Source organism: Rhinichthys klamathensis, unplaced genomic scaffold (genome assembly GCF_029890125.1).
Source record: "Rhinichthys klamathensis goyatoka isolate OS25496 unplaced genomic scaffold, OSU_Roscu_1.1 h1tg000127l_1, whole genome shotgun sequence".
Taxonomy (NCBI): Eukaryota; Metazoa; Chordata; class Actinopteri; order Cypriniformes; family Leuciscidae; genus Rhinichthys; species Rhinichthys klamathensis.
The window spans coordinates 4,241,171-4,817,886 of NW_026606664.1; the positions used below are offsets into that span (position 1 = coordinate 4,241,171).

Genomic DNA, 576,716 nt, shown 5'->3' on the forward strand with positions numbered 1-576,716 from the left:
AAAAAGTGAGCGTAGGCTACATGTAAAGTTCATTGTAAAAACAAGCAAAACTGAAGATGCACTGACAAACTGCAATGTACTTGCTATTGCTAATCAGAGGCAAGTGGGGGTTTTTTATCATTTAAGGGGAAGATGGACTCAAAGCTCATAGACATGGACAAAAAGCCACAACATTTTGATTTTGATTGGATTTTAGCATTCAGTATATTAGCAAAAACTGATAAAATCTCAGGAACTTGGAAGCTGTTTTGATTTCCACAAGAAGCAAGGAAATGTGGAATCAAGTAGATGAAGTGTTTAGTTATCTATCCCAGGTGAGAATCCTAAAATACTGTTTCACTTTTCACTACAGTTTTTATTTAAAATCATTTTATTTCAGGTAATGTGTAAATAAGACAGCTTTCCTGAAAGAGTTCTCTATTTCAGGAAATCTGTCTTATTCACATTACCTGTAATAATTCAGAGGTAATGTATGACCCAAGAGGATGTCAAAAATATATATAATCGGAATAATTCCTTTATCTATTCTTTAAAATACTTCTCAGCTCAAAATATTCCTCCCAAAATAGAATAATTAATACATCAGATCTCAATGCTATTCCCTTGCACCTGGTTCTATAAAGTTTTTATCCCAATAAGCTCTTGCTCTGTATCTCTCTACTTTTGTCCTTGGGCTTAGTATTAGCCATCTTTTGCTGAGGTGTTTCTTTTCATTGGCATTATCATTTCACTTATCAGAACCTTTATATGCTGGTGGGAAAGACGCTAAACTTTTTGTGTGCATCAGCAGGAATGTGAGTTTTTGAAGCATTATTCAGATTTAGAGTCTACTCTTGATGGGCCTGAAATCAGAGGTATACAATATATATAGTATTAGGGCTGCACGATTAATTGCAACAAAACCGCAACGTGATTTGCGATTATTTTATGCGCAGCTTGTCAGTGCAGTGCGGCTGATCGGTAGTAAATGTGGTTTCATCTGAACGCCAGAGGATGCTCTCACGCAGACACGCCGAGTATGCCCCGCTGCAGAAGTACAATAACACATCATTCCAGGAAATCCCTATCCCATCATAAACGCTTTGATTGTTGATTAAACATTACTTATAAATAAACGACTGCCTTATTCTGTGTAAGAAGCCACATCATCTAACAGAAGGATGCTCAACTGTCGTTATGAAGTGAGTTTGGAGTAAAGAATGTTATTAAATGTTGTCTTTTGTTGGACAGGAGGTTCATGTCAGGGTTCTGTCACTTCTGTCTGTGTTATATTCTGGTTGGTGACAGAGCTCGGACATTCCTGTGTTTATGCTAAGTCTGGTTCATTGTGAGCACATGGCTTGTCTTGTATTCCTTGTGCTATGTGCTCTCCTGTCAATTGTCCAGCCCCTCCCATCTCGTTACCTGATAATTGATTAATCTTCCCCACCTGCTTTGTTCGTTACTTTCTTTTGTTTGCTCCCTATTTAGTCTCCCTGTGTTTGCAGTCCTGTGCTGGGTCATTGTCCAAGTTCCTTTTGTTTCCTGATTCTGCCTGTTATCGGTCTCCCCCACGAGGGAGTTTTGTTTGTAGTTTTATGTTTGTGTGTTTACTTAATAAATACTACCCATTGTTTCTGCACTTGAGTCCTCGCACCTTTAATCTACCGATTCCGTGACAGTTCATAAATGATTCTCATGTTTGAAAAGATGTGTGTTGCTTTTTCAAATGCACATTATAAGGGACTTAAACTCACAGTGCTTTCAGATGGAGCAGCGTTTAAGAGCCGTACATCAATGACAAGCAGCCTTTGCGATTTCAAAATCACGAGAATAACGTAACACTTGGTATTTTTAACGTGACATGTTCTCTCAAGTTTGACCAACATATAAACTCTGTAGTAAAGTCTTGTTTTTTCCATCTTAAACTTCTGTCCAAAGTTAAATCTTTTTTTTATCTTTTAACGATCTTAAAACTGTCACACATGCTTTTGTTTGATCTCGTTTGGACTGTTGTAATTCACTATATATTGGATTACCCCAATCCCCCATGTCACGGCTACAAATGGTCCAAAATGGCGCAGCTAGGTTTTTAATGGGGTTCGTAGACGAGAACACATTACTCCGATATTATTGTCTCTTAATTGGTTGCCAGTGTGTTATAGAGTTTAATTTAAAATGTTGTTGCTAGTTTTTAAGGCTTTGACTGGTTTGGCACCATCCTATCTGTCAGATCTTGTAAATGTGAAAAAATCAACAAGATGCTTGCGATCCTCAGACAGCACTATACTGTCACATCCAAGATCAAGATTAAAGTTGCGAGGCGATTGTGCGTTTTCAGTGGCCGGTCCTAGGATATGGAACAGTCTTCCTTTATCCGTGAGGTATGCAATGTCTGTACATGATTTTAAATCTAAGCTACAGTGTTATTTTTTTACTCTTGCATTTCCCTCATAACTTTGGTCTCTTTCAAACCAAACTTAATGTTTTATTGTCTGTTATTAATGTATTGTGTGTGGTTTGTCTTATACTTCTTCATTTGTACAGCACAGTGGTCAACTTCTGTTGTGTTTATTTGTGCTTTATAAATAAAAAATATTTATTTGTGCTTTTTTCCCTTTGCATTTCGCTGTTATAGTATGAAAAAATGATTCTGCACATTTGTGGTCTGTTCTCCCGATTTAGATTACGACATATCCCATTAATAATTCACTGGAATGGAATCTGAAAATTACGGAAATCACTTTGAAATTGTAGATATCACGCAAAAGTTGAAGTTCATGAACATTTTTGATTAAAGGACAACTCCGGTGCAAAATGAACCTCGGGTGTAATAACACATTGGTACAGACTAAATCGTTCCCTGAGATTTGTTTTCATGATAATCGAATGTAAAGAGTTTTATCTCTAAAAACAGTTTAGCTTATAACGCTAGTATATTGGGCATCGAGTAAGCAAAAAGAGATCGCTAGTTAATACCATTAACAAGGCTCAAATTAGCCCCACACTAACACGGCAGCATAATGAGTGTCCTTACATGCAAACCGAAGCATTGAGAACTTTGTAAGTGTATAGACAGTTTAATAAGAAGATACTTTACACAGACAGTACAGTTAGCGCATACAGACAGCAGCCATCTTGGAAAACAGCCTCGATCAGTCAAACCACGAACACGGTGATACGTGAGCTGAACTGTGACTTGGAATCTCATATGGTCCGTTGTTTCCGGAAGAAAGCACTGAGCGCATAAGAGAAGCACTGAACGCAACAGAGAAAATAAAAAAATAAATATAATTTATCTTATCTTCAATATCTACACGTACTGTTCGCTCACCTTCGTGGTTCGATTGATCGAGGCTGTTTTCCAAGATGGCTGCTGTCTGTATGCGCTAACTGTACTGTCTGTGTAAAGTATCTTCTTATTAAACTGTCTATACACTTACAAAGTTCTCAATGCTTCGGTTTGCATGTAAGGACACTCATTATGCTGCCGTGTTAGTGTGGGGCTAATTTGAGCCTTGTTAATGGTATTAACTAGCGATCTCTTTTTGCTTACTCGATGCCCAATATACTAGCGTTATAAGCTAAACTGTTTTTAGAGATAAAACTCTTTATATTCGATTATCATGAAAACAAATCTCAGGGAACGATTTAGTCTGTACCAATGTGTTATTACACCCGAGGTTCATTTTGCGCCGGAGTTGTCCTTTAAAGCAACGTATGTTACATAATACAGATATGTATTACTGATATTTAACCAGTCTCTTATTGCCGTGGAAAGAATCTCGCTTTTTTATGGTCTCTTGTTGAACTTACCCTTGTTGATGCTTTTACACTTTTAAATGTCCTTTTAATGTTCGATGGTTGAAGGGTGAGTAGAGAAATATCATCTCATTGTACCCAGCGTACAGAAAAAAAACATTAAAAAAAGAAAAACGTATAATTGCGTTCATAAAGCGAGCCTTTCACTGATTGTTTACAGCTTGGCGGAAGTTACACCCATAATTCGCGCAAAGCGTCATGGGGCGTGGGAATAAGGTGGATATAGTTAGATATATTTTTTTTTAAACCCATAGACTTATTTTTTAACTCAAATGGACAATGAAAACAGGAATTTAATGGCGGGGTTTAATTTCGAGAGGTTTTCAATCACCTCCAAATCATTCCCTATCTGATAACCAATTGGTCAAACAACTTTGGAAGCTCAACCAGTCCTCCGCAACCACCTTAACCCAGTTGAATGAGATGGTTTACCTAGTTGAACTCAGCCCAACCAGCTGGTAGCTCAACTTATCAACTACCTAAACCAGCTTGGACATGGGTCTTGACTATGGCGACCTTCATTCCATTTCATAGAACAAAGTTAACAGTCTCAACATAACCAGTTTCCAACCAGCAAAACCAGCTAGAAAGTCATACAGGTTTGTAACGACATGAGGGTGACTAAACAATGGCAGCGTTTTCATTTTTAGGTGAACCGTCCCTTTAAGAACTGCTGGTACCAATTATAACTCAACCTTTTAACTCCTATCTTGTTTTTTTCTTCCAGCATCTGTCTTCCAACTTTGTTTTTGTCTGATGATCTCTCTCCATGTTTGTCTCTCTCTTCTGACTATCTGCTGGAGTATTCTGGGTAATTTTCTTCATGTTCTCAGTATGGCTACATGGCTTCCCTCTTGCTGTCTCTGTCTGGTAATCACACTGCTCAGATTAGTTCCCCAGTGACTTGTGCCTCAGATCAGATCTGAGGCTTATATTTGATTCCGAGAGAATGTAATGGCCACAGAAAGTGAGAGAGAATCTTCTTGGTTATCTGCAGGCTGCGTGTGAAAAATAATAACTAGCAGACATATGATAGACATGTACAGTGTTTGACACATATTAAAATGTCCAAACAAAGTCTCAAAATGGCTGCTTATTGTGGTTTTCTGCTGGGTAAATGTCTTGGTGATGTTAGTATCTCCTACAATGGGGAAGAAATTCTTTATCTTGCTGGTATTTACAAGTTTTTTTTAACATTGCAACAAGAGATCATATGCAAACATATATATAGTAATTGTATAGTAATTGCATAAATAGGCATAAATAGTAATTGATTCAGATCTAATATTATTCAAACCCTAATGCTCTTCAATGAAATGCTTTTTATGGCTCACCCACACAAGAACATAAATCAGAGATAAAATCTGCACATATAAATCAGACTTAGATTTATAAAAAAAGATATAATGTCTGTATAAGGAAAAAGATTTAAGAGGTTGGTATATTTAGGACAATATTTGATTATAGCAAGCAATCGCTTTCAATGACTGGAATTGTCACCTAGTCAATCATTCTTGGTTGTCTTAAATCTTCCGAAACATACTACAAAACTGATAAATAACCGTTTGTCCTCCAAAAGCTGAAATGCAGGTTTTTGCAACTGTAAAAAAAGCAAATATTTAAGCATTTGAGGTGAGCAATTTCATGGGTGTCTTACAACTTTTCGAGCACCACATTTTGTACAGTATATTTTGAAACTGTTTTGCCGGAAGTAATGACAGATCTTTTTCTTCTGTATTGCGACACATCCAAGTAAAACAGATTATCATAAAGTAAAAAATATGGGGCGGTACATTGTTCTGTCCGGTTGTTGATTGGATGAAGGCAGATCTGAATGCGAGCTTGCAGTCGATAAAAAAGTGGCGGGGTTTAAGTGGACTAAATGATTGGTGTCCAGTCCAGTATACATCACCATAGAGTGCCGTTTCCCTATAAAGGTCAAGTGATGACATTTTGAATAAAAATGATGAGCTCCAAATGTATGGATGAATCATTCACAATTAGATAATGCACTTGTTTGTAAATTTATAAGAAAAAAAACATTGATTGGACAAGAAATGCCACAATTTAAAAGACTTACATTTTCTTAAAGGGATAGTTCACTTTGGAATAAATTTTTGGTATGTTTTAGCTTACCTCAAGGGTATCCAAGATGTAGGTGTCTTTGTTTCCGCAGTAGTTTCAATTTTGATATTTTTAGGTCAAACCGTTCTTGTCTGTCAGTCATATAATGCAGGTCTATGGTCACCACCTCAAAGAGCATGCACAGAGAAGTCCAAATTAAACATGATTTAATGACTCGTAAATGTAAGTACACATTGATGGCCTAAGACACGAAACGAGCGGTTTGTGTGAGAAAACGAACAGTATTTATATCGTTTTTACTTCTTGTAAACACAGCCACGTTCAAGTGATCTGAGGGCGCGGGCGCTTCGGTCTTGGAAGTGATCTCTCGCACGTGTACATCAATCATACAATTGTTTTATTTTTTATTTTTTTTAATTGTTTTCTTTTACGACGGTTTAAACATCCCGGATAAGCGCAAATTAAATTAGTACCATTTTAATTAGCCATCTTACCTACAATCTCTGTTCTGTGTAAACAATGAGTGACGTACACGCGCGAGAGATCACTTCCGGTGCTTTCCGGCGCTTGCCGGAAAAGACCGAAGCACCCGCGCCCTCAGATCACTTGGACGTGGCTGTGTTTACAAGAGGTAAAAACGATATGAATACTGTTCGTTTCCTCACACAAACCGCTCGTTTCGTGTCTTAGGCCATCAATGTGTACTTACATTTAGGAGTCATTAAATCATGTTTAATTTGGACTTCTCTGTGCATGCCATAGACCATAGACCTGCATTATATGACTGACAGACAAGAATGGTTTGACCTAAAAATATCAAAATTGAAACTACTGCGGAAACAAAGACACCTACATCTTGGATGCCCTTGAGGTAAGCTAAAACATATCAAAAATTTATTTCAAAGTGAACTATCCCTTTAAATCTTCTGAAACATTACCGATTATCTGAAACGTTTTTGCAACTGTGCAACATGAATATTTAATAAGGTTGTCTGTTACTAAACAAGTTTACATAACTTTCTAGTACTGTACTGAGCTTTGGTGCCACAAGGGTTGCATGCAGGGTCAAAAGTAGCATTAACTAATTAGAATTATAAGCATGATACATTACTTAACGCAGGGTTGAAAGTGGCCTTAACATAAGGGGTTAACCAAGGGTGTAGCTTGCTCTAAAATTGTGTGGGGACAAACAATGTCCATAACATGACACAAGATGTTGCTTTGCACATCTGGGAGTATCTGATTTTGCTGTTGTATTTGACACAGCTATGCAGCCTGAATAAACGGCGTTCACAGAGACGCATTAATCCACAGTCACATAGGGAGCCTCACTGTAAATGAGAGGCCATATTTTAACATCTTTTTCCCCACACATCCCCAACTGCAGCGAATTTATCAAGTTCACGTCAAGTAGGCCTACTTTCTCTGTCATCAAAGGGAATGTCTCCAGGGACGTTGTAGCGGGAAATACGGCTCTGACAGTGTTAGCATTCAATAGGCTCCCCATTGCTACACCATTTGATTTATAAACCCCAGCTAAAATCAGTAACCTATGGTGGGCTTGAAAAGGGGTTTCATCAAGCTCCTTCCAATTTTCACCATAAACCTGTTTTCCCTCTTGGCCGGTCACCTCAGGAATGTAATTTGCCACTGATGTGAGGCGATTTGAGGTGAATATTTCCTAGCAAAGAGGCAGAAGATCCCACAAAAAAAATTTAATGAATGAGATCAAAGATTTATTTTTGCATCAAAGCGACACTAAAAGAGTTTTGAAAGCATTTCAACATGCCACCATAACAAGTTAAGTCCACTAATGTAAATAATGGAACTTAAAAGGAATTAGACATAACAAAGTAAATATTTGATAAGCTTGATTGGGTTCTCTCAAGTTTGTTGCTGCCAAAGTGTCTTTATTTATTTTTACTTTTATCAAAGCCACCAAAGCTAGTTCATCCAGAGTTCACTGCTTTCTGTCCATACTTGGTTTGATTTCTTGCCTCCGCGGGTCTCTATTTTGGGTCTGTGGTACATGTCATCAACGTGAACATCCCTGTGAGTACTTGCAGCGTAGGCTGGATTGCAAAGGTTATTATAGTTTTGACTTTTTAATTTAGTTTTTATTTCTATTTTATTTTCAGTTTAGTTAAATTATATTGTAATAGCTGCATACAATTTCTCATGTAGGCTGGTTATTGAATTGTAATTCTTTACACTTTTAGTTTTCATACCATGTATTGTGTGTCAAGTTCCAGTTAGAGATATGAAAATGTAGTTTAATTCCAGGATATATGGATATATGTATATATATATATATATATATATATATATATATATATATATATATATATATATATATATATAAATATACAGGTCAATTAAATTTAATAGAGAATTAGCATTGCGCGTTTTTCCTTTGACTGTCTGTTTTTTTTTACTTAACTTTGTTCATAAATTACTGCCACGGCTCTTCTTGGACCATTACAGTAACATCACATCCCCATTAATTATAGATAGATAATAGCGCAAAATGTTTTCTGCAAGACAGGGGTGAGTATTAGGGTTTGACTGCCAAATGTAGCGACTGACCAATCAGAATGCTTTTGTAATTTCTATTATTTTTCATAAATATTTCTATATACATTTAATTTTTATTTCAGTTTTAGTCATTTTACTAAAACTTATATCAGTTAGTTGCCAAGGCAATATTTCTTTCATATAATATAATATAATATAAATAGTGTGTATTTATACACACACACACATATATTTACAAACTTTTATGTTAGATGTGATTAATGAACTTGACAGCACTAAATATAATAATATAAGTTTTATATTATATAATTTTCATTTAATATTTCTAACTTATTTTATTTCAGCTTCATTTCAATTTCCGAAAACATGTTTTAATAGTTTGATTTAGTTAACTACAACACTGTGTTGAACGAATCAGTTGCATAAATTATTAATAAAGACAGTCCATTGTTGCATTCGAGAATGAATCAGCATTGTTGAACGAGTTGGTTGAGAACGTAATTAATTCGTTACATTTCTATAGCTCTTTTTTTGGCACTCAAAGCTCTTTACATGCAAGGGGGGAATCTCCTCAACCACCACCAATGTGCAGCATCCACCTGGATGATGCGACGGCCACCATAGTGCGCCAGAACTCCCACCACACACCAGCTTACTGGTGGAGAGGAGACAGTGTGATGAAGCCAATCAGTGTATGGGAATGATTAGGAGGCCATTTTGAAGTATAGAGGCCAATGGTCAAATTTGGCCAGGATGCCGGGGTTAAACCCCTACTATTTTTTCGAAGTACATCCTGGGATTTTTAATGACCACAGAGAGTCAGGACCTTGGTTTAATGTCTCATCCGAAGGACGGTGCTCTTTGACAGTATAGTGTCCCCATTACTATACTGGGGCATTAGGACCCACACAGACCACAGGGTGAGCACCCACTACTTGCCTCACCAACACCTCTTCCAGCAGCAACCTTGTATTCCCAGGAGGTCTCCCTTCCCTTCCTACTGACCAGGGTTAACTCTACTTAGCTTCAGTGGGCAACCAGTCTTGGGCTACAGGATGATATGGCTGCTGACAATTCATAAAGACAGTCACGTCACTACTGTCATAACAATGTAACTGCCGAAACAGCCATTAAAAATCTTTACCACTAATGCACAAATAAGATGAATTTTAGTTTGGTATGAGAAATATTTTTGGAGTACGTTGAGGAACCACTTACTGCATGTCCATTTAAATGCTTCTGCTCCTTGTCAGGGGATGTTCGGGACCCAAGATGCATCAGAGTGTGGACCAGTCTAGACATGGCAGATCCATCAACGTACACCAGCACTGGGCCCACTGAAACAGTGGCAATCAACAAAGGGCCATGTCACCCTCCAGACGATGGCAATCCCGAGTGCCCCCCTCCGTGCCAAGCCAAATCGGCAACCAAAGCCGAGAACTGGGAGCTAAAGGCTTAGCTTTTCATCAAAGGCAAAATGCTTATCTCTCACCACAGAGTCTTGAGCTGCGTCATTTCCAAACATCTGCCACTGACCGACTAATGCTGAGAAAACTGATTTAAGACGAGCTAAAATAGCTACACAGAAATTGAATGTAAAAAGTAAAATCAAACTACTTCGCCCTCCGGGAATGTAAGTGGCACTATTTACTCCGAGATTAACGTCTCACTGGATGAAGCACCAATTCCTTGCTGAAGTATTTTAAAATGTTGCGCTTTCAAATCATTCACATTCATCCGAGAAATGCAGTTTATCAAGGCATCTTCTGTCGTTGGGATTACGTTTTATTTTTGCATGCTTCTCAATCTGAACAACAGCAAAATGTACTCTCCCTGAAAACCCGCTTGCAGAAAACTGTGACGAGATGGAAAGATAGACCGAGGCAGATAGACAGCGAGTGAGTCAGAGATACAGACGATGACTCAATGAGCACCGGAGAGCTGATCATTTATTTATAAATGGCTTACGACTGTGACTACAGTGGATTGCTGGTATAATAAGAGGCCTTGTGGACGTACGTAAGAGACTTGCATGTGTGGCACACCGGGGAGAGAGGGGTAAGCTGTGCAATTCTTTCTTTAAGTTGCCCTCTATGTACAGAGTAATGCGATAAAAGTAAAACTAATATGCCTATAATTACATTTTAGGATATCTGTTATGAACTGAAAGAGAGGAAAGTGACTCAAGTGGGGGGTGGGGGTGGGGGGGGGGGGGGGTGCAATTGTCATGTCAAGGGGTATCTTGAATCATTTGGGAATGTGTGATATATGCATACTATAAATTTTGGTGGCAAAAAATATGGGTAACACTTTCTTTTTATAGTAATTATAATTACTGGGTAATAACTAGGTACTAACCCTGAACCTACCCCTAACCCATGTACTTACCTTATATTAGCCAGTACTTTCTAGGTAAGTACACTGTAAGTAAACGTAAGTACTGTACTGTAAAAGGAAGCGTTACCAAAATATGTTAGAGATATATTTGGGTTCAATGAAAATGTATTTAATGAATTGAATAAATATAATGTTTTTATTCTATTTTAGAGTAAAATAAACTTTGTTATTTCTTTTGTGTGTCTAAGTTTTACTGGTTTATACTTTGATAATAAATGTCACAATAACATAACATAATAACAAACATTTGAACTGACAGATTGTAAGTGTTTAAAAAAAATAATAATTACTGATTTCAATGGATTTTTAGAAGTTGTAGCCATGTAAGGATACCATAATCTGGTTGAAGTATTTATAACCAGATAAATAAACACAACTGTAGTTGACGTTGGAAAGCCTGACAGCGAGACGGCTATCAAAGTATGTTTGAAAATTGGTAACATACAAGGCTTGATTGAACAAAGAAAATACAAAAAAATAAAGTCTTTCATCTCGGAAAGGCAGACTAAACAACGTCAAAGAACGACATTGTTTTGAAAGAGGAAGCTTCAATCCTATTTGCTTTGTCCAAACATGGTTTCTGTTAATTAGCCTGTGTTTATGCACTGCCAATACGTAAAATAATGCACCGAGGATTAACCAGTCATGCTTTAAATGAGGGGCAGAGCTCTAATTAATAAACACTAAGTGGCCTTAGATTCTGAAATATAATCAATACTTCTGAGGACAGCAAATTTGGCAAACTTTCCAGCTTCTGCACATGACCTTGAAAATGAAGGCTGATATTCTGTGGACAGAAAGAAGGGAACAACTACTTTCTCCACCAGTGTCACAACTCAAATTCATTGAGTTAACCAGATGCTAACATCAGGCTTGTAACATCCTTTACAAGTTGCGAAGTGGTTATTCTGATGTCAGGTGCATTCAAGTGACTTTGTTCGGAGAAAGATGGTGATGTACCTTTTATATATAAAAAAATACAGAACGTTTTAACTCTACTTCTTTAGAGTGACGAATAAAGAATGTGCATCAGGTGTGTTTTTGCTTTGTTTGTTTTTTTCAGTTTTAAAAGTTTTGGCACAATACTATTTGTATTTTGTACATGCAACTTCACTAGTTTTATTGTAAAAGAAAAAGTAATAATAGTTTTATACATAGCATCTGCCATGTTTTCTCACTGATCCGCCCCCATCTTTGGCCGACAATGTGTGGTGTTCATATTTAATTCATAATTATGATCTTTCTGATGTGGCTTAAATGCACCATATGTTTAAGTGATTTTAAGGAAATGTATGCTTGCTTCTGAACAATACATTTGTTTATACTGTGTTCAAATGTAAAATTTGGCTTCCTAAGCCAGCTAAGAACCGCTGCTGAAGAGCTCAACTTATACAAAGTTAAACTAAGTCTAATATGAAGTTTTGCCAAGTGTTAGCAATGCCAATGGATGCCTTCAGCTCTTTTGGCCCAATAGGAATTACCCTTCAGTGACTTCGGGCACTGTAGCACTCTATAGTGATCTTAACAGGTCCAAAAATGGTAAATGGACACCTTACAGACTTCATTGACATGCACAAGTGTTTTTAAAAATGTAAAATCTAGAGGGGAAACCTAAAATTGAATTAAAATATAAAATATCTGAAGAGTTTAATGCCTTGAACACGCCAAGGCGACACATGGTGCAGACTGGAATTGGCTTTTTGAATAACACGTTTATTGGAATCTCAGCGACACAACTGGCATCCGACCCCTCTAGTGGAGAAGGGGCATAATTGGTAAGAAATTAGGCGCCACGGGACTCGGTTTGACCATGTGGCTTGATGTTCGGCTGGCTTTTTAATGCCGCCACTTCAATGAGTTTTTGACAAAATTACCTAAATGCCTCAGTTTTGTTGGCAAAGAGCGTTTCATATCTTTTTACGCAGCAGTGGAGCTGGGGACGGTAAGTAATTTGATTCTTTTATGGCGTATTTGTTTGGCGTGTTGGAGAGAAGAGCGAATAACAAATTAGAAATGAGTGTCTGAGGGAAAATAAACTAAATGTTTACAAATAATTCAGTTCAATAGTTTCTCAGAGGAGGAGTTGTTTCACATTAGACAAACTAAAGACATAACAGTACAGAAGAAAGACAATTAAAGTAAAATCTTTACATTTGATTTGTCAAAAATGACAGGGAAATGACTGATAACTGCATTTAAAAGAGTTTCTGTTTAACTTCGTATTTTATTTAAAAGGATTTACAACACAAATGACGTTTGTTTCTTTATTTGTACATAATGTACATGCATATTTTTATGCAGAAAAACAAAATCATGCACTAAAAGGGGATTGAATCCAGGAGAAAATACCTTAAAAAATCATAACCAATGCATTGACTGTTTTAAAACTTCAGACTATTTTTGTCTGAAAATCAGATTACGTACCAGCCTTGAGGGGAGAAGAAAAGAACCACAAAAAAGAAATTAAATAAATAATAATAATAATATCCATCAGGTTTCTGAAGAAAATCTATTTTGCATAACTTGAAGGCTTGCATGTGGTCTTCATGAGCCGCTCTCTTACGTGAACTTGTAGAGATCATGTGTAAAAAAAAAAAAAAAAATACTTGGCTTGAAAGGTTCAAATCTCCTTGGCTGCCTCGGATAAAACTAAAATCAATGTCTAAAGATCTTCCTGATAGTACAGACCTTGTGGTTCACCTTTATTGATTCAAAAGATAAGAACAGCAGATCAAACCCAAGAACGAGAACCAGAACTGCCTTGAACGATGCCTTCTGTGAATGCCGCATTGGGCTCATGAAAACTATGTAAATGAAAGCTATTTATGCTCAGTTGTGTGGGCATTGTGTTTTTCTTTTGTCCATTAAAATGGCAGTGGACATTATGAAACAATAGTTTCAAGTTTTCGGTGTTGAACTCTGTTAGTCTGGTATCTTATGATGCACTACTTTAGGTTTATATTTAAAAGGTATAGTTCACCCAGAAGTGAAGATTTGGTCATTTACTCACCCTAAAGTCTTTCCAAACCTGTACGACTGCACAATTAAACTTAAAGCTTCAAAATCACCATAAATGTGGTCCATATGACTTTTGTGGTTAGTCTTTTGAAGCCATTTCGTAGCTTTGTGCAAGAAATAGACCAAAATTGAAGTTAAAAAAATATTGAAGTCCACTTCATCTCCAAGTAAGGTTCATGAGATATGTATTGTCAATTAATTTGTATACAAATCATTCTTTTGAGTCACAAAACCATCTGAACGATTCATTCGATTTGCTTACAAAGATTAAAAAGTAGGAGAAGTATATCAAGAGATAACAACTTAAATAGTTTCCCGCACAAAGCTATCATACGAATTGAGAAGACTTGAAATATAGCTCACAAATATTATGGATCTCTTTTATGGTACTTTTTTTACTGACTTGAATACTGACTCGATGTACTTACAATGATTAACAGTAGAGGAAGAATATAAATAAAACACTTAAATTTAGTTTTGTTTCCCACACTTTCTTTACATTTGATCCGTCAAATTACAGAAAAAGTGACTGATCAAATAAAAACGTTAATTGTAATTGCATGGGAAACAACAACTCTTCCACCGAAAAAAGAAAGTCGTGCTGATTCGGAATGACATGGCGGTAACTAAATGACCAAATTGTCGTTTGTGGGTGAATTAGTCAACGTTTGTTCATTTTATTTGAAGGTTTACTCTCGCTACTCAAAAGTGGCTCGCACAGGTAAATAAATTGGAAAAAGAGTCTAGAATAAATAAGAATAGACAGAAAAAATGGTTTAATAAGAAAGTGAAAACAGAAATCCAAATGAAATGCCACACGTCGTCTCAGTTAGCTCCCTGTTCTTCGTTGAAAAGGTGAGACCTTTTGAAAGTAATGCTGGGTCACGAAATGAAAAAGCAACATGGGAGAGCAGAAAGCCACCTAATTTGTGGTGCTCCGAGAGGGACCGGTTTTATGTATCTGCCGTGAATGTGTGCGTCTCGGCAGCTACAACGCTCATTAAAATCAGAGGATGAGGGGGCATGAGAGATTGACAAGCAGAACAGATTTCTCCCTTTCATCTCCGTTAGCATTTGCCAAATTCAATTGAAGGAGGAAAATGACATCGCTGCAAAATCGCTGAACACAAACAGGGATTCAGTCGTAGGCTCCTTAATTGGGTCCTCGGGGAAACATTCCGGCTACAAAATCCGGGATTTCGGGGTGTTTATTGCAGGATGTTAAGACTCCAATGGCTGACAGAATATTAAGTAAAAGGGTTTGATAAGGGTGAGAAAGAAAAAAAGAGCGTGTGGACGAGGAACACAACAGCTGCTTGTCAGTCAGGGTTTTGGCACGATTGTGTCAGTGGAGATGAACGTTTCTAATTAAGGAGGTTTAGTGAGAGCAAACAAAAAAAGGAAAATAAAGGCTTTACTGCCCTCTGGTGTTCACTTAAAATGTTGAAGTCAGACGACCAGTAGTAATGGTAGAAGAGATGGAGGAACCTCAGTTGCCGCTCACTCCAGTAGCTGTAGTTGCCGGTCCAGTGCCGCTGCTCAGTGATGATTTGCCTTTGTGCCGATGTCCGCCACGCCGTCGACCACTTCCCCCAGACTGAAAGAGACGATGAAAAACGAATTATTTAGGGTGGTTTCTAGAGTTTCTCACTGGTCAATAGTTGATTTTTTTTATTTGTCATTAAAGTTCATTTTTAAAATTGAAATCTCACTTTAAAAATATTAGGTTTTTCGAGAAGACATTTGTTACAGTATTTACTAATCTTTTGTTAATGTTAATTAAAATGCAGCTGTTCATTGTTTGTTCATGTTAGTTCACAGTGCATTAGCTATTGTTAACAAATACAACTTGCTTTTAAAAATGTATTAGTAAATGCAGAAATTAGCATTAAAGCAGCACTAAGTAGGAATTCCGTTTTTGTCAAACAGCGACCCCTAGAGTTGCTGTGGAGCACTTGTACTGTCGTGAATAGCACTCGCGCAGAGATGGCTCGCACTCACGGCCGGATCCCCTCCCCCTGTACACCGGTACCTGTTCAGTAGGATGGACGCTGTAACGAGTGGAAATAAGGTATGGCCCCTTTAAGAGCTGCGCGCGCCCTGTTTAACTGTCGGCAGTCTGTATTGTATGCGCGCCTCGAACACCACATGTAAATCAGAATTTTATCAGATCTGTTTTTTGCCGTAAAGCCCAAAGTTGCAAGGGTGGTTTTGCGGCTCACAGGCACCAGGGGGGTGCGAGATGACCACCATTCAACACAAAATCAGTAATATAAACATTACAATGACTCCAAAGCTGTTCGGTTAAGGTAAAACAGTTACTTATTTCACCTTTAACTAAGATTAATAAATGCTGTAGAAGTATTGTTCATTGTTAGTTCATGTTAACTAAAGTAGTTAGCTAATGTTAACTAATGAAACCTTATATTGTAAAGTTTTACTGTTTTTTATCAGTTTAAATCAGTGGTTCTCAACCTCTCCTGCAGGGACCCCCTGACACACCATGTTTCTGTTTTAACCCTGAAATGGCACACCTGATTCAATTAATTAAAGGCTTAATGAGTCATTATTAGAGTAGGAAGTAGGAATTAGTTAATTGATCAATTAGTCAACTACTCATTAAGCCTTCAATTAATTGAATCAGGTGTGCCATTTCAGGGTTAAAACAGAAACATGGTGTGTCAGGGGGTCCCTGCAGGAGAGGTTGAGAACCACTGGTTTAAATCATGTCATTTCAATAAAAAAAAGAAACATTGAATAATAGTTAGAATAAATTAATAAATAAATACTGATTGGTTTGTCATTTTCATCTTAGCAAAACAAATTAAATCATGGCCTTATTGTAAAAAAATATATTATTTTGAATTTTAAAGCACATTCAAGTTTGTGGGTTTTTTTGACAATAGAAGTCTCACTTAAAAATACCATGTTGTTTGAAAAACACATTTTGTTCCCCATAACAATGTTGGGCTTTTATCAGTTTGTCAAAATCAAGTAATTTCTAAATTTAACAAAATTATCTTTCATTTTTTTACTTTTTTTTTCCATTTAAGTTAATGGCAATTAAAGTTTGGATTGAATTTGAGCAAATTTCAACTGAACGAGATTATAAGAACCACAAAACCAAAATATTTAGATCCTTCTTTCATGGGTGGTTACTAGAGATCAGGGGAGTTTCTCACTGGTCAATCGTTTTTTTAAAGTTTGCCAAATTTGCCGATTTTTTTTTTTTCTACTTAGAAAAACAAAGAATACATATATTTTATTTATTTTCACAAATCTCTTTCTTTTCTTTTTTTACATTCAATTGTGTATTAAAAGCACATTAAAGTTAGTCATGTCATCACATAAAATAAACCAATACATATTAAATGTTGTTTTTTTAAGTAATTTTCTCCTTAACAAAACAAATGAAACTTATTTTGACACAATTCTCTTTAGTTTTTTTGTCATTAAATGCATCTCAGACTATTATTTCCTGAACTTAACAGTTTATCAGCTAAAGCTTATAGTTTCTGTAGACTTTTTAATTAATGGCAATTAACGACTAAAATGAATTGACTTTGTGGGAAATTTAAATAAATTATGTTCATAAACCTTTAATTTAAGGTCTCAATAATGGTGAATAAAGACAGCTTTATTATTTGAACACCATTTAAATAGAAACAAACTCAGAATTTGGTCTGCAGCGACCATTAATGGAAAAAAACAATTAACCTTTAAGTCTAATGAAAGAGTTAGGTGATTTGTTGCATTCAAATACTGTTCAGGAAATAAATCAGCCTAATGCATTACATTAAGACTCTAATGTCCTTTATAGTCATGAACGTTTTGCTCTTAATCATACCTCTGTGATTTAAACTAGTGAAAATTTAAATTTTAAGAGGCTTAAAGAGTTTTGACCTTAAAGGGCTTAAAAACCCCTTTACCTTTACTTCACATTTATTTCTCATCTTCATTTATTTATTTATTTTACTCATTCTCTTTGTTTTCACCTTTAAAAAAGCGTCTCCTCATCCCCTGCTGGACACAAAGGCAGAGGAGAAGAGCAAAAGAGAAAAGGGAGGTTTTGGTGTATTGGGGATGAAAAGGGTCGAGAAATTTCAAGGGACCGCAAGTATCCGTTAACGTTTGGAGATGAATGTTACATACAGCCCGAAGGGAACTTTAAATCAAAAGAGATGTGAAGCCAGTATATGCAATAAAGTTTCTCTCACCAGTAGTCCCATTTGAGGGCTTCCTTCCATCTGTGTAGCTTCCTCGCTGGCTGATGAAGACCCTTCCACCTGTGAAAATGTTTTCTTGGTAGACTGCATCTTGGCCAGAGGCTTGGTTTGAAGCAGCTGTCGTACACGCACAGACAACAGACAGGAGTTTCATAACGGAAATGCATCGCCAGTTTTTATGACTCATGCTGGAAGGTAACGAATCCTTATTTACTGTAGAGACGTCAATCATGCATATTTCATACTGTCAGCCAATACAGTAAAACCGATTCAGATGGATACAACTCAAAGAACCTGCCAAGAACGTCATATTTTACATCAAAATAAAAAGAATAGAAAGAATTCGAATTTTCAAAGAATATGAAACCTATTTTTTTGGACCACTAAGATGGTATTGCTACTGCCATTAAAAGTAATGCATTTGTTTTTTATTTGAATATCGTGCAAAAGTTCATTTATTTCAGTAATTCAACTTAAAGGTATAACTAATATATTATATAGACTCATTACATGCAAAGTGAGATATTTCAAGCCTTTATTTGTTATAATTTTGATGATTATGGTTTACAGCTTATGAAAAAACGAATAATATATTAGTTTCACCTTTAGGTTGAATTACAGACATAAATGAACATTACTGACATATTCTAATTTTTCGAGTTTCACCTGTATAATTAAATTATTCAACAATATTTAAATAAAAATATAAAAGTATTTAAAATATAGAGTATATATATATATATATATATATATATATTGTCATCAATGTGTTTTATTATACATGTAAAATTTATTTTATTTTGATTTAGGGATGATATGTACAGAAGCTTATTTCCACCACGTAAAAAATTAAAGTAATTGCGACTTTTTATCTCACAATTTAGACTTTTCAGAATTTCTCAGAATTGCACGTTTATATTCCGCAATACATTTTTTTTGAAGAAATGTCAGAATTGTCAGATGTAAACTCGCAATTGCAGAAAAAGTCAGAATTGTAAGATATAAATTCTCAATTGAGAAAAAAAGGTCAGATATAAACTTACAATTGCCAGCTAAAACATTTGAATATGTATATATATATATATATATATATAACGCAATTCTGAAAAAAAGTTCTTACATAAAGAATTTCATTTTTAAAAAAAAAGTCAAGGTCACATTTTATGTTTTTAAACTCTTTTCATGAGCGTATGACCTCTGACCTTAGTGATAGTGCCCACGGCCTTGGTCCTGCCCTCCCTGAAGACGAGTCTCTGGTCCGTGTGAAGGTACTCAGGGGTTTTGATGAAACGGAAGTGTACGGTGGCTTTGTCCCCCGTCCGTAAACAGTTTTTGTTCATGCCGATTATGGTGGCGGTCTGTCTGATACTGCCACAGTGAACTATGACACAAAAGTGATAAACAGTTGCAAATATGAGGGTGAAACTGTTGAGAGAATTTCAAAGTCGAATTTTCAAATTTTCATATAAATATTCATATATTTAAGTAGATTTATGAAGGAAAAAAAATGTATATATATATATATATAACAAATAGTTCATAAGGTAAAACTGTATAAATGTATACTATACTGTTGGTTCTAACACAACATATAAATGTAAAATCTTTTTTCTCCAAATTCGAATTTAATTCACATTTCAAAAGTATTAAACAATTGTCTTTTTTATACCCAATTTCATAAAGGTAAAATAGAGTAGATTTATAATATTGGTCTAAATAAAACATGAAAACATGAAATAAAAATAAAATAAAATAATATCCTTGTTATCTGACAAAATATTTATATATTATTAATGATCTATATATAAATAATATATAAATATTTATAAAAATATGCAAAAGGTGGATCAAATTTCTTTTTCAGTTTTTTTAAGAGTAAAATTAATTAAAATTAATTTTTAGAAAATCAATATTGAATAATTTTTTACCTTTTTCTGATGTCTAAAGTATAAATAATGAGATCGTTGGATTTTTAAATAAATACAATTTTAAATAAATATTTACTGCTTTAAGAATCCAAGTATCTTATTTAGAATCTTTTTTATTTATATTTGTATTTAAATCTTGTTTTAAATATTTTATTAAAACATTTAATATTACAAGAAACAAAAATATTTTAAAAAAATTATTAAATATTTATATTTATAAATAATATAGATTGTATAAAAATAATGTTAATTCAATTTATAATATCAAAAGAAACTATTTTTATTTAACAATATTTTTATTAAATATTTAAGATAAATAAATAAAATAAGATAATAAAAGTTTAAGATAATAAAATAATGTTAACTATTTGTTATCATGAGTAACAAAAATGCAGTCACAAATTTTATATTTGTCTCTTCTACTCACCCATAGCTTGGTATCTCGGCGCAATCGTCGTCGGATGGTGGAGTACGAGAATCTCAGCCTCAAACTCCCAGCATGCCTGTGGGTTGAGGCGGGGCGACACCATTACCATTCCCTTCCTGATAGACGAGCGCTTGATTTTCTTCAGGGCGAACGAGGCCGTCTGCCCACCGCGCACTTCCTTAACAGGCATGCGTTTGCGATGGATGGATTTGACAACGATGGGGATGAAGACGCCCAGAGGATCTGGACCGAGGAGCAATGTGTCGTTCAGCCGTATTAATCCACGTAAAGTAGTCCCTGATACTACAGTGCCTACACCCTGAGGAACATACAGTACAAGTGGTTAAAACGACTGGGGAAGAGGTAGAGAGAAAGACAAGGACAGTATATGGCATACCGGAACTGAATACGTGTCATCAATCTGAAACTCCGGGGGCTCGTCATCTTTAAATGAGGTTCTGGGGGACAGCAGGTTCAGGAACATTTTCAACAAGTCCATGTTTTCACCCGTCACATTCGAGATCTGGAATATCGGACACATCCTAGCCACAAAAAGAATGCTTTGATTTAGTGTGCATTTATTATTTCAGATGACATTAATAACTCTCAAGCTGATGCTTACGAAGATTCTTTGGGGTGAAAAATTTAAAAAAAATGTGGGGAAAAAAAGTGTTAACTTTTCCAAAATCTTGCTTTCCAAAACAGATTTTTTTTCACATAATCAATTTAAATATAGTCACAGGAGTTGTAACATTTTCAAAAAGTAATAAAAACTATTTTTTTTATTAATTTCGTTCTTGGTGGTTGATTAGTGGCCCAATGTCAAAAAACCACAAGATTCTCCCATTTTATTGGCTGACAGGCAAAAATTTGGTCAAATTACCTCTCTGAGCTGAAGTTTGAGGCTGTTACGATGACATCATCCTTGTTTTGCACCAAAACTGGAATTTTTCTGCATCCTGGAGATTTGAGTAACCTCTGTAATAACTTTAGTGTCTCTACAGCACAAACAAAGACAAATACGACTGTCAGGTTTGTCAGGGTCGAAAGGCTAGTTTGATATTTTACATTAACTTTTGACAGCACTTGTGGAATATTTTTGATTAAGAATATGTTTTTTTTACTTCGTTTAGTTCGTTATACTGTATTCTTACAACTTCATAAACATTATAACTTTTGCATGAAATGTGCAAGGATACCAGAAAGGGCCTGCTTCTAGTTTTTATGAAAGCAAAAAAACAATTCAGTCGAATATTAAATCTACCGGTATATTCCACTCACCCATATCTTGGTGATATTGTCATTGGATGCAGTAATAGATGAAATTAAAGGGATAGTTCACTTTGAAATTAAGTTTTGGTATGTTTTAGCTTACCTCAAGGGTATCCAAGATGTAGGTGTCTTTGTGTCCACAGTATTTTCAATTTTGATATTTTTAGGTCAAACCGTTCTTGTCTGTCAGTCATATAATGCAGGTCTATGGTCACCACCTCAAAGAGCATGCACAGAGAAGTCCAAATTAAACATGATTTAATGACTCGTAAATGTAAGTACACATTGATGGCCTAAGACACGAAACGAGCGGTTTGTGTGAGAAAACGAACAGTTTTTATATCGTTTTTACCTCTTGTAAACACAGCCACGTCCAAGTGATCTGAGGGTGCGGGCGCTTCGGTCTTTTCCGGCAAGCGCCGGAAGTGATCTCTCGCGCGTGTACGTCACTCATACAATTGTTTTATTTTTTATTTCTTTGGAATTGTTTTCTTTTACGACGGTTTAAACATCACGGATAAGCGCAAATTAGTACCCTTTTAATTAGCCGTCTTACCTACAATCTCTGCTCTGTGTAAACAATGAGTGACGAACACGCGCGAGAGACCACTTCCGGCGCTTTCCGGCGCTTGCGCAGACTGAAGCGCCCGCGCCCTCAGATCACTTGGACGTGGCTGTGTTTACAAGAGGTAAAAACAATATAAATACTGTGCGTTTTCTCACACAAACCGCTCGTTTCGTGTCTTAGGCCATCAATGTGTACTTACATTTACGAGTCATTAAATCATGTTTAATTTGGACTTCTCTGTGCATGCTCTTTGAGGTGGTGACCATAGACCTGCATTATATGACTGACAGACAAGAACGGTTTGACCTAAAAATATCAAAATTGAAAATACTGTGGACACAAAGACACCTACATCTTGGATGCCCTTGAGGTAAGCTAAAACATATCAAAAATTAATTTCAAAGTGAACTATCCCTTTAATGTCTACACTAATCAACATTATGCCACAAATGCTGTTGATAAAACTCCTGGAGAAAAATAAAAGATTTGCGTTACCTTGTAAGATGTTAGCGGGACACATGTCTATCTTAGTTACGACTACAAAAACAGGAACGTTGAGGGCCAGAGCGAGACCGAGGTGCTCTTTAGTCATGCCAATGATTCCAGCATTACTTCCCACCTTCATGACAAAGAAAAAAACAAAGTTCATTAAACGTTAACCTGCCCAGTACGTACCCTTGAGGCACACCTACCCCCTCTCACCATTAGCATGCAGAAGTCTGGCAGGTGGCCAGTCATTCCGAATACGGTGGTCTTCAGGTACTTCTCATGCCCCGCCAGGTCGATGAATGTGATGACCTTTGACGACCTCTCGCAGATCTTTGTCCAGTCAAGGCTCCCCCCGTGATTGTCCGGTTTGTTGACCACCTGGCCTTCCTGGTCAAAACCCAGGATGTCATTGCCGACGCTGCTGGTCCGGCCACTTTCCATCTCGTGTTTGTGGCGGAAGAGCTTCTGACGGGCGAATCCGCGACCGTTGTCGAGCTCGCCATGGGTTAGGACGCCTAGTAGTGTGCTTTTTCCAGCGTCTACATTACCTACGACCGCCACTCTGAGGCAAGAATGTGTACAAAGTTTCTTTAAGAAAAAAAAAACTTTTTTTTTTATATAAGTTCCTTGCGAAAACCTCTTCTAACCTGACTTCCAAGAAGTCTGCCTCTCCCACGCGGCGCCTGATGAGATAATCGTGGACACGTCCCGCCGTCTCCGTCCTCTCTCTCAGCAGAATCAGGTCACCGTCAACCTGTTCGCAAAGAGACTGCACCGTAGCGACAGATGCCTCCATATCCCGCTCATCCAAACCATAATCACCACCGTCTGAGAGACAGAGACACCAAGAATGTATCAGCATTCTAAATAGGCCATTTACATTTGGGAATAAACAACCTTACCTGTCCCCATGCCAACCACATAGATGGTTTCTCCACATCCTTCCTCCATTCGTTCTCGCAGCTGCTTTTGTAAACAGTCATACTGCTCTCCTGTAGGGCTAACCAGTGCAAACTGACAACAAAAAACATCATTGCATTATTAAAGTAACTTTTAGAAAAAAAGAGAGATTTGCTGAGAATGCATTTAACTATATAACTTTATTGAAAATACCAAAATATTGGTTTGCATCTCATTTATTTAATATCTATATACAGTGACGCCAAAAGGAATTTGGAGACTTATGTAAAACAAAGAACTATGGAAGCTTGTTTCCACCATGCAATAAAAAATTTAAAAAAGGTAATTGCTTTTTATCTCACAGTTCAGACTTTATTTCTCAGAATTGTGAGATATAAAAAGTCAGAATTGCCAGCTGACTTTTCTCAGAATTGTGAGTTTATACTAGCCTGACTTCGTCATACTCATTCCCGATCAAAAAATGTTGTGGGCGGGGTTCGGGCTGGCATCCAGGCTAAGTTTATACAGTATCCCCACAATTCTGAGTTTATAACTCGCAATTATCTTTTTTATTTTTTATTCCCTGGCAGAAAGCTTCCATGAAGAAGTTTATGAATTTCATTAAATTGCATGACAATATATATATTTCAAAATAATGATAGCACAAGCATACTCTTCAAACAAAACCTTTCACAAAAAATTTATATTTTTATTTAAATTATTAAAACAAAACTCAATTTAATAAAATGAATTTCACTGCTTTAGACAGCCAGTTACAACTGTCCCTTTTCTGAGCAATTTTTGCCATTAAACTTTATTTTTTATTTATAGTTATATTGAAATCTAATATAATTTATTATTTTGTATTATTACAAACCTAAGATACATCTTTATGTATAAATTAATTTTAAAATAATAATAAAATGAACTTTGTTTGATATTTTGTCATTCTAAATCTAATTTAATGATATTTGTACATTTTTAAGCTTGACTTAAGTGTCCAAATAAATTTTATGAGGACCTATAAACCCCTAAATTTGTAGATAAACTTTTTCATAGTGCAGTTTTACATCCATTAAAATGCAACAGCCCACCCTAAAATCCACCCTATCACAAAATGAATCAAGTTTAGGTTAGATCGCGTACAGTACACGCACATAAGTTTGGGGTCTCAGCACTGTTGATGTAATGCCAGTTGGCGTTCACACGCACAGCCGACGTGTCACTCATGCAACGTTTGCACTGAATTCAAACTTGGTAATTGTGTTTCAAAACCACGCATTAATCAAATAAACTCTTGTATTGATTCATACACACAGAGAAGCGTTCAGATCAGCTGTCAGGCCTGAAAGCCACCTTGCTGGTGAGGTCTAAATGATCCTCGGCTTCTCCGTTCTGGTTGTCCCCGGCGTCGCTGAGCTCAGCGCCGGGCGAATCCTCCGCGCAACCCGGGTCAGGTGCGAACATACAAGCCGGCACCACCGACTCCACCGCGGGGCTTAAACTGGACTCCGTCGCCGCCATGTGCTCCTCCAGCCTGGGCCTGGATTGATCCAGTCAAGTTTTGCTTTTCGTTGATTCCGAATCTAGGGTAAGTTTTGTTTAATCGTACAACTTGGTCACACTTACATGCACTACATGCACTTTTTGTATGAGGAACATGGGGCCTCTGGGGAGACACGCCTACTCGTGAATAATTAAGTATTGACATAAGGCTTGAGGAAGCCTTTCTAAACTTAAAGTGTCTTTTATTAACTTACATTTTTAATATACGTTTTCACGTGCCATACTATGAAAAAAGCTATTAAAAGTAAGACTTTACCGTACCCGTTTATCTAGGCCTAAAATGAAAGCGACGCCTACTCATGAATAATTAACTAACCAAGTTTAAGTACGTTACTTCTAAACTTTTTATTTTTATTTTTAATGAGACTTTTAATGAAAACAAAGTTGGATTTAATGCGTTGTTCTTTTAAAAAGTTGACTTTAATGAACATACTCGTGTAGACGTAGCAGAATGGGACGTTCGTAAGCCATCCCTTCTTGGTAGGCTACTAAAGTGCCAGCAGGCAAGTCTAAACAAGTCTCTGTAGTAACAATAAATTAACGTTTTTAAATGTAAATCTAATACATGATTGCGATTTGTTTTGGTTGATGTATAATGAATCAAGACCAGAGTTTGGAAAAAGGTAGCATGGCCTATTATACCAAATTTATGTTATTGTTTACATTTGCATTAAAGGGATATAGGTCACCCAAAAATGCAAATTCTGTTATTAGCCTACTTACTCACCCTCAAGTTGTTCCAAACCTGTATGAGTTTCTTTCTTCTGTTGAACGCAAAAGAAGATATTTTAAAAGGGTGTTACCAGACAGTTGACGGTAGCCATTGACTTCCATAGTAGGAAAAAAAATACCATGGAAGACAATGGCTTGCGAATTTTCATTTTTGGGTGAACTATCCCTTTAAGGGTGTCCTGGATTGTGTGGAAGAGGTGTGAACACAAGGTGGCAGTGTTGTTTCGTGCATATCCCGGTAATAATGATACATTATATTATATTATATTGTATTATTAATTATATGATATTATTTTATAATTAATAATGATGTTGGCTATAAAAGAATAAAACTGACTTATGTATATAATTTACACATTTTACAGTAGACTTGTATTGCACACGTCAAATATGGTAAGATGCCAAACTCATTAAAATAACTTCAATTTATAAAAAGAATGAACCCCTGACATCTCTGTTTGCTGTATCAAGGTGAAGATATTTGTAATTACTGTGCATATGGTTTCCTTGGCAACTGATCCAGTTTTATGTCAGTGTCAGTTCACTGTGTTCATTTGTAATGCAAACCACATAACTGTTGCCCTTTGCTTTTTTTGTGTGTGGTGTTACAGATGCCTGGAAGTGTCTGTAACCCCCTCCTGGCAAACTCTGTTTCAGTCAGCAGAATGTGTGTAAATTGGTTTCATGAGTCTGTTTTTGCTGTGTTCTGTACAGGATTGGTTGTTTGTTTCTGCAGGCAAGAATCAAGTGGAAGACAGTGAAACCCGAACAGCACCTCGGTAGCAGCCCAAACAAACAGAGCAGAAATACAACCCCAAAATAATGCTATGTTCAGACTGCATATTAAAAACAGATATGATTATAAATATACAAGTCATGTTTAAACAACACAGAAACAGTAAGACAAGTATTCTTTTCCAAACATAATTCAAATTGGCTTAAAAATGTTGTCTTACCTTATCAAACAATGAATCAGATGATTTTATTTTTATTTAATTATTATTATTATTATTATTTCATGTCCAGCGCATAATACATACAGCAGTAATCGAGGGTGAGTGTGCTTGTGGATTCCTGTAGATAGCAGTATTTCACAGCAAATGAAAATTATCAACTCCATGTAAAAAAAAGAAAAGAAAAAAAAAGACTGTAAGCATGACCTTATAGCACCACGTCATCCAATAATGGACAGAATGATGTTTGCAAATCTGTCTCTCTATATACACTTATGTATATGTAGGCTATGTGGGTGTATAAATAACTAAATCATATTACTACTACTTAATGTAGAGTCATACATAAAATAGTAATTAATTATATATTATATACAGTGTATATGTGTGTATATACATGCTGTATATATACATACATTAGTGCTTTATTATTGCTATTTTAATCACATCTAACGTAAACGTTTTTGTTTACATTGTGTGGGTGGGTGTGTGTGTGTGGGGGGGTGTATTGTATTATATTTATATATATTATATATATGTCTCTGTATGTGTGTATATGCGATGTGATGATATATGTGATGTAAACAAAAAAATTGTATGTTAGCTGGGATTATTCGATTTGACTGCACTAATATATATGAAATTGTACATTTAATAATAATAATAATTTTTACCAACCTATAATAAATGAGAGCCATAGAGCATGAGAAAATGTTGCACCTAACAATTTATTTTTCCTATTACACACATAGGCTATATATATGTTTTATTTATTCATATTTTATACATTGTATATATTTTATATATTGTATTTATATTAATTATTAATACAATTCATGAAGAAAAGAATTATTAATGCTTTTTAAAAAGTATTAATGGCATATTATTTGGTAATGCCATAAATAACGGTTTAAGCATCTGTAATTCAGCAGAGATATAAGTGGCTCCAGATCTTTTCAGCATTCAATAACAAACCGTCGTCCTGTTTTAATTATTTACCGAGTGACGGCCAGATTTTAGCCCCATGCGAGAGGTAGAAGATGACTTTATGACCTTAGTACCTGTCCATCAATGTGAGGAAGACTGCAGAAGAATGAGAGAGAGACAGACAAACATGGGCTGAATGGATAGATGGAGAAGGACTCGGAGAAACACAGGCCTCTTTTGTGCAGCTTGATTGAAATTCTGGGGCTTTTGGAGTCACAGGCCATTCTAGAGCTGTGGCCAATTAGGAAGTTGGGAAACCAGGGGTCTGTGTCTGGTTGAGCTAAGGAAGAAGTGCGGTGGGGTTTCTCGTACGGCTCAACGGGGAGAGAATGCCACGAGAGAGCACTCAAACACAGCTGTGACATCCTAAAGTAAAGTCTCCTCGGGTTTTTAATGGGTCAGCGCCAGTCAGAATACAAGATTTCCACCAACCGCCAGCTTCAAAAATGAAAAAAAAAAAAAACATGCAGGAGAAAATGTTGTTTCCTATTTTGAGCTAACCTCTCCGTGTTTGTGTGGACGTTCTGTAGGTGGCAGTAAAACACTCTCACACACACCAGGATGGATGTGTGTGTACGCTCACACTGTCTATCACTCTCTCCCAGGCTTGTGTATGGCTTTTATTTATGATAACTTGGGTAATAAAGACACTCTGTTCTTCTCTATTATATTGAAAAGCACAGATTGTGAAGGATGTGATTGCTTACGCGCATATATACAGTGATCTATGCTTTGAAATTGAGGGCATTATTATTGTCAACCAATAATTGTGTCTGGAAGTGACTTTGTACACAGGAAATATGGCTTTGACAGTTGCTTTGGCAGTTAAGGACATGTTTGCAGAGAAAGTTGTTTGTAGCACTGCAGTACAAAGTTTTACCTTATTTTTCCTTTAAAATAATAATAATAATGAAGTTATGTTATTATTCAAATAGTTGTTTATAATTATTAGGGTTATTATTATTATTTATTTATTATATTAAATATTTTCCATAATAATAATAACAATCGTTGTTGTTGTTAGCTATTAATAATAATTATTAGCCATTAATAATACAAGTTAAATAATATACACATTCAAGACACTTTAATAATAACATTACTTATTTATTTTTCAAATTTATTTATTTTATTATTTATTATTATTTATAAAGTTGTTTGATATTATGGTTATTAATATAAACAATAAAATTATATTATTGAACTGTTTTCCTTGTGTTTTCATTAATAATAATAACATGTATTATTAGCTATTAATAATAATAACAGTATTCATAATTATTATTAACTACTTCATATTAACAATAATAGTTATTATTATTAATTTTTTAATGTTTACTTTTAGCTGTTTTAAGAAATGATTAGCTAGGCCTGCTATTATTTATACTTATCATTAATTTAACCTATTTTTTTATTATTAATATTATTTAGTTTTATTGTTAAACAAAATCATTTAGAGTTTTTGCAATAACACTGACAAAAAAGCTTGTTTTACTGATATACAAATATTTTACGTCAATATTTAGGCCTACATATTCATATGCATTTGGCAGCTCCGCTCACATCTAGGCGAATATATGCATTTTTGTTAAAGCAATGTTCATTCTTGTTGTTTTGCATAATGTTTAGCAGCTTCACGCGTTGTCTCAAACCTAAAATGTCGTTCAAAGATTCCCAGACTTGTTAAATCGAGGAAAATTGTTGAACAAAATCGCCCTAGAGCATCATGGGAAATTCCTGGAAACGTTGTCAGACCAAGTCCCAAAAATCACAGCAAAGAGTTTTGCGCAGACACGGCCGCTCACTTCCTAAAAACCTCATTTTGAATACCTCATGGCAAATGTTTTTGAAACAGAAAACCAAAGTTCGCTGCGTTTCCACATCTGAAAGCTCATGAATTGCAGATGTTTTCGCGTTAGCATCGCGCTGACGTGCGAGAGCTCAGCTGGATGTTTCACACGTTCTGTGGCGCCAAGGACACCTGCTTAGATCTGAGGACAAACATGGCAAAACTGCATTAAAAAGCGAGTTTATTGAATCACTGTGTGTGTTTCTTTGTCCCGTTTGAGTGGAGGGAATGAATTCATCCACATGAAAAGGCAGAGGACTTGGCCTCTGTTTCTTTTGTAACCATAATGGTGCAAGAAACCAATAATCGCAGGGCTTTGGTGCCTGTACTTTTTGTTCCATCATATGAAACCCAGATAAAGGCATCAAAAACCGCCGCCAGATCAACTAGCTGCCAGAAACATGTTCCTGAACCAGATTGATAGAATTGGATTTCATCGAATTACATTAGCTTTGGTTTCTCTGGTCCCTGCTGATCCTCGCGTGGATATAAAGCAACAGGCTTCACGCGCTGATGTTCATTGTTTTCTTGGCGCGGGACTTCATGGTGTGGTATTTTATTGTTTGTTTGTTTGTTTGTTTTAAGCGCCTGGAGTTGAAATCGATACCTAAACCTGTGGGCCAGTCAGAGACCCACATAGAGGACGACAGAGTGACGGAAGTGCTCATGTTGGAATAGTGGTTCTATGGCTTGGATCATGTGTTGGACGTTTCTTGTAGACATTGAACCTTCATCCAATGTCCTTCCTTCCTGTGCTTCCTCCTTTCTGTATACGGTTTCCTTCCTCATCCTTTTTATTCTGGATTCACATACATATACAATTTTCACACATACATATACAATTTAGTCATCATATATCTATGATAAATCTGTTTTCTATCTATCTATCTATCTATCTATCTATCTATCTATCTATCTATCTATCTATCTATCTATCTATCTATCTATCTATCTATCTATCTATCTATCTATCTATCTATCTATCTATCTATCTATCTATCTATCTATCTGTCTATCTGTCTGTCTGTCTTTCTGTCGAGTGTCCACCACATGCATAATCTCATTTCTCATTATTCAGTCTTGTGATAGGACTCTCTCCTCTCTCTCTCTCTCTCTCTCTCTCTCTCTCTCTCTCTCTCTCTCTCTCTCTCTCTCTCTCTCTCTCTCTCTCTCTCTCTCTCTCTCTCTCTCTCTCTCTCTCTCTCTCTCTCTCTCTCTCTCTCTCTCTCTCTCTCTCTCTCTCTCTCCCCCATCCTACCTCGTTATCCTCAAACGGAGGCGCACGCAGTCTGTGTTGTCCGTACAGTCACACACGCACGCACGCACGCACGCAGCACACATACACACACACACACGCACACCTGCGGGAGGAGCTGCGCTGCGAGGCGTCAGACCGGCTTCTCTCACACTCAACTTGGGCATCATCATCATCATCGGCGCTGGCGGAGAACGGATCTGCTCGGGACTACATCCAGCCACGATGTCCGACTTTATTTTGGCATTTCTGAGCATGTCGGGATTAATTCTGCTGGTTAAAACGCTGACAGTGGCTGGAGCTGAGCATGGTAAGGCATTTCAAACTCTACTTTATTAACGCATCTATTGCAGAAATATGTATATTGATATAAAACTTTTTTATGATCTATCTATCTATCTATCTATCTATCTATCTATCTATCTATCTATCTATCTATCTATCTATCTATCTATCTATCTATCTATCTAACGCTTAGGCTCTATATTTATTTGACCTATACATAACTTGACGTGTAACTGAGAAAGAGCTCTTTGCTGACTGGCTAAATCCATAAACATACTTTCTTATTTGTAGAAGTTGTAGTAGAAGAAAATGTGTTTTAACTAATTGCTGAAGTTGTAAAAGTACATCTGTTTAGAGATCTTTTGAACTTAGACTCTTTAAAAAGGTCCTCTGATGGTCTTTACCCTCTTTTTCCAAGAACCGTCTTTCAGGTTCTTGAGGACTTTGTTTTTTTGGAGAATATAAAAGTTCCTGTAGTTCAGGTTTCTGCATGGAGAACCCCCAAAAAATGCACCTTTTGGATGTCTGTCTTACTTAAAATACCCGATTTATTTAATCAGATCCTCAGTAGAAGTTTCGAGACCTGAACTGGGTGTGTCAGGTAAAGGGAACATGCCGTGGGATCATCCAGGACCAGAACTGCATCCACATTTAAATGAGCTGAGGATATAAAGTAGTTTGTAGAAGATATAAAGTTGTTTATTTGCAATAGATTATGGTTTAACCCTGGTATGAGTGTCATTTTTTTAATAAAGCATCTGGCTGAGATTGTCTGCTAAACTGTGACTCCCTGATGGCTTTTAAATGCAGTGCCATCTTTGTGTTTTAGTAGGAATAATAATGCAGTGTGTTGTACAGATCCATCAGATGCGCACACAGAACTCGGTATAAATGGCAGGGTTGCATTTACAGCACAACAGTTTATTAGGTTAATAGCAAATGTAACTGAATGATTCATCATTAAAAGGCATCACTCCCTCAAACTGGCAACCAAACCCACAATCACCTCGACTAGATATTTGATTAATCATCATTCTCAGTTTGAAGATGTTCATGGCTGTTCCAAATGCTTTAACATTTAATATCAGATCTATACTTCAAATGTCCTCCATGAAAAAAATGATCATAATTTGATTTCCATCTGCTAAATTTGTGATCCAACAAAGGGTTAATGCTTCTGAATATTGCTTTTGGACTGTATTACACAGATCTCACTTTTTAACATTAAATATACGTATTTTTGATCATATCCTTTAAACGTCCCCTATATACTAAACTGATTTCATTCTGCCATGTTTCTCCACATTTTGGACACAATTTGACCTAATTTGTGATCCAATAAAGGGTTAATGCTTCAATAATATCTGAATATTGCTTTTGGACTGCATTTTTATACACATATCTCACTTTTTAAAATCTGATTCATACTGTATTCCCGATGATATCCTTCAAACGTCCTCTCATGAAAAATAATAAATTGATTTCCTTCTGAAGTTTCTGTAATTGACAAATGGCTGCATTTTTGACTAAATCTAGCCTAATTTATGATAAAACAAAGGGTTAAAGCTTTAATAATATCTGAATAATGCTTTTTTTAACTGTATCTTTATACATAACAACAGAACATGAGGGTTGACTTGTACATGAAAATGGATTTACTGTCCATGTTGAAATAAACATTTCATGTGGGGTTTGATACAAAGGGATGGTGTTACCAAGTTTATTGAGCAGACATTCAATAAACTGTTGACAAAATGTGGTTACCATAAACAAATCAACCAGCGCAACAAGTGCAGCTCCCTTAGGGCTCCATTACTGCGAACCGAAAGCACTAATGGCCTGTAGACTGAATACTCAGCGTGGTAAATGTGTCTCTGCCAGTGTAATGTTGGCTAGATATTTCCTTTTGGGGGATGTATCAATCTGTCTGATAGAAACATGTCATATTATTAACACTAGACCAGAATTTCCACTTCTGAAGCGAGTTTGCGTTCCATTTGATACATAATATGAGAGTTATGTGACCTTCATATCATTGTGCTTGTTTTGTAAGAGTTTAACTTCAGCCAAACTGCTTTATTGTTTGGATGCAATTTTGCAACATGGCAGACATGAACTAGATTTATAATAAATGGAATCAGGTGGTGTTGTGGTTCAGGTGGTAATTTTGGCGCTCTGTGTGATTCTGGAAACAATCTCTGGTTAAAAAGGTCCAAATTTATGTAAAGAATGAGGATTTTGGAATCACGCGTGCGGATGATAGCAATCTGGACCGCCGGGCTGGTTATGAATGCTGTTTTCCTGGGATTTTCGGATTGGTTTAAGACTTGACTCATGATTCAGCTGTGAAAGACGTATTGGCTTGAGAAATGTTCCCCTCTCGTGCTGGATTTCTGTTTTAGCAGCATGGATCTAGTTATTGCAGTTGGGTCTTGGTTTTATAATCCATTATTGAAGTGAAATGGTCCTTATTTTAAGTAATGCTCATTAGGTTTGGGGTGTTTAGCTTCATTAAACAGATCTTAAAATGACTGCAATTTCATGTGAACTTCGAGCACTTGTTTTAGAGAACACATTGTTTGCACATGTGCCTCAGGGTCAGGACTGAGTATTTATCATTAGGAGATGGTGTTCAATGTTTTTCACAATAGATGGTTCATAGCTCAAATGCAGCTGCAACATTAGACCACATTTACTGTTGTTCCGAAATATGTGTTTGTAGTATTAAAGTGTGAAAAAAAACTTTTTATAATAAAGCATCTGGCAGATCCAACTGCATGCAATGTTACATGTATGCATACATACAGACTGCATGCCATGTTACCTTGCAGAGTGATATTGATGTATGTGGGAAAACATATATGTGTGTATACATGCATACAAACTGCAGTGTTACCTTACATGTGTGATATTGATGTATGTGGGGATATGTGTTATATTATTAGGCTATATATATAAATCAAACATCTGGGGACTTCGGTTTAATCAAAAAAATCGATAAAAAATGAATCAAAATGACTGTTTGAACTGATTCACAGAAAAGTGAACAATCTAATCTAACACTGTTTTTGATTCTATATCTAGAGACGCTCTTAAACAAAACAAAAACCGCTTAATGTTATGACGGCAGCATCAGTGCCGATATATTGCAGATTTGTGTGTGTTTTCTTCATGGTCTTCTTAAGTGCCTGAACTTTGAGTTGTGCAGCCTGAGGGTTTCCTACAACACTGTCAGTCGATTCAGCTGCCAACTCTTGAAGGGTGTTCTTCAGCCGGCAGCCCGTTCATGCATCTGCTGAAGGCTATACGCCTGATGCTTACGGCTTGAGTATTCCCTCTTCGTGGTTTCAATCTAGTTTATCACTGTGCTTCTTTTAGAAGAAGATTTAAAACGGGTACGCAGCAATATATCTGTAGTTGCGTGACGTAGAACGCCATACATTTCCCATTCCTCAAATGGCCATGCATAATTTAACATTATCGCTTTTATTTAAGACATACGAATGAATTCCAGGCTCACCGGTCGATGTGGTAATTCTTGACCTCCAGTTCCTTACGTCAGTTTGACACAAAAATCATTCAGATGTTAACGGAGTACAGTCCCACCAGTGACTTCTCTGCCAAGAACCATCCGTGTCTCGTTTTCTTCGAAATTGCTAGTTACAAGTTCTAGGCTACATTGGCTTTTACTGCTAAATAAAACATTCAACGAAATCAAATATTAATAATGATTAAACTTTTGGTGTCCCATTATTTTTATTTTCTAAAGCATTTGACGCACAATAGGCCTATTTCACAAAATGGCGACCGAGACCGGAAGTAGGGTAGCGATACTTCCGGTCGCGCCACCGCCCGCTATACGATCGCCATTCATTCTCAAAATAGACTGTGAACAGCTTGTTTTCTCTCTCAGTCATTAAAATATCTGATATATCCCATGTTTTTTATTTGTGTGAACTATTTAGATTTCTATTATTATATTTTTATCTACCATTAAGGCACGGTCACACCAACAACAATAACGTTATAGATGACTATAGCGATGACTGTTAGAACATTTTTAGAACTATATCTTTACAGCTGTCCTTGGCATGAACATGCATTTATACTTTTATTATTAGAGTATTATGTAGCATAGAATTCACCTAGTATGAAAAATAGCTAGTTTTAAGCGCATCAGATGTATAAAAAATCTCTAATCTCTTTTTTTTCCCCACACAGCTTTTACAAAAATGAGTTTACTGCATTTGTAAAGCTCAACCATTCAACCCTGTTACCGAAGTTGTTGTAAGAAAAGGAAAAGTTAAACAAATAAAATCTTTAATTCATAGGTTTCCATGAAAATCTACTTTTGGTCTCTTACTAAGTGACCGCTTAATTTAGGCTAAATTTGCCACCTCATCCTGTTGATTTTTTATTATTATTATTTAATACATTGGTATAAATCCATTACATTATATTTTTTTTATCACAATTTTATAATTATTATTTAATAATTAATTCTAGAAAAAATGCTAAATATGTTTTTAAACTGTATTTAGACATGTCTGAAACGTTGGAAACATGGTTAAAACAGTTGGCGGGAAAATGTTGACAGAAAAAAAAATGTGGAGAGAAAATACAAATAGTTTTTAAGAGTTTCAGGCCCTATTTGTACCATTTTTGTGAGAAGTCCCAATTCATTACTGCAAATGCTCATGTTTCTGTTTGCAAAGGAAATCATTACTTGGCACATGATTGGCGAATGAACCTTCGGTTGCGATGCTAATGGACGGTTGTAGTCTTGGAGATGGTTGCAGTTGTGTTTCTAACCCATTAGCGAGAGTAAAAAAATTCTTCCTCTATCACAGAGAGTGTCTTTGATCCTCGAGATTTATGGAGAGCGACGGCAGTTTTAACTCGCCGCTCATGGGCGTCTTCATGCATCAGGGGATTATGTACTTCACTAAGTTTTCATGGCTATTGCCTAATTGATATTTATGGTCGTGTTTCTGGCGCCTAAGTTACGTCCATCACATTTCTGTATCCTTTAAAGATGCTGTAATTACAGATTCAAATATCTTTAATGGTGTCTGCATAAGCAATGGCTAATTAGTCTAAATCTTGAAGTCTAGAATCTAGATCCATATATGTGATATTTTTAGTAAAAAATGCATAAATTGAAGGCAGTACAACAACAAATACATTCACTGTAAAAAAAAAAATATGATCAATAAGTACTGACAACATGTGTTTTTACATTGCTTTAACAATTTTCAACTTTTTTATGACTTACGCAAGATTCAACTCATTTTTAAGTCCGTTTAATGTAATTTAAGTTGATATGACTTAAACATCCAAGTTGATTGTATGTTATTCAGCAACTTTTTTACAGTGTTTTTCTTTTACGAGAATGAGAATTCAAGGACGTGCAATAATAATACAAATAATGTCATAATGGCAAAATAAAAAACGCATTGTCAACATGTTCTTGACATGTTTTGTGGTAGCTATTAATCTAGTTATAAAATAGCACAGTTTACTTTTATATCTCTTGTAGCCATCTGTCATATAACAGCTCTGAGAAAGAGGTTTTCTGCTGTCTTATGTGCTGAAATTGTCCTACGTCTGATAAATCAATTATTACTCTGAAGGTTCCTGCCCCGCGTTGGGCGCCAAGTGACTTTGGAGTCACAAACGTGTCACTGTTGCACTTGACATATTGTACTTTAATTTGTTGTTTTCAGTGTGGCAATTTGGGCTTGTTGTTGATGACAGGGATGGAGACCAGTGTTTATCAGAGCGCATTTGTTGTTGTCGTGCTCCCTTGAAAGCATTTCTGCCTTTGTTTGTGCCCTCTGGACTTCATCCGAATGTATAGAACAAAATGTGTAGAAAGCAAAGCAGGCCAGAGACTACAAGAGCTGCAAAAATCAAAGGACACACAGTCCTACTTCCATACCTGCATTTACATTTGACTCCCACACTCGCACACCGCTCTGACGCATTCAATTACACTTGATACCATACCTTACTTTCTCTGGTCTGATACCTTTCGCTGTCAAATATGCCTTAAACCTCGATGTGATGAAATGAAAGCTGATGTTTGCAGGAGAGGCGGCGTGGTCGGAACCCGTATGAAGCACCTATAGGCCTGATGTTTCTCAAAGGAGAAAGCACTCTGATGTGACGCTTTTAACTTAGGTGAAGAACAACAGGGGGTCTTTTAAATTCAGATCAGTACTGTCACTACTTCTGCACAGACACAAATGCACACAAACACCCTCATAAGCAGCCGTTAATGCGCGCAGACACGCATTTAGTTTCGTAACTGTTCAAATGACATCATTAACATCAAAGAATTGGTTCAGCCAAAAATTCAATCTCTGTTATTATATATTCTATCTCATGTCATTCCAAACCCGCATGTTGTTATTTTTGTCTGTAGAACAAAAACGGAGAACTTTTGAACAATGTTCACACTGTTCTTTTTCATATAGCGTCTTCACGGCTGTCAAGCTCCATAAAATGACCTAAAAAACTGGTCCATATGAGTTTTGCACAATATTCCAAGTCATATGATAGCTTTGTGTGAGGAAACGATTGAAAACCTTCCTTGTAAATGGGTTCAGATGAAAAAGTTGGTGTTTTCTTTTAACTTTTTAATTTTGTTTACATGCACAGTCTTACACAAAATATAGGCTACCTGATTGATGGTTTCTGTGCCATTGCTCACTTTCTTTTCTGCATTTCTTATGTGCATATCTGTTTATGTTTTGACATCACGGGCCCTATTTTAATGATCTCAAACGCAAGTAACTTTGTGGGCGGGTCTTGGGCGCTGTTGTTATTTTCCCGGCGGGATAAATGCCTCTTGCGCCTGGTGCAAATCTAAAAGGGGTTGGTCTGAAGTAGCTTCATTATTCATAGGTGTGGTTTGGGCGTAACGTGAAATAAACCAATCAGAGCGTCATCTCACATTCCCTTTAAGAGCAGGCGCGCATGTTCTAAAGCGGATTCCTATTATAACGGCGGATTTGCCAGGCGCGCGCCAGGAGCGGTTCACAGCCGAGGAGACCGACGTTCTCGTCAGGGCCGTAAAACACAGAGAGGTGACATTGGGGATGGAGAAACCCACCCAAATTAACTTCTGTTAAACAGGCGTATGATAATTTGGGTAAATGTGTAAGCTACATGTATGCTTTTATAATAAATTGTCTATCTATCTATCTATCTATCTATCTATCTATCTATCTATCTATCTATCTATCTATCTATCTATCTATCTATCTATCTATCTATCTATCTATCTATCTATCTATCTATCTATCTATCTATCTATCTATCTATCGTAATAATGTATGATTTGCAAAAATGAAAACTGCTGCTTAGATGAGAGAATCAAAGTGTATGCGCGTTGTGCACACGCTACATTGATTATGGCTAAGCATGCGCCCTTAAAATAGCATAATGAACAACGCGCAACGCGCCACTGACTTTAGACTAGGTTTTTTTTGGTCAGTGGCGCAATTGTTTTATGGAACAGCGAAATAGCAAAAGGCATTGTTTGCGCCGGAACACGCCTCCTTTTTTGCGCTGAACCGCCCAGGGAGCGCAAGTTCATTTCCTAGTTTAGCGACGTGCTTCTGTGGAGGGAAAATCGCGCTTTGCGCGGGTGCAAAATAGGAATGATACATGCGTCGGTGTACAAAGTCAATTGCGCTGGGTCCAAGATAGGGCCCCACAACTCAAGGATAAATTATTAATTGTGATGTAATTTATAATTGATGTAAAATGTTTTTCTTGTATTGTTGAGTTTAGTATTTTTGATAATTAGCATATTATTGTTTGTGTAAATATACCTATTGATGCCAAAATGCCATTGGTTCTCAAAACAATTCCAATGCCATTGGTTTTCAACACTTTTAAAGTGCCTCGGAATATTTGGTTGTGCCATTTGGTTCTCAGTTGGTTTGCAAGTGAGTGTGACATGCTAGTTCATACGTGGAGAATCGAGAATCACTGTGTAATTTATAACTGGTCTGGTAATTGATAAAACTTAAAACTTCCAGCTCGGAATATAGCGCACACTTTGTACAGGCTGCATTTATTGTAGTTTTACGATCGTTTTATTGTAGTTTACGTTGTCGTACACATTTGTTTATTGACTGAAGATAGGATGTTGAATGTTGTTGAAACAACATTTTTGGAAAGTTTAATTTCTTACACTTTTTTAAGTCTACGAATGCAGAAGGCTACTTAGTGTCAATGTAACATTCCGGTTCAAATGTGCAGAATCGAGAATCGCGGTGTTATTTATAATTGACATAACTTGACTTTAAGATCAAAATATAGTGCATTGTTGTCTCATGATAGTTTTATCGTTTTTTATATTGTCAAACACATTTGGATTGGAATTGGATTGCGCAAACAACATCATATGTTTCATTTTCAAAGTGTTTCATTTATTTTTAAAACAACTTATGAATGCCGTACTTATAGTGCTAACGTTACATGTCAGTTCAAATGTGTAGATTCGAGAGAATTACTGCAATTTATAATTGACAACTAATGGAATTTAAGACTTTCAGTTCGAAATATTGTGCACACTAAATACAGACTGCATTTATTGTATTTTTACGATAGTTTTTATCATAGTTTATGTTGTCAGATACACGTTGTTAGTGTTTCATTTTTTACACTTTTTTTAAATTTGAAGTCAACTTATGAATGTCTTATTATAGGCCTGGTTTTACAGACAGGGTTTAGATTAAGCCAGGATTAGACTTTAGTTCAATTAGGACATTTAAGTAGCTTTTATAAATGTGCCCTAGACAGAAAACCCAATACTATTGTGCATCTTGAGATAAAACAATGGGACTGACATATTTTAAGATTTGGCGGGTCGCCGGCCCAAAGTTGCAAGGGTGGTTTTGCGGCTCACAGGCACCAGGGGGGTGCGAGACGACCACCATTCAACACGAAATCAGTAATATAAACATTACAATGACTCCAAAGCTGTTCGGTTAAGGTAAAAAAAGTTACTTAGTTCACCTTTAAAACAGCTCAAACATGCATTTTAGTCTGGGACTATGCCTAAGCCTTGTCTGTGAAACCATGGGGATAGTGTCTGCACATTAAACAATAATGTATTTTGTAAGTTCTATTCCTTGATTTCTCAGTCAGAACAATGCTGTCAAGTGAGGTTGAAATATTACATTCAATTTATATTTAGAGGATGAATGTGCAGTGAGTTTGAGATTCAAAGGTCTTCAGGGAGAGTTGCCTTGCTGGTTAAATGAGGGAAAAAATCACAAAATTAACATTCATTTTCTGACTCCACATCAGCACATATAGCAGATCACGTGGAGAAGATTTCAGTCTTTATTTAGATATAATTTATAGACGTGTCAGAGATTCAATATTCTGGAAGTTTCGCATGATGGAAATTAGAAAAAAAAACCCCAGCATGCTTAACCTCAAATGTTTTTCTTATGCGAGTAGGTGTGAATGAGTCTGAATCCAGCAGGTTAAAATGGCCTGACAGTCCCACGCTCTGCTCTCTGAATGCGCTTCGGTGGCTTTTCTGTGGTAAATCTTTCATGTAGCAGAGGCCAAAACAACAACTCAGCCCGACTAATAAAGACACAGCTCTATTGACTATAAACCAAGGGCCTATAAATCCTATAAACACTTAATAGACTCTGTTATAGATTCCCAACGACGTCTGCCAAATTACAAAACAATACTTTGTATTGTAGAGGGCAATATCTCAAAGCAAAAAAGGCACATCTTTTAGGAATCACTAGTTACTTTAGCAGTGTAGTCAATTGTGCACAATGCACATGTTATTTGAGTGATAAAATATTAATAGCTGCAAAAGTCATTTTCATAATTTTATTTTGTTATTTTTATTTATATACGTTGTCATATACTCTATTTATTTAGATATGTATTAAATTTGTTAATTAGATGGTTTGAGCAACATGAGCCATGGAATTTAATTTAAATAATGTAATAAGCACGTTTATGCTTTTATTTACATAACATTTGTTTTTTGTTTGTTTGTTTAGAGCAATTTAATGCCATGGACCTGTATACTTTTCTTCTTTTTTTTATGTATCATGAACTTATATAAATAAAAATAAATAAAATAGTCATTGGGCCTTATTAAAAAAACATGAGCAGTATTTTTGTGCAAATTGCTCATAAAAACAACATACATTGTTCCATTTCAATGGGGCAATTTCCAAACAAACAAACTAATAAATTAAATTGATGCACTGTATACATTTTAGTATATAAAAAAGTTTGTTTTCTTCTTGTTTCTAGGAGCGATTGTCGTTGATGTTTTGAGTTTGAATCAGGTGCCTTGAAAAACCATTAAGCTCAATAATTACCTTTCCTGTGTCGTTCCGTTTCTACTCACTGACATGCAAAATTATGACAGTGATGTATCACTGTATTTCTTGCACATTAGTGCATGTCGCTTTCCTCTGAAATGTCTTTCAGTTAAAAGAAACAAGTGGATAACCTGAGAATTAGTTTAATCTGTGTCAGAATCAGTACCACATTCAGCTGATGTGGAACCTGGCTGTGTACTTTTGCCCATGCCAGTATTGCTGTGACAAACACTGTATTGTTTTTACCTGTACAGCCTGTCATCTCGAGCAGTAGCATTGTGTAATGAGGCTTCTGTACACAGACAGAAACTGAACAAATGATTACTATACGCCCCCATGACATGCTTATTTTACCTTGCTGATCCTCTAACAAACTTACCGGACATGTTTGACCTGCTGGGCTCCTTCAGTTGAATATCAGAATATAACATCACTGTGGTTTTATCTCAGAGTTTTAGAAATACATATCGAGCCATTTCCTATTTTAGCAATATTCGGGTAGTTTTAACAGGAAATGTATTTATATATAATATATAAAGAAATGATAGCATCATAATTCTTTATATGGGCTATACATATATATCTGGCAGCCGGGTCTAGAATTAGTCTCTCCTTTATTTCGTTTTATTTTATTTTATTTTATTTTATTTTATTTTATTTTATTTTATTTTATTTGTTTGTTTGTTTGTAGCATTTTAATGTAATTCACTTGCATGCTTTTGTCTTTATTTTATTTTATTTTATCCAATCTTTCACTTTAAATCTGTCATGCACATACTGTTAGTTAGCTGGTTAGTCAGTTAGTTAGAGCAGTTTAATGACAATACTTTTTTTAGGTTTTTATCATAATATAATATAATTAGTACTGTCAAATCGATTAATTGCGATTAATCGCATCTAACATAAATGTTTTTGTTTACATAATGTATGTGTGTGTGTATTATTATATTTATTTATATTATATATATGTTTGTGTGAATCTGTGTGCGTACAGTATGTATATACTGTATATATACACAGACACGCACACACACACACACACACACACACACACATATATGTATATATATATATAAACTCACCTAAAGGATTATTAGGAACACCTGTTCAAATGTCAGAATGGGAAAGAAAGGTGATTTAAGCAATTTTGAGCGTGGCATGGTTGTTGGTGCCAGACGGGCTATAACAGCAGAAGACCCCACCGGGTACCACTCATCTCCACTACAAATAGGAAAAAGAGGCTACAATTTGCAAGAGCTCACCAAAATTGGACAGTTTAAGTGATAAGTCTCGATTTCTGTTGAGACATTCAGATGGTAGAGTCAGAATTTGGCGTAAACAGAATGAGAACATGGATCCATCATGCCTTGTTACCACTGTGCAGGCTGGTGGTGGTGGTGTAATGGTGTGGGGGATGTTTTCTTGGCACACTTTAGGCCCCTTAGTGCCAATTGGGCATCGTTTAAATGTCACGGCCTACCTGAGCATTGTTTCTAACCATGTCCATCCCTTTATGGCTACCATGTACCCATCCTCTGATGGCTACTTCCAGCAGGATAATGCACCATGTCACAAAGCTCGAATCATTTCAAATTGGTTTCTTGAACATGACAATGAGTTCACTGTACTAAAATGGCCCCCACAGTCACCAGATCTCAACCCAATAGAGCATCTTTGGGATGTGGTGGAACGGGAGCTTGGTGCCCTGGATGTGCATCCCACAAATCTCCATCAACTGCAAGATGCTATCCTATCAATATGGGCCAACATTTCTAAAGAATGCTTTCAGCACCTTGTTGAATCAATGCCACATAGAATTAAGGGAGTTCTGAAGACGAAAGGGGGTCAAACACATTATTAGTATGGTGTTCCTAATAATCCTTTAGGTGAGTAATATATATATATATATATACACTCACCGGCCACTTTATTAGGTACCCCATGCTAGTAACGGGTTGGACCCCCTTTTGCCTTCAGAACTGCCTCAATTCTTCGTGGCATAGATTCAACAAGGTGCTGGAAGCATTCCTCAGGGAGTTTGGTCCATATTGACATGATGGCATCACACAGTTGCCGCAGATTTGTCGGCTGCACATCCATGATGCGAATCTCCCGTTCCACCACATCCCAAAGATGCTCTATTGGGTTGAGATCTGGTGACTGTGGAGGCCATTTTAGTACAGTGAACTCATTGTCATGTTCAAGAAACCAATTTGAAATGATTAGAGCTTTGTGACATGGTGGAAGTAGCCATCAGAGGATGGGTACATGGTGGCCATAAAGGGATGGACATGGTCAGAAACAATGCTCAGGTAGGCCGTGGCAGTTAAACGATGCCCAATTGGCACTAAGGGGCCTAAAGTGTGCCAGGAAAACATCCCCCACACCATTACACCACCACCACCAGCCTGCTCAGTGGTAACAAGGCATGATGGATCCATGTTCTCATTCTGTTTACGCCAAATTCTGACTCTACCATCTGAATGTCTCAACAGAAATCGAGACTCATCAGACCAGGCAACATTTTTCCAGTCTTCAACTGTTCAATTTTGGTGAGCTCTTGCAAATTGTAGCCTCTTTTTCCTATTTGTAGTGGAGATGAGTGGTACCCGGTGGAGTCTTCTGCTGTTGTAGCCCATCCGCCTCAAGGTTGTGCGTGTTGTGGCTTCACAAATGCTTTGCTGCATACCTCGGTTGTAACGAGTGGTTATTTCAGTCACTGTTGCCCTTCTATCAGCTCGAACCAGTCTGGCCATTCTCCTCTGACCTCTGGCATCAACAAGGCATTTCCGCCCACAGAACTGCCGCTCACTGGATGTTTTTTCTTTTTCGGACCATTCTCTGTAAACCCTAGAGATGGTTGTGCGTGAAAATCCCAGTAGATTAGCAGTTTCTGAAATACTCAGACCAGCCCTTCTGGCACCAACAATCATGCCACGTTCAAAGTCACTCAAATCAACTTTCTTCCCCATACTGATGCTCGGTTTGAACTGCAGGAGATTGTCTTGACCATGTCTACATGCCTAAATGCACTGAGTTGCCGCCATGTGATTGGCTGCTTAGAAATTAAGTGTTAACGAGCAGTTGGACAGGTGTACCTAATAAAGTGGCCGGTGAGTGTATATATATATATATCACATATATTATGTTAACAAAAACTTTTGTAATATAATATAATAGGCCCTGAGGTGAAGTTTCTTGCTCAGAGATACAACTGTGAGAATATTCTGTCAGTAACATAAATTCCAGTCTCCACCAGGGATCAAACCATCTGACCTTTGCATTTCTAGCCTAAACCACCAGTGACACTGAGACCCTCCACTTGTTTGTTTTCCGCGGCTTGAACCGCAAGTTCTTTTCAGACTCCCTGTATTTTTCTATTGTTCCGCCGTACATACTAAGTGAAGAGCCATAATCCGTCTCGGAGGGGTTCGAGACAAAAGTGATAGATATTATCATCCTAAAACTCCCTTTAGGCTTAATCTGATAAATAGCACATTCATAACGCGCCATCGATCGTCTGTTTACGCTGGCAGGAGCGCAGAATCGATGAGCGAGAGGTTTGTGCTGCTGCTAATGTCCTTGCGAACTGACAGGACGGTGTCGTGTTTGTGTTTGTTGAATCTCTCAGACCTGGTAACTGTCAAGGGCCGAAAAGTGCTTATTTTAGCGATTTATCATTCATGATATGCACTTCTCTTGGATGATACGTTATAATCAGATGAGTATTGACTGAATTATTGCAGGAACAAACAACTCCTGGCCGGTTTTCCCACTATGCCTGAGTGATAATTGGATGTTGAGCTTGAAGTATTTTTTAATTAAGCTTGTTTCTTTTGAATTAGGGCTAATGCTTCCATTTTATTGCTCAGTGTACATTTATAAACGACGGGTCGCTGCACATTTATGTAGCTGGTTTATTGATAGACATCTTTTGTGGCTTTCTTAATGGTGTTGTAAAATGTCTTTAGAATAATTGCTACATTTCGAACACGGAACCTGTTAGTATATCAACCTGACCCCAATTAATTTGTCACCTCTCTTCCAAACCTTTCACCATCAAGTGAACATGTTGGCTTATTTTCATTAAAAGCACATTAAAATGACTAAATTTTAAAAAGATTATCATACCCTACTGAAATAATGAAGCTTTTCTTGACTTTTTAAAGGGATAGTTCACCCAAAAGTATGACTTTTTTTCCCTAAGACACAAGAGACATTTTAAAGATTTTTCTCAAGATCCAATATCTTAATTACAATTATTTAATTTATTAATTACAGCAATATTATTGTATTTCTTACTGTAAATATAGTAAATATAGGCCTATATATATATGTTTGTTCTAATACAATTATTTACTTTTTTAATTCTGAATATTTTATTTTTAATTAGTAACATTACATTCATGTAACATTTATATATACAGTGTTTGTAGCCTATGTGTGTGTGTGTGTGTGTGTGTGTGTGTGTATGTGTGTATATATATATATATATATATATATTAATGCTGTCAAACGATTAAAATATTTAATAGCAATTAATCGCATTAATGTCATAGTTAACTCGTGATTAATCGCATTTAATCGCACATTTTTATCTATTCTAAATGTCTCTTGATTTCTTTTTGTCCCATTATTTTTTCTCATTTTAATGCTCTTATCAACATGGAAAAGTGGATCGGCTTGCTTTGTGCAAATGTTTTTTATTGAAAACAACATTGGCATATATTGTGTTCAATTTCACACTAAAACATTCTTACTTGGAGCAAATAATCTCTCACACAATGTAACACTGTCCATCAATAAGAAAGAAATACTGATGAGGTCCTGATATTGACGAGGGGGTGGAGAATTCGCATCAGCTGTGTGTGTGTGTTTGGCCATCATCAAGTGGTATTTCAGACTGGACGTGCTGCGATGATGATAGCTCAGTTCACAACGACAACACACACAGATCACTTTAGTCTCGTCAATGGAACCATTTGGCAACTTTTTAAAAGTAAACTTTCCATTCAGAATCTTATTGGCATCCATTTCGGCGTCTCGCGCTCATCATCCACTCAAAACTGGACGTTTTGAACGTTCCTATAACATTCAGAAATAACGTTTTTATAACTTAATGGGAACGTTATGAAAACGTTCTTATAACCTAAAATTGTTAGCTGGGGAAGAGGAGAGATTCGCGATTGCACTGAACACGTTTTAAGTGCAGGCATATTCTCTGAGCGAGCCCAGAGAAAATTTTTAAAAGAGCAGCTTGTATCTGAGAGCAGAGAGATTCGCGCTCGCGCATCCGGCTCGCAAGCCCAAACAAGTGTGTGCGGCGTGCCTGTTGTTTTGTTTCCGGTCTAGCTAGATTCGCTTGCGCTTTCAAAACGTCCATGCCGCGTCCTGTTGCAAAAGCATGTGAAAAAAAACTACAAAGTTTGCTAGGCCAAAAAGACCGTTTAATCGCGCTATAAAAAAATTAACGCCGTTAAAATGGGTTTTCGTTAACGCCGTTAATAACGCGTTTAACTGACAGCCCTAATATATATATATATATATATATATATATGTATATATGTGTGTGTGTGTATATACACTCACCTAAAGGATTATTAGGAACACCATACTAATACTGTGTTTGACCCCATTTCGCCTTCAGAACTCCCTTAATTCTATGTGGCATTGATTCAACAAGGTGCTGAAAGCATTCTTTAGAAATGTTGGCCCATATTGATAGGATAGCATCTTGCAGTTGATGGTGATTTGTGGGATGCACATCCAGGGCTCGAAGCTCCCGTTCCACCACATCCCAAAGATGCTCTATTGAGTTGAGATCTGGTGTCTGTGGGGGCCATTTTAGTACAGTGAACTCATTGTCATGTTCAAGAAACCAATTTGAAATGATTCGAGCTTTGTGACATGGTGCATTATCCTGCGGGAAGTAGCCATCAGAGGATGGGTACATGGTGACCATAAAGGGATGGACATGGTCAGAAACAATGCTCAGGTAGGCCGTGGCATTTAAACGATGCCCAATTGGCACTAAGGGGCCTAAAGTGTGCCAAGAAAACATCCCCCACACAATTACACCACCACCACCAGCCTGCACAGTGGTAACAAGGCATGATGGATCCATGTTCTCATTCTGTTTACGCCAAATTCTGACTCTACCATCTGAATGTCTCAACAGAAATCGAGACTCATCAGACCAGGCAACATTTTTCCAGTCTTCAACTGTCCAATTTTGGTGAGCTCTTGCAAATTGTAGCCTATTTTTCCTATTTGTAGTGGAGATGAGTGGTACCCGGTGGGGTCTTCTGCTGTTGTAGCCCATCCGCCTCAAGGATGTGCGTGTTGTGGCTTCACAAATGCTTTGCTGCATACCTCGGTTGTAACGAGTGGTTATTTTCGCCCACAGGACTGCCGCATACTGGATGTTTTTCCCTTTTCACACCATTCTTTGTAAACCCTAGAAATGGTTGTGCGTGAAAATCCCAGTAACTGAGCAGATTGTGAAATACTCAGACCGGCCCGTCTGGCACCAACAACCATGCCACGCTCAAAATTGCTTAAATTACCTTTCTTTCCCATTCTGACATTCAGTTTGGAGTTCAGGAGATTGTCTTGACCAGGACCACACCCCTAAATGCATTGAAGCAACGTGTGATTGGTTGATTAGATAATTGCATTAATGAGAAATTGAACAGGTGTTCCTAATAATCCTTTAGGTGAGTGTATATGTATGTATATATATATATATATATGTAGACAATTCCACATAACTTAACCCTTGTGTTATGTTGCGGGTCAATTTGACCCGTTTCGATTTTCAAGTTGTTGGAAATACTGGTAAACCTTTGTTTTTTTTCTTGATATTTTGTGACTTTTTCTCATTTATCATGATGAACATGCATGCAAAGTTTCAACATGCTGATGTGTTTTGACAAATACAAACAAAATTACTGTTACGTTTGTGATGTTCGCGGGTCAATTTGACCCTCATAGACAGCCATTCAAAAGCAACTGTACAGACACAAAATAAAAACATTTATTTTCTGTATGTCAGGGCACTTCAACTCCAGTTCTAACGTGCAAGTGCATCTAAAAGTGCTCTAACCCTAACCAAACACACTTGAAAAAGCTAAAATTACAGTGTTCAGAATTATTTGCAAATTACAGATGAAAATCTTTGTCAGACACAGATAGTAATATAAGCTCTCATTTCAATATTCAAAATATCTAAAATACCTAGCTTTTAACCAAAACTTTTATGTAGGATTTTCAAAGGCAGCTTCACAGAGCCAAAAAATAAATAAAAAACATTTATTTGATGTATGTTTTTGTTATGTTTGGTTTCTCACTTCCCAGTGAGTGAATAATGAAACTAGGAAAATAGGTCTTAGGAAACTAGGGAAAGTTAACTTAGGAAAATGAAAAATTTTCATTATACAGCAATTTTTTTTGTTCAGTTACGATGTTCAAAGCATAAAATGTAAAAAAAATAATAAAAAAAATAATAATAATATATGCAAAAAAAATCAGTATACTGTTTATTTTCCAATTTTGTCAAAACAAAACTGTTTTAAAAAATGTTTTAAAAACATTTTCATAAATCATATTTTCAGATATAATGTTTTTGTAATGTTTGACAAATGCTGATATTAAAAGTTTACAGTTTGTATCTAAATCTTTGTTGTTTTTCATAGTGTGGTTTTTGAGGAATTGTATTGAATCCAATTAGGGTCAATTTGACCCGGTCCATAAGGGGAGTACACAGAATTCGAACAGAACACAAGGGTTAATCTTTTCAATTACAAATTGATTTGATTTGAATTACTCATGAAGTTTATTTACTTTATAATTTTAAGACAACAGGTTTCCTCTTTTTTAAGTTAAGTCAACTGATTTATAGTCAAAATAAAATGTAGAATATTTCATTTGTGAAATCAAATTTGTGAATTTAGTTTTTTTACATTAATTCCTTTTTAATTGTTAATTATAAAATATAATTATAAATTATAGTAATATAATACATTATTAAAAAGTATGTATGTATATTCTTTGTGTTAGGATACAATATTCACAGTAATTTTATTTCTTGTCAAAAGTAGCAGAATTCTTTAGGAAGTGAAGAGTTTTGAGTTTGCATATTGAGTCTCAGATTACCATATGGGCTTGTTCTCCTTGAATAATAATGACTGTATTAATATCTATGTGCAGTTTAATCAAGTTTGCTGTCTGCTGTTGACAGATATTCATATAACCGTCTGTTTGCCTATACCTGTCCTTCTGTCTGTCTGTCTGTCTGTCTGTCTGTCTCTCTCAGAAGGAATAGTCACTATAGTAACGTTTAAAGTTCATTTACACTGACAGTGTTTATTCTCCACTGAAATGTCCAAGTGTATCACCTGCACTCCCATATAGTTACCGCACTGTTCATTTGCCTAAAGTTGACAGTGCAGTATAGCTCACAATCAGCACTTTATTTTTCATTTTCATTTTAGCACTTTATTTTTTATTTTCATTTTATTTTATTTTTCACTTTATTTCCAATGTAATATCTAATTTACTGGACAACACATCTTACAAATTATTGATGTAAGGCCATTTTAACCTTGCATTTTGGATGATTTTTGGATGACCCGTGTGTGTGTGTGTGTGTGTGTGTGTGTGTGTGTGTGTGTGTGTGTGTGTGTGTGTGTGTGTGTGTGTGTGTGTGTGTGTGTGTGTGTGTGTGCGCGCATGTGTGTGTGTGTGTGTGTGAGAGGGAGAGAGTGAGAGAGAGATACTTTTTTGGTACTTGAATAAAGATCTAGAACACTTTCCCTCCATTTCTTTTCCAGTGTCTAGTTAGGATGATTAACCTCACACAGAAACACAAAGTTTGGCATGAACGTTTGCATATTTGTGCTGCTCACTGTAACCATTAATGAAGACGAATGACCAAGAACATTTCTGCCGGCAGCGAACTAAATTTAAGTTACAGTATGTGTAAGTTGCGGTTCAAGACTCGAGAGTAATTTCTGAAAGCCTACTGTTCATCAATTCATTTTAGTCTCAATGTTCCCCAAGTACGTACATCAGTATTTTTGTATCTGTCAGCAAAATCAGACGCTGTCCATGGTGCTGATTTAAACAGCTTTACATCAGCTATAAACCAGCTATAAACCTCCATCCACTGTGTGATATCAACATGTCAGCCTCTTGTTTACAGGCACATTCAGTGCTGCTTGTTTATGGCTCCGGCCCGTGAGGAGCTCTGCTTCTTACTCTTCGCTGATCGTGAGAGTATTGACATCGCCTCGGGCTCTTCATCTCACACATTTGCATCCCAGCTAAATTAAATGGGAACAAAAGATCTTGTCAGCTTGTCCCATTTCAAATTTTCATACAAGTGTGCCATTTTATACCCCTGTCAAGGTAGAACATATGCTGAAAAAAAGCATTGAAAAACGTGATTTGTCATTTGTATGCTTCATTGATGGCTCTTACAATGCATGTGAATGGGGCCCATTTTATGGAGGTTTTAAATGCAGAAATGTGAAGCTTATAATTTATAAAAGCATTTACTTTAATTCCTCTATTAAAACCTTTGTATTATTTGAGGTGTAAAGCTGTTTAAATCATCATTTTTAAAGGGCCCCTATTATGCTATTTTAAAGTTTCCTTATGTTGTTGTGGAGTCTCCTACAACATGTTTACATGCATCAAAGGTAAAAAAAAAAAAAAAAGTTGCATTTCCTCATAATATACATTTGCACATCATCACATTTTCAATGATTCTCAAACGACTCGTCAAATGCTATGGTCAAATGAATCAATCCCTCTAAATCCCTCCTTTCCGCGAGCTACTCTGCTCTGATTGGCCAGACAGCTCAGTCTGTTGTGATTGGCCTACCGTGTGTCGAAATCAAAAACGCCCATTGCCATAACAACGTCAGGTCTGCTAGTCCGAGTAGGAGGTCTCTGCGGAACAAAAGTGGGTGTTTCTAAATTTGTGGGTGTTTTCACACTGGTGGGTGTTTATAAATTATGCCCTTCTCCCGACCCCACCCCTAAGACCTACCCACACTGTGACGTGGGCAAATCCAAAATGAAAATTATGCCCTTCTCCCGACCCCACCCCTAAGACCTACCCACACTGTGACGTAGGCAAATCAGGTTACGCGGTTGAAAACGCCCCTATGTTTATGGCCTTGCCCCCTTCACTGGTAACTCCTATTACCGTCTGCAGAGACCTCTATTTGGCTAGTCCTGACTCTTGAGGCTTCCTACACTGTAAACTAAACACAGTAACGAACAATCACGTCGATTTGACCATATCAATGCGAGCGCGAATCCGATGATGAAACACTGGAAGAGCTCGTTGTTCAACCCGAACCTCCATCGCAATGACGACTCGAGCAGGACGTTTCTCAGTGTTAAACTACCGGTACTCAGTTTGAGGTACCTTATGAGATGTTGCAACTTTAATTCCTCACCATCAGTATTAACAACAGCATGTCCATCAACAAACCGATTATTTTACTTCTACTAATTTATTTACAGAGTATTTTTCTAATATATTGCGGTGAATACGTGGAAACTGTTTCAATGGGCTCTATGCGCGAACACTGCTGACGTATTTCCGGTAGAATCTCAGCCAGTGTCTTTACCTCCGCATAGCACGTTCTATAGCGAAGTGTACTAGCGGCCACACTTTAATAAAATTCATTTTCTCAGAAACGAGACAACAATTGTAGAAACTGATTTGCTAGTCGGATTTCGCATGATATGAGAGATTACTCACCCTCAAAGTTGTCGATGTAGCTCGAAATATATAATTTAATGCCCTTCTCTTTCTTACTCTTATGTGTGACAGCTAACTGCCTCACAATATTGTTAACATCATCCACGTTAACCGCTGGAAGTTCTTGTAAACAACCATTATCTTCACCTAATGCAAAAACGGCTTCCTACGCAGCACCGGATGTAACTGGGCGGGCTGAGACAAAACACGGAAGCGATAGTGCATAGAGCCTATAACAGTCAAGGGGGTAATCCATCGACCGGAAGTTGAAGCCGGCCGGGTGCCGCCATCTTGTAGCAGAACTTCACTTGCGTTAGCATTTCCATTGACTCCCATTCATTTTGGCGTCACTTTGACAGCGAATAACTTTACATCTGAGGCGTTTAAAGACTCCATTTGTCCATTATTTATTTCTTAAGAAACACGACAATGTATAAAGGGCTCCATTACCTTCTATGTTACATTATGGCCCCGTAGAAACAGTTTTAGTAAAAATAGGCTAACGATTGCGTCATAACCACTCGACTCTCTGTCGCGCTGTACAGAAATTACCGTACAGACAGGAGGAGAAGCTCGCAGGCAATCGGGGGGACGTCCCGTCAAGGGAGAAGCCCATAGATAATGAGTCCATAAAAGCAACGGAATACTTACTCCTGCTCACTCACGCCAAAGAACTCTTTGCTCAAGTTCCCCGTCTCTGCAAGATTAACGTTGGCAATTTTCACGCACAGCTACTAGAAGATTTGCGTCTGTCAGACAGGTTGCTCACATCATCAAGCTTAGTTTGAGTCGGTTTGAGTCTGCGCGTCAGGAACGGAAGTGCTCAAAAATCACTAAAAATGGGCTTCAACTGTCTCAACTGAGTTCCAATGAGATGGCTCTGTCCATTTCTTATACTGTCTATGATAACAGTGCATGTATGCTATGCACATTAGCCGAGCTCTAGCGTGAATGACTGATGTAACATAATCGTTGGTAAAACATATATTTCCTCAAAGTAGGGAGAACGACAGACAATCTGCATTAATAGACACAGTTTTAGGTAATAGTGGCCCACAGCCAGTGCCGTCGCAGGTGGGGTGCGAGGCCCTGTGCGAACTTGAAATGCGAGGCCCCTCCCAGGCTCTGAACGTTAGAATAATTGGCTGCGCAGCCTACTTGTCCGCTTAAATGAATTATAAATAAACATAAAAAACTAATAGGCTATTTGCAGTATATTAAATCGTTTTTGACCTAATTATTTGGTACTGAAATTACACACTCTGTTGGCTCTGACGGCGTTGCATCACGTGCACCTGCGCAATAAAGCCTATGATTTCCGAAAATAGTACTATGTCAACTAGTGATATCAGCACAAGAACTGTTGAGCAATAGTATGCAACATAATTTAGACAATTGTTTTTATCATAATTTTATAATAACTGACAGACACTATCATTTCAGCCGCTCTGTGCATGTCCTCGCACAGAGCGATCGAGGCTGAAGATCAGCTTCGCGGCTGAGACACGAATATATTTTTCAAATGTTTAAAAGGTATACATTGAAATCTGTTGAATTGAGTGTAAATTTAGTTCGTGGGTAGATTAAATAATGATAAGCGTATAATCACCCGTATGGAGATCATTAACTTAATTTTTTTTTTTTACTGGCTCAAAACAAATACAGCACAATTACGCAATACCGTCGTTGCGTGCGGGTGCGCCTGCAGTTATAAACATGATTATTACTAATTGGCATATTTCAATGCCAATTCGTATATGTTCATTCATATGGAGATCATTAACTTAATTAACTTAACACATGGAGATCATTAACTTATTTTTTTTTTACTGGCTCAAAACAAATACAGCACAATTACGCAATACCGTCGTTGCGTGTGGGTGCGCCTGCAGTTATACACATGATTATTACTAATTGGCATATTTCAATGCCAATTCTTAGGCTATATGTTCATTCAAATAGCCTACTCAAAACAGACGGGGCAACCTAACGCAGACAAGTTAGCTCACCGTTTTTAGGTGATGCCATGTAGTCGAGCTGTGATATGCAAACTGTTAGGCTACTTGCAAACTTTGCATTCGACTTTTTTTCCATTCTCTATTTTCGTAAAATGCTGCCACAGCTGTCGATGTCTTTGACATGGTAAAGGAGAACTGACAGTAAATTAAACGCACGCAATTAAATTAATATTCAGCAAACCTCCATGCCTAGTAACGTTACTTTCTCAATCTGTCTCCCAGTGGGTTGGGCTAATCCAAAAAAGTGAAAACAAGGGGGGTGTTCTGAAGACAGGCTGTTACCTGTGAAACAGGGGTGCTCTGAAAACACCCCCATTGGCAATTAGTGCTTTCCACCTGATGAAATTAACACGTCAAAAAAAAAAAAAAAAAAAATCCAGAACGTATCGACCAATAAATCGAATCGACTGGGAGATTGCAACCCTATGAAAAACCCCCTTAATTTGTTGGGGGGAGAAAAAAAAACCAGCAGGATTGCGAGGCCCCCTAGTGGCGCGAGGCCCGTGCGGTTGCACAGTTCGCACAGCCCTTGCGACGCATTGAACTCCGAGATTTGAGAAGCAGTCGTCAGTAAAATAAAGGGAACACCGCAAAAGTTCAGGATTATACTGCTGTGATATCGTGGTAAAGATTCATTTTAACCACTGATTCTTCACATGTTCGTCCTTGGGCAGTGAAAAAAAAACTGGCTTTACCTTCACATTGTAGAGCACAGCATCTGCTCGACATGATGCTGTCCAGTGTCCACAGGAATCAGCTGTGCAGTGTTTGAGTGTACATGTTTTCCCTGGTGTCTGTCGGGCAATATGCTAATGTTTCGTCTTGACGTCACAACGAAACGGCTTATGACTCGTTTGAAAAACGATTCATTTAATTGACTCAGAGTCGACTCTTCCTTTTGAAAGACCTGACTTTATACACGGTGCACTTTCAGATTTAAAACTTTGCAGGATGTTTTCATTCTTAGAGCTATGTTACACACTACATGACATTTTCAAAAATGCATAATAGGGGCACTTTTTTAGGGTTTATGACGTGACGTTGTCAAACTATTTTAATATTATTATAATTATTATATAATATAATATTATTATAAGCATCCATTTTATTATTATTATATTATATTATTATACGGATTTACTTTATGATATAATTATATATAATATAATAGTAATGGATAAAATAATAAAAATAAATAAAATAAAAATTAAATTATTATTATTATTATTAATATATACCGGTGTGTATATAGTTTAATATATGTATATGTATATATATATATATATATATATATACATGTATTTATATATACACACATACATATTTAGACATAAAATTAAAAATTTAACATAAATTGCTATTAATATAAACTGTATATATATTATATTATTTATACCAAAACATAGAAGTTATGTACAAATGTAAATACTTAGCATATGAATGTTATTCATTCAGTAGCACGTACACCTAATTTTACACCTAACCATTAAAGAAGGCTGAAAAAAGCAAACTGCACCAGTACTGGATGCTATTTATTTGTGGTCTGGGTCACATAAATGAATCTCTCTGAAAGTTTTCTCTGATGAAATATTTCTGCATGTTGCTGTTGCACAGAGGGGGTTCAAAGTTACACGGCCGCGAGAAGGACACTCAAAACAGTCTCACCTCTGCTTTTCTACCACATGCGTCCTCTTTAAGTAGAGTTCGCAACCTGTGTGTTCACAGTCAAGAGTCAACATTGTAATATCGGTTCCTGAAATGCGCAATGCAGCAAAAGAAAGTTGAGTTAAGTGCAGCAAAAGTAAGTTCAGTTAAGTGCACCTGAACCGATGTGGGACGTACTGGTGCGCCTTTGGGCTATTTATGCAACTCATCCCGAACCCGTTTGCAGGTGCGCCCGTGTCCGCTAGGAACTTGCTGACTCCTGTGCTAATAGACATCTTAATGTGGACATAAACTCTGGTACCTGCATTATGAAACGTCATTAAGACCCTTTTAGAGCTTTTATACATCGCAGTTCATAACTGGACACAATCAACCTTCCGACTTCATAATACAAACGTACAGGTTCATATTTCATCCCACAACTCGTGTTGAATATGAATGCGGAGGGTGAAGAGGGTGTTCTGACCTTTGAGGCACAGAATAAAACGTTTCGTACACCACCAGCGGCCTCAAGAAGACGAAACGACCCAATTGTCCTCATGTTTTAATTAGGCGTACTAAAAGTGCGGGAGATAATGGATCCGTGTATTCCCAAGAACACTCGAGAGCGCCGTTATGGGTCTTACGCAACGACTCTCACTCCATCCGCGGCCCTTAACGTGTGCATTAGCGAGCTGAGAGCCGCCCAGCGGGGCCTTCTCGCCACTGACCCGCTGAACTCAAGACAGTTAAGTGACTGCGGCCCGCCGATGTTTGAAAAGACTTCTTCTCGAGTGCTTTATAATGGTTGTGGATATTATATTAGATGGAATTCTGTCCAGAAAGGGTCCTGCGTTTTTCCCACGGGAGCCCTATGAGGTTCACTTCTTGGCTGTGTAAATAAGGACAACCTTTTGTTGATATCTCTGGGAATTGTCCTTTTTTTTTTTTTTTTTTTGTAGATGCATTACTTGAGAGTGTTTTGTGCAATATACGTAGAACTTTTCAATAGAAAAGGTGCTCATTTTTAGGTCTATTAGGTGTATGAATGTGCATTTTGAGTCAAGAATCTGATGAAAGGCACTATGAAATGCATTCAATTGCTGAAAATGATAATCCAGAGAAAATAGGAATGTACTGTATTGGAAAACATGTCCATTAATAAAAATGGATTTGCATTTTTTTTTGTGCTTTTTCTGTAATTTTCTGTAATTTAATGTTATATATATATATATATATATATATATATACGATTAATCTTGCATTTTTATATATATATATAAATATACATGTGTGTGTGTGTGGGCATATATATATATACATATATTAGTGCTGTGCAGCGATTAATCGCATCCAAATAAAAGTTTTTGTTTACATAATGTATGTGTGTATAATTATTTTGTATATAAATACACACACATGCATGTATATATTTAAGAAAAGTTCTGGCAGGTCACGTTTGTCAAGCTTGTAGCTGTCTCTCAGCTGATCCACGTCTATGAATGCGACGCCTATATGCATATACATATATCATATGTATACGGTATACATAAGCTCCTTCATTATCAGCAGCTATCGCGTTTCTCAGGAGATATCCTCCTCCATCCCCAGCTCCTCCTCTCGTCAGTCAGGATTTGGCATTCTGATTCCCCCTGAATCAGACTTAAATTCTCTAATTAATTTGTAATGCATATGGTATACCATGATATTCTTTGAAGTAACTTATCAAAGTATGCTATGGTCTGATAGCTTTACTGTACCATGTTTTTTTGTAAAGCATCCTACAGAACATCAGCCTCCAACTTCTAACTCTGGAAAAAAAAAAAAAAAAAAATGATGACTCAGTTATAACGTGACAACAAATAAACAACAAAACGTCCAGCTTTCCCCTTGATTTGCATTTTCAGCATGAATCTCCCCCGGAGCAGATGGCCGGTTGCTACAAGAATATGAGTGTTCGAGCCACATTTACAATGACATTATCTGGACCCGTTTGAATCGCTGCCCCGCTAACGCCCGAGCCAGTCCTGTCAGAAAGGACGCCCCTCTGTCCGCCAATGCCAAACGCCACAAAGCTCGCAGGTGGCGGCGAACATCGATTCCAGCATATTGGCCGATGATCACTCGAAACGGCTTTGTGTGATTGTGATGTCGAACAGAGGGCACAATGTGCTAGCGGTTTTATCAACCCGAGTGGAAAAACGCTGCATGTTTTTCCATCCTTGCAGAAAAACGGGGGAAGTGACTTTCAGAACAGCCGTGTTTTGTTCAAGCAAAATGGTTCGCCATAATAGCGCGGCAGATGGGCGATACCACTGTGCGAGATCATTGGTGTTCTGTAGATGTTTTTTTATGTCTGTGGCTCGTTTAGCATTTACGGCATTTCTAGCGGGAACGAGGCGGATTCCATCATGTGCAATGACCCAAAAAACGCACACTTTTTTGCGCACCACAGCTGGTGAAAACGATCGGCACAGTCATACATTAATGTTCCCCGCGGTGTCGCATTTACACACACACTCAAATCATGATTAAATCTTAGAGCCGTGACAGAGTTACAGCTCCAAATAGGATGCAAATGCAATGGATTCAAAAATAGACGTTTCTCATGCATACATGGAAACACGAGTTTGGGAGTCACTATTGGGAAACTTTTCGGTTTATTTTTTTAGGTAATTTGCAAATGTAAATGATAAAATGCTTTTATTTTGGATGCATATATATATATGTATGTATATATGTAATTATTATATAGGCCTATATACACACACATGCATGTATATAGCCTATTTTTTTTATTTATATATAAAATATTTATATATATATATATATATATATATATATATGTACAATATATACATGCACATATTTTTTCAATATATACATGCATATGTATTTATATACACAGAATAATTATACAGGCCTACAACTAAAACAAAGTTTGATGTGGAAAATGGACAGCTAGAGGAAGAATTGATTCATCATCCTATAAATTCAAGTGCAACCAAAAGTTGACCTGGATTGGAGTGTGTAGATTTATATTTGTAAATTTCTATTTCAGCGTGTTTTATTACTCTGCCTCATCTTTCATCACAGGAGATGAGTCCTTACAGATTCAGCGTCACTTGAGCAGAATGTGTTTCTGGTGCGTTTATTGGCTTCATTCGGCCTCCCCCACAGGGCAGTTTAGAACAGTAGAGCAATATTTCCTCTCGGCCGTGTCCGGGTCTTAGGTCTCGCCCCCGTGTGCCCTTCCATATCCTCCTAAAAGTGGACACAATCACGGTTCTGACAGCTAAAACCCCTAAACAAGCCGAGGAGCCGCTGAGGAACGAGAGTTGACTGGAAGTGGAGCCAGGGACGGACTGGGGCTAAAAAACAGCCCTGGACTTTCTCCCAAATAGGCCCATCATCCAGCCATTCGCCCCTAGCCACTAGGATGTCCTGATACTATGCCACAATACTGTAACCTATATCAGACAAGGTATTCACAGCAAGTAATATCTCAAAAACAATGATGACAATTGGGGTTTTGTTTATTAATGAAGCCTCAGTCTTCAAATAAAAACAAAAAAATGTACAATGCCATTACATCTGCATTGAAAATAAAATACAAATAATGAAATGTCACTGGCTACAGAAACCCTAATTACACAAACTTGTAATTATAAAACATTTAGTTACTATATACCAGGGGTCTCCAACCTTTTTGTGTGTGAGGGCTACCTCAAGGGATAAAATAATCTAGAAGGGCTATACTCAAAAATATTTATTATACATATAACATGGTGGTGTTTTTTTACCTTACCTTTACCTTTACTTTTAACTTTAACTTTTTTATTTTTCACCATCATATGCGAAATAATAAAATATCTTGATATTCTGGTTCAACAATTGGTGAAAAATTTGTAATATATATATATATATATATATATATATATATATATATTATTCTCTAAAAACCTATTGTAGCATAAACATTTAGTATAAATATTTAATGCAAAATAAATAAATAAACTGCCATAACTTCTAAACAAAAACATTACTGCATTACATTTAATAGCCTACATTTATAGGCCTACATGACTATTAATATAACAGCATTTTTAATATGAATACAGGCACATTTCTGCCAAAAAAGTTTGTTTTACTAAGTTACAGTTAATTCATAAGTTGTGGAGTGAAATGTCTTCTAACTGGTTTGTTCTTGGAACAATGTTTCACCTGTTTTTTTGCGTCAAGATGTTGAGAATATCAGCGCTGTTTAATCTGGCTTTTAACTATCTTAAATCACAGCCATCTGTGGGTTTATAATAGAGATAGAGAATTCTGCGCTGAATTGAAATGCTTCTCAGTGGATCGCGCAACTCTGTGTAATAATGTTCGCGTGATCGAGATCAGTCCGCACAGCTGCTTCGGCCGCGATCGCAGTTTTTTTGGGCCGAGCTGATAATGCTCCGCGCTGGCATCCAACTTAAAGGTGCATTGCTGCCACCTACAGTACTGGAGTGTGAAACAGATTAGTGGGGGGGGGGGAAACAGGTGATGACTGCGTGTGTGGCGGGTGGTGGGCCGGCCCGCCGGCCGTCCTGGAGTACCGGCCGTTCTGTGATACTCCAGATCACACAGATGGCCAGTCCGCCCCTGAGTGGAGCTCATTTATGAGTAATGTAACATCCAAGACTGTCCGCAGAGCACTGGAGACAGCAGTATTTTACAGCGTTTTAGGGCAGAAACCTTTGTCTGACACTTCAGTTTGTCTCTCAACCGCTTCCGTCATGGGCATCTTTGCGCGAGACAGCAAAACAGGCTATTTCCGGATGAATGAGGTGAGGCATCGGTTAGTGAGGTGCGTCTCTTGCTTTCGCTCACTTGGGGGAAACACGGGCCCTGAGGGACTCTGTAGCACACACGCACACACACACTCATGAAGACGTGCATCTATAGACTGACTAAAAGACTCGTTTTCCCTCAGGAGGTCAGGAAAATGTGTTTCACAGAAATACTGATTTAAGCATGTCTGATTTGAACACATCTGTTTTTTTCCTTCTCAAATAAGCTTAGGTGTCCTAATCTAATCTATTTCCATCCAATTATTTAGTTATTATTATTATATATTATTATTAATTATTTAGTGCATTTAATGTTGTTTCTTATATTATTCTTATGTAATTATTCGTATATGTTTTTATTAATATTATTAATATTTCTTCTTAATTAATAATAAAACAGTAGGCCAAGCTATTTTAAAAATCAATTTAAAAAAGTATTTTATTGTCTGTATACGTTTTAATGAAATACATTTTTTCAGGACTATTTATTTTTTAACCATTGCAGGGCCGTCGCCAGAACATATAGAATGGGGGGGCATTTCATTTTCATGGGGGGGGGCACACTTTTTATGATCTACAAAACAGACAGTCACAAAAACAATAACATCCCCTATTTGGTCTAATATAACTGAAATAGACCAAATTCTATATTTAAACAACACCAAAACACAAAACATTAAGTTCTCTTACGAGAGGTTCTCTCGTATTGCGTAAGCTAGCTTACGCTGCGGGAAAGATTCATCTTTGCTGAGATATTGAAGCCAAAAAATTATTTCATAATTTTGTATCCATACACAACGCAGTTCCTCTGCGGCAGACCTAGAGCGGGCTAGCTAGCAGCTCATTGGTTCGCTCAGAGAGAACTGCTTAAGCCTATGGGAGAGCGGGGCTGAACCCGCTTCCAATGAGAGGCGCCCGCGCGCTCATTGCGTCATGACCCGCCAGAATGGGCGTGGCCATGGTGTATATAAGGAGCTCTCCCAGGCTTATATGTTGATTCATTTCATCTTCAGCAAGCTGCACGCTTCTGCTGTTCCTGAGAAAAGCCATCGCCGTCGAAGAAGGCATCCTCTAGCGAGCTCAAAGGACCCTGAAGAAGCCGGCCGTCTTCGCCACCTTCAGCCGCCCTGCAAGCTAGGCCATCCGACGATTGTATCCTTTTCTCTATTTCTAAAAGAGCCGAGCGTCTTTTTAAAGATGTCTCGTTTTTCCTGCGGCTCTTGCCGCGCTCGTCTCGAGGACGGAGACCGCCATGTCATCTGCGCTCTCTGCTTGGGACTCGAGCATGCAGAACTCGCCCTCGCTGATGGAGGATGCGACCTCTGTGAAAGCCTGCCGTTATCGTCCCTGCGGGCACGACTTCTGGCAGTGAAAACCGCTCCCGCGCCGCCTATTCTCTCGCCGCGTAAAAAGAAACGCCGCTCTCAAAGGCCGCCGGAGCCCCCAGCGGAAACATGCGGGCCGCCGCCGCCGCCTCCCGCTTCCCGCTCTCCCTCCCCGCCCCTGCCGGACATTCAGTTGCCGCCGAGTGGCCGCTCTGTTGTTTCCGATGACGCCGCGGAGGAGAAGGACTCCTGTTCACTGCTCGCTTCTGACAGTGAAGACTGGTCATCTCTCGGATCCGCGAGAGAGTCGACGGGGACCCGCGCCGGGATAGAAGAGGAGCTGATGCGCCTCCTCTCACAGGCCGTCGAACGCCTCGGTCTCGAGTGGTCTCCTCCACCCGAGCAGGCCCCGAACCGAATGGACGGTAGCTTTTTTCATCGGCGCTCGACCCCCGCGTGCACCCGGGCCGCTCCATTCCTGCCTGAACTTCACGCAGAGCTGACAAAATCCTGGAATGCACCGCTCTCGGCTAGAAATCGCTCCGATATATCCGCCTCGCTGCGCTCGGTGGACGGAGCCGCCGAGAAAGGCTATGCAGCCATGCCGCCCGTCGAGGACTTGGTCGCCACGCACCTCTGCCCGCCCTCCGCTAGATGGCGTTCTTCACCCACGCTTCCTTCGAAGGCTTGCAGAGCGACCTCGAGCTTTCATGCTCGCGCTTACGCCGCCGCCGGTCAGGCCGCCGCTGCGCTTCACTCTATGTCTGTCCTCCAAGTGTTACAGAGCGATATTCTCCGTGAATGGGCCGAAGGCGGTAGAAAAACCCCCCCCGCCGTCACGGATTTGAGAAGTGCTACGGATCTCGCCCTTCGCGCCACTAAAGCCGCCGCACAAGCTCTGGGGAAATGCATGGCCAGCCTTTGTGTTGCTGAGAGACACTTATGGCTCACGCTCGCCGACATGGGAGATTCTGAGCGCGCCGCGTTTCTCAACGCGCCCCTCTCCCCGACGGGCCTGTTTGGATCTGCCGTCACGGGAATTGTCGATCGCTTTTCTGAAGTACAGAAAGCTTCTCAGGCGATGAACTTGTTTCTACCCCGCCGCGCTAGCTCTTCAGCGGGCCGCTCTCACGAGCCCTCCGCCAGAGCCCCATCACAGCGCCCCCCTCCGCAGACTCAAACAACTCAGCGCAGTCAGAGCGGCCGCCCTCGCCCTCGCTCTCGCTCTGACAGCCGCCGCAGACCGCCGCCCCCCCGTGGCCCGCGACCTAAGATCACGCTGAAGCCTGATCATCAGAAGTCTGCCTAACAATGTCAAGAAAACGACGGTGCTCTCCCGCTGCGGCCGGACCGCCGTCAAAGCTTCGCCCTCTGCCAGTCCCCGTTATTTCGCCGACTGCTGTAGTGTTGACCGCCACAAACAAGCCGGTGTCCCAGCCCGCTTGCGAGCGACAAAAAGCCGTTTTTACGGCTACCCAGAGAAATCTCAAAAAGAGAAATTTTGCCAGTTGTGTAGAAAATGTGCCCACAATCATGTGTTCACCCATACACACAAGCATAACATATCCCGTGTCTCTATCAGAGCCCCATCACATGAAACGGGCACAGCCCGCTCTAATATCAGAGAACATAAACACGCCCACGAGCTCGTGCACGTGTCCCCTCTCTGCTCGCTCTGTGTCACGGCCCATAGACTCCTCTCTGAGTGCAAATCCCGTTGCCACACACATTCAAAGCGCGCCCACACACTGTGTCCAGCCCGCGATGTGCAGCAATCAGGGCAATACAGCCATTCGGCCACTAGCCGCATGCTCCAAAGCGTGGGAAGCCATTCCAGGCATTTCCCCGTGGGTGTTAAGCATTATAAAGAACGGCTACCTGCTACAGTTTCGCCGCCGCCCGCCTCGTGCGCGCGCGCAGCTCGAATCTTCTGTCAGCCCGCTGGCCGCCGGCACGCTCCGCTCAGAAATTGCGACGCTGTTGCAAAAGGGCGCGATAGAGAGAGTCCCGCCATCTATGACCGAGTCGGGGTTTTACGGCCGTTATTTTCTGGTTCCCAAGAAAGACGGCGGCCTCAGACCGATCTTAGATCTCAGGTCTTTGAACAAAGCGCTCATGAAGAGACCGTTCAAGATGCTCACTACCAGGAAACTCCTCGCGCAGGTGCGCCAGGGGGACTGGTTCATATCTCTAGACCTGAAAGACGCCTATTTTCAGATCCAGATAAATCCCCGTCACAGGCCATTCTTACGTTTCGCCTTCGAGGGTCTTGTTTATCAATACGCCGTTCTCCCGTTCGGCTTATCTCTGGCGCCCCGTACATTCACGAAGTGCATGGATACGGCGCTCGCCCCCCTGCGAAGCCAGGGGCTGCGCATTCTGAATTATCTGGACGACTGGCTGATTTTGGCCCAATCACAGACGGAGCTTCTGTCGCACCGCGCAGTTCTCCTCGACCATTTGGAAACGCTGGGCCTCTCTGTCAACTGGACAAAGAGCTCCCTTCATCCCAGTCAATCGATTTCCTTCCTAGGAATAGATTTGGACTCGGTCACGATGACGGCTCGCCTGTCTACACAGCGCGCGCGCAGTGTTCAGCGTCTAGCCGCCTCGTTCCAGATGGGCACTCGCAGGCCTCTGAAAACTTTTCAGAGGATGCTGGGTTACATGGCCTCAGCCTCCGCTGTACTTCAGCTGGGCCTTCTGCACATGCGCCCGCTTCAGTTCTGGTTGAACAGCCGTGTACCCCACCGCGCGTGGAACACGGGTCGCCAGCTGATCAGGGTTACGCAAACGTGTCTCACGGCGCTGCAGCCATGGACAGTAGCAGAATGGTTTCGTCTAGGCGTCACGATGGGGACCTTTTCCTGCCGAAAAGTCATCTCGACAGATGCATCCAACACGGGTTGGGGTGCAGTCTGCGAGGGCTCACCGGCCTTCGGCCACTGGTCGAGTCAGGAAAGCCCATTACACATAAACTGTCTGGAAATGCTGGCGGTCGAGAACGCGCTCTCGCACTTTCTCCCGCGCATCCAGGGACACCACGTCCTGATCCGTTCGGACAATATGGCCGTGGTCTCCTATCTCAACCGTCAGGGCGGTGTCAGATCCAGAAATCTCTGTCTACTGACGCACCGCATTCTAGTTTGGTCTCAGAGCCGCCTGCTCTCGCTCAGAGCGACGCACGTGCCGGGCCATCTGAACGACGGTCCAGACATACTGTCCAGGAACCTCATCTCCACAGGAGAATGGTCCCTGAACTCACAGACGGTCCAGTTACTGTGGCGACTATTCGGCAGAGCAGAAGTAGACCTCTTCGCGTCAGAAGAGAACGCTCACTGCCCAATATATTTCTCGAAGAGCGAGGACGCGCTAGCCCAGGAATGGCCTCACCGCCCGCTCTATGCATTCCCTCCGATCGCTCTGTTACCACAGGTAATTCAGAGGATCAGGGACACACGCCACTCGGTGCTCCTCATAGCCCCGCGTTGGGAGAGTCAGAATTGGGTTCCGGAGCTCACGCAGCTGTCACAGACAGCCCCGTGGCCCATCCCAGTCAGAGCAGATCTCCTCTCTCAAGCTCGCGGCACGATCTGGCACCCCCATCCACAGCGCTGGGCGCTACATGCATGGGTGATCAACGACTATTCGTTGATTTGCCAGAAGGAGTAAGAAACACTATCATACAGGCTAGAGCACCTTCCACGAGAAGGCTCTATGCGTCTAAATGGTCTGTGTTCTCAAAATGGTGCACCGACAAACAGCTGGACCCACGGTCGTGCGAGGTGCCGTCTTTGCTTGTTTTCCTTCAAGAGATGCTGGACAAGGGCAGGTCCCCCTCCACTCTCAAGGTTTATGTGGCAGCCGTCGCGGCGTTCGCGGAACCCCGACGCGCTCAGTCATTGGGCAAAGACGAGTTAGTCATCCGCTTCCTCAGGGGAGCTAAGAGGATGAACCCTCCGCGGCCCCCGTCGGTTCCGGTTTGGGATCTTTCTATAGTCCTTGAAGCTATGAAAGCACCCCCGTTCGAACCGCTTGAGTCTGTGGATCTGAAATACCTCTCGCTCAAAACCGTTTTCCTGACGGCTCTGTCCTCAGTTAAACGCGTTGGGGATCTTCACGCGCTCTCATCCAGCGCCGCGTGTCTTGAGTTTGGACCGAATGATTCGATTGTCATTCTCAAACCTAGGCATGGCTATGTCCCGAAGGCGATTGGTACCCCGTTCAGGGCTCAGATTATCTCCCTATCGGCTCTGCCGTCATCCGATAGTGAGCGCGATGCCAATCTCCTTTGTCCGGTGCGGGCTCTGAGATTGTACACTACGCGCGCTGCCGCGTTCAGACGCGCTGAGCAGCTTTTCGTGTCGTTTGGGGGGCGCACCAAGGGTCTGGCCGCCTCAAAACAGACACTGTCTAGATGGATAGTGGACGCTATCGCCTCTGCTTACGCATCTAAATGCCTGCCCTGCCCTCTGGGCATCAGGGCGCACTCCACTAGAGGCATGGCCTCATCGTGGGCATGGTCCTGTGGAATTTCCATTCATGACATTTGTGTGGCCGCGGGATGGGCCTCCCCGTCCACTTTTGTCAGGTTTTATAACTTGGAAGTTCCCGCCTTGCAGGCAAAATTACTAGCTGTCTGACGAACAGCTCTCTAAGAAGCTGCATTTCTGGAGGTCCCTCACAACCGGTTCGCCCCTTGTGCTCTCCTGTAATGCTTATACACTTCATGTGCCCGCTCTGCTGGCCCCATACATGCTTGTGTGTACACTTCATGAGCCCGCTCTGCGGCCTCTTTGTACATTCACTCCACGTTAAAAAATTCCCCCGGTATATCCCTGGGTTTTTCATGAGTGGATTCGTAGCGCGCACGGCGTTGGCCAGGTGTTCCCGCAGCGTAAGCTAGCTTACGCAATACGAGAGAACCTCTCGTAAGAGAACGAATCGGTTACCTAACGTAACCTCGGTTCTCTCTAGAAGAGGGAACGAGTATTGCGTTCCCGGCCGTGCTTGCGCTACTAGCGTTTCGCTTCACGCTGAAATAAATCAACATATAAGCCTGGGAGAGCTCCTTATATACACCATGGCCACGCCCATTCTGGCGGGTCATGACGCAATGAGCGCGCGGGCGCCTCTCATTGGAAGCGGGTTCAGCCCCGCTCTCCCATAGGCTTAAGCAGTTCTCTCTGAGCGAACCAATGAGCTGCTAGCTAGCCCGCTCTAGGTCTGCCGCAGAGGAACTGCGTTGTGTATGGATACAAAATTATGAAATAATTTTTTGGCTTCAATATCTCAGCAAAGATGAATCTTTCCCGCAGCGTAAGCTAGCTTACGCAATACTCGTTCCCTCTTCTAGAGAGAACCGAGGTTACGTTAGGTAACCGATTCGTTTCTGATCATAGGCGGAGGGTGAACCAACACCATGAGGATATGCGCTTCCCCTTTAAAAACTAGGCTATAGGCAGGATTTGACATGGCAGAAAGCTCGCAAAGAGCGCCTATTTTATTATCTTAAAAAAGCGGTTATATAACTTCATCGCGATCTCACAAAGTTCCTAGGCTATCAGTAAAGCTGATACACAATAATGCCTTATTTACATAGCCTAACTGCTTATTATAACGAGAGGATTTGCACGCGCGTAGAACTAATCCACTCACCGCTCAAAACACCGGAGTTTAGCCAATATTCTTTTATTACGGAGAAAACTGATCCTAGACCAGTATTTATCGACAGCTTTTCCCTCTAAAAGCAATCAGAAGTATATGGAAGCTTGTTTTCGCCACGGAATAAAAAAAAAATTAAAAGATAATTGCGACTTTTTATCTCACAATTCTCACATGGATTTCTCTCAATTCAGAGTTTTTCTCACAATTCTGACTTTATAACACGCAAATGTGACTGTATATCACTCAACTCTGACTTTATAACTTGCCATTTTGATATTATATCACGCAATTCTGAGAAAAAATACCTTTTTTTTACGTGGAAACAGTAGGCTGTTTTTAGCAGACAAATGAATCAGAAAATTCGACAAGCCCGCTTGGCCAGAGGAAGGTAAGCCTTGCGCAGAGCCTTACACGCTCCGACTAGTTTTCATATTTCTGAAGACAATGTGTTATTTAAAGTTACAGAGATTAGTGCACCTGTGTGCTAAATGCTGCTGACGACATTTCGTTATGGAATACGTGGATACGTTTTTTTGCTCTCAATAGTAAGTTTGCTCAATGACCATATGATTAGGGGGGCACGTTGTGTCATCTGGGGGGGGCACGGCCCCCTAATGCCCCCCCTTGGCGACGGGCCTGAACCATTGTAAATGTAACAAAAATCATTTAATGACAATTTTGTATTACAGTTCAAGTACTCTGAAGGCAAATTTATATAGCCTATATTATTAATATTAATAATTTCTTAATAATAAATAGTATAAAGTTTATTCTATATTTATAATAATGTTTATTAGTTCGTTTTTCAGAACACAATAGTTTTTTAACTATAATGTAAATGTAACTACAAATAATTGGATATTTTAATTTATTTAAGTAGCCTACTTTAAAGGTAAATCATAGCTTTTTGTTTCTATATAACCTTTTATACATATATTAATATTTAATTCTCAATTTATAATTATAATGTGTATACTTATACATAAATAATTATAATTAAAATATGAATTAAATATTATTTTAAATATAAATATTTTGAATCAGTACTAAAGGCAAATTACAGTTTTTTTGATTGCTGTAATTTATTTTGCTACGAAATGATAGCTTTTTGTTCATATATATATAATATATATATATATATATATATATATATATATATATATATATATATATATATATATATATATTAGGGCTGTCAAACGATTAATCACGATTAATCGCATCCAAAATAAAAGTTTGTGTTTACATAATATGTGTGTGTACTGTGTATAATTATTTTGTATATAAATGCACACATGTATATATTTAGGAAAAATATGTTATTTATATATAAAATGTTTATATTTATATAAAATATATATTATATATTGGCTACATTCAGTCTATATACAGTATATACATGCAAATATGTCTTACATGCATGTGTGGGTATTTATGTATTAAAAATAATTATACACAGTACACACATATATTATGTAAACACAAACTTTTATTTTGGATGCGATTAATCATATATATATATATATATATATATACTGCCGTGTGTGTGTATATATATATTATTATTTATATATTGATATTATTTCTTTATTAATTAATATAAATGTACACGTATGTATACTGTATTATTATATATTTTATTAAACACATTGATTTTTTTCATAACTTTCAACTATTGTAAATGTAACAAAATAATATCATTTATTTTATGAACATTTTGTGCTACCTTCTAACTCTGAAGGCATATAATAGCTTTTTGTTTATGATAGGAACATTTTAATGACCGAGGTGGGGACATGCAAATGCACACTCATTTTTACTTGACAATTAACATGATCGTGTATTGATAGATGAAAAGCCATGTTCTATTACACAACTGAGGGAGCAACATAATTGCACTTTCTCCTCTTCTCTCTCTCTCTCTCTCTCTCTCTCTCTCTCTCTCTCTCTCTCTCTCTCTCTCTCTCTCTCTCTCTCTCTCTCTCTCATTCTCATAATCCTCCCTTATCTGGAGCTTCTACTGTAGCTTGTACAATACTGGGAGTGAATATATGAACAGATTAGAGGACTGAGGACGCGTGAAAAGAGGAACAGTGATGTAATGTTATTACAAACCCGTCTGACTATCTTTCTTCGAATAAAAAGTTAATATTTTGCAGAGTATGCAAGTAAATTTGTACATGTTTTTTTTTTTTCCTGATGATTGATGTTTATTTAAATTAAAAGCTAAATATCTTGTTCTGCATTTGTGGTTAAATTATGGTAAACAATGCAGAAGTCTGATCATTGGCATGTTGTTCTGTGTTACTATAGGATGAATGCCAAGTAGTTTATAATGTTCTAGATGATTTTTTAGCATGGCACTATGGGGTTTCTGGTGTTCTGGGTTGTTTTTAGCGCACTGCTTGGGAGTTGCTGCAGGGGATTCTAGATAGTTTTTAGCATGTTACTATGGGGTTGCTACGGTGTTCTGGGTTGTTTTTTTAAGCACACTGCTAGGGAGTTACTGAAAGTATAGCATGTTGCTACTCTAGGTGGTTTTTGGTGGCTTTTTGCATTTTGCTATGGGGTTGCTAAACTGGTCTGTGTGGTTTTAACATGTTGTGTAGTCCCTAAGGTGTTCCTGGTTGTTTTTAGCATGTTGCTATGGACTTGCTAGGTTGTTCTGCATGGTTTTCAGCATGTTGCTATCTGATTTCTGGGGTTCTGGGTGGCTTTTAGCATGCTGCTATCGGGTTGCTAAGGTGATTTTTAACATGGTGCTATGGGGTTTCAAATGAGTTCTCGGTTGTTTTTAGCATGTTGTTGAACAGTTGCTACTGTAGAGTGTGCGGTTTTTAGCATGTTGCTATGGGGTTGCTAAGGAGGTTTTAGTGTTTTTAGTGTTCTGGATTGTTTGCATGTTGCTACGTTGTTTTTGTTGGGAGCTTTGTTGTATGTTGTTATGGGGTTTGCTAAAGTGTTTTGGGTTGTTGTTAACATGTTGCTATGGGGTTGCTGAGGAGTGTTTATTGGATTGTGGATTACGTAGGATTGTTTTTTGCATGTTGTTAAAGGGATAGTTCACCCAAAAATGTAAATTGGCCCATGATTTACTCACCCTGAAGCCAGGTGTATATTACATTCTTCTTTCAGACGAATACAATCGGAGTTATATTAAAAAAATGTCCTGGCTCTTCCAAGCTTTATAATGGGAGTCAATGGGTATATTTTTTTGGAAGTCCATCAAAGTGCATCCATCCATGATAAAAGTGCTCCATACGTCTCCGGGGGTTGATAAAGGCCTTCTGAAGTGAATCGATGCGTACTTGTAAGAAAAATATCCATATTTAAAACTTTATCGACTAAAATAGTAGCTTCCGGCAGAGGGCCGTATCCATGTCGACTTACGCCAAAAGAGTAACACTTGAACTTGACGCATAACGTAATGACGAACGCGGTTGACCAGCCCTGTTTGTTTGAACCGCGAGAGGCGTCAAAGCTTGCGCTACTCCTACATCCTACGTCATACGTCATTAAGTGTTAATCTTGTGGCGTTAATCGACTTGCGTAGGCCGTTTGCCAGAAGCTAGTTATTTTAGTCGATAAAGTTTTAAACCATGTGTTTTTTTACCATGTTGTTTTTTGCATCTTGCTATGTGGTTGCAAAGGTGGTTTTGAGTTTGTTTTTAACATGTTGCTGTGGGGTTGATAAGGTGTGGATTTACCATGTTGTTTTTAGCATGTTGTTATGGGGTTGCAAAGGGGGTTTGGCTTTTTTAGCATGTTGCTATGGGGTTGATCAGGTGTTGTTATGAGGTTGATAAGGTGTTTTTGGTGTTTTTAGTGTTCTGGGTGTTTTTTTGCCTGTTGCTTAGTTGTAACTGTAGGGTGTTTTGAAGGATGTTGCTATGAGGGTTTGGCAAGGTGTTGTTTTACCATGTTTGTTAGCATGTTGCTGTGGGGTTGATAAGGTGTGGATTTACCATGTTGTTTTTAGCATGTTGTTATCGGGTTGCTAAGGGTGTTTGGCTTTTTTAGCATGTTGCTATGGGGTTGTTCAGGTGTTGTTATTAGGTTGATAAGGTGTTTTTAGTGTTCTGGGTGTTTTTTTGCCTGTTGCTTAGTTGTTACTGTAGGGTGTTTTGAAGGGTGTTGCTATGAGGGTTTGGCAAGGTGTTGTTTTACCATGTTTTTTAGCATGTTGCTGTGGGGTTGATAAGGTGTGGATTTACCATGTTGTTTTTAGCATGTTGCTAAGGTGTTTTAGGGTTGTTTACCATGTTATTATGTGGTTTCTAAGGTATTATGAGTGGCTAAGTGGTTACTAGGGTGTTCTGGGTGGTTGCAAGGTGGTTACTTACTGGCCCAAGTTTAACCCCCAATATTTTGGTCTCAAGAAATGACTTGCATCCCTTCTTCTTGTCTGTTTTGTATGAAAATGGTAAATCAACAAATAATCCTAATCTTAAACACCATGCTATGAGATCTCACTCCGTAGCTCAGCTGCACTGAGCTTTAATACTTAGCAACACTATTCATAATATGTCTTAGCTTAAATCGTATTCTTCCAAAATATTTTAAAAAGGCCAGTTGAACATGTTATTAAATGAAATAATTGTTTTCTCTTCCTGCTGAATCATTCCACTCAGGATGTCCCAGCGAGAGTGAAATACTGTGAAGCGCTGCTCTGTTATGCTAATCTAGCCCCATTATGAAACCGAACGATTTAGAAACGTTTTGGAAACTGAAGCGAGGTGGTCTCTTGAGTTCACAAAGACTCAGCCAATCGGAATCCGCAAATGTTAAGCACTTATTAAAGCGAACAGGAAGGCACAGGAAGTACTTATCTAAGAAAGGGCAAAAAAGAGGATGTTTCATTTGCAAATCTGATTGTGTGAAGATAAAAGAAATTCAGATATCTGATTAAATGGATCAAATCTTAGAACAACGGATGCAAAAACGTTGCATAGGATTTTTCTTTTTCTTTTGGAGCCTCTGCCAGAGGTTTTTGTGGTGACATCTGCGATAAGAGAAGAGCATTTCAGACTTTAAAATGGCGGCTCATAGAATGAAGACAGCTGGCGAGGCTGGATCTTGTCATTTCACAAACCCAGAATGCCCTCTGATGTAGATCGTAATGATAAAAGAGCGTCCAAGGACTCGTCGTCTCATTCCACATTGTTTTTGATGCTAAAGCTGTTGCAGGTTATTGCGAGAGTGTGTTTGTGAAGCTCATGATGACTTTCAGCTGAGCAGACAGCTTGATTGACCCTGAAAATGCAGAGATGACATGAAATTCCAAAGTAGCGGTTTAGTTTGTGTAAATCACATTTTGTCCATACACCTTCACTTTAATAATAATAATAATTCATTACATTTATATAGCGCTTTTTCTTGGCACTCAAAGCGCTTTACATAGAAGGGGGGATCTCCTCAGCCACCACCAATGTGCAGCATCCACCTGGATGATGCGACGGCAGCCATATTGCGCCAGAACGCCCACCACACACCAGCCAATTGGTATATATATATATGGGGATGATTAGGATTACTTTACAGCATAAAAACAGCTTTCAGATGGCAAGAACATTTTCAAATCGGTTGAACAGAACTAGCATTGTACAGTAGCATCCCAAAATACAACTTTTTAAGAATTTGTAAATATTTTTTAGGTTTCAAATGATGAATTTAAATATCCAACAGTGATTTTTTTTAGGCCACTGCTGCACATATAGTGGCATCCTAAAGTCTGAGACCACCAGTGATGTTTAGCTTCATGCATTCATTCTTATTTATTCATTTTATTTTAATTCATCAGTAGTTTAAACGTAGTTAAAAGCTAAAGTTAAATTCAACCAACCAAAGTTGTGAATTTGGGGCGGGGCTTTCTGTTTGACTGACCAATGGCAGACAGAGGGCTTGTTATTTGGCTTTAAATATTTATTTTATCAAAACATTTGTTTAAAAGTCCTAAAAAGTGTTTATTTACAGGTTTAAATAACACAAATGCCTGATTTGCAATATGGGTTCACACTTTTGGGTCCAACTGTATGTCTAACAGCTCCAATTTTGTATTTTAGGCTACATGCTCTTTATCTCTGTTTTGTTTTCTTATATGCTTTGTCCTAGTTTTCCCCAAGCGGCAACATTCTAATCTGAAAAATGAAGCCTACCCGGAAGTGCGAAAAACTGCAATACATCGAAAATCCGCTACAGGGAGGTCCCAAAAGGGAGCAAATCTCCATAGACCCGCATGTTAAAATGTCAGTTTTCACAGCATAAATTCACGTTTTTACAGGTTGGTCCCATGGACTTTTATTGTATTTTTCGATAGGTTCCGAGTGCCTGACAACTGTGAGGGGGGTGAATTTTTTTCTAACTCGGTAGTTTAGATCGTATTTAGATATAAAATGTATGACAAATAAGCGCGTGATTGACAGCTGATAACGGGCTGCGCCGAGTGGAATTCCTGAAATTTGACGTCTCGGCCATGATCTGACACAACACATCATACCACCTCTGTATCCTTTCTGAACATTTGTATTTGAAATATCGTAAGATTTTCCAAGATGGCACCGCCCATACCCCCCATAAACAGCCTCAAAACCGTTCTTCAGAAGGTCTATGGGTGACGTCACAGACGCTTTGTCCATATTTTTTACAGTCTATGGTTTTCCCCCTTTGTTTAAAATTGAATTAGCCATTTATCAAATTACAAAGAAAAGCCAAACAAAACTTTGTATGTAGGTTTATGTGGAGTTCACGCTAAAACTGCATTTTGCGTTATAAATGTCTCAGACATGCTTTGGTGTCCAATAGGGAACTCCTGCTCTGTTTTTAAATTCAGTTTAAATAATTAGATTTTTCCTGCCAGAAGTTTGGTTGCACAAGACTCGTTCCTCATTACCGTGTCACATCTCTATGGCAACCGCGAATGATATTTCATAATTAAGAGCTGGCAGAGAGCCTATAATAAAACGATCAATATGGGCCCCACGCACGTGGTGTAATTGAACGAGCTTGTGCACGTTAGGATTGATTAATCACGCAAGAGAGAAATTGCAAACATCTCTTTGGCACAATGGCTGGAGCTGTTCATCATCTGCACTCACGCTGATGAAGCTAACGGGCGACGCTGATCTCGTACGGCGGGAGACGGAGTTAATGTTTAGAGCGCGAGGGCAGGTAGATGGAACAGCGGCGTGTAATTAAATATCCAGATTTGGATGAGGATATGCCTGCGCTCATTAAATGTCACTCACATTCACCTTGTTTAAAAAACGGCAGAAGATTATCCTGAAGAATGTTTCACAGCTGCGTAGATGAACAAAAAAAAAGATGCCTTTAGGCTACTGTGCAGTATGAAATGTGGCATAAAAAAAGATGCAAGAGAACATGTAAATGTCTCATGCTGCTTCTGATTGTTTTAAGAGGGAAAATCTTCACATAATTGCTGGTCTGGGATCAGGTTTCTTCGTAATAATAGCATATTGGCGAAACATATTTGGCAAACGATCCAGTGCGCATCTGTAGAGAACGTCAAAGATTTATATTTACAATGTGGTTTTTTTTTCAGCATTTGGCAATGTAGCCAATCACAAACATATCTGTTGATTTCTTGAATGCAATAGCCAATCAGAAGGGTTTTAGGAGTGATAATGCATTATCGTCTCCGTGTAAACAACAAAACTTTCAATAAAGATTAATGTTGAAATAGGTGAAATGCTCCTAAGACAGTTAGTCTTGACACATGCAGCGATGGAGAACTTCCTCTGAATGCCTGCATGGTCATGGGTCAATAGCATTCGATTCACAAGGACGCCCACCATACGGAGGAGCTTTCTTTATAGGACAAGCACTGAAAAGTTGATTCAGTCAGGATCCCATGTTCCCATCACTGATACTTTGTCCAATAAATGTGCTATGTGTGAATGATCGCACTTCTTAGCATGTCAGAACAGGCCTACTCTGCATCAGAACGTCGTTTGAGAACTTCATTTCTTTATCCAACCTACTGTAGAATCGCTCTCGATTTATTGACAAACAATTGAGTCGTGCCGAGATTCTCATCATAAAACCTGCCAAAAGACTGCTGGTGTGAATGTTCATCATTGGCGCTGGTTTCATATCCTTATGCGTCCATATTTCACACGTTCCCATAAAATATATTTCCAAAGCAGCTGTCAGGATGCGTTCAGCTTGCAGTATTTTCCCAGGTACAAAACAAGCAGGCGCGGAGTGGCGGAGGGCTGTGAACAGAACCACATTAGGCATAATGTGTGAGAAAGCCACACTGAATTTTAAGATAAGCTGATGAATTATTCATGTTTTCTTAGTGAGGAGTTTGTGCGCACGTCTGTCTCTCTCTCTCTCTCTCTCTCTATGTGTGTGTGTGTGTTAGCTTGTGTTTAAGGTAGGAGGGTGTTGTGTGAGATAATATCTGTATAATCTGCCATTGCGGAGAGAAAAAGGGAAGAGGTTGGGAGGAAAAATTAAGGCCTCGTCTTTAATGTTTGCATTGATTTTTTCACTTTTACTTCCGTTTAATCCCACCGGTCACTATTGTGACCGCAGCTTTTTTCTTATTTCTGGAAGCTCTAAAAATGTTGTTATTGACTTTGGGCAAGAAATTCAACTTTTAAATAACAAAATAGATCGTCTTGATTAAAATCAATTAATGTCATGTGACTAGTGTGAAAGGTCACATGACCAGAGCAGTTTAATTCCTGCTTGCACATCTAGAAGAAGATGCCTTCCTCAGACTACTACAAAAAGTAGTATGTAAAACATCTTAATTAACAGATAACTATCTTATTTTGTACATATATTCTTTAAAGGATCTACTACTGATATATTTTGAGAATTATACTCCTGCATATATATTTTGTTCGCAAGACTTGTAAATTTGTTAACGGTCACAATTGTGAAAAATGGGGGCAAAAACAAAAGTGTTGCGTTTATAATTTTGTTCAGTGTAGTTATCAGTATCCCAGAAACGTTCAATGTGTTGGACCTTCTAGACCTACGCACTGAATGAGTGCACACACATCTCCCTGAAACTGGCCTAGGACAGGGCCCAAGTGAAGTCATGGTCTAGCCCATAGGGGTCTAGCCGAACAAGCAGAAGTTCCTCCAGGGTGTAACTTTGTACATGACAACCTTTTCACCTCACTAAGCCTCCTTCACGAAATGAAAAAAAGAGGTATTGGATGTCTTGGAATGAATTGTGTCAATAGGTCTAATTGAAGAATTTGTATGAATTCTGACTATGGTGTTTCCCACCGGTCACTTTTGTGACCGAGTATAACACCTAATATTTCACTAACTTAACCAACATAAAATCAAAAAGGGCATAATGTTTGAGTGTTAGGGAGGTCTAAAGAGTAAAATGCTTGTACTCAAATTGCAAGAAAAAATTTGGGATTAAACGGGTTAATGCATCTCTATCTCATTCTCAGACATGAATAGAGTTATGATCTGAGATTGAGGATTATGGGTCGGATTCATTATGTGTCTTTTACATGCGTATGGCAGCCATGACTGTGATTTTCAATGAGAATACAACAGATTGTTTTCATTCAAAGCATGGAATGGAATCAAACCTTGAAGCTAATGAATTGGAATCTGTGACCATCATACACTACACGATTTTCTATTAAATCTGTCAGCTCAAATCTGCAGAATGGCTCTGACTTTCGGCAACTACACTGTAAAAAAATTAGATGATTAATAAGTTACGACAACATATGTTTACATTGCTTTAACTCATCAAAGTAAATTGAGCAATTTTCAACTTTTTAACCTTTTTTTTAAAGTCAGTTTAATGTAATTTAAGTTGAAATGACTTAAACATCCAAGTTGATTGTACTTAAAAATTTAAGGCAGAAACTTTTTTTATTCACTGTGTATAAAAAGTGTATATCAGACATATAATGGCCTACATGCTAAATCCATGTCACTGCCAGTGAATCACATACAGTAGTTAAAACACTTTAAATGTGCTTTTCCTTAAAGTCCCCCTGTGGTGAAAATCAAGCTTTTAATGTTGTTTATATGGTGTTTATAATAAGACAAACCATGTGCAAATTTATAAGTCAACACCATTCCTGAGTTAGCCTGGGAAAACCCAGACCACTTCCGGCAAATTTAGATTTGCTCTGCAAGTAGGTCTGGCAAAGAGCTCATTGAAGTCCATTTCCAATCCGTCGAAATCGCGGCACCAATCAGAAACGTTGGGGCGGGCTTAATACGATGACGACAGCACAGCGACGGTGAAGCAGATTTTTTACATTTACAAAGATGGATGCCGCTGTGGAACTATATGTGACGGTTATAGTTGAACACCATCATTAGAACTCTATAACTGCCAAAACCATGTTATTAAAATATTTTTTCACAAACATTTATCATAGAGAATGTTTAAATACTAATATCAGCTTACGAGGGAAACGGAGGCGGAGTTAGTGGTGCGATCGGAGGCTGCTACTGCTGGAAATGATTCGGGAGAGGTCTGTCCCCCTTTACCGATCAGAGCGCGCGCTGACACGGAGTAAAGCCTTGTTTATACTCGACGCGTCCGCACGATTGCGAAGGTGCGCTGGGCAAAAATCACGCGTTCGGTAAAATCACGCGTTCGGCAAAAATCACGCGTTCGGCAAGACCCTATTTCGCTTGCCTGTGTGTACGGGTATTTTGTAACAGCGAGCGCGGCGCCGCATCCGAGGATGAACGACTTCAAGCCGAATCTGCCCGAGCCGTATTGCCGCGTTCCAGGCAACCTGTAACCTGTGTTTTTCCAACTCGTAACTGGGAGTACATCGTTCCAGGCAACCTGTAACCCGTGTTTTTCCAACCTTAAACCCGTGAAAGTGCACTGGAACGGCAGTCAAACCCGTGACTTCCCATCCGTGAACTCGTACTAGATCGATGTACTCCCAGTTACGAGTTGGAAAAACACGGGTTACGGGTTGCCTGGAACGCGGCATTAGTCTCACACCACTGGCACCCAGTTTGCGCGTCTAAATTGCAAAGTTTTTTTTGTTAAAGGAGCTGTATGTAAGATTGTGGCCAAAACTGGTACTACAATCACTTTCAAATGACTGTAGAGCGGTGTATACCCTCCCCCTCCTCCCTGACTCGAGGTTGCCAGATAGGCTGCAGGATCCAGCAGGAACGTAGTCTGCTCTAAGAAGTGGTAACTAGAGCAGAGCTGGCAACCCGGATCCCGCAACACTACTGACTTCGTGATTGGTAGATAGGTGGAGGGTGGAGCATCAGACCAAAACACAACATGACAACATCAACATCAGTTGAGGGCTGCAACTTCACTTTTTTTGTAAATGACAATATCCTGGCCGGACTACTGTTGTCAGTGATATAAGTATTTGAAATGAACATGATTTCTTAATGTCTAGTGACATATCAGGGCCATTTCATGATTAATTGAAATAAATTTCTTACATACAGCTCCTTTAAGGTTTTGTTTACTGTGTGTGATTTATTTAATGGAAAGCACATTCACTTCCAGTTGTCTTGCTGTTAATTTTAAATAAACGTAGAGCAAGTAGCTGATCAGTGTCTGCTCGTTTATTCAAACAAGTTGTTCTATAACAGACGAACGTCGCTTTGCATACGTCATCTTCTTCATCGCTCTGATTGGTTTTAGGTCTATCCAATTGCTCCAAGAGGCATTTGAGCTACGTCCGTTGGTGACGCCCCTTTGGAAATGATTTGTCTATGAAGCTTTGCCAGACCCTAACTCAGTTACAACTGAGAATGGTCTGGTTTTAACCAGGCTATTCCTGAGTATTTTCTCCTTAAAACTGCAGCGAACCAAAGACAGTCTCAAATACGCAGTTTGAAATCGCTGGTGTTTCTGACGTCACAAACTACCTTGTAACCAATCAGGTCAAGGAGTGCATCTCTGAGCTGGTGTGAGTGAGTGGAGGCGGGGCTAATTTGCATATTCATAGAACCGCATATGCTAAATGAGGCAAGGGTGTAGAGTTACATTCAAGTTATTTTAAGGCATGAAGTGAGTTTTAAGGAATAAAATAATTGACTACAGGGGGACTTTAAAACATGCTATAGAGCAGATGCTGTTGAACAAAACACTCGTATCTCAGCTGCTTTTTACCATAAACATACCGTTTACGGGTTTTTCGTTTAAAGGCTGTTCGCCGTTTCAGTAAATTGGCTTTGACTCTTCGCATTACCAGAGAGCGAGTCCAAAACATGTTTCGGTGTACATCAGCGCTCAGGGCCAAACGAACAGGACGTTTCCTTTTGAACTTCCCTTCTCAACTGTGAGCTTTCCTTGTCATCTCCGCCAGAGTGATTTGAAACTCGTTGTAATCACAACGCTTGCTGCTTTCACGCATCAAACTGTACTGCCCATCCACTCAGCAGGAGGGCCGCAAACGCTCCTCTATTACCATCCCATCTTCACGGCATTCTGAAATGCGCTTACTTTTCCCAGCTTGAAAGGCCCCTAGCTTCTCCTGCGCTCCTTTTCAACTGCTTTCAACCGTCAGGTGCAGGAAATCCATCTCTACACTGCTGCACGTCCCTGCTGCTTCTCTCTGGGATTGTTTACGGCAATGCAAATAAGGCCAAAAAGTAATTCAAATGGATTGTTTGGGTTTAGGCTGATGTGAAGCGCATCATGCAGTACATGTATTTGGTTATTTATGAAGCACTAGCAATAAAAAAAAAAAAAAGCGTGCACTTTTTAGAAGATTGCTTGCTACTTGAGGCTATTGGTTTTTAAGCATTTGGGTGAATGAAAGAACATGTGTTCTCTTTGAACTAGTGAGAGAGGAGAGCAGACGATAAGACCGCACTCACTTAAAGCGGAGGAAATGTATTCAGGATTGGTATATGGAGCTATTATTTATTTATTTTTGCATATATTCAGATGGCAGAAGCTTTTATCCAAAGTGACGGAATACAACAAGCGATTCATCTTGAAGAGGCAATACACATGAGAAGTGCAAACAAATGAAGTTTCAGACATCGTTCAGAATAGAAGAACAGGGAGGGATTAAGGAACTAGAGTTCTTTGGGTATTACAGCTATTTAAATATTTTTGTATATGGTTGAATATGGTTCTGAAGTTATAACTGTACCACTCATTCACATACACCATATCTGTCATTTTACTATCAACCCACATTCAGCATTAATACTCAACACAAACTTGAGAAACAAATTATAACATCTTATTCATGACCTCTCATTTTTCATTCTCTCCCCACGTCATCTCTCCACCTCTACTCTCCACTCTTCCTCAAGCATGTGACGTCGAGGAATTTCTTTGTGGCGACGGACGCAGCTGTGTTTCCGAGAGCTGGCTTTGTGACGGGGAACTGGACTGTCCCGACGGCTCAGATGAAACACCAGCGATATGTGAGTTCATCAACATCTATCTATCTATCTATCTATCTATCTATCTATCTATCTATCTATCTATCTATCTATCTATCTATCTATCTATCTATCTATCTATCTATCTATCTATCTATCTATCGTTCTATCGTTCTATCTATCGTTCTATCATTCTATCATTCTATCCATCTGTCTGAATGTCTGTTGTTCTATTTATCATTAAATCTATCATTCCATCTGTCCATCTGTCCATCTATCCATCTATTGTTATATCATTCTAACTATCTATCGTTCTATCTTTAACATATGTCAACACATTTCTCTATTTATATTGCTTAAGCTTTGCCCTCATATACGGAAATAAACTTGTAAACAGGTATATTTCTTGTGTACTTTACGCATTATGGTGGCCTGACTTCGTCATACTCATATTCTAGTCAGAATGTGAGTCTGATACTGCTCCATAGGGCTTTGATTATGAGGCGTGTCTTAACCGAACCAGCAAAAAAAGAACTCTGCACTCAATTGGATAGACCTACAACCAATCAGAGCAACGCAGTAAGTGTTTTTTTTTATGAGCTACGCATAGTTGTCAATGTCAACAGAACCTAACAACACGCACGCTGGAAGAAGTAGTAAAATAATGAGTGTTGCTTCTTTTACTTGGTCCTCCATGAGTGCGACCAAAGGAGAAACCACAACGACCACAGGGTTTTCATTGCGTCCCATCTTCTTAGCGACCATCGGAGCCAGCTGATAAAATAAACTTTTGCCGAATCCCGTAGGAAGGACGGCAAACACATCTTTCTGATCGACAAATGCCTTGATTGCAGTTCTCTGTTCGTCTTTTAAAATTAATGCGCTGTTGATTTCTTTTACAACAGACGCAATAGCGGAATCTATACATCTCAATTCTCCAGCTTGAGTCACCTTTGAGGGAAACCAGATCAACCCAAGCGCTCTTTGATAACGGGATTATTACGTAACTGCAGATCATCTGTCCTTCATCGTATAAAGCCCGCCCTGGCAATTTGATTGGCCCGACTAATTCTGAACCGATCATAATTACTCCTCAATGGATCGAGTCCAGACCGAACTTCCCGACCAAAAAATATTGTGGGCGGGGTTCGGGCTGGCATCCAGGCTAGCATTATGGGATATTGACTCCCAAATAAAGAGATCTGTAGTTGAAATGTGCATAAATCTGTCGAATTTGAGTATCTCCAAGTGGGTTTTGAAGACCAAAATCAGATTTAACCTTATCACAAAGGCCACAAACTAATCAAAAGTGCATTAATAAGCTACATATTCATATAAATAAAACATTTTTTTAGAAGACAAGTTTTTCTGCCAAGTTACATGTAATTTTGGCCGACGTCAATGAGATTTTCAACTCAAAACAATTGCACTTGACATTTCTATTACAAAATGAATGGGTTTCCGAAATGCTTCAGTAAAATTGGGAAATGCACTCATAAATATTGCAGGATGAGAAATGGTAAGCGCTCAATGCCTGGGATAAAATATGTCATGAAGCATTAATTGAAGGAATTGTTACCTGGAGTATTGTGCGGTTTCCACTCGGTACAGTGTGTATGCGCCGAATCTGAGAGGATAAAGTGATGAGAAAGCTTTTGTACTTATGACAGGCTGCATAATTATCTTTTTAAAAATAATATGCATGATATATCTTTTGAAATTCAGTGTGTGCTGGAAGAAATATTCCTGGCAAGCCTTTTATGAGATCAGAGGAAATCACAGTCGAGGTCAGTTGCCTTTTGGCAAAACTGAAAAATAAAAAAAAATAAAAAATACATTGTAACATAGTAAAATCGTTATTTTTCCTGTCAGAATTTGGCAAATAAATAGCCCTTGCTCATTAATCCTGACAGTTTGCCAATTGCAGAGCTCATTTAAATAAATATGATGTTTTTATGGTGTATATTGTCTTCGCAGTACAGGATGAGCTGCTGCATACACTAACTTGTCACTGGCTTTTATTATTGCACATCAACAAACGTACCGCTGTGGTTCCTTTGATCAGTTTGTCAACTCTCGTCTGTGGAAGACCATCTGTGGTTTTCCAACTTGCCATTCTCTTCATATTCATCCCCTTAATCACATTAGATTAGTACATTATCCATTTTCAAAGAGATAAAAAGAAGCAGAATTAGAAATGAATGCCATGGATGAAATTCATTGAAAACAAAAAGCATTGAAAGAGGTTATACACTCACCGGCCACTTTATTAGGTACCCCATGCTAGTAACGGGTTGGACCCTCTTTTGCCTTCAGAACTGCCTCAATTCTTCGTGGCATAGATTCAACAAGGTGCTGGAAGCATTCCTCAGGGAGTTTGGTCCATATTGACATGATGGCATCACACAGTTGCCGCAGATTTGTCGGCTGCACATCCATGACGCGAATCTCCCGTTCCACCACATCCCAAAGATGCTCTATTGGGTTGAGATCTGGTGACTGTGGAGGCCATTTTAGTACAGTGAATTCATTGTCATGTTCAAGAAACCAATTTGAAATGATTAGAGCTTTGTGACATGGTGGAAGTAGCCATCAGAGGATGGGTACATGGTGGCCATAAAGGGATGGACATGGTCAGAAACAATGCTCAGGTAGGCCGTGGCATTTAAACGATGCCCAATTGGCACTAAGGGGCCTAAAGTGTGCCAGGAAAACATCCCCCACACCATTACACCACCACCACCAGCCTGCACAGTGGTAACAAGGCATGATGGTTCCATGTTCTCATTCTGTTTACGCCAAATTCTGACTCTAACATCTGAATGTCTCAACAGAAATCGAGACTCATCAGACCAGGCAACATTTTTCCAGTCTTCAACTGTTCAATTTTGGTGAGCTCTTGCAAATTGTAGCCTCTTTTTCCTATTTGTAGTGGAGATGAGTGGTACCCGGTGGAGTCTTCTGCTGTTGTAGCCCATCCGCCTCAAGGTTGTGCGTGTTGTGGCTTCACAAATGCTTTGCTGCATACCTCGGTTGTAACGAGTGGTTATTTCAGTCACTGTTGCCCTTCTATCAGCTCGAACCAGTCTGGCCATTCTCCTCTGACCTCTGGCATCAACAAGGCATTTCCGCCCACAGAACTGCCGCTCACTGGATGTTTTTTCTTTTTCGGACCATTCTCTGTAAACCCGAGAGATGGTTGTGCGTGAAAATCCCAGTAGATTAGCAGTTTCTGAAATACTCAGACCAGCCCTTCTGGCACCAACAATCATGCCACGTTCAAAGTCACTCAAATCAACTTTCTTCCCCATACTGATGCTTGGTTTGAACTGCAGGAGATTGTCTTGACCATGTCTACATGCCTAAATGCACTGAGTTGCCGCCATGTGATTGGCTGCTTAGAAATTAAGTGTTAACGAGCAGTTGGACAGGTGTACCTAATAAAGTGGCCTGTGAGTGTATATATATTTTTTACATAAAATAAAATACATTTTACACATAATACTGATGTGAACAGCACATTCCAGGGCCCAGTTTATGGCCGGGCCCCTCTCTGTCTGAAACATTGGACAAAAGTTTGCTACATTTTGATTGGATCTTGCTGCATAACACAAACAAACTGTCCCAAGCAATCAGATAAGGATGCTAGGACAACTGACAGACACCTTAAGCACAGGAAGGACAGGACTTCTCATTGTTCCACAGGCAGTTTCTGCCCTGCACCCATCATGAGATTAATCCCTAAGGTTTGAGCCAACCGCCATAAAAATTATTTTGGAAATTTTGGTTGCAATTGAGCAGTGGCTAAAACAAAGGGAGGCCACAATGATCCATCCAAATCCATTCATAACTATGTTTGGAAACCTTAAAAACTGATGTTAACTATACACACATCCATTTCAAACTTATTCAGAGAAATAAACATTCTCATAATTGGTGTCATAATTTGCAAAAGTAAAATCACTACAATACATATTTATATATATATTTATTTATTTATTTATACATTATAATTTGTATTGTACATTATGTATTGTAATTTGATATAAATATTTGATTATGTATAATTATTATAAAACAAACATTTTGCATTTGTGCAATACAAATGCAGTTTTAATGTTTTTTATACTATATTCATGTAAAAACAACATTTATAACTTGTATGTATAATGTATAACAAACAATAAAACATGTACACTATAAAAAAAATGATTCAACTTAAAAAGTAAGTGTTTGTGCTGCCTTCAAATTTTAGGTTTAGTCAACTTGAAATGTGAAGTTGTACTAAGGCTAATTTCACACTGTCAGTCCAAATCCGATTTTTGTGCATGTCCGATTAAAATCCGATCAGATATAGCTAGTGTAAACGGCAAAGAAATCACATGAAATGATCGATACACAAATAATCGGATTTAGACTGACAGTGTGAACGTAGCCTTAGTAACAACTTGGATATTTGAGTTGACTAAACTTAAAATGAAGGCAGCACGAACTGCCTCAACTTTTTTGAGTTGAAACAATTTTTTTTACAGTATAATAATAAAAAACAACACATACAACTTTTTACTTTTATTTTAAACCTATCTCATTATTTATACATATCTCTTTTAAATATATATCTATATAAAATAATGTCTTAAAATTCACTGTTTATTTATTATTGCTGAACCTAGGGACACTTTTATTTGGTGAAGGACTATATGCACTTTGCAGACATGTTATTTCAGACTAAGCGCTGAGCACTCAGTGTTTTAACGTTCAACTTTGGGGTAAAAAGCAGCTCTCATCACTGTAACTTTTTACCCAGTTGTCCAATCACAGTGAAGGAGGGGGCGGGACAAATACAACACCGACCAACTGTCACATTCTGCTTGTACAACGTCAACAGAGGATATAAACAAGCATAATAACTGAACAAAATAGTTTTTTTTAACAAGAGCCAGAGCAAATAGTTTACATTGTATCGACATTTTAATATAGAAACAATACAGATACAAATGATCTGTGAAATATAAAGATACTAAACTTCCTCTGATATTCCGTATCCTTACAAGCAAAGCGTCTCAACTGAAAAAAAAACCCTGGGCTTCCAAAACGCTCACAAGCGCCCACAGCTTGGTGTTTTCAGCAGAGCGCTAGTGTTGTCAGCTGGCTAAAAACACACGGCCTTACAGAAGAAAAACTGGACCTTGGATCTCCTGCAACCTCAGAGGTAGACCTCCTGGTACGAGTCCTATGGCTGTTCCTCAGTTTAACTCATTCTAATGTCTTGTTCTGGGTGTCTCTGCGGCCCACCTACTCCCATAGCTACAGTTTACAGGCCTCCAAAGACAAATAAAGACTGTTTATCAGAATTTGCAGATTTGCTGTTTTTTTTTTCTTTGTTGTGCCTCAAATTTGAGAGAACTCTTATGTCCATGAGATAAGACCTCATGGATAAAATACTTTACAATAACAAAATACCTTTATTGGAGTGCATTGATTTGAATCAGCTAGTGAACTGCCCTATACATAACAAAGGCCACACCATAGATCTTGTGATTTCTGATGGTTCATTATTGTCTCAGTTGTCCACCTCTGATTTAGGGCTGTCTGATCATCTGCTATCTTTTTTAATATTGAACTGCCTGACATAAACATTTCCTCTTCTTGCATCATTAATTGTCGCAAATGGAGATCTATTGAGCCCTCTGATTTCACTGATTTTATTGACTCTTGCTTAAGTTGTTTTTCTACATTGTATGCACTGGAGGACAATGTTTCTATGTTACATTCTGTTCTCTTGACTGGGCTCTACTCATTTGCTCCTTTAAAATCACAATCTGTTTCCTTTACGTTCTGCTCCCTGGTATAATGAAGACCTGCTTGTAATGAAGACATCTTATGGCAAAATGGAGCGTAGGTGGCGCATGTCTGGCTTGACCGGTCATCACTAGGCCTGGAAAGACCACTTGCTAGAATATAAGGCTGAGATTGTATCTGCCAGGTCTGATTATTTTTCACAGGTAATTGTAAATAATCAAAGAAATCCTAGACATTTGTTTCATTCCATTATCAAACTGCTCAAATATAAAAGTGTCTGAAATGTCCCTGATTCAACTCACCTTTGTAAAGGTAGGGTAGGCAACGTTTTTCATAAACAATCTTTGTTATGCTGGTTGAAACTCTTTTCACATCAATAATAGAAGTGGTCTAAATATTGAAAAATGTACATATATCATCTGTGGAACCCAAAAATATTCGTCCAATCGATGTCCTACCTGCTTGTCAACCTGCTCGCACAGACATCACACGCCATCAGCACATTCTGTAAGGCTATGCAGAGTTTTAGACAGTCAGTCACCGAGCACCACAAACAAACAGCAGCCGCCTTTTACCGTTCTTCCTAAAACAACAAGCTTATGCTGCGCTCTACACGGAGCTGTTCACGTCCTCGGAATTATGCTTTTCAATGGCAACACTATCAACGGCGAAATGAATCTGCAGCAGTCATGTGATTTAACTAGAGCTCTGTAAGCTGTTTACGTTCATTATTATTGTAATGTTATACTTTGAGACATGAGGTAGTTTACCGTCTCTCGTCTCGTGACGCTTTGCAAACTCTGCTATGTTGGGTTCGTGTGTTTTGAAGGAGGCGTGGCTTTGGAGACGCTCTGAAGGGAGGGTAGGATCTTATGATTTCAGAGCTATAACTTGCTATTGCTAGCCTCTCTGAAATGACCTACCCTACCTTTAAAGGTGCTGTATGTAACTTTTTCAATCTACTAAAGCATAAAAATACCATATGTTTGCAGATTTTTAGGAAACATGCTGAGTTCGCATACTGGTTTCTCTGAAAAACACTTCTATAGCCAGCTATTTTACTTTGAAATGTGCGTTCCGTGTTGGAATGTCTGTTTTTGTTTTGGTCTGTGTGATCTCGCCCACTACCAGTTCACCACCCAATAGTATTTTGACACCCTGGGATGCCAGTCTTGGAAACTAGCAAACAAACTGGGTCAGAGATAGCAGATTCTACCCAACCTAAAAAGCCTCGGTATCCATCTAAAAATCTCTATGAACGAGATCATATTATCAACGCGGATAAATCAACTCATCAACTTACGAAGTTGTAAGTCTCCTTGACTTTCATTGTCAATTGAGCTCGTTCCTGTTGCGTGTCCTCAAACTGGCAACCCGTGTGAGCGTAGAGTTTGAGGAGGAGGGCGCGGGGGAAACAATGATCTCCGATATTTTGAATTTGGACTGCAGTACCTATTTCGACCACTAGTTGTCATTCTTACAGACTGCACCTTTACGCAAGAAAGCAAGATCCCCCCCCCCCCCCCCCCCCCCCCCCACTAATATACTGTCGTGCTGGAGGGCGGCTGTGGTTGAAAGTATAAAACAATAAGAAAAAATGCTGAATTAATGAGGTTACATCACCCTCAATATCTTCCAGGTTTCATCTTGACTTTTGCTGCCTAGATACTTTTAAACATCTCTGGAGATACAGAGGCCCTGAGAGGAAGAACGAGAGACACTAAGAGGATATTTTTAAACAATTCTCCTATTTGTTGAATTACATATTCTCTTTTTACTGGGATTATGAAAGTGGAACAGAGGTCTGCTGGGACAAGCCTTGGGGGGAAACCTGTGTATACACTTCCTTTCTCCAAAAAACTCTCGAAAAACCCCACCCGGGTGATCATTTAAAAGGAAATTGAAAGTTAAGGAGGCAGATGAACTATAGGCCAAGACTTTCACGGCCCTTATTGGAGCTAGATGGAGATCAATATTGCTGTTTTGGCAGTGGCCTCTTCTCCCCCCGTGACACCCCAGAAATGTCAAGCAATCCACAATCAATGATTCACAAGAGACAGCTGCCGGCGTGCTAAATTCTTGTGTGCTTAAGAGACATATTTAAGAGGAACTGTGCAGGGAGTTGAATATTAAAATAGCTTTGCTCATCACATTTATACACAGTGAATCGAGTTAGGGGCCTCAGTTTTCCAGCTTTTATTTGTATTTATGCTGCATAGAGAGGGAAAACAAGATGCTTTTAGAAGAATTTGTGTTGTTCATCTGTTTTATTAAATTAGATTTATGCCATCTTTGTTTTGTTCTGTTATATAGTGTTGAAAGCTATACCCGATAGACTTGTGCACATTTTTGAGTACATAATATTGTTTTTTTTCCAAATATGTAATAATGTTGACATCATTGCTTGTATTATATATATTTTCTAAATTAAATGATGTTTTAATTGTATTTTATGTTACATCATGTGACTGCTGCATTATTCTGTCCCCTAAAAAAATACTTATATTGCCTAAATGTATAATTTTAGTTTTAAAGAACATAATAGCCTTTTAATTGCTTTTCTCTTTTTTAATAGTGTTATAAAGAAAAAAGGGTTTTCTAAATTGGGCTCATCCAGACTTTTTAACTTCTGGTCTATACTACATTTAGAAACATGTTGTTAAAATGAGAAAATTCTACTGTAAAAAGAAGTTAGACAATTATATGTTCCAGTAATTTAATGTGAATATTATTATTGATATAGTGTTATTATAATAAAGTGTTAATATATTATTGTTAAAAAATAATAATAATAGCAATATCTAATCTATTTTTATGCCTGGAAATTCATTATAGAAATTCACTGAAGAAATTCAACTGTAAAGAAGTTTTAAAAAGTATATGTTGTAGTAATGTTGTAATATACTGTAAAGAAATTGCTGCCTTAAAAGAAGAACTCCGGCGCAAAATGAACCTCGGGTGTAATAACACATTGGTACAGACTAAATCGTTCCCTGAGATTTGTTTTCATGATAATCGAATGTAAAGAGTTTTATCTCTAAAAACAGTTTAGCTTATAACGCTAGTATATTGGGCATCGAGTAAGCAAAAAGAGATCGCTAGTTAATACCATTAACAAGGCTCAAATTAGCCCCACACTAACACGACAGCATAATGAGTGTCCTTAAATGCAAACCGAAGCATTGAGAACTTTGTAAGTGTATAGACAGTTTAATAAGAAGATACTTTACACAGACAGTACAGTTAGCGCCAGTGGCGTAACGAGCCAACACCGGGCCCTTAAGCAGGATTATCAAGGCGGGCCCCCCTACAGCACGTGATGACGCAATGTCCACGAGTAGGCTACCATGAATAGGACAATAGCCGCTTTCCGACCGGAGGGACTTTTGCAGTTCCTAGAACCTAACGTTCCTATAACCTTTTTTTTCGCGTGTTCCGACCGGACTAAGTTGGGGATTTTTTAGTTCCTCAGACCGTAGTTCCTATAACTCTTTCAGTACCTAGTCTAGAGCGAGGACTTTTTTAGTTCCCTTTCCCTAGGTCTACGTTGATTGGTTCAACTTATAAGTCACGCCCAGTGTCAACACATTTTATTCACTGTCTGTTGCAACTCGCCTATGTATGCTATGCTAACTCATAACATAACGCATTCAACCAGCTAATTGCTATGCTTGCTAAACTTACCCGTCGTTTTGTTTGTCTCCTGCGCTCTGCTCTTCTATCTTCTTCCATTATATTACTTAAGATCATATTACGCTGGAGCCTTCGTCTTCTTTGTTTCTCTGTACAGAACTCAAGCATAGTCTTTAAACGCCGCCGTTCGTACTCGTTATTAAGCTCCCGGCAAGGCAGAACAGGAACATTCCGATAGCCTCCTCCATGCTGGTTTGTTGTTGTTGTATGTGGCGCCGCCGCCACCGCCGTGCTTGCGTCACTCCCTTACCCCTCCTACCAGTTCCTATGGCCACTTGGCCAGTGCGAACGCAAACAGCAAAACCGAGTTTGGGGGAGAGTAGTTCTTAGAACTGTTTAGAAGTGGACAGTTCCTATAACTAAGTTCCTGTAACTACTTGGTCGGAAAGCGGCTAATATGATCATAGAGACACAGCATATAAGAGATGAGATGACTGACAAAATCAGGAGAAGCCTGTCGATATTGTCTGTCTCAAGTTCATCGTTTTTACTGTTTTGCACGCAATAAGCATGTTCACTTACCAACCCGGGGATTCCCCAGTCCCAATTCGAAACAAATTACACCAAAATCCATCATTGGTCTTTTCATACTTGTATCTAATGATCAGTACACTGTGTTGTTGTCATTATTTATTCAAATAAATTCGCGATAAAGTAAAATGCGATCAGACTAAACGTAGTAAAATGCGTTAGGGGGCCCGGCTGTCAATCAATATCTTCCAGTCACGCGCGGGCCCCTGATTGGTCCGGGCCCGTAAGCAACCGCGTACCCTGCTTACCGATAGTTACGCCTGTGGTTAGCGCATACAGACAGGAGCCATCTTGGAAAACAGTCTCGACCAATCGAACCACGAAGGTGAGCGAACAGTACGTGTAGATATTGAAGATAAGATAAATTATATTTATTTTTTTATTTTCTCTGTTGCGTTCAGTGCTTCTCTTATGCGCTCAGTGCTTTCTTCCGGAAACAACGGACCATATGAGATTCCAAGTCACAGTTCAGCTCACGTATCACCGTGTTCGTGGTTTGACTGATCTAGACTGTTTTCCAAGTTGGCTCCTGTCTGTATGCGCTAACTGTACTGTCTGTGTAAAGTATCTTCTTATTAAACTGTCTATACACTTACAAAGTTCTCAATGCTTCGGTTTGCATGTAAGGACACTCATTATGCTGCCATGTAGTGTGGGGCTAATTTGAGCCTTGTTAGTGGTATTAACTAGCGATCTCTTTTTGCTTACTCGATGCCCAATATACTAGCGTTATAAGCTAAACTGTTTTTAGAGATAAAACTCTTTACATTCGATTATCATGAAAACAAATCTCAGGGAACGATTTAGTCTGTACCAATGTGTTATTACACCCGAGGTTCATTTTGCACCGGAGTTCTCCTTTAACGTTTTAAGTACAATCAACTTGGATGTTTAAGTCATTTCAACTTAAATTACATTAAACTAATTTTAAAAAATGAGTTGACTTGTATAACTTACAAAAAAAGTTGAACATTGCTTAACTTATTTTGATGAGTTAAAGCAATGTACAAACATATGTTGTCAATTTATTGATCATATAATAAAGTGTATGAACATGAATATTTTTTATTTCTATTAATTGTTTTAGTATAGTAGCCTATTATGTGTATTTTTTCAACATAATTTTTTATAACAATTTCTGTCATTTATTATGCTGTCATTATGTGAATCATTTTCATACATAATTCGAATTTGAATCCTCTAATGTTAAGAATGATATGAGATGTGTCACGAACACAAATCTGTCAATGTAGCCTATAGTCATTAAGATTGTTACATCATCTGAGAGTAGCTTTATTACACATTTAGAGTGTCATTGCCAAATTTGTATTAAAAAACGACCCCCTCCCCCCATAAATTCACACTTAATTGACTATGAGCTTAATTGACTGAAAATATGTTGTGTTAGCAAATTCAAGACATTAAACTAAACAAAAGTATCATTACCTTCACACATCGTTACCGTCTCTCACAATATTAAAAATCCACTTTTTGATTTGATTGAATGTTTTGCCAAATAAATCTATATAGAAGTAATGAATTGGGGTTCACTTTATTTGGACAGCCCCTTTCACATTCTGTTGATATAAGTAACCTAGCTACATGTCTAACTTCCTGATCCTTCCTGAGTTTAAACGTGAATATACAAAGAGAATCACAATGCTGAAAAAACATTTTCGATCACAATTTATGGATTTGAAATAAAAATAATAATAAATGTTGTGTTTGTGGGATTTGCAAACGAAAAAAGCACATGAGCGAGTGGCGTGTGCTGCTTCTGCACTGCATACCTACTACAACAATACACTGAAAATGAGTACCGGTATGTGTGTGACGTCACGTCAGTTCAAGCGAAGCGGCAGCGTGGAGCGCACAAGAAATGAGTGAGCGCACTCGTCCACTTTACTAACACGAAATAATCATTATTGTACAACATCACAAGGTATGTTGAAATATGCTGTACAACTTACAGAAATCCATATCATGTTACATGTAGTCGCTCTATCAGTGTTTTAACCGCGGAATGGCGTCAATAAAACCGCTTGTAAAACAATGTCACATTTACCGGCGTCACGTTTACCTCAGAAAACCATTCAATGTCCAAAAACTCATTAGTCAACTAGAATAATGAACTTGGAGAGGAGCATTTACTATGCACTATATGGCATATTCATTGATTTTTTTTTTTTTTTTTACTTATATGTTCCTCAATATGGTTTAATAAAACCGTTTTATGACAGCCACCTTTTAAATGTTTAAAGCAGTGTTTCTCAACCTCTCCTGCAGGGACCCCCTGACAGGCCATGTTTTTGTTTTAACTCTGAAATGGCACACCTGATTCAAGTAATTAAAGGCTTAATGAGTAATTAGAGTAGGAATAGTTCAATTAATCAATTAGTCAACTACTCATTAAGCCTTTAATGACTTGAATCAGGTGTGCCATTTCAGGGTTAAAACAGAAACATGGCCTGTCAGGGGGTCCCTGCAGGAGAGGTTGAGAAACACTGGTTTAAAGGAACACTCCGACTTTTTGGGACTTTAGCCTACCGTAAAACTTCAAATAGTAGCCCGGGCTTTTATTTGCCCAAATCGTCGAACTGCACCGGCTTGTATTTGAGACAGGCGTCTAAATGAGACAGGCCTTTATAATTTAGTGTTGAGATGTTGTTCATTGAGTGTATAGGCCTGTCTCTAATCTCTAAAAATCTCCAAATGCTCCACGTGAAACTGCGGTCTTCCGAGCTTTTACTATCGCGTCAATTGATTTTGATTAATATGCGCGAGGGAGAGAGAGCAAGACAGCGCTCGTGGTGTTTGAAGACGCGAGAGTGCGCGCGCGCGGCCGGGGCGCTCTCTCTCTCTTTCTCTCTCTCTGCTTGTAACGCGCCCTGTCATGCGCAGCAGTCATTCTATTCTACATCACTCATCGATCAAAAAAGACTTTGGAGGGACAAAAATTTGCTTTGGCGGCCGCCAAAAAGCGGACGATCTGACGGTTTTAGAGGATTAAATACAACCTGAAACTAAAAAACAGACCCGGCCTCTATTTGAGACCGGCCTTTATTTACCCAAACCTGCAGCCACACCAGGCGTGTAAAAGAGACAGGCGTCTATTTGGGACTCGGCTATTATTTGAAGTTTTACGGTATTCACCTTATCCCCCAGAGTTAGATAAGTCCATACATACCTTTTTCATCTCCGTGCTACTATCTATCTGCTCCTCACCACGGCGCGTCTCAGGTGCTGCGGTTATTACTCCGCCCAAGTAGCAGTGCTTCGCCTTCAGAGAATATAGTTCCCAGTATTTATACTGTTAAAATATGTCTGTGTCTCATGTGACGTAGTTTTTTGTACACTCTGTGACTATACAAATCACAATATGTAAATAGGAAAATGTTTGCGCCATTTTGTCACTTATTTGGATTAGTATGCTAGCTGCAACCATTTACATCCAGTCTTTGTGCTAAGCTAGGCTAGCGGTGGGTGCGTCAAACAGACTTATAGCACGCACGGAGATGAAAAAGGTATGTATGGACTTATCTAACTCTGGGGGATAAGGTGAATAGGCTAAAGTCCCAAAAAGTCGGAGTGTTCCTTTAACGTTAGCCTATATATATATATATATATATATATATATATAGGCTACATATATTTTTTAAACGAGTAACTTAGAGACATACTTGTCATTTTAAAATGTCTTATAACGTTATTATAAAAACTTCCTTGTGTCAGTAAGTAGCCTACAAATCAATTATTTTACCCTTTAATGATGATATACACCACCAACTGGGGTTCCCTGTATAATTTTACAGCATTAGTTGAGAGATTTTATTCTTTGAGGAAATGTGCCATGTAGGCTACTGTACCTGATAATTCACACATTAATCTAGGCCTATATAGAATCGAAGTTAATAGAAGCTAAATGGAATTACAAGCTTGTGAATTTGTGTCAATGCTAGTATAGTGTATCAATCATTTTTATTTATTCATTTTTTTACTTGAAGCAAATGTTGTCTTTTCCCCTTTATCTTGTCAGAGTGCATGGCGTTGTTTTCATGTTAAAATCACAAATGTTCTCCTGGGAGAGGATGCACTGCCTAGCCCTAGACTCTAATACAACAACTAATACAAATGTCATTAACTTCATTAACCTTCTCTTCTACAGGCTTGCGGCAGGTAAAGGTGAAATGTCCCGTCAATCACCTCCAGTGCCTCGGCACCCACAGGTGTGTGCATTATAGTAAACTCTGCAACGGAGTACAGGACTGTGAGGACGGATATGACGAGGGTGTGCACTGCCGCGGTGAGTTCCGTTTGATTTCTTTCTGTGCACTATCTTCGTAAAAGTTTGGATTTATTGCGAAAAAAAAGAAAAGAATAAAACGTTTATTCAGCAAGGATGTACCATTAAAACGATCAAAAGTGACAGTAAATACATTTATAATGTTGCAAAAGATTTCTATTTTAAATGCTGTTCTATCTACAATACTATCAAACTATCATGGTTTCCACAAGAATATTAAGCAGCACTTTTTTCAAAATTGATATTATAAAGAAATGTTTCTCGAGCAGCAAATCAGCATTTTAAAATGAATTCTGAAGGATCATGTGACACTGAAGACTGGAGTAATGATGCAGAAAATGCAGTTTTGATCACAGGAAAAACAACAACATTTTAAAATATATTCAAATCGAAAATATTTTACAATATTACTTCTTTCACTGTATGTTTGATCAAATAAATGCAGCCTTGGAAAGCATAGAAGACTGCTTTCAAAAACATAAGAAATAAAATCTTGCTGACTCTGTGCACCAAAAAGGAGATAATTTAATTTTCTATGGCTATTTTCAACCTTTCTCTGACAATTTTTTTTCTGTGCTTTTAAGACTCTTATGTAAATCTGTCGGATGAAAGTTTGGTTAGTTAAGAAAGTTTTCATAATTACAGTTAACTTTTATCTTAAAAGATGAAAAGATAAACCCATAAAATGTTCAGATTATGAATTTATTACGTTTATTCAGATAATTATGAAACTAGCTTCAGACATGGGACGAATAGTTTTAATAGTTTTCAGTGTGTTATACTTTTATGAGTTGTGCATCGGACTTGATGTGAACAGTTCTTGTCTCTCGAATTTAGCTAATGCTTTTTGTTGATGGACTAGATGGTCCATCAATATCTATAATTGCAGCAGGTCAAGACTTTGACCTTTAAACTGCAATTCACGTCTTCACACAAAAAAGGGCCTGTTATTTCCTCGTTTTAAGACTGTTTGACAGAATTAAACCCACAACAGATCTGGAGTCATTTGAAGTCAGTTCCATGCAAGATAAGCACAGTCGGCTTAATGTAATAATGGGTTTTTGCTAAAAGGCAATTACTGTTTCTCCACATGATGAAGTGAGGATTGCGTTTTTTGACATTTTGGTGAAAGGGAACAAGAAAAGAGGTTTATATGAAAACCACAGCTTAGTTTACGCCGAAAACGTTGTGAGAATTTATGTATTGCAGCTGAGCATGTTTAACTGTTGAGACGGATGAGCTATATCGTCATGTCTAGAATGTGTATTTAGTTACGGCCGTAATAAATGAGCATATGGAAGTATTCATCATCCTCACCTTGAGTTGAACCACTCATGAGATGTTAGTGTGCATGTGCCAGGCTTTTTAAAACAACCGAAGACCTCGCTTGGAGGGGAAATTTGCACATTTACATTTTATGTTTCATTTCAATCTTAGTCTTGGTTCGGTTTCAAAGTAAATAAAATTTGGCGGCATGGAGAGGGAGGAATGGAAGTACACACTCCTTTGAGGAGCAAGCGCGGGCCGCTTTGTTCCACCGCAGACCGGTTTCGAATTGCTCTCTGCACACCTGTCATAACTGAGCATTCATAATTTACATTATCAGTCCGCAGAGCAGATATCAACTCTCACTCCTGGAGGTATTCGAATCTGGGACAGATAGAGAGAAAGAGCGAGAGAAGAGAGGAACATCTTCACAAGAATGGCCATATGAGCTAGACTCACACTTTTCTTTGTCAAGATAGCGTGAAACTAGCACTGACCCCTTTTATATTCTTAATAAATGTCTGTAGTCTTATTGTGTACAATATTGTAGTTCATAATTTTAACTTGTCCCTCTTTTCACACTAAAACCATGTTACCACTGTTTGTTTTATGGCCATACTATTGAATAAATTATTATTTTATCATTATTATTGTATTATTATCATTTTTTTCTTCTGTTGAACACTAAAGAAGATATTTTAAAGAATGTTGGTAACCAGGCAGTTTCTAGTCCCTATTGACTTCCATAGTATTTATTTTCATTGTATTTCATACAATGGAAATCAATGGAGTCCAACAATTGTTTGGTTACTGACATTCTGAAAAAATCTCTTCTGTTGTGTTCAGCAGAATAAAGGATTTAATTCAGGTTTGATACAACTTGAGGGCGAGTAAATGATGACAGAGTATTCATTTTTGGGTGAACTATCTATCCCTTTAATGCTCACTCATTCACTTCTATTGTAAGTATGATTGTAGGTGGTTGCTATGCAGTTTCTGGAGTGGTTACTAACTGTCTTAAGTCATGAAAGCCCACCCGCAAGTATCTATTGCCTCTTTTCCGCTAATACTGTTTCTGGTCAGGTGCCCAATTTTTTACAGTTTTATGGTTTATGGCGTTGCCATGGTGGCAGAGTTATAAAATTGGATATAACTTTACACAGAAAACATTAGCAATCATTTTGTTTTCCATTCTAAAGTCATGTTAACCATCATAATGTTTATGAATTGTTACCATACTATTTAAAAAGTGAATGTTTGTTTCACTATTGAAAAAATGAAATGCTTACACATTGGCCCCATTCTCTTCCATTGTAAGCGCCATTGTGGGTGGTTGCTAAAGTGTTGCTAGTGTGTTCTGGGTGGTTGCTAACTTTTTCAAGTCACAAGAGCCCACCCTAGTTCTTAACTGTACAAAAAAAACAAGTGAGTTTTTCTAACTTTTTAGGACTATGCTAAGCTAGCCAGTAGACTAGTTAGCTCGAAGGCTAACTAAAAACTAAAATAAAGTGAAATGCTTTGACTCCTAAGCTCCGCTTATGTAGTGTAATACAGTATGTCTCACCTAAGTAGTCTTACTTTTCTCTGCGGAGAAAGCTCTTGTGGCACTTTACTAAGTCAAATTTCTCTTGGACCTCGATAAAAGACTATAAATAGTCTTTTATCGAGGTCCAAGAGAAATTTGACGACTATAACATTTTTTTTTAAGGTTTCAAGGTTTAATACATTGTGAATGGCGTTTCATGTTGTATTTAACTGAATGTGTTCAGGTATAGCTCAAAACATGCAAATGTGGGTTTCTATGTCGATAAAACTGCGCAAACAGTCTTGGAGATATTTGATATCGACTTGAGCAGATAACTAACCTTGACGAAGTGGTTTTAGATTCTCTTTTATTTTGTTCTGAGGGAAAAATAAAACAAAAAACTGGCGAGCATTGGGAGCACTGCCTTTGGATCACTGTGTGTTATTTTGAAACTCTTTCTTGGCTATTTTTCTTGGTTGTGTGGGGATTTGTTTTGTCATTGAGGAATGGAGCCTGCCTTCAGGTGACCACGGCTATTCACTAGAGACTAAAGAAAAGAGAATAAAGGGATTTCAGCTGTGTGTGTGTGTGTGTGTGTGTGTGTGTGCGTTGGTGCGACCGGATTATGAGGACAAAAACCATGGATACATACCGACTCTATGAGGACATACCGTAACTACAAGGACAGCACTACTGTCCTCATATAGACTAGGCAGAATTTCTGAAAATGTGCTTATTTAAAGTGCTGGAGGCATTTTGTGATTATTTATATTATACAACATTTCTAGGGGTATTAAGGGGTGCTGAATCCAAATCTGCTGTATATGAAGCTCAAAAATGTCCCAAAATGCCTCAAAATTGAGAAATTCAAAATGGCCGCCACCGCCAGGCTGAAATCTATTTTTCAGTATATCTTTTTGACTAAACAAGGTACAAACATGACATAAATGTGCTTTTGTAAGTTTTCCTACATGGGCAATTCAATGCCATATTCAGATTTGAGAAGTAATGTGAAGAAACAGCTTAGATATTGCAAAAAAAAGTTGTTTTTAACTATGAATAATTACTCAGTTATTATTATTACTATTATTGTTGATATTATCAGGCTACATTTACTTACTTTGTATTTTGTTTTGAGGTCAAATGTACAAACAAATACAAAAGTTACAAACTTTAATTAAATGTTCACAGGTTTTCACACATGGGGAATTTAACATCCCGTCCTGATTTACAACCCGAATTCCGGAAAAGTTGGGACGTTTTTTAAATTTGAATAAAATGAAAACTATAAGACTTTCAAATCACATGAGCCAATATTTTATTCACAATAGAACATAGATAACATAACAAATGTTTAAACTGAGAAATTTTACACTTTTATCCACTAAATGAGCTCATTTCAAATTTGATGCCTGCTACAGGTCTCAAAATAGTTGGGACGGGGGCAACAAATGGTTGAAAAAGCAAGAAATTTAGAAAGGATTCAGGTGGGAGAACATCTAGCAACTAATTAAGTTAATTGATATCAGGTCTGTAACATGATTAGCTATAAAAGGGATGTCTTAGAGAGGTAGAGTCTCTCAGAAGTAAAGATGGGCAGAGGCTCTCCAATCTGTGAAAGAGTGCGTAAAAAGATTGTGGAACACTTTAAAAACAATGTTCCTCAACGTCAATTTGCAAAGGCTTTGCAAATCTCATCATCTACAGTGCACAACATCATCAAAAGATTCAGAGAAACTGGAGAAATCTCTGTGCGTAAGGGACAAGGCCGAAGACCTTTATTGGATGCCCGTGGTCTTCGGGCCCTCAGACGACACTGCATCACTCATCGGCATGATCGTGTGAATGACATTACTAATTGGGCCCAGGAATACTTCCAGAAACCACTGTCGGTAAACACAATCCGCCGTGCCATCTGCAGATGCCAACTAAAGCTCTATCATGCAAAGAGGAAGCCATATGTGAACATGGTCCAGAAGCGCCGTCATGTCCTGTGGGCCAAGGCTCATTTAAAATGGACTATTTCAAAGTGGACAAGTATTCTATGGTCCGACGAGTTCAAATTTGACATTCTTGTTGGAAATCACGGACGCCGTGTCCTCCGGGCAAAAGAAGAGGGAGACCTTCCATCGTGTTATCAGCGTTCAGTTCAAAAGCCAGCATCTCTGATGGTATGGGGGTGCATAAGTGCATACGGTATGGGCAGCTTGCATGTTTTGGAAGGCACTATGAATGCTGAAAGCTATATAAAGGTTTTAGAGCAATATATGCTCCCCTCCAGACGACCTTGTGGCCTTGTGTATTTCAGCAGGACAATGCAAAACCACATACTGCAGCTATTAAAACAGCATGGCTTCGTCGTAGAAGAGTCCAGGTGTTGAATTGGCCTGCCTGCAGTCCAGATCTTTCACCTATAGAGAACATTTGGCGCATCATTAAACGACAATTGCGTCAAAGACGACCACAAACACTTCAGCAGCTGGAAACCTATATAAGGCAAGAATGGGACCAAATTCCAACACCAAAACTCCAGACACTCATAAACTCGATGCCCAGACGTCTTCAAACTGTTTTGAAAAGAAGAGGAGATGTTACACCATGGTAAACATGCCCCCGTCCCAACTATTTTGAGACCTGTAGCAGGCATCAAATTTGAAATGGGCTCAATTATTGGATAAAAGTGTAAATTTTCTCAGTTTAAACATTTGATATGTTATCTATGTTCTATTGTGAATAAAATATTGGCTCATGTGATTTGAAAGTCTTATAGTTTTCATTTTATTCAAATTTAAAAAACGTCCCAACTTTTCCGGAATTCGGGTTGTACAGATGTACTCCCAAAATGTGCATAAAAATAGGTGTAAGGAAACAGCTATTTATGAGATTTTGTATGAACTCAGAGAAATGTGTGTGTTCAGACATCAGTAGCCATATGAATCTGCACCTCTTACAGGAAACTGATGCTCTGGAATGATGATTTTATACAAATAAAAGATATTTTCTCTATCGGCACTGTGTTTTACTTTTTTTTTTTTATACTGTGGTTTTCTATGAAGTAAAGTACACTCACCTAAAGGATTATTAGGAACACCTGTTCAATTTCTCATTAATGCAATTATCTAATCAACCAATCACATGGCAGTTGCTTCAATGCATTTAGGGATGTGGTCCTGGTCAAGACAATCTCCTGAACTCCAAACTGAATGTCAGAATGGGAAAGAAAGGTGATTTAAGCTATTTTGAGCGTGGCATGGTTGTTGGTGCCAGACGGGCCGGTCTGAGTATTTCACAATCTGCTCAGTTACTGGGATTTTCACGCACAACCATTTCTAGGGTTTACAAAGAATGGCGTGAAAAGGGAAAAACATCCAGTATGCGGCAGTCCTGTGGGCGAAAATGCCTTGTTGATGCTAGAGGTCAAAGGAGAATGGGCCGACTGATTCAAGCTGATAGAAGAGCAACTTTGACTGAAATAACCACTCGTTACAACCGAGGTATGCAGCAAAGCATTTGTGAAACCACAACACGCACAACCTTGAGGCGGATGGGCTACAACAGCAGAAGACCCCACCGGGGACCACTCATCTCCACTACAAATAGGAAAAAGAGGCTACAATTTGCAAGAGCTCACCAAAATTGGACAGTTGAAGACTGGAAAAATGTTGCCTGGTCTGATGAGTCTCGATTTCTGTTGAGACATTCAGATGGTAGAGTCAGAATTTGGCGTAAACAGAATGAGAACATGGATCCATCATGCCTTGTTACCACTGTGCAGGCTGGTGGTGGTGGTGTAACACTTTAGGCCCCTTAGTGCCAATTGGGCAGCGTTTAAATGCCACGGCCTACCTGAGCATTGTTTCTGACCATGTCCATCCCTTTATGACCACCATGTACCCATCCTCTGATGGCTACTTCCAGCAGGATAATGCACCATGTCACAAAGCTCGAATCATTTCAAATTGGTTTCTTGAACATGACAATGAGTTCACTTTACTAAAATGGCCCCCACAATCACCAGATCTCAACCGAATAGAGCATTGGGTGCATCCCACAAATCTCCATCAACTGCAAGATGCTATCCTATCAATATGGGCCAACATTTCTAAAGAATGCTTTCAGCACCTTGTTGAATCAATTCCACGTAGAATTAAGGCAGTTCTGAAGGCGAAAGGGGGTCAAACACAGTATTAGTATGGTGTTTCTAATAATCTTTTAGGTGAGTGTAGTTCAATGAATATCACCATGACCCATGGATCTTCCTGCTTTTGGATCTTATTTGATGGACAACTTCTTTATCACTAATGACCACCTTTTTCTCTATACTTGTGTGATTTTCAAGCTGATTATTGACACTTGATCTAAATCAGGACGGATGTTAAATTCCCCATGTGTGAAAACCTGTGAACATTTAATTAAAGTTTGTAACTTTTGTATTTGTTTGTACATTTGACCTCAAAACAAAATACAAAGTAAGTAAATGTAGCCTGATAATATCAACAATAATAGTAATAATAATAATAATAACTGAGTAATTATTCATAGTTAAAAACAACTTTTTTTGCAATATCTAAGCTGTTTCTTCACATTAGTTCTCAAATCTGAATATGGCATTGAATTGCCCATGTAGGAAAACTTACAAAAGCACATTTATGTCATGTTTGTACCTTGTTTAGTCAAAAAGATATGCTGAAAAATAGATTTCAGCCTGGCGGTGGCGGCCATTTTGAATTTCTCAATTTTGAGGCATTTTGGGACATTTTTGAGCTTCATATACAGCAGATTTGGATTCAGCACCCATTAATACCCCTAGAAATGCTGTATAATATAAATAATCACAAAATGCCTTCGGGGTTCTGATTTTGTGAAAATTGACCCTGTCTAATAAGTCGAGCAGTGTAGAAAGGCTTATCAGGCTGCGCCTAACCACCTCCCGCTTTTTCTCAATATGTCCTTATAAATCCGTTGTACCCGTTTTTCAGTGTGTGCCAGAGTATGCTCAGAGTGTATAATCTCCCTCTATGTGAAATTCGACGCTACTGCAGTATCATACACATTTCATACACCCAGACCACGCCCAAGCGCGATTCATTGGTGGAACGCTGGAATCCTCGTCAGTGATTGGCTGCTGGAATCCTCGTCAGTGATTGGCTGCATTTCACATCCGTCAAAGTCAGCGCGCCTGCGCCTCTGATCTTCTATCGCAGACGTGTGGTGTGACGGTGTGATTAATCAGAAGATTAATCATCATCATGAAAGATTAATTAGCAGAAGTTGACGAGCTATAGTGGGAGATTTTCACTTTATCACGAGGAAGGTAAGTGCGTTTATTTATATATTCTACCTTTATGGAGTTAAGTGTCATGAGTCAGACAGTTTTTAATAACGTTAGTTACATTACTTTAAACGTGGCCACTAAACGTGGCTAATATAAGTCCATAAGCAGTTGGATACTAGTATTAGTATTAGTTGATGAAAGATACATCTCCATGGATGCTTGAGAGAATTAATTTACATTTTGAAATAAATCAAATCTATGTTGTCATCGTGATGACTGGTAAAGTTGAGTGGATGAATTTACAGTTTAATACAGTAAGATACAGAAATATATTAAATAAACAGAAACGAGACTAATGTAAAAGTATACTTTCATTAATGTAACGTTACTGTCATTAGAATGACTTGCCAAAATTATCTGGTTGATTCATTTTAGGGCTGGATATTAGCAGACATTTTATGATTCCATTCAATTTTAATTCACGTGCTTTCGATTCTATTTCCAATTCGATTTTACATTTATTATTTTAATGTAAATCAGGTGTAATACATGTAACATTTTCTAAAACTTTCTCTCTATAGTTAATTTTTCTAAGTAACGAGTTTAGCTTCATTTGATCTGAGGCGCCACATTAAAGAGTGATAAAATGGTATTAAAATGGACTGAATTTGAAATCGGAGACTGTTTCTTATCAAAAGTAACAAGCCTCAAAACCTCACTGATCAACTATTTCTGTGTAAAATGTTGTATTTATTGATATAGACTACAGTCTGACAATAATGTACTGCATATAAAGCATATCTATCTATCTATCTATCTATCTATCTATCTATCTATCTATCTATCTATCTATCTATCTATCTATCTATCTATATATATATATATATATATATATATTTATAAATACATACTAATTATGTTGTCTGGAATGTTTTCAGTCAACATTTTAAGAAAGAAGAGAATAAAACCTGAGCAGGATGCAAAAGAACACATATTGTCGGGCAAAGACAAAGCCTTCATTGAGGGACGACAAATCAACACATTCAAAGGTAAATTGTGCACCACAAGGCAATTTGACTATGTTCAGACTGCAGGCAAATCAAATCATAAAGTAGGCATGCACTTGTAAGAATGAAAAGTAGGCCTATTGCTGGCAGTCTGGACATGATCTTTCACATTCACACATTTTACCCTTGGGTAAGCCGCTCATTTTCATAAAGGTTAAGAGATGAAAAAAAAAAACTTTAAACAATTTTTTTATAATTATTATTTTAAAATAAATACATAAAACTATGTATACAGAGAATAGTGTAACCAAATTCAACTAGTAGGCTATATCACAGTGAAAACCAATGCTTGATTATTTTTTTTATTTTTTTTATTTCCTGCACCTCATATTACATTACACAGTTTTACAGGATTTAACTCTTTAAAAGGATAGGTTGGTTAGCTGTGTAACATATAGGTGCACTTGGATTCATGTTTTATTTGTATTATTATATTTTTTTTTGCCCTTTTAGGGAGAGGTGTGTTTGCACTTGAGCACATTGAACCATCCACCTTTGTTGTTGAATACCGTGGGATTCTCTCTCAAAGTAAACATGTTAAAGATGTTCAAGGCAACTACTTGTTTGACTTCACATGGAATGGAACACGTTATTGGTAAGCTGGCTGTTTCTTTTTTGGTTTATTTATTTTTGGTTCATATTCAGAGCAAACTAGTTGCATGTCATTCTAATAAAAACAGTTATGATTATGATTTATTATTATTACTATTATTATTACAATATAGGGCTGCACGATTTGGGGAAAATGTCATTGTGATTATTGAGGTCAATATTGCAATTGGAATATGCGATTGCGATATAATAAACAAATGGTTTCATGAGTCAACTTGCTTGGTTCTAAAGCAAAATGCACACACAGATTAGTGATAATTCTGAAATGTGTATTTCTCAACTCAAACTAGCAACAACAACTAAATGATTGATAACATCTAAGCCATTGATGTCTGGATAAAAATTAATCCACCCCCATTTAAAACATTAATTAGAGCCATCCAACATTACAGTGATTCCATCATTACAATTGAAAGCTATAATTTTTTTTAAAAAACATTTATTAGACGTCAAAAAATAGAACAGCTTTTAATTTAAGTGAACTTCAAATAATCCTCACATAAACCCATTATAAATGACATGTCATATTTACCTGTGCCCTTCCTGTCTAACAGGTATGCAGAAATTTAATAAAGTTATCAAACAGTCTGCGACTCTGCGCTGCATAAATAATAAATAGACTAATCCTTATTAAAGCTACATAAGTTCTTTAGTCAAGAGCAGTGAGTAATTTTCTCTGTCCCCTTTGTTCTGTGATTAACTTTACTGACAGAAAGCTTTGGCTGCTGGCCCTTTAAGAGCAGCCGCTGCTGACAGAGACACGGATCTCACATGCGCCTCATCCTCTCACAACTCTATACGTCCATCATAAGACTGCTCTTATGTTATGAAGATACTCGACAAACGACATTTTGGCATAATTGTGTGTGTTGTTGTTCGTTCAAGAGCGAAAGAGAACTGTATTCTGGCGCGTGTCTTTCTGTGAGTCACAGTCGGACATTCAGCGCGCTCTCTTTTGACTTGTCTCGCATGAATGGTTTTAAGCAATCGCATGAGAGCATTATCATGTAACACTAGCCAAAGGATGACAAAAAATAACAGATGCTGCGTTAATTGCGTTAACAGCCCATTGTTTATTTTACATAAAATCGCAGCATTTTGCGCCATATAATCGCACAGGCTTGACATCGCGATTACGATTGCGATAAGATTAATCGTGCCGCACTATTACAATAGCAGATTTGCTAGGGTTCTCATAACATTAGGAACTTATTAGTTAGTGATAATCAATAACATGGTTATTGTTCAACTGGGGTATTTTTTTTACCTTAAGTGGATCATCTGACCTATTAAATTCTTAGGAAGTCAAGTTAACTTTCACAATGTGTATTTGAATATAGGTTAAATAGGCCAAGGTTAGCCTAACCCAAATGTTCAGTTAGAACCGTATGTTTCAGTGTGTGTCTATGTTTTAAGTTTCTTACTGCACTATTTTTATCACAGCATAGATGCAACAAAAGAGGACGGTGGAGGAATGATGATGACAAAAATCCAAATTGCAAAGTCAAGACAATCATTGTTGACGGAAGGCCACACCTGTGTCTGTTTAGTATAAGACATATCTTTCCAGATGAGGAGGTCACATACAACTATGGGGATTCCTCTTGGCCTTCGCGTTTAAGGGTGAGTCTCTTAAAGACTTTATCACTGAAAGTCAACCATGTTCTGTATTTCATGAATGTTAGTTTTTTATATGATGCAGATTATTTAAAAAAATTCTGCACGTCTGCTTTGTGCATGACGGAGCCATGAAAGGGACACTAGATATTTAGTCTTTGGTTGATACTAGAATTAGTTGCGGTGACCGATTGACAAGCATCCTTGCCTCAGTGTTGTACCTGTCTTTCTCATAATTACAGGAATTGTGTGACGAGACATCAGTGGCTGTGACTGAATGCAGTGTGAATCCTTCCTCATCAGTGAAACAGAAAGTAAGTGAGCGCATGTTCCTTCATTGTTTTCTTCTCTTTGACACAGGCAATGTTAAGTGTAGGATGGTTGGGCATCATGCTAGACTGGTTGACGTGGACTGTCGTCTTAAAGACGCTGTTGTGACGTCTCAAATTTGAGTAAAATGTACATTGCTCGGTTCATTCATTTTTATAACTCGTGCGTTGGGGGATGGGCATGACACTGACCTGAAATATAAGGACAGTTCTCCACTACGAGGACCATCATGTCAGGGTTAGGGTTTGTGGAAAAGATGTTGCTTTGGGTACAGTTGGTACTCAACACGAATAATACTTTTACCGCTCCCGTGGCGGTAAAATTCGGATGTGTATTTGCTGCCTTTTACCGCTAAGAGGCGCTACAATCACAGACTTTGAAAGGTGTCAGTTTATTCTCTCTATTGCGTAATCTACCGCCGCACCGCGACTCATTCAGAGCGATTGAAAGCTGGTAACAGATGAATTCAAGTGAAACATTGTAGTTAAACGAATTCATAATCACAATACTGAAATTAAATTGAATAAATAGTGAAAACATTACAACATAAAACATTGCAACAGAAATATATTAGGCTATCAATGAGGGTCTGGAAGAGCATAAGACGTAATTTAATAGCGTTCAGACGGTAGCTCAGTGGTTAACGCAACATGAGCCTCACGGAGCTTCAAGCGATCCGAGATCAAATCTCAATGTAGCCAACATGCTGTTGGCCGACTTCATTTGTGTTTTACCGTTCTTGATGCTTAAATAGGTAACTGTTTATTAGCGAGTTCATTAACTGTTTATTTATTTAATGTCAAGCGTTTTGTTTAATTATCAATGCCACATTAACGTAAATTTGCTACATTCCATGTCCGCTGCACGACAAAACTGATGAGGGAAATGAAAATAAATAAAAAAAGAAAGCTGATCGCGTCAGAAAATGAAAATAATGAAGCTCGTCTTTAATCTGCTAAATTATTGTTTTGTGAATCATTCACGAAATTGAGTTGACTGACAGTGAGTGATACCTGGCCATAGCAACGGGAGAAATTTTTCAAAACAGATCCATACATTGAACAAATCAGAAAAGACTGATTTTGTTGACTTGACAGACTAACTAAATAGTATTACTTTCAATATAAAAACAAATGAAAATGTAAAAGAACACTACAATTAATTAAGTTTGAAACCCATCGCAAATTTTGAAGAATGTAAGAAACACAGAATCTTATTCTTGCAACATTTTAAATTTGTATTGCCAAAGAAATTTCAGCTAAATTAAACAATTAAAACAGTACAAAACGAAAATAGTCCAAAGCCACATAAATTAAGAACATGCGTTTTTCTTTGTCTGTCTCTCGTGCTGGATCTCTTTTTAGCAAGTTTATTTTGTCTCCCTCCCTCCCTCCAAAAAAAAAACTGTAACAAATTATTTAGCCTTTGTTGCTTCAAAGACAAAGCATGCCTTGTTGAATTCACCTTACAATAAAACGAGGTTGATCGCAAATTAAAGAGCTCTGTATCTGCTGTGGCATGAACGTGTTTAGTCAACAGTTAATGTTTAGATAATGCCAGATTGTTGACAATCATACACAGTGCTCATTCTAAAACTCTAAAACTCTACAAAACCAGTTGAAACAACTGGATTGAACACTTTAATTGAAATTTTGTGTGAAAACTTTAAATACAAAAAATAAACTACAATATTTATAATTTAATAAGATATAGGGCCTACATTTGGACACACCGAGAGATTTATAAGAATTTAGCCTTTGCCTGCTCATTGGGCTGGCTATCCGACATCTCCATATGAAAGAGGAACATTAACACCTATTGTGCCGATAAAGCCACTGTCCCTCCAACCCCCCCACAGGCTCTCTGAGACTGACTTACAACAAAAAGAAGTCGCAATTCACACTTAAACCGCTATTCTAGCATTAGACTATTAAAGTGTTGATAATGAAGGAATTAAATAATGTAAGCTACATGTAGTGATATTTCTGTCATGAAACTTTATTACTAAATATTTCATTTCAATAATTCATTCAATTTCAATAAGTTGTTCTTTTTTATTCAAATAAACCTCGAACCACAGTGCTCCGTTGTGCTGCTGTTAAACTAAATAACATTTATAGAATAATTATGAACTTAAATGAAACAATATAGCAACATTTCGACAAAAATTATTTGATCTGCTTTTACATTTTAATTCAGGGCGATTTAGCCTACATTTAATTAGAGCGAGATTTTCCCCCTTGTCCTTTCCTCGTTGGGAAGCGCTCACATCATAGCTAAACATGTTTGAGTAGATCATCTGTACCTCTCAGTTTCAGATGGATTACATAATCAGATAACATTTATTAAATATTTAGACATTTAAAGGCTTTAGACATAGCCGATTTCTTATCGTGACTGAGCTGAGGCAAGTGGTTTTCGGTTCATTTTTGTGACGCGCAGTTCCCGGAGACAGAGACGAGACGACAGCTAAAATGTTGTTAGCCTAATATGAATAGAAGTTTACAGTTTTGAACGATGTAGGCAAAAAATACGGAGTAGCCTATTAAGCTATTTTAGCTGTTATGAGAAAAATAAATCCAAATGAACGCGCCGCCGTGTTTGTCGAACTCTAATTCAACATGCCAGAATAAAACCCGACTTTAGAACAATAGCGCCACTCGGCGTGGTGTGCCAAAACACTTAATTATAAACTTCAATATTTCATTCAGAATAATCTCAACGCTTTGTGACCTTTTGAAAAGCCGTGCATAGGGCCTACATTAAGGCCACTGGAACTAATGAACAACTGAAAAGCTGGTTTTGATTTTATTGTTTGTCGTTTAAACGTGCCTGTTGCATATCTCTATTTTATATATTGTATATGGTATATTGGTGAAGTAGCCTATAGCCTATAGGGAATCCCAAAAATTTATATAGGCTATAGCTATTTATAAATTACGATTGGTATTATTATACAGATGTAAAGTCATTCTGTTGGATACTATTTGTTCCTGTGTAAAATGGAAATGCTTGGCAATTTTATTTTATAAATATAAGCAAAAACTATATGGTGTAACAGAGTTTTAGAATAGACAAATCTCTCTGCATTAATAATCGGATATAAAATGCATTAATAGGCTAATATAAAATTTACAAAAGTACCAAGTTTGTTCGGGATTTTTGAACCCGTGTCATCTAAATGATCGAACCGTAAGTTCTTCCACTCGGCCATGATTTTACTCTTTGTGAAATGACCAAACGTTTGTTTCTCCAGTGTGTTCGTTCACATGAGCGAGAAAACGTTTTATCGTTAGCATATTGTAGACCTTTTACAGTTTAAAAAAAGATGATATCTTATCTGTATGACCAAAAATTACGGAGTAGGCTAGCCTTTTAAGTTCTTTTAGCTGTAATGAGAAAAAAATTAATTCAAGTGAAAGCGCCGCCGCGTTTGTCGAACTCTAGTTCAACATGCCAGAATAAAACCCAATTTTAGAACAATGCGTAGCGCCACTCGGTGTGCCAAAACACTTAATTATAAACATCAATATTTCGTTCAAAAACATCTCAAAACGCTTTGTGACATTCTGAAAAGCCGTGAATGTATTAAGGCCACTGGAACCAGGATCGTAGCTGAAACGCGCTGCATTATCTCTCAATACAGGAGCAGAAGCGCCAGTTCAGATTGTATCGTTTGTTGTTTAAACGTGCGTGTTGCATATTTTTAAAAATATATAATATATTTGATATGGTCTATTGGTGAATTAGGCTATAGCATTGATTACTGTGGAGGGGGGAAATCCCCCACCAGCAAATCGCACCTTGTTACACAACCATGTTTTTAAAAACTCTTTCTGTAGCCTATATGGAACCCCATGAAGTTTTTTTTTCTATTTTTTTTAACATAACTGCTTTTGAAATTACGATTGGAATTATTATACAGATTGATATAAATTAAGTCAATCTGTTGGATAATATTTGTTCCTTTGTGTAAAATGGAATCGGTTCATTCACTTTCATAACTCGTGCGTTGGGGGATGGGCATGACACTGACCTGAAATATAAGGACAGTTCTCCACTACGAGGACCATCATGTCAGGGTTAGGGTTTGAGGAAAAGATGTTGCTTTGGGTATGTGTCGGCTGCTTCTTTATTGTGGGTAAGCTGTAGACCCAATATGCACACTTTTCAATCTGGATATGCTTTGTGACTTTCAGTCACAGAGACGTAAACTGTTAAGGCCCATTCACACCAACCATAACTGTGTTAGGGTCCAACCAGCAGACGGTAACGCTCTGTTTATTGTGATCGCATCTTTGACTGCCGCTTATATACTGAAGCATGTTATAGCAGAATTGATTCCGATTGGCTGTCAATTAAGCAATGTATCGCAATACAAAAATGCAACAATATATATTGTGGATAGTGACAATGTGTATTGTGGACAGTACACCCAAAATAAAAATTTCTGTGTGAGGGGAAACAATCAAGTTTACAGAGTTTAATTAGGCATTTTAATCAACAGTTAAAAAAAAGTTACCCTTTTACCACGTCTTGGAGTATCTCTATAATATCGTATCGTGTTATGTATCGAATCGTGACATGAGGGTATCGTTACACCCCTACTGCCAATGTTTCTAGCGTTTCTCAGCTGGTAAAATAGTTATGAAAGTGATTTTTTTGTTTTTGTTTCTCTGTGTTGTTATCGTGTAAGCTGTGGTGTAGACTCTGCTATTCCTTAATACTGAGAGGATTTTTTAGGCCTATAATTTAATAGATATATAGTTTTTAGTTTGAACAGGCCTTTTTTAGTTGGTAAAATTCATCCTGTCCTCAGCTAGCGGGGAGGGGTTTGCGTTTAGGGAGATTTTCTTGTCTAATATCTGCATTTTAAGGGTCATTTTAGGAGGGAAAGCATAAATAACATCCGCGTTCATACTAATTTGTTAAATGTTATGCATCAGAATGAAACCATTTTATGACAACAGCATACAATTGCTCTGTCTGATTTCAGATGACCACATCAAAGATGGTTGCAAAGAAAGGAGATTCAGCTTTGACTGGAAAGGAAATGGTATGTTGATGTTTATTATGTAATGTGTATTTGATTTATTTGACTTTATAGACAAGATCTACATGTATCAGCCTCCTCCTTACATGTTTTATATGTCTGTTTGTCCAAAAAAATGGCTTGGCCTTACATGCAAATGTCAGTATCTGCATCATTGTTAGAAACCCAGTCATACTATTGAATGGTCGTGCAACACATTTTCCCCTGAGACGAGAGAAATCCGCTATTTACCTTTTTCACTTCCTCCTAAAATCGTAATTTTACGTCATTGTAGGAGGAAGTGTAAGAGGGGGGGATTTCTGTAAAGACTACAAGCTCTAGTTCCCACCCTTTCAAACCCGCCCATAGGGGGTTGGACCTAATGCGCTAACAGACACATCACAGATCAGTGCCGTGCGTTTGATTTCACCGGCAGAAACTTTTTCATTTCAGCGGTGCCAATTTCTACTGTACGATATCGAGATAAAAGACGGAAGGAGGAAACTTTCACGGTGAAACTAAGTCGTAGCTTTCCTTGCTGTGCTGTGGATCGTTAATCGAAACCTAGAGGACTATGGGCGCGCGCGCCGCTGTGTGAGAAATAAATAAATAAAAGTGGAACGCAGTGTGTGTTAAGCTCACCCTACGGTTTTGATATTTGCACTAATAAAGTGTGTAAACATTCGCTCGTTATGGATGAACAAGACAGTGAAAAACGGACGGTAAAAATGACTGAGAAAGCTGTGGAAGAACACAAGTCCAGACAACTTCATGCACGCAGGTATAAGCTATCTCAGCTAACGAGCATGATAAATCAAATAATTAGTTCGCAAAGTAACTCTTCACTAGAAATTGTGTGAAATGATTTCCAGGCGGTAGGTAGTGGGAGTGGCCTGCGGAGCTGAGCATTGCAATGCACTATGGGGATTGTTGTCTACAATCCACAAGCACTAAAAAGTCATTTTCTGCCTTTTATCGGCCAAGAAGGACCCAAATTAGAAATGTCTGGTTTTTCCCCAGTTTTTGTTTTCATTCTTTGAACTGGTTCAGAGCCCTCATATTTACATAATAATAATAATAATTATTATTATATACCTGTTTGCCGTGTAGAGAAGATGAATAGTGTGTTGCTTTTTTTCCCTTAGAAAAAACAAAAATGGGCCTGGGTGAGGCTGACAGCTCCACAGGTATGTGTGTGCGCATATATTTTAGATATTTATTTGAGAAAAAGGATACATGTTGATTTTATTTTTTATCTTCCACAGTAATTCAGTGTAAAGTGGTCCTTTTCATGTTACACTGGACCAGAGACTAGTTTTCCCTGTGTGCTTATCTGCTGATATTTCACATGGTCCGAAACTGTTTGGATTGTAGGGCTGGAATACATTTTAATTGTTGCTTTTTACCCCTCAGGAAAAAGCCAAATGAATCAGGATGAAACTGAGAACTCCAGAGGTATTTAAACATTTGGGTATATTAAAGTTATTCCATGTATATACATATAGGTGTATAGGTATACATATGTGTATGTATATGTTTGTTTGTTTGTTTGTTTTACAGGGACCAAATTGAGGAGAATTGCGAAAAGGCCATGGAGCCCAAATGAAGTGAATGCTGTCATGAAACATTTCAGAGTCCATATTTCAAAGGGACACCTTGCAACAAAGGCAGAGTGTGAGCAGTGCAAGACTGCAGAGGACCCTGTTCTGAGAGAAAGAACGGCCCAAAATATAAGGGATTTCGTGAGGAACCGAGGTTTGATGTTGAAAAAGAAATCTTCTTAGAGTTCTTCGAGAGATCAGTGTCGCCTTCCATTAAAGGTTGTATCAGCGATTTCAGGCCCAAAAAAGGCCCAAATATAAATGATCACATTCATCTAATTTTCCGCTAGCTGCCCGCTCCATAAGCATGCCGTCCAAAAACCGTGTCTCTGTAGGCAGCCTAGGCTCTGAGATCTGCACACAAAAGGTGGGGGTGTTGTGGTTTGAGATTTTGCGGTGATTGGTTGGAACACTGTTTATTTTGGTTTTGAGTGGTTGGTGAAACCCACTGTTTTTGTGTGCAGATCTCAGAGCCTAGGCTGCCTACAGAGAAGCGTTTTTTGGACAGCATACTTATGGGGCGGCCAGCTAGCGGATCGTTAGGAAAGATTAGATGAATGTGATCATTTATGTTTGGGCCTGAAATCGCTGATACAACCTTTAATGTCTGTGGGTTTTGTTCTCTAAAGTGTTGTTGGGCCAGAAGAGTGTTCAAGACATCCTTTTATTTACTTTTATTAAAACACTGTTTTGAAAGAAATGTACAAATACATGCATTTACTGGAAGGCAATTTAATTTGGTTTTATTTCCAGTGTGTTGCTGAGGTCATTTTGAGGCACACTCCCTCATGCACTTTAGTCCCATAATGGTTAGAGATGCACCGATTACAATTTTCTAGGCCGATTCCGAGTTTGACCTGCCGATACCTATTTTAGGCGATTCCGATTTCATTTTTTCTAACCACTTTACAGCACACACAAATATTTATTTTCTATTTTTTTATTTTTATAAAACACCATATACTTCTACCCAAACTGAATAATAAAAACAAGTTTAAATGGGTGAATTTTCTATAAATATGTTTGAGTCTTCTTCATTTTCTTTTCTGACATAGCCTACTCCAGTTCTTGTTAAAACACACTAGACATGCAAATTCTGTGTATTTTGGCCACTTTTTGTGTGAAATCATATTTATTTTGCCCATCAAAAAAAGTGTGCTTTCACTTTAATTGAGTGTGAGCAGCGCAGCAAAAATAGACTCTGTGCCGAAACCGCTTCACTGCTGCTCACGCGACGCTCCTGCTTGACGCTCTGCTCCCGCTCCCAGTGTGATGCATTCACTGATTAACATGCACGCTGAAAAAAATACACGCCTCTCACGCTTACGGTGTGAAACGGCCGTAATTCACGAGGTTTTCTACATGTGTGTTCCGTGTGCACGTGTGATGCTGATGTTAATCATGCGGCGCCCGAGTGCGTTTGACCGGTATAAAATCGGCATATGTCAGACTGACCGGCCGATCGCCGGTCATGGCCGATCACGTGAAAATCGTCCAATTCCGGTCCCAAGCCGATCAATCGGTGCATCTCTAATAATGGCCTTATTAGATCTCAGTTGTTGAGCCTTTTTTAACCATTTGCAAAATAAAAATTGCCCTTTCAGTTTAATTTTGTTAGTTTTTATTGGCTGTCTAGTTGCATTTCTTCATCTAATTGCCCTTTAACTAGTCTTCTATGAAGTGTAAAACTTGCTGATCTTTGATCACTGAATTTTCTCCAACCAGGTTCATTTTGCACCACATGTGTATATGTTGGTTGATATAGCAACAGCACATTGTAGCACTATTTCCTTAGGTGTGCGTATTACTTTTACAGGTTTAGTGGCAGCAAAAAGATGCACAATCATTTGTGAATTCACTCTTTAATGTAGAATAGTTGATTTGGTTTAGTATGGTTAACTCTAATACAGGTACTCCTGCTATGTGTGGAGTTAATAGTGATGTCCATTTAAACCCAGTTTGTCCTCATAATCAAGGGTTAGTCAGGTGTTTGTGTGTGTTTGAGAGGTCCAGTTAAACCCAAAATGTCCTCATAATCAAGGGTTAGTCAGGTGTTTGTGTGTGTTTGAGAGGTCCAGTTAAACCCAAAATGTCCTCATAATCAAGGGTTAGTCAGGTGTTTGTGTGTGTTTGTGAGGTCCAGTTAAACCCAAAATGTCCTCATAATCAAGGGTTAGTTAGGTGTTTGTGTGTGTTTGAGAGTGTGTGTGTGAGTGAGGTCCAGTTAAACCCAAAATGTCCTCATAATCAAGGGTTAGGTGTTTGAGAGTGTGTGTGAGGTGAGGTCCAGTTAAACCCAAAATGTCCTCATAATCAAGGGTTAGTCAGGTGTTTGTGTGTGTGTATGCATGATTCATATGGTTACTGATGTCCAGTTAAACCCAAATGGTCAGCAATGTTCATTTAGATACTAATAGCAAGTCTTGAACAATCTTCTCTTTTCACATTAACAAAACCCAAACCCAATCAACTGGAAATATTTAGCTTTATTCAAAACTATCTTTAGACAAAACTTCTTAAAATCTAATTAATAAATTAAGACTGACATTCAAGGTTCAATTATGAAAAATACTTGTGGGTGAATGCATTTGTCAGTGATGGTTAAATAGTAAACTCTCCTTTTGGTTTTTTAATTTCTTAATTTTTAAAGCTAAAATATTTCCGTATTTCACTTTCCCTCTTCTCTCTTTGCTCTTCACTCACTTCACACCTGCTAAATCTTACATTACAAACTCAGGTTAGTTTTCTGAAATCTCTCTTAAAGTTTAAGCCAGGTTGAACAATTGCTGATAATTTCTTGTTTTGTTTTTCTATATGCTGGTATTGAAACAAACTTAAGTGATGCGGCACTCTCATGGGTAAAGTTAGTCCAGGTTATACCAGGTTAGTCCTCATAATTAAGGGTTAGGTGTGTGTGTGTATGTGTGAGATGTCCAGATAAACCGGGGTTGTCCTCATAATTAAGGGTCAGGTGTGTATGTGTGTGTATGTATGTGAGTGATGTCCAGATAAACCAGGGTAGTCCTCATAAATCATAATTAAATCAGGAAACGCCCACTCCTGCCCTGTCCTTACAGTGCTTTAGTTTGTCAGGTCTTCATATTACCAGACTGTTTCATTAGAATTAAATTCTGAGCAGTCAGATTTTTACCCCATGCCATAAGGAGCAGTTTAATATTTCTTATTAATCTTTATGACAAAGGGAAAGGTGGGTCCCCATAAACCAGGATGGAACTTTTTAGGGGAAAAAGTCTTTATAAACCACCCGTACCAGTATGTGTGTGTGTGTGTGTGTGTGTGTGTGTGTGTGTGTGTGTGTGTGTGTGTGTGTGTGTGTGTGTGAGCGTGCGTTTCAGTATGATCACTTATCTTACGTTTCCCCACTGTTTTGGTCCTTCTCACACAGATTATATTTAGATCATTAGGGACTGATAAGGATATCTTTTTTTATTATTATTCAGACGGCGTCTGCCGGTGTCAGACTGACTGACTGTAGATGTGTGAAATGAATAACTTAACAAAGACAGCATAGAGCAGTGAAGGAGATAACAGAATTGAGACAAAAAGAGTCACACGTTTAATTAAACTTCCCTGAAAACAAGCACAGGAAAGAACACGATGCCGTTCACATTTCACGGTGAAGATTTTCTTGATCTGTTGCATATATTCTCGGTTTGTCTCAGATCAGAAGAGCGTGCCATTTTGTATATAAAACCACACTGTCACGCCCCCAAAAAAATGCATTACACACTAGTACTCCACTACACTTAAGAAAATGTTCAATTGTATCCTGGAGAAAGCTAACTGTTTTCATTATGTCAAAACAGCTTGTTACCATGATATCTTGTTGTAGCTAATCAAAAACATTTGAACCAGTTAGCACTATGCTAAGCTAGGAGATCAAGCTGTTAGCTTGCTAAATGAAGGTACCTGTTCAGAATCATAGCTTGTTATCTTGATAGCTTGTCCCACCTAGTCAAAAACATTTTTAACCAGTTAGCACTGTGCTAAGCCAGGAGGCTAAGCTGTTAGCTTGCTATCTGACAGCTAACTTGCAACACAAAGATTTGTATGTTTATTTTGGTCATGTTTGCTGCAGTAAATTGGCATCGGCTAATGTGCCATGCTAACTTGCCAAACTTTGATGCCATGATGTTGCATTATGGAGTGCCTCTTTCTATAAAATCACAGCGCAGGCAAAAGGTCTTGTTGAATTTACAGAGCAATCATTTAGTCGTCTGTGTCTAGAGATTGAGGTTGCACATTACCGAACATGAGCGATGGGCTTTCTGCCCTCTGGGCTTGAGAAGCTGCCTTATTTTACACATCCACATTTATAGGACAAAGGAAATGCTAAAGCTCATAAACTTTATATCTTTATGTGACAGGAAGGACTGTAACCTTGAAAATGTGCTGAGTGTCGCTCCTGCACTTGAACTTTTTTTATTTTTTTATTTCTCTCTACAACTACACAGTTTTTTGCAGTTAGACTAAACCAAATCTACTCTCAAACAATCATTGCATACTACTGTATTTATTGTACTATTTTGGGGTATGCAGTATTGTGTTTTGTGGCTTTGGTCGCAAACCCCCCTAAAATTGTATTTCAAAAATAAAAAATGACATATTGCTAATAAGATATATTTTAAGAAAATATATTTTTCAAAATAAAAATGCATTTATGCTTCATTCAATTTTTTAAAATGTATTTTAAAATTGAACACGTATTTACCTCTTCATTGAAGTACTTTTAAAAAAATATATTTTGGCATTTGGTTCAAATAGAATGCATTTTCATATTTAAAAAAATTATATTATTATAAAATATGTATTATACAGAACAACATAGCCTACTTAAAATGTTTTTATTTTTTTGTTTCGTTTTTTTTTTTGCCGTATAAAATTAAGGTTTGATCCCAGCCAAAGGAAGTGTATTTATTTATTTGCAAGAGGATAAATGGACGCAATGCAAAGCAAATGTGACACAATGCAAATCGTTTCACATGCTATTTTTGCACAGTACACATTTATCAGTATGCTAGAGTTGTCTTCTGTTGCAGTTCCTTGGGCAAAAGCTTTTGAGTCTAAACTCAATCTGCTCTCAAACAGCAGAGTAGAACAGATGCACCATTTCTCTTCCATCTCCTGAGGAAAGAAAGTGATAGATTTCTACCTCGCTTGCAGCCTGTTAACATATTAATAACATTAGCTGGTGTTTCTCCTGTATACAGTATGTCTCTGGAAGTTCATGTATAGCCCTCCTCAGCTGTTCCTTCTCCCTCTCTGAAAAAATCCCACTACTGAATGTTTATCAAAGCCTACAAAATAAAAAAATAAAAAAACAACCTCAGAATATGTGACAGTCTTGACAGCTTTTGATTCCAAATCGGAGTTTGTACTTCAATTCCAATGGCAAAAGAGGTCTTGAGTTAGAACCCTCGCTGTGTGCTGTAGTGAAGACAGCAATCAGGAATCTCGGGAAGTTCAAAGGCAAAAAGCAGCATAGAACATCTGACTAGCTTGAAATTGGCACTTGAATTTCTTGACAAATCCGCCACAGAAAGACATGGGAAGCAGGTATTTTTAGTAATTCACATCACTACTTTGTAGTTTTGTCAGGGAAGCATGCTACATTCCATTACATTCAGAAAGTCAGAATCTTCAACTTGGAAAAGTGCGATAGATTGGTATATGGAACGATTTCACTCTGTTATCACATTATCTCTGACGATAATCGTATACAAATTCTTGCATTGCATAGCATCGTTATGCTCAGAAATTTGGTTTGGTTTGCTAGCAAACAAAAAGTTGTAACTGAATTCAAATCTTTTTAGCACATGAAAAACTGAATTTCTCTGTTGATAATTGTACAACTGCATTACATGATTCTAAAATCTTTTAGCAAATGTAAAACTGTAAATGATTTACTTGTATAATCGTACAACTGCTTAACAAATGCTAGCATTGCATAGCATCTTTTATGTTCAAATGTGGTGTTTTTGTTGACAAACAATTACATTGTATGATATAAAAATTTTCAGCAAACGTAAAATGCTGTAATTTTTCTCTTTTAATCATACACTTGCTAGCATTGGATAGCATTGTCTATGTTTAATGTGGTTGCAAACAAACTTCTTTGTTGACAGTCAAACTGCATTTACACGAATATACATTATTTTCAGCAAATGCAAAACGTTGAGTTATGCATATAACTACTGTTCCCAGAAGGAGGGAAACAAGGTACAACACATTACTATGGGATATCGCGCTCTAGCGCCATCTGCTTAAGACACCTTTATTCACTCCTGAAAGGCCAATGACGCATGACGACGTGGGCGGGGATACCTACCGACAGCATATAAATGCAGTCGTATGCATCATTCTCTTTGTTCAGTCCAGCTCTTCACCGGGACCCCGACTGCGCGGGGCCCAGAGGTGTTATACCTCGTTTCCCTCCTTCTGGGAAAAGTAGTTATATGCATAACTCAGTCGGTCAACTCGGTACAACACATTACTATGGGACCTATATCCCCGCCAAGTCGCTGAACTAAACGTAAGGGACCAGCACAGCCACATGACCCTTTTTCACGAGAGTGATTGCCCTTGGTCTAAAGCCCCTGCAGTAAGCACGGACCGAGCCACTGTTAAAGCAGTGACATCTAGTCGGTAAAACCGAAAACAATTGTGTGCGGTGATGCCCAACTGGCTGCCGCACAAATGTTGTCTACTGACATCCCTCTAAACAACGCCCATGACGTTGCCATGCCTCTTGTAGAATGTGACCATACTCCTGCCGGTAGAGCTAACCCTTTACTTTTGTATGCAATTGAAATCGCCTGACGCCAGCGCCAGCAACAGGGCTGTTTTGTAAGACAGCATCCTTAGATTCAATGATTCTAAGGGCTCAAATGGAGGTTCACACATAAGCCGCGTTTCCACCGCAATTGCCCGGAACAATTTGTCCCAGGAACTTTTTTCCCAGGAACTTTTTTTGCCCCAGACCGGTAGCTTTCTGCGTTTACATCGCGGTCTAAAGTACCGGGTAAACTGCGCGCGACTGCTCATTGCTTGCTTGTGACGGACAGTAGACTGTAAAAGACAGTAATCAGTTTTGAGCGCCACATTTATAATAAATATGGAAGAGATTCACACTGTGCTGCAGTTGTTTGAGATGTATTGGTTTACTAACCAGGTAATTAACAAAACGGCAGAAAAGAGACGAGCACTGATACTAAAGCGTGTTCAGAAAGCTCGTAATGCTAACGTTAGATCTAAAATTAGACAGCGTATGTTATCAGCTATTGCGGACATTGACCGTGAGAAGGCTGGGACGAACGCGCAGAAAATTTCTCTTCCGCAAATACGCTTAATAAAGCCTGAATCTCGTCGTCGGTCCAGCTGCCTTTTTTATTTTTATTAAATTCCATATTTGCAGACAGACAACTCTTACTGCATGGAACTTCATTACTGCATGAAGCCACGAACTGCAATAGATTCTAAAAATTCCGGTTAAAATAAAATGCTGCGCGGAGTTATCCAATCATAATGCGGCGTGAACACAACCAATCAGCATGTTCAGCGCACAAGCCCCACCCGCGAAAGTTCCTGAACTTTGAAAAAGTACTACCTCGCGAGCAGGGACTTTCAGAGGGGGAAATATCTACCCGGAACTTCATTTAGACCCTGGTTCCTGCGGTGTAAACACACCGAGTACCAGGCCAAAGTTCCTAGTTCCTGGGTAAAGTTCCTGCGGTGGAAACGCGGCTATAGCCTCTAAAACCACAGTCAGGTCCCATGATGGTACCATTGACTTTGTAACGGGCTTCCGCCGTCTCGCTCCTTTAAGGAACCGAGCAGCCAGCGGGTGCGTGCTCGGCGTGGCCCCATTAATACCCTCGTGACAGGCCAAAATGGCTGCTAAGTAAACTTTTAGGGTGGAATGTGAGCGACCTTCCTCGAACAATTCCTGCAGAAAAGTTAATATTCCTGCAATCAGGCATTGACATGGCGATAATGACTTTTGTCCGCACCACTGTTCAATTTTGACGCGTAAAGCCCCCTCGTTGACGGTGCCCTAGCACTCTGTACTCGTGGCCACAACATTAATTGGGAGCCCTGCTGCCATTAGATTCTCCTTCTCAGCAGGTAGGGCCATAGATGCCACACCCTCCTGATGCACTCTGTCCAGACTGGGCTGTATCAGGTCTAATGGCGGAAACGCGTACAGTAGTGTAAGGAATCTCGGTCATAAGCTCTTTAGTCAATTTTGATTTTGGGGATAAATATTCAACAGTTATTAATCTCTGATCAACAAATTATCGAATATAGTTTGAGCCGAGTCCTTGCATAGATAAATCACCCAACGAGGGGTCGTGCAGCATACACGTCTGTTCAGGGCGTATATACACAATTAACCCCACGAATTATGAGGAATTGTGAATATTAGGGCTGACTTCTAATAGTCGAGGATTCGACGATTCGATTCGGAGAGGTCTGATTCGACTATGAACCTCATAGTCGAATAGTAGGCAAGTGTTATGAGGGGTGTGACGTTATATAACCGTGAGACCGACGCTTATAGGTGAACACCGTCATTAGAACTCTATAACCGCCAAAACCGTGCTATTAAAATATTTTTTACAAACATTTTTTATCATAGAGAATGTTTAAATACTAATATCATCTTACGAGGGAAACGGAGGCGGAGTTAGTGGTGCGATCGGAGGCTGCTACTGCTGGAGATGATTCGGGAGAGGTCTGTGCACCTTTACCGATCAGAGCGCGCGCTGACACGGAGTAAAGCCTTGTTTATACTCGACGCGTCCGCACGAGCGCGAAGGTGCGGACGGCAAAAAAATGACGCGTTGGGTGCGCAAGCCCGGCAAGACCCCATTTCGCTTGGCTGTGTGCACAGCTTTTTTTGTAACAGCGCGCGCGACGCCGCATCCGAGGATGAACGACTTCAAGCCGAATCTGCCCGAGCATGTAGGCTATACGTCTCACCGCACCGGCACGCAGTTTGCGCGTCTAAATTGCAAAGTTCATTGCAAAGTTTTGTTGTTAAGGTTTTATTTACTGTGTGTGATTTATTTAAAACAAAGCACGTTCATTGCAACATTTTTTTTGTGTGTGTTAAGGATTCATTTAATGGAAAGCACATTCACTTCTAGTTGTCTTGCTGTTCATTTTAAATAAACGTAGAGCGAGTTGTCCTATAACAGACGAACAGTTATTCAACCGAACGTCTAGCTGCTATCTAAAAAAAAATAAAAAAAAAGGCTCGACTATCAGTCGACTATGGCAAAATCTAACGAATCAGATTCGACTATGAAAATCCTTAGTCGAAAACAGCCCTAGTGAATATACATCCTACACAGAGGGCTATAGCTGATCTTTAAGATTACCACAGCGATTGATACCTCGTTAAGCCAGCACGTCCGCCGCGCTGTTTCGCTAGAGGTTACCAATGGCTGGTGGTCTTATTTTAGCTTAAATTTACTGACAATGTTTTGTGCACTTAACAATTATCAGATTGTAGCTAGGATCTTTATATTAAAGAGGCTTTGTTATGCGATCAACAACAACACCGAGGCAATAGAGTATAAATGAGGTTTAATGAACTACACTACATGTAAAACAAAGATATATATGAAACCAAAATGAACTTAAACAATAAGAAAAGAAGGTAGAAACACAGGGAAAAACACAATTGCTAGCACAGTTAGGTCCTCAGAGACAGCCTAAGAATACACACTTCAGAGCGTCTAAATTTAGATGGAACAGTTTGCATTCAGACCTGGTTAGAGCGGTGTGGGAGCAAGCTCGTGGCGTCCTGGGAATAGGAGGCGGGCTTCTTTGATTCCTCCAAGCGTGGTTGTCGCGGGAGATTTAAAAGTTCTAACGCAGTTCTGTATGCGTGAAGATAGTCCTTTCGCTGGGATGCTGGAAGACTAACGAAACGCACGTGGGTATCTCGAGGACCGCACTAAGGACAGACTGGCTATACGCAAAATAAAACGAAGACAAAATAAAACAGGAACAAAATAAAACACGAGGATTACATCGGGTCACAGGATACAGGAACAGGGAACAGAGAACAGAGAGCGAATGTCTCTGAGTTTGGGGTTTTAAAGATAAACAGAACACGCCTTAGATAGGTGTGTCGGCCAATGATAATGGCCCATCTTGAAGAGAGCCTACGCCCCCGAGTGGGTCATTCGGAATCAATTTGCATCTTTATGACTAGAAGGACCTTAAGCTTACTTTGGAAATGGCATATATAGGTAGTTATATATATTTCACGCTATCGATATACAGCTTAATGAATAGATCAGATTTTTAGGATTACAAACATATCAAACATCACACGTCACAGACATAATATTGCAGAATTACCTCTTAATGCACACTTTCAGGCATTTATAAGTGTCTTACATTCATGAAAACATTAGTAGGACATGTTTGCACATTTATAGTTCTGTTACAGGTATTTTAATACACCAACTCTGTTTTAATACCGATTTTTAGATAGAAACCTAGGGTTCATAGGTATGTGTGTGTGAACATAGGTGTGTGCGTAAATGTGTATTGCACGCAGACGGGACATCTGTTCTCGCCTCTCCCGCCCGATTTCCATCAGGAGGGAGTGAAGAAGGTCTGGGTGTTTGTCTCAAGAGGGGGAATTCGCTGTTTAATGGACATTCAGGACCATTTATCACCATAAATGTTCGAAAGTCCATTTGCTCTCTAGACTTCTAGGCGCCAGTTTGGAAGGTTGGAGACCTTATCACGGGACCACATGGTAATAGGAATGTGCGTTAGTTAGGGTTCTTTGTTCTTAACTCTTCCTGTTGTGAGTTAAGGATTTTACTACAAGAGAATCAATGATTGTCCCTTCAATCCCTACAGTAGAGTTTTGGGCCATACATGAGACAGCGCATCCACCCCCAACGGGCCGCTGCTGTTTGTTATCGAAAAAAACAGCGGGCAGTGCGTGTTTTCCTTGGACGCTAAAAGATCGACCTCGGCCCTACCAAACCGATCCCAAATCTGCGCCACTATTCTCGGGTGCAAACGCCATTCCCTGACCTGTGGTCCTCCCCTGGATAGCAGGTCTGCTCCACCATTCAGGCGGCCTGGGACATGCACTGCCCTGAGCTACGCTAAGTCTTTGCTGCCCCATATTAGGAGTGTCTGTGTTAGTTGCAGCAATGGAAGAGAGCGGGTGCCCCCTTGTCTGTTTATGTACGACATTACTGTCATGTTGTCCGTTCTGACTAACACATGTTCTTGTCTGTTTAACCCTCAGGGGACCAGAAACGCGCGGGCGCGTTTTGCTCGTTTTTTTTCACATAGCAGAAAAATAGACTTAAAGTACTACCATCATTTCTGTTCATATAGAGTTAAGAAATATGAGAAAATAATCTGTTAAATGTCTACTTTTTTATGTGCCCACATACAATCGAAATAAAATATTGTGCTTTTGTAAAATAAAGAAAATAAACAGGGTGTGCGTTCTGCCTCTCGGTCACCGTGAACTTTTTTTCTGGAGCACGTCTCTAATCTTCAACACAACTCAGCTAATACTATTCACCCAGCCATAAGCAATATATCTTTTAAATCGTTTGAGTTTGTACTTTTAAATGATCCGATTCAAAACTAAAAATAATATTCTCCGTTTATGTTATCTATATAAAAAGAGAGACGTGTCAGCCCGTCTCATTATTGTTCTCGAGCTGATTATCTCTGGTAATGTGACACGCCCACGGAGAGCACGCGCTATTCAAACGCAAATATGTGAAGCAACACATTGAGACGCGTTAACGCCCATAAACTCTGAAAACACACATTATTTTTTAGTCAGATTAATCTACTGTCGTCTTGCGCGGCTATATGAGGAACAATCCTGGGACATTTACCACTGGGTTTATTTTCACTGCGAGGATGAACAGATTCAGCTGAGAAGTAAGTGTTTTTTGCAAGTGCTTTGTTCTAATCGCGATATAGAATAACGTAGTGTCTGTAAACGGAAAAATAGCGTACTGTTAAATGTGAATCATGTTTGTGTGTGTGTGTGTGTGTGTGTGTGTGTGTGTGTGTGTGTGTGTGTGTGAATGAATGAACGCACAGATACGCACTGTTACAGACTAAATAACATTTCGTTGACTCGTTTTGGATAAAGTTTTTACTCTAAAATAGACATCAAATAAGCTTTTTTTAGGAGTTTCTGCTCATATGTTAAATATATAGTATGTTTTGTCAATAAACTAATCAACTAAGATGTTATAGTGTTTGTTCAAGCTATATCAAAATAATGAATCCTCAACTTTGAAATATGTATGATCAAACTAAGACATTTATGGAGAAAGACAATTTTCTTTTCAAGATGTTTCCAACTCTAACTTTGAACTTTGAACTGAAATAAAACCATGTCTATATGGTGAAGGGTGTGTGATAGAAGTGTCCAGACGTATGCACCCTGTATTTTCCTTATATAAATCCAAACAATCTAAAAGCCATTCTTTTTTAAATCTCCTCATTCTTTGTGCAAGGCTCCTGTAATGATATGGCCTGATAGCACCTAATAGGGCCATTATGGGAGGGTCTTTGTCTTTCTCAGGTGTGGAATGCCACACATATTAATGAGAGATCAAGCCTCCTGCATAAAGCTTTCTCAAACAAAACACATCATTAAAAATGTAAAAGACTTTATTGACTTATCTGAATGAGTAGTCAGGATGATTCTCACATAGTTTTGGAGCAAATATTCTAGGCTATGTGATACAATTTTCAAAAGTCTTGTGAAGAAATAATCAATATGGGTCATTCCTACTATTCGGTGCCATTTCAGCTTGGTAAATTTCCCAAAAAAAAGTAAAAATTTCCATGATTTATTCATTTTATCTGAAGAATGGTTTGTTACACTACAAGAAAAATATATTGGTCCAGCTCAGGATATCACTCTTTAATAATTTTGACCAAATTCTTCACACATGCAAAGGCCAAATGTCCACCCTGTTACAGGACATTCTCATCTAAATTAATAAATGTTTTGAATTCACAGTTATTGTAATATTTACATTTTCTAAGAGCTCAAATGTCCCTCACTTTACCCCGCAAATGTATTTTAACAAAGTGTTCATTAACGAGCATTATCTTAAAAAAAGTTGTATTTTAAGCCACAGTGGTAATTTCAACACATTTCTTTTAGAATAAAAAGACATTTCAATGGAATTTTGCCGCATTTTTTAATTATTTCATTTTGCCATTTCATTCCCTAAAATTAACCACAAAGATATGCATAACATTTGTTGAACTTATTTTATTAACTTAAAATAATAATAAAAAAACAGAGGTAACAGGGTGGACAGAGGGGTAACAGGGTGGACATCACACCACTAAACAACAATAAATGTTATCAACTCATTTACCCTGGCACCCCCTGAAGGTATATAACAAATAAATGTATAATAAATTAATTATAAGTACCAATTCAAGCTGTAAACACTCATTTATTTAGCATTTACGCCCACTCTGTTACAATATGTCCACCCTGTTAGTGTGCAAAAGAGTAACAGGGTGGACAGTAACAGGAGGGACATTTTATGCTAAAGTTAGCCATTGCTACAAATATGATGAAAAACAAGCTAGTGCGCAGTGATTATTGAGGAAGATTTTTAACCTGTTTATTAACCATATTTTCAAAATTACAAACAATTATCAGTTTCCACTATAAATAGGCATAACAGGGTGGACATGTTATGCTTTACCACTTCAGTGAATCATTCTAAAACATTGAAAAAAGAGTGAATTAAGGAATGATACTTACTCTGCTTCTTGAAGATAATTTGCCACCAAAAAGTATTAAAATTCTTGAGAGACATGTGATTAGAGGAACAGTCAATGGGCGTGTTCAGAGGGATTTTCCATCAGAGTAACAGGGGGGACATTCAATTCAGGGACACAACATTTTTTAAAGACTTTAAGTATTAAAAATGTATAACTAACAAAAAATATATTTTTGTGAGGAATATTATAAATAAGAATATACAACAATATTGAAAAATTTGGAATTTATTTGATTTTTATTACTTATATTTGTGGCTGAAGTTGTGCAAGCTTACTTGGGGACATGGCAGTTTAGCCTACTTGCACTAACATCAGAGTAATTTTTTTTTATTATTAATTAATCCTGGGTACATTTATTGTGTTCTATGGTAAAGGGGGATTAACAATTTAAGATGATCATTTAGAAACAAGTATTAGCCCATTTTTACTCAAATAATACCACATTATGTCATGAGGACTCTAATGGCACCGAATGCTAAGAATGACCCACATGTGTTTTGTGGTCTTATTTCAGCAACTTTCATTTTTATTTTTTTCAATAACCACGCATAAACATTATTCTATTAAAAATACAAACATGTACATACATGTTGCTCACTCATCATGGTAGCCAAGTTTGTGCTATATAGAGTGAATTTACACCTTTGCCATTAACATGTTTATAAATAACTGAAAAAAGCACAAATGTCAGTGCATGTCAAAACATCCCAAGGGCCCCAAAAACACTCTGGTCCCCAGAGGGTTAAATGCCGTGTGACATTCAGACCAGTGCTCAGCGCCCATCTCTGGAACGCACGCATAAAGAGGAGACCCAGCCGAACAACTGCTATTTTTGAGGCCATCAACCCCAGCAGCCTCAACACTGTATGAAAATGTACTCGCCTTCCCAGTCGAAAAAGACTTTAAAGTGACAGGATAGCTGTGTTCTTTACCGAATCTATCTCTAAACCGAGATATGAAATCCGCTGACAAGGGCTTGTGTTTGCAATACTGCTTGTTCCCTGTTGTCTGCGGCCAGGAGTACATCGTCCAAATAGGCGAACACTCTCATGCCTTGATGACACAGCGGAGTCAGTGCCACTTCTGCACACTTCGTGAATGTGCACGGCGCTAGGAACAACCCGAACAGCAGGACTTGAAATTCATATGCAGTCCCCTCAAAGGAGAACCTCAGAAATTTTATGTGAATTGTAACATGAAAGTACGCATCGGTCAAATCTACAGATGTGTACCATTCCCAGGGACGCAGAGAGGATAGCAGTATCACGTGGTTGGAGGAACGAACCCAAGCGCAGACAGCAAATAACTCAAAACGGGGTTTATTGATGACAAAACAGAAAACAAAACCCACGATGGGGCAAAACAAGACAGGTAAACTAATAAAACACCTTTACAAAACAAGACGGTCAACAGGTACTCACAGCTTGATACGATAGACAAGATTCACATAAAGTTTGACAAGGATCTTGACACAGTTTTGACAATGAACCGACAAAGGACAGCAAACACAAGGGGATAATATAGGGAGACACTAATGACATGAACAGGTGAAACTGACTAGACAATAATGATAAGACGAGGATTACAAGGGGGCGGGGTTACGTAACGAGACAACACAAGCACATGGCCCAAGGAAAAGGCCATGTGCTTGTACACAAAACATGGGTCTGCCATGATCCTGCCACAAGACTAGAGAAATCAAAGACATGATGGCAGAATCATGACATAACCCCCACCTTAAGGCGTGGCTTCCAGACGCTCCCCAAAGGGACACTAAGTACAAGACAAGACAGAACGAGACATGGACAAAAACCAACAAAACATAGCGAACATCAACAACGGCATACATGAATAAACTATAACAGGGCTAGGGTGAAACATCAAAAACAACATACAAGGCAGGGGAGGAGGAGGGAAAACAGACTTCATGGGGGGAGGTCCAGGGTGAATGGGAGGACTGGGGGTCTTGGGTCCACGGGATGAGGGCTGAGAACGAGGTCTCTGGGCAGGTTTAGACGGAGAAACACGAGGAGAGGTCTTGGGGAAAACAGTCCGGGGCTTAATGATGACAGGGACGGCCGGGGAAACACACACAGGTACTGTAGATGACAGGACAAGAAACTTGACTGGGAAAACAGGAGGCAACAAAACAGGTGGGGTAACAGGCGGTTGAAGAGCAGGAACAGGCGCCAGGCTCTCAGCAACAGACCTGGAACCAGCGCTCCCTGATGAAGAATCGGCCTCGGAACCAGCGCTCCCTGAAGTCGAATCGGACTCGACACTCTCCATCTCCAACTCAGTAACGTTAGAGGCGTCGACTGTAGTTGACTCTGGGACAGCGCTTGCAGTAACAGGCTCTGGAACAGTGCCTGCAGTAGCGGGCTCTGGGGCAGCGCTTGTAGTAGCGGGCTCTGGAACAGCGCTTGCAGTAGGACGGGAGGCTCCCCTCCTCCTCCTCCTCTTTCTCCTAGGTCGGGAAGCAGAGACCATAGCCGGAACTGAGACGGGTTGGGGAAGCACAGCGGGAACTGTGTCAGGCGAAGGAGGGGCTTTCTCTGGCAGGATAGACTCCATCGCCGAGGATTCTGAAGGAGAGTCCCACGAGGACCGTCTCCCTCGTTTCCCTCGAAGACCGAAGGGGGTAGATGGAGTGCCAGGAGTCGTGGGGGAACCAGCCTGGTCCCCAAGCGTCGCGACGCCTATCATTCGACCCCCGGGAATGATAGGTAGGCAGGCAGAAGGTGAAGACCTCGAGGATGCCGCCTCGGACTCCTCCCGGGAGAAATGGTCATACAGTCGAGAGAAGATCCACTCACCCTCGGGTGAGTATGGAAGGGTAACACTCTTCTTGTTGAGGGGGGAAGACAACCAGACTTCTTCAAGGGGGTCCGGATGATGCTTGGCAGAGAAGGACAAACAGTCTGCTGGGTTCTTCTTTGGTCGGTTCATTCTGTCACGTGGTTGGAGGAATGAACCCAAGCGCAGACAGCAAATAACTCAAAACAGGGTTTATTGATGACAAAACAGAAAACAAAACCCATGATGGGGCAAAAGAAGACAGGTTAAACTAATAAAACACCTTTACAAAACAAGACGGTCAACAGGTACTCACAGCTTGATACAATAGACGAGATTCACAGAAAATTTGACAAGGATCTTGATACAGTTTTGACAATGAACCGACAAAGGACAGCAAACACAAGGGGATAATATAGGGAGACACTAATGACACGAACAGGTGAAACTGACTAGACAATAATGACAAGACGAGGATAACAAGGGGGCAAGGTTACGTAACGAGACAACACAAGCACATGGCCCAAGCAAAAGGCCATGTGCTTGTACACAAAACATGGGTCTGCCATGATCCTGCCACAAGACTAGAGAAATCAATGACATAATGGCAGAATCATGACAAGCAGATGACGTACTGTAAGCATTTTGAACTTGTAATGTCGGAGGTGCTTGTTCAACTGCCGTAAATCCAGAATCGGGCGCAAGCCCCCATTTCTCTTTGGGAGGAGGAAGTAACGGCTGTAAAACCCTTCCTCCATTTTCCCCTGTGGAACAACCTGATTTGCAACTTTACTGAGAAGAAAACGAATTTCTTCCCTTAATACTGGGGAAACCTCCCCCGACACAACCTCCCCTGACACTGAATCGTGCGAAGGACCCATGGTGTTGGTGTGGATGCGCGCCACCATTCCAGGCAGACAGCGAGGTTCCCCGGCATCACCGGGGAAACCCCCACCTCTCATATTGAGCATTGCTGGATATTGCATATCCCTGCCTTTACCCACTCTGACAACACATGGTTCGTTTTTGGTGGTTCCAAAACATTTTGATTCTTCTGACAAATCAATACATGAGGAATTGTATGCTGAACACAAAGTTTCTTTATTGAAATTGAACAAAGCTGAACCCATTCTTTTTCAGGGTTTCTTTTTCACTGAGAGAAGGCGGCGACTGCCTCTGGGCCGATGATCCTCCCTTGTTTGCGAGCTAGGAATTTGGCCGTCCCTTCCTTCCTGCGGAGAGAAAATTCCCTTTCGCTGGGGGCGGGCGTTTCTTTCCCGACCCCACCTGCTGTTTAGGTTGTGCGTGTGCTCGCCCAGGCTCCCAAGCGCTGGGTCTCGGCGCTGTTGCTGCAGCCGGCCTCTTAGCTGGTGGCTAAACCCTGGCTGTGCAGGGATGACCTAAACCCTTTAGGACGACCTAAACCCTGGCTGTGCAGCTGACTGTGTTGGTCTGCTAAACCTTCTCGGCATTGAACCCCTGAGAGATTCCGCCTGTTTCTTTGAGTTCTCAAATCGCGCTTAAAACGCGCCAAGACTTTCTCCAAATAGACCCGTTGTGGAGATTGGTGCGCCAAGGAACGTATTCCGATCTCGTTCAGACTAGTTCGCCAGAGTCAACCATGGTAAATGGTAAATGGACTGCATTTATATAGCGCTTTCACAGACCCAATGGCCACCAAAGCGCTTTACATATTGCCTCACATTCACCCATTCACACACCGACGGCGGTGTCAGCCATGCAAGGCGCCATCCAGCTCGTCAGGAGCAGCTGGGGTTAGGTGTCTTGCTCATGGACACCTCGACACTTGGTCAGGTGGAACTGGGGATTGAACCACCAACCTTTCACCAACCATAGAAGGCACTGAGCCACCACTGTACTGGCCATCGCATGACCTAATGATACCAACGTGAAACATGTTGTATGCAGTATGTAATCAGCTGTGGATCGTACCTCCCCCATGAGCTCGTCACAAGGTCTTCCCTCTGACACGGCCTCGCTTAGCTCACCCAAGCAAATAGCCTGATATGTTTGTAGCAAGGACACAGTGCTCAAGGTACTAGCCGTGCAGGCCTGATCACCATAAATCCTGCTAAGTTGTCTGTACGAGAACCTACGCGGTCCTGACGGAAGTGTGGGGATGCCCGCGATATCGCTATTTTGCATTGGAGCCAGGTATGTCGCAAGCGAATGCTCTATTGGAGGAATTGATATTAACCCTGCTTCTTGTGCTCCTTCGAGGTCAATTAACTTACTCATTCCCGACACTGGAGAAAGAGAAGACATGGGTTTCGACCATGAAGCTGTAAGCTCTGCCATACAGTCTGGGTAAAGCGGCAGGTGCGTCCTCACCACCGTTTGTACCTGAGACAAATAGAACCCACCAAAGCACAAGCTTTTTTGAATTGGGGGAGGGGCAGGCCACTCATATGCATAGTATCCTGGATCCATGAAATAACTGGCCTTTAAAAATAAAAATCTGCCTGCCTCTATGGGAATTTAACATAGGATTGTCCTGACTTATGCCACCTGTATTTTAACCCTCTGGGGACCAAGAACGCGCCGGCGCGTTTTGCTGGGGTTTTTTTTCACATAGCAGCAACATAGACTTAAAATACTCCGTCATTTATGGTCATATAAATAAAATCAATACATGATTATAAACTATAGAGGGTCATCTTTTTTGTGTACATATAAATAAAACAAACAGGGTGCGCTTTCAGCTCACTCTGTCTCCGCAAAAATCTTTCTGAAACATGTCTGGAAAATTAACGGAAACTCAGCTAATACTTATCACACAAACATGAAACATACGTCTAAAGAACGCTTTAAATTTCTACTTTTAAATAAAACAATTCACATTTACAACAAATATTCTCCTGCAGTGTAATCTGTATGAAACTAAAGAGAAGTACAGTTTCTCCTGTCTCAGCTCATTATCGTTAATTTGTTCACACCCACTCGCAGAGCGCGCTATTCATAAGATAGTGTGTTGAGGGCATATGCAAAATAGATAAACGCCCCCAGGCAAATGCTGTAAACTCTGTAAACACACTATATTTTTTAGTCAGATTAAGATTCGTCTTGCGTTGTCAGATTAAGATTCGTCCTATGAGGAATAATCCTGGGACATTTACCACAGAAGTGCTGTTTTATTTTTACTTCGAGGAGGAGCAACAGATTCAGCTGAGAAGTGTAAGTGTTTTATGCTTGTGCTTTGTTCTAATCGTGATATAGATTAACGTTAGTGTCTGTAAACGGAAAAATAGCATACTGTTTAAATGTGAATCATGTTTCTGTGTGTGTGTGTGTGTGTGTGTGTGTGTGTGTGTGTGTGTGTGTGTGTGTGTGTGTGTGTAAATGAATGAATGAATGAATGAATGCATGAATGAATGAATGAATGAATGAATGAATGAACGCACAGATACGCACTGTTACAGACGAAATAAAAGAACATTTCGTTGACTAGTTTTGGATCAAGTTTTTCAAATCAAATAAGCATCAAATAAGCTTCAAATAAGCTTCAAAATAAAGACATCAAATAAGCTTATGTTTTGTCAATAAACTAATCAACTAAGATGTTTGTTCCAATGCAAGCTATATCAAAATAATGAATCCTCAACTTTGAAATATGTATGATCAACCTAAGACATTTATGGAAAAATACTATTTTCTTTTCAAGATGTTTCCAACTCGAACTTTGAACTGAAATAAAACCATGTCTATATGGTGAAGGGTGTGTGATAGAAGTGTCCAGACGTATGCACCCTGTATTTTAAAGAAGAACATTTAATTATTTGCGATACATTATTCATTCACAAAGAATTCAGGGACATTATTCATGTCCCTAAAGGTTGGAGTTTTCCTCATTTTTTAAATTAACCCTCTGGGGTCTAAGGTGTTTTTGGGGTCCTTGAGATGTTTTTTTACATACTCTGACATTTGTGCTTTTTTCAGTTGCTTATAAACAACTGGCAAAGGTGTAATTACACTCTATTTAGCACAAACAGGGCTACCATAATATGTTATCAACATGTATGTACATGTTTGTATTTTTGAGAGAATATTGTTTATGCGTGGTTATTGAAAAAACTAAGACTTAAAGTTTCTGAAATAAGGCCACAAAACACATACTAAATATGTGTCCACAAGACTTTTGACTAATGGATGTTGTCGCCTAGAGTTTTTTCTTCAAAATGATCTGAAAATCATCCTGCCTTATCATTCACATAAAACAATAGATTGGTTTAAATTTAAAAATGACACTTTTTGTTTGGAAAGGCAATATGCGCAGGGGTGTGACCTGCTGTGATTCACACCTGAGAAAACAATCGCACAATGAGCGTATAATGGGGCTGCATACTAATGACCCTTTCATTCAGGTGTGTCACTGAGCCACAAGAATGCAATGACAATATATATATATATATATATATATATATATATATATATATATATATATATATATATATATAGACCTATATAATACAAAATTGGTTCACAGTTCCAATTATTTATTTATTTTTCAAATTGTGCTTGCAAATTGTATAATATCAAATGTAAACATTTCTAGTAATTGTGCAGTTAATTCTCATACTGTTTTTACAGAAACTTTGGGAATATATCCCAAATGTGTCACTAATAAAACACAATACAAATAATTTAAAGAGGAGGCTTATATTGAGCTTTTAAGATTTACCTAAGATTTATTTATATGTAGCCTACATATATTTTTGCTATTTTAATAAAAAGGTTACAATTACAACAACAATTAAAATTGTAACTATATTTCAAATGTAATCTTTCTTGTATACATTTTATCATACATATTTCACAGTTGCGGATTAATTAGTTTGAATATAGCCTACAATCGAACAAACACTATAATAACATCTTAGCAAACAAGCTTATTTGATGTGGCAGTATTTTACAGTAAAAACAACATCTTGTCTTTCATATGTAACATCGTTTTTATGATTAGGACATATAAATGTTAATTTGCAGTTTAATACGTTGCTTATACAAAAATATTTTATTTCAACATATTTCAGTCGATTTTTACTCATCTCAGTATTGGAATATAGTTAGGTAAAAGCTGTTCATTCATTCACACACAAAAATGCGATTCATATTCAAACAGTCTTTTTGTTTACAGACACTATTTCATATAGCGATTAGAACAAAGCACTTGAAAATAAAGAATGTACCTATTCCTCAGCTGGATCCGTTGCTCCTCAAAATGAAACTACCTGCACTTCTGAGGTAATTTTTTCCAGGATTATTATTAAGATAGTATTATTCCTCACAGCGTCGTAAATATGGGTCTCTTTCGGTGGGTTATCCAGCTGATGTGGGCGTGGATCGCCTCAGAGCGTTTGTGTTTGAATAGAGTGCGCGCTCCGTGGGCGTGGTCAAATTAACTTTAATGACCTGAGACGAGAACGACTATCATCTCTCTCTTTTCGTACAGATTACATAAAATGAGATAATTTGTTTTTTATATAAATTACTTCATTTAAAAGAAGATAATTCAGGCTTCATGCTTGTGTGCCTGTATACCTGTTTGACTGAGTAATTGCAGAGTTACAGTTCATTTTTCGGACGCGTTTCAGAATGGACTTCACTAACAGAGAGAACGCAGAACGCGCATCATGTTTATTTTTCTTTATTAGGCGAAAAGCACAACACTTTGTTTTTATTGTGAGGTTCCACAAAAAAAATACAAACTTAACAGGATCGAATGATGTACAACACTTATATGTAAGATCAAAATCAACAGAGTAATTTGAGTCTCTTTTGCACTGATAAGGAAAAAAGTAAGCTGGTATCGCCGGCGAGACCGCCGACCCCAGAAGGTTAAGGCATTAAGATTTTTTATTCCTCTTTTTAGTCAACTTTAGCATGTGTGTGTGTGTGTGTGTATATAATTAAAAAGCTATTTTAACCAGAAACCAGTCCTTTGTTGTGTATCTTTTGAATATAATAGGGGCGGCAGTGGCTCAGTGGTTCATGTAGGTTGTCTGCAAACCGAAAGGTTGGTGGTTCAATCCCAAATGAGTGTGTGAATGGGTGAATGTGAGGCAAATGTAAAGCGCTTTGGTGGCCATTGGGTCTGTGAAAGCGCTATATAAATGCAGTCCATTTACCATTTACCATTATGTTGTGTTGTAAATAAATCCAAACAATCTAAAAGCCATTATTTTTTAAATCTCCTCATTCTTTGTGCAAGGCTCCTCATACTGATATGGCCTGATAGCACCTAATAGGGCCATTATGGGATGGTCTTTGTCTTTCTCAGGTGTGAAATGCCATACATATTAATGAGAGATCACGCCTCCTCGCATAAAGCTTTCTCAAACAAAACACGTCATACACATTCTAAAAGACTTTATTGACTTATCTGAATGAGTAGTCAGGATGATTCTCACATAGTTTTGGAGCAAATAATCTAGACTATGTGATACAATTTTCAAAAGTCTTGTGAAGAAATAATCAATATGTGTTTTGTGGCCTTATTTCAGAAACTTTTATTTTTAAGTTTTTCAATAACCATGCATACATAATATTCTCTCAAAAATACAAACATGTACATACATGTTGCTCACATATTATGGTAGCCCCGTTTGTGCTGTATAGAGTGAATTTACACCTTTGCCATTAACATGTTTATAAATAACTGAAAAAAGCACAAATGTCAGTGCATGTCAAAACATCCCGAGGGCCCCAAAAACCCCTTGGTCCCCAGAGGGTTAAGGAAGAACATTTATTTATGTACGATACATTATTCATTCACAAAGAAAATTGGTGTTCTTAAAGGTTGGGATTTTTCCTCATTTTTTTAACTAAGGCATTACGATCAATTTCCAAACTATGTTTTTTTTATTCCTACTTTTAGTCAACTTTAGCATGGGTGTGTTCACTTATGCTAAGCACTGTATGCTGTGGGTAGGTAGCCCTGCCCACGTCGTCATGCGTCATTGGCCTTTCAGGCGTGAATAAGGCCTTTCAGGTGTCTTCAGCAGATGGTGCTAGAGCGCGATATCCCATAGTAATGTGTTGTACCAAGTTGACTGACTGAATGGGAACATGGTTATCGTGTTGGTCATAGACCTAAACAATAAATTCTAACATTTGATATCATTGTTTACGTTCAAATTTTGTTGTTAGCAAACTTTTTGTTGACAACCATATGGTAGCTACGAGCTAATGGTATGATTGTTAATCTTCCAAATTTCAGGCAATGGAAAATCTATATGGTATCTTTAAGGTATCTATCCAACTTGGAATGTAATGCAAAAGCCAATGAATTACCAACATCTCAGTAATTATTTGTGGGCTCATTCATGAAACAAAATGTTAGTGTGAATAGTTTGTGAAAAACATTCTTAAATTTTTTCATTCAATCCAATGTCTCAGTTTACGTTAGAATGGATTTTAGGGCTGAAACGATTCATCGAGTTACTCGATTACAAAAATTCCTCGATGTAAAAACTCTGCCTCGAAGCCTCGTTAAATTCCTATGACGCGCACTATACGTGCAGGGATCTATACTATAGCGCGTCATACATTTTTAATTTAGTTGGCGCGATGGCGGAGAGTAAAAATGTCCATAAACGGCAGAGAATGTCTAAAGTTTGGGATCATTACATACTTAAAAAGGAAGAGAACAAGGTGCAATGTGTCTACTGCAAAGTAGACCTGGCATACCATAACAGTACGACTTCAATGATTCAGCATCTGAACCGAAAACATCCACTCCGTGCTGTTTAACCAAGCGTCGCTGAAACAAGGTAAACTAATGGTGTTCACACCGAACGCGGATAGAACGTCAAATACGCGTTTATCGCGTCTAGTTAGAGGCTTGAACATTCACTCGAGTTCAAATTTTTCAACCTGCGCGGAAGACGTTCGCGGCAAACGTGTAGCCCAATTCGCGTCAGTCGCGACGCCCGGCGTGAATGATGCGTCTATTCGCGTCTTTGCATTGACTTTGTATGTAATCTACTCGCGCAAATAATTAAATTTGCGTTCGGTGTGAACACCATAAGCCTATGACACATTGATGTTCGCTGATTTTAATCCCATACTGTATTTGTAGCGATGTCGTGATGCGGTTTGACTAGATATGATGTTTAGCTTTGATGTTTTTAAGTAGTAAACATATTCACGTTCAATTGCAAGAGAGTATAGCCTAAAAAAAAAGAACCCCTTCACACACACGCACGCACGCACGTCTCTCATGCGCCAGTCAGATCAATTGCGGCAATGCATCACATATGCTTAAACTTTTATGTAGCCACGCAACAATAATTTCAGCATGCATTCACTGTATACACCGCGACGTGATGGAGGAACAAATATTGCATTGCAGTCTTTGCGAGACCTTGTTTGTATGTCACGTCTTCCAAATAGTTACAGACAACAACAAAAAATGAAATTCCCCAGCCTGCTTCTCCAAATCCACTCGTACTTTTGGGGAAGCCATTTTAATCGGCTACCAAAGTAATTGAGCATAGAACATTGTTGGCACTTATACTAAATGGGTAAAAATTGCAATAAATAGGCTTAGTTTTGGAGCCAAATGTTGGAGTTGGAATAAATACCAGTTTTTTTTTTTTGATAAATAAAAGCCAAATGCTTGATCATTTTACAGCCACATCATTTTCGTTATGCATTATTTGTTTTGGTTGTTTAAAAACACAAAAAATGTTTTATCCTATTACTCGATTAATCGATCGATTAAGTGCTAGATTAATCGATTACAAAAAGAATCGATAGCTGCAGCCCTAATGGATTTATGAAACAATTTCACATATTCTTTCAAATATTTCAAGAAGGCGGCCCATTTGCTTGATTCGTCTCATTTGTACTTGGATAAAACGGGTCTTTTCGCTTCACCTCAAAAATGTAGAACAGCCTTGAACACCTTTCTCTTTTTGTTGCTCTCAGTTACATTCCATAACTAACATTCTTAGTTCTTTAGGAATGACGAATGTGCCATGAATGTCTGCTGCAGCGTTTTGTTCTGCACCAAAACAGTCAAAAGCATTGGTAGACAACATGACCATGGTTCCTCTGAAGGTAATGCTTTATCTCTCCTGGGCATTCAGAGATTGGAGCGTACTACATACTACAGGTGCTAGGCAAGAAACCGTGTTTTTGTTGCACCTTTGAACGTCCCTGTGGTAATAACACAGTAGCCTCACTTTCCCCATCTGCATTGTCAGTCCCTAATGAATATATGGAATTGAATAAAGCAGCCCACACAGCAACGCGACTAAAAAAAATTGAAACACACACAGGAACTGCAAACAAAAGAGTCTACACCTCACAGTGGCTTTTTATATAATGGCGTAAACAAAGTGTTTGGATAACAAGAACGCCGTCAGATGCTTAAAGGTAAATTTATCTTGGGAACAGCAGTTGTTTTTCTTTGTTCTTTTTACAGCCCGTTGTGAAACATAATTGCTTTACTTATGCTTGTGCTTGATTAGGTTAAACATCAGGAACTTTGTATGCACAGAATATCTTAAGCCACCCAAAAAAATGATAATATGCATATACAATTGATATGATTCATCCATCTGTGCAAGATATTGTTTATTGGTTATTCATTTCTTGTGAATGTAACTAGTTTATGTATGTAACTTTGTGTAAATTTGTGTATGTAACTTTGAATTGTTATATTTTAGCCAACTGAAGAAATGTTGGTCAATCATATAAAGCTGTAGAGGTAATTAATGGTGTCAAGTTCATTTTCTCATCTCCACATAACAAAAGTTACTTTCTCAAGAGCATGATTACATTTTCTTTTGATCTCAACTTAAAAAAATACCTTGTTATTTCAATTAAACAAAAGTAGTTTTTTTCAAAAATGTTTTACTTGTGATTGAAGCAATAAGTTTTCTTGTGATGCCAACTTAATTTTCTTATTATTTTGACATAATAAAAGCTGTCATCTCAAGATCTTATTTTTTCATGGTGAGATCACAAAAAATTGTTAACAAGATTTAGACTTTAAGATCTTTATAAGATAATTTTAAGATCAACATAAAGCGTTTTCTAAATGCTCTCATTATCTAGATATAATAGATTTTCTTTTATTAAAGGGTTAGTTCACCCAAAAATGAAATTTCTGTCAGTAATTACTCACCCTCATGTTGATCCAAACCATTAAGACCTTCATCTTCGGAACACAAAATGAAGATATTTTTGATGAAATCGGAGAGCTCTCGGACCCCTCCATTGGCAGCAATTTATTGCAACTTTCAAGGCCCAGAAAGGTAGTAAAAACATTGTTACAATAGTCCATGTGACTACAATGGTTTAATCTTAATGTTATGAAGTAGGGGTGTAACGGTACACAAAAATCACGGTTCGGTACGTACCTCGGTTTTAAAGTCACGGTTCGGTACGTTTTCGATACAGCAAAAAGTAAGAAATGCCAGAGAAATTTCCTATTTGTTAAAAGAAAAAATATTTTTTAAATAAGTGAGTTTTCCTACATCTTGAAACTTTCAGGTTTATAAATGGGGGTCGTCTTTGAAGGATGAACAAATAATGTTTTGGTCATCACATTAAAAATAACATTTAAATATATGAAGAGTTTAGATGCAAAAGCTATTTGAAATTTTCTTAGAATGATCATTTTTATCAAGCTTGTATATTTAAGTTCAGTAATTTCACTTAAATGGCAATGAAGATTGCCTATTAATTGTCATTTGAGTGAAATTACTGAACTTAAATGTACAAGCTTCATAAAAATGATCATTCTAATTTCTAGAAGAAAATTTCAAATGGCACTTATAGAGGCTTTTGCATCTGAACTCTTCATATAGGCTATTTATTTATATAATATTTGAGTTTTGAAGTGCTGGAAAAAGATGTGTGAAGTAGGCTACTTGAAAGCATTTCACTATTCCAGCCAAACTGGTTACAGTTAGTGTTGTTACTATATTAAATCCATGGTGAATGTTGCTGGTCTGTGGACTTGTATTACTAGTTCATTCACGGCACAATGTTTCTCCTGGTGTCCACGTCAGCGCTGTTTGATCTAATAGAGATCTACGGTTAATAGCTTCGAATGCTTCTCACTAGATCTCGCAGCGATGTTATTACTTCAGTGGCGAACTCAAATGTTTTCTTTACTGGATCTCTTAGCGCTGTGTTGTAACGGTTGTAACAGTGTCGCTTGATCGAGATCGGCTCCCGCTGCACAGATGTTGCTGCTCCGAACTGATAAACGATCCGTGAAGCACAATAGCGCAGTTTCGTTCCGGTTTCATTACGCTTGCCATTTGATGTTGCGCAACGTTGTGGTGATCGCGGCAGTGCGAATTTTGTCGGCAGGAAAAATGGTCCAAGGAATCGTTCGGTTTGTATGCGTACCGAACCGGAAGCCTCGAACCGAAACGGTTCAATACGAATACATGTACCGTTACACCCCTATTATGAAGCGACGAGAATACTTTTTGTGCAAAAAACCCCCGACTTTATTCAACAATCTCTTCTTCATGTCAGTCTGCTACGCTGATCACGTAGTAGCCTAAACGCAGTGCAGCGCAACAAACAACTTTTAAGTTTAGTTCTCGAGACAAGTTTATGTCGAGATCTTGAGAAGACTTTTGTTGTGTCATTAAAATTTAATAAACATCAATTGAAAATTAAGTTGAGATCATTTCAAAAGACAAAAACAAATAGTAATACAGGTATGTTCCGTAGTTGGAAAGCATCTTCACTAATTAACAAATACAAATATTGTCGTCATTGTTTTAGCGGTCGATAATATTATTTGACTTGTTTATGGCAAATTTAAGGAAGTCGTCCTTGGGTTGTGTATTACTTCCTTTGTATGTTTCTTATGGCGTTATATATGTGCCTCATTCCTGAGCGAGTAATTGTAAGTTTTGAGCACAGAGAACTATATTTTGCAAGCACATTGCATTATATTTTGAACAGAAATTAACAATCGCAAAAAAAAAAAATTCGTTTGAGCAAAGAAAAAACGATTCCGTGCTCAATAAATGTATTTGCTATTATCCATATTAACGTGCAATAATAACTCCTCTCACGCAGTTTACTCAGGTGCTCTCTCACAAACTTATTCTCTGCGCTCCTGTCAAGTCCCTCTCTCTCTCTCTCAACCTCTTAATTCTGTGCGCGCTCAACTCTTGACACACGCGCGCTCAACTCTTGACACACGCGCGCTCAACTCTTGATACACACGCGCGCTCAACTCTTGATACACACGCGCGCTCAACTCTTGATACACACGCGCGCTCAACTCTTGATACACACGCGCGCTCAACTCTTGACACACACGCGCGCTCAACTCTTGATACACACGTGCGCTCAACTCTTGATACACACGCGCGCTCAACTCTTGACACACGCGCGCTCAACTCTTGATACACACGCGCGCTCAACTCTTGACACACACGCGCGCTCAACTTGCAACAGCGTTACAAGTGTGCCACAAAATCAACCAATCGGAAAATTAGAGGTCAATTGTGATTGGCTGTTGGTCTCCAATCACCACGCAGCACAAAGAAGAAGAAAAAGGAATTTTATGGATAGATGTCTTCTCTAGTATGGAATGCCAAAGCTGACTTAATTAAAAATAAATAAATACATAAATAAATAAATATACGAAGAAATGCAAAAAAGCAAAAATACATAAATAAATATACAAAGAAATGTAAAAAAAAATGCAAAGAAATGAGTATTTATACTTTTATTTCCTTATTTATGTATAATTGTACTTTTTTCACACATTTTTTATTTATACATTTATTTATTTCCACTTTTATTTATTTCCACATTTATATATTGTATTGTATTATATAAATTGATTTCCAGGGGCGATCAGCATCATATACTGCATGTCCAGTTCTTAATATTAGTCGATAAACTACTCAGTTATTATAATAATAAGGCACTATGGCTGTTATCAGTAAAATAAAATTGACAAAAGTCATTAAGTCATTAAAAGTCAAAATCTTAATACAGAGGAGAATGTTTTTACACTGCAATTACAATTGCATAAAAGTCGTAATGAGATTAAAGTTAAAAATAAAACATTTGAATATAGAAATATGAAATGATGGAATCAATTAAATTGTATGTTTAAATATGAAACTAAAACAGCCAGTAGGTGGCGGTAAGTCACTGTCTTAAACGAGTGAGTCATATCATTAATTCAGACCGATTCATTCAAATACTGATTCATTCAGTTCGGGAATAAAATTATCTCATACATGGGCTTTTTTACAGCATTTTTAAATGCTGACATTTTTTATTAATGTTGGTGCCACGTCGCCCCGCCATAATTTTGATACCTGAGCTGTACAGTTGAACATAACACGTGTTGTTTTTTCCCCGAAGTTCAGTATTTGAATGAATCGGTCTGAAATAATGATATGACTCACTCGTTTAAGACAGTGACTTACCGCCACCTACTGGCTGTTTTAGTTTCATATTTAAACATACAATTTAATTGATTCCATCATTTCATATTTCTATATTCAAATGTTTTATTTTTAACATTAATCTCATAACGACTTTTATGCAATTGTAATTGCAGTGTAAAAACATTCTCCTCTGTATTAAGATTTTGACTTTTAATGACTTAATGACTTTTGTTAATTTTATTTTACTGATAACAGCCATAGTGCCTTATTATTATAATAACTGAGTAGTTTATCGATTAATATTAAGAACTGGACATGCAGTATATGATGCTGATCGCCCCTGGAAATCAATTTATATAATACAATACAATATATAAATGTGGAAATAAATAAAAGTGGAAATAAATAAATGTATAAATAAAAAATGTGTGAAAAAAGTACAATTATACATAAATAAGGAAATAAAAGTATAAATACTCATTTCTTTGCATTTTTTTTTACATTTCTTTGTATATTTATTTATGTATTTTTGCTTTTTTGCATTTCTTCGTATATTTATTTATTTATGTATTTATTTATTTTTAATTAAGTCAGCTTTGGCATTCCATACTAGAGAAGACATCTATCCATAAAATTCCTTTTTCTTCTTCTTTGTGCTGCGTGGTGATTGGAGACCAACAGCCAATCACAATTGACCTCTAATTTTCCGATTGGTTGATTTTGTGGCACACTTGTAACGCTGTTGCAAGTTGAGCGCGCGTGTGTGTCAATAGTTGAGCGCGCGTGTGTATCAAGAGTTGAGCGCGCGTGTGTGTCAATAGTTGAGCGCGCGTGTGTATCAAGAGTTGAGCGCGCGTGTGTATCAAGAGTTGAGCGCGCGTGTGTATCAAGAGTTGAGCGCGCGTGTGTATCAAGAGTTGAGCGCGCGTGTGTATCAAGAGTTGAGCGCGCGTGTGTCAAGAGTTGAGCGCGCGTGTGTCAAGAGTTGAGCGCGCACAGAATTAAGAGGTTGAGAGAGAGAGAGAGGGACTTGACAGGAGCGCAGAGAATAAGTTTGTGAGAGAGCACCTGAGTAAACTGCGTGAGAGGAGTTATTATTGCACGTTAATATGGATAATAGCAAATACATTTATTGAGCACGGAATCGTTTTTTCTTTGCTCAAACGAATTTTTTTTTTGCGATTGTTAATTTCTGTTCAAAATATAATGCAATGTGCTTGCAAAATATAGTTCTCTGTGCTCAAAACTTACAATTACTCGCTCAGGAATGAGGCACATATATAACGCCATAGTTTCTGACTGCTAAGCAACCCTTACAAACAATGCAGTTTTGTAGCTTCACAGGAATTTGACAATCCTCAGCTAATGGTTCCAAATGTTAGAATTCATCATATAAATTCAACATTCATCCATCCAGAGAGTCTGGAAGTATTTGCTTGAGTGCTGGAAATGTAGGCATATTACAGTATGATGGGAGCAGCTGAGGGTTAAGTGCTTTGCCCAGGGGCAAAACTGCAGTGGTCACAGGAAGGGCAGTTTCATGTGCCAAGTTGATGTCCTTCCGTAGCTTGACTAGGATTTGGATGAGCCACCAAGTGCAGAGACTTTACGGCCACATCAATCTGGTTAAATATAGATTTAGACGTTATGCACAGACCGTTAAACTAACCTGTTCATTTGCGTCGGTTTATCTGGAGTTTATCTGAATCCCCTTCCAATGCTGGCAGTCGATTCTGAAGTGTTGATGAAGGGGCAAAATAAACCGGCTCTGCTTCACAGTTACACCTCAGATGTCTCACATCCACCTACTTTCAGTTTCTCTTGTTGGAAGTGCAGGTGTTTGTGAAGTTATGCAATATTACTTTTTGCTGTAACTGTGAAAACATACCATGCCAGTTTTGGTTTTTAGTTTTTCGTTTGAATTTCCATTCCATTTTCAGTTTAGGGGGTCTTGGCCTGAAAAAGGACAAAGACCCCTGTCATATAGAGACTTCTCTGGGCTTGGGCTTGTAAGCCACCTGCTATAAAACACACAGAACACACTAGCATGGTGTTGTTGATGTTTCTGCATTTTCTTTGTTGATTTAGAAAGTCAACTTCCCTTCTTGATCCATCCTCCATCCTTTCTGTTCTAACAAAGCATGTTTTTACTCAACTGTCATCTATTTATAAACACTGCCTGGTAGATGCGGACCCCCCCGGTCACCTGCTCTGATCGCACAAACAGAAAAATACACAAGCACACTCGTTCCGCTGCAGTGATGGCCTACCTGTCTGAGCCCTTGGGACGGTGGCCGCTGTAATGATGGAGACTGAGGGAAAGACCTGCTGTGAGTGAATAATAGACCTGTCCGGACATATGCCGTGTTCTCTGGACTAGAGATTCCTGCTGGGCAGGGGGCGGGGCTTACAATGCAGCTTTTTGATTGGTTCGTTTAGACACCTGAGGGAGATGTTGAGATGCTAAAGTCAGGTGAAGCTGTTGTGAAAGGTTTCAATTAAATATGTGTTTTAAAAGTAAAATTTGATATCCAAATCACAAATATTAGTTTCATTAATGATTGCTTCACTTGTGTGTTGCTCTCCATATGATTGACATGCATGTTCATGTACCTTCTGGGTTTTGTTATTTATTTTTTATTATATATTTCCTTTCCTTCCCTTCCCTTTCACCACCCTTTGAGAAAACATTGCAGGTCTCTATTGGCCAAAAAAAAGGACAAGCCCTTCGATATGTACCAGTCCAACTTTGTATTTCAGTTAAAAAATATGAATAGCATTTGTGAGCCATTTCATTGGATCTTTTAAATGTGTCAAACTTGGAGGTGGTCTGAAAAAACTTAGCTGTGGCATTTAAGTCCGTATAGATTTTCAAGGTCTCGGCCTTCAATTTTTAATGTGGTACGGGACTCCCGAGAGTGATTGATTGTTCACAGCAGCTAAAGTTCAAGCTCTTTGGGTTGGGGTAGCGAAATAGATCCACAGGCATTTACCTTTACGCCCCTGTTAGACTCAGCACCCTTCCTGGACCGCTGCCGTTAGCACTACATCACCCAGTGAGTGTCAGAGAAAGTAGGGCTCCTCACTGAGAGAAAATCACCTTGAGGGAGAGCTCTGGAGTTCACTGGAGATAAATCCTGTTGTGCGGGAGTCTAACTCACAGCGAGAGTCCACCCATAATGGCCTCCTTCCCGCTCGGAGGAGATTAGTGTGAATCCGGGTGGCGGACAGTAGCTGCACACATTCGACAACGCTTGCCATGTAAACAATGATTTTGACCTATTTTTGAAGTTACGTTTGAAGATAAGCATTGATTTCTCCAAAGAGTAATTCTCAACCAATAATCAACTCTCCCACCTACTGTTTTGAATCGGAGAGGTCTAAGATTCCTTCTTTTGGATCAATGCTTGTCTTTTCACTCATTTAAATTCTGCTGTCTTTGTAATGATATGTAGTTACCCATTCTTATTCCATGATAGATTTCTGTGAAGTTTCTGTTTTGCGTACCCTAATGGGCAAAGTCTGACATGTAAAATTTTCCAGGGTTAGAGAAGTGTCAAAAATATTGGACCGAAAACATAAAAAGTCAATTGTGTCTTTTATTAGCAGTTTTCTTTGCTTCCTTTTTTGCGGATCAACATTTACGATTGCAGTAACTGCTTTTCTTTTACACTGCCAGAGGCTTTATTTATGCGTTCAATATGTTTGCTTAGATGGGATAATTAGATTAGGAACAAAATAATGACTTTTTTTGGCACTGAAACATGTGAGTTTTAATTTATGTTTCATGTCATTTGATGGTGTCGGTTTGGTTTATGAGTTGGGTCATCTTACTCCTTGGGCATAGATTCCTCCATGCTTTTGGCACAAAAGCAATGCATTTGAAGTTCATTATTTATTTTAAGTCATGTTGTTTTATTTTTCTGTGTGGTTGTTCTTGGAAAACTGTCTTGGATTGCTTTTAGCATAAATACTGTTTTGTCAATTGTTGTACAGATGACAGCTAGTCAACTCAAGTCAAAACAAAAACCTGTCACAGATTATCGTATAGGGTTAGTTACCCCAAAAACTCAAAGTGTTGTCATTATTTACTTACCCTTGTGTCTCTCAAAACCTCTATGACGTGTTATGTGGAAACAAAATATGTTACTGCTGCTCTTGTTGCTCTTGTTGCTCACAGTTCTTGTTATATCAAAGAATAAAACTACAGATTTTAGTGGCTCAAATGCCCCATCTGCATAAATAAATAAAGAACTCTTTATAGCCAAGATTATGAAATATTTCAGGAACCGTTGGTCGCTCCCCATCGCTAGTCCCACATATAAATAGTTAAACATCCAGCTCAAGTGGATACACATTCCTTGTAATATAAAAAGCCATTATATTTCACTTTCAGTTAAACTCATATTGTAAAACGCTTTGCATTATCCTTAAACGCTGTGATACATTTTTAAAGAAGTACTTAATTTAAAACCTTCAGACTCAAGCCATTCCGAATGCATGCCTGGGGTGGGTCGATGAATTTCTCAGTGCGTAGTTATTATTAATGTGGGCTTCTTAGCAAATGCACGCTAGAAATCTCTCGCTCGCGATTAGGCGTTTAGAGTGGCAAGGTGATCTGTTAGCCATGCCCCCAAATGAATAGAAACATCAAAAATGGGCTATGACTGTTGTAATTGAAACAGATTGCAGCCCAAGCGTTTATAAATAACTGCTATTTTTCAACTGATTCTGGAATCAATAAATTAAAATAGGGGCATCTTCATGTGGCGCGCAACACAGGCAAACGTGATCGTCAAACATCCCTTATTAGGAGGCTGTAAGCGTTTCACAGGTGATAAATATTACACAATGCTCTACCGTTGTGTATTGACAGCGGTTTGGAGCGGGAGCTCGCCTGGAAGGATTGCATCCACTGAAACAGGCCTGAAGTGCCACTTAAAAAGCGCTGAATCATGGTCTCATAATGAGGCTGCATCTGTTCAAGTTTTAACAAATGATTTCATACTAGCGAAATGGCATTGTGCTTTTATAGAGGGTTTCACCGAGTGTAAATGCATGTTCATTGTGAGAGCGAACTCTGTGCAGGATATTAAGACTCTGAATCAAACAGAGCAAGTTGAAATGTGTGTTTGTGTCTCCTCAGAGTTGGTGCGCAGCTGCCAGGAGCGGAGGTGCCAGTTTGACTGTGTGATCATGAGAAACGGGACGTCCTGTTTCTGCGGGGAAGGTTTCGAACTAGACGAGGACGGGAGACAATGTCGAGGTGAGGGTCATTACCATCCGCAACTCTGTTTGAAGAATTTGAAGCTTTAGAAATGTCATTGAATTGAATTGTACTACTTTGGTAACAACTTGATTACAGTTAGTAAAGCAACTAACAAAATATAGTCCAATAAAAATATTCTATCCCTCTTCCTGATAAAAAAAAAAAAAAAATAGTATATAGTATCTATATAGTTCGCTCTATATAGTATGAATATGGGTTGTATGAATGAATGACGTACTACATCCGCCATTTTGTTGCTGTCATGTGACCTGCCAGCGTCAGTTGCGTTGCTTCACTTCCATTCATACATTTTCTCCCGTGGCCTCATGGGATAGTAAAGTGTCTATAGAAAAGATAGTAAAGGTCTTCCGGGGACTTTTCGTCTACTGTTTTTCGAATACTATGGGCTCTATCTTGCACTCGGCGCAAATGACTTTGTACACTGACGCATGTATCATTCCTATTTTGCACCCGCGCAAAGCGGACTTTTCCCTCCACAGACACACGTCGGTTAACTAAGAAATACACTTGCGCTCCCCGGGGCGGTCCAGCGCAAAGAGGAGGCGTGTTCCGGCGCAAACTTTCCCTCATGCTATTTTGCTGTTCTATAAAACAATTGCGCCACTGACCAGAAAAAAACTAGTCTAAAGTCAGTGGCGCGTTGCGCGTTGTTCATTATGCTATTTTAAGCGCGCATGCTTGGCCATAATGTAGCGGGTGCACAACGCGCATACACTTTGATTCTCTCATCAACACAGATGCAGCAGTTTTTATTTTTGCAAATCATACATTATAACAAGGAAAAATATTAACACATGAGGGAAATCTTTGTGGTGTCCATGAAAATTTAGTTTTTTTCCTCCCACGCCTGTTTAACCGACGCTGATTTGTATGGGGATGGGAGAAACCCACCCACGATAGATAGATAGATAGATAGAGAGATAGAGAGATAAATAGATAAGTCTGATTTGAACGTTGAATTTCTTGTTATTTCTGCATGCATTCTACTTCAGACAGTCAATAAACAGTGCCGTCTGAGGGTGTTACTGCATGAGGGTTTATGCCATAGTTTACAGGTGCACGCAAAACACGCAATACAACGTCACTTCTCTGTCTTTCACGGTCCTGACAAGAACGTCGGTCTCCTCGGCTGTGAACCGCTCCTGGCGCGCGCCTGGTAAATCCGCCGTTATAATAGCAATCCGCCATGCAACATGCGCGCCTGCTCTTAAAGGGAATGTGAGATGACGCTCTGATTGGTTTATTCCACGTTACGCCCAAACCACACCTATGAATAATGAAGCTACTTCAGACCAACCTCTTTTAGATTTGCGCCAGGCGCAAGAGGCATTTATCCCGCCGGGAAAATAGCAACAGCGCCGGGATCCGCCCACAAAGTTACTTGCGCTTTGCGCTTTGACACTTGCGTTTCAGATCGTTAAAATAGGGCCCTATGTATTCAAACATACTACTTTTTTGGGGTAATGTTTTTCGCATACTATATAATAGGGAAGTATTTGATTTCAGATGAATTTTTAATGCAGCAAAGCGTTTTCAGCTAATATCTGATGAAAAACGTTTTATGTTTGCGATATCTTGTTTTAGCTAATCAAAAAAGCTTTTCTTATGTGGTTAGAGCCATTAAGATGCTACGTTGTTAGCCACCTGAAAGTGTTTACATTTTAATCATATTTTGCTTTGGAAATTTGAAAGATATTATTTCACAGGGCTCCAGACTAACCTTTCCACTGGTTGCACTGGTGCTACCAACTTTCTCAGTTGGTCGCACCAGCACATGATTTGGTCGCACTTTTTTTTTTCTTTTTTTTTTTGTCACAATAGGATTAATCAATGCATGCTGATGAATAGTTGTTTCAATCTTTTCATTTTTATGTGACTTAATTCCTAAATTTCCTGAATTCCTAATGGACTATATGCACAGTTACTTCCTGGTTTTCGATAAGCCAGTTTGGGCATTTCCGGTGAACATTCTGTACTCACTGTACATCCACACAAAACCATCAATGGTTGACTTTTTAATGTTGTATTTATATTTTAATGCCATTATCACACTTACCTAATTTGCCAATAAAGCAGTTTTATTGATTGCAATAAAGACTTGAAGCTAATGTGAACATTGGAATAAGAAATGCGTTGCCTGTGTAATTGGACAAAGTCTCATGAAAAACAATAACTGTCAGTCAGTGCAGCGCTGCCAGCGCAAGCTCACTGATTTTGGCACACTTGTGAAAACTCCAGTTTTGTTCAATTAATCTAACTAATGTATACACTAAATCTTTAATTTTTACAGTGTGTTGATGCTTTGTTTTCAAACGAAAGTGTGAATGATGATCGAATTTTGCTGAGGAACAGCAATGTCGTTTTTTATGTCGTCTTAGATTTGAATAACTAAATGAATGCTAGGTCTGACTATTTAAGTGACTATATTCTGATTATAAACTAAGTATTACAATATTAATGCAGTTAAAGCAACCTCAGGACATTGAAGATATCAACACACCAGCAAGTGACATTTCACCAGAGGTTTTCCAGTTGGCTTATATGGAAGTTTTAAAGAACGCTTCGTGCATTTATTCCATTGGTGCGTTTCATCATCAGTGTGCAATGCGTGTGTACGTTTGCTTGCTAGCGGTTAATAAACAGAACTGGGTGTGTCTTGTGGAAGAACATTGTAGCTGGAGCTACTTCTCTCTGTTAATGTCTATGACGACTCGAGTCACACAGGTACTGGGCTACTCCGCAGCCGAGTCGACCCAGTTTAAAATAGTCTGAATAGAAACACTTATTATAGGCGTACCGTAGTGATTCAGAATAAGACAAAAACACGGTTTGGAAAATGGATTCATGATGTACTCATTATATGCATTTTGGTCATTTTGAACACAAAAAGTTACGGACTGCAGCAGTTACGGATACAACAGCGTTCTGTTGCGCACTTGCAAATTTAATGCGACCACGTCAAATTCTAACTCACACATTCTCAAAAAATGGTCACACTCTAAAACCCTGTTTCACATTTTTTACTTTTTAAATTTTTGTAAACTGATTTTGTATCAGTTCTAATCAGGCACCGAATAGAGTAGGCTAACCATAAAAAGTTACCTCAGCTCATACCGTTTTGAGGTCTCTAGCAAAGCTAGCTGTGCTTGTTTCTCCAATGCATGAACGTGAACCTCTAGAGATATTGTTGTTGATTTAATGAGAAATTGTGATTGTCAACCAAAACAGCAATTTACTCACCCTTCCCTGTCCAAACATACATTTGCATATTCATATATTTTGATAGGTTGCTGCGAAATGGCGACATTAAGAGTTGGGTTTGCATATTTAGGTCATTTTGGAGCACATTTAGTGTTTAATAAATAGCCCCGCTGTTGCCCGCAGATCATGATGAATGCAGGGATTACGGGACATGCAGTCAGATCTGTATGAACACGCAGGGATCGTACAGATGCACTTGCACAGATGGCTTCAGCCTGCAGGCCAACAGACGATCCTGCAAAGCCAAAACAGGTGAGTCCATTTATCATCCCCGTTAGTTCAAGTCCAAAAAAATGTGCATTAAGCAACATGTATTTTACTTTGATTTTCAGCGGTGCTTTAAAGGCTCAAGTCTGAAAATAATTTAACCCATGCATAAATCAAATATTTGCTTGATTTACCATATTAAATGCTGGAGAGATGGATGACCTCCAGAATTTAGAGGGTTTTTTTTTTTAGCACATTGCTCTGTGGTTGCAACAGTGTTCAGGTAGTTCCTAGCTTGTTTGCAAAATTGCTATTAGACTAGACGCCATATTTAATTTAATGGATGGATGAAAACGAGGTTGTGAGGGAGAGACGCACATTCTTTACAATGGCATGCGCTATACAAAGGTCATAATTATGTAATGTTCACAACTCTCTTATGGAGGTTTTGTCTACCAAAAGTTTTTTTTTTCTGAAAGACGTTTTATCAGCTGAGCAATCTGTATGTTGTTTAACATCAGTACCATTCATTGAACGCACTGTATCTACCCCTTACAGCCTCGTTTTCATTCCTGTCAACAAATGAAATAAGGCGCTACCCTGACTAAGGTCTATGGAGTTCTGAGAGTTTTTAACCCTTTCACACGTAAGTTTAAAATATTCTAACTGATCCCCCAGCGTGAGTTTTTCTAGGCGACCGCTATTTAGAACCTGTCACTTTAATGTTTCCATGGTGACGCGTCATTGCTTGTCACGTGACACAGCGCAACCACAACACAGCGCTGAATGAATGATGATCTGCTTTTATGTCATTTTTCCTTTTTTGTTCAAAATATTCACAAATGTATTAGCTATAACACGAAACACTGATATTCCGATTGTCAAATATGTGCAAGTGGATGTGTTCTGTTGTTTAAACACCTTTATAACGATCGGGTTAGTTGAGCTGTATGTGCGATGGGCGGCGCCATGTTAGTTTACAACACGTCAATTCCTCAACTTCTGACGAAATACATGAAAGTAAGTGGCCGGTGAACTGGGAGAAGAATAGGGTAAAATGTAAAGCTACTTACACATTGTGTATCTGATATGAATAAAACGTGTCGTCTTATTATAATGGAAAGGAGTATTATTGCCGCTTCCATAGACATCAGTGTGTGTAAAACTCAAAATAATTTTTTTGCTAGTCCTTATGTGTATTTAAACGTCTGAAACCTAAAATAAACATTAAGTGGTTGAAAACACTGAATAGTTGTGATCTAAATACAGCACTGAGCGCGTCTGTCTCTGGCTCAGCGCCAGCCAACGCGCAAAAGCACATTTGAATTTAGCAGTTGATCACGCGATGCACTGACCGTTCTAATCACACCGGTGTGATCGTACGCTCCAGGGACCAGCCTAGACTGATCACATTGTTATGTGGTTTCTATGGTGTTCTGGGTAGTTGCTACTTGCCAAGGTGTTCTAAGGGGGTGTCACACATTACTACAGTATCCGGTTGCTGGGGCTCCAGGGTAGTTGCTAGCCTGTTATTAAAAGATTAAGGGTTTTTTATCGTGTTGCTCTGTGATTATTGTGATTATGAGTAGTTTGTAGCCTTTTGCTAAAGAGTTCTGGGTGATTTTTAACACATTGCTGTGTGATTGCTAGTTGCTAGGCAAGTCTAATGGGTTGTTTTAGGGTTAGAGGGTTGTTGAAATACTTCATCTAAGTATTGGCACATAATAATAGTATTTTATACAGTGAATATCTTCTCTTAGCAAGAACCACTCGAAAATAGGTGTCTAGTATTAAAAACAAAGAAAGGTCAACAAACTCACCACTTGACATTTCACTCAGCATTTAAATTATAGTTGTCTTAACATTTTAAGAGATTAGATGGGTAAACACAATGCCTTTTGGGACGTTTGATTGAACAGGAAAGCCTCAGTGGAGTAGCCTGATCACAGTGGTGATCATCCAGAAGCATTAGTATAGATGACACTGTCATTCGCCTGATACGAGTGTCAGTTACAATTATTGTCATCAATATGCAAATGGTCGCCGGCAAGTTGGCCTACGAAAGAGCCATGGGAGAGATAAGCAGGGGAAGCCTTAATGGAAAGTCAATCAGAGCCCATCCAGCCCGACCCGCAACTGTCTATCAAATTTAGAGATGATTACATGCTCACAGTTAATTGCTCTTCATGGTGTCTGTTCATTAGTGTAAAAGGGGGGGCGAAAAAACAACGACGATCACAAAGTTTAAGTTTGGACAATTTGTGCAGCAGCAAGTGCGAGCTGCTTAATGAACCTGTGTTTTATGTTCTATATAGGTAAGCAAAAATGAATGTAATGACTTATTTACGTTTATGTAACACCTAAATATGTATATTTTGTATGGGTGTTTTGGATCTTTATTCAGCTACATGCACTTTTATGAGTTGCCGCTTTTATATTTAGTTAGCAAAAACATAATCAAGAGCATGTTACTGTTAATTCATATCAATCTGTGTCAAATTATGCAGAAAATTTTAAATATTATTTAATTGTGTGTATTTATGGAACATAAAAAGACATGAGTCAGCCATTTTTTTTTTTACGAAAATGTTTAAAATGTCATTGACAGTGGTGGTAATTCATTTTCTAATTTATTTGACTTATTTCAGAATTTGTATACTAAATGTTCTCAGTACAGTACATAAATAATCGCTTAATTTATATTTCACAGGAGATATTATGATTTCCTCTAATTTCCTTCATTTTATGTTCCCTCTTTCAGATCCTGGCGATAAACCTCCGGTTCTGTTGACAACAAATATGAATTCTATATCAGTTGTTTACCTCAATGGATCATCTATGCCAAATCTCAAGTCCATGGAGACAAATGGGACTCAAATAGTGGACTTTATTTATAGAGAAGAGTCACTCTGTTGGCTCTCAGTGGCGCAGGATACGGGTCAACTGTGGTGTGCCCGCATGACCAAACTCAAAGTGTTTTCAGAAATACATGAGATAAGGATAGGTCAAAACCTGCAAAGTGAGTATTTTCCGTCTATTCTCAAAGTGCAAATTAAGGAATGTCTTGTAACTTTGATGTTTTATTCAAAGCAAGTGCAAACTAATGTCCTTTGAAGTTTTTATGAACTTGAGTGTTTTGTTTTTAATGTCCATATAAATTTTCTCATTAGCCTTTTTTCCCCACTTTCTTTTTACCTCTTGAAGTGTTTAATGATCTGCTAATGAAGTGTTTAATGTCAGAAGGTTAAGTGTGTCAAGTGTGCATGTCAAGTCGCTGAATGTCAGTTGTTGCTTTTTTGAAACATGCATGAATTTTTAATTGTTTCTAACTACCAGGTCATGGTACTGTGCTGGTGTCAGAGTGTGTAACACATGTATAAAAATGCAATTTTTTCTCCCATGTAGATGTGGAGCATATGGCCATCGACTGGTTAACAGGAAACTTCTACTTCATAGACAGAGTGAACGACCGAATATTTGTGTGCAGCGAACAGGGAGATGCGTGTGTCACCATCATTGACCTGGACATCCAGAACCCAAAAGGCCTAGCGCTGGATCCCATCATGGGGTACGATCACTAAGACAACCATTAAGTCCTTTTATTCATGACTGGCCATTTACAGTATACTATACATGAGATGGTAACAATGAGCCTTTGCTCTGGATATAATAAACAAATAAATAAATAAATAAATATTTTTTTAATGATTCATTTATAAAAATGACATTAAGAAATTGAATTATTTATGTATGTAATACAAATATATCTACCATACCAATTGCGAGTCTGGACTATTTATTTTATTATATTAACTTTACTCAAGTGTTACAAACAAACAAAAAAGCTGTTTTACAAATTTTTTTTGAATAAAATGAGCAAATAATCAAATGTGATAAAGTACCTTTAATTCGTAAATTATTATATTACATTTAATAAATTAGTAATTAGTACTACTTCTACTACTAATAATAATGTTTTATATTGAACTATTAATTACTACTACTATTATAACTAATAAGAATAATCAATAGTTTAATAAATAGTTAATACAAATAGAGTTTATATAATAATAATAAATAATAATGTTTTATATTTACTTAGTTTAATAAATATTTTATATTAAACTTTTGATAAATAAATAGAAAATATTTAATATATAGTAATAATTTTATTAAATACAAATGAAATAAGTATTTGTAATAATAATAATAATCAGTAGTTAAATAAATAGTTTAAATGGAATAAAGAGTTTATATTCTTTATATTATTTTTAGTAGTAATAGTTATATATAAACAATTTGCCTTTACATTACAAAACAAAAGTAACAAAATATTATGAGATCAAATACTCAAGTGATCATCAAGGTCATAACGCCCACCCTTACTTTCATTACACGGTCACTGAAGTCTAACTGGCCAACTGAAAGAGGTTTACCATCTAGAAAGTCAAATCACAGTAAATATGACCTTTTAGAACCCTCTCCAAACAAATTGTTCATAATTCTTTGACCTAAACATAGATATTCAGCTATCTTAAAATGATCACACGACACGGAGGAGACTCGCGATTCAAATTTTCATAGGCGTAAATAAATCATCCTTATCTGATGTCGAGTCATCTACGCTTCTGTGACGTGAGAAACTCTTTGGTCTCTTGGTAAACAGTCATTTGTATGCAGTGCTGAGTTGTGCATGCTGTTTTGAGCAGTTTCAAACGGTGTGGACCGTTTCTGTGCCACAATTGTCGTGCGTAGTAATGCGGATGACCTCCCCCTCTCTTATTCCTCTGTCAGTATGTGTTAGTTGAAAAAGAAATATCATACTGCGGCCCATTCATTCAGCTCTTGCTCAGAGTGGCTCGCTTTAATTGCGCTGTTGCTACTGTGAGCGTTCAGCTCTGACACAACACTGTTTGGGAATGAGGGGATTGATTAAATCTTAAATGGCCTTGACTTTTGATTTCTTTTACGTCAGGCAGGTTGTAGATTCCGGTTTAAAACCTGATGTGTTCTCACCCCCTAGAAAACTGTTTTTTACGGACTACGGGACTATAGCCAAAGTGGAGCGCTGCAACATGGACGGCACCAACCGAACCAGGATAGTGGAGTACAAAACTGAACAGCCGACCGCCGTGACATTGGACTTGGTCAAGAAGCTCGTCTACTGGGCGGACGCTTATCTGGATTTTATCGAAGTTGTTGATTACAATGGCAAGAACAGACACACGATCATCCAAGGCAACTCGGTAAGACGAACGGTTCCAAACCTACAAAGAAGTGTGACCTCTAAACAACTTAACTATACAGAAAAACTTCCTGTGGATTTTTTTACCCAACAGCCTTAATAGTCAGCAGTAAAGCTGTGATAGATGATGCTTCTTTGAATAACTCTTAAAGCAGTTTATTTTGAAGGCTATAAAGTTTGGCCTCTCTCCATTGCCCCTTCAACGGGCCCAAAAGTATGGTGATACAAAATTCATAGCTTCATAAATTCAGTATAAATTTCATCCATAGTTCATAGAACGGGCCAAGGGCGCTGTCAAACTTGTGTGCATTTTTCTCGAAAACAATAGATAATCCATCCGCGGCTGTGTTTATCAGTGTTATGAGACATCTGGTGTTAACTAATACCCAGATGCAATACTTAGAAAATTCCTTTTGGAAAGCGCCTGCGTGCAGGTGTTCATGGTTTACGTGATGTGATAACTGTAGTTGAAGACCAGCATTCGTATCAATTTCAGACGTTTTTCATGCTAAGTATCGTCTCGCTTGGGGTGCTGTTGATTCTGCTTGGGTTTTTTAAGTATTTGGATTTGGAAAATTAGCTTTTACTGTTGATTAGTTGTTGGATTTAATTTTTAAATGCAATAGAGGTGACTGTTAATTCACCAATCTTTTGTTGGTCCTGGAACAACTTTCCTGTCAACACTCAGGGATGCAAACAGCACGCTTTTCGGCGCCTCCCGCTTTTTTCACGTCATTTTGGGTGACTTATGTGAATCGTGCAGATCCAAAGAGTTTTTTTTTTAAGGGCGGGGGGTCGGGGGGCTGATTATAATTTCACCAACAGTAATTCTGGATTGCCTCCACCAAACAAGGAAATGAGCAAATCAGAACACTGCACACCTAAACAGCAGTATGCGTGCAAGCGTGAACCACTAGTGTTTCTTCTTGCTGCGTATCTATGTCTATGGCAGTGGTCTCCAACACCTCGATCGCGAGCTACCTCCAATCAGACCACGAGCTACTGGTAGCTCGCGACCATTCACATGTTGTGTCTTTTGCACGCTCAAGTTCGTTATTTCAAATTTGGGTGCGCGGCAAGCGCGCTCATAATTGAAACGACGCGCTCACTTTTTCCAGGCGCAGCGAGATGAAAACACCTCAACTTTTCAGAATGCAGCGCGTTTATCGGTGGTGGAAATCCATTAGCTACTAATGGTGCGTTCACGTGCTATGGTAATTATGGTAAATACCAAAAGCCCTCATGTGGTATTTTCCACTGGGCAAATCGTAGAATATTTTGATGCACGAGTTGCCGAGATGAGATTACCTTTGACCTTTTCAAAAGGGCGTAGAGCAACGCAAGAGTTGTGAATGGTAAAAATATGTACTATTCATGATCTAGAAAATATACAGCATATTATTTACCGTTTGAGTTTTGATAAAATAATTTTCTTGCTGTAGCAGATGACTTAAGCAATCTAAAATAGTTTTAGCTAAATAACAGGTCTGGATCTCCATCTTTTTACCACATTACGACAACAAAAGCACTTGAACGCAACACACTGGTAAATACCAGTTCACAAGTGGAAAATATCATATATTTTCCATAGCAAGTAAACACACCATTAAACTTCTTTGTCGTTGTGGAGAGCGCAGTGCATGGTTGCATAGCAACGACAAACGCCACGGGAAAATCGGACCGAATTTTACTATTGATAATAAAAGATAAGCTAATGTGCATTGTAAATGTCAGTAATTTATCTTTTTTGACTCATTCTTTTTATAAAAATGATTTAAAGGCTGAAATATGTGAGGTTTATCTTTTTATAAAACATTTTTTGGCAAAACTTTATCTGAATTTCATTTTACTCTGTACCTATAGGGGTGGGCCGGGGATGGCAGGGGTTGGTGGCAATGTAAGTATCTGGATATTTGCCGCGGGGCGAGGGCTTCGATTACCTCGCTCTTTTTTGACCATACATGTGTTTGCATCCCTGAGCGCTATCCATAACCCTCTACTTAGTCTCGCATAGTCAGATCTTTGATTGATCAGCGTTAGATCTGGTCCACACTGGATCATATTCTAGCCAACAACCGACCACTCTTACCGGTCAGGAAGAGACCGTCTGATGCCCATGTAAATCGACAAAACACAGTTTGTTGTATTTTTGCATTCTTTTTAGGGGCGGACTAATTAAAATAATTAAGAACTAGATTAGACAAGAATAATATACCAGAATACAAAGAGTTTAAATAATGTTTAAATAATGGTGCAGACGTGTCTGCAAATACTTTTATAGAAAGTTTATCCATCCATCCATCCATCCATCCATGAGCTATTTTTTTTAAAGAAATTAAATTAATCTTTTTATTTAGCAATAACGCATTAAATTGACAGTAAAGACATGTATAATGTAACATGTTTCTTTTTCAAATAAATGCTGTTCTTTTGAACATTCTATTAATCAAAGAATCCTGAAAAATGTATCACTATTTCCACACGAAATATTTGGCATTGATAATAATAAGAAATGTTTCTTGAGCAGCAAATCATCATATTATAACTATTTCTCAAGGGTCATGTGACACTGAACCCTGGAGTAATCTTTCAAAGATTTTATGCCACTAACCTGTCAAATCCAATGAATAGTTATTTTTGATAGGAAAAGTCCCAGGATCAACATGCTACTTGTGAAATCACAGGAAGTATGCAGCCAAACGGGGGCCATTTATGTAAATTGATCGCATGGATGCAAAGTTAGGGCTTGTTTTCCTTGACATTTCTGTAGCCATCTCATTGTCCCATGTCAGAACTGTTAGCCTGGATGAACATCGGGTTGTTTTGACCTTGCCGAGTCCTGGCTTCACACTACAACTCTTTTGTGTGTTTTTTTTATTATTGATTTGTTCATCCATTTCCTGCAAGGTTCAGCTCTAGCATATTCCCTGGGACCTTTATCGGAGGTTATATTGGGACTTTTTTCTCAAAGCTGGCACTGAAAGATAACCTGAAATGAACTCTACTACCGCTAACTCATTTGTTTTTCTCATCAGTCTTTCTCCTCGAAATCAAAGCCTCAACGGTACCCGTCGGTAATTTGTAGCACAGATGTGACATCAAAGATCCCTGCATATTTCAACTGGTGTCTGACTCAGGGCTGCTGTTTATTCAGCTAAGGTTACATTGGATGGATTAAAGAAGCGAATTTAAGCAGACGTATTTGTGTCACGTTCAGAATTAAGTCGAAGAGGTGCCATGGCCTCTAGATGAGTCTTTCTCTCTCTCCATTCCTGTGTTTCTCTCTCCAGGTGTCGCACCTGTACGGATTAGCGCTATTTGAAGATTACTTGTTTGCGACGTGCTCTGAACCCTCCAGAGAGAGCAAAGTGGACATATTTAGGATAAATCGCTTCAACGGCAGTGACACGAACACCGTTACCACTTTGGAAAGTGCCAAAGCCGTCCGAGTTTATCACAGACTGGCTCAACCTACAGGTAAACTTGTCGTGGGAGTGTAACTAATATAATCAGCATTCACTCATATTTAAAAATAGCGATGACTTATTTATACTGAAGTACTAAATTATACTGAAATGCTACTAGTATCTGTTATTCATGAAAAACAAGAGCAGAATTAATTTGTTTAAAATGTTGTTACGTATGTTGTTACATTTGCGACTAATCAATAAACGCTCTGCTCGTGTTTCATGAATGAGGTAAACCAAAATATCTCACAAACCGGCTAATAAATTTACAACCAAACGAAGTCTGAGTGTTTTTGAAGATGGTGTTTTTACTGCAATTTCTCTAAAAGCTGCAATATTTACTTTTATCTATGCTATGGAAGGCTGTTCCACTTCAGAGTAAAACAATAAAAGCAACTGTGAAGTTTAAAATAAGAAATACCATTACACTGTGAGATACAAAGTTGCAACTGTGCTAAATAAAATCATAACGTCGCAATTTGGGGAAGTAAAGAGTTTTTAAGATGATTTAGTTTAAAGAGTAGTAGATGAAGAGTTTGTACTCAATGCTTTAAATCAAATGTAATGGGTTTTATTGTACAAAAATATCCATAATACTACAATGAACTGACATATCACATAATATTTTGATTTAATTAAAACAAGGGGACAAATTATTACAACGTGACCATGATTTTGTAAAACAAGTGAACAATTGAGTATATTGTGCTCACGATTTAGTAAAACAAGGGAACTAATTATTATATCATGTGCACAATTTACTTAAAATGAGGGAATTTTTCAACTAAACGGATATATGCATATGCATATTCATTTACTCAACAACGTCGTTTTGGGGGCCTGAAAAGGAATAAAGCAGGTTTCAAAGTGCAAGTTTTTGAAAACGATACTGTCATCATCTCTGTGTAAACTAGAGTAAGAGGAAACTGTGAAAACTAAAAAAAATCATCTCTTGTGAAAACGGTGACGTCATGCGCAAGATAATTTACGTGTTCAGTCTATAGGCGCGTAGATTTTCTTTACAAAGGGACATTGCCAACTTCTGGCCTGGCATGAATAAATCAGCGCTTTTAGTCGTTTTTTTGCGGATCAGTGTGAACGGGGATCGTTTTGACAATGTTGTCGTCTGTACGAGAAAAATGCAAAGGAAAAACATTGTTGTGTGTAAACGTGCCGATAGTAAGTCGTGGGAACAAATTGTTATTCGTGGTCACAACATGCATTTTTTTTTTTTACGCAGGGCATGTGCGGGGATCCGTAATACACAATTTAGGGCATGTTTACACGCAACTAGCCTATGTACTAAAAACGTAAAAGTTTTGATCCCCGTCCACTAGAGATGCGCGGTTGGCGGTTATAGCCGCGGACTCCGCGGATAAACCGCGGATCGGGCGGATGACGTGACGACAGTGTTGTTTTTGGCAGCCCTTTTAGTTTTAGTCTTAGTCTTTTGGACGAAAATGCTTTTTAGTTTTAGTCACATTTTAGTCACTTATAAACTAAATCGTTTTAGTCAAGTTTTAGTCGACGAAAACAAAAAAAGGTTTTAGTCAAGTTTTAGTCATGTTTTAGTCAATTTTAGTAAAATAAAATAAAAAATAGTCTTTAAAAAATAGAGAAAATAAAAGTGCAGCTGTGTCAATTTGTATCAAGTTCAAAAATGGAAAAGAAATAAAAGTGCCACTTTGCAATCTGTAAAAAAAAAAGAGAAAAGAATAGAAATCCATTTGGCAAGACAGGTCTATTTATCCCTACATTAGTGTCTGCAATGAGCCTGTTTTGCATTGCACAATTTCTCAAAAGTCATGCTCAATGTTCAGCTGAGATCTGTACTTTGTTTTCAGTGAAACTGAAACAGCTGAAAAGCCCATCTCACAGAGATATGATGTGGCAAAGGGAAGAAGAATGCACACAGCTCTCTGCCTTTAGCCTATACATAAAAACGTGATTTTTAAAAAATAGATAGACATAACATACTGTGTTTGATATGGGATTAAAATGATGGGTAGTGTATGGGCAGTGTATAAGATATAAAATAATGATTCATTATTGTAATATTCCTTTGTTCCGATCAGAGCATGTGAGCGGAGAGCGCATTTCTGAATATTCCTCGGCTCGCTCATTCAGCTCAGGCTCGCGCGCTGAACCCAGAATGGCCTGCTGGTTCGAGAATATGTGGAATAAGAGCTGCCTCCGACTAAAGTTTTTATTCTAGTCGACTAGTAGTTGTTCATTTAAGCCATTAGTGGAAAATCGTCCCTTTATATTAATTTAATTACTTAAATAGGCTATACAGGATAATGAGCGTTATAGCCGCACTCAAGCGCACGACCGCGCGCATAAAGCTTGCCACAAAGAACCGGCAAAAGTAATGATTATGAATGTGTAAAAAAATAGCAAGGAGACATTTAATTGTTTATTAATAAACTGGTGTTTTCGGTGTCGCAGCAAAATTGAAGTTGACGATAAGGACGCCATGAGCGAATAAAGATACAAAGGCATAAAACGGAAAATTTCCTCCCGTTTGGAGGAGACCTATCACGCCAGTGGGGCGCGCCCCACACTTTGAACCGCTGGATTATACTGAAACTGAAAGTATGTCCATAAATCATCTCGTCGTTTCCGACCATCAAGCCCGTCTATTGGCTTCGATCGCCGCCGTGGTCCTTCGAAGATGTGTGGCGAGTGACCAGCCGCAGCCGCTGTGTGTTGTTGTTGTTGTGTGGAATCTGGTGCGCGCACGGCATGGGTGGTGGGCGTACCCAAAACAAGGATAGGAAGCGGCAGCATTGCTGATACTTTTTTTTTAGCTCAAAACAGACAGATTTCACGCAAAATAGGCAGAAATGACATGCGTGTGATTGTGAACGTCAGACTTATAATCATTTTCGTTCCGTCTCGTCTTGTCAACGAAAACTCGAAAACGTCTCGTCATGTTTAGTTACCTTAGAGCCATTTTTAGCTAGTCATCGTCGCGTTATCGTCATAAAAAAAAAGTGCGTCAACGAAATCATTTCGTTTTCGTCATCGTTGACGAAAACAACACTGCGTGACGAAAAAAATATTTTAATTAAATTCGGGCGGGTGGCGGGCGGTTTCTAGTCTCGCGGCTGTCATCAGCAGCGCCTTGTATCAGCGGATGGCGGGCGGGTGCGGTTTTGAAAATTGGTCAAAAACGTTGGTGCGGATGGATGGCGGACGGATGATGAGTTATGTGATGCGGTTGCGGATGAAATAATAGCCCATCCGCGCATCTCTACCGTCCACAATGATCCGCAAAAATGACTAAAAGCGCTGTATTATTCATGCCAGGCCAGTAGTTGGCGATGTCACTTTGTAAAGAAACACTACGCATGCGCATAACATCACCGTTTTCACAAATTCGAGTTTTTGTAGTTTACACAGAGACGATAATGGTATCATTTTCACAAATGTGCACTTTGAAAACCTGTTTTCAAAAGTTTCCATTTTCAGGCCCCCAAAACGTCATTGTCGTGTTAATGAAACGCATAAAAAGTTTTCCGTTTTTAGTTTGAATCCGTTTCGTGTAAACGCCTCTTTGGTTGGCTTTTAATATTTAGCATTTAGCATATTTTATGTAGCATGTATAATTGTTTTCCCTACTGTGTGTGAAACACCGTTCTAATCATTTTATCATCCTAAAACAGAGAAAAAACACTGGACTAAACTTTGTATGGGTATTTAGCCATATTGCAAAGTAATTAATGAATTTGTGTCAAAATATCGTAGAGTTTAATTTTTGACATAAACCAATATGGAAAGTGTTTTCTTCTCCATTTTAAAAGTTTATAGGCCCGACTCTTTCCTGTATACACAATTAGTTATCTTTTTAACATTTCGCATTTAGCATTTGGTATGTAGCAATGCTCGCTCCTTGATGCTGACCTTTCTCTTTCTCCAGTCAGGACTCACTCATGCAGCCCTGACCCACACGGACGAAAAGGTGGATGCTCGCATATCTGTCTCCTGAGCCACAACTACAAATCACGCGTATGTCGCTGCCGGACTGGCCACGTCCTTGCCAGCGACGGGAAGTCCTGCAAAAGTGAGGGTCGCAAAATGCCAATTTCTCTTTCCTCTCTCCTCCTCTTGAAGCTCCTAGGTGTCTGATTAGCATCTTGGAGACGGGTTTCTCATGTAAATGGTTTTAAGGGTATTCCCAAGGGAAAGGGTGCTGCTATCTGAAGCCATATATCAGACAGATGGCCCTTGTGGGTTTGTCGAAATGGAAATTTATGACCAAATTTATAGAGGCCCAAGACGCTGAAGAATGGACACGTTTCTGTGATTAATAGCGCACGTTCAGCACATTAGGGAGGAATACATGGGAAATTGATATGTTTTGTCTCTTGGCATCAGGATCATTGACTATCAGAGAATATGTGTGTGTTTTTGGGTGTGTAGGGCTACATCAGATGATTTTAAAGTTTCTCCCGAACTTCAGATGGTAGACCACTTTAACAGTAAAACAAAAATTGCAAATCATTTAGCACCTTAAATATATTACCTACAGTTTTAACGTAGTGTACGAATTACGATGTACCCAGTAATGAAAATCCCAAAATATCGTAAATTTGCTTTGTTTTCTATATCAGTCAAACAATTGTATATCCAAAACGGTCTAATTAGAATTCATAATAATGCGTTTTAATGGTTTTGGACAGAATTGTACTGAAATTATACTATTAGAATCAGTTATTCGTGAAACAAGAGCAGACTGAATTTCTCTGTAAAATGTCATATTTTTTCACCTACGTTTTTATATGCAACAATTTATGTACAACTACAATTTGGTTTGCAAACAATACAGCAATATCTTCTGCTCGTGTTCCATGAATGAGGCCCAACATAGATGACTCAAACTAAGAAACTATGTGTGTGTTTTCAATTGAAAGATACAATTTTTACTGTAATTTCTGTAAAATCTGCAATATCTACGTTTATTCATGCTATGGAAGCTCACTCCACTTCAGAGTAAAAAATTAAAAGTAATTGTATGGTAAACTTTACTGTAACGTTTAAAATAAGAAATGCCGTCAAGTACTAAACCTAACCTAAACCTAAAGTTCAATCCCTTACCTAAACCCTTAAACCTACTGTAACCATGATTATAACTTGAAAAACATTTTGTACAAGCCAGATTATTTATCTGTCAATTTCGTAACCGTGTACAAATTATTACGAGAGTGTGTCACCAGGTGACTTTCCACATTTACATCCATTGATATTATTCATAACTGCGATGTGTCACCCAGATTGCAGCAATCATATAATACTCAACTGATGGGCGTCAAATGCAGGTGTGTATAGGCTATGTTATAGTGGCTTTGAATGTAGCTCATCCAATTGAGTGTTTTGTTTTTATCTCAAGTGTTATAATGTGATGCTGTTTCCAGACTGATTCCAGACTCGTCATTCATTCGTTATGAATGAGTTGAAGTATCATTCATTTGTAAATTATTCAATTCACTGGATTATGCAAGGACATGCATTACGACATGGTTATTTAAAGTACTGTAGTTCACCCAGAACTGAAATTTCTGTCTGTCTTACCCTAGGGGGCATTAATAACATTGTGCGTCATTGATTCTCGCATCTCATGACCGAATTGCATGCAATGAAACCTCTGCCATATTTGTTTTGAGAGCAGCAGAATGGTTGCTTTTGATTCGAGAGTCAATAACGGCTGAAATTTCTGTACCTTTCTCACACAAAGAAATAATTTGGCTTCAGTCCCGTTTAAAGTTATACAAACACAATTGTTCTAGCTGGGTTCCTCTATTCCTTCATCCAATTTTCTTTGTCTCCCTGGATCTCACTGTCAGACCTAATAATAATTGCAATCATCATGTTTGTAGCATTTCAGCTCGTAAGTAATGCATTTCGAAAACATTGTGCTTCATACACATGTGTCCCTCATTTTACTGCCCCCACTTAGGACCCTATTTATCCCTGGTTACTTTTTTACACACACACACACACACACACACACACACACACACACACACACACACACACACACGCACACGCACGCACACACACACACACACACACACACACACACACACACACACACACACAGACACACACACACACACACACACACACACACACACACACACACACACACACACACACACACACACACACACACACACACACACACACACACACACACACACACACTCAGATACAATTACAAACACAATGTAACTGTTATGCACCAAAAGATGATTGATTCGATAGAACCGAATCAGTGGAACTAATTCTGGTTTTAATTAAACTAATGTAATTAGCTTGAGCCTCTTGCTTTGGATACATTTTTGTCAAAGGCTTTAATTTGCAGAACTGAATTGAAAACGGAGGCTAATTATGTCAATTAATTAAGCTCTGACAGTACTGTGGCAGAAGGCTTATTACGTTCTGCCACTGCATTTGTTTACTTGGGTAATCGTGTCTTCTCAGAACCAAAGAACGAGCTGTTCCTGTTTTACGGAAAAGGACGACCCGGGGTTATCCGAGGTCTGGATATGAATATCAAGTCTGGCGATGAACATTTGATTCAAATCGAAGGGCTTGTGAGTCCCAGAGCGCTGGACTTCCATGCAGAGAGTAGCTACATCTACTTTGCCGACACCACAAGCTTCCTAATCGGACGCCAGAAGACTGATGGAACCGCTCGGGAAACGATCCTTAAGGACGGTATGTTTTATCATTCATGACTTACCCTATGCTTTATTCTGAGAGATTAATGTTTGCTTTTGTGTAAGTCTGTTGAGCCTTACCGCAGTTTTATTGTGGAAAAAGCAGTTAAATATTCTCTAACGAACTCATTTTCGCTCTGGCTCTGTAATGAATCATCTGTGCAACCATGCGGCATGGTACGGTAGAAGCAGGCCACCTGTACTTGAGCGCTTCTGTTGCCGATGTTTTCCAAATGGGATGTTATTCATCATACATTTTGTGCAATTCAGTTGTCGGGCAATCTCGCTGGTCGATACCGCATAATTCCACTAGGAAGAATTAGAGGAGGACAGTGATTAATTGAGCTGTCTTTGATGTTATCAAGCAAAAAGAACAACATTTTCTCAATTTATTTCTGCTTCTCTTTCTCCAGAGCTGGATAATGTTGAGGGTATTTCGGTGGACTGGATCGGTAACAACCTGTTATGGACAAATGACGGTTATAGAAAGACCATCAACGTGGCCGGGCTGGAACGGCCCTCTCAGACCAGGAGAACGCTTTTAGAAGGCAATATGTCTCATCCCAGAGCCATTGTTGTGGATCCTCTAAATGGGTAAGCCCATGATACCTTTCCTGCTTACAGCAGCATTTAAAAGCTTCTTCTGCAGGGATTTCAGTCTGCTAAAGCCTTGGACAAAATCCAGCCATTTAGAGCGCACTGGGGGGCGGGGATGTTTGCCCTTTGCGCTTAGAGATTTCATCAAGAAATTTCAATAACCGTGTGCTTTCTTTGTTTTCTTTAACAAAGGGCTGGTATCAGATAATAATACTAAAAAAACATGGTACTACTATATACCATGGTACTTTCTGGTGTCAACTTCTTTGAAATGATGCCGAGTTAACAAACATACATTTATTCAATATTGTTGTTCATTTAAATGAAAGAGAGTAAATAGCAGAAGTACCATTGTGTCAAAGCGAGCTAATGTGAACATCCTTATTCGATGTCATTGCTCAGATGGAAAAGCTTAAAGGGAATATGGAGAGACCATGACTGCAAATCGCTGTCTTGGCAGAACGGTGAAGCCTGACTTAAGAGGTTTAAAAGTTTAAAGGCAGGTTCTGGTTTCTGCTTATATTTTAGTGACTTCTTTTCCGTGTGCTGTACACTTGACATGTCTATCCTCGTAATGGGTTTTTGGATTGGGTAGTCTGTTTTTTAATAGCTTCGATGTCTTAGAATTTTAGATCATTTGCAAAAAAGACTTGGAGTTTTTGGAATAATTACGAGTAATCAGTTTTAATCTGCAATTAATCTGCAATTGTGTTACTGGAAATTGGTTTAACGTTTCAAGCAGTCCAAGTTTTTTTTTTGAACTTCGGATCACCGCTTAAGCTTTAGCTGCCGGTATGCTGAATATTCAATACCTATCCCAGCTTAATCTCCCCCCTTTCAAATCCCATTTCACTCTCTAAAAACTGTCCTTTCCATGTCCGTCCTTCCGTATCACATGTACGCATGTCATTTCCTGTCTGTGCTAACATGATAAGATGGAGGATTAGCTGTTATGACTCTAGGTCCTGATCGCATTTGCTCTCCCTCTCCATCACTCGGACGATTTTCCTGTTCACAGCAGGTGCTGTCACTCAAAGCCCTGCCTCATGAGTTATTCAACAGGTCACTGAATATGAGTGGGGGAGTTGATTCCCTCTGTCATGTTATGTTAGGCTGTGTTCAAATGCGCAAGGCCGTGTCACAGTGTTAAGTTTATGTGGTGAAATGTGAGAGGTTTGAACTTGGAAAAATAGGACCTTGTAAGAGTTGCAGAACAAAAAGTTTTGGCTCCCAAAGAATGAAGTATTAATAACATCCAATTTTGAGAGCCTTTTTTTTATTAGGTTTTTAGGTGGTTAAGTGGGGACATTGTCCTCAATACTTTTGAAGGATGTTTTTTTTTTACGGTGACCTGTCTTCTAGAAGGCATCTTTGAGCAAACCCAGCTTAAGATCATAGCTGTGTTTTGGAACATGGTACTTGGTTATTGAATTTAGTATGAATATGTTAGCCTTAAGGTTAAGCTAGTTTGCTCCAAAACAATGACAAAAATTGCATTTAGAAGATATAAGCATTCAAAATGTAAAGTCTCTCACTTTCACCAATATGGATCAATGATATTGATGACATCACTCTGCACTTCAGCTTCTCATTAGATTTTCTGTTGCTTTCCTAAACTGTCAAATGCGACTTTACCAAGCTCAACGGCTCTGGCCTAGATGTGATCTAAACTAAACACTTTTGGCTATTTTAAAAAAAGAGGAGGAGCTGCTTGATATGTCCCGCCCTGTTTTCCTGTTTCAAGGGAAATGACATCAACACATTGAATAACGCTGCATGTTTCAAGGCGATTTAGTGGGACTTTAAGTATTCCAAACCAGTCATTCGCTGGTCCAACCTAGTCAACGTTCCAAAAACCAACTTTACCACCTTGAACTGGTACAACCAGCTGCTACTGTAGCTAGTTTGTTGCTGGTCCAAGATGGTCTACCAACTTATGATCAGCTAGAAACCAGTTACAACCAGGGCTTGACATGAGCTTTTTTGCTCACCAGCCACTGTGGCTAGTGTTTTTCCAAAGTTACTAGTCTCTCAGCATTTTCACTGGTTATAATTTTGACATCGATACCATAAGGAAAAGCTGCCATATAGATATTTTTAATATTATCTCATAATTTGGCAGCAGGTATAATAGGCTGTTGCCACTTTAAGACCTGACGCATGGATCCATTATTACAGTATCTTACACACGCGTTTTCTCACTTAAAACATAAATGACTGTGTTTATGTGAATACTCGCCAAGACCGGCGTTTTGACATTATTTTGCTTCCCTACAATATAGCAGTGGTGGACGAAGTACACATACCATGTACTTGAGTAAAAGTAAAGATACTCAAGGTAAAATATTACTCAAGTAAAAGTAGAAGTGCTGCCTTTAAACATTCACTTGAGTAAAAGTACAAAAGTATTTGCCTTCAAATGTACTTAAGTATCCAAGTACTTTGATTTTTTTATGGCTATAATGTCCTATTATAATTTGTCACAAGACTCTTGCTGAACTCAGTCTAAGTGAAGACTAATGTCACTCTTGGCACACCAATCTATTAATAAAATGACATTAATTAGACTGCTATATATATATATACTGTATACTGTATATATATATATATATACACTCACCGGCCACTTTATTAGGTACCCCATGCTAGTAACGGGTTGGACCCCCTTTTGCCTTCAGAACTGCCTCAATTCTTCGTAGCATAGATTCAACAAGGTGCTGGAAGCATTCCTCAGGGAGTTTGGTCCATATTGACATGATGGCATCACACAGTTGCCGCAGATTTGTCGGCTGCACATCCATGATGCGAATCTCCCGTTCCACCACATCCCAAAGATGCTCTATTGGGTTGAGATCTGGTGACTGTGGAGGCCATTTTAGTACAGTGAACTCATTGTCATGTTCAAGAAACCAATTTGAAATGATTAGAGCTTTGTGACATGGTGGAAGTAGCCATCAGAGGATGGGTACATGGTGGCCATAAAGGGATGGACATGGTCAGAAACAATGCTCAGGTAGGCCGTGGCATTTAAACGATGCCCAATTGGCACTAAGGGGCCTAAAGTGTGCCAGGAAAACATCCCCCACACCATTACACCACCACCACCAGCCTGCACAGTGGTAACAAGGCATGATGGTTCCATGTTCTCATTCTGTTTACGCCAAATTCTGACTCTAACATCTGAATGTCTCAACAGAAATCGAGACTCATCAGACCAGGCAACATTTTTCCAGTCTTCAACTGTTCAATTTTGGTGAGCTCTTGCAAATTGTAGCCTCTTTTTCCAATTTGTAGTGGAGATGAGTGGTACCCGGTGGAGTCTTCTGCTGTTGTAGTCCATCCGCCTCAAGGTTGTGCGTGTTGTGGCTTCACAAATGCTTTGCTGCATACCTCGGTTGTAACGAGGGGTTATTTCAGTCACTGTTGCCCTTCTATCAGCTCGAACCAGTCTGGCCATTCTCCTCTGACCTCTGGCATCAACAAGGCATTTCCGCCCACAGAACTGCCGCTCACTGGATGTTTTTTCTTTTTCGGACCATTCTCTGTAAACCCTAGAGATGGTTGTGCGTGAAAATCCCAGTAGATTATCAGTTTCTGAAATACTCAGACCAGCCCTTCTGGCACCAACAATCATGCCACGTTCAAAGTCACTCAAATCAACTTTCTTCCCTATACTGATGCTCGGTTTGAACTGCAGGAGATTGTCTTGACCATGTCTACATGCCTAAATGCACTGAGTTGCCGCCATGTGATTGGCTGCTTAGAAATTAAGTGTTAACGAGCAGTTGGACAGGTGTACCTAATAAAGTGGCCGGTGAGTGTATATATATATATATATATATATATATATATTTGAATTGAATACATTTTTTGTGTGTTTGATTTTGGAGGGAAGGGGACTGTTCATATAGGTAGGAAGGTATAAAACATTTACAGTATTTACTGTATATATTTTTCTCCAGCACCTATGGTCATAACTATTAACATCTTAATGTTATGATGATACATTCACATAAAACCTGCACAACGCCATTAAATATATATATATATATACACACACACACACACACACACACGCACACACACACACGCGCACACACACACACACACACACACACACACACACACACATATATATATATATATATATATATATATATATAAATATTCTATGTTATGGGAGCAGCCAATTTCCCTCCAAAATGAAACACAAAAACATATTAATGCAGTGTTTCTGCTAGGCTACTCCCCAGAAGAAAAAAAAGCTATTATATGCAAGTCATTTTAGTGGCAACGTAAGCAATGTACATTATGCGTCAATACTTACCGATAATTGCTGCAATAATAGCTGCTGCTCTCTGTCCCGCTTAAAATCATTGTCAACGTGATTTGTTTGGAACTATTGAGAGCTACACGAATAACGTGACCGCGCGGCGGCGAGATCACTGTCACAACCATCTATGTTCGCAACTCTCATATTTAACGGCTGGTTCGCGCTTAGTAGATACCGCCAAGGCAAGTTCAAAACAATGTGCGCGCGCTGTACTGTGATTGGTGGCTCGTTTGACCAGTTACGTTTTTATCCACTCATAAATAAAAAGGAATGACTGATTTTGAAAATGTAGTTGAGTAAAAAGTAAGATATTTGACTTTGAAATGTAGTGGAGTTAAAGTAAAAGTCTCCCAAAATTTAAATACTTGAGTAAAGTACAGATATGCAAAAAAGCTATTTAAGTACAGTAGCGAATTACATTTACTTCGTTACTGTCCACCACTGCAATATAGTATGCTAAAAAAAAATTTTTTCCCAATGAGCTACTCTGAAGTTTTTGAGTTTGGTTTCTGGCATTCATTAAATCCACATTAAACTGTCCAGAGCAGCATGGAAATGTATGCCTGTCTAAGCTGGTCCTGTTCAGCAGGGTTTCATGACCTTAAATATGTATTTTCTCACTGGGTTCCTTAGATGGATGTATTGGACAGATTGGGAGGAGGATGAATTAATTGACAGCAGAGGACGAATAGAGAAGGCATGGATGGATGGATCTCACCGCCAGATCTTCGTCACGTCCAACATGTTGTGGCCCAATGGCCTCACCCTGGACCATTCCTCCAGCATCATGTACTGGTGTGATGCCTACTTTGACCACATAGAGAAAATCTACCTCAACGGCAGCCACAGAACGGTTAGTAAATGAGTGAGTCAGTTCTTTAGTTCTCAGACACCTCTGTTCCACTCTATGTTCATCTCAATGTTTCCCTGTAACTCACAAACGTGTTCTACTTTTCACAGGTGGTGTACAGCGGGAAAGAGTTGAATCACCCATTTGGGATTGCGCATTACCAGAATTACATATTCTGGACGGATTACATGAACGCCTCGATATTCCGTCTGGATTTGTCATCTAATGATGTTGCACTAATGCGGGCGGAAAGACCACCTCTCTTCGGGATTCAGGTTTATGACCCGCAGAGCCAGAAAGGTAAATATGAATATGTATGCTGTATGCCGTAATGATTTCTTGAAGTCTTGCCAAAGGCTGCAGTGATATAGAACTTTGCTTTCCAGAAGCTCAAGGATTGAAACCTTCAAACTTCTGAGGGGTGGACTGAGTCTTTTTGCCCAGAGGCAAAGCTATGGAAAGCTACCTGTTTTGGTACACTTGCTATACTGTACGATATATGGAAATAAAATATATCACGCTGCATGTGTTCACCTTTTAAATAGCTGAACATTCTAGAAACTAATGCCATACTGGCATGTCCCTGAATTTGAATAAATGCTTTGCAACTGATATTCCCAGAGTAGGATACTTAATGGTAATTTTGACCTTAAGACTTCATGATCCAAGCATTTTTGGGGCCTGGATCAAATAAGCCTAACTTCTCTCATATTTTAAAGGCTAATTTGAAGGCATTTGCAGGACTTTTGAATGATTTGTCCTTCTGAGATTCTGGATCCAAATCCCCTTTTTGTCTCCAGCGACAAGCAATTATTCTAAAGAACTGTGCAGCTTTTTTTGGCATCTATACACAGTGTAGTGAAATCTTTCTCCGTCGCTCTACCATGCAGAAATATGTACAAATCACAATTATGAGAAAATTAACTAAGGCTAAGTATACATGAAAACGCATCTTTTTCTCCACTATTGGCTTTCCGTCCACACTGAGATAGCATTTTTGTTCTGCAAAACTGAGATTTTTTAAGATGCTGTCCCAAGTGGATAAACTTAAAACTACTGTTTTTGTGTTGGAGTGTACACTGTGGAAAAAGGAGATATTTGACAACGATGACATATGTTTAGTCACCAGTAAGTGGTGAGATATTTTGCTAATAAGATGACAGTGCCAGTAGAATGGCATGAGAACTTTATTATGTCTGGTCTCTCTGTACTCTCTCAGTGAGCTTTTATTCCTTTTACCCATGCGCAGTAAGATGATTTTAGCATTTTCTGACATTTCAGTATAGACAAGAAATCCTCGAAAGCGGAGAGTGTATTCAAATGTACCTGGATTAATGTAGACAGATTTGCACCAGCTGATGATGACTTTTATTGCTCATGTTTTGTCATGTAAATATTGTACTTTATTTGGTGGCTTAACTCGTTCTTGACTGAGTATGGCATTGATCAAAACTGACCTCCTAGTTATATGCGTCATTGGAGCTAGTAAGGTGACTGAGGGTGATGATGAATGTTTGTTTCTGTCTTCGACTTTTGCTGAAGGTTAATCGCTGTGACGGCTCCTGTAGAGTTACTCATATGTTGCCTCTGGTAGAGATACTAAATGTCCTTCTTAATGACACCCAGCCAATGGCAGGCCAGAAATGGCCAAGCCATCTCAGGTACAGTATGAATGTAAATATATAAATCAGCATTGGCAATATAAATCAGACTTCTTAAACTTCAATGACCAAGCAGGGGAGTATCAATGACTGCTGTCTGTTTTAACAACATCTTCAAATGCGCTATTTCCTTGCCAAACAAAGAGACTTGGCAAATGGGTCTCAGAAAGGGTATCCAAATGGAGCTTTTTATGGGTAGTGCGAACATTTCCAAGGTGGTTGTAATTCATATTCTTTTATTCTTAACAAGCAGCTTTAAAATCATGTTTACACTACTGATTTTGTCCAGATGTTCTGTGCACCATTGCGGCACTTGTGAACTCAACTGTGCTGAATATATAATAACCTGGCAGAGCATTTAGCTTTTAGCTGAAATGATGGGGCTTTGTTTATAAACTTTACTAACCATGTCTGGCTGTTGTATCAGTCCTTGTACAGCATCTGTATGTATTTTAGATATGATAATTAGCATGTACTCATTAACTCTTTCTTGAGATGTCACTGAATATATAAGGCACATGTTGACTTAGCATTATCAATGCTGCTAAGTGCATTTTTCAAGCATATGGGAAAAGCAAATGGGATAATGTTTGCTATTTATCATTTTACGAGCTTCACTAAGCTCTGTTCAGGAGTTGAGTTAGAGTTGTTGTCACATTATGGTACATTAACTCGCTACGACTCATTCTTTTGCCTCACTTGACAATTGAGAGCGACTTGGGTATCATTTGCTCAGAACTGTTATTCTATGAAATGGTCAGTGGTTTCAGTTTAAAATCTCGTATTCACATAAAATGTTTATCGTTGGCCTGAAGAAATGATATAGATGTCTGAATGGTTTCGCCTTTTACTGTAGCCAAAGAAGACCTTTTCATACCTACTGTGCATTTGAATATGGTGCATCGTGATATTTTGGCAACTAAAGTTAAAAGCACTGTCTTCAATTAACGTGATCTGCTTTAATCCAAATTAATCTCTGCAGATGATTCAGTGGACACATGGTCCATAGTGTCCAATTGATGTCATCTTCACTGGGAGTCTATGCCAGATATGCCTGTATCATTGATTTTAATGGAGAAAGATCAATGTCCATTAGACAAGAAGCTCTGAGCATGTCGTTTTATGTCCCTTCTGGATTCTGTGCTTAACTGGGAGTGCTTTTCGCTTTGGAAAAAGCATTTGATAGTTCATTCGTAGTGCTTGGACACAGAGTTAGTTGAAGTCTATAGTAACAAATTTTATTTAGCACTCATAATCTTGTTTCTTGCGAACTTGTGTTGAGTAATAAAACGCTACAAAAAATACTATACTGCACAGTTCTACAACTGAGCGAGCCAATGTAAAATCATTTTAGCTCATTCAGAAGGTTCAAGTAAAATAATCAGGTTACTGTGCGTTAATCTTGTCCTTGCAAAGTAGCTGCTTTTGGTTTATTTGACATCTTCACCTGTGTATAATGTCTCCTAACTGCATTTATCTTTCTTTTTATTTTCCCGCAGGTAATAACCACTGTTCTGTGAATCACGGTGGCTGCAGCCCCTCGGCTCTGTGCCTCGCCACGCCGGCAGGACGTGTGTGCGCCTGCGCAGATGGTCAACATCTGGAGAAAGATAACATCACCTGTTCATGTAAGCTTCTGTATCATTAACCAGGCAGAATGTGATATATGAACAATAATTTGCATAATATGAGAAACAGAAATATTACTGGCCACTGAACAATTGTCTGGTTAGAGCTGATGAAATTGATTGTATTTCTGAGATTTACATTTTTTTTAATCATCATCATAACAATGCCATTGAGTATGGGGTAGAACAGAATATGCAGATTTTGTTGGCACCCACAGACTAGACAATAATGGTGGAGTTTGTGGGAAATATGACTGCAGATCAGATATGTTTGTTAAGCTGAATATGCCCATTGATTTCCAATTCCAGTGGGGAAAGTAAATGCCTCGGCTCAACCTGCGGTTTGGCTGCAGTCGTCTTTGTGTTTGCGTGTGGTTTGGCTTTAAATCCATTGTAAAGTCGTGTGGATTCAATATGCTGCATACATCCAAAGTCCTTTTAGGCAAGTCATGCCACTCGGCCGCCATCTTGGCAACGCCTCCGGGCAGCTATTTCCGACTAACAAGACCAGGCTCCTATCTAAATGAATGGGCAGAGAGTCAGAACTGCACTTTCACTGGTCATCGGGACATAAAAACTGCATGTATAGAAACAGCAGTAAAATATGATAAAAATCGCTGAAAAAGTTTGATGACTTTGCCCCAAAAGAAGGTTTAAAACACCTTTTTCCCCACAGGTTATACTTTTACTACGCATGCGCAAGGGTTCACGACACCAACTTCATTTACGTCTCTATCCAGAATGCCGGTGTCGTGCTCTACAGCACATACTTAGAATGTAAGGTAACATATTTGTGGTCGATATAAAATGCTTTAACTACTGTAACAAGGTTCAGATGTTATGGAAAGAAGGAGGCAGGAACCGGCGAACATTCAACCATTTTAATAAATAAACAAATCCAAAAATGGAAGTATGCCAGCAGCCCCGGATGAGCTGCTGGCCACACAAAACAGAAACAAAACACAACATAAAATCAGGCCTGTTCCTCTCTCGATCTCCATGTCGTCGCTCCACCTTTTATGCCTCCGCTCCTCCGTGAGAGATACGAGACGATGCGTCGCGCAGGTGCCGCTCATCAGTAATCACGCCACCGGCCTCACGCAGCTCTCTCACGTCCCTCGTCCTCGGCCTGCTCGCCACAACTACCTTGGTAGTCCGGTGTTTTCGCGTTGTTATCACCCTCTTCCATGTGGATTCCATCTGATCTTGCACACAACACCATGGCACAAAACAACTCGCTGTCGCCAAATCGTCTCCGCTGTCGCAAACCTCAACTGTGCGCATGCGTCAGTGGAACCAGACGATAGGCTTAAATGTTTCCCGGCTTGACTGTTAAAAGCAGACGATTGGCTTTCCAGCGGGAGGGGCGGGACATATGCATACAACCGCCATCTTTGACGTTACAGGTTTTCCCTATATAGTTGTATTGAGGATTGAGGAAGTGGCATGTCTCTATATAAATAGTCTCTGATACATCACATCCTGTTTTGCTAACTTTTTATTTTATGTGTCATTATAAGTAACAGTGGATGTGTGCATGTCAGGTTTAAACATAATTCAGAAGTGAAGAATTGGCTAACTTTACAATGTAAGTCTACATATAAGTACCGAGTAATATTAACAACATGTGCTTATGGTTATAGTTAGAAATGGCGTTTGGTTTAGTTGCATGTAATGTACTGTTACTAATACAGTAAGTATATGTAACAAGGACACTGCAGGGCTCAACGCTAAGGATTTTTTCTACTGGCCCAGTCGGGCCAGTGGTTGAAATTTTTACTTTCTCTGAGTCTGCCAAAATGTTCACTGGCCCCAACACAAAAAACGAATAAATAAATGAAATAAAATAAAATAGGCTTAGTTATTCTTTTAGTTGTTTTTGATCCGTGACCTTAATAAATAAGGTTATGACACCAAAAACTACTATCCTAACTCATACATTTTAAATATTGTTATAGACAGTCAGTATTAAAATAAGAACAAATTACAAATAGTGTATTATGTGAAAAAATGTGTTAAAATCACATTACATTCTAACATTGTAACATTACAATTTAAAAACAAAAATAATGATTTTATTTTTAAATTCACTAAACAAAAAAAAAAAAAAAATACAAACAAAAGCACAGACTAATTAACATTTGGTCTACCCCATTACAATAGTCACTTTACAGTTACTGCTATCATAAAAATACACTTGTAGGTTTAAAATTGTATTCTATTCTAAATATAGCACATTTATTGTTCAACAAAAAATATTTTAGCAATATGTATATTTTAATCAGAATTATTGCGCTCCTACTCTATAGACCCCTTTTGCGCCGACGTCACAGTTATGGCGGCCAATACAAACCAGCACAGATTCGGCTACATTATAAGGAGCTTGAATTATTATTATTATTATTAAATGTCATCTTGTTGTGTTGTTGGGTGCAAGAATCAATGAAAAATGAATATGCTGTATCTGGAATTTTTATTATATTCACACCATTAACATTGCACCGTAATGTCACTCTTTACATTGTCGTCTTCTCGGCGCTGGCTCGGCAGAACTGCGGATCGTACCACACAAGTCTTGTACATGACGATTCAGCACCTAGTTGGGTAACACTTTATAATAACTACACGCTAATAATCATTAGTTAAGCATGAGTAAACAGTTAATTCATCATTCATAAAGCATTAATAGACATTAATAAGCAGTTTATAAATACAGCTATAAATGCTTTCTTCTTGATTTACAAGCATATCTATAATTTATTTAATAATTGTATTTTCATCCTTTATTAATGATCAATTTATTATTTCTAAATGATTAATTGCATTTTTTATAAACCAGTTATTTAAGAGTTTTCAGTGGTTCACAAGATTACTTAGAATGTGTAAGTAAATGATTAATAAACTATTTAAATATACACTCGTACATCTTATTATTCAGACATATAGTGATGGTTACTTAGTGTGTTAATAAATGCTTTATTAACATGTATTTAAGCTGTAATTCAGGGTTAATTCGGGTAGTTATAAAGCATTTAGTAGTGGTCAGTTAACTATGTTTGTGAGCTCATCTAAAGTGAGGACTATTCATGCCTTGTAAAGCATTTATAAAGGAGATTTAAAGGCTGTTAAATATTTCTATGTTCTGTATCACTGTGTTGTGTTTGTTACATTTTACTGTTTAGAAGATTGATGCGCCTTTAAATCTCCTTTATAAATGCTTTACAAGGCATGAATAGTCCTCACTTTAGATTAGCTCACAAAATAGTTAACTGACCACTACTAAATGCTTTATAACTACCTGTATTTACTACATTTACTTACACTTTCTAAGTGATCTTATGAATAACTGACAACTCTTAAATAACTGGTTTATAAATAATGCTATACTTAATTTAGAAATTATTAATTGATCATTAACAAAGTATGAAAATACAATTATTAAACGCATTATAGATATGCTTATAAATCAAGAAAAAAAGTGTTTATAGCTTTATTTATAAACTGCTTATTAATGTCTATTAATGCTTTATAAATGATGAATTAACTGTTTACTCATGCTTAACAAATGATTAATAGCATGCAGTTATTATAAAGTGTTACCCATAGTTATAGGCATCTAAAGATTTATATGCCCTCAGTTTCTCTTTACGCTCTGTTTCTCTATCGGATAGGTGTAGAAGTCAGGCCACTCAACCGGAGGTAGCGTTAACGTTAATCCTGTCAGATCGTCCATCCATTGAGTGTGCGTGTACGGGTCAGCCAATCTGGTTCCGTCCGTTAAAATTAACTTTTGCAAATAACAATCACGGTCCTGGACACTGAGTGACCTTACACATTAAGATAAAATCGGATTTCCTCCAGTCATTGTTAAAAAACAAGCTAACAAAACTTGCAAACTAACGTTAGTGAAGCGGCCAGAGGGATCGTTCTGCCTCCACCTAAAAAAACGTCACTATGATTACCAACTTGAAAAGGGGTCTATTGCCCTCTGTCTGTTTTTCGCGCACGCGCATTCTCGTTCACGAAAATCTGTGGCGGAAATTCACTCCTGACAGCAAAATGGAAATATTTGCACGAGTTTTTAACATTTACAGATGAAGAATATACCTGTGAAATGTAGGTTATGCACTGTGGAAAGCACAACATCTCAAACACATTACACAGCAGCGCAAGTCAGTAGGTTACATGTATCTGTCAGAGCATCTGACGGGGCAAGCCACTTTAGGGGCTGTTGTTCACATATCGCGTCTAAAAACGCGTGTCTCCTTCTTTCCACAAGCGCTTGCCAGCGTCTGTCGTTGCTATGCAACCATGAACTGCGCTCTCCATGATGATGAGGGAGTATCAGCAAAGGATTAATTGATTTGTAACTACATTCAAATTAGCAATTTTGTTAACATCATCCTTTTTACAACCTCAAAATAAAATGTAGAAATTTTAAAATGTATTCTCAACCCTGGTGTGTGTGTCTGTGTGTGTGTGTCTGTGAGAGAGAGAGAAAGAGAGAGAGAGAGGAGACATAGTGTGTGTGTTCTTTCTCCAACATCTTGTACCTGCCCTTTACAGCCCCATCAGAGGTCACTAACACAAAACGCTGCGGCCCATCGGAGTTTCAGTGCCAGAACCAGCGTTGCATTCAGCTCTCGTGGAAGTGCGATGGGGATGATGACTGTTCAGACGGCAGCGATGAAGATCCGCTCCTCTGCTGTAGGTCTTCTCTCATTTTTGTAATCTGACCATACGAACAGAAACAAACGCTTTGTCAGCAATGGGAAGTATGCAATACCAAACATTTCTAGTAAGCAAATTATTGTCATATAGCCTCACTGTTGCATGGTAGCACATACAATTATCATATTTGATACATCAGGCTTTTATGGCTCATACATTATGATATAGGAGAATAATGGAGCTCATATTCGAGGAGGAAAAAAACACCTCTTTTTTTTATTCAGAGGCCCAAACTGAACAGTTATTGCAAAAATTTGCAATAAGTGTAATCTGGTGCTGTAGCTAAGATTAATATGACCAAGAAGTTAGATTAAATTCTGATAGCTTGTAATGTAAATCAATGAGATCTTTCTAACAATAGCTGACTACTTAAATTAAATGCATATAAATATCAGTTGTCACTAGGGATGGGAATTAAAAAACCGGTTCCACTCAAGAACCGGTTCTAAGTTTAACGATCCATCGATATTGTATGCCCTCGACGTTAACGAGTCCTCTTATCGATGCTCCTGCTCTGAGTCAGCCATAGTATGTCGGCTGCAGACCGTGAACTCACAACTGTCCCTTTTGTCCTTTATCAAGCACCATAGCACGGCGTCCAAAGCGAACTTTTGTACCGCCAAACTCTTATTTGATCGGTGAGTAGTTGAACTGCTGCGCTTGTGACAGGGCGCATGTTAAACTGAACGAGCAGAGAGAGAGAGAGAGAGAGCCCCGGCCGCGCGCACGCTCTCTCTTCGGAGCAAGGCTTCACCGTCTCAAAACTAAGCGCTGTCTTCCTCTCTCTCTCCTCCCTCGCACATATTAATCAAAATAAACGACACGATGGTAAGGTCGGGAGACTGAAGTTGTGGAGCATTCGGAGATTCATTTTTCCTGAATTAGGCTACCGCTGGGTGTGAATTGTGCTAAAATACGTTGCCTAATCTTCTCTGAAAAGCGTTCCGCACATTCAGCTGACATAAACCACACTTTAAATAACGGAAAAAAACTATCCATTGATGAAATGTTATCTGTGATGACACACATGGGCGTCAGTTTGGTTTGAAATGTGGTGGGGACAGAGACGCATTCGGAAGGGTATTTTCAAAAGTGCTGGGTACAATGTCGCATTCATTCTTTTTTCTCTTTCGCGCAGGTCATGTTTTGAAAGACGATGTCCTGTAGCTTACTGATGTAAATAAATAAAAAATGTATACAAAGATGATGATGTCCGACCAAAAATGTGATGGTACTTTGGGTTTAATTGGTCGTACAATGGTCGTACAGGTTGTGGGTTCTAATCCGCACTCGTATAGTTTGTTTTCCCTCATCAAAACCGATAATATTTATCAGTGATAAATTATATACTTTATCACTGATAAACATTATCGGTTTTGATGAGGGAAAACAAACTATACGAGTGCGGATTAGAACCCAGAGAAGCAGGGACACGTTTGTGTGCATTTTGTGTGCATTTTGTGTGCATTTTGTGTGCATTGTGTGCGCGTCCGAGTGAAGACAACACATTTCAGCGCTAGATCGCCTCTTATTTTACAAATGAATGAAACGAATGCTGTTAGTTAACTGGATATGTTTTATTTGTATTGGTACATCCGTGCCGCGAGATGTTTCAAAAGTGGTGGGGACAATATCGACCCTGGCAAAAAGTGGTGGGGACATGTCCCACCCGCCCCCCCCCCCCCACCCCCCCCGTAAATGACGCCTATGATGACACACACGTCTTGTGGGATGTCCCAACGCGCCGAGATAATCACACAACGCGCACACGTCCGATAATGACACGTCCAATTCGCGAACTAATGACTCATTTGAATCGATTCGTTTTAATGAATGGTAACAACTGATCTTTCCAACACTGAACTCACGGGACGTTTAATAACTAATCGGTAACACTTTACAATAAGGTTCCATCTATTACATACATTACATAAAAAGTACAGTTTTAAGCTTTAAAACAAATAAAACCACTTGTTCGACTACGTGTTGTATGACTACTTCCACACAGTGCTATCAGGAATCGATAAGAGAATCGTTAAAGAATCGGATCGATAAGCAGAATCGTTAGTGGCATTGATATTGATAAAATCTTATCAATTCCCATTCCTAGTTGTCACTCTATATCTCCCAATAATATGCCTTAATGAGATGATATTTAAACGCTTAGCTTTATGATCAAAGCTCTGCAGTTTTAATTGTGGGGGGCAAAACATATAATGCAGTATAATATAATATAATAATTAGGGCTGTCAGTTAAACGCGTTAATAACGGCGTTAACGCAAACCCATTTTAACGGCGTCAATTTTTTTATTGCGCTTTTTGGCCTAGCAAACTTTGTAGTTTTTTTCACATGCTTTTGCAACAGCACGGGGCATGCCCGGCGCTGCGCTATGAAACCCATTCATTTCAATGGCTTGCGCCGCGCGAGGACGTTCTGTTGCTTCGTCGACCAAAGCGCAAGCGGATCTAGCTAGACTGGAAACAAAACAACAGGTACGACGCCGCACACACTTGTTTGGGCGTGCGAGCCGGCCAAATTGTAGGTTAACATTAAGTTTTGAGTGGATGACGAGCGCGAGACGCCGAAATGGATGCCAATAAGATTCTAAATGGAAAGTTTACTTTTAAAAAGTTGCCAAATGGTTCCATTGACAAGACCAAAGTGATCTCTGTGTTTTGTCGTTGTGAACTGAGCTATCATCATCGCAGCACGTCCAGTCTGAAATACCACTTGATTTTGGCCAAGCACACACACAGCTGATGCGAATTCTCCGCCCCCTCATCAATATCAGTACCTCGTCAGTATTTCTTTCACCCTTTTATGTATGGACAGTGTTACATTGTGTGAGAGATTATTTGCTCCAAGTGAGAATGTTAGTGTGAAATTGAACACAGTATATGCCAATGTTGTTTTCAATAAAAAAACATTTGCACAAAGCAAGCCGATCCACTTTTCCATGTTGATAAGAGCATTAAAATGAGAAAAAAAATTATGAGACAAAAAAACAAAAACAAGAGACATTTAGAATAGATAAAAATGTGCGATTAATTGCGATTAATCATAATGTATGTCATTAATGCGATTAATCGCGATTAAATATTTTTATCGTTTGACAGCACTAATAATAATATATTGATTGGCCGTGTTTCCACTGTCGGGCCAAAAGGGGGCATGCTAGTGCGTGCCAGGGCCAGTTGCGTTTCCGACGAATACCTTGGTCCAAAGCGGGCCAGCTCGGGCCTGAGGAGTGGTTTTGAACAGAGGTGGAGTTTATCTGAGTCTGGAGACGGCAGCACCGCGGATGATTTCATATACCAGCTAACATCAGCATTAACCCTCTGTGGTCGGCAAACGCGCCGGCGCGTTTTGCTTTTTTTTTTTTTTACATAGCAGCAAAATAGACTTAAAATACTCCGTCATTTATGGTCATACAGACTTAAGCAATATGAAAAAATAAACTGCAAAATGTCTACTTTTTTATGTGTCCACTTACAATCGAAACAAAACATTGTGCTTTTGTAAAATAAAGAAAATAACCAGGGTGTGCTTTCTGGCTCTCCGTCACCGTGAACTTTTTTTCTGGAGCACGTCTCTAAACTTAAACAAAACTCAGCAAATACTATTCACCCAGGCATGAGCAATATATCTTTATAATCATTTAAGTGTCTACTATTAAATGATCTAATTCAAAACGAAAACAAATATTCTCTGTTTATATGTATGAAAAGAGAGAGATGTCAGTCGTTCTCATTTCAGCTCATTATCTGCTAATATAAACACTGCTAATGTGTCTGATATCCATATTTAGATCCGCATATGTCATAAAATAAAGCAACTCCGGTTTTACGTGAGCTTTCTCTGTTTCTCTGACTCAAAATATAAGTTCCTCAGGTCTTATTTTTTTGTGGCATATTTGTAGAAATTATCATTCTTTCTAAATGTGATGTAAACTGTCCAGTGACTAAATAAACAGAAACAGACGAGACTGAATAAGTAGACTGTGTCCTCTTTCTGTTGTGAAATAATGGTAAGCCACTTTATTTCTGTGGTAAAACATCGATTGCTTGGGTTTTAAATATTTAAGTAAACAACGAAAATGCCAACAAACGTTCTCTTTTATCACATCCGTTTCTTTTATGATTCGTTTTCTGATAAAACTTCCATTTGTTGGTGAAATGATGGGTTTGTGTGACTTTGTTTGAGAGAGGTGTGTTACGGGCAGGTTTTAGTGAAGTGCTGCGGAGCTTCAGACCCGACAGTGGAAACGCAGTGGGGTTCGGTGCTACAGGTCTGAGGCTATTAGAGCAGCCCGCCCCGGCCCGTAGTTCGTACTGGGCCGACAGTGGAAAAGCGGCTAGTTAGAGATAAACAAATAAACGTTCCTCAGAACCATGATGTATCATAAACAGAGTTCAGGGTAATGCATTTCAAGCAACATGCATTACGTAATCAGAGTACTTTTTTGATGTAACAAGTAATGCATTACTTTCCATAAAAAGTAACCGAATAACGTAAATAGTTACTTTTTAGGGAGTAACACAATATTGTAACGCATTACTTTTAAAAGTAACTTTTCCCAGCACTGATCATATTTGTTAATTTTTCATGGATAATCAAGTAAACCTAAGTTGCTAAAGTTCAGTAAGTGTTCATCTTGAAATATTACTAACAATATAAAAGTTATTCTTACATTGACTATAAAAATCAGTAAAGATTTCACAGCAAAAAGAAACATGTTCTACAATCTAAAGCGGGACTATTTTAGAATTATTCTAAATTGCCTAAAATACCTGGTTAAAAATATTATATATTTAGATATATAATTAGATTTTAGAACTGATATACACCCCCAGCTACTTTGGAAAGAAAGGTCAAGTTGAGCACATTGCATTGTGGGATACAGTATGCCACATGGTGTGCTCAGTCTGCATACTACACAATTTGACAAATGTAGCCTAGTATGTTAGTATACAATTCAGAACATATCTCAAAACTTTTGGACACCCAGATGCTTTCAAATGAATTTGTGTTACCAATTGACAGGCCGTTTGTTTCTCCTCAGCTAATCGCAGCTGCCCAGCGGACCAATTTAAATGCTTGAACAACCGCTGTATCCCAAAGAGATGGTTGTGTGACGGCACCGACGACTGCGGCAGCAACGAGGATGAGTCCAATCGCACCTGCTCAGGTGAGTTTCACTCTGGAGCCCTGTCCTACATGAAGGGCACCGTATACACGCCCAACCAACCGAAACAACCTCGCCAACCGGCCCCACCGCTGGGAGACACATTGATCGCTGTAGGCGCCGCACGCTCAAAGCTAGCGCCAATGGAGAATATGTTGCTTTGAAAGGAGAAGTCTTACATGACACCCCTGTATAATTTCCCGCCGGTACAGGCACACGTGTCACATGTTCCCTCTGGTCTGCGAGCAAAATGAAACTAGGTTTGCCCTCGTAATTCATCATGCACTTGGTGGGATTTACACATGACACACATCTGTTTCGGCCTAGTGAGCTTGAGTCCTCCGTGAGAGTTTCTGCATCTTGCGATGGGCCGGAGGTTGCGAATGACCGATTTGGTCAAGTTTACACCTCCTGGAAGGGGTCCAGCATCTAATTTACTTTTAGATTGAACCATATCCTGCAGTCTAAATCTCTAGAAGACATCCCCGGAACAAGCCTCCCATAAATCCGTAATCCGAAACATCAATATACCAGTAAAGATGCTGTGTTTAAGCCACATTGTGTTGTCGGAGCTGTATTGCAACACCTGATAAAAGGACTGGTGACAAATTTCACACATTTCGCCAACAGGCATCGGCCAATTTAATTTAGATTGTCTAGAGACAAAGTTCTCCTTTGTGGGTAATACAATTTTCTAATCTAATCTTTAAAGGTAGAATTAGGAGAAAATCAATGACAACTGTTTGGGAGAGTAGTAAAGTGGAAGGAGAATTTGTGCCAGCTTGTAATTTACAGTCCACTTGTCTGTTGAGGGAAATTCAAGATTTTTGGCCTGAGTTCATTACTGCGGCTTTCAGACAGAAGTAAAATGTTATGATTGAAAATAACAGAATATTTTATTTCAGGTTTTTGATTTAAATGGTAGGAAATTATATTTTACTCATTTAATTTTGTCTTTATTTATATATATACTGTATATATCACAAATACTACATACAACTTAAATCTAGAAAAACAGTTAAATTATGAAATCTATAAATATATACTAGAATATGTAATGCTTATTTTATGCTTAATATTTGGATTATTATTATGCATAATATTTCCAGGTAATGAGATTGAGATGAAGAATAGAACATTTTAATATTGTTTATTCTTATGTGGCTTTGTGTAAAAAAAAAGCCACTTTACATTCAAAACAAGATGCAAGAAAAACTTTATCTTAAGAACTGCTAATTAACATGCAACCAATTAGTTCCCAAACTTGTTGTCATGAGAGACTTAACAATAGTTTTCAAAATTATATATAAAAAAATGGTACATTGTAAATTCTAATTTTTCTTGATTATTTTCTTGATTTGAACTCCATTCCGTCTTCAAAGGCCCCTTCAGTACAAGGTTGCGTTCAAACCTGGAATTTCAAAATAGCATCTTGAGGGATCTAATTAATCGTCTGCGAAGTGAAGGGGGAAAAAACGTAACTCCTGCTGTAATTAAATTGGAACTGGAACAGCAAGACTTATATGCTGAAAGCAAGAAATAATAATAAATAAAATAGAAAGGTTTCACACATTTTGCACCCACTGAAGACAGTCACCTCAGTTAGATCATTAAGATCAAGACTTTTTGGCAAGCTGAAGACTCCCAAGATGACTCTCCGATGAAAACGTTCTCATTAATAGGGTTCAAAACACACCTACCAAAATAAGTGAAATTTAGCGATTAAAATGGGTAGAAATGAGACCCAAAACAAACTTCAGGCATAGCTAAACCATGACGAACTATCTTTTCTTGCCAACTGACACATCATTCATTCATATCACCATGTGCGTGTTTCATATTTTAATTTGTTACTATTTCTACTGCAATATGCATACAAATCAGTAAACAACCAAACTTCTGGTCTGTTACTCTGTCAGAATTAAAATCTGCACCTGTTCGGCTGTACGTTCCAGTTTGCTTCCCTCTTTCAAAGCCTCATAAACAAGCACAACCTGACCTTCAAAGGTTATTGAAACACCTGCAGTCCGTTTACAGCAACACCAGAAAATGCTGGAAATCCAGGGACTCTTCTATTCCTGGTTTTCAATCATTGATTACATTTATTCTTACATCAAACGCAAAAGTAGATACTTCGGAGAATGTTTGAGCTGCTCTTTTACATCGAGTTATCAGTCAAATTAATTTTTACTTTGTTTATATAGTTTTTCTTTTTTACCCAACAAACATAAGGGTACTGTCTGATAAACACAAGGCACATGTATTTTTACTTCTTGCGTACTCAATCTATGGCCATTTTTTGTGAAGGAAGACAAGCATGTGAAGTTTATCTGGTTTCAAACTGAAGCGAAACACTGTTTGAATGTTTCCTGAAGAACTAAAAAGCTCTTAAACCAAATTGTTGCGCAGGCGCCAATAAAGTCATCCAGACAGCAGATTTCAACAAAAAATCGAGTGCAAATACAAAAATAAGATGAGTAAAGAAAACGGGGTTATTAAAAATCACCCTTTATTGAATGTATGAACACAGAAACCCCCTGTTAACAAGTTAATGTCACGTTTCCCATTCCATGACTAATCACAATTTCTTCTCTGTAAAATTGCGTAATCTGCTGGGTGATGGACACGGAGATGGGTAAAAAGGTTGGTGGCTACACATTCTGCAGCGCCCGCATCGCGTGTATGACAACTCGAGGTATCGCACACCGGACGCACACTTTCTCAGTTTATGGCCAGCAGTATTCTTATGTTTAAGGACATTATGAAATTAAGATAATGTCTGTACTATGTTATGATTGTACTGTACAATTAAATACAATAGTTGCTGAGTCTGTGATCTGAACACTACCTCAGAGCATCCATTAACTGAATGAATTGAGAATATCACCTGAAAATCCGATAACATCAGCAATTTTCATTCAAGCAGCTGATTTCTGTAAATTAATGTAAAACTAAATGTATATTGCAGCACAGGGTGAAGTCATTTACGATGATTTGAGACAAATATAATGTAAATTTAATATAAAACTATGTAAATGGCGCTCTGTGTCGCGGCAGGATTTTGAACAAGGTCCTGAGCCGTTGCTGGGTGCCGCGGACAGACGCCGTTGAAAATGTGTTCGAATTTTAAAGACGTGGCGCTGCGCTTCTCGTCTGGTGTGCGACCCCCTTTAAAGCGCTGTTTTCTTTTGAGCCGAAGAACTCCCATACAGGCGAGCTAACTTTTTTCGGATGTGGACAGAGTGTTTCACTTTCTCGCTCAAACGACATTCTTCTCAGAGTAGCTGCGCGGCCCGGGCTGCGTCTTCTTGTTTGATAGGTGTCAGCGGGTGCAATACAGCCACCTGAGAGGTCAACCAGGTACTCGCGCTGGAGTATATACGTGTCATGTTATCATAACAGTCCTATTCATTTTAAACATTGTGGTTATCGCCAATACCGGTATATTGCCACACTATAAATTAACACAATGTCGATATTTCATGCTTTGAATATCACGATTATCGTCAACACCGGTATATTGGGACACCCCTAGTGTGAAGTATAAAATGTATTTAGGAATACTGGTGCAAATAAAGTCCCAGCAGGTCCTTAAAAACTCAAAAAAACTTTACTTTATCATTTACTGAATGGGCAGCAGCAATAGTAAATCATTGACATTGATTTTTCAACGTAAGTGTCAAGCCCTAGATTTCCTTCTTTTTGTAACCATAAGCGGTTCTGCCGGTGTGTTAACCATCTGCTAACTTGCTTATAGTGTCCTTTGTTAATTTTTGACCAAGGTTTGTTCAGACAATTCATGCCTCAAGGGCCACATAACTCAATCTGAGCATGCTTGATTCAAGTTTTCTTGCTGTCCCCACTGTTAACAGATATCCATGATGGAAAACAGTTATAATGGCCTTCAAAAAAAGCCCACGGATCAATTCTTTTTAAGTTCTTTTGTGAACTGTTTTAAATAACTATCAAAATGCGCCCAGTGTGGTTGCAACTACACGCATGTCAGTCCTTGACATTCATCATGTTTTTGCATCTACTATGTGGAGTTTTAAAGTTTTCTTGCAGTTTAACGCTCCAAGAGAAAACTTCTGAGAGATCTTACCCTTTGGGTTCCATATTTACCAAATCCGTGTCTTCATAACACGGTTAATTCCAGTTCATAGACGCCAGATGATGATACAAAACACATTTTGAACACTGCACCTTTTCAGGAAAGAAACAAACTGTAATATTGGATGTCATGGACTTAGGGGTTTATCTCTGAAGGCGATTACTCAATATTACGGCTCAGACTGGATATAGACCTTGAAAAGGTGAAAACAAATCCAGATGTTTTTTTAAGCATGGAAGAAAAAGACACTGTCCTGGGGTCCAAAAGTTTGAGTTCTCATAGAAAATCTGGGATTTATTTTAATTCATACATCAAATATGTATTAAAAACATTGTTTTATCTTTTATTAAGTACATTTTTAATGTTTAAGTAAATTGTTTTAAGGCTACAAGCTTTTATATAACACTCTGATTACCTTATTTGGGTTTTGTACAAGATACAGAAGTAGGATTAAACAGACATCCATTCAGGTGTGATTTAATATCCGTGTTTTATGCTTCCCACAGCCCAAACCTGCCAGCCAGGCCAGTTTCCCTGTGAGAATGGACGCTGCATCCCGGAGAACTGGCGCTGTGACCGTGATGATGACTGCGGGGATCAGTCGGATGAGTCTTCGTCATGTGGTGAGTCTTCCTACACGTGGAGCGCTTTGAAGTTCTTCCCTCTGTATTTCCATATTTTATCTTTGCCATCATAATTTTGCTGGGCTTTTTCATCATCAAGCCTCCTTATCCTTCATTTAACGGCTTTTTATCAAACCATATTACAGTATTTTATCTTATAATATGCTTTGAGCATGCTATTAATGGGTACTTGCATTGAAACATGATATATGATTCAAAAATCACATGAAGACTGAACACTTGCATTTGGTATATCAAAATGAGATTCTGCCTTTTATGTTTTATGTACAGAGTTGAATTGAACATAACAATGGTTTTACTAATGTTTCACACAGAAATATGTCTTTGGTTGTTCATAAATGGTGCCTGCATTGTAGTTTTTCAAAACTGAAGAGGGGTTGTTTAAGGTCAGGTGCTGTTTTGAGTTGAGTTTTATCTGATGGCCCTAAGGCTTTTAACAACAATAGACATACTATTGAGAGCCCAGACAAAACGATGTCATAGATCTGAAGTGTTTGTTGTAGCATCTTCACATAAACAAAGAAAAAGGCCTGTTCTGTTTTCATATTTCCTCTGTTGTTGTCTCTTTGATATCTTTTGATGTTTTTCATGTGTGGAGGTCTCACATTCCGTTCCCACCAAACTGCTTTGATTTGTTTTAAATGTGAAGGTCATTTGATGTTATTATGATACAATCTGAAATGTGACCCTATTGGATAATTTTCTGCATTCTGAAATGAAAATGATCCAATGAGTGAGCAGAGTTATAAACTTTTTTTGTTGAGTGGCAGCCATTAGCAGTGTTGCCAAGTCTGTGTATTTTCCCTGCTGTGATTAGCTATTGGGCTGGTTTTATTGTGCAGGCCTGGCAACCCTGGCCATTAGACATGAATGGAGATTTTAGTTCATTCAACATGGTATCTCAAGGAATTTTCACTGTAAAATGTATCTCAGTGTGAACATGTCCAAAGGGAATCCTCAAAAATGGTCATGGGGCAAGGTTTTTTTCTGTATTTTTGATCAAATAAATGCAGCCTAAAGGACCATTTTGTGTGTGTGTGTGTGTATATATATATATATATATATATATATATATATATATATTAGGGCTGTCAGTTAAATGCGTTATTAACAGCGTTAACGCAAACCCATTTTAACGGCGTTAATTTTTTTATCGCGCAATTAACGGTCTTTTTGGCCTAGCAAACTTTCTAGGTTTTTTTTTCACATGCTTTTGCAACAGGACGCAGCATGCGCGGCGCTGCGCTATGAAACCCATTCATTTCAATGGCTTGCGCCGGGCGAGGACGTTTTGAAAGCGCAAGCGGATCTGGCTAGACTGGAAACAAAACAACAGGCACGCCTTGCGAGGTATTTCCTTGAGGTTAACGTTACGTTTTGAGTGGATGACGAGCGCGAGACGCCGAAATGGATGCCAATAAGATTCTGAATGGAAAGTTTACTTTTAAAAAGTTGCCAAATGGTTCCATTGACAAGACCAAAGTGATCTGTGTGTTTTGTCGTTGTGAACTGAGCTATCATCATCGCAGCACGTCCAGTCTGAATTAGCACTTGATGGCCAAGCACACACACACACACACACACACACACACAGCTGATGCGAATTCTCCGCCCCCTCGTCAATATCAGGACCTCATCAGTATTTCTTTCACCCTTTTATTGATGGACAGTGTTACATTGTGTGAGAGATTATTTGCGCCAAGTGAGAATGTTAGTGTGAAATTGAACACAGTATATGCCAATGTTGTTTTCAATAAAAAAACATTTGCACAAAGCAAGCCGATCCACTTTTCCATGTTGATAAGAGCATTAAAATGAGAAAAAAGAATGGGACAAAAAGAAATCAAGAGACATTTAGAATAGATAAAAATGTGCGATTAATCGCGAGTTAACTATGACATTAATGCGATTAATCGCGATTAAATATTTTACTCGTTTGACAGCACTAATATATATATATATATATATATATGCTAATGTTATTATTTTTTATTTTCAATATAATGAAGTTTTAGATGTTATCATTATTATTATTATTATTATTATTTTTTTTTTATTCCCTTATGAACTAGTATTCAAAAATGAAGGCAATAAATTAATACTTTTTATTTATAAAGAAAATGTATATATCACGACAGGTGCAATTGAGGTTACAGTTACTAGATTAGGCCAAAATTAAAAAGTGAAAACTGGCCTCGGGCAAGTAAATAAATAAATCAATCAATAATCAATAAATAAAGGTAATTTGTTTAATTTATTAAGCGATTCAAATCAAAAACATACTACTGTAACTGTTTGCTAAAGAAAAAATTTAAACAACTTTCACCTCAGTGGAAAATGTCATCTAAAATATCTACTAAGTAGCCTAAGTTTTCACAGAACTCTGTGGCAACATGTTTCTCACATTGAGCGGAACAAAATCACAATGTGTCTTTACACTTCCATTTGGTGCATTTGTGCTCAGACACCTTAAAATCCACTCATCTTAAAGATTCAAACAATATCTATCTACACTCTGTACTTGCATTTGCGTGCATTCAGTACCGATAGCTCACAAAAGGCTGAGACTTTTTATATTTGTTGTGCTTAATGCAGAAAAATGTGCAGAATGATTGGCATTCTGGGATCTTCTCAACATAAATACAAAGATAAGTCAAAAGAAATGGTCATTATATATAGAGAAAAAAACAATGAATCACTTTTCATGATATTATGCTCCTTATTACCATGCCTGGAATATCTCAGCGCTCTGCGGCCTGCTGTAAACCCGTTGTGACGGCTCGAGTCGTCTCCGACAGCATCGTTCAGCTCTTGTAAATGAGAGATGAGAAACACCAGCAGATCTCCACCTTCTCTTCCTCCGAGGGATGAAGTGTGTGTTTGAAGCTTTCTCCTCTGTTAGTCGTCACATGTTATTACCGGTTAAATTTCCTGGGGTACCGTTCCAGCGTCGCTTCAGTTCTCATGCACACGCGGGCCCGCGCACAGAGTAATTAAAGTTTATGCTTGGCTTCCTTAAATCAAAATCAAGCTGGCACTGGAAAGCCGACTGCATGGTGTCTGAGAAACGTCGAGTGTCGCCATGGAGTCGCCGCACGTGTTGCTGTACGGCTGCTCGCTCGCTTCGTATCAAGTTCATGTCAGTTTCCCGCATATTTCCTGTCAGTAACCCAGGAACGTCTTTTCTAATGCGTGTTTAATTTTGAAAGTTGTGCGACGCCACTGTTGGTTTATTTAGAAACGTGTGTGCGGCAGGTTAGCGCTTCTGTCTCCTGAGATATAAGACGGGAGGTGGGAAGTTCAGCAGAAACAAACTCTGTGTTTGTTCTCTGCCATTCTTGGCGGTGAAAAGTTGTTAGTCGAAGGCTTTTACTGTTCTTTTTACATTTCCCGCTGGCATTGGGATAATGTTGATTTGTGAAGTTGGAAAGGGGTGTGTCTCTTGTAGTTCATCGTTTTGATTGTGTTGTTCTTATTGTGTTCTCTTTAGATTTCCCGACTTGTGAACCGCTGACCCAGTTTGGCTGTATTAATGGGAAATGCATCAGTGTGAAATGGCACTGTGATTCTGGTGAGCGAAAGATAGTGAAGATCAGAGAGGACTCATACAATCATTTTATTTCACTCTCTACTACTTCCCTACTCTGTTTTTTCCTTTTCTTCTTTTTCTTTTCTTCCTTCCATTTGTCCATTTCTTATCTTTCCGTGATACTTTCCCTCTGTACACCTTTCCATTCCTTCCTTTTCTTCTCTTTCCATTTATCCATCCATCCATCCTTTTGTCCTTCATTGCTTCCTTCCTTATTTCCTTCATCTATCTGTCCATCTAATCTTCCTTAATACCTGCCTTCCTTGTATCCTTCCTTTCATTTGTCAATGGTTCTTTCCATCCGTCCATCCTTTTGTCCTTCCTTATTTCCTTAATCTATCTTTCCATCTAATCTTCTTTAATTCCTGCCTTCCTTGCATCCTTCCTTACTATTGTCATTGCTTCTTTCCATCCATCCATCCATCCATCCATCCATCCATCCATCCATCCATCCATCCATCCATCCATCCATCCATCCATCCATCCATCCATCCATCCATCCATCCACCCATTTGTTCTTCCTTTCATTCCTTCCTTTCGTCCATTTATTCATCTGTTCTACTTTATTTTTTCCTTCCTTGCTTTCTTAATTCCGTTCTTCTATCCATATATCCTTTTTTCCTTCCTTTTTTCCTTTCTTTCTTTATTTCTCTCTTCCATCCATCTATCCTTCCTTTCTTGATTTCTCTCTTCCTTCCTTCCTTCCTTCCTTCCTTCCTTCCTTCCTTCCTTCCTTCCTTCCTTCCTTCCTTCCTTCCTTCCTTCCTTCCTTCCTTCCTTCCTTCCTTCCTTCCTTCCTTCCTTCCTTTCTTCCTTCCTTCCATTCTTCTATCCTTCCTTCCTCACCTATCGTCCTTATGTCCTTCCTTCTTTACCTGTCTTCCTTTTTTTCCCTTATTGGCTCCCTTCCTTCCTCACCTATCTTCCTTATTTCCTTCCTTCCCTATATCCATCCTGTCTTCCCTCTCTATATTCATTCCTTCCTTTCTCACTCTCTTCCTCTCCTTGTCTCTCTAGAGGATGACTGCGGGGATGGCAGTGATGAGGTGGGCTGTGTTCACGCCTGTTCGGTGGCTCAGTTTCAGTGCTCCAGTGGGAAGTGCATCCCTGAGCACTGGATGTGTGATGGGGACAATGACTGTGGTGACCTCAGCGACGAGAATGCCACCTGCTCCAGGACAGGTGCCCGCGATCATGCAAAACACAAATACACAATAACACTAAGCTAAAACAGTATCAAAATGTGAACATTTGTTACTAAAATGAGTTCCATCAATAAGACTCTTTCCCCCATCAGCGCTCTCCGCCATTAACGACTGCAGTGAGAAAGAGTTTCATTGCCGTGGCGATGGCACCTGTGTTCCTGAAATATGGCGTTGTGACGGAGACAATGACTGCGAGGACGGTAGCGATGAAATCGCCTGTGAAGGAGCCCAGAGAATGTGCGACCCCAAGGCAAAGTTCACCTGCAAAGTCTCAGGTAGAAAGCAACATCTATTACATAATCACATTATCACATTACACAATCAGGTTTCACCCTTTGGAAAATTCTCAATAACGTCATCTCTGGGTGAAGAGAGTCGTAAATATGATCATTAATCCGTTGATTGTGGCCTAGGGTGTCATGATGAATCAGCACTCATTCAAATTATATTGCATTACCGTTATTCTGCTGAAAATGGGACTGTGTGTGGAAAGTCACTTCCAAAAAGCCATTGATTATCGCTTTGCCTCACTCTAGACTGAATTGATAATGTTTAAGATGCATCATTTTGTTCTGATTGAGGCAGACCAGGAATATTTTATTACCCTTGAGAGTTGGGTTCAGGTCGAATCGTATTTGTTTTTGTTGGTAAATGTGTCTGTGAATTGATCTGTGATGCTGAACTTTAAAAGTTAGAGGTTGGAAAGTGGAGCTTTTGCCACTTGAAAAAAGCTGGAGGATTTATTGGAGAAACTTTTAAAGACCTACTTTAATTTTTGACAATATAATATAGGGCTGTCAATCAATAAAATGTGTAATTAAATTTATAACATAATATGCAGTTTAATTATCTAGCATATATAAATATTTGCTAACACCCACATGCAGATAATTAAAAGACTTTGCGTTATTGTAGCCACTAAAACCTGCTGAAGAACGTCTCAGTACAGCCTAAACTGCTTTTCTGGGCTTAGCTGGTCCCTCAAGCCAATCTGGTTTTAGAAAGGTGTTAGACGCTTTTCAGCATGGGTGACCAGCTAGTCACCCAGCTAAACACCAGCTTGACTGGTCTAGACCGGCTAAAACGGCTGAAGGCCAGCATAGGCTGGGACAGGAAGTGTTTGTTTTATGTCCATGTTTCACATTTGAGGTGTCTGTGTGTAATTTATGCTGTGGAACAAAACGTGGAAGTCACAAGCCTCATTTTACTCTTAAATTTGAAGTGGGTGTTCTAAAAAACCATTAGAAATTCCTGAGGGAAGCTATTAGCGAAAATGCTAATTCATCCCCATGTTGTAGGACGACAAACTGAACAGCTAGAAGCTATAGAACGACTGTCAAAATGTTTTAGTGTCTTGGACCTCTCATAAACATGGAGGAGATTTTAATGTTAGCCTTTTAATCACATCTAGCCTGGTTAGGAGAGAAATTCAGGTGAAACAGAGACTTAGCCAAACATAGTTTCTGTGAAACCCAAAGTAAAGGGAATTAAAAATCTGATTAAGCGAAGGCTTGGTGAAGGTCTAATGAATGTGAACACACTATTTGGTCTGGGAGGATACAGAAAAGTAATTTATGTACTCATCACCCTGTTTCACCTTCTTAAAGAACTTGTCTGGAAAGATAATGAGGGAATCGCTAATGACTTGTCTCACATGCTCAAAAAGTAAATCGAAACACCTTAGGTTACTCAGTACACCAAGAAGAACTGATAAGGATTCATTTCTCACATTAAATTGGGAGAAAAAGGTATTTAAATAGCCTATATAAAAATAGTAGCTAACTACGAAACTGTCATTCTAGTGTAAACAGTGAATTGTGTACAATTTAATTTAATAAAATTTCATGTCTTAAACTTTTAAACTGTCAGTTTCCCAAACACTTTCAATAAAAGTGACTCTTTGATTTCATTTTTTTCCCTCACACTCTCAGAAAGCATTTGACTGTATTTTTCTGTCGTAAATAATCCTTAGTTTTCTTTTTCAACATAAATAAATAAATAAATAATAAATAAATAAAACAATGATTATGTACCTCATTATCGCTAACGATATGGCAAACAGTAAGGTCCAAAAAGCACTCAGAAACTGTGTGTAGCCCTATGGGAAATTATATGCTTGATATGCTAGGGAAAAAGTGTTTTGGTTAAAGAAAAAGTGTGCAGAAAGTAGATAGCTTTGTAGAGCAACCGCACAGAGAGTTAATGATGTTATAAAAAATTCTGCTTTGTTACGGATTTGTTTTCTCTGCACCGTAGGGAAATGCGTTAGTAAGGACTGGGTGTGCGACGGAGACATCGACTGCGAGGACCAATCGGACGAGGAGGGCTGTGAAGTGTCCGTCTGTAAGCCACCGAAGTTTCCCTGTGGCAATGACACGTCAGTGTGCCTCCCGCCCGAGCGAATCTGTAACGGTTGGAGAGACTGTGCGGATCACTCTGACGAGGGACCCTACTGTGGTGAGTCATGGGATTATGGGTTGTTTTTTAAACTCACCGGCCTCTGACACTGATGACGGTAATATAATGATTCATTTGATGTAGACTCATTCCTGAATCAACATGGGAACAACTCTGCTATCAACCAATCAGATTTTGAGGTTAGGTTTAGGGTTAGACATGATTAGGGATTGAACAGCATTGTTTTAAACCAGTGTTTTTCTATTGTACATTTATTTTGTTTGTTTTAGAAAAAAAAAAAAGAAGATTTTATTTAAGATTGATTTCATTTTAAATAAAAAAATATATATTTTGTGATAAATTTCATTTATATAAAGTAACAATTTGCAATTGTGAAATTTAAGTTGATTTTGATTGTTTTAAAACAATTAGTTGCAGTTGTGAAATATGATATCATGTGATATAAAGTAAAATTTTTAGGAAAGAAAGTCACAAATGTGAAATAAAAATTTCACAATTTGGCTTCAATAAACATCTAAACATACATTAAACATAAAAATGCATTTGCTTTATGATAAGTCTTGTTGCAATGAATATCAATATCTGATGTTTATTTTTCTAAACTGCAATATGCAATTTTTGTCTCGTTTTAAACAACCCTCAATACATATTATCGTTTTAAGGAAATGATAAAAAATATTCTATGCATTCTGTAAGATAATACTAAATATTATTATGTAATTAATTATGTAGTAATGCATTTTAATTATTATTAGACAGTTTCTTATGTTGCATACTTTTCCTTCTCTCTCATTTTGATAGATGTTTAGATATTTTTACTGGAAAACGGGGCAAAAATACGCAAACTTTTTATTTCTTCTCCATCGAAGGGGTGTCATTTCCATTTAATTTCAAAACAAATTTACACTTTAAAAACACCTCAATGAATATTTTACTTGTATAGACTCCTGAATAATTTTTTTAAATCTTGCTTCTGTCGTTGTTTGATGTGCTAGAAATGGATTTGTTGCTTTTTTTGTGACAAGTGTACCATATGTGTGTGTGGCTCTTGGGGGATTGGTGGATTTTAGTGAGAGTGTATTAAGGTTCATTTAGGAAAGCTTCAGAGAGAGATCTCTTCCCTCAGGTGAGATGAGGTAGTGAGGTAGACTGATTAATGCTGGAGACCACACTGCAAACTGGCCTCTGAGGATATGTGAGAGAAGAGAAACAGACTCCGTATGTTCATTTTTTTTGCCCTTAGTAATGACTGAGGAATCTAAAATACATATATTATCCACCATCTAGCATGTGAATCACCTTATTTTTTGTGCAAAGTATGAATCAAGTATGAGGAATGACACGAGCGCAACAAATTCAATATATATCTCATACTCCTCGTGCACATGACATTTAGCTGAAATATCATCCAGAGAGGCCACAGAAGAGATTGGACTGAATTTATTTTCTCCTTTCAACCGAAATAATTAGGTTTTGTTCAGAAAATTCGACTTTTAGGCGTATCCGACTCAAAACGGTTGAATTGTTTGTTTCAAAAAACCACATAGAATCTGATTTTAGCAAACCTCACCTAAATCGAATCAATATGTGGTTTAATATCAGATTTTAGTGCAAAGTCTCAGTTTGAACAGTCAGATCAGATTTCAGTTGAAAGTTGTTTTCATCGTTCGTGACTACAGTGATGTATGCAGGGGCGTAGGAGCAATTTTGAACCTGGGGAGGACAGTAAATGATGGGGGGTTCGTGGGCATGCCCCCCCTTTTTTTAATGTTTTTTTTAATGTATAAATTAACCATTAAATGGCACTTTCTGGAGAGTTTTGTGCAAAGAAATGGAGAAATTGAGTCTTACATGATATGTTAAAAAACCGCAATGTTAAGAGCATATACTTTGCATTGTTGTAGTATCAACAGGTATTAGGACATTTAGCATTTACATTACTGTTAATCAGTCATCACTTGATTACACATTGCATTACCTTGTTATGATATAGTGACCCATACAATGTGCCAAACATAATGTGCCACATGAAGAGACAGTGCAGCATATGACAGTAGCAACAGCTGAGAAGATTTGGGTCTGTGGTGACCAGGTCCACCTCACACAAACTTCCTTCTCCCATTCTCTCTCTTTACTACTACAACACACACACAGCCTACTCTGCGTCATTTCACATCAAGTTATGTGCAAGTCACACAAATAAAAGTAATCTATCCTTGTGGAAAGGTTGCTTGGTAGCTAAAACGAGGTCTAGCAAGTCTTATATATCTGTAATTCACACAGATCAAACACAAATATGCTGACTGAATAGATTGCTAGTTTATTTTGAGTAGCCAGCTAGCAGTTCTCTTGGCAGTTTGCTGATAATCCGGTGTCTGAACTAAAATGCTCAAAACATCTCCTGAGAAAAATCACATGATCAACCTAGTCTTGGTTATTTAATTATGATTTAGTCTTATTTTCTTACCTTGTCATTCAAGGCCAGGGCACTTTTTGTACATTTCTGGAACTTTTGAGCGCTTCCACATCCCGCGCAACTACGGATCTCCCAGGAACATTCATTATTGCTGCGTACATTTATCCGTGTCACCTAGATGAGTGCGCGATCATAGTCGACTGACAACGAGATTAAGCAGCTAAACAAGAATACGGCCGTGTTCCGATTGTTCTCATCTCAGCTCCGCCGGGACAAAATAGACATCCAGTGACATGATGGGTTTTAACTTCATTCAGGAGATTTTGGGCAACTGCACAACTGACAGATGACTTTGAGCGTGTGTGTAACCATAGCGACAAAGCTCCCGTGTCTGCTCCAGTCGGACCCTGCACTTAAGGCTATAATTTCGTTTTTAAATATTAAATAATGTATTTAAAAGTTGCAGAATGGATTAATTTGGAGACTCCGAAATCGGCAGAGATAGGCAGGCAATGCAAAACAAAATCTTACATTGGGAAATAGTGGGGGGGACAAAACTTAGATTTTGAAATGGGGGACATGTATAATGTTTTTCCCCCCCACGTATAATGGCTCCTACGTGTATGGATGTATGGTTAAAGCTATATGTTGTATACTAACAAAAATCATCCTCAGCTGAATTCACTCTTTTGTGGTCATATGTGCCGTTCTCTTTGTAAAGAATAGAGAATGGGCAAATGAGTGAGCAATTTTTTAACGCAGCATGTGCCAATTTTTCTCTTTCTACAGCTTCTTTTGTATGTCTCTTGGCGGAAGTCATCACCATGGCAACAAATGTAGATATGCCGGATTTTGAGTACACTATCTGAACAAACGGATCCGATTTTTTAAAAATGATTAAATGATTTTAAATGATTATATACACATTAATAAATATGTACAGTAAAAAGTCTTAACCACAGATTCATTTCTTAACACATTTGTAAATTATTTTATTTTTAAGACACTACAGGTGAATAGGGTAAAAAAAAAATAACTTACAGATATCACCATGAAACTTTGCCAGTTGATTACTCGCATGAATAGGAGAAAAAAATGTATTGCAAGTTTCCTGTAATTTTATATTTAAATATGCTAATCAGGCTATATCTAATTAAATATGTGCTAATTTGCATATATTTTGAAGTGACGAATCTGACCATTGAAAAAAACAAGGTTCAAAATTATTTTTGCATTTTGTTGATATATTCAATGAAAAGACATTACCTGAGGGGATTATGAATGTCTCCTTTTGTTACCCTGTAAATCAGAAAATACGATTTCCGCCCTATTTTTAGGCATAAAATGTCATATAAATCAGGCCAAGAATGATATATCAACAAATCCCTCTGGACAAACCTTCACAATATAGTTAGGAATATGACTGTAAAGTTTGGTGTATGTAGGTGCTACAGAAGTGGAAAATCGTCACTAGAAGTGTGAGAAAAAACTAATTTTGAGAAAACGGCCTTTAACGATTTTTATGGCAAAATTCCACTAATTTCTATTGAAAGCCATGAATTACAGACAAAATATGCTTTAGGTCCAAGTAAAATCCATGCATCACACTGTTTAACATCCAAAACTTATTATTGCTTCATCCATCACTGATCATAACATCCAAAACAACACATCAAAACAACACATCAACAGTCCATCACAAAGGTAAATATGTATCTGCCTGAGGGACTCACAACCACTTTAGGATCACCTTTTACAATTACTTTATTATTTGTTTAGTATTATATAGTAATTATGTTATACAAAAACTGAAATGTGTTGTGTAATGTAATTTTTTTGTATATATAGTGTGTAAAGTATAGTGATGTATGTATATAATGTCAGAGCGCATCACGGGACGATTCTGAACGAATCACGTTGTCAGAAATTGGCATCAGCCAATAAGATTGCGCATTTCGAGTTAAATCGCCCATTTTACTTCATGATTGGTTGTTGATAAACAGGAAATGACCATATTTGGATCCGATAGCATTGCAAAGGACAGAGAGCTTTCTAACGGTATAGAGAGCCTAATTCCCTCCCCTTCCGGTCGACCACCATGGGACCTTATTTCAGAAAAATATTGTATGGTAGTCAATGGCGAGAGACAACAAATATTTTGATTAGTGATCGACCGATATATCGGCCAGCCGATATATCGGGCCGATATTTGCGGTTTTTACGTGTATCGGAATCGGCCGATACGCGGCTGCTGCGTTCGCCGATAGTTTTTTCCCGGCATTATTTATAGACAGGCGTCCACAGGCAGCTCTGTGCTGCTGGAGACGCTGCAGTTCACGTACAGACCCTGCACTGCCCCTCCCCCACTAGCAGAGTGCAACCTGCGCTTCAAGATAACGGTAACTTTTAAACTTTCAAAGCATCTTTTAACTGTTTGACTGCTGAAATATTGTCAAACACTTTGAAAATGGAAACACGTTGCTCTATAACTGTTATGTGGTTGCAACTATATAGCTAAGCAAGTTTGTGGGTCCTAATGGAAAATGCGAATGACTCGTCTATAAAACTGCTTGCTTGCCATTGTATTTAGGGAGCTGCAAATAGCTGTAGACTATCCATTCAGTATGCATTAAGGCTGTCAATGAATATTCTAAATACGAATATATATTCGAATAGTTTAGAAAAACTGAATTTTGAAGGTGAAAATTAATATTCGAATGTGGAAAAACATGCCCGCGGTAGCAGACTAACGTTACCACAGCACAGCTCGCTCAGAGCGCTCAGTGTCGGTTCTATGTACTGTGAAACTTCAATTAATGTATTTGTTTCAATCACTGAATGAAGCCTGCTATATACCTTAAATTGCTTGCACAAAACTCTTGATCAGCACTCAACATTTGTTTGTTGTTGTTCATTTAAACCGGCATGCGCATGAGAGGGTGAGTGCGAGAGAGAGAGTGCGCCTGCGAGTCGGGGCGAGCCAGAGTGAGCTCTGCGGTCTTGGCCATTAGTTGATTTACTCGTTTTTTTTTGTAGTAATACGTTGTCAAATATGTTTAAACTCAAATAAGCTACTTAACACTAGTAGTTATGTCTCTTTGTATTAATTTGTCCTGTTATTGACGTAATGCGCGTCATTGACCAAATGCACGACGATATGTTCAAATATGTTTTTTAGAGGGAATATACAAACGCCATTTGAGCAATTTTGACAGCCCTAGTATGCGTACGGTAGCTGTTACGAACACTGGTCATAGGATTAAGTAATACCAACGTTGTTCCGTGCTTTTTGTGGGAGATTTATTCAGCGACCACCTGGCTGAGGTTTGGACGCGTGTGGTGTGTGTCTCCCTCGCCATCGCAGTGATAGAGACTAGACATGCTCATTTCATTTTATGTAGAAAAATTTAAACCATGGCAGTAAATAGTTCGTTACTTTTAAAATGAAGTACAGTGTGCACTGTGCACTTTATTATGCTGGTTGCTACTGTGTGCAATAGTGTAATTATTTTATTTATGCTTAAATATTTATTTTCAGCAGTGAACTTTTTTTTGTTCTACCTCATGTTTTTAATATTTGTTAAATATTGTTTATCTACTTGTTCTTGTTCTACCTCACATGTTTTTACTATTTGTTAAATATTGATTTTTTTTACGTTAAATAAATGTTACTTTTATTAAATTGAGACCTGTAACATTTGTTAACATCATGTCATTTTTATGATGTAAATTGAGGGAGCAAAATGTATCGGCTCCAAATATCGGCTCAAGAAAATCGGCAGCCCGTATCGGTCATCGGCTAAGGCTGATGGGAAAAAAATCGGTATCGGTATCGGCACTAAAAAATCCATATCGGTCGATCCCTAATTTTGATCTCGTTTGAATTGTGCCCTGAATTAGACATATGATGTTTGTCAATTTAAAAGTTACATTTTAAAGTCAAGAAAGTCGCAGTTTAAACTGTTGCGGTATAAGACTGTGAAAATACGTAATTACAAAGACTACAAACCCAAAAGGCGCACATTTTCTCTCAATGAATGAAGCTAACTTTACTGAAGCTAACATCTGTCATTTTTTCTATAGTCTTACGTTATAATCGTAACGTTACGCCGTCATGCCTGAGTGTTTTGTACCAGACTGCACACATACGAGCAACGGATCTTGCTCGTTGTTTCGCTTCCCGGGAGATGTAGTTCATTGAGCGATTTTCACATTAAAAATAAATGTTTTAAAAAAATATCTTTTAAATTGACAAACATCATGTGTAATTCAGGGCACAGTTCAGACGGAATAAAAAGATAAGTTGTCTTTTGCCATTGACCACCATACATATTTTTTCCGAAATAAGGTCCCATGAGCCGGAAGCGGAGGGGAGGGACTTAGGCTCTCTATATGTGATGACAGGGTGCAGACAGCGATCGCGGAGCAGCTGGATGATTTAGAAAGCCAACTTTTGATGAATTTAGGCGAAATCTACACACGCAACAGACAAAGTGTAGTAAAATAAAGACCTAAATGTGCATTTTGGACTTTTTTTCAGCAAAAGTCTGAAAGAAGACATGCTATTGAAGACAAATAGCCCAAAATCTCAAAATTGACCAGTGAAAAAAAACACAATGTTTTTGCCTGCCGTGTCTCACCTTAAAACATTAAACTTCATTAAATTATGTTAATATATTATTAAAATGAGAGAAAACAGTTTGCTTTTAAGATAAGAATAATAAACTTTATTAAAAATATATTTTCTTGTTCACACTTTACAATAAGGTCTCATTAGTTAAAGGATAATTCCGGTATTTAGCACTTTGAGTCTATTTTCTAGTTTGTTTTGGATGAACTAGAGGGGTGGACACAGAAATTTTGACGATGGGTCCTGTCTCGACTTTTTGACTCTTTTAGAATCGCCTTTGACCGCTTCAGAGTGGCTGTCCCGGCATGCACAAACATGTGCCGATATATTTGTTTTTAATCATACACGAACACCACTAACCACTCTGTGAGTTGCACAGTTTTGAAAATGAACGTTAAGGGTTGTTTTAAGGACATGTTTGAGCATGCCACTCTGCCGTGGTCAAGGGTGATTCTAAAAGAGTCAAAAAGTCGAGACAGGACCCATCGTCAAAATTTCTCTGTCCACCCCTCTAGTTCATCCAAAACAAACTACAAAATAGACTCAAAGGGCTAAATACCAGAACTATTCTTTAACATTAATTAATGTATCAACTTAAATGAAATACAAATGAGCAATACATCAGTATTTATTCATCTTGGTTAATGTTAATAAAATGCAGCTGTTCATCTTTTGTTCATGTTACTTCACATTCACAGTTCATTACCTAATGTTAACAAATACAACTTTTTATTTTAATAATGTATTCGTAAATGTTGAACTAAGATTAATAAATGCTGTAGAAGTATTTTTAATCTTAGTTCATGTTAACTATAGTTAAAGGGACACTCCACTTTTTTTGGAAATAGGCTCATTTTACAACTCCCCCAGAGTTAAACTGTTGAGTTTTACCGTTTTTGAATCCATTCAGCCGATCTCCGGTTCTGGCGGTACCACTTTTAGCATAGCTTAGCATACACCATTGGAGTGGACAAGACCATTAGCATTTCTAAAAAAAAAATGACCAAAGAGTTTCGATATTTTTCCTATTTAAAACTTGACTCTTCTGTAGTTACATCGTGCACTAAGACCGACGGAAAATGTAAAGTTGCGATTTTCTAGGCTGATATGGCTAGGAACTATACTCTCCCTTATTGTACAGTCTTACCATTTTCTTAAAATAAGTTCTAACATATTGTGCAGTTTTGCTTCCTTTGCTTCTTGCATCCCTAAATAGATTTAAATTAAAAAGCAATTGCTTACCACTTGTAACCTTCTTTAATAAAACAAAATTAAAGTAATTTTTTAACGCATTACTACTGATCTCTTCTTGTTCTAAGCATAAACCTCATTAAATCCGGTTGAATATTTTATTAAACAGTGCCATTAAGCTAAGATTAATAAACTCATATTTTTTTCTACAATGATTTAATATGTGCATTTTTTCTTAAATTATATATAATTTATTTAATTATTTTGATTGCATCTTTTTATTTCACTGGCCTTTAAATAAAACAATAGTTATCATTAGTGTTGCCGCTAAATTAAAAAGCCTTAAACCGTAGCCTGAATCCCAGCAAGCACAGGTTCAGCAGGCCTGAAAAAAGCATTTAACATCGTATTTCAGTCTAATGCCTCTATTAATTTTAAAAAGGGCCAATCAAACCCCCATTAACTTTAAGGACACTGTCAATATCCTGCTAAAATATCTTGCACAAAGCTGGCCTGAACACAAATTCTGCTAGCCACCGACAGAGATAAATGCACTCACCCTGGTCAAGCTATAAGATAAATACGAAATTGTCAAAACCCAATGGTCTAGAAACATTTAAAAAAAATTCCAGAGTTGGATACATATTGTTTAAAACAGACCTAGCCTTCACACATAATAGAACTAATCATGATGAATGAGCCTCCGTATCAAGTTCCCACTTTTGTTGAGTAAATCTTGGCGAGAAATAGGTCACCAATTTTTTTTTCTTTGTTAGTATGCAACTCAAATGCTCCAACCAGATTGTCAGTGCGTAGCTGGTCATTTACTATTACTGAAAAATAAAATAAATATATGTATATATTTATATATATATATATATATATATATATATATATATATATATATATATATATACATACATATAAGAACTCCAGCTGATCCAACTCAACATTAACATGAGAGTTTTCAGGGAGGAACCGGCTATTTTTCTACTCTGTACATCTCTGAGTTGAACCCAACAGATCTTTCCTGATCTCACTAGGACTTTTTAAGGTTTTACCCTGTGGCTGCTTTTTTCAAGGCTACAGAAGCTGTGTGAATAGACCTGCTGGCCTGTGCCCTGAAGCCCTCTTTGCTTTGGGACCTCCAAACATCTTCTGTCTTCTAGACACTATGATTGTGAACTACAGTTCGTTTAAATGCAACCTGATGACATTTGACACAGTTGGACATAGCATTGGTACAAATCGAGCTAGATCTATTTTAACTGGAAAATAAGACACAAATACCTACTTTAGAATAAGATATTTTGCAGTTCAAATACATTTTGTTTTCATTTCATTCCATCCATCCATCCACCCACCAACCCACCCACCCATCCATCCATCCATCCATCCATCCATCCATCCATCCATCCATCCATCCATCCATCCATCCATCCATCCCTCCATCCATCCATCCATCCATCCGATTTAGTTTATGGATTTTAAACTGTATGCAGTGTGCACTTTCTTTGCCGTGGGGTATTGTCTTTTCGAATGTTTGCAGGGTTTTGGTCTAATGTCTTATTGTTGCTGGGGATTGTGTACATTGTTGACGTACTTATGATGTCTGTCTTTTATGGTTATTTATGTCTGAGAGTTGTACCAAGACAAATTCCTATCAACTTGTTGACATGGCAATAAAAAAATATTTAATTGAATTACATTTTAAATAAAGACTCAAAGATCTTTGTTCAAACAATCAACATGACAAAACCAAAATGAAGAGGTCAGACCTTTTTCACAAAGTCAAGGAGTTTTTGAAATTTATTTTGAGCATGAGCATTTGATCTGAATTTTTAAGTGACTCTCTGTCCAGGAAGATCCATTATCGCCCCGTTGGAACTTTTTTAATTTTCTCTACTGTATAAGTTACGTCTCTCAGACTCCACGACTCCTCAGTATCGCTAGTGCCAGATTGTACCGTAGCCTGATTGAATGTACTTCCATTTGCCATTTTATACCCTTTTGAGCTCCTTTCCCTCATCAATGATCCATTTCTGTCCCCCTCATCTCTCCTGTCTGTGCTTTGTTGTTTTCCATTTGAGTGTCTGTCTAGCACATTTTTATTCACTCCGCAACTCCACCAATATGACTGCCTTGAGGTTTATGGATGCATTATCCTCTGTCAGTACTAGACGCTTCATTTAAACCTTGAAACCACTTCCTGTTCAAGGTGGTGTTACCTTGAACCCCTCCGTGGCCTTTTTTAATACTACGAATGCATTTCTTATAGTTGTTGCATTTTAAATTGGGATAAGAGAAAGTATTTTAATATAGATTTGTTTATGTCTGTAAATAGTCACAGACCTTCTAAAGCAAAGAGATTAAATGTTTTTTTTTATTGTGATAACCTTTCTATCCCTCAATAATTTACTAAATGATTTTTAATGTCCGTTTAAAAAAACACCATTTTTCCTTCCAAGTGAATTAATGTCATACACAAGTTGATTAAAAAATCCATTTGCAAGTATTCACTTTATCATTACTGTTAGAAATAGCATTATTGAGCTTATCACCCAAGAGGCTAATATATATACTGCTAGATGACAACTTCAGCTAATACTCAACAACGGTTTTCCATTTAGCATCTCGCCATGGGGCTACTTCGATGACACACCGCCAAATTGCATTGTCCAAACCTACAGCCTTCGGCTATAAATCACAATAAAGTGATGCTAAGGGTGGAAAAAATGTTTGGAGTTCTGTGCCTTTGAGCGTTCATTGTAAAAAAAAAAAAAAAAAAAGATATACTGGAAGTATATAGTTTTGTGTCCCATTGTTTTGTGTCCCATTGTAGAAAATTGTACCTTTAAAATGGGTTCAACAACTTGTCACTGGGGCAGTACCCTCTGTACCTTAAAAGGTTCAGTTTTACCCTTAAAGGGACAACTTTGTCTTTGGGACAACATCTACTCCTAAAAAGTGCGTATTAGCATAGGCGTAATTTCTGGGTGGGGACATGTCCCCACCACTTTTTGAAACATATCACGGCACGGATGTACCTAATACTAATAAAGAAATCATCTCCAGTTAACTAGCAGCAAATAATTCATTTCATTCGTTTAAAGGTTCTCTAAGCGATCCTGGGTGACGTCACTTCTTGTTGACGTTCGAACTATTGTCAAACAAAACGGAGGCTAGCTAGACCCTCCCTCCTCCTCATCCGCACACTAACCCCACAAACCACACCCCCAAACCCTTCTTGTCGGTCATTGGCTGGAACAGTTTGTCATGTTTCGGGGAGCGGGTCGCCGCAGTTTGTTTTTGTTGCTGTTTGTGGAGCCTGGGCTGTCTACAGAGATCGCGTTTCTTTACAGTGTGTTCAGGGGACAGGCAGCCAGCGGATAGTGAGGAGATGTTTGCTGTATGTGACAAAAAATGTTTTGGCCTAAAAAACGCGTGACATCGCTTAGAGCACCTTTAAATAAGAGGCGATCTAGCGCTGGAATGTGTTGTTTTTGAATTCAAGCTGAGTGATCGTTGTCGCTGCTATCCTGTGGCGGGATTACAGTGTTCTCCTGTGGCTCGCGTACAGTCTTAACTTGGACGCGCACTTCAATCTATCGCTTAATACCGTTGCGGAGACTCTCTATGACAAAACAAACTGCACACAAATGTGTCCCTGCTGTCCCAACCACTGATGAACATATTCAGTTTTGATGAGAAAAAAAAACTACAAGTATGGATTAGAACCCAGAACCTCTGACACACTTGGCAAAAGTTACACCACTAGACCATTTAAGTACACACCCAAATTAAGTGGATCTATGCATTTATTCACGTGAAAATTCTTGGCACTAACAATATATATTAGCAGATTTCATTAAACAACAAATTAAACCCAATGTATTATTGAAATTGATTTCTGCACATCGTCATGTTATTTTCCCCCCGAAAATTGTTATTGTACACATAAATTGTACATACCCCCCCCCCCCCCCACACACACACACACACACACCGGTCCCACCGACTTTTTAAAACAAAGTTACGCCACTGCAAATTAGTACCTTAGAGTAGTATGTACCCTTATGTACTGCTATGAACCTTCTAGGGGTAAATAAGGTACAAAGGGTACCGCCACAGTGACAAGCTATTGTATTTTTATAACTGTAATTTGTATAACCTTGTACCTTATCTACGTTTAAAAGGTGCATATTAGTACCTTAGAAAAGTAATGTGTACCTTAATGTACTACAATGGGCTGTATTGGGATAAATAATGTACAAAGGTTACTGCCCCAGTGACAAGCCTTCGAAACCCTAAAGGGTACAACGTTTTTTTTCTGAGACTGTAAACAGCCTTTCTCTAGTGCCTGAATTTGTGAGACATATGGAACTATGAAGCGGTAATAGAGACAGTCCACTTGCTTCCAATTGCTCTTGCTGATCAAGAAGCATGTAGCCTGGAGGACCAAACGGAGAGCACCAAACCCTTTTTTGTTTGTTCATTTTCCGTCTATTTCCTTCGGATCCTTCAAGCGTCTACGACTCCCTGCTGTTCAACCGTATGTCTACTGAGGAATTCCATCAGTTCTTGCCGTCGTCTCACTGTTCGGACCCTGCTATTTTCTTCTGAAGTGACAATAATGACACTAACTCTCCTCCCTCGCTGTCTTTTATCCAACTCAGACGAGTGTTCAGTGCGGAAGGGTGGCTGCAGTCACGAGTGCTCGGTGGCGCCAGGTAAAGGGGTTGTGTGTTCCTGTCCGGCCGGGTTCCAGCTGGGCTCGGACGGCCGGACCTGCGAGGTTCTGGATTTCTGTACCAAGCATCTACGCTGCAGCCAAGTGTGTGAACAGCACAAGAATACTGTGAAATGCTCCTGCTATCCTGGCTGGAGTCTCGGGCCTGATGGAGACAGCTGCCACAGTACAGGTAAACCGTGGCACATTGCTAACGATTAACAATCTGAATTTATTGCACACAAACTTCAATCCCAAATAGGGTTAAAACCAGATTAGAGTCCAGACCGCAAGGCAATTAACCTCAGGGGAACTGAATGACCCTGCAATTTCTGGACTGTAAATTACACTGATAAATGCCTGGAAAATGACAAGTATGAATCAGTGACTCAGAGCACATTTGTTCATATTTTCGGTCCTAGAGAGAGGATGTGCATTTAGTTTAAGGTGTAAAATGCATCTGTAATATATATGCGTTTCATTTTAGCGGTTTGACTTTACAAAAGAGCCAAAGCAGCTGTTTGTGTTGGGAAACATTTGAGAGCTCCGACTCTGGCGCACTTCATGAGAGTGGGGAGGAACATATGCTGCAAAGAGCACTAAGTAACATGTTTTAATAAAAAGGAAAACAAGCTTTTACTCGAACACACAGCTCAGTTTTCAGAGCTGTCAAAATGCTTTTAGTTTTCGTCCGAACTTGAAACGGCCAATCCACATAAGGTTTCATCTCCATGCAGTCTCAGAGATGTAGACATGAGTTTTTGCTTTATTCATATGTACAAACATTAAAAAAATATATTGTTCTTCTTATTATTATCATTTCATTTCATTTATCTTTTTTTCCATTAATAACATTGCTTTACCAGTTTCTTGCCTTTTTGGTCAATTTTGTAGACTCTTTCAAGGCATAGTTTTCATCAAATCGTTTTAATTTTAAATAAGATACTTATAAGATACTTAAACTACTTCTCTATTTTAACATAACAGCATTGGTCAATGTTAAAAGTTATGTTTCTTTGCTTTAAACTGCTTTTTTTTTCAATTTACATATAATATCTTGCTTTTTGCCGATTTTACATTTACATTTATTAGCCTACAAATGAGTTATATCTGTAGCAATTTGTTTAAAGAATCCTAAATTACACAGCGATTTAATATGATCAAATAGTCAACATTAAACTTATTAATTCATTTTCACAGTCCTTTACAGGACATGTTTGCATAACTTTCACAGTCCTATACAGGACATGTTGCTTAACTTAACTTAAGGTTGCATGCATTCTTGTTCTTTACCATCTGTTTTCTGTTGCTTTTGTAGATCTTTTTGAAGCGTTCATAATTTTTTCCATCCGACACGAAATTCGCCGCATCAACCTGCAAAGGGGCGACTACAGCCTGTTGGTCCCTGGGCTCAGGAACACCATCGCTTTGGATTTCCATTTCAGCCAGAGCCTGCTGTATTGGACCGATGTCGTAGAGGACAAAATTTACCGTGGGAAGCTGTCAGAGGGTGGCGGTATGGCAATTCTTTTTACATTGTTTATGACACTGCTAATATTATACCATACAGGATATAATATTATGTAATGATTCTTGAGTACTGGGACAGAAAAATGCAGAACTGAAAAGAGTTTTTGTCAAGGAATTAATCTGGATGAAAGCGTTCAGAGATATTCACCTACGTTCAAGTGCAACCTCCTGCTTCTTCCATTTTCTCACAAAATGTGTGTTTTCCTTTCCTGTCACTCCAACACAGCCAGATACATAAATGGTGTGTCAAAAATTGTTTATAAATACTGACAAATCTAGTGTTCACTACAGGATGCATTCAGGATGGTTTCAAAGTGCTGTTGACAGCTGATAGTGTTGACAAAATTATTGCAGTAGTCACCCCCCCCCCCCCCCCCCCCTGATTTTTGTAGTTACTTATATGACCTACTTAAACTTAGGGAAACTGAATTTACAGTTTGTATGATGTAAGTTGACATCATGGTTGCAACGAAAAATGTAAGCTTAAAATTACTTAAAATCACAAAACCTGTGAAAATATGATGATGTTCGACTTACGGTAGGTGAATTATGGGAAGAGGACCTTCAGGATGAAGACTGACTTTAATAGTATCTGATTTATTGAGTGAAATTAATTATTAATCTCTGAAGGTGTTAGCAACACAACAGAGACACTTTATTTTATTTTTTATATTTTATTTTATTTATTATTGAATTCAATTGTGATAACATACATTTTGATTGTCATATTATTATTATTATTAATATTATTATATTTTATGCTATTTCTTTATATTTGTTGTTATCAGTATTGAGTTGTTCTAGAACAGGTGAAAAAAAGAGTAAATCTTTTTTAGAAAATTCTATGTGAAGACAATTCTCGTGGTCAGTCAAGTTTTTTCATGTTTCTTATCCTTATTGTTCAGCATATTGAGAGAGAGCTCTTTCTTTAGCTCTGTTTTACACTTAAAAAGCAAAGTCAGTCTACCAACTGTGTTAAAATTTCAGCATCAAAAGCCCAAAAATGTGTGAGAAGTAATTTACACTCGTGTCACAAGTGAACTGATGAGTAGGCATTGAGAAAGAGTGAAAGAAAGTGGGAATCACTTTGTCTTGAGGGCTTTGTTAAAGTTTTTTTTTTTTCATACACTTCATAGGGTCCAAAATTAACACTCACCAAACACCAAATCCGAGTAATCGTGAACTTGACCGACAAGCTAACAACCGTAGACTGTTGTTTTTCCCCACAGCAAATTACCCAATTGTTTTTTTGGCAGGTGTTTCTGCGATCGAGGTGGTGGTCCAACATGGTCTAGCCACTCCAGAGGGCCTTGCTGTTGATTGGGTAGCGGGAAATCTCTACTGGATCGACAGTAACTTGGACCAGATTGACGTGTCCAAGCTGAACGGCGAATTACGGACCACCTTGATCGCCGGGGGAATGGAACACCCTCGGGCGATTGCTGTGGACCCCGGCCAGGGGTGCGTTCCCCAATCTGGTCTCAACTTTGATTGAAAACAATAGCAAGCGGCACCAGTTTTCCAATTACTTCATAGCTTTTGTGAAGAACTTCAGTGATTGATAGCTCCTTGTGGTGGTTTGTGAATTGTAATGAACCAGTCTAATCACCCATAAAGGAGCTTTTTAAACGATTTCCAGAAGGGATATTACCATGAAATTGGGCCATTACACATTCTTACCTGTTTTGTAATTGCACTAATGCTGATGCTTTTAATGAGGATGTGGTTTGCAAGTAGCCCTCGTTTGAAAGTCGTTTAAACACTAGAGTTTTGTCGTCAACAGTGCCCTGTTCTGGACCGATTGGGATGCCACGTTTCCTCGCATCGAAGGCGCTTCCATGAGTGGGAAACGGCGACATGTGGTTTTCAAGGAAATGGATACCGGCGCCTGGCCCAACGGACTCACCTTGGATCACATGGAGAGCAGGATAGTATGGACGGACGCACGGTAAGAAAGGATGCGCACACTCTTCTGTTGGGTTATTTTGTGATGTTTTCCCAAGACAAGACCGTATAGGGAATGTTTTGGCTGTAACGTACAGGGTGGATTTGGGAGGTAATTGGGAACAAGCTCGGATTCAGTCGTTGGTAACACATTCAAGTGCCAGCTTTTTGTTGAATGATTAATGTGTTTTTGTACCGGTTCAAATTCGAGATCCACCTCAGCTGGCGAAAAAATGACAGGCTGACAGAGATATGCTATTACTGTAGATTATAATTTTGCCCATCAAGTATTTTTTTTAATCTTACAAAGCAGAAGCATAGCAATTTTGCTGTCTTGACACATTCATAAACTCCCATCTTACATTTCTCTCAGCGCTTGTTAAATTCCTCGTGTGCCCGGTGGCTCCAAATGCACCGCAAATTAATATTCAGATAATGAGATTCTTGGATTTAATGAAGAATCTGATCAATTCTCTGCTTTCGATTGCCTCATTTTTGTCTCTGCTATATTCAGATCACACAATCCTCTTTTTCTCACAGTCTGTCAACAGCGTTTCTTTCTTTTTCTCTCAGCCGTCTCTTTCGACAAGGCTTTAGTGGACTCTAAACTTCTTATAGACTATTGCGACTGTTTTAGACTTCATACTTCTGTTATTTGCAGTAAACTCCTTGTAGTAAACATGTAGAATATATCCTATGTTTTGTTGTTTTATTTAATAAAAAAATAAATGTTGTGTTTTTTATTTATTTTTTATTTTTTCTTATTTCACATTTTAGGTCAACAAAAGTTTGTGGTGTCCACAGCCCATTTTACTTTTGTAACCTAATGTAACTAATTTCAAATAGGTTTCAAAGTGAATCAGATTATAGTATGATGATATTCATTTAGATTTTTGAATCGCATTAATTGAATTGACACAATATAGAGTTAAAAAATATTTCAGTTCAATTCATTTGATTTAGTTCAGGTTGATTTGGTTTGATTCAATTTAATCGACATACTGTAATTTAGAGTTAAGCAAGGTTTAGTTTGATTCAGATTTAGATTTGGTTCAGAATTTAGATTTGATTGAGTTCATTTCAGGTTGATTTGACTGTCAGGTAATTCAAATGATGTTATTCAGAGTTGAAAGTTGGATTTGATTTAATTCAGTTTAAAGGATTAGTTCACCCAAAAATGAAAATGATGTCATTAATGACTCACCCTCATGTCGTTCCAAGCCCGTAAGACCTCCACTTCATCTTCGGAACACAGTTTAAGATATTTTAGATTTAGTTCGAGAGTTTTCTGTCCCTCCATTGAAAATGTACGGTATACTGTCCTTGTCCAGAAAGGAAATAAAGACATCATCAAAGTAGTCCATGTGACATCAGTGGGTTAGTTAAAATTTTGTGAAGCATCGAAAATACATTTTGGTCCAAAAATAACAAAAACTACGACTTTATTCAGCATTGTATTGTCTTCCGGTTCTGTTGTCGATCCGCGCTCACGAGTCCGCAGTGACGCTGATAACGTAAGACGCTGCTGACGTGTTATGTGGTGTGTCTGTGTATTCGGGTTCAAATAAATATGGCTGGGCAAAAAAATACAAGTCTTCCTCTGTGTCGAAATCCTTAGACATGTTTGTGAAGATTGTTTTGTTTACAGCGTGCGTCTCCCTCAGACTGTAAACGAAGCTCGATCGCACCAGATAGCACGTCAGCAGCGTCTAACATCACAAGCGTCACTGAACGCGGCTCGACAACAGAACCGGGAGAGAATACAATGCTGAATAAAGTCGTAGTTTTTGGTATTTTTGGACCAAAATGTATTTTCGATGCTTCAAAACATTCTAACTAACCCACTGATGTCACATGGACTACTTTGATGATGTCTTTATTTCCTTTCTGGACAAGGATAGTATACCGTACATACATTTTCAATGGAGGGACAGAAAACTCTCGAACTAAATCTAAAATATCTTAAACTGTGTTCCGAAGATGAACGGAGGTCTTACGGGCTTGGAACGACATGAGGGTGAGTCATTAATGACATCATTTTCATTTTTAGGTGAACTAACCTTTTAAGTCGATTCGATTCTAATTGACTTTTTTTTATTTGGTTTAGGATGAATCAATTTTTATTTAAATTAAATCAAATTAGTTCAGTTCAATTAACCCTCTGGGGACCAAGGTGTTTTTGGGGTCCTTGAGATGTTTTGACATGCTCTGACATTTGTGCTTTTTTCAGTTGCTTATAAACATATTAATGGCACAGGTGAAATTACACTCTATTTAGCACAAACAGGTCTACCATAATGTGTGAGCAACATGTATGTACATGTTTGTATTTTTAAGGGAATATTGTTTATGCATGGTTATTGAAAAAACTAAAAAATTAAGTTTTTGAAATAAGGACACAAAAAACATACTAAATATGTGTCCACAAGACTTTTGACTAAAGTACGTTGTCGCCTAGAGTTTTTGCTTCAAAATGATCTGAAAATCATCCTTCCTAATCATTCACATAAAACAATAGATTGTTTTAAATTGTGAAAAACATTTTTTTGTTTGCCAAGGCAATATGCGGATGGGCAGAACGGCCCAACCTCTATCATGAATAATTAAGTGGTTCTCAGACAGTGACCCTGCATAATAATGAGCCTTTCATTCAGGGGTGTCACACAAGAAAGAATGCAAGGACAATATGAAGAGTTTGGTTCCAAAACGCGATAAACGCCATTTTGAAAAAAAATTAGTTACTGCAAAAATCAGTATTGTATCTGGTTGGTATTGAAAAGTCAATGTTTAATTTTAAGTAAAATGCGATATCCGCCGTGTTATTCTGTCATGTTTTCTCCCTTTCTTTCCAAACCGCGACAAACGCCAGTCTCCCTTCTCTGCACAATGCGATATATCCGCTCTCAACCAATCACAACGCACCATTCCACGCAATGTAAACAGTAACGGAAGCGCTTTAAATACACCCGGCTTCCTAGTTTTCTTATCGATTTTGTACTTTTCGATCAACAAACAAACAAAAAAATGAATAATTTTGAGGCATTGATGAACCTGCTTGTTTCTGCGGTGGGTAAGAAACGCAAGGCATCGAAATCGAATCATTTACGTGAGGAGATTAAGAAGATGAGGCACTCGGGAGGAGGAAAAATGTTTTCAATCTTCTTTACAGTTCTTAATAAAAAATATTATACTAATAAACTTACGTTGTTGTGTATTTTCAACAGTTTCAATATGAAAAAAAAAACTTTTATATTGATTCAATGGATTAATTGCATTTTGATTTTTTTTTAAATGGATTTATTGCATTTGGGGGAAAAAAATAATCCGTTTTTATAATAAATCTTTGAAAATCAAAACCTGGATTTTAATTTTTTTTGTTAATATGACCTACAAATGCTATGTGAAAGTTTGAAACAGAAAATAGTGGTTTTCATCTTTCCACTTTCTTGGTAAAGAAAACACATTTTTACTCAAATTAATCTAAATGGATTTATTGCGTTTTGGAACCAAACTCTTCATATATATATATATATATATATATATATATATATACATATATTGTCATTGCATTCTTTCTTGTATATATATAGCCTACATATATATATATATATATATACACACACACACACACACACATAGATATATATATATACAAACAATCAAAATATAAATGAAAGCCAAAAGCACATTTTTAGTCATACCTGGAAACAAATCCTGGTCAAATGCTATATGGGCCATTCTACAGAATTGGTTCAAAGTTACAGTTGGAAACATCTTGAAAAGAAAATAGTCTTTTCCCAAAAATGTCTTATAAAGTATTATTTTTTAAAGTAGACCAATACAATAAAAATAAACCAGTCGCATTTCAAAGTCGCTCGCGAAATGACAGCCAGGTGGAGCAAAGGGACATTTATCAAAACGTAAGTGGGGCTAATGTCAATTAACAGTAAGGATGAAATTCTACAAGTTATGGTAATTTACAAATAAGCCTACAACAAACATTTATTTTTAAACAAATATTTTTAAATATGCAACATGCACGTTTAAACAACAAACAATACTATCTGAACCAGCGCTTCTGCTCCTGTATTGAGACATGCAGCGCGTTTCAGTTACGATCCTGGTTCCAGTGGCCTTAATACATTCACGGCTTTTTAAAATGTCACAAAGCGTTTTGAGATGGTTTTGAATGAAATATTGAAGTTTATAATTAGGGTATTTTGGCACACCACGCCGAGTGGCTATGCATTATTCTAAAATCTGGCTTTATTCTGGCATGTTGAATTAGAGTTTGACAAACGCGGCGGCGCGTTCATTTGAATTTATTTTTCTCATAACAGCTAAAAGAACTTACTGCGTAATTGTTGGTCATACAGATAAGATATCATCTTTTAAAACTGTAAAAGGTCTACTTTTATTCATGTAGGCTAAAGTAGGCCTACACTCACAGGCTAACGACAAAACGTTTTCTCGCTCATTTGAGAAACAAATGTTTGGGCATTTCTCAGTGAGGAAATTAATAGCCGAGCGGTAGAACTGACGGTTCGATCATCAAGATGACACGGGTTCGAATCTCGAACAAACATTGTGTACTGTAAATTTTATATTTATTAATGCAGAGAGATTTGTGTAGCTCTAAAACTCTGTTACGCCATACAGTTTTTTGCTTATATTTATAAAATAAAATTACCATGCATTTCCATTTTACACTAAGGAACAATAGTATCCAACAGAACGACTTTGCATCTGTACCAATCGGGTACCAATCGTAATTTCAAAAGCAGTTCTGTAAAAAAAGTAATTTTATATATATAGCCTATATATATATATTTTTTTTTTATTAGGCCTATTATTATTATTTTTTTGATTCCCTACAACCTAGAGTTTTTAAAAACATGGTTTTAAGTAAAGTGTGATTTGCCAGGGGGGACGGGGATTTCCTTCTGGTCTAAACATCCCTGCTTCTGCTGAATTATTTGAATCCCCACACCCCTCCCTCCACAGTAATCAATGCTATAGGCTACTTCACCAATAGACCATATCAAATATAAAATAGAGATATGCAACAAGCACGTTTAAACGACAAACAATAAAATCAAAACCAGCGTTTCAGTTGTTCATTAGTTCCAGTGGCCTTAATGCATGCACGGCTTTTCAAAATTTCACAAAGCGTTTTGAGATTATTTTGAATGAAATATTGAAGTTTATAATTAAGTGTTTTGGCACACCACGCCGAGTGGCCCTATGCATTTTTCTAAAGTCGGGTTTTATTCGAACTTTTGCTAACGACAAAAGTTTATCTGTCGTCTCTGTCTCCGGGAACTGCGCGTCACAAAAATGAACCGAAAGCCACTTCAGCTCAGTCACTATAAGAAATCGGCTATGTCTAAAGCCTTTAAATGTCTAAATATTCAGGCTAATAAATGTTATCTGATTATGTAATCCATAATGAAAACGAGAGGTACAGAGGATCTACTCAAACATGTAGCCTATGTAAGTGCTTCCCAATGAGAAAATGACAAGACAAGGGTGAAAATCTCGCTCTAATTAAATGTAGGCTAAATCGCCCTGAATTAAAATGTAAAAACAGATAAAATAATGTATTTGTCGAAATGTTGCGATATTGTTTCATTTAAGTTCATAATTATTCTATACATGTTATTTAATTTAGCAGCATTACCACGAAGCACCGTGGTTCGATATTTATTTAAAAAAAAAAAAAAAAAAAACTTAATTCACAAATTGCATGCCTGGTTGTAAGGATCCAAAGATCCCTGTAGAATTTAATATTGAGTTGAACATTTTGTTCATGACAACAAATTAACATGCGTTTTTTCATATTATATTTAGTTTTGCTTGGAAAAAGCTGGCCCAAACCAGTTTTATTTCATCAATTACTGAAATAATGAAATATTTAGTAATAAACTTTTAATGACAGAAATATCACTAGGCTACATGTAACTTAAATCATTTAATTCCTTCATTATCAACACTGTCTAGAATAGCGATTTAAGTGTAAATTGCGACTTCTCTTTGTGTTAAATCAGCCTCAGACTCCGATAGCCGGTGGGGGGTTGGAGGGACAGTTCAGTGCTGTATCGAGCGCGCAGGACAATAGGCCTAGGTGTTAATGTTCCTCTTTCATATGGAGAGCGAGGGAGACTAAATAAACTTGTTAAAAAGAGATTCAGCGCGAGAGAGGCAAAGAAAAACGCGTGTTTTAATTTAATTATGTTGCTTTGGACAATTTTCGTTTTGTAGGCCTACTGTTTTAATTGTTTAATATAGCTGTCATTTCTTTGGCAATACAAATTTAAAATGTCGCAACAATCTTCCTTCATCAGTTTATGTCTGCAGCGCTGCGGTTCCAGGAATGTAGCAAATTTATGTTGTAATAATAATTAAACAAAACTCTTGACTTTAAATAAGTAAACAGTTATAAACAGTTAGCTATTTAAGCATCAAGAAGGTTAAATATAAACGCTGTTGGCCAACATCGGTTAACAACATGTATGCTACATTGAGATTCGATCTCGGGTCGATTGAAGCTCCTCGAAGCTCGTGTTGTTGCGTTAACCACTGAGCTATCGTCTGTACGTCTGTAAATGGTTTTATTGCAATGTTTTATTTTTTCATTATTTATTCAATTTCATTTCAGTAGCCTAATTTCAGTATTGTGATTATGAATTATTTTAACTACGTTTCACTTGTTGAATTCATCTGCTACCAGCTTTCAATCGCTCTGAATGAGCCGCGGTGCGGCGGCAGATTACGCATTAGAGAGAATAAACAAACACTTTTCAGAGTCTATGATTGTAGCGCCTCTTAAGGCGGTAAAAGGCAGAAAATACACCCCACATTTTACCACCGCGGTGGAACGGCTGATGTGGGCATTGTCATGGCTTGCCTCAACATTTGCGTTTGAATAGCGCGCGTCCTCCGTGGGCGTGTCAGATTAACGCGTAATGAAGTGTAATGAGCTGGGGGAAAAAAATCTGACAGCACTCTCTTTTCATACAGATTACATAAACTGAGAATATTTGTTTTTTATATAAATTACTTCATTGAAAAGAAGAGAATTCAAGTTTCATAAAGAAAAATCTCTCGTGCCTGTATGACAAGTATTTGCAGAGTTAGAGTTAATTTTTCGGACGTGTTTCAGAATGGACTGCACTGACAGAGAGAAGGCAAAACTCGCATCATGTTTATTTTTCTTTATTTGACAAAAAGCACAAAACTTTGTTTTTATTGTGAGTATACAGAAAAATAATAGACAATTAACAGGATCGATTGATGTATAACACTTATATGTACGATCAAAATCAACAGAGTATTTTAAGTCTATTTTTCTGCTATGTGAAAAAAAAAACGGCAAAACGCGCCGGCGCGTTTCTGGTCCCCAGAGGGTTAACTGATGTAATTTAGAGGTGAACACGATTTATTAAGTTCAGTTCGTTTCAGGTTGAAACTCAGTTAATTTAATTTAATTGCTGTAATTCAGAATTAAACTAGATTTATGAAGTTTGATTTGATTCAGTTAAGTTCAAGTTGATTTGTTTTTACTTGTATTGACTTGACATGACTCGAGTCAAATCAACCTGAATTGAATCGAATCAAATGTAATGAATATCATTTACCTCTGTACTCGACTCAATTTAATTTATTGAATTAATGTAATTCAAATATTTACAATCTTCGGTTTGATTCAGTTTGACAGTGTATTAAGAAAGTAAATAGGGCCTGTTTTGATTTCTTGTTGACTTTAAAATAATCTGCTGATGATGATGATGATTACTATGATTATTTGTCTCTCCTCAGATCTGACGCGATATACTCCGCTCTATATGACGGCACAGGGGTGATTGAAATTCTTCGAGGACACGAGCTCCTCTCTCACCCCTTCGCCGTGTCTCTATTTGGAGGGGACGTCTATTGGACCGACTGGAGGACCAACACATTGACCAAAGCCAACAAATGGACCGGAGCCAATGTGACCGTCATCCAAAAAACCAGCGCCCAACCCTTTGACCTGGAGATATACCATCCCAGCAGGCAGCCACAAAGTAAGAAACCATCTTCTGTCTTTCAAAACTGTCTAGAGGGACTTTGAACAGATGATGATTTGAAGGATCCAAAGAACATAATGAGAGAAATCTCTAGATTGAGCGAAGTTGTCATGTTGGATTAACAGCGTTCAAAGACCCAGTTTTGGCACATTCCCATTTCGCAATAGAAGATTTTAGGGACTAATTGGCTGCAAAGCTGTCTCGTCAAGAACTCCCTTGATTCCCATCAAGAATCCCCATCATTTCTGAAATAGGAAACAGACAGTCAAACACTACAAGGTCACATTTCTGTTCTCACTTTCCTTCTAAAAACTAAATGCGCTTTTCAAAGATTTTATTTTGTTTTTTATTTAGTTCTCTGTTCCTTTAGGATGCTGCAAAAACATAAAAAAAAACCTTTTTTCGATTGTAAGCTTGAAAGGTTTATAGTAGAAAAATACTATTTGTTTGTTTATTAATTAAAAAACACTTTCTGTTATGACTTTCTACAAATGCACTTTTACAAACAAAGATTCCAATTAGAACAACAACAAAAAAAGTACCAAACAAGAACTTGAAGAAATATCTGTCTATTGGTGTGTTTTTGTTGTTGTTTTTGTTTTATTTTATTTTGTTTTGTTTTTATTTTGTTTTGTATTTCTTGTTTTTTTTTCTTCAAAGAAATGAAAATATAATTTTTTTTTTTTTTTCTATTCCTATAAAATGCTGCAAAAACATTGAATTCATTTTTTTATTTCTAAATGTGTGTATTGGTGTTTTTTGTTGTTGTTTGGTTTAGTTTCTTTTCATTTAATTGTTTTGATTTTTTGTTATTTCTTTTGTTGTTTTTTGTTTCTCTATTCCTATTAGATGCTGTAATATCACAGAATAATTGAATTTGTTTATTTATTTGTTTGTTTGTTTACATTTTACTGTGACTGCATATCCAAGCAATAATTCAACACCATGATGCTAAAGCAGTCACTAATGTGTTCTGATGGTTGTTATAAGAGTTGCTTGGGTGTTTTTACTGATTTCTAGTGCGTACTGGCCCACCCCTAATGACCTCTGGGTAATTTCTTGTAGCATGCATCACTGAAAATGTGCTTGAAATCTGTCCCTCCTTCTGTAACCTACTTTTAATTGGCCTAATAGAATTTGTTCACCGTTTAGGCAATAAAGTACAAAAGAAGTGCCAAAAAAACGCCCCATAAATAAAATACAATTGAATCAGCCCATGATGGCTGTCCAGAATCTTTTCCCTTGGGTGTACATCTGCCAGATGTGGAAAAATCAGCCTTCTGTCAACACATCGAGCTTGGCATCATCCACCAAAGCAAAATTACACCCTTAATGGCGCTAAGAGGCTCTTTGTTAACTCATGACTCCAGATAAACACTCATAATGGGCTGGCGGAAATGTTCACACAGCGTTCCAGATTGTGATTGACAGCTATAAACCTACAGTTTGGATGGAGGGATACGCCGCACAGATGTGTGAAGGTTTTTTGTAAGATTGTGGGTCTGTTTTTTTATGTTCTGATCAAACTTGGAGTCGATTTGAAGTAGTGAAAGAGCCTTCGACTGCACAGAATCCTTGAAAATGATGATGAAAGTGAATGTTCTTGAGTGAATCATTTTTAGAACAATATATTTAGACTTGTCATATCTAGCTTTGAGCCAGGATGTTTTGAAATGTACCTCTCATAGGGTAGTTTAGAAATGTGTTTTGAAGCCAAAAGTGTGTTCCTGAGCTTTTTAGACTGAAACATGTATTATAGTTTTTCTTTGTTTCTGCTCATTGCTGTTTGTCCTGTGGCTTACCACCTGCGTTGTTTTGTGAGTTTGTTCATAGTGCTGTTTTTTTTTTTTTTTTGCTTTTGTTTAATTTGTGTTGTTGTTGTTTTAAAGCTTGTCTCATCTTTATTTATTTTGTAAAAATGTTTTTGACATTTGAAGCACTGAAAGGTATTATTATTTATTATTATTATTCAACCCTCTAGGCACACCATGGCAATAGAATAACCATTGGCTTGAACATTTTTTTAGTTTACACGCCAGACTGATATATATATATATATATATATATATATTCCATATGATTCTTTGTAAAATATCACAGCTTTTTAAATATCTGATCTTACACTCTTAACATCAGTCAATCAAGTATTATATTATTATGATATTATGATAAGCAAGCACTATTTGATGATAGAACTTTAGTAATTAGAACTTAAACTTGGTAACCATGTATGAATGCATATTTGTAATTTGAACTGAACTTAGGACTAGCGTTTTCAAAAGTAGTCGGTGCTGAAATTCATTAAAATGTGACGATTTTGTTTGTTTGTTTCTGCTCTTTGCTGTTTGTCCTGTGTCTTAACACTTGATTTACTCTTATTTTTTTTGGGATTTGGATTATAGAGATAGTTTTTTTTCTTTTTCTTTTCTTGTTGCTTTTGTTTAATCTGTTTTGTTGTTGTTTTTTAGGCATGTCTTATCGTTATTTGTTTTGTTAAAATGTTTTTGACTGGCTTTGAAACACTTTGAACTGCCTTTTATGTCTGAAAGGTGCTAATAAATAAAATATATTGTTATTATTATGAAGGTTCGCAAACATTATGTATATTTATTTTTTATTATTTTTTTCCCCAACTAATTATGCAAGTTAATAGTCAGTTCGACAAAATAATGAATTAATATATTTAATCAAATTAATAATCTTTAGACTGAACCATTTCTAATAGTTTTCTTCCTGTTTTTGTTTCTGCTCTCTGTTTTAGCATTGTGGCTTAGCACCTGCTTTAGGCCCTACTCTGTTTTGGGATTTTGTTTATAGCTCAGGATGTCTGTTCTGTGTCCATTTTCATTACCCGTCTGCGTTTGAAAAGGTTGGCCCGCATCTCTATCGGTTTTCATGTGTCAGAATAGCTTAGCGAGAGTGGCATAGAGATTACTGTATTCATTAGGCCTGAAATAACTGTTTTTTATGGACTTGTTTATGCACTTTTTTGTTACGTGTGTGTTTTACGGTCCCATTTAGAGTTGTGGAGTAACAACCTTGCTCTGAGCAAGAAGAAACCCATGAATTGTTGGGTAGGGAATAAGGGGCCTAATTACTCAGCACAGCATCCACATATTACACTTGTTAAGCAGAGTGCATATGGTTTTCAGGTCTACGTGGATAGATGCAAGCCGCATTGCATAATAACTAGCTAAAGAAATCCTAAAAGACTCACAGATCAATCATTAGCCAGCAGAATGAATATAACATATGCAGATGCATGTATACTCTTATATTCTTTTATTCATGTTTTTTCCATCTCTTCTCCCATATTTTCAGCTCCTAATCCATGTGATGGTAACAAGGGAAGGGGCCAATGTTCTCACCTTTGTCTTATAAATTATAATAGTTCTGCGTCTTGCTCCTGTCCCCATCTCATGAAACTGTCGGCCAACAACCGAACTTGCCAAGGTGAGCTAAAGCGGTCTTCTGGACTGTAGATCTTCCTTTTACACGACACGTTTGGCCCACATACCCAAACTCTGGAATTTGATGGTTTACTGGTCTTACATGTCTTTTTACATGGCATCTAATGTACAGAACTGATTTTAGTTTTTTTATCCAATCTTTTCATTTGAATACATTGTCAGGTGGGCATTTTGGGCAAGAATTCACACACACTGATGCTTCAACGAGGCACAAGTTGCAAATTACAGTCTAGGTTTCTTCATCAAAATGTGCCATCCAATTGAATGACTTGATATAAAGCAGAATGTCTGATATTGGAATAATTATAGCGTGTATCAGGAGACTTACGTGACCTACCTAAACTCATTACAGACTGAAATGGAGATCTCTCTTTAATGGCTGCCCCAGAGATCTCTCTTGAGGTCAAGAAAGGAGAATTTACAGTATGAGTCCTTTGAGCTTTATGTCTTTATAGCGCTGCCTTTGTAAGGACACTCAATTCCCCTTATTATATTTGTCCCCTTAACTGATTTAGGTCATATTTTCACTCCCAGAGACAGAGAAACTAAATTAAATTGAGAATCAATTTGAATTGAATTATATATTTATGTACCTGAACAGTTGTGAAGAAATTTCTGTTATACGCTCGGAGATCTGAGATTCGAGGAGTGGACATAGACAACCCGTACCTCAATGTCATCATGGCCCTCACCGTACCCGATATTGATGATGTCACGGCGATGGATTACGACGCCATAGACGAGAGGATTTACTGGGCCGACGTGAAGACCCGAACTATAAAACGGGCTTTCATTAATGGAACCAAACTCAAAACAATCATGTCTGGAGGTACTTTGCAGTTCATTTTTCCCAGTTACATTTTCACACAGTTCAAACTGCTTTTAATTTTCCTACTTTTATTAATAAAGTCAAATGTGTATTTACAAAGAAAACCTTTTATTACATTATACCTTATTTTACCTTATTGTTGTCATTTTGGTTGCAAGTATTTCCAATATATTCCAATTTCAATATAGACCAAAATAATTGTGAATAGGATTTTTGCCATAATCGAGCATCCCTAGTGTGTGTTTGTGTTTTTATATATATATTGTTTTTGTATATAAAAGTATGTTGAATAACATATTATGAAATAATTATGAACATATTGTTATTATTCTTCCTTTATTAAATTATTACATTTAAATTAATAATTACATTTATTAAATCAATTAAAATAAATGTAATTTAATTAATATATTTTTGACTGTTATACTGTTTAATGTGATAAGAAATGTACATTATTTATTGATAATAATTTTATTTACAGACCTATCCAATGTCCGTGGCTTGGCTATTGATTGGCTGTCCAGAAACATGTACTGGATGAGCTCAGACAACGATGAGACCCACATTAATGTCGCCCGTCTTGACGGATCTCTTAAAACCACCGTCGTTCACGGCATGGACAAGCCCAAGTGTCTCGTCCTGCATCCGTCTAAAGGGTAACAAAAACAACGCTAACAATGAACCATATCAGTAATTGAGAAGTTATGGGCCGGTGTGTTGCTAAAGATCGCTATCCTATTTTTATTAAAAAGTAATTGCATACTTCTGTCGAAATTCACCTTTCGTTACCTTGAAAATTGCATGTAAGATACATCAGTTAGAAAGCTAATTACTGAACAGGTCTCTGTTTATATTCAGTGTGCACAATTAACTAAAGTTATTAGAGTCATTTTCTTGGAGTTGATTAAGACTGACAAATTATTATAGCCATGAAAACTCTTTAACGATGCCAAACTGGTTGTCAGCCAATCAGAAATGCAAATTTATCTTACCCTTGTTGGACTAGCCAGTGACACCTCTTTAATTAGCATACATTATGATTCCAGACATGCAGCCTAATTAAAAATGGAGCCAGTTCCTCACAATTGTTTGCATGAGATTTAATATAGCGCAATTCTGTAATCCAGTTAAGGATTTTAGGCATGGTACAGTCAGTGAGCATGTTGTTTTATTTTGTTCCTCGATATCTCTCGTGATCTGCGCCCCTTGTGCCACATTTTCTTTTCGCCAGCTGTCTGCTCGTTTTAGCTTCTGACCCTGTCGACATTTCTGAAAGTCATCTGTCAGGTAGGTTCATGTGCGCTATCAAGATGTATGAAGGAGATAGAGACAGCTTTATTTGATTGTTTTGTGCTCTGTGGTGATTGTGAAGATAAAGTTCTTTTCTACCTCCCCGACCTTCACACGGGTCGCGTTCCTTAAAGCGAAAGAGTCCCATCCTTCATCTTGAAGACTCATCCATCTCTCTGAATGTATCTTGTTTTGTTGTGGTCTACAGGAAGATGTTCTGGATGGATGGGGGCACAATAAATATGGCCAACATGGATGGCAGTAACATCAAGATTTTGCACCAGAACCAGAAAGAGCCTGTTGGTAAATTCAAGTTCCAAAACCTAAAGTAGTGAGCTGCCTACCTAGCATTTTAATAATAATAGTATTGTAAAATAATTATGGCTCCAGCTGTTGCTGTTGATTATTGCTGCTGCTGAAAGGCAAGTATGGACTTGCTACTGCTAACATATACACAGACAGACTGCTGTGAGGATGTAAGATATGCTGCTGCTGCATAAACAGACATACACAAATCCTGTAGCAGATCTTGGCAGGTGGAGCTGGGGGAGGTGGATGGTTTCAGAGGAACTCTAATGCTGCGTTCACACCGGACGCGAATAGCGCGTCAGGTGCGAGTGATTTCAATGTTAAGTCAATGCAAAGACGCGTTACTCGCGTAAAAAATTCCTGCGGCGCGAATGAGGCGTAGAGCGCGGCGCGGTAGATGCGAATACGCCTCATTCGTGCGTCAAGTTCGCGCGAATGGCGCGAATTGAGTGTCTGGCACGTTACGCGCGAATGGTGCATTTTGTGCATTCACGCATTTGACGCGAATTCGCGTCGCCGCCCGAGTTGAAAAATCTGAACTTCTGCGTCAATTCGCGCCACGTTAACCAATCAGGAGCCTAGCTGCTTGCTGTCACATGGTGAAGTATCTGGATGCTTCAATAAATTATATTGTAATATGACGGTGGTTCTAATGTAGTTCTAATGCACAACAAAGCAAATATTTTATCACATAAAACTTGATTTCAATATATGAGACATATTCATTTTGTATTGAATGCTATTTATTCCATACCTAGATTATATGAAATATTATAATAATGTAAAGACAACCAACAAATAAGTTCGTGTCTGGACAGTGATGTGTGTGAGAGAGAAAAAATTTATCACTTTTGGAGGCTGGCTTCATTTATCATCAAAACAAAAATAAATGACAGATTAGGTGGATGAGGGCGAGGGTGATCCTCGCTCCGATGCGGGAGGTCATCAAGCTGGGTGCGCGCGACAGGAGGAAGTACCGCTGACAGCGGCCGTCATCCAGGCGCAGCTCCTGGAGCGAGCAAATGGTGAAACTCGCCACACTGGGTTCGCCTTCGAAGGGTCTGGTGGACACAAATACGGCGACGATTACCCCTACGCCGCCGTTCTGCTCTCGTATTCAGAATATATGCTATTCAGAGCAAATACAGAGCTGTGACTCTCTCGATGAATGCTCGATCAACATAGAAAAGATGGCCGCCAACGGGTTTCGATTCTGACGCACGTGACGCGCGTAAATTTCGCTTCAAACTTTTGTTTTTTACGCGCGTCAATTTCGCTCTTGACGCGCAAATGGATTCAAAGTGGTCAAGCGTATAACTAGACGCGGTAGGCGCGAATTTGACGCGCTATTCGCGTCCGGTGTGAACGCAGCATAAGAGCGCGCTGCACTACTAGCTTACAGCAATCAGTGAACCAGACTATTTAAATGTTGAGCAAGCAATCTCATTGGCTGCATGATCAGCAGAGGCCAATCAGCTTGTGTCATGCAGTAATGATGTGATTGCTTGCAGATTGCTTGTAAAAGACCTTAATTATTTTAGTACATCATATATATATATATATATATTCTGCACAGAGTTGCTACCCATGTAGAGTACTTTAGTTTAATGTTAGTTTAGAAGGTAGCCTATATACACAGCAAAGTAGCTTATTTGGTTTTGTAACATAACTATTGTGGTGTATGGTAAAAAAAAGGGTCTTGTTTTTCTCTTTCTTTTCTTTTTTTGCCTTGTTTTGCTTTGCTTTACTTTACTTTGATTTGCTCTGCTTTGTTTTGATTTATCTTTCATTTGCAAACACAATAATAAACCAAGGCATTAGCAACAGTAGCTGTTTTTTTTTTTTTTGCTTTGATTTTTGTTTTGCTTTGTTTTTTGGTTTGTTTTGTCTTTCATTTGCAAACACCATATAGAGTAAGGCGTTAGCAACACTAGCTGTTTTTATTTACCTCTCTTTGCTTTGCTTTGAATTTTTCTCTGTGCTGTTTTTTGTTTTCATTTGCAAAAAAAAATATTTAATAAAGCTATTGTTTCTGTTTCAAACAATCAAGGTAACATTAACAAATGGCATGTGTACATGAACATACTGTAACTTCATGTGAGAATAAGGGCGCCATTTACTCATTCTCCTCTTCCTCTAGGCCGTGTCTGTTGAAATCATTATATCTATAGTAATTTGGTCTGAGAAGTAGCCCGGGGTATTATTGTTAGAGCTGTGTGTGATGTTCCCGGTTCTCCCCTCAACTCATAATTAAAACAAAAATATCCCTCACTCGCAGTACATGTGATTATGGCCTGAGCCAAATCTTAAGTAACAGTAACAGTAACACATCATTATGATGTGAAGGAGGGATTATTGCGAATGAAGGAAATAAAAGCAGAAAACAACCTTTTGAACTCTTTTTGTACTATTAATGCTGTGCCTCAAATAAACATGCTTTGCCGTTTGGGAAATTGCAGATTTCAAATAACCAGACACATTTTGTAAGCAACTATGTGCTGATTTTCATGAGATGAAACAATTTTCAATTCTTGTTATTTAAATCAGAAATGTTTAACAGAAACATCTCTTGGAAAAAAAACGATAATCTCAAATCATAAAGTTTTGGATCATTTTTTATTTAGTCTTGAGCGTCGAGTTAAAGGAATATTCACCAAATAATTTAAATTGATATAATTTGCACCATTCTAAACCCATAGTGTTTTCTATTTTAATGATTTTCTCTCTCAAGGCTTCATGTATTTGATTCAAAATACATTAAAACAGTAATATTGTGAAATAACCATTTTCTATTTGAATATATTGTAAAATGTAATTTATTCTGCATCATTACTCCAGTCTTTAGTCTCACATGATCCTTCAGAAATCATTCTAATATTCTGATTTGCTGCTCAAGAAACATTTCTTGATTGTTATTATCAATGTTGAAAACAGTTGTGCTGCTTAATTAGGTGGAAACAGCCTTTGAGTAATAAAAAATGAAATAGAACACTAATTACGCTTATATGAACAGCATGTTAGCATATATATGTACAGTATAGCCTATATGAATTAAAATGATTGTTTTCATTGTTGAATGAATCATACCTTTACATGTTTTCATATCATCTTTGTGCTTTTTAGGGCTGTCGATTGACTACTCGGCCAACAAGCTGTACTGGATAAGTTCAGGAAACGGAACCATTAATAGGTGTAACCTGGATGGGAGTGGCCTGGATGTGATTGACAGTGTGAAAAAAGAGCTACAGAAAGCCATGGCATTAGCAGTGATGGGTGAGTGAAGGCTGTTTTCATCAGCATTAATTTAGTAAGGTTAATTATAACCAAGCAAATAATGGAGCTATTGAATTAGTACGGTGATAGACAGTAATGGTTTCTGAACAGCGGTGTATGAGTGATAAGGAATACTTTTTATGCTGAATGTGGGCTACAGGGTTTTTGTTAAAGCTTAATTGTGGAGCTGTTTTAGTACACTGCAATTACTAATCAATAGCGGGAGATTATTGTTTCCAAAGGGTTTGAATCGCAACTCTAATCATGTTCTGACATGGCTTTTTTTCTTACATTGATGACTCACATCTTTTGATGTCACTCACAGCTGTGTTTTGAGACATGGCCAAAGACAGATATTAATTTGTTCTGTCATCTTGTGTGTGTCTTCTAACTCACGGTTGGGTTTCAGTACAAATCATAAAGATTTATTATGACTTTTACATTTATTAATTTAGCAGGTGCGAATGAAAAGTATTGACAATAAAGATTTGATGATCCTCATTTTTTTCTGTTTAAAAGTGTCTGCTAAATGAGCAAATGTAAAATGGTAATCAACTCATTTAACTTGTGTAATGTGGCTTATTCCTACAAGACTGAATGTACAGAAAATTCAGGCGCAAATAATGGAGAAGGGACTTGATTTGACCCTTCTGGATTTGATTGGACTTATAAAAAGTGAAGATATGTTGGGAAGTGATATTTTTGTGATGATTCTGGAATACTTGATTGGTCAATCTGTGGGTAAATGCATTTAAGAATATATATTTATATACTAGTTTCAAGATTCTCTTTTCAATTTGCTGACTACGAAGATAGATGTTTTTTTCTTTGCTTTTGTTTTGTTTTTTTGCTTTGTTTTACTTTGTTTTTTTTGCTTTGATTTACTTTTGTTTTGCTTTGCCTTTTCTTTAGTTTTTTTTGCTTTGTTAATTTTTATTAATTTTATTTTTTTCTTTGCTTTTTTTTTTCTTTGCTTTTTGTTTTCTTTTGCTTTGCATTATTATCTTATCTCAAATTTGCAATGCAATCTCTTTCTCATAATAACTGAATTTAAGCTTCTATTTGTCCTTTTATTTGGCAAGTAGTCGTTAAAAGTAGGATAATCTATGGCCAATCCCTAATTATCACAAAATAAACTCCTTCAGTATGTTACAAAGCCACTCTGACTGGTTTATTGACACTTTACAATAAGGTTCTATTAGTTAAAGGGATACTTCAGGATTTAGCATTAAGCTTTGTGTTAGTAGAAAACCTGTAGTATTTTCGAATTACCATGCTTTTCACCCTCATATCCCCCTGAGACGAGAGATTTATGTATTTTTTGTCTGGAAAATCCTCCGATGACGCAAAATGACGATTTTTGCGTCATCGGAGGATTTTTCGGCCAGAGGCTAAAGACTACAGTCAGGAGTAGGGGCTGTCCCGCATGTTCTCAACCCACCCATAGAGGGTGGGATCTCACCGATCTCACTCACAGAATACACACATAGTGTCAGCCATCTTTTTTGGAAGCTAAGCTAGCAGGCTCTTGTTCTGTGGAGAAAGCTGAGTAACTTAGTAAGAGAAAGCTGAGTGGTAGGGGTTACCATTCATCCTCTTTTTCCCTGACATGTCCGGCCGTCGAGATCGTACAAAATGTCCGGGATTCAGCTTTTGCTTTCTGCAGTCGCCATTCAATGTTTACATGCACACCTTTTGTTTCAATCTAACTGAATTCATTCCGATTGGTGAATCTGAATGTAGTGTTTACATGAGCGCTAAACAAGTGATCGGTTGATGTGCGTTTTAACATTGCTAAGAAAATTCCCGCTCCTCCGTGAGAGATACGAGAGCGGTGCGTCTCACAGGTGTCGCTCATCGGTAATCACGCCACCGGCCTCGTCCTGCTCGCCACAGTAAACACAATGAACGGCGACTGTAGAACGCAAAAGCCGAATCCCGGACATTTTGGCAGATCTCGAAATCCCGGGCAGACTCATCACGGAGACTCACTAGTAGCCTAGACTTGTTGTTTAACTACTGCGCTCTGTTACCGGTAGGCGTGGCCTCCTAGGGCAGCGAAGCAAGTGCATTCTGGGAGTTGTTGTCTTTCATCCACATAAGCCAAAAATACATTTTCTAGAATGTTTTGCATTGTGAAGCGACCTTTGGTTCTTGAAAGGCGTTTCTTTCTCTCACATAAAGAAACTCAGTGAAGCACTTGCCCGTTTGCCCCTCTTGTTTTCATCATTTCATTTCTTCTGACCTGGTGCGTAACTCTGTTGAAAAGTGTTCTGGGAGCACGGTGCCCATTTTTCATCATTTGTGGATTGACGTTAATCTGTTTATGAGGGAAACAGCTGGTTCAAAACCAGAGGATCATCAGCTAAAGACATCAATTCTGCTGTTTGAAATATCTAACCTTCAGCTTTCAGGAGATAAAACGTCCTGACTTCCAAGGGAGAGAAGATCTGGAAGCATTTTAATTAGGCCTAAGTTATCATTATTGAGGTTTGTGGTGGTATCCTGATAGGTATGGACTGTGCGGGAATAGAAATTCAGCTGTATTTTGGATAGAGACTATCATGGGGGTGTCAGTGAACAGGACTGTTTCGCGTTATTTGGGAGCCAGGTTTTAAACACGTTTGTTCATGTGTTACTTGACATTTCTTTGTAATTAATAGTGAAATTTACTAGCAATTTTTTGTGTGAAAATTGTTTCTATACCATTCTTTTGGGTTATGGTGTATACGTAAAAAAAAAAAAAAAAAAAAATTCACAACAGCACATTAATGAAAAATTCAATTGATTACATGACTCATCCATTTAGAATTTAGAGCTTTTAAATATACAAATTAATTCTCACAATTAATTAATATTTTTTTTTACATCGTATATATGCAGTATATTATTTATCATTAATTTTATATATTTAAAAAAAATAGTTTTACTTTTACAAAAAAGGTGCATTAATAACTAATTCAGTTGATTATGATTTATTTTATTTTATTTTAAAACAATGGCTTGAAATGTAACTCATCCAAACAGATTTTTGAATATTTAAATCTACAATATGTATATATTATACATTTGTGTATGCAAGTATTTTTTATGAGTACAGTTTATGATTCACTGCAATATCCAACCATAGGCATCACTACATTGTGTAATATATGAATAATTTGCATTACATTTCCGGAAACTACTATATTGTGAAATGTAATTTTAAAGCCATAGAAATTATAACTCATTTAATTGAGCTTATTCCGCCCACGCCTGTTTCTCAGTAGAGGCTGTGTAATATTTTGTACAATGAACCTGAGGTAAAAGATCTTGAATCTTGAAGACTGTGTAACAGATAAATCATCTACCCAGCCAAGTCCACCGCCAACGTTAATAAAATGCAATTGGAATCCCAAACATGCCGAATGGGAAGGTATTATTCGATTAAACCCTGAGGAACAACCTATTCTCGCTTCTACTATATCATCTTCTCAACGCCTCTCACAATCAGATACTGACGTTGGCAACTTCTAACACAATCAGACTGAACACTATACCAGCAAACAGCAGCTACGAGCTGGTAATGGAGTGATGGTTGAGAAGTGTTTTCTCTGGTTAGCCACACCGGACACTGTTTATTCCCCTCATCTATGTGGAGCCGTACTATATAACACCCTTGTTATGTAGAGGCTTATTTAGAAGGCACATACAAGTTATTGAATCAAATAAGATGGAAACAAAGAAATGTATTGTGCAATCATACAGCAGAGAAATTCGTGAGAAACACAGACTGACTCATTTTAAGACTTTATTTTTCGGTCTCTCGCTTTATTTCTAACTTTCTTTTTCCTTTCTGTTCTGTCAGATGAAACAACTCAACCTCGTACTATACATTCTGGTTTCTCGTCTCATGGCCATTTGATTATTACAATCGTTTGTTTAATATTAATGTCTAATTAACCCCGTTATTTCACAAGCTGTCCCGGGAGTAAGGAAACAAGTAAAGAGATAATGAATTATTAATTTCTTCGCTTCCATTTTCATTTTCTTTGTCATTGTTGTCTTTACATGACATAGAATGTTCGTTCTTCCACTTGAAGAACTTTTGGACCTTATTTGGGAAATGTTTAATGTGTTGAATGAAAATGAGGGATAAAAGTAACTTTACTTTATGTACGCTGAAAGTCGACAAATATTCAGTGGATTTTATGTAAGACAGGATTTTATGTAATTTAAATCACAATATAGCTTTTTTTTTTGCAGGAAGTTCATGAATCAAATTAGCCCTTATATTCATGCCATTATAGTATTGTGGAAAAAGTAAGTGCATACCATTAGAAGTGTACACAACACAAACATCTCATTCAAATTGTCTTCTGTGGAAAAAGAAAGTGCACTCTTATATTTAATGTTTTTATGTAACTTGTTCATTTAGTTCAGATGAGGCTATGAAGGATAGAATAACTGTTTGTTCAATGACTTTCCTTTTATGTAGTCTCAGTGGACAAAAAGACTTCAGCCTTCATTAAACTTGATTTGATGTCATTTTTATGCTATACAAATCAAAATATAGCTATTTTTGCTGTAAATTTAATGAAAAAAATAAGGGTATCAAATAAGCCCATGCCAGTACAGTGCTGTGAAAAGGTAAGTGCACCACATTAAAAGTTTTTTTTTTTTTACTTGCATGAATTTATTGAAACTAGAACTTAATTTGAACCATTTGAGCAATGACTTTGGAATCTTTCATCCAACATATCTTGACAAATGTAATTGTCTTATCTGGAAAAAGTACAGTAGGTGCATTTAAACAGCTAATCTTTACAGTTTAGTTTAGTTTGTTTTTTATGCCTTTGCTTTTAGGCATAATGGTATATTCTTGACCAAACTGTTTACAGAGCTTTAAATAAAGTGCAACCTATTTACCGCTACTGATGTTCTGCTAATTTGCACTTAAGTCTAATTTTAGATATGTAGGAGTGTACTTACATTTTCACACACACGAAACTGCTTACTTAAGCTGTGCAAATCTTTACAAAATGTACATTTGAAATGTAATCTGTTCAACTGTGTATGCCCTAATATGTTACAAATAAAACAAAAATGGTGTATGTACGTCTCTACCAGTTGACTCATTCCCAGCCCCAATTCATTTGAATTAAAATTAAATATGTACTCTAACTCCATTCAGGAACTTTCTCCGCCATGGAGCATCTAAACAATCCTCCGCTGTGCCCTACGTGAAGTATACACTAAGACTGTTCTCCGTAATTCATTTTCCCTGGGTTTTGTGCCTGCCAACGGCTGATAGCTTTAACTCAGGCCGAGCTCTAAGAATAGTTCTGCTTGCTTTCGGCATCTGTATGTAATCCATTCAGGGCTGCCAGGGGACTAATATGCCTCTGCTCGCACCTATGGGATTCGTAAGTGCTGAGAGGGTGGGTAAAACAGAGGTACAGTGGTGTGGTTGGGCACCAAGGGACGTCTCCTCCTTCAATCTAAGACACGACTGGCAAGTAATACGAGCATAGGAATGTGTAGCTCGTCGTGAGCGGTTCGGGTCACCGGGGAAAGGGATGTTGGGAGACTGTGGCACACTTGCAGTCCTTTTTATGATGTGTAATCAGAGCCGATGTGTTAGCACTGAGTCCTGGATGTTTTTCTCGGTTTTGTGTCTTTTCTTAAAGGCTGAGTTGACACGCTATAGGGCTTAGTGGATTTGCAGTGTGCTGTCCGCAGCAAAGAAATACAGCATGGATAAAAACACATCAGTAAAGAAGTTCAATTTCATCCCAGTTCAGTTTCAGAGAGGATAAGAATGTGTATTTATATAATAAATGCCAAGAAGTACTATATTCCATGCAGCCATAACCAACTATTGAAACAGCATTTTCTAATTCTTCTATAATTAAAATGCAGGGCTTTATGACCCCTTAACTAACAGGTCAAAAATATTTATTATTATTTATTAAATATTTATTTGAACACATTTATTGGAATTATTATGTACGTATAAATATTTAAATAATAAAAACTACTAATAATATTAATTTAATAATAATAACAATTTATTATAAAAAGTAATACTGTATTACTATATAATTGCATTAATTCAATTATTTTATTTTGTTAAAACAAAGTAAAAATGTTCATTCAGAAATACGTTTGTTTCCTTTCGTCTTCCATTGGTTTGACAGACAGATGGTCCCGCCGCAAATACATGCTATTGGTTTAACCAATGTCATGTCAATCTGAAATATTTTAATTGGATTAGGGGAGGCAAAAGAAATACAGAACTATTTGTGAAAAACAAAATGGTGACATACTGTAAATTTTAACCTGAGATCTTGACGTTGGAAAAAAGTTAATGTGTTACTTGTTAACTAGATATTTGAGTGTTTTTCCAACTGTTCCAAAACATATTTTTCTCTCTAGGTGGGAAGTTATGGTGGGCGGACGATGTTCTCGCTCAGCTTGGGACCGTTAACAAGAGGGACGGAAAAAACCTGACGGTTCTTCGAAATAAGACCACAGGCGTGGTCCACATCAAAGTGTATGACAAAGATGGTCAGAAAGGTAAAAAAAAAACATATCTCCAAATACAACAACTTCACAAGAGTCACTAAAATCAAATTAAGATCAAATCAAAGAACCAGCAAAATCAGGGTTCCCACACCTTTTGATCACTGAATTCCCTTTATTAGTTTTTTTAAACATGTTTTAAACACGTGTGTTAAACACTTTTTTTGATGCAAAAATAACTAGATTGTTTTATATATATATAAATATAGTAAAATTACCTACTTACTACTAAGATTTTGGTCATATTGCCCACTCCTAATGGATAATATTTTTTTTTTTATAAGTATTTAATTTAGTTGTGTGTGTGTGTGTATATATATATATATATATTTTTTTTTTATAAGAAAAGAAAAGATCCTTGTCATTTCCACAAGGTGAGGTTGCACATGACTTGGACAGCGGTTATGTTTCTACACCCACACATTGTCAAATCTCTTCGCTCTTTATGAATTATGGTGAGAGACATTCATATCACTGACAGGTCTATTAGCAGAGGAGTGCTTGATCCTCTCAATGCTCTATTAGGATTTAAAAAAACTGCCAATTAGAGGCTCTTTAAGGTAAATCTTTTTGCTTCCTTCTCAAATCTCCTCATACCAATTAGCTCCCTCATTTATCTCTCTGACACGGACCTCATGGGAGCGTAGGCCCGTCTCATTACGCCACTTCAAATGAGCTAACTGGGGTGTTTCTGACAAGGTGTCCGAGGAACAAAGTCAAAGCGCCACTGTTTTTTCGCTTTTTGTGTTTGTGATGTTCCTGAAATTGGTTTAAGAAAGTACACAAGCTAGAGGGTTTTGACAGATTTGCATTAGATACACCTGTTCGCCTTCACGAATGATAAGTTAATTAGTGGGTTAATTAGTAATTCTCTTCATAGGTCGCAATCCTTGCGTACCGAACAACGGCGGGTGTTCCCAGCTGTGCCTGCCCACCTCTGAATCCACTCGGACGTGTTCTTGTACCACGGGCTACAACCTTCGTCCGGACCGGTCCACCTGTGAAGGTACAACCATTAGTTCTGACCTGAGCGTACGTATGTAATTAACCTTTGGATCTCAGAGCTGTTCATTATTTTTAAGAGCAGGGTTCATTTGATTTTTTTTTTTTTTTTTTTTTTTTGGTTGACTCTTTGGTAGGTCTTCAGTCTTTCCTGATGTACTCCGTTAATGAAGGGATAAGAGGACTGTCTCTTGATCCAAGCGATAACTCTGAAGTTTTGATGCCGTTAACTGGCACTCTGTTCACTGTGGGTCTGGACTATCATGCCGGTAAGTGCACTTTTATCTGTTTTAAATGATTCTAATAGAAAAAATAGTTTGAATATTATTAAAACACTAAGAAAAATGTATTTTAATACTTTTTTTAACTGACATATACAGTATCTGTTTTTTTAGTATTATGTATATACTGTTATAGTATTTATTTATATTTTGAATTAGTTTTCATTTAAATTTCAGTTTTAGTAATTTTAGAATTTCAATTAAAACATTTGTTTCAGTTATTCACCAATGCAGCATTTTATTTTTAATTTTTCATCTATTTTTAATTTTATTATTTTATTTTATTATTAAATTAATTATTAAAGCCGAAAAGGAAAATGTATTTTAATACTTTTTACTGATAGGTACAGTATCATTGTTATTTCATTTTAATTACAGTTTTTTGTGATTTTATTATGCGCTTTTGTCGTTTTTATTTATTTTGTTTCTGTTTTAGAAATTTTTGTATTTCAATTTAAAATGTATTGTTTACATTAAAATCGTTTTGTAATGCATCTAATATTCATATTTTATTTCATGTCAGCTTTATTTCAATTACTTTATTTCAATTTAATGGCATAAAGAGTACTGTCTTATAGAATGAGTAAGGGTCAAAAGTCATAAATGATGGTGGTTTTGAAATAACTTCACCGCTATAATGGTTAAAAATTGGTTTTAAAGTTACTTTGTAAACAAAAGAAAAATGCACACAGATGTACTTATGTACTATTTTGTTTTCCTCATTAAAAAGTTTTTACCCTCAATGAAGAGTGTAAAAATGATTTAAATTGATGAACATTCAAGTACTACTGGCTAAAATTATCTGTAATTGTTCTTGTAAAATTAGCTGTTAATGGTTTTTTTCATAAACCTTTGAATTGTACTTAATAACCAAAGCAATTTGGCATTGCCATGCCATGTGTACAACAATATATCACCCCTTGACATGGAGAAAACTTTCATTTGCAGGGAATCTGCCAGTAATTCGTACAGATTTATCTAGTGCAGTAATTGGACAGCTGTCTCCGCACAGAGACAGAAATGCCACTCTTTGCATCAGCGACAGACAGTTTACAGCTTGCCATTTGCATGATAGAGCAAATATTGGCATTGCATTGCATGTGTATATATTTTTTCCATTGTGAGATGAGGTGAAGGGTGGAGATAGGCTGTTATGACAGATGGAAGATAATCGAAACAGATTAGCTGGACAGATGAGGCTATGTCTCATAACGATGTGAATGGGCTTTCATTGGAGTTTTTGTCAAAAGGGATACAGTATAATGTAAATTTTTGAGTAGGCGAGGAGCTGGTGATGCACAAAGCTCCGGATAAAACCGTGCAGCCAAGTCAAAGCAATTTTCATAAAAACGTTTTGAAGGGGATACACCATGGGAGCCAGGACAATCACGAGTACTTTGGGCTTTTTTTTTTTTGCCTCTATTGTTTTGGAGGAGAGACGGGTTTGATTGAGATCAAAAAGGGCAAAGACATTTCAGCCAGCTGGAGCAGACCTATTTTTTTAGGTAAAGCTTGGCAGCTCTTCAAAAAAAATAAAAAAAATAAAATAAAATGGAGGGTTTTTTTTTCCAAATTGGCCATCAACACAATAATGTGCACAGTCCTAATCTGCTGTGACGTAAAAGACAAAAACTAAAAATCCATTTCATCCTTCTAAGAATATTTTATTTAATACTTTTTTTTAGAATACATCAAGGTTATTATAGCGAACAAAAACTAAAACAATAAAAAATAAAACATAAAAAAAGTTATTTGAAATAAGATAACTTATTTTGTTTCGGGAAGAGTTGACAAAGCAACAAGTTTAACTTGATGTACTAAAAGAACTAAAACTAAAGCTGAAATAAAATTAATTACAAAGATAGTCATGTTGAAAAAACAATGACTACAAAAATGACAAAAGCACACAAGACAATTACAAAAAACTATAAAACTAAAATGAAAACAATACATATTACTTATACAAATACAGTATATATTAGTGAGATGACAGCAAAGGTAATCTAAATGTAAAAATAAGGGGAATTAGCATGTAAAATTAAGTATACAATATCGACCGATAGTTAATATTCCAATATGGAACCGATATATTGTGCACCCCTAAATTAATATGGTCTTTGCCCCCATAATAAGGTAGTTATATAATTTAGGGTCTAACTAGTCTGTGTTAACTAGCCAAACATTTGATTTATGGGTTTTTAGGAAATGACACATTGTACTGGACAGACATGGGCTCCAACAGAATCTCTAGATCCAGTCGAGATCAGACCTGGAGAGAGGACATCGTCACAAACGGTCTTGGACGCGTTGAAGGACTTGCAGTGGACTGGATTGCAGGTGATTCCGTTTCTATTCTTTTAGCATTTCTATGCTTTTCCAAGTAGCCTTGATGTTGTTGGGCTTATTGTTTCTCTGTTGGTTCAGGGTCTTTGTTGCTTTGCATCCAAAGGTAACATTTACTGGACGGACCATGGCTTCAATCTCATTGAGGTTGCTCGGTTGAACGGTATGTACCGTGCCGTGGTGATATCTGACGGACTCGATCAACCCAGAGCCATTGCGGTACACCCAATGAAAGGGTATGTATTGCACTGTGGTTTATTTTCCTCTACTGCTAAGCTTCAATTTCACCCGAGTGTGGCAACACGAATGACCTGTGGTCGTCTAGAGAACAGTTAGCGTGTGCAATTAGCACTTCAAAGCTTGTTAACTGCAGATGTACGTCCTCCTTAAAGGCTTTATAATTTCTGTAGCATGTATTCTAATATGAGTTGCCCATCATAATCTTGACCTCGTGTTTGTAATGAGTCATCTCATTAAATAAAGCTTTGTACTGTTGTAGGTTGGAGTATAAACGTTAAGCTTCAACATATTTCCGATCCCTAATATCAATGTGGCTTCATCTATTTTGGGGTCCTATCTTACTCAGAAATTGGTCAGTGATATTTGGTAGAAATTTTTTGTAGAAATAATTAGACTCAGATTAGCCCTGAACAAATTTAAAGATTCCTGTTGCAGTTTTAAAACCAATATGACATTGGAAGTGACATAAAAAAAAAAAAAAGACCTTACAATCTCTCATCAAAATAATTAGCTTCACCTGAAATTGCGTTTCTTCGTAGTGACCAAGGACTTAATTTTAAACTTCTACCCTTTAAAGTCTGTCTTATGGAGACCACTTTTAATGATCCACTCAGTCCCTGATTGATACAATCTAGTCATGTCATCTAGTCAAAAATGTTTTACCTTTAAGTGTACAAGAGCTTGTCACTGGGGCAGTAACCTTAAAGGGACACCTTTGTACCTTATTTACCCCTAAAACATTTATAGTAGTACCTTGAGGTTACATTTTAGTACTCTGAGGTACAAATATGTAATTTTAGGATTAGATGAAAGTTGTGCCTTTAAATGTATTGATCCAGTGTCAAGCTGTTGTAGCCAAAAGGTACAAATGTTTGCATTTGACTGTATTGCGTTTGACTGACTGTATGGATTTCACTTAGAAATGGGCTGTGAATGATAGTGAATTTTAAAACCGCTTTCTAATTAGGAAAGGACTTCTCAGAAGAGCTTGAATACAGCATTATGCTTGTTTTCATTGTAACTGAAGATAAATCTTGGAATTCAAGCTGTGCAAAGGTCACAATTCCTCAGGAAGACTAATGGTATTTTCCTTTGAATTCATTCAGGTTTCTTTTCTGGACAGAGTGGGGCCAGAGTCCTACCATCTCCAGGTCACGTCTCGATGGTTCGGAGCAATCCGTGCTTGTTAGCACCGGACTAGCAAAGCCTAACGGTGTCTCCATAGACTACCAGGTCTGCTTCCTCTACTTGTCTAAAGTGCTTAAGTTGCAGGCGGCTGCAGTATATGTTGATTTCATGGCTTAGCTAGCAGCTTTAGGGCACTGAGAACATATAACCCATCATTCTTAATACAATAGATACATGAAGTTTGTCTTCCAACTGCATTGTAGGAAAATAAATTATACTGGTGCGACGCCCGCAACAACAAGATCGAAAGAATCAACCTTGAGCGGGGTGAGCAGAGGGAGATTGTGTTCTCATCGAGTGGGGTGGATATGTTTTCCATAGCAGTCTTTGGAGCTTACCTCTTCTGGTCTGACAGGTAATTTATTTTTCCATAAATGTTACAGTCTCTACGAATGGCCCAAGAAAGCAGAAACCGTCCCACTTTCCCTACAAGGTCACAATGCTAGCGCAAGAAGACACATTTGATTATATCAGAATCTCCCGCAGTTCAATGTCATTCCAAGGATGGGTTACCTCACCTTCTGTTAGACCAGCTGTGTACTGTATTTTAATGAGTTCTTTGGTTTTAATTAGTCGAGGGCCATAGATTATCAAGTGTCAAACTTTTGGTCTTGTGCCCCCATGACGGTAGAGCCTACGCCAACGGATCCATCCGCCGTGCTTCCAAGAAAGATGCTGTGGACGTGGTCACTATCAGGAGCGGCTTGGGCGTCAGTCTGAAAGATGTGAAGGTCTTTAACCAGGATCGGGAGAAAGGTTGAGGTTTCACTTAATGGCAGTTTTCCTGTTCTTTGAATATTTCACCAATGCACACAAGTACATTCATACATTTATCCCAGATAAAGTAGGATTGCCCAATCTCACTCCTGGAAGGCCACCTAGGTCCAACCTGTTTCAACACAATTTTCTAGCAACCCTGAAGGCCTTGATTTGCTGCTTCAGGGGTGTTTAAGGAAGAATAGATCTAAACTCGATAGAAAAGTGGCCCTTCAGGACCGGGATTGCAAATGAACACCTGCTGACTGACACGCATGCAAAAGAGATCAATTAGACTTGCTGTCAATAGCAGTAAATGTCTGAGAAAGTTTTAGTTTTCTGAGCATTACAAAAAGGGAATAGTTCACCCTAACATGAAATCCTCACGCCGTACCAAACCTGTATTTTGTTTGCATGCTGAAGCAGTCTCGAAGCGATTGTTAGGTGATATCATTCGTTGAGGCCCTTCTTTGGGAGCCTGATCTCTGATTTTTCGACTTACCCAGGTACGAACGCTTGCAGCAGAGAGAACGGAGGATGCCAGCAACTTTGTTTTTACTTGGGGAATAACCAGAAAACCTGTGCTTGTGCCCATGGATATCTTGCTCAGGATGGACTCAGGTGCAACAGGTACGAGGGTTACCTGCTCTACTCTGAGAGGACCGTCTTGAGGAGTATTCATCTCTCAGACGAGAATAACCTCAACTCCCCCATCCGGGCGTATGAGAACCCGACTTATTTTAAGAACATTATAGCTTTGGCCTTTGATCATCGGCAGAAAACACAAGGAACAAATCGGATTTTCTTCAGCGATGTTCATTATGGGAATATACAAGTTATCAATGACGACTGGACAGGACAACGCATCATTGCTGAGAGTAAGTAATTGTGTCTAATTACTTTGATGTGTTTTTTACTTGCCTATGACCTTATCAATTGCGCTTCTTGAAACAAATTGTTTTTTAGTTCTTTTGTCTGCTGGCATAAGTTGTTGTATTGATAAACTTTTCATGTATTCACGCTGAAGATGAAATGACAATGTTTGATGTAACATGTTGTTTAGAAAACAAATTATTTTCAAATTGTGCTGATGAATGGTTTTCAGACATCCTTGACCTTTTAGTTTTTATCACGTATGTGATGGTGATGTATTTTAAACATTTGAACGAATTTAATATTGTTTGTATACATAGAATACGGTTGTTTTTCAAAACTTTTGGACCTTTTTCCTGATCCCTTCTATTTAAACATCCAGCCTGATGCTGTCCATAGTACTTTCATAACACGTTTACATTATTTGCAATGCAGCTCATATTTGTAGTGGCATCATGGCCGATTAACTGTGCTGAAATGTAAATAAATTATCTGTACAGGGTACAGCCAATTACTCTGATAAAGCAGCAGCCCAGTAGCCGGCATTGGAATTCATACCTCATGTGATTTATCAGGCCATAACCTTGTCAACATTAACACACGTCTCATTTAATCAGTATGCCATTAACCTGCAGAGCTGTCATTTCACAGCTGCCGTGCTGAACGATAGCTTGCCTGAGAGGAATTGTGATATTTGTCAAACGAGGCCGTGGATTGTAACACCTGACCCTAGACGCTAAGCTTTATGCTTTGTCATAGATCTATGCTGATATATTGCAGATTGGCGTTCGGCTGATAAACAGCTTCTCTCTATGTAGCCTTCTCTTGTTTGAGAGATGATAGACGTGAAGAAATGGGTGGCAGCTCTTTAGTTGAACTGGCTTTTTTAAATCATCTTTTATAATAGCTGATTTGTAATGATTTTAGTTGAGTTTTATTTTGAGTTTAAATGGAGAACTGACTTGTCGGTGAATCTCACGCAAGATGTCCTGGTGACATTTTATCCCAAAATAAAAGAAATTATTATAAATTAGATATTTTTATATGAAATTATATTTAGCTTTGGCTTAAGATTTTGTTTTTAATATTATATTATAGTATATTTTTTATGTTTATTTTCTAAGATTTTACTGCTTTCATATTTTCACACAAATTGTTAGTAAATGTTTTATTTTTATATAAAGTATTTATTTGTTTTACTACATTGACATTGTGACAAGTGCATTATTTTCTTATATAAGAATGTAATCATCACCAAGGATACATAAAATGGGAATTTGGGAAGAATTTGCTTAATTGTCATGAAAATAATGTCAATTCAGTTGTCCTAAAATATAGGCTGAGTAATTGCTTAATGCAGAATATAACTTATTTAAAAAAAGAAAAAAAAAAGGGGGTAAAATCTGACCTGGACATGTTTTTTTGTAAATTTCGTCTCTCAGTTGTAACTGTGTGTTGCTTCACCAGCTCCTAAGATCAGCTTTTGTTGACAGGACAGTTCAATACCGACACACTATTGCTGCTTCTCTAAATCAAAGCCTGTTGAAGACTAGACCGTTGCCTGTGTAAAGTATTTGGGCCATTGGGGAATATGTATTCAATATTTAGTAATTACAAATTAATAACTATTGATACGGGTTTGACCCAGATAACAATACATGTTAAAAATCACCCGGCAAAGGGGGTTACGTTGCCAATCTGTTATGAACGACTGAATACAATGGATGTATAATCAATTATTCATACAGATCGGCAAGATAGATCAATTTTATTTATCAATAATCAAATCATAACGAATTATAATTCAATATTCATATGCAAATTGTCTAGAATATATAGATTCTCAGGATACTCCTCAATGGAATTAATTAGTATCGAATAATCTGTTTGTCCAGCAAACTGGTCATGGATCTTCATCAATTTCCACAGAGAAATTACCTTTAAGAGACTCGCAGGAAGAGACGATCTTTACGGCCGTAAAAGATAGCTCTCCTGTTTTGTCACAATACTATTTAAAGTATTATACCATTTCAAAGCTTGTTGCTGATCGAAACATTTAAGTGATTTGAAGTATGAGCACAGGCAGAATAAATCAATGAATATATGTATTTAATAAAGGTGATTACGTATACGGTTAATAAACGTTACAAGGAATAAATGTATTTACAAACACAATAAAACATTGAGGAAGGAGAATGCATATAGAAAGAGAGAGAGAGAGAGAGCTGGTGAGTTTGGCTAAATTCATCAGACACAGAACCGTTAAGAGAGACAACTAGAGTCAAATCGTACCCTAATTAGGGCAGGCAATCTTAGCAGTATTTAGATCTCGGTAAGAAACGAATACTTGCTGATCATGTTCTCTCGTGTGTGTGTGCGTGTGTTCCGGACCCGGTCAGAGGTCATTTCCGGCGCGCCCGTGTGGCGGGATGTTCAAATCGTCCGTTGAAGGTGTTGCCAAAGAAATGATTCAAACTAAGTTCATTTCACTCGCCGGTGAGAATGAACAAAGGAGAATACAAAAAGGAAAATAAAACTGAACTAGACAAACAAAGGAAAGATGGGTCATCGCATGAACACGAGGTCCCGATGGACCAAGGAGTCACATGATGAAGGAAGGGAGAGTCCAGAGTATGAGCGAGCGAGAGAGTCAAGCGCGCGTCACATGTTGGAGGAAGATAGAGTCCAGGGTACCAGCCAGAGAGGGAAGACAGGGGCAGGAAGAGCGAGTCCAGTTCTCTTTAAAGGAACTGGAGTCCACACCTCTGAGGTGCGACTGGCCAATGACATTCAACGAAACTCTTGGCGGCAAAATTCTCTTTGTCTTGTCAAAGCTAAATTATGGCCGCATTCACAGGTTTTACGATCAGTCAGAATTTGTTCAGAATCATTCCAAAGATGGTAAAACATAGTAAAATACATTTTATAGCTTGTTCAATTACATAAATGACCTTGTCAGATCACAAGGATTCTGAACATAGGAAGAAAGACATTTAAGGAGAGTTATATTGCAAAGTTACATTAAAAGCATAATTAACTGCCCTTGTAGTTTGTTTTAAACTAACACACACTCATAGATCCCTTCATAGGACCTGGGCAATCGACAAACATAACAACATATCAAATATACCTCAGTAAATGTCTTTAAATGAGGAGAGTAGTAAAAGTTCATATATGTGTGTGTGTTTGTATCTGCGTGCATTGAGCACCCAACAGGGGGGGGGGGGTTCTCTGGAATTCCTTTGAAGCTTGGACTACGTGAGTGGGCGAATGTAGGGTTAGTCTCTGGTAGGCTTGGGCGGTAATACGGTAATATCGTATACCGCGGGATCTAAAAATAGCAACGGTATCAGTTTCAATATCGTCATACCGTCATAAAAAAAAAGAGAAAAGGATTAAATATTAAATATAATTTATTTAATGGCTAAAAATGCTTATGTGTGGTTGTCATCACGTGACAGTGTGGAGGAGAAAGAGTGGGGGAGAGAGGGGGAAAGATGGCAAGTTGCGCAACGAGTGACCTGGTCTCGAAGAAGAACACGACTTTTGCAGTTTGGCAGGGATGGGCATTTCAAGCAAAAATAATATTTGAAGATCGCCTGGTGTTATTTAATTATTATTCGAAAATAGCACCCCTCCACCAAATGCACGCACACATGCATGTAGGCTACACAGCTATACAGCGGAGCGGTGTGACACTTAAATAGGCTATAAGTAAAAAAAAAAAAAAAAAACACCTAATTTCTTTTCATATTTATGTTTAATAATATATATATATATATATATATTTTTTTCATCTATGTTGATTATATGAAAAGGAAACTGCATGAGATGAATAAGATAGGATCATAAGATGCCCAATATCGGAAAACATTTGGAATGGGTCAGACATGATTTTTGACCACTTATTACGTTTTGTTTTGTAGAAAGCCTTTCTTTAAAGTGAATTTCGTTTTGTATAAATTGTATCTTCATTTTAATCAATGTTTCATCAACGAATTGCCTGGATTAAGAAATAAGAAGGATATATATTAGACAATATAAGCCGGCGCGTGAACTGGAGCGCGTCTCCTAAAATAAACGAAACTCAGCGTATAATATAGATGCCTTAAATATCTGAGAAGTGTATATATATAGAAAGCTTGAAATGTCTACTTTTAAACAAAACAATTAAAAACTAAAAGAAATGGCCTGCGCTCTGTAGGCTAATTCATATGAAGTGTGCATTTCTCTCTATGCGCGTTCACTACTGCGAAGATGCGAGTCTGCATCGTAAACTTGATCTGTGCAGCCACTGACATAGAAAGTTTTTTTATTAATAAACAATTCAAATGTTTCATGCATAATAATAGCTTTTGCCGGTTCTTTGTGGCAAGCTTTATGTGTGCTTTGAGATGCAGAATAGGCAATATATTACGAAAACGCTCATTATGGTTTTGCATTCTCTCCTATATATATTTAAGTAATTTAATAAAAAAATATGTGATTAGACTAATGGCTTAAATCAACTACTACTAGTCAACTAGAAAAAAAATTGTTTAAGTCATGCACGGGCAGCCCTACTTCACATGTTTTCTAACCAGCATGTCACTGCGGGCATTCTGAGCACGCGACGCTGAGTGGACTGAGCACGCGGCGCGTGATCTTCAGAAATGCGCTCTCTGCTCTGGAGGAAATATTACCACTCCGCTCACATGCTCTGGTGTGAGACAATGTGCATCTTCTCCTGTTGTCTGAGAGTTGATTGACAGCTTTTAGATGCATTATTGGCATCGCCACCCTCTGGTTGAACGTGTCACCACCGCATCAGAACGGAAAACATGGGGATTTTTTATAGACAATAATCCCACGACCTATTCCATATTCTATAATAAAATCAAATAATTGAATATTCGAAAATTGTGACTCATCCCTGCACAAACCAACAGTTTGGTGATGCCTTCTGAGCCTTATGTCATAATTTTTAATTAGTCACGCGGTAATACCGTATACCGCGGTAAAATAGGGAGGAGGTTTGACGGTATCAAAATTTGGATACCGCCCAAGCCTAGTCTCTGGCGAGTGTCGCAGGGGTGTAAAAGTGTTAGGAGCAGACTTGTTGGCACCAAAGTCCAGTAATTTTCATTAATCCTAAAAACTTTGGGTTTTAGGAAGAATGTGCTTTATTTGCGTTCAGGACAGAGTCAATGATTTACCCCAGATACCTTACACCTGACTGGCTGATTTTTACTCAGACCTCTATAGACCTCATTCACACCAGTACCATTGATTTTTAACAGGAATGAAAGTGAGACTGTGAGGATAGACATACATCTCCTCAGTGGGTTGTACTGTTATTTAATGTGTTGTTGGATTGTTTTCTGCTGACAAAACACTGCAAAAATATAGTATTTCCCACAGTTCCCAGAAATTCTGTCATTGCGCTGCTGTGATTAAGGTCTATAGTTTCCACCAGTGCTGATTATTAGAGACTGCTTTTTTCACACTTAACAATGCTCAAATCTTGTTATTGATAACAGCTCACCCTTTTTAGTCAGCGTGAACTTCCGCAGACAGAGGAATCACACCTAATCTTCTCGCTTTTCATTTGTACGAGCACCCTGCTTCCCTCTCCCTGTGTTCGCAACAGAGCCTAAGGTTTATTTTACACTTAAATTGCACTACTAGCTTTCAAGATTGTTACAATACAATGAATGCAATTCTGAAATGAAATGAAGAAATAAATAAAATAAAAATTGTATCAAAATATAAAAAAAAAAAACTTTCTTTCAATTGTGTTTACATTATCCTAAATGTTTCCAAGAATTTGTAAATTCAGAGAAATTCACAATTTGAAATAGTGCCCGCCCCTTGTCACTTGTCGCCTGTCAATGACGCAATATCCGTGTTATCCCTGGTTTCCGCTTGTACTGCCGTAGTAACCATGGCAACAGATATGGACAACTGCGTAATGTTTAGCGGCACGCTGTTGTTGTTTCGTTCAAACATTATGGGCCATGCAAGCAGACTTTGGGACAAAAGGAGAACTAAAACGCAGATCAATATCGGCTTCGATTCGACAGAGCTTCACGCTCTTGCATGTACTTTATTAGACAGGTGAGCAAATGTACATAAAACAAATCAATGTTACCGGGATATAGTTCAACATGATGAAATGTTAGAATATGATCTGTATGTTATTCTAATGTTGACCTAGCTTACTGCTAGTCTCATATAGCCAACAAACTAACATATAGAATAACATTATAACTTTCAACTCACTCAAATGCTGTTTAGTTATGATAGTGTAACATTAGACCAAGTAAAACAGTGCTTCGTTACCTCACAAGCTTCATTCGTCAAATGAACTGACCTGTGCGAGTAGTAATTCAGCACTTGCAGGTAATGTTAGTAGAATTAAATGTCCTTATTCCTTTATATCTGCGGGACTCGCGTGTGGCGCTGATATATGTCTCTCATTAGCAATCGCGACCTGCTTCATACCACAGTCATGTTAAAAAACATGAATGTTTTCACTCATCCATAAACATTATTTCCCCTTAAACATTATTAACGTTAGATCCATCGGCATGACGCAAAGTTCCATGACTCCACGCTCATTTACTGCGTCATCAATCTACGCCTTTGTTATTGTAAGAGGTTAGTGACCTCTAGCGGCAAAAACAAATTACAAGTTGTAGCTTTAAACATAAAATTTTGAGGTAGGAAGTCTGAAATTGTATTTTCTTGTAAAACATACTCCAATAATCTTTATTTACAACTTCGAAAAATAATTTTTACTGAGTACATTTGCATCCCTTTTAAAGCTTTAAAGCTCCAGTACTGATTTATTGTAATTGTACAAAAAAAGAGTGATTTAGAATTCTTTAAAATTTCGAAAGAAAGAAAATTGCTAAAGAAAGAAAATCAACAACATTAAGGTGAGTAAAAAAAACTGATGGTGGACAACGTTGTGTGTTTATATCCCACAATTCAGACTTAATTTCTCGCAGTTCCGAGATTATAAATTGCAGTTGTGATTTTTTTCGTAGAATTGTGAGATACAAACTCGCAAAAAAAGGCAATTGCGACTTTTAATATTACAAGTCTGACTATTTCTCACAATTCAAAGAGAGAAAAAAGTCTGCATTATACACTCGCAATTCTGACTGTTTTTCTCGCAGTTACTTGTGAGTTTATAACATTTATAATCTCGCAATTGCGAGGAAAAAGTCAGAATTGTGAGATTAAAATTCTTAATTACCTTTTTTATACCTTTTTTAAACAAGTTTCCATAGTAATCAATGTAGTGCAGGTACAAAAAAAGAGAAAAGAGCAACACTAAAGTATTAGTCATCAGAGACATGTCTGGTTTATGAATTAAGAGAATGGACATTGTAATTCAACTTGAATCTGTGAGAGACTATTAGAGAGAATTAAAGGTTTTACTTAGTCAAGACTCCACAAGCGCACAAGACGTCGAGTCCTTGAAGACTTTTTATTCATGTGTGAGGAAAATCAATTGCGGTCAGAGGTGAAAGAGAGTTTCTGAGAGAGTATTGGCTTGGCGAGAGAGACGTTAGAAAGACAGCGAGAGTGAACAGTGCCAGAGGGGTTTGATGCCACATGATCAGCCTTCAGACCTTTAGAGAAAGACAGAGAGACAGCGATGCCAATGCTGCGTCTCCACAGGGGGATCTGTCTTTGTTAGCCAGAGGAAGGTGATGGATCGCAGACAGGATCTGATCTCTTGACACGCACATAATACAGTAAACGTTTCCAAGGCAACACGTATGTCTCGGCATGCAAATGTCATGTCACCTTCATTCCTAAAACAAGTCATTTCTAATATTTTCATCTGGAGGGTTTGTTCCTGATAAGCTACGATGAACAAATACCAAGTTATTGCTGTTTAAAGTCAAGTTTACTCTCTTAGCACGTTCCTGGTCTTATCGCGAACGATTTTTGTAGTGATGCACTTCAGTACCACATTGGGTTTTTTGTTTATTTATTTATTTATTTATTTATTCATGCATACTACTTTTTCACAATTTTTGCATTTTAGATGAGCTTTGCCGTCTTTTAACACCCAACATTAATAATTGAAAAAAAAAAAGTGTTCAATGTAATATTTAACACATCTCAAAATGAATATCCATTTTTCATACTTTGTTATAATATTGTTCCCATTATAAATTTACTTGTAGTATTTATGAAAATAATTATTAGCTTATTTGACCAAAATATTAGTGCTGTCAATCGATTAAAAAACCCCAACTAATTAATCACACATTTTTCTGTAATTAATCACGATTAATCACACATTTAAAGTTCTCAACATTAAAGTTTTTTTGTATATTTTATATCGTAATAAATTCACATTTAATCTCCACATTTTAATGTAGAAAAATATAAAGACAGTAGCCTTTATTTTGAATATATGTTTAATGGCATGTTTTAGAAGGCCAGTATCACCAATACCAGTACTGCCACTCTATTATGAAATAGATTTTTTTTTCAACATTTTTGCCATTTAATTATAGGCATTCAGCATTACAATTTAATTGAAATAAATTCTCATATAATAATATATCATACCCTTCAATATATCTGGGATCAATTTTTTTTATCTATTGGCCCAGTCAGACCAGTTTAGATTTTTACTTGCCCGGTCAAAATGCACACAAAGTTATTGTTTTCTTTGTTTTTGACCCATGTCTAACCTTTTTCAGGTAGGTCTAACACATAGGTCGGCAACCCGCGGCTCTAGAGCCGCATGCGGCTCTTAAGTGCCGCCCTAGTGGCTCCCTGGAGCTTTTTCAAAAATTTAAAAATGGAAAAAATTATTTTTGTTTTAATATAATTTCTGTAGGAGGAAAAACATGACAAACATTCTTAAAGTTGTACAACGTTGTAAAAATGTGTATAATAAATATTTAATTTCAACATTTCTGTCAACGAAGAATTTACCTCATAGACTGTGACACACTTGTCTGTCAGATCGGCGTGATACCAGACCGGTGGCTGACAAACAAACCGGCGGGTGTGTCATGGGCCATGGATCCCAAGGGGAAAAAGAGAAAGATAGCTGAGCAATCCCAACGCAATAGAGTGCGGCGCGGGACTAGATTTGATGGCCGAGTGCGGGCGCGTGTGGTAATGCACTTACTCTACTAAAACAAAATAGAAACGATTTACAGGCCAGAATTTCTATTCATAACATGTTTGCAGCGTTGAGCGATATAGCCAATCACAGACATATGTGTTGATTTCTTGAACGCAATGGCCAATCAGAAGCATTTAAGATAGACTCCCCTCACCGCTCAAAACGGACTTTTTTGTTCAGTGCTGAATTCTGTATGCTGGCAAATCCTCTAATTATAACGTGTGGATATTATGAAAGTTTCATTGTGCAGTCAGCTTCATTGATAATAACAGAGATGTGTGAGATCGCGATGAACTGTCAGCTTTTTAGGAATTATTAAGAGAGCGCACTTTTGCGCGCATTCAGTCATGCCAAACCATGCACGCAGTAAACTGCTTGCTTTTATGTTAAATTAACAGTGGTTTGTGTTTTAATGCTTTAATAACAAATAATTTATCAGGAGGATGTATGGTGGCGACACGTAGGCTAACTTGAGAGTATTTGGAGGTCGCAAAGGCAATTTACATTGACTTGAAGTGTTTGAGACTGTTTACCCAGCATGACAGATTGCAGACTTTAGCAAACCTGCATTTTGTAAAAAAAAGTTTGTTGAGATCCCTTGTGAAGCCTCATGTGATATTACAGGGCTCTTTTTTTTCTTCAGAAAAGCAGGATATTTAAGTGTCAATTTACTCTTCATTTGATATCATTGTTGTCTTGGAGAAACGTATTTTATGATAGTGACCGTATTTGCATTTTTTTTTTCAACAGTCAATGGCAAATGTTCTAAAGCAATTTATTGTGCTGGTTCTGAAATACCCAGTGTCATATTGTCCTTCATCAGCGCAGTCGGCGTCCTCCTTTATGCTTATTAAGTCATTGTTATGTTCACTGCAAGTAATCAGAGCCCCTGTATCCTATTCGATGCCAATCACTTTAACTGTCAGGCTTTACAGGTGTTATGAGGATAAGGATCTGCATCCTGAAATATGTGTAATATTTCTGCAGAGCTACTTAAAAGATGCCACTCGGGTTGCAGTGCGATAAACTTGAACAAGTTGCATTAAGCAATTGCAACATCAAAAAGACTGAATGGTCGTTTGATCAATGCATGATTTTGTTTTCACAAAAAGGCCCAAGCAGGTCATAAAAATGCACTTTACTATGCGCCGGGTCGTACATGGTATGGTTGCATATTGCCAATACATGAGACGACTGTTTATTCAACTACTTTTGGTATTGTGTTATTTTAAAGGAAACTCTTTAAAACTGAAAAAAAAAACCTGGCAAATGAATAGAGAAAAGCAGCTGCTTTTTCTTAAATTATAAAATATATTATTATAACCTATTAACCAACAACATTTTAGTGACACATTAAAATATAAAGAAAACTATGTTTCTGAGATGCAAAGGATGTTCAAGGATGCAAACTTGTCACCTTTTGGTGAAATTTGCCGTTTTAACGTCTCTTTTGAAAGCAATGGCCAATCAGACGTGTTTACTGTAGGTAAGTCAAAATTCACTCTGAACAATTTTTTGTTTAACTCGAATTCACTGACCACATTCTACACGCTCGCAAATCCTCTCATTATAACACCAAATCATAGACACAATGTAAATAAGAGATACGTTGTGCCGTGTGTAGTTAGATTCATTGGTTATAATATGATTTTCACGTGAGTGACTCAGTCAGTCGTGCAATAAAGGAGCGCACTTTCCTTGCTTTCTGTATAATCCATTAACAATTTGAAGAAAAGTTTTGGTTGTCATGCTTTCAAGAGAACCAACATTCAAGTTTACTGCAAAGTTAAGGAGTGACAAACACATTTAATCATGTGAGTGAATCCGCTAAATTGTTCCGCGTGTCACTTCTGAAATTACTTTTTACAACCGCTGGACAATGACTTTCTGCACAGCCAAAACAATCTTTGTTCTTTATTAGAAATATTGTTTTGTTCTCAAAATATGACTTTGATGTTACTGTTACAAATTTATTATTTTTATTATTTTATTATTTTTATTCTATTATTTATTATTATAAAAGGCTGTTTAATAATATTATATAAAATATTATTCAAATGTATAATATATTAATGTATGATTTTATTACAGTTTTATTCTCAAAATGTATATATTTTCATTAAAGTATATATATATTTTTAATTGTTTTTGCTCCTTTTTGAAGTGGCACATATATAGAGACACGCATAGTCAAGCCCTTCCCAGTGTTTTCAAGAGCTAAAAAAGGTGTCGATTAGATTTCCACTACACATCTTGACCTTTGCTGACACCTAACTGTTTTTCACATCGACCATCTGTCCGTTTTTCTTCTTTCTGAATCACTTCTGAAAGGACCTGTGGAGTTTGTTGCCTGCCATCCAGATTTATAGCTTTCAGGTCAACCGGTTGCATTTGTGTGGACTTGGCTATCTTTTATGATTGAGACAAGGTTTGAAATCCTTTTCAGACTTTAAAGTGTTGTGTGTTTAAAGTGTGTGTAGAACCTTGAAAAATGTAACGGTGTAGGTCACCGTCTGCACGTTCCTTTAGAATACTTGACATGGCGTCCCCTTCTGTAGATGTTGGTTCTGTGGAGGGACTGGCGTACCATCGAGGCTGGGACGTTCTCTACTGGACGAGCTCAACCACAGCCACCGTCACCCGCCACAACGTTGACCAGACCAAACCAAACGCCTTCAACAGAGACACGGTGGTCTCTCTGTCCGAAGAGGACCATCCGCACGTCCTCACTCTGGACGAATGTCAGAAGTAAGTCAAGAGTTTGAAGTTTGACATTTCGAATGGAAGGTTTTTTTTTATTTTATTTTTATGCTACTCCATTTTTCACCAAAATTAAGCCAGTTTGATGTAATTTTCATAACTGGTTGCTTGTGAAATTAAATTCATATTTTGTTCAGTGATTAAAATGTTTTTATATATATTTTTTTCAAGTCTAAAAGTAGGCCTATGTACTTTTCATTAAAGTAAAATAAATCTCAAGTGTCAAAATGTTTCTGGACTGACTCAACCTCTCCTCAAAATAACCCGCGTTGATAAATGTGCTTTGATGGCTGTCTTTCCAAAAGGTCGATGAAGGGAGGGATCCTCTAATTATTTCATAGTAATTAGGCGCCAGACCACATACAGTGTATTAATTTTACATCAGTGAGTTATGAGCTTTTTAAAGATTCAGATGTGAAAACAGTGTGACCTGTGCTACAGAGCTTCACGGCAAATGTGGTATTAATCTTCAAACTTGATCTCAATTAGCCATTTCCTTTCATTTTCAAATTAGAAAACATTAATTAAGTTGCACATTTATGCATTTATTTATTTGTTCTACTTGCACAAATTGCTGCCTTGCTGAACCTTGCTTATCTAGCGCAGTGATTCTTAAGTCAAGTGTGACCCGTACAAAAGTGAAATCAAATGTATATATTAAGGAAAATGTATTATAAGCTTGTATTTATAATGTATTATAAAATTGTTCATAGTTCCAAAAAAAGCAAAACGGCAAAGTTTGACTGAATGCACATAACTTTTAACATCTAAAACAAAAGCGTTTTTTTTTTCTCATCAGAAGTTGATAAACGTTTTTTTTTTGTGTGTTATTCTTACATCCTGTGATTGTTGTTAATTGGATGTTTCCATTCCATTTAGCATTTAGATTCCTGCTTTCTGAAATCAGGGCTTACGACGGATTTATTGTCATGACTGACCAGTATGAAAGAGATCATGTACTTTATTTACTTTGATTATGCCTCAATAATTGTCTACATAAAATTGACTTTAGCATTGCCCACCACTTTATACTAAATTAATTCAGTCAGATGTGGGATATTTCTATTTATGTCTGACTTCCAACATGTTCCTTTGCCTGTTGCTTGAAGAATTATCTATATAAACACAAAATGACAATGCCATCATTATCTTTTTGCCAAACTGCTGAGTAAACAATGTTATGTGAGCATTAGCATTAACACCTGTTCCTCGGGTGTGTGATAATAAACAGGATAATTTATTACAGAGTAAATATATGGTAAACAGCAGTTGGGAACCTTTGATTGTGAATCATAAGATATTTTGAGACTAATTGAGGTTATATGAAAGATTATGTGATTATGCCTCAATCTACATTTAAATTGACTTTAGCATTCCCCACCACCTTATGTTAAATTATATTCAAAGTCAGATGTGAGCTATTCCTGTTTATGTCAGCCTTTTACAGTTTCCATTGCCCCATGCTTGAAAAATAATTTATATAGATACAATTGCTAAGGGTAAACAATGCTATGCTAACGTTAGCTTGTGTTCTTCAGGTGTATGATTATAAACAGGATCATTTACTGTGTTTTACATAGTAATTGTTAGTCAATCAGGATTATACAGGTGTTCTCTTCACTATTCCAAGTAGGAAGTTGGTTTCTGCGAACCGTCATATTTCTTATGTAACTTCTCAATGGTTTAAAGCACAGTAAGCTATCTTTCATCCATAGCAGGAACACAGCTGTTTGTTCTCGAAGGAACATTTCATAATTTTAGACCTTGACAACACTTAGTTGGACTGTAGCAGTCACCGCATTAGCTTGTTAGAGCATTAGCATGGCAATAAGTGACTGCTGCTGTCAGCAAGAAGTCCCACCAACCCAAAAGCTGCCAAAGATCACAACTAGGAGTCACACGCCGGCACTAGCGGCTGACACTGCAAGGTGCCGTCACATGCCAGGCTAGCACACTCGTCTCAAACACAAGGACATGCTTCGTCCTTCGAGGGACTAGTCTTTTTCTGCCACATTAAAGAAAAAGGGCTGATGCTATTAGGCTGTAGCTTTCTTGATTATAATTGCAGATTAATACATTTTTAATGAGGCTATTAGCATAGCGTAGCATCAAGGGTGTAAATTCTATTTTTATATGAACCTCTGTTTTTTAAAGCAAATTTTAAGATGACATTCAAAGAAAACAAGTCTGAAATGCAACAAATTTGAAGATGTAATGCCTCAGAAAAGTGATGTTAGATCTATGAAATGCACTACCATTATTTGTTAGCAGATGCTGTTAAGTTTGATGGCATCTAATGTTAAGTGACAGCCCTACTTATATATGACAGAAACAGGCATTTTTATACGTCTATTATCAATTGTGAAGTACTTAAGTCACCCTTAAAAATGTCTAAATGTCATTACATTTAATACTGTCAAACTTCGTGGCATCTGCTAACAAATCATGCTAGAGCATAATGTAGTGTAGCATCAAGGGTGTACATTCTATTGGGGATGGTGTATAGACAACCCTCTGTCAGTTTAACATGCTAATTTACTAAAATGAATTATAAAAATAATCCATAAATAATTCTATTGATCACACTCGTGTGTAATGTTGTAATGACAATTTTGAAGAACTAACTGCTCAGAGAAGTTATGTTAGTCCTGAGAAAAGTGCTAGGATAAATTAGGTTTGACATCTAATGTAATGGCATTTAGATGTGTTTCCATCCAAAGTCGCAAATTTAACTTATATGCAAAATTGGAATATCACATAAAACATTTGCGAATAAAGCAGCGCATCCATTCCATGTGTTCAAGAGAACAAAAACGTCATTTCCTGGGAAATTGGAACAAAATATCTGTAATAAAAATGTAAGAAGCCACTGTGGCTCTTTTTCCTACATCATAAATGTTGCTTCTCAAAGCGTGAGGATGAAACGGAATCAATCCTGGCATGTTAACTTGCGTTCGGATACCTGCTGTTTGTTAGACGCTTCTGGGAAGGATTAACCAAATCATTCTAATGACAGACTTTGGCTCAGGTGTTTCTAAATGATCAAATTAACATTTAAGATGCTGTGCAATTAAATTTTCTGCTGTTTCATCCAGTTATCCTATCTGCTGAGGCAAAGTCATGTGAGTTTTTTGTTGTAAATATTTTTAATTTATGTGCATCTTGGCATTTGCTCATAAAAATAGGTGGATAGCTAGTGGCTTAGGTGTACAAGTACTTTAAGCTCACAATTTTATTATAAAAATAGTTTAATGTGACAGCTAACAGTGTGTTTGCACTTCCCATAGCCTGATGTTTTGGACTAACTGGAATGAGCAGAGGCCGAGCATCATGAGGTCGACCTTAACCGGCCGGAACATCCGAGTCATTGTTAGCGTGGATGTCAGCACCCCTAATGGACTCACCATCGACCACAAAGCTGAAAAGCTGTATTTTTCCGACGGCAGTCTCGGGCACATCGAGAGGTGTGATTACGATGGTTCGCACAGATACGTGAGTATGGAGGTGCTTTGTGTGACTTTTGAAAAATGCATGGAAGTGCATTAGCTGAAGTAGAGGCTGTGTCTTAAGAGTGCCGGAAACATCTTTCAGCCTTTCTTTGTAAAGCTTTTCTGCTTTGTTGAGGTGAGACATTGAAGGAGGACATAAAGAAAGTTCGATCCCATCCACGGAATACAGGTCACTTGGGTTCAATACTTGTCACTTGAAATAAAAAATTTGCTTTGGCCCGGAGGACTGAATAAAAGATCCTAGCGTCGTTAAATAATCATTGAACATTGTCCAAGGTAACATTGTCTTTCAGCATTTAAGGTCTTCCATTCACCTTCAGGATGCACCAATGTAACGCTCACATCCAGTGTGGGCAAATGTCAGCCATTAAGTGACTGAACACCATTGTCACTATGGTGCATTGATGTGACCTTACAAATCACACTATATCAGAACGAGCCGTTTTTGGAGCTTGATTAAATAAAAGCTTTGTTTATAATGAGGAGGACGGTTTAATCTATGAAACTTGCAGGATGTACAAAAAGACCCCTTCCCTTACATGGCAAATTTGATTTCTCATGTCATGACCCCGTTAACAGTTTTAGTAAAATTAACATATTTACAACTCTCTTCATGGAGTTATTTAAATTATTTTGATTAAGCTAAAACAAGTTATTACTAACTCTCTAAGTAAACTTGCTTTTATGTTTACTTGCAACAAGTGCCAGGAACCGCAGGTAAGAGGGTTTGACAACCGCCAACAATGGTGCGGCGCGCTAAACGGCTCCTAGCCAGCTAATGAAACTATCTGCTCGCTAGGCTATAAAGGTGAAAATTGATCTGGGCGAACAAAAGGAACATTTGTTTTCTTGTGTGTCAGACAGATACAGAGGATAGAGAGGCGGGATCCTGCCAGAGCGCGCTGTAGGAGGTAGTGCCATCTAGGTTACTGGTGACAGATCCTTTTTAAACTTCCTCTAGAGGAAATGACATGCGCTGGATCTTCAACGTACATAGTCTGAGCCACACATTCAAACTCCCAGGAGTTCAAAATTAATCATGCAAATTGGATTTTCCTTTATGAAACTTTCTTAATAAAACAACACTTGAAATATGACCCTATTCGCTTTCCTAAAGGTAAAGTGTGCAATTTACGAGTTACTTGTATGACCCAACGGAATTGTGAAAAACAACTTTTCAAAGTGTTACAGAAAACTTGCCTGTTTTGTGTTTTATTTTCCTTGTTCTTCACAGTAGCATAGTGAATGTTGTAGAAATGTTACATTAATGTTTTCACTTGTAAGTGTGTTCAAATAAGGCATTTTTTTACTGGTGACTGTGAGAATCATTTGTCTCAATTCAGATGTGTGGTTTTCACAGTTTTTAATCATGTGTAGATTAACCATCCTGCAGTGGATCTCAAACTTTTTTTGTCGTGCCCCCATTTAAACCTTTAAAATCTGCCCCCCCCCCCCCCTCTCCACACACACACACACACACAAAAAGAAAGAAAAAAAAGAAAAAGATTAAAAAAGATAAAAAAAAAAAAAAAACGTGCAATGAATAACACCACCAATAGTTTCACTTTGTAATGTCATTTTTTATTATACTGAGTAGTGTTCAGTTTAAAATTAAGCTTTTCACTTTCAAGTTTTGCAATGTTGAAATTCATTCCAGCCCGCACAAAAAATAACATCCAAACATCTTTGACCACTTTATGAGTACATTCGATTGAAAATCGATCTTTTTATAGAACTCTCCAAATTCAGTCCTATGGGATGTTCTGTAAGTAACAAAGGGGCGGAGCTTAACAAGTGGTCAATATAGCTTTAAATAAAACAGAAGCAGCTATCTGCACCTTGACTTTGAGTTACGCTTCATCACTTTATTGGGTAGCAAAGTCTAATCCCTGCTTATAAGCTTCTTGAAACGTAAGCCTGCGTAGAGAGCAGGAATGCCATGTTCTTGTCCACTGGTTTGTAATTCAATGCTAAAAAGTTTTGATCTTAAGAGACCACAAAGAGGTTTTCACCTGTCGAGACGACAGCTCTGATATTAAAGCATCACGCAGATGTGTCTGCCTGCATCTTTCATCCTGTCCCCCCACCTTTAGAAATGCTCAGAAACAGAAGTACGGGCGGCGAAGGAACACTTGGGAATAAAGACGCCTCAACTGCGAGAGGGTGAGAACACGTGTTTGACATGTTGTCATCAAGGATTAAAGCGCGAGCTTCGCTCTCCACATGCCGAGCCGCCTATTATTACAGAAAGACTCTGGCAATCAAACGGACGGCCCTTCAGAGACATCTGTGTCTGTGTGTGCTGCTGAAGAGCGGTTAATGCCACACTTCATAACAGATGTGTGTGGCTCACAAAGCCTTCGGAAATAACTAGCAGAGTCTGTGAAAAGCTCTTAAAGCTGGAAAAAATGTGTGTAACCTCTTTTTGTGTTGATTGGTTACATGCAGTTATCAGAGAAACTGCAATGAAGAATTTGCAGTGGCTTGTTTTGTGGACATTTTAACCTTATCCCCCCCGATATTATTATTTTTTGCTATACATTGAGAAAAAAAAAATATATATATAATAATTTGTGTACCACCTTAAAAAATGGGCAAAAAAAAAACCTCACTGATTTTCTATACATTTTTTTCTTTCTCTTGATTGTTTTAGGAAAAAAAAAAACTTTGTAGCGTCAACTTTTACCAAACTGGGACTGCCTTTATTTTATTTATTTATTTATTTATTGCTGGGCAAAACTTTTTTTTATAAATTTTTGTATGCATTTTAGAACACACAACAGGGGAAAAAATAAATCATTTAAATTTGGAACCTTAGCCTTTCTGTGGTTCAGCACCATTTGGAGTTCTGATGAAAACGTTTCCACTGAGTTAAGGTCCTTGCTCACTGAGTTTTTTCGTATTCATCATTCAGTGACTCTGAATTGTCAAAACGCCTCTCAAAATGCTTGCTACGGATGCGAAAAATGCTGAAAATCAAACTCGTTCAGAATTTCACCCAGCAGCCATATCACCCTGTAGCCCAAGACTGGTTGCCCACTGAAGCTAAGCAGGGCTGAGCCTGGTTAGTACCTGGATGGGAGACCTTCTGAGAAAACCAGGTTGCTGCTGGAAGAGGTGTTAGTGAGGCCAGCAGGGGGCGCTCACCCTGTGGTCTGTGTGGGTCCTAACGCCCCAGTATAGTGACGGGGACACTATACTGTCAAAGAGCACCGTCCTTCGGATGAGACGTTAAACCGAGGTCCTGACTCTCTGTGGTCATTAAAAATCCCAGGATGTCTTTCGAAAGAGTAGGGGTGTAACCCCGGCATCCTGGCCAAATTTGCCCAGTGGCCTCTGTCCATCATGGCCTCCTAATCATCCCCATATATATATATATATACACTGATTGGCTTCATCACTCTGTCTCCTCTCCACCAGTAAGCTGGTGTGTGGTGAGCGTTCTGGCGCACTATGGCTGCCGTCGCATCATCCAAGTGGATGCTGCACATTGGTGGTGGTTGAGGAGATTCCCCCTTCCATGTGAAGCGCTTTGAGTGCCTAGAAAAGCGCTATATAAATGTAATGAATTATTATTATTATTATTAATTTTTTTTATTACGGACAAAAGTTTCGGGGACAGTGTGTAATCGTGATTGACACAATGTGGGGCCGTTTTTTTTTTCTTAACGTATGAAAATTTCGGACGAGAATTTCGGCCTTAAGGGCCTTAAGTCACGACAGTTTGCTTGTTTTTGATATGAGTCAGGTGTTGTTTCAGTGAAAGTTTTCAGTGGTAATCAAATGGTGAATTATTTACCAAAGCCTAATATTACACACATTTGTCGAGTATTTATTTTTAAACCTACTTCGTTCCCCTCTCTACCATCCCAGAGTTTCTGAGTGATTCTAATCAATTAATTTCTGATTTCAGTTAATTTCCTTCAGGCACACCTAGAACAGACCCTCTCTCCACAACTTAGCTTCCTCCCCGAGGCCATGCGTGATGTATCCCCGTGTCTGTTATGGCAGGGATTCCATTTACACTCTCCGCAGATCTGGGTTAATCATTTATAATGTCAGGGATAATGGAGGAGGGCTGTCCTTCGGGTGTCACGGTGGTTTCCCCCTCCGGCTCTGGCCAGGCCCGTGTGTGTGAATTATACAGAGACTCAGTGGGTTTATTTTGGTCTGTGCACCTTTGTGATGAAGCGCAAAAAGTAAACTGCTCGTTGGAACTGTCCTGTACGACATGAGAGATAGTTTGTTTTATTTATTACCAGTGCTTAAGTTATTGAATGATACAAGGTTCTATCTATCTATCTATCTATCTATCTATCTATCTATCTATCTATCTATCTATCTATCTATCTATCTATCTATCTATCTATCTATCTATCTATCTATCGTTCGTTCGTTCGTTCGTTCGTTCGTTCGTTCGTTCGTTCGTTCGTTCGTTCGTTCGTTCGTTATATCGATCGTTATATCGATTGTTCTATCTATCTAACTATCTATCTCTGTGTCTAAAAAGCTAGCTAGCTTTTTCAGGATTTTATGTGAAAAAAAGTATTTCAAGCATAAGCCTTTAGGTCAAAACTTCAAGGTCATGAGAAACATATTCACCCAAGCATGCCGAAACTTTTGACTGTCTATAAACTGGAATATTTAACAGGGCTCTTTTTAAAAACATTTTTTGTTACCAGGTTATTTCTCTCACCTAAATTCTGCCCCTTAAATTTGTAGGTCATTGTGAAATCAGGACCCGGAACGTTCTTTGGCTTGGCAATATACAGAGACTTCATCTTCTGGTCCGACTGGACTCAGCGGGCTGTGATCCGCTCTGATAAGTTCACCGGAGCCAATACAAAAGTACTCCGTGCGGACATCCCTCATCAACCGATGGGAATCGTCGCTGTTTCCAATGACACCAACAGCTGTATGTAATTAATTTCCTTTGTTTCATCAAATAACTTGTAGCATTGAACTCAAACTAAATGTTTGTACTTTAATTGAAGCTCAAGTGTAGTGACAACAAACCGTTGTAGTATCTTTCTAAAACCCTTGAATCAAAGAAAGTTATTAAACAGAATGTTCTTGAAAACTAGCATATGAATATGGTTCTTGGTTGATGTACCGGATGATTTGCAGTCTTGTTTGTATTAGTCACACAAAGCTTGTTTGTATTATTCACACAAGGGGTCTGAGATGCTTACTCTGTGATGACAGCAAACACAATCCAAAGTCACTGATGTTAGATGCGTCACAAGTCACTCAGGGCTTTTTTTGATGAGTGCGCAGTGAAGCTAGGACAGAATCAACACATTCTGACATTGGGGTCAGATAAGCTGAACGCAGTCACAATATTCTTTGCTGATTCTACGTATTTTGTGGCAAGCTGGATTTATGTCAGCACAGTATGATAAGTACAGAGACTAATCATATTAATGAGTGACTTTACATCATCGGAGGGGACTAATCCAGTAATTAAAGGCTGATATATTTCCATAAGTTAAGTAAAATAAAGTTCTGTTCAGAGTAAAGGACTTTTCTCGATTCAGATTACATCTATATATGAAGAGTTTGGTTCCAAAACGCAATAAATCCATTTAGATTAATTTGAGTAAAAATGTGTTTTCTTTACCAAGAAAGTGGAAAGATGAAAACCACTATTTTCTGTTTCAAACTTTCACATAGCATTTGTAGGTCATAATAACAAGAAAAATTAAAATCCAGGTTTTGATTTTCAAAGATTTATTATAAAAACGGATTTTTTTTCCCCAAAATGCAATAAATCCATTTAAAAAAATAATCAAAATGCAATTAATCCATTGAATCAATATAAAGTTTTTTTTTTTTTTTCATATTGAAACTGTTGAAAATACACAACAACGTAAGTTTATTAGTATAATATTTTTATTAAGAACTGTAAAGAAGATTGAAAACATGTTTCCTCCTCCCGAGTGCCTCATCTTCTTAATCTCCTCACGTAAATGATTCGATTTCGATGCCTTGCGTTTCTTACCCACCGCAGAAACAACCACAGGTTCATCAATGCCGTCAAAATTATTCATTTTTTTGTTTGTTTGTTGATCGAAAAGTACAAAATCGATAAGAAAAACTAGGAAGCCGGGTGTATTTAAGGCGCTGCCGTTACTGTTTACATTGCGTGGAATGGTGCGTTGTGATTGGTTGAGAGCGGATATATCGCATTCTGCAGAGAAGGGAGACTGGCGTTTGTCGCGGTTTGGAAAGAAAGGGAGAAAACATGACAGAATAACACGGCGGCTATCGCATTTTACTTAAAATTAAACATTGACTTTTCAATACCAACCAGATACAATACTGATTTTTGCAGTAACTAATTTTTTTTTCAAAATGGCGTTTATCGCGTTTTGGAACCAAACTCTTCATATTCAGATACTGAATCAGGATTGTGATCTAGTTTCAGATTATAACCTGTACTCAAATACAGATTGTGAATTATTCCTTTTGCTCCGAATCCATATTCTGATTATTATCTAAATTGTACATCCATATTGTAATCTAGATTCTGTTTGCTTTGAATATATAGATCCAGATTGTGAGCTAGATTCCTATTACATGGAACATATTTAAAACAAGATTGATTTAGATTTCGATTATAATCTATATTGTACCTCCATATTGTAGTCTAGATTCGATTTGCACCTTATATATAAATTCTAAAATATAATATAGTGATCTAAATTCAGATTTATGAGCTAGAAATCCAGACTGTGATTCATAATATTTTTACTCTAAATCCGGATTTTGGATTCAGATTATGATCTATATTTTACATCCAGATTGTTATCCGGATTCCGTTTGCTCTAAATATTTTGATTCATAAATCAAAATTGTGATTTAGATTGAGTTAGATTCAGATTATGATCTAGACTCTAAATACAATTTATAATTCAGATTCATTTTCTAAATCTAGATTCTAGATTGAGGTTATGATCTATTTTTCACATCTCTGATTATAACCCAAATTCCGTTTGCTCTTAATATTTAGATTCTCTCTAAATACATGTTCCTTTTTTTATTAATATTTTTATTTAAGATTTTACATATAGAAATGGCCATCAGGTGTGCATTTTATTTATGATTTATTTATAAATGTATGTATTTAAAAAAAAAAAAGAAAATTCAAGTGCATATATTTGCATGCTTTAAATGTGTATTTTCAGTTTGAACTGGGGTTCTTCAGACAATAATCCCACTAAATGCCCAGCCTGGCCTGCACTGCTGGAAGTACATTTACATAAATTCTGTTTAGTGAGCATGGTGACTTTTACGTTTATGTGTCCCGAACACGAAACTTACACCTGCAGTGCTTGGTAATTGCATCTGTTAAAACTCACAAGGAGCACCACATTTCAAGTGCCTTAGGCGCAAATCTTTTAATGCGTAGAAACCAAACTCGATTCACCCGGAAAGTAAAACTGCACCATGAAATTTACAGAATTAGCAGAATTTATAGTACGTGACACATTTATAGAATGCCCGCTTTCCACTCCGCTTCTTTCTTGGCTTCGATAGAGACATTTCTTTGTTTTGCGGTTCAAGCCTCTGTGTTTCAAATGACTCTAATGGAAGCAGCTTAGATGCTTGGCATCCTAAACCGCAAATGGAGATTTTCTCATCTCAGGCCTCTCTTTGGAGATTTGGACCTCGGTGGCCACCGTTCCTCCTATCTATACACCGCAGATGACTCTATTAAGGGAATTCGCTCAGACTGTGATATAAAATGCTGAAAAACATATCTACAGTCACTTCCCCCATTATTTATTAGGGCATATCCAAATACAAGAGTAAAAACTGCTAAGACAGACTTAAAAGGAATGAATATTATATCATAATTTTTTCACCATTTTGACTTTCTTTTCTTATGAATATAATGAAAATGTTTCTTTGTAGGTGAACTGTCCCTTTAAAAGTGGGGACCATCTGCAATTCCTTTTATTCCAACTAATAAACATTCCTTTATAATCACCGGCCAACAGAAATCAGCCATCGATGAGTCCAAGCTATTTAAAGCCCCATCCCATAATAAGCAAAAGCCTCCCAGGACTGAAGCCTCATGTCGCTACGGTGAAAGACGCTGGCCCAATGCACTCATCTGAATCCTCGCCATTTGTGCAGGGGAATACACTCGGCCCAAGGCTCTAGAATCTGGCAGTCGTGTGTGTGTAGATAGCGCACGGTTCAGAGACCCGCTCTCCACGCCAGCGCCTGTGCCAAACACAGTTCAAACTCACACCCGCTGAGGAGCCCAACCCTCTGACTGGCACTGCAAGAGTGCCCTTCAAACCGTGTGTCTGCAGTGCCAGGCAGAATGTGTTGCATTAAAGGGGTCCTATTGTGCTCTTTTACAAGGTCTTGGCTTTGTTTTTGGGGTGTACTAGAATAGGTTTTTATGCTTGATTGTTCCAAAAACATTCTTTTTCACATATTTTACATTATTGCAGTTCTCTTCCCAGTTTGTCTTAAACGCCCTGTTTAGTTCCTCTTTTGGTGGAGCCCCTCCTTCCGAAATACGAAATGTGCTCTGATTGGTTAGACGGCCCAGTGTGTTGTGATTGGCGAACCACTTAGAGTGTGTTCCGGAAATGTCACACCCCTTACCATAACTGCGAGTTACATCTGCTCAGGTGGCGTAAATTTTGCCATACCAATTTAAAATGTTTACAAGCAAGAGGATCATGCAGAACTCTTGCAAGCACAGATTTGACAGCACGTTTCAGTATTGAGGAACACCAAGCGGCAACCTTCCGCTCTCTCTCTCTTGAATCCAACACGGAAGTGACTTAAACTGCAATTCATCGACTGGCCGCTGGATCCCATTTCCAAACACATTCAAATGTGGTGCCAAACGTAGTGTTTGTTTAAAGTCGGCATGAAGCGGAAGTTGCGATAGTATTTTCTTGCCTATTGTGACATATATCCGAGTGAAACGCCTTCTCGAACAAGAACAAATGGAGGAAGAGATGTCCTGCAAGAGGGAGGGGAAGTTATTTACACATGATTGCAAAAATATGTTGCACATGGATAAATCCATTTATAAAACAGCAAAATTCCATAAAAAAATTATATAAGAATTGTCAATTTTGATTTCATGGTGACTTTAAATTCCTTACCATAAGTGTGAGCTGTAAAACTTGTCAAACAGTTGGAGGTGTCACAATTTGTTACGAGTGATTTGTCATCAAGGATTTCTCTTATTACTTCCAGGTGAGTCGTCTCCCTGCAGCGTGAATAATGGAGGGTGCCATGACCTCTGCCTTTTGACTCCGCTTGGTGTGGTAAACTGTACTTGCCGTGGGGAACGGATATTACTGGATGATAACAGATGTGTATGTAAGTCCTGTACCCTCTCTCTCTCTGTTTCTCTAGCTCATTTTCCTGGACTTTTTTTTCAACTCGTCCCACATTTTTATGTCCCGGTACTTTGAGTTATGTGGCTAAGTCCATATGCTGTGGCCAAACAACTTTATTACTTCACCATCCTTCTGTAGGTCCAGTTAGTGCACTAGTAAGAACTCTAGAAAGATTCTCTATCTGAATTGATTGACTGTGATTTGGATTCTACATCAAGATTGTAATTTAGATTCATGTTGCTCTGAATATAGATTTGAATATAGATACTTGATCAAGATTGTGGTCTAGATTCAGATCCATATTTTAAATCCAGATTGTGATTCAGATTAAATTTGTTCTCAATATGTAATTCTGGAACCAGATTATGATCTATATTGGATATTCCTTTTGCAATTCCAAATCATTCTCTCTCTGAATGTAGATTCTAAATGCAGATTGAGATTCAGATTCGTTTTGCTCATAATTTAGGTTCAGGATCCATATTATGAAAGACAACTGTACATCTAGTTTGTAATCCAAAATTCCAGATTCTAAATCAAGAATGTGATCAGGATTCAGATTTATAATCCATAGTATAAATCATGATTTATTCTGGAACCAGATTATGATCTGTATTGTAATCCCAATTTATTTTGCTATGAATATAGATTGTAAATCCAGATTGTGATCTAAATTCTTATTCCAGTTTATTTTTGCTACACTTTAAATGCCAAGGGGTTGGCAGTTTTAGATCCTATTTGAATATAAAGCATTATACACTGCTTACTTCTATCTTAACTCCACAGCTGCATAGTTTATACTTTTAGCTAGATCTAGATATATGATGTTTTGCTACTCTAGTAATCAAGATAATGGATACCTTAAATGTGGACTTGAGGCTGCTCTTATAGGTCTTGAGACTGAAACATCCATCAACCTGGAATGGATCTTTATTTATGTTTTTATTCTCTCTCTCCAAACTTTAAGAACATTAGATGATTCAGGACAGCTTTATACAGACACTATACACAGTGACTTTCAGTGTGGGATTGCAACAGCGCTCAACACTTGCTTGGAGAGGATTACGGGGTTTATACACAGATGTGTTTGTGTGTTCAAACAGCTAGACATAGTCCATCTGATGGAAGAGAACAGAACACAGGGGACTCGATGAAAAGGCCAAGGAGAGATCGCTCTGACATTTGTGTAAATAGACCAACAGTACAAAAAAATAAAGTGCAAATGGAACTTGCTCTATTGCCACGTCTGACCTTGAGCCCTTGGCTGATTATTTGTCAAACACTCAAGCAGTCAATGCAATTTGCTAATCTTTACATCAGCACTGCACATCACAACTCTTCAAATCTCTTTTACTCTCGTCTTCTAGCCATGAACTCCTCATGTAACATCCACTCTGAGTTCCAGTGCGGAAACGGGGAATGCATTGATTACCAGCTGACATGTGACGGAATCGCACACTGCAAAGACAGGTCGGATGAAAAGATGCAGTATTGCGGTAAGAATCCAATCAGGCAGGATGTTATGTTTGAGCCCTCAGGTTTCATCTCTAAACTGAATGAAGGAATGCTACTGAAGGTCTTCCTGGTCTCCTGTGACTTGGGCTAATAAGACGAGCTTACAGCAGTCTGGCGAAAACATAATGAGTGCGAGTGATGTGACAGACTGACTGTTTTCTCTCTCTGTCCTTACATTCTCAAGCAGAGTTTCACATAAAGCAGTCGTTCTTGGATAGTTTTGCTATCCAAACTTTACATTGCACTATTATCCATCCATCCATCGATCTTAAATGACATTGCTGTAGTTACATACATGTTATTGTAAAGTCCTATGGCTAATTCTCAACTTTTTCATTATCTAGAAAACCGGAACTGCAGACACGGCTTTAAATCATGCTATAACCAGCGGTGCGTGGCCAACTATCACTTCTGTAATGGCGTGAATGATTGCGGGGATAACTCGGATGAAGCTTACTGTAAAAGTGGGTATTTTTTCTTCTTCTTACAGATTTGAAACACATGCTTAGTCCAGTGTTGGTCAGTCAAGGAATCTTAGTTTTTCAATGTTCTACACAACTAGAGAAATTCAGACCATTAATCAATACACCCTTGAATCATTGCCTTGTTTGAACATCTAAATAACACCATTAAGCTTTAATGCAGAAACATCTATAATGTAGACAGTACAAACCACAGATCTCTATACTAAGCATCAGTGAAGGCCAATGAAAGTTGTTCTCTTGGCAGCAATGCAGAATCGAAATGGCTCTCTTTAAATAGACACGTTTTAAATTCACACTATCTCTGGACTTGAAAATGGAGTAGATCTCTGTTTAGTTTCTGTTAACACATATTTTTGAAACATTGTCTGCTTAAATATTAATTATTTAAATTAGAATTATTCTTTAAAAATTGGGATTATGCAAATGTATAAGGGAAGTTAACCCATAACACTTTGCGTTCACATTACATACTGAACTGATTTCAATTCAGATCGCTTTGGTTTCGATTCAGGGCTCTGACTTCATTTAAAGCTTTCTGGTGCCTGGCTTCATTCAGAGCTTTCACACTTAAGCCAAAAATCTTGTGAACTTTCAGAGCCCTGAAATGAATCAAATTAGAGCTTCTTAAACTATGACGTTATTGAACTGTGTAACATTATTTCTATTTGACTATTTTATGGCAATTATCATTAAATTCAACTAAAATAAAGTCTTAAGGGTAATGTAGATCATCTACATTTTCCCCTGTGGTTCCAGATTCCTCGTGTTTGTCTTCTGAGCGACGTTGTGCAGATGGTTCCTGTATCCCTTCATCATTCTGGTGTAATCAGATCATCGATTGCGCTGACGCATCGGACGAGAAAATCTGTAGTAAGATTAACATGTGAAGGGGCTAGCCTGTTCGCACTTCTGATGGTGTGTGTTTGCGTGTCAGTGAGCGTGTGAAACACTCGTCTCATTGCCCACTCTGTGTTTCTAGATAGCACAGACTGCATGGAATACTACAGACTGGGTGCTCGCGCCAGCAAAAGCGAGAGGTTTCTAAGCTGCAATTCCACGTCTCTGTGTGTTCATCCCTCCTGGATTTGTGACGGAGCCAATGACTGTGGGGATTACGCAGACGAAATACACTGCCACGGTAGAAATGCATTTGCATTCTCTCTCTCTCAATCTGTCTTTCTCTTGTTTGTGTGTGTTCAAAGTACAAGATAGTCACGTTCAGAATGGAAAATAGCATTGGGAACAAAGGGAATTTTTACAAAGTTTGCATTGCGGTGCAGTGACGGCTCATCGCTAGTGCCTTTTATGATGCGCTGAAACATGAACTTTTTTTGACTCAATCACACTGAGTCATGCCAAATTTTTGACAGTAATATGCTTAGATATTTATGATATATGTAGAAGGACCAGGTCCTACTGAGAATATTTAGTGACTTAAGTCCTTTCGGTTAAAATAAAACACAACTCTGGAAGTCAATGAATATGTAGAATTTTTTGTGCAGAACTTTACGGTCCTGTCAGAATTTATGAGTTGAGCAGCGCCATAATATCATAATTAAAAGTTGGAAACTCTGGATTTTCTTTGAAACCTGTAAGTTTTGACACGTCAATGAAAGAATCATGGTGGAAAAGGGTTGCTAACGATCATAACTGAAGTTTAATTGTGAATGTTGACTCTACAGTTCAGTTTATACACATTCCGTGTGTTGATATTGATGAATTCACACACACACACAAATACAGTGTGTGTGTGTATATACTGTATATATACATATATATATATATATATATATATATATGTAATTTTTTAGAATGATTTTCATATTTTAAAATGTAATCTTTGGATCTTGGGAAATGGTAAAACAAAACATATAATATATAAGGGCATTTGAAACAGCGAATATAAATTACACCATGGTAAACAGTTTCCTAGACAGTTTTAATGTCTTTATACAGCAAAAGAAAAATGTTTTAATAAAAACCAATGCCTTGGGACATAAAAGTGCCTGTACACACCCATTTATGATTGCCAAACATCTCTATATAGTAAAATGTTCCCTGGAGGTCCTGAAGGCTGAAATAGACCATACAAAATATATGATTGTTTGCTAAAGTTGCTAGCACTGATTCTCTGGGAATGTTTGCTCAAAAAAAACATGAATGTTCTTTGAAAACTTCTTTAAGAGTCTTTTAGAGCAAACCTTTAATAGAAATATGAAGACTGTTCAGCTCTTTACATATGCTGTGGTTTCTCCAGTCAAGGTACTGTTGCAGATGTTGGAGGTTTAAAATGACCTTGATCTACAAATCAGAAAACAAACACAAATATAAAACCACAGATAACAAATTGGATGGTTGAAGCTGAGGTCGACATTCAGAGGTCGGACAATTGATTTGTTTACAGCATCTCATCCTTTTCTCGAAGTGGTGGTGAACCTAGCAAACCCTTTGGTGATATCAGGCAGTAGGAATCACAGATGGTTTTCCACAGGTTTATCTAAACCCCTATCCTCTCCGTTTGGCCTTTTCTCCCAGCTTCTGCAGTCCATACGTGTGAGGACGGCCATTTCGCATGTCCCAGTGGAAACTGCATCTCCAGCGTGTGGTTGTGTGACGGACAGAAAGACTGCGAGGATGGAGCCGATGAATTTCAATGCGGTAAACGCCACCTCTCTACATTTATCAACTAATCATCCTGCTGGACACATTCTGCACTCTATATGATTTTATTTATCTTCTAGTCACGGTCAACCATCCACATTAGAGCGCAAGTGTTGTTTTACTCTATTGATCCACTTGTCCTGGCTAGTATGTGATAAGTGCTAAATGTGGGAGTTTAGCTGCTTGACATTCCTGGCTTTACAGCGTTACAGTTGTTATGCTCTGTTTCTTGTCTACTCCGTCTTATTCTTTTATTTTAAATTCCTGATGAATTACTGTAGATGGCTGATAATCTGGTACCTTTTCACCTCAGTAATTCTGACTTTTTTCTCATAATTGCACATTTATATTAGTTCCAATTATGACTTTATATTTCAAAATGTGATTTTTTTTTTCTCTTGCAATTGCAACTTTTTCAGAATTGCAACCTCACAATCTCGTAATGCTGCTTTATATCTCACGATGTGACTTTATTTCTCGTAGTTATAACTTTGTTTCTCACAATTTGCTAATTTATACCTCCCGTTGTGACTTTATATCCCACAATCTGAATTTAAATCCCGCAATGTGGCTTTATTTTTCTTGTTATAGCAATTTTTCCCCCCGAATTGTTGCTTTATCTCACAATATGACTATATATCTCACATATATATCTTGCAGTGTGCATTTATTTTTCGTCACAATTTGCTCATTTATATCTCCCATGGTGACCTTATATCCCAAAATATCTGGGATAATAATCTCATCATTGTGACTATTTCTCATTATAACGACTTTATATTTTGCAATTGCGACTTTATATATTTCATTGTTTAAAACATTATCTCAAAATTACCTATTTTAAATTTGACTAACAATTATAGTGTGAAATACTAAAGTCTCTTTATGTTATTCTTCATAAATCTTAGTAAAAAATAATTTTACTCACTTTTTTTGTCATTTTTGAAGTTCATGTCTACGTAAGCCAACACACTTTGTTCTTTGGGAGACAAACTTGTATAACTTTAGGTGAAGGATTATTCCATCCAGACCTTGCTGTAATATATTGTATAAAATATTAATCGTATAGACATTCATGTTTCTCTTCATCTCAAACGTGATTATGTACCTCCACAGTGAGCAGAACTTTAAGGTAGGAAGTTCTAGGAAGTTCTGCTTTCCTGCTGCGACCAATCATTGCTTTGCTTCTGTTCCGACCCCATGGCAGGAATCCATTTTGTTCTGCTTCAAAGCGTTGTGTTCTGAACAAGAACTCTGATCTGCGAGTGAAGCTCCCGTGTAGCCAGAGCAACTCTGGACCGCGCAGCGCCCTCACAGTCATTGACCCAAAATCAGAAGTAATACAGATTTATTTCCGTGTCCTTGATCTTGACAAATGCGCCAGCGCTTTTTCACCTTTTATTTTGGTTATTTGTTGTTTCGAGACTTCCCCTACAGCTGCTTTTGAAGAATCACCCACATTTACCTATTCATCCTCTCCAGTTTTATTGTCTTCAGCCTTTTGGTGTCACACCTTTCTCTTTCTGACCTTGGTCTCTTTTTCAGCCCCTGGTGGCTTTGCCCAGATATCACAAAATCGATGGCAAACGCAAAAGCAAACAAACTTTCAGACTGCTGAGAGGGGCATATTGGCTCGCACCTTTCGTGGCTTGCGTGCGTATGCAAGCGGACAATTACTTTAAAAGTGCTTGCTAGCAGGATCGTCTTCCAAAGTTGAATCTCTAATCTCATCAAGGGCAAAGCGAGCTTTTAGAGGCCACCTACAATTTGGCGTTCACAGGCAAACGTATAACTATGGAATGTCTCTTCCTGTCTACCCTGGACCACAACATAAAATATTTAGAAAAATTTGAACACGATTTACAGCTTACAGATCCTTTCTATTTGGAAAAGAGCAGTGCGAACATTTCCAAGATATCATATTTTGTGTTCTATGGAAGAAGAGGTTCAAAACTAAATAAACGATGACAGGATTGTAATTTTCGTTTGTACTGTTTCTTTAACCCTCTAGTGCTCTTCGTGTGGTGGTCAAAATTGATGATTTTTTTTTTTTACTTTCAGTGAAATTAATGTACTATTTTAGTTCGATAATGATTTTTATTTAATATTTTGTATTTTTAGGGGATTTTATGCTACTAAATTATATTTACGCTGTATTTATAATCCATTTATTCACTTTTTGAGCATAGACCTGAAAATTTAATTTCCAACTTAAACTCATAAATCTTGAATGCTTTGGAGCACATGCTTAAGTTTGATCTCTTTTCAAAGACGACACTTGGCCAATTATTGCTGAAGTGAAAAAAAGTTTTAAAAAGTTACAGAATTTTATGTTTATTGTTATGAAAAATGCACATAAATACTGCTATGTACTATAGTACTATGTGTGTGTGTGTGTGTGTGTTCACATAGCAAGTGCCAAAACCTTTACCAAGTTTCGTACCATTCCGATGAAGTAAATAATTCTAAAAAAAAATAAACTTAACTTTCAAAAATGCCCGAATAGCACTAGAGGGTTCGGCCTCCCTTTTTTTTTTTTTTTTCAAAGTTTACACTTTTCCCTCTAGATTCATCGTGCCTTTGGAATCAGTTCGCCTGCTCGAAAAACAAGTGCATCGCCAAGCAATGGCTCTGTGACGGGGAGGACGACTGTGGTGACGGATTGGACGAAAGCGAGGAAATTTGCGGTAAAACTCTGAAGCACGAATTTGCATTAAGGCCACACAATGAAAGACTTCCTCTGAGAGGAAGGATATAAATCAACATGAAAGAGGCAGAAAGAAAAATTGGCCTATGGTTTCATCATAGTTACGAATTTATGGCCAAGCTGTGCTCCTAACAAATGGGCTCTGAAAAAAAAAAAAAACTCAGGTTCCACAAAGGTCAAACACAAGCACATTGTTAAACAAGTTTAAGACAATGCTTAAACCTTTTTTATTTACTTGGAGGAAGTTTTTGTTTTATATACATGAATATTCATGAATGACACAGTGCAGCATGTTGGCTTGAGATTGAGATTCTCATTCTCTCTTACTGATTCTCTCTCTCTCGACAGGCTCTGCAACATGCGCCCCTGGCTTGTTCAGTTGCCCAGGATCGTACGCTTGTGTATCTAGGAACTGGTTATGCGATGGGGAGAGAGATTGTCCTGATGGCAGCGATGAACTAGCGGTAGCTGGCTGTGGTAATTTCAACCATGATATTTCCTCCCACAAAACCAGTAACTTCCTTGTACATTTCCTGTGTTCACCCCAAACCGCATTGTAGGAACAAAATGGCTCCTTTTGGTATTACTAATGAAGCTAGTAAATACACTGAACAAAATTATCGGCGTATACAACAACGTGTTCCAGATCCTGCCAATATCCAGCAACTTCGCACAGCCATTGAAGAGGAGTGGACCAACATTCCAGAGGCCACAATCAACAACCTTTTATTTTATTTTTCGGGGGTGTCCCCCGGACCCCCCCAATACAATAAGACTGCACGTTTTAGAGTGGTGTTTTATTGGGGCCAGCCTAAGGCACACCTGTGCAATAATCATGCTGTCTAATCAGCATCTTGATATGCCAGCCACACCTGTGAGGTGGATGGATTATCTCGGCAAAGGAGAAGTGCTCACTAACACAGATTTAGACAGATTTGTGAACAATATTTGAGAGAAATAGGCTTTTTGTGTACATAGAAAAAGTCTTAGATCTTTGAGTTCAGCTCATGAAAAATGGGGGCAAAATCAAAAGTGTTGCGTTTATAATTTTGTAATTTACATTTATTCATTGAGCTGACGCTTTTATCCAAATGTAATTTAAAGTTGGGAAACATTAGATTTTATGAATTTATGTTTCTTATATTTATGCATGAATACTTTAAAATGTCTAAATTCCTTGACAGTGTCTATATATATATATATATATAAAATCCATTTAATTTTATATCATATGTTGTTTTCATTATTTTACCTTAAATGTAAAAAGAAAATAGTAATAGAGGTTTTTATTTTATTTATTTATTTATTTTTATTTTAGGTCATACATTGTTTTATTTGTTTTACTACACATCTTAAATGTAAAAAAAGCGATCCAGGAATTTATTTATTATCTATCATCTATTTACGTGATACGTTATTTTCGTTATTTTACTTTTTTTTCTTAAATGTAGAAGAAAAGTTATCTGGGCATCTATTCTATTCTATTCTATTCTATTCTATTCTATTCTATTCTATTCTATTCTATCCTATCCTATCCTATCCTGTTCTGTTCTGTTCTATGCACACTAATTAACACCACTGTTGGATTTTAAGGTGTCAGATTTTGCCGATCTGCTGTCCCTGAGTTTTCCGACTCACAACCAAAATAATTGGGGATTTTAGACAAGTCTCAGGTGTCTATTACACCCTCCTCCTTTTATCCTAACACATAACTAACTTCCTGTTTGTTCCTGTTCCTCTCTTTAATAAGCTCCAAACAACACGTGCACTGAAAGCACATTCCAGTGTCGGAACCAGAACTGCGTCCCGCGGCGTTTTGTGTGTGACCATGACGACGACTGCGGAGACGGTTCTGACGAGTCTCTTGAATGCGGTAAGCGGCTCGTGTTTCTCGATTCATTAGTTTCTGCTGAAAATGACCATCCCTTTGCGCCCTGTTTAATGTGGTGTAATTATGCTGGCCTGGCACAACATTAATTGGACGTTTCGATGGCTGGAATGCATGCACTTAGTGTGCCATACCTCAGATCTAAGAATAAACATGCTAACTCACAATAATTAACTGAAATATATCTGTTCATTTATTTTATTTATAGTATTTTTTCCTTTTAAATCAGCGTAAATCAAAGTGAGTTTAACTAATTCTGTCATGATGTATTAATACAATAGTTTTATCTCATTTAGTGATGAGAATTTGATTGAAAAAAACTGTACATAGTTATCATTTAAATAATGCTAAAATGCAACATTTATGTGGTCTTAAAAATCGGCTTTATTGTACCTTTGTGCAGTGTGGCATTTGAGACTTTCTCCTCATAATTGTGACTTTATATCACAGTGTGACAATTTTGGATTTTTTTCGCAATAGGTTTTTGTATCTTGCAATCATGACTTTTTCATAATATGACTAGATCTCGCAATTTGACTTAATTTCTTGCAGTTTGCGACTTTTTTCTCCCATTGTGACTTGCTATCACAAAATGTGACACTTTTCTCTTCATGTGACTTTCTCACAATTCTGACTATTTTCACAATATGACTTTATATCTCGCAATGTCGACTGTGTCTCCCATTGTGACTCTATGTGAGTATGTCCCATAAGTGTGACTTGCATTGTGACTTCATAACTTTATATCATACAGTGACACTATTTCTTTCTTTTATAATTCTACACAGTATTAACTTAATCTCAGTAATAAGGGTTATCTCAGTAATATGGTGACCGATATATCACACATACATGTTTGAAACAGTAACTGCTGTAACTTTTTGCCTCGTTGTTTTACATTCACTGTAAAAAAATATAATCAATAAGTTATGACGTGTTTTTACATTGCTTTAATTCATCAAAATAAGTTAAGCAATATTAAAAAAAATATATATAAGTTATACAAGATCGAACAAATTTTTTAAGTCAGTTTAATGTAATTTAAGTTGAAATGACTTACAAATCCAAGTTGATTGTAATAATTTAAGGCAGCAACTTTTTTTTACAGTGTTCCCTTCCTGTCATACTCTTTCTCTCTAGAGTACCGTTTGTGCAAAGAGGAGGAGTTCCGCTGCGCAGACGGGCGGTGTTTATTGAGAGCTCAATGGGAATGTGACGGCTTCCCCGACTGTCTGGACCAATCAGACGAGCTGCCACTCAACCCAAAGTGTTCCGCTGCAGGCGAGTCCCTCTCATATGTCACGCACCCCGTTTGACTGACAGGATCCAGGGTTCCGTCCCATATGGGATTTGTCAGAACACCTGGTCCTCCCCGTTTGCGTCTTGTACCCCTGCCAGTACCACCTGAGGTGGGCAGAGAGGTGCTGATGAAACTGCTGCGCCCCTGTTCTTCAGTTTTTGGTTTCAGGGCAAACATATGCCATTCATGTTAACAGATGCCATTACTGTTCCCAGCCAAGCTCATTAAGAAACATTTTATGTTTATATTTCTGAGGGGAAATTCAATTCAGATGTTTACAACATGTTTACAGTACAACTTTAAAACACTCATTTGGACCAGCAGGCAATCATCTAGCAACCAACCTCAACCACCTAGCACCCGCATAGTAACTCTAGGTAAAACATTATATGTAAAAACATTATGTGATCAATAAGTTATGACAAAGTATGTTTTTGCATTGCTTTACTCATCAATATAAGTTAGTAAAAGATACGACTAATTTTTTAAGTAGTTGGCATGACTTACAAATCCAAGTTGATTCTACTTAAAAATTTAAGACAGCAACCTTTTTTTACAGTGTAGAAACGTGCTACAGTCCACCCAGAACACCACTTCAGTTCTTTGTCATCTGATGGTTTTGTCCATTTCTGTCTCCTTTTTTTTCTCTCGCTGCTCCCTGTTTTAGAAAGTTTGTGCAACGGTTCGGTTTTCATGTGCGCAAACGGCCGCTGTGTTCCACTGGGGAGCGTGTGTAATCAGCATGACGACTGCGGGGACCGATCGGACGAGAGGAACTGCCACGTTAATGAGTGTTTAAACCGTAAAGTCAGCGGCTGTACCCAGGACTGTCAAGACCTACCCGTGGGATACAAGGTGTGTGAGAGAGCACATTTTTCATGCTCTACGAGGTTTTTCTTCCCACGAATTAAGTGTCTGGTTCAACTTGAGGTCCGTTCCGCACTAAAAAAAATGAGAGATGAAACGTCGACCTACGAATGCGAAGGAATGTTTTTGTTTTTCCAGCAAATCTTCGGTAAACCTCATTAGCAGGCTTTAGCGGCTACGACAATATTGAAAAAGTCTGCACAAACAAATCGTTCAAAGCAATAATATACGTTTTTTACATTCCGCAGATGTTTAATAGTACTTGGCGCCACATCCGTGGAAAATGTTATGATCCTATTTCCAGTGATTTCACAACTTTTATCCGTTGAATGTATAAACAGGTGCTAAATCGTGTATGCTAAATATTTAGAGCTTGAGAAAATCAGTTGATTTAGTGAACAGCAGGAGAATGACATGTAAGGCACAGTGGGTTTTTTTGTGGGAGTGTGACACACACACACACACACACACACACACACACACAGCGAGTGGCAGATCGAACAGCCTCGTTTGGCAGACGTCTCAGAATACAGGCATAGTCCTTTGACAGCCTCGCTGACTTTAGAAACAGGCAGTCAAGGGCACTGCGGCTCCAAACAAACAATAATTTAGTTTTTCTTGCTTATTTTAACTTCTGTTACAGCAAAATTAATATAAAAAGCATAGCTGTAATGAAGGACTAAACTAATGATCTAGAAATGTTACAAACATCGTTTTGTTTCACTGCTCACTTCCTGTCCATAAATTTCTGTGAATCTCAAGAAAATTTGCCATGGTCATTTTACTCTAAAGTCAATTAGAAAAAATTGATTAAGAAAATAAAGTTAAATAAAATAATTTAAATACAGTTATATATGTATGTGTGTGTGTGTGCGCCTGATATATAAATATAATGCATTTGGCTCTTAATGACAATTTTGCATTGCATAATAATATAATAATAATAATAATAACTATTTGACTATATTAATAATTAAATATTAATTATAATCATATTTAGACTTGACTATAATAATAATTAAATATTAATTATAATATTATTTGCTTTATTTAATATAAAACTGTTCATTCTTTAGTTATTTCTAATAATAATTAGCATTTATTTTATAAGAAATTTGATGTAATTCGATTTATGTTATTATTTATTTATTTATTAAATATAAACCAGATGAACAATATTTGTTTGTGAGACTTGCAAACAAATATTTGCTTTGCACTTATTTATTTCATTTTACTTAATTATTTATAATAATATTATTATTATGAATATGTTATAAATATATTATTATTATTGTTATATAATAATTTAGAATTAATGTATACAAAATTAATACTATAAATAGATTACATATATATATATATATATAAAGATTATTTTGTGGTGAAAACACCACACATTCTTGACAGATCTTTTTGTAAGAATCATCCACAAGTATGTTTTTTTTTTTTCTAGTGTGCGTGCTGGCCTGGGTTTCGTCTGAAAAACGATGGCAGGACTTGCATCGACGTGGATGAATGTTCCGAGAAGTTTCCCTGCAGTCACCAGTGCATCAACACCTACGGATCTTTTCACTGCCTGTGTGCCGATGGGTACCAGCGTCCCGCCAGTAACCCGCACAGCTGCAGGTCTCTCTCAGGTACGTCTGCTCCATTCAGCAGCACAGGTGTGAATTAGCTCCCGTGGACCCTCACAAAGATTTTACTGTCATATTTGCACAGAAACACCCCACACACCGAGAACACACATACTGAGCCTTGTTGCGACTTATATTTAGAGGAAAGCAACAGGAGGTTGAAGACAATTAGTTCTTCAGCTGGAGATGAGCTCTGATTGGCTAAGAGCAGATCCAGGTGTGACATATGGCATCTGCCTCGAGTTATTTACTGCATAAAAGACACTCATTTAGTGCTTGCTCACAAACACCACTGACATGCAAAGAAGCCACTTACAAAAACTGCCAAAGATTGTAAAAAGATTGCATTTTTGACATGGTACTATGGTAATACCATGTTTTTTGGACATCCTAATATCATATACTGTAACAAGCACCGTCCTTCGGATGAGACGTAGAACCGAGGTCCTGACTCTCTGTGGTCATTAAAAATCCCATGGCACTTCTCGTAAAAGAGTAGGGGTGTAACCCCGGTGTCCTGGCCATATTCCACTCATTGGCCTCCTAATAATCCCCATCCACTGAATTGGCTCTATCACTGTGTCTCGTCTCTCCACCTGTAGCTGGTGTGTGGTGAGCGCACTGGCGCCATTGTACTGTGGCTGTGGTCGCGTCATCCAAGTGGATGCTGCACACTGGTGGTGGCTGAGGAGAGATCCCCTGAAATGACTGTAAAGTGCTTTGGGTGTACAGTAGTACATATGAAAGCTCCATATAAATGGCTCATTCATTCATTCATTCATTCATTCATATGGGTCAATATGGTTCGATGTTGATGTTTTTTTTTGTTGTTTTTTGCTTGTCCACAGAATTTGTTTCCCTTTGTAAATAAAATATTGTGCTTGTATTTTGTTTTTATTCTCTCTCTTTGTTTGTTTTAGATGTTTAGATTTCAATTGACAATGTATTATTAAAAAAACTGAAAAGTTATGCGGCAACTCTGTTACCATTACTTTTTTCCCCATTATACATTAATGGTTAATGATAAATGATAAAAATAATAATAATTATACTTTATAATAATGCTTTCACAAATTGTACTCAAAGACAAGCTAAAGTCTCCTGCGTTTTGTTGCTTTATCTTTTTAAAGTGTCTTAAAATATCAACCCTGTTACCATGATGTTATATAGTGAACAATTTATATTTATTTTGAAGTAGTATAATATAATTAATATTTAAATATGATTATATCATATTTAAATAATTTTCAATGTTTTAAAAATGTTTTATATAAAGAAAATTAAGTTTTATTGCTTTGATCTTTTTAAAGTTTCTTAAAACATCAACCCCTCTACCATGATAATGTATAGTGAGCAATTGGTATTTTTTTCTAGTAATATAACTTAAATATAATTCTATAATATTTAAAATAATTTTCTTTAGACAAAACATTTTTAATATATATATATATATATATATTTTGCTTTATTTTTTGAAGTATCTTAAAATATTATCAACCCTGCTATCATGATATTGTATAGTGAACAATTTATATTTATTTCTAGTAATACAACTTAAATATAAATATAATTTTTTAACATTTACAATAATTTTCTTTAGACAAAACACTTTTAAAATAATAAATAAACATTGTTTTTTGCTTTATTTTTTTAAAAGTATCTTAAAATGTTATCAACCCTTCTACCATGATATTGTATAGTGAACAATTGATATTTATTTTTAGTAATATAATTAAAATGTAATGTAATATGTCATTTAAAAAATATACTTTTAGAATATATGCAATCATTGTTAATGTTTTTAAAAAAAAATTGTCTAAAGAAAATTACATTTTATTGTGTTATATTTTAAAATATCTTGACATGTCAACCCTGTTACCATATTTATTTTATTTTTAACAATTGATATTTTTGAAAAACATATATGTCGATATATATCAGTAAAGTTCTCTTTCTAATAAGCAGGTTTTAGTTTCATGACCTTGAACACAAGGTTTGTAATGTCAAATTATAATCCTAAAACTTTTTTTAAAAACCTATTTTGAAGGCATTAAGTCTGAAAATGTATTTTATATATATATATATATATATATATATATATATACACTACCGTTCAAAAGTTTGGGGTCAGTGAGAATTTTATTTTTATTTTTTGGAGGAAAGAAATCAATACTTTTATTTATCAAGGAATAATTAATTTGATCGAAAGTGACAGTAAAGACATTTATAATGTTACAAAAGTCTTTTGAACTTCCTATTCATCAAAGAATCAAAAACAAAACAAAAAAAACTGTACAACTGACAGACCAACAACTGTTTCAACATTGATAATAATAATAAATGTTTCTTGAGCATCAAATCCTCATATTATACTGATTTGTGAAGGATCATTTGACACTGAAGACACTGACACTGGTGATGCTGAAAATTCAGCTTTGATCACAGGAATACATTACACTTTACTATATATTCACACAGAAAACAGCTGATTTACACTGGAATAATATTTAATACTATAACCGATTTTTGTTGTATTTTTAATCAAATAAGCGCAGCCATGGTTAGCAGAAGAGAATTCTTTTAAAAGTATTTAAAATCGCACCGACCCCAAACTTTTGAACGGTAGTGTATATGTGATATGTTTATTTATACACAGAAGAATGTTCTTTCATAGAATGGTCCACAGTATTTTTTGAAGTACTAGGATCATAGTTTATTTCAAGTACCATGGTATTACCTTCCATCGCAGTACTTTTATGTCAGTGTCTCTCCTTCACAGAAATGCGCCTATAAGCACTCACACACACGCATACTCAAGTAATAAAGCTCTGTTAGCGAATGACTGACATGTCTAAGTCCCAGTCTTGACAGGAAGTGGATGTTCAAGTGTTGGCAGCTCACAGGAAATCGATTTCAAGTCATCAAACTGAAGTTGCAGTCGTGTCTTGCAGCCAGAATAATCCATTGAGCAACACAAACACTTATTAAAAGGCTTTTTAAAGTATTTGAAATCCAAGTATATCCATACAACAGAATATTACGAATTCCAAAGTTCTTTTTTTCACTTATAGTCACAGAGGATTAAAGTAAGACAATGTTTTGTGGGTAACAAGTATTAATTGCATTTTATTTATACACGTATGTAAGAAATATTTTGTGTGTATATATACACACAAAATATTTCTTCTTCAAAAAAATATATACAGTATATATATATATATATATACTTTTTTTTAAGCAGAAGAAGAAGAAGAAGAAATATTTTGGGGGAAATGTTTTATTTCTTGTTTAATGTTTTATTATATATCTTTATTATCTTGCATAACATAAAATAACAATATCATATAAATAAAATATATTTAAAAAACATGTCTCTCTTTTCCAGCGGAGGAGCCTTTTCTTATTCTTGCTGACCACCATGAAATCAGAAAAATCAGTCTGGATGGATCAAACTACACTCTTCTTAAACAGGTATGACAAGTAAAGCTCTCTAAAACAATTTTCTTCTTATACAATTGTTAAAAATCACTTCTTATTGTCATTTTTGTGCTCACAGATGCCATCCGGTTTAGATTAAACTCATTAGCGTGTTCCCATAACTCCATATTCTCATGTAATTTCATAAAAATACACATGCTCAGAGCATATGGAGATTAATGTAGACATACCATCCAAAAGCTCTGAGGGAAGCACAGTATCAAGAGCCACCTGTGATGCTTTATAGAAATTCACAAGCTCAACTTGAGTCTGAAACAGCGTTTTAGACACTTGATTGGCGTGGATATAGACGCCTGGGAATATTTGCACGCGGAAAAGGTCATATTGTGACTGGAATCATAACTATTCCTTCTTAAATGATCATGAAACATTGTAAGTTATGGCTCCTTTAATCATTCCTAACTGGTAAATATATCATCACCGTAATGAACACAATCCGTTATAGTCTTTAAATCTGTATGAAGCCCCTTGTCTGTGCAAAAAGGAACCATGACGGATTTGGCTCTGAAGGGACCGTCGGATAAGAAACCCTCTCACGGCCCGTGTGTGAGGAGATTGAGCGGCTTGCCATCGAAGGAGCAGTTAAAAATGCACGCTTGGGTTGATTCATCAGTCAGAGACTCCATCAGTTTGATTTAAAAGGTCTAGTCCAGCAAATTAGATCTAAACGCGGCGGGTGGTTTTGAGACAACGAGAGAATGTGAGAGACCCCTACTGAGAAAGTGATTGGCTCCGGTCTTAGCAGTGCATGATGGGAAGTTTCTGTCAGACGGAGGAAGTCTCACTCTTATTTTTAACGAATGTAGTGAAAATAAAAAGCCAATAAGACAGGTATCTAGAAAGTGGCTAGATGATGCTATGATGAGTCTTGGACTTGCTGTTTGATGTTGTTGTTTTTTTGTTTTGTTTTTTTAATTAACTTTTATAAAGGTCTTTTGTTCGCTTAAATGAAATAGTTTGAATGGATTTGAAAACATAAAATGATTTAGAGACGTGGCCTAGCAAATAGTGTTCTTGTTAGCGAAGGAAAGTCGAGTCTGGCTTGGCAATGTTTTCTGATTGTAAACTTCTCCATTGCTTTTTGTCCTCTTTATACTTGCTTTCTCTTCAATTTTATTAACTTAAATTAATAATAAATGACATTATTATATTATAACTACATTTTTTGAGTGCTATTGCATTTGAAACATTTAAATTCATTTAATAATTTAAAGTTTTTTTTGTAAAAAAACGGTAGAAAGTGAACAGAAAAACTGGAAACGTTTTGAATTAGCATTTATTTTGATATTTTAATTTCAGTTGAAGTTTTAGTAATTGTATGTGCTTTTTGTCATTTTGTTAGTTTGTTTTCGTTTTTAAAATATTTATATTTATTCTTCTATAGTCTATAGTTCTTTAGTCTATATTTAGTACTTCGACTTATTTTCCTTCAGTTACTGTAGTTGTCAAGTTTTAGTTTTTCATCTAATATTTATATTTAAAAGTTTTTATTAAAGACGGATGGCCTGGATCTCACTATTTCAATATTATTCTTCAGGTGAAGTGCAAAGTGAGAATGTATCCACTATAAAAAAAAATAAAAAAATAAACCCCCTTACTGAGTCTCTCTTTAAAATTCCATCTGTCAATCTCACACTTTGACTGTCTCTCTCTCTCTGTCTTTCTCTCTCTGCAGGGACTCAGTAATGTCATCTCTCTAGACTTTGACTACAGGAAAGAGTTGATCTATTGGATTGACACTAGCAGACCCAGCGGACGCCGAATAAACAGAATGCGCCTGAATGGAAGTGACCTCAAGGTACATCCATGAGAATGTGTGTGTGTTTATGCTAAATTTACTCTTGAAATCACCCAGAATTGCCCAGATTGACATATGCAAATACCCTCTGCCCCTGGGTAAATTTGATTCACGTCACCTCTTTACGGGAGCAATTTATATTGTGTAATTGATGGATTCCAATAGGGAAAAAGCAGACACATTCGCATCACTCCAACAAATAAATAAAAGCTTATTCGATTTTTTTTTTTTTTTTTTTTTTTTAAGAATAACTGGTATTTCTGGTATGGAATGAGCCAGGTTTGAAATGACAGACAATGTGTGTGTATGTGTGAGGGTGTATGTCTACTCGCTTCACTCCATCAATGCCCTTGTGTATATTACTCAGGGCAGAAAACGGGCATAGTGTGCCAGCCTTGCCCTGCTGGGCCGCCAGAGCTCGTTATGTTTAATATCGAGCCATAATGGCTCATTAAGCTTGATTGAACTTTGGATCTTGAACTGATTTATGATAGTTTGCTATAGTACAGAGGAGAGAGAGAGAGGAGAGAGAGAGAGAGAGAGAGAGAGAGAGAGAGAGAGAGAGAGAGAGAGAGAGAGAGAGAGAGAGAGAGAGAGAGAGAGAGAGAGAGAGAGAGAGAGAGAGAGAGAGAGAGACCTTCTGTGGAGGCAATGAAGGTAGGTGATAAAAGCCACTCTCAATGTTAGAGTTAAAGGCAAAATGAATTCACAATAGATAATGGGGCTTTTTTTTCATAGGACATTGATGAAAAGAATATGATAAATATATACAACAAAAGATTCAGAGAGTGATTGACACTGCTGGGGTAGTTTGCATTGCTAGGTACAAAATGCTCTTGGTAAATGCTTTGAATGTATGCAAACGAGTTTGGAATGTTTTTGTTTGTTTTTATCGCAGTTTCACAGACGTTGAAACTTTACGATCATTCTACGCTATGTGCCTATCACATCATATGCACTCGAAGCAAGCTGCGCAATGTATCGCGTGAAGATACTCTAGTAGCAATACCAGTTTCAACCACTGGGGGAAATACGGAAATGCAAAACCATCAACTTATTTTGGTGGCCAAAACGTGTGTGTGTGCAAGCTTTAATGGCTTAATCTAAAATCGCTTACTTCCTTACTATATAGTAGTCCAAAAACAGTATGTGACAAAAGTAGTATGTTTCCGAATTCACAGTACTCATAAAAGAGTAGGCAAAAAGCACCCTGGTGACCTACTACTTGTGCATAAGTGTGCGTTTGATGGACACTTTACTTTCCCATGATGCCACGGGAGAGGATTTATGAATGAAAGCAAAGCGATGCAACTGATGCTGGTAGGTCACATGATAATGACAGCAAAATACTTTTTAGCGGTTATGAATAACTTATTCAAAATAAGTACCTACTCAAAAGAGAGAATGCAATTTCGGACACAGCCAATGATTTTTAATGAGATTAGTTTGATATCAGCACTGTGAGTATTTTAAGGCAATCATGTCTGCTTTTTTATTTGAATTAAGCTTAAATGTTATGTAAATTATGAGAATTGTGCCATGCAAAGTGATTTTTTTGGGCATGTTTGTGTCATTACCTGATTTGCATACCACATTTTTTTGGAAAATAAGTGACTATAAGCACCGAGTCACATTTTTTTTTATTACATTCCTAAATAATGTAAAATACTGGTAAAGGAAACAAAATATTTACAAACACTATAACCGTATAAACATGTATTTTCGTCCACCTCACTCCACAACAAATTTAACGGTATTCAGAACAGAACCAGAATGAAAAATGTAAGTATAAAACAAACATAAATTATAGTGACATTCATTATAAAAAAACTTTTATAAAGCCCAGACAAATGTATTTAAATTGAAACTGAAACTATCGGCGTGTGGGTGATGCGCTATACAAATGAACTTGGGCTCATGTACCTCTCTCACTCAGCACAAATGCTTACCATTAATCACATTACATAAGTATTTGGAATACAAGTTCCAAAATGTTTTAGGTGATAAACGTGACTTATGTTTTAGAAAATGCAGTAATTGCTTCTAAATCATCATAGAATCTGGTGCTAAAACATCATAGAGAGCAGGTGCAAATAATTGACTTCACATAATTGAATTCATCAATCTTGTTGCTATTTTTTGCTTTCCCAGTTCAAAATGATATACACTTTCACCCTGTGGCGTATTCCTAACATTCACCTGAAGATGCTAGTTTTCCCGGTGAGCACAGCATCAAGAATACCTGTGATGTCAAAATTCATCACGGCTAGGCTAGTTTTAATTAGCGCTGATGGTACAACCCAGTCTGAGGCAAAATGTCTTTAATGTTCATCTCTAATGTTCATCAGCTTGCTGAATGTTACTCTTACTCGTAAAGTGCTAGGCAGGGGGCACCAGCAACCAAGAGCGAAAATGATTAAAAGCACTGGATTGTCTGCCAGCTGGGAAGAGTATTGTTTATGCCAAACAGGCAGTTTCTGTGATCAGTATGAGAAGTGAAATGATGTGAAGTGCATTTTTTTTGTGTTAAACTTCTTAATTTTAGAACTTTTCTTGTCATTTTCTGGGAGTTTGAAGTGCCGTTAATGAGCAGTTATGTAGCCTGCTGATAATTAGCAATAATGTATGAGTCTTGCGCAGCAGTTCTCAAATGGATTGGTTTCAGGACCCCGATTTAAGTGCACAACTCTAGAGGTTATCAAAGCCTTGCATTTATCATTTTATTTAAAGAAACAAAGCCCTTTATTTACAAGCTGTTGAATGCTGTTGTAGTAGTTTTACTTTTTTCAGTGAAAACGTGCTAATTTCCTGCTAACCATTTTTGTGGACCAGTTGAGAACCACACATCTAGAGGTTATTATATCGTTGACTTTTATTTGTTTTGTTCGAGAAAACAAAGACTACATTTTATCTTTAATGAACTTTATTGTTCTTTTATTGAACACTAATTGCCATTCTTAGCAAGTGAGTGCCAGAATTAGGATTATAACACAAATTTCTGTTTGTTTTCCTTTATTGTGTTAAATAGTAGCTTTTCAATTCCTACCATGACAACAGCTGGCAAGAAGGACTTACTTTTATAAGACTGTAGTTCAGCAAGCAAAATACAGTGTACAACTGCATCTCACACTTGCCATTCTGAGCTTTTCTTCCAGGGAGCATTTGTCCCCTGCGACACTAGCTGTGGATAAATCCATGAGGATAATCAGCCAAAAGAGACCAACTGTGCTTGACTGGTGTTTTCTCAGGTGGTTCACAGGACGTCGGTCCCCAGTGCTCTCGCTGTCGACTGGATAGGCAAGAACTTGTACTGGTGTGACGGCGAGAGAAAGACCCTCGAGGTGGCGAAAGCTAATGGACTCTACCCGACCGTACTGCTGAGGTCAGGATTGAGAAATCCAACCGCTCTGGCTCTCGACTCTCTGACGGGGTAAATGATGCTTAATATTGCTTAAGATCTTCAATCCCACAATACCTTTAAGAAGCATTGCACCATTTAAAGCCACATTTATTCCCATTGGGCCTTAGATATGTGTTCTGGATCGACTGCTGCGAGCAGTCCCAAATTGGACGGATCGGGATGGACGGCAACAAGCCACGTGTCATAATTGATACAGAAATACGTGCTCCCTCAGCCTTGACCATTGACCACATCAACAAAAGGATCTACTGGGCTGATGAGAACCATATCTTATTTTCGAATATGGATGGTACAAAAAGACACAAAGGTAAGCGTCGTCTTGTCTCGAATCAAATCTCGTCTTGTCTCGAATTGTCCTTGATAAGATTCTCTTAATTCCATTTTCCAGTCCCCATCAAGGACATAGGTGGCGTAACCGGTCTCGCATTGTTTGAGGACTTCATCTACTGGAGCGACCAGAAGTCGAAAACCCTCAGTCGCTCTCACAAGATGTCCGGCGGCCAATACACAGAACTCCTCAGCTCCTGGCAGACCATTCGAGACATTAAAGTCTACCATCCGCTCCGACAGCCTGACGGTATTACAGCGAGAAGCTCTTCTGTCAGCTTGGATAAGTCTTCAGGGCTAGAGTCAGGACTTTCATGTTGTTTTGGGCTTGTTTTTTTATTGTGTGTTGTTTGTCCTCAGTGCCAAAGCATCAGTGTCAGGTGACTAATGGAGGGTGCAGTCACCTATGCCTTCTTTCCCCTGGTGGGGGATACAAGTGTGCCTGCCCTACACACTTCTACCTGGCAAACGACAACAAAACCTGTCTGTCTAACTGCACCGCTAGCCAGGTGCGACTTACTAATTACTTCAGGAGCCTGAATTTCACTGTAGCTCAACTACTCTTGGCACCACTTTCAACTACCAATTTTATCCAGTGTGCTACTCGATAAATAGTTGTTCAAAAGATTATTTCTCTGTGTGTGTAGTTCCGCTGTGGAACGGATGAGTGTATTCCCTTCTGGTGGAAATGCGACACAGTGGACGACTGCGGAGACGGATCCGACGAGCCGGCAGATTGCCGTAAGTAACCAAACATGGTGGCAAACAGCCAAACTGAGCAATACCAGTGAAATATACGTCATTATAGCGCCTTGTAGTGTCGTTACAACTCACAATCTAGTAAGCTGCCTACCTAGAGAGCCTTTTAAGGGATAGTTGGAGAGGTTTATATTACTTGAATGTACACTACCTCGCAAGGCATTTTCAGACAAAAGACATTTTGCAAGCTAGGCATAAGACATGCCAAACATGTATTTCATTCAATACTGTTCTAATCGAAAATGTACTATTTTACAGTGTTACATGCTAACATCACACTCTGTTGGAATCGGTTCTGATTTGCTTCTTTGTTGGTAGTAGACAGCGAGTAGTAGACAGCGAGAAAAGCTCCCTAGGTTGAGATTGTTAACAGAAAGGAAAATTTGAATCTTTAAGTGACTCCACAATCAATCGCCATTTCTTTAAACTCAGCTGAAAGAAAGAAATTGAGTTGAGGACAGGAAAATGTTTTTGTCACAACTTATTCCTGTAATTTTCATTGCCGGAGTGATTCTTTTTGAATAAAGATTTGTCTGTCATCAAGGTTATATTCAAGTGTATTGCATATCCCATTGAGTGGGTCATTTGTAATTTAGCAGGGCTTGTTTGATTGAGAGGTGAATGGATCAGGTTGTAAAGAAGTTGGTATCTCAACTAGCAGTTTATTGCATATTGAGATGCTATAGAGATGTCAAGGCTGACATCAAACAAAAGACATTTGTATGTGTTCCAGGAGAAAAAATTCTTTCTGTACAATGTGTCTGGCTTTTTGCCTGTTTTATCTCTGTCTTTCAACTTTGTTTTGCTCATTTAGCTGAACAGTTTCCCATTTACTCGTTTATTCACTTGTTCTTTGTTATTACTTTGTTCTGTTTGTTTGTCTGTTCATTCGTTCATTCTCTGTTTTGCTGTCTTTCAATTGTTCTGTCTTTATGTTTGTTTGCTCACTCTTTGCTTTTTTGTTTTTGTTCATTCTGTCTGTCTGTCTTTGAATATGTATGGTTGTCTGTCATTTGTTTATTTACTTGTTCATTCGCTTGTTTGTTCTGTCATGTTTTTGTTTGTTTGTTCATTTACTCAATCTGTGTTCTTTGTTTGTTATCTTTCAACCTTTTTGTCTTCATTTCATGTAGTCTTATTTTTGTTTGTTTGTCTTTCTGTCTTTCAATTTTTTATTTGTTTGTTCATTCATTCTTTGTTAATTTTTGTTGTTAATTTTTTGTCTTACCTTTTCTTTCTTTCTTTCTTTTGTGTATCTACCCATTCATTCACTTATTCTTTGTTTTATTCTTCTGTCTTTCTTTCTTTCTTTATTTCTTTCTTTCTTTCATTACATTTGTTTGTTCATTATTTTTCTTTCTTTCTTTCTTTCTTTCTTTCTTTCTTTCTTTCTTTCTTTCTTTCTTTCTTTCTTTCTTTCTTTCTTTCTTTCTTTCTTTCTTTCTTTCAACCTTTCTTTTGTTTGTTTGTTTATTCATTTGTCGTTTCTTTCGCTCACAGCGGAGTTTAAATGCCAACCCGGAAGGTTCCAGTGCGGAACGGGTTTGTGCGCCCTTCCTCCCTTCATCTGTGATGGAGAGAATGACTGCGGAGACAACTCAGATGAAGCCAACTGTGGTAATTATAGATTGATGGATGGATAAATGAAGACCAAGCATAATGCCGTATGATGTACAAAGATGTCCTTGTTTGCATATGCTTTCAGACTCGTATATCTGCCTGTCTGGCCAGTTTAAGTGCACACAGAGACAGAAGTGCATCCCTATAAATCTGCGCTGTAATGGACAAGACGACTGTGGAGATGGTGAAGATGAAACTGATTGCCGTAAGAGACAATAGGACTCATTCTTTCTCTCTCTCAGGTTTGAAGTGGACCGACCGTGAACGCCATTTGTTTGCATTTATCGCTTGTTCCTTAAAAAACTAAAAAAACAACAAAAAACTTGATTTCGCTTCAAATCTCTTTCTGTATGTCCTCAGAATGTAGTTATTGGCTTCGCTCAGATCAGAATCCTTCATTTGAAGCCACAGCAGGGGCCTAATTTCTCACTCCTCCCCGGAGTCGAGCATCTGGCTGGCTTTTGATAAGACACCCAGCTCTGGTACGCCCCTCATGGGGGAGCGAAGAAGAGAAGCTGTCTGTCTTTTTCGAGAGAGAATAAGAAAGATAGCAGTTAAAAACGAGGAAAATCATTAAAAGTGTTGGATGGGATGGAGCCTGTAGGGTCCCCTGAACTCTAAGAGGCTTTTTAGGGGGTCTGACAGTGTCTGGGATCCAGGGGAGCTGAGCTCAGCCCAGGGCACTGATTAGCCAAACAGAGGGAGGGTTTAACAGGGATAATCGCATATGGAGCATGGCATTAGAGGCTGGCTTTAGACCTCCCCCCTCCAAGGAGGGAGAGCGCTGTGGGTCAGGATTGCCGCTGTCCCGCCGGGAATGCCGGGTCTAGGCTTAGCTTAGCGCTCTGAAAACAGAGATGTGAGGGGAAAGAAACTGCGGTTAGTGCCACCTGGGCACAATCTTGTTTGACTTGTTTTATCATGAATTAATCATGCTTTGAAAAGTTTAAAATGTTCAGAAATGAATCCAGGTGAACCTTACAAAAACTATCCAGGGATATGTTTTATATTTGAACCATAATTTAACCTCAAGTTCAAAAGAAAGCAAGCAATAACATGCATTATGTAGAAAATAATGGCCATGTTCATGCAGCGATATATCATTATATAATTAAAAGAAGAAAAAACACGATAAAGTTACAAGCACCACTAACCTCTCAAGGAGCGAGTGTTTTACAATGCCGAGAGTGTTGTTTTACCATATTAACAGTCAGCACCAAAACCCCTCTCTAAGAAATCCTTACTCTTAATTCCTCTCATTTAAAGCTCCACCGCTGCAGCCATCAAAGCAGCACTTGTGTGCAAATTCACCTCTTTATATACAATCAATTGCAAGACAATCACTGTCGGACTTCAAATCGCCTGCTGCGAGTAATGTTCCTGCTATTACGCACAATCCATGAACTTATTTCTGAGGTGTTGTGGGGAGATTAAAGGACCGTATTCTGCAGTCTGTTACTGATTCTTTATGGTTCTACTCCCTCCTGGTGTTTCAATAAGCGTTGAGTAGAATAAAGGCTCAGCAACTTTCGAATATGAATAAAACACTTGAGATTATTCTGTGGTTTATCTTCTCAAAGTTTTGATCACATGATGTCCTTATTTCTCCAGCCGAGAACACTTGCTCGCCGTCCCAGTTTCAATGCAAGACCACAATGCACTGCATCTCCAAGCTGTGGGTGTGCGACGAGGACCCCGACTGCGCCGACGGCTCGGACGAGGCCAACTGCGGTGAGTCCGTCGACGTCGTCGCGCATTACCTCACGCTCATCATCACGTCCAGAAATATCCTCGTTAAACTGCAGTGCAATTTTCTGCAAGTCAAAACTCCTAAAACATTCCATTTGCTTTAATTTTGCACCCACTGCTTACCCAGAGGGCTGACTCGGATGAATAAAGATCGCTTTCATAACCGAGTTCTTGGAGTTCTTACTCTAATCTTGAGGTTTTGTGGATAAGCTAGTGCGTTAAGAGACGTTTTGCCGAAAACTGTCCAACCAAGCGCTAACGTGTTCTCAGGGCGAGGGTTGTCAGGTTGCATTGTGTTTGCTTTATGAGCAGCTAACCGATTAGCCTTCTCCATCGGGCCCAGAAGGGAACATTTAGTGTACTATAATTATGCAGATTATTTGGTTTTCCTCAGTTTTTAAAGAGCAGTGTTCCTCTGTAATGAGAACTGGATTCAAGTGAAGCAGCTGCTTTGGCTTGTAGACAAAGTGTATTTTTCTGGGGAAAAGGTTCATTGCTTGAGAAGTATCAACTTTAACTTGATGCATGGTGCTAAACTAATGATGTGATACTTTAATAAGTATAAAAATGTTTGAAATAATTTGAAAAAAAGAAAAAAGTTTAACTGTATAACAACTATATTAAAAACAATACAATACAACTATTATAACTATCATATTTCAAATGTAATTACTTCAATAAAATAATGAAAATATGTTTTTATAGATATTTTCATTATTTTGTGGCAATTTCTTTTGTTTTCATGTTATTGCTAGTAACGTCTCTCAATTCAGGTTTGTAATGGCAAGTACAGTATGTGGCATCTAGCCGTGACAAATTGTCTTGTAAATCGTTTTAACTTTATATCAATCCGAAATACTTTTCATAAGTGCTGTCCATTTTCTGTCCAGCACTGGATCTTACCATTTACCTCTCCAAGGGAACACTCTGGCTTTCATTACAGGGAACGTTTAGTGCACCGCAAGAAGAATGTTGGCTGAAGTTTGTAATTTTGCCATTTGGGACTTTCAAGAAAGTTTTCCACTGCAGAATTCTTCTTTAAAGCATATCAAAGCTTTCTTAGTCACCAAAATATACATTTAAATTATATATTACATAAAGTTGCCTGCAGGGTGCAATGAAACGAAAATGCTCTGTAAAATTGTATAAATATATAATTTGATCTAATATATTACAATATTTTAAGTATTTATTTATTTGTTTGTTTTTCCTTTCATAAAGTTTTTATTTAAATTCATTATTTTAATCATCATTTTATTTTTTATAACTGTATACTTAATATTACAATATTTTAATTTGTTTTTATTTTTTATATTATTTTTATTTAATACAATTGCTCACTATTTATTTAGTTGAATTGTGAGGATTATTATGTTCAGTCTCAAAAGGCTTTAGTCCTCAATGAGGTTATTTTCTTCCGTAACGATGAGTGTTTCTCCGTGTGCGCTAGAAGAACGTACGGAATTCCTACGGAATTAAATCTTGGACGATATTGTTATTCTGGAAGATGTATTTCCCTAGGTACTCAACACACTTGTGCACTTTGTATCATTGAGAGGATATTCACATTTACCCAGCATAATACTGTATTGATCTTTAAACATGAGGATCTTTCTAAGTGCTGAATGTCCATAAGAAGAGTGGAGCTTCATCTTCTAAATAATCAATAACTTGCTTACATCTCATTGAAAACAAGTCATTTCCTAACAAGATATTAAGATGAAAAGCATTCACGGGTGAATGCATAAGATTCAAAGAAGACATCAATAGGGCGTATTGATAGGTTGACAGAGATGAAAAGGGGACCAGGATTTTTAATGGACATGGACATAGGAAATGGTTTTTCAAAACAAAAAGACTGAGTGCAATGGACTCGATTAGAATGCAGGGCTCTTGAGTTATTATTTATTTCGCATAGTAATTAAAATAATTAATTGCAATATTGAAATGTATTTATTTAATATTTTAAATAATTATTAAAGTAATCAGACAAATTATGTAAGTATGATATTGTTAAATATTAATTATGAATACATTGTATTATATTTTTAGATTTCAGTAATGTTGAGTATAATTTGGGATTTTGTATCTTTTGGATTTTTAGTAAATATAAATTGTATTAATCTTTTAGGTTTCAGCCTATACTAAAATGTAATAATGATACAAAATGGCATTAGCATCAGTCATTCAAAAATATTTAATACAATTATTATTATTATTATTATTTTAAGGACTATTACTAATTATTCACATATTAAGAAATGTAGAAATGTTGATTTATTAGTAGTAGTAATAATAATAATAAAAATATTACTTGTATTGTTCTAATAATTACTATATAAATTTAAAATTAAATTGTTTTAGCCTATACTAATTTTAGCCTATACTAATAATATTAGGGATGGCCCGATACCGATACTGTCATGACTTAACGGATGACAGGAAGCAATAGCAGGTAAGAAACTTTATTAAATGGAAGTCCAGACAGAAAGACACGGGCGTGGATGGCGACACAGGGACGTTGATGGTCAGCGTGGTGAATCCCAAGTGGTGCAGTGAAGACAGACGAGGAACGACCCACAACCGGTGAAATCCACAACCGACGATAATCCACGAACAAGACGAAATCCACAGGAACACACGACGAGATACTCAGGAACAAGACTGGAACACGGACACATCCAACAACGATCTGACAATGGAGATGAGAACACTGTGAGCATAAATAGTGAGATGAGATCGGCTGCAGCTGGTGATGAGATGATGATCAGCTGGAGCGGATCAAGGAATGACACACACTCACTCACGCCCACCACACACGTGCTTTCATGCAACAACAATAACACGAGACGAGAAGGAAGCAAATGGATTTGTATACCGTGACAGTACCCCTTCTCCTAAGAACGCCTCCCGACGTTCTCAGAACTCCTTACCTGTCGATTGTAATCATCGATCAGAGAGTGATCCAGAATGTCTCTAGCAGGAACCCAACTTCTCTCCTCCGGACCGTAACCTTCCCAGTCCACCAAGTACTGAAATCCGCGTCCCCTCCGCCTCGAATCCAGAATACGATTAACCGAATAGGTGGTATCCCCATTTACGAGACGCGGCGGGGGGGGAACCGGGACTGGCGGATTAATGTGTGAACGAAACACAGGCTTAATTTTGGAAACGTGAAAAACGGGGTGTACCCTCCTGTACGCTGGAGGTAAACTAAGGCGGACTGCCACCGGACTAATGATCTTGGTGACAGAGAACGGGCCAATAAATTTGGGAGCAAGCTTATTAGAGACGGAACGGAGAGGAATGTTCTTAGTAGAAAGCCACACTTTTTGACCGACGACGTATATGGGAGGCTTAGACCGGTGGCGATCGGCCCTCGCCTTGGTGCGCGCCCCCACTTGGAGTAAAGTCTCACGGGCTCTAGTCCAAGTGCGGTGACACCTCTGGATTAAGGCGTGTGCGGAGGGAACCGCGACTTCGGATTCCAGACTGGGAAAAATAGGTGGCTGGTAACCTAAACTACATTCAAACGGAGATAGGCCCGTGGCCGACACTGGTAACGTGTTGTGGGCGTACTCAACCATGGAAAGTTGCTGGCTCCATGAGGAAGGATTCTTGGAGACTAAACATCGCAACACCCTTTCCAGATCTTGGTTGGCTCTCTCGGTTTGACCATTGCTCTGGGGATGAAACCCTGAGGATAAACTAACCGTCGCCCCCAGTAATTTACAAAATTCTTGCCAAAATTTGGACACAAATTGGGGTCCCCTGTCAGAGACCACGTCCATCGGGAGGCCATGTAACCGAAAGACGTGGTCAATGACTGTCAACGCTGTCTCCTTAGCTGAGGGTAATTTGGGTAAGGGAATGAAATGAGCTGCCTTCGAGAACCGGTCCACCACGGTCAAAACGACTGTGTTACCCTGGGAGGGCGGGAGGGCGGTAATAAAATCGAGAGCGATATGGGACCAGGGTCTCGAAGGAACTGGCAGCGGTTGAAGGAGCCCATCTGGGGGTCGATTGGAAGTTTTACCAGTGGCACAAACCGAGCAAGCCAAAACAAAACTGTGGATGTCACGAGCCATGAGTGGCCACCAGAATCGTTGCTTGACTAGAAACTTAGTACGAAAAACTCCTGGATGACAAGCCACGTTGGAGCAATGACCCCACTGAATGACGTCAGACCTTAATCCCTCCGGCACGAATAAGCGATTCGGTGGGCAACCGGGCGGAGGCGTTACCCCTTCTAAGGCCGTCTTGACCTTCGATTCGACCTCCCATACGAGTGTGGAGACAAATAGACTCTCCGGTAAAATGCACTCGGGAGTAGACGGGCGTTCGGAAGGATCAAAAATACGAGATAAAGAGTCGGGTTTGATGTTTTTAGACCCCGGGCGGTACGAGAGAGAAAAATCAAAACGTCCGAAAAAAAGTGCCCACCGAGCTTGCCTGGAGTTCAATCTTTTGGCAGTTCTGATGTATTCTAAATTCTTGTGATCAGTCCAGACTAAAAAGGGTACCCCCGAGCCCTCTAACCAATGACGCCATTCCTCCAACGCTAACTTGACTGCCAACAACTCCCTGTTACCAATGTCGTAATTGCGTTCAGCTGACGATAACCGATGGGAAAAAAACGCGCAAGGATGCATCCTGTCGTCTGTGGGGGAACGCTGGGACAGGACTGCCCCTACCCCCACCTCTGACGCATCGACCTCCACCACGAACTGCCGTGAATAGTCAGGGGCAATGAGGATGGGAGCTGAAACAAAGCGGCTCTTGAGTTTGGCAAATACAGCCTCGGCTGTATCTGACCACCTGAACGGAGTGCTGGGGGAGGTCAAGGCAGTCAGAGGCGCGGCTAGCTGGCTGAAATTACGAATGAAACGTCGATAGAAATTGGCGAACCCCAGAAACCTCTGTAGGGCCTTACGGGAATCTGGACTTGGCCATTCTACCACAGCCTTAACCTTCTCAGGATCCACACGCATTCCCTCAGACGAGATGATGTATCCTAAGAAAGGAACAGACTGTGCATGAAAATCGCATTTCTCCGCCTTGACAAAAAGCCCATTCTCTAACAACCTCTGAAGCACTCGTCGGACGTGTTGCATATGTTCCTGGAGAGACGAGGAAAATATCAATATGTCATCCAGGTAAACATATATGAACTGATCTATCATGTCTCGTAACACGTCATTGACCAGTGCCTGGAAGACTGCTGGAGCGTTGGACAGCCCAAACGGCATGACCAAATATTCAAAGTGCCCCCTGGGGGTGTTAAAAGCAGTCTTCCATTCATCCCCCTCCCTGATGCGAACCAAATGATAAGCGTTACGCAAGTCCAATTTCGTGAAGACGGACGCTCCCTGCAACCTCTCGAAAGCTGAAGACATCAACGGCAAAGGATAAGTATTCTTTACCGTGATGTTATTCAACCCCCGGTAATCAATACAAGGTCGCAGAGACCCGTCCTTCTTCCCCACAAAAAAGAACCCCGCCCCCGCTGGAGAAGAGGAAGGGCGGATGAACCTGGTTGCCAGAGAATCAGAAATATATTTCTCCATAGCCTCCCTTTCAGGAACAGAAAGTGAGTATAGCTTGCCTTTAGGCGGAGACTTACCTGGCATTAAATCTATGGCACAGTCATAGGGACGATGAGGAGGAAGAGAAGCAGCACGAGACTTACTGAACACTTCCTTCAGATCGTGGTACTCCTCGGGCACGTTAGACAAATCCCCAACCTCCTCCTGAAACACACAAACAGGCACAGACGGACAGGCAGACACGAGACAAGACTTATGACATTCCTTGCTCCACTCCAGTATAGCTTTATGTTGCCAGTCCACTCGGGGGTTGTGATGGATGAGCCAGGGATGTCCAAGAACAATGGGTGCCAGGGGTGAATCCAGAATGTAAAAACTAATAGTCTCGGAGTGGTTGCCTGAAGTGATGAGGGTAATGTTTTCCGTGATAAATGAAATGGTGGGGAGTTCTTGGCCGTTGAGTGCGTGAACATCAATCCTTTGTGTGAGTGGTTTGAGGGGAATCTGAAATTTGTGTGCAAAAGTGCTGTCCATAAAATTACCTTCAGCCCCGGAATCCAAAAGTGCTCGACAATCGTGCTGGTGAGCTGACCATCTCAGTCTTACAGGAAGGAGAGTAGATGTGGATGAGGTCTTCTTGGCGGAGATCCCACCCGATAGTAGCCTCATGCTTACTATCGGGCTTGGCCTTTTACCGGGCAGTTGTAAGCGAAGTGTCCCGTGCCTCCACAGTATAGGCAAAGGCCCAGGGATCTCCGCCTTTCCTTCTCCTCCCTGGAAAGCCGAGCACGACCCACCTGCATGGGTTCGTGATCGACGACTGGGCTGACCGTGTCCCTGCCGCTGGACCGTTGCTCCTCGACTCCTCCTGAAGAACGGTTGAACAAAGCTCTGCTCCCGACCCTAGCCAGCCGAGCATCCACCCGCAGAGCCAGTTCGATGAGGCCGTTGAGGGTTGTTGGTAGGTCCAGGGCGTAGATCTCCCTCTGGACACGGTCAGCCAACCCATGCAGGAACATGTCCCACTGCGCCTCCTCGTTCCACTGACATTCGGCCGCCAGGGTTCGGAACTCGATCGAAAAATCCGAGACCGACCTCTCACCTTGACGGAGGTCGGCCAGCACCCTAGCGGCCTCTCTCCCCGCGAAAGCACGATCGAATACCCGTCTCATCTCCGCGGAGAGTGCCGGGAACGAGGCACAGCAGGGATCTTGATTCTCCCACACCGCCGTCCCCCACAGCGCTGCTTTGCCGGTTAGTAGAGTCAACACAAACGCCACTTTCGCCTGCTCGTTTTGAAATGTTCTGGGCTGTAGAGCAAAATGCATGGCACATCTGGTCAAAAATGCTCTACAGAATGCAGACTCACCCGCGTAGCTCTCTGGAATGGGTAGGCGTGGTTCACCGTGCGCTGGGACCTCAGGTGGAATGGGGGGAACGGCTGGTGTGGGCGGCGCAGTGGGAGCTCGAAGAAGTAGAATCTGCTGGGTCAGCTCGGACACCTGTGTCACCAAAGTTTGAACCGCACGACCCGTGTCATTCAGATTCTTCTCCTGCGAATCCATTCTTCTCATACTGTGTTGCACAAAATCCTCCAGACTAAATGTCGACGTACCCGCTGCTTCCATGGTTGCGTCAGATCGTTCTGTCATGACTTAACGGATGACAGGAAGCAATAGCAGGTAAGAAACTTTATTAAATGGAAGTCCAGACAGAAAGACACGGGCGTGGATGGCGACACAGGGACGTTGATGGTCAGCGTGGTGAATCCCAAGTGGTGCAGTGAAGACAGACGAGGAACGACCCACAACCGGTGAAATCCACAACCGACGATAATCCACGAACAAGACGAAATCCACAGGAACACACGACGAGATACTCAGGAACAAGACTGGAACACGGACACATCCAACAACGATCTGACAATGGAGATGAGAACACTGTGAGCATAAATAGTGAGATGAGATCGGCTGCAGCTGGTGATGAGATGATGATCAGCTGGAGCGGATCAAGGAATGACACACACTCACTCACGCCCACCACACACGTGCTTTCATGCAACAACAATAACACGAGACGAGAAGGAAGCAAATGGATTTGTATACCGTGACAGATACTGGCATCGGGGATCGGGCCGATACTGTCCTCATATACTCGTACTCGTACTCATAAAAATTTGCCGATACCACGCACCGATACCACGTACATTTTGCAAAACGAAACTGGCCGCCGCGAGAGCTTTGTCGAGGTGAACTGAGGCATAGGAAAGTATAATGTCGGCGGTTTGGGCTCATTTCAAGATAAGGGATGATGACAACAGCAAGGCAGACTGTGAGTTATGTTCAACTAAGGTGTCGAGAGGAGGGAAAGAAAGTACATCGTTTAACACCAGCAATCTAATTAAACATCTGAAGACGCATCATTGATGGCCGAGCGCGCGCGCGGGCGGTAATGCACTCACTCTGTGTGTGCGGGTGCGGGAGAATAAAACGATTCGCGGGACTCCCGCAAACTAGAAATATCTATGAATAAAACATAAAAACTAATAGATTTTTATTCATCTCTTGCAGAAAAGCAACAAGAACAACTACAACAAAATAGAAACGATTTACAGGCCAGAGTTTCTATTCATAACATGGTTACAGCGTTGAGCGATGTAGCCAATCACAGACATATGTGTTGATTTCTTGAACGCAATGGCCAATCAGAAGCATTTAAGATAGACTCCCCTCACTGCTCAAAACGGACTTTTTTGTTCAGTGCTGAATTCTGTATGCTGGCAAATCCTCTAATTATAACAAACAAAGTGTGGATATTATGAAAGATTGATTGTGCAGTCAGCTTCATTGATAATAACAGAGATGTGTGAGATCGCGATGAACTGTCAGCTTTTAGGATTTATTAAGGGTGCGCACTTTGTGTGCATTCAGTCATGCCCATGCACGCAGTAAACTGCTTGCTTTTATGTTAAATTAACAGTGGTTTGTGTGTTAATACATTTATTATTTTACAATTTATTTTTATTTTTTTAGACTTGTTAAAACAAGCAGAGAAGAAAATAAAAACAGTCTTCTGACCTGTGTTCTAAAATAGTCGTCTTCTTTTCTGGGAGCCTATCACTTTTGCGGTAGAAATATCGGTATCGGTACTCGGTATCGGCAAGTACACAAATGTAAATACTCGTACTCGTATCGGTTTGAAAAAAAATGGTATCGGGCCATCCCTAAATAATATATTTAATAATTTAAAATAATTATTAAAATATTCCAACTAATTATTCAAACATGCATGCAAACATGTAAAAATGCATACATACTTTGAAAAATAATTTAGTTTTTCTGTTTGTATCAACAGGTAGTATTAAGAGGGTTATGACTGTCCTAATTCAAAAACATGTTTCTATTATTGTTGATACTGAGGTGTTTTGCGTTAGTTTAATGTAGTTCCAGCACATTACTGCATGCTCTCATTGGTTGCTCTGGCTTGAATGGCTGAGAGCTGGTTCGATGTGTTTTCCTGCCAACCCTGTATCACAACTAAAGATCCACATTAATGTTGTTTCAGAAGAATGGATCATTGGATTGAGCTCTCATGAAACATTCAGCATGCTGCCTCGCTCTGACGTATTGAACACTGCTCTTAGTTTGTTGGATGTGGCCTCTCACATCTCAGCATGATCCTATTTATTTATTCTGAATTATTCACCATGATCAGCCTCACGTTGGCAGCACGTCGGCGCAAGCTAATTAGCCGTAGCACACTGAAAGCATACATACTAACACAATACACCTACCGTGTTTGTTTGTGTTCAAAATCAGAGTATATTGTAACAGAACAACTGCATTTCCTGAAAGTTGGTCAAACTTGAAACAAACAAGCTAGTAAAATCATGTAAATATGTGGTTAATTTTTCCACATTTTTATTTAATTCGAAGAATCTTTTTCTTCTTTCAAACCTATAAAATTGAGTTTAAAAACATATTGGTATAATCATTCTCTATTTAGTTATAATGAGCAAATCTCTCTCTTGTTTCCAACCTGAAGGTGATATAGCCCTAAAGCTATATTGGGGACAAATCTTAATATTCCAGCAGTGTTCTTGTCAAATTAAAATTCTCTTAATGTCATTTTAAGTCGGGGAATTAGCACTCAAACACAGCATTGTGATTGTCAATTAATCATGCATTATGTTCTCATCATCTCTCAAGATAGTTGGATTAGTCGTCGCCGACATTCAGATGAGGGGAAATTGCATTCCTGATTTCCTGTCCTCAAACGAGCTCGGATTAGCATGTTGATTATTTCAGAAAAAGGAAGATGTGATTTACACCATTGTGCTCTTGATTCGGCCTTGTGAGATCCTGGGAGGGGGGGGAAAGTGTTAAATTTACGGTAAAAAACGGGCAGATTGCCGGAAAAACATTCAACGTTAGTAAACATTTACTAATAAAATATTAATATACCAATATATGTGATAAAATGAAAACCATCACCATCACAAAAATGCTCATTTTCTATGAAACAATTTAAATTAAATTACATTTAAATTCAATTAATTCAATTTAAGTGTTTTACAGTCTGAATATTGTGGGATTTTTTTTTTTTTTTAAAGTAAAACATGTTATAGTTTAGTTTATCTAAGCTAGTTCAGGATCCCTATTTATTTTACACAGTGATATTAAAGAAGGAAATTCAAATGGACTCTTTGTTTGTTTGTGTATGCAGATGAGAAGACGTGCGGGCCGCATGAATTTCGCTGCAAGGACAACAACTGTATACCGGACCACTGGAGGTGTGACGGCCAGAGCGACTGCAGCGACAATTCAGACGAGGAGAACTGCAGTACGTGCTTCTCATTTCACTTTTACAAAGTTATGCGGTGAATAGTTTTACAAACGCTTCCTCTGCAGATGATGCTGTCTGTATCTTCAGAAACATTAGGAAAGCTAAAGAAAGCAACACAAGTTTGGTGGAGTTCATACAAATTGTTGAATGCAAATCCAAATGTGCTTTGTTTTATATTGTTTGTATTTTGTTTTGCTGTTGTGGTTTGCTAAGTGTAATTGTGCTGTGATGTGTATTTAGTTTAGTGTCATTGTTTTGTTGAATTGTTGTCTTATTTAGTTTCGTTGTTTTGTTTAGTTTCGTTTTGTTTAGTTTCACTGTTTTGTTGTTTAGTTCTTTGTGCTGTGTTGTTTAATTTCACGTTTTGTTGTTTAGTTTAGGTTTGTTGTGCTGTGTTTAGTTTCACCGCTTCGTTGTTTAGTTGAGTTCTTTGTGCTGTGTTGTTTAATTTCACGGTTTTGTTTAGTTTGTTTTGTAGTTTAGTTTTGTTGTGCTGTGTTTAGTTTCACCGCTTCGTTGTTTAGTTGAAATTTGGTGTGCTGTTGTTTAGTTTAACTGTTTTGTCGTTTAGTTTCGTTTTGTTATGCAGTGTTACGTTTATTTGTGTTGTTTAGTTAATTGCATTGTCCTATGTTGTTATTTTAGTTGGTCTTTTTTCGCTTAATTTAGTGACATTGTGTTGTGTTATTTTGTTTCATTGTTCTGTGTAGTTTAGATTTGCTTTGTTGTGATGTTCTGTTTGGTTGTGTGTTGTTAAGATGTTTAGTTTTGTTTACTTCATTGTGCTGTATTGTTTAGATTTACAGTGTATTCACACCAGGAAAGTCCGATAGGTCACTTGCTTTGGTCCGGTCCAAATAAATGTTTTTTTAGTTTTTTTTTGGTACGGTTCGCTTTCACACTGCTCTTTTTGGAAGTGAACCAAAATTTGTAAACAAAACCACACGTGTGCTAAGGTCGTCCATTCATTGGACAAGGATTCTCAAGTAGGGAAATCAGGAAGTGCAAAAAAGGCTCAGCATGGAGATATTTCGTGCTGCAATATTTGTTATTTTACTAATTTTGTGTTATTCTGTACAAACGCAATATGAAGAAACTGCGCAGAAGACGGATAAGGCATAAAGTTTTCATTCATAGAGAGGGGCTTTGTTCACAAATTCAAATAATGAGATTCTTTTTGTATATACTGCTATCAAGTGCTGTCAATGTTAACGCTTGCGATTAAGTTTGTCCAGTTTAACGCAGCATCATCCTTGTATTGTAAATATCGTTACATTATATGAACTGCAAAAGCTTTTTTGCATCTATGCGCGATTAGACTAAAGAGAACGCTCTGTATGTGAATGTCCTGATGCACACACTCATTCATTCATTCCATTCCAAGGATACACGACGCGCAGAAAGACGCGCAACAGTATTATATCGTGTGGCCAGGCAGCGCGCCGGAATGGAATTCTCTTTCGCACTTGAACAACAATAACACAAACCATTATGCCAAAATCTCCGACTACGGAAGCCTGTTAACTCAAAGGCGCAGTGCTTTCTTGCAATTGGGTCGGTTCATGTTCATGCAATTGGGCAGGTGTGAATACACCCTTAGTTTAATTGTGCCGTTTTTGTGTAATTTAGGCTAGTTGTTTCACTCTGCTCATTTGTTTAGTTTAGTTTCATTGTGTGGTTTTGTTATTTAGTTTAGTTTCATTGTGCTGTGATGTTTACTATAGTTTAGTTTAATGCCGCTATCATGCTACAATCTGCTTGTCGTTTTTGACATCTGAGTGCTCTGACATTTAAAAACACGCAGTTTTCACATATTCCTCTTATCACACTCGGCAACTAGACATACTGTACTACACAGCAGGGTTTCTGAAAACAACAAACTTGGATTCATATCACGCTCCGCAGTGTGTGGCACATAGATGTTGCGTCTTCAGAGAGAGACTTATAAGCTGTGTGTGGCAGTGTGTGAGCCATCTTTTTATTTAGTACATGAGTCTCACACAGTGTCCAAATGTGCTTCATCGTTGTGCTCTTGAGTGTGTGTCTCTGTGTGTGTGTGTGTCTCTGTGTGTGACTGTTGTCTCAAATCTCCATGTTTATTCCCTATTTAGTTCCCTGATGTCTGGGTCATTATGTAGAGACAGAACAAGTTCTCCGCTAGTCAAAGAGCTCCTGATGCCCAGTGGATCTCATCACACTTCAACTGCATCTCGAGCCTCTTGCTTCACACTTTCAAACACGAGTGTGAGAGAGAAACAGCGTGAGAATGAGATTGTCTGTTGATTGCTGTGGAAGTTTATGTGTCGGCCGAGGTAGTGATTATATCAATTTTCCCGAAATGCAGACGGGTATTTTTCTTGTCCTCTTGGCATGTTGCTAACTAGCGTCCACTGGAGTGCAGCTGTATATTTTTGTCAGCTCTGTGACGTTGATTGACAGTTAGCGGAGGACGTGTCCCACTGAATGGCAGAATCGATCTCTCACCCTGATCTGCGATTTGTTTTTAATGGTTGCGGTCCTGTTGCTCCCGGCATCGGCTCCCTTGATGAACAGTGATGTATGTTTGCCATCGCTGTGGGGTTTTTTTCTCTCTGTGTTGTGGCATGAGCTCTTGACCATGCATTTACTAGATTACAGAGCCTCTGCCATCATTTCTTCAAAACTTGATGTAAGTCACACTCGTTCTTGCAGAAGAAAACATGAGCATGATTGCCACCTCATTAATACTGCTTCCCTTTCCTTTTTCTTTGCTGTTCCACCTCAACTTCCTGGTGCTGCTCTTCCTCTTTTCTTTCCCCTCTGTTTTACCTTTACTTCCTTTTCCTTTTTTTTCCCTTTTCCTTTTATTCCATTTTCCCTTCCCATTCCCCTTCCTCTTCCTAGTGTTCATCCTTTTCCCTTTCCTTTTCCAATCTGTTTTTCCTCTACTACATTTTCCTTTACATTTCCTTTCTTTTTAGTTTTGCTTTTATTTGACATTTTCCTCTATTCTCCTTCCCTTTTCTTTTCCAATATCTATTCAAATCATTCTCTTCCCATTCTGTTTCCCATCTGTTTTTCAATTACTTCCTTTACTTTTCCATTTCCTTGCTTTTTCCTGTTCTTCCTTCCTTTCTTTCTTTCTTTCTTTCTTTCTTTCTTTCTTTCTTTCTTTCTTTCTTTCTTTCTTTCTTTCTTTCTTTCTTTCTTTCTTTCTTTCTTTCTTTGTCTGTACTTCATTTTCTCTCTGTCTATCTTTCATTGTTTCATTTGTATCCTCCTATTTTATTTTTCCATTCATTTTGCCTGTCTGTCTGTGTGTGTCTTTAATTTGTTTGCCTCACTCTTTGTTCATGTGTTTTTTAATTCAAAGGTAATTCACACATGTTCTTCCTTTATTTCTGTATTTGTTTCATTCTGTTGGTCTATACACTCACCTAAAGGATTATTAGGAACACCTATTCAATTTCTCATTAATGCAATTATCTAATCAACCAATCACATGGCAGTTGCTTCAATGCATTTAGGGGTGTGGTCCTGGTCAAGACAATCTCCTGAACTCCAAACTGAATGTTAGAATGGGAAAGAAAGGTGATTTAAGCAATTTTGAGTGTGGCGTGGTTGTTGGTGCCAGACGGGCCGGTCTGAGTATTTCACAATCTGCTCAGTTACTGGGATTTTCACGCACAACCATTTCTAGGGTTTAAAAAGAATGGTATGCAAAGGGAAAAACATCCAGTATGTGGCAGTTCTGTGGGCGAAAATGCCTTGTTGATGCTAGAGGTCAGAGGAGAATGGGCCGACTGATTCAAGCTGATAGAAGAGCAACTTTGACTGAAATAACCACTCGTTACAACCGAGGTATGCAGCAAAGCATTTGTGAAGCCACAACACGCACAACCTTGAAGCGGATGGGCTACAACAGCAGAAGACCCCACCGGGTACCAATCATCTCCACTACAAATAGGAAAAAGAGGCTACAATTTGCAAGAGCTCACCAAAATTGGACAGTTGAAGACTGGAGAAATGTTGCCTGGTCTGATGAGTCTCGATTTCTGTTGAGACATTCAGATGGTAGAGTCAGAATTTGGCGTAAACAGAATGAGAACATGGATCCATCATGCCTTGTTACCACTGTGCAGGCTGGTGGTGGTGGTGTAATGGTGTGGGGGATGTTTTCTTGGCACACTTTAGGCCCCTTAGTGCCAATTGGGCATCGTTTAAATGCCACGGCCTACCTGAGCATTGTTTCTGACCATGTCCATCCCTTTATGGCCACCATGTACCCATCCTCTGATGGCTACTTCCAGCAGGATAATGCACCATGTCACAAAGCTCGAATCATTTCAAATTGGTTTCTTGAACATGACAATGAGTTCACTGTACTAAAATGGCCCCCACAGTCACCAGATCTCAACCCAAATAGAGCATCTTTGGGATGTGGTGGAACGGCAGCTTCGTGCCCTGGATGTGCATCCTACAAATCTCCATCAACTGCAAGATGCTATCCTATCAATATGGGCCAACATTTCTAAAGAATGCTTTCAGCACCTTGTTGAATCAATGCCACGTAGAATTAAGGCAGTTCTGAAGGGGAAAGGGGGTCAAACACAGTATTAGTATGGTGTTCCTAATAATCCTTTAGGTGAGTGTATTTCTTTTGTTTGTTCATTTATTCACTTGTTTGTTCTTTGCTTGTTTTTCCTTTCTTCTTTATTTGTCTTTTGTTTGTTTGTTTGCCATCTGTGTTTTAATATCTCTGATCTTTTTCTCATTTGTCTGTTCATTCACTCATTTTATTTTACAGTTTGTCTGTATATCTAGTATTTGGTCTTTCTTTCTAATTAATTTTTTTTTGTCTGTTTGTCTTTTCTGTGTGTTGTTTGTTTGCCAGTTCTGTCTGTCTTTTCATGCCTGTTTGTCTGTTTCTTTGCTCGTTATTCTTCCCCTTTCCCTTTCCTCTCTGTTTTTCCTTTACTTCATTTACCTTTACTTTACTTTGCATTTTATTTTTACCCTTAACTTTTCCTTTCTTTCTCTTTCCTCTTCTTCCTCCTGTCCTTCTTCCCTTTCCCCTATTTTGTCCTATTTTGTCCTTCTTTTCCACTGTCCTTCCTTTCCTTTGAAGTTGTGCTTAGACCTAGTTGGTGTTTGTTTAAAACTTTAGTGGGTACACAAAGTACTCGCAACAAATCAATGTCAGTTTAAAGCAACTGTTGTCTCAGCATTATTTACTAAATATCAACAATGTCTTGAAGGTTTCCCAGCTGTCACGTCAGATGTGTGGATTTTATGAGCTGTGGGTTTGTGTGCAATTAAATTTCACATTCAGTTCGTGTTCTTCTCAGTCTCCCTACTTCCCTTTTCCTCTCTCTCATCCTTTCACTATCAGTCTCTCCATCTCTTTCAATTAAAAGCAAGCTCTCAGATCCCTCACTGATACATCACAACAGACGCTAATACAAACATGTTATGTATTCATGCACTATCAGCATGCAGCGTTTCCCTAGAGAACGTTTTTAACAATCTTAATGAACACTGGCTACTGGAGAGTGTTTGTTAGACTCAAGCTTACATTTTATCTACCTGAAAGTGTCTATTTATGTACAACATGGTCTATTTTTGCATGGATGAGATACAAAATAAAAAAATAGGACTCAAATACTGTCATCTACTAATCTAGAGATGAATTTCCGCTCTGAAGTGTGTGTGTGTTCAGCCTGGTGTATTTGCTCACTTGCTGGATGGGAGTGAAAACAGACAGAGGCTGTATTTCTTTTCCTCCGTTGGACTCACCTTGGGAGCCTCGCACAGGAACATCAGTGGGAGGATATCAAGGCTCTGATTGGGTCGTGGAGTGGTGATGTCAGGACAGATAATCTGTGGAGCGCTGGAGCCGGATGCAGAGACACTGATAATAGAGTTAGAGGAGTGACACAGCAGCACTCACTTACTGTGATCCAGGAGATTTGTGCTCCCCTATTCTTTCTTTCTTTCTTTCTTTCTTTCTTTCTTTCTTTCTTTCTTTCTTTCTTTCTTTCTCTCTTCTATGTATATTTTGATTGTTCATTCTCTCAGTTTTTTGTTCTTTCATTTGTTTATTCCTTTTTTGTATCTTTCATTTGTTCATTCTGTCTTTCTTTTCTTATTTAATTTGTTTGTTTTTCATTTTGTAGCTTTCATTTGTTTATTCTGACTATCTTTCATCTTTGAATCTTTTGTTTGTTCATTCTGTCTGTTTTTTGTTCTTTCATGTGCTTGTTTCTTAATTTTGTGTATCTTTCATTTTTCTTTTGTTTGTTTGTTCTTTGTATCTTTCGTTTTTTATTTGTTTGTTTCTTTATTACTTTTTATATCTTTTGTTTGTTTATTCTTTCTTTTTTTACTCATTCACTTTCATTTCCCCTCTTTCAGTTTCATTTATTTTCATGTTTGTTCTCTGTGTTGTTACTCATTCTTTGTCTTTCTTTATTTCTGTCGTTCACTCATTTTATCTGTCTTTCTTGTACTTGGCCTTTCTTTCCAAATTGTTGTTTTCATCTGTAATTTATTTTCTTATTCTGTCTTTAGATCTTTAATATTTCATTAGTTTTTTATTTCTTACTTTTTTATTCATTTCCTTTGTTTCCTTTTTTTGTTTTTCTGTCATTTATTTGTTCACTTCTTTTGCTCATCTATTTGTTCTGTATGTCTGTTTTTCTTTAGTCATTTTATACTTGTCCTTTTTGTCCTTATTTCTGTCTTTTATTCATTTTATCTGTCTGTCTTCCTTTTATTTGTTTGCATTTATTCACTTCTTTGTCTCTTTTTCCTCCTTTTGATGTCTGTCTTCCTTTTCTGTCTGTTGTTTGTTTGCCAATTCGGTCTGTCTTGTTTTTAATTTGCTTTAACTTTCTCTATCTCTATCTCATTTTCACATTCTCTCTGGCATTTCTTAGGCTTCCTGCCAAATCTCACCAAAGGAAGTCTGGATGTGTCTTGCTGTTCATAACAACAGAAAAAACTGTTAGCCATTTGTTTGTTTGTTTTACTGCTGCCAAATGCTTATTCAGCTTGCACAGCCCACACTCCTGGTTTCCAATAGTGAAAGAAGTCCAAATTCTAAATCCATTTATGTCTTTCTCTCTTTCTCTTTTTAGAGCCAGTGACATGTAACTCGAAAAATTTCATCTGCGCCAACGGAGAGTGCATCTCCTCACGTTTCCGATGCGACGGCGACTTCGACTGCACCGATAACTCTGACGAGGTTTCAAGAGCCACATTCGTCAATCACACCATTAACACACATGGTTAATCTCACATCCTGACATCCTGCACATGTGTTTTCAGAGAGGCTGTGAGAGCCACTGCTCAGAGGATCAGTTCCAGTGCCTGAATCATCTCTGTATCTCAGTCAAATGGCTCTGTGATGGACAGGAAGACTGCAAAACCGGGGAGGACGAGGCCAACTGTAGCCCTGCCAACACCGCCATGACAGGTTAGCTGCTCTCACACGCTCTTTAAGTAATGTTAAAAATCATTTAAATGTCACGCTAGGATTTTCGTCCCAGGGAACGGCTTGTTCCTCCCTCATCGTCAGTCCTTTGAGTCTAAATCTGCTGCTAAAGTACACTTAGTGCAAGTACCGTACACCTGCTAATACTCTGGCACAGTTTATATTTTATATGAGGTTGCTATAAAGAAGTATGTATGTTTTTTGTAAGTGCAACCATAACATCTACAGTACCTGTACCGCTTTCACTGCAAAAATAAAAGGCAAAATATATTCCTCTCATCTCCCTTTTCATGTCTTCTTGAGGAACAGATGGCAAATCCACTTACTCAAGATGGATTTTTAATATTCACATCCTCTATGGTATCAATAGCCAGCTACGCTCCTCCCCAGAGCTTTCAAGTCAAAATGAGATCTATTTAAGACAGAACCACAGCCTCCAGACATGTTGAGCTATACATACAGTAGTCAACATTTGAAGTGGATCAAAAAAGTTCATCAAAGTTGTCCTAAGACAAGAACGGGTATTGTTCAAAATTTGTGTATATATATATAATGTTGAGTTACGTTACTTTTGCTTTTTTTTTCTCACCTGGGCTGAGCTTGCTTGTTTTTTAATAACAAAAAAAAAGTTCTATTTTTGGCAAATGTAAAAGCCCTTTGGCACCAAAAGTGAAATGAATAAGCCTCAGGCTAAAGGAAATGCTAATTCACGCCTCTACAGCAGAGGTCAATAAATGGGGGGAAAAAGTAACTTGCGTTATTTTTTTGAAAAATTAACTCAAATATGTTGTTGTGCAAAACAAAATGCGTTACTTTACTCGTTACTTAAAAAAATGATCTGATTACGTAACTCGCGTTACTTGTAATGTTACCCCACCACTGTGTCTGTGTGTGTGTATATTCCTTTTTTAATTCATTAATTTATTATAAAACTTCCATCTAAAGCTAAAGAAGTCAAGAATACTCAAGAACTCAGAATTATGCATTTTCCAAACCTCAACTTCATCTGTTATTTTAACCCCAAGAGACTTGAAGTGTTTCTCTTTCTTTTTTTTTTTAAGTTGAGGTCTTCCTCCACTTTCTTGGCCCTCGTCGTGAATATTTCAGCTCTGTGTGCTGTGCATAGGGTACCTGAGTACATCCACGCCTGCAACCTCAGAGTGAATTATTCTGATCGTAAGGACCACTGGAGATGCATTCAGAAAGCTCTCACACTCTCTCCCCTTTTTTTTGCTCTTTCCCTGCGACTCAAGGCAAGTCAGGGGAATTTTACCCTCCGATTAATATTAATGCTGCTGAAAACACTTCAAAAAGTGCAGCCAGAAATCTCTCACAAGCTCTTACTGACCGAATCTGCAGCTCAGTTCATTTCAGACTATGCCGCTCTACAGCAGAGAGTCACGTGTGCGATAAAGAAGCTTTCAAGGAACGTATTGTCCCAGGACATGTAGATTGACATGTCTTATTATAGATAGCATGGATTTGAGAGGATTCTTTGATGGAAGATTTTTTTGTGGTTTGAATATGAGTCTTTATTTTGTGTTTCTGTGCAGCTCGGCCTACGTCATGCGGTCAGAACGAGTATGTTTGTGTTGGAGGGGGCTGCGTGTCGGCTAGCCAACGCTGTGATGGACAAAACGACTGTTCGGACGGCTCTGATGAGGTCAGTGTGGTACATACACAGAATCTTCACAGACTGTTTCAGCTGTGTTGGTCAATACAGTGGAAGTCAATGGGGTCCAAAAAACTTTTTTGTTTTGGTCTCGTTGTACAAACTTAAATTAATTGAATAGATTTTTCATATTATTCATGTGCGCACACAGTTAAAACTAACCTTTCAGTTAATTAATGAATAAATGTTATTCATATAATACAATTAAATATAATCATTATTCATTATTATTATTTATAATAATAATACTAATATATTTTAAATACGTTTTTGACTGTACACAGTTACAAATAATCTTCAAGTTATTTAATTATTTTCTACATGAATATAATGTAGGCCTATATAAAACGATGGATTATACGTTTACATTTATATGATTTACCATAATAATAATTTTTCATTGTAGACAGTTGTTAATTATTTTCTACATAATAATAATTATATTTATTACAATTGTATATTTAATTATTATAAATATTATATTATATTACATAATTATAATAATCTATATAAAATAATTAATTGTAATAATTATAATAATTATATTTATTTAATTTTAATAATAACCGGTATAGTTAACCTTTACATCAGTTAATTATTTTCTACATAATAGTAATTATAATAAGTATAATTATTATAATTATATAATAATTATAATAAATATAATAATTATTATTATTGTTATTATTATTATTAATAATAATAATACTAATATAAATTAAATTAAATTAAATCCTCAAAGTTCCAAACTTGTATGGCTTCGTTTTTATTAAAACAGTAAATATGAGACATTTTCAGTGGTTTTCATCAATGCAATGGAAGTCAATGGTATCCAAAACTAGATGACAATTTAATCCAAATGATGACAAAAGGCATATTTTTGGGATGAAGTATCCCTTTAACTATGATGCAACGTTGCACAGCATTGCTCCGTTGTTTCTTGGTGGTTCCAGGCTGCTTCCTCAAGACTACGGTCTCTTTTCTCGAGGGACTTTGGTTTAATTACACCCTTACTCATAATGCAGTGTCAACAGTTCAACGGAGTGTGCCTGTCCTAATAAGGACCATTAAAACAGACCTCTTTTTCAGAGGCCCCTAGAGAGCCAAGGCCGCATTTCTTCCATGCATTATATATAAAAAGCAATTTCATCTGTAGGAAAAGATCAAAGGTCATTGCTAAAGAGGACGCGCCTTTTAATTCAGCCAATCATTCAGTTGTGTTATTGAAATAGTCAAGCTGTGCCTTTGAGAAAAGTGTGTGTGTGTGTGTGTGAGTAGGTGGACTGCATTCTGGAGTGTAAGGAGGACGAGTTCCTGTGTCGTAATCGAGCACACTGTGTTCCCGCTCGCTGGAGGTGCGACAGGGTCTTCGACTGCCTGGATCAAAGTGACGAGGACAACTGTGACCAGGGTAACGCTCCTAAATCTGATACTGGGTGCTGCATTTCCAGCTCCCAGGATGCTTTCCACGGGATCAAGAATGTAAATGTTGAACTTAAGTGCTGTTTTATATATTTTTGAGTGAAGGGAAAAACTTATTAGTTTTGTAATGTTCACTAAGTTATATTTAACATGTTATTAGCTAGTATATAACAGGAAGTTTTTATTTATTTATTTATTTGCTTCAGTTAAGTTTCCACTACAACAAATATTATTTGTGTGAATGGACTTGTTTTAGTCTAGTTGTACAAACTTAAATTAATTGTGTGGAAGCTGATGATGATTATTATTAATTATTTGAATGATAATTTTTCAAATAATTTGTATTGCACACAATTATAACTAAACTTTCAGCTAGTAAATAATTTATTAAATATAATTAATATACAATTAAAATAATGAATATCATTATTTCTAATTATAAAAAATCATCTGCATCATCATTTATTATCATCAATTAGATGTTTGTTCAATAAATACAAATAAATTATATAAATTAAAAAAATTAAAATCATTATCATAAATTAACAAATTATTAAATTTCAAATTATGTTTGTATATACATTAATTTCAGTAAATAATATAATTTATTTAAAATGATTAAAAATAACAAATATCACTATTTATAATAATAATATTTTTTCAAATTATTTTTGAGTCTACACAGTTTTAACTAAACATTAATTTACATATGTTCTTATTTTAATAAATAGTGTAAAACAATTAAATATAAAACATATGATTGATTGATTGATTGATGTACACACAGCTATAACTAAAGTTTTTTTCTGTATCGTTATTCCTTTGGTAACTTTATGAACACACATTTGATGGAGTACCACATATAAGCATATAAATAAATTGGTACAAATTAAACCTAAGGAATTAATTCATTCACTCATTCACTGTGACATCCCTAAATAAAGTGATTACCATTTTACTAAACAAATCAAATTAAATAAAACTGCTAAGTGTTCATTTCTGATGTTTCCATTTTTACTACAGACCTACAGTATGTGTTTTTGCATGCATTACGTGTCTGCGACTGCCATGTATTGCATAAATAGTAAATAAACTAAATGTAACTGTTACATCAGCCGTAAATCCCCAATTCAGCCGAACAAGCCACAGTGACAGACGTGTGACTGACTGACGTATTTATGCCAATGCCTTTAAAGGAGCTGTATGTAAGAAATGTATTTCAATTAATCATAAAATGGCCCTGATGTGTCTCTAGGCATTAAGAAATCATGTTCATTTAAAATACTTATATCACTGACAACAGTAGTACGGCCACGATATTGTCATTTAAAAAGTGAAGTTGCAGCCCTCAACTGATGTTGATGTTGTCATGTTGTGTTTTGGCCTGAAGCCCCACCCTCCACCTATCTACCAATCACGAAGTCAGTAGTGTTTCGGCATCCGGGTTGCCAGCTCTGCTCTAGTTGAAAGCTCCTTGTAGCAGCCTATGTTCCTGCTGGATCCTGCAGCCTGTCTGGCAACCTCGAGTCAGGGGGGAGGGGGAGGGGATACACAGCTCTACAGTAATTTGAAAGTGATTGCAGTACCAATTTTGCCCACAATCTTACATACAGCTCCTTTAAATATCACTTTCAACCCATGACAGACTTGAGGGATTTTCGAAAGCATGATTCCCAGTCCCACATCTCAAGAATACATTACGGCGGATCACCCGAGCCGCGTGCGGCACAGCACGGGAAGAAAAAAATCCCAGCCTCACGAGAGAAGTCATTTCCCCAATATTTGGGAAAATTGGCGAGGATGAAAGGTTCCGTGTTGCCACTTGATATCTGACAAGCGAGTACATGAAAGGCCTAATTTCAGTGTTTTGAAAAATTGCGGTGGTTGATATTGTTGTGAAGACAACGCCAGCCGTCGTGCACCTGCGGCTCTTTAGAAGTGTTTGCTTCAAAGATAAAGTCCTGCTTCTAAACGCCATGTTTATTTATTTGCCGGTTTCAGTCTCCTAAACATCTTTGTGGTTCTATGAAATTTCATAAGATATCTCTTTCTAGTGTGTGTTTCTTTCAGACGGCCCTGAATCAATGTAAGTGTATTGACTTCTGCCTTTGATCTTTTCCGAGTTACACAGTCTCGACACTGATGCCGGTTTGCTTTTAACGCTCGAGTAGATCTGGAAAGTTCCTTTGTTTTTCTCTTGCTCCCTGCTTAACTTAATTGATAGATTTAATTACTTAAATTAGATTAAATGAAACTTAATTAAGCATTAAATAAACATACAGTCATTAAAAATGGGTTTTTGTATTGTTTTTCCATTCATTTGGTCTCTGCTCTACTTATTTAATACAAAATTAAATAAAACAAAACATTGCAAACAAATTATATTATATGATTAAGTTGTGAAGGACAAAATGAGAAGGGTAAAATAAAAGACAATTTTATTATAACTAATTCTTCTTTAAAATATTTATTTATATTTTATTTATGTGTTAGTTTATTTATTTATTTATAAGTTTATTGGTCTAGTTTTTTTGCGAAAGTCTTAGTCTTTTCATTGTGTTAGGCATAATTAAAAAATAAAGGACAATTCTATTTCATTTTCTTTGATTCATTCATTTGATTATTTGGGTGTTCAGCCATATCTATCTATCCATCCATCCATCTATCTATCCATCTATAATATGATTATTTTCTTTGTGGGATATAAAATGAGAAAAGCCGATATAAAAGACAGTTTTATTATATTTTCTTTGATTTTATTTCTTTAGTAATCCATTCATTTAAAAAATATATATTTTTAATTTGTTTATTTAGCCAAAATACAATTTATATATATATATATACACTCATACATAGGCCTACATACATACATATACATATATATATATATATATATATATATACACACACTCATACATACATATATATATATATATATATATATATATATATATATATATATGTGTGTGTATATGTGTGTGTGTGTGTGTGTGTATATATATATATATATATTTATTTATTTATTTATTTTCTTTTCATGATGTAGCTTTTTTTTCCCATCAATCAAGTTTTTATTTGCACTTCCAATTTAACTTTAGCTTTCAGTGCACTCGTTTGTGAGACTTGCATTTGCACCCTTGCGTCCTGCTTTGGTCCAGCGTCGGGGCGTCGTGTTTTATTCAGGGAAACTCTGTGATATTAATGTCCATTTCTGTCAAACACCTACTAGAAACCTCTCTGGCTCAGAGCTGATGACAAAGAAAGAGGGATCAGGGTGAGAAAAGCAGGATGTATTTTTAAAAAAAGCAACGCTCTTAGTCTGGCAGGCTCTTTAAGCTGGTATAAAACGTGCTCTCTGAGCGGACATCCAAACTTAGGTCTTTAAACACCACAAAAACTGATCTCAGGTCATTTTATAGGATACAATCATTCTTTTTTTCCCTGGTTGATGCTTTTGCTTTGACAGTCTCCATAATGCTTGTGCTTCGCTGTACCTGAGAAACTAAATGGGCTCCATAAATTTCATCATCAGGGTTTATAGAATGTTTTGTTGCTTGTTGGGAAGGGAAGTCAAAGTGCCTTTTCGGCTGCTGATGATTTAAAGCGGCTCAATGCCAGCTGGGGTTTATTTATTTAAAAAAATTAAATTGCTTTTAGATGTTTGCTTTACAAACAGATTGAATGGTTAGGCATCTTATAGAAATCTATATGAATGCACAAACTGCTCGCAATACGAACCAAATTAATTTCTTGGCATAAATTCAGCTTGTAAAAATTACATGTGAACCCGTTCATTTAAATGTTTAATTGTAGATTCAATTCATATTTATTTTAAAACCATCAAAATGCTTAAAGATTGTACTTGTGAGGGAATGTGCAAGGTTGCTGATAAGAAACAGTTCAAATGCTTTCACAAGTCATATAAATAGATCAACTTTCTCTGAATAGGGTTGAAATTAGTGTCCCATTACTTTTTTGAAAGCAGTATGGGCACACATTTCTGTTCTTTGAAGTGAGAATTATGATATATCTTATATAAAATGAACATAGCATGAAAAATAGTGTTAAACGAATTAAATGCCGATAGAATTGCAAAAACCAATACGCAACATAATTTGTATACTGTCTACAGCATGGCGATTTGTTCAACTCTGTCAATTTTTACACTCATTGTAGTGTTTCAATATGTCCTCTACCTCAAGTCAAAGCCTTTTGTTTGCAGGGTCGTTGGCTTGCCGCTCAGACGAGTTTGTTTGCAACAACACGCTGTGTAAGCTGCTGGTCTGGCTCTGTGATGGCGAGGATGACTGCGGCGACAACTCTGATGAAGATTCACACATGTGTGGTATGTCTTTGAATATTTAGCTTGGTTTGGTTCATTTCCCACTGAATTCACATAATAGCTATGTATGTTTTGTTTTTTATTTGTGTGTGTATATGTTGGTTTATTGTTCAGTTTGTTTCTTTTGCGTTTGTGTTTTGAGTTGAGTTGAAGTTTTATTTGACATTTGTACCAGTACAGCTAGTACAAGTACATAGGAATTTTTGTAGCAAAGCTCGTTGAGTCAACATAAAAGAAGAACTAACAAACCTACACATAATAAATAGACTTTAATAAATGCATATATATATATATATATACATACATACACACACATTTTTTAAATTTATTATTATTTGACTTCGGTGTGCAAGTCAGCTCAGAAGGTTTCTCATTAGTGTGTACTTGATGTACCCTTGAATTGTAAAATAAAATATGTTAGAACTCACAAAAAAAAAAAAAACTGAGCAGAAAATCAATGTTGGATGTTTGGACCATCCCGAACTCACATTAAACCTTAAACTGTACTTCTGAACTGTAGTAAACAACAATTTTTTTTTTTTTTTTTTTATGCTGAAAATGTTTTTCCTGTTGAACTGACAGTAAAATGTCTGAAAAATTGCTCTTTTGGACCACTTTTCAAACACTTCGTCACCATTTGAAATGGTACAAGCCACAAAAAAAGCAGATCACTTCTCTGAGGAAACCGAGGTTATGATTACTGTGTGTGTGTGTGTGTGGCCCCACAGGAAAGTTGCCATGCCCCCCAAACAGGCCGTTCCGCTGTAGGAATGACAGAGTGTGTCTGCGGACTGAACAAATCTGCAACGGGGCGAATGACTGCGGCGACAATTCTGACGAAGACGACTGTGGTGAGTAGGCAACTTCACTTCCTCTATCTATTTCCATATATTTCCTTCTCTAAACGATCTCTCTTTCTTTCTTTTCTCTAGTGTTTGTGGTCAAAAGGCCGAGGCCGTGCGGAAAGTCCGAATTCTCCTGTGCCAATCACCGCTGCATCCCGGCCGATCTGCAGTGCAACTTCTTCGATGATTGTGAAGATGGCGGTTCGGATGAGCGCGACTGCAAGGCATGTAAGTGTAATTCCTTCCATAATCCTTCATCCATCGCATTTTCTGCTTCTGCGCTTCTCAGTTTGTGGCGTAAAACCATTCCAGTGTGTCACATTTTATCCCTTGTGGGTCACAGATTCCGTAGATGGTGCATGTAGAGGACGGCCGGACTTGTGCGGAGACGACGCTTTCTGCAACCATACCAAAACACCTCCCATCTGCCAATGCAAAGACGGCTTTCAGAGGAACCAGAAGACCAAGCAATGTGAAGGTAGAGAATTTGTACAAAAAATACCAACAAGACAATTTTCATGTCTCTGAATATTAGGATTTATTGTCGTCATTCATTCAGAACCCACGTTATTACTTTATTGATATAAAGCAGGGTTTGTAAACTGTGGCACCAGTGGGATGCAACACAACTTTGTAATTTACTTCAGTTATTTAATTTGTATTTCGTTATTTATATTTTTAAATGAATAATTAATATTTATTATTAATGTTTATATTGTAGTAATAAAAATAAAAATAAATGTTATTATTAATAAATCCCATTTATTATTTATTCATTTTATTTAAATATTATATATTTATAAGATTTGTTTTATGTATTTTAAAATTATATATATAATTTTAATAACTAATATATATAGTTATATTATAGTTTGTATTAATTATATAAATGAGTAATATTGAATTTTAGTCAAATTATTTAAAAAATATTATTATTTTAAAAATATTTTTTAGTTCTAATTTCAGATGTGTGTATATATATATATATATATATATATATATATATATATATATATAATTAAATAAAACAAATCATCTTTTTAGTTCTAATTACTGATGTATTTAGATGTTTATATTATTTATATGTTTTTTTTTTATAAACGTAATTTTAGGTAGTGCTTAAAATAGTATTGCAAGAGTATTGCCAAAAAAACCCCCAAAAAACAGATGATTTCCAAAAAGGATACGATTATATATATATATATATATATATAAAGAAAATTAGTTTATGTAGTTATACTTTAGACCTTTCTAAATAATATTTTAAGGTTCTTAAGGTTCAAAGATTTGAAGTGTAGTGACTTTTGCACTTGGGTTTTAAACAAGTTAAAACCCTTAATTTATTATATAATAAATCATACCATAAAAACCTTACATATGTTAACATCCATTGTTTTATTAGTTAAAAAACTAATGCACTACTTGAAAAATGTAAAATAAATGACATTTGGTTTGGTATTTTGTAAAGACGCAATGCTTAAGTGTCCATATAGTTGCCCCTAGCGCATCCCCAGTAGTTACTCGTCTTTTGTACAAACCCCACAATGCGAAAGTCTCTTTGTATTCAGTTCCAGCGCTGGCGTTAAACTGTTGGAGGTATGTCAGCGGTCGCTTCAGGGTCAACTCACTGAGAATAACAAGAACTCCAGAAATCAGCAGGCACTGAACGCAGATAGCCAAGCTTCAGCTCAAATCCCAAACAGAGTGACATCCCTGCAGCATTGTTAAAAATGTCACTGGAGAGCGTGTGGGAGAGGCTGATGGATGGATGCGTTCCTCTCTCTTTCTCTCCTCAGAGGTGAACGAGTGTCTGCAGTTTGGAACCTGCTCGCAGTATTGCACCAACACAAAGAGCGCATACAAGTGCACTTGTGACCGAAACTTTAAGGAGATTGATGGTGAATGCATCACTAAGGGTAAAAATGATTATTGTTTAATACAAATAGACTGCAAAATGATTCAGTTTTATGACATTATGTTCCATTTTTAGATAAATAAACAGTTATGTTCTGGTTTAAAGCTAACATTTAATGCTTTTGGTATTTTTCTAGATGTTGTTTTGCCTCTTTTTTTGTCTTTATTTTGTCTTTATTTTTTGTTGTTCTTATTTGTTTTGTTTCACTTTTTGTATGATTTTTATTTATTTTTTGTTTTGCTTTATTTTGTTTTGTTAGACCTTTTTTTTTTTTTTTTTTTTGCTTGTTTTTTGTCTTTGTTTGGTTGGTTTTGCTGTTTATTTATTTTGTTTAACTTTTGTTTGATTTATGTTTGTCTTGTTTTAGTTTGTTTTGGTTTTTATCTGTTTTTGGTTTGATTTTCTCTATTTGTTTTGTTTCACTTTTTGCATGATTTATTTTTGCTTTGTTTTTTTCGTTTTTATTAGTTTTTGGTTTTGTTTTATGTGGTGTTTACTTTTATGTGTGTGTTGCTTTTTGTATTGATTTATTCGTTTGTTTGCTAATTTCTTTGTTTGTTTTTTTATTTGTTTTTTGCTTGGGTTTGCTTTGATTTATTGTTTATTTATTGTTTAATTTATTTAATTTGTTTCACACATGTATCTCTGTGGTCAGGACCAGAAGATCAGGTCCTATATGTGGCCAACGACACCGAAATCCACAGTTTTGTGTATCCGTACAACCAAACTCATGGACATACGCAACTGGCCCGTATCTCAGACAGCGCTCGCATCATCGGCATGGACGCACTATTTCACCATCACAAGTTTGTATGGGCCACTCAGTTTAACCCCGGGGGGATTTTTTACAAAGACCTCCAGGACAGAAGTCCAATCACGTCAAACAGTGGAGTCATAGTAAGTCAATAACAACCAATTAGAATGATTTCATCAGATTTCTTTGAATTATTAAGTCACAATATTTCTGTTACAAATTATTTTTGATATTCTCCTTATGAAACGTCAATTACCTCAGAAACTAGCTTAGAGATATCTTATTAAGGTTGTTTGAAACTTCACAACATTATATATTTGCAGTGTCCAGACTTCAGGAGGCCCAAGGACATCTCGGCCGACTGGGTGACGGGGAACCTGTACTGGACGGATCATTCCCGAATGCACTGGTTCAGCTACTACACGGCACACTGGCGCCGACTTCGATACTCCATCAACGTGGGACAACTGGGGGGTCCTAACTGCACCAGGCTCATCACAGACATTGACGGGGAACCTTTCGCTATTACTGTTAACCCTGTACGAGGGTAAGTGACCATTAAGGTCATTTTAGAGTCCTGGCTATTATTTGCGACAACATGTGTATTTTCCTTGCCATAGGATGGTGTACTGGACCGTGATTGGTGACCACTCTCACATCGAAGAGGCGGCCATGGACGGGTCCTTGCGTCGCATTTTGCTGGAGAGGAACTTGCGAAGACCAACAGGTGAGGTTCTTGCATGCCAGTCAAAATATTTGTAAAATATTCTCTAGTCTTAAACATGTGACTCACAAAATGCATGTGCCAAATGTTAAGCTAAAAGGGATCATTTTAACATGACACTCTGCTACATAAAATGCAGAAAACATCACAGTAAGAAGGTCATTTCAGTTGTCTGAAAGTGAAATGCATTTTAAACTATAAAGTTTGAGTAAAACTATTTAATATCTACAATATTCAGGGTGGAATTCTTGTTTCTCTTAATGGAAAGGACAACCACTTTTAGTTTTTTGGTAATAAATTATTGTTTGTTGAATAAATGAAAGCCAAAATTTTATTATTAATTTATGTACACATGAGATATTATTTTATTAATAATATTGAATATCTTTATAATATACTATATAACAATACATATATTACAAATTATAATATAATACAAAATTGTCTCTGTCTTTGCAGGACTTGCAATTGATCATTACAACCAGCGGCTGTACTGGGCGGACTCTGAGCTGTCTCAGATCGGGAGCGTGCGTTTCGATGGCTCTGATTCTCTGGTGGCCGCTAGCAGTCGAGATGGTGAGTTTGCATGTGTAGGAAATTGTACAATGTTCAGAATCTGGTTCCAGATTTGCATTAACTTATTCAGCTCAGGGCAACGCTCTGTCCCATAATTTGGAGACCTGTAAATGTAAAGCTGAATATCTGTGAAGCTTTTTACTGTCCGTCAGTGAAGTTTATAAAAAACTCACTTCACCAGATTTCCATTTTGATTCCCTCTCAGGCTGTGATTGAAAAATGCTATTTTAGAGAAACATCAAAGTTGAGAATGAATTTTGCAAAACCTAATGAACTTTCTTCTGCCTACATAGACAGCTACTTTAAGCTAACTTTGAAGGAAGTGTTTGATTAGGCAGCAGACAATCGATGGACAATTAATATTAATAGAGCATGACATAAACATAAACATTACAAACATAAACATAAGAAATACATAAGACATTTCTAAAAACATAAGACATTTATAAATGTTTTGGACTAGATTGATTGAACTAGAGTTTGGTGTTAGGATGTAGCTAAGCTAAAACATTACGGAGATTGATGGTGAATATATCACAAAAGGTAAAAAAAAATGTATGTAATATAAATAGACATCAAAAGCATTAACAGTTTTAAGCTGATTTTAGTAGCCTCAAATCAAAATATGTCCAATTTCATTTTGTTATTTTTGTGTTGCTTTTTGTCTTGTTTTATTTGTTTGTTTTTGTTTTGCTTTACTTTGAAAATATATATAAATGTCTTGGAAAATAGTACATTTTCTGTTATACTGAACAATTGTTTGATGTTAGCATGTTGCTAGGCTAAAAAATATCTACACAAATATTAGAGATTGTTTATTTTTATTATTAAAATTGTCTATTTATATTATTCTATGAGAGACTCAAATTGATTCAGAGTTTGATGTTAGTGGGTTGCTAAGCTAGTAAAGTGATCCTCTAATAAGCTTAAAAACATGCAGCACAAACAGATATGGATTAAAATAGTGTTATTTTATTGCTGATTGAATGAAATATATTTAAAATCATAATTTCTCTACTTTTCTTTAACTTTTTCGACTAGGGTTATCGCTGTGCATTCTGGGATTGCTTTCTTTGCGAATTATACATGCAATGCTCTCAAAAACTGGTCAAAACAGAGTATCTTAGAGGACAATTTTTGGAATGTAGGGAGCATGTCTATGATGCCTTAAAATGCTGTCTACATAGGCCGCTCGCTATGTTTTGGAACAGAGCTTTTTTTGTTTTTTGCTTCACCTCTGAGCCTTTTCTGTGACACAAATTAAGACATAACTGTCACTATAAGTTTCTCAGAATACAATAGTGGTCAAATACTGAATCTTGAGTCTTATATCTTTTTAATGATGTATAGTTTGTCAAGGTATAACATTAAATCTGATAGTATATTTGAACTAAATAAAATAAAAAACGCTTCAGTGCACCGACGCTCTGGAGAAGGTTAAGAGGTTAAATAACATTTTTGAACATTTTTAAATAACACTCCGGTTTTGTTTTGCAAAACTGATCCGGATCCCTTCTCACAGTCGCACATGAAACATGTATTGTGAATGAATTTGTGACTTTTTAGTTTACGTCATATTTGGTTTCGTTCCAGGTATTTCTCAACCCTTTCGAATTGACCTGTTTGAGGACTACATCTACGGGGTTGGCATGAAGCACGATGTCTTTAGGGTTCATAAATACGGGAAGCTGCCTGCCGAGAACCTCAATCTGGGTGTGGAGAGAGTGGCTAGCATCTTGGTCTTCCATCGGTACAAACAAAAAGAGGGTGAGTCTCAAAACGTGTCTCTGATTCAACCAACGAGGAGAGTTCACAACAAATAAGACTTTTGTCATCATTTACTTCATGTCATGTCATTCAAAACCCTTACAACTTTGTTTTTCCTTGAGAAACACAAGCTAATGTTCTGTTTTCCATAAGTGTATAAAAACAAAAATATACATATACATGTTTGGAAGTGATTAAATCATGACATAATTGTAATGTTTTTGTCAAATACTCCTTTAAAACCATTGTGGTTGTGCATCTTCCAGAGGACGTTCCAGCGTGACTTTTCTTGGCAGTCGCCAGAGTTTAATTTCATGTTTAGATGGTTGAAATCTGATTGGACTTCTCGCCTGCGGCCAGCTAGAGCTTATTACAATCACAAATTTCAGTCAAATGTTTTTTTATTATACAATCACCGCCTCTAATCAGATGAAATGTTTAGTTTTGCTAGATTTGCAGAGAAACAAAAGAAAAAGTCAATGTTTTGAAGTCATGAAATCAAAAAATTGGCCTTACTGATTTTCTTATTTTGCACCATTTGTTGGCGCACATTAAGAAAAATCCTTAATATTCTCTGCTAATGAACCAAAGAACATTTTTACAAATTATAATTACCTCACACCATAGTTTGTTTAAAAACAATACAGCAATAATAGCCTTATTTTTAACAATCTGATCAGTTCAATTGGTAATAAATGTTTCTTCTTTTTTATCAGTTTTATCCGTTCTGACAATAGCTATGGATTTATATTCTAGAGTCTTTTTAGTTTATTTTCCTCTTTCATGACCCATGTGGCCCTGCTTCCAATTATCCATTAGTCTCCTTACATATATATTCATTCCTCTTCTTTCCATTATGTTTTTTTTTCCCACTGTACTCTCTGTCTCTTATCCTCCACCGATCTCTCCCTCTCTGTTATAAAGAAGGAGGGATGGAGGGATCTTTGCTCTTTCTGTTGTTTGTCTTCGTGCTGGTATAATGGGAAGTGTCATCGCTCCCTGATGTGCTTTTACACTGGAAGGCTTTATTAAAGATGGTCTTCAATACAACCTCCAAAAGCTCAAATAAAAAAGGCAAACAAATAATGTCTCACATACACTACTCCGTGAACTAAAAGGTTTTAGATAGATAGTTTGTAATATGCTAGAAGAATTTTATCTTTCAGGCAAACACACTGTATAGTGCTGGCACTATGAAAGATGCAATATTCTGCTCTTTTATGTTTCTCTGAACTCCACGTTTAGCATGGCATTATATATCCCATTTTATGTTGGTTTTCTCTTCTCTTCTTCTGTCTCTCAGTGTCCAACCCATGTGCAAAGATGAATTGCGCTTTCCTTTGCCTGCTGAACCCCAGCGGGGCCAGATGTGTGTGCCCTGAGGGGAAAATTCTGGTGAACAGGACCTGCACGGACACCAACATCTCAGGTACATCTGTCAAAACGCACATGGCAGGATGCTCCTACATCCCTAACAGAGTGTTAGTGTGACCCTAGTGTTAGAGAGGCCCCGAGCGCTCGGCATGTCAAACTCGAATGTTTCACTTGAGTAATTTTGACTGAAGTGTTTACTATGCTGGGTCCTTTGCCCACACACACAATACACCTGAAGCCTACATGCTAGAAAAGACAGAGATCGTGTCGCTAGGATTCATTCAGTCAGAGTAGACGGCTTGTTTGATTAGCAGTGAGAAACAGTGTTGTGATTGCTCATGCTAACGGCTTTTTTTTCCTTAAGGTCCGTTCAAACCAAGGACGATAACTATAACGATATAACAATAAAGATATAGTTTTAAAAGTCATTCTAAATGTAAAAAAGTGTCTACACCACAACTATAACGATAACTCAGAGGAACGATATTGTTAATCACTTTCAGAATGATTTTTTTCCAGCTGATGAATGATAAAAACAATGACAGCCAATCAGAATCCATCCTGCTTTAACAAGCTCGAGCATTTAAAGCGGCAGTCGACACAACTATAGCGTGTTATAATAAACAGGACATTATCATGCATTGGTGTGGATGCTAATATATAGTTATCAATGTAGTTATCCTTATAGTTATCATTCTTGACGTGAATGGACCTTTAGAACCACCCTAGCAACCATCCAGAGCATTCTTGCAACAAAAATTAGAAGTAGCCTAGAACAATTAATGTACTGTACTTTAAATATATATTTAAAAATGTACCAATATATATAACAAGTGAGGCAAAACAAGATATAAACTTGCAGAACTTATATATCAACATAATTATACAACTTTTGATACAAATAGAAAATAAATGAAATGCTAAGCCTGATCAAATCAATCTCAAATACATGCACATATTTTCATGCTTCAAATAATTGAAAAAAAAAAAATAGAAAAAAAAATAGATATAAACAGTAAAAGATAAAATATAATTTTATATTAAACATTCTTATTTTTCATTAATCTTAATGAACTAATATTTAACTTCAGTTCACTTAAAACACAAAAGATGTTGGGGCATGATAAATTTGTATTTATGTACAAAACATATTGCAAGAATGAATATATAATTTATATAATATTTTACAATATAATCTCTGTTTGTATTCTCCAAACTACTGGCAAATAATCCGTTTATTTTCTAGCAAAGGCACATCAATAAATTACATTTTTTAATACTTCCCTCAAAGCCTTGTTTTGAGGGAAGTTTCCCTTGTTTCAATTTAAATATGTCGTCTTTTCTAACTAAAGCCTTTTAGCATTGTTGGTTTTATGTTGTAAGCATAAAACTATATATATTTTTTATATTCATATTTTGTATACAAATGGAAAAAATGACAGGACACTTACTGTCCTTGTCCGACAACTAAATCCATGTAAAAATATCCTTAGTAATTGTAATTAGCTTAACTAAAGGATTGAAGGTTAAAATGCGTGTGCATTTCAGGAGATCTTTGTCGTCCAGCCTGTGAGAATGGAGGTCGGTGTATCACTAACGAACGAGGGGAATCGCGCTGTTTTTGTTGGCCGAACTACTCCGGGGAACGCTGTGAGATCAGCCACTGTAAGGACTACTGCCTCAACGGAGGCACTTGCACGGGATCACCACTAGGTAAGCGCTATTTCCTGCATGATATTTGTAAATTTTTTGTATCATGAACATTTTTCTGCCTTATTTCTACTCATATTTTGCCTCAAGTATGTTCTTTACTGATGGTAAACAAGCACACTAACTTTTTCGAAAAACTATCAGTGGCAAAATTGTTGGTTGTTGTGGAGTTGACTTGACACCAAAAGTTTTGTACAAAAATAATCCATTATTCTACATATAAGTATTGAATCATTTTTGTTTTGTAATAATAAATGGTGACCAAGACTAAGTCTTTTCCTTAAAAAAATTATATATATATATATATATCATATATATCATATATCATATATATATATATATATATATATATATATATATATATATACTAACTTTTTGCCACACCTGCCAATGGCCATACAATTTACAGGCCATAAAAAAATAATTAAAGTATAAAAAAAGAAATTGATCTGGAACGTGATGAGGGTGAGTAAATGATGACAGGAATTCCATTCATTAATTTACCAAGCTGAAAGACTGGGTACACATGGACATCAGGGTTTTGGACAGGTAATTAAATAGTTGGTAATTGTTCCAGCAAGCAAACGCTATTGTAATTCCCCTGACACATACACTCACATTCTTGCCCACCAACTCCCAACAGCCTCTTTCCCCAAAGTGCAACGTCATGCTCACTCAATATCTTTTTGTTATTGGCTGTTCAACCACATGAGAATCCACCAGACGCTCCTCTGCCAATTTGTTATCGTAACCTCTACGAAAAATATATCGCTGCTAAAGCATTGCGTAAATCACTGCTCCCTGTTTTGCCTTCTTATTCCGAAATAATATTTTGGCAGGGACCAAAAGCTGGAGGATAACCAGTTGGAGCCCATAAACGTCTGAGAAACAGCCAGGAATTGTTTCTGTTGGCGTCTTTGTGTTAAAAAACTGTCATTCGCACCAGCTGGCAGATGGACCACCAACAGTAGACAGAATATCCCTTGGCTTTGAGTGTGTGCTGAACGTGCGCACGTACAAAATCAATGCCCAACAGATGTACATCTCGTAAATCCCCGCTAGAATGCCTTTTGTCTGTCACAGTAACTCAAATAATCAAATCCTGTTGGCTAAAAAAAGCAAAGACAAGCATAGCACACTGTGATTTACACGATTAGCCTGCAAATGAAGTACCATTTTTACATCCTTAGACCTGCTCAGTTTAGCACATACTCTTGAGTCAAATATGTTCAGGTCAAATCAGAGTTGTTTATGCATATTATTCAAATCTGGTAATTGCATAAATGTGATCCAGTTCAGATTTAAAGTCACTAAAATAGTGTTTCTACTAAAGGAAAGCCCACGTGTCACTGCGCTCTGGGGTTCACCGGCCCTCTGTGCGATAAACGTGTTTGTGACGGTTACTGCCTGAACGGAGGCACATGCGACCTGACCCTGGGTAACCAACCCGTGTGCCACTGTCTGGCGGAGTACACCGGGGAACGCTGCTTACACCGTGAGTATGAATCCACCATATGTTTGAATCTACCATACGAATGAACCATAAATGATTTTGCCGTACAGTAGCTCAGTTCAAACCTAGTGCACTACCCGGGCAACATTGTAGGCATCATAGGCCTGTTTATAAGATCTCATTTTGTCTAAAGTCTTCAGCGTCACAATTGCCCTTTCTCAGATAATGCAATCCCAGAATGCATTGCAACAAGCTCGGTAGAAAAAACATATTTATGGTAAAAAATATGGATTATAAATATTTCGTTCAATACAGAAAAATAATACAAATAGTTCAACCTAATTCAAAATTAACAAGGGACTTGTCATATTTTGGATTATTAAAGTATTACACTGTTAGCTTAGCAACATGCTAATACAGGTCCTTCTCAAAAAATTAGCATATTGTGATAAAGTTCATTATTTTCCATAATGTAATGATAAAAATTAAACTTTCATATATTTTAGATTCATTGGACACCAAATGAAATATTTCAGGTCTTTTATTGTTTTAATACTGATGATTTTGTCATACAGCTCATGAAAACCCAAAATTCCTGTCTCAAAAAATTAGCATATCATGAAAAGGGTCTCTAAACGAGCTATTAACCTAATCATCTGAATCAACTAATTAACTCAAAACACCTGCAAAAGATTCCTGAGGCTTTTAAAAACTCCCAGCCTGTTTCATTACTCAAAACCGCAATCATGGGTAAGACTGCCGACCTGACTGCTGTCCAGAAGGCCATCATTGACACCCTCAAGCAAGAGGGTAAGACAGAAAGAAATTTCTGAACAAATAGGCTGTTCCCAGAGTGCTGTATCAAGGCACCTCAGTGGGAAGTCTGTGGGAAGGAAAAAGTGTGGCAAAAAACGCTGCACAACGAGAAGAGGTGACCGGACCCTGAGGAAGATTGTGGAGAAGGACCGATTCCAGACCTTGGGGGACCTGCGGAAGCAGTGGACTGAGTCTGGAGTAGAAACATCCAGAGCCACCGTGCACAGGCGTGTGCAGGAAATGGGCTACAGGTGCCGCACTCCCCAGGTCAAGCCACTTTTGAACCAGAAACAGTGGCAGAAGCGCCTGACCTGGGCTACAGAGAAGCAGCACTGGACTGTTGCTCAGTTTTGCATGTCATTCGGAAAACAAGGTGCCAGAGTCTGGAGGAAGACTGGGGAGAAGGAAATCCCAAAATGCCTGAAGTCCAGTGTCAAGTACCCACAGTCAGTGATGGTATGGGGTGCCATGTCAGCTGCTGGTGTTGGTCCACTGTGTTTTATCAAGGGCAGGGTCAATGCAGCTAGCTATCAGGAGATTTTGGAGCACTTCATGCTTCCATCTGCTGAAAAGCTTTATGGAGATGAAGATTTCATTTTTCAGCACGACACTGGTAAATGGTTTACTGACCATGGTATTACTGTGCTCAATTGGCCTGCCAACTCTCCTGACCTGAACCCTATAGAGAATCTGTGGGATATTGTGAAGAGAAAGTTGAGAGACACAAGACCCAACACTCTGGTTGAGCTTAAGGCCGCTATCGAAGCATCCTGGGCCTCCATAACACCTCAGCAGTGCCACAGGCTGATTGCCTCCATGCCACGCCGCATTGAAGCAGTCATTTCTGCAAAAGGATTCCCGACCAAGTATTGACTATTGAGTGCATAACTGAACATAATTTTTTGAAGGTTGACTTTTTTTTGTTTGTATTAAAAACACTTCTTTTATTGGTCGGATGAAATATGCAAATTTTTTGAGACAGGAATTTTGGGTTTTCATGAGCTGTATGCCAAAATCATCAGTATTAAAACAATAAAAGACCTGAAATATTTCAGTTGGTGTGCAATGAATCTAAAATATATGAAAGTTTAATTTTTATCATTACATTATGGAAAATAATTAACTTTATCACAATATGCTAATTTTTTGAGAAGGACCTGTATAACGTAGGCCAGTGCTTGTAAACCTCACTTCCCTGGCTTTAAGAAGCACCCTAGCGACTGACGCTAGATGATGTGTACTTGTTTAGTGTACTTGTTAGCACTCCCGCCTCCTATGCCGGAGATGCTGGTTCGAATCCCGCTCGGAGCAGGTCGAGTAGAACTGGTTACATTTGGTGCCTTGACCCGGATGGGAGTGAGGTTTAGAGGGGTAAGTGTAACGGACGTAGGCCAGTAAGAGCTGTGTAAACCTCACTTACCTGGCCTCAAGAGGCGCACTAGCGACTGATGCTAGAGACTGCGGTCTTTAGTGTTCTTGTTAGCGCGCCTGCCTTTCATGCCGCAGACCCCGGTTCGAATCCCGCTCGGAGTAGGACCGGTTACACATGCATGATTCCCTTTAGAATTAATTATGTACACTGTACCCTATAAAAACTAAGAACACAAATATAAAAGCACAAAAAAAGTTTTTAATGAAGTTCACTAACAATTTCCATTACATTTTATAATATTTGAACCAGCTACACTAACATCAAACTCTGTTTAAATCAATTGCGAATAGCACTATTTACACACTTAGAGCTGCTGTCTATGTAGAGCACTTAAAACGTGTCATAAGTTTACAGAACAGTTTAGTTGCTGTTAAGACTTCCTGTAGAGTTAAGATGTGACAGGAAGTTCGCATACATTGCTTCAGATTAGTCATAATAATGGGTTTTCTTTCTGTCTGATCGCAGATATTTGTCACCATTATTGCGTGAACTCCAAAGGCTGCACGCTGTCCGGCTCGGGACATGTGGAGTGTGTGTGTCCCACCCGCTACGAGGGGCCTAAATGCGAGTCAGACCGATGTCTTCGCTGCCGAGGGGCCCCGTGTATCGTAGACGAAGAAACTGGAGACGTCGCCTGCAAGTGTGTATTTAATAGTTACATTATCACTTTTGTGTGTATCAGTATCAAGTAAAAACAGATGGAATTTCGTCCTTGTTGTGCACGTGTGTGTTCGCAGCTGTACGAACGGCAGAATCGCAGCCAGCTGTCAGTTGTGTGACGGATACTGTTATAACGGCGGAACCTGCCACCTTGACTCAGAGACGGGCCTGCCGTTCTGTCAGTGAGTAATTTCTTAATAGCTTTCTATGGCAACAAATTGCCTGTCGTTATTTAGATTCATTCATTTTAAATTACTCCCTCCGGCAACCACTTTAATAGGATTTTTTTCTGCTCATCTGACTTGGGAGGATGAATGTTTTGTAAAGGTGAACAAGAGAGAGGGAGTATTATAGCAAAAGACTGAATTATCACAGCAGGGGTCCATAATCGGCCGCTTATATCGACCTCTATATTTGTATATTAGAGAGAGTGGCAGGGAAACCAATGAGAGATGTGAGCGGAAAAGAGCTCAGTATACAAGTTGAAAAGACAAAGAAGAAAATTGTAAAACTGAAGGGAAAAAGCAGTTCATTCAGACCATAAAAATCCCTTAAAGGGACAGTACACCCACAAATTTAAATCTCATTTCATCCAAAAGTCATTTTAAGATGTGTCTAGCTTCATTTCTACTGCAGAACACGTGACACAATTTATTCTGAGACACAATTTATTCTGCTATATTATAATACGTCTGAAGCCATACAATAGTTTTGTCTGCGAAATTGAAGTCAGTAACTGATCTCTCCGGATTCAGTGATTCACTCAGATTTGTGAATGAATCATTCAGATGGTTCAACTGAATCAACTGATTCATTGAACATTTCTGGCTCTGACTCTCTGATTGACAATTGCAGCATCCGAAATAGCATACTTCCCTAAAATATAGTTGGCGAAAAACAGTATGTGAGCCGAGTAGCATGTCAGAATTAACAACATTCATACTTTTTAGCGCTTGCAAAGTAATTACTTATTCAAATAAGTACCTTCTCAGAGACTATGCGATTTCGGATGCAGCCCAGGTGTAAAATAATTATTTATTCACGAATCAGACGTTGATACAGTTCTCACAAACACACCAAGGTGAGTTCATAAATGGTTAGCCAATCATTACATAGCTCATTTGCATATAGTCTTAAAGGTACAGTAGCGAAAGTTTGGAAAATGATCGTGAAGATTTAAATTGTGTTTTTGGTTCAAGAAACCTTGACAATATAAGACATACTAAGTATGCTTTTTGTAGTGTCACCAAATGGATTTGCAAATATAATAATCGCTTTTAAGTGAGAGAAACCGACCACAGTGAAATGGATGGAAAGTGTAACCGTTTTTCAGCTAATAGCGGCACACTAATGTGAATCCTTTTTGCATAAAATGGCGGAAATTTCTTGTCCTTTGAAAAAATAATTTGTATGTGAAGAAAGAAATTGATAGACGGACAGCATAAGAGAGTGACAAAGCGATTGAGCCATTGTACAGATACTGAATGCGGCAGTGGACGTACTCCATCTCTTTGCTGAAATGATTCGGGTTTTGTCTGGCCGATGTGATGGAGCTTTTACTTTTCTCTTCCACACACAATAAACCCCACCAGACTATATATTTTTTTACCTGCCTCCACTTTTCTTGCTTGCCAAAGGCTTTTTATCTGCAGTGAAAAGGAAGACGGTGCATCCTCAAAAACCTTTGGATGAGAAAATATGCCTATATTTTCTACAGTAAATGAACCTGAATGGATCACACTAGTAGAAATGAAAGGTATGGTAAAGAGCAGGCCTTTCATGAAGAATAAGTGTTCATAGAAGTATGCATCACCCTCTTAAAGTCAGGCTTTGTTTGGTTTCCTTCCCTTCTGTGTTATCAAAGAAAATCTCGTTGAAAATGGACATAAATTCTTTATTGTGACACCTGGTCTTCGTTTCCACTTCTTTTTCCATCTCTTGTTGCCACTGATTGTCTGATAACGCCATTGTGCCCTTCGGGAAGGAATCAATTTGCATGCAGATGATTCAATCTTGTGTTTTTCTTTGGTGTTTGAAGGTGAAGGGTTGGTAATGTCAGTGGCCAGACACATTCAGATATTACCTGGGAAATGAGTGTATTAACGTGAAGATGCAGTGTGCGTCCTGCTCATTCAGACCTGCTTGATTTCACATCACCTCATCAGAGACTTTTTTTTTTGTCTTTTGTTTGTCCTTCTTCTGTCAATAGAGGGCCCTGCAGACACTCTTGTGTTACATGTAGATTGGAATTAAACAAAAAGACTCGAGTGTCCAGCAAGTCTGTGGTTTGCATGACTTGAAAAGTAGTCTTTCGTTTGATCATTTCTGGTTCAAATGTGCAGTTCTTCCTCTGTGTTTCATGCAGATGTCCATGTGTGGCACACTGTTACCATTTTGTTTAATATGCAAGTAGGGTTGGACGATAGTTTGAATATTTATGATATGCTCACAATTATTTTTTTGCAATACTAAAGTAAATGATATTCTGGTGATCCACACATTTTTTTCAGTGTGACTTTCCCCCAAATTCTCATTACCATTTAATGTTTACCATTTAATTTTTTTTTTTTTTTTGTATAATTGTCAACGGTCATTGTCCTCACTGTAAAACAACTTTCAATATACATAAAAATGTATTATGGTGATGGGAATGAGAATATTTATGTATTTTATTTATTTACTGAAATTATTTATTTTATTTTTATGATTTATTTATTTAATTTGCATTAAGATAATGAGAATGAGGTTATTTAAATAATGTGTTTGCATTACTATAATGAGAGTGAGAAATTGATTTTTTTTTTTATTATTTTGCATTATGCTTATGAGAATGAGAATTTATTTTATTCTTTTGTGTTCGTGTTAATGTAATAAGAATGAGATTTGTTTTATTTATTTATTTAATGCATTACAGAATGACATTTATTTTATTTGTTGCATTAATATGAAGATTAATGTTAATGAAGAAATTAAGAAAATATTATTTATTTGCTTTTTGCAGTATGGGAATTATCTATTCATTTTTATATTATATTATATATTATTTTTTATTTTTGCATTACAGAACTGAGCATTCAATTGTTTTTTGCATAATGGTAATGAGATTTATTATTTTGAATCACGATAAGAATGAGATTATTCTATATTTTGTGCATTAATAATGAGAATTAGATTTTTTTTTTTTTTTTTTACATTATGGTAATGAGAATGAAATTATTTTTTGCATTGTTGTAATGAGAATGATATTAATTTATTGATTATATTTTAAATTTTTTATTATATCAGGAGATTTTTTTGTTTGTTTGTTTATTGCATTATTGGAATGAGAATGAGATTGATTTATTATCTATATTTTGAATTACGATAATGAGAATGAGATTATTTATTTAAAATTTTTTGCCTTGCAATAATTGTCTTGAAAATAATGTCACAAAGTAAAGTTTTTTTTTAAAGAATAGTCCCAAAAGCAGGCTTTATTCGTTTTATGTAGAATACAGTTTAATTTGTGAAATATTTCCCAGCCATGTACTTGACAGGATTCATGAATTAATGTTCATGAAGCGGCTGAACTATAATGATAATTAAGTGTCATGTTGACGTCGCCCAGTCTTTTATAGAAAGGCATAATAGCCTCCAGCTGTTTGCACTGTGTGTAAGTGTATTTCCGGCCTCTTTTCTGTTCTGTTCTCCTCATGTGTCTCCTTTCGTCTCGTTGCGTTCTCCTCAGTTGCCCGTCCGAGTTTAAAAGCCCGAGGTGTGACGAGAGAGCTAACCTTTGTGATCACTACTGTCAGAACCAGGGCCTTTGTTTCCTCACCGCCTATAACAAACCTCGCTGCAAGTAGGTCTTCCTGGTTCATTAAATTTGCAAAACATTCCAGAACATTCCCACAATCCCATCCGCCAGCATGTGTCTGGCCTGTTCGTGGAATGCCGTCACAGTCACACAGACATTGCTAACCGACTCGCACAGCTTCCAAGAGCACGTTTCACACACATTGCACTCGCTTTTCCCGGACACGCACCATGCTGTAGGTGTATGTTTCTCAGTGTGTTTCATTTCTGTGTTTGCCATGACTGGAGTGATTATATAGTGATTATAGTCCTGCGTGTGCTGAGGACGACGTCTCTTTGATTGGTCTTCTAGTATCCATTATTTATCATCTTATTTAGTTTGCAATTTTCATGAAGTCCTTTATTTGAACTCTGTCCATTTTGCTGCTCTTTTGTTTTCCCATATTTAACACATTTTGTTTTTTAAATGTTTGTTTAAACAAGGCACTTTTCATGAAAATGGTACACTGTGATGTCCTGTGACTGTTTGGAATTAAAAATCCCATGATTTTTGGTTGTAAAACCTATATTATATATGTTAGACCTAGCATAAAAAATACAATATACAGTATCTCACAAAAGTGAGTACACCCCTCACATTTCAGCAAACATTTTAGAATATCTTCTCAAAGGACAATACTATAGAAATGAAACTTGGATATATTTTAGAGTAGTCATTGTGCTGCTTGTATAGCAGTATATATTTACTGTCCTCTGAAAATAACTCAACATACAGCCATTATTGTCAGAATACCTGGCAACAAAAGTGAGTACACCCTAAGGGATAATAGCTGTACGTCGTTTAACCATGCAAAGCCATATGTCCTATTCATCATGTTCATGTTTTTTGTCTGCTTGACAGGACCATACAAATGTGTGTATCATGTATTAGAGCAGTTAAAATTTGTGCTTTGAGTACAATTCTCTCATACTGACCACTGGATGTTCAACATGGCACCTCATGGCAAAGAACTCTAAGGATTTGAGAATTAGAATTGTTGCTCTCCACAAAGATGGCCTAGGCTAAAGAAGAGTCCTCGTGCTGTGCGTCAGGTGCAGACGCTGACTTCAAAAAAACAGACGAAATACGACATGTTGGTATTTTTTCATGGATTCCAGCATGTACTGTGACATTCTGAAGCAGAACATGATGCCCTCCCTTCAGAAACTGGGCCGAACGGCATGATAGCGACCCCAAACACACCGCCTCAAGCAGAAGGTGGAGAAGCTCTGTGTGTCTAACATCCAGCAGCTCCGTGATGTCATTATGGAAGAGTGGAAGAGGATCCCAGCAACAACCTGTCCCGCTCTGGTGAACCCCATGCCCAGGAGGATTAAGGCAGTGCTAGATGGTGCACAATCGTGCTCACACAAAATATTGACACTTTGGACAAAGTTTTGACATGTTCACTTAGGGTGTACTCACTTTTGTTGCCAGGTATTCTGACAATAATGGCTGTATGTTGAGTTATTTTCAGAGGACAGTAAATATATACTGCTAAACAAGCAGCACATTGACTACTCTAAAATACATCCAAGTTTCATTTCTATAGTATTTGAGAAGATATTCTAAAATGTTTGCTGAAATGGGAAGGGTGTACACACTTTTGTGAGATACTGCATGTAAACGTATAAAAATATCTGTATCCTCCTCTTAAAATGTGTATTTTTGGCCTGTCAGAAGTCTTGACCTTTTTGACTGTGCCTTAAAATTAAAATCTTACAAAATAGCAGGATTTCGAGTCAGTCTGTTGAACTGAAATTCAATTTATGTACTTAAAATATTTTATTTTATTAATTGTCATATGTATTATAATAGTCATTATGTAATATTTGTATAGTAGAGTATATTATAATATTAATATATTAACGTAATTAATTAATTTATTATTCATATACTGGATTTTATATATATATATATATATATATATATAAAGGCAGTTTTTATGTATACTAATATTCATATAAAATTTGATAAATAATTTATATATATATATATATATATATATATATATATATATATATATATATATATATATATATATAATATATTGTATAATATATTTAATATCTTATCACTAATATATATTATTATTACATGCTATTTTTGGGCTATTTAATATTTATTTATTGTTTATTAGTAGAAAACTACAAAATCACTGTAATTTGTGTATTTACTGGTATTCAAATTTATTTGTCTCAAAACCACAAATAAAAAAATATTTTCCAAGTTTTAGAATCCTTTCACTGAGTATTTGTTCAAAATAAATAAATCATATATTGTACCCTATCCATGGAAAGCCCCTCAGGCAGTTCTAAGAATTGCAAAATTTTATTTAGCTGGATGTTCCCTGCTCCTGAAAGGAAACTTTCCTGAAAAAATCCCTGTCCACAGGAAGTTCGGTTAAACATAGTTTTCAAACCGTTTCATTCACGCCACCATCTCTCATAAGAGCATAATCTCTCACATCGGTAAAGTTCTGCTGTGGACGCATGCCATTTAGATCCAGGAAGTCAAACACACACATTGCATGTGTTTCAAGTAAGAATAATGCATCCCTCGGGCTGGATTTATACCTCCCCCTGTGATTTATCCTGCGTTTATCATTAAAACGTGTTTTCATGCTTGTCAAAACCAAAATCAATAGAGCAAATGATAAAAATAAATAAAATAAAGGAACACCAGGGTGAAAAATCTATTTATTGTTGGAAAAGTGGTCAATTAGTGGTCAATTTTGACCTTTTTTTTGTATAAATCTAATGATATGATGATTTGGGTAGTCAATGCATTATAAATTTCACCAGCTGTGATTTGTTTTTGATTCTCTTTTCACAGGTGCTCTGCAAACTGGTCAGGAACACAGTGCGAAAGACCCGTAACCAAGACCAACCGCTCAGAAAACGTCAGCGGGAGTGAGTTTCGCAAACACACGTGCACGTTTTCTAAAAAAAAACTTCATTGCAATCACAATTGATTCCAATGGAGCTTGGTGTGAGCACACGTTGTTAAGCTAACAGCGTAAAAGTACAAAAAGATTGTCGCACATAAATATTGGGCGAAATGTTATGTTTTCAATTAGATTCAACTATTTTTCACCAATTGTTTTCATTATTTTTTAAGTGTATTTATAGTCAACACTTCCCTAGTCTTCCATCTTGAAGCCTAATAACACGTTAGTCAGTCAGGAGAGAAAACGCAACTGCTCTGCCCTTCTGTCCGAGTTTGTAGTGATGACCTTTCTTCTAGTCGTCAGTCAGACGGTTCCAGACACTCATTTTATTTCTGCAGAGAAAATCTGACATTTGAGGACATATCTCAGCGTGACATTTTAACTCCTGTGCATGTCTAGCCATGTTAGCTAAGAGAGCATTAGCATCATTGCAGAACAACTCACTCATAAAGTATTTTATGGATGTGTTCGTGATAAATGAAAGAGGAATTTAATTTTTATTTTAATGTTTTTAAATGTGAAATCAGAAAACTAATTTAACACACACACATATACACACACATATATATATTATGTGTATTTGCATTCATAGTACTCCCTTTTCATGTATTTATGTAAACACTGTAAATGTAATTAATTTTGTGTTCTGTTTGTTATTTTTTCCAGGGAGTATTGCCATAATAGTGCCTCTAGTTCTTCTTGTATGCATCATCACTTCTGTTACAGTGGGACTCCTTATTTGCAAAAGATGTCGAAGGTAAATATATAAACAGATCTGTTATTAGCTGTATTAGATGTCTAATCAGAACATTAAACATGATTTATTGATATTGCTGTATCAAATCTCGTAAACCAGCAGTGATTAAGTGTTAAGCTAGTGTGTTAAATGACAGCTACACACATAATAAACCTAAAATACATTACCCCTTCACAGAGGTAAGCAGGTTCAGCGGCAGCCCATGGCGAACGGTGGCTTGAACGTAGAGATCGGAAATCCGTCCTATAACATGTACGAAGTTGAACACGACAATCACGTAGACGTCGGAAGCTTTCTTCACCCCAGCTTCACCCTTGACCCTCATAAGGTACTAAGCAAGTAGGATTTGTAAGTGCTTGGCATCACTTGCTGGACTTAACTGACGTACGTGGTTTGATCGTAAGCGTAATTTGATACTTTATTTCTATATTGTTGCAAATAGTCTGGTTTTTTGAGGGGTTTAGCCAATACAATTGCTTGCTGACAATTGTCAAAAATCTGTGGGATGACAGTGATTTCTCCTGAATTTCAATGTAAACTATTTGTTTAACAATTCTTACATTAATTCGATCGGCAGTACACATAGGAATAGTTCTACGAACAAATTTTCCATGAATTTGTTCTGCTCGTGTTTCATAAATGAGGCCCATTAAAAACAAAAGTCCAGCTAACACATATACCAATGTGACTAAACCAAAGAAAAGTTGAGAAGATTTTGCAAAAAAAAAAAAAAAAAAAATCAAAACGGAGACCAATGTCACCAATGCGTAATTCTGTGTTTTTTTTTGTTTTTTTTTTAACAAAGTTTGGTTTAGTGTTCTTTTAGTATCATTGATATACTATTATGGTATATACTATTATATATATATATTATACTATTATAGTATTATTATATACCATTATAGTTTATTATTGTATACCATTATATTTTTATTATTAGTTTTTTGTATTGTTTATATAGTTTTTATTAAGTTTTAGTTTTTATTTCATGTTATTATTATTTTTTTAAACCCTGGTTTGGGTACCTGAATACATTTTTTGACATTAAAAGATCAAATAACAAGTAACATGATAGTTACTTGTTATTTGATTTTAAATTTCCAACCCAATCTCATGGGAAAACTTAGACATAAACATTGTATGAAAATGTATGATTTTTAGAAGAAGAAAAATTCCCCTAAACCCAACCGCTACTGGGGCAGAAGCAAATCCTACGAAAAGGTACGAATGAGCCACCAATTAGCCCAAACGTAAAACAGTTACGAATTGCGATTGCGTTGAAATTTCGGATTCGGTGTTTGAAAATATGTGCTGAAACATTCAAGGTGGTGTAAAAAGGTGGCAATCTAAACTCTAAACTTCTTTGGTTTTGCTTGGTTTAGTAAAACAGAATATTTTCTTTGTTCTCTCTAATTTAGTCTTGTTTCTTCACCTCAAATCAATGAAGTGCGCAAAAGCAAAAAAGTATTCTAACCAGAGTAGCAATTTTAGCTTTAAACTTGTTACGTGGACGAAAGGAGATGAACCCAAAACAGACAGAGTGCAACGAACAGGGGGTTTATTGGAACAAAACAGGAAAACAAAGCCCACGAGGGGGCAAAACACGACTAGGACAAGGAATGGATGGCAGACTAGACTAGACAATGACTGTACAATAAACTGACAATACTTCAAATAAACGTTCACAAAGACAAGACTCTACACTAAGTACTCACGGGTAAGAAATGGCAAGGTATAGCAACATAGACAGATTCGACAGCATACGTTAGGCAATGAACCGACACAAGACAGCAAACACAAGGGGATTAAATACCAAGAAACTAACGAGGGGAACAGGTGACGCTGACAAGGCAATCATGACTAAACACGGATAACAAGGGGGCGGGGTTACAAGACGAGACAACACAAGCACATGGCCAAACAATTGGCCATGCGCTTGTACACAAAACATTGGTTCTGTCATGATCCTGCCACAAGACTAAGAATAATCAATAACATGATGGCAGAATCATGACAAAACTCTTGCTTTATATGTCATTTAGGTTGCATTCCCCAAATGTATTATTTTAATCTATAAGTTAATAATAATAATAATAATAATAAATTTTATTTGTATTGCACTTTACATTTTAGCAATCTCAAAGTGCTACAGAGCATATAGTAATATAATTAAAAACTCAAAATCAATAATAAGTTTAAAGGAGTAGGGGGGGGGGGGGTCTCTAAAAATACATTTATTTAAAAGCTTTTTTAAAAAGATACGTTTTTAGGTTTTGTTTAAAAACATCTGTAGTCTGTGGGGCCCTCAAGTGGTCAGGGAGGGCATTCCACAGCCTCGGAGCAGCCGATGAAAAGGCCCTACCACCCATGCTACAGAGCTTGGTTCTGGGGACATAAAGGGTGTTTGTATTTGCAGACCGGAGAGTGCGTGAGGAGCTCTGGTGTTGGAGGAGTTCCTGTAGGTAAAGGGGGGCATGTCCATGAATGCACTGGTGGGTGAGGAGGGAGACCTTATATTCAATTCTGAGTGGGACAGGGAGCCAGTGAAGAGATTTTAGGATGGGCGTGATGTGATCATGCTTGCGCACCCTCATCAGGATCCTGGCAGCACTGTTCTGGATGTATTGTAGTCTTTGAATGCTTTTGCCAGAGATCCCGATGAGGAGTGCATTACAATAGTCCAGCCTGGAGGACACAAAGGCATGGACGAGCTTCTCTGCATCTGCCAGGTTAAGTGTTGGACGGAGTTTGGCAATGTTCTTGAGATGATAAAATGATGTCTTACAGAGGTGTTTGATGTGGGTGTCAAAGGTGAGTTGAGAGTCCATTTTAACACCCAAATTGGTGACAGATGTGGAAAGTGCGATGTTTTGGCCCGAAAAAGTGATACTGCTGATGGAGGAAAAGCGGAGCTGATGTGGTGTGCCAATTAAGATTGCTTCCGTTTTGGAACTATTTAGCTGTAGGAAATTGAGCTTCATCCACGCATCTATCTCCTCCAGGCAGGTGTTCAGTGTGGATGCTGGCAAGGGAGCAGAAGAAGTGGGGGTTGTCCTGAGATACAGCTGTGTGTCATCAGCATAACAATGGAATGATATACCATGTCTGCTAATGACTTTGCCAAGAGGCAGCATGTAAATGGAGAAGAGTGTGGGGCCCAGCACAGAGCCCTGTGGGACACCGCAGGTGACATTATGAGTGTCTGATTTGGCGTTGCCCAGGGCGACATGCTCAGTTCTGCCATTCAGGTATGAGTTAAACCAGTTGTGAACATTTCCTGAGAGTCCAATGGTGTATTGCAGGCGGTGAAGAAGGATGTTATGGTCTACTGTATCAAAAGCAGCTGTTAGGTCTAGTAGGACGAGTAGAGAGGGAGAACCAGTATCAGCTGCCATCAAGAGGTCATTGGTGATCCTGACCAAGGCTGTTTCTGTGCTATGGCCAGGGCGGAAACCAGACTGAAACTTTTCAAATAAGTTATTGTGTTTAAGATGAACATGGAGTTGAGCTGCAACTGTTTTTTCCAGAACCTTTGATAGGAATGGAAGATTGGAAATTGGCCTGTAGTTGGAGAGAACTTCTGGATCCAGAGTGGGTTTTTTTAATAGAGGTCTGATGACAGCAGTCTTTAATGTTGATGGGATATGACCAACCAGGAGGGAGTGGTTTATGATCTTTGTGATAAATGGAGAAATGGCAGAGATGTTGGCCTTCAGCAGGGCTGAAGGGAAAGGGTCCAGGGCACAGGTGGATGGCTTCATTTTTTTAATGACATCCTCCACTTCTTCCTGTGTTGCATCAGAGAAAGAACAGAGGGGCTGGACAATCTCAAACGGTGGGTCGGCAGTTGGGAGGGGCAGGACAGCAGTGGCGGAGAGGTGGGAGCGGATGTTATTAACTTTTTTTTTGAAAAAAGTAATGTGCATGTTACACCTCTCTTCGGTGGTCTCAGGGTGGGAGAGTAAGGGGGGTTTAAGAAGGTGGTTTATTGTTGAAAAAAGTTGTTTGGAGTTACCAGGGCTGTTATTGATGATAGTGGAATAAAACCTGGACCGTGCGTCCCTCAGAGCTTCTGCATATACCCTCTTTTGCTCCCTGTATGCCTGTTTATGAACAGTCAGTCCAGAGACCTTTTGCCGCCGCTCAAGGACACGCCCAGCCGCCTTCATCTTTCGCAGCTCAGAGGTGTACCAGGGTGCAGAGCGCATGAATGAGACTGACCTGGACATTAAGGGGGCGTGGAGGTCCAGAAGACTGCTCAGGGACTGATTGTAGAAATCCACGGAGTCAGCTACAGAAACGAAGTCAGTAAATCCGGAGGAGAGATGTTGAAGGTCCTGGGCCAGGGCATCTGCATTGATGTTTTTCAGCTTTCTATAATGGATCTGCCGCCTTGGTTTGGTGTGGGGTGAAGGAAAGGGCAGCTCCATTGACACAACCTTGTGATCTGAAACACCGAGATCATAAACATGTAGATTGCTAATGAGGGCGGAGTTAGAGATGACCAAATCGAGTGTGTGTCCCCTGGAATGTGTGGGGACATCAACATGTTGTTGTAAATCGAGGGAGTCTAGAAGCTGAAGGAATTCAGCAGCGGGATGACATGAGGGGGCATCGACATGAATATTTATATCTCCCAGGATTATTGTATTTGCATAGGTCGTACAGAGTGTTGTAAGGAGATCAGACATTTCCGGGATGAAAGTAGAGTTGAGTTTAGGGGGCCGGTAGATAAGGAGAACAGTCATTGGAAAGGGGGGCTTACATGTAAATGCAAGACACTCGCAGGAAGATGTTGCAGGCAGTACAATGGGGGACAGCTCTAGATCCTGTCGGTGAATGACAGCTAGGCCACCACCGCGGCCAGTGCGGCGAGCTGCCTCCAAATAACTGTAGCCGGGGGGACAGGCTTCATTTAGGGCAGAGTAAACCTCTGGCTGATGCCAGGTTTCCGTCAGACACATGAAGTCAAGTCCTTTCTCCCTGATGTGTTCTTCAATCAGTGTGGATTTATTATTGATGGATTGAGTGTTGAAAAGTTCGATTTTGACCAATGACTGTGGGGTGAATCTTTGTATGGGTCGCAAAACATTAACATCTACTCCACGCAAACTGGAATCCACTCCACGAAATGTATCCAGCCGAAAATGCGAGGATCCCATACTGGAGTGCAGAGGTCTCGCGATATTTCCAGTATTGATGGTAGCTGGCGCGACGGTACTCTGATGACGCGTCATACATGTGACGGATGACCAGAGAGATGGGATGTTTGTAGCAGAGCAGCTTGGCTGTTCATGAAAGACGAATTTTCGACCGGAGCCTCTATGAATGTAACGAGGACGGCGAATAAGTCCAAGTTCTTTAATGATGGGGATGTTAAATCCAGGTGTGGTTGCGAAGTTAAGTCGTCGGAGTTGCGAGCTGGAATATCTGAACGCCATAGTGAGCTGGAAGCCGTCTGAAACAGGTAGGTGTCTAGCTACCTAGTTTCCCACTGGTATAAAAAAGTGCGCACCTTTGTTTAAAAACAAACTACTGCACAAAGCTCGTAAAAATAGCTCAAGCACAAAATATATGTAAGCACAATTAAAGATAACGGGCGGAAAAGCGGCGAACAAACAACGCCTGCGTCCTCTCCTTCTCCGTTATTCACTTGTGTGCCCTCTCCTTCTCCGTTATTCACAAGTTTGTTAATGTGTACAGTGTTTTGGTGCATTCCATTTAAATTGGATGTTGTTTTTCAGGGCTGGTGTGTGAAGTCAAGCGACCAACGTAATTTGCCCCCTGCCCGCCCTTTGACTGCACACACTTTACCTATCCAGAACGTTCCAAAGGAGCTCATTCCAGGACAGGTGGACTCCCATTATCATTTAAAACTACATTAAATGAAGCATTTTAGGGTGTGTTCACACTTGGCTGGTTTGGTTGGATTAAAACAAACTGGTGCGATTGCTCTGTTTGAATAAGTGTGAACGCTGCCATTTGAACCCTGGTGAACACCAAACAAGCGGACCGAGACCCCTGAAAAGATGGGTCTTCGTCAACTTCCACATGAACTCTGGTGCGGTTCAAATGAAATATCAAGCTCAAGCATAATTGTTTTTAGTCGCGATGTTTCCCATCACAGTTCGGTACAGGCGTCAGAAACAGCATCTCCTCACAGCAAATCTTAGTTTGTGTGTGACGGAGGGATTCCTGCCGCTGTTTTGACTCCATTACACATTTTAAAAGCTCTTCATGAGTTGTCAGCTGGTAAAAATCATCATATGTACACATTATTTTCCAAAAGAACCAAGACAACTGAACTTCAAGTGTGAACACACCCTTAGTTTATTAAGTAAATATAAACCAAACTAAAACATAATTGTGTATTCACAGGCCATGAACTACTCAAACCCCATCTACTCAAAGATGTACCATGACGGACAGCACTGTCGAAAGCCAGTCATCCACCTCGACATGAGACGCGATTTACTCCCAAAGAGACTGGACACGACGATTCGAGAAACGGCGGCGTAGCCTAGCTTTTTCTGCTTTGTTTTTATATAGATCTGTATAAAATGTATAAAACAAAGAACTTTTTATGTCCAGTCAGGTTAAATCATCTCACGTTGTATCCCACATATATGTGCCAATTTACTTTTTACAACTTTTTTTTTCAGTTTCAACCAAAATGTCTTTTTATAAATGACAAATGCAGTGTTTTTCTTTGCTTTGTGACTTTGTAAATGCACTACACAAATACGAAAAAATGAAACGAAACAGCTGCTCAATCTCAAAAGGCTTTATACACATTTAAAGAGAATTTTATATAGGTTTATTTACATACTCACTATGTATATGTTTTCCTGTTGGTGGTACGGTCACCAATGCCTAGATATTCCCAAGTTGCCTCTTACATTTAGCAGTATTAGAAAAAAGAGACACCTATTTAATAAATGCATCATATGCTCATCACAGATTTTATTTTTGATATTTCTCATTGATGTTTCTCTTTAAGTTGACCAGATGCTTCAAATATGCAGTCAAAACCGAAAGTGAAACCAACCCACAATGTTTTTGTTTTTTTGCAACTGTACTAGAACTTGAAAACATGTTATATTTCATTTGCATATTGCAAAACATATCTTTCAGCACTTACAAGGACTAAAAAAAATATTTTATGTCACTCACCTTCACTCACTGGTTGTGAAACGACATGCGTGGGACTCTTGTAATGACATGTTTGATGAAAAAACACATTCTCTGTGCAAATGTACACAACTATAGGAGGAGGAAAAAAAAGTTTTATAATTTTATAGTTGATTTGTACGTCCGGTTTGCTTGTATTTTCTGGAAACGTATTAAATGTAGACCTTTTATACAAAATGATGTATGTTATTGGTCCGTCTTCACTTTGAGCTGCAACTGAAGTGTTTTTTAATTATGAAATTAAATAGCTTGATATTGCACTCCGCAATCATACAGGTTGCTATTGTATAAAGGGAAATGAAGTAATTTAGTCATTGGAATATAATAGATACACCTAATGTGATTTTGGACCAAGAACTATGAAAAAAAAAAAAAAATTCTTAACTCAGGCTATTTGCAAACTGAACAATGGCTTATTTATTTTGCATGTAAAATTATTGATGTTATCTTCCTTGTTTGACTGGTTTGCTCCACTAGGCTATAATTTACATTTCAGGAGAAGCGGATGCATTTTCCATAGAACAGAAGGTAAGTGATGTGGAAACCCTCATAAAAGTGACTGGATTTACATTGGAAGATGTCGCTGCCAGAGCAATTTGCGAACAATCTGGAAAAAACACTAAAAAAACCTCCTGGATTTGGCACTTTTCCATTTACTGTGCTAGTAATCGGATTGGAATTCTTAATGGATCGGGAATTTTCGTGCCCATGTACCCCGGGTCTTAACGTGACACTGATCAGTTTCGTCTTTCTTGGACCTTCTCTTCTGGCTCTGGCTGTGATGATGTTCATTCGAAGGCCTTGCAGACGTAAATCGAAGAACCTAGCAGAGCTTTTTTTGTTTTGTCTGATTCCACCTTCATTGTGGGTCTTTCTGTTGTTGTTTGAGGGTAAATATGTCGCTTGTGGCATGGCACACTGGGAAGGAGATTACGTGCTGAATGAAGAACTCCAGATAAAATGGTGCAAACCCACTGGAGTGAACGCAACAGACCTGCTAGAACTGACCGAAAAACTCATTTTCTACTCAAGGGTGAGTGTACTGTACAGTTTTTAATTGTTTTATTAAACAAACCTTTACACATCAACTAAACTAATTAAAATCACTGTAGGTTTTTAGATTAATTTGCAGTTTCCGAAGGAAATACCAGCTCATACAAAAGAATGTTAATGTAACTTTTGTAATTTAATATGTCATTTAAACGTAAGAAAGAAGACTACTGTTCAGTATGCGAATGATCATGATGACCAACATTCTAACGTTCTATATCAGGGTTCCTCTAATTCGGTCCTGTAGGGCCACTTCCCCCTGCAGGGTTTACAGTAGCTCCAACCCTGATCAAACTCGCCTACCTGTGACTCTGTAGAACCTGACTAGCTTGTTCAGGTGTGTTTGACCAGGGTTGGAGCTAAACTGCAGAACAGTGGCCCTCAGGACTGGATTTGAGAAACCCTTTTCAATGTAATAGAAGACGATTTTAATTACATTTCCTAATAATTGCCAATATTATAATAGCTAAAGATTAAATGATCTATATAACAGGTTGAAAGTTGAATGTAAGTTGTATATGGTTTAAATCTATTAATTGCAAAAAACAATAACAAAAAACAAAATGGAAAAGAAGGCATGTTTGATGAATATCAGTGTTATTCCATCTTATCAATGTATGGTTGTTTGTTTGTTTGTTTGTTTGTTTTTTTAGCTTTCAGCTTTAGCTCTACTGTCAGTCCTCTGTGTTTCCGTCATGGCTGCCGTCATTTATAGAGACTGTAAGAGCAGAACTTTGGAGCAACTGAATAAACATGATAAACCAACACAACAAACATCTCCCAGCAGCTCAGAAGTGGAAGAGCAGCACCCGTCTGCCTAAATACAACATGTCAAACAACTGTTTAAGGTTGTAAACACTCATAAATGGACATAGATTTAAACTTTCGCCAAGGTACAACTTTCATTTCTGTTTAGATGTATGTCGTCTTGTTTCTTTGTAATAACAGGATGTGTGTTTTACTGCACTGTACAGAGCAAGCTTTTCTCATGCGTGCCTAGGGCTACACACGCACCGCAAGATGCTAATGCCAATACATGCCACTTTTAAAAGATAATGAAACAGTACGGATGTTAAGTTTCTATGCTCTTGATATATGTTCTTGAAATAATTAAATAGAAATGCTGAAGTTCAAATTGAGATGTCTCACTTTTGTTCAGTAATTTGTTTCATGTGGATCTAGTGGAGGCATTTTCACGTATCACAATAGCCAAAATATTATGTCACCCTGTTCAGACCTCAGAAAACGTCTTCACAATTTTTACAGCAGTTGCAAGGCCTGTTGTCCCGTAAAACCATTAGCAACTCTGTTGTTGGATGTAAAGTTTTCATAATTTTGCATACAGTGGATATAAGTTAACACATTCTTTTTAAAACAGCTGCTTTTGAGATGTTTAGACTGTCCCATTTCTTCTCTCTGTCTGTGTGAAAGATGGTTATCATTCTATAACAGGATGTGTGGTTTTTCTGCACCTTACGGACAGCGCAAGCTTTTCTGAAGTGCTGTAGCCTATTTCAACTTGTTAGAGATGCAGTCGTCATTGATTTTTATTCCATATACTTCCCTATATCCCCATAACTCCTTTTGTTAATAAATCTCTAAAACATGTTCTTCTAACATGTGGATTTCAGTTGTGTTTTTATTTTAAAATATGTCTCGTGGAAATATTGTGCATGGGGCGACATTTCTACTAAATATAATGTTGCTTCTTGTACGTTTTGTGTCAGTTTCAAAGTGAAATGTCCAGTAAGTGCCACTAAAATGTGCATTCAGTTTTCTCCAAAACAGATAAATGCGACTGTGCCAACATTTTATTACATTTGTTCACGTTACGCAGCAAATCGAAAACTGAATAGAACGTGTCCGGTGAAGCAAACGAGAGATAAAACTTTTTCTTTTTTAAAGAACCATTCCATTTTGTACCTTCAAGGCTTTGAGCTCTTCTGTGGAGTGTTGTGACTCGTGTTTCACGGGACTTGTACATGATATTGTACCCTGTTAGCTCCTGTGCTTTTCCATTCTTGAACAAATCGTTCTTTTCAAATGAATATTAAAGGATAATTCCGGTATTTAACACTTTGAGTCTATTTTCTAGTTTGTTTTGGATGAACTAGAGTGGTGGACTTAGAAATTTTGACGATGGGTCCTGTCTCGACTTTTTGACTATTTTAGAATCGTCTCTGAGCGCTTCAGAGTGGATGTCTATGGGCATGCTCAAACATGTCCTTAAAACAACCCTTAACGTTCGTTTTCAAAACTGTGCAACTCACCGAGTGGTTAGTGGTGTTCGTTGATGTTCCAAAACAAGTTGCGTAGCGAAATACAGTTTCTGTCGTGTTTTATTTGCCATTTTTTTTTAATCGTATTGATGTCTGCTGGAGGACTCAGTGCTCATTGATATTACTGCGCTACCGGAAACGGAAAGGGGTCTGTTTACATTTGGTTGTAGTCTTTTCGCTCGGTTCTCCGTCTCTCAGAAGGCTAGCGTGAGCTGAGCAACTGCGGCAAAGTGGTTGTCACCATCAAGTGGTCGGGAGTGTGCTAATGCTTCAGACTCAAATATCGAGCGGAAGTTTATACGCGGTTGTGAGGTATCTGAAAAAATAGTTCCACTATAGCAAATAACACGGATTGAAAGCATACATTGCGCCGATATATTTGTTTTTAATCATCAACGAACACCACTAACCACTCGGTGAGTTGCACAGTTTTGAAAACTAACGTTAAGGGTTGTTTTAAGGACATGTTTGAGCATGCCCATAGACATCCACTCTGAAGCGGTCAGAGGCGATTCTAAAATAGTCAAAAAGTCGAGACAGGACCCATCGTCAACATGTCTAAGTCCACCACTCTAGTTCATCCAAAACAAACTAGAAAATAGACTAAAAGTGTTAAAAACCGGAATTATCCTTTAAGTTGAGGGCAGAAGATGCACATCTGAAGTTGAATGCAAAGTTCTTGTGCAGCACTGAATGAGCATATGTCCAAATGTGTCCAGCCGAGGTGAAAGTCAGCTTCTCGGTCATGTCCGACTCAAAAACAACCAAATGAGATGGTTCTAATTGTCAAAGGATAACCTCATTCAGTTCTTTATGTTCTTTTCAAACTGTTTCTTTGGTTCAATAACCCGTCTAGAAATGCTTATTGGCTCATTCGGTGCTGCACAAGGAGTGTACTTTGAATGCGCGTCTTTCATCGTCAACTGAGGCTGTGTTTAACTCCACTTTTAGACCTACACTCGTGAGTTTCCCTAAGCACTTCCTCTCAGGTGAATCCATGGCATGATTTTGAAGTGTTTTAAACTTTGACAAGTGGGCGAGGAAAATTTATTTGGATAGAACCTTGACCCCTTGATTTTGACTGAGGGAGCGAGTCTACTTATACTGTATCTAAACTGAAGGCAGTTCAGGCGACCACAATACAACACACAGCAAAAAAGCCAGTGTATATTTGAGTCAAATTTAACACTCCTGAAGTGTATATATGACTTAGTGTTATAATATATTCCGTGAGTAATGTGCATATTTCACACTTTCAAAAGTGTTATTTTAACTTCAAAATGGAGGGAGTCATACTTTTTTTTTGTATTATTAATTTGTGTGTGTGATAAACTAATAATGATGAAATAAACATGTAGAAAAGTTTTTATTAATGAAATGTACTTAATGAAATAAACCTATTGATAACATTGAATGCACATCAAAACAATCCAGAAAGTTCAATCCAGAATTCTGTTCATTGTAAAGTTAAAGGCACACTGCGGAACTTTTGGCCACTAGTGGCGCTCGACCTGTAACTTTCACGTCTAGCGTCCCTAGAGGCCACAAGCTCCGCAGCACTGTCGCAAAAGTCAACAAACAGTCAACCGGTCCGCCCATAGACAGTGGGTCAGCTTCCCGTGTCTTTAGATTGTGTGTGCTTGCAGTGTTTGAGGCGGGCAGCCTGGCCGCGCTCGATTCCCTTATAGCAGTCTGCTGAGAGAGAGCGAGCGGCTTAGTGCTAACATGTCTGTGAGTGAATGTGGGCGCGGGACGGCGGGCCGGGCACATTTACTACACTAAAAACACCGTCGGCCTGAGCTGACTGTAACTTATGTGTGTTGGTTTCGTTTTACAGAAACCGTGGGACATGTTGTGTGTAGTGTTTGTGGGCACTGAGTCGTGGGAACGTTCACTACATTTAATGTACATTTGACATGAGTCGATTTTATTTGTTCGAGCCCTGCACTGTGGCGGGCTGTGTTTGTGTGTAGAAATGAACAATGGGCTGTGGGCATTTTATTACACTCATAACACCATCGGCTGTGGCCGGAATACCAGAAAATACTACACTGCTTATATGATTTATCTGTGTCACCTTGGAAACGGCATTTGTGTGCAGGCAAGCGTTAGCATCGGTCGGGCACCCCTCCTCCTCCTGTAGCTCACGCCAGCGAGCGAGCGCTGGACCAATGGTGATCCTCGTCCTGGCTTTTCATTTGTCACTATGCCTTTTTCTTTTTTTTTTGTGTCCTCTGACAAAACCTTTGCCTTCTTCCTTGTAGCTGTTGGTTCGGCCATGACAAAACATACAGACGGCAATCAAACACGAGTTGAGCTCTCACGTCAGAATCTGAGGAAGTAAAGCGGTCGAATTTTGTAGTTCTTTTTGTGCTCGGGTTCCTACCCGAACCCCGAAGTTACATAGTGCTAGGAAAAGCGATACAGACACCTTCAGGCTTCGGCAGACGTGTCATTCAACCTATTGTAAGTCGATGTACCATCTCAATGGGTTTTGGTAATATATTATAAAGGTTGAAAAGTTCCACAGTGTGCCTTTAAAAATAAAGGCAAAATGCAAACAGTTGTTTTAACAAACTAGTTTTTTTATTAACGAACAAGCCCCTTTACATCATAGGTTAACTAAATAAATTAAACGATGAAGGCAAAATATAGGCATTTCTGTCATCAGAATTATGTGAAAGCTGCTCATCAAATGGTCTGTATCTCTGTATTACTTCAAGTCCTGTACATGTCAGTGAATGTAAGTCCTGTGTCAGTGAAGTTGATTCAGTACCTTCGACTTTGCAACAGTACAGCAGTGCTTGAGTCAACAACATTCAGCAGATGAAAAACAGTTGCAAGATATGAGTGGATCAGTTGTGTCAGTTGCTAACAGTAAAGTTCAGTGCATAGTTGTTTCACAGAGCAGGAAAGGCTGTGCAGATGCAACTTTCTCGAAAAATCCTGGAGTCCTGGTTCCCTAGACAACACAAAACGAATCGGTTACCTAACGTAACCTCGGTTCTCTCTAGATGAGGGAACGAGTATTGCGTAAGCTAGCTTACGCTGCGGGAAAGATTCATCTTTGCTGAGAGTTTGAAGCCAAAAAATTATTTCATAATTTGTATCCATTGACAACGCAGTTCCTCTGCGGCAGACCTTGAGCAGGCTAGCTAGCAGCTCATTGGTTCGCTCAGAGAGAACTGCTTAAGCCTATGGGAGAGCGGGGCTGAACCCGCTGCTAATGAGAAGCGCCCGCGCGCTCATTGCATCATGGCCCGCCAGAATGGGCGTGGCTATGGTGTATATAACAGTCTCTCCCAGGCTTATATGTTGATTTATTTCAGCGTGAAGCGAAACGCTAGTAGCGCAAGCACGGCCGGGAACGCAATACTCGTTCCCTCATCTAGAGAGAACCGAGGTTACGTTAGGTAACCGATTCGTTCTCTTACGAGAGGTTCTCTCGTATTGCGTAAGCTAGCTTACGCTGTGGGAACACCTGGTCAACGCCGTGCGCGCTATGAATCCACTCATGAATCCCGGGGGGATACCGGGGGATTTTTAACGTGGAGTGAATGTAATATGAGGCCGGCAGAGCGGGCACATGAAGTGTATACATAAGCATCTAAGGGGAGCACAAGGGGCGAACCGGTTGTGTGAGGGACTCCCAGTAATGCAGCTTCTTAGGGAGCTGATCGTTAGACAGCTAGTAATTTCGCCTGCAAGGCGGGAACTTCCAAGTTGTAAAATCTGACAAAAGTGGACGGGGAGGCCCATCCCGCGGCCACACAAATGTCATGAATGGAAATTCCACAGGACCATGCCCACGATGAGGCCATGCCTCTAGTGGAGTGCGCCCTGATGCCCAGAGGGCAGGGCAGGCATTTAGATGCGTAAGCAGAGGCGATAGCGTCCACTATCCATCTAGACAGTGTCTGTTTAGAGGCGGCCAGACCTTTGGTGCGCCCCCCAAACGACACGAAAAGCTGCTCAGCGCGTCTGAACGCGGCAGCGCGCGTAGTGTACAATCTCAGAGCCCGCACCGGGCAGAGGAGATTGGCGTCGCGCTCACTATCGGATGAAGGTAGAGCCGATAGGGAAATAATCTGAGCCCTGAACGGGGTACCAATCGCCTTCGGGACATAGCCATGCCTAGGTTTGAGAATGACAACAGAATCATTCGGTCCAAACTCAAGACACGCGGCGCTGGATGAGAGCGCGTGAAGATCCCCCACGCGTTTTACTGAGGACAGAGCCGTCAGAAAAACGGTTTTGAGCGAGAGGTATTTTAGGTCCACAGACTCGAGCGGTTCGAACGGGGGTGCTTTCATAGCTTCGAGAACTATAGAAAGATCCCAGATAGGAACCGAAGGGGGGCGCGGAGGGTTCATCCTCTTAGCTCCCCGGAGGAAGCGGATGACTAACTCGTCTTTGCCCAGGGACTGAGCGCGTCGGGGTTCAGAGAACGCCGCGACGGCTGCCACGTAAACCTTGAGAGTGGAGGGGGACCTGCCCTTGTCCAGCATCTCTTGAAGGAAAACAAGCAAAGACGGCACCTCGCACGACCGTGGGTCCAGATGTTTGTCGGTGCACCATTTTGAGAACACAGACCATTTAGACGCATAGAGCCTTCTCGTGGAAGGTGCTCTAGCCTGTATGATAGTGTTTCTTACTCCCTCTGGCAAATCGACGAATAGTCGTTGATCACCCATGCATGTAGCGCCCAGCGCTGTGGATGGGGGTGCCAGATCGTGCCGCGAGCTTGAGAGAGGAGATCTGCTCTGACTGGGATGGGCCACGCTGGGTCTGTGACAGCTGAGTGAGCTCCGGAACCCAATTCTGACTCTCCCAACGCGGGGCTATGAGGAGCACCGAGTGGCGTGTGTCCCTGATCCTCTGAATTACCTGCGGTAGCAGAGCGATCGGAGGGAATGCATAGAGCGGGCGGCGAGGCCATTCCTGGGCTAGCGCGTCCTCGCTCCTTGAAAAAAATATTGGGCAGTGAGCGTTCTCTTCTGACGCGAAGAGGTCCACTTCTGCTCTGCCGAATAGCCGCCACAGTATTTGGACCGTTTGTGTGTTCAGGGACCATTCTCCTGTGGAGATGAGGTTCCTGGACAGTATGTCTGGACCGTCGTTCAGATGGCCCGGCACATGCGTCGCTCTGAGCGAGAGCAGGCGGCTCTGAGACCAAACTAGAATGCGGTGTGTCAGTAGGAAGAGATTCCTGGATCTGACACCGCCCTGACGGTTGAGATAGGAGACCACAGCCATGTTGTCCGAACGGATCAGGACGTGGTGTCCCCGAATGAGCGGGAGGAAGCGCGAGAGCGCGTTCTCGACCGCAAGCATTTCCAGACAGTTTATGTGTAAGGGGCTTTCCTGTGTCGACCAATGGCCGAAGGCCGGTGAGCCCTCGCAGACTGCACCCCAACCCGTGTTGGATGCATCTGTCGAGATGACTTTTCGGCGGGAAAAGGTCCCCATCGTGACGCCTTGCCGAAACCATTCTGCTACTGTCCATGGCTGCAGCGCCGTGAGACATGTCTGCGTAACCCTGATCAGCTGGCGGCCCGTGTTCCACGCGCGGTGGGGTACACGGCTGTTTAATCAAAGCTGAAGCGGGGGCATGTGCAGAAGGCCCAGCTGAAGCACAGCGGAGGCTGAGGCCATGTAACCCAGCATCCTCTGAAAAGTTTTCAGAGGTGTGCGGGTGCCCATCTGAAACGAGGCGGCTAGACGCTGAACACTGCGCGCGCGCTGTGTGGACAGGCGAGCCGTCATCGTGACCGAGTTCAAATCTATTCCTAGAAAGGAAATCGATTGACTGGGTTGAAGGGAGCTCTTTGTCCAGTTGACAGAGAGGCCCAGCGTTTTCAGATGGTCGAGGAGAACTGCGCGGTGCGACAGAAGCTCCGTCTGTGATTGAGCCAAAATCAGCCAGTCGTCCAGATAATTCAATATGCGCAGCCCCTGGCTCCGCAGGGGGGCGAGCGCCGTATCCATGCACTTCGTGAATGTACGGGGCGCCAGGGATAAGCCGAACGGGAGAACGGCGTATTGATAAACATGACCCTCGAAGGCGAAACGTAAGAATGGCCTGTGACGGGGATTTATCTGGATCTGAAAATAGGCGTCTTTCAGGTCTAGAGAGATGAACCAGTCCCCCTGGCGCACCTGCGCGAGGAGTTTCCTGATAGTGAGCATCTTGAACGGTCTCTTCATGAGCACTTTGTTCAAAAACCTGAGATCTAAAATCGGTCTGAGGCCGCCGTCTTTCTTGGGAACCAGAAAATAACGGCCGTAAAACCCCGACTCGGTCATAGATGGCGGGACTCTCTCTATGGCGCCCTTTTGCAACAGCGTCGCAATTTCTGAGCGGAGCGTGCCGGCGGCCAGCGGGCTGACAGTAGATTCGAGCCGAGCGGGCGGCGGCGAAACTGTAGCAGATAGCCATTCTTTATAATACTTAGCACCCACGGGGAAATGCCTGGAATGGCTTCCCACGCTTTGGAGCATGCGGCTAGTGGCCGAATGGCTATTTCGCCCTGATTGCTGCACATAGCGGGCTGGACACAGTGTGTGGGCGCGCTTTGAATGTGTGTGGCAACGGGACTTGCACTCAGAGAGGAGTCTATGGGCCGTGAAACAGAGCGAGCAGAGAGGGGACACGCGCATGAGCTCGTGGGCGTGTTTATGTTCTCTGATACTAGAGTGGGCTGTGCCCGTTTCATGTGGGGGGGCTCTGAGAGAGACACGGGATATGTTATGCTTGTGTGTATGGGTGAACACATGATTGTGGGCACATTTTCTACACAACTGGCATATTTTCTCTTTTTGAGATTTCTCTGGGTAGCCGTAAAAACGGCTTTTTGTCGCTCGCAAGCGGGCTGGGACACCGGCTTGTTTGTGGCGGTAAACACTACAGCAGTCGGCGAAACAACGGGGACTGGCAGAGGGCGAAGCTTTGACGGCGGTCCGGCCGCAGCGGGAGAGCGCCGTCGTTTTCTTAACTTTGCTAGGCAGACTTCTGATGATCAGGCTTCAGCGTGATCTTGGGTCGCGGGCCCCGTGGGGGCGGCGGTCTGCGGCGGCTGTCAGAGCGAGAGCGAGGGCGGCCGCCCTGTCTGCGCTGGGCTGTTTGAGTCTGCGGAGGAGGGCGCTGTGGTGGAGCTCTGGCAGGAGGCTCGCGAGAGCGGCCTGCGGAAGAGCTAGCGCGGCGGGGCAGAAACAAATTCATGGCCTGAGTGGCTTTCTGGACCTCGGAAAAGCGATCGACGATTCCCGTGACAGCAGATCCAAAAAGGCCCGTCGGGGTGAGGGGCGCGTTAAGAAACGCGGCGCGCTCAGAATCTCCCATGTCGGCGAGCGTGAGCCATAAGTGTCTCTCGGATACACAAAGGCTGGCCATGCATCTCCCCAGAGCTTGTGCGGCGGCTTTAGTGGCGCGAAGGGCGAGGTCCGTAGCACTTCTCAGATCCGTGACAGCGGAGGGGGGGTTTCTACCGCTCTCGGCCCACTCACGGAGAATATCGCTCTGTAGCACTTGGAGGACAGACATAGAATGCAGCGCTGCGGCGGCCTGACCGGCGGCGGCATAGGCGCGAGCATGAAAGCTCGAGGTCGCTCTGCAAGCTTTCGAAGGAAGCGTGGGGGAAGAGCGCCATCTAGCAGAGGGCGGGCAGAGGTGTGCGGCGACCAAGTCCTCAACGGGCGGCATGGCTGAATAACCTTTTTCGGCGGCTCCGTCCACCGAGCGCAGCGAGGCGGATATATCGGAGCGGTTTCTAGCCGAGAGTGGGGCATTCCAGGACTTCGTCAGCTCTGTGTGAAGTTCAGGCAGGAATGGGGCGGCCCGGTTGCACGCGGGGGTCGAGCGCCGATGAAAAAAGCTGCCGTCCATCCGGTTCGGGGCCTGCTCGGGTGGAGGAGACCACTCGAGACCGAGGCGTTCGACGGCCTGTGAGAGGAGGCGCATTAGTTCTTCCTCTATTCCGGCGCGGATCCCCGCCGACTCTCTCGTGGATCCGAGAGATGACCATTCCTCACTGTCTGACGCGAGCAGTAAACAGGAATCCTTCTTCTCCGCGGCGTCATCGGAAGCGACAGAGCGGCCACTCGGCGGCAACTGTATGTCCGGCTGGGGCGGGGAGGGAGAGCGGGAAGCGGGAAGCAGCGGCGGCGGCCCGCATGGTTCCGCAGGGGGCTCCGGCGGCCTCTGGGCGCGGCGTTTCTTCTTCCGTGGCGAAGAGAGAGGCGGCGCGGGAGCGGATTTTGCCGCCAGAAGTCGTGCCCGCAGGGACGACAACGGCAGGCTCTCACAGAAGTTGCATCCTCCATCCGCGAGGGCGAGTTCTGCGTGCTCGAGTCCCAGGCAGAGAGCGCAAATGACATGGCGGTCTCCGTCCTCGAGAGGAGCGCGGCAAGAGCCGCAGGAAAAACGAGACATCTTTAAAAAGACGCTCGGCTCTTTTAGATAGTAGAGAAAAAGGATACAGTCATCGGATGGCGCTAGCTTGCAGGGCGGCTGAAGGTGGCGAAGACGGCCGGCTTCTTCAGGGTCCGGGAGCTCGCTAGAGTGATGCCTTTCTCGACGGCGACGGCTTTTCTCAGGACAGCAGAAGCGTGTAGCTCGCTGAAGATGAAATGAATCAACATATAAGCCTGGGAGAGACTGTTATATACACCATAGCCACGCCCATTCTGGCGGGCCATGATGCAATGAGCGCGCGGGCGCTTCTCATTGGCAGCGGGTTCAGCCCCGCTCTCCCATAGGCTTAAGCAGTTCTCTCTGAGCGAACCAATGAGCTGCTAGCTAGCCTGCTCAAGGTCTGCCGCAGAGGAACTGCGTTGTCAATGGATACAAATTATGAAATAATTTTTTGGCTTCAAACTCTCAGCAAAGATGAATCTTTCCCGCAGCGTAAGCTAGCTTACGCAATACGAGAGAACCTCTCGTAAGAGAACCAGGCCGATTACAATTAATACTATTTGTGTTTTATAAATACAGCAAGTTTATGGTGGAAAAAGTTCAATCATGAGAGATTTCATGACTCAAACAATAAACTATTTTGGTTAGATTAAGACTTGAATTGTCTGATTTCCAAGAAAATTAAAGACTTAATTCATAAAAAAATGTAAATTCTGTCATTAATTATTCCCCCTTGTGTTGTTCCAAACCAGTAAGAGTTGTGCTCATCTTCAGAACACTTAATGAAGACATTTTTAATAAAATAAAACATTTCTGTCCCTTCATCGACAACATCAGTGTTCTCGCATCAACAACATGCACGAGTTGTAATGTTCATATGAACGCATGTTGGAAAATAATATTTTATAAATTAAGTGGTAAATGTTTTATTGCTGCAAACACAGCACTCGCATAGTTTAATAAAATTGATGTTAAACCACTGGAGTCGCATGGAGTACTTTAATGATGTACCTTTATACCTTTCTGGGGCTTGAAAGTGGTAGTTGCGTGGACTGTCAATGGAGGGTCAGGAAGCTCTCAGATTTCATAAAAAATATCTTCATTTGTGATGTGAAGACAAAAGAAACTCTTATATGTTTGGAATGAGATGAGGGTGAGTATAATTAATGACATAATTACCATTTTTGGGTGAACTAACCCTTTAGGAATTAATTAAGACACACACCTTAAGAAATCTCACTAAATAGTCAGCCGCCGTAATAATCTTTGTTCCCTTCTTGTGGCTTTGTTATGTTGGGGGCAGGCGATGGGCAGAGATTTCAGTCGAGTCTAAAATTAAAAAGCAAGAAAACATCTACCTGTGAAATCATGACAATTGGTTTGAAAGATTTTTTTAAATTTCTTTAAATTTTATTTTTTTACTTTTGTAAAGTCATTTGGACAAATTCAAAATGAGTGTTATGAAACACAAAAAATATAGTTATACCAAATAGCAACAAAGCTATGATTATTTTTTTATTTTTTTATGTTTGTGCATGATTCTCTCATATGTTATCTGTTGAATCTTACCATCATCAGGTTCAAGTCTGCACAGTCTTTAAACACCAAGCCTGGTACCTTTAGCCACTTGGTGCATCATAGAAATGCTCCTAGCAAACACAATGATCCAAAATACATGAGTATATACACAAGTCCACCTCTGAATGGCTCAAATAAAACATAATTAAGGTTTTGGAGTGGCCTAGTCAAAGTCCGATTGAGATACTGTGGCATGACCTTAAACATGCCGTTCATGCTCGAAAACCCTCCAATGTGGCTGAATTAACACAATTCTGCAAAGAAGGGTGGGCCAAAATTCCTCTACAGCGATGTGAAAGACTAATTGCCAGTTATGGCAAACACTAAGAGACAACATTATCCAGGCCTTATTATTCTGTCATTGTTTACTTTGTTAGGTTTCGGTAAACGTTTAGAGGGTCGTTCTGTAGAGTACTTCACTCCCTGAGTCTGGCCAGAAGGCTAAAGGACTTTCATGAGACCTCCCTGGTAGATCAGTGTTTTAGATTTGTAGGTACTCCCTTGTTTGAGAGGATCGCCCAATAGAGAACTATCTAAAAGGTCAAGAGATTCTTGTGAACCCCCTTGGTAGATCAGCTCCTGATAGAGCTGGAGGTACTCCTCTCATTAGGGACCATATGTAGAGTACCCAGTCTCCATAGTGCTTTGAAAAAGAAGCGCTCTGTAGGTCCAGGGTCGAGCAGAGTAACTCCCCTCATTTATAAGGGTTTGGAAAGCGCTAAACTGAGTCCTGCACCCCAGGATGCCCGTCTCTTTGTTCGATCTGAGCTGGTTACTGCCTCTTCTGCAGTCCCTCTCATCTGGTTACCTCTCATGTGGCAAGTATGGTAGGAGGCTCTAGTTAGGAAACATACAGGTTGTTTGTTATAGGTCACAAGTCAGAGCTGGACAGCCTCCCTGGTGGCTCTGGGGGTTGACACGATGTCGATGTCCCCCTAAAAGTGACTGGCCAGGTCTCCTTTCTGCCCCCTGGCCATATTCCCTTAAATGAACCCCTTCCTAGTGAAGATGCTGGTTCCAAGCCTTTGAGCGGTCTTTCTGTTACTATACGAGTACCAGTAGGGGAGAGTGTTTTTTTTTGGCATTTCTGTTGAAACTGCCATTATTTGTGCTTAGTCACAGCCATTGCTTTGCATGAAATAGTTCCCCAATAGTGTCTCAAGATGCAGTGTCTCGTTCCCTGTTCTCAGGGAACCAGGGTTAAGGGCCGTTCACACCAAGAACGTAAACTATAAAGATAACTATGTTTGTCCACACCAACGAACGATAATGGTCTGTTTATTCTATGGTTTCAAAGTGTGTACAATGTCATTGAACTCGTTTTTCATGTCCTCAGCATGCTATGTTTTGAGTGAAGCTAGAGTAATTGATCTAATAATCTAATAGTGAATTTAGCTGACATAGTCAATATAGTGGAATAAAAACAACACCTTGTCTTTTTCACCGCAACTTTAAAGAAAGCAAGGCAATGTTGTCGAAACGAGTGCTGGACACCTGAGGTAATACTTCTCACCATTTATTCAGAGGGTATGAATTATTTTTCTCCATATTCATTTTCTTGAAAAGGGGCTTGACTTGTCAAACAGTGGTGGATTTTTCTGAAACTCGGCAGTTAACTTCTCTGCAATGTCGTCTGCCATTTAAACGACCATAAATTAGAATGGATTCTGATTGGTTTTCAGTGTTTTATTTTATAACAGCTAGGGAAAAAATTATAACGAATATCTTATCGTTATAGCTAAGCTTTGGTGTAAACTCTGCTATTCTTTAATATTGAGAACGATTTTTAGAACTATATCTTTATCATTGTCTTTATCGTTGTCGTCCTTGGTGTAAGGTATCTGGGGTAAATCATTGACTCTGTCCTGAACGCAAATAAAGCACATTCTTCCTAAAACCCAAAGTTTTTAGGATTAATGAAAATTACTGGACTTTGGTGCCAACAAGTCTGCTCCTAACACTTTTACGACCCTGCGACACTCGCCAGAGACTAACCCTATATTCGCCCACTCACGTAGTCCAAGCTTCAAAGGAATTCCAGAGAACCCCCCCCCCTGTTGGGTGCTCAATGCACGCAGATACAAACACACACACATATATGAACTTTTACTACTCTCCTCATTTAAAGACATTTACTGAGGTATATTTGATATGTTGTTATGTTTGTCGATTGCCCAGGTCCTATGAAGGGATCTATGAGTGTGTGTTAGTTTAAAACAAACTACAAGGGCAGTAAATTATGCTTTTAATGTAACTTTGCAATATAACTCTCCTTAAATGTCTTTCTTCCTATGTTCAGAATCCTTGTGATCTGAAAAGGTCATTTATGTAATTGAACAAGCCATAAAATGTATTTTACTAAGTTTTACCATCTTTGGAATGATTCTGAACAAATTCTGACTGATCGTAAAACCTGTGAATGCGGCCATAATTTAGCTTTGACAAGACAAAGAGAATTTTGCCGCCAAGAGTTTCGTTGAATGTCATTGGCCAGTTCGCACCTCAGAGGTGTGGACTCCAGTTCCTTTAAAGAGAACTGGACTCGCTCTTCCTGTCCCTGTCTTCTCTCTCTTGCTGGTACCCTGGACTCTATCTTCCTCCAACATGTGACGCACGCTTGATCTCTCTTCCTGGTCCCTGTCGCTCTCTCCTGGTACTCTGGACTCTCCCTTCCTTCATCATGTGACTCCTCGGTCCATCGGGACCTCGTGTTCATGCGATGATCCATCTTTCCTTTGTTTGTCTAGTTCAGTTTTATTTTCCTTTTTGTATTCTCCTTTGTTCATTCTCACCGGCGAGTGAAATGAACTTAGTTTGAATCATTTCTTTGGCAACACCTTCAACGGACGATTTGAACATCCCGCCACACGGGCGCGCCGGAAAGGACCTCTGACCGGGTTCGGAACACACACACACGTACACGAGAGAACATGATCAGCAAGTATTCGTTTTCCTACCGAGATCTAAATACTGCTAAGATTGCCTGCCTTAATTAGGGTACGATTTGACTCTAGTTGTCTCTCTTAACGGTTCTGTGTCTGTGATGAAGTTTGCCACATCTCTCCAGATCTTCTCTCTCTCCCTCCCTCTCTGTCTATCTCACATGATCTTTCGCGATCAGCTCTCTCTCTCTCTCTCTTCCTATATGCATTCTCCTTCTTAGATGTTTTATTGTGTTTGTAAATACATTTATTCCTTGTAACGTTTATTAACCGTATACGTAATTACAATTTATTAAATACATAGTTTCATTGATTGACTCTGTCATTTGCTCAGACTTCAAATCACTTAAATGTTTCGATCAGCTACAAACTTTAAAATGGTATAATACTTTAAATAGTATTGGGACAAAACAGGAAAGCTATCTTTTACGGCCGTAAAGATCGTCTCTTCCTGCGAGTCTCTTAAAGGTAATTTCTCTGTGGAAATTGATGAAGATCCATGACCAGTTTGCTGGACAAACAGATTATTCGATAATAATTAATTCCATTGAGGAGTATCCTGAGAATCTATATATTCCAGACGATTTGTATATGAATATTGAATTATAATTCGTTATGATTTGATTATTGATAAATACAATTGATCTATCTTGCCGATCTGTATGAATAATTGATTATACATCCATTATATTCAGTCGTTCATAACAGATTGGCAACGTAACCCCTTTGCCGGGTGATTTTTAATATGTATTGTTATCTGGGTCAAACCCGTATCAATAGTTATTGATTTGTAATTATTAAATATTGAATACATATTCCCCAATGACCCCGGATACTTTACATTGGTGAACGGGCCTTTAAAGTCATATCCCGAGAAGTTTCATGGCCCCAGGAATATTTTGTTGTATGAATATCTGAACATGTATATTTTTTGTTTCTGTCTCTTTTTTTGCCTTTCGATTCAGTACTCTTTTGTATCTGTATATTCGTATTTACTTTTATATATTCACAATTTACATGTATATGTTCCGACTTATATATTCGAATTTACGTGTATATATTCAGGCTTATAATATATTCACTATTTATATATAATTATTTCCTGGTTGGCCCCTCATTTTATATCAGTGGCAAGCTGTGATTTCTTTAACTGGATATGCTGGGTGCTGTGTCATGTCAAAAAATCTGCCAGGTGACCAAGCATACCTGAGGGTATACCGAAGAAAGTGAAATGAACATATGAGAGGGACCCTACAACGTGGTGAAAGCAACTCCAGCAACAGTTCAAGTGGAAGGAGGAAGTACCATCTTATATCATCGAAACCACTGCAGAGAGTTCCCAGAGTAAGGACAGAAAGAGAAGGAGGGAGACTTATAGCATACGAAATGGGAGAATGTGAAGAGAAGAGACCAGGGATACAGGTGCAGAAGGAAGAAGGCTCAGAAAGAGACCTGAGCAAAGCAGATAGGAAGTTGTGCATCAAGAAAATGGTGAACCCATACCTTATTATTTTATTAAAAGTCCTAAATAGGTATTTAATATTTTCCCCATATATTCTTAGACACTTGGTTGTAACTAATTGCATAATTAAATGTTTGATCGATACACAAAAACCTTGATCAGAAATGCAGGTTGATGACATAGCAATATGAAGACAATTATCAAATAATTGCTCATGAAGACAAATATCAAATAATTGCTCATATGAGAGATGCAGGTCTGATTCTAGGCCTTAATTCCATTTCCTCCCTCATTCTTTCCCTAATAATTTTATGTCTTCATTCATTCAAAAACCAAGGAAAAATGTTGAAAGTGCTGAGGAAGAGCACATTTTTACTGACCTGTGTATGTGTTTGTTTTATTTCGGACTCCAGGAGAGAGAACAGACTAGCATGAGAGGGGCAAGTGTAGTTGAAAAAAAAAACTTTCTCTTTCCTGTTTAAAGTTGCTGCACAGCGACCCTCAAATGCTGATGCAGAAGCAGAACGATGCACTAACACCACATCACAACAGACAAGACGAGCCGAAACAAGAGTAAGTTATTAACTATAATACGTACGAGCACAATCTGAACCAATACCACAAACAGTTGCTTTTTATTGAAGCCATTGAGAAATCGTTCACAGTGCAGACTAAAAAATGCAGAAAGATGAATTATTTTACTTTAATTTACATTTAAAAATTTGTTTGCACCTGTGGGTCAAAGAAATTTTCATTTTATTATTATGGAAACAAGTTTTGTAAGGTTTACTTTAAGTAATAATTTTAAGAGCAAATAGGTTTCAAATAGGAACTGTTTGCTGTGTTCTGTTCGAATTCTGTGTACTCCCCTTATGGACCGGGTCAAATTGACCCTAATTGGATTCAATACAATTCCTCAAAAATCACACTATGAAAAACAACAAAGATTTAGATACAAACTGTAAACTTTTAATATCAACATTTGTCAAACATTACAAAAACATTATATCTGAAAATATGATTTATGAAAATGTTTTTAAAACATTTTTTAAAAGAGTTTTGTTTTGACAAAATTGGAAAATAAACAGTATACTGATTTTTTTTGCATATATATTTTTTTTTTTTACATTTTATGCTTTGAACATCGTAACTGAACAAAAAAAAATAGCTGTATAATGAAAATTTTTCATTTTCCTAAGTTAACTTACCCTAGTTTCCTAAGACCTATTTTCATAGTTTCATTATTCACTCACTGGGAAGTGAGAAACCAAACATAACAAAAACATACATCAAATAAATGTTTTTTTTGTTTTTTTTTGTCTCTGTGAAGCTGCCTTTGAAAATCCTACATAAAAGTTTTGGTTAAAAGCTAGGTATTTTAGATATTTTGAATATTGAAATGAGAGCTTATTTTACTATCTGTGTCTGACAAAGATTTTCATTTGTAATTTGCAAATAATTCTGAACACTGTTATTTTAGCTTTTTCAAGTGTGTTTGGTTAGGGTAAGAGCACTTTTAGATGCACTTGCACGTTAGAACTGGAGTTGAAGTGCCCTGACATACAGAAAATAAATGTTTTTATTTTGTGTCTGTACAGTTGCTTTTGAATGGCTGTCTATGAGGGTCAAATTGACCCGCGAACATCACAAACGTAACAGTAATTTTGTTTGTATATGTCAATACACATCAGCATGTTGAAACTTTGCATGCATGTTCATCATGATAAATGAGAAAAAGTCACAAAATATCAAGAAAAAAAACAAAGGTTAACCAGTATTTCCAACAACTTGAAAATCGAAACGGGTCAAATTGACCCGCAACATAACACAAGGGTTAAGAGCAAACAGTTCTTTACCACAGAGAACCCGCACAATTACAAGGGATTGTACCATTAGAAGTAGCCTGAGGTTAAGCTATAGTTTAACACAAATGTACTATTAACCTTATTCTTTCACAGTTTTCTATTCAAAAATGAATTTGATTCGATTACTGATGCAAATAAAATGGTATTCTTATTTGTTAAAGGGCATCTGTCCATTACAGACATAAGAGAGACTTAAAAAGCTTGTCTTGATGAACTTTATCTAGTAACCATAAAAGTAATACATTTTCTTTGTGAGCTGTAATCCAAATCTTCAGAATCCATGTTATTGCTTTGTGTGAGGAACAGACCCCAAATCAAGTCATAATGTTAACCTTAATGTTAAGGTTTAGTATTATAACACAATTTATTGTCATTGTACATTTCTGAGTTTGGGTTTGGAAGTATTGATGGGTCTAAAATATCTACAGATGTAAATATGCAATGTTTACATTTTAAATGCTGTCATGTCCATTTTTGTACCTTTCAGCCTCTATAAAAATGTACAATGAATAATTATGTACAATAATGAGGTAGATCTGGCTCTCATGTTATAGTTATAGTCGACTGTTACTAAAACAGAATCAATCATTATTTCAGTGATAGAATATTCAGCAAATGCATTGCCTATTCTGTTCAAAATGTTACAGAAATATCATCAGTTCAGTTATTCTATGTGCTTAATAATGCAGATTGTAGTATTCTGTTCATTCCAGGGCATCCTGTGGACCGGATCACATTCAGAAGGAACAGGAGCAACCAAAAGGATCACCAGAGATACTTCAGAAAGATCAGAAAATGGCAGTTAAAAAAAAAAAAACCAAAATTACTATCCAGAGCGCTGCAGTGAGCATTTTGTTACTAGGTTTTCAGGTGTTAATGGGTGTAAAGTTTGCATGTCCATGCCGTTTTGGGTGGAACCAAGGTATAGCACTCCTCATCGTAATTGTCCCTGCTTTCTTTGCTGGGCTAATGATGCATCTATTTTTAAGATTTCAAAAACAAAGTAACAGTGGATGGTCTGAAGGACAGGACAACACAGGAAGATCTAAGCGTGGAAAAAAAATCCATTGTATGATTCGCTTCATTCCATCACTACTGTGGGTCTGTATATTTTTCATTGATGGTGATTATGTTGCATGTGGACTGACATACTGGAATGGACACTACACCTGTGATACAGATGTCCATCCCAATTGTGTGAGCTGGTGCAAACCTGAATCAAACCAAGGATTAAATGAGACTGGAAAATATATCTACACACAATATACTATCAATTTATCAAAGGTAAATACCAAGTATTTTTACCCCACTCTATTCCAAGTTTTGTCAGGGAAGGATAAATGAAACAGAAATCGATTAATAGACCTAATATTCCAACTGAAATAACAAGAAATATGTAACAAAGGACATTAAAATCACTAATTGTACATACACTATTTCCCCATATTGGGGAATTTACCATTTCACAAAGATGAAAATATGTTCAAAATATAGGGAATCAAAATATACCGGCAATCATCGGGGTCCAAGCATAAATGACCCATGTGGATGATAGTTTGGATTTGATAAAGAGAAAGTAAGCAATACGGGTGTCAAAATGGATAACTGCCTTCCAAAGGATATCACCTATTTCAGCCTTCAAAAATTATTTTAATAATTTGGCCTGAGATGGACTCCAGATCGGTTTAAACAAAAGATGAATAGATCGATGGATATATCAAATGATATGGTCTTTATTTTAAATTGACAGCAATATAATTAATCATGTCTGTTTACTTTTTTATTTTACTGGATATTTTCCATTTCTGGTGCAGGAAGGCCCAAGAAAAACCATAGGAGCATTACAGACCAACCATTCAAAGGGCAACACACTAAAGAACTGAACTAAACTGGGTTTAAAAACAAAATGAGGCAAACTAGACACAGGTGAAACTAATCAAAGAACTAATCAGAAACCATGTAGACAAACAAGGGCATACCAAGGCAACAACAAAATGTAAGTGTTATAATTGTGTTTTTATAATGTCTAAATATGAATGCAAAAGTAAAACCTGTAAAAAAATAACTTTATTAGTAAGTAGAAAGACAAAATTACGATTATAACCAGCAGATGGCAACAGAGGACAACTCGTTGGCTCACTTTCTTTTTAAAAGTGTTGGTTTCCAACAGTAATCTTCACTAAAGCAAAGCAATTTTTTAAGGATGCACCGAATCCAGATTTGTGGGGTTCGGCCGAATACCGAATCCACTGGTTAAGATTCTGCCGAATCCGAAACCGAATACCGAATCCTACTCTCATCCTCAGTCCATTAACACAGTAAACACATTAATGAAGTAAACAAAGTGGATTTTTCATTTTATTTTATTACTGTAAATAATAAACACTACTTTTACTTTTATAACTGTAAAAAAAAGAAAAGAAAAAAGAATAAGCAACATTATGCATTTTAACAGCGGCGATGTTGTGTAGCCTAGAGTCCTTGCCACCATGAGACAAATCGGCATTGCAAATTGAACATGTAGCTCGACTTGAATTGCCTTCTTTCACTGAAAGTAGCCTACTGCCAAACAACACTTTTTCTGCTCACGAATTCCATTTTCACTTTCTCACAGCCTACTGCATTCGAACGGTCCACCTACTGTAGCGAGTGGAAATAAGGTGTGTCCCCTTTAAGAACTGCACGCCGTATGTGTCGTGCGCCTCGAACACATGCCCATGTATGCGGGTTATTTCTGTTTGATGCTCATTTTTACCTTATTTTGTTAAGTAACGCTGTGGACGGTAGAACGTGTGACAGACAGTTACACAAGTTCGATTGTGGAATAAAGTGCGAGTTGTGAGATGCCAATCGCCTCCGTGAGTCTGTCTGGCCTCTGCAATAACTACTACAGGCTTGTTCGACTTGAACCGGCGCTGCACAGACAGATGAGTTTATGACATCAAAGTCCCGCGAGAGCAATTCAAAAGCATAAGGAGCCGTCTGCTCTCTATTCGTTCACGCGGTACTTTGATGTCATTCACTGATCGGTGACTTCGACGTAGCGCGCGTAGTGCAAGCCTAGGGTTCGGTTCGGTGGAAAAAAATTCTGAGGTTCGGCAGAAACCGAACCCCGTTAAAAAGCCCAATATTCGGCCGAATCCGAATCCGAATCCTGGATTCGGTGCATCCCTACAATTTTTCCATGTTAACTCCATTAATCAGACTAACACACACACACACACGGTTTTCAATGTTATTGGAATATGTCATTGTGAAAATATATTTTAATGGTCTATAAGAATTTCACATATTTCTTTGTAATCTAATAATATAAAACTACATTACCAGTGCACCATAATAATAAAAAAATAGCTTTAAGCATTTGTTTGTCAGCCAATGCTATCCTGCGGGTCCCTCTGTTGGACAACTATTAAAGCCTATTTCTGTCAGTTGTAATGATTGATAGTTTATCCATGAAATCCATGAAACCCGGCATGTTTCTTCACAAATGTCTCCACATGTACACAGTTTTGTAAAGTTTCTACTTTGTGCACACAATATACTGTATACATGTTACTCATAATGGGCCATACCAGATATATATGTAAAAATTGTATCTGCTAAACGGTTTAATCACTAGATGATGCATGTCAAGTTTCAAGCAAATCGGACAAAAGGCCTACGAAGAGTTCGACAAAGTAGATTTTTCAAATAATCTTAAATATTGAACAAATCATTTGATTGACAGCAGCGGTTCTTGAGGCAACGATTCAATATATGAAATGAATTTTGTGTATACAGTATGTGGGATTCATATGTGTGTGTCATTTATAAGGTCTAAAACGTAATAGCGTGATAATTTTGATAATTTTTGATATTCAGTCTTCAGAGAATTGTCTGCACTGGTTTGGTTTCAATCGGGCAAAAAAAAACTAGAACTAGTTAGCAAAAGTAGGTTTTGAACAAAACTAAAAATGGCGGAAATTTTTTTCAGGCGTAAATTAATTAAATGTTTTGATCGTCTTGTACCAAGTATTCCAATGATATCTAGCCCTTTAGTCTATGACAAATGGTCTAGGACTTATGAGCGGTTTCACATTTTCCATCGCTGTAGCGCCACTGATTGGCCAATCAGGGTCATACAGTACCTTGTCAGTCTCCCCCCAAATCGAGACCTACCATCTGGCCAAGTTACAAGTCTCTAGGCCTTACAGTTTTATAACAAAATAACAAAACCCCTTACAATTACAATAGGGTTTCAGCACTTCGTGCTTGAACCCCTAATAAAATTCCTTACAATTACAATAGGGTTTCAGCACTTACGCATTTGAACTCCTAATAATAAGAAAATTAGTACAAATACAATAGGGTTCACCTTTGGTGCTTGGCCCCTAATAAACTGTATAGATAAATTATACAATATCTTTTTATAATGCATAATCCAGTTTTAAATACCATTCAAGATATAATCCAAACAGAAATGCCTAATGATGATAATGTTTTATTACATTTAAGTGAAGGTAGCCTATATAATTAAATCTCTGGACAGTGAACAACGTTTCAAACCAAAATATTAGGGAATTTAGACAGAAAAAACTAGACACAGGTGAAACTAATCAAAGAACTAATCAGAAACCATGTAGACAAACAAGTTTGTCAAATTTGACAAGTGAAATCAACTAAAGTCACCGGTTTTCCATAAAAAGTAGAATTGGGTGTTTTGTCTCTTCTATACTACTAAATCAACTCGGACAACACATTCAAATAGTTGGCATTTCAGTCTAATGGTGCGTTCACACCGGACGCGAATAGCGTGTCAGGCGCGAGTGATTTCAATGTTAAGTCAATGCAAAGACGCGTTACGCGTGTAAAAAAATCCTGCGGCGCGAATGAGGCGTAGAGCGCGGCGCGGTAGACGCGAATACGCCTCATTCACGCGTCAAGTTCGCGCGAATGTCGCGAATTGAAGTGTCTGGCACGGAAGCGTGTTACGCGCGAATGATTTAGTTAGTGCTATTTGTGCATTCACGCGTTTGACGCGAATTCGCGTCTGCCGCCCGAGTTGAAAAATTTGAACTTCTGCGTCAATTCGCGCCGCGTTAACCAATCAGGAGCCTGCTTGCTGCTGTCACGTGGTGAAGTGAAAGTTTATGTTATTTTAATAAATTATTTTGTAATATTACTAAAATGTCTGGTGTGGTTCTAATGCACAACAAAGCAAATCTTTCACATAAAAACTCGATTTTAATATATGAGAGATAGTACTCATTTTGTATTGAATGCTATTTATTCCATATCTATTTTAGATTATATGAAACATTATTATTTTAATGTAAAAACAACAAACACTTAGTGTATAATAAATAAAAAAAATCACAGGACAGGTTTCACTTTTGGAGGCTGGCTCCATTTATTATCAAAACAAAAATAAATGACAGATTAGGTGGATGCGGGCGAGGGTGAACCTCGCGCCGGGCTGTAGAGCGCGGGCTCGACAGGCATAGACCACTCGAGGCCGAGGCTTTACACGGCCTATGCTGTCCTCGTCAGCGTCCTCACCGTTAGGTCCACCAAACCTAGCTCCTGGAGCAAATTGTGAAACTCCTGAAACCCTCCGGAGGGTCTGGTGGACCCGAGTACAGCGACGATGTCCCCTACGCAGCTGTTTCTGCTCTCCAGAGCATATACGAGCGGTGATTCTCTCGAATAAGGCTAATGCTCGATAAACATCTAAAAAGATGGCCGCCAACGGGTTTCGAAACTTTCGCCTCCGAATTTCGCCTCTGAGGCGCGTAAATTTCGCTTCAAACTTTTGTTTTTACGCGCGTCAATTTCGCCATTGACACGCGAATTAACACAAAGTGGTCAAGCGTCACTAGACGCGGTAGACGCGAATTTGACGCGCTATTCGCGTCCGGTGTGAACGCACAGTTAGTGAATTCTACCTGATTTTTTGTACAATCTGTTATTAGGTAAGGAGCAAGTTTCTCCAACAGAACTATTTTTGACAAAAACAATTGTGCTCCTAAACCATTAAAGGGTTAGTTCACCCAAAAATGACATTTCTGTCAGTAATTACTCACCCTCATGTTGTTCTTCGGAACACAAATGAAGATATTTTTGATAAAATCCGAGAGGCAGGAGCAACGTCATTGCAACTTTCAAGGCCCAGAAAGGTAGTAAAGACACAGTTAAAATAATCCATGTGACTACAGTGGTTCAACCTTAACGTTATAAAGCGACAAGAATACTTTTGTGTGCAAGACTCCCAAAAATATCGACAGCATCTCCGGGTTCTACGTCAGAACGCCGGCTCATTATTGGCCGACGCTGATCACGTGAGCACCACGACACATGCGTGTGATGCTGAAACAAGAGCTAGCCAATAACGAGCCGGCGTTCTGACGTAGATTTTAGCTATGTCTTTACTACCGTTCTGGGCATTGAAAGTTGCAATGACTTTACTGTTTATGGGTGGTTCAGAAACCAAAAATATTTTAATTTGTGTTCCGAAGATGAACAAAGGTCTTACGGGGTTTGGAACAACATAAGGGTGAGTAATTAATGACAGCAATTTCATTTTTGGGTGAACTAACCCTTTAACATAACTTATAGCATAGTTTTTTGTTAATTTATTGACTTCAATGATCATGACATTCAATGTATTTTTTTTAAGTCAATAGGTTATGGCCTGGCCTTTCTCTCCTGCTGCATCCTCGGCATCATATTGTATATGAGTAAAGACAACAACAGAAATGAAACTTCAGTGTCAAGACAACAAAGACCAGAGGTGGTCTCTGAAACTGAGACCAGTGCTCTGCAAGTTCCACAAAGTGTATGAAATTATCAACCCGTGTTCATATGTTCTATTCATGCTCTCTTCTGCTGTCTGAGATTAATTTCTGATTTGTGAGAGTGAGTTTTAATTTCTGTCTCAATGTGTTTATTAACTGATCATCTAATCGTCTATGACTAATAAAGATTATCAAACTGCTTTTCATGTAACTTTTAGTACATAGTATTGTTTTCATTTGTTTATCTGTGTATTATATACAACTTTGTATGAAAAACAATAATACATAAATAAATGGCACTTTTATATGAATAGATTTATTATAATTTTTTTTGCTTGCGAATTGCAACATGATCCTGTTCAAAAATGTAAAAGTAAAGAAGAAAAAAACACACTATGTACATTTCCTATGTACATTTCCATAAAAAAAAGAAAAAAGATTACAAAAAAGATGTGAAGAGAAAATCATAATCACTAAAGACACTTTAACTTTTTCTATAACTTTTCTGTTTAGTACGTTTCATTATCATGGACTTTTAGTTTGTATTGTCAGTCACATGTTCACCTTTGTCAGTTTTCCATCACTTATCTGTTGTCATGGTGATTCATTAATCATCACAGGTGTTTGTCATCATTTCCCTCATTTGCTTTACATTTAAGTTCCATTCTTCTCTGTGTTCATTGTTTTGGCCATGTTTCCGCATTGATAAAGGTGCTTCAAATATCCTGTTGGATATTCAAGGAACTTCAAAATGTGTTTTAAGTGCCTCAAAGATCTTTCACCTGTAGTAGGGTTACTGGTGGAACCATTGACAGTCATGGTGGTTTTTGCTGGAACTTTTGGGAACCTTAAAGCACTTTGTATTCAGTTCAGAGGTTCTGTAGTCACCCTTTTTAATACCACACTGTAAAAAATGATTTTTTGGTGAAGTAAATACTACTAAAAAACAACAACAATGTAATTTACATGAAAAAGTTAGTTCAGGCAAGAATTAAAAAAACTACTCGGTTACTATCGTAACCTCAGTTCCCTGAGAGAGGGAACGAGTATTGCGTAGCTATACGCAGTGGGGAAACTCCTTTTCCTCGATTTACTGAAGCCTATATGTAAAACGCATTTGCAGCTGCACAGCTAGCACACTGAGCGTCTGACACGCTCATAGGCTGTGCTGCAGCAACTGCACATCCAATGGCGCGGGCGAATCTGACGCACGACCAATGAGCTAGCCCAACGTCAGAGCCCGTCGAGGGGGCGTGGCCCAGCCTATATAGACCCCCGAATTCACCATTATAGCAGGTTTATACGACTGAAGCGACAACTTCACCAGTTACCATAGTGCGGCCGGCTACGCAATACTCGTTCCCTCTCTCAGGTAACTGAGGTTACGATAGTAACCGAGTAGTTCCCTTTCGAACGGTCACTTCATATTGCGTAGCTATACGCAGTGGGGACGCCATGCAAAACGCCGCACCCTGAGTAGCTGGTTGCACTGCAACTCAGGACCCCTGAGCTAACAGAGCAAGCCAGAACCCAATAACATATGCATATACGTATATATATAACAGACCAGACACAGTCGGGTCTGAATAATATATATAAAGTCAGTAACAACTAACAGAATATACTAACAAAACCAGACACCGTCGGGATTATTAGTATAACTTTATTACCGGCCGAAGCGGGTTTATATAAATATGTATGTGATTATGCACAGTAATTTTTGTAGACAAGACCAGCCACTGTCAGGTCTCAATCATACAGAAAGCACCTTCGCCTGCAGGGAAGGTACCTCCATATTATAGAACTTCATGAATGGGAAAACCAGATGACCAAGCCCACGACGAGGCCATACCTCTGGTCGAATGGGCCTTGACACCTATGGGGCAAACCTGACCCACTGAGGTGTAGGCCAAAGAAATGACATCCACTATCCATCTAGACAGTCTTTGCTTAGTGACTGGATCACCCTTAGATCGGCCACCAAAGCAGACAAACAGCTTATCTGATTGTCTAAAAGACGCAGAACGCTCCAGATAGATTCTCAACGCCCTGACAGGGCAGAGAAGATTAACCTCCCCATCCTCGGCAGAAGGGGGAAGGACTAACAGCGTAATAACTAGTGCTCTAAACGGCGTTGAGAGCACCTTGGGTACGTAACCATGCCTGGGTTTGAGAATGACTCTGGAGTCATCCGATCCAAACTCCAAACATGCAGGACTCACAGAGAGGGCCTGCAGATCTCCCACTCGCTTGCCAATGCCAACAGGAGAGCAGTCTTTAGCGAAAGTGGTTTTAGATCAACCGACTGGAGCGGCTCAAAAGGTGGTCCCCTCAGGGCCCTAAGGACCGTGGAGAGGTCCCAAGGCGGCACCGAAGGGGGCCTGGAGGGGTTAATCCTCCTAGCACCCTTCAGAAACTTTACCACCAGGTCATTCCTTCCTAGTGATTGGCCAGCCACCAGAGCATGATGCGCTGCGATGGCTGCCACGTATACTTTGAGCATGGACGGGGTGCGGCCCGCGTCCAGTAGCTCCTGCAGGAAGGAGAGCACTACCGAAACCTCACATGACTCTGGGTCAATACGATTTCTCGAGCACCAGCTGGAAAAACCCGACCACTTTAAAGCATAAAGGTGCCGAGTAGACGGGGCCCTTGCTTCAGAGATAGTACTTAAGACCCTGTCAGGAAGGTCCCCGGGTACCCGCTTAGGGGCCACACATGGAGGGCCCATAAATCGGGTCGGGGATGCCATATCGTTCCGTTGGCCTGTGTGAGGAGATCCTTCCTCATCGGAACAGGCCAGGGGGTCGTGTCTGACAACTGAACCAGTTCCGGAAACCATGGTTTGGATTTCCAGATAGGAGCCACCAGAAGGACTGGGCATCCGCTCTCCCTGACCCGCTCGATAACTTGTGGGATCATCGAGACGGGGGGAAAAGCGTAAAGGGGGCGGCTGGGCCAGAGATGAGCCAGCGCATACCTGTTTTTCGAGAAGAACACCCTGCAGTGGGTGTTGGCTCTCGAGGCGAAAAGGTCGACTTCGGCCTCGCCGAACATCCCCCATCTCCAATTAGACTGACCGTCTGAGAGTTCAGGGACCACTCGCCTAGGGGAGTGTTGCCCCTTGAGAGCATATCCGCGCCCACATTCTGGACGCCCGGGACATGCACTGCTCTCAGAGAGCTCAGATTGGCCTGTGCCCACATGAGGAGGTCCCTCGCCATAGCATACAGGTTGCCTGACCTGATGCCGCCCTGTCGATTTATGTAGGCCACCATAGACACGTTGTCTGTACGGACCAGGACGTGGTGACCCCTGAGGTTTGACAGAAAAGCTTCCAGGGCTAAACCAACTGCTTTCATTTCCAGACAGTTGATATGTAAGCTCTGCTCCGTGCTCGACCAGAGGCCGGAGGCAGGTTTGCCCTCGTGCAGCGCTCCCCAACCCATGTTGGATGCGTCTGTAAAAACCACCTTCCTCCTGGAAACTATCCCCATGGTCACCCCCTTGCGGTACCAGTCCTGAGCCCGCCAGGGAATCAGTGTTCTTAAACACCCGTGATTCACCATAATGCGCAGGCTGCCTGACTGCCATGCATGGGTTGGCACACGGCGTTTCAGCCAGTGCTGCAGCGGGCGCATGTGCAGTAATCCCATGTGGAGTACTGATGATGCGGCTGCCATTAGACCAAGCAGTTTCTGAAACCTCTTCAGAGGCACGCGCTCGCGCGCCCTGAATGCGGCTGCCAGTGTCTGCACAGAGAGCGCGCGCTCTTGAGTGAGCCGCGCTTTCATTGTCACCGAGTCTAAAACCGTGCCCAGAAAGACCACAGTCTGGCTGGGGTTCAGTTCGCTTTTGGCAACATTGATTGTGAGACCCAGGCATTTTAAATGGCCAAGAATCAAATCCCTGTGAACTATTAGTTCGTCTCTCGACTGCGCTAGCACCAGCCAGTCGTCGAGATAATTCAGCACACGCACTCCCTGGCTTTTCAGCGGGGAGAGCGCTGCATCCATACATTTCGTGAATGTACGGGGTGCCAGAGCCAGACCGAACGGCAGAACGGTGTATTGATATGCCCTCCCCTCTAAGGCGAATCTCAAAAATGGCCTGTGACGAGGTTTCATATCTGAATATGAAAGTATGCATCTTTCAGATCCATTGAAACAAACCAATCCCCCGGGCGAACTTGCGCGAGAATTTGTTTGAGTGTTAACATTCTGAACGGCCGTCTCATGAGAGCCCTGTTCAAACGCCTCAGATCTAGTATGGGTCTGAGCCCGCCGTCTTTCTTTGGAATTAGAAAATAGCGGCTGTAAAACCCCGAATACATTAGCGTGGGAGGGACTGACTCTATCGCTCCTTTTGCTAATAATTCCTGAACTTCGGTGCGAAGCACGTGATCCACGCCGCTTCTCACCGATGTCTCGATAACCACCTGGAATTTCGGGGGTCTGCGAGCGAATTGGAGCGAGTAGCCTCGCTTTATAGTGTTTATGACCCAACTCGAAACACCAGGGATGGCTTGCCAGGCCATCACTCGTGTGGCTAGGGCGTGACACACTGAATGGGGGGGACCGCCTAACATAGCCTGATACCCTTATAATGTGATTTGTGCACATACTGAGTGTTTGACTGACTATATAGGCTTTTGCCCGGGGGGAAGTCAGTGTTACAACAGGGCGGGGGCCGCCTCGTGAAGGGGGGCCGTGAACCTGTGTGTTGTGATTGTGAAACATGCTCTTTTTGTGCTTTATTTGGGTTGCCGTGAAAACGGCGTTTGTTTGCAAAGACGCGCTCACTGCTGCGGGCCTGTTTACAATAATAAAATCCCCAGCCGCCTGAACTGAACAGGGAGCCGTGGGAAGTTTTGCTGTTTTTTTCGAGGGTGGTCCGGCTAGCGCGAGACACGAGCCCTCTCTCTTTCCCCTCCGTGCTAGGACGACTTCGGAGGTGCCTGGTCGGCCACGGCGCTGGGTCGAGGGCCTTGACACCTGGGGAGCAGGTAGCGCTTCGCGGGCCTTGACTGGCGTTGGCTATCAGCCGCAGGGCGGGGCTGAGAGGCCTGTTTCACCGGCTTGGCTGGATGAGGCGAAGGCGGCGGCTTGGGCTTGCTGGTCGCGGAGCTCGAACGTTTCGGCAAGAAGTGTCGCATGGCCTGGGACGCTTTCTGTGCCTCAGTGTACCTTTCCGAGAATCCCTTCACCGCCGGGCCGAAGAGACCGGAGCTGGACACCGGGGCGTCGAGAAACCTCGTTCTGTCGGCCTCCTTGATCTCGGTGAGGTTAAGCCAAAGATGGCGCTCGAGCACGACCAAGCTAGCCATGTTTCTTCCGATGGCCTGTGCTGTAGCCTTAGTAGCATGCAGCGCTAAGTCAGTAGCACTCCTCAGGTCCCGAAAGGTCTCCGGGTCCGGACCAGCCTCGTCCATGGACCGGAGGAGTTTGGCCTGGTAGACCTGCAACACGGCCATCGTGTGCAGGGCCGATGCAGCCTGACCGGAGGCGGAGTACGCGCATCCAGCGAGGGCTGAGGTGTTACGGCAGGGTTTGCTGGGATGAGCGGCTCTAGCTCGCCAGCTAGCTGCAGTGTTCGGGCAAAGATGAGCTACCACGGCCTCTTCAAGGGGCGGCAAAGACTCATAACCCTTTTATGGGGGGGGGGGGGGGGGGAGCTGGTCTCCTGCGAACAGGACCGGTTATGGCGTTTGAGTCGGAGAAAGTGAAGCATGCGGGGACGCGGCCGGCGTGCGTTCACAAATCTCCATACCCTCCGATTGCCGTTGGCTGCGACGCTTCTTCTTCCTCGGAATGGAAAGCGTGGTTGAAGCGGCCTCGCCGTCCCGAAAGAGAGCTAGCCGATTGTGCAGCACGGAGATAGGCATGCTGTCGCAGGCCTCACATCCGCCGGCCGAGAGAGCATTCTCTGCGTGGTCGACACCCAGGCAGGAAATGCAGCTCGTGTGCTGGTCTGCCCCTTTCAGACGGCCTCCGCACGTAGCGCAGGATGAACGAGGCATCTGAAAAGAACACAATATAACAATGCAAAGGATATAGGATGTCGCCGGATAGCCACAGGTGAGACGGCGTCAGGAGACAATTGACGTGCAGGCGAAGTCTGCTGAAGAGAAGCTCACTCAGGCTGAAAGGCTTGTTCTACGGCGAATACACAGTAAAAAGCTCAGGGACATGTGTACTGTCGCTGAAGGAGTAAAAATCTGCTATAATGGCGAATTCGGGGGTCTATATAGGCTGGGCCACGCCCCCTCGGCGGGCTCTGACGTTGGGCTAGCTCATTGGTCGCGCGTCAGAGTCGCCCCGCGCCATTGGATGTGCAGTTGCTGCAGCACAGCCTATGAGCGTGTCAGACGCTCAGTGTGCTAGCTGTGCAGCTGCAAATGCGTTTTACATATAGGCTTCAGTAAATCGAGGAAAAGGAGTTTCCCCACTGCGTATAGCTACGCAATACGAAGTGACTGTTCGAAAGGGAACTAAATAAATAACATATCAGTACTTAATTCAAGCGAGTAGAAATGAAAATGTAAATATCAACTCAATAAAATTAAGTAAAAATTACTCAACTTTTCTGATACTGGGTTTCCCATCATGCACTGGACCTTGAATAATTAATGAGGTTAATTTTTCACTGGTTTCCAGCTGTTTCCACACTGTTTTATCATTGATTTTTGTTGTCAGTATTAGTAACTTGCCTTTTTGTGACATTTCGAGTACATTTTTTGCTCAAAATGACACATTCAAACACAAAAACGACCCATCAAATGTTACCGCCATTGTGTATTGTCTACCAAGTATTGAGGTCTTTGCATTTACATGATGCTTAGCATCTGACATGATGTAATATAAATTACTTAGATGATCTAAGTAAAGCACATACTACAAATGACTAATACAATTCAATATTATTGTTTTAGTGAAATGTAATGCAAAGGAAATTTCAAATAAATCGATATTAATCAACCTTTTACTAGCAAAGTTAAAATTACTTATTTTCTTTGTTACTTTCACTTAACTAGGTTAAGTAAAGTTTACTTAATTCCATATTCCAAGTAAATTTAACTTAAAGATTTATAATTAAAGCTACTGATAAATATGTTTAGGTTTTTACTTGGCAAATCTTTGTAAATTTACTAGCATTTTCTGAGTGAAAAAAGTTGCCTAGCTTTTTTCAAGTAAATCCTACTCCAATTTTTTTTCAGTGCATGAGACCTCAAAGTGCTTTGGGAGAACTCAAATTCTATAAAAGGGTTATTGTGATATCTGTAAGCATTTAAGTGGTTCCTGGAAGATCTCTTTTGTAAAATCCAGCATCTGGAGGAACCCGGAAGTTCTGTGAGATATAATATCATCCATATTCTTTGCTAGATAGCAGAAAAGGTTCCCACAGTTTTACACACAGTATGCATTTTTTTTAATAGTGTTCACCACAAGTGATATGTAACCTGGTCAGAAATAAGTATATAAATTGCTGCTATTTTGCACAAGTTTGTTTGTGAAAGAAAGAAAGAAAGAAAGAAAGAAAGAAAGAAAGAAAGAAAGAAAGAAAGAAAGAAAGAAAGAAAGAAAGAAAGAAAGAAAGAAAGAAAGAAAGAAAGAAAGAAAGAGGGCAGAGATGAGGTTAGGAATTAAAAGTCAGTATGCCTGTAGTTTCTTCATTCACTGTGACCTATACCTGCACTGGATGGCCAATTTCACATGTATTTAGTGTATTTTCAAAATACAAAATACTGTATTTGTATTAAAAAAAAATATATATAATTCACACAATATATTTTGTATTTAAATCCATTTTTCCACACAGTATTTTGTATTTATATTTTAAATACATTTCCATGTCTGTCTGAATAAAAGATGAGGTTTATGGAAGCAAATAAGAGACATAACTATTTGAAATTTAACAGCCACTGAATACTTAGTTTTGAAATATTTTATTTAGAAAAACATTTATCTGAATTTATTTGCTCTGAATTCACCCCTTTGAAATTATTTTACTTTGGAAACCATGTATCTGAATGTATTTGTTTCGAATTTACCTTCTTGATTTAAAATTCTTGATTTCCATTTTAAAAACCTGAATTTCGATGAATATTTTTCAATGCTCACAAATTCAGATACAAAAAAAAATCAACTTACAGAATTTCAGATAAAATAGATTCAGGTTGATCAAATTCGACTGCTCAAATTCAGATCTCAAATTCGACTGCTCAAATTCAGATCGAAAAATTCAAGTTCCCTATCGGTCAGTCACTACAACGTAGGTCAGACTGACCAATAGGAATCTCGCTAGAGAGGCCAATCTACTTCGAGTGAAACTAAAACAAGCCAATGCACATTGGCATGCAATCATTTGCATCAGCTGCGCGTCCTCGTCAGCGCGGGTATTTAACAGCAGCTGTTATGATTGCACACTAGCTTTTTGCTTCGGAGTCAAACGCTTCATGTTTAAATCTACAGAGTGTGACTACGAGCCTCTTCTTTGGACCTCTCCTTCCCCGTGCGGGCGTTACAGCACGGCAGCGCGAGCAGTCTTCTTTTTCTCTCTCCTGTCTGTGGTGTGTTGAGCAAAACCAAAAAGCTGTTGTAACAGCTGGTAAGGTGCGCCGTACGAGCGCTCAAAAGCTGTTTTCACAGCTGGTAAGACAGCGAGAGAGAGAGAGAGAGAGATCGCGCACAGACAGGTGCACATTCCTGTCTGTGTTCGCAGTGACTGTTCCCCTGCGTGTTTCAGCACCAGTGAGAGCAGTCCCTAAAAGAGCTTACACAAATAGAGAGCGTCTTTTAAAAAGAAAAAGATGACTTTCTATTTGTGTGTTTCTGGATGCGGTCGTTGCCTGGGCTCACAGGATGGTCACAAACGCTGCCTCGTGTGTCTGGGCATTGAACACGCTGAGGCAGCGTTTGTGGATGAGTCATGTACCCATTGTGGGAAGATGACCATCGCGGAGCTACGGTCGAGACTCCTGTTGCTGCAAAGGGGCGGAGTCCCCGTGCCTCTGCCTCGTTCCAATCCTCCTCGGAGGGTTGCTTCGGGCGGGGGCACGGGTGACCTGAGGATCACGGTGAGCGCGTATCCTTCGGGGAACCAACCCCCTAGGAGCCCTCACCCCTCTCATGCTCCGCAGCCAGTTGAGCTTCCATTGGAGAAAGCTGGACCATCCTCGAGCTGTGTACCGGTTGTCTCCTTTGGGGCTCCCAGTGACCAGATGTCGATCGCTGCATCGGAGGGTGGGTCAGACTTCTCTGCGGACGACGACTCGGCACCGCTGCCTCCTTCGGGGGTGCCAGCGGTGCCTGAGACGGACCCGGAGATGATGGCCATGCTCTCCCGGGCCGCCAACGGGGTCGGGCTCGTGTGGAATCCTCCACCGTGTCCCGAACCCTCGAGGTTGGATGATTAGTATCTCGGGGTGGCGCGCGCTGGTTCTCAGCAACCCACCCCAGTGCCTTTCTTCCCGGAAGTGCATGAGGAGCTTACGGGAACGTGGACGGCACCTTTTACTGCCAGAAACCGTTCCGGTGGCTCCTCCTCCCTCACCACCCTTGATGGCGGGGCAGCTAAGGGATACACGCGCATCCCGCCAGTGGAGCGGGCCGTTGCAATGCAGCTGTGCCCTAACTCCACTCGGCGCGGAGAACCGTGTCTTCCTTCCCGGGCCTGTAGGTACTCGTCGGACCTATTCGACGAGGCTTACAAGGCCTGTGGGGAAGCTGCCTCTGCCATGCACGCCATGGCGTTACTGCAGGTCCATCAGGCCAAGGCACTGAAGGACCTGCACGAGGGTGGTCATGATCCACAAGTTCTCCAGGAACTTCGTGCCGCAACGGACCTCGCGCTTCGTGCGGCGAAGGTCACCGCGCGGTCAGTGGGTCGTGCGATGTCCACCTTGGTGGTCCAGGAGCGCCATCTCTGGCTGTGTCTGGCAGACATGAGGGAGGCTGAGAAGCTCCGGTTCCTCAACTCCCCCGTGTCCCAGACCGGCCTCTTCGGCGACGCGGTCGAGAACTTCGCCCAGCAGTTCTCGGCTGTACAAAAGCAGACTGAGGCCATTAAGCATATCCTGCCGCGGCGGTCAGCTGCTGCCTCCAACCCACCGCCTGCGGCTCCTCAGTCTGCTCGTCGCCGGGGGTGTCCTCCTGCGTCTGCCCCTGCTCCCGCGCTGCAGCAGCAGCCTCCACCTAAACGGCGCCGTGGAGCCAGTCGCAGGCAGGCCGCCCCGCCCGTCCAGGCCCCCGCCAAGAAGGGTGGCAAAGCCAGAGGTAAGCGGCCCCAGGACGGGCGACCCAGAGATGAAGGGGACTGCTCTCCAGGAGACGATGACCGCATCGCTCCCTCCCCGGAAGAGGGCCGGGTGGAAAATCCTTTGTTTCGTTTTGGTTATGTTCCGCCGCTGGCCTTAAAACCAGCGGTACCCAAATTTTCAATAAAAGAGCAGTTTCTACCATCTCTGGGTCCGAAGAGGACCCGGAGAGCAGTGGGGGGACAGAATCCTCACCACTCTCATCCGCCTCCTCTGTCGCCAGTGAGCAGCAGTGTGCAGTTCGAGAATGCCACCGAGCCGCCTCCTGCACCTCCTGCCCTGTGGAACCAGGTAAGTGCTGCACAGCACACACAGACCCCGCTACGGGCCGCCTCCCAGAGAGAGCCTCCCGAGCCGCGTCCCTGTGTTCCACCTCGCTGCCCCACTCCGGGTACGCCTACGGTCCCTTTGGTCCCGCTTGCACGGTCTCTGAGAGCCTGGTTAGCGCTCCCCAGTCCGTCTCGCTGGCTCATTCGGACCATCAGGCTTGGCTATGCGATTCAGTTCGCCCGGCGTCCCCCCAAGTTTCGGGCCATCCACTCCACTACAGTGAGAGCAGCCGATGCCCATGTCTTGCGTGCGGAGATCGCAGTCCTACTGGCGAAGGATGCGATAGAGCCGGTCCCTCCAGCCGATATGAGGTCAGGGCACTACAGTCCCTACTTCATTGTACCCAAGAAAGGTGGTGGGTTACGACCGATCTTGGATCTGCGAGTTTTGAATCGGAGCCTCCACAAGCTACCGTTCAAAATGCTCACGCAGAGACGCATTTTCGGATGCATCCGTCCCCAAGATTGGTTTGCAGCGATCGACCTGAAGGACGCGTACTTTCATGTCTCGATTCTTCCTCGACACAGGCCGTTTCTGTGCTTTGCGTTCGAGGGTCGAGCATATCAGTACAAGGTCCTGCCCTTCGGGCTGTCCCTGTCTCCCCGTGTCTTCACGAAAGTCACGGAGGGGGCCCTTGTTCCCATGAGAGAACAGGGCGTTCGCCTCCTCAACTATCTCGACGACTGGCTTATACTAGCACACTCTCGAGATCAGTTATGCGAACACAGGGACCTTGTGCTCACGCACCTCAGCCAGTTGGGCCTTCAGGTCAACTGGGAAAAGAGCAAACTCGCCCCTGTGCAGAGGATCTCTTTTCTCGGTATGGAGTTGGATTCGGTCGCACAGACAGCGCGCCTCACAGAGCAGCGCGCTCAGTCGGTGCTGAACTGCTTGAACACGTTCAAAGGCAGGACAGCGGTCCCACTGAAATTTTTTCAGAGGCTCCTGGGGCATATGGCAGCGGCAGCAGCGGTAACTCCGCTCGGCTTGCTTCATATGAGACCGCTTCAGCACTGGCTTCACGGCCGAGTCCCGAGATGGGCGTGGCATCATGGCACTCACCGGGTGGCAATCACACCGGCTTGCCGCCAGACCTTCAGCCCGTGGTCAGACCTCTCGTTCCTTCGGGCAGGAGTCCCCTTGGAACAGGTCTCCAGGCATGCTGTGGTTTTCACAGATGCCTCCGCCACCGGCTGGGGTGCCACGTACAACGGGCATGCAGTGTCAGGGGTGTGGACGGCTCCCCAACTGCATTGGCACATCAATTGCCTCGAGTTGCTAGCAGTACATCTCGCTCTGAGCTGCTTGAAAAGGTCGCTACAGGGCAGGGACGTACTGGTCCGTACGGACAACACAGCGACCGTTGCGTACATCAACCGACAAGGTGGTCTACGCTCCCGTCGCATGTCGCAACTCGCCCGCCATCTCCTCCTCTGGAGTCAAAAGCGTCTGAGGTCACTTCGAGCCATGTATGTCCCTGGCGTGCTCAACCGTGTGGCCGACGAGCTATCACGAGCTGTGCTTCCGGGAGAATGGCGACTCCACCCCCAGGTGGTTCAGCTGATCTGGAGAGAGTTCGGAGAGGCTCAGGTAGACCTGTTTGCCTCTTCAGAGACCTCCCACTGCCAGCTGTTTTACTCCCTGACCGAGGGAACACTCGGCACGGACGCACTGGCACACAGCTGGCCCCGGGGCCTACGCAAATATGCGTTTCCCCCAGTGAGCCTACTTGCACAGACACTGTGCAAAGTCAGGGAGGACGAGGAGCAGGTCCTTCTGGTGGCTCCCTATTGGCCCACCCGGACTTGGTTCCCAGAACTCATGCTCCTTGGGACAGTCCCTCCCTGGCCCATTCCTCTGAGGAAGGATCTTCTGACTCAGAGACGGGGCACCCTATGGCACCCGCGTCCAGACCTCTGGAAACTCCATGTCTGGTCCCTGGACGGGACGCGGAGGTTCTAGGTGACTTACCCCCTGAGGTACTTAACACCATCACTTCAGCACGGGCGCCGTCCACGAGACGTGTTTACGCCCTGAAGTGGAACCTGTTCGTCGAGTGGTGTTCTTCTCGCCGAGAAGACCCCCGGAGATGTTCGATAGGGTCTGTGCTTTCCTTCTTGCAGCAAGGGTTGGAGCGAAGGCTGTCTCCCTCCACCCTCAAAGTACATGCTGCCGCTATTTCAGCTTATCACGACCACATAGATGGCAAAACAGTGGGGAAGCACGACCTGGTCGTCAGGTTTCTTAGGGGGGCGAGACGATTAAATCCTCCTCGACCCCCCTCCATACCCTCTTGGGATCTTTCCCTGGTGCTTCGAGCAATTCAGGATGTTCCCTTTGAGCCTCTGCAGTCAGTAGACTTAAAGCTTCTTTACATGAAGACTTTGCTACTGGTTGCACTGGCCTCTGTCAAGAGGGTAGGAGACCTGCACGCATTTTCGGTCGACGAATCGTGCCTAGAGTTCGGGCCGGGTGACAACCATGTGGTACTAAGACCCTGGCCTGGCTATGTGCCCAAGGTTCCTACCACTCCCTTCAAAGACCAGGTAGTGAACCTGCAAGCGCTGCCTTTGGAGGAGGCAGACCCAGCCCTGGCTTTGCTCTGTCCCGTTCGCGCTCTGCGTATGTACGTGGACAGAACTCAAAGCATCAGGACCTCAGACCAGCTCTTTGTCTGTTACGGAGGCCAGCAGAGGGGAAAGGCTGTCTCCAAGCAGAGGATGGCCCACTGGATAGTGGATGCCATCGCCTTGGCTTACCAAGCTCAAGGCGTGCCCTGCCCGCTCAGGTTGCATGCACACTCCACGAGAGGCGTTGCATCCTCCTGGGCGCTGGCACGTGGCTCCTCGCTAACAGATATCTGTAGAGCTGCGGGCTGGGCGACACCTAACACGTTCGCTAGATATTATAGCCTACGTGTAGAGCCGGTCTCCTCCCGTGTTCTCACCCTAAACGGGTAGAAGCACCGAGAGGCCCGGCTCTGTCGGCTTGCTGCACCCTACTGTGCACCCTTATTGCTCCAGAGTGAAAAACCTGTTGAGTCCTCCAAAAACCCCTCGGCCCGGACATGGCGGAGCGTCCAGGTGCCAGGCCTTTATCCGCTGAATCCTTGAGAACCGGATCTGGGCTGGGTTCCATATGTGTGACCCTACGGGGATCCCATATGTGTATATTTTCCACGGCTGCTCCTAACGGAAGCCCGTGTCTTTCCCTTGGGCTAAGTCACCCACTATCTCATATGTAGTACAGCCTTCGGGCTAGTCCATATGTATTCCCCACATAACTCCTTGAAGTAAGTGGCTTCCGCAGCGTCTCCCTTCCTAACTGAAGGGCACGCTTCCCAGTGTTATCCAATTATCTCACTGTATGGGTTATTACGGAACAACAGTGACAGATACACTCTGTGTGTAGCCTCCTCCTATCGTCCTTCTAGGCAAGAAGGTGTAGAGGCTTGCATGGGGCGCTGGATGGGGTGCAGCAGCTGTGGCACTTTGGTAGGGATTCCTATTGGTCAGTCTGACCTATGTTGTAGTGACTGACCGATAGGGAACGTCTCTGTTACATATGGTAACCCTCGTTCCCTGAGGGAGGGAACGGAGACGTAGGTCCCGTCGCCACATCTGCTGCCGCCCGCTGGGGCGGCCAGCTTTTTCAGGTTTGGCTCCTCAGCAAAAAACTAGTGTGCAATCAAACTAGTGTGCAATCATAATTTGGATTAGAGGAGAGGACGCTGGCGCTGTCTGTTCGCCGCTTCTCCAGTCACGCCAAAATAACGCTTCTTTTTATTAGTTTTTCCTTTTCTTTTTTTTTTAACTTTTTACTATCCGTGCCACCGACCAGTGGTCCTTTTTAAATACTGTTTTACATTTTAGCTATCAGGTAGCTTTCGAGTCTAGCGGTGGCTTACCTGTTGCGCTAGCAAAAACACCTGCTCAGTTGACCTCCTGGAATTGATCATCGCCGCTGCTGCTGCAGTCAGAAAAGTCTCCCCCTGGACACAGTGGACAGCCTGGACTCAGTTTGTCCATGCCATCGTGAAGTGTATCTAGGAAGCCTGAAACCACCCATCGGCGCTGCTGCAGAGTTGAAATCGCAGCCGCCGACAGTCACCACCACTATGTTGAGTTATTCCGTCAACCAGCTGATAAATCTCAACAGCTTTTTCACTCCACCAAGCAATGCAGTGATTAAACAACTAGGACTTCTCCGCCGTCCGCGCTATATCCATAGAAGTTCCCGCAGAAAGTTTGTCTGCTCACAGTCAACCATCCCGGCACTCTGGTCAGCAACGCGAACTGTCGCTTCACGCACACGTCATCTGAGCGCTGTCTCTTACCGGATAAGTAGTTTGGACGTCTCCATGACAACGCCACTCAGTGAGCTGAATGGGAAACGTGGAGTGGACTCCAGTCTGCTACAGCCAGTGCAAAGATTTGTTGCATCATCAAGTAGCAAAATCGAACTCTTAAATGCACAGTCTATTACAAATAAATCTTGTTTCATTTATGACCATATCCTGGATAAATGTCTGGATTATATGTGTATTACAGAGACCTGGCACCAACCAAATACCTTTTCCTCTTTAAATGAGAGCTGTCCCCAAGGATATAGCTACCTCCAGAAAGCTCGCAGTACAGGGCGTGGTGGCGGCCTGTCAGTCATCCATCGCAGTGATCTGGAGCTATCTCTGCAACCATTACCTGAACTGTCTTCATTTGAATGCCTTGCTTTTAAATGTAAGTCCCCTTCCCCTGTGCTCTTCCTCCTCATCTACCGACCACCAAAACCAAACCCATCATTTATTACTGAGTTGTCAGATCTCCTCACAACTTTTCTGCACATCCTCCGCCGATGTTATAATTCTAGGTGATATGAACATCCATGTTGACACCCCCTCATGCCGTTTTGCAGCTGAATTTCTTCAACTACTGGACTGCTTTAACTTAAAACAACTAGTTGGTGTCCCCACACACACCAGGGGGCATACGTTGGACCTGGTCATTACAAACTCTGCCTCTCTCACCAACCTGCAGGTGTATGAACTAGGTGTGTCTGATCATAAGGCCATTTCTATGGATCTGCTGTATCCATCCAGCCTCTCCAAGCCAAAGCGGAATATCTGTTTCAGAAACCTAAAAAATATAAGTCCAGAACTCTTGGCAGCAGACTTTCAGCATCTTTCCACACATTTTTCATCAGCCGACGAAGCAGTGGACTACTACAACAGCCATCTAAGCAGCCTCCTGGACCTCCATGCCCCTGTCAAGACAAGAACAGTCACTTTCACCCGCTCAGCACCCTGGTTCACAGATGGGCTTCGTAAGATGAAGGCAGCAGGGCGGGTCCTTGAGCGCCGTTTCAGAGCCTCTGGCCTCACTGTCCATAAACAAATTTACCGGGAGCAACAACAAAAATATGCACAGTCCCTCTCAGAGGCAAGGTCACAATTTTACTCCGATGCCATCAGGAACAGCCCTGGAAATTCCAAGCAGCTTTTTTCCACTCTAAACCACCTTCTCAAACCACAATCTCCCCCACTTACTGCCAGTACAGAAGAGCAGTGCAATAAATTCATGGATTTCTTCACATCAAAAATTACACATATTCGCTCTGCCCTTTCTGGTCCTCCCTCCCAAACTGCTTCCCCAACATTTACCGTGGCCCAACCACTAAACTGCTTTCCTGAGGTTTCATTAGAAGAGGTGCAGAACATTATCAGGAAGATGAAATCCTCCACCTGTCCCCTGGACCCTCTCCCAACCTCCCTGGTAAAAGCCCATACCACTGTCCTAAGTCCCCTGATCACCACTGCCATAAATCATTCCCTCCAAACTGGTCACGTTCCCCCTGCCTTAAAAAATGCCATTATCACACCATTGCTCAAAAAACCCACTCTTAATCCGGAAGTCCTATCAAACTATAGGCCCATTTCCAATCTCCCCTTCTTATCAAAAGTACTTGAGAAAGCAGTTTCCACTCACCTTCAGGACCATCTCAAACAAAACAACCTCTTTGAAAAATTCCAGTCAGGTTTCCGCTCTGCCCACAGCACAGAGACTGCCCTTGTCAGAGTCACAAACGACCTCCTCATATCATCCGATGCTGGCTTTCCTTCCCTCCTCATCCTCCTGGACCTTTCTGCTGCATTTGATACTGTCGATCATGGCATTCTTTTGAACCGGCTCCACCTCACTACTGGACTAAATGACACTGCCCTCAGTTGGTTCAGATCATACCTCACAAACCGGACAGAATACATTTCCCTGGGCAAATCCAAATCAAATAAACACACAGTTACCTGCGGTGTCCCTCAGGGGTCAGTCCTTGGCCCCATCCTCTTCATCCTCTACCTCACCCCACTTGGCCAAATCATCAGCCGCCACAAAATTTCATTCCACTGCTATGCTGATGACACACAGCTCTATGTAAATGCCACAGCTGCAACCCCACCCTCACAGTCATCTTCATCAAAACTCACCGCCTGTCTGGAGGAGATAAAGGAATGGATGGAGCACAATTTTCTTCAACTAAATAGCTCCAAAACCGAAGCAATATTGGTTGGCACTCCTCACCAGACCAAATCATCATCCATAACCAGCATCACCTTTTCTGGCACCAACATCCCCCTCTCATCAATAGTCACAAATCTTGGTGTAAAAATTGACTCCCAACTCACTTTTGAAGCCCATTTAAATCACTTATTCAAGACCTCTTTCTACCACCTCCGTAACATCTCCAAACTCCGCCCCATTCTCTCCTTCTCAGATGCTGAAAAGCTGGTTCATGCCTTTATCTCATCTAGACTGGACTACTGCAACGCAATTCTCACTGGCATTCCTGGAAAGAGTCTGCAGAGGCTTCAGTACATCCAAAACTCTGCAGCTAGGATCCTGATGAGAGTGCGGAAACATGAGCACATTACCCCCATTCTACATTTCACTCCACTGGCTTCCCATCTCCACCAGGATTGAGTATAAGGTTTCCCTCCTCACACATCAATGCATCCATGGACATGCCCCCTCCTACCTCAAAGAACTTATCAACCCACAAAACACAACCCGTTCCCTCCGTTCCACTCACTCAAACCTCCTCCACATACCCAGAACCAGACTCAGGACAATGGGAGATAGGGCCTTTTGTGCTGCTGCCCCAAAACTGTGGAATTCCCTCCCTGACAACTTGAGGGCACCTCAATCCACTATATGTTTTAAAAAAGGCCTTAAAACATTTCTTTTTAGCAAAGCGTTTGGTCCCCTTTAGATGTTTTTTTTATCTTATATATATATATATATATATTAATTTTTTTTTTTTTTTTTTTTTTTTTTTTACCTGTAGCACTTTGAGCTCTTCTGATGAAAAGTGCGTTATAAATGAAATGTATTATTATTATTATTATAACAGCTGCTGTTAAATACCCGCGCTGACGAGGACGCGCAGCTGATGCAAATGATTGCATGCCAATGTGCATTGGCTTGTTTTAGTTTCACTCGAAGTAGATTGGCCTCTCTAGCGAGATTCCTATTGGTCAGTCTGACCTACGTCTCCGTTCCCTCCCTCAGGGAACGAGGGTTACCATATGTAACCGAGACGTTAAATATTCACATGGTAACATCCGGGCTACCCAGGATAGGAAAAACAGCTGAGCCTGTGTAGAGACGGAGCGTATTTAGGCCACGCCCACACCGGGAGGAAACAATCCAACCGTCTCCATCGACTTTGCATTGCGAGAGACTGCCTCCTTGTCATTTATGACTTATAACAAAAAACAAAAAAATGTCTAAAAGCTGTTGTGAGACAAGGTGTACAGCAAACAAGCTAAATAACCCAGAAATTATTTTTTATAAGCTGTCGACCCCAAAAACGGTTTGTTTCAGGACATAAAAGTGGATCAATTGAGAAAGAGCGCAACTATTTCTCGAACTACTCTGAGAACTAACGTTACGCCCACTGGAACGCGACATGGTGTTGTAAAAAACAACAACACAAAAAACATTCATAATTTTAACCATGTCGATTGCTTATTTCACCATGCACCCTATGTGAACCTGAGAAGAGGAGATATATTCAATTTACCCATTCTTCCGGCTGATGCTTCGCGTCTTATTGCCTCAGTAGCCTACTTTTGTCTCCTTAAAGGCTGGCTTTTCCGGTTCGGAAGCTTATAAAAATGTATTTCTGGTTGTTGTTTTTTTTTTTTTAGCTTGTTTGCTGTACACCTTGTCACACAGCAGCTTTTAGGCATTTTTCTGTCTTTTGTTATATAAGGAGGCAGCCTCTCGCAATGCAAAGTCAATGGAGACGGTTGGATTGTTTCCCCCCGGTGTGGGCGTGGCCTAAATACGCTCCGTCTCTACACAGGCTCAGCTGTTTTTCCTATCCTGGGTAGCCCGGATGTTACCATGTGAATATTTAACTTGAATTTTTCGATCTGAATTTGAGCAGTCGAATTTTTCGATCTGAATTTGAGCAGTCGAATTTGAGATCTGAATTTGAGCAGTCGAATTTGATCAACCTGAATCTATTTTATCTGAAATTCTGTAAGTTGATTTTTTTTTGTATCTGAATTTGTTAGCACAAAAATATTAATCGAAATTCAGGTTTTTTAAACGGAAATCAAGAATTTCCGTAGGCCTACTTAAATTTCAGCGGTAAATTCGAAACAAATACATTCAGATACATGGTTTCCAAAGTAAAATAATTTCAAAGGGGTGAATTCAGAGCAAATAAATTCAGATAAATGTTTTTCGAAATAAAATATTTCAAAACTAAGTATTCAGTGGCTGTTAAATTTCAAATAGTTATGTCTCTTATTTGCTTCCATAGAGGTTTATAGACTGCCATAAATGGAGACCGATTTAGACTTTCACTAAAGAACAACTTTCATGTTGTCTTCTTTGCAATAACAGGATGTGTGGTTTACTGCACAGATACAGATCAAGCTGTGCCCTTTGCTGCATGCCTACTGGAACATGCTAATGCCAATGGCATGTCAGCTTTGAAAGATGTTCATTGCAGTGGATCTGTCCATTATTTATTTCATGTTCATCTCATGGAGACATTTCCACAGTTCATAAGCAATGTGATCTCATGAGAATACGTGTGTATTTTTAAGTAAAGTGCAGTTCTAACCATATGTATATTTACTTACGTTTTCATACGTACAGTATTGACGTATTGACAACTTTTCCGACGTACAGATTTGTACATATTTCTATTTATGAATATTAAATCGTGGCATTATTGTTTTGACTCTATTGCATTCAATTGTCATATTTTCAGTCACATTTATTAAATGCACTTTTCAAATATTTCGCTCTGTTAAGTGACTTCTTTTGCAAACTCGTTTCAGAGGATTACATAATATTAAACAAGACTGCACATTAAAACCTTAAAATGAATTTAACAAGTTTGTTTGCCCATAAAATCTTTAAGATATTAGGTTAAACTTATTTGGCTTGCTGTCCGCTGGAGAGGGGGTCGATGAAGCAGCTTCAACTCGAGCTCTGATATACCCCCCAGTGGCTAAATGTAGGACCTGTTAATTAAAGGGCAAGGTACCTAAGATGAAGGTGGAGTTTGGGAAGGTGGAGTTTGGGGAGGTGGAGGGATACTGGAACAGCTGATACTAGGGAGAGGTAAGCGGCTGCTTATATACTCTGTTTGTTGATTGAAAGATTGGATGGGCTCGCTCCTCCCTAAATTACGTTTAGGAACTTCATTAAGTTTCTGTAATCGTTTAACAATTTTGTAATATTTAGTTTGTTTGCCGTGAGACACAAAATGTGTTTTCTCCTATACTGAATCATAAAATACACCTAAACACAACATAGATTCACAAAAGACATCAATTTTATTTGTTCGCTGTAATCCAGATCTTCAGAATCCATACCTTTGCGAGGAATAGAACCAAATTCAGCCCTTTAACGTTACGACATGTTTTATGGCAGTGATATCAAACACTCATTGGCTCTCTGCTTCGTCACAGATTGCGACGTGTTTCAGACGATTTACATTGGAAATTTGGAAATGCGCGCCATCACAGAGAGAAGTCGGATACATTTTCATGGAATAATAACTTGACTTATTTTACATCTTGTGAAAAGGGTATTATACCACCCCTTTTTAACTTTATAGGGAAAGTTGAGATTAATTTTTGTGGAAAAAATTGCACTACACATGCACTACAAATGCACAACTCCTGTTGATTGAGTTTAACCTTTTCCCAACCTGGAATATTCTGTTAAGACTTGGATATTTTGTTGTATTTTCTACATGGCTTTAATTATTTGCATACATTTGCATGTTGTGGTCACTAAAAATAATCAATACTCAAAACCCTGGACAGCAATGGTTGAGTTGCTCATACAAGAGATGTGGGTTTGATTCTGTCTGTCCCTAATAATTATCCTCTTAACTGTCTTTATTCATTCACAGTTTACAGACATGTGTATGTGTTCATATATTATTTTGGTGTGCAAAAGAGAAAGAGTGTTTTTCCCACCACAATTGTTGTGGCTTTTTTTCTGAGAACACAGGTTGTTACTGAAAGCAGCTTTCTTTCCTGTTTAAAGTTGCTGCACAGCCTTCAAATATTGATGCAAAGGCAGAACGATGCTCTAACCCCTCATCGAAACAGACAAGACGAGTCGAAACAAGAGTAAGTTTTTAACTATAATAAATAGACAAACACCATCTAACTAAACTAATTACACAAACAGTTGTACTTTTCTCATTTTATGCAAGCCATTGAGTAATCATTCACAGTGCAATCTGAAAAACGCAGAAATATAGCCTACAAACTTTTTCTTGCAACTTTAGGTCAGAGAAAAGTTAATTTCTTTATACAGAATCTATATATTTTTTAAAACAATAATTTTAAGTGTGAATACTTTTTGGAGAATGAAGACACAAATTGTATCTTTATTAATATTCATAATCATTTGTATTATTATTATGAAGTTAGAGTGTGCCTGAACACAGGAGTGTGAGTGTTACATAGAGAGACACGGAGAGGAGATTTTAAACACAGGGATGTGTAGCATAAGTTCCCTTTCGTAGTCACTCCGAGTTACGTCGGATGACGGAGAATGGGGGTTTCGCCAGAAAGCCTATCATCTTCGAGTATTAAAAAACGAGCCTATGGCAATGAAATGCCATGGGTCTGCGGAATTTGCATAATGTATCTCCGCCCCACCGCGTGGGTATTTAAGGAGAGACACCTGCAACAGCAGATCATGTTTTCGCTTCGGAGCCAAGAGCATCTCTTCACTCCACAAGCCAAATCCTGAGTTTCTAATTAGTGACTTCATCTCTTCGAGACGAGCGGACTCTCCGGTGTTGGTGTTACGGCGGTATCCAGCGAGCTTCACATTGCCTGCGATCTGAGCAGTGGTCTGCTATCTGTGTGTCTCTCCCTGGTCGCCCCAGCATCGCAGAGTTTTTCCTCTCTAAAAGAGCTGCACGTGGCACGTCTTTTTAAAGATGTCTCGCCCGTGTTCTTCTGGGTGATGATATATTTGTCATCCTTTGATGGGCACAATCGCTGCTTTGCGTGTCTGGGCTTAGAGCACGCTAAAGCAGCGCTTGTGGATGACTCATGTTCCTTCTGTGGGAACATGACCATCGCAACACTGAGGTCAAGAGAAAGAGTCCCCTCATCCACACCCCGATCTACACCCTCCACGAGAGGTGGTACTTCGGCTGGTGGACAGGGTGACTTGAGGGTGACGGTGTGGAACAATCCGACGATGCGTCCTCGGACCACGCCCCCCTCTACAGTGTTGCAACCCGCGAGTGCCGCGGTGATTCAGGCGGGTCCATCTGCGGATGCCCCGCGTGTCTCATTCGGCGCTCCAGAGGAGGATTCAATGTCGATCGCGGCATCACAAGGCGGGCAAGAGTCATCGGGAAGTGATGATGCGGCTGCGTTGCCTCCCTCGGGAGTGCCAGCGTTGCCCGTATCAGATCCCGAGATGACCGCCATGCTCTCCCGGGCCGCCGCGAGCATCGGGCTAGAGTGGAACCCTCCGCCCTGCCCCGAGCGCTCGCGGCTGGATGATTGTTTTTTGGGTGCGGTTGTGGCCGTGAGGCGGCAGCCGCACCCAAAAAACAATCATCCAGCCGCGAGCGCTCGGGGCAGGGCGGAGGGTTCCACTCTAGCCCGATGCTCGCGGCGGCCCGGGAGAGCATGGCGGTCATCTCGGGATCTGATGCCTCAGAAATGCCTCCTTGGCATTTCAACCCCAATTCCATTCTTCCCGGAAGTGCATGAGGAGCTGTCAAAGTCACGGAAGGCTCCTTTGACCTCCCGTGAGCGTTCGATAGCTTTCTCCGCCTTTCCTCCCCTCGATGGCGCGGTCGCCCATGGGTACACTGGGATTCCCCCGGTTGAACGCTCTGTTGCGATGCAACTGTGTCCTCAGAGTGCTTCTTATCGTGGTACTCCTAAGCACCCGTCCAAGGCCTGTAGATTCTCGTCTACCCTGGTGGCGAGATCTCACAGAGCTGCAGGACAGGCGGCTGCTGCCCTACATGCGATGAGCACCCTGCAGGTCTACCAGGCCAGGCTGCTCAGAGATATGCACAAGGGCAGGACTGACCCCGAGCTCTTCGATGAGCTGCGTGCCGCCACTGACCTCGCTCTCCGAGCGACGAAAGTGGCCTCACGTTCCTTGGGTCAGGTGATGGCCACCTCTGTGGTCCAGGAGCGTCATCTGTGGCTGAACCTGGCTGATATGTGGGACGTTGAGCGGACTCGTCTGCTCGACGCCCCCATATCCCAGGCCGGCCTCTTCGGCGTAGCGGTTGAAGACTTTGCCCTGGCAGTTTTCAACCGCACAGAAGCAGTCTGAGGCGATTAAACATATTCTGCCCCGACGGCCCGCTGCTGCCTCCACCCAGCCGTCGGTACAGACGCCTCAGCCTACTCGCCGCCGAGGGCGCCCTGCTGTGGCTCCCACCCCTCCCGCACGGCCCCAGCAGCAGCCTTCACCCGGGCTGCGTCGTGGAGGAAGCCGCAGGAAGGCCCCCCAGCCCCGCGCCCCGCAAAACGCCAAGGCCAAGCGGCGCTCCTGAGACGGGCTGCTCAGTGATGGTACCGTTTTTTTCTCAGGAGGTGGTTGTAGGCCCCCTCCTTCCCCCGGTGGAGGGCCGGGGAGAATCTTTTGTTCTCCACTCCCCGCTGCTCACCCACGGGTGGGCAGCACCCTAATGTGGTTAAAGAAAGAACCGAGATGTCCATCACTGAGCACACAGAGCCGGATGACAGTGCGCGACGCCCCCGGGCCTTGCCGCTCTCGTCCCCCTCTGTCCCTGAGGGCGCGGATGACAGTGTGTGCCGTCTCCGGACCACACCACTCTCGTCCCCCTCTGTCGCCAGACCCCTGGCAGAGCAGACCCCCGTGGAACGCTGGTCCTTCCCTGGTCTCCTCTGTCAGGACGCGGAGTATGACGGCGCCCCCGCACCGGGCCGCTATGCCACCCACGCCTGGGCCGGTCACTCCGCTTCTCTGCCCCTCCGGGGGGACGTCTGTTGTTCGGATGATTCCGCTGGTTCAGTTCTTGGGAGCTTGGTTAGACCTTCCCAACCTGTCCCGCTGGGTCGCCCGAACTATCAGGCTCGGCTATACGATTCAATTCGCACGGTCTCCTCCCCGCTTCAGGGGAGTCCGCTTTACGATGGTCGGTGGCAATGCCCCGATTATGAGAGTGGAGGTTGCCACCCTGCTGGTGAAGGGTGCAATCGAGACTGTCCCTCCAGCCGAAATGAGGTCAGGGTTTTACAGCCCGTACTTTATTGTCCCCAAGAAGACCGGTGGGTTACGGCCAATCCTGGATCTGCGCTTATTGAACCGCTCCCTTCGCAGGCTGCCGTTCAAGATGCTCACGGCCAAACGCATTTTCGAATGCGTGCGGCCACAGGATTGGTTTGCAGCGATAGACCTGAAGGACGCCTACTTTCATGTCTCCATTTTACCTCAACATAGACCGTTTCTTCGGTTTGCTTTCAAGGGGCAGGCATACCAGTACGCGGTTCTCCCATTCGGGCTGGCTCTGTCTCCTCGCGTCTTTACGAAGGTCGTCGAGGCAGCCCTTGTTTCCCTACGCGAACACGGGGTTTGCATCCTGAATTATCTCGACGACTGGCTAATATTAGCTCACTCGCGAGATCAGGTTTGCGAACACAGAGACCTTGTGCTCCGGCACCTAGCCCGTCTGGGCCTTCGGGTCTGCCCCGTGCAGAGGATCTCTTTTCTCGGTATGGAGATCGACTCGGTGACATGTCCGCGCAGCTTACGAGCGAGCGCGCACACTCACTGCTGACTTGTCTTCGACAGTTCGATGACAAGAGTGCGGTCCCACTGAAATTGTTTCAGAGGCTCCTGGGGCATATGGCATCTGCAGCCGCGGCAACGCCACTTGGATTGCTTTATATGAGACCGCTTCAGCTGTGGCTTCGCGATCGAGTCCCGAGGTGGGCATGGCATCATGGCACGCTCCGAGTCCCTGTGACTCCGACCTGCCGTCAGACCTTCAACCCGTGGAGGAACCTCAGTTTTCTACGGGCCGGAGTTCCCCTAGAACGAGTTTCCAGGCATGTTGTTGTCTCCAGGCATGTTGTTGTCTCCACAGATGCCTCGTCCACGGGCTGGGGCGCCATGTGCAACGGACATGCTGCCGCGGGCTCCTGGACAGGACTCCAGCGCCTTCTGCATGTCAATTGCCTCGAGTTGCTGGCAGTACGCCTTGCCCTGCACCGTTTTCGAACGTTGCTCATGGGTCAACACGTACTAGTCTGTTCAGACAATACCGCGACAGTAGCGCACATCAACCATCAAGGTGGTCTACGCTCCCGCCGTATGTCGCAACTCGCACGCCACCTCCTCCTATGGAGTCAGAAGCACCTGAGGTCCCTTCGTGCTATCTACATTCCGGGAGATCGGAACTTTGCAGCCGACGAGCTGTCACGGTTTCGGCCCATCTCCAGCGAATGGCGACTCCATCCCCAGTCGGTCCAGCTGATTTGGGACCAGTTCGGGGACGCACAGGTAGACCTGTTTGCCTCCCACGACTCATCCCACTGCGCCCTGTATTACTCCCTGACCGAGGGCACGTTTGGCACGGATGCACTGGCGGACAGCTGGCCGCGGGGCCTCCGCTTATATGCGTTTTCCCCAGTGAGCCTTCTCGCACGGACCCTGTGCAAGATCAAGGAGGACGAGGAGCAGGTCATTCTGGTTGCGCCGTATTGGCCACTCCATGGACTGGATACGTGCGATATTTCCTCAGGTGAGCCTTCCTCTCTGAAGCCCTGAGTTCCTCCAGCACTGTTGACGCTGGCGCCACTGTTTATTGCCTGTGCGTCGGCTAGGTGCCTCCGTGTGCATGGTTCCTCCTCTGAGTAACCCCCACATGTGTATTTCCACTGTAAGCCTCTTTGAGCATGTGTCTTTCCCTCGGCAAGCAACCTTGCCACTCCTGGAGTTGAAAGTTGCCACCCCACGGGCTGGTCACTCCAGTGTTCCTCCATATGAAGCCCCCCTCGGGCCATATGTGAAGAGTTCAGATGCAAAAGCCTCTAAATGCCATCTGAAATTTTCTTCTAAAATGATCATTTTTATCAAGCTCGTAAATTTAAATTCAGTAATTTCACTTAAATGACAATAAATGGGTAATTTTTCTTGCCATTTAAGTGAAATTATTTAACTTAAATATACGAGCTTGATAAAAATGATCATTTTAGAAGAAAATTTCAGATGGCATTTAGAGGCTTTTGCATCTGAACTCTTCATGTGTATTCTTAAGTCCTCCCTACGGGTAGGCATGCTGCGGCATATCTCCCCTGAGATATGCTTCCCATTGTACCTTGGTATTCCTGTGTTAAGTAGGACTCCTTCGTCCGTGCCTATATCACGACAGGGAGGTCAGACTTCGCAGGGCATTGGAAGACAGCTGTGAAGGTGGAGTGATTACACGGGTCCCCCATTCTCCGTCATCCGACGTAACTCAGAGTGACTACGAAAGGGAACGTCTCGGTTACGGATGTAACCCTCGTTCCCTGAGTAGGGAACGGAGACGTTACGTCTCCTTGCCACTTCCGCTGTACCGCTGGGTAGACGCCGGAGTTCAGTCTCGGCTCCTCAGCAAAGACATGATCTGCTGTTGCCGGTGTCTCTCCTTAAATACCCACGCGGTGGGGCGGAGATACATTATGCAAATTCCGCAGACCCATGGCATTTCATTGCCATAGGCTCGTTTTTTAATACTCAAAGATGATAGGCTTTCTGCCGAAACCCCCATTCTCCGTCATCCGACGTAACGTTCCCTGAGTAGGGAACGAGGGTTACATCCGTAACCGAGACGTTTTCCAATTATGCAATTATGTTCTCTGTAAGGAAGGATTGTGTAGCATGATGTTGTTTTTCTACTAAGACACAACTCACAAGTTCTCTATAAGACATCTTTTTTTAACAAGGAACAACACGTTTCTCTATGTTGTTCTCTGGTGTATATGTTCAAGGGTATATATTGTTCCGCGTGCAAGCTTCAGGTATATATTAAATCTAAAAAAAACATGTTTTTCTGGTAATTCATTTCTTTGGTCAAGCAGCCTATACAATCCAAACTTTTTTGTGACCAGAGCAGCCAGAGACGCTGGCATGAAGACACCATCTCATTTGTTACTCTCATACATCTGACATATAATAATAAAAAAGAGATCTCTTGACAAAATGACTGGTGTTGCTTCCTCGCGGAAGCAACACCAGTCATTTTGTCAAGAGATCTCTTTAGTCAGTTTTCCATCACAATGGGGAAAGTCTACAGAGCATATATTTGTACCCAGAGCTATATGATTTCATTACTGATGCAAATTAAATTATATTCTTCTTTGTTAAAGGGCATCTGTTCACCATTTAAATATCTTGTGAACTACAGACATTTCTACAGACTACAAGAGACAGAAGCAGCTTAAAGCATCATCAAACAACCCTCAGAAGATGAAGTGGCCAAACGATCTTTTAGATAAGTTACATGGATTTCTAAAACAAGCTCCAGTATTCGGCTCTTTCCCACTAAGCATTTTGTTAATTGGACTTGAGGAGTTGATAGACAAACAAGTTTTTGTGTGCCCGTGCAACAATAGACTGAATAACATGCTAATATCATCTCTGTTCATTGGACCTGCTTTTTTTTATTTTTGTTTTAATGTATCTCGTTTTGAGGTCTTGTAAGCATAAATGCAGTCATTCTTGTGCAGGAGAAAATTATGATACTCAGCTGAACACGTCGAATTCTCATCAGAACTCTCCAAATGCTCATCAGAACTCTCCGAATGCTCTTCAGAACTCTCCGAATGCTCCGCAGAACTCTCCGAATGCTCATCAGAACTCTCCGAATGCTCCGCAGATATCTCTGAATGCTCATCAGAACTCTCCGAATGCTCCGCAGAACTCTCCGAATGCACAGCAGACCTTTTTCAAAGCTTTTGCATATTGTGTGATTCCACCTGCAATGTGGATCTTCTTCTTGTTACTTGATGGAGATTATGTTGCTTGTGGCGCGACATACTGGGAGGGAGTTTATGTTTTTGATGAGGAGCTTCACAGGTCTTGGTGTAAACCTACTGAAGGGTTCCGGAATGAAACAGAGCTACGACGTTTGACTAAAACATATGTTCATCATTCTCAGGTAAATACCATGTACTATATGAGCTTTTTTATATTATTATCTCATAATTTAGAAATCGTTTTTTTTTATATACTTCCCAAAAGTTTTAGAAAGGAAAAGGATAGTTCAGTTCCCTTATGTATTCCTGTGCACATAAATCATAAAATGGGTTAGTTCACCCAAAATGAAAATTCATTATTATTGACTCACCCATCATGTCGTTTCAAACCTGCATGACTTTCGTTCTTCTGTGGAACACAAAATTATTTTTGAATAATGTTGGGACTGTAGTCTATTGGCTTCCACTGTATAGACCAATCAGCGTACAACCTATCTAATTTTATATTCCACAGAAGAAAAATAGTTATACTGTTTTAGAATAACAGGAAGGTTGAGTAGCCTATGACAGAATTGTAATTTTTGGGTGAACTATCACTTTAAGGCAGATGCGAGATGGTCACCTATTGTCACAGTTATTTTCAGTTTGTCTTAGTATTCATGGCCTTTTAGTTTGTTTTCATTCACATCATGCGTTCTTTTATTTGATTTTCCTGCCAGTCCTTTGTTTCTGTGGTAACTCTTATTAGTTCATTCTTTTCAGGTGCAAATCATTAAATTACCTTTAATTGTGTCACTAAAGTTCTTCCCTCACAGTCCTTCAGGGTTCGGTCTACTTTACATTTAGTGTGTTGCCCTGCCTGTCTAAATGTTATTTGTATTACTCTCATTAAACGTTGTATAGGAACTTTATTCATCATCATGATCATATTCTTCTTCTTCTGCTTTCCTGCAACCACCCATGAAAGAAGACTGAACCTTTAACAATGGATTATGCATCGTTTTACTACATTGGGTTTGGACACTGATTTTTTGTTATTCACAGAGGGCTTTTGCCATCTTGCTGTCAGCTTCCCTTACAATGACAAGATTATGAAGACCATTGACCTCTCAGACACCACCGGTTGATGACTTATTTCCAGTTCAGTCTGGTGGTGTCTGGGAGGTCAATGGGATGATGGTAATCCATCCTATTGATGGCTCTGGAGAGCGTCCTTCCCTGATCCAGGACACAGCCTGACCAAGAGCCAAAACGTCTCAGGTTACGAATGTAACCTTTGTTCCCTGAGAACAGGGAACGAGACAATACGTCATCGACGTTATGGGGAACGCCTCAGGCGTGACAGGTGTCTGAAATCAAATATCAACTCACAGCAATCATGTTGACTGGCGACAGCCCGTGCATCATCAGCTTGAATGATGAGCGTGCAACCTGGATGTATAAAAAGGGTGCCTTGAAACCGTGACAACATCCTATCGTCTGAAGGGACTGTTGCAGGCAGGCCCCGAGGTATGGCAGGGAGACGTATTGTCTCGTTCCCTGTTGTAAGGAATCTGGGTCATAAGCTCTTTAGTCAGTTTTGATTTTGGGGATAAATATTCAACAGTTATTAATCTTTGATCAACAAATTATCGAATATAGTTTGAGCCGAGTCCTTGTATAGATAAATCACCCAACGAGGGGTCGTACAGCATACACGTCTGTTCAGGGCACATATACACAATTCACACCACGAATTATGAGGAATTGTGAATATACATCCTACACAGAGGGCTATAGCTGATCTTTAAGATTACCACAGCGATTGATACCTCGTTAAGCCAGCACGTCCGCCGCGCTGTTTCGCTAGAGGTTACCAATGGCTGGTGGTCTTATTTTAGCTTAAATTTACTGACAATCTTTTGTGCACCTAACAATTATCAGATTGTAGCTAGGATATTTATATTAAAGAGGCTTTGTTATGTGATCAACAATAAACACAGAGGCAATAAAGTATAAATGAGGTTTAATGAACTACACTACATGTAAAGCAAAGATATATATGAAACGAAATGAACTTAAACAATAAGAAAAGAAGGTAGAAACACAGGGAAAAACACAATTGCTAGCACAGTTAGGCCCTCAGAGACAGCCTAAGAATACACACTTCAGAGCGTCTAAATTTAGATGGAACAGTTTGCATTCAGACCTGGTTAGAGCGGTGTGGGAGCAAGCTCGTGGCGTCCTGGGAATAGGAGGCGGGCTTCTTTGATTCCTCCAAGCGTGGTTGTCGCGGGAGATTTAAAAGTTCTAACGCAGTTCTGTATGCGTGAAGATAGTCCTTTCGCTGGGATGCTGGAAGACTAACGAAATGCACGTGGGTATCTCGAGGACCGCACTAAGGACAGACTGGCTATACGCAAAATAAAACAGGAACAAAATAAAACACGAGGATTACATCGGGTCACAGGATACAGGAACAGGGAACAGAGAGCGAATGTCTCTGAGTTTGGGGTTTTAAAGATAAACAGAACACGCCTTGGATAGGTGTGTCGGGCAATGATAATGGCCCATCTTGAAGAGAGCCTACGCCCCCGAGTGGGTCATTCGGAATCAATTTGCATCTTTATGACTAGAAGGACCTTAAGCTTACTTTGGAAATGGCATATATAGGTAGTTATATATATTTCACGCTATCGATATACAGCTTAATGAATAGATCAGATTTTTAGGATTACAAACATATCAAACATCACACGTCACAGACATAATATTGCAGAATTACCTCTTAATGCACACTTTCAGGCATTTATAAGTGTCTTACATTCATGAAAACATTCGTAGGACATGTTTGCACATTTATAGTTCTGTTACAGGTATTTTAATACACCAACTCTTGTTTTAGTACCGATTTATAGATAGAAACCTAGGGTTCATAGGTATGTGTGTGTGAACATAGGTGTGTGCGTATCTTCATTTGAACATCTGGCACCCCCCCTCGCCGGGCAGGGGTGTTAGAGATAACGGTCTTCTTTGATCGTGCCTCGCGAATGAATCGGGCTGGCACGAGGAGATCTGGGGAGACTCGGTTACGCTGTAAAGGTGTCAGAAATCAATTTAAACTTCAGACTCGTTGGCGCTAGTTGATTTAGATTGGGTGAGTCATAGGTTGTGGGCATTTAGAAACCGTTCGCAGGAATGTGTGCATGGCGTTCGGAATTAGTGAATTCATGATTCTCCATTCATACTCTACACTGTTCTCAGGGAACAAAGATTACATTCGTAACCTGTAACACAGTCTCATCCCAAGACGTCATCTGTCTGACGCTTTTGACCATACGTCGACATCCGACGTTTTAGGGTACCCTTTAACCCTCTGGGGACCAGAAACGCGCCCGCGCGTTTTGCCGTTTTTTTTTCACATAGCAGAAAAATAGACTTAAAATACTCTGTTGATTTTGATCGTACATATAAGTGTTATACATCAATCGATCTTGTTAATTGTCTATTATTTTTCTGTATACTCACAATAAAAACAAAGTTTTGTGCTTTTTGTCAAATAAAGAAAAATAAACATGATGCGAGTTTTGCCTTCTCTCTGTCAGTGCAGTCCATTCTGAAACACGTCCGAAAAATTAACTCTAACTCTGCAAATACTTGTCATACAGGCACGAGAGATTTTTCTTTATGAAGCTTGAATTCTCTTCTTTTCAATGATGTAATTTATATAAAAAACAAATATTCTCAGTTTATGTAATCTGTACGAAAAGAGAGTGCTGTCAGATTTTTTTTCCCCAGCTCATTACACTTCATTACGCGTTAATCTGACACGCCCACGGAGGACGCGCGCTATTCAAACGCAAATGTTGAGGCAAGCCATGACAATGCCCACATCAGCCGTTCCACCGCGGCGGTAAAATTTGGGGTGTATTTTCTGCCTTTTACCGCCAAGAGGCGCTACAATCATAGACTCTGAAAAGTGTTTGTTTATTCTCTCTAATGCGTAATCTGCTGCCGCACCGCACTGATTCAGAGCGATTGAAAGCTGGTAGCAGATGAATTCAACAAGTGAAACGTATAGTTAAAATAATTCATAATCACAATACTGAAATTAGGCTACTGAAATGAAATTGAATAAATAATGAAAAAGTAAAACATTGCAATAAAAACATTTACAGACGTACAGACGATAGCTCAGTGGTTAACGCAACAACACGAGCTTCGAGGAGCTTCAATCGACTCGAGATCGAATCTCAATGTAGCATACATGTTGTTAACTGATGTTGGCCAACAGCGTTTATATTTAACCTTCTTGATGCTTAAATAGCTAACTGTTTATAACTGTTTACTTATTTAAAGTCAAGAGTTTTGTTTAATTATTATTACAACATAAATTTGCTACATTCCTGTAGAACCGCAGCCGCTGCACAAACGACAAAAACTGATGAAGGAAGATTGTCAGCCGATTGCATCAGAAAATGAAAATGAAGAAGCTCGTCTTTAGTCTGCTAAATTATTGTGTAATGTAAAAGAACACTAAAATTACTTAAGTTTGAAACCAAGTTCGAACATTTCAAGGTTTAAATAAAGTGTCGGGACAGTTTTTTTAATTTAAAACAGGGTTGCATCGGGTTTAGAGTTTATTTCTTTTGCGATGCAAAATAAGAAACACTAGGCTAATCTTATTCTTGCGACATTTTAAATTTGTATTGCCAAAGAAATGACAGCTATATTAAACAATTAAAACAGTAGGCCTACAAAACGAAAATTGTCCAAAGCAACATAATTAAATTAAAACATGCGTTTTTCTTTGCCTCTCTCGCGCTGAATCTCTTTTTAACAAGTTTATTTAGTCTCCCTCGCTCTCCATATGAAAGAGGAACATTAACACCTATGCCTATTGTCCTGCGCGCTCGATACAGCACTGAACTGTCCCTCCAACCCCCCACAGGCTATCGGAGTCTGAGGCTGACTTAACACAAAGAGAAGTCGCAATTCACACTTAAATCGCTATTCTAGACAGTGTTGATAATGAAGGAATTAAATGATTTAGTTACATGTAGCCTAGTGATATTTCTATCATAAAAGTTTATTACTAAATATTTCATTATTTCAGTAATTGATGAAATAAAACTGGTTTGGGCCAGCTTTTTCCAAGCAAAACTAAATATAATCTGAAAAAAACGCATGTTAATTTGTTTTCATGAACAAAATGTTCAACTCAATATTAAAGTCTACATGGATCTTTGGATCCTTTCAACCAGGCATGCAATTTGTGAATTAAGTTTTTTATTTTTTATTTTTTTATTCAAATAAATATCGAACCACGGTGCTTTGTGGTAATGCTGCTAAATTAAATAACATGTATTGAATAATTATGAACTTAAATGAAACAATATCGCAACATTTCGACAAATACATTATTTGATCTGTTTTTACATTTTAATTCAGGGCGATTTAGCCTGCTACATTTAATTAGAGCGAGATTTTCACCCTTGTCATTTTCTCATTGGGAAGCGCTTACAGGCTACATGTTTGAGTACATCCTCTGTACCTCTCGTTTTCATATGGATTACATAATCAGATAACATTTATTAGCCAGAATATTTAGACATTTAAAGGCTTTAGACAGAGCCGATTTCTTATAGTGACTGAGCTGAAGTGGCTTCGGTTCATTTTTGTGACGCGCAGTTCCCGGAGACAGAGACGACAGATAAACTGTTTTTGTCGTTAGCAAAAGTTCGAATAAAACCCGACTTTAGAAAAATGCATAGGGCCACTCGGCGTGGTCTGCCAAAACACTTAATTATAAACTTCAATATTTCATTCAAAATAATCTCAACACGCTTTGTAAAATTTTGAAAAGCCGTGCATGCATTAAGGCCACTGGAACTAATGAACAACTGAAACGCTGGTTTTGATTTTATTGTTTGTCGTTGTTTAAACGTGCTTGTTGCATATCTCTATTTTATATTTGATATGGTCTATTGGTGAAGTAGCCGATAGCATTGATTACTGTGGAGGGAGGGGTGTGGGGATTCAAATAATTCAGCAGAAGCAGGGATGTTTAGACCAGAAGGAAATCCCCGTCCCCCCTGGCAAATCACACTTTACTTAAAACCATGTTTTTAAAAACTCTAGGTTGTAGGGAATCAAAATAATAATGATAATAATAGGCCTAATAAAAATATATATATATATATAGGCTATATATGTAAAATTACTTTTTTTACAGAACTGCTTTTGAAATTACGATTGGTAGCCTCGTACGATTGGTACAGATGCAACGTCGTTGTGTTCGATACTATTGTTCCTAGTGTAAAATGGAAATGCATGGTAATTTTATTTTATAAATATAACCAAAAAACTGTATGGCGTAACAGAGTTTTAGAGCTAGACAAATCTCTCTGCATTAATAAATATAAAATTTGCAGTAGACCATGTTTGATCGGGATTTGAACCTGTGTCATCTTGATGATGAACCGTAAGTTCTACCGCTCGGCTATTAATTTCCTCACTGAGAAATGCCCAAACGTTTGTTTCTCACATGAGCGAGAAAACGTTTTGTCGTTAGCCTGTGTGAGTGTAGGCCTACTTTAGCCTACATGAATAAAAGTAGACCTTTTACAGTTTTAAAAGATGATATCTTATCTGTATGACCAACAATTACGCAGTAAGTTCTTTTAGCTGTTATGAGAAAAATAAATCCAAATGAACGCGCCGCCGCGTTTGTCAAACTCTAATTCAACATGCCAGAATAAAGCCAGATTTTAGAATAATGCATAGCCACTCGGCGTGGTGTGCCAAAATACCCTAATTATAAACTTCAATATTTCATTCAAAACCATCTCAAAACGCTTTGTGACATTTTAAAAAGCCGTGAATGTATTAAGGCCACTGGAACCAGGATCGTAACTGAAACGCGCTGCATGTCTCAATACAGGAGCGCTGGTTCAGATTGTATTGTTTGTTGTTTAAACGTGCATGTTGCATATTTAAAAATATTTGTTTAAAAATAAATGTTTGTTGTAGGCTTATTTGTAAATTACCATAACTTGTAGAATTTCATCCTTACTGTTGTTAATTGACATTAGCCCCACTTACGTTTTGATAAATGTCCCTTTGCGCCACCTGGCGGTCATTTCGCGAGCGACTTTGAAATGCGACTGGTTTATTTTTATTGTATTGGTCTACTTTAAAAAATAATACTTTATAAGACATTTATGGGAAAAGACTATTTTCTTTTCAAGATGTTTCCAACTGTAACTTTGAACCAATTCTGTAGAATGGCCCATATAGCATTTGACCAGGATTTGTTTCCAGGTATGACTAAAAATGTGCTTTTGGCTTTCATTTATATTTTGATTGTTTGTATATATATATATATATATGTGTGTGTTTGTGTGTGTGTGTGTGTGTGTATATATATATATATATATATATATATATATACACATGTAGGTTATATATATATACAAGAAAGAATGCAATGACAAAATATATATATATATATATATACATGTAGGCTATATATATATATACAAGAAAGAATGCAATGACAATATATATATATATATATATATATATATATATATATATATATATATATATATATATATATATTGTCCTTACATTCTTTCTTGTGTGACACCCCTGAATGAAAGGCTCATTATTATGCAGGGTCACTGTCTGAGAACCACTTAATTATTCATGATAGGGGTTGGGCCGTTCCGCCCATCCGCATATTGCCTTGGCAAACAAAAAAATGTTTTTCACAATTTAAAACAATCTATTGTTTTATGTGAATGATTAGGAAGGATGATTTTCAGATCATTTTGAAGCAAAAACTCTAGGCAACAACGTACATTAGTCAAAAGTCTTGTGGACTCATATTTAGTATGTTTTTTGTGTCCTTATTTCAAAAACTTTATTTTTTAGTTTTTTCAATAACCACGCATAAACAATATTCTCTCAAAAATACAAACATGTACATACATGTTGCTCACACATTATGGTAGACCTGTTTGTGCTAAATAGAGTTTAATTTCACCTGTGCCATTAATATGTTTATAAGCAACTGAAAAAAGCACAAATGTCAGAGCATGTCAAAACATCCAAAGGGCCCCAAAAACACTCTGGTCCCCAGAGGGTTAACGTCAGTTGGATGACGATCCTAGGGCGTCATCTAACTGACGCTTTACCTTTAGCGTCAGTTAGATGACGCGGGTAGGTTTAGGTCTGGGGTAGGGTTAGGATTAGATAGCGTCATCTAACTGACGTTAAAGGGTACCCTAAAACGTCGGATGTTGACGTATGGTCAAAAGCGTCAGACAGATGACGTCTTGGGATGAGACTGGGCTGTAACCTGAGACGTTCCCTTTCGAAGGGAACTCAACAATACGTCATCGACGTTATGGGGAACGAAATACCCACGCCGCCATACTGAGGGGAGTGCAGGCCCACTGGCAGTGACAACTGTCAGAACCAGTAATACAAAGGACACTAAAACCACTCACCCTAGGTCACGTTTGACTGTCAGTGACAGCACTCCCTAACGGTCATAGCCCAAGCTAATGAACCGAGAAACTGCCAGAACAAGTTCATGGGAGACATATCTGGGCCAGCTCAAAGGCTTAGGACCACAACTTCCTAATAGAAGGTGTCCCTTCTAGGGAGTGTGGCTAGGGGACTCAAGGGACTCCCAGCCAGTCACTATTCAGGAGAGCATGCCTCCTGACATGATCTATACTAAGACGCACAGTCTGGCCATAGCCTGTCTGTCCGAGACAGAGCCTCTGGAAACTGCCTTGGAAAAGGCATCCAAAACTGAAGGCCTGCAAAGCTGGCAGAAACCATTCAGTTCCGGATCACAGAGACGGGACTACCTGGAGAGTGTAACTCAACCTCAAAAAAAGACGGAAGTCGTCCACTCAAACCATGGGTCTACCCAGTGCTCATCCTGAACACTGAGGAAGTAAGAGAGGGATCAAAAACCAGGAAGGTCTGCTGAGGCCAAAGACCCACTATGTGGGGAGCTCCAGTACCTGAGAGCTCACATCAGGAAAGGCCGGTGAGGCCTGTAACCTGGCGACCACAGTATGTGAGAGCTCATATCAGGAAGGCCGGTGAGGCCTGTAACCTGATACCCAGTACATGGGAACTCATATCAGGAAGGCCGGAGAGGCCTGACACCTGACGACCACAGCATGTGGGAGCTCACATCAGGAAGGCCGGGTGAGGCCTGTAACCTGGCGACCACAGCATGTGGGAGCTCATAACCAGGAAGGCCGGGTGAGGCCTGTAACCTGGCGACCACAGTGTGTGGAAGCTCATATCAGGAAGGCCGGTGAGGCCTGTAACCTGATACCCAGAATATGGGAGCTCATAACCAGGAAGGCCTGATAAGGCCTGCAACCTGACAACCACACCACGTGGGGGCTACATTAGAAAATACATGAAACAAAAGTGCATGTACTTAGTCATTCCAAGTCCAGAAAAGGCCTGGATCAGAATGAAGAAGTTAGCCAGAAAGGCGTCTGTCGTAGCATATTTTGACGACAGGACGCATCTAGAGTGGGACCCGAGGTTAAAGACTTGGGTCTGGGCCACATAGAAAGGGACTGAAGCATACAGCACATGACCTTTACCATAAAAATGGATTTTAGAAAGTACACAAGATGTTCCATCATGTGACTTACCATAAGTATGGTTTTGACATGACCAGGAAGGCCAGATGAGGCCTATAACCTGATAGTCAAAATGTGTGGGAGCTCACATTCAGGAAGGCCTGATGAGGCCTGCAACCTGACATGTGAAAGCTCACAACCACACCCTAGCAACCACAGTGAGTGGGAGTTCACATTCAGGAAGGCCTGGTGAGTCCTGAAACCCGACATGTGACAACTCATAACCAGGAAGGCCGAGGAGGCCTGAAGCCTGGTGACCACTGAATGTGGGAGCTCATAACCAGGAAGGCCGGTGAGGCCTGTAACCTGACGACCACAGTAGGTGGGAGCTCATATCAGGAAGGCTGGTAAGGCCTGTAACCTGATACCCAGTATTTGGGAGCTCATAACCAGGAAGGCCGGTGAGGCCTGTAACCTGGCTACCACAGTATGTGGGAGCTCTTATCAGGAAGGCCGGGTGAGGCCTGTAACCTGGCGACCACAGTATGTGGGAGCTCATAACCAGGAAGGCCTGGCGAGGCCTGTAACCTGGCGACCACCGTGTGTGGGAGCTCATATTCAGGAAGGCCTAGTAAGGCCTGTAACCTGAAACCCAGTATGTGGGAGCTCATAACTAGGAAGGCCGGTGAGGCCTGTAACCTGGCGACCACAATATGTGGGAGCTCATATCAGGAAGGCCGGGTGGGGCCTGTAACCTGATAACCACAGTATGTGGGAGCTCATATTCAGGAAGGCTGGATAAGGCCTGTGACCTGACATATGGAAGCTCATAGCCTGGAAGGCCTGTAACCTGGCGACCACAACATGTGGGAGCTCAGCTCACCTTACAAGACATTACCTTTGCTTACCAACTGTTTCACAAGCCAAGGGAAGGCGCTCCTAACAACCAAGCTGAAGCGGGCCATCAGAGAATTCTTGAACTCATCATGGGCCCCGCCCCAGGCCTGATGTAGGAGGAGCCTGGGAGCGATGGTGGTTAGGAGACAAGATCCAGGAAGGTGATTTGTCTAACGTTCAGTCTGAGAACGCTTACTCTGGATCACCTCCCTGAAATCCTGCCTCCCGCGGGAGTTACGCCTCCTGCGCACCCTGCTCCCCCTGCCAGGAGGAGGGGGTGCACGGGAAGCGACACTGGCCTTCTGGGTCCGTCTGTGATCCTCAGACCACGACGGACCAGGCCCTCCACGGTATGCAGCTCTTAAACGCCGCAGAGCGCGCCCTCAGGAGGGCTGAGATGGTTCGGTCTCAACCAAACTAACATCATCAACACCCACCTCCTGCCCGGCCCGAAGAGAACCAGTTACAGACCCATCAGAAAGAGAAAGAACCTCTTCTACATCGACCTGTAACTCATCCTCGTCAGCTGGCAGATCATCCGCGAGGTTAACGCCACTCTCCAGCTGATCTGCCAGCTCCATCTGAGAGCCCCACGAGCTCAAGCGCCGCTGAGCCTCAGCCCGATCGGGAACAAAACCGCGGGGTTCAGATGCCGCGCCCACTTCCCTCGAGAAGTGGGACAGACGAGAACGGAGCGTTTTCAGAGAAAACCGCTCACAGTTTGCGCAGGAAGCTCCCTCGAGAACTCCCCGCGCGTGCTCTTCTCCCAGGCAGAAAACGCACAGATCGTGTAAATCCTCCGGTGTCAAATATCTAGGACGACTTCCGGTTCTGGACGCGAATGGAGTAGACGCGTCTACCTCGTGCTCCCTGTACAGTTCTTCTATTTTATCAGTTTATAATCCTCTACCGATTTAATTTTTTTCCGAATTTAAAGAGATAAGTTTAATAAATACGGAAGCAGAAAATGGCATCTAAATCAACCAAACATGCGAAGAAAGACACAGTTAACGTAAAAGATGACGTGCCCGGGGCTCATGGCGAGGTTAGCATGTCAGCCTTGACTAGCCTATTGGAAGACCACAGAGCCGCTCTCTCCTCCGATTTCAAAACCGCTTTGACATCTTTAGAGGCAAAACTTGACCTCGTCCAGGCCGCAGTGTCGGACCATGGGCCACGAATAACATCACTGGAATCCAACGCAGACCTCCTCAGCGAGCGAATTCACTCCTTGGAAGCGGTATGTGCCGATTTGACTGAGAACTACGCTAAACTTAAGGCCAAAACAGCAGACCTGGAGGGCCGTAGTCGGCGTAATAATGTCAGGATCATTGGCTTACCGGAATCCGTTGAAGGTCCGCGGCCCACAGTGTTCTTTTCCGAGATGCTGTCCGAAATTATGGGCGAGCAGATTTTGCCGTCTCCTCCTGAACTTGATAGGGCACATCGGGCTCTGATCGCTAAGACGAAGCAGGGAGGGAGGCCGAGAGCGGTAATAGTCCGTTTTCATCGGTATCAGACCAAGGAGGCGGTGATACGAGAGGCCCGTAAAAGAAGAGGATCCTTGCAATACCGTGGCAACCCGATCGCCATCTACGATGACTACAGTCCAGAAGTTCTGGAACAGCACGCTCAATATCGTGGGTTAATGGCAGAGCTTTATAATCTTGGATTTAAGCCATCCCTTCTTTTCCCCGCAAGGCTGAGGATCCTAACTAAGGAAGGTGAGCAAAAGATGCTTGCATCGGTGGATGAGGCCAAGGAATTTTTGACGGCTCACCGTAGCGCCTCTTAGCGTTATGATGACGGTCGTTCAACTTGAGCGGTGGGCTTATAACGTTATATACTATTTGTGTCACGAAGGAGCCCGTTGTACAACACTGACTTAACCAAGTTAGTTTATCCTGAGCTCTCTGACATTATATAAACGGTTTACTGTTCATTGGAAGTGATTTACATCATGGGGACATTTTTTACGTCTTTAATGAATGATTGGTGCTGTTGTATTTGAGCTGATACTACTGTTGAACTAGGTTTGTTGTATGATGTATCTCGTTTATTCTTTGGTTTAATCACAAATACTTTTTGCAAGAGTTTGATTGCTATTTTTGTTTACTAGGGGATATATATATTTTTTTTTACAGTGTCATTTATTTTGGCTTGCCATGTGCTCATTATATTGGTCGAATGTTTAAGTATTCATACTTCGTGAACCAATTATAGTAATGCCATTGGTCTGCTCGTATATTAAACATACTATTTGATACGGTAATGTTATCTATATGTTGTATAATGAGGATACTTTGCTTTAAGGGACTGAGGATTATATAAGGTAAGGCGAAATAAGGAAGTGTTAGAACACTTAGTTCTTGTTCTTGTGGGTAGTTTTGCTGTCATTGTTATGTTCTTTGAGGGGTGGGTTGATTATGTGGGTGGGTTGGGTTTTTGTATGGGATGGCGTCATGCTGACTTCATGACTTTTATGTTTGTTGTTCTTTTGTTGATGTTATGTTATTTTACGTTTTGTAATTCTTTTATTTTCACTCTCCGATCACAGGCTTCTGATAGGTATTCTTTTGGGTAGAGAGTTGAGATTTCTGAGTTGGAACGTCAAGGGCTTGAACCAACCGGTTAAGAGAAACAGAGTTCTTGCTCATCTTCGACAGCTCAAAACAGAGGTTGCCTTCTTGCAAGAAACCTATTTACGCATTACGGATCACAACCACCTCAATCGTGGTTGGAAGGGTCAAATCTTTCACTCTTCTTTCCAGGCAAGGGCAAGAGGTGTGGCTATTTTGATTAATAAGAATGTACCCTTTGTACCAAATGATATTATATCAGATAAGAATGGCCGGTATATAATTGTTGTAGGCACACTATGCAATAAGAATGTAACTTTAGCTAACTTTTATGCCCCTAATTTTGATGATGTCAGTTTTTTTAAACATACTCTCTCTCTTATCCCTGATCTAAATTCGCATTCTCTCATACTTGGGGGAGACTTTAACTGTTGCCTTGACCCAGTACTGGACCGTTCGTCATCTAGACCATGCACGGCAAACAAATCCTCCATTTTTCTAAATAACTATTTTTCTGAATATGGTATATCGGATGTTTGGCGGCGCTTGTACCCCCGAAAAAGAGAATATTCTTTTTTTTCAAATGTTCATCACTCTTATTCCCGGATTGATTACTTTATTCTGGATAACGATTTAATTTCTAGAGTTCAGTCTTGTGCATATCAAAGTATTATTATATCGGACCATGCTCCTCTTACTCTTGATTTGACCTTTCTGAATTTGCCTTCCCCTAGGAGGAACTGGCGTTTCAATACTTCACTCTTGGCAGATGATAATTTTGGTTCCTTTGTTGCTGACCAAATTCCTTTTTTTCTAAGCGTTAATAAATCAGTGGACATTTCAGATTCAACAGTGTGGGAGGCCCTTAAGGCATATATTAGAGGCCAAATTATTTCATATGGTGCTAATAAAAGGAAGCTCTCTAAAGAAAAACAAATCTTACTCGCTAATGATATTTCAAAGTTAGATGAACAATATGCTAGGTCTCCCACGCCAGATCTGTATAAGAAACGTCTTAAACTTAAATCAGAGCTCGACTTGCTTTCAACCAATGAGATAGAGGGCCTTCTGAGAAGAACTAGGAGTGTTTTTTATGAAAGTGGGGAAAAATCCGGGAAAGTTTTAGCTAATCAGCTGAGAGGGCTACGTGCAAAACAAACTATAAATGGTCTTCGTCTAGATAATGGGGAGGTCACAACTGATCCAAATACTATTAATGACAAGTTTAGAAATTTTTATTCTACTTTGTATACATCTGACTCCTCTTCGCAGGGGGATATCGAAGATTTTCTCGGCCGACTAAATTTCCCCACTTTATCCTTGGATGTTCGTAACCTTTTAGAATTGCCGATTACTCAGGAGGAAGTGGCGGCTGCTATCTCTTCTCTACAATCTGGCAAAACCCCAGGACCTGACGGCTTTCCGTCAGAATTCTATAAAAAATTCTCAGTACAACTCTTTTTTGACATCTGTTTTTTCTGAGTCTCTTAAGACTGGGACTCTTCCCCCAACGTTAAATCAAGCCTGTATCTCTTTATTACTCAAAAAGGACAAAGACCCCTTAGACTGTGCGTCTTACAGGCCAATTTCTTTGCTCAACTGCGACGTTAAAATTTTAGCGAAGGTGCTTGCTTCTAGACTTGAAGATGTCCTCCCCACTATCGTCTTTCCTGATCAAACAGGGTTCATAAAGAATCGTCAATCATTTTTTAATATCCGCCGCTTACTCAATGTGGTACATTCTCAGAACCAGGCCATCCCAGAATGTGTTGTTTCTTTAGATGCAGAGAAGGCGTTTGACAGGGTTGAGTGGGAGTACCTTTTTTTAGTTTTGGAAAAATTTGGATTTGGCCCGATCTTTCTCTCTTGGATCAAATTACTTTATAGTACCCCTCTCTGCAGTAGTCCTAACCAATGGTCTGCACTCTAGGCCATTTAACTTGCACCGCGGAACTCGACAGGGCTGTCCGCTAAGCCCACTACTATTTGCTCTAGCTATTGAGACTTTAGCAATTGCCTTACGCCAGAGTCAGCAGATCACTGGAATTACCCGTGGTTAGACCGTCCATAAGGTAACTCTATATGCAGACGATCTACTGCTTTTTATGTCAAATCCACAAACTTCTTTACCCGCAGCTCTATCTTTGCTTGAGAATTTTGGTCGGTTTTCTGGTTATAGGCTTAATCTGCACAAGAGTGAATTTTTCCCAATTAACGAGGTAGTTACACAACTACAGTATTCAAACATACCACTGAAACTAGTAAAAAATAAGTTCACTTATCTTGGGGTCTGTATCACTCGCCATCATAAGCATCGTTTTAAACATAATTTTGGCATGCTTCTCGAACGGATTAAGAAAGATCTCTCTAAATGGTCCCCTATAAAGATTTCTCTCATTGGGCGCATTAATTCTATTAAAATGGTGGTGCTTCCTAAATTTCTTTATCTCTTTCAGTGTTTACCTTTATTTATTCCCCTGTCTTTTTTTAAGTCTTTGGACTCTGTTATCTCTTCTTTTATTTGGAATGGTAAGCACCCTCGCTTACGCAAAGCATACCCTCAGAGGCCTAGATGCAATGGTGGTATGTCCTTACCCAATTTTAAGTTTTACTACTGGGCGGCTAACATACGAAATACACTTTATTGGTGGCATTATCACCTTTTGCCCAATAGACCGTCCTGGGTGGACATGGAAATAAATGCTTATAAGCAAATTTCCCTTCCAGCACTTCTTGCATCTAAACTACAGTCTACCTCTTATATTCCGGCCGATTGCCCAGTGGTGAAACACTCGTTGAGGATTTGGATCCAATTCAGGAAGTCATTTGGTTTTAGGGACCCCTCTCTTCTTAGCCCTGTGTTCCGTAATCATTTTTTTCCACCCTCAATGGTTCATTCAAGAGTTTGTCTCAAAAGGGGATAAAATGTTTCAAAGACTTATTTTTGGATAATGTATTTGCTTCCTTTGAGCAATTGGTATCACGTTTTGGTCTTACCAAGTCAGATTTCTTTAGAGTCTTGCAAGTAAGACATTACGTTAAGTCACTAATACCAGACTTCCCAGCGATGCCCTCCGAAAATCCTTTGGATAGGTTCCTTTCATGTAATACATTGGCCAAGGGCTCAATTGCTACTATTTACAATTTAATGATCAATCTGGCATCTTCATCCCTGGATAACATTAAGAGAGCCTGGGAGGAAGACCTTGACAGAAAACTCTCCGAAGACACCTGGAACTGTGTCCTTAAACAGGTCCACTCATCGTCAATGTGTGCTCGGCATTCACTTATACAGTTTAAAGTTGTACACAGAGCTCATATATTCAAAGTTAAACTAGCTCAAATGTTTCCTGGTACTAGCCCTATGTGCAATAGATGTCAATGTACCGAGGGAACGTTAACTCACTTGTTCTGGACATGCCCCAAATTAGAGCGTTACTGGCGATCAAAATTTCACACCCTTTCTGTGGTTCTTCAGCATAGATTAGAGCCAGAACCTCTGGTGGCATTATTTGGAGTTGCCCCAGAGGACGTATGGTTGTCAGCATCAATGTGTAAAGTCCTTGCTTTCTCTCCCCTACTTGCACGTAGAGCAATATTATTAAAGTGGAAAGATCCCTTGCCACCCACTCATACTCAATGGATTAGAGATATGATGTCCTGTCTCTGCCTGGAAAAAATTAGGTATTCACTAAGAGGATCGGAAAAACAATTTTTTATGATGTGGCGTTCTTTTCTTGATTATTTTGATAAGTCTGTTTGAATAATGCCACTACTATTGTTTTTTTTTTCTTGTTTTTTTTTCTCTCATTTATTTCCCTTTTTTTAGTTATTTTTTATTTTTTTATTGTTATTATTATTATTATTTTATTTTTATTTTTTTATGTATTTGGTTGGAGGTTTATGTTTGTTAGCATGTTTGTAAATATTGTATGCATGCTTGGTTCTTACAATTCCATTTTGAATTAATGGATAGTATGGGCGTTATCTTAAATTGGATGGTGAGGGGTGGGGGATTGTGAATGTGATGTATTTTGTAAAAATCAATAAAAACAAACTTTGAACAAATATCTAGGACACGGGTCGGCACACTTGCGGAAAGTATTTCTCCCCTTCTCTGCACGCTTCATTTTCTTTTAGTTGACTACTCAAAAAAAAAAAACAGACAAACAGTCCCTGAAGACGAAAAGATGTTGTCACGGTTTCAAGGCACCCTTTTTATACATCCAGGTTGCGCGCTCATCATTCAAGCTGATGATGCACGGGGCTGTCGCCGGTCAACATGATTGCTGTGAGTTGATATTTGATTTCAGACACCTGTCACGCCTGAGGCGTTCCCCATAACGTCGATGACGTATTGTTGAGTTCCCTTCGAAAGGGAACCACCACCTTCGACCGCAGAAGAATAGTGTGTGCCCCCCGCAGACAGAGAACTCCCACCCACAGTGACGCATCAGCCAGATCCAGAGGAGAAGAGGTCAGAGCTGACACTTGCCCCAGAAGTGTAGCTCCACAGTTAGTCTGACCAGGGGTGTGAGCCCACGAAATCAGCGGACGAGGGCGTAGTTAAGGAGGAAAATGAGGACTGGCTGAAGGACTTTAACACAGAGGTATTGGATTCCATCCATTGGCCTTTGCCAATCATGGCCTCCTAATAATCCCCATCATTGAATTGGCTCTATCACTCTCTCTCCACTCCACCTATAGCTGGTGTGTGGTGAGCGCACTGGCGCCGCTGTACTGTGGCTGCCATCGCATCATCCTAGTGGATGCTGCACACTGGTGGTGGCTGAGGAGAGACCCCGACATGATTGTAAAGCGCTTTGGGTGTACAGTAGTACAAATGAAAGCGCTATATAAATGCCTCATTCATTCAAGCACTGTAAACTCCTTGGGCAGGATTAGGGTATATACGTGCGTATTATACGTTTGGGTAGGATTAGTGGTGTGGGGTACGTGGGAATTACACGCAATAAAGCGTGTATTATATGCACACGAAAACTGCGTATCATATGCATGTAAAAACAAATTTTCACGTATAAATTGCACGATAAACACAATGCGTGCTATTAGATACGCATTTCATGAGATCAGGCTGCATCACCCTACTTCCGCCACGTACTTGCGGGCCGTCTGCAGCGCTTCGTCCCTCCTCCCTTACAGGTGCAGCGGGTTTCCTCTTTCCCTTCGGTGTTGCTTCTGTCACACCAGCTCCGCCTAAGGCCTCGGGGCTCTCTGTGTGCGCCCATGGATCCATCTTCCTGGTCTCCTGTGGATCGTCCCTCAGCTGTTGTCAGCCACTACACCAGGTTGGCTCCTCCCTCCTTCGAATTCGACTCCGCTGGAGCTGTCGGCACTGGTGAGCTCTGGGTCTGTGTCAGAGGACTATCTCCACTTTTACCACCATGGGATCATCATCCACTCACCACCATCCCATCGCCACTGCCTGCTCTCACCATCATTTCTCCATCCCCCCCCTCACAACCAACCCCCCCCCCCTCCATCCCCTCCATCCCCTCCATCCCTCCTCCTTCTCCTCATGTGTAACGGTGCCTTGACGGAGGGAGGTGGACTGTCACAGTTATGCAGTTATGTTCAGTTTGTCTAAGTATTCATGGGTGCAACCGCCCATGACACCTATATGTCGCCCGTGACACCAACATATGTACATCTAACAGTATTCTAGAAATATTTAATTGTTGCTTAATGTATGATTTTTTTTTTTTTTTTGCAGGTTACATCATGATCGGCGGCTTTAGTGCCTTGGTGATTACCATACTGGTTGGGTATGACTGCTGCATAACTAGTAAATGTGACAGGTGCCCAAGTGAACTGTTATCCTGCTTTGGACGAACAGCAAAGACACAGAATGAGGGACAAGGTAGGAGATGTGATGGGTAGGAGATAGGTGCTGACGAGGTTTTTTTATTGAACACGACAGCATGAGTCAGGGATTTCTCCTACAACAGGACAGCATGAGTCAGGGATTTCTCCTACAACGGGACAGCATGAGTCAGGGATTTCTCCTACAACAGGACAGCATGAGTCAGGGATTTCTCCTACAACCGGACAGCATGACCCAGGGATTTCTCCTACAACGGGACAGCATGAGTCAGGGATTTCTCCTACAACCGGACAGCATGACCCAGGGATTTTTCCTACAACGGGACAGCATGAGTCTGGTATTTCTCCTACAACGGGACAGCATGAGTCAGGGATTTTCCTACAACAGGACAGCATGAGTCAGGGATTTCTCCTACAACAGGACAGCATGAGTCAGGGATTTCTCCTACAACAGGACAGCATGACCCAGGGATTTCTCCTACAACGGGACAGCATGAGTCAGGGATTTCTCCTACAACGGGACAGCATGACCCAGGGATTTCTCCTACAAAGGGACAGCATGACCCAGGGATTTCTCCTACAAAGGGACGGCAGGAAGTATCAAGGGGTTCTGCTACAGCCGAACAGGGAGAGCAAGGGTCAGAGAGTTCTGATGCAATGGAATCGGAATCGGAAAAGCTACTGCCAAAACCACACCACCAACACAATGACAGCTTAAAAAAAAGTGTTTTAAAAAAACAATATTGACCAGCAGCTGTGACAAAGACTAGCTATTAACAAATAAAAAATATATTCTCTTCCTCAGCCAAAGCTTTGTTATGCCATCAGGTTACTTCAAATGCAGCACATGAGTATTTTTAACTGTTTTTGTCTTAAAAAATAAGATAAAAAATATAAAGATCCTTCAGAAGCTGCAGAAAAATGAATAGTTGAATTTGGGTTCATATGTTCAATTTACATTTACTTTTTATATTTTTACATTTGTATATGTATATTTTTGTAATGAGATTACATTATCTTAAGATAAATAAAGTAAATATTTTGCATGTGCACATTTGTCTCTCTTTTAAGGCAAATATATATTTTTGTGAAGTTTGCTTATAACTGTTTCTGTAAAGCAGAAAGTTATGTTTGAATGGTTTGAATTCAAACTATTGAAACTAAAAAACTAAAAAAATAAACTATTCACAACCAGCATATTCTTTGAAAACATGTTGGTCCATGTATGTAGGTAGGTAGGTAGACAGATGTAATTATAAGTTAAATTAGTCCATGAGCCAAGGCCCCAAATTTGGTCCATCGGTATCATCTGGGGGGACAAAGTCTCATAGTGATTTTTGGCAAGGTATACATCCCTAGAATTAGAAAAATCACGATAGCAGTGCAGGGGTGGTAGCGAAATCACTTTTTTCAACTTATGAAGTTACTAACCCCCTAAAATAAATTTAGTTTTTGAAATCTGGTGTATATCTGGTTTAGGCTCATGCTAGGTATATTGTCAATATTCTATAATATGGGCCTTGGTATCGTTGGAAAGGTGACCTTAGGCTTTCATTTAAGCCCAATACTGAATCTGTCTGACAAACACAGAGGTCACATGACTTCTTTAAACCAGAAATAACACACATTTTTTCACAATTTCCACCTAAACTGTATGCTTTCTTTTATCCCTGTGGCATGAAAGAACACCAGGGACACAAAAGTCAACAACTTCAATACTCAAGGCACTCTGATGACTCAGAAAATGTATAATATACCCATACTATTTATTTGTGAGAGCCTTAAATTAGACTTGTGCAGCCAGCAGAAGTCTTCAAAATAGAACAGAGCCAATAGAATGGACAAATAGGATGGAGACCTAGTTGTAAAAGTCAATAAAGAAACAGGTTGTAAAGTGAATATATGATTTACCTCTGATTATACATCACCATACAGAAGTCCATATTTGATCCACTGAACATATTTCTGCCCATTGAACATTTACTTTCTAAACATTGACTCCTGATGTTAGGTGAACATATTTATGGCCAAAGGGTCCAGGTGTTTTAATATATAATCTCATAGACTCCTTCTGAAGATAAATTAGCCAGACGTCAGTCCATATTTGACCTACTGAACATATTTCTGGTCAAAGGGTCAAAAAGTAACACTGTAAATTCTCATAGATTCTTTCTAATGTTACCTCATATAGTCAATATGTCCATAAATAGTCCATATTTGACCAACTGAACATATGAGCAAAGAGTCCTCAAAAGGTAATGCAAAACAGGATAATAGATCCTGTATGCAATGCAAGGCACAATGGAATGAGTTAGTTATTGTTTGCATTGTAATGCAACAAGTGCATATCTTATATGTTATTCTTCAATGCTTACCGTTAGATGGGCAAAGCTTTGCAACAGCACTACTGTTTTGTCTTTAGTGCACAACGGAATGAGTTAGTTATTCTATGCATTGTAAAGCAATAAGCTCATTAATCTTTTTTCGTCAGTACACAAATGAATAAGTTTGTTGTTGTATGCCAGCGGTTCTCAAAGTGTGGGGCGCGCCCCACTGGTGGGGAATAGAGACGTGACAGGTGGGGCGCGCCAAACGGGAGGAAATTTTCCTTTTTATGCCTTTATATCTTTATCCAGACATCCCAAATGTCCCGGAAGTTCCGGGAGTCTCCCGCATATTGATAGCGGCTCCTTGACGCCCGCAAATGAGATCCAATCTCCCGGAATCTGGAGCAAGACCGCGCACTAGAGTAGAGAGTGACTGTGCGCACGCGTGTGTGTGACTATTAATGCAGCGCGTGTGAGAGCAAACCGTCCTTATAGCTGTGTGTTGCCGCTTATTAGACCGATCAACCCCGGGGGCGACAAGAAGTAACAGGAATTCCCCACCCCCAAAATAATGATTGACGTGACGTCGGCATATTAATTGTAGCGGAACAAACTTTTGCGCCCGTAGATATGTAGCCTATGTTTCGCGCCGATGGGTAGCCAGGCGCGCTGGAAGCTGTTTCATGCGTAAGTGGGGGCTGAGGGCTGGGTTGGAAAATATGTGACGTCATTATGTTGTGGCTAACGACAAGACATGAAATTTCTCTGAACATTGAACATGATTTGAGAGTGGCAGTATCAAGCCTGCAACCCTGCTTTGAGAAATTGTGCAATGCAAAACAGGCTCATTGCAGTCACTAATGCAGGGATAAATAGACCTGTCTTGCCAAATGGATTTCTCTTCTTTTCTTTTTTTAACAGATTGCAAAGTGGCACTTTTATTTCTTTTCTATTTTTGAGGCACTTTTATTTTCTCTATTTTTGAATTTCATGCAAGTTATGACACAGATGCACTTCATTTTCTTTATTTTTGAACTTGCTGTTATTTGATGTAGATAGTTAGTTTGTATTTAGATACAACTTGTTACTATACTGATACTACTTGTTACTTCAATAAATTGGAACATTTTAAGCTTGTTACGTATTTCATTAGCATTGTGTCAGGGCGATGGGGGCAGGTGGGGCTTGAAAATCCCCACCTGTACATAGCTTATGTTTATCTTTAAGAATAAATAACTTACTACATCAGCTGAATCCGTGCTCCTCGAAATAAAACTACATTTACATTAAATTTATTCATTTAGCTGACGCTTTTATCCAAAGCGACTTACAATTGCTATATATGTCAGAGGTCGCACGCCTCTGGAGCAAGGGGTTAAGTGTCTTGCTCAGGGACACATTGGTGTCTCACAGTGGATTTGAACCCGGGTCTCTCACACCAAAGGCAGGTGTCTTATCCACTGCGCCATCACCACCCCCAACACTTCTGAGGTAACTTTTCCAGGATTAATACGATAGTATTATTCATCACAGCGCAGCAAGACAAGGTAAAGTACAAGATTCTTATTAGACTGGATGTTTTATCCAGCTGATGTGGGCGTTGGCATGGCTTGCCTCAAAATTTGCGTTTGTATAGCGCGCGCTCTCCGTGGGCATGTCAGATTAACACGTAATAAACTGAAAGGAAAAAGACTGGCATCTCTCTCTTTTAATACAGATTACATAAACTGGAAATATTTCTTCTTTTAATAAATTACTTCATTTAAAAGAAGAGAATACAAGCTTTAAAAAGACATATCTCTCGTGTCTCTGTGACAAGTATTGACTGAGTTACAGATAATTTTTCGGACGGGTTTCAGAATGGACTTCACTGACAAAGAGATAAGATCAAAGATCAAAATCAACAGAGTAATTTGAGTCTCTTTTGCACTGATAAGAAAAAAAGTGAGCCCGTCGCGCCGGCGCGATAGCCGACCCCAGAGGGTTAATCATCTGTGGAACAGACAGGACTCGAATAACTCCAGCCAATCATTTCCAAGACCACCTAGAATCATTGGACAGTAAGTACGTCAATCAAACAGTCGTACCATACCCCCCTCCCCATCGAGCGAGTCAGGGCCAGCGATGGAGGAAAAAAAGTAGGACCTTTTGAGTTGTGTATTTTCAAAATCTGCCGGCCGTTTTGAAAATCACATACCCTACCTTTAACCCTCTGGGGACCAGAAACGCGCCCGCGCGTTTTGCTCGTTTTTTTTTTTAGCAATGCAAAATAAACTCAAATTGCTCTGTTAATTTTGATCTTTCATGTTCGTGTTATACATCAATCGATCCTGTTCAGTTTCTATTTTTTTTCTGTATACTCACAATAAAAATAAAGTGTTTTGCTTTTTGCCAAATAATGAAAAATGAACATGATGCGAGTTCTTCACTCTCTCTGTCAGTGAACTCCAATTTGAAACGCGTTCGGAAATGATCTGTAACTTCAGTCAAATTCAGTCAAACAGGCAAACATACCCACGGGCATAAAGCTAGAGATCGCATCTTTTAAATGAAGTCATTTATATTAAAAACAAATATTCTTAGCTTCTGTATTCTGTGTGAAAATAGAGCGATTCCAGTCGAGCTCATAACGAGCTCATTCACTTTAATTCGTTCACGCCTACTCCCGGAGCGCGCTATTCACAAGATAATGTGTTAAGCCATCTATGGAAAACAGGTAAACGCCCCCAAGCAAATGCATTAAAGGCTTCAAGTTTCATCATTCAGTTCACCTGCGCGTTTGGAAGATGGCACGATACACCGGTGTAGAAGCTCTTCAGCTTTGTCCTGGATACTAGCGACGAAGAATCCACATTTTCATCAGAAGAAGAGCGCGACTCTGATGACGACCGTTTGATCGGGCCGTGGATAGAATTTCGTATGAGTAAGTATTTAGTCTTACTTCCATTAGTTGACAAGCTATTCAATATAAACATGTACTACATATTATACTGGGTGGACTATTTTCCACTTGCCATCCAGAGTATTGACATTTGATATATTCAACACGATCTAATGAAAGTGCGTATCTATACCATGAATTTAATATCTCGTGTTAAAGAGAAAAATGTTTTTTTTTTTTTTTTTTTTTGTGCATGCTACGCACTGTAAACCCCAGTTAGGAAATTTGTATGTGTAAATGATATGTTTAGATCATTGTGTATGAAAGCTAGAATGTAGAAGTTATTTTAGAAAATAGGCCTACTAGATGTTTAGATTATATTTTGACTAGTTTAAATGCTGCCTCATTATTATCATTGACGATGCATGCTCGCAAATTAATGCTCCCAGTTAATGACTTGCGCAAATGTGTTTTGTTTGCGGTGTGCCTCTCCGGCAATGGCCCATTGACACGCATATTTATTGCACTCGCCTAAAATTATTTACATCAGTTATTCATTATAGACTAATGCTGCTATGGTTATATTTATGTAATAATATTCCTCAACTTAAAAAAAAAAAAGGAATGTAGTTTCATCACTACCTCCGCCTGCAACTCGGAGTGCGCTTAGCAACACAGTCAGAAATCAGAAAGAAAGTACATATTTACCTACAATTTTACAGATGTTAGTTCAATTTTGTTTATACTTAGTGTTAATACAATATGAGCCTGTATGACTTCACAATTGCTTTGTTTATAGCCGACTGATTATTTATTTATTTTACTCACATTTGATTTGCTTAGAGCAAATTTAGAACATTTAGTTTCTCCATAAAGAGGAATTACAATGAAACAGATTGAAAAACCTTTGAATCTCCTCTCATTCTTGGTTCAGGCTGCCTCACTTGATGGGCCATTAGCCATTGGGGGAGTGTCTGTCACACCCCTGGTCTGAATCTCATTAATATTGATAGGCCATTACCACCCCCTCGCATAAACCTCTTCTGACCAAAAAACTGTCATACAAAGTATGAATTCATGTTTTGCTTTATGTGAACAATTAGGCAGGATGTTTTTCACATCATTTTGAAGCCAGAACTCGAAGCGACAACATCAATTAGTCAAAAGTCTTGTGGACACATATTTATTCACATATTTTGTGGTCTTATTTCAGCAACTTTCATTTTTATTTTTTCAATAACCACGCATAAACATTATTCTCTTAAAAATACAAATATGTGCATACATGTTGCTCATATATTATGGTAGCCCCGTATGCGCTATATAGAGTGAATTTACACCTTTGCCATTAACATGTTTATAAATAACTGAAAAAAGCAAAAATGTTAGTGCTTGTCAAAACATCCCAAGGGCCCCAAAAACACCCTGGTCCCCTAAGGGTTAATAAAGAAAAGTCAATTTGGATCACGATGACCAGCATTCTAAGAATGTAATACAAAACTATTTTCAAACTTAAAAATATCAATAAATATTATAAAAATTAAATTATCTCTTAAACACTTTGAATGTAGTTTTTAATATTGCATCAATTGCAGAAAAAACATTAAATGTTATAATAGCTAGAGATGACATTATCTTTAAAACATTTAACCATGTAAAAACGACATCAATTGCCGTTTGATGAATATCAATAAAATTCTGCCATCTTATCACTATAATAATCTTTTTTATTAGCTCTCAGCTTTAGCTCTGTCAGTCCTCTGTGTTTCCGTCATGACTGCTGTCATTTATAGCGACTGTAAGAGCAGAACTTTGGAACAACTGAATAAACGTGATGAACCAACTGTTACGTCCCAAGGGACGTATGTGTGTTTTATTGCTGTTGTTGTGCTTGTCTCTGTGTATTCTCTGTCTTTCCTTGTTGCTCCTCCCACTATCCACTTTGTGGTAACCTTGTGTTTATAGCTAGCATCTAATTGGATTGTTTTTCTTTTAAGTTAATATACTGTTTGGTTGTATCTTTATTGGGATAATTTGTAGGGAGGTGGATGCCATTTCATTTTGGGAATTTGTGTTTTCTCCTGTTTTATATAGAGAGGAAGTAAGGGAAGTGTTTGTCTTTTGATTCTTTTACTTTTGATGCTAGGTAAGTTATTTCTAAAAACCCTTACTAAGAATTTCTTATGTTTGTTATTTTGGCCGTTTCCCCTCCTGAAGTCCTATCTTTATATTCAATTCAATTCAATTCAAATTTATTTGTATAGTGCTTTTCACAATACATATTGTTTCAAAGCAGCTTTACAGAAAGTGCATTTCAGAAATGTACATAGAAAAATACAGTTAATCATGTATTAATTTAGGGCATAACATATCGCCGGCATTGAGTCGTCTCTTCACAGGCGTCGAGTCGTCTCTTCACAGGCGTTTAGTCATCTCATCGCAGGTGTTGGGGCATCTGAAGTCTCCGTGAGAGGCTGGATACAAACTGGAGCTGATGAACGCTATTTACCTCGGGACTGGCGTCCCGAGATAACAGCAGAAAAGCAGATGGGAAATAATTAGCATAGCTGCTGTTCATAATATTAATGCATTCGATCTGATTCAACAGTAGTATAAAAGGTAAGCATTATGTGAATGCTTGGCTAAAGAGATACGTCTTTAATCTAGTTTTACTTTCTGGAGAACTTAGGTAACCAGTGTAGAGATGATAAAAATCTGTGTTATATGATCATATTTTCTTGATCTAGTAAGAACTCTAGCGGCTGCATTTTGGACTAACTGTAGCTTGTTTATTGAAGATGCAGGACAACCAGCTAATAAAGCATTACAGTAATCTAGTCTCGAGGTCATGAATGCATGAACTAACTTTTCTGCATCAGAAACTGATAGCATGTTACGTAGCTTAGCAATGTTTCTAAGGTGGAAAAAGGCTATTCTTGTTACATATGAAATATGATTTTCGAAAGACAAGTTGCTGTCTATTATAACACCCAGGTCTTTTACTGTAGAGGATAAAGTAACAGGACATCCTTCTAAATTAAAGTTGTATTGGTTTTGAGGGTAATTTTTTGGACCAATAAGTGTCACGGTGGTTTGTGGAGAATGGAAGAGAGGATTCAAGCGCAGAGTGAATGATGAGGTTTTAATAAAGAAAACATGAAATAAACAAACCAACAAAAGAATCCAATGATTTCCGAACTAAATCCAACACAAACATGGCAAAACAGGACCGGTACAGAACTCCACCCAACTAACACCAAAACAATAAACAACGAACGAGCACAGGACAGCAAACACAGGAAGACTAAATAGGGAGTCAAACAAGGAGGGTAACGAGACAGACAGGTGGAGCAAATAAACCAATAATCAGATAACAAGAGGGAGGGGTCAACAATGACGAGAGCACATGGCTCAACATAACAAACACCCATGTGCAACACAAGACCGGACAGACATGTGACATAACCCCCTCCCTACGGAGCGGCTACCAGACGCTCCATCAGGCTAAGGCGGGACAGTAAGGAAACATCAGGGCGTGACGGGAGGGACAGACCAAGGGGGAAACAGGAGGGACAGACCAAGGAAAAACAGAGTTCATCGGGCGGCCAGGGCGGTGAGGACCCCTCGGGCGGCCAGGGCGGTGAGGACCCCTCGGGCGGCCGTGGCGGTGAGGACCCCTCGGGCGGCCGTGGCGGTGAGGACCCTTCGGGCGGCCGTGGCGGTGAGGACCCTTCGGGCGGCCGTGGCGGTGACTCCGGCTCAGGAACCACGGACACCGGCTCAGGAACAGCGGACACCGGCTCAGGAACAGCGGACACCGGCTCAGGAACAGCGGACACCGGCTCAGGAACAGCGGACACCGGCTCAGGAACAGGAACAGCCACAAGAACTGAGACAGTTACAAGAACAGACACAAACACTGGCTCTGGCGCTAGAACAGGCACTGGCTCTGCCTCCGGCTCAGGAACGGGCACTGGCTCTTGCTCCGGCCCTGGAACAGACACTGGCTCCGGTACCGGAACAGCAGACACTGGCTCCGGAACAGCAGACACTGGCCCCAACTCTGGAACCGACTCTGACTCGGAAACAGCAGATACCGACATATCCAGGATCGGCGCCAGACGTTCCAAATAGTCCGTAAGTGCCTTGGCGGCCACACAAATGGGCATTTGCGGATCTGTCTCAGACTGGGCAGACTGGACGTGCCCAGCCTCTGACTGGGCAGACAGAGCGTGTACGGTCTCTCGCTGGGCAGACGTGACGTGAACCGTCTCTCGCTGGGCAGACGTGACGTGAACAGTCTCTCGCTGGGCAGACGTGACGTGAACAGTCTCTCGCTGGGCAGACGTGACGTGAACAGTCTCTCGCTGGGCAGACGTGACGTGAACAGTCTCTCGCTGGGCAGACGGGACGTGAACAGTCTCTCGCTGGGCAGACGGGACGTGAACAGTCTCTCGCTGGGCAGACGGGACGTGAACAGTCTCTCGCTGGGCAGACGGGACGTGAACAGTCTCTCGCTGGGCAGACGGGACGTGAACAGTCTCTCGCTGGGCAGACGGGACGTGAACAGTCTCTCGCTGGGCAGACGGGACCTGAACAGTCTCTCGCTGGGCAGACGGGACGTGAACAGTCTCTCGCTGGGCAGACGGGACGTGAACAGTCTCTCGCTGGGCAGACGGGACGTAAACAGTCTCTGGCTGGGTAGACGGGACGTGAACAGTCTCTGGCTGGACAGGCGCAGGTCTCCTTCTCCTCCTCCGTCCTTTCTGACAGATGTGTGCAGACTCAAGGCTGGCTAAAACCATCGATGAAGTCCCCACGCTTGACGGATCCAGTGATGATGACTCTGCTGCCCTCCTTTCCTCATTCCTTTGAACGCACATGGATAAATATTTAAACAAAGAAATCCCATTCTCCCTCTCCGCAGGAGAAAGTTCGCTCCGCTGAATCCACATTGGCTCGTTCGTTCTGTCACGGTGGGTTGTGGAGAATGGAAGAGAGGATTCAAGCGCAGAGTGAATGATGAGGTTTTAATAAAGAAAACATGAAATAAACAAACCAACAAAAGAATCCAATGATTTCCGAACTAAATCCAACACAGACATGGCAAAACAGGACCGGTACAGAACTCCACCCAACTAACACCAAAACAATAAACAACGAACAAGCACAGGACAGCAAACACAGGAAGACTAAATAGGGAGTCAAACAAGGAGGGTAACGAGACAGACAGGTGGAGCAAATAAACCAATAATCAGATAACAAGAGGGAGGGGTCAACAATGACGAGAGCACATGGCTCAACATAACAAACACCCATGTGCAACACAAGACCGGACAGACATGTGACAATAAGTAATACCTCCGTTTTATCTGAATTTAAATACTAATCATATAATTTTTATTTTGTTTACCAAGGGACGTAAAAAATATTTCTGAATATGTTGTGGTTTAAAACAACTGATCATAAAATACACCACAAATGCACCATGAAAATGTTCATAAACATAATTCTATTAATGCAAATTTTCCATATATGTGCTTTGTGGTCATTAAAAATTCAAAATTGATTCCTCAAGAAATGTTACAACAACAATGATTTCAAATGCTTATTTATGTCTCAGAATAAGATAAAAGCACCTTCACAGGGTGGATTGAAACTATTGTATACCACCAAAGAACACGTTCAATGGGGCACGTCATTGTTTTAACTACACTTTTGTACTTCTATTTGCCATTTTTGGGGGAATTGTTATTACAGTTGGCCTGTTACTTTTTTTTTCTTCTTAAAGAAATGTATAGAGTTAGGTTTAGAAATAATTGGCTTGAGCAGATCAATATCACGGTATATAGTATCAACAATTATTGTACATTCATCTGCCATTTCTTGTTTTGTTTTTTATATAATTGAAAAGGGTTTAAATTTGGAGGTTAGGGTGTCTAAAATATCTCTAAAATAGTAATAATTATCATTTTAAATAATAAAAATAGTAATAATAATGGTAATAATCATTATTTCACTGATAGAATATTCTGCATGTGTTTTACACACACTGTTCAAAATGTTAAAGTAATATCAGTTATTCTATGTGCTCATAATAATGCAGATTATTCTGTTCATTGCAGGGATCCTGTGGACCAGATCACATTCCAAAGAGTAGAAGGAATAGAAGCAACCAAAAAGATCATCGGAAATAATTACTGTGCTGTTTATAGACCTCAGAAAATGTCTTCTCCAAATTTAACCACAATTATTATTAAGAGCATTGCTCCAGTGAGCTTTTTGATAATATGTTTTGAAGTGCTTATGAAGCTGAAATTTTCATGCCCATGCAGTTTAGTGTGGAACCAACTTACAGCATTATTTATCTTAGGTGTGCCTCCTTTCTTTGCTTGGTTAATGATGTCACTATTTTTAAGATTTCAAGAACAGAATTACAGTGAAGATTCAGCACATGACAATAAAAATATGCATGATTTGATTAAATGTATACCCCCTGCATTGTGGGTCTGTATATTTTTAATTGATGGTGATTATGTTGCATGTGTGTTAAACAGCTTAGAAGCAAATCTCCTAGAAGTGGTAAATGCCTCACTTCTCTCTGGGAGTTTTCCAAACTCCCTCAAAACTGCAGTTGTCAAGCCCCTCCTGAAAAAGAGCAATCTGGATAAGACCATCTTGAGCAACTATAGACCGATCTCAAATCTTCCTTTCATAGGCAAGATTATTGAAAAAGTTGTCTTCAATCAGCTGAACAAATTCTTAAGCTCAAATGGATACTTTGACAATTTTCAATCTGGTTTCCGATCGCATCACTGCACAGAGACAGCGCTCAAAAAGATAATAAACGATATTCGCTTAAATACTGATACAGGCAAATTATCAGTGCTGGTACTACTCGACCTCAGTGCTGCATTTGACACTGTTGATCACGACATACTTCTTGACAGGCTGGAAAACTGGGTGGGGCTTTCTGGGATAGTCCTAAAATGGTTCAGGTCATACTTAGAAGGGAGAGGTTATTATGTGAGTATAGGAGACCATAAGTCTGAGTGGACATCCATGACTTGCGGAGTCCCTCAAGGCTCAATTCTTGCACCACTCCTATTCAACCTGTATGCTCCCAATGAGCCAAATAATGAGAAAGAACAAAATTGCTTACCACAGCTATGCAGACGACACACAGCTCTACCTAGCCCTATCGCCTAATGACTACAGCCCAATTGACTCCCTGTGCCAATGCATTGATGAAGTCAACAGTTGGATGTGCCAAAACTTTCTTCAGTTAAACAAAGGCAAAACTGAAGTTATTGTGTTTGGAAACAAAGATGACGTTCTCAAGGTGAATGCATACCTTTGGCTCTGGTCTGATCGCTGATCGATTGCTCCTGTCTGCCTCGCTGCCTGCTGTGTGTTTGTTTGCTTCGAGGCTGTAAGCTCCGCCTGAGCCTCGTATTTCTTTATGTTTTGAGCCATCATTTACTATCTAGTTGTTTATACTACTAAATACAGCTTACCCAACATCTCAGATTAACCTTACATCTCTAGCTTCCGTTATTGTTAACACAGCACGCTAGTAACTCGCTAACGTTAGCCTGCTAACGCGCCACCCGTGCGCTCATTTATATATTTATTTTCTCACGCGCGCCCGCGCCTTTGAGTTCATAAAGTCCAGGTAAGTAAGAAATCAGTTAACAAACACGGTGAGTAATGTCTTCTTGTCCTGTTATTGTCACCTGTGTCACATGTCATATGTTTAGTATAGCCTTCTCCGATGGCAATATAGGATTTATATGTGATAAATGCAAGGAGACAGTCAGGCTGACGGAGAAGATTTCAGAACTAGAGACACGCATCCAAACTTTAATTGAGGATGGTAAGAATGCTAGAACTTTAGATAGTGTTTTGGATGCGCCTAGCATAGTGAACTCTTTACATGATTCGGTTCCGGCTGAAGTAGAGCCCGTGCAGCAGGGCAGATGGGTGACCGTGAGAGATCACCGCTCTAGTCGCGGATCAAAGAACCACTCTTCCGTTCCGATTTCCATAACAAATCGATTTGCCCCACTCAGTGAAACACCCACTGAGAATTCTGTTGATTGTGCCCTGGTAATTGGTGATTCGATCACACGGAACGTGAAAATAGAGACACCAGCCACCATAGTCACATGTTTGCCGGGAGCCAGAGCGCCTGACATCAAAGCAAATTTAAAAGTGCTGGCTAATGCTAATCGTAAATTCTCTAAGATCATTATTCATGTCGGCACTAATGATGTTCGACTCCGCCAGTCGGAGATCACCAAAATTAATATTAAAGAGGTGTGTGAACTCGCAAGTACGATGTCAGGCACTGTAATTTGCTCTGGCCCCCTTCCTGTACGCAGGAGTGATGAGATAGTTAGCCGATTGGCCTCACTGAATGGTTGGCTGTCGAAGTGGTGTCCGCTGAATAATATAAAATTCATAGACAATTGGAAAAGTTTTTGGGGCAAGCCTGATCTGTTGAAAAGAGATGGTATCCATCCCTCCTGGGCTGGTGCTGCTCTTCTCTCTAGTAATTTGGCTCATAGTCTTAGAGATAAAACATGACAATCTGGGGCTCAGGTCAGGAAGCAGACAGACTGGCTAAACCGACCGTCTGCTAGTGGCCTCACGTCACCAAGGTCAGATAAATCCCATCACATAGAGCCTCTTTCACCTAGATATCATCATATAGAGACTGTGTCTGTTCCCCGAATTTGGAAATCCAAAAAACGTCAGGTTAAAAATTTAATTGATGTTCAACAAATAAAAAACAGATATAATACAGATGAGCAAATGATAAAGCTTGGGTTGCTGAATATTCGATCCCTTACTTCAAAATCTCTCATAGTTAATGATATGATTTCAGATTATAATCTTGATATGCTGTGTTTGACAGAAACCTGGCTAAAACCAAACGATTACATTATTTTAAATGAGTCAACCCCACAAGATTACAGTTATAAAAATGAACCTCGTCTGAAAGGCAAAGGGTGAGGTGTTGCTGTAATTTATAGTAATATTTTCAAAACCACTAAGAAATGTAGCTTTAAATATACTTCTTTTGAAGTATTGGTGCTTAATGTAAAAATATATAGTGTATACGATAAATCACATTTGAGAATTATGCTGGCTACTGTATACAGGCCACCAGGGCACCATAAAGATTTTATCAAAGAATTTGCGGACTTTCTATCAGATTTAGTATTGGCTGCAGATAAAGTACTAATTGTTGGTGATTTTAATATACATATAGATAATGAAAAAGATGCTTTGGGATTGGCATTTAAAGACATTGTAAACTCAATTGGAGTTAGACAACACGTGTCAGGACCTACTCATTGTCGTAATCATACTCTAGATCTAATATTATCACATGGAATAGATGTTGATGCTGTTGAAATTCTGCAGCAGAGCGATGACATCTCAGATCATTATCTAGTCTCATGTAAATTACATTTAGCCAAGGCTGCAAAGCCGACTCCGTGTTATAAATACGTTAGACCTATAACTTCTGCCACTAAAGATTGCTTTATCAATAATCTTCCTAATCAGTTTCATCATCTCAGCATCCCGGATAGCTTAGAAGAACTCGATATTGCAACAGAAACGTTTAACTCTCTCTTTTCCAGCACTTTAGACGCAGTTGCTCCGTTGCGCTTAAAGAAGATTAAAGAAAATAGTCCAACACCGCTGGTACAGCGAGCACACTCAGGCCCTTAAAGGTTCTCTAAGCGATCCTGGGTGACGTCACTTCTTGTTGACGTTCGAACTATTGTCAAACAAAACGGAGGCTAGCTAGACCCTCCCTCCTCCTCATCCGCACACTAACCCCCCAAACCACACCCCCAAACCCTTCTTGTCGGTCATTGGCTGGAACAGTTTGTTATGTTTTGGGGAGCGGGTCGCTGCAGTTTGTTTTTGGTGCTGTTTGTGAAGCATGGGCTGTCTACAGAGATCGCGTTTCTTTACAGTGTGTTCAGGGGACAGGCAGCCAGCGGATAGTGAGGAGATGTTTGCTGTATGTGACAAAAAATGTTTTGGCCTAAAAAACACATGACATCGCTTAGAGCACCTTTAAGAGAGCAGCCAGAAAAAAGGAGCACAACTGGAAGAAAACTAAACTAGAGGTATTTCGGATTTCGTGGAAAGAGAGCTCGATTGCTTACAGAGAGGCTTTAAAAGCTGCTAGATCTGCTTATTTTTCAAACCTATTAGAAGAAAATAAACATAATCCTAGGTATTTATTTGAAACAGTGGCTAAACTAACGAAAAAGAAAGCTTCAAGCTCAGATGTGTCAAAGCAACACGGCAGTGATGACTTTATGAACTTCTTCACTTATAAGATTGATAATATCAGGGACAAAATTATAACTATGCAACCGTCTACCACAGTATCGCATCAGGAAGTGCATTGTAGTCTCCCTGAGGAAAAATTTGATTTATTTGTTGCTATAGGAGAGGAAGAATTCTGCAAACTCGTTAATTCATCTAAATCGACAATTTGTATGTTAGATCCTATACCGACTAAGCTACTGAAAGAGATGTTTCCAGAGGTCATATATCCTCTTCTTAATATCATTAATTCATCTTTGTCTCTAGGATACGTACCAAAAACCTTTAAACTGGCTATGATAAAACCGCTTGTTAAAAAACTTGATCCTACAGAATTAGTCAATTACAGGCCTATCTCGAATCTGCCTTTTCTGTCAAAGATATTAGAAAAACGACTCGGTTACTAACGTAACCTCGGTTCCCTGAGAGGAGGGAACGAGTATTGCGTAAGCTTACGCTATGGGAAAACTCCTTTTCTCGAGAAATATTGAAGTCTTTATGTAAAACGCATTGCAGCTGCACAGCATACAGCAATGAGCGAGGCAGCTCGGTCATTGGCTGTGCTGCGGCAACTTGCACGAACCAATGACGGGGCGACTCTGAACTCGCTTCCAATGAGCGTGCTTCGCGCCCACGCGCGTCAGAGCCCGCCAAGATGGGCGTGGCCAAGGGCTATATATTGGGCGCCCCGTCGTCTGAGTTCTTTAGGTTCAATCGACTGAAACAAACTGACCAAGCACAAGCACGGCAGATTACGCAATACTCGTTCCCTCCTCTCAGGGAACCGAGGTTACGTTAGTAACCGAGTCGTTCCCTTTCGAGAGGTTCCTCCTATTGCGTAAGCTTACGCTATGGGAACGCCATGTAAAACGCCGTGCGTGCTGACTTCGCTCTATTAAGCCGGAGGCAGATGTCTGAGCCTTCGAGCAAAGTAATTATCCAACGAGCCAGCCGAAGGCGGGCTTTATAAAAGGACAACTTGGAACGGCCCGATGGGCGTCCAGAGACACACACACAAGCACATTTTCATGTACTGTTATGTATGAAAATTCCTCTACATCAGTCAAAGACGGATTATATGAGGGAGGAGACAATGCTCAGCATGTACACACCTCAGCCTATGCATAGTTAGACCGACAGTATGTTAGAGTGCAATGAGGGGACCTGTAGGTTATAAAACCTGATAAATGTGGACGGTGAGGCCCAGCCTGCAGCCGCACAAATATCTTGAATGGGTATCCCACTCGACCACGCCCACGAGGAAGCCATGCCTCTCGTAGAGTGAGCTCTGATGCCCAAGGGGCACTGAAGGCCCTTGGCTTCATAAGCCAGCGCTATAGCATCAACTATCCAGCGCGATATTCTTTGCTTTGACACAGCCAGACCTTTAGTGCGGCCGCCAAAGCATACGAACAACTGCTCTGTCTGTCTGAACAGGGCAGAACGTTCCAAATATACTCTGAGTGCCCTGACCGGGCAGAGTAAATTAGCGTCACTTTCGTCTGCTGGGGACGATAGCGCGGCCAGAGATATCACCTGTGCTCTAAAGGGAGTAGAGAGCACCTTAGGAATATACCCGTGTTTTGGCCTGAGGACAACCCTGCTGTCGTTAGGTCCAAACTCCAGGCAGGTAGCGCTTGATGACAGCGCGTGCAGGTCGCCCACTCTCTTGACCGAGGCGAGAGCCAGCAAGAGAGCAGTTTTGAGCGAAAGCTGTTTAAGGTGCACAGTTCGGAGGGGTTCGAACGGGGCATGCTTAAGTGCGTCCAGGACCGTGGCCAGGTCCCAAATCGGCACCGAGGGGGGGCGTGGGGGATTCATCCTCCTGGCGCCCCTCAGGAAACGAACAACTAGGTAGTTTTTCCCTAGTGTGCGTCCTTCGACCGGCTCATGTGATGCTGCTATGGCAGCCACATATACTTTGAGCGTGGAGGGGGTGCGGCCTGCCTCCAACAGCTCTTGTAAGAAAACGAGCACACTCGGCACTTCGCATGTCTCAGGGTTCAGGTTCCTGGATTTACACCAGTCACTGAACACCTTCCATTTCTGGGCATATAAGCGCCTCGTAGAGGGCGCTCGCGCCTCAGTGATGGTTCTCAACACTCCACTGGGGAGGTTCCTGGGAATCCGTTGAGGGGCCACGCATGGAGGGCCCACAGATCGGGGCGGGGATGGAGGATCATCCCGTTGGCCTGCCTGAGGAGATCTAGCCTCAGTTGAATCGGCCATGGGGCAGATTGCGTCATCTGCATCAGTTCTGGAAACCACGTCTGGTTCTTCCAGAGTGGGGCTACCAGGAGCACTGCACATTTTTCCTCCCTGATCCGACTGATGACCTGAGGTAGCATCGCGACCGGAGGGAAGGCATACAGCGGTCGGCTCGGCCAGACTTGGGCGAGCGCGTCTGTGCTCTTTAAAAAGAAGAGTGGGCAGTGCGCATTTTCCTTGGAGGCAAAGAGGTCGACCTCTGCTCTGCCAAAGGTTTGCCATAACCACTGAATCGTCAGGGGGTGGAGAGACCATTCTCCTGGGAGAACTTTGTCTCTGGACAGCATGTCCGCTCCCTGGTTCAGAACACCTGGCACATGCGCTGCTCTCAGCGAGCGCAGGTTGCGCTGGGACCATAGGAGGAGCTCCCTGGCCATCGAGTGCAGGGAGCTCGATCTGAGTCCACCCTGACGATTTATATGCGAGACTACCGTCATGTTGTCCGTTCGGACTAGGACGTGCTCGTCCTTCAGGTACGGGAGCAGGGCTTTGAGAGCCAAAGCGACCGCTTTCAATTCCAGACAGTTTATATGTAGGCGCTTCTCCGGGTTTGACCACAAGCCGGAGACAGGCTTGCCCTCGTAAAGGGCCCCCCAACCTATTTTGGAGGCATCTGTCGTGATCATTTTTCTCCTTGTGTTCACGCCCAAACTCACGCCGGACTGATACCAGTCGACAGCTTTCCAGGGCGTCAGGGCTTTTATGCAGCCGTGATTTGCTCTGATTAAAAAGTGGCCCGAGCGCCACGCGTGAGTGGGGACACGGCTTTTGAGCCAGCGTTGGAGAGGACGCATGTGCAACAATCCTAGCTGGAGTACAGCTGATGCTGAGGCCATGAGACCGAGCATCCTCTGAAATCGCTTGACGGGGGCGCGCGCACCCGCTCTGAACGATGTTGCAAGGCGCCGAATAGTGAGCGCGCGCTCTGATGAGAGGCGTGCTGTCATCTGCACTGAGTCTAGCACTATTCCCAGAAAAGAAATATTCTGGCTGGGGGATAGCATGCTCTTTGCAAAATTGATTTTTAGACCTAGGCACTCTAGATGACTGATAATCCAAGACCTGTGTGTCACTAACTGGCTCTCTGATTGTGCTAGTATTAGCCAATCGTCGAGATAATTTAGTATTCGCACTCCCCGCTGTCTCAGGGGGGAAAGTGCTGCATCCATACATTTCGTAAATGTACGGGGTGCCAGTGACAGGCCGAATGGTAGTACTGTGTACTGGTATGACTGTCCCTCGAAAGCGAATCTCAGAAATGGCCTGTGATGAGGCGCTATTGGAATGTGAAAGTAAGCGTCTTTCAGATCCACTGACAGAAACCAATCCCCCGGGCGAACTTGCGCGAGGATATGCTTGGTTGTTAACATTCTGAACGAGCGAATCATTAAAGCTTTGTTCAGATGTCTGAGATCTAGAATGGGGCGGAGACCGCCATCCTTTTTCGGGACGAGAAAATAGCGGCTGTAAAAACCTGCCTCGCTCATAGAGGGGGGCACTGTTTCTATAGCGCCTTTCTCTATCAGTTTGAGCATCTCGGTGCGTAGAACATGTGAAACATCTTTTCTCACTTTCGTCTCTACCACTGCTGTGAAGCGGGGCGGTCTGGGAGCGAATTGGAGCGAGTAACCGTGTTTTATTATGTTCAAAACCCATTTCGGCATGTCGGGGATATTTTCCCAAGCTTTCGCTCGCACAGATATGGGCTGAATGCTGGCCGGGGGCGTGTCGCAGTGACGTATGGCTCCCGCCAGCGAATCGTTCTGTGTAAATACCGAGCTCACAGCTGTCAGCGGCGCGGGCGCGCGCTGAGCAGCTTTGTTGAATGCCGAGTGCAGGGGTGCGTGTGAGATTACAGGCACGCTCGCTGTAATGCTCACAGAGTGAGATGGTGAAATGTTTAACACTGTGTGTATAGTGCTTATGGGTGGGGGTGCATAGACTGTGGTAGGCACGCGCGCCACTTTCATAAAACTTCCCGCTCGTGGCGGGAGGTTTTTGGCCATATAAACAGTGTTTGTGAGATGGGGTGCGTGCATAACAGCGGGCACACGCGCTACTCTTATACAACTTCCCGCTTTTACTGGGGAAGTGTTTATAACTGTGGGAACAGTACTTGTGTGTAGTGGTGCATACGTAACAGTTGGCACACAATCTACATTTATGGGGCGTCCAGCCTGAGCTGGGAAAACATTTGGCACTGAGTTTACAGTTTTGATATGTGGGAATGCGCACTTTGGTGTGGACACGTGACCCTTTAATGACACAGGCAGAAAATAGCTCTTTATGTGATTTCTGTGTGTCGCCGTAAAAGCGGCGTTTGTTTGCAGGTGGGCGAGCTGTGTGGCTGGCACATTGGCTGCTGTATAGACATTTCCAGCCGCCTGTGAGGGGACTGGGTAATGCTTTAAACGTTTTAGAAAGAACGGTCCGGCTCTTGCGAGACACGCGCTCTCCCTTTTCCTCCCTGTAGCTAGGAGGACTTACGAGGCTCTGGGTTCAGCACAATCCTGGACCGAGGTCCCCGTCGCTCGGGCGGTTGTTTCCTGTTGGCGGAGCGCGAGCGGCGTCGAAAATCCGTTTCAGGTTTGGGCTGAGAAACGGGGGGCGCCGTCTTAGCTCGCTGCTGCTGAGGCGGCCGTTGGCGGCTCTGCGATGAGCTAGATCGCTTGGGCAGGAAGTGACGCATAGCCTGTGAGTCCTTACGGGCTTCGGTGAAGCGCTCGGCGAACTCCTTCACCGCTGGTCCAAACAGGCCGCTTTGGGAGATAGGCGCGTCGAGAAATGACGCCTTATCTGCATCCTTCATCTCTGTTAGCGTCAGCCACAGATGGCGCTCAAGGACAGTCAGGTTAGCCATAGCACGGCCGATGGATTGGGCGGTGGCTTTTGTAGCTCGCAGCGCTATGTCAGTGGCGCTGCGTAGGTCCTTAAATGCCTCAGGATCGGGTCCAGACTCGTCCATACTGCGGAGAAGTTTGGCTTGAAATACCTGGAGGACAGCCATAGAGTGAAGCGCTGATGCAGCTTGGCCTGCGGCGGCGTATGCGCGACCGGCGAGAGCTGAAGTAGATCGGCAAGGCTTCGAGGGATGAGAAGCTTTAGCTTTCCATCCAGCGTTGGAGGGTGGACACAGATGATTGGCCACAGCCTCCTCGAGGGGCGGAGTCCCCTCATAGCCTCTTTCTTTTGCGCCGTCCACAGAGGAGAGCGACAAAGAAAAAGAAGGCTTCAGGCGAGCGGAGTGCGGGGCTTTCCACGACTTCGTGAGTTCGTTGTGAACTTCCGGGAAGAAGGGGGAGGGTCTTTGTCGAGGGGTCTGTCGGCGCCCCTGCAGGAACCACTCGTCCAGTCGGCTGCGGGCGGGTTCTTCCGGGGAAGACCAATCGAGCCCGAGGTCTTCCACGGCCTTAGAGAGAATGCGGACGATCTCAGAGTCCATGCTGGAGCCCGCGCTCGTGCCCGCTAATGTCGATGGCGCGGGGTCGAAGGACGAGCCCGGCCAATCGTCGGATGCAGCATCACAGGAAAAACTGTCATCCTTATCATCGTCATCCCCTGACGCGCCAAACGAGACGAGCCCCATCGCTCCGCTGGAGGGGTGCTGGTCCGCCTGTGTGAACTGGACTGGCGGCGGGGAGTCTTCGGGTGGTGGTGAAGCGTGCTCCGGCGGCCTCTGCGAGCGGCGTTTTTTCTTTCGCGGCTCGACTAGAGGAGATGGCAGCACGGAAGAGGTGGGCTCTTTCGCGGTGAAAACGGCGAAGCGAGCGCGCAGCTCGGTGAGGCCCAGGGCGTCACACTCAGGACATCCGCCTCGAGTAAGGGCAGCCTCTGCGTGGTCCGGTCCCAAGCAGCGGGCGCAGATGATGTGACGATCCCCGTCCTGAAGAGGGCCTCGACACGAGCCGCAGGAAGGCATTTGAAACAACGCCTTGTGAAATTTGCTCTTTTAGAAAAAGTGTCGCGGGGGCGAACACTGATAGCTTTGAAAAAGGATATAGATGGTGCGCGCCGGATGGCTTAGCAGAAGGGCAATCGAAGGCGGCTGAAGGCGGCTGAAGGCGCCGGCGTCCTCGAAGCAGTCCTGCTGTAGGCTTGTCGACGGCGGCGGCGAAAAGACTCCAACAAATCCGGAAGATCCAGCGAAGAGAAGGTTCTTTGCTGAAGGAGATTAAATCTAAAGAACTCAGACGACGGGGCGCCCAATACATAGCCCTTGGCCACGCCCATCTTGGCGGGCTCTGACGCGCATGGGCGCGAAGCACGCTCATTGGAAGCGAGTTCAGAGTCGCCCCGTCATTGGATCGTGCAAGTTGCCGCAGCACAGCCAATGACCGAGCTGCCTCGCTCATTGCTGTATGCTGTGCAGCTGCAATGCGTTTTACATAAAGACTTCAATATTTCTCGAGAAAAGGAGTTTTCCCATAGCGTAAGCTTACGCAATAGGAGGAACCTCTCGAAAGGGAAGCAGTATCTTCACAACTATGTTCCTTTCTAGAAAGAAATGATATCTGCACTGAGACCGCTCTCATTAGAGTCACAAATGATTTGCTCTTATCATCCGATCGTGGTTGTATCTCTCTATTAGTGTTACTCGATCTTAGTGCTGAATTTGACACCATTGACCACAACATTCTTTTAAATAGACTAGAAAACTATGTTGGCATTAGTGGAATTGCATTAGCATGGTTTAAATCATACTTAACTGACCGTTATCAGTTTGTAGCAGTAAATGAAGAGATGTCTTATCGATCACAAGTTCAGTATGGCGTACCACAAGGCTCAGTACTAGGACCGCTGCTGTTCACTCTGTACATGCTACCATTAGGAGATATCATTAGGAAACATGGAGTTAGCTTTCACTGTTATGCCGATGATACTCAGCTGTATATTTCTTCAAAACCCAACGAAACTTACCAATTCACAAAATTAACGGAATGCATAGCTGATATAAAAAATTGGATGACTAGTAATTTCCTACTACTAAATTCTGAAAAGACAGAGATTCTAATTATTGGACAAAAAACTTCCACACGTAATAACCCAGAATACTGTCTAACACTTAATGGCTGCTCTGTCAAGTCTTCGTCGTCGGTTAGGAACCTGGGTGTGCTATTTGATACCAACCTTTCTTTTGAAAGCCACGTGTCTAGTATCTGTAAAACTGCATTTTTCCATCTTAAAAATATATCTAAAATACGCCATATGCTCTTGTGGTGGCAATTTTAATGATATTCATTGATCTTTAGTTAAATATAGATGATTCAAAGAATGTCACATGTGTGTCTCTCACTTGTAGTGAGAGAGGATTCTGTTTATGTACCTGGGGAGGCAGAAGAGGGAGACACTCCAGAGAACAGACGAACAAGGACCTCTGACCTAGATGTCAGAAGGCCACTTAGTGCAGGGGAGCTTAGTGGGCCAACTAGTGACGTCTATGGAAAACTACTGGGAGGAAGGCTCTGGGGGGAAGAAGGCCTTGAAACTAAGATAAAAGCTAGTTCAGTCTGTCTGGGGGTGTGTCACTCTTCTGCACAGGGTAACAACTGTGTATTAGACTGCTCCTATTCTTGCAAGAATAAATACTTCTATTTTATATAATTTGACTCTGAGTGTCTCTTACGCAGTGATGTTTGTTTGAGATGAATTTTTGCCACAACAGTTTTGGTGTCAGAAGTGATATTCCTTGGACGTGCCTCCTGGACCTGAGATCGGACGGTGTTTGGCCACCTGGACTAAGTAAGTTCCAGCTCTACCTCGTAAACTTGAGAGAGAGGGGCCGACCGATATCAGGGCCGGGAGAATCGACCACTGGAATCTAAAGAACCCGCAGGTGGCAACAGAAGCATTTCTGGTAAGAGACAGTTCAATTTATTTTCTTTTGGGTAAGTTAATTAAATTCAGTTTAATTGGGGAGAAGAGTGAAATTGAACCATATTGGCTGAAGGCTGTTTCTGTGGTACGTAATCTGAGATTAATTGAGATCTATATAGATCAAGAAATTTCAAACAGATACGAGGGAAAAAATCTGAGATTAATTGAGGTCTGTAACAGAACAAGAAATTTCAAGCAGATAAATAATCTGGGATTAAGTGAGAACTGTAACAGATCAAGAGATTTCAAACAGATAGGTACCCTGAAAATTAGTTGTTCCACGACGGAGCAAATTGTTTTTAGGTACTGAGGCTAATTAGGGGGAACCAGAATTTTTTGGTAAACCATAATTAGGAGGGCACTAATAGTGCAACCCGACCGATTTGGGTTAAAAGAAAAGAGTCGGATCTGTTTGGGACGCCGAACAGATTAAAGAAAACGCGCGTTGAAGAGAAATCCACAGGGAACAGAAAACAGCCAGTATGGGAAAATCTCAGAGTAAGCATGCCAAATTTGATACACCGGTTTTCTGTAGAACTAGGAAAGTATGGGGGGAAATGTATGTTTTAGATATTGAAAAAACTGAGAAAATACCATGATTTCCCCAGGGAGGAAACACTGAGCACAAATAGACTAAGAGTGTGCGAGAATCAGTGGAACAGGGCAGCGGGACAAAAGGTTGTTGTGGCTGCGTTCAACATGTGTGTAAAAAATGTGAACAGATAATGGATTGTAAATGGATGCATGACATTAGATGTCTATAGAACTTAAATTTATATGACAAGGATTGAAGTAGCAAGAAGCAATAAGGCTGTCTGTGTGAAATAGAGGGAACTGTAAGTGAGACTTGGTGGAAGAGGGAAGTGAGAAAAACAAAAAGGTTGGTGTGTGAGATATGTGTGTGTGGGGATTGTTCAAACAATCATGTACTGGTTAGATAATGAAGGAACTGGCATGTAGGGAAAAGAAAGGATAAATATAGTAGAAAACTATATGTGATGAAAATAGACATGGTCTGATCGAATTTATGGAAGTCAAATGTAAAATGTTTAAATGATATGAAAAGTTTTAGAATAAAATAAGGCATTGTATGATTGACAGGGATTAACATGATATGAAGAATGTTTTAAGCAGAATGGGGAACAATTCTAGATTTTGATAAAATAATGATTGGAATGATGATATATCTGCCTTATTTTATTAATGTTAAGAAAATAAGGGTATTGAAGCAAGTAGCTATAATGGTTGTCTGTGTAATTTACGGACTGAGTAATATAATCTGTTTTGGAGAAACAGTAGAGATAAGACTGAGACAATAATGTGATGGAAGGGAAAAAGGCTTCAAACCAGTGGAAATGAAAATAATGATGTACAAATTGTTACACTTTATGAAGAGTAACGGAACAGTCCGGGAAAATAAATAAGTAAATAAATAGTGAGACAGAAGAGAGCAAATGCTGTAAACAGCTCTGCTCTGAAGATCTCACTTTGAAGAGATTTGCAGATGATGTTTTGTAAAAGATAAGCTGGGATAACAGCAACAGTGCTTGCTTATTCGCCCGGTTTCCGGATGTTAGACATGTACTTGTAATTAGTGTTGTTGATGATAATACCAAATTAGTAAGGTAAAGACAGAAAACAAATTAGAATATTTTGAGCATTTTCTGTGCTGCTCATGAAATTATGTTCTGCCAATAATAATGATGAAGAGTATGATTTGGCTATTGTGATTGAATCCGCCATTGGTGGATGGTCAAAGGAATACAGAGAACTGCTTATCAGTGGGTCTGTTTACATTCCTGAATGGGACACACACTGCTTCAAGGGTGTGCAGTTAGTTGGAGCCGTTTGCAAGCTCACAGTGATCAAACTATAGTCAAGGACAGGTGTCTGATGCTGAAGTTGAGGCTGAAACAAATTCACTAGATGACAGAGAGTGTTTTAATGGTGGTCATCAGGACAATTTAATAGGTAACTGTAAATGACCACCGAGAAGGTGTTTAAAAATGTGATAAAATGACAACACATTTCTGGTAATAATATTGGTTTGAAAATAGATCAGTGTTTAAATGACGACAGTGACAATTTTTGGTCTGAGAAATAAGAGATAAAAAACAAGGTCAAAAGATTGAAGTCTTAAAGTGAAACGTTATTGAGAACTAGAATAATTACCATTATGTAAGAACAAATAAGCAGAAGCAGTAGGCTACTGAATTAACAGTTGCTAAATGTAAAATGTGTTGAAAGGCATCTGATTAAACAAACAGCTTGAAAAGTTGACCATGAGAGAACTAGAAGCTGATGTTTTGCTTTCAAAAGATAAGTTTGTTATGGGCTGTATTGAAACAGTTCGCTTATCTAAAATCTGATGTGTGCTGTGCCTGAAACTGCCAGTGTGACAGAGACTCAATCTGAGTGGAAATTTGTAATGTCTAAATTCCCTGAGGTGGACAAAAGACAAATATAAATAATATGTTTATTTGAAACCGTATGTAATTTCTGGCAAAGATGCCTTAAGCTGGGATAGAGTTAAAAGATGATAGATAAATGTTTGATGTTAGAAGTATATGAGAGAGCAGTGTACCATCCAATAGAGTCTCAGAGTCTCTCAGAGTTTTAAAAATAAAACTGAATGACTTTAAAGAAGTATTTAAAATAATAATACAGATAGAGATGACATTTTGATTAGCTTATTTTAGGACCAGTAACTTCTTTGTCTCATTTAGTCTCCACCATTCAGGACCGATGGCTCCGGCTACAGATGAAGTACACTGAATGTACGGTTGTGATCTAAATTCACTGAGTATAATCCAAGTAGCTAGGTTGCTGCTTTTAAGATAGTTAATGGATTTAAGTGATTAAATACTGTTGTTATTGACCTGTCTCCCTGTGTGAACACTATTAGGCAATCCGAATGGCCCTGGTGACTCTTGAACGTGCCTTTCCTAAGCTCCAGAAAATAGCTGAGTTCTGTTGAAGAGAACTGATTGTGTGATTGGAAAGAGCGGTCACCAGTGGGCACGAGTGACCATCTCGATGACGGGTAAGACCTCCTTTGGCCAGACAGGGGGCAACCCAAGCCAGAGTGGATCACGTAAAGTCACTGGGCATCTCAAGATGGAGGTGTTTATGTGAGAAAGGTATGAGAGTGGAGCGGATGACTGTGAGGCCAGCAGCATCCTTTATCGTTAGGGCGGATGAGCTGTGAGGAGTTACAGGCAGTCTGACCCAGAAACGTGAGTGTTCCTCTATACCAATCACAAGAAACCGCATTAGTTGTATGGCTTGTTTTTTTATTGTGACAAGCGTCTGCAAATATGCCAGGGGAAAACACCCTGATGGAGATTATAGATAAAGGGCTAACAGGAGTGGGCTTTCAAGAGCCAGCTGAGGCCATGAAGTGATTCCCATTAGTTGTTGTGGAGACAGTAGCAAAACTTTTTATGTACTGGTTTGCCTTATGGGCAAGGAAAATCATAGTGTTGATTTTGAACTAATAGGTCTATGACATAGTTTTAACTCTTGAAGGTCGTTAGACATGGTGGTGGCTAAAGATGAAGACAGCTTTTGATTTAAGGAAAGTCTGGATAACAAAGGTGAATGGTCAAAGGTTATTGTAATGAATACAAATTTTGTCTAAGTTACAGCCTTAGGAGGCTGGTGGAAAAATTATTTGTTTATAGTGAGAGAGACTGCCTGAGTTGGAGGAAGGGATGGTAACTGTGTCTGTCTTTCTGTTATCGGCCTGCTAGAGCAAGCTGAAGCAAAATTATGATAATGAAACAAAACAACCCAGCTGACTTGTCTAAAAATCAAATGAATAATGAACAAGACGTGCTTTGAAAGTGGTTAAGATACCATGTAAAATTAGGTAGAAGCTACAGGAAAAATGGAAAGGTTAAAATCTTATTTAAAATTTAAATCTTTTAGCAATAATATAAAGAAAAGTGAACATTGAGAATGAGCAGTTAACATATGTGTGTCTAGTACGAGTGTGTGTGATGGTGACAGCACTTTATGTCTTGTATGTATTAGTTTGGGGCACTAATATTCCGCCTGAATGGTGTGTATATTGCGTCATTAACCTCTGGAATGAGTTTATCATTACAGATGGGTTAAGGCAAATGACAAATTTTAAAGAAGCTGATAATTCTGATGAAAAGACAATACAGAACATGGGACAAGCTTTAAGTTGATTGGCCATCATGCTCTGTCTGGTAGTAATACTTTTGTCATACATAATGTAGATTTGAAGATCAGTTTAAGTAAATTGGAATTGTGTAGTTGTAGATCACCATCTGGCATGGGCTGAGATAAATGAAAATGTTGAAGATTTGAGGGAAACAACAAAGTGACATATTGGCTAAGTCAACATGAAATTATCAAGAAAGCCCCTCACATTTATGATTATTGTGAACAAAGGGGGAGAAATGATTGACTGACATTGACCAAGTCTGCACAGCACGACCTGACCTGATAGGGAAAATTGATGACTTTGGAAATGTTTGTAGATGACTGACTTGAGAGACCAAACAACAGGCCTGAAAAGCAAGATTCGCTGTGAGACTGAGGGCCGTTGCCTTTCAAATACTTCGAGAAGAAGGTGAGATTGTGGCTTTAAGTGAAGAATGTAATATTTTTGGTTTCAGAGGCAGAGAAATTTGTCTGAAGGACAACGTTTGGGTTAGTGTTGATGGCAAACTTTATAAAAAACACTATGTTAAATGTTATGTTAAATTGATGCTCGAGTTGTGTCGTGCATCAAGAGGGAGATGGTATAACAATTGCCAAATATGGTTTATTAAGGGGTTCACAGTTGCTGAATAAATGTTGGGAGAACACTAGGGGTAATTTGATAAAAGCCCTGAAAGAAGCCATTTTTTCTGCCTAACAAAATTGATGTCTGTGAGTGTGCACACACCAATAACAAAGATTGTTTCAACAGGAAACGCCAGGGCATCGAAGGACACGGGAGAACAGTAGACAAAAGAAACTACGTACTTTACTATCTGACAATAACCTCGAAATTTGTTTCTCCTTACAGAGAGCATGCAGGATTGGGAGACAGGGCAAAATGTGCCAATAAAATAATGGTTATGGATGAATTTGGCTAACTATCCTGGCCTGGGTTATTATTGTGGCAGAAAGGTGCTACACCTGCGCAGCGCATAACTTAAAATTTTCCTTTTACAGAATGTCAGGATGGATTGGATCAAACAGAACTAATTCTGTTCCAAATGTATAAATATTGTGTGGACATGAGCAAAGTGGGTTGAGTGTTTTTCAGGGTAAAAGGACCCCGAGTGCTATTAAGTGAGCAAGAAATTATCCGGTGATAATATGTTTCAGGTTGTTGATTCCACAGGTCACACCAAAGGGGACGAGCTGCTAGACAAGCGGTCACTAACAAAATAAGGTCTCCATTCACAGGTGACAGTTCACTCCAGTGGGGGTGCGGTCGTGATTTAAGGGAAAACCTTATAAGGATCAGAAAATGGTTGGAGAGTGTGACACCTGGGTCCAAGCCTCTCACCTACACCAACAGGCCACAACCATCCCATAGTCCATGGGGCGAACGAGATGATCAACACGCCTGGAGGAGGATGTGAACCAACTAATGGTTTAAGAATGTGGTTTTGTGATTATTTTGAGGATTTGATTTGATTAAATCAAAATAGGGCTTAGTATTGATATACAGTAGATCAAAAGATTTGATTGGTTACTTATTCATTAGGAAATATTTAAGGAAAATGTTTTTGGGAAGAGAAGATCTATTAATTAATGTAAATTGTAGGGATAATTGTTGAAGCTTATTAAGTAGAACCACAGCATGTTTTGGATTAAAAGTTAAAGGTAAAAGAACACGGAACGTCCGTGGGGCGAACGAGATGATCAACACAACTGATGGTTTAAGTTTAACAGATGAATCTGTTTTTGTGATGATTTTGTTTGATTGAATCAAACTAGGTATTGATTTGATTGTAAATGTAGAAAATATATTGATTGTGTCTGTAATGGAAATATTAGAGTTAATATTGAACAACTGCATTGGTTAGAAGAATGGATAAAATTATAAGACTTCTCTGGTTAGATTTTGTTAAATATGGCATTAAATAGAGCTTACTAAATTGAATTAGAAGTGAACAAAATATGGTTAGGAAAACCGAGGTGAAATATGGAGATGGGCGTAGATTAATGGAAAAGGCTTAATGATAGGAGTTAGGATTGTTATTCTAATAATTTTGTTATTCATGGGGGAATATGATTACAGTGACAGGTGAAACATGCTGTCTGTTCAATTGGTGAAAATGACAGTCTATCCCAAGGATGAACAAAATTATGTGACGATACAGGTAGCGGGAGCTACAGTGAGATATGTGTTAAATGTATGTTCTGTTTGTTTTTCTTCTATTTGTTTATTTTCTGAGAAAGATTAAGGGCAAAAGATTTAAAGAGGGTTAAAAGCAGCAGTCATCCGTGTTACGAGATGGCGTACAAGGACAGGGGTTGAAACTGAGGGATTTTTTATTATACTTTTATCTGTTTGTTTCCTTACTATGTTATAACTACCTTTTTCCTTACTGGTGTGACTGAGGGTCTGTTTACAGGAGCGCAGGAACAGTGATTTCTCGCTTAGCCCGGCACCGTAAAAATGTTTACTTGCTTGCTAAAATATTACGGGGCTTTTCCCCCACAAAAACAGCCTTATGCTTCTTCATTCTAAACTTTTCTTCACAGGTTCAAGGAGAGTGATCATTTATGGAAAAATCAGAGATGAAAAGTATAAGTGTGATGATATGACTTAAAATTTGTCTTATTGTTTATTATTGTGATTATGGGTAATCAGAATGATAAAAAGTGAGGAGTTGTGGTGGCAATTTTAATGATATTCATTGATCTTTAGTTAAATATAGATGATTCAAAGAATGTCACATGTGTGTCTCTCACTTGTAGTGAGAGAGGATTCTGTTTATGTACCTGGGGAGGCAGAAGAGGGAGACACTCCAGAGAACAGACGAACAAGGACCTCTGACCTAGATGTCAGAAGGCCACTTAGTGCAGGGGAGCTTAGTGGGCCAACTAGTGACGTCTATGGAAAACTACTGGGAGGAAGGCTCTGGGGGGAAGAAGGCCTTGAAACTAAGATAAAAGCTAGTTCAGTCTGTCTGGGGGTGTGTCACTCTTCTGCACAGGGTAACAACTGTGTATTAGACTGCTCCTATTCTTGCAAGAATAAATACCTCTATTTTATATAATTTGACTCTGAGTGTCTCTTACGCAGTGATGTTTGTTTGAGATGAATTTTTGCCACAACACTCTCATTGGGAAATGCGGAACAATTAGTCCATGCGTTCATGACCTCAAGGCTAGATTATTGTAATGTTCTACTGGGTGGTTGCCCTGCACGCTTAATAAACAAACTACAGCTAGTTCAAAACGCCGCAGCTCGAGTTCTTACCAGAACCAGGAAATATGACCATATTAGCCCGGTTCTGTCAACACTGCATTGGCTCCCTATTAAACATCGTATAAATTTTAAAATATTGTTGATTACCTACAAAGAACTAAATGGTTTAGCTCCGCAGTACTTGAGCGAGCTCTTAGCGCATTATAGTCCTTCACGTCTATTGCGATCTCAAAATTCCGGCCAGTTGATAATACCTAGAATATCTAAATCGACTGCAGGCGGTAGATCCTTTTCCTATTTAGCACCAAAACTTTGGAACAGTCTTCCTACCATTGTCCGGGAAGCAGACACACTCTGTCAGTTCAAAGCTAGACTAAAAACACATCTCTTTGACCTAGCATACACATAATACTATATAGACTTCTATAAATTCAATGTTAGGCTGCATAGATTAGGTCAGCCGGAACTGGGAACACTTCCCTTAAATCTTGATGTACTCGCTACATCATAAGAAGAATGGCATCTACGCTAATATTAGTGTCTTTGTTTATCCCGAGGTTTTCCCGCAGCCTGCCGGATCCAGGCAGTGTCCAGATCTGACGAGGGAGCTTTGCCTGGACCCGATGACAATGCAGTGCTGAAGTATCCACTATCCTCTCCCTATGGAGGATCCCTTTCCCACTCTACAGATAAAGCGTTGTGAATTCCGGCTCGCGTACCCCGAAGTGATCAAATAAAACAAAATTCTGTATCAAAATTTATAGGCAAGAAAAGTAGTTTGTTTAGGCTGGGTTGTATGAATTACAAACCTGCGCACATATTTTAAAAAGCACATAACTATAGAATTCTGAATGAGCATGTGAACGCCGTCAGCGTTAATCACAGGTTCGCGTTTAACTCCCTGGGGTCGGCGGTCTCGCCGGCGATACCAGCTCACTTTTTTCCTTATCAGTGCAAAAGAGACTCAAATTACTCTGTTAATTTTGATCTTGCATATAAGTGTTGTACATCATTCGATCCTGTTAAGTTTGTATTTTTTTTGTGGAACCTCATAATAAAAACAAAGTGTTGTGCTTTTCGCCTAATAAAGAAAAATAAACATGATGCGCGTTCTGCGTTCTCTCTGTCAGTCCATTCTGAAACGCGTCCGAAAAATCATCTGTAACTCTGCAAATACTCAGTCAAACAGGTATACAGGCACACAGGCATGAAGCCTGAATTATCTTCTTTTAAATGAAGTAATTTATATAAAAAAAAATTTTTCTCATTTTATGTAATCTGTACGAAAAGAGAGAGATGATAGTCGTTCTCGTCTCAGCTCATTAAAGTTAATTTGACCACGCCCACGGAGCGCGCGCTCTATTCAAACACAAATGCTCTGAGGCGATCCACGCCCACATCAGCTGGATAACCCACCGAAAGAGACTCATATTTACGACGCTGTGAGGAATAATAGTACTATCTTAATAATAATCCTGGAAAAAATTACCTCAGAAGTAGGCTACAGGTAGTTTCATTTGGAGGAGCAACGGATCCAGCTGAGGAATAGGTTCATTCTTTATTTTCAAGTGCTTTGTGCTAATCGTGATATGGAATAGTGTCTGTAAACAAAAAGACTGTTTGAATCGCGTTTTTGTGTGTGAATGAATGAACAGCTTTTACCTAACTATATTCCAATACTGAGATGAGTAAAAATCGACTGAAATATGTTGAAATAAAATATTTTTGCATAAGCAACGTATTAAACTGCAAATTAACATTTATATGTCCTAATCATAAAAACGATATGTTACATATGAAAGACAAGATGTCGTTTTTACTGTAAAATACTGCCACATCAAATAAGCTTGTTTGCTAAGATGTTATTATAGTATTTGTTCGATTGTAAGCTATATTCAAACTAATTAATCCGCAACTGTGAAATATGTATGATAAAATGTATACTTTAGTATATAATACAAAGAAAGATTACATTTGAAATATAGTTAAAAATTTTATTGTTGTTGTAATTGTAACCTTTTTATTAAAATAGCAAAAATATATGTAGGCTACATATAAATAAATCTTAGGTAAATCTTAAAAGCTCAATATAAGCCTCCTCTTTAAATTATTTGTATTGTGTTTTATTAGTGACACATTTGGGATACATTCCCAAACTTTCTGTAAAAACAGTATGATAATTAACTGCACAATTACTATAAATTTTTACATTTGATATTATACAATTTGCAAGCACAATTTGCAAAATAAATAAATAATTGGAACTGTGAACCAATTTTGTATTATATAGGCATATATATACACTCACCGGCCACTTTATTAGGTACACCTGTCCAACTGCTCGTTAACACTTAATTTCTAAGCAGCCAATCACATGGTGGCAACTCAGTGCATTTAGGCATGTAGACATGGTCAAGACAATCTCCTGCAGTTCAAACCGAGCATCAGTATGGGGAAGAAAGTTGATTTGAGTGACTTTGAACGTGGCATGATTGTTGGTGCCAGAAGGGCTGGTCTGAGTATTTCAGAAACTGCTAATCTACTGGGATTTTCACGCACAACCATCTCTAGGGTTTACAGAGAATGGTCCGAAAAAGAAAAAACATCCAGTGAGCGGCAGTTCTGTGGGCGGAAATGCCTTGTTGATGCCAGAGGTCAGAGGAGAATGGCCAGACTGGTTCGAGCTGATAGAAGGGCAACAGTGACTGAAATAACCACTCGTTACAACCGAGGTATGCAGCAAAGCATTTGTGAAGCCACAACACGCACAACCTTGAGGCGGATGGGCTACAACAGCAGAAGACTCCACCGGGTACCACTCATCTCCACTACAAATAGGAAAAAGAGGCTACAATTTGCAAGAGCTCACCAAAATTGAACAGTTGAAGACTGGAAAAATGTTGCCTGGTCTGATGAGTCTCGATTTCTGTTGAGACATTCAGATGTTAGAGTCAGAATTTGGCGTAAACAGAATGAGAACATGGAACCATCATGCCTTGTTACCACTGTGCAGGCTGGTGGTGGTGGTGTAATGGTGTGGGGGATGTTTTCCTGGCACACTTTAGGCCCCTTAGTGCCAATTGGGCATCGTTTAAATGCCACGGCCTACCTGAGCATTGTTTCTGACCATGTCCATCCCTTTATGGCCACCATGTACCCATCCTCTGATGGCTACTTCCACCATGTCACAAAGCTCTAATCATTTCAAATTGGTTTCTTGAACATGACAATGAGTTCACTGTACTAAAATGGCCTCCACAGTCACCAGATCTCAACCCAATAGAGCATCTTTGGGATGTGGTGGAACGGGAGATTCGCATCATGGATGTGCAGCCGACAAATCTGCGGCAACTGTGTGATGCCATCATGTCAATATGGACCAAACTCCCTGAGGAATGCTTCCAGCACCTTGTTGAATCTATGCCACGAAGAATTGAGGCAGTTCTGAAGGCAAAAGGGGGTCCAACCCGTTACTAGCATGGGGTACCTAATAAAGTGGCCGGTGAGTGTATATATATATATATATATATTGTCATTGCATTCTTGTGGCTCAGTGACACACCTGAATGAAAGGGTCATTAGTGTGCAGCCCCATTATGCGCGCATTATGCGGGCCCATTGTCTTTCCAGGTGTGAATCACAGCAGGTCACACCCCTGCGCATATTGCCTTTCCAAACAAAAAGTGTCATTTTTAAATTTAAACCAATCTATTGTTTTATGTGAATGATAAGGCAGGATGATTTTCAGATCATTTTGAAGAAAAAACTCTAGGCGACAACATCCATTAGTCAAAAGTCTTGTGGACAGATATTTAGTATTTGTTTTGTGGCCTTATTTCAGAAACTTTAAGTTTTAGTTTTTTCAATAACCACGCATAAACAATATTCTCTCAAAAATACAAAAATGTACATACATGTTGATAACACATTATGGTAGCCCTGTGTGTGCTAAATAGAGTGTAATTACACCTTTGCCAGTAATATGTTTCTAAGCAACTGAAAAAAGCACAAATGTCAGAGTATGTCAAAACATCTCAAGGACCCCAAAAACACCTTGGACCCCAGAGGGTTAAAGTCTGATCATTTCGACGGAGGTGAATCAATCAAAATTAACTTTAGCTGGAAGTAACATTATTCAAGAACCGCTATAACGCCAAAACAATCTGTTACCTTAAATGATATGTTTATCTCTGTAAAGCTGCTTTGAAACAATCCATTGTTAAAAGCGCTATATAAATGAAGATGACTTGACTTGACTTGACCTTGACGCTAGGGGTCTAACAACTAAAAATCAAGTCAGGAATCTTGGTGTGTCTCTAGAGTCAGACCTTAGTTTCAGTAGTCATGTCAAAGCAATAACTAAATCAGCATACTATCATCTGAAAAATATTGCAAGAATTAGATGCTTTGTTTCCAATCAAGACTTAGAGAAACTTGTGCATGCTTTCATCACCAGCAGGGTGGATTATTGTAATGGACTCCTCACTGGCCTTCCTAAAAAGACCACAAGACAGTTGCAGCTCATACAGAACGCTGCTGCCAGGATTCTGAGCAGAACCAGAAAATATGAACATATGACACCAGTCCTCAGGTCTTTACACTGGCTCCCAGTTACATTTAGGATTGATTTTAAAGTATTATTACTGGTATATAAATCATTCAATGGGCTAGGACCTATAATATATAATATATTGCAGATATGCTCACTGAATATAAACCTAACAGATCACTCAGATCATTAGGATCACATCAGCTAGAAATACCAAGGGTTCACTCTAAGAATGGAGAGTCTGCTTTTAGCTATTACGCCAGCCGCAGCTGGAGAGATTCTCGGTCCGAAAACCACACTCGGGCCTGCCAACACGGGGCTAATAACAGAAGAAGGGCCCCGTCCCGGCGAACTCTCTCCAGAACTCCCTGGAGCAGAGAGATCGGGGGAAATGCGTACAGACGTGACCTCGGCCACGTCTGCATCATAGCGTCCAGCCCCAGAGGAGCTGGCTGACTGAGTGAGAACCATAGTGGACAGTGTGTGTTCTCTAAGATGCAAAGAGGTCTACTTCTGCTCGACCAAAGTTTTTCATAGAAGTTCCACCACCTCGGGGTGGAGTCTCCATTCCCCGGGCCTCGGCCCCTGCCTCGACAGGATGTCTGCTCCTGGATTATGTAAGAGACCACCGACGTGTTGTCTGTGCAGACAAGCACATGGTGACCTCTCAGGTCTGGCATGAAGTGCTTGAGAGAGATCGAAACACCACCATAATTTCTAGCCGATTTATGTGCCAAGAAAGTAGATGGTCCTGCCAAAGACCTTTCGCCGAGCGACCACTCATGATCGCCCCCCAACCTGTGAGGGAAGCATTCGTCGATAGCTAAGCGTCGACAAGAAGCCCCCAGCACTGGGCCTAGGGCGAGGAACCAAGGTTTGTTCCACATGACTAAGGCACGTAGGCATCGCCGCGTGACCTTGATCATGCAAAACGGATTTCCCCTCGGAGAAACACCTTGGTCCTGAGGCACCACTGCAGGGGTCTCATGTACAGGAGGCCAAAAGTTATTACGTTGGACGCAGCTGCCATGAGACCCACCAGTCTCTGAAACTGTTTCGCAGTGAGTGACTGGCCTAGTTTTACCTAGGCCGAAGAGAAGAACCCGATATTGGTACACTTCGCCCCCGAAAGCGAACCTCAGGGACTTCCTGTGTGGAGGACGGATGGCTACATGGCGCGTCCTTCCATCTATCGTGACAAACCAGTCCTCGGACTGAATCTGTGAGACTGGCCTCTGGATTTAACCGAACAGTCACTTCGGTGCCCTGAAGCGGATAACCGGCAGGGAATGACCGACTTGACTGTTCCACGAACGGCGAACCGGCAGGGAACAACCGAACTGGCAGCGCTGCGACCCTCCTCAGAGAGTAGCCCCCCAGAGGGCGCCGAGGAGACACGGATTCTCGAACCCGTTTCTGCCCGGAGGGGGCCACCCTCAGAAGCCTGATAGCCTCGGCATCAGGACTTCTTCTTAGTCGACGCCTACTTCGAGATAACGACTATCCTCAGATATGTCTTATCCAAAAATGACAATGGCTGAGACTTCTAAAAGGAACCAGCCTCTCGAGACTGGTCTCTAGTATAGCTTGAGAAGCCAATCCGGCGTCCTGAAACGGATGACCGGCACGAAATTACCGAACTGACCCCTCTTAAACCCCCCTTCTGTGAGTCAGACACTGAGACTAGAACTCGCTGGAGGGCACCGAAGGAAGATGTGCATCATATAATGAGGTGTTATCCATTTCCTCTTGGGAACAACCATTTATTTCCTCAGAAATAAATGACTCCTCAAAGATCAGATGAGTACATATTTAATTTTCTCAATTAAATACAGCCAAATATCAACCAGACAAGTAACACGGTCTGGATGAAAAAGCTGAATAGTATATTAATACACACATTTAACTCCAGGATAAGATGAATACATATTTAATTTTCTCAAAAATTAAATGCAGCCAAATATCAACCAGACAAGTAGAAACGGTCTGGATGAAAAATCTTAAAGCTGAATAGTATATTAATATAGACATCTAACTCCAAGGAAGAGATGAGTAGCTTATATATTTAATTTTCTCAAAAATTAAATGCAGCCAAATATCAACCAGACAAGTAGAAACGGTCTGAATGAAAAAGCTGAATAGTAGCCTATAAATACAGACATTTAACTCAAAGATTAGATGAGTAGGCCTACATATTTAATTTTCTCAAATTAAATACAGCCAAATATCAACCAGACAAGTAGAAACGGTCTAGTTTAAAGGCTGAATATAGTGTATTAATATAGACCTCATATTATAATCTCAAACAATAAAGAATACAAAATTAGTTTTCAAACAATCATAAGAGAACGAGAGAAAGGAAAATTTCCCGTCTACTCAGTTCCCTGTGCATATTAGCTACCAATTATACACGTTGCCTCGGCAAACGTGGGAAGAGCCACTTTATTATGCAGATATGCAGACCCATAAATTATAATCACGCGCTGCCTCGGCAAGCGCGCGATCTGAGCCATAGATTCTTATTGTAGAGATGCAGACCCATTCTACGCGCTGCCTCGGCAAACGCGAGATCTGAGCCAATAGATTCTTATTGCAAACCCGTAATCTACGCGCTGCCTCGGCAAACGCGAGATCCGAGCCACGACTCTTATGCAGCCCGTAATCTACGCGCTTCCTCGGCACACGCGAGATCCGAGATCAAGTCACAGAATCTTTATTGCAGACCCGTAATCTACGAGCTGCCTCGGCAAACACGTAGATCCGAGCCAAATCTTTATTGACTTTCTTCCCTCGAGAAGAAAGCCAACAAGAGCAGAGCTAAAACTCTCGATAGTGCATATGTTACACGTCGGGAATTTATGAATGAACACAGTCAGACCCAATTTACTAGCTGACCGTGCATGCTCCACTCTAAAGCCCCGTTCACACTACAAGCGACTTTGTCGCTGCATGTCGCCAGTGGCCGGCGATGAGGTGGCTAGTGGGAGTTCCCACTACTGGTTGCCTTTATGAATGACATCTCCACTCGACAAGTCCCCACTCGAATGAAGCGAGGGCAGTGACGAACACACGATCCAAGGCTGTTTGCTCTCCAAACTCCTGTCTAATATAAATATATGCTTGTGGACAAACAACAATAAATAGACAGAGACAAGCTCACACAGAGCGCTTGCTGAAGGAATAGAAGCTAGCGCGGTCTGTTTTCAGAGGTGCTTTATAGTTTCCTGGTCGATGACGTCACCCGCCTATGACGTCTCGTCTCTCCATTGGACTGATTATACACGTGCTTCACGACGCAATCACGCAGGGGCGTTCCCACCAGCTCGAAGTTCCCTTGAAAGGGAAGTTGCCTTATTTGGCAGAATCCCCCTCGCCAGTTATAGCACTAATAGAAAACGAATCGGTTACCTAACGTAACCTCGGTTCTCTCTAGAAGAGGGAACGAGTATTGCGTAAGCTAGCTTACGCTGCGGGAAAGATTCATCTTTGCTGAGATATTGAAGCCAAAAAATTATTTCATAATTTGTATCCATTGACAACGCAGTTCCTCTGCGGCAGACCTAGAGCAGGCTAGCTAGCAGCTCATTGGTTCGCTCAGAGAGAACTGCTTAAGCCTATGGGAGAGCGGGGCTGAACCCGCTTCCAATGAGAGGCGCCCGCGCGCTCATTGCGTCATGGCCCGCCAGAATGGGCGTGGCTATGGTGTATATAACAGTCTCTCCCAGGCTTATATGTTGATTTATTTCAGCGTGAAGCGAAACGCTAGTAGCGCAAGCACGGCCGGGAACGCAAGACTCGTTCCCTCTTCTAGAGAGAACCGAGGTTACGTTAGGTAACCGATTCGTTCTCTTACGAGAGGTTCTCTCGTATTGCGTAAGCTAGCTTACGCTGCGGGAACACCTGGTCAACGCCGTGCGCGCTATGAATCCACTCATGAATCCCAGGGTGATACCGGGGGATTTTTTACGTGGAGTGAATGTATTATGAGGCCGGCAGAGCGGGCACATGAAGTGTATACATAAGCATGTATGAGGCCGGCAGAGCGGGCACATGAAGTGTATAAGCATTTAAGGAGAGCACAAGGGGCGAACCGGTTGTGTGAGGGACTCCCAGTAATGCAGCTTCTTAGGGAGCTGGTCTTTAGACAGCTAGTAATTTTGCCTGCAAGGCGGGAACAAGGCGGGAAGTTGTAAAATCTGACAAAAGTGGACGGGGAGGCCCATCCCGCGGCCACACAAATATCATGAATGGAAATTCCACAGGACCATGCCCACGATGAGGCCATGCCTCTAGTGGAGTGCGCCCTGATGCCCAGAGGGCAGGGCAGGCATTTAGATGCGTAAGCAGAGGTGATAGCGTCTACTATCCATCTAGACAGTGTCTGCTATGAGGAGCACCGAGTGGCGTGTGTCCCTGATCCTCTGAATTACCTGTGGTAGCAGAGCGATCGGAGGGAATGCATAGAGCGGGCGGCGAGGCCATTCCTGGGCTAGCGCGTCCTCGCTCCTTGAGAAAAATATTGGGCAGTGAGCGTTCTCTTCTGACGCGAAGAGGTCCACCTCTGCTCTGCCGAATAGCCGCCACAGTATTTGGACCGTTTGTGTGTTCAGGGACCATTCTCCTGTGGAGATGAGGTTCCTGGACAGTATGTCTGGACCGTCGTTCAGATGGCCCGGCACATGCGTCGCTCTGAGCGAGAGCAGGCGGCTCTGAGACCAAACTAGAATGCGGTGTGTCAGTAGGAAGAGATTCCTGGATCTGACACCGCCCTGACGGTTGAGATAGGAGACCACAGCCATGTTGTCCGAACGGATCAGGACGTGGTGTCCCCGAATGAGCGGGAGGAAGCGCGAGAGCGCGTTCTCGACCGCAAGCATTTCCAGACAGTTTATGTGTAAGGGGCTTTCCTGTGTCGACCAATGGCCGAAGGCCGGTGAGCCCTCGCAGACTGCACCCCAACCCGTGTTGGATGCATCTGTCGAGATGACTTTTCGGCGGGAAAAGGTCCCCATCGTGACGCCCTGTCGAAACCATTCTGCTACTGTCCATGGCTGCAGCGCCGTGAGACATGTCTGCGTAACTCTGATCAGCTGGCGGCCCGTGTTCCACGCGCGGTGGGGTACACGGCTGTTTAACCAAAGCTGAAGCGGACGCATGTGCAGAAGGCCCAGCTGAAGCACAGCGGAGGTTGAGGCCATGTAACCCAGCATCCTCTGAAAAGTTTTCAGAGGTGTGCGGGTGCCCATCTGAAACGAGGCGGCCAGTCGCTGTACACTGCGCGCGCGCTGTGTAGACAGGCGAGCCGTCATCGTGACCGAGTTCAAATCTATTCCTAGAAAGGAAATCGATTGACTGGGTTGAAGGGAGCTCTTTGTCCAGTTGACAGAGAGGCCCAGCGTTTTCAGATGGTCGAGGAGAACTGCGCGGTGCGACAGAAGCTCCGTCTGTGATTGGGCCAAAATCAGCCAGTCGTCCAGATAATTCAATATGCGCAGCCCCTGGCTCCGCAGGGGGGCGAGCGCCGTATCCATGCACTTCGTGAATGTGCGGGGCGCCAGGGATAAGCCGAACGGGAGAACGGCGTATTGATAAACATGACCCTCGAAGGCGAAACGTAAGAATGGCCTGTCAGGTCTAGAGAGATGAACCAGTCCCCCTGGCGCACCTGCGCGAGGAGTTTCCTGGTAGTGAGCATCTTGAACGGTCTCTTCATGAGCACTTTGTTCAAAGACCTGAGATGTAAAATCAGTCTGAGGCCGCCGTCTTTCTTGGGAACCAGAAAATAACGGCCGTAAAACCCCGACTCGGTCATAGATGGTGGGACTCTCTCTATGGCGCCCTTTTGCAACAGTGTCGCAATTTCTGAGCGGAGCGTGCCGGTGGCCAGCGGGCTGACAGTAGATTCGAGCCGCGCGCGCGCACGAGGCGGGCGGCGGCGAAACTGTAGCAGATAGCCATTCTTTATAATGCTTAGCACCCACGGGGAAATGCCTGGAATGGCTTCCCACGCTTTGGAGCATGCGGCTAGTGGCCGAATGGCTATATCGCCCTGATTGCTGCACATAGCGGGCTGGACACAGTGTGTGGGCGCGCTTTGAATGTGTGTGGCAACGGGATTTGCACTCAGAGAGGAGTCTATGGGCCGTGAAACAGAGCGAGCAGAGAGGGGACACGCGCACGAGCTCGTGGGCGTGTTTATGTTCTCTGATATTAGAGCGGGCTGTGCCCGTTTCATGTGATGGGGCTCTGATAGAGACACGGGATATGTTATGCTTGTGTGTATGGGTGAGCACATGATTGTGGGCACATTTTCTACACAACTGGCAAATTTTCTCTTTTTGAGATTTCTCTGGGTAGCCGTAAAAACGGCTTTTTGTCGCTCGCAAGCGGGCTGGGACACCGGCTTGTTTGTGGCGGTCAACACTACAGCAGTCGGCGAAACAACGGGGACTGGCAGAGGGCGAAGCTTTGACGGCGGTCCGGCCGCAGCGGGAGAGCACCGTCGTTTTCTTAACTTTGCTAGGCAGACTTCTGATGATCAGGCTTCAGCGTGATCTTAGGTCGCGGGCCCCGTGGGGGCGGCGGTCTGCGGCGGCTGTCAGAGCGAGGGCGGCCGCCCTGTCTGCGCTGGGCTGTTTGAGTCTGCGGAGGGGGGCGCTGTGGTGGAGCTCTGGCAGGAGGCTCGAGAGAGCGGCCCGCGGAAGAGCTAGCGCGGCGGGGCAGAAACAAATTCATCGCCTGAGTAGCTTTCTGGACCTCGGAAAAGCGATCGACGATTCCCGTGACAGCAGATCCAAAAAGGCCCGTCGGGGAGAGGGGCGCGTTAAGAAACGCGGCGCGCTCAGAATCTCCCATGTCGGCGAGCGTGAGCCATAAGTGTCTCTCGGCTACACAAAGCCTGGCCATGCATCTCCCCAGAGCTTGTGCGGCGGCTTTAGTGGCGCGAAGGGCGAGGTCCGTAGCACTTCTCAGATCTGTGACAGCGGGGGAGGGGTTTCTACCGCTTTCGGCCCACTCACGGAGAATATCGCTCTGTAATACTTGGAGGACAGACATAGAATGTAGCGCTGCGGCGGCCTGACCGGCGGCGGCGTAGGCGCGAGCATGAAAGCTCGAGGTCGCTCTGCAAGCTTTCGAAGGAAGCGTGGGGGAAGAGCGCCATCTAGCAGAGGGCGGGCAGAGGTGTGCGGCGACCAAGTCCTCAACGGGCGGCATGGCTGAGTAACCTTTTTCGGCGGCTCCGTCCACCGAGCGCAGCGAGGCGGATATATCGGAGCGGTTTCTAGCCGAGAGCGGGGCATTCCAGGACTTCGTCAGCTCTGTGTGAAGTTCAGGCAGGAATGGGTTGCACGCGGGGGTCGAGCGCCGATGAAAAAAGCTGCCGTCCATCCGGTTCGGGGCCTGCTCGGGTGGAGGAGACCACTCGAGACCGAGGCGTTCGACGGCCTGTGAGAGGAGGCGCATTAGTTCCTCCTCTATCCCGGCGCGGATCCCCGCCGACTCTCTCGTGGATCCGAGAGATGACCATTCTTCACTGTCTGATGCGAGCAGTGAACAGGAATCCTTCTCCTCCGCGGCGTCATCGGAAGCGACAGAGCGGCCACTCGGCGGCAACTGTATGTCCGGCAGGGGCGGGGAGGGAGAGCGGGAAGCGGGAAGCGGCGGCGGCGGCCCGCATGGTTCCGCAGGGGGCTCCGGCGGCCTCTGGGAGCGGCGTTTCTTCTTACGCGGCGAAGAGGGAGGCGGCGCGGGAGCGGATTTTGCTGCCAGAAGTCGTGCCCGCAGGGACGACAACGGCAGGCTCTCACAGAAGTCGCATCCTCCATCCGCGAGGGCGAGTTCTGCGTGCTCGAGTCCCAGGCAGAGAGCGCAGATGACATGGCGGTCTCCGTCCTCGAGAGGAGCGCGGCAAGAGCCGCAGGAAAAACGAGACATCTTTAAAAAGACGCTCGGCTCTTTTAGATATATATAGAGAAAAGAGAAGGATACAGTCGTCGGATGGCGCTAGCTTGCAGGGCGGCTGAAGGTGGCGAAGACGGCCGGCTTCTTCAGGGTCCGGGAGCTCGCTAGAGTGATGCCTTCTCGACGGCGACAGCTTTTCTCAGGACAGCAGAAGCGTGCAGCTTGCTGAAGATGAAATGAATCAACATATAAGCCTGGGAGAGACTGTTATATACACCATAGCCACGCCCATTCTGGCGGGCCATGACGCAATGAGCGCGCGGGCGCCTCTCATTGGAAGCGGGTTCAGCTCCGCTCTCCCATAGGCTTAAGCAGTTCTCTCTGAGCGAACCAATGAGCTGCTAGCTAGCCTGCTCTAGGTCTGCCGCAGAGGAACTGCGTTGTCAATGGATACAAATTATGAAATAATTTTTTGGCTTCAATATCTCAGCAAAGATGAATCTTTCCCGCAGCGTAAGCTAGCTTACGCAATACGAGAGAACCTCTCGTAAGAGAACGTACATCATTTACAATTGTGCACATGTATTTATTTTGTATTTATGTTTTCAGTTTTTACCCTATTATATTTTAAAAATGTAAATATTTTTGAAAATAGTACCATGTTATTATAACAGCCCTAAAAAAGGAAATATTTGATTAAATGATGAGAATTTCAAGCTACACTGGGTGACAGTTGGCCGTAGCCTAATTTGTTTAGATGGAAATGTGAAACCTGTTGTTTCCACATATCATCCTTAACTATCTGCTTTGAGTTGAGGAAACACTATTTAAATTAACTGAGTGGATCAATGGCAAGTTGTCACACCTGAAACTAAAAATGGGATAAAGAGAAAACGACACATTCTGGCACGCAACACCATATACCTTCAAGCGGTTTAAAAACCTGAGGTAACTTTTTTTCTGTGTTCAACTCAATTAAATTGTCTTTTTTGTTGATTAGAGACTATACGTTTTTTTTTTTTACGATGATGATGATGATGATGACGTGAATAATAATTGTTTTCTTTTTTGTTTAAGGACTCTGTACACATTGAACTCTCTCTCAGAAGATGCCATTGCAAGAATAATTTTTAAGGGATTTACATGAAATTCTGACAGGAATTGGTGTTAAGACTTTTCCATTAAGTATTTTGTTAATTGGGGTGGAGAAGCTGATTGAAAAATTTTTTTTTCATGCCCATGCAAAGTTGAGGAGGAGAAAATTACATTAATCGGCCTAAATTGTATGAAGCTTGTGTGATTCTACCTGTCGTATGGGTCATCATCTTTTTACTTAATGGTGAATATGTTGCTTGCGGCCTGACAGAAGGGAGTTTATGTGTTTGACAATGAGCTCAACAGGTCTTGGTGTAAACCTACAGAAGGAACAAGAAATGAGACAGAGCTACGAGATTTGATTAACACAAATATTCATCGCTCTCAGGTAAATATATCAAACTGTATGAACTTTTACTGATATCCTATCATCATTGAAATAGTTAAGTATGTTAATATACTTCTATCTCTAATATCAGAACAGAAACTATCATAACAGAACTATCATTCGTTGGTTGAAGTGACCTGACCTTTTTAATGTGCTCAATAAAGCACTTAGTCAAGCATTAGTAACATTTGAAAATGTTAGACGAATCTCCAACTAAAACGTTTCAGAAAAAGAAACCGTTCCATGAACAATGTATAAATAACCAGCCTGATCTCATGCCATGCGTCTCTATAGCACATAGACCATATACAACATTTGTGTGCTAAGGTTTTGAGAACATTATTGAAGACCAGATAACTTTGAACGAACATTCTATTAACATTACTGGAGTAATATTTGTTCATAACTTTGAAAGAACTTTCCAGAACGTTCTCAGTTAGCTGGGTCACTTGGTTATCCAGCTCAGATGTGATGTTTTGGAAGATCCCTAAATCATGGCGCTGCAGCTTATGTTACTGCAGGTTTCAATTAAAAGCATTAACTGAGCTTAGAACTGCACAAATCTGGAGAAATTGAGAATCATTTTTTTCCTTTGTTTAAATAAATATCACGATTCTACGATTCTGAATAGACATACTAAACAATAACATAGCCTAATTTAGTTTCTGACAAAATGGTAATTGCTGCAGAATATTTAATAAATTTGAATTAGTAATTATTATTTAAAGAAAAACAGTCTGAATGAATGGTTCAATTACTCAGAAAGACTTTACATGCGTGGATAAATCAGCGTTTAAAAGCGTTCTCTTTTTCACCACCTACTGGTCTAACAATTAATTGAACCTTTATTTGAAACGTCACACTACTTTCAAATGTTGAATTTGATCTCTACCATAGACATCAGTTTATATTTAATATAAAACGTCTCGGTCCTGAAGGAGGGAACGTAGACGTTATGTCAGAACGACTGATGAATGCTCACAGACTTTTATGCGTAAGGGTGTTTGAATCAAGATCACAATCATTTAACGATTAATCGTGCAGCTCTAACTGAGCTGATCATGTTGACCACCATCTTCTCTTTACCTTGCAGCTGTAAATTTAGCTTGTTCTTCATGTTAGACAGGTCAGTCAAAAAAGTTAAATCTAAATGCCATTGCTCATCCTCAAATGTTTGTATTTCGTATTTTTTGTAGATAGGATTGTGCCTTCCTCCTTGCATTTGGCAATGAATCTGTGATTTGAAATGCTCTCGGGCTAAAAATGGGCCATGTAAATGTAGCCACACTATAAAAGTAACCCATAGGAATTAAGCGGTTTAATCCGAGTTTTTAATGTCTTTTATTTACATATAAGCATTGATCAACACTCACATTGAGCACATCAATGGTAAACGGAAGCTCAAATGTGCTTATTTGTTTGTTTATTTATATCCCAGATAGCAGGTCATTTCCTAATCGGCATCTTCAGTGCCTTGGTGATTATCTTGGTTATTATGGACTGCTACAAAAAAATATTCCTGCTGCCCATGTCAATGCTGCAAACTAACAGCAGAGACACGGAGTGAGAGACAAGAGAGTGTTGAAACAGTTTCTGTAGGGGTTGATGCTCCCCACAATATACCCTTCAGCACTGCACCAAATCAGACTCTGTCACAAGGTGCTCCCTCTTCTCCTCACGGGGAACCCAATGTTTGAAAGAGGGTCATGAACACGCAGCCAAAAGAGTGTTTGTAAGGATAGACTATTCTACAAATAAGAAGAAAAAAAAAGATTAAGACAATGAACGAACTGTCTTAAATTTGGATCTACAGGCACAAACAATTTCTGAGTGACTCCTACATCTTACACCCTTTTCCTCTGCAAGGCGCATATTGTAATATATGATAAATATTTCCAAAACTTTTTATTTGACTGATTTGCTTTACTGATTTGCTGATTTTTAGTTTTTTGTTATCCTTCTGCTTGCTGGTGATAATACATGTATATTCTATTTCTGGGTGCCAATAATATTGGGCTTTCTATCTTTTAATATGTATATGTGCCTGTGAGCTATCATTTCATAAAAGAGTAACATTGTAATTACTTCAATTATATGAACATTTTTATGCTACATGACATATCATTTTAATATTCACAAATATTACAGTGTGTTTTTTATATAGGGTAGAACAGTTTTCACTTTTTTTTAACCTACTGAATATTTCTCAGGATTTAATTCAGTCAATTTTTATTTCAATTTTCGGTCAATTTCAATTTCAATTTTCGTGTAGACACGAAACTTCTCGGTTACGGATGTAACCCTCGTTCCCTGAGTAGGGAACGGAGACGTTCCGTCGGATGACGACGAATGGGGTTTCGCTTAGAAAGCCTATCAACTTCGAGGAATACAAAACGAGCCACATGACACATGCTCAGAGAGGCTTACAGTGGAAATACACATGTGGGGGTCACTCAGAGGAGGTACCATGCACACGGGAGGCACCTAGCTGACGCGCAGGCAGTAGACACTGGCGCCGACGTCAGGAGTGCTGGAGGAACTCAGGGCTTTCGGAGAAGCTCACTTGAGGAGAATATCGCACATATCCAGTCCGTAGAGTGGAATGGCGAGCAAGCGAAGACACCCGAGCGAGTCCGGTACTAGCTGGTTGAAGCGAGTACATGAGAGGACACTGGCTCCACTCGGAGATTGTAGAATCTGGCGAATGTGTTGGGTGTCGCCCAGCCTGCAGCTCTGCAGATGTCTATTAGCGAGGCGCTATGCGCTAGAGCCCTAGAGGACGCCACACTCCGGGTGGAGTGGGCAGTCACACCAAGGGGGCACGGTCGACCTTGCTGCTGGTATGCCAAAGCAATGGCGTCCACTATCCAGTGAGACAGCCGTTGCTTGGAGAGAGCATTTCCCTTCAGCTTCCCACCATAACAGACAAAGAGCTGGTCTGAGGTCCTGAAACACTGCGTCCTGTCTACATAGACACGGAGAGCACGTACTGGACAGAGCAGTGCCAAGGTTGGGTCTGCCTCCTCCAGGGGCAGCGCTGGGAGGTTCACCACCTGGTCCCGGAAGGGAGTGGTTGGAACCTTGGGCACATATCCAAGCCAGGGTCTTAGGATCACGTGAGAGTAGGCCGGCCCGAATTCCCTACCCTCTTGATGGAGGCCAACCAGGAGTGCTGTCTTCATAGACAGGAACTTAAGCTCCACTGATTGCAAAGGCCCAAAGGGAGCACTCTGCAGGGCAGTTAGAACCACTGCGAAGTCCCAAGAGGGAACGAGAGGAAGGCGAGGAGGATTCAGTCTCCTCGCTCATCTCAGGAACCTGACGATCAGGTCGTGCTTCCCCACCGACTTACCTTTGACTGAGTCATGGTATGCGGCAATAGCGGCAACATAGACTTTGAGGGTGGAGGGAGACAGCCTTCGCTCCAACCCATCTTGAAGGAAGGAAAGCACGACAGCTCGGGAAGAAGAGCACCAGTTGACGAAGAGGTTCCACTTCAACGCATAGATTAGCAGGAAGTGTGTCCTCGCCGGGTGATCGTTGTCACACCAACACTGGAGAGTTCGCTCGTTTCGTAAAAGCTGACGAAATCAGAGAAGGCTACTGGAACGAAGGGTAAACTTGGCTCCGAAGCGAAAACATATCTGCATTCTGCCGGCTTGCTCCTTTTTTACCCACGAGGTGGGGCGGAGTTGCGCCATGCAAATTCTGCAGACCCATGGCATTTCTTTGCCATTGGTTCGTTTTGTATTACTCAAAGTTAATAGGCTTTCTAAGCGAAACCCCAAGCGAAACGAGTTTCTAAGCGAACTCGAAGTGACAACGAAAGGGAACTTTTACTACAAAAAATGTGAACTTTTTCACAAACACAAATAATTCATAAAATTATTTAAATTTAAGAGAGTTTATATTATTTACTGAAATGTTGTTTGAGAGACATAACTTTGTTCTCCTGTTTTTCATTTTAGCCTACACAACCTTTGTATGTTAAGCTTATTTTAAATTAAATTTGAATTACACTGACTGTATTTTTTTAAATACTGCAATTGCAAGTGGAAAATGTGTCAAATAAACAAATTCTACGATTCATTTATTAAGACTATCCACTGGTGTGTTCAGTGTAATTTACTTTTTCCCATTCATGTTTCTGTGTTTTAAAAAGTTACATTCAGAACATTAATCTCATTACACATAATGTTTTGCAATTGTAATTGCAAAGTAAATGGGTTTTGATAAATGGTTAGATGGAGTATAGTATAACAGTCAGCCCTAAAGTGTTTAGCCTTTAAAATGAAAATTCTGACATTACTCACCCTCATGCTTTTCCAAACCAATAATGTCGTCTTCATCTACGGAACACAAATGAAGATGTTTTTGATGAAATCCGAAAGATTTCTGTCCCTCCATTGACACTTTGTTCACTTGTGAGAAATACTGATACATTACAGTTCCCTTTCGAGGGAACTCCAACTGCGTCGAATGACACTTTGGCGGAAACGCCCCTCAGCGTAGCGCCTCTGAAGCATGAATGAAACTGAGCCAATCTCGGATTGGTGCAACGTCATGACGTAATGTGTGACGACACATAGGCGGAACTATAAAGGAACGCCAGCAAAACAAAATGTCAGCTTTCTGTTCTTCAGCAAGCGCTATCTGTGACTGTGTGTCTTATTTACTGTTGTTTGTTAAACTGAGTATCTCTGAGCGTGACATGGCGAGCGCGAGTATCAGGAAGTGTGTGCATCCTTGTCCTCGTTACATCACGGGCGGGGACAGACACCGACTGTGCACGCACTGTCTTGGAATGCAGCGCGCGCAGGCAGCTCTCGAGGGGGCTGCTTGCGAGGATTGTGAGAGAATGACAATCCGTGTGCTGCGTTCCCGTCTGGCTATCTTTGATGAAGATGGCCAGCCTCGCGAGCCCCGTGGTGCGGCGCGGCGACGCTCTTCATGGGGCTCGCAAATGGATCTGTCCGGGGATCCCGAGGCTGCTGAGGCACCTTCTCGGGATTCATCAGGCAGTTCCGATGTCCTCGAGCCTCGCGCAGAAGCCCGCCCCGCGGCTTCTTCTGCGCGAGTCGAGGACCCAATGCTTGAGCTGTCTGCCTCTGAGGAGGTGGACGTGCTCAGCATCGAGGGCGGGGATTTCGGGGACGACTCGCCGCCCCGTGTCCCCGCGTATGAGGAGTTGGTGGAGGTTGTTTCCCGTGCAGTGGCCCATTTAAATATCAGCTGGCCACAAGAAAGGCAGGAAGCGCAGACTAAAAGCAAACTGGATGAGCGCTTCCTGCAGCACAGGGAAAAACCTCATCACCGGGGCTTGCCGTTATTTCCCGATTTGCACAACGAGTTGTGTAAATTGTGGAAAAAACCACATTCTTCTCGTGTCTCCAATCCCCCTGTCCATAGCAAATTATTTATCCCCCGAATCGGCATCATCCCTTAAAGCCCCGGTGCTGCCCACTAAGCCGTGTAGAGACACATCATCGCTAGTGGGCAGGGCATATATGGCTGCAGGTCGGGCTGGTGCGAGTCTTCACACCATGGCTCTGATCCGAGCGTACCAGGCCGACCTTCTTAAGGACATTGATGAGGGCGAGCGCCCAACTTCGGAAGACATCGCGGAGTTGAGAAAGGTCGCTAATTTGTCTCTCCGAGTCACCAAGGAGACGGCCCGCGCGGTCGGTCGCTCCATGGCGGCAATGGTGGTCTCGGAGAGACATTTATGGTTAAACCTGACGGGCATCAGGGAGAAAGACAGGGCTTTCCTCCTTGATGCCCCGATTTCGCCTTTTTGGCCTGTTCGGCGATGCCGAACGATGCCGTTAATACCGTCGTCGACAGGTTTCAGGAGGCGAAAAAACAATCAGCGGCCTTCAAACAGTATCTCCCTCGCCGCTCAGTGTCCAAGAAGTCTGCCCCCAGTGGGCAGCCGCAGCCACAGCCATCCACCAGCTCCTCCGCCTATAGGCAGGCTCAAAGAGAGAGCATTTCGTCTAGAGCCCCCCCTCAAGGAGCCTGGGGGCATAGACGGCGCTCTCAGGCGAAGCCTCAGCAGAAGCAGGGCGACCTGAGGGCCGTCCTGCAGGCTAAAAAGGCTTCGTCAAAGAGATCCTAGCTGGTTTAGGATCTCTGCGGGCGGCCCCATCCGTGGTGGAACGACCGAGGTCGTCTCCTTCACGGAGCCCGCAGGAAATCGATGTTGCTCTCCCGCCGTTAAACACGCTTCGGGACACATCAGTATCCAGCGAACGCAGGCTGCACTGTCCGGCCCACAGGCTTGCGGTCAGGCAGCATTTGCGTCCACCCATCGAGAATCGTTGTCGGTTCAGCCCTGCCGGGAATCCGCTTCAGGGGGCCGAGAATGAATCCCTTGGTAAAATATTTCGAGGCATGGAAAAATCTGACGAATATTTCTTCTTGGGCCCTGCGCACCATTCAAAATGGGTACAGGCTGCAGTTCAGTTCCCGCCCACCCAGATTCAACGGGGTGGTCTGGACTGTTGTCGACCCAGTGCAGGGTCGGGTATTGGAACAGGAAGTAAACTCCCTGCTGGCAAAGGAGGCTATAGATCGTATTCCTCCACCGGACAGGGAGTCCGGGTTTTACAGCCGCTACTTCATAGTTCCCAAGAAGGATGGGGGGTTGCGTCCAATAATAAATCACAGGCCCCTGAACCGTTCTCTGAGGAGATTCAGGTTCAGGATGCTCATGAGTCAAATTCAATCCGAGGACTGGTTTGTCACGATAGATCTAAAGGACGCATACTTCCACATATCCATCCTTGCATCTCACAGGAAGTTCCTGAGGTTCGCTTTCGGGGGCGAAGCTTACCAATATCGGGTTCTTCCGTTCGGCCTAGCTCTCTCCCCTCGCAGATTTACCAAATGTATGGATGCAGCTCTGGCACCGCTGAGGCTTCAGGGTATCAGGGTGCTCAATTATATCGACGACTGGCTGATTTTAGCACAGTCACAAGAGCTGGCGGTTCGGCATCGAGATGTCGTCCTCGCCCACATCCAAAGCCTGGGGTTGAGACTCAACACGAAAAAGAGCGTGTTGACACCAGCCCAGAGAACCACGTTCCTGGGAGTGGTGTGGGACTCGGTCACGATGCGGGCACAATTGTCTCCCGCGCGGATCGAGTCCATCCTGACCACAGTGTCCGGGATAAAGCTAGGCCAAGCCATCACTGTAAAGCACTTCCAGAGAGTGTTGGGGCTCATGGCAGCAGCGTCCAATATCATTCCATTCGGCCTGCTGCACATGAGGGCCCTTCAGTTGTGGTTAAAAACCAAGGGGTTCTCCCCGAGGGGAAACCCGTTTCGCATGATCAGGATTACGCGCAGATGCCTTCGTTCCCTATCTATGTGGAAGAAAGCTTGGTTTCAGTCCCAAGGGCCAGTGTTGGGAGCGTCATGTCGCCGGAGAACCGTTTCGACAGACGCCTCCCTCACGGGCTGAGGCACGGTCATGGACGGCCGCTTTATGACAGGCCTATGGCAGGACCATCATGCCTCCCGGCACATAAACTGCCTGGAGATGTTGGCGGTGTTCCGAGCTCTGAGGAGCTTCCTGCCGGACCTCAAAGGTCATCATGTCCTTGTGAGGTCAGACAACATGTCGGTAGTGGCCTATATAAACCATCAGGGGGGTCTGAGGTCTCGCCCTCTATGCAGACTGGCGCATCAGATCCTCCTGTGGTCCCAGGGAAAACTGTTTTCTCTAAGAGCAACATACATCCCGGGGAGTCAAAATCAGGGAGCAGACATCCTGTCGAGACAGGGGCTGAGGCCCGGGGGAATGGAGACTCCACCCCCGAGGTGGTGGAGTCAATATCTCAGAGGTTCGGCCCAGTGGAAGTGGACCTGTTCGCGTCTCTAGAGACGACCCACTGTCCACTGTGGTATTCCCTCTCCCATCCAGCCCCGTTGGGGTTGGATGCCATGGTGCAGACGTGGCCGAGGCTACGTCTGTACGCATTTCCCCCGATCGCTCTGCTCCCGGGAGTTCTAGAGAGGGTCCGTCGCGACGGGATCAGTCTACTGCTGGTAGCCCCGTTGTGGCCGGCCCGAGTGTGGTTCTCTGATATAATCTTGCTCCTGGACGGCCCTCCATGGGAGATTCCCATCAGGAGGGACCTGCTGACACAGGCAGAGGGCTCAATATTTCACCCTCGGCCCGAGTTATGGAAACTGTGGGTCTGGCCCCTGAGGGGGCACAGTACCTAGAGGCCGGCCTATCAGCTGGAGTAGTGGAGACCATACTCAGCTCTAGAGCTCCATCCACTGTACGGCTTAAAGTGGAACGTCTTCACCATTTGGTGTAGGGAGCGTGAGGTGAACCCAGTTAACTGCCCAGTGGCTTCAGTTCTGGAGTTCCTCCAAGATCGCTTCTCCACTGGTCTTACCCCGTCCACACTCAAGGTGTACGTGGCTGCCATTGCGGCTTCCCACGCTCCTCTGAGTGATGGACCTCTGGGGAGACACCAGTTGGTCGTACGTTTCCTCCGTGGGGCATGGAGGATGAGACCTGCGGCTCGTACCAGGGTTCCCACATGGGACCTGGCAGTGGTTCTTGAAGGGTTGGCTGAGGCCCCCTTCGAACCGCTGGAGTCGGCTGAGGCCAAGAACCTGTCGCTGAAGGTCGCTTTTCTGTTAGCCATTACTTGCTTGCAAATACGGTGTTCAAATGTATTTTTAGTATTATTGTTTTAAACGTGTAAAACTGCACAGCATTAACCGACCAAATAATTGGACAAATAGTCACATAGTAGTAACAGGCTTTCTCGGTCCTTGCAGCTAAATCATTACGATGACATAAAATATGATCAAGCGTGTAGGTAATTCAAAAACTAATTTATTAGCTGATATAATATGATTTGTGAATTCGATACATCTCTCGATGGTGAAAATGACATCTCCCATCGTTCCACTCTCCTTCATAGCATCATCAAGCTTCGTCTTTGTTATTGTTTTGTTCTTTAACTACCCTATACTTAATGATGTAGCCCACCTGGGGTTGGTGGTAATCAGATTTTAGCCATGAAAGTGTTACAAGTAACCGAAATAATCACAAATGTCAGGGCATGTCAAAACATCTCCAGGGCCCAGAAAACACCTCAGACCCCAGAGAGTTAACAGAAATAGACAAGATTAATTGGTTCCAGGGTCCCACTTTATTATTTTGAGTGATCAACTTTAAAAAGTGTGTTTGTTCCAAATTAAAGGAGCAATAAGTGATTTCTGAAAAATTATGTTGACTTTTGAAATCGCCAAAACAAACACGCTCCTACCCAAAAGGATAATGCCTTTATCTTGATAGCTCCGCCCCCAAATTCATGAACATATGCAACACAGGCACCTCCCCCCTCATGAATGTATACGCCTGTTTCTCAGAATTCACTGACTGTGTAGTAGTTGGTTGAAAATACTTCAATTTGAAGTTGTTATAACTCAAAAAGATGGATGCAAACTGTTTTTTTAGATGTTATTTTTAGAGTGCTCATGCTTTGCTCTACTGAATATTTCTCAGTTTATTTTTCAAATTTAAGAGGGTTACATATAGGATTCTGTTTTACTCAAGGAGCATTTAATATACTTAGCATTTAGCATACTAATAGATTATTTTTAGATAATAGTTAGCTAGCAAGTATAATATTGTAATTAAGTGTAATTAAGTGTGACACAAACATACCATAGCTGAAAGTGTTTGAACAGCAAACTGTATCTGGTTACTAGTTTTGGAGCAGAAGTGTAGGTAGTGTCACGTTTTTTTCCAGCGAGTTGGGTTTTCCTGAGTTCTCGCTGAAACCACTTCTTTTTTTCTGTCAGAATGTATGGCACAGTGTTAATGCAGAAACAGGAAATAACGAAACACAGACATCACACCACAACAGACAAGAAGGACGAACACAAGAGAGATTTACTTTATTCGTTTTTTTACCCCGCTAAGTGTTCGCTGCAGTTTCAGAAGTGAAAACTGAATGATACTGATAATGAAATGATGTTCTCAGTTGAAGGGGATCTGTGCACCATATAAAGATCTCATGGAACAGCCTACAGATGTTTCCACAGTCCAGGAGACCGAGATGCCACCAAACGAATCATCCAACTGTTTGTCTTCACTCCAAGACGTCTTTAAGAAAATGCATGCATTTCTGAAACGTTTTTGAAATTTTGAAGCTCAGAATGCTTCACAGGCTATGCGCCACTTCCTACCCAAGCGCTCCAGCTTGTCACAGAGCAGACAGAGACCGTCTCAGCCGCAGCGAACCAGAACAGCGCCCACCGCCGCTCAGCCCGCGCCACAGACTGACGCTCGACGCCGCTCGCGCTCCCACAGCCGCAAGCCGCCTCCTGAGCGACAGGGACCTCGGCCCAAGATTGCGCTGAACCCCGAGCCTCATAAGCTTTCCTAGCCATAGGAAGAAAGAGAGAGAGTGCGTGTCTCGCAAAAGCCGGACCACTCTCTCTGCAAGGTCACAGACATTACCCAGTCCCCTTACAGGCGGCTGGAAATGTTTATACAGCAGCCAAAGGGCCAGTCACAGAGCTCGCTCACCTGCAAACAAACGCCGTTTTTACGGCGACACACAGAAATCACAAAAAGAGTCATTTTCTGCCTGTGTCACTAAGGGTTCACATGTCCACAAAGTGTGCATTCCCAAATACTGTCAAAACAGTGCCAAATACTTCCCCAGCTCAGGCTGGACGCCCCATAAATGTAGATCACGTGCCTACAGTCACCACTACACACAAGCACTGTTCACACTGTTATAAATTCATCCCCAGTAAAAGCGGGAAACATTATAAAGGTGACGCGTGTGCCTACCACTGTTTATGCACCCCCACTTATAAGCACTGTCCCTACAGTGTCAAACCCAGCCCCAGCTCAGGCTGCGAGCGCTACAGACACAGCGCGCGCTGTTGTAAACACACGCGCCCCTACACTCAGCTGCTCAGCGCACGCCCGCGCCTCTGAGAGCTACGAGCTCAGGCGATTCGCTGGCCGGGTCCCTACGTAACAGCGGGCCGCCCCTAGCCTGTATTCAGCCCATATCTGTGCATGCAGCGGCATGGGAAAGCATTCCAGATATGCCGAAATGGGTGTTGAACATTTTAAAACACGGATACTCGCTCCAGTTCGCTCGCAGACCACCACGCTTTGCGACTGTGGTCGAGACGAAAGTGAGAAAAGAGTGTTCACATGTTCTACGCACGAGGTGCGCAAATTAATAGAAAAGGGCGCTGTGGAAACTGTTCCTCCCTCGATGAGCGAGGCAGGTTTTTACAGTCGCTATTTTCTAGTCCCGAAAAAGGATGGCGGTCTCCCCCCCATCCTAGATCTCAGACATCTGAACAGAGCACTAATGGTTCGCTCGTTCAGAATGTTGACAACCAAGCATATCCTCGTGCAAGTACGCCCAGGAGATTGGTTTCTCTCAGTGGATCTGAAAGAAGCTTACTTTCACATTCCAATAGCGCCTCATCACAGGCCTTTTCTGAGATTCGCTTTCGAGGGACAGTCCTACCAGTACACAGTACTTCCATTCGGCCTGTCTCTAGCTCCCCGTACATTCACAAAATGTATGGATGCAGCACTTTCCCCCCTGAGACGGCGGGGAGTGCGAATACTGAATTATCTCGACGATTGGCTGGTCCTAGCACAATCAGAGAGTCAGTTAATAACACACAGATCTTGGATTATCACCCATTTGGAATGCCTGGGTCTAAGAATCAATTTTGCAAAGAGTATTCTATCTCGCAGCCAGAAAATTTCTTTCCTGGGAATAGTTCTAGACTCGATGCAGATGACAGTTTGTCTCTCATCAGAGCGCGCGCTCACCATCCGGCGCCTTGCAACATCTTTCAGGGCGGGCGCGCGCGCCCCCGTCAAGCGGTTTCAGAGGATGCTCGGTCTCATGGCCTCAGCATCGGCCGTACTCCAGCTAGGATTGTTGCACATGCGCCCTCTCCAACGCTGGCTCAAGAGCCGCGTCCCTACTCACGCGTGGCGTTCGGGCCACTTTTTAATCAGAGCGAACCACGGCTGTATAAAAGCCCTGACGCACTGGAAGGCCGCCGACTGGTCTCAGGCCGGCGTGAGTCTGGGTGTGAACACAAGGAGAAAACTGATCACGACAGATGCCTCCAAAATAGGTTGGGGGGGCCTTTACGAGGGCAGGCCTGTCTCCGGCTTTTGGTCAAACCCGGAAAAGCGCCTACACATAAACTGTCTGGAGATGAAAGCGGTCGCTTTGGCTCTCAGAGCCCTGCTTCCACATCTAAAAAACAAACACGTCCTGGTCCGAATGGACAACATGACGGTAGTGTCGTACATAAATCGCCAAGGTGGACTCAGGTCGAGCTCCATGCATTCGATGGCCAGGAGACTCATCTTATGGCCCCAGCACAACTTGCGCTCGCTGAGAGCAGCGCATGTGCCAGGCGTTCTGAATCAGGGGGTGGACATGCTATCCAGAGACAAAATTCTCCCAGGAGAATGGGCTCTCAACCCTCTTACGATTCAGTGGTTATGGAAAATCTTTGACGAGGCAGAGGTCGACCTCTTCGCCTCCAAGGAGAATGCGCACTGCCCGCTTTTCTTCACAAAAAGCCCAGATCTGGCCGAGCCACCCCTTATATGCTTTCCCCCCGATCGCGATGCTACCACAGGTCATCACTCGGGTCAGAGAGGAGAAAAACGCAGTGCTTCTGATAGCCCCACTGTGGAAGAACCAAACATGGTTTCCAGAAGTGGTGCAAATGCAATCAGCACCACGGCCGATTCCGCTGAGGCCAGATCTCTTCAGCCAGGCCAACGGGATGATATTTCACCCCCGCCCCGATCTGTGGGCCCTTCATCCATGGCCCCTCAACGGGTTCCCAGGAACCTCACGAGCGGTGCGTTAAAAACCATCGCTGAGGCGCGGGCGCCCTCTACGAGACGCTATATGCCCAGAAATGGAAAGTGTTCAGTGACTGGTGTAATACCAAGGGCTTGAAATATGAAACCCTGAAACATGCGAGATTACGAACGTACTCGCCTTTCTACAAGAGCTTTTGGAGGCGGGCCGCACCCCCTCCACGCTCAAAGTGTATGTGGCGGCCAGTACAGCATCACACGACCCTGTAATGGAACGTCCATTGGGAAGAAACGACCTAATTATTAGTTTCCTGAGGGGCACTAGGAGGATGAATCCCCCACGCCCCCCCTCAGTGCCGATCTGGGACCTGGCTACGGTCCTGGACGCTCTTAAAGGGGCCCCGTTCGAACCACTTCGAACCATGCACCTTAAACAGCTCTCGCTCAAAACTGCGCTCTTGCTGGCACTCGCCTCAGTCAAGAGAGTGGGCGACCTAACGACTGCAGGGTTGTCCTTAGGCCAAAACATGGGTATGTTCCTAAAGTGCTTACCACTTATTACCACTTATTTGGCTTCTTCCTGGGCATGGTCGAGCGGGATACCGATCGAAGATATCTGTGCGGCGGCAGGCTGGGCCTCACCGTCCACATTTATCAGGTTTTACAACCTACAGGTCCCGACATTGCATTCCAATGTACTATCGGCATGATGCTAGTAGAACTATGAGTTCATATCTAGATTGTGTATGTGCTTGTGTCACACTGAGCGCCTTCTGAGCGCCTTCTGAGCCGCTCTGTATTTTTTCCCACATATAAAGCTCGCCTCTGCCGGCTAGTTGGATGATAACTTTGCTTTTCAGCTCAGGCACCTGCCTCTGGCTGTTATAAGGCGAAGTCAGCACGCACGGCGTTTTGCATGGTGTTCCCATAGCGTAAGCTACTTACGCAATAGGAGAGACCTCTCGAAAGGGAATGACTCGGTTACTAACGTAACCTCGGTTCCCTGAGAGGAGGGAACGAGTATTGCGTAAGCTGCCGTGCTTGTGCTTGGTTAGTTCGCTTCAGTCGATTTAACCTGAAGAACTCTCATGACGGGGCGCCCAATATATAGCTCTTGGCCACGCCCATCCTGGCGGGCTCTGATGCGCGCAGGCGCGAAGCGCGCTCATTGGTCGCGCGTTCAGAGTCCCCCTGTCATTGGTTCGAGCAAGTTGCCGCAGCACAGCCAATGACCGAGCTGCCTCGCTCATTGCTGTCTGCTGTGCAGCTGCAATGCGTTTTACATAAAGACTTCAATATTTCTCGAGAAAAGGAGTTTTCCCATAGCGTAAGCTACTTACGCAATACTCGTTCCCTCCTCTCAGGGAACCGAGGTTACGCTAGTAACCGAGTCATTTGTTGTTCTCCTGCATCACAGAGAATAACTAGCTTTGTCTAGTGTTAAATTAAAATAGTGGGCTTTAAAAAGTATTGTTCATGTCTCTTCTCTTTCTGTGCTTGTTTGTTATTACAGTAATCGTAGAATACATACAGCATGGACATTTGAAATTACTGATTTACTTTACATCTGTTGTCAGGGGGTAAATTCCCAGGAAATGTGAACTGATGAAATGTGAAATTTACCTTTTCCTTCACTTGTCCCAATTATTTTGTTGCCCTGTAGTCCATATCAGGTCTTCCGTGTTCACAAATCAAAAATGATTTTTTTTTTTTTATTAAATCGATTTTTTAAAATAAATCATTGTGATCCATTAATCAATCTAAAATGTGGTGAGTGATAGAAATGGGTTAAGGTCCCGACACACCGAGCCCAGTTTTTGCTGTGAGTTCTGCATCGTCGGCACTAGTTAGACATCGTTGGGGGTATTTTGGCTGCTCAAGCAGCTTTTTAACTGTATAATAACTGTATTGTAATATATTGCAAACTGAGATGAAAAGTAAGTACATCAATTACCTAAATATCCCACACAAATTTCTCCCATTCAAGATTCTAGGATTCAAAACAGACAATTAAAGTAAAAAAGCCATATTCCTAAATGCATGTGGCATGTTGGCATCATACTGATATCTGCTGAGCTAGTAACACACAACAGAAAGTGCTATTTTCTAAGGACATTTTAAACAACAACTGGTCTGAGATAATGTCCAAACTTGCTTAAAAAATACCAAAACAAAAGACAAATTGTTACATTGTATATAATGAGAAAACGTTTTATTTAGGTATACCGGTATATCACATTGTGACTAATGTAATAATGTGCAATATTGGTACAAGTGACCAATAGCAGGTTCATTCATTACATTAACTTATTTATACTCACAGGGACTTCAAAGCAAAAGGAATGAATGTTGATTTTGTCTTAAAAAGTTGAGGTTTGTACAACTTTTTTTTAAACATTTTGTGGTAGTTGAAAACATTATTTTGTCTGAGAAATGAACCAATGAGAAATGATACAAGATGTTAGAATCATAAACAAAGATGCATTCAAAAATGCTGACATTGAAATCATGAAGTGTTCATGAAGTGAAACCAATTTATATTTAAAGGTGGGGTATGTGATTTGCAAAACGGCCGGCAGATTTTGAAAATACACAACTCAAAAGGTCCTACCTTCTTTCCTCCAATGCTGACCCTGACTCCACCCATTCGAAGAACATGGACGCGCAATCATGTATCTCTCTCTCTTTCTGTACCGGGGCGACTTGCACTTATATCTATGGCACTTACTGTGACTGGGTCACGAGCTTTGAGTATGCGCACGAAGGGGACACGCACGCGAGGGGGATGGGGGGAGGGGGGGATGGTACACCATTTGATTGACGCACTGACTGTCCAATGATTCTAGGTGGTCTTGGAAATGATTGGCTGGAGTTTTTCGAGTCCTGCCCGTTCCACAGATGATTAAATTGCTTAATTTTAATTTCAGTGCCTCTAACTCAGTGGCTGTAAGTGGGTTAGGAATAGGATTTCAAGTGATTTTGAAAAAATGGTCAAAAAAGAAAATCACATACCCCACCTTTAAGTCACCACTTTATAAAGCACTTTGATTCCTTTCATTCATAATTAATTTGATTCTTGCATGTTCTGATGATGCTGTTGTAGGTTTAACGGGATCATAGTGACTTCTAAAACTGTTCTGAGTTAGTTTTTTAAAGGTAAAAGGTCATGATACATTGGAAAAATGCAGTGTATATTTAAATGACAATGTGTTTCCTTCCAAGACAGTTAAATGCAATTAAATTGAGTTAAGAAATCATTAACCATTTAAAAGGCATCTTTACCTCAATGAATACCTGATTAAACCTGGCTTTCTGAATCAGATGGTTTCACCAAGAAAGACAAACATACATAGCTGTTATAAAACCAATGTAATGCTTTTGCCCCCTTTTTCTCTTATATGTTTTATTCTAGACTTAATTGCACGCTCATGTGTTCATTTTTTCCAGGTACGACTATGCCGCAGCGAGATGAAAAAATCTCATATTTTTTAATTCCACAAGTCCACAGCAGGTCATGTGACAAGAATCAACCAATCACAAACATTGAAATCCCAGCAAAGATGGAGGAACTCCCAAACACAGTCGTTTTTTCTCTTCTCCGTGTTTAGCAATGGTAGACACCACTGGAGCGCTTTGTAAAGAAGAAGAAAGTGGCTTGGTCGGCGTTTTCCATGTTTTTAGATACGACGTGTGAACGGTGTGAACGAACTTAGTGCCACAGTTCACTCCGACTCGCCCAGAAAATGCAAACAAGTTGTGAGAAATCAAGACTAAAAAAAACTTGACATTATTATTATTTTCATTGAAGCAGCTCAGTCCACCACAATTTCACATGCATTTCATGGATGCATTTCCACATTAGAGAAAGAAGCTGCCAAAAAATTATCAAAAATCACTGTATGCTGCATAAATATATCTTTATTACAGAGTAATAATACATTGTGTAATTATACCTTTATTACACAGCAATAATACTACAGTGTAATAATACATTGTGTAATTATAACTTTATTACAATGTAAATATACATGTGTAGTTATACCTTTATTACAGTGTAATTATACATGTATTACAATGCAATAATAAATGTTTAATTATTACTTTATTATAGTGTAAATATACATTTATTACAGTGTAATAATACATTCTGTAATTATACCTTTATTAGAATGTAATAATAAATGTATAATTATACCTTTATTCCAGTGTAATTATACCTTTATTACAGTGTAATAAGACATTTCCAGACCCAGATATCAACAGTGACATACATTTTTTAACGGATCTGTTTCTGAAGTGTCCCCCCCCCCCCCTTCAATATCTCCGTTGACGTTTCATTAAACTGCTGATATAAAGAGTTTTAAGTCTGGAACCAAGGCAGCCAGCTACGAGATGAATCGTGACCATAAAACATTTGATCCGGCCCCAATAAACCTTTTGAGAACGGCAAAAAAAAAAAATTCAAGACTGTACACAGAGGACTTCAGTGGTAGCTGCTCGATCGCTCTAGCCGTTCGCGGGTTTCCATGGTAAACATTGCTGTTATGCTTAGAATTGTGACAGTTTTCCCTTGATGGCTGTGGACGGGGTGCTGAACCAGAGAACGCAGGGATTAATGCATTATGACGTCTGATAATTCCATGTTGCCTGGGTGTCTCTGTGTAGTGTTGCTAATTATTCAGTCTCATATGCCATGTATTTGGCAGGAGATGAAAAATAATTCACGTGTAATAACACTATTTGGTGCTGAAGGAGACGGAGCTGAGCTCCGACAGGGTGTGTTGTGGACCTGAGGAGGCGGAGCTGAGCTCCGGTGTGTTCCGGCCCAATTTAACCTCTGATGCCAAGTATCATGTAAATATGCTGTGTCGTGACACCCCCGCAAAAAAAATCTAGCCTAGCCTACTATATCGCAATCTGAACTTAAAAAAAAGAAACCACAACTTCTGTTCATGCCATCTAATTAATGAACAGCAGATTGCAACAAAAATAAATGTTGACGATTTTATTTTAGTCTCGTTTTTTTTCGTCAATGATATTGCATGTTGATTAAGCCACAGAGTTATTGTCGCCTCGTATTCGTCTTGTCTTAGTTATAGAAAAAAAGGTTGTCAGCAAATATTTTTCGTCATATGTTTCGTTAACGAAATGAACAAGATGGATGTAAAGAAGTGTTTATGCCCGCATCAAAAGTGGCATAGAATCAATCCGACATCAGGCTTGTGCCAATGCTGCTGCAAAACACTTGTGCACATGCTGGCTTGTGTAACCTGAAACATCTGTCTGCTGCGTAAAGTAAGGAGGAGCAATGTGAAAGGATTAGGAATGTGTGGTTTCTCCAAAGAAAACAAGAATCGGTAAAGAGTATAGAGCACTGTGCGACAGACCCCGAAAGTTGCATACATCGAAGGGAATTCGAACTATAGTTGCAGGTAGGTTGTTATTCGAGATTTTATTATGTGATTCAGGAAAAGTCAAATTCATAAAGCTTTCTTCACCCCAGCTTCACCCTTGACCCTCATAGGTACGTAACAAGTAGGAATTGTAAGTGCTTGGCATCACTTGCTGGACTTAACTGACGTACGTGGTTTGATCGTAAGGGTTTAGCCAATACAATTGCTTGCTGACAAGTGTCAAAATCTTTGGGATCTGTGGAATTTCAGTGTAAACTATTTGTATACCGATTCTTACATTCATTCGCATTAAGTTCATATTGGCAGTACACATAGGAATAGTTCTACAAACAATTTTTCCATGAATTTGTTCTGCTCGTGTTTCATAAATGAGGCCCATTAAAAACAAAAGGCCAGCTAACACATATACCAATGTGACTAAACCAAAGAAAAGTTGAGAAATTTTTGCTAAAACCCCCCCAAATCAAAACAGAGACCAATGTCACCAATGCATAATTCTGTGGGGTTTTTTTCCCCTAAAACAAAGTTTGGTTTAGTGTTCTATTAGTATCATTGATATAATATTATGGTATATACTATTATATACATATATATATATATATATATATATATATATATATTATACTATTATAGTTCATTATTATTGTATACCATTATACAGTGGCGTAACGAGCCAACACCGGGCCCTTATGCAGGATTATCAAGGCGGGCCCCCTACTACAACACGTGATGACGCAATGTCCACGAGTAGGCTTTTGCATGCAATACGCAAGGAACTGTTTACACCTGGCCACTTCATGCTTTTTCTGTGATCGTATAGCTATCCGATCGTGAAAAGACCAGGTGTAAATTCCCTTCGAAACGCATTCGAGACGGATTTGAATCCGGTCGCTCAAACCACTTCAGGAGGAGGTCTGGGCCGCATTCCAGACGAAACTGGACAAGTGTAAATACATCTGGTTGTTGAAACCACATATGTCAATTTTACTCCTCTAAAAATGCTAAAAATATGATATGACGATGCTTCTGCAACAACACGCATCACCGCAGATGAGCATCTATTCATCAAGCCAACGCACAAACTATCGCAAATCAAAGTGAAAGTAAGTCGCAGACGCTCGCTTAACACACAATCATCTTCATTAAAAGTAAAGAAACGAAATGATCTTACCAGTACTGTTGCCGCTCTCTCTAATTGCGGTCTTCGTTTTAGAAATTTTAGCTGATGATCAATAAAATGCAGCTTATCTGTTGCTTTCGGTGACGTGAACTCTATTAAATCTGCATATAGCGCGGAAATTGAAGATCGGATTTATATCTGTTTTGCAAAAACACATATGTGACCAGCTGTAAATGGAATCGTTTTGATAAATCAGTATCCGATCTGAGAAAACGCATGAAGTGGCGCGCGCGTGTAACGTTAAACAGCCGACCCGGGGATTCCCCAGTCCCAGCTCAAAACAAATTACACCAAAATCCATGATTGTTCGTTTCACACATGTATTTAATGATCTGTAAAATATGTTGTTGTCATTATTTATTTAAAACAAAATCGTGATAAAGTAAAATGCGATCAAACTAAAAGTAGTAATATGCGATAGGGGGCCCCGGCTGTCAATCAATATCTTCCAGTCAAGCGGGCCCCTGATTGGTCCGGGCCCGTAAGCAACCGCGTACCCTGCTTACCGATAGTTACACCTGTTACGCGGCAGCAAGGATGAAACAGAGAGTGAATCCAATCGCAAGCACATTTAATTAAACAGAAACAAACAGGAAATCCAGGGAACTCAGAACAAGACAGTAGTAACATTAAACAACAACCGACAGCCAACAACTGAAACACAGGGGTTTAAATACATAGACAAACAAGCTAAACAAGATAACAAGGGGGCGTGGTTAATAAGAGACACCTGGGGAGACTAATAGACATAGACGAGGAACACCTGTGGACACTGAGCAACAACATGACAAAAGACAAGACACATGGCAGGATAACATGACAAACAGGGAATCACATGACAGACAAGAACAAGGAACAAAACACAAAACCCACACCGTGACATAGCCCCTCCCCTTATGGGCGGCTCCCGACGCCCATAAAAACAAAAAACAATAGTTCAGGAGGGTGGTGAAGCGGAGGCGGTCTGGGGGAGGGATGGAGGGCCAGGCCCGCACAGGGGAACGGGACCAGGACATGGTGGACCTGGGCCATGGAGCGTGGGCAGACCAGGCTGTGCAGGCGACCAGGGTGGAGCAGGCAGTTCAGGTGGCCAGGGCGGTGAAGACCCTTCGGGCGGCCACGGCGGAGAGGACCCTTCGGGCGGCCACGGCGGTGAAGACCCCTCGGGCGGCCACGGCGGTGAAGACCCCTCGGGCGGCCACGGCGGTGAAGACCCCTCGGGCGGCCACGGCGGTGAAGACCCCTCGGGCGGCCACGGCGGTGAAGAGGGCCCTGAGCTAAGCAGAACCAGCGGCGAAGGAAACTCTGCGCTGGACAGGACTGGCGCAGGATCAGTGAGCTCTGGTGCAGGATCAACGGCCCCTGGCGCAGGATCAGCGGGCTCTGGCGCCGGATCAGCGGGCTCTGGCGCAGGATCAGCGGGCTCTGGCGCAGGATCAGCGGGCTCTGGCGCAGGATCAGCGGGCTCTGGCGCAGGATCAGCGGGCTCTGGCTCAAGGGTGTGCGTAGCCCACACACACCACATGGCTGTGGCCATAATGGCCAGTGTTGCGGTCACTGAGGGCTCAGGCGGCGCATGCGTGGCGTGATCAGTCTCTGGCTGGGCAGACGTGACGTGAACAGTCTCTGGCTGGGCAGACGTGACGTGAACAGTCTCTGGCTGGGCAGACGTGACGTGAACAGTCTCTGGCTGGGCAGACGTGACGTGAACAGTCTCTGGCTGGGCAGACGTGACGTGAACAGTCTCTGGCTGGGCAGACGTGACGTGAACAGTCTCTGGCTGGGCAGAAGTGACGTGAAGCTCTGGCTGGACGTGGCTGACGTGAAGCTCTGGCTGGACGTGGCTGACGTGAAGCTCTGGCTGGACGTGGCTGACGTGAAGCTCTGGCTGGATGTGGCTGACGTGAAGCTCTGGCTGGACGGTCTCTGGCTGGACGGTCTCTGGCTGGACGGTCTCTGGCTGGACGGTCTCTGGCTGGACGGTCTCTGGCTGGACGGTCTCTGGCTGGACGGTCTCTGGCTGGACGATCTCTGGCTGGACGGTCTTTGAGGAGGCCTTTCTCCTCCTCCTCCGGGCCACCGGACTCGGAACCACCGGAACTGGGACCAGTGTTGAAGGCCTGGCGTACCCTGGGCTGAAGCTCTCCAGACAACTGGAGAGTGCCTCTCTCCAATCCAGGCCAGAGAGATCGGGGAGCTCCCTAGGGTTGACCGCCTTAGCCCCCAGCCGGTAACACAATTTTATAGCCTCATTCCCTAGGGTGCATGAGGCATGAAAGTGCAGCAAACCCCCAGGTAAACTGAAACAAATCCGGGCTGTTCAGGGCTAAGGCCGCGGTTTTCCCAGCAAACTCCCGGTCCATGCTGGGAAGATCAGACGAGATCCGTGCTGCTGGATTCATTGGCGGTCGGTTGTTCTGTTACGCGGCAGCAAGGATGAAACAGAGAGTGAATCCAATCGCAAGCACATTTAATTAAACAGAAACAAACAGGAAATCCAGGGAACTCAGAACAAGACAGTAGTAACATTAAACAACAACCGACAGCCAACAACTGAAACACAGGGGTTTAAATACACAGACAAACAAGCTAAACAAGATAACAAGGGGGCGTGGTTAATAAGAGACACCTGGGGAGACTAATAGACATAGACGAGGAACACCTGTGGACACTGAGCAACAACATGACAAAAGACAAGACACATGGCAGGATAACATGACAAACAGGGAATCACATGACAGACAAGAACAAGGAACAAAACACAAAACCCACACCGTGACAACACCACTGCCATTATAGTTTATTATTGTATCCCATTATATTTTTATTATTAGTTTTTGTATTGTCTATATAGTTTTTATTAAGTTTTAGTTTTTATTTCATGCTGTTATTCTTTTTTTAAACCCTGGTTTGGTTACCTGAATGCATTTTTTTTACATTAAAAGTCAAACAATAAAAAATTTCCACCCAAAAACATTGTATGAAAATGTATGATTTTTAGAAGCAAAAAAAAACGCCCGCCCTTTGACTGCACACACTTTACCTATCCAGAACGTTCCAAAGGAGCTCATTCCAGGACAGGTGGACTCCCATTATCATTTAAAATTAAAACTAAAATGAAGCATTTCAGGGTGTGTTCACACTTGGCAGGTTTGGTTGGATTAAAACAAACTGGTGCGATTGCTCTGTTTGAATAAGTGTGAACGCTGCATTCAAACTCTGGTGAACTCCAAACAAGCGGACCGAGACCCCAGAAAAGATGGGTCTTGGTCAACTTCCACATGAATTATGGTGCGGTTCAAATGAACTATGAACGCAACACGGACTAAAAAACATCTAAACGAACCAAAAACAGGACATGATGTCACAAGATGCGACCCTAAAAGGATAGAAAGCTCAAGCATAATTGTTTTTAGTCGCGATGTTTCCCATCACAGTTCGGTACAGGCGTCAGAAACAGCATCTCCTCACAGCAAATCTTAGTTTGTGTGTGACGGAGGGATTCCTGCCGCTGTTTTGACTCCATTACACATTTTAAAAGCTCTTCATGAGTTGTCAGCTGATAAAAATCATCATATGTACACATTATTTTCCAAAAGAACCAAGACAGCTGAACTTCAAGTGTGAACACACCCTTAGTTTATTAAGTAAATATAAACCAAACTAAAACATAATTGTGTATTCACAGGCCATGAACTATTCAAACCCCATCTACTCAAAGATGTACCATGACGGACAGCACTGTCGAAAGCCAGTCATCCACCTCGACATGAGACGCGATTTACTCCCAAAGAGACTGGACACGACGATTCGAGAAACGGCGGCGTAGCCTAGCTTTTTCTGCTTTGTTTTTATATAGATCTGTATAAAATGTATAAAACAAAGAACTGTTTATGTCCAGTCAGGTTAAATCATCTCACGTTGTGTCCCACGTATATGTGCCAATTTACTTTTTACAACTTTTTTTTTTTCAGTTGCATCCAAAATGTATTTTTATAAATGACAAATGCAGTGTTTTTCTTTGCTTTGTGACTTTGTAAATGCACTACACAAATACGAAAAAATGAAACGAAACAGCTGCTCAATCTCAAAAGGCTTTATACACATTTAAAGATAATTTTATATACTGTAGGTTTATTTACATACTCACTATGTATATGTTTTCCTGTTGGTGGTACGGTCACCAATGCCTAGATATTCCCAAGTTGCCTCTTACATTTAGCAGTATTAGAAAAAAAAAACACCTATTTAATAAATGCATCATATGCTCATCACAGATTTTATTTTTGATATTTCTCATTGATGTTTCTCTTTAAGTTGACCAGATGCTTCAAATATGCAGTCAAAACCGAAAGTGAAACCAACCCACAATGTTTTTTTTTTTTTGCAACTGTACTAGAACTTGAAAACATGTTATATTTCATTTGCATATTGCAAAACATATCTTTCAGCACTTACCAGGACTAAAAAAATATTTTATGTCACTCACCTTCACTTACTGGTTGTGAAACGACATGCGTGGGACTCTTGTAATGACATGTTTGATGAAAAAACACATTCTCTGTGCAAATGTACACAACTATAGAAGGAGAAAAAAACGTTTTATAATTTTATAGTTGATTTGTACGTCCGGTTTGCTTGTATTTTCTGGAAACTTATAAAATGTAGACCTTTTATACAAAATGATGTACGTTATAATTGGTCCGTCTTCACTTTGAGCTGCAACTGAAGTGTTTTTTAATTATGAAATTAAATAGCTTGATATTGCACTCCGCAATCATACAGCTTGCTATTGTATAAAGAGAAATGAAATAATTTTGTCATTGGAATATAATAGATACACCTAACGTGATTTTGGACCAAGAACTATGAAATAAAAAGTTTTTTCTTAACTCAGGCTATTTGCAAACTGAACAATGGATTTTTTATTTTGCATGTAAAATTATTGATGTTATCTTCCTTGTTTGACTGGTTTGCTCCACTAGGCTATAATTTACATTTCAGGAGAAGCGGATGGTTTTCCATAGAACAGAAGGTAAGAGATCTGGAAACCCTCATAAAAGTGACCGGATTTACATTGGAAGATTTCGCTGCCAGAGCAATTTGCGAACAATCTGGGAAAAACCTCCTGGATTTGGCACCTTTCCATACTGTGCTAGTAATCGGATTGGAATTCTTAATGGATCGGGAATTTTCGTGCCCATGTACCCCGGGTCTTAACGTCACGTTAAGACCCGGGGTACATGGGCACGAAAATTCCCGATCCATTAAGAATTCCAAGCTGATCAGTTTCGTCTTTCTTGGACCTTCTCTTCTGGCTCTGGCTGTGATGATGTTCATTCGAAGGCCTTGCAGACGTAAATCGAAGAACCTAGCAGAGCTTTTTTTGTTTTGTCTGATTCATTCCACCTTCATTGTGGGTCTTTCTGTTGTTGTTTGAGGGTAAATATGTCGCTTGTGGCATGGCACACTGGGAAGGAGATTACGTGCTGAATGAAGAACTCCAGATAAAATGGTGCAAACCCACTGGAGTGAAGGACACTGGAGTGAACGCAACAGACCTGCTAGAACTGACCGAAAAACTCATTTTCTACTCAAGGGTGAGTGTACTGTACAGTTTTTAGTTGTTTTATTAAACAAACCTTTACACATCAACTAAACCAATTAAAATCACTGCAGGTTTTTAGATAAATTTGCAGTTTTCAGGGAAATACCAGCTCATACTAAATAATGTTAATGTAACTTTTGTAATTTAATTTAATATGTCATTTAAACTAAGAAAGAAGACCCATCACTGTTCAGTATGCGAATGATCATGATGACCAACATTTTAACGTTCTATATCAGGGTTCCTCTAATTCGGTCCTGTAGGGCCACTTCCCCCCGCAGGGTTTACAGTAGCTCCAACCCTGATCAAACTCGCCTACCTGTGACTCTGTAGAACCTGACTAGCTTGTTCAGGTGTGTTTGATCAGGGTTGGAGCTAAACTGCAGAACAGTGGCCCTACAGGACTGGATCTGAGAAACCCTTTTCAATGTAATAGAAAGACCATTTTTAAACTTTAATTACATTTCCTAAAAATTGCCAATATTATAATAGCTGAAGAATAAATTATATATATAACAGATTGTAAGTTGAATGTAAGTTGTATATGGTTCATTAATTGCAAAAAAAAAAAAAAATGGAAAAGAAGGCATGTTTGATGAATATCTTTACTGTTATTCCATCTTATCAATGTATGGTTGTTTGCTTGTTTGTTTTAGCTTTCAGCTTTAGCTCTACTGTCAGTCCTCTGTGTTTCCGTCATGGCTGCCGTCATTTATAGAGACTGTAAGAGCAGAACTTTGGAGCAACTGAATAAACATGATGAACCAACACGGCAAACATCTCTAGGCAGCTCGGAAGTGGAAGAACAGCACCCGTCTGCCTAAATACAACATGTCAAACAACTGTTATAAATATTCATAAATGGACATAGTATGAAGGTAAAATGATGACATAAAGAATCGCATGCGCAGGGTAAGATTTGTGAAAGAGTACATAAGATTGCAAGCGTAAAATAAATTTGCATGCGCAAGAGAATATTTGTAAAGGTGTAAATCGCCCTTCAATTGTAAGAAAAAAATATTTGCAGCAAGTTTAATTTTACGCAATTAATCTGTTTTGCAGTTCCTGCCTCTGTTGTTTTCGCTTGCAAATTGCTGTTCACAGGCCTGCAATGCTTTTGGCCGCATTTGTGCGCAAAAACCGTGCCAAAAGTGTAAGCGCGGAAAAATGAAAGTCTGAAGAATCCAGATCTTATTTATTTTGTGTTAGCATGAAGCTGCAGCTTCAAAATACATGAATTACACTTACGAAGAACAGTTAAATGCTGCAAATATTTTTTTCTTATACACTTGAAGGGCGATTTACACCTTTACAAATCTTCTCTTGCGCATGCAAATTTATTTTACGCTTGCAATCTTACCCTGCGCATGCGATTCTTTATGTCATCATTTTACCTTCATAACATAGATTTAAACCTTCGCCAAGGTACAACTTTCATTTCTGTTTCGACGTATGTTGTCTTGTTTCTTTGTAATAACAGGATGTGTGGTTTACTGCACTGTACAGAGCAAGCTTTTCTCATGCGTGCCTAGGGCTACACATGCACTGCAAGATGCTAATGCCAATACATGCCACCTTTGAAAGATAATTCAACATTACTGATCTTATTAAGTTTCTATGCTAAAATTAAAAATGTTATTAAATGAATGAAAAAAAAAAAATAGAGTTCAAATAAAAAGTTCAAATTGAGATGTCTCACTTGTTTCGATTAACCATTATCATCTCTGTTGGATGTACAGTTTTTATAGTTTTTGCATACAGTGGATATAAGTCAACGCATTCCTGTTAAAACAGCTGCTTTTGAGATGTAAAAAAATTAAACAAAGATAATTATATCAGAACTTTTGCACATTTAATGTAGAAATTAGAACCTATGTAATGCCAGTGAAAACTGTACCGTGAAGAGGAACGTCGCCCAACGTAACAAAGTAAAAGTAAACCTTGTGTCACTGACAGGAAAATACCCTACTGCGCGATCTGTGACAGGCGCGGCGTCAATTATGTCATACAACACACTAGAATTGCGCGAAAATATAACGATATTCGAAAAAGCTATTTATGATCCCAACCCAACTTTGAGAATAGATTAACGGCGATATTTTTTTTATCGCCCGATAAGAGTCTCACGTTAACGCAGCACGTTAACGCCGATAACGGCCCAGCACTAATATTTTGTCACATGCTTTTAAACTTTTGGCAGCAACTAACTTGAGAATAAACTGGGGACATTACAGTCTTGTGACATTAACTCTTAGCTTGCAACTTATCCACCAGCACAGACGCAGATAAGTTCATTCCTGCCCCTCATGTTCAGGCCCGCATTAACCTGCCGTTAGGCCCTGGGGCTGAGAGGTTTTGTAGGCCCACAATAAAAAAAAAAGTCTAATGACCACGTTTGTCTATACATCAAAAGCAGAAATAAGTTTCTCTCGGGGGGAGATATAGCCTAACGAAGACAGTATTCCATAAAAAAAAAAAAATCAACAACAACAGCAATCTAAAACCTCCACAGCACAGACTATACTGGAAAGCAGTAAATAGAGCATTGTCTTACAATTTACTTGGCAATGTAACAACACACACAGGTCCTCACAGATACATGCACACAGACAAGGGCTCACCCTACTCACAAACACAAATGCACTCAGTAATGGGCTTAGTAAAGCAAGCTTGAACTAGGATTTTATTATATTATAAATATTATTTTATATTCATATTATATATTTTATTTTATTGTTAAACTATGATATCAGTTATTGATGTATTTTAAATGTCTACTTATTACTAGGCTTATTATACATGTGCATTGAATTTGAACCGTAAGAAGAAGGAAGAAGGAACCGTATGTAAGAAATTTTCAATTAATCATAAAATGGCCGTGATATGTCACTAGACATTAAGAAATCAAGTTCATCATTTCAAATACTTATATCACTGACAACAGTAGACCGGCCAGGATATTGTCATTTAAAAAGTGAAGTTGCAGCCCTCAACTGATGTTGATGTTGTCATGTTGTGTTTTGGTCTGATGCGCCACCCTCCACCTATCTACCAATCACGAAGCCAGTAGTGTTGCGGCATCCGGGTTGCCAGCTTTGCTCTAGTTACCACAGCTGCAGCTACAAACGTGTCGGATAAAAAAATGCTGGGTCCTGCAGCCTATCTGGCAACCTATACGCTGAGTTGTGGTTAATTTATGATGAGATGCGCTCCAGTTCAAGAGCAATGCAATAAGTGCAGTGACCGCGCCGGCGCCTCCATGTCATGATTATATTGTTTGCTATATTTGCATCTTATTTATTAAATCCAGGCAATTGGTTGATAAAAAAATGATTAAAATTAAGATACAATTTATACAAAACACAATTAATTTTTAAGAAAGGCTTTCTACAAAACAAAACTTAACCCTCTGGGGACCAGAAACGCGCGGGCGCGTTTTGCTCGTTTTTTTTCACATAGCAGAAAAATAGACTTAAAGTACTACCATCATTTCTGTTCATGTAGAGTTAAGAAATATGAGAAAATAATCTGTTAAATGTCTACTTTTTTATGTGCCCACATACAATCGAAATAAAATATTGTGCTTTTGTAAAATAAAGAAAATAAACAGGGTGTGCGTTCTGCCTCTCGGTCACCGTGAACTTTTTTTCTGGAGCACGTCTCTAATCTTCAACACAACTCAGCTAATATTATTCACCCAGCCATAAGCAATATATCTTTTAAATCTTTTGAGTTTGTACTTTTAAATGATCCGATTCAAAACTAAAATTAATATTCTCCGTTTATGTCATCTATATAAAAAGAGAGACGTGTCAGCCCGTCTCATTATCGTTCTCTCAGCTGATTATCCCTGGTAATGTGACACGCCCACGGAGAGCACGCGCTATTCAAACGCAAATATGTGAAGCAACACATTGAGACGCGTTAACGCCCATAAACTCTGAAAACACACATTATTTTTTAGTCAGATTAATCTTCTCTCGCGTTGCGCGGCTATATGAGGAACAATCCTGGGACATTTACCACTGGGTTTATTTTCACTGCGAGGATGAACAGATTCAGCTGAGAAGTAAGTGTTTTTTGCAAGTGCTTTGTTCTAATCGCGTTATAGAATAACGTAGTGTCTGTAAACGGAAAAATAGCGTACTGTTAAATGTGAATCATGTTTGTGTGTGTGTGTGTGTGTGTGTGTGTGAATGAATGAATGAATGAACGCACAGATACGCACTGTTACAGACTAAATAACATTTCGTTGACTCGTTTTGGATAAAGTTTTTACTCTAAAATAGACATCAAATAAGCTTTTTTTAGGAGTTTCTGCTCATATGTTAGTATGTTATAATATATAGTATGTTTTGTCAATAAACTAATCAACTAAGATGTTATAGTGTTTGTTCAAGCTATATCAAAATAATGAATCCTCAACTTTGAAATATGTATGATCAAACTAAGACATTTATGGAGAAAGACAATTTTCTTTTCAAGATGTTTCCAACTCGAACTTTGAACTGAAATAAAACCATGTCTATATGGTGAAGGGTGTGTGATAGAAGTGTCCAGACTTATGCACCCTGTATTTTCCTTATATAAATCCAAACAATCTAAAAGCCATTCTTTTTTAAATCTCCTCATTCTTTGTGCAAGGCTCCTGTAATGATATGGCCTGATAGCACCTAATAGGGCCATTATGGGGAGGGTCTTTGTCTTTCTCAGGTGTGAAATTCCACACATATTAATGAGAGACCACGCCTCCTGCATAAAGCTTTCTCAAACAAAACACGTCATTAAAAATGTAAAAGACTTTATTGACTTATTTGAATGAGTAGTCAGGATGATTCTCACATAGTTTGGGAGCAAATATTCTAGGCTATGTGATACAATTTTCAAAAGTCTTGTGAAGAAATAATCAATATGTGTTTTGTGGTCTTATTTCAGCAACTTTCATTTTTATTTTTTTCAATAACCACGCATAAACATTATTCTATTAAAAATACAAACATGTACATACATGTTGCTCACTCATCATGGTAGCCAAGTTTGTGCTATATAGAGTGAATTTACACCTTTGCCATTAACATGTTTATAAATAACTGAAAAAAGCACAAATGTCAGTGCATGTCAAAACATCCCAAGGGCCCCAAAAACACTCTGGTCCCCAGAGGGTTAATGTGGTTAAAATCCTGTCTGACCAAAACTCCATGTCTCCCGACATATTACACATATAGCCTATCTTACTCATGCTGTTCACTTTCATAATCAACATAGATGAAAAAAAAAAAAAAACATTATAATATTTTAACAAATATGAAACTAAATGCGCTTATTTAATGGCTACAGACTCCATGTGTACAAATTGCTGCACACATTTAATTCAGAATTTTGCACACATAAGTTGAAAGGCATTTTTTGTGCATAGTAAAACATATCTGCAACATTTATCAAGTTCATAATTGTGCGTGCATTTATTAATCATTATGATATAAAATCATAATAAAGTAGGCCATGTAGCTAAGAATCAGATGAGGCCAGAACATGAATGCAACGTGTTTAATTAGCCTACACATTAATGTGTAGGCTAATTAAACACGTTGCATTCATGTTCTGGCCTCATCTGATTCTTAGCTACATGGCCTACTTTATTATGATTTTATATCATAATGATTAATAAATGCACGCACAATTATGAACTTGATAAATGTTGCAGATATGTTTTACTATGCACAAAAAATGCCTTTCAACTTATGTGTGCAAAATTCTGAATTAAATGTGTGCAGCAATTTGTACACATGGAGTCTGTAGCCATTAAATAAGCGCATTTAGTTTCATATTTGTTAAAATATTATAATGTTTTTTTTTTTTTTCATCTATGTTGATTATGAAAGTGAACAGCATGAGTAAGATAGGCTATATGTGTAATATGTCGGGAGACATGGAGTTTTGGTCAGACAGGATTTTAACCACATTAAGCATTTTCCTCCAAACCATTATAAGAACGCTTGGCTTGCAGATTGTAATGTATTTTAAAAATAATACATTAAAAAAAATCTATAATATTTGTTAAAATATTATAATGTTTTTTTTTTTTTTTCATCTATGTTGATTATGAAAGTGAACAGCATGAGTAAGATAGGCTATATGTGTAATATGTCGGGAGACATGGAGTTTTGGTCAGACAGGATTTTAACCACATTAAGCATTTTCCTCCAAACCATTATAAGAACGCTTGGCTTGCAGATTGTAATGTATTTTAAAAATAATACATTAAAAAAAATCTACAAACGTTTACCATTTCTAAAGCAATATTATATTATATTAATAGACTATTAGCCTATATGACTTCAAACATTGTTTTACATTTTCAATAGGATACTGCGGCTACTGCTTTCATATGATCATTCCAGTTACAGTTTGACGATGGCCACAGGCCTACTATCCACTTAATAATGTATCAAGTTTCAGGATATTTTATCTGATTATCAAATAATTCCCTCCATCTATTCTATATTTCTGTAAATGCTGCGTAACTCTACGTGTTTTAATCAATGGGCGCGCGCTGAACATTCGAGCCTCATTTGAACTGGAGCGGACAGCGTTACCATGGAAACCGGGCGGCAGCTCAACTGACAAGCAGCACGACTCCGTCTCTCGCTGTTGTTTTCACTACTTTCAGGTAAGTTTAGTCCCCAAAATTACACAAATAGTACATATAAATGTTTCCGACACTTTCTTTCATGTAAATGACTCGCTTCCGTTGACTATTTACTTGGTTAGTGTCTTCGAAAAAGTCCGTTAGCATCTCAACCGTTAGGCTAACTAACGTCAGAGGTAAGTTAGGTTAACTATAGAATTGAGCTGTAAGTTTGGGCTTTTAATCGCATCTTATGTGTAGATAAGATATTTTGATAGTTTTGTAAAGGTTTTGTTGGCAATTGACAATGGATGAATGAAATTAAGCTAATTTATCGTCACACCATTATAGGACCTGAAGGGCAAAATAAGGCTTTCCTCCATTGCCCGCCAGTCATTTTTTATCAGGTTTGTAGTTAGTATTAATGTAGTAAAACAGTATTATTAAAATATCAAATTCAATACAGTTTATTGATGATGCAATAAACTTTGTACAGGTAAGCAGATTAACACAGAACAAATTATTTATAACATAATAATATTGGTTGTCTTTCTCTTTTCAGTATTGTTAGCTCCAACCCCAATTATTTAATGTAATAATATCGGTTGTCTTCTTTCTCTTTTCAGTATTGTTAGCTCCAACCCCAATTAATCAGACCTGAGCAGCTGACCAAACATCACCAGAAACTCTGCAGAACATTGGTCTGGTCTGGATGCCACTGTTGTAAGTCATCAATCTAGCAGTCATCCTGCATCTCTGATGTGTCATGTTCAGAACAAAGTTTTGCTCTAACCTAGTCCAGCACACCTGAACAAGCTAATCAAGATGCTAAACTCTGGGTGCTTATCACTCAGGTCCTTAGCTCAGTAGTCAGTGGTTGCTGTCTTAATCACAAAATCCTTACAGTGCACTGAAACATTCGCTCCCTAAAAACTCACTAGTTTCCCTTATCAGAAGTTCTGAACCTCAAAACTTCCCGTTCTTCATGTTTTTTTTAAGCTTTGATTGTGTTTACAGTGTGCAATATAACGTGTTCATGTTTCGCGTGTAAAAAAACACAGTATTTTCCACACAATTTACTTATCTGTATACTGCTGTTTTCACTGTCCAAAAAACGGCCCGATGACTTCCTTGTTCTATGAAGTCCCTCCTTCAGAAATACGTAACGAGTTCTGATTGTGCCAGCGGTTCCTGTGTTGTGATTCGACAGCAGCTTATCGCACGTTGCCCGGAAAGGTCACGCCTCTTACCATAAATTGGAGATGCATGCGCTGCTGAAGTGCTTCTTCTCCGTGGGAGTGCAACAAGACCACGCCCCCTTTTTTGGTATATTCCTGTGTTCTAGTTACGTCATTAAAAAAGGAAGTAGAGGGATGTAGTCCAAACCGGCTATTGTGTCTTAAAGAGTATACGGTGTATGCAGGCAAATATGACACACACACAAACTTAGCGGGATTGCTCTGTTTACTTTCTCAGACATCACTTCCATAACACCGGAACATCCGGAAGCATAGTACCAAGTGCATCATGGGAAATGTAGTCACAATAAGCATTAACACAATATACAACATCTCCTTCCCCCTTACTCTTTGAGGTCTAACACAAAGATTACAAATTAAACTGTAATATCAGTAGTCAGGAATTTATGAAATCCAACTTTCGTATGAACACTTGTTTTTTTTTTTTTTTTGAACATTCAGCTTTTTGTTGATTTCCTTATATAAATAAACACAACTACTTCCCTGGGAGTGAGGGTAGACTACCTCAAACCCTAGCTAACCCTTTTGGGGATTATTCTGCCCTGAAACAATAAGGGTAGCTCCTAACTAAGAATAATCCAAGAAACGATGAGGCGGGTGCCGCTCCCTAACTGGGTATCGGCGCCCTATTTGGTTTCCACTTTCTGTCGGTACAACAGATGATGCCTGTTCCTTTACAGATGGACAATTTGCGGTCTTGGTAGGCTCAGTGGTTAGTACTTCAGGCGTACTGTTACTAATTTGGTCAGTGACATCCGCAACTTCGGGAACATCCGAAAATGCGTTGGCTCCCTTAAGCAACTGATCAGTGTGTCTCCTCCAAGAAAAATTCCCAGCAGTTTTGACTTTATACGAGACTGGACCCGTCTGGGCCTCCACAGTAGCCGGAACCCATTTTGGACCGCCACCATAGTTCCGGGCCAGCACTGGTGAGCCTATCGAAAAGGTTCTGTCCTTGGCTCGCAGATTCCGTCGCTGTACCTGATTCCTTTGCTGTCGTAAGACAGTTTCTTTGAGTGTTGCTGGTTTAAGCAGCTCAAAGCTTGTCCTGAGCTCTCTATTGAACAACAAAGACGCTGGTGACACTTTGGTAGTTGCGTGCGGAGTACTGCGGTAGCACAGCAAGAAGCTATGCAGGCGTTGATGAAATGTTCCCTGCCCGAGTGAAGCTTTCAACGCATGTTTCATGGTTTGGACAAACCTCTCTGCTAACCCATTTGTTGCAGGATGGTAAGGTGATGACGTGATATGCTGCACCCCGTTTGCTTGTAGAAATGTAGCCATCTCGTGAGATGTAAATTGGGGCCCATTATCTGAGACAAGCTGCACTGAAGGCCCAAATCTACTGAAAATTTCTCCCAGTTTCTCAATTGTCTTTTGAGCTGAGGTAGATTTCATGATAGCCACTTCAGGCCACTTACTGTGTGCATCCACGACAACCAGCAGCATTTTGTCCTCGACTGGGCCTGCAAAATCGACATGAATGCGATGCCATGGTTTCTCTGGATATTCCCATGGGTGCAGCGGAGCCAGTTGGGGTACATTTCGGATGCGCTGGCATGACGTACATGTTCTTGCCTTTTCCTCAGTTTGGCCGTCCACTCCTGGCCACCAGAAGTAACTCCTGGCAATTTCTTTCATTCGGACCATTCCACAGTGTCCCACATGCAGCTGCTTTAGCAGTTGCTTGCGCAGAGCCGGGGGAATGATCACTCTCCTTCCCCACAGCAAGCAGCCTGACTGCACTGAAAGTTCATGACGTCGAGAGATGTATGGTTTTAGCTCCAGGTCATCGCTCTCTCCTTTTCCTGTCATGACGATATCCATGACCTTGGACAGGACAGGGTCATTGTGTGTGCTCTTTCGTACTTGCACAGCTGTTACTGGGGCCCTTTCCACCTGGCTGAAGTAGAAAATTTCTGCAACTTGTGCCTCCTTTATTCCGTCAGCGAGAGGCAATCTAGACAGACCGTCCGCATTTCCATGCAATTCCGCATTCCGATATTTGATGTCATAGGTGTGAGCAGATAACAACAAAGCCCATCTTTGCATCCTACTAGCAGCAAGAGACGGAATGCCATGGTGTGGGCCAAAAATTGCAGTGAGTGGGCGATGATCGGTCAGCAACGTGAACTTCCTTCCAAAAATGTACTGGTAAAACTTGCGAACTCCAAACACAATGCTCAACGCTTCTCGCTCGATCTGAGCATAGTTCGCTTCTGCTTTACTCAGACTCCTGGAAGCAAATGCGATCGGCCTCTCTTGACCATTTGGCATGATGTGGGACAAGACAGCTCCCACACCATATGGAGAAGCGTTGCAGGCCAGTTGGATGGGAAGAGCAGGGTCAAAATAAGTGAGGGCATTTGACCTTAAAAGTGTCTCCTTTGCTCTTTTGAATGCCTCCTGGCATTCAGAGGTCCACCTCCAATTTTTCTCATGACACAACAACTTGTGCAGAGGTTTCAGCAGCGTAGCGATGTTTGGAATGAAACGCCCATAATAATTTAGTAAACCGAGGAAAGACCTCAGCTGGCCTACATTTTCGGGCACTGGAGCATCCACAATGGCCTTAACCTTGGATGGAGATGTATGCAAACCAGAGGCATCAATGACATGGCCTAAGTACTCAACTGCAAACTGGAAAAATTCACATTTATCCTTGCGCACTCTCAATCCATATTCTTTCAGTCTCTCAAGGGTAGCATCAAGATGTTGTAAGTGCGACTCTTCATCAGTGCCAGTCACTAGAATGTCGTCTAAGTAACACACCACTCCTGGAAGGCCCGCCAGAATCTGATCCATCGCTCGCTGAAAAACGGATGGAGCCGAAGTAATTCCAAATGGTAACCGCTTATACCGAAATAGGCCTTTGTGGGTGTTGATGGTGAGAAGTTCTCTGGACTGTTCCTCAACATCCATCTGCAGGTACGCTTGATTGAGGTCGATTTTACTGAATTTTTGCCCTCCTGTCAGTCCAGCAAAAATATCATTAATGTGAGGTAATGGGTATTGTTCTGCTGACAACACTGGATTCACAGTGACTTTAAAATCCCCACAGATCCTTATGCCTCCATCTTTCTTTAAAACTGGAACAATGGGTGTTGCCCACTTACTCACACTGACTGGTTCCAGCACCCCCTCCTTCATGAGTTCAGCTAAGCTTGCCTCTACCTTGGGTTTTAGCGCATATGGAAGGGGCCGGGCTTTCAAAAATTTTGGCTGGCTTCCCGGCTCTACAGTCAATTTCACCTTGATTTCCTTCATGCTGCCCAACTCCTGCTTGAAAACATCACTGTGTTTTCGGAGAATGCCTTCAAGCTCCAGTGTTTTAGGTGTCATCATATGTATGGCCGGCCAGTCCACCTTGAGTTGCTCCAGCCAAGAACGTCCCATCAACGAGGGGTAACCACCCAAGACCACATACAATGGCAGTTTTTTTGTTTGTCCGTTCAGTTCAACTGTTACCTGAGTGAGTCCTTTCATGGTTACCGCTTCCCCAGTGTACGTCTTAAGAACCACATCAGGTGGCGTGAGTGGCAGGTGGCTCAGTATTTCACTGTATACCGCATCCGACACGAGCGACACAGCAGCACCAGTGTCAATCTCCATTTTCACAGGCTGTCCTTCCAGCAGCGCAGTGACCTTATAAGCCTTGGTTCCACCTGCGACAGTGAGCACATGCAAAGGAAATTCCTCATCAGATGTGTCAGTAACCTCCCTGTTTACCTGCCCAACTGCAAACACGCGTTGCTTTTGCTTCCTTCTGTATAATGGTTTCTGCTGCGTTTTTTCCTTCTTTTCTGTTTTATTTTTACATGCACGCTCAATGTGTCCTTTTTTCTTGCAGCTGCGGCACTCCACATCTTTAAACCAGCACGAAACGGGTGAGTGTCCCGTCTTACCACAGCGAAAACATGGGCCTTTATATTCAGTTTGTTTTTCGGTCTCCATCTTATACACTTTACTGTTTGAGCTCAGTTGCTGTGCTTCCTTCGCAGCCAATTCCATAGACACACTCAGCTCAATTGCTCTTTGTAGTGTCAGGTTGCTCTCCGTTAACAGTCTTTTTTGTATGCCCTCACAGCGGAGTCCGCAGACTAATCTGTCCCGAAGTGTGTCATTTAGTACTTCACCAAATTCGCAGTGTTCAGCTAATTTTTTTAGCTACAAACATTGTCACGGTTTCTCCTTCCAGCTGATTACGTCTGTGAAATCGAAATCGCTCTGCAATTACTAAGGGCTTTGGAGAGAAATGTGCTTTGAGAGTGCCCACTATTTGATCATACGTTTTCTCTCCCGGTTTTTCTGGCTGCAGGAGGTTACGCAGTAGTGCATATGTCTTTGGACCCATCACACTTAAAAAAGTGGGTACAGCTTTCTCTTCAGTAATAGCATTAGCTGCTACAAAGTACTCAAATCTTTCTGTGTAAGAGCTCCACTGCTCACTACTCTCATCAAAGGGACCAATGTTGCCAAAAACTGCTGCCATTTTGTACCGTTCTCTGTCGTTTCAATCAATTCAGTCACTTATCTGAATCGTTGTCTTCCTTCCCCCTCTTCAGTCACAACGTGGATTAGCCGCAGGCTCGTATTATTTCTCATTTCCAGCGATCTCGCCGTCAAGCCGCTTCATTTCCGCATTTACATCACACACGCGGATTAACAAGATCCTCGTCGCCAATTTATTGTGTCTTAAAGAGTATACGGTGTATGCAGGCAAATATGACACACACACAAACTTAGCGGGATTGCTCTGTTTACTTTCTCAGACATCACTTCCATAACACCGGAACATCCGGAAGCATGGTACCAAGTGCATCATGGGAAATGTAGTCACAATAAGCATTAACACAATATACAACACCGGCCGTTCGCTGTACGCTTTGAAAGGGGACTTCTGTTAAATAAAATATCTCTCTAGGCATTGAACTTTGAGCTTTATAACTTTACAGGTATTATTTATGCTCTAACAGCAACATTACACACTAACTAAAGTTTGAAAAATGGAATCGCGAAGAACGGGACCTTTAAATCACACGAGACAGTTTGCTACAAAATGACACATGATAGATGATTTTAAAACACAAACTCCTTTCAACGAGTTTTTGCTGATTATGGTCACGACTCATCTCTTAGCTGGCTTCCTTGGTTCCAGACTTAAAACTCTTTATATCAGCAGTTTAATTTAAGGTCAACAGAGATATTGAACGGGGGGAAACACTTTGGAAACAGAGTCGTTAAAAAATGGACGTCACTGTTGATATCTGGGTCAAATGAAAGCGAGGCTCGTTCTTCTTTGAAGTCTGCATCTTTTGGACAGACGCCAAGTGATAGGAAAACAATTTTTTTTTGTAATGTACAATGTAATAATAAATGTGTAATTATACCTTTAATACAGTGTAATAATACATTGTGTAATATGCCTTTATTACAGTGTAATAATACATTTATTACAGTGTAAAAATAAATGTGTAATTATACCTTTATTACGGTGTAATCATAAATGTGTAATTATACCTTTATTACAGTGTAATTATACCTTTATTACAGTGTAGTTATACCATTATTACAGTGTTTATAACTTTATTACTGTGTATTAAATATGTAATTATACCTTTATTAAAGTGTAATAATACATGTGTAATTATACCATTATTACAGTGTTTATACCTTTATTACTGTGTAATAAATATGTAATTATACCTTTATTAAAGTGTAATACTAAATGTGTAATTATATCTTTATTACAGTGTAATCATAAATGTGTAATAATACCTTTATTACAGTGTAATAATACATTGTGTAATTATACCTTTATTACAGTGTAATAATACAATGTGTAACAATACCTTTATTGCAGTGTAATAATAAATGTGTAATTATACCTTTATTACAGTGTAATAATAAATGTGTAATAATACCTTTATGTAGCACTTGTCTGAATTATTAGCAGTAATTTAGTAGATTTTCTTTTTACTTTAGTTTTATAATACAGATAAGATTTGAATTCCGTCAGAAGAATTAGGATCGCTAAGGAGACAGCGGGTTAACATGAGAAGTAACAGACAGACACAAGATTGAATTAGAAATATAATTGGTTTCACTTGAACGAAAAAAAAAATAGAAAATTTATAAAAGTAAATTACAAGATCACATAAACAATAGACAATAAAATTGATTATGAAAATTTCCACCACGAATCCACTCTTGTCGGTGTTTTCAAATATATACCCACATTATATTCATATTCATATATTCATTCATATATATTCAACACTTATAGCAAATCCCCTTTTTTACAAAGAGAAGAGAAAAAAAAGCGACTTTGTTTGGGAGTTCCTCCATCTTTGCTGAGATTTCAATGTTTGTGATTGGTTGGTTCTTGTCACATGACTTGCTGTGCACTTGCGGAATTCTTAAAATGTGAGATCTTTTTTAATCTCGCTGCGGCCTAGTCGTGCCTGGAATTTTTTTTACGCATGAGCGTGCAATTAAGTCTAGAATAAAACATGTAAGAGAAAAAGGGGGCAAAAGAATTAGGTAACACTTTATTTTACGGTGTCCTTGTTACATATGTTACATGTACTTACTGTAGTAATAACAGTAAATTATGCATAATTACATGCAACTAACCCTCAACCAAATCCTAATCATACCCTATTCCTATAGTAAGTACATGTAGTTACTTAATATTACTCTGTACTTAAATATATAATTACACTGTAACAAGGACACCTTAAAATAAAGTGTAACCAAGAATTACATTGGTTTTATAAAAGCTGTTTATGTTTGTCTTTCTTGGTGAAACCATCTGATTCAGAAAGCCAGGTTTAATCAGGTATTCATTGAGGTAAAGATGCTGTCATGAATTATCAGACACAGGTAGATCCAAACGCAGCGTGAGTTTATTTACAGGGTAGTCAGACAGGCAATGGTCACAGACAGCAGACACAGCATAGGAGACAAGACAATAATCAGGATCCGATAACCAGGCGGGACAACAGAGGCAGGCGGCAGACGAGACGGAATCCAGGTAACAGGCAAGGGGTCAAAAGGCAAGCAGCAGACAATCGAGGAACAGGTTCAGCAAGGGTCGAAGACACAGACAGGAACAGACTAGACTTGCATGACAGACTAGGATAAAGATAACAGACTAGATAACAATGAAACAAGATCAGACTAGGAAACACTCGGAATTGAAGACGACAGTGACATTCAGTCATTCAAGGCTACGCAATTTAGCTATTTATTCTCTGTGATGCAGGAGAACAACACACTGATTTATATTAGAATATTAATAATCAAGAAGAGAAAGTATGTAAACAGCAAATTAATCTCTACTGGGCTAGAACATGAAACAGATGAACCTGAATCTATATTTAAAACGTTATTTTTTTCAGGTATTCAGGTAAGGTAAATGGTAATGGACTGCATTTATATAGCGCTTTCACAGACCCAATGGCCACCAAAGCGCTTTACATTTGCCTCACATTCACCCATTCACACACTCATTCATACACCGACGGGCGACAGCAGCCATGCAAGGCGCCATCCAGCTCGTCGGGAGCAGCCGGGGTTAGGTGTCTTGCTCATGGACACCTCGACACTTGGTCAGGTGGAACCGAGGATTGAACCACCAACCTTCCGGTTTGTAGACAACCCACATGAACCACTGAGCCACTGCCGCCCCCTAAGGTATTAGAGTTATTCAGATAAGTCTGTTCCTTTATTCTGCAGTGTGGGAAGGGTTTTGTTCTTGGTTGTATCCGGTCGTGTTCCATCATGGCCAGCTTTGGATCATCAGGCGCATTTTCCACAGCAGTCACAAATTCCAACATAGATAATTGGCAAGACAAGGGAAAGCAACATATTCAACATTCAGTTCAACATATACTGCATTTCATTTCTCTGCCAGACTTGGTCACCAAACTTGATAAAAAGCGTTACTGAAGTACAAACAAAGTACAATATAACTGTATGTGTACAATAAATAATAAATATTTGCTTACCTGTCTGTTAAAACACATGCGAGAGCGGATTCTCCGTGGACAGATCAAGTACAGTATATATATATATATATATATATATATATATATATATATATATATATATATATATACACAGACCCCTCATTACGTAATGACCCCCTACGTAAAGCGGCCCACTTCATTGATACGACAATGACAAGGGATGAACCATTATTTAACACTAGAATTTCTTTGGATTTACAAATCCTTGGGAACTTTTGGGATAATGTAAGTACACAACTGCATGAAATATGTCACACTGTACAAGTGGTTTTTGAATATTTTATCACAAAAATCTTACATATTGTACCTTTAATTACAGAGAGGCTAGCAAAAGCAAGATAGCTGTGAAATCATAAGATCCCACCCTCCCTTCAGACCGTCTCCAAAGCATGCCTCCTTCAAAACACATGAACAGCACAGCCAGAGCAGATTCTGCAAAGCACCTTGAGAGACAGTGTTAAACTACCTCATGTCTCAAAGCACATTACATTACAATAATCATGAACGGAAACAACTTACAGAGCTCTTACTTGTACCACTTGACTGCTGCAGAATCATTTTGGTGGTGATAGTGTGGACATAGAAACGCATAAATCCGAGTCTGAGAACATGAACAGCTCTGTGTAGAACGTGCATTCTGCCCGAATGCAAGGCTTGGACAAACATTTTTTCGTCCTGAGACTTCCACAGAAGATATATGTATATTATTATCAACAAACATTAGTGCAACATGTTTGTAAAACAATTATATCAAAAAGTTTTTTTACCATGAGCCTTAAATATTGTCCCTTTCATTTCTGGTAAATATAATATCTGTGCATTGCAGAAGTTAATTTATCAGGTAATATTTCTCACAAGTGAACAAAGTGTCAATAGAAGGACAGAAAGCTTTTGGATTTCATCCAAAAGATCTTCATTTGTGTTCCGAAGATGAAGACGACATTCTTACTGGTTTGGAACAACATGAGGGTGAGTAATGTCCGAATTTTCATTTGAAAGACTAAACACTTTAAGGCTGACTGTTATACTAATTAAATGAAATCAGTAACGACAAAATCCATCTAACCATTTATCAAAACCCATTTACATTGCAATTACAATTGCAAAAAATGATGTTTAATGAGATTAATGTTCTGAAAATAACTTTTTAAAACACAGAAACATGAATGGGAAAAGTAAATGACACTGAACACACCAATAGCAAGTCTTAACTCTCTACCGCACGCATTATGATAGACCTATAGAAAAAAATATTTGACTCTTTTTATTTTCTTAGAATGGCTTAACTTGAAGTGCTGTAAAAAGAAAATTTAATTGCCATTTAAATTTGATTTTTTTTCCATAATAGAACTGCATTGGCAGTATTGTAACGGTCACCAGGTGGAGTGCCCCTGAGAGTCACAAGAGGGCACTCCACACCAGATGTTAATGTATCACTCACAAACTACATTTCCCATAACTCACTGCCCGGACTCACCATCACTTATCACTGATCACATTCACCTGTACCTCATTCACTGATTGCATTCACCTGTGTCTCATCCTGTTAGTCTGTCTATTTATACCATGTTCATTCATTCACTCACTGTGAAGTCTTGTTTTACTGTTAGTTGCAATTCTGAGCGTTATCCTCCTGTGTTTGCGTCCTGTATTTTGACATGTGGATTGTTTATCGTTGCTGACCCTTTTCTGCCTGCCCTGATCCGACCCTGGACTGTTTCACTGGACTCTGATTCTTGCTGCCTACCTCGACCCTCTGCCTGTATCTGGTTTGTCTCTGCCTTGTCTCCATTGCCCTGTTTGCTGTTATTTGATCCCTGCGTGTTTGACTTCTTCTAATAAATACTGTGTATGGATCCCCTGGTGTCTGCTGCATCATAACAGAAGACATCGCCACTTCAGATCCAGCAGCATCAAAGATGAATTCAGCAGCACGGATCTCACCTGATCTTCCCAGCATGAGTCGGGAATTTGCGGGTCAGATTGCGGCCTTGGCCCTGGATAGCCCCGATCTGTTACAGTTCACATGGGAGTTTATTCCTCTCGCTGCTTCCTGCTCCCTCGGAGACGAGGCTGGGGGCTAAGGAGGTCAACCCGAGGGAGCTTCCCAATATCTCCGGTCTGGACTGGAGAGAGGCACTCTCTCGATGTCTGGAGAGCTTCCTCCCACGGTACGCCAGGTCATCATCTGTTTTCCACGTCCAGCCAGCGACCGTCCAGCCAGCGACCGTCCAGCCAGCGACGCTTCACGTCACTTCTGCCGATCCAGAGACGCTTCACGTCACTTCTGCCAAACCAGAGACGCTTCACGTCACTTCTGCCGATCCAGAGACGCTTCACGTCACTTCTGCCGATCCAGAGACGCTTCACGTCACTTCTGCCGATCCAGAGACGCTTCACGTCACTTCTGCCGATCCAGAGACGCTTCACGTCACTTCTGCCGATCCAGAGACCCTTCACGTCACCTCTGCCGATCCAGAGACGCTTCACGTCACCTCTGCCGATCCAGAGACGCTTCACGTCACTTCTGCCGATCCAGAGACGCTTCACGTCACTTCTGCCGATCCAGAGACGCTTCACGTCACTTCTGCCGATCCAGAGACGCTTCACGTCACTTCTGCCGATCCAGAGACGCTTCACGTCACTTCTGCCGATCCAGAGACGCTTCACGTCACTTCTGCCGATCCAGAGACGCTTCACGTCACTTCTGCCGATCCAGTCTCTAAAGACAAGATGGCCGCCTCCAAGCCAGTGTCTCCGGACGAGATGGCCGATCCAGAGACGCTTCACGTCACTTCTGCCGATCCAGAGACGCTTCACGTCACTTCTGCCGATCCAGTCTCTAAAGACAAGATGGCCGCCTCCAAGCCAGTGTCTCCGGACGAGATGGCCGATCCAGAGACGCTTCACGTCACTTCTGCCGATCCAGTCTCTAAAGACAAGATGGCCGCCTCCAAGCCAGTGTCTCCGGACGAGATGGCCGATCCAGTGTCTCCGGACGAGATGGCCGATCCAGTGTCTCCGGACGAGATGGCCGATCCAGTGTCTCCGGACGAGATGGCCGATCCAGTGTCTCCGGACGAGATGGCCGATCCAAGCCAGTGTCTCCGGACGAGATGGCCGATCCAGTGTCTGCTCCCGAGCCAGTGTTTGTGTCTGTCCTTGTGACTATTTCTGTTCTAGTGTCTGTTCCTGAGCCGGTGTCTGTTCCTGAGAGGGCTTCGCCGCCGTGGCCGCCCGAGGGGTCTTCGCCGCCGTGGCCGCCCAAACATCCTGCTCAAAACATCCTGCCCAAACATCCTGCTCCAAACATCCTGATCCTGCCTTGTTCGACCGCTCAGCCTGCTCCGCCCTGGTCGCCTGCACAGCCTGCTCCGCCCTGGTCGCCTGCACAGCCTGCTCCGCCCTGTTCAACCGCACAGCCTGCTCCGCCCTGGTTCCCTGAGGGGTCGTTTCCGCCCTGGCCATCCATTCTGCCGCAGTCTGCAGGTCCTTTTCCGCTCCACGGACCTGGCCCTCCATCCCTCCCCCGGATCCGCCTCCGCTCCACCTCCCTCCTGGACTGTTTTTTGAGCGTCTGGAAGCCGCTCTTTGGGGTGGGGCTATGTAACGGTCACCAGGTGGAGTGCCCCTGAGAGTCACAAGAGGGCACTCCACACCAGATGTTCATGTATCACTCACAAACTACATTTCCCATAACTCACTGCCCGGACTCACCATCACTGATCACATTCACCTGTACCTCATTCACTGATTGCATTCACCTGTGTCTCATCCTGTTAGTCTGTCTATTTATACCATGTTCATTCATTCACTCACTGTGAAGTCTTGTTTTACTGTTAGTTGCAATTCTGAGCGTTATCCTCCTGTGTTTGCTTCCTGTATTTTGACCTGTGGATTGTTTATCGTTGCTGACCCTTTTCTGACTGCCCTGACCCGACCCTGGACTGTTTCACTGGACTCTGATTCTCGCTGCCTGCCTCGACCCTCTGCCTGTATCTGGTTTGTCTCTGCCTTGTCTCCATTGCCCTGTTTGCTGTTATTTGATCCCTGCGTGTTTGACTTCTTCTAATAAATACTGCGTATGGATCCCCTGGTGTCTGCTGCATCATAACAAGTATGACAAGCCGTTTTATTTCCAGGATACTAATTCTTAATATCAACAATTCAATTTGTACTAGTTAAAATTATAGTTATTGATATCAGTAATTAGATTTCTACTATAACAATGGCAATTTTTGATATAACAAATTACATTTCCACTTGTAACAATGCCAATTCTTGATATCCACAATTAAATTTTCACTATAATTCTTGATTTCAACTAGTAAAAACCTATTATTTTTTTTATCAAGAATTCAATTTTCACTAGTTGAAATGTCTATTCTTGATATCAACAATTGAATTGCAACTAGTAACAATGTTCATTTTTGATATCAATAATTAAATTTTCACTAGTGACAATGTTAATTTCTGATATCATGAATGTGATTGTTACAAGAATTTTAGATAACTAAAATAATATTGATATCAGATTTTCAGATATCTAGTAAGAAATCAATTATTCAACAATTGATTTTGAATGGCAGCCTATAACATTTCACTAGTGAAAATACAATTATAGATATCACAAATTCATATCCTGGAAATGAATAAAAGTTAAAACAGCTTTCCATATTGGCAGTCCTTAACACATCTAATCATAGACCAATCAACATTATATCACTAGCATTAATGTTATTGCTACAGCTTAACAGATTGCAGCTGACCTGTCTAGCTAGCTAAATTATTGCAATGTCATTCCACGGACCACTATTGCACAGTGTTGCCACTTGGCAACACAGACATTTGATCGATTTACCAAAAACTAATTTCATAACTTTGAGTGGTGAATATGTCATCATAACTTAACTGAGGTGATGTTTTGATTTTTTTTTGTGTATGTGATATGGGCTGGTCCTTGTTTGTTACAGACGTTTTAGTTTGCTTTCAGCAACTACCGACAAGAGACGGCAGTCTGTCAAAAATCGCGCCACAGAAAAAAACTGCATGTCATGTGACTTAACCAAAGCACATCATTGGCTAAACTAAGGTCTTCTCATTCCAACAAAAAACACGAGAATGTTTTCTTAAAGTCGGCATGAAACGGATGTTGAGATTGCCATTTTTTCCTTGTTGTGACGTATATCCGAGTGAAACGGCTTCTGAAATTAGAAAAAAAATGTAGGGCGGGGCTTGATTTCGTCCTTCGGGAATTGATTGGATCGTTGGAGGTTGGGCGTTGCAAACAAAATGGAGGCAGACTTGAATGCCAGTTTACATTCAGTTTTGGAGGATTTCTCTCCACCGGACTCCCCACCATTACCCTCCCATGAAGGATTTTTTTTATTGAGGAGCCCGGCGACGAGAACGAGGACGAGCAGCTAAATTTTCAGGCAGGAATCAGCCCATAATTATACGAGCCTCCCGCGAACCAAGATGATAGCTGATAGCCGCACCCTCATCGGCTCTAGCCGCACCCTGCCGAACGCCAGGCGATGCGGCGCTCCCGTTATGGGCAGCTCAGAGATGGGTTGCAGTTCTTTCAGGAAGTGGTTGCAGGGCCACTCCTTCCCTCCGTGGAGGGCCGGGGGAGAACCTCTTCTCCAAAGAACTGACATTCCTATCTCTGAGCCCCCAGAGGGCACGGATGGCAGTGCGCACAGCTTACGAGCCTCGCCACTCTTGTCCCCCTCTGTTGCCAGACCCCTGACAGAGCTGACCCCCGTGGAACACTGGTCCTTCCCTGGCCTCCTCTGTTAGGATACGGCATATGACCATGCCCCCACATCGGGACGCTAAATTAATAATATAACAACGACCGGTACAGCCGAGTGTTTTTCCTCCTCTGGGTGGAAATGTGTCATATGGCTTCTCATATTTGTCGTGTTTCCGAAATTTTTTAGTTTTATTCTACAAAGCTTACAAATACTGTGGCTCTTGTCCAGCTCCTTTCCCCCTTCAACTTCATAGAAGCCAAAAGATTTCCACACGTCAGCTTTTAACGAGGAGGGTGTTTGGATTTCGCGCTCAGCCATCGCGTCTCTGTTATGTGCACGCCACAGACGGTCCGGGCACTGCACTTCCGCGCTTCAGAGTTCCGTCTTTTGCGTTCCGTCAATATTACGTTATTATAAATATACTGTATATATACTGTATTAAATTTTTTTTTTTTTTTTTGAAAATCTCTTTTTGATATTTGTGAATCGATTCAGAACCGTCCACGTCCGCATCGCGATGCATCTAAGAATCGATTTTTCCCCCCACCCCTAGACATGCTGCCGCGGGCTCCTTGACAGGACCCCAGCGCCTATGGCATGACAATTGCCTCGAGTTGCTGGCAGTACGTCTCGCTCTGCACCGCTTCCATGCGTTGCTCAAGAACCAGCACGTACTAGGCCGATCAGACAATACCACGACAGTAGCGTACATCAACCGACAAGGTGGTCTACGCTCCCGCCATATGTCGCAACTCACTCACCACCTCCTCCTATCGAGTCAGAAGCATCTGAGGTCGCTTCGAGCCATTTATATCCTGGGAGACCTGAACTGTGCAGCCCACAAGCTCTCACGGCTTCAGCCTCTACCTGGAGAATGGAGACTCCACCCCCAGTCGGTCACGTGAATTCTGTAAGTCCCCCCCCCTCCTTCGTCCGTGCTAGTCTCAAGACAGGGAGCTCAGACTTACACAGAGCACTGGAAGACAGCCGAGTGGCGTGATTAGACTGGGAACCCCGTTAGTCGTCAAAACGTAACTCGTAGTGACTATGAAAGGGAACGCTAGAGATGCTAGAGGCTGCAGTCTTTAGCCTCCATGTTAGAGTGTCTGACTCTCACGTCGGAGACCTGGGTTCGAGGCCCGCACAGAGCGGGGCGAGTAGGACCCGGGTGGAGGGGTTACATTGGTGCCGTGACCCGGATGGGAGTGAGGTTTAGGGGGGTGAGTGTAACAGAGGCCAGCTAGTAGTTGCTGTGCGAGTAAACCTCACTCCTCTGATCTCAATAGGCGCTCTAGTGAGTAGGACCCGGGTGGAGGGGATACACCAGCAGTTGTTAAACTCCTCGCTACATTACAATTATTTCAAACAGTCATAGCATCAGCAATGAGAGGAGGAGGCCCATTCAATTGTGCGTTTAAATACGCACAATTTACGGTATAGTGGGTGGGGACAGGCGCTGATTACCTGATGAACTGCAGGTTTGGTACATAACACGCACACTGCGGTTTCACATCAATCGCTTTCTGCGTCTTGGCCATGGCGCTATTAACGCTGCGTTCGGAAATGTACATACATCTGGCCCTCAGTCTTTATTCACCTTTTTCTCATGTTTTCTCAATAGAATTCATAAAAGTATCAAACAGAATAGCATCTAATACAGGTTCATTGTAGCGCAGTGTTACAACATGCCCCACCTGCACAATTGGGATTTACACCCTGCTAGTGTCTTCTGCTGTTTGCGAAGCATTAAAGAACTATATCAACTGTTAAATAACACATATCATATATAATATCAGATTTGTCTAATTTAAAATAAGCACCAAAAATAGAGATAAAAAATTAACACAAGTAAGAAATCTGCTTTTGCTATGGTTAAATAAATGTTCAGTGATATCTTCCAAAGATTTCTGAATTTTGGCACAAGTTTTTCTCTATGTAGTGTTGATATGGCAACTAGTAAATACACTAAGTTTCATCATGCTGGAATGTGTGGAAGTATTTAAAACAAGGGTGTTACAACTAGCCCTGCGTTAGGTTGTGCCCCGCTCTCCCCTATGTTTAAAATTAGATTATATTAAAAGAAATTAATATGAATAATGAGTAATAACGGCTTTGTTATTCGTTAAATAAAATCTTTAAAAATGGTCAAGTGCTCACTGTCAAAACATCATTCTATCTTATGGGTTTGCACCATTTCATCTTTATCTCGTCATGCAAGATCTCCTTCCCAGTGTACCATGCCACAATGCGACATGTTCACCCTCAAACAACAACAAAAACATCCACAACGAAAGTGGATTCAGACAGAGTAAAAATGAGAAGCAAGCAATGAAGATCATCAATATTTGTTCACCGAATAATGTGTAACAGTGGATCTCTGTGGCACTTTGGGATCTTTATTATTAACGATTTACAAGGATCTGTTTACATTTATCATAACAGATGAGAAAGGGAACATGGAAAAAGGATAATGGGAACAATTGGCTATTCATGCAAATTACATAATGTGGCCATCTTTCCTTTTGAGAACACTTCATTGGGAGTAATGCAGACATGTTCCAATGAACTAAATTCAATCATCCATCAGAACTTACTTTTATCTTGCTTGTCCAATAAAAAGAAAACGACATAATGCATCATGACAAAATGCCACAAGCAGATCTTTACACAAAAATTCTTTAAAAAAAAACAATCAACAAAGAGGTTACATAAGAATCCTGCAGGAGTACATAAAAAAGGAATGAACGTGTAATCTATTTACATTTAGACTTTTAGATGCTTTTATCCTTGAAAGAGCCACCAATACTCACTGTACTGCAATGCACTTTTCAACTGAAAGCTAGAGCAGAAGTGAAAACAAGAGATTTATATCTTGAAAACATTTTCAACAAAATAACATCAGTTAATGCAGATTTGGCCTGCTTGGCCAGCTGATCCACCTCATGTTACATGAGCTAGCACTGAAATTATTATTTATAATTGGCACAATTTATAATTGGTCTGGGGAATTTTGTGTAAAATGTCTTGACTGGATGTTGATTGACCACCTAAATGAATCTGAACAAATCCCTATGTTCAAACCCCAAAAACTGTCATATTTAAATCAAGTTGTAAATGTATTGTAAAAGTTTTCTTTTTGTCTAAAAAGAAGTCTAATATTTGTTTGTTTTTTTACAGTATCATTTCCAAATTTACAAACAAACAATGTCAGAAATGTTAACATTTGATAAGCATTGAGATGTTTTATACATATTCATAAAGGATAGTTATAAACAACAAACAATCAATTAACTGAAGAAATAGAAATTAAAACACAAATCAGTCAATAAAAAAAAAACTGAATCTTTGAAAGACAACATAAATGTAAATACAGTATGAACCTGAATTCCTTTATTATTATGTCTTTTTGTAGCTTGCAAAATATCTTTCTCTTTTTTATGGGTCATATAAAAAATACATAAGACAAAAATCAGTACAAAAACAGTCCAAATAACTCATGAGCTCCATTCCAATTGCTCTGACAGCATACTTTGTGTGAGGAAGAGAGTGAAATTGTATCCGTGAATCGCTGAAAATCGTTCCACTAATGCCCTCAGTCAAGCAAGGTCTCATTCAAATAGATGCATCCAAACTTTGTACGGTCGCAAGACACACAAAAGCTGATGGCATTTGATGTCATTAACATCAGAGCCGTGTTGTAGCCGGTGTGCTTAAGAGACTTGCATCCTCTGTTGCATTTTCAGTGTTGCTCATCGGAAGGTCGTCAGGGCGTTGCTCAGGCTGTTCCTCATTACCTTGACCTTGCTGTTCTTGACTCTCTTGATCTGTGCGGCCCGCTGATGTTTCACTTTTGTCACAACTCATAAAAATAATTGCTAGGACGCAGCAGACAATAGCCAGAAGATAACCTGTAATCTTGACATATATATAAAAAAAAATATATATAGGCCAACATATTAATAAATATCAATCAATAATGAACATTTAAATAAACAACAATTTATGCAGTTATTTCAGGTACATATGTTGAGTATATTTTTACTTGAAGATGTATTAGATTCACAAAGCTTGAAGTGTGTGTTGTTGTTTGTTTTTAATTTGATTTGATATAATTATTATTATTTTTGCACAGGACAAATGACTACTGTGATCTGGTGTACTTTTTCTATGACAGTACACAGCCCGTTCTCATCCCAAGGCGTAATTTATTTGACACTTTTGACCATGCGTCAACTAACTGACGCTAAAGGGTGCCTTTAGCGTCAGGTACATGACGCTCATCCTCGGGCGTCATCCGACTGACGCTTTTGACCATGCGTCAATATGAGACGCGCCTACCCTACCCCATACCTAAACCTACCCATAACGGAAGCGTCATGTAACTGACGCTAAAGGCACCCTTTAGCGTCAGTTAGTTGATGCATGGTCAAAAGTGTCAATTAAATGACGCCTTGGGATGAGAATGTGTTGCAGTACAGCATCACTGCACCACTGGGATACAGACATAAACTCTGTGTCTGGACAAATGCCGGTTATAACATTCTTCTATCATTTTATCAGCATTTCATGAAGTACTGCTGTCATGATCAGAAGAAAATGTATTTTAGAAAATTTCTATTTTTAAATATAATTAAATCAACACTGATAAAAGAGATGGTTTTTTTTTTCAGTTTAAAACTTTATGTCTAGAAATGTAGATGATAGAACTAAAATGTAATAAAAACATTTTAAATATTCAGCATACTTCATTTGTTTGTAGATTTCTTTAAGAAATATAGAAAGATTTGTCGAGCAATTAAAATAGTTGTGAAACAGGACAATGCAGTCTTAAGGCCTGTTCACACCGGGACGAATTTCGCGCGCGATTTTCGTCGACGTTTAACGCCTCGTGACTAAACAAAGGGCGCCAATGTGAGTGTGCACACCGACGCGAAAAATGGCACGCATAAAAGCGCCATTTTTTAAAAAACGCCTCGGGTTCGTTTTTTTGGTTTGACGCGCCACGTCAAAAACAATCCGACCAATGAGATTGGCGCTTTTGCTCACGTGTCTGGAGCTTCCGAAGTTACAGTAAAACACAACTTGGGGGCGCTCAAACACAAAACGATCTTGCCGAGCACACATACGTAACGGCGAAGAAGATGCGCCAAGTAGCGTGTACACCATATCCATAATAAAGGCTAGATGCCTCGTCCGCGCTGCTGGCCGATGGCCTTTATTATTGATATCTATGGTCTACACTGCCGGGAAGAAATAAGACGAGGAAGATGCAAGGCAAGATGAATGTATAGAGCAGCTGGTCTCGTTGGTGTCGGAACATAAAGAACTAAATGACAAACGCGACAGCGACTACAAAATAGGACTATTTCTGTTTAACATTAAGCGCCATCTAATGCCGGGGAATGAATTTGCATGTTCACTCAGCTCAACGTCAGCGAAAATCGCTTGGGTGTGAACACAAAAAACGTTATAACGACGAATAACGCACGCCGATATTCGTCCCGGTGTGTACGAGCCTTTAACCTCTCACATACATTATAAGGGAAAAATCCTACGATGCTTACCTTTGATATAAAAATCAACTCCAGTGTTCTTTCGTAATATTCAGTCTCATCTTTTCCTGGGCTTAATTTGGTGGGTTTGCACCAATTTAAACATCTTGGATGCAGTTCTTTATCACAGGCATAGTGTCCATTCCAGTCTGTGAATCCACATGCAAGATAATCTCCATCAATGAAAAATGTACAGATCCACACAAGACATGGAATACAACAAACTACAAAAGCTTTAATACAAGTCACATTTTCCACAAGCTCATTTTCACTGCTGTCTCGTCCTTGAGATGTTCCTCTGCTGTCTCGTCCTTGAGATGTTCCTCTGCTGTCTTGTCCTTGAGATGTTCCTCTGCTGTCTTGTCCTTGAGATGTTCCTCTGTTGTCTTGTCCTTGAGATGTTCCTCTGCTGTCTTGTCCTTGAGATGTTCCTCTGTTGTCTTGTCCTTGAGATGTTCCTCTGTTGTCTTGTCCTTGAGATGTTCCTCTGCTGTCTTGTCCTTGAGATGTTCTTCTGTTGTCTTGTCCTTGAGATGTTCCTCTGTTGTCTTGTCCTTGAGATGTTCCTCTGCTGTCTTGTCCTTGAGATGTTCCTCTGTTGTCTTGTCCTTGAGATGTTCCTCTGCTGTCTTGTCCTTGAGATGTTCTTCTGTTGTCTTGTCCTTGAGATGTTCCTCTGTTGTCTTGTCCTTGAGATGTTCCTCTGCTGTCTTGTCCTTGAGATGTTCCTCTTCTGTCTTGTCCTTGAGATGTTCCTCTGCTGTCTTGTCCTTGAGATGTTCTTCTGTTGTCTTGTCCTTGAGATGTTTCTCTGCTAATTTTATATTTACAAGGTCTCAACAATAGGAGCATTATTACCAAAGCAAATAAAGCGGGAGCAAAAAAGATGGAAAATGATATAGCGAGGTTCCTATACTTTTTGCAGGGGCATGAAAATTTGACATCCATAATTGCCTGCAAACCCACTAACAAAAAGATCATTGGAACTGAGGTCACAATACTCATTTTGGACAATGGGGTCACAAACAGTCTTAAAAACTGGAAAGAAGGCATCTTCTGAGGTCTATAGGCAGCACGGTAAGTTAGACTGATGACCTTTTTGGTTTCCCCGGTTTGGAATGTCTTTGGTCTGGTCCACAAGATTCACAAAAAAGAGAAAGAGTTAATAAATGATTGGTCAGATCCCTGTAATGAATCTTCAAATATCAGAAAACTTGAGAGGGGACGAATTCAGTTCTCTATTTATTTATTTTTCATCTGAAGTCTGAGTCAAGTCCTAAGCTGGAGTCCAAGTTAAGTCTGAAGTTTGTGACACTGGAGTACGAGTCAAGTGTTGAATATTTTGTCATAAGTCAGAGTCAAGTCTCAGGTCACTAAACGTCAGTGGCAGCTCATGAGCAGAGGCAAGGAAGACACAGCCTACATACAAAATGTTTAGGTGGAAAATGGGAGAAGGACGGTGTTAATGTTAATAAAATTCCCAGTTATTGTTTCATTTCATGCCTCAGAATTTTAATTTCTTGTCTGTAATTTCACCATAAAACACTACAGAATCTAAACCACCGCTGCCCTTCCCTGAACATGCCAAATCTGCCATAGGGAAAACTGGTGAGTCTGACGGAATAGAGAAGGGGAAATATCCATAGCTGGAGACTTTTGCCTCCATTAATAAAAAAATAAAAAAATGCCAATCACAATCCAGTACTTAGTGTTTAGTATTACAGAGTACTTTGAAAAGTTTGTATATTTCTGCATTTTTCAGACTGCACTGTGAATGATTACTCTATGATTTTAAAACAAATTTGAAAAATACAACTATTTGTGTTATTAGCTTAGTTAGATTGAGTTTGTCTATTTATGATTTACTTACTCTTGTTTTGGCTCGTCTTGTCTGTTTCGATGAGGTGTTAGAACATCGTTCTGCTTTTGCATCAACATTTGAAGGTGGCTGTGCAGCAACTTTAAACAGGAAAGAAAGCGGTTGTTCTCAGAAAAAAAGCCACAAGAAATCTGATAAAAAAAAAAAAAAAACACTAGTGTGCTTTCTCTCTTGCACTCCAAAATAAAATACACGTCATTAAAATGTGCACTTTCTCACCACTTTCAGCATTTTTATTGGCTTTTGCTACTTTGAAAGAATAAAGACAAAAGAGGAAAATTATTAGGGACAGAGAGAGGAAATAGAATCACCGCCCAGAATCACACTTGCATTTGATGTCTGTCCTGGCTACGACCTGCTTTGGTGATCAGGGTTTTGAGTATTGACACTTTTCAGTGAACACAACATGCAATTATATGCAAATAGTTACATAAATTTAAGAAGATACAAGAAAATATCCAAGTCTTAAAGGAATATTACAGGTTCAGAAAAGTTCAACTAATTCAACAGTATATGTGTAATTAATTTCAATTTTTCCTCTAATTTTCTTTAAAAATGACAAACATGGAGGCTACAGTGAGTTACTCAAAATGGAAGTGAATGGGGCCAATTTCTGGAGGATTTAAAAGCAGAAATGTGAAGCTTATAATGTTGTAAAAGCACTTACATTGATTCTCATGTTAAAACTCCTGTATTATTCAGGCCATAAAGCTGTTTAAATCATTTTACTGTCATTTTAGGGTTTATGACATTGTCATGGCAACAAAGCTGTAAAATTAGATGTAATGTTATACACAGAAAAGATTGGATCATCGTGTGGCTATACTGTACAATTGAGTATTTTAAAGTTTATGGATGCGTCTCACTGTAACAAATGACTCAATGAATTAGTCCAGTCATATTAGCAAATTACATGGACAGGAACACAGTACGCTACACTGTAAAAATAATCCTAATTTTACAGAAAATAACTGTGATTTTTTGACGTTCATTTTCGTTCAAACCTGTAACGTTAAAGTAAAACATCCTAAATTAAATAAACTGAAAAACATTGTTATTTTACAGGTATTTCCTGAATAATCCTGATCATATACCTTCATTGTAAAAAAAAAAAAAAGGTCAAATGACTTCCAAACAAAAACCGTAAAATTAAAGTAAAATATTCTAATTGAAATAAACCAAAAAAAAAACCCACTTATTTCACAGGTATTTCCTGAATTATTACGATCAAATACCTTCATTGTAAAAAAATCTTTAAAAAAGGGTCAAAACAAAAGCATAAAATTAAAGTAAAATATGCTAATTTAAATAAAGTGCAAAAAACGTTTACAAAAATTTGATGTTACCATGATGGAGATCATTATTTGCTTTAGTTGAGCTCTTGGCCCTTGAGTTTTTAACATTAGTTTTTCTCTGGCTGCTTTAACTGTGTTTTTTGATACACATATGTTATGGCAATAAATGCAGGAGAAAATCTCATCAGATAATGTTGGCAATTTATTGGTGATGTTATAGTCATCACATGGTGGCCTGATTCACTGATGTGATTCGAATCAAATCATTGAGTATATTAGCTGAGTTTACTTACATAATATATAGAGAGATAATTTAATTTTATATAGGCTACGGAGTATGTTTAATGTCACAAGTTTTTCACATGACCCTTATGATATTGTGGCATCAGTATTATGACAATCTGATATTCTGAAATAAAATATATATGCATATTATACAGAAAATGTTTTGAGCTGTTTTTTTTAGGAGTATAGTCAGAGATATCAAGAATCAAGTTATGAATCTCAACAATGGTGACAATCAACCAAGCTTTTTTTTGTGTGACTTTAGTAGCTTGTTTTGTGACGGGTCAGAGTTCAGAGTTGATCTGATTTTTTTTTCATTGTCACCATTGTTGCGATTAATACGCTGATTCTTGATGTCTGTGGGAGTCTATATGATCCTGTCCAAACATTTTCTGTACAATGACTTAAAATCTTTCAGAGGATCACAGCAGGGTTTTCTGCACCAGTATTGGCATGCAAAATTAACAACTAAAATTTAACGACTTAATCAAATATTAGACTTCGGGTGGTATCAATAAATCAGGCCACTACATGATGACTATCATCACTGAAAAAGTGCCCAACATCATCTGATCTGAGTTTCTCTTGGATTCCTACCATAACAAATATGTATCAGAGACACACATTTAAAGCAGCCAGAGAAAAACTAATGTTAAAACTGATGGGGCAAGAGCCCAACTAAAGCAAACATTGATCATCAAAATGGTGAAATCAAACTTTATTATTTTCAATAAAACATCAACTTCTAAACCTCTGTTAATACTCAATAAGAATGTTAGTAGAAATAAAGTCTGGATTGTAATAAGTGAAGATGTTGAGATCTTGAGAGATCTGTTAGCGTTTAATGTTCTGTTGGGATTTAAAGTGTTTCTGTGTTGTCTGTTTTGTGGGTCACCATTGTGCTAAAGAGTAGAGCCTGTGCTTCAGTCCAGAATGAGCAGAGAAACACTGATGCTGTATGTTGCTTTATTTAACTGCTAGTAACTGTGTAGTTGCTGATGTAGTGACGTATAGTCACAGTAAATCATGCATGTAGTTAACTGCAAGAAATTCACTTTTTACAGTGAATGTGTTTGTTAGTCAAAAATCAGGAAATACATGGGAAATAACTGTTTCTGTTAAAAAGTTTAATGAAGATTTCTGCAAAAGTCTTTTGCACTTTATTTAAATTAGGATATTTTACTTTATTTTTACAGTTTTTGTTTGGCAGCCGTAGCTGACAGTCATTGACCGTTTTTTAAAGATTTTATTTTTTACAGTGTACTTAAAATAATACCACAAAATTACACAATAATATTCACTCATAAAGGTGAGAGATGCACTTCATAGAGATGTCTGGCCACAACTGTGATCAAATCTTAACATTAGCGTCTTGCTGCAAGTGTGCAACACTGGGCATTCATGAGAAAAGTTCACACTGTACCCACAATGCAATTGACCACACATCCTGTTATTGCATAGTATCAGCACTTGCTCACATAACACACTCATATTTAACTGTCTCTGGCTTTTCTAGTTTTGTAGTTCAGGTGGTGTCCTTGGGTTTAATTTATAAAATAGTTTTTATAGATATGATCTTAGAGTATGTTCACACTAAAATCCACAACGTTCATATTTAAAAAAAAAAAAAAATTCTTAGACTTGGAAAAATGCTTAGTGCCACATAAGGGTCTAAGATACAATATCACAATATTAAGATCAATTGCAATTTATAGATTTCACATCTGGAAAAAAGAACATTCAGCTCTGCCGTGGTCCACCACCATCACTAAGGATCCACCGATCTCCATCGTTCCTCTGGCTCCACGTTGGTCTCTCGTCACCCTGGTTTCGCCTTGGACTTCCAGGCTTTCAGCTGCACCTTAGTCCTCCACCCCTTCGGCTCCATTGGGCACCTTCTTCCCGCCGGCTCCACCTTGGTCCTCACTCCCTCCAGTGTCACTCCACTCTGCAAGGACCTTGCCGTTTTTGGCATCGCCTTGGACTTCCGGGCCTGCAATATTGACCCAGGCTGTTCTCCCGACTTTGCTGCAATCTCCACCTCTGTCCATCGGCCCCAAGGCTCCATCTAGGAGAGCCATCACAACTCCACCCTGGCTCCTCCCTCTGTCAGCTCTGCCATGGTGTTGCCCTCAAATGAATTATTGCTTAAATTTCTTAAAGATCTTGAATGCTTAAATTTACAATTCTGATTTCTGAAAGGTTTCGTTACTTTATTTTAATGCAATACGTTGTTAAATGAGTTTATTCCAAGCGCGCTGTGTCCTTTGTATGGGCATGAGCGATGCTCATTTACAAATGAATCACTCTTTTGAGTCGATTCTGTTCAAAGACTTCATCAAACAAGTTGTCAGATGATCTGTCTAAATCGGTTCGCGAATCAGTTGATCTGTTCAGTTCCTCGCGCACTGAATCGTCTGAAGCGCTTTCAATTCACACTCGGAGTCGAAACAGGAAGATTTAAGAGCATCAAGAGCGTTGGATGAAGTGGCCGTGGATCTACAGTCTAGTCTAGTGAAAGCAAATCTGCAAATGCATCATAGTGTAACGTGTTCAAAATGCTGTTCTGTTACAAATAAGGATGCATTTAATGTTAATGTTTTACTTTATTCGTTTTATGTGATTCGATTGATTCGTTGTCAAGTTGAATATGGAAAGAGGCTCCACCCCTTGTGAGAGTGATGGGGAAATCTGGGGAGGAGGAGGGGAGAAGAGCGCCTCGCTGGTTCAAGTGCGGTTCTCTTATAAGTCGGGTGTGTATGGCGTGGGCTGTGGCCGACAACAGCCTCTAATAAACACCCCTTGTTATCAAAACCGTCTCGTCCTTGCCTGAGAACGTTACAATATTTTTGCCAGCGATGAAGATCTTTATTAGTTGAACATCTTCGTATGCTGTCTGTGAATGAATGATTCCACAGGACGATACGATTTCATTTCATTCAGGTAATACATTTTACAACCAAACAGATTATTACGCCACGATAGCACTAATAAACAGTATGACATTATCCGGTTTTTGGACATACATTAATTTATAGTCTATAAAAAAAAAAAAACGCTTCAGAGCGTCGGCGCACTGGTCAACAGGTTAAAGAAGCTACAGTTTATGAAATGAACACCCGCCATCCCGCGGTAATGTGTGTGTATTGCGCGTGTATTGCGCAGTGGCATAATCACACGAATAGTTTACATGATTGATTGAAACTAATTTGTTTAAAAATGAGGCTATTGCAGTAACAAGGCAGGTTCACATAAAATCATTATGACATATGATGACATTATTTTTTGATCTAACGAGCATTGGCGAGGCAATGCAAAAACGGACTGTCGTGCGTATTGTTTTTTTTTCTTCTTCCAATCAGCCTACTATGTTAAAAAAAAGGACGAAAACATGTTACTTGTTCAATTAATAAACAGTTTGTTTGATGACAAATCGCTAAAGATGAAATTGGCCTCCCTTTCTGTCATTGCGTTTTTTTTATTTTTATTTTTTTATTCGACTTTTGCTCCTCGATTGTCGAATGGCATTTTTGGCAGAAATGCACATCCCTACGCGAGGCGAACTATTCTCAAAGACTTACTTTTAGTAATTATTTGGGTAGCACATATTCTGAATGCCTTCGGGAGAATTCAAATGAGCCATTTTAATTAATCTAGATTAATTTCAATATTAATCTAGATTAATTTTTTTTTATCTATGCCCACCTCTACAAAATATACAAGCTTTACAGTATGCCTGTCACATGAGCCAAGTCTAAAACAATACACAAACATGTAACAAACAGCCATACAATATCTTAAAGTTGTAGGCTACATGTAGCAACAACATTTAAAAACTTTTACAAATGAAGTGGTCTTGCCATCACAACGACATTAAGGCTGATAACATTTTGCACATTATCCACAGTGCAATAAACCACACACCCTGTTTTCACACATCAAAAACCCTCTTTTACACATGCATGCAAACATGCAGGTCCACCACCTGGTGTACAATGAAATCGAGTCTCTACAGGCACATCTAGAGCGCTGAATGACGGCCACAACCCGCATTGTCAGCCGGCAGCCCGACGGCACACAGTGCTGACGTGTTCGTGATCTCATGAGCCACCCACGAACACAGTCCTATAGCACGCTTATGCCCAAACATGTGAGACAGTGATCGTGGCCGTCAAACGAGAAACAACCACATTCAGAAACGCACGGGTTGAATGATAGATTTGAAAAGACACACTGTCACACCTGTGCTTGCCCTTTTAGGGATTATTTTTTTTTTAGCTCTCTTAAGCCCCTTTCACACAGCGCGATGATCCCGGCAAATTGCCAGAACGCCTTAGGCCATCGATGCCGGGTTGAGGACCTAGTAACATTGCTGGAATCAGTCCCGGAATGCGCCCTGTGTGAACAAAAGCCAGGACCAATGCCTTAAGGGGTGTCGGGTGTGTCATATTGCGACTAAGTTGCTCTTAGAAGAAAGTTTGTGTTCATCATCAACAAAGAAAGAACGAAATGTCTGCAAACTGGAACGAAGCAGAGACCAGGAGCTCCTGACTATCCGCGCTAAAGCTGAGATCGTTCGCCATCTCTGTGTAACGGTACGAGCGTGTACATGTTTTCGACGCGTACGTTACACGCCTCATCCTGACGTCACACGGCTTTCCGGGACATTCACGGGATGTGTGTGAACGCACTCTCTGATTCCGGTAAATCACTGGCAGTGTGAATAAACTGCCCCAGGACAAATGCTGGGTCACATTATCCGTGTATTTTCCGGAATCTCTGTGTGAAAGGGGCTTTACCTCCAATTTCCACCAACTGCGGATCCGCTCCGGAACGGCGGCGGAGTCAATAGGTTTCCACTAAAGTCAATGTGTGTATTTTCACTGACTGCGGAACGGCTGCGTTCCGACTCCGTCCCAGCTCCAGCGACTGCAGCCCTCCGGAGAAGATACGCAGAGTTTCTATTTTTGCCGGATGCCGGAGAGCGCCTCAGGAAGTCGAGCACAGAAACTAAATAAAACATCCGGTAATTTCCAAAATAAAAATATAGGCTTCTTTTTCCTTTTCCAACAAGAACAATAGTTAACTTTATTTACACATTCAAAAAGAAACCCAAAATAAACATTTAGCATTTTATAAGTTGATTATATAATTATAAATATTGTACTAGAATCACAATAATCTCCACAAAAAAGGGAGATCAGCAGGTCAGCACAGAGTTGTTTCCCCTATTACTCCTCTGGATGGAAACAAACTGTTGCTGGCTTTGTGGTTCTGTTTATAGAAACTACATCCTGTTATATCGCGCGATCAAACTTAAATTCGCGAGATATTGTGTGTCCTCGTGACTTCAGCTGTCAGTCATGGCCGCAGCCGTTCCGCAACAAATCCGTATCTGGTAGGTATTGAAGGGCGACACGCAGCGGAGCCGATCCGCAGCCGTTCTGCAGTTGGTGGAAATCCGGGGTCACAGTGCTGAGGCGCACAGGGGAAATGGCCGCGGCACAACTAGCAGGGAATATAAGCAAATCTCGCACATCAATGTCCAAAGAATCGTTTAGCTTACACTTGAAGGCGATTAGGATCTCAGACGAGATCCCAATACATGACAGGGACATATAGTTCTGGGTACAAATATGTGACACTGGAACACAAATCCAGTCAAAATTATCAAATTTTCTTTTATGCAAAAAATCAGTGGGATATTAAGTAAAGATGTTGGATTGATTCTATACCACTTTTCATGCAGGCATAAAAACCTCTTTACATCCATCTTGTTCATTTTGTTAACGAAACATATGACGAAAAATATTCACTGACAACCTTTTTTTCTGACTAAGACGAGACGAAGACGAGGCGACAATAAATCTGTGGTTTAATCAACATGCAATATCGTTGACGAAAAAAACGAGACTAAAATATATTGAAAACATAAATAAAAACTAACCAAATATATCTTTATTTTTATCAACATTTATTTTTGTTGCAATTCCCTGTTCATTCATTAGATGCATTCATCCGTGGAAGTTTTTGTTCCTTTTTTTCAAGTTCAGATCGCGATATAGTAAGCTAAGCTAGACGTTTTTGCGGGGGAGTCACGACACAGCATATTTACATGATACTTGGCATCAGAGGTTAAAAGGGGCCTGAGCACACCAGAGCGCTCCCACCCAGCACCAGACGTCATTAAGACGTTGTTTTTTGGGCTAAATCAAGTCGGCCCGTCATAGCCTTCATTTAGCCCAAAAATAGGCGTTGAAAATTGGGCTTTGTTTGGTCCGTCTGATTTGGTCCAAATTTAGCCCAAACATAGACGTTGAAAATTGGTCTTTGTTTGGTCCGTCTGATTTGGTCCAAATTTAGCCCAAAAATAGGCGTTGAAAATTGGGCTTTGTTTGGTCCGTCCGATTTGGTCCAAATTTAGCCCAAACATAGACGTTGAAAATTGGTCTTCATTTGGTCCGTCGGATTTGGTCCAAATTTAGCCCAAAAATAGACGTTGAAAATTGGGCTTTGTTTGGTCCGTCTGATTTGGTCCAAATTTAGCCCGAAAAAGACGTTGAAAAATTTACTTTGTTTGGTCCGTCTGATTTGGTCCAAATTTAGCCCAAAAATAGACGTTGAAAATTGGTCTTTGTTTGGTCCGTCTGATTTGGTCCAAATTTAGCCCAAACATAAACGTTGAAAATTGGGCTTTGTTTGGTCCGTCTGATTTGGTCCAAATTTAGCCCAAAAATAGGCGTTGAAAATTGGGCTTTGTTTGGTCCGTCTGATTTGTTCCAAATTTAGCCCAAACATAGACGTTGAAAATTGGTCTTTGTTTGGTCCGTCTGATTTGGTCCAAATTTAGCCCAAAAATAGGCGTTGAAAATTGGGCTTTGTTTGGTCCGTCTGATTTGGTCCAAATTTAGCCCAAACATAGACGTTGAAAATTGGTCTTTGTTTGGTCCATCTGATTTGGTCCAAATTTAGCCCAAACATAGACGTTGAAAATTGGTCTTCATTTGGTCCGTCTGATTTGGTCCAAATTTAGCCCAAAAATAGACGTTGAAAATTGGGCTTTGTTTAGTCCGTCTGATTTGGTCCAAATTTAGCCCGAAAAAGACGTTGAAAAATTTACTTTGTTTGGTCCGTCTGATTTGGTCCAAATTTAGCCCAAAAATAGACGTTGAAAATTGGTCTTTGTTTGGTCCGTCTGATTTGGTCCAAATTTAGCCCAAACATAAACGTTGAAAATTGGGCTTTGTTTGGTCCGTCTGGTTTGGTCCAAATTTAGCCCAAAAATAGACGTTGAAAATTGGTCTTTGTTTGGTCTGTCTGATTTGGTCCAAATTTAGCCCGAAAAAGACGTTGAAAAATTTACTTTGTTTGGTCCGTCTGATTTGGTCCAAAAAACGCTCTTAGGGCGACGCCAGAGAATTTTTAAAGCAGGTGCTGCTAGATCATTGACAGGGGAGCTGCGCAATTATGTATAAATAGGCTACTTTTAATAAATGAGCAAAACTTGGCCACTCAATATATCATATTCAATTATTTTACTTATCACAATTCAGGTTTTAATTTAAATTGAACAAGCACAACATTCAGCATTCAATCAAATATTCTTATGTATTATTAATAATGTTATTTCAACATAATATCTTGTTATTTCGACATAATATGTGTGCGTGCAACAAGCAAGATGTGAATTTGTAAATACGGTGACACGCATTGATTTTTATTGCATTTTATTTTTATTAATAAACTAGTGTTTTCTGTGTCCGCTGCAAAAAATGAAGTTGATCTCCATCTCCGTAATGAACGCGCTTAGAGAGAGAAATGCACAAAATGGAAAACATAATCAGAGAGTAGCCTATTTCTTTTCTTTTTGAATTAGCTCTCTATAGATATATTTCTCATGTCTGACCATTTTTTATTAATATGAACGTTGGTGTGGATTTTAGTGTACATTTATCTCTGTAAAGCTGCTTTGGAACAATCTCCATTGTTAAAAGCGCTATATAAATGAAGATGACTTGACAAACTTTAAGATCAAATCTATGAAAAACATTTTATAAATGAGGCCAAAGGACAACATTTGAAATACAAAACTAGACAAAAAGCCATGACAGTTAAATATCAGTGTGTTAAAAACCAGTAAGCCACTCTGTGTGAGTTATAGACTTTCACAACTGCAAACTAATCACATTAGCAAATAAAATGGACAAGAACACTGTACACCACTCAAAATTATACCACAAAATCACACGTTCATATTCACTCATAAAGGTGAGAGATGCACTTCATAGAGATGTCTGGCCACACCTGTGATCAAATCTCACCATTAGTGTCTTGATGCAATTGTGCAACACTTGGCGTTCATAAGAAAAGTCACAATGTACTCACTATCCGATTTACCACACATCCTGTTATTGCATAGTATCAGCACTTGTTCACACAGAAATGTGTGAACTGGACACAAACCTTTACCATATTTCTCATGAATCATTCAATTCCATTGTGAGTGCCTTCCTGTTGTCAGGATTCAGGCTCGGAGACAGAGGTAAGTGATAAACATAAATGTATCTTTATTTAACTCAAAGGTAAGTATGCAGGGTTTCGGGAGTTCAGCAGTGATCTCGAAGAGGATATATGTGGCAGGAATGCATCCAGGTGAGTGAATCCTCTTCTTAAGGAATAACGTGGCGGATAACACAGATCAATAACTTGAGTTTTTCTCTCTTTTCAGATCGTTCGTGGATAGGCGTGATTCAGGAAGGATTCCAGGTGAGTAGATCCTTTGAAGTGCACTTGACAATGAGCTCACCAGTTCAGTGATACTTTCACTTTCTCTTGCAGCTCATCCAGTGGGAAACGGGACTCGTGGCGGATTCCAGGAAACGGAGAACATGAGTCATGGAGCGGATCCTGGGAACATCAGAACAAGGACAACAAGGTTAGTTTCTTTCAGGTAAGTATACTTTACGTCCGTTGCTGAAGGATGGCTCAGAGTGAGACAAGTGGTGACTGGTAAGGGTCGTTCCTGTTGGAGGCTTGACAATGACTGGGAGTGAATCGGGTGCTTTTGTGCTGGCTAGGAAGTGAGTGCTGAGTGGAAACAGGTGCAGGTGATCAGTAATCTGGGGACAGTGATCTTTGCGTGGTGACATGTGAGGGATCTGATTGGCTCCTGACAGTACCCCCCCCCTCCAGAGTCCGCGCCAGCGGACCTTGGACCTCGACGTCGTGGGGGTCTGCCTCTGGGTCGTGGTGCAGGTTTCTCGGGATGCTGAGCATGGAATTCTAGGAGCAGACTGGGATCAAGAACATCATTACGAGGTACCCAACTTCTCTCTTCTGGCCCATATCCCTCCCAATCAATGAGGTATTCTAACTGACCTCCCCGACGTCGAGAGTCCAAGATCTCCTTGATGAGGTAGATGGGCTCGGGTTCAACGGGTGGTATCGGGGGGTTTTCTTCGGGTTCGACCTCGTTGACTGACTGGGGAATCTGTGGATGATGGGGTTTCAGAAGTGAGACGTGAAACGTGGGATGGATACGGTATTCTGGGGGCAACCGGAGCTGGTAAGTGACTGGGTTGACTTGCTTGACAATTGGAAAGGGTCCGATGTACTTGGGATTTAATTTCTTACATGACTGGCGCAATTTGATATCTCGAGTGGAAAGCCAGACTAGTTGCTCAGGTTGGTATTCTGGCGTGGATCTTCGGCGGGTGTCAGCGAACTGCTGTTGTCTATTCACAGCTTGTCGGATGTGCTGATGAGTTTGGTTCCAGACCTGTTCGCTCTCCTCAAACCATTTGTTAACCGCGGGCACTTCTGAAGGTTCACCGGACCATGGGAATAACGGAGGTTGGTAACCAAGGATACATTGGAATGGAGTCAATTGAGTGGATGCTTGTCGGAGGGAATTCTGTGCATATTCTGCCCAGATGAGGTACCTACTCCAGATGTTCTGGTTGGAGTGGCAGAATGTGCGCAAGAACCGACCTAGATCCTGGATCTTTCTCTGGGTTTGTCCATTGGTTTGTGGATGATACCCGGAAGACAGACTCACTGTCACATTCATGAGAGTGAAAAATGATCGCCAGACTCGGGAAATGAACTGTGGCCCTCGATCAGAGACAATGTCCTCTGGCAGACCGAAATTTCGAAAGACATGTTCCATGAGAAGCTCAGCAGTATCAAAGGCGGTTGGAAGTCCCTTTAATGGAATGAACTTGCATGCTTTCGCGAAACGATCGATGGCTACTAGGATGCAAGTATTTCCGACAGAAATCGGAAGGTCAGTAACAAAGTCCACTCCGATGTGGGACCAAGGTCTATTTGGAATAGGCAAGGGGACCAGTTTCCCCACTGGCAGATTTCTTGGGACCTTGGAGATGGCACATGGGATGCAACCTTGAATGAACTGAGTGATATCTTGGCGCATGTGAGCCCACCAATACTTCTCCTGAAGTGTGGCTAAGGTCTTGGTTATACCTGGGTGGCCAGTGGCCACTGAAGAATGAGCTGAGGAAATCAAGGCGTTGCGAAATTCTTCAGGGACATGAATCTTCCCGGGAGGACGTCCGGGAACTCTGGGTTGCTGATGAGCCAATTCTTGAAGCTGTTCGTTTATTTCCCACTGGATAGGATTTACGAATAACCTCTCGGGTAGAATGGTCTCAGGTTGATCAACAGGGCTCTCAGGGGCGTGGATACGGGAAAGAGCGTCTGCACGGGTATTCTTGGATCCTGGACGATAGGCAATCTTGAAATGAAAGCGTGTAAAGAATAACGCCCATCGGGCCTGACGTGGATTTAACCGCTTGGCATCTCTCAGGTATTGGAGATTCTTATGATCGGTTAGGACTAGAAATGGGTGTTTGGCTCCCTCTAGCCAATGTCGCCATTCTTCCAAGGGAAGTTTTACTGCGAAAAGTTCTCGATTTCCAATATCGTAGTTTGCCTCTGCTGGAGAAAACTTTTTGGAGAAGAATGCACAAGGGAGTGGCTTTGAGGAGAACTCGGAACATTGGGACAGGATTCCTCCAACCCCGGTGGTGGAGGCATCGACTTCCACCATGAATGGTTTTTCAGGGTCTGGATGGTGAAGCAAAGGGGCACTGGTGAAGGCAGATTTCAGAGCATGAAAAGCTTTCTCAGCCTCGGGGTTCCACTGCAGGATCTTAGGTTTTCCTTTTAGCAAGGAGGTCAATGGAGAAGTGAGAAGACTGTACTGGTTGATAAATCTCCTATAGAAGTTGGCGAACCCGAGGAATCTCTGAAGCTCCTTCACGGACTTGGGAGTTGGCCAGGACAGGACGGTCTCGGTCTTTTGTTGGTCCATCTCCACTCCTCGATCGCTGAGTATGTATCCCAGGAAGTCGATGGTGCTTTGATGAAAGGTACACTTCTCAGCTTTCAGGAACAGAGTGAATTCTCTGAGACGTTGTAGGACTAGAGACACATGTCTCTGGTGTTCGATTGGATTCTTGGAATAGATCAAGATGTCATCGATATAGACCAGAACAAACTTCCCTAGAAAGTCTCTGAGGATCTCATCCATGAAACTTTGGAAAACGGAAGGAGCGTTGACCAAACCATATGGCATGACAAGATATTCGTAGTGGCCAGCAGGGGTTATGAAAGCAGTCTTCCACTCATCTCCTCTTTTGATACGGATTAGATTGTACGCACTCCGTAAGTCAAGCTTGGTGAACATCTTTGCCTCTCTGAGTTGTTCGAGAGCAGCGGGTATGAGAGGCAAAGGGTAGCTAAACTTCACAGTGACTTGATTCAAGGCTCTGTAATCAATGCATGGTCTTAAACCACCGTCTTTCTTGTCCACGAAGAAGAAACTTGCGGCGGCAGGAGATGTGGAAGGTCGGATGTAACCCTGATCTAAGGCTTCGTGGATATATTTCTTCATGGATTCTTGCTCTGGAATGGACAAGGAGTAAATCCGACCCTTGGGGAGACGTGCATCAGGGATCAGGTCTATAGCACAATCCCATGGTCGATGAGGGGGTAACTTGGAAGCAGTGACAGGATTGAAGACGTCAGAGAACTTAGAATAACAGGCTGGGATATTAGTTGACAAGTTTTCTGTGGGACTCTCTATGGACGTGGAGTTAACTTTGAGCACTTGGGTCCTTGGGTTACTGGATGAACGGGATACTGGATCGTTAATCTCTGGACATTGACATCCCCATTGCAGGATTTTCCCAGACGTCCAATCAATGGTGGGTTGGTGATGGACGAGCCATGGCCGACCAAGGATGAGATCTGTTTGGCTGTTTATCAACACAAATGGTTCAAACTACTCTTGGTGCGTCTCTTCCACACACAATTGAATAGGACCAATCTGGGTAGTAACGTTCGTCTTGTTAATTAACTCACCCGTTACAGCGTAGATGGCGTAAGACTTGGGAGTGTTGATCTCTCGCAGACTGAGCCTCTTACAGAGTTCTCCAGAAATGAAGTTTCCCGCGGACCCTGAGTCGATGAGAGCTGTTACAGAGATGTGTTTTTCTTGAATCTTTAATATCACAGGAATCGTGAGTGGTGCTGAGACAATGGGTTGATTAAAGACTGAGCTTACCATCATTTTCCCCGGTCGAATTGGGCAGTTAAGTCTGAAGTGACCCTTGGTACCACAGTACATACATAACTTCATCTCTCTTCGACGAACACGTTCAGCCTGAGAAATTTTTGAAGTGTCGACTTGCATCTCTTCAACTTGATTTTCTGGATTGAGATTCTTGGGATTCTGAAAAGACACAGGATGGTGATGAGACTGATCAGCGTAACAACTCAAAGATCGTTGATGGACTCGCTTGGCTTGCTGAATGAATTTCTCAATTCCTAAGCTGTCATCATAGATCGCCAGTTGGAGGCGCAAAGCTGGGTTTAAACCTCGACGGAAAACAGAAATCAGAGCTCTCTCATTCCATCCACTATTTGATGCAAGTGTGCGAAATTCCACAGAATACTCAGTCAATGACTTCTTTCCTTGACGTAATTGTAGGAGCTGTTCTCCAAATGAGGAATCATCCGCGGGTCGTCCGAAAACTTCCTTAAAATGTTTGACAAACTCTTGAACTGACGCAACCACTGTGGATTCCTGCATCCATAACGCCTCTGCCCACCTCAGAGCTGCTCCAGAGAGTTGCTGAATGATAAATGCTACTTTCGATCTCTCATTGGGATAGAGCTGAACTTGCTGTTCCAGAGCTAGCGAACACTGGAGTAAAAATCCGTTGCAGTCCTCCGCCCGGCCAGAGAAGGGCGCTGGGCGCGACGGGGGAGTTGCAAAGCAGGTAATCGAAGAAGCGGCGCTCGCGGAAGTTCTCACTGGAGTAAACATGGGTTCTGTCGGAGGATCGGTGGTAGGTGTGGAGCTGGTAGCAACAGCGGGCTGTCCGGAATCCATCTCTCACCTCTTTCTGTTGTTAGGTCAAGCCTTCTGTCAGGATTCAGGCTCGGAGACAGAGGTAAGTGATAAACATAAATGTATCTTTATTTAACTCAAAGGTAAGTATGCAGGGTTTCGGGAGTTCAGCGGTGATCTCGAAGAGGATATATGTGGCAGGAATGCATCCAGGTGAGTGAATCCTCTTCTTAAGGAATAACGTGGCGGATAACACAGATCAATAACTTGAGTTTTTCTCTCTTTTCAGATCGTTCGTGGATAGGCGTGATTCAGGAAGGATTCCAGGTGAGTAGATCCTTTGAAGTGCACTTGACAATGAGCTCACCAGTTCAGTGATACTTTCACTTTCTCTTGCAGCTCATCCAGTGGGAAACGGGACTCGTGGCGGATTCCAGGAAACGGAGAACATGAGTCATGGAGCGGATCCTGGGAACATCAGAACAAGGACAACAAGGTTAGTTTCTTTCAGGTAAGTATACTTTACGTCCGTTGCTGAAGGATGGCTCAGAGTGAGACAAGTGGTGACTGGTAAGGGTCGTTCCTGTTGGAGGCTTGACAATGACTGGGAGTGAATCGGGTGCTTTTGTGCTGGCTAGGAAGTGAGTGCTGAGTGGAAACAGGTGCAGGTGATCAGTAATCTGGGGACAGTGATCTTTGCGTGGTGACATGTGAGGGATCTGATTGGCTCCTGACACCTGTAGCCTCCATGTCTGTCATCAAAAAAGAAAAAAGGTAAAATACATTTTTGTAGTAATCAGTATCATCCACCTGAGATCCAGACATTTTTTCTTTTTATTTAGTATTTTTCACATTGTATTAGAGCATAAGAGACAAAAGGTAAAAAAATACATTTTTGAAAACTATATTCAACCCATTCTCACTCCCAAGGCGTCAACATACTTAAGCATGGTCAAGCCCCCGAGGCGTCACACAGAAGACGCATTAGGAACTCCATTGCTTTCCATGGTGGCGTCAAAAACAGACGCGAATTTTATCAGTAGGAAATAGCGCTGAAGAAGTCTCATTCCGAACACATCGCGATATTTGGGATCAGGTCACGTGTGCCAGATGTTGGTAAGTAGTCGTAAATACGCTGTCCAAATAATGTTTGTTATAATGTCTTTTCTGTTTGTCGATATTAATCAGGTAAGCTCTCTCATGTTCAGTCACTGCATTATATCTGTCATCTCCACGGAGGCTTTGCGTTTCATTGCTTTCTAATTCAAAACACCTTACTAAACTAACTTGATTAAACACTGTCTGTCACGTGACGTGCTATAGGCCTAGACCAGGGCCGTTTCTCAATATGCGTTCTTGTCTGTACTTGTGTTCTTGTGAAACATCATCAGTCACTCACTGCCCAAGTACTGTTCCAATTCAAAGTTCACATCTAGCCAAGTCCAGTTCAAATCCCCGGATGTGTTCTTGATCCGCCCCGTTTACCGAGGATGCATCTAGAGGTGACTTGTGCGGACTTGAGACAGCCAGGTATACTAAATCAATCCAACATCAGTCTTGTGCCAATGCTGCTGCAAAACACGTGTGGGCATGCGGGCTTGTGTAACCTGAAACATCTGTCTGCTGCGTAAGGTAAGGAGGAGCTTACTTTAGGAAAGTGTGGTTTCTCCAAAGAGAAAAGAAACGGTAAAGAGTATAGAGCACTGTGCAGCAGACCCCGAAAGGTGCATACATCGAAGTGAATTCAAACTAGTTGCAGGTAGGTTGTTATTCGAGATTTTATTATGTGATTCAGGTAAAGTCAAATTCATAAAGTGGCCTAATTTTGTCTTTTTGTCCAAAACGGACTTTTTGTTTAGTGCTGAATTCTGTATGCTGGCAAATCCTCTAATTATAACAAACAAAGTGTGGATATTATGAAAGATTGATTGTGCAGTCAGCTTCATTGACAATAACAGAGATGTGTGAGATCGCGATGAACTGTCAGCTTTTTAGGAATTATTAAGGGAGCGCACTTTGCACGCATTCAGTCATGCCAGACCATGCACGCAGTAGTCTGCTTGCTTTTATGTTAAATTAACAGTGGTTTGTGTGTTAATGCTTTAATAACAAATAATTTATCAGGAGCATTTATGCTGATGTGTATGGTGGCGACACGTATAGGCTAACTTGAAAGTATTTGGAGGTAGGCTGCAGAAAACAGTCTATTTACGGGCTTTTGCGGGCGGGAGCGGGACAAAACATAAATGGTGCGGGCGGGAGAAAGTAACATAGAAAGTTGAGAACGTCCATCATGAATACCATCAAATACTTCATGATAAGTCCCAAATGAGTTAATGGGTTAATGGTTTGACATATTGCATAAATAACATTTGAATGAAGTGCTTGTATTGAAATATTTTATATTCTACTAATGCTAAAACTGTGAGAGATGTTGAGTTTTGTGATGACTACAATGTATTTCATTTCATTTTGTATAACAGTAGTTGTAAAAAATGTATGGGAATGGCATATTTGGGATATGGTCATTGGGCTACTTTTGGGCTAGTTTTGTTACTCAGACCTGGCAACCTTGAAAGCAGCAGAGGTGAAGAGAGTGCAAAAATAAGAGATGAAAAAAGAAAACAGCAGTATTAAACATTTTAAAGTCCATCAAACTAGGTTGAACGATATACATACTATACATTCAGACTCACCCTATTCATTTTTGTTCTGTACACTCTATAAACTCTTGGGGTTTTCATAGCAATGCCAAAAAAACGTTTTTGGTAAAGAACCTAACTAGTCAAAGAATACATTTTTCTTAGTGTAAAAAACTTTTTCCAACATAAAGAACCTTTAGTGCAATGGAACGGTTCTATGAATGTTAAACTTTTATCATGGAACCATCAATACTGTACAAATACATAATCTTTATTAGTGAAATGTTCTATTGATATGTTCAAAACCATATGCTTCATTCTCCTGCCATGAATAATAATTCTCATCTTCTTCATTAAAGGGAATCTGTCGAGACTACAAAGAGCTTTTGAACCGGAATAAAAGCGAAAGAAGCAATCACAAGCATCATCAAACTTCCCTCAGAAGATGATGCCATTTCAAGAGAAGCAAAGTGACACGTTCCTGAAACGTTGTGCTGCTTTAGGCTCTGTCATATTGACCACTTGGTTAATTTTACTTTTGTGTGCACTGGCTTTTCATTTCACATGCCCGTGTAGAAATGATCATAATGCAGTGGTAACACTGTTCCTCTTCATTGGACCTGCTTTTTTTCTCTTTGTCATAATGTTCCACATTCTAAGGCCTCTTAAATACGGATGGTTTCAGTGCCCTGAACGAGTGGAAGATGATACACCTCGGAGCTGTCCTAAAGCTCTCATATCTTGTCTGATTCCACCTGTAATGTGGATCTTCTTCTTGTTACTGAAAGGTGAATATGTTGCTTGTGCCATGACAGACTGGAACGGAGTTTCTGTTGTTGATGATGAGCTACAAACACTGTGGTGTAAACCCACTGAAGCGATGCGAAACGAGATGGAGCTAAGAGATTTAACTCGTAAATATATTCATCAATCTCAGGTAAATATCATATACTGTATGAGCTTGTTCTGTTATTGTAATGTCATAAAGGAAATATTAAATATAGTCCTTTCTTGACGTCACAATATGTAGGAAAGGGAAAATGACAAATTATATCCGACGAATACAAATTGAAGTAATGTTTTTTTTTTCTGTTCTTTCAGTATTCAGGTTATGTCTTGATCACTTTCTTCAGTGCCTTGTCGCTTGCCGTTGTGGGTATCTATGACAGCTGCATAAGTGGGAAATGTGACTGGTGCCCAAGTCGACTGTTGTTGTTCTGCGGACGAAAAGTGAGACACTATGGAGGACATAGACATGATGATGTCTCCCACCGCTTCCATCACTACACACCCACTTCTTGCTTTTTCTAAAAATGAATAAACAGCTGAATTTTGGAGGGATGTACACACATAAAAATAAAGGTTCCAAAAGGGTGTTTAATTGGCTTGAGCAAATCAATATCACGGTACATAGTATCAACAATTATTGTATATTCATCTGCCATTTTGTTTTTTATATAATTGAAAAGGGTTTAAATTTGGAGGTTGGGGTTAGGGTGTCTAAAATATCTCTAAAATAGTAATAATTATAATTTTAAATAATTAAAATAGTAATAATAATGGTAATAATCATTACACCGATAGAATATTCTGCAGTGTTTTACACATACTGTTCAAAATGTTAAAGTAATATCAGTTATTCTATGTGCTCATAATAATGCAGATTATTCTGTTCATTGCAGGGATCCTGTGGACCGGATCACATTCCATAGAGTAGAAGCAACATAAGAAACCAAAAAGATCATTGGAAATACTTACTGTGCTGTTTATAAACATCAGAAAATGTCTACTCCAAATGCAACCACAATTATTATTAAGAGCATTGCTCCAGTTAGCTTTTTGATAATATGTTTTGAAGGGGCCTTGAAGATGAAATTTTCATGCCCATGCAGTGCATGGTGGAACCAAGTTACAGCATCATTTATGTTAATTGTGCCTGCTTTCTTTGCTTGGTTAATGATGTCACTATTTGTAAGATTTCAAGAACAGAATAACAGTGGAGAACCAGGCAACAATGAAAAACTGCGTGATTTTATTAAATTTATTCCCACTGCATTGTGGATCTGTGTATTTTTCATTGATGGTGATTATGTTACATGTTTATTCACAACTGACGAACATAATTTCTGTGACAGCAATCAAGGTCTCAATTGTTTGAGTTGGTGCAAACCTGATGGACGAGATCAAAAGAGATTCACTATCAGTCACATTTCAAAGGTAAATATAAAGTATTTTTACCCTACTCTACAAATGTTTAGTTTTGTTAGGTATGAAACAGTGGTCATTCAACAGTCCTAAAAACATTTCAACTGAAATAATAAGAAATCTGTAACACAGGACCAAAATGAAAAAGTACTATTTGTACATGTTTGTACAAATAAAGTGTACAAAACAATATAATTTCATAATTTATCATCCCATTTTAAATATGATTACAGATAGCCAGAATTCAACAGAAAGGCCTAAAAATGTTTAGAATTTTTATTACGTTTTCATTTAAGGTAAGCAAAGGTAGACATTAATTTTAAAGATTGATTTCTGCTCTTTTAAAAGATTAAACTTCACTATTCTGGACAAAAATATTATATGAGTCCTGCTCATAAAGTATTTACATTCCATCAAACAACTTTACATACATATAACTTATAGCTTATAATGATTTTATATTTATGTATTTTTATTAAGGTTTTAGGTTATGCCGTGGCCATTCTCGGCTGCTTGAGCCTCTTTTACGTTCATTACGTTAAATTACATTGCTGTAATACAAGAACAACGACACAGACTGCCAATGGGGCCTAACCTGGATCACTCATACCAACCTGATACAGAGACTGCCTTTATTACCTGATCCGTCCTCTGTCTGCCATCATCCGTTCATCATCGTCTTCCTTGATCTCCTGATCGTCTGCTCACCAGCCTCCCGCACCAGTCCTTCACCTGTACAACAGAGAATCACTGTGGGTCACCAGCCAGCTATATCCTCATCCAATCATCTGCTGCCAGTTGACTTACCTGTGTCGCCTTCCCACTCGGCCTTCTCATCCACTATATAATGAAGTATAATATTAATCACTTACCTCGTCTGTCCTCTTCTGTTTGTGACAGTCTGTCTGTTATGTTTTTCTTTATAACTCTACGCATGGGTTTAGAGGAGTGGGATTAGCAGCTCTAAATATCTTTGTAATGCTATGTTGCTAAAAGTGTAATTTCCCTACACATAGGATATCTGTCCATTACATTTTATTTATTCTTTCTATATTCAGTTTATCTATAAAATGGTATAAAGGCAATTATACAAATATCTTTTTGATATAAAATATATATAAATGTTTTATAATATTTAGCTGTAAATACGTAATAATGTTTACATATAAATGATGTCAATATATCAGTAGTGTATTCACCATCTATCCAATGTATATTTTGCACCTGAAAATGTTATGTATTGATGATGTGTATTAACAATGAGACCAGGCTGGCACGTTCTATACATTGGTATTTACCTTATTGTGTAAAAGATAGTTGTGATAATCTTTGATTCACCATTTGTTTTTCTCTTCGCTCCAGTGTCATTCTAAACATGTATGACTTTCATTGTTGACTCAATTAAAGAAAATATTTGAAAGAACAAATTAAAACTTTTTTCCAATCTTTTATTGAAAATTATTGAAGAAAAGGGTGCAAGTTATGTTGCATTTGCACATTTGTAAAAGTCTCTCTTCTTGAACTTTCACTTTTTGAAACTTAAATGTTTTTTGTGAAATAATTTGCCTGTGTTTCCTTGAAGCAGATATTTCCACATAGTAGCTTCAAGCTGTTCCTGGTTCAGCATCCCTGTTGGACATGGAACAACATTCAGATTCAACCAATTCGATTTGAGGAAAAAGTTTACCGTTAAAAGAATAGTTCACCAAAAAAAATTTACTCACCCTCAAGTTGTTCTAAAATGTTGTCATCTCAAGTTGTTCCAAACCTGTATGAATTTTTTTTTTCTTCTACTGAACACAAAAGAAGATATTGACCCCATTGACTTCCATTGTATGGAAAAAAAGAAAAGAAAATGGAAGTCAATGGGGCCCATCAACTGTTTGGTTACCAATATTCTTCAAAATATCTTCTTTTGTTTTCAGCAAAAGAAAAAAATTAATACAGGTTTGGAACAAGTAAATGAGTAAATGATGACAGAATTTTAATTTGGGGTGCATGAACTATCACTTTTAATGTCAAGTTTACCCAAATCAGGATTTTTTTTGACAGGAATATATGTTTCAGAATCCCCCTCGCCAGTTATAGCACTAATAGAAAACGTACAACATTTAAAATTGTGCACATGTATTTATTTTGTATTTATGTTTTCAGTTATACCCTATTATATTTAAAAAATGTCAATATGTTTGAAAATAGTAACAGCCCTTAAAAAAGGAAATATTTTATTAAATGATGAAAATTTCAAGCTACACTGGCCATAGCCTAATTTTTTTTAGATGGAAATGTGAAACCTGTTGTTTCCACATATCATCCCTAACTATCTGCTTTGAGTTGAGGAAACAAAATTTAAATGAACTGAGCGGATCAATGGCAAATAGTCACACCTGAAACTAAAAACGGGGTAAAGAGAAAACACATTCTGGCACGCAACAGCATTTACCTGCAAGCGGTTTAAAAACCTGAGGTAACTTTTTTCTGTGTTCATATAAACTCAATTAAATTCTCTTTTGTCTTTATATTGATTAGAGACTATACTTTTTTTTTCTTTTTCTCGATGATGATGATGATGATGACGTGAATAATAATTGTTTTCTTTTTTGTTGAAGGACTCTGTACACATTGAACTCTCTCTCTCTTAGAAGATGCCATTGCAAGGAGAATTTTTAAGTGATTTACATGACATTCTGTCAGGAATTGGTGTTAAGACTTTTCCATTTAGTCTTTTGTTAATTGGGGTGGAGAAGCTGATTGAAGAAGAAATTTTTTCATGCCCATGCAAAGTTGAGGACAATGCACTGCTAACAGCATCTATCTTCATTGGACCCGCTCTTTTAATTTTTGCTTTAATATATGTATTTTTGAGGGCTTTTAAATATGCATGCAGTTATTGCCGTGGAAGAGCAAATGATAATCGGCCTAAATTGTATGCAGCTTGTCTGATTCCACCTGTCGTATGGGTTATCATCTTGTTACTTAATGGTGAATATGTAGCTTGTGGACTGACAGACTGGAATGGAGTTTATGTGTTTGATAATGAGCTCAACAGGTCTTGGTGTAAACCTACAGAAGGGACAAGAAATGAGACAGAGCTACGAGATTTGACTAACAAAAATATTCATCGCTCTCAGGTAAATATATCATACTGTATAAACTTGTGCTGATCCTATCATTATTGAAATAGTTAATGGTGCGTTCACGTGCTATGGAAAATATGATATTTTCCACTTGTGAACCGGTATTTACCAGTGTGTTGCGTTCAAGTGCTTTTGTTGTCGTAATGTGGTAAAAAGAAGGAGATCCAGACCTGTTATTTAGCTAAAACTATTTTAGATTGCTTAAATCATCTGCTACAGCAAGAAAATGATTTATCAAAACTCAAACGGTAAATAATATGCTGTATATATTCTAGAGATCATGAATAGTACATATTTTTACCATTCACGACTCTCGCGTTGCTCTCCGCCACTTTGAAAAGGTCAAAGGTTCTCTCATCTCGGCAACCCGTGCATCAAAATATTCTACGAGTTGCCCAGTGGAAAATACCACATGAGGGGGTGTTCATGTGCATTTTCCACGTCGGCTTTTGGTATTTACCATAATTACCATAGCACGTGAACGCACCATAAGTATGTTAATATAGCCTACTTCTATCTCTAATATCAATATACTCAGTGAAGCACTCAAGTTGTGCTGGCTCAATCCCCAGCTCAAAAAAATGTGTTCTGGAATATAATAAGACCGGTTTGCTAACCTTATCAAAACGTTATTTCTGAATGTCATCTGAACGTACAAAATGTACAGTTTTTTAAAAATGTTTTAAAAACGTGTTTTCTTGGTTATTCGAACGTTGATGAAACATTTAATTTTGCAAACATTGTGGGAATGTTATTTTTGAATGTTCTTTTTACAATTAGTAACATTTAAAAATGTTAGACAAATGTCCAACTAAAATGTTTCAGAAAAAGAAAACGTTCCATGAACAATGTATAAATAACCAGCCTGATCTCATGACATGTGTCTCTATAGCACGCATACAACATTTGTGTATACTAATGTTTTGAGAACATTATTGAAGACCAGATAACTTTGAACGAACATTCTATTAACATTACTAGAGTAATATTTGTTCATAACATTGAAAGAACTTTCCAGAACATTAGGGAAGTTCTGAGTTTTCAGCAATGTTTTCGCAGATCCTTAAATTATGTTACAGCAGGTTTTAATTAAAAGTATTAAATGAGCTTACAACTGCACAATTCTGGATAAATTGAGTATGGAAGTAAAATAATCCCAAATGTTTTTGAAACAAAAAGCCTGTTGAATTGCACTACTTGAAAAAAATATGCATTGCATTAACCCTGCTTGTATTTTAATGCATTGTATTTTTAGGGCTTGTATTTTTATAGGCTGAAATTTAGCATGGTTGAATATTTAAGCTGTGAATATTTCAAATCAAAACATTTCAAACACATTTTCATTAGTAAAATTTCAATAATCCATATTCACCTTTCATATTTCACTTCCAAAATATTCAAACTGATTAAAAATACAACCTATAATATTCAACAGGCGGTTTTCGGTCCATTTTATTTCGCTTTGCAAATTCGCTTCCACAAATTCAGTGGTTCAAATTCGACAGTAAATTCAACGTTGACATCCAGGAGCTGCAGGAAAAGTAGTAGATTACCGAGCATAATCTCCATCTGCTGTCAGTCGACCACACCAGCAGGGGGTGCAAGCGCGTGTTGTTGAGAAGACCAGAGCAACAGTTAGACTGGAGCAAGCCATTCATTCATAAAAACTCAGCATGCATTACGTTTTTTGTGACGATTATCTGGGTCAGTATATATGCGGAAAAGATGATATCTAAAGGCACAAAAGCTGTTTTTATGTTTCATTCATTGTTACTTTCCCTGTGTAGCCTTATGTTATCAGCCTTTTCTACAGTGAACGGGATTATAATCTGTTTCCCTCAATACATCATCATACTCAAAGATTCCCCGAATTCCGTCAGGACTTAAGCGCTTAACGTAGCTTAATGGACTACAGTACAGTGATATAAAAGACCAAACTCGCACCTTATTTGGAAAGTATGTATTGTACATATACTGCATTAGATTAAACTGTGAAGTAGCACTTTCATATTGTTGTTCTATATTGTTAGTTTAACTAGTCGCTTTGGATAAAAGTGCCAGCTAAAAGACTAAATGTAAAATTGGGTTGACATTCGCACATTTAGGGACCGTCTCTAAAGTAACAAGTCCTATAGGCCTAAACGTTTCTAACTTCAATAGCAAACTTCAATCTATTTGAATAAATTGCGCATTGTGCCTGAGCCTGACACCTACACGAACACTTTACAGTTGGTTTTATGACTGTAAGTCGTTCTTTTCAAATGGTATTTAAGTTAGAAACGTGTATACCAATGTCGTATGTAACTTTAGAGACGGTCCCTAAATGTGCGAATGTCCAATGTCAAACCAAATTTATGCCAGTATATCACTGGGAAACGCTCAGCATTAAACTTTGCGCGTTAAATTCATATTCTGAGTCCATCTGCTAGCCTGCGAGTTTGGTCTTTTATGTCCATTAAGCTACGTTAAGCGTTTTATATGTCCAGCAGGGGAATCCTGACATATTGAGGGAAACCAAACCCTAGTACTGCATGCAGCACATCGCTGCAATATAAGGTGAAGGCAACTAAACAACCAAGAGAAATATGTCAAATGTAACACTGGATCTGTATATCCGCATCGGGGGAATAACATTATCGTTCATGGTAGAGAAAGATGCATGTAGGCTACACAGGAAAAGTAATCGTGAACACACTGAATTTCACATAAAACAGACGTCATAATAATCACAAATACACTTACATTTTTGTAAATAAGTTTTTATGAATGAATGGCTTGCACTAACTGTTGCTCTGGTCTTCGTCAACAACACGCGCTTGCACCCCCTGCTGGTGTGGTCGACTAACAGCAGATGGAGATTATGCTCGGTAATCTACTACTTTTCCTGCAGCTCCTGGATGTCAATGTTGAATTTACTGTCGAATTTGAACCACTGAATTTGTGGAAGCAAATTTGCAAAGCGAAATAAAATGGACCGAAAACCGCCTGTTGAATATTTTAGGTTGTATTTTTAATCAGTTTGAATATTTGGGAAATGAAATATGAAAGGTGAATATGGATTATTGAAATTTTACTAATGAAAATGTGTTTGAAATGTTTTGATTTGAAATATTCACTGCTTAAATATTTAACCATGCTAAATTTCAGCCTATAAAAATGCAAGCCCTAAAAATACAATGCATTAAAATACAAGCAGGGTTAATGCAATGCATATTTTTTTCAAGTAGTACAATTCAACAGGCTTTTTGTTTCAAAAACATTTGGGATTATTTTACTTCCATAATTGAGAATCATGATTTGTTCCCCCCGTTTAAATAAAGATCACGATTCTACAACGATTCTGAATAGACATACTAAGCAATAACATGTAGCCTAATTTAGTGTCTGACAAACTGGTAATTGGTGCAGAATATGTAATAAATTTGAATTAGTAATTATTATTTAAATAAAAAAGTCTGAGTGAATGGTTCAATTACTCATAAAGACTTCACATGCTTCATTACTGGATAAATCAATCCAAAAAAACGAATCTCTTTTTCACCAACTGGTCTAACAATGTAATTGATACCAGCCTTATTTGAAGTGTCACGCTACATTCAAATGGTGAATTTGAATTTATTTCATGGATCCAGGATACTATGCATCCTGATAAAGTTCCCTTGGCATTTGGAATTAAAATAGCCCCACATCATCACATACCCTTCACCATACCTAGAGATTGGCATGGTTTTATTTCATTTTGCCTAATAGCTGGTTTGATTTGCTTTGAGAGATGGTCTTATGGAAAGTACCCATGTCAATCTCTAGGTATGGTTAAGGGTATTTTATGATGTGGGGCTATTTTAATTCCAAATGCCAAGAGAACTTTATCAGGATGCATAGTATCCTGGATCCATGAAATAACTGGCCTATAAAAATAAAAATCTGCCTGCCTCTATGGGAATTTAACATAGGGGTGTACTGACTTATGCCCCTGTATTTTAAAGAAGAACATTTATTTATTTACGATACATTATTCATTCACAAAGAAAATTGGTGTCCTTAAAGGTTGGATTTTTCCTCATTTTTCTAATTAATGTATTAAGATCAATTTCCAAAGGATGATTTTTTATTCCTCTTTTTAGTCAACTTTAGCATGGGTCTGTTCACTTATGCTAAGCACTGTATGTATAAAACGTCTCGGTTACGTATGTAACCCTCGTTCCCTGAAGGAGGGAACGGAGACGTTACGTCAGAACGACGGACGAATGCTCTCTGGCGTAGCGTAGAACTTGACTGACTGAAAGGGAACTAACTGTTATTCCAGATGCCCACTTTTGTGATAATTGTAACAGAAATAATTGTGTAGTTTGTGAAGCTGTTAATATTGACGATATAACCCTATACATGACTCCGAGTCAACGCAGATCTAAATATTCGCTGTGATCGTCAAAGGTTTAATAGACATTGCTGAATCGTTGTGATTTAGAAATAAGGGTTTTTGAATCAAGATCACAATCTTTTAAGCTAATCATGTTGACCACCATCTTCTCTTTACCTTATAGATATAAATTTAGCTTGTTCAGCATGTTAGTCAGGTCAGTCAAAAAAGTTAAAGCTAAATGTCATTGCTTATCCTCAAATGTTTGTATTCCGTATTTTTTGTAGATACGATTGCACTTGGCAATGAATCTGTGATTTAAAATACTTCCGGGCTGAAAATGGGCCCTGTAAAAGTATACACACTATATAAGTAACCCATCGGAATTAAGCGGTTTAATCTGAGTCTTTAATTTAGGCTTTTATTTACATATAAACATTGATCAACACACTCACATTGAGCACATCAATGGCAAACGGAAGCTCAAATGTGTTTGTTTTATGTGCGAGAATCAATGAGTTCTGTTGCATTTGTCACCTGAGTTTGTTTGTTTGTTTCCCAGATTGCAGGTTATTTCTTAATCGGCATCTTCAGTGCATTGGTGATTATCTTGGTTATTATAGACTGCTACAAAAGTGGAAAATGTTCCTGCTGCCCAAGTCAGTGCTGCATACCAACCGCAGAGACACGGAGTGAGAGACAAGAGAGTGTTGGAACAGTTGCTGTAGGGGTTAATGCTCCCCACAATATCCCCTTCAACACTGCACCAAATCAGACTCCGTCACAAAGTGCTCCCTCTCCTTCTCATGAGGAACCTTATGTTTGAAAGAGGGTCATGAACACACGGCCAAAAGAGTGTTGGTAAGGATAGACAATTCTACAAATAATAATAAAATAAAAATAAGAGTAAGAAAACATGAAAATGAACAAATTGTCTTATATTTGGATCTACAGAATCTGGCACACACGCAATTTCTGAGTGAATCCTACATCTTACACCCTTTTCCTCTGCAAGGTGCATACTGTAATAATATATGATAAATATTTAAGTCTCGTGGCAGGAACTTCTTATTTAACTGATTTGCTTTACAAATGTGTTATCCTTCTGCTTGCTGGGGGTAATACATTTATATTCTATTTCTGAGTGCCAATAATATTGGGCTTTCTATCTTTTTATATGTATATGCGCCTGTCAGCTATCATTTCATAAAAGAGTAACATTGTAATTACTTAAATGATATGGACATGTTTATGCTACATGACATGTAATTTTAATATTCACAAATATTACAGTGTTTTTCATATAGGGTAGAACAGTTTTCACTTTTTTTAACCTACTGAATATTTCTCAGGATTTAATTCAGTCAATTTCTGTAGACACGTAACTTTTACCACAAAAATTGTGAACTTATTCACAAACACTAATAATTCATAAAATTATTTAAATTTAAGAGAGAGTTTATAGTATTTACTGAAAGGTTGTTTGAGACATCTAGTCTTTGTTCTCTTGTTTTTCATTTTAGCCTACACAACATTTGTATGTTCAACTTTTTTTTTATTAAATTTGAATGACACTGATTGTATTTTTAAAAATAGTGCAATTGCAAGTGGATTCTACGATTCATCTATTAAGACTTGCTACTGGTGTGTTGGGTAATTTAATTTTTCCAATATATGTTTCTGTGTTATAAAATGTTATATTCAGAACATTAATCTCATTAAATATTATTTATGCAATTGTAATTGCAATGTAAATGGGTTTTGATAAATGGTTAGATGGATTTTGTCGTTACTGATTTAATTTAATTAGTATAACAGTCAGCCCTAAAGAGTCTTTAAAAAGAAAATTCTGACATTACTCGCCCGCTCCAAACCAGTAAGAATGTCGTCTTCATCTTCGGAACACAATTGAAGATATTTTTGATGAAATCCAAAAGCTTTCTGTCCCTCCATTGACACTTTGTTCACTTGTGAGAGATACAGTACCTGATACATTAACTTCTGCAATGCATATATATTATATTTAGAAATGAAAGGGACATAAGTCTCATGTATAAACATGTATCTAATTTTCCTATTCCCATTAAGTTGCAAAATGGAATGTTTCATCAACGTTCATCAATGTTTTTAAAACATTTAGAAAAGGATGTTTTGAACGTTCAGAGGACATTCAGAAATAAAGTTTTGATAACGTTAGCAAATTGTTCTTATTATATTTTAGAACATATTTTTGTTAGCTTGGGAAGGAGCCTGCACAACTTGACTGAGCACTTCAACAAACTAACTAACTTTAAGCACAAGAAAAATGTTTAACGCAAATAGTTGTCTTGAAGAATTGTAACTTATCCTTTTGTGTCCTGACATTAGACATAGAAGTATAATATTAACATAGGCTACTTAATTATTTAAATTGTGATAATATGATATTAGTAATAGTTCATACAGTTTGATATATTTACCTGAGAGTAATGAATATTTTTGTTAGTCCAATATCGTAGCTCTGTCTCATTTCTTGTTCCTTCTGTAGATTTACACCAAGACCTGTTGAGCTCATTATCAAACACATAAGCTGCTGCTCCGCCCTGGTCTCCTGAACTACCGGTACCGTCCTGGAGTCTTCAGGCCCTGTAGACCTGGCTGACCATCCGGAGGAAGACCAGTTTGCAACAATTATTATTTAACACTAAGTTGTTAACAGCAGAATATTAGTGCAGTCCTGGAACTGGGCATTGTTACACTACATCCTTATGCATCGATTTCTGCCAGGACTTTTACGGGCTTTTCCCAAATCATGGAAGTGACCTCGACATCCGGGTTAGCTGTAGCATAATCAATCAGGCAAGTTCTATTAAAATAAACTCCTGATGTACTTAAAAACTTTCCAATGCCTTGTTCTATGAGTACAGGACCTATTTGTACTACTGTAGAAGTTTGGTACCATTCTGGGCATTATTAGTGGGATAATTTACGAGATACAAACTTGGATCCATTAGTGCTAAGCCATTTGGCTGATATCTCTAAATAAGCTCTAACTTTAAAGGCACACTGTATATATAATAACACAATGTATTTCACTATAATAAATGTATAATTAGACAGTGTAATTACACTTTAATAAAGGTATAATTACACAATATATTATTACTCTGTAATAAAGGTATAATTACACAATAATGTATTACACTGTAATAAATGTATAATTACACTGTAATAACGGTATAATTACAATTTTATTACATTGTAATAAATGTATATTAAACAATGTATTACACTGTAATAAAGGTATAATTACAAATGTATTATTACATTGTAATAAAGGTATAATTGCATATTTATTATTACACTGTAATAAATGCATATCACACATTGTATTATTACAATGTAATAAAGGCATAGTACACAATGTATTATTACATTGTAATAAAGGTATAATTGCACATTAATTATTAGGCGTACACTGTAATAAATGTATATTACACAATGTATTACACTGTAATAAAGCTATTATACACAATGTATAATTGATGAGCCAATCACAAGCTGTGTCCCAATGTGAAGGCTGCATCCTCCGAAGGCCGCGGACTTCGAAGGATGCAGCCTATTCGTCCTTCAAAGGACGCACCTTGTAGCCTTCATAGGATTTCCTAATTGCGCATCCAGGTGTTCCCGATTACCGCTCCATGGCGCCAAGCAACAGTGCGAGACGGAGCTGCCATCCTGATGATTAATTTGTTATAATTGAGTAAACTACTATGGAGCCAGAATTGGCTATTGTCATTTTTATGTTTTATATTTTACTGAGGATGTTAAATACACTGTAAAAAGTAATAAGTTGACTTTACTAAGAAAAGCTGTGGAAACTGATTGCCTCAAATTTTTCAAGCAAATTAGGTCATAAGTTTTGACTTGATACTACTGTCTACTTCTTTGTAGAGTTAACTTGTGTATTTGTAGAGGTTACCATAAAACTTGAGTACAGGTAACTTAATAAACTCAAGTTTAGGCAACTTACAGATTTAAGTTGAGATTTGTAAGCAGAACTTAAACAAAACAGTTAATTTAACATGTCTGCTTGTTCATTTTACTAGAGGAATGTGTGGAAACTGATTGCCTTAAATTTCTCAAGCAAGTTGTACTCAAAATTCTAAGTTGAAAATACAAAGACAGACAACACATTTGGCAAAACACTAGAATGTTTATTTGTTCAACAATAATAATGTTAAAACATTACTGGCCCGCCAACAACATTTTAGAAATAAAGCACAATGCACTCAAGAAAAAACAAACAAACTAAAGACAATAAAGACATCAATGTTTCTTTGTTTTTAACATCTTTACAATGTTTCAACAGTGGTTGAAAGCAGAGCGTTTAAGTCACAGAGTTTGGTACAGAATGCCTTTCCTACTACAGTTCTCTTTAAAATTCTCTTCTTATAAAACTCTATTCTAAAACCAAACAAGTAAACTTGAAATTCAAAACATCCTATTAAATATGGATATTTTTATATTTTTTCATTTTCAACAATTGGAAAACACTGACGTATCTGTAAAACAACACTGAACAATTTTCTTTAGAGTTCTCTTAAAGGAACACTTCACCGTTTTTTCATATTAAACTATGTTATTCCCTTTACTAAGACGAGTTGATACATAGGCCTACCTCTCTCGTCTCAGTGCGTGCACTCAATCGCTCTGGCGCGTCGCGACACTTTGATAGCACTTAGCTTAGCCCAGTTCATTCATTAGGACTCAAACAGAGAAGCGACCAAACACCTCCACGTTTTCCCTATTTAAATACAGTTACACGAGTAGTTACACGACCGAGAATGGTGTAAGATGATTACACCAGTGTAAAATGGATAACTATAATGTATGGCTGAATAGCACTTGAGAGCACTTCGACTCGGTGCAGTAATATCATCACTCCTAAAAAATCCTCTCATCATCAGGAGTGATGATATTACTGCGCCAAGTCGAAGTGCTCTCAAGTGCTATTCCGCCATACATTATAGTTATCCATTTTACACGCTTAGAAAAGCGCCACGTTTTATTTTGTGTCACCATACTTGGTCGAGTTACACTACTCGTGTAACTATTTAAATAGGGAAAACGTGGAGGTGTTTGGTCGCTTTTCTGTTTGGATCCTAATGAATTAACTGGGCTAAGCTAAGTGCTAACAAAGTGTCTAGCGCGCCAGAGCGATTGAGTGCACACACTGAGACGAGAGAGGTATTTATCAACTCGTCTTAGTTAAGGGAATAACATAGTTTAATATGATAAAAAAAGGTGGAGTGTTCCTTTAAAGACAGCTCTATTCACTCAAAGCATCATGGCTATGATCTATTACTGCATCAGGCGATTTTTCAGTGATTGGATTTTAGGTTTGAGTGACTTGTGGCCAAGGGACAAAATCACTCTCTGTATGAAGTCGAATGTGCTCTTCAGTGCTGCAGGTTTCGAGCATAAATTAGTCCAAAGAGCAAACACATTGCTTGTGGAAGATTTTCAAGATCATCCACAACCACTGTACCTTCCAGAACGATTGCTGTTGTTGACGCATCAAGATGCAGGGAGTAGGGTACGGCAGCGGTTGCAGACGACTCGGGAATCACTGTCAGAATACCTATTTCAATGTTGGACATATCTTCATTGTCATCAGTCCTAAAAATGGGAATAGCATATAACAAAAATGAGGTCAAAGAAAGCCACAAAACATATTTTAAAGGAACACTCCCACCGTTTTTTCATATTAAACTATGTTATTCCCTTTACTAAGACGAGTTGATACATACCTCTCTCATCTCAGTGCGTGCATTCAATCGCTCTGACGCGCGGAGACACTTTGTTAGCATTTAGCTTAGCCCAGTTCATTCATTAGGATCCAAACAGAGATGAAGTTAGAAGCGACCAAACACCTCCACGTTTTCCCTATTTAAATACAGTTACACGACCAAGTAAGGTGACACAAAATAAAACGTGGCGCTTTTCTAAGCGGGTAAAATGGATAACTATAATGTATGGCGGAATAGTACTTGGACTCTGTGCAGTAATATCATCACTCCTGAAAAATGATATTACTGCGCTGAGTTGAAGTGCTCTCAAGTGCTATTCCGCCATACATTAGTTATCCATTTTACCCGCTTAGAAAAGAACCACGTTTTATTTTGTGTCATCATACTTGGTCGTGTAACTACTCGTCTAACTGTATTTAAATAGGGAAAACGTGGAGGTTTTTGGTCGCTTCTAACTTCATCTCTGTTTGAATCCTAATGAATGAACTGGGCTAAGCTAAGTGCTAACAAAGTGTCTGCGCGCGCCAGAGCGATTGAGTGCATGCACTGAGACGAGAGAGGAATGTATCAACTCGTCTTAGTAAAGGGAATAACAGTTTAATATGGAAAAACGGTGAAGTGTTGCTTTAAAGGGATAGTTCACCTAAAAATGAAAATCTTGTCATAATTTACTCACCCTCAAGTTGTTCTAAACCTGCATGAGTTTTTTTTCATCTGTTGAACTGAAAAGAAGATATTTTGATGAATGTTGTTAACCAGACAGTTAAGAGTAGCCATTGACTAACATAGTTAGAAAAAATACTATGGAAGTCAATGGGTAAACTAAACTGTTTCATTACCGACATTCTTCGAAACATATTATTTTGTGTTCAACAGAAGAAAGAAACTCATACAGGTTTGGAACAACATAAGGGTGAGTAAATTACAGAATTTTTATTTTTGGGTGAACTATCCCTTTAAGAGCACATACTCATTAAAATGTGAAACAAACAAATAAATAAAACGTATCTTTCACTTTCTTTTCTCTAACCCTTACTTTGTTTCAATGTCCTGACTGTTTTTCTTGCCTTCATAACTCTTCTTGCCAGATATCAACTGTTTGAAGAACAGTTTGCCTGTTAAATAAGAACCACATCAGAGAAAAAAATACTTACAAAACATGTCTTGTAAAAATCGGTGGGGTCCTCTCCGAGAAGGAGTGGTAGGCCATGAAGAACGGCTGTTTGTTCCGCATTGATGTTGGATTTCTGCAAAGTTATAAAAATGTATATTGAATAGCGCTCGACACTAGCACAACACAGAGCAAAAAAACAACAGCAAAAGCAACATTTGTTTTGCTATCGAAACATAATTGCGATGAGCTTACGTCATTTTAATCTGCTGCAGCCAATGTCTCCACATTAAGTCTCGAAGTTATTGGTGAAACGTTGAGTGAATCTGTCACAAAATAAAAAGACAAAATAAGCTAATACCTGCTTATTAGTTACACTATTTTAATTAATGCATCGTGTTGTTAATTTCCATGTGAACGACACGTGAGCATCGAACTTTCTAGACAGAATGAAAGTAACGTTAGGCCGCACAGCCAGGATTTACATATTATTAATGATAATCCCCGAACTTATAAACGATTAACACAGCTTACAAACTGTACATAAAACAGTGTTCAGTAAAAATCGATTTTTGCAACCTAACGTTAGCTAGTAAGCCACTTGTCTCAACTGGTCTCATTCGACATAAAACTAACGTAACTTCAGTGTGCCTTTTCCTCTTACTGCACAATGAGCTAAATAAATTCTGTTTTTAAGCAATACAATAACATTAAAGTTGATAAATAGTTGTTCAAGAGGCTAGCATACCTAGTTTTGCTGCCGCATCCCGATCCCGAACACGAGATGAAGTTCTTCGTCGATGTCGTCTTCTTCAAGTTCAACCGTCCAATTGGGCAAATCCGCATGCGCGAGATGAAAAAAACCCCGAGTTGTTTCGTCTCATGCTGAAACTTCATAACCAACGACCAGTAAATATATAAAGCTCTGTAATACAAATAAGTACTGTGAAGCAGTAGCAGCCGATGGCTTATTAATAAATAAATACACACGCACGTGTGTGTGTGCGCGCGTATGTATATATATATATATAGCTATAGCTATCATCAAACCGTTTCTAATTGTATGGTATTTACTAAAAATGTTATTAATTTCATTATTATTATTATTATTAAATGCAAATTCTGTGCTCCAGATATTTGCAACAGTGTGAACATGCCTTTAGTACAATACACTTACCAATCTTAAGTACAATGTACTAGATTTGTTTAGTTTCACCTAAAAGTTCACAGTACACAGTGTAATCAAGTTAAATCAACTGAGTTTTCAAAGTAAGTTAAATTCACTAGTTTTTCTTAAGTAGAATCAACAATTACTTTTTACAGTGTACATGAATTTTCTAAACGACATTTAGGCTTTGTCTAAGACACTTGTCTTTAAAGTCAATTTTTTAGGAGGAAAAAGCTCAGTAGCTATAATAGAATAAGCTAAAAAAGACTTCACATATAAAAAAGAAATATACCACAAACACAAGGTTAGGTTATATAAAAATAAAACATTCATAAATTATTTTATGATTAACATATTACTGTCTTCAGTGAACTCAACGCAAATGATAATAACATTATTATTATTAGCCTACATTTAGGCTACATATTTAGAAGGCGCTTTTATCCAAAAAAGGAACAAAGAAATTCGTCAAATGTCAGTCATAATACAGGGCTAAGATTATCACAAATAAACACAAGATTTTGACGCAAATGTGTGTGGGTGTGTGAGCGCGCACTGCAAGACACGGAGGCGCGGCCGCGAACACTTCTATTTTCCCATCAACAGTGGAAACAACTTGAAAAAATACTCTATAATGTCTGGTCATACAGAAAAGAATAATACATCATTCGCAACTACTTTTATTTGTCTCACATAACAAGAAAACGTTGTGCTTTTGTAAAATAAAATAAAACAATCCAGGTCCGTAGCCAGCCTATTGAAAGGGGGGGTTCTTTTTTTCAAAAAGTGGACATTTTTGCAGTTTTTTTTCCTCCTTTTGCATTTAATTATGAGGTTCAAATACTTAATTTTGGTGACCTTTTATGCACTAATTTGTGCTGGATTAGCTTGTCTGCTGGTTAATGAGCACGCTTTTTGATGCACCTAAAATATTTTATTATTATAATTACTCTACGTTTATATGGCTATTATATTGTAGTCTATTGAGTGGATAAAATATAGAAATCCTTTTAATAAAAAAAATAATAAAAAAATACATATACAGTATATATACACTCACCGGCCACTTTATTAGGTACACCTGTCCAACTGCTCGTTAACACTTAATTTCTAAGCAGCCAATCACATGGCGGCAACTCAGTGCATTTAGGCATGTAGACATGGTCAAGACAATCTCCTGCAGTTCAAACCGAGCATCAGTATGGGGAAGAAAGTTGATTTGAGTGACTTTGAACGTGGCATGATTGTTGGTGCCAGAAGGGCTGGTCTGAGTATTTCAGAAACTGCTAATCTACTGGGATTTTCACGCACAACCATCTCTAGGGTTTACAGAGAATGGTCCGAAAAAGAAAAAACATCCAGTGAGCGGCAGTTCTGTGGGCGGAAATGCCTTGTTGATGCCAGAGGTCAGAGGAGAATGGCCAGACTGGTTCGAGCTGATAGAAGGGCAACAGTGACTGAAATAACCACTCGTTACAACCGAGGTATGCAGCAAAGCATTTGTGAAGCCACAACACGCACAACCTTGAGGCGGATGGGCTACAACAGCAGAAGACTCCACCGGGTACCACTCATCTCCACTACAAATAGGAAAAAGAGGCTACAATTTGCAAGAGCTCACCAAAATTGAACAGTTGAAGACTGGAAAAATGTTGCCTGGTCTGATGAGTCTCGATTTCTGTTGAGACATTCAGATGTTAGAGTCAGAATTTGGCGTAAACAGAATGAGAACATGGAACCATCATGCCTTGTTACCACTGTGCAGGCTGGTGGTGGTGGTGTAATGGTGTGGGGGATGTTTTCCTGGCACACTTTAGGCCCCTTAGTGCCAATTGGGCATCGTTTAAATGCCACGGCCTACCTGAGCATTGTTTCTGACCATGTCCATCCCTTTATGGCCACCATGTACCCATCCTCTGATGGCTACTTCCACCATGTCAAGAAGCTCTAATCATTTCAAATTGGTTTCTTGAACATGACAATGAGTTCACTGTACTAAAATGGCCTCCACAGTCACCAGATCTCAACCCAATAGAGCATCTTTGGGATGTGGTGGAACGGGAGATTCGCATCATGGATGTGCAGCCGACAAATCTGCGGCAACTGTGTGATGCCATCATGTCAATATGGACCAAACTCCCTGAGGAATGCTTCCAGCACCTTGTTGAATCTATGCCACGAAGAATTGAGGCAGTTCTGAAGGCAAAAGGGGGTCCAACCCGTTACTAGCATGGGGTACCTAATAAAGTGGCCGGTGAGTGTATATATATATATATAAAACTCCTCCCCCAGGTGAGAAGGATATTACCCCTCTAGGGGGGTCCGGGGGCATGCTCCCCCGTGAGAAAATTTTAAATATTCCATATTTTAAAGCATCAATCTGATGCATTTTGAGATGCATTTTTTGCCGTCTATCTATAAAATAGTTTATTGAGCCTTTTCTTTTAACAGTTTTAAATGTCAGTTACTGTGCGCGTGAAGAATGATAGTGCTCTCCTGTGTTCTAACAAAGGAACATGGTTAAGATACAGCAATGCAGTCCAGCAATATAGTCATTTTATGCGAAACCATAGAGCTTTATCTACAGATCAAGTATAGCCTAATAATAGTAACAGTGAATCATCTTGGAGGGAGTTTCATCATGTTGACTGTCGTAACCGAACGCAACGCGCTGTTTGAACGCTGAATGGAGAATGAATGACAGACAGCCGCAGCAGACGGAAACGTTTGCGTGAACTTGAATTTAATAACTTAAAAGTTAATTTGATTGTTTTTGTCGATTGATTTCATAAATCAGATTTATTACTTGTCCTAAACTACAACGAGTAAGATCATTCCCCGGAATCGATTCCAACCATTGCATTTTGAACCTTTGGAATCGACTCTCAATTCCCAACGCCTCGGAATCGAGGAATCGATTCTTTTTGGACTCGATCCCCAGCCGTATCATTCAGATGCGATGCTTCTTCACCGTTGGTTTGAAAAGTGTATTGCGAGAACTCTCTCTGAACTGCACGCGCGGCGCACACGTCCAGCTACACAATAATCATATTAATTTGAAACAGCAACCAAGAATATTTGTCACAAGCATTGATTAAAACAATGATGACAATAATCACATAAACATTTTTTTTTTTTTTTTAAACGACTTAAATTCTGGACCTTTGGCTTCGTTCGAACCCCCCGAACCCCCCCTGCCTACGGGCTTGCAATCAGTCGCGCTTTCATGATCTCCGTGAACTGGAGCGCGTCTCATAAATGAACTGAAACAAAATATACCTAAAGCTTGAAATGTTCACTTTTAAACGAACAATTAACATGCCTCGTTATTTATTCAGACACATTTATTATCATTAGCCTGTAAATCATGGTTCCAGAGACATGGCTCTTCTCATTCAGCATTGTGGGAAAAATATAATTTCCAGGTTCTAATCTGGTCTTAGAAAACCAGTAAAATCGACATTTGTCCCATAGTAATTTGTGAATATTTTAAATGTTTAATAAAGGGGCAAAAAGTCTTTTTTTTTTTTTTTTTTGCAGCATTTGTGTAGCCTACAGTTCAAATTTTGGTGTTCAACTTTGGCTTTTAAAATACAACAACCTTTCATTTTTAGTTTTCAATTACGGGTTAAAAAAAAAAGAAAAACAAATGGACGCAAAAGTAGGCTACCTTATATTATTAAATATTTAAAATAATGTATTTGTAGAAAGGTTTGATAGTCAATCACAATACTAGTAAAATCAAAGACTTTAATCTAAAAAACTATCACTAAACTATTTTTAGTTTAATAGTCTGTGTAAATTTGCATCCATTCGTTTTTAATTTTTTAACCCATAATTGAAAAACGAAAAATGAACGGATTCAAAAGGCATAGTTGAACACCAACATTTAAATTTGAACTGTTGGCTACACACCAAATGCTGCACCAAAAATGCTGTCGTCACCGGCGCGCAATAAATTATGGGGTAGGATCGGGTAGGATAGACCGCAAAGCGTCCATTTATGTATCCTTCCTTTCACGGGGAAACGAAGGGTGCATTTGGGCCCTGTCCCAAATCGCACACTTCATGAGCACTTTCGGTCTTGTGGACTTACAATGGCTGCCGCGTGCGCGTGTCCGTTAAGTCCGTGAGACCGCAGTGTGTCCCATTTGTCATTTTTAGATCTCAGAAGGGTGCACGCGAGCGCCCCCACGTGGTCAATTTGCGCCCTTGATGCGCACTTTTGCCGAGCCCAAGCTGATGCGGACTCCACAGCAGACTTCTTCCCGACATTCAAAGCGGCGTTACGTCGCGAAAGTGCGGACTCAGAGGAAGACCGCGAGTGCTTAGGGTTCCATTTGGGACAGGGCCTTGGTGTTTTGAATCAGGCTAGCCTTCGTCGCGCCGCGATGACGCAACCGGCCTTCAAATACGGCCTTTGAAGGATGCGAAATTGAATTGGGACAGCCTTCATCGCGCCGCGGTGACGCAATCGGCCTTCAAATGCGGCCTTCGAAGATGCAGCCTTTGAATTGGGACAGCCTTCGTCACGCCGCTGTGACGTAATCGGCCTTCAAATGCGGCCAATCGGCCTTCAAATGCGGCCTTCGGAGGACGCAGCCTTCACATTGGGACACAGCTACAGTGTGCATAACTAACCCAATACACTCGGACATTCTCTGCTTCCACGTCCATTAAAATGCATTGCAGTTAGTCAGTTTCCATACCTTTTTATGTTTTTTTTTCTTGTCATTTTAAGTTTAAAATGGTCAAACGGTGTGCATGGGGTACTTGTAAATCCGACACTATTTTACCTAACCAGTATTGTATTTTTTATTTTACTTTTTTTACTTTTTTTTAATAAAAATGTAAAATATATGCCAGGTGAAAACTTTCCCAGACCTGGTAGAAATAACTATGAAAAAAAACTTGTAAACCTTGAAAAAAAAAAAAAACTTGAAAACCCTTGTCCTGTGTAATTGGACTTTTGAGTCAAAACCTTATTGACATTGTGACAAAAGCCCAGTGTTACAACAAGCACTTGTCTCTCCTGTCAACCACATGGTATATAAAAATATATATGGCATGTGTGAATATGTTGCGTAAGACACAAGTTCACAAATAAAGTAGACTGATTTCTGTTGTTGTTCTTGTTTTTTTTGTTTCAGTGAGTTTTGTTGTCTGAGAATATAACTGCTGGCAGACAATAAATATTATCGTTCTGCTTTAAATACAAAATATTCACTTGAAACACTTTTTACTTAAATACTATAGGCTAGCTATGTAAAATAACCTAATATTATAACAAGGCTATTGTTGTACTTCCCCTGGTCACCACTGGGGGTGCTGCGTGTCTTTCGTGTGTGAGTTACGTTTTGAACTAGTGGACCATGAAATGTTTCCTCTGATCCACAATCTGTACAAATTATTATTTTGTTTGCCTTGTAGTTCATTTATTGTTTAACAGTATAATGCATAATGTGATTTAGTAGATTACATGTTTAACTCTTCGTATTACCTTACTCAGAGTTTCCAAACAACATCTTTATGAATGAGAACATTATGAACAGAGAGAACATTATTTCACATTGAGGTAAAAGCGTGAAACAGTCGTTAAAATGCTCGAGATGTTCAGTCAGTGACGGGAATGTGCATCAACAACACATGTAGCCTACATACATAGTTATCACTTTATTAGCGATTTATCTAGAAAAAAAAAACATAGTTGAACTATTAAAAAAAGAACCAGCGCAATCCAAGCTGTATTTTGACAATGCTAGCACAGTCTCAGTATAAAAAAAAAAAAAAAAGTTTTTTTTTTATACTGAGACTGTGCTAGCATTGTCAAAATACAGCTTGGATTGAGCTGGTTCTTTTTTTAATAGTACAACTATGTTTTATTTTGTACTACATAACATATTTATTCAGTTTTATATCTTATGTTTATGCAACCTTTGTAGTTGTTCAATGTGAGAAGCCAGTAACACTTAATCTAATGTCCTCTAAATTTAGTGTAAATATTTGCTGTATGGCATTGTCATGTGCCATGATATGGGACAATACTTGCTGTTTGTTTTCATTTTGTTGGCCAAACAAGATTTCATTTACTTCTGATGAATTTCATAGAATTTTGTTCAATGGAGCATATCTAAATTACTAAAAGAAAGGAGTTGAGTCCTATTCCCATAATTAGTTTCTACTGTCCTTTTTCATTGTCCTTTGTCTCATTGTATGATAAATGACCTTGCAAATAGTTAATAATAAAGATCCTAAATTGCTGTAGGATATGAGTTCCGCTGCTACACATTGTTCGGTGAACAGATATTAATTTTCTGTTCTGTTTAAAAGGTCTCAGTTCTTCAGTGGATCTAAAGTAAGCCAGTGATCTTTAAAGTGGGCTGTTTCACCTTGTTCATAAAAAAATGGTGTTTCTTGGGTTGTTTTCAAACAATCCAGAAAGACTAGAAAGAAGCACAGCTTCTTTCGGTGTATTGCATTTTTGCTTTGCGTTAATTGGACTGCAGAAGTTGATGGATCGGGAATTTTCCTGCCCATGTTCTCCTGGGTTTAACATGACACTGATCAGCTTCATCTTTCTTGGACCTGTTTTTCTGGCTCTGGCTGTGATGATATTCATTCAAAGGCCTTGCAGACGGTCATCTTCTCATTGTGCTGGGCTCTTTTTACTTTGTCTGATTCCACCTTCATTGTGGGTCTTTCTGTTGTTGTTTGAGGGGGAATATGTCGCTTGTGGCATGGTACACTGGGAAGGAGATTACATCTTGGATGAAGAACTCCAGATAAAATGGTGCAAACCCACTGGACTGAAGGACGCTGGAGTGAACGCAACAGACCTGCGAGAACTGACCGAAAAACTCATTTTCTACTCAAGGGTGAGTGTACTGGTTTTATATAAATAAAAATGATAATGTTTTATACAGCTTTATAGTCTTAATATTTATTTACGTATAAAAATAATTTATATACATTTTTGTGTGTTTTATTAGTTTTCAGCTTTAGTTCTGCTCGTATCCCTCAGCGTTGTTGTCATTGCTGCTGTAAGCTGTTGGGATTGTAGAACAAGATGTCTGGAACATCAGGAAAAGCAGGATAAACTAAAACAACTATCAGAGTTATCCGTCGTCTACGGCTCAGAGGTTGAACTGCAGCGGTCTGTCTGAACTCATCAGGGTGATCTACATACAAATGCACATAGATTAATATTGTTACAGGGAACAACTTGGTGGGTCATTTCTAGGGTGGCGTGGCGTCTGCTCTTTTGACAACATTGTCTGGATTCACTGTGTATTTGTACTTGATAAATTGTTCGCAAATATATCTCTGTGGTTTATTTTTCCTTTGCTGTACTGTCTTGATATATCTAAACGTGTTCAATTAAAATGGACCTCCTGGCTGAATTAAATAAAATATTATGATGATAGTGTGGATGTGAAATGTAATAAGTAATTCAAATCAATGCAAACCTATAGAATTATGTTATATAATGCATATGTAATGTTACTCACTCTAAAAAATTCAATTCAAGAGGCTGAGGAATGCACTAGCTACTATCGCAACCTGTAGCGTAACAGAATGAAATGGAGTGTACATTTATGTTGATGAGCTGCAAACAAAATGGTGTAAACCCACTGGAGAGGACGCAGAGAGACTCAACTACGAGAAGAGACTCTTGATTTTATAGTGGTGTCAAATGTAAGTGTTATAAACTGCAGCTTTTCCGAAATTTTTAGGAATAAAATTGAATGTAAAAGTAATTTGATATTTATTTTAAAATAAAACATTTATTTTATACAGACATGCAAAAATATATTTATGTTGCATCACATGTAGGAAAACTTTAATGCCAGTTTCTAATTTCAAAGTGAAATAGCTCATCTAGCATAATCAACGCTAAAATGGCACATTCAAAGTTTTCCAAAGTGTTTATCTGTAATTTGAAGTTTCAGATTTCTGCTTTTGTGAACTTTTTAGTGTGTCAAACAGTCAAAGAAGATTATTTTATTAGCAGCTAATATCTGCAGGTAGGTTATAGCTACTCATATTCATTTCAGTAGGGTTTCAAAGTTCTTCACTGCAGATTTCAAGTACTTTGATAACAAAATGATGATATGAATCCACTAATCCAGACGTCTTGAATGTTTTATCTACGCGTTGTGTCACCTGCGTGAATCTAGCCGGTAATCCAGTAAAAGAGTTGTCCGACTCAAGTCCCCAGGAGTTCTTCAAAAACTTTTGTGAGTATTTAAAGGCAGCAGGGGGCACTGAAAGTTCCTGTCAAACTAAATCCCAGTCTCACACACCAGCCGGTGTACATTGAACATAAAAACCATGGGCTACTTAGAACGTAAGAGATTAGAAGCACAATTTATTCACCAAAGTTCCTTGAAAATTATGATATGCAAAAACCTGTCTGCTGCACAACGATTATTATTATTTTTTTTTAAATAAGGTACATTAATTAGTAACCTAAAGTCCTAAAAAAATATTGCATGTATTTTTTAAGACTGTTTACACCGCATGGAATCGTTTTCTTTCCTTGTAAACACACAGCAGAGATGAAGTTACCACCATGCACTCTCATAAGTTTTCAAGAGTCCTTATGAACTACAACGATGAATTTATTAGTCAGACTATGATCACAATCATTTAAAATCTTGTTGGGGAACACTTGTGTTTGTCTATGTGGCATGCTGTTTCGTCATAGGCCTATATATCATTTCAGATCAGACTTATTTCATTTAATTTCATATATCCTTCCTCTGATGATATATACACATACACTTAGATATACTTAACTTAAGTAATTGAGAAAGATGTTCTTTACAGTCAGAGAGCGTAGGTATGACTGCCACCAGCAGGGGCTAACTGAACCATGCTAACCAGCAAAGTATTGATCCTTAATCTATTATTTAACAATTTTTATGACCATTAGAAGCCATTATGCTTACCTCTGTGATTATTTCCACCATTTTGAGGATGCAGTACAAAAGCAGTGGGTTTTAACTCTGAGTAATTACAGTGCAGGAATAACTGTGTAACATTTGGCTGCCAGTCAGCTCTAAAAGTGGCTTGTAATCAGCCGAGAGCAGTGAAGAAAACCTCTTCCTTTTCCCCTCAAACACAGTTAATTTTCTTAATCGCTGTAATTACTGTTTAGAAACAGGCTTTGATTAAATTAGAACAGGGATACTTCACCTTCTGTTTGAGGACATAACTAATTAGGACGTAGTTACTTGGGAATGAGGGAATGTTTCTGGTACTCTAAAATAAAAAAATCTGTATCCACGTTTAATTTCCTTTGTATTTTCAATATAATGTGCATGATGCCATTTTCATCATCTCTCTATTTTTAGGCTATAACTGTTATTATATATTGAACTGAATATCTAAAATGATCAATACTGCCATGTCCTGATTTTTTTTTTAATAAGTAATCTCATTGCAGAACCTTTGATTGAGAAATCTTTTTTTCATCTAGGCCTATGCTTTCGTGTTCTCACACCTCCTCAGGTCTTATCTGCGAAAACACCTGGTCCAGAGATGAACAGTGAGCAGTTCTGTCATTCATTTGTTTTTACAGTTTTGAAGGGAATATTGTGTGTCTGTGTTCATAGGTGTGCACAGATATGGCATTTTATGAGTCTGCCAGACTTTGACAGCATGACACAAATCAATAAACTAAATCTGCACAGGTCAGTTCAGACCAAATCGATTTAAAAATAGTCTAGCAAAAAATATATTTCATGTAGGTTGGTTAAAGCACAGATTCTCAACCTTGAGGTTGTGACCTTGCCTGTTTTATTATTTTGTGTAGTATAATGGTGTCAAGTAGTATTAGGGTATTTATAATAATGTTTACTCCCCACTGAAAAAAGTGAAAATACTGTGTAGTTCATTTAAAGTGCATTTTTATATTGGCCTAAAGTGAAAATCACAGTTTCTGATTTAAACCTGTTTTGTTCAGTTTTCCTTAAAGCAAATAACAAACACAAAAAAAATATACTTTGGACCAACTTAAAAAAAATTACTGTAATTTGTTACAGCTAAATTTATTATTTTTTCTCAAGCTATATTTTTGATTTGGTTTAAACTTTAAATTTTAATTTAATATCAATCAAGTTATTCTGCTCAACAAAAAGTTAAAGTAACACTGAAGCGGTGTTAAAGTTAATGAGATAATTAATGAGATAATTAAGTGATTAATTGAGTGATGATTGAGCATTATTGAAGACATCTGATGTTAACAAGCAGAATCTCTGAAGGAGAAAACCGGAATTTTTATGTCACCGTTATGGAGATCAGTCTGTGTTTTAGTTGGGCTCTTGACCCTTAAATCATTAACTTTAGATGTTGTTTGCCTGCTGTACGTGAGTTATAACAGCCAGATGAACAACTAGAATAGGTGATCTGATTCACAATCATTTGACCTGAATCACTGAACTCATATTGAGTCCAATTTAGGTTTGCTTTATTAATTATAGCAGCACTGGCCTTGTACAGCATAATATTTTTACCTTTTACAATGAAATCCAAATTTTTTTTTAAACATGTCTCATGTACAATAAATAATTTATTGATTCTATTTCGTTTTTAGACACACAGACATCTAGAATCAGCCTGTGAATCTCATCAATGGTGACAATAATAAGCATGTTGCAGTGCATTCTGGGTGCCACCAATCAAAACTCATTCATGGCTCCCAGCATGCATTGCTGCATGAATAAATAATGAGCTTGTGTTCAGAGGTGATCTGTTTGTCACCATTGCTGAGATTCATATGCTAATTATTGATGTCTGTGTGTGCCAACATAAGTGGTTTTGAAGTTTTCTTTTTATTGAATTGATAATTTGGATTGCATTGAAAAGGCTAAAAATATTATGCTGAACAAGGCCAGTGCTGGTAAAATTAATAAAGTAAACCTAAATGGGACTCAATATGAGTTGATTTAGGTCAAATGATTGTGAAATAATGATTATGTTAAAACTCAACCAACACCATCAGATCACCTTTTCAAGTTGTTTATCTGGCTGTCAGCAGCCAAACAACATTAAAAGTTAATGATTTAAGGGTCAAGAGTCCAACTAAAACACACACTGATCACCATAACGGTGACTTATTTTTTATTTTTTTTCTCCTTCAGTGATTCTGCTTGTTAACATCAGGTGTCTTCAATAATGCTCAATCATCACTCAATTAATCACTTAATTATCTCATTAACTTTAACACTGCTTCGGAGTCATTTAACTTTTTGTTGAGCAGAATAACTATTTTGATTGCTATTAAATTAAAAATTAAAGTTTAAACCAAATAAAAAATATAGCTTGAGAAAGACTAATAAATTTAGTTGTAACAAATTACAGTAATTTTTTAGGTTGGTCCAAAGTATCATTTTTTTCAGTGCAGGTGAGGACAATTAAAGGGATAGTTCACCCAAAAAATCAAGCTTAGCGTCAGTTCTGGCAGGTCATGTTAGTCAAGCTCGCATCAGCTGTCTCTATTTTTTTTTTTTTTTTTTATTAAATATATCTTGTTCTAAGCATTTTTAGATGGTTTACCGGAAAACTGTATTGATTTTTTTCTTTCTTTTGGCAGTCTGACTTGTTCTATTTTAGGTTGCAATTTGTTTTACTTTTTTTTAACTGCTTTGAAAAATGACATAATTACAAATTATCCACCCCGATCAGCAGCAATATAAATAAGTGCTTGTGCATTCAGGCGTCTGATTTAGTTTTAATTACTAGGCCTATTTGATACATTGTATCAGTAAACAGCAGTCTGGAGCTCTCCTTATCATGATGCTGTAACTCCTGCAGCGAAAATTTTATTGACTTTCAACAAACCAACAACCAGACAGACCCCCGCTGACCCCTGCATCAGCTCCCGTCTTTCTCATTCTGTTTCTCTGCACCAGTCCATATCTTACATGCAGTGTCACGCCTGAACTTGCCTTCAAACCGTCCACCTCCACGTCTGTTTGATCAGTTTTCTTAGAGAAGCGACAGGATATTTCTGATGGCGCTGATTCACCCACAGTGACCAAAACAGATCTAAGATCAGAAGTTACTTAAAGTCCCCCTGTAGTCAATAATTTTATCCCTTTAAACTCATCTTTGATCATCAAAATGACATATTTAAACGTTTTTTCCTTTAATTTTTTTTCTTCATGCCTTAAAATCGCTTGAGTGTAACTCTACACCCTTGCCTCATTTAGTATACGTGGTTCTATGAATATGCAAATGAGCCCCGCCGCCACACTCATAGCAGCTCAGAGATGCACTCCTAGTATGGCAAGCCGGTTTAGCTTTTATTCATGAATTCTTGATATCAACAATTAAGTTTTCACTAGTTAAAATGATAATTCTTGATGTCAGGAATTCGATTTCTACTAGCAGCAATGGCAATTTTTTATATCAGGAATTACATTTCAACTAGTAAAAATGTTAATTATTGATATCAACAATGACTCGCAGAAATACAATTGTTGATATCAAGAATTGAATTTCAACTGGTAAAAAATATTATTCTTGATATCAACTTTATATCCTGGGAATGGCAATAGGCAAGCCATTTTGACTTTTAATAATTCGCAGGATATGAATTCTTGATATCAACAATTCAATTTTCACTAGTTAAAATGATAATTCTTGATATCAGAAATTAGATTTCTACTAGTAACAATAGCAATTTTTGATATCAGGAATTACATTTCCACTAGTAACAGTGCTAATTCTTGATATCAACATTTACATTTTCACTAGTTAAAATACTAATTCTTGATATCTGTAATTGTATTTTCACTAGTGAAATGTCACCATGGGCTGCCATTCAAATTCAATGGTTGATATCAAGAATTGATTTCTTCCAATTTCACATATCAGAAATATAATTCTTACTAGTAAAAAAACTTTATTTTTGATATCAAGAATTCAATTGTCACTATGTCTATTCTTGTAATTGCTACTAGTAACAATGTTCATTTTTTATATCAATAATTAAATTCACTAGTGACAATGTTAATTTCAGATATCATGAATGTGATTGTTACTAAGAAAGCCATTTTAGATATCTGAAATTATATTGATATCAGAAATACATTTTCAGATATCAAAAATTAACATTTTTACTAGCAATTCAATTGTTGATATCAAGAATATATATTTGCATAGTAACCACGTAATTATTGATTTAAAAAATAAAGGTTTTTATTAGTAGGCCTAACAATGTAATTATTGATATCAACAAAGGCAGTTGATATCTGAAATTGCCCTTGCAACTAGTGAAAATAGAATTATTGATATCTTAAATAATAGTTTAACTAGTAGCCTACTACAGATATCTAGAAATGTCATTTTTACAGGTAAGAATGGCTATGGAAATGAGTTTATGAATATTAATGAGAACTGGATTTCCCATACTCCTCTTTTAGCGCCAGTATAGGCAGAGAATGTCTAATTGAAGAGAATTGGCACTGTCTGGTTACTTCCGGTTACTGGCTGCAGTAACACATCTCTGTCCATGCGGGGGAGCTCGCAGGCGAGTGCAGAATGAATGGGAGTCTATGGGGTTTCACCCCCAGAAATCCACTTTTCTCAGGATGTAATTTTTTGTCAAGTAATTTGAAAGTTGCATTCAAAAGGGAGGGCTAAGATAATATACTCAGCTGAAAATTGCATTTTTAAGTTCACTTATCTGTTCTAAAAATCCGTTAAAAATGTGATTATGTCACATAATAGCAGAATGCTAGCGTGTTCCAGCCAACAACGGCCTAACCTGTAAGAAATCGAAAGGACATAAGTACTCGTTTATTCGACTTTTGGCCTATAATCTATATTGAACTTGCGGAATCAACAATAAAATCTATGTTGATTCAACGACAAGCAGGAGAAAGAGATACATTTAGCCGTTTAGCTCCATAGACTCCCATTCATTCTGCACTCGCCCGCGATCACCTCCAGTGGAATTCTAATGGAACTGCAACCAAGATGATACACAATGAATATGCGCATGTGGGTGGCACGTTTCATTTAGATAAAGGGGTTTAAGTGATTATTTATCAGTATCTAACCTGACGAAAATGTATTTATTCGATGTTATCAACATTATATTGCATCTGCAGCAGCATTGTGAACTTTTGTAAAGATATGTTTAGCCATTAACTTTTAAATGCATCATTACATTCAAATTGCAAAGGAGAGTGTTACGTCCGCATGAAAGACACACGACTGGCAGATGAACGTGCTACATTTCTCTCCGAAATGGTAAGAAATTATATTAGATTGAATGGAGGATTTTAACTGTGACGAGATGATTGACAGGGCAGTTTACGGTGACAGGATGCACGCGACAGATCTGTCCGTTAAAGATGACGAAGTAGTATGTCCCAAAGCTTGCCTACTCTTTTGCTACACACTCAAAAGTATGTACTTTTTCTTCACAAAAAGAGGACATACTTTTAGGGCGTAGTATAAGTAGGTGAATTGGGACGCAGCGTGTCTTTTATTCTGGACAGCAAGGGCAGTGACTGTAACATCGAGCGTATTTTGCAGTATTAAAGACGTATTTATACCGATTTCATCAGGCTCCGAAAATTCTTCAAAAAGAACACAAAGACTGGCCTTCTCAGCTGCCATAGTTGCAACTCTTGCGCAAAACGCGCGTCATCAGAACAGGGTGTTCAAGGCACCACCGTTTCTGTTTAAAATACGCTTTGAAACTTTTTGTTAGGGCTAAACACAGCCCAGGCAGGCCAAGGCCGCATTGTTGAGGGAATGCAGTCAGTTTTGACTGTAAAAGATGAGGTAATTTGATCGGATGTCATGTATCTACAGCATTTTACCTGATAGAAATACATGCTTAGTTTTAATGTTATTTTAAGGTGGGGTAGAATTAAATGAACCCAAAACTCAGCATTTTGTTCGCGTACCCCCTTCTGTCACCTCACGTATGCCCAGGGATAGGGGAGAGCGGGGCACAAACGCTGGGCTAGTTGTAACACCCTTGTTTTAAAGGGTTAGTTCACCCAAAAATGTAAATTCTGTCAGTAATTACTCACCCTCATGTTGTTCTAACCCCTTATGACTTTCGTTCATCTTCGGAACACAAATTAAGATATTTTTGATTAAATCTGAGAGCAGGATCACTCCTCCATAGGCTTCTTAAGGAATCGAAACTGGCCGGCCCAAAAGTTATGAAAGACATCGTTAAAATAGTCCAAGTGACTACAGTGGCTCAATCTTAAGTTTATCAAGCGACGAGAATACTTTTTGTGCGTGTGATAAAGACGAGCCCACCAGCTCGCCTTCGGGGAGAAATGTGAGTCCGTGAACGGATGTAAAGGATGGCGCACTCGCAGAAACACTTCGTGCAAGGTGGAATTTATTTACAGGGCCAATAAGAAGACCGTCCACAGTGAAGTATATTTACAGGTGCCCACAAAATAAAATAAAATAAAAAAAAACCTAAAAAGTATAACAACAGAAAAACAAAGACGAAAACTCTTTGTTAAAAAAAAAACGTATCTACAGCACACAAAGGTTTTTCTTGCTTGAGGCACCACAGTTGCACTCTCGCTTCCGACTTGGTTAACAAGTCCTGACTTTAGGTTTGGCCTTGGCTTAAATAGGCCAAACCCCGCCCCTTTTTGGGCCACACCAATTCCCGGAACATATAACAGTTAATACATATACAAATACTTCATCTATTTGATTATCCATAATAATTAATTCCCAATATATATATATATATATAATAATAATAAACACATAAACCATTCACACATAATCCACTTAACACATAATTTTTCCATTCAAATACCCACAGGAACACCTATTCACACTAGACAATGGTTTCGTCAGCTTCCGGTTTCGATTCGCCGGCGTGACCCGGCCATGACGTCATAAATGGCCGCCACTCGATCGTTTGGTTCGGCCGGCTAAACTTTCCCGCCGGAGGACTGACTACGCCCACACAGACAAACAACACAGAGGCGAAACAACAAGACAGTGTAAGTGTATGAAATGTGCAGTGTAAGTGTATGAAATGACCGGGAAATTAATATGGAAGGGAGAGTGGAGAAATGGAAGAATGTCCATGTGCTATCAGCATCGCGTGTGCACCCGCTAGCGGCAAAGGCAGGGAGCATCGACATGAACGAGGTCAGTATGTATGTGCGTATATATGTGTGTATGTGTGTGTGCCAGTGCTGCTTCCCCAGCGGTGGCAGCTAATGTGACTTTATCACATCACCTTCCCCCTCTCCTAGCCGCGTACTGGCCGGAAACCTGGACAGGTAGTCGGCTACCACGTTGAGTCTGCCCGGTCTGTGCCGTATCTTGAAGCAGTACGGCTGCAGGGCGAGGTACCACCGTGTGACTCTAGCATTGTGGTCCTTCATGGACTGAATCCAGGTTAGGGCCCGGTGGTCGGTTTCTAGATCGAACTCTCGACCAAGGAGGTAGTAACGCAAGCTGTCCAGGGACCACTTGATGGCGAGACCTTCCTTCTCGACCGCCGAATATCTTGTTTCCCTGGGCAGTAGCTTACGGCTGAGGTAAACAACTGGTCTCTCTTCTCCAGCGCTTCCCTGGGCAAGGACCGCACCAATCCCCGTTGCGGATGCGTCTACTTGCACCAGGAACCTCTGAGAAAAGTCTGGACTCTGCAGGACTGGGCTGGAGCACATCTTGTCTTTCAATGTAGTGAAAGCAGTCTCGCAGTCATCGGTCCATGGAATGGGGTTCTTCACCGGTTTTGACAACAGGTTGGTCAGGGGAACCGCAATGGAGGCAAAGTTTGGTACAAATCTCCTGTACCAGCCCACCAGTCCTAGGAATGACCTCACTTCTTTCTTGGTCTTTGGTTGTGGGCTCCTTCGGATTGCCTCCACCTTGTCAATCTGTGGTCTCAGTTGTCCGTTGCCCATGTGATACCCCAGGTAGTTTGCCTCTTGTTTTGCCCACTCGCATTTTGAGACGTTTAATGTCAATCCTGCTTCCTCTATCCTTCTTAGGGTTTGTTGGAGGTGTTGAAGATGCTCTGGCCAAGAGTTGCTATGGATTACCACGTCATCCAGGTACGCCGCAGACCAGTCTTCACAGTCTTGGAGGACTCGCTCCATCAGCCTCTGGAATGTGGCTGGTGCCCCGTGCAGCCCAAAAGGAAGGACTGTGAATTGATATAGTCCTAGTGGTGTTCGGAATGCGGAGTATGGTCTGGACTGAGGGTTGAGGGGTACCTGCCAGTATCCCTTACACAGGTCTAACGTGGTGCTGTACTGGGCTCTTCCAATTTTCTCCAGCAGGTCATCTATTCTTGGCATGGGGTATGCATCGAATTTAGATTGGGCGTTGAGCTTGCGGAAGTCGATGCAGACACGCAGGGATCCGTCCTTCTTGGGTACGATCACCATCGGGCTGCTCCACTCGCTCGTTGAAGGTTCTATCACTCCTAGCTCCTTCATCCTCTTGATTTCTTCCTTTAAGGGTTCCACCAGCCTCTCAGGCACCCGGTAAGGACGTTGGCGTGATGGTGTTGGATCGGAAAGGTGGAT

General features: G+C 39.7%; 5 protein-coding genes and 1 long non-coding RNA gene across 10 annotated transcripts; 4 read left to right on the forward strand and 2 right to left on the reverse strand.

Moving 5' to 3' along the window:
• Window positions 1–14,585: 14,585 nt before the first annotated feature.
• On the reverse strand, window positions 14,586–25,286 carry gtpbp1l (GTP binding protein 1, like). The gene is made up of 11 exons (XM_056256616.1): window positions 25,003–25,286; window positions 23,649–23,760; window positions 23,394–23,574; window positions 22,960–23,308; window positions 22,753–22,876; window positions 21,301–21,415; window positions 20,815–20,959; window positions 20,418–20,736; window positions 19,265–19,443; window positions 18,054–18,179; window positions 14,586–15,433 (listed from the first exon to the last, which is right to left on the reverse strand). The coding sequence occupies exons 1-11, from the start codon at window positions 25,168–25,170 to the stop codon at window positions 15,326–15,328; spliced, it is 1,926 nt and encodes a 641-aa protein (XP_056112591.1). The 5' UTR covers window positions 25,171–25,286; the 3' UTR covers window positions 14,586–15,325.
• Window positions 25,287–31,151: 5,865 nt separating this feature from the next.
• lrp1ba (low density lipoprotein receptor-related protein 1Ba) lies at window positions 31,152–351,305 on the forward strand. Of its 4 annotated transcripts, XM_056256617.1 has the most exons (92): window positions 31,152–31,298; window positions 81,194–81,307; window positions 95,457–95,594; window positions 149,119–149,238; window positions 152,647–152,775; window positions 155,492–155,749; window positions 156,136–156,298; window positions 157,754–157,976; window positions 161,266–161,452; window positions 165,365–165,508; window positions 167,929–168,165; window positions 168,581–168,761; window positions 173,731–173,950; window positions 174,058–174,247; window positions 177,108–177,236; window positions 181,803–181,943; window positions 187,032–187,157; window positions 191,772–191,888; window positions 195,400–195,480; window positions 196,516–196,680; window positions 196,796–196,978; window positions 198,960–199,160; window positions 212,035–212,280; window positions 213,406–213,603; window positions 214,874–215,078; window positions 215,401–215,565; window positions 223,380–223,624; window positions 226,949–227,080; window positions 227,699–227,926; window positions 228,408–228,582; window positions 229,425–229,519; window positions 232,649–232,798; window positions 239,216–239,356; window positions 240,243–240,368; window positions 240,502–240,633; window positions 242,848–242,982; window positions 243,095–243,224; window positions 244,335–244,461; window positions 244,620–244,771; window positions 245,048–245,172; window positions 245,679–246,050; window positions 257,749–257,938; window positions 261,238–261,442; window positions 266,182–266,374; window positions 270,691–270,816; window positions 272,204–272,332; window positions 272,696–272,815; window positions 273,593–273,706; window positions 273,816–273,974; window positions 275,372–275,494; window positions 278,065–278,184; window positions 278,553–278,681; window positions 279,955–280,077; window positions 281,233–281,373; window positions 282,060–282,247; window positions 283,713–283,896; window positions 287,279–287,364; window positions 289,067–289,189; window positions 292,438–292,619; window positions 292,718–292,917; window positions 292,999–293,187; window positions 293,298–293,446; window positions 293,585–293,678; window positions 295,197–295,313; window positions 295,402–295,521; window positions 296,928–297,047; window positions 307,337–307,453; window positions 314,575–314,681; window positions 314,765–314,912; window positions 316,484–316,593; window positions 317,881–318,013; window positions 322,247–322,369; window positions 323,095–323,217; window positions 323,299–323,439; window positions 323,555–323,689; window positions 325,008–325,127; window positions 325,782–326,023; window positions 326,204–326,427; window positions 326,501–326,607; window positions 327,064–327,180; window positions 328,774–328,947; window positions 330,251–330,376; window positions 331,870–332,034; window positions 333,365–333,526; window positions 336,198–336,372; window positions 336,470–336,574; window positions 340,120–340,233; window positions 343,063–343,139; window positions 343,844–343,934; window positions 344,112–344,262; window positions 349,679–349,786; window positions 350,313–351,305. In XM_056256617.1, exons 1-92 carry the CDS (start codon window positions 31,214–31,216, stop codon window positions 350,451–350,453), a joined length of 13,971 nt encoding a protein of 4,656 aa, XP_056112592.1. In that variant the 5' UTR covers window positions 31,152–31,213; the 3' UTR covers window positions 350,454–351,305. The 4 variants fall into 4 exon arrangements, with proteins under 4 accessions (XP_056112592.1, XP_056112593.1, XP_056112594.1 ...); XM_056256618.1 differs by lacking the exon at window positions 340,120–340,233; XM_056256619.1 differs by lacking the exon at window positions 81,194–81,307.
• On the forward strand, window positions 104,613–106,809 carry LOC130089330 (uncharacterized). 2 transcript variants are annotated; one of them, XR_008807560.1, is made up of 3 exons: window positions 104,613–104,709; window positions 105,181–105,322; window positions 106,783–106,809. It is a non-coding gene; the product is annotated as an uncharacterized LOC130089330 (long non-coding RNA). The 2 variants fall into 2 exon arrangements; XR_008807559.1 differs by having other exon boundaries at window positions 106,788–106,806.
• A 228-nt stretch (window positions 351,306–351,533) lies between the features above and the next one.
• Window positions 351,534–352,996, forward strand: LOC130089378 (uncharacterized). Its single transcript, XM_056256675.1, has 2 exons — window positions 351,534–352,158; window positions 352,829–352,996. The coding sequence occupies exons 1-2, from the start codon at window positions 351,703–351,705 to the stop codon at window positions 352,994–352,996; spliced, it is 624 nt and encodes a 207-aa protein (XP_056112650.1). The 5' UTR covers window positions 351,534–351,702.
• Window positions 352,997–503,060: 150,064 nt separating this feature from the next.
• On the reverse strand, window positions 503,061–506,733 carry LOC130089379 (uncharacterized protein K02A2.6-like). Its single transcript, XM_056256676.1, has one exon. It carries the CDS (start codon window positions 506,580–506,582, stop codon window positions 503,139–503,141), a length of 3,444 nt encoding a protein of 1,147 aa, XP_056112651.1. The 5' UTR covers window positions 506,583–506,733; the 3' UTR covers window positions 503,061–503,138.
• A 58,362-nt stretch (window positions 506,734–565,095) lies between these two features.
• LOC130089165 (uncharacterized) lies at window positions 565,096–566,368 on the forward strand. The gene is made up of 2 exons (XM_056256334.1): window positions 565,096–566,039; window positions 566,154–566,368. The coding sequence occupies exons 1-2, from the start codon at window positions 565,569–565,571 to the stop codon at window positions 566,325–566,327; spliced, it is 645 nt and encodes a 214-aa protein (XP_056112309.1). The 5' UTR covers window positions 565,096–565,568; the 3' UTR covers window positions 566,328–566,368.
• The last annotated feature ends 10,348 nt before the right edge of the window (window positions 566,369–576,716 follow it).

Bases quoted from the DNA above. Each gene is read 5' to 3' on its own strand.
- lrp1ba (XM_056256617.1), top strand. From the start codon at position 31,214: ATGTCCGACTTTATTTTGGCATTTCTGAGCATGTCGGGATTAATTCTG. The intron at 196,979-198,959 runs GTAGAAAGCAAC...TCTGCACCGTAG, and splicing joins GTTCACCTGCAAAGTCTCAG to GGAAATGCGTTAGTAAGGAC. The intron at 273,975-275,371 runs GTAGAAATGCAT...CTTTTCTCCCAG, and splicing joins AGACGAAATACACTGCCACG to CTTCTGCAGTCCATACGTGT.
- LOC130089378 (XM_056256675.1), top strand. From the start codon at position 351,703: ATGTCGCTGCCAGAGCAATTTGCGAACAATCTGGAAAAAACACTAAAA. The intron at 352,159-352,828 runs GTGAGTGTACTG...TTGTTTTTTTAG, and splicing joins AACTCATTTTCTACTCAAGG to CTTTCAGCTTTAGCTCTACT.
- LOC130089379 (XM_056256676.1), bottom strand. From the start codon at position 506,582: ATGGAATTGGCTGCGAAGGAAGCACAGCAACTGAGCTCAAACAGTAAA.
- gtpbp1l (XM_056256616.1), bottom strand. From the start codon at position 25,170: ATGGCGGCGACGGAGTCCAGTTTAAGCCCCGCGGTGGAGTCGGTGGTG. The intron at 23,761-25,002 runs GTGGCTTTCAGG...TTTTGTTGTCAG, and splicing joins ATTTAGACCTCACCAGCAAG to TTTGCACTGGTTAGCCCTAC. The intron at 23,309-23,393 runs GTTAGAAGAGGT...TTCTTGCCTCAG, and splicing joins GCAGACTTCTTGGAAGTCAG to AGTGGCGGTCGTAGGTAATG.
- LOC130089165 (XM_056256334.1), top strand. From the start codon at position 565,569: ATGGTGTTTCTTGGGTTGTTTTCAAACAATCCAGAAAGACTAGAAAGA. The intron at 566,040-566,153 runs GTGAGTGTACTG...GTGTTTTATTAG, and splicing joins AACTCATTTTCTACTCAAGG to TTTTCAGCTTTAGTTCTGCT.